Source organism: Numenius arquata, chromosome 7, assembly GCF_964106895.1.
Source record: "Numenius arquata chromosome 7, bNumArq3.hap1.1, whole genome shotgun sequence".
In the NCBI taxonomy this organism is placed as follows: domain Eukaryota; kingdom Metazoa; phylum Chordata; class Aves; order Charadriiformes; family Scolopacidae; genus Numenius; species Numenius arquata.
The window spans coordinates 344362-871980 of NC_133582.1; the positions used below are offsets into that span (position 1 = coordinate 344362).

The 527619-nt window shown below is 45.0% G+C and overlaps 7 protein-coding genes across 11 annotated transcripts; 4 read left to right on the top strand and 3 right to left on the bottom strand.

Annotated features, from left to right (window-relative positions):
* Positions 1-15787: 15787 nt before the first annotated feature.
* Positions 15788-96750, top strand: LOC141466354 (regulating synaptic membrane exocytosis protein 1-like). The gene is made up of 11 exons (XM_074150237.1): positions 15788-15859; positions 18188-18259; positions 24980-25092; positions 39183-39295; positions 44910-45076; positions 60016-60248; positions 90224-90365; positions 92240-92352; positions 94662-94763; positions 95822-95961; positions 96316-96750. Exons 4-11 carry the CDS (start codon positions 39215-39217, stop codon positions 96532-96534), a joined length of 1197 nt encoding a protein of 398 aa, XP_074006338.1. The 5' UTR covers positions 15788-15859; positions 18188-18259; positions 24980-25092; positions 39183-39214; the 3' UTR covers positions 96535-96750.
* Positions 96751-190241: 93491 nt separating this feature from the next.
* On the top strand, positions 190242-435986 carry KCNQ5 (potassium voltage-gated channel subfamily Q member 5). Of its 5 annotated transcripts, XM_074150150.1 has the most exons (15): positions 190242-190597; positions 357726-357816; positions 374286-374412; positions 391718-391893; positions 392309-392434; positions 400088-400198; positions 401987-402082; positions 405351-405445; positions 406917-406943; positions 408675-408731; positions 413771-413991; positions 425519-425627; positions 432891-433022; positions 433523-433649; positions 434052-435986. In XM_074150150.1, the coding sequence occupies exons 1-15, from the start codon at positions 190242-190244 to the stop codon at positions 434991-434993; spliced, it is 2793 nt and encodes a 930-aa protein (XP_074006251.1). In that variant the 3' UTR covers positions 434994-435986. The 5 variants fall into 5 exon arrangements, with proteins under 5 accessions (XP_074006251.1, XP_074006253.1, XP_074006252.1 ...); XM_074150152.1 differs by lacking the exon at positions 408675-408731; XM_074150151.1 differs by lacking the exon at positions 406917-406943.
* A 5554-nt stretch (positions 435987-441540) lies between these two features.
* On the top strand, positions 441541-455807 carry DDX43 (DEAD-box helicase 43). The gene is made up of 16 exons (XM_074150833.1): positions 441541-441865; positions 442496-442551; positions 442940-443072; positions 444416-444523; positions 445059-445140; positions 446822-446978; positions 447057-447175; positions 447440-447550; positions 448879-449020; positions 450545-450645; positions 451406-451493; positions 452396-452523; positions 453126-453235; positions 453904-454042; positions 454813-454900; positions 455700-455807. Exons 1-16 carry the CDS (start codon positions 441541-441543, stop codon positions 455805-455807), a joined length of 1995 nt encoding a protein of 664 aa, XP_074006934.1.
* Positions 455808-457472: 1665 nt separating this feature from the next.
* Positions 457473-462856, bottom strand: CGAS (cyclic GMP-AMP synthase). The gene is made up of 5 exons (XM_074150287.1): positions 462374-462856; positions 461137-461359; positions 460120-460365; positions 459376-459478; positions 457473-458220 (listed from the first exon to the last, which is right to left on the bottom strand). Exons 1-5 carry the CDS (start codon positions 462854-462856, stop codon positions 457878-457880), a joined length of 1398 nt encoding a protein of 465 aa, XP_074006388.1. The 3' UTR covers positions 457473-457877.
* A 1751-nt stretch (positions 462857-464607) lies between these two features.
* MTO1 (mitochondrial tRNA translation optimization 1) lies at positions 464608-473191 on the top strand. The gene is made up of 12 exons (XM_074150286.1): positions 464608-464815; positions 464969-465168; positions 466148-466265; positions 466860-467149; positions 468342-468454; positions 468585-468775; positions 469035-469165; positions 469881-470085; positions 470168-470339; positions 471416-471534; positions 472016-472173; positions 472403-473191. The coding sequence occupies exons 1-12, from the start codon at positions 464608-464610 to the stop codon at positions 472574-472576; spliced, it is 2079 nt and encodes a 692-aa protein (XP_074006387.1). The 3' UTR covers positions 472577-473191.
* A 4607-nt stretch (positions 473192-477798) lies between these two features.
* Positions 477799-482660, bottom strand: EEF1A1 (eukaryotic translation elongation factor 1 alpha 1). The gene is made up of 8 exons (XM_074150288.1): positions 482631-482660; positions 481623-481814; positions 480548-480727; positions 480052-480348; positions 479651-479801; positions 479211-479467; positions 478511-478745; positions 477799-478227 (listed from the first exon to the last, which is right to left on the bottom strand). The coding sequence occupies exons 2-8, from the start codon at positions 481764-481766 to the stop codon at positions 478103-478105; spliced, it is 1389 nt and encodes a 462-aa protein (XP_074006389.1). The 5' UTR covers positions 481767-481814; positions 482631-482660; the 3' UTR covers positions 477799-478102.
* A 19190-nt stretch (positions 482661-501850) lies between these two features.
* SLC17A5 (solute carrier family 17 member 5) lies at positions 501851-522195 on the bottom strand. Its single transcript, XM_074150608.1, has 11 exons — positions 522135-522195; positions 518097-518293; positions 516672-516905; positions 516076-516163; positions 513356-513442; positions 511986-512104; positions 510942-511100; positions 508849-508981; positions 507508-507655; positions 505035-505125; positions 501851-503541 (listed from the first exon to the last, which is right to left on the bottom strand). The coding sequence occupies exons 1-11, from the start codon at positions 522193-522195 to the stop codon at positions 503404-503406; spliced, it is 1455 nt and encodes a 484-aa protein (XP_074006709.1). The 3' UTR covers positions 501851-503403.
* Between the last annotated feature and the right edge of the window lie 5424 nt (positions 522196-527619).

Consider the following 527619-nt stretch of genomic DNA (forward strand, 5'->3'; position numbering starts at 1 on the left):
CTCCAATCTTAGATGCGTGAGGCGTACGCATCTCTCCCTGGCACACGTGCAGTGGCCACACTCCTCAGAGAACACCTGGTCTCCCCTCTTAGGCTTTTCAGGTGTCTAGGAATATATTCTAATAAAATGGAAAAAAATGAGAATTTCTGTTTTGTTCATAGCTGAAAAAAGTTTGAAAAGGTATTTCAGTTTGGTATTTGGGAAACATAATGATGACAGTCACGTAGATTATCAATTTTTGTGGATTGTTTGTTTACTTGTAAAAAAACCATGTAGCTAAAATACCATGGCAAACATTTACCATTCATATAAGACTGATTATCCAAGTAATATCTTTGGATATTTTATTTTTTTTAAGTAAGTTGCTATTTTTTATGAGTAAGGATGACAAAACCTTTTCAAATGATCGAGTAAATTCAATGCACAATGTATATTTCATAATGATGTGGAAATGCGTGAGGAATTAACCATAAAAATCTCTGGAACCCTTTGTCCAGTTTTGAAGCAACACAGAAATTGAATAATGGAGGGCTTTTGTATTTAAACTAGTTCAGTTTTAGAAACGATCTCACCTATTTTGCTTTTTTAATGTGATAATATCCATACAGGAGTTAATGAGTTATTTTGACCATTTTTAAACACAACTTTATAGACAAGAAGTATGTAGAGAATTGTCTAAGTTGGATTGTTGTACTGAATTTCATTTCAGAGGTGAATTGAAATGCTTTTTAAATGTAGCAGTCAGATTTATAGTTGAGCTAATTCAAGTGATTTCCACTTGTTGCAAATATTTCATGTTATTAATTTTTGTAAGTAGCGATATATTCAAAGATTCCTGAGGATATTTATTGAATAGATTTCTCATTCAGCAGATCTGAAGAGACATTAAAAAGTGGCTTTTGTCAGTAGAAATAAATATAGACAGTTAGCTGTGTAGGGAAATTTTCTTCCAGTGAAGGCTGAAGCCGTGCTCTAAATGATGAGATGGGTTGTGCCTGGGGAGCAGGGCTGGCCTTGGGGCTGCCTTGGAGAGGAGCCCCCCGCGGCGGGCGGCTGGGTTTGCTCAGGGCAGGGAGGCACGGACTTCGCTTCTTCTCAGTGTTCAGAAAACGCTTCTCAGAAGTTTAACGATCAGACCTGAAGGATGTCCGTGGCTTATTTGCAGGATTTAAAGATGGGTCCATGTACTTACTCTCCTTGAATAATAATCTCGTCTGCAGCGGTCTCCTTTTTCCCGTTTTCCTTTGCCCCCGGATTTCCTCAGCTGTGGAGACTGTTTAACTCGGGCAGGTTTCAGTCTCTCAGTGATCAGACCAGCATCAGAGGGAAGATCAAAACCAGCTTTTGTTGAGGAAGATTCTCTACGACATCCAAGGATTTAAAGAAAATCTTTATTCAGTATTAAGTGTTAGTATCAATAGTAGTATAAGTATTATGGGTTGTTCCTTTACTTAAACCTTAATCTAAAAAGTACATTCCTGTAGATGCCTAACATGAACTTGGTTTGAAAGGTAATTACCTAATAGTCACATGGCAAAAATTACAGTTGCTGATTACTTTTGATCATTTTCTTAATGATCTGTTATTGGTCCCAAATTAATATTGAATATTCTGCATAGATCTTTATAAAAATATCTATTATAGTCTCTTTCTAAAGCATCTGGTGTGGTAAATTTCCAGTGGAGCTGCTTTGTCCACTTTACCTTTTTTATATGTATATAAATACATATTTACACACATGTATGTGTGTGTACATATATATAAACCTGTTAGGAAAAGCTTTTTATTAGGGTATCTAGCTAAGCAGTATACTTTTGTCTGAATTTAGGGTCATCAACCAATTTTCAAGGGCATGGCCCTTTTTATTTTTTTTAGTGTTTCTTTTATTCCTAAATAAAACCTGTTAATGTGGGCACTAAAATACTCCCATTAGAAAACACTTGTTTTAGAATAATAATCTTTATTTTAAATGTCTCCAAACCAGACTTAATTTTTTATAGAACTATAAGTATCTTCTTGTGTTATTGGTAGTCTGCTATGATGGATTCTTTTGCTTTGTATTTTTACTTGAAGATTTCATGGTGGATTTGCTATATTATATCCCTTTTCTGGATGACTTTCATATTATTGTTTGCTGTGGGTCAATTACAGTAGGACTCTTTGGCTTCGCAAAGGTAGAGTAAATATTAACAAAGTACCCTATGATTTAATGTGGACTTTGCACTGATTTCGCAACTCTTGAGAAAATGGTAACTTTTTTTCCTAAAATGCATGTTTATTTGTAATTTGGAAACCTGCATATAAATTCTGTCAGTCCTCTGAGCTTATGAATGGAAATTTTGCTTAAAAAAACTACAATAATTCGGTTCAACTTTGACACATTTTGTTGCATCAAAATCAGGCTCGTGGTTCCAGATCTAAAGTCAAGTCTCACACGTAACTCACAGGCCATTATTCCAGTTGCTCAGTTCAGAACTTTAGATCAATATTACCTATACTGCATCAATTAAACAGGATGTTTTATAATGGCATGAAGAGTAAAACACATTGAACAACTACTGCTTTATCTATTTTGTAATCTTTTCTCTCTTTGTCGCCATAGTACTTCATGTGATCTCCTGCTTCGTTTAAAATAGCATGTTTCCATGAAGTTTAGCTTTAATTTCAGTTTTACAATAATTAGGAGGTCTGGAGCTTGGTCTTTCCGATTGTGCTGAAGTACATAAAACTGCAAGATTAATTCAAGGGATACTTCATATCATGGTCATATTTACCATAGGCATAAATGTGTATTAATTTTACCATCTTGCTGGCTGTAGCATGGGTTTGATTACAGCGAATGATAAATAGAATAGGCAGCTGACTTTCTCAATTGGAAACAATAAGAAACAAAAAGTCCAATGGTTGATTAGCAGGTTTTTTTTTCTTTAGGATTGCATTAAAAAATACTGTCAAGAGCTATGAGCCAGAATTTATTTTTGGCCGAACATAATATTTTCAGTGAACATATATTTCTGTTTTTCCCAAAAGGGTGACTGGTTACTCTTCCCATAAACCAATCTTCAGGAAATTGGTAGCAAATCTTCCCTGCACTTTCATGTATGTTTGTGGCTGAGATAAAAAACCAACCAAACAACAATCATCCTTTTTTTTTTTTTTTCCTAAAGTATTTTTTCATTAATTGGTTAACGAGAAAAGAGGTTATTAGAGAAATGTAGCTGGTTTATGGTTTCTTTTTGTTGTGAAGAGCTCTGAAACAGTACTTCTGAATTTTAAAAGGAGAAATCCCACAAAATGAGGTGTCACGCTAAAAGGAATTTCTTGAAAATGTAGTTATCGCAGGTATTTTTTGGCTCATGTCCTTCGAGAAGTGCAGTCTGGGTTTGAACACTGTCAGACGGTTGATCTGGGTGGAAGCTTCTTGTTTCTTTATATGTTTTCATTTGCGTATCATCGGCATAAACCATGTCATCTAATGCTTCATGACGATCCCTGTTTCACTCACGGCCCATCCTGTCTGTGCAGTGAGCTTCTCATGCTGCCCAGAGCAAAGCGGGGAAGGAGTGCAGAGTGCCTACACACCAGCAGGTAATTAAGGGGGTCGCTAATCACCACACGTCTGGGTGCTTGTCCGTGCTTCCCGTGCCCCACTTTCCTCCCTAGCGGTGTTTAGTCCCAGTAAGTAACAAACTGCCCGGTACGTTGTGATCCAGGTGTCAGTTGTCCTTTTTTGTTCATTTTAATTCAGAGTGAGATGTGTATTTCTGTTTGTGAACTTCAGTAGCAAGGAACAAAGCAGTTGAAGCAATTCTGATTTTGCACTTGTATTTAGTGGTAGATTTTCTGTCTAGTCACAGCAGTCCTGGTCTCCCAATGCATGACAGTGGTGTTACAATTTCAAACATTCCTTTTTAGTTGTTTTTATGTTTTCTTTTATTTGCATCTTTACGTTTAGATTACAGCCACGCACAAGCCAACAATCTTTACTCTGTGACACCTAATCTCATGCTGATTTTGGGCACTTGTGAAGGAAAGAACAGTGGTTAATGAGGGACCACTGGGAACCCCAGATTTGAGGGGGTCTCGTATTACTTGGTTTTGTGACCAAAAATTGTGCTATAAACTAGATCCAGGCATAAACTTTGTAGTTTGGGCACATCTTCAGTCTTCGTTAATCTCTTGTTCCAAAGGTTGGAGCTCCCTGTCTCAATGTTGTGAAACTAAATGGGACTGAAATATCTTTATCTATCAAATCCAATTCTGCTTCCCCTCCCCTTTTTTCCCCCCCATGTCTGTTAACCTTGTTAAAAATACATGTCAGATTGTGTAGGAAATCTTCCATTTAGAGCCAGTAAATATGTAGGCTGAAGGAGTTAACCATTTAACCACTTCAACCAACTCATTAACCATTTTTCTGTTCAGGATCTAGGTGTTGCCAAGAGTTTTACGTCAGTGCTTTATGTTTAAAACCGTCTTTTAAAACCATGTAGTCTAATGCACTTATTCTTTTACTTGATGTAGGATTTTTCCCCACCAGAGTAGTGGGTTTTTTAATATGCCTTGGGTGGCTCTAATTCTCTTAATCAAATTTGCAACAGCATCAAAGATGCTGTGATAGGGTTCTAAGGCACAGTAGCATAAAGGTAAAATAATAAATGCAATAATTTTCAAAAAAAAAATCTGTGCATCGGTGAAGCCGTTAAATTAAAACTTAACTTTTTAAAAATTTAACTGTTAATTGGGCATTCAGCAGTCACTGTCAGCCTTTACATTTCTCCCTTGTTTATCAGGTAGAGCTGAATAATAAAGCAAAACATTTCCTGCTCTAAAATCTCATGTACTGGAAGTGGTGACATCGGACAGTTGTCACGGAACATCTCAGAGTGCTGCTGTGCTCTGCTGGGGTTTTTAATTAGCTTATTATCAATAGCATTTAGTTACTGTTAGAGTTTGAAGCTGATACACCACTGCCAAAAGACTTCCACATCCGAAAGCGCCAGGTGCTAATACAGCCATAATGAAGTCTGTGACAGTATATATCCCTGTTTCAGCAAGCTTGTCAGGTTGAGCTGCTGGAGAGGTTGAAGTCTCTGTAGGGCTCAGTAAGGCATTGCTAAGAGAAATAAAGAGCAAGATTAATATCAGCCTAATCCTTTACAACAGCTTGTATATTTTAATTAAAAATCTCTATAAATGGAATTTAGATTACTTTCATCATAAGAAAACAATCTGAACTGTACTAGTATAGTCAGGAGTTCATGGATTGTACTAACAAAAGTGTAAATGCAAGAATTTGTCCCCCAGAGAGCTGTCAGTGCTTGAGAGAAGCATAGACTGGGAAGTCTACTCATACAGCTATTAAATGTAGTAGAATATTATGCATTTATTTTACGTTCTGGTCAGTCTTGGCTTACCTTTACCTGTCTTTTTATTTCTGGCATGTTTTTGTGTTGTTCTGTTTTCTTTTGTTCCATCACACTCAAGAAGTTCTGTTAGGCACTATAAAACATTACCACCCAAGATGCCTTTACTAGAAAATGGTATTCATTGGAACCTGTACAGGTAAGAAGTGTTCAGAGTCCCCTTTAAGTAGTTAGTACCTTTTTAAAAAAATAAATAGTCTTGCCTTGTTAAATAGTATTGAAAAAAAATAACAATCCTAAAATAACTTCATATAACTTTAAATTAACCCCTATATTACAGAAGAACCCAAACGAAGCCCCTTTGTATTAGGTAGAGTTGTCTTCACTGTTAAAATTATATGTTGCATGTTTTTCTTTGTTACATTCTTTTGTTTATGTATAAGACTTTTGTTACGTGCCAAATTTATTTTCGTTTTGTTTAAACAATTTTAATTTACAAAGCTCAACTCTTCCTGCATGTGCTAAGACCAAATCCGTGGTTAGACAGGATATTTCACTCCTTCGTGATTGCCTTAATTCACGAATACTGAAATTTGGAGATGATCTGCTTGTTAGGTAAGCAACTGAGGATTAACCTCCCCTCCTGTTTGGTACCTAATATGGATTTGCAGAATAAATGAGCTTCACTGTAAAGTGATTTCACAGAATATAAAGTGTATCTCATCCTTTTATGTTGGCTTAAGATTTACTGCTGTTAATAAGGATTAAAATTTATTGTTTGGTATTTCTCATTCCACTTTCTTACAAGTGGGTGTTCTGTCTCATTCAGTTTTAAACATTTCAACGATCTTAGCAAAAAGTTTCTAGCAGCCTTTTGTTTGCTTTTATTTTGTAAACAAACCCTGGCACTGTCATCCAGTCAGCTCTTTTATGTTTTCCTTAATTAAGTCATTGTGATTCTACATTTTCTGTAAAGAGAGCATTATTTTATGAGTTAATATCTAACATTGTATTCCTTTCTTTGTTTTCTTTTTCTTTCTCTTCTCCCATTGGATGCAATGCACTGGCACTAGTGAACTGCAGCCCTCCCTTGACAGGGCTAGGAGTGCTAGTACCAACTGCTTGAGACCAGATACTAGTTTGCATTCACCAGAACGAGAAAGGTATAAAACAAAAACTTATGAATTTCTTGTCATCTGTGCTGGTGATCTTTATCAGTTTTGTTTTTCTTCATACGAGCACTCTACATTCTTGTACGTTCATGTCTGCTTTGGTATCTGTGCACAGTTTTGCTCCCGTGTTCATGTATGTCATATGAATTGTGTGTTGGAGCTCATAACCACTGCTGGCTTCTTCCCTTGTTTCAGTCTGAGCGATGCCATTGCTTACAGAAGTCCTCAGTATGCTGATAACGGCGCTGCAGTGTTAAGTGTTTGGACAAATCCTCATCATCATTTGCTAAGAAGTATTACTTGTGTTTCTTGCCTGTTCTGTGGACTGCTAATGAGGCAGTGACGTAATTTATAAATTGTGACAAAACTCTCATATTTCAAACCAGAACTGTCGTTTGTCTAGTGATGTATTTTCTACAAAACAGCCAAACTTCATTGCATTCTTGATCTACTCTGCTGCATCTGCTTTTGCAATTACAAGGCACATCACTGCATTAAGTTTTTTTCACTCTGTGACATTATATTAAGGCTCACGTAAGGCTTGAGAAGACATGTTTGCAATTTATATGAAATATTGTTGTGTCACATACACTTTGGAGGCATTTTATGAAGGCTTTCTGAATTTCTAATGTTACAATGGCTTGGTTCAAAATTGTAGGTGAACCAAATACGAGTGGTGTATTCGACAGATGGGATTGTTCCACGAGGGAATTGTTCATCACCACCTGTGGTTTTGGCTAAGAACGGTTCCATTTTAGAGTGAGACTTCAGCTTCACCAAAGGCAATAGTTGGCTCCCATTGAGTGGGAATGTGGTGGAATTACAATTTCATCCGTGCAACACATATTTAACTGTTAGTTCACAATGCAAAGTTGCTTTGTCAGTCACCCCACAGCGTGGTGCTTTAACAGTAGCATCATTTTCATTAGTGTGGGACAGGACCTGTGAGAAAGGCAGTAAGAACATACTTTTCTCTTTGAGACAAGGTTTCTCCAAAGTTTTTTGTGAAATTTCCCTTTCTCTCGTCCCCACTTCCTGCTGCTCCTTGATTAGACCTTCGCTCTTCTCATGTTGTGCCCCTTGTTGCAGAGTGAATAATGCTCTGCTGAGATATCTCAAGTGGATCCACGCTAGTTCATTCCTGTTTAAGTTTGAGCTCAAGATATCATAGATAATGTATACATGGTTGTTAAAAGCCAAAAAAATAGTATGACAGAAATAAGGCCACTCAGAATGAAATCCAGGATATCACTAGATTTTTTTAAAAAATACTGTAGCATCATATTAATAACAAAGTGTGTAGATATAAATAGCTGAATTCATCTACACGCAGCTACTTAATGTAATGATGTGTGGACATGAGCAGTCTGTTTTGTACTTTATTCAAGATGCCACCCATCAGGTTGAATATTCAATGAAACAGTAACTGGCAAGTGTAAACTATCTAGTATCTAGTTAAATTATTATTCTGAAGTCTCCACCTGCCCCTGATGTTATCTGTTCTATTATGTCTCTATAATTCCTGTCCAGCAGTCCCAGTCCAACGTCCCTGCTCAGAACCTGCAGCATTTCTCGTGAGCCCCCGTAAGGAGAAGAGTTCCCTCCATGAACGGCCTCGGCTGCCACCGAGCATCCCTGGGCCTGGTCCAGAAAAACTGTCCCTCACTGGAAACTTTCACTTCCTTGCTCTCAGAAGTCCTAAATAAGTGCTTTTGATTTGGGATCCTTCATGAGGGTGCAGAAAAGCTCTTTTTTAGGAAATTCATATTCAATTCTTCCATTATGCTTTTGTTGAAAACAGTAAGATCTGTGTGGCTCTGCAGAGGATTTAAGACATGCTTTTTTTTTCTTTTCTTCTGACATAGATGATGTTTTTCCAATACAGCCCTGATTTTGGAGGAAGGTGGTATATTTAATGTATAAAACCCACCAAATTAATATTTTTGGTTTTGGGGAAGCTGATTTTAGCAGATTTAATTCTCCACTGTTAAGGGTATCTGCTTACACTTTAACATGAGGTTAGTGACCAGTTGCGTGTAATGACAGAGGAGTCTTTAGCTTGAAGAGCACAGAACTGAGTTCTAGGTATGTAGAAAGCACTTAGTTTCTGTGCTGGACGAGAATAAGGGACTTAAAATACAGCAAGAGAGGTTCATCTTAAACAGTAGGAAAGCTTTTTTGAAAGCAGGTATAATGAAACACTTCAATGGATGATATGGAAAAGGTTGTCTTGACTTCGTTGCTGGAGACTGTCTAAGAAAAGATGAGGGAGATGTCTGTCAGGGTGGAGTTGGTGCTGCTCAGAGCCAAGGAAACACCGGGGATTTTGTCAAGTGCAATGTGGATGGCACCACTGTGCTGTCACTGTATTTGAGGGACTTACGGTGAAGGTATTGTTAGTTGGTTTCATGGTGCTTCCTCTCCCCCCACCAAATGGAACTGCAGATTTTACTTAAAAATTTAGACTTGTAGTTCTCAAAATATGAAGACAGACTTCTGAGTGTGGCATTGTATATTTTCTTCAACAAAATTATGATTATACCCACCTATGGAAAATTATTTCTAATTATTCCCCCAAGCCTTTTATCTCAGAGGTTATAAATCAGGTTGTGTTTGAGATCAAGAGTTAAAATGGTCCACTTGAGCTTTTTTTTGTAACAAAATGGTATTGGCTGTGTGTAACTGATGGACAGTGGAGCCCTATTTTTTCTGTGTCAATGATTTGTTGGGAATGGTTTTGATCCTTAAACTCTATACAAGATCATTTGTCCTGTTTGGAATGGTCGGAGTAGTTTTTAAGACGCTACTTTGCCAGTAAGAGTCATTTTGTTGATCCACATACACCAGCAGAAAAGTACTTTCAGTGGTATCTATGAATTTGGGATATGCAAGTCTTGTTATTTGCACTAAAACGAAAGCTAAACAACAACAAAAGACATTCCTTTTCTTCTGTGCTGAGCTTCATCATTCCAGCCAGGGAAGTCTGTGGAACTTCCCGGCAGAGTGGCCTTGCCCTGGCACAGCCCTGCCAAAGTCTCTGCCAAAGTGTTTTGCTAAATGGGATGCTTTCGTATGGAACTGAATCCTTCATGTATTTCTCTTTGGCACGGTATACACTAGGTACTCAAAAATATCCAGCCCCTACTAATACATCTATGCAGTTGCACCATGCCTGCCTTTTTTTTTTCCTCTTTTTTTTTTCTTTACCCCCTTCTATTTATTCCACGCTGTTGTCTTGTTTTTTCAAAACAATTGTGCTGAAGTTCCTGTGATGATCTGCAAGGCACATGTTAGTTTATAATATAGTCATAAATATTCTTTAATGACATTGAAAATGTTTTTGCTGCTACTCCTTCCTTTAGTATGATATTTTATTGTCCTTTTCACTGTGTCTCAAAATTTCTGCTTTTTTTCCCTGTAAATTGGGAACCATGTCTTTAGAACAGAGAAATTTGTTTGTGACCCCAGCCTCCAGTCAGGAAAGCACATGGGCACGAGGTTTAGGTGCAGTATCTGGGCTGATTTAGCAGTGGTTTCTCATCATCATACCATCTTCCCCAGATTGATTTAAGATCGCAGCCAGTGGTACTTCTTCATAATATATAGTGTGGCTTTTAATTACTTTTTAAGTTTCTTATGTTGCCAGCAGTCGTTGTGTTCGTTAGCACTTAGCGCAGGAGCAGGGCTGTGGAGCGGGCCTGGCTGGTGTGCTCTGAGCAGGGCTGTGGGAGTGGGCACGGCCTCATTTCATGTCAATTTTTCTAAGGTTTTTGGTAATTCTGAAGTACTAGGTTTTTATGTTGCATGCCTTTAACAGTCACGTTGAGTATCACCATTTACATTTAAAATATTGTATAAAGTTTGCATTAGGTATACAACATATTATGTTTCCAGTTCTTTTCAAGTGTGTGAAGGAACAGGTTACTGCATGTTTGTCTGCGTTACACTGTGGCTCGTGGTCACTCAGCCTCCAATGGAAGAGAGCATGTTCTCAAAGCTCACACTGCATGGCCTGGTCAATCCTACCCAACGCTGTTTGATACTTAGTGGATATCAGCATATTAAGGGCTTTGACTGAGTGCATTGGTGCATTAACATTTTCTTTAACTTTTGCTTTGGAGAGAAAAAGAAAGTAACTACTAACACCCTACTTCCTCCTGAAACTTCTGAAAGATCTACCTACCTGTTCAAGTGATGCTAATCTCCTTGAAACCTTTGTTATTTGCATGTTCCATAAATCAACCCCTTTTCCTTATTACATGGGCTGGAAGGATGCCTCAGAAAGTGAAATATTAAATAGTTGTGCAGAGTTTATGTAAACATTTTGCTGTTTGTAAATTAATTGGTGTATTTTGATTTTGTGAATTGTTATACATACACTTGTATGATGACAACCACATAAATCCCAACAAAACACTCAACACCAGTCTATATTATAACATATATCATTCTCAATTAAATGAGCATTTTCAAGGAAAAAAATCACATAAAGCATCAGTTTTCATCCACAATTCAGGTCCTTTTTGTTAAATTTATACAATCTAATCTGCTGGCATGTACTGCAGGGATGCAGAGAAACGTGCAGAAGAGGAAGCTGGCTGCACACACTTCCAGTATGTATTTTTTAATGAAAAGCAATTACCCCAGTACTTATACACAAATGTGTGTAGCTTAGTTGTAGCTAATTAATTTACCTTTACTCTCTCATTGAGTTCCAGAAAAGGGTCACTTTATGCCTTAGAATTTTTGTTATAACTCATAGCCCTGCATTTTTACTGAGAATGCATTTTTCAGTGCAAAGAACTAGGAGAGATGGGCTTGACAAAACACCAGCCATCAGTCGACAGAAAATTACCCTCATATGGTCTTTGAAAAGCTCTTCTAGTTTGGGCTTACAACTTTTTATGTGAAAGACAGGGGTTTAGGTAGTCTAGCATTTAAGAAGATTTGAAAACTTAGTGGTATACTGTGTAAAAGATTTATATCAGTCTGAATTCTGCATCTTTGGCCATCCATTCGTTTTGTCTCAGTCTAATGTTTCTGCAGTAAGCAGCCGTAAGAACCGTATAACTGGGGATTAGAGAATTACTAGAAAAAAATCATTAATTGACACACTTCCATTACTTTTTGGGGTATGTTTCCAGTCCCAAATCCCATATATTTAATTTTATCACAAACTAAATATCCTGTTTCTTTCCTGTTTTATTGAACGGGCAAACAGGGGTAGATGGTCCCCCTCCCTAGAGAGGAGACGACCTACTAGTCCCAGGATTCATATCCAGCACGCATCTCCGGAGGACGACAGGTACTGGTCAGCTCCTCCGGTTGGGAAGTGCCTCCCTGCACCTTGTGCTCTCCGAGGAGCGTACCCACATTTGAAATGTGCATATGTGGAGACAGAGATTTACAACCTCTAGAAGCCCAAAATAAAACAGCAGCTTAGATATCTTCTCTGCATCTTGTTGAACTGTTATAAAGCACCTCAGAATTAATGTCTTGTCAAGTTTTCTGTGTGCCTGGACGGTCACGAGCCATGAAATGAGATGTCTGACAAACAGAGCATCATCTGTGTTCATGTTCTTTACTCTGTTTTCACCTGCTTCCCAAATGCTGGTGGTGTTTTCACTGTGGTGCTTTATAATGCGATAAATGTTTCTTGTAGAGACTATTATTGTCTAGGTGTTTATTTTTATTTTTATTGTTTTTATTTTCCTTTATTTAACAAACTGTTCCTAAGGGGGGGAAAACCCACAAACTGGTATGTTGGAAGTATTGGTAACACTTGCTAGTTGATGTATGTGAAAACTGGCCGTTTGTAAATTCTGTCCAAATCAGGATGGTCTCCATGGAGTAGCTTTTCCTAACAAGGTAGGTTTTGGTTAAAAACACCAGTGCCTTAAATAATTTTTTGTGCTGAATACCACCTATGATTAATGGAAGCACTTTTGTTACTTTCTTGTCCTGAACTTTCTACTCAAATCGGTTTTGCTATTCCATTGCTTTGGGAGTAGTAATTTTTTTTTTTTTTTTGATTCTTTTTTCTAGATAGATCTGGGGATTTTTTTAAGCAGACATTGTCATTTCTATTGAGACAAATTCAAAATTTTCCCTCCAGATTTTGTGTTACATTAAATGACAGGATACAGATGGTTCGTGTAAATAATCCATACATGTGTAAACTCTGCTTTGCTCTGGTGATACCCCACCTGGAGTTGTGTGTCCGGCTCTGGGGTCCTCAGCACAAGAGGGACATGGACCTGTTGGAGTGGGGCCAGAGGAGGCCACAGAGATGCTGGGAGGGCTGGAGCCCCTCTGCTGTGAGGACAGGCTGAGAGAGTTGGTGGGTTCATCCTGGAGAAGGCTCCAGGGAGACCTTATTGCAGCCTTTCAGTCCTTAATGGGGCTACAGGAAAGCTGTGGACAGACTTTTTAGCAGGGCCTGTTGTGACAGGACAAGGGATAATGGTTTTAAACTGAAAGAGGGTAGATTTAGACTAGGTCTAAGGAAGAAAGATTTTACAATAAGGGTGATGAGACGCTGGCCCAGGTTTCCCAGAGAGGTGATGAGACGCTGGCCCAGGTTTCCCAGAGAGGTGGTGGATGCCCCCATCCCTGGAAACATTCCGGGTCAGGCTGGATGGGGCTCTGAGCAACCTGCTTGAGTTGAAGATGTCCTTGCTCATGGCAGGGGGTTGGACTAGATGGCCTTTAAAGGTCCCTTCCAACCCAAACCATTCCATGATTCTAGGACTGGTTGCAGCCTCCCAGTTCAAGGATCTTTCTCCCAGATTCAGAGAAGTCAGAGGACACTGGGCTCTTTGCATCACGTGCCCCATACAAAGTAATAGCCCACCTTGTCTGGAGAGAGAGTATCAGTGAGGGAATCAAAGGGCCTTTACCTTTGTTTTCTGCTCTTTAAGTTTACATTTATTCTGACTGTTTCCTGTGGCTTTGGCAGTTGGCCAACATCACTCAGTTCCATAATTCCTTTTTTTAAGCTGTGCTTGTCTCAGTTTGACAGGCGATGCCGTGGGTGTCGGGGCAGGAGTGTGTGATGGCTCAGCAGGGGTAACTAACGGCTTATTGCTGCTCTCGTGTTGCATTTTCACAGACTAATTGGCTTTGACAGATGTCATCTTACTCTTCATTTGAGTACATTCCAGATTTATCTTACAAATTGGCCCAATTTGCATATAGAGTGCAATCAAGAAGTTCGTTTTCTGAATACATTTCTTAAACATATGACATGCATTATTTCTAATTTTGATCATTTAAATTCAGTTTTTGCAACATTGTATTTATTGATAATGATTCATAAGATAAGTTTTAGTAAAGGTCTTGGCAAGATTGTTGTTATTCTGGAGTTCATTCACTTGCCATATCAAAAGGAGTGACTCCTTAATGTACCTTGCCAAAATGAAGACATGGACTATATGTTATCTCAGGGCTTAGAATTAACAAGTGTTTGGTTAGTATCACATATTTCTTTTGGATGTTTTAAAGAACAATGTTTTAGTTTGGAATTGATAGCTTCACTACTGGGAGGTTTTTTGGGTTTTATATTAGAAATTAGAATTAGAAAGTGTGTAAGGTGAAAAAAATTGGGGAATTGTAAATGATGATAAAAACAAAGACACTGAAAGTTGAGCATTTAATGGTAGGTGGGAATTTTATTAAGACTGTTCTTTTTGAGAAGTCCACATATAATTTCAACGTATAACCAAGACTATGCCAGCTGTGGAGCCCATCCTAGCTGTAGAGCCAATGCCAGCGGTGGAGCCGGAGCTGTGCTGGTGCGGCCAGTGTGGTCTGTGTGAGCCAGGCTGGTCTCTCCCGTCTTTCCAGTGACTCTGTGTGACTTGACGAGGGAGGCAGTTTTCCAGGACCTGAACTGAAGTCCTAGGAGTGAGTGTGAGGAGCTACAAAGCCCTCAGAGTAGTTGTCACCTCCCAGCTCACATACCGTGTAGGTCCAGCCTTTAAGAAATCTTCAGGAAAAATCAGGAAGGATTGAACGTGACATTAATGACCAGACTCACTGCAAACCGCTGACATCTCTTGTACAAACCAGTAGGAAATAATTTTAAATGTTAGACACTGAATTCTATAAAAATGTTACTTTATCACTTTAGGAGTAGTAATTTTTAATTTTGGTAGGAATTTTATCATATTTCTGCGTGTAGGTCTTGTTTCCACTCAACAGTGATAAATATTTTGAGGCACGTGAGTCTTCGGAACAAGAACTGTGAATGGTTTGTCTGTACATAACGTCACAGATAGTGCTTGTCTCTGCACGTAACGAGGCGTATTGCTCAGTCATTTGGTGTCACAGGTGGTAGATTTATGACCTTAAAGAGGAATTTGAGCATTTCCTCACCCTAATGGAGCTATAGATGCAAATTTATTACATACCCTAGATTATTAGTCAGCTGTAATTTTTCTGAGTTTTCTCATTAAAAGCCAAATTTGATATTTGAAGAAAAACTTATATCGTTACACCTTACCAAGAAAAAATATTTTTTACTGTATCTTCCATAAAAACTAGTAGTAAACCAACAAGCTAGTAATATTTATGCCAAATTGAAAGCTGTGAACAAATTCTGAAGTTCGTAAACAGCTTCAGTGGAAATGAAAAGAATATAGAAATTAAGAAATATTCTGAACTTTATTTGAATTTTTTAAAAAATGCTGAGTCAGTTATTCTACCTTGCTATTGAATTGCTGTTAATTATTACTATTGCAGACTGGCTGGCAACAGAACATGAAGTTTTCATCAAAATATAAGAAATTATTAAATTTACTCACATTTTCAGGAGAATTTCAAAATATAATGACAAACTATGGATTTTTCAAAGTCCAAAGGGAAGATTTTCTGTAAAGGCTTTATATTAATGTAAGGAACAATAGTGTAGATGAATTCTCAGGAAGGATAACGGCAGCGACGAAGCCGCAGTGCTGCCATTCAGTGTGTTGAGTGTAAAGGTTTATAAAAATATGGTTGTGGCTTTCATTCTTTATTGCATCTGAGATTGTTGATATTATGTCTAAAAATGTTAACATTTCCTTAAAGTATATGGGTTAAATCAACGGAAGGGGAAATGAGAAACGTAGTCTCTCTCAGCAGAGGGTGCCTGAATGCTTTTGGTTTATGTATTTGCTCATGTCTCCACCTTCGCTGCATGTGACCATCTCTCTGTTTCTGCTCATTCTGCCCAAATTCACATCCATGTTCCCAAATTTCATGAAGAACAAGGACGCTGGAGTCTTGCATTCCAAAACAGGACAGTGTAGACCACCTAAGTGCTAAACCTGGAGCAGCACAGAGGTATCCTTATTTACTCCAATCGTAGTTGCCAGTAAATGAGGTGTTGGTTATAGTATGTCCTTTGCTTGCTCTGCATAAAACTTGCACATAGATACTTTTTTCTCTTTTTATGTATAAGTATGTATATGCATGTATTGTTCATAGATAATATTTAATCCTCTATAAAGTACGTTTAAGAGGTAAATTTGAGTATGAGATGAACATTCTTATCCCCAGTGCACTCCCCAGACATTGTACTGGGCAGGAAAGGACCCCCTCCTAACCAGGTACCTGTGGGTGCCCACCCTGTGCTCAGGACGAGCTGGGCTGCGAGTGCCGGAGCTATGGATGCTCTGGAGCCATAGGGAATCCTGTGCAGCAGCATCGTAGCAAGAGAAAGGAAACAGAAAGGGAATTATGTTTTCAAACCTATTTCTACCATGTGCTGCTCCGGGGACAGCACAGAGAGCAGAGGAGTGGGTGTTCTCAGCTCTAGTGCTGTGGATCACTTTGTCACTGGTCCCGGGAAGCCACGTCCTACGCTCAGCATCTCCACCCTACAAAGAGTAGTCATGGTGGGCTCTTCTTCTGCCTGGCACATGGTGTCACAGCCTCAGCCAGATATGAGGAGCGAGAGGGAAATAAGCCCCGTAACCCACCAAAGAGAGGATGAAGAGGGCGACACCCTGTGAGGCAATGCTGCTGCAGTCCCCGACCTACGTAACTGGAAATGCTTCTCTGACCTCAGCTTTTAAGTGAAGCTGCAGCATTTAATGTGTATTTCCCTGTGTATCCATCTTGAATTTGTCCTGGTATAGAAAAGAATGAAAAAGTAATGAGAATATACAAAAAATAAATCTGGAGAAAATAGTTGGAGGACAAAGGGGATTTTAATTTTTAATCTGATATATCATTTTTTGGTAAGAAAATATATTCTTTTACAACCTGGAAAGCATCGGGCAATGACCCCTGCTCGTGCAAAAAACATCTTGTATTTTGCTGCAGTATTTCCTCTGTTGTGGAGTACACTGCGCCACAATATAACGCTCATCAGACACTGCAGTGGGTACAAATAATGAAAATCCACTGTCATTCTATTCTTTGGGTATAATTTGGTGTTACAGCTGTTTAGGCATCTTCCAGTTTAAACACTGGATTACACTTTATAACCACAAAAGTTTAAAAGGAAAATATCTTTTAAAAAATGTTATTTTTATCTATTTGTCTTGCCCACAGTAATTCTTTTATAGCTTAATATATGACATTGATTGACATTGATTATATCGTTGCAAGTTCCTACAAGTCTCTTGCACCGGTGTGAGATGCCAGTTAGGGGTTGTCGTTTCTGGCCCATCAATGAATAAACATTGCTCCCTGGTTTTGACCACTCCTGAAATACTGTATACACTTTTTATTCTAAAAAATTAATATATATTGATGATTTTCAGAGGTTTAATATTCTAAACCCTAATTTGTAAATGCTCATATTACTATGGATAATAAAGAAAATTTTGGAACACCCAAGACTTGCAGAGATTTTCATAGTATATTTATAGTCCTGGGCCATAATGGTGAAACATGCTTTACCTTCATTCTTACATTTATTGACTCATGTCCCTGTTCTTCGATCTTATTGACTATCAAAGTAAATGCTTAGACTGACAGAGGTAATTAATGCCTCACTATCCAAATGTCAGATGAATTCTATAAAAGATTTATGTGGGAAAGTAGTGAGGGAATGAAATAAACTTCTAACTTATTTATATTGAGTAGAAAAGGTAAAACTGCTTTAAATTGTTTCTAAAAAACTTTAACAAGTTTTAAAAATAGGATTTTTGAAATGCCAAGTTTTTATTAGTATAGTGACAGCATTATTTAAATCTGATATGATGCAGTATTTGTTTTACTTTTGAAATTTAGGTTTGAAAGTAATTTTTAACATTTTTTACATTTGAATGGTAGTTCCTGGTCCTTTCTGCAACATTTTTTCCTGCTGTCTGCTCTGCGTTTTTTCCTCCTGCTGTTCAGAGAGACAACCAAAAGGCCCACGAGGAGTCATTGTTTCTGATCAAATACAGGCTGTGCAGGGGAACCAGCCGCAGGTTCAGGCAGGATTAATGTTCTCTCCCATTTTGGTACCTCATAACTCTCACACCCTCAGCCTCAGCCCCCCCTCATCGGTGCAGTGTCCTGAACCTCGCGTTCCCCGGCACTCGTGGCCATAGGTGTCACCTCCTCATCCCTCAGCCATTGCTGCTATTGCCTTTATAATACATTAATGAATAATCTTCATATTTCTGTATTCTTTTTCTTCTTCGTTTATTTCTTTTGTGACATGTCATTTCACAGGCAGTCCAGAAAGGTGGAAAGATATAGCAGCCAAAAGCAAGCTAGGAAAGGCCCCGGCTCTGAAACAGAAAGGTAGGTTTGCTGATCCGTGAGCGAGCGTCTCCTACAGTCCGTCTGATCCCTGGTTTGGGATATACCACTAATACGGCTTTTAAAGTAGAACATCTGTGACGATACCAAAAGCTATGTTGTCGTAATTTACCGTATTATTTACTCTGTATTTATGTTATTAGCACTGCTTGCTGCGTTGCTTACATACGGAATTGTTCTGGCATTCCCCGTCATTGCAGATAAACTCGGTGGGAAGGACTTGCAGTCCATCCACTTTATGAACCAAAACATGAGGCATTGCCACTGTCTTGATCTCTGCAAGATGAAATTTGGGAATGTGTAGCATATTTCATTAGTGTGGGACTAAACCTTCTCTGGGCTTTACCACTGGTCTTTTTTCAAAAAATCTCATCTATTTTACAAAAACTTTGAGGATGATAAAAACCTGTGTTAACAGATTAATAATTCAAGGTGACTGATCAAATTAATTTCACTTTATAATATAAAAACATTAAGTTACACTTTTAAATACGTATAGGAAATTGTATAATCTAACATTACATAAAGTTAATATAAACACTGGGACTTTAACCTTTGTATTCCTTGAATTTTCCTATACTCGTATTTTCATTGTAACTTGTAGTTTTGATGCTGCGGTAGCACAGGGTTATGTATTCAAATTCTTAAGTAAAAGTGAAAAAATAAAAATATATACTAATTCATAAGTACATCGAGCTAAGTTTTAAACCCTGTGCGCTGGCTGAAGTAAGAGCAGTGAGGAGGGGCGAGACCCTGCCTTTGTCAGACGCGGGTTTGTGTTATTTGATGAGCAGAGGAGGAATGTACCTCTGTTTACATCGCGAGGGCTGAGAAACTTCCATGAACAACACAGACACATTTTTATTTTCAATGCAAATGCACATTATGTGGCAAAACTCGAGAGCTTTTATTTTATTTTCCTGCCTCAAGTCCCAGATTATTATTCCTCATCCAAAAGCAGCAGTTGCATTTTTCTTGGTTTTGATGATTCTGTTGTCACAACAGCCCCGTGGCTTTTTCAGTTTAGACCAGAGAAATTACCTAAATGATGGCTGAAATCCTCGCTGTGGTTAAACCAGGGGCAGTTTTGCCATTGAGATCACTACAGCCATTTTTTCCCATTTTTTCCCGACCCCTGAAGAGTAAGGGGAGCCTCTGGGACTGAGGCCCAAAGGGCTGATGGCTCTTGGTAACTGCTCGGACCGTGCAGCTGGAGAGATGGCAGGAGAGTGAGGGGGGAGATAGGGTGGGAAAGAGATACGGAGTAAGTGGGAAGGGAAGAAATGGGAACATAAACCTAACTGGAAAGTATGGTGACAGAAAGGATAGTGAAGGAAAAGAACATATAAGAGATTCTAGTGGCGAAAGGGCAGAGCCGAGAGTGAGCGACGCGGGGATCCTGCAGCACTGGCACCTGGCCCAGCCCGTGTGTCTGCAGATGCGTTTGCATTTCAGACCTGGTATTGCAGTGCCAACTGGGGGCATCCTTCTTCTACAGAGGTTAAGATCACTGCATAGATCAAAAACATATACCTCAATAAATCTTGTTTACTCTAATTAGTGTTTTACACTAATCTCAATATATACAAGGTGTAAATCGTAATCTTGAAATACTTAAAATTTCAGGTGTTGCAGGTGATGTAGGAGGAGGTTTGCAGGGACTGTGATTAGAGGGTGTTATGCTGAATATGCCAGTAGCAAATGGGCTCCATCTCTAAAGAGTAAGCATGGAGTTATATTTATGAAGAGGCGTTTTTGAGGCTTGGGCAATGTGTTTCTCTTCTTGAAATGACCAGCCCACGTCTGAAATGCTGAGATTTTTTTTTCCCTGGACATTTCAAAGCTTCTCATAGTTATAATGTATGACTGAGGATTTATTCATGTATATCAGAAAATGTGAGTCTGGAAGCCACTTGAAATATTGCTACAGTGCCTATATACAGAATTTTTATGGGATTTAATGGGTTGAAAGTGCATACTCTATAGTCATTGCTGTGCTGAGATAAATTTGGCATCCAAACATTCCCAGGTAATAATTGGGAACTCACTACCTAGTGCTAGTGTTTGGGGACAGGGGGAGAGTGTTGTTGGTTTGGGGGGTTTTGTTTGTTTCTTTTTGGTTTTTCTGAAGCAATGTAAATTCGCTTTTCTCAAGTGATTAGGAAAACTAAGTAAAAAACATAAATCTGTTAGGGTTTTTTTCCCCCCAAGTTAAGCAAAGTTACCAAAAGTATGAGTCCCCATAGTTACATTTTTACTGTCCAAAGATAAAAGCCAGCTCTGATTACTAATGATATTAAAAGCGATGAACCTATACAAGAGCATAGGGAAACGTGAATTCTGCTGCTTCTTTTTATATCTCCGTGGCACATGGTGTAGGTTTCTGTTTCCATAAAATGATTCACTGCTATTAGATGTGAGACACAAATGTCTAAATAAGTCTGAGTGCTGTGGTTTAGTATTTCATCATAGATATAATGTTTAACTACTGCCAGAAAGTTTTGATAATAGGACAGGCAATTAATTTTCTTGTCAAATGGCAAATATAACTCAAGACTATGTCTTCCTCAAATATCCATTTCTGTCTTAGATTTGGTCTTTATTTTGCAATTTGCAGATCTTGTCTACTATTAGCTAAGCAGATTACTGGAATTAGATATCAGCATGCCATCAGCTTCTCTATAAAGCTTTTCATCACGCCCTGTAAGATTAAGTTCTCTATGTATTGTGATAGCATAGGAAATGTACATAAAAGGGAAAAAGCAAGCCTTTTCAGGATAGTTTACAGAGCGTAAGAGTTCTCTTAATTTAATGAGATAAGCCTTCAAGATGGGATTCAGGAAAATCTTCCGAAGGAGTAAAAATGATTACATGAAAATCAAACGTTTTCTGTGCTTGTGTGAATGAGAAAAACTGTGGTGGAAATTGGTTCATCCCAATCCTAAAATTTCAGCCCTAGCTGGTCACCCCAGAGATGCCCGTTCTGAGGTTCCCTGGCCTGTATGTTGTGACAGGAACAGTCTCCTGCTGGACGCTGGATGGCAGTGCTCTCTTACTCTTTCTCTGCGTGGCTCCCTCAGGGGCAGCCTGTGCAATTCAGCATGTGCCTCTGAAGAGAGAGGAGTTTGGGTTTTCTTGTGTGCAGGCAGAGCTGGAGCCCGTAGGGTGCCCGTCGACCCTTGCCAATGGAAGTAACAGGTTTTCTGCCTTTAGCGTTACCTTCCTCTGAGAGGGAGCAGGAGATGGTGCACACGTACCAGCTTATTGCAGGCTCATTGCTCTCCAGGTATCGTTTCTCTCCCAAATCCCTCTCCTCTCCATACTTCTTATCTCACCTCTGTCTCCTTTCCTCTGTCATACAGGTGCTTTTGTCTCCCGGGCTTGTTCCTTTCTGGCTCGTTCTCCTGATCAGCTGTTTGCAGATTTCTTCCTTTCAGCAGCTGATCTTTCTCCTCTCCCAGCAAGTCCTTAACTCCATTCCAGCTTTTCTCCTTTTATATCTCTTTTTGTTTGCATTCCACGTAGCAGATTTGTCTCAATGGCATACCCTAGCTAATGCAAGTCTTAAGCCTAATTTGTCTTCATTTTAGTTGAGCAGATCCTCTGTCTTTGGAAGGGGACAGATCTGTAAAATGGGTATCACTGAAAAAGTAGGTCACCTTCCAAGTGAATGAGGTGAAGTCTCTGTTCTGTAATGGCAGGACAGACTCGTGCTTCAGTGGAACCTTGTGCTTCACGGGGCTCTCAGATAAATTCCAGGATATTTAGCCTCTAAAATGAGAAAAATCAGAATGGAGAACATGATGACTTCGTTAGATTGAGGCATTCATTCATAGTAAAAGCAAGCAAGCGATTTCTGGCACAGAGTGGGATCCACATTTACCTTATGGATGTTACGATGTTTAAACATCTGATAAGAAGGATGCTTAAAAGCTGGTTGAATTCAATAGTTGGCATGGACTACTTTTACCATCTCACCAGCATGGAGAAACAGGCATTTTCAGAACTCAGCTTATCATGGTTATTGTAAGCATCTTTTAGAATCGGGGAATCAGTCTCTGCAGGAACGTCTCTGTTATCAGCAGGGCCATTCCGTGTGAGGGTTTAGGAGAGAGAACGTAGTGGGGGGAACAGCATCCTGCTTTTGCTGCGGCGTGACTGGGTGTCCACAGGAACTGTTACTGCTGGGATGGGTTTGAAACCAAACCTGTTTTTTATCCTTGCTAGGCATCTGCATGTTGTCTCATATATATTATTATTTTTAGGATGACTTTTCAGTGTGTGATGGTCATATGAACTAGACAGGCCCTTGGGTACTTTGACTGTATCTTGTGAGAAGGTTGTGCTGGGCGTGTGAAGGTGTGAAGGGAGACTTCCGCAGTCTGCAGAAGTTTAACACCCCCACCCCCCACCCCCACCCCCCCCCCCCCAAAAAAAAAAAACCCCAATGAAATGATGTCTCAGGAAATGGACGTTTCCGAAATGGCAGCAGATGCAGTAGTACCATTGACAGAATGCGGCACTGATGGGAAACCAAGGAAGAGGCAAAAAGCAGTTAGAGTACTTTGTCACTCTGCAAATGTAAAATATTTCAGGTTATCATATACTTGCAGTGTACGCAATTATTAAACTACTAATAATTATGCTTTATTATGCTAGCATGATTAATCAATTTACTGCATATTTTAATTCTATTTTCATTAGAGTTCCTTCAGAACTGTATTTCTGGTTTAGGGCTTACAGCAGAAAGATACTTAAATAGATTTGTTATTTCAAACTCCTAAGGAAAACAAGGGAGATAATATTGCCCTTTTTTAGGACAATAATTGAAATACAGTTAGTATTTTTAAAAAAGATAAAAAGTATGTTTTAGAAACAGAAGTACTTTGTGGTGAAGCTGGGTATTCACAGCCTCCTCCGTGCTGGTGCTGTTGTCACACGTGTTGTTCGTGGGGTTTAGAATGCAGCTGGAGTTTTTGGCCACATTTAGGACTCTGTACCTGCAGCGGTGAGTGTTCTGCAGCTCGTCATTCCAAAATGGATTTTTCATTGCCCATTAATAGCTTTGACCTGAAATGGCAGCCCTGGTGCTGCCGCCGGGCTCTGCACTTTCTTTGGTGGTGGGGGGCACGGGAAGGTGTGCCTGGAGCTGAGGTCTCTCTTTGCCCCTGGTGTGTTAGGGGGCTGCCACCGTGTCTCTCTAGAAGGGGATGTCGCTCCCCACGAAGGGCTGAGCCCCAGTCACTGGGGGGGAGCACCGGGCTCGCTCTGCTGTCAGACCCTGTGCATCACCCCGCTCCCGGGGGCTCGGTGCTGCCCTCCCCGCTTCCCACAAGGTTGTTGCTGGGTGTCCAGCATGGCTCCCGTGTCCTGCCCCCCGGTCTCTCCCTGCTGCGTTACCTCCCCGAGCATACCTGGCCCCTTCCCTCCTTCCGGCACTCTGGATAATCCTCTCTCCGTGCTGTTTGCACTTCTCCCATGTCCTTATGCCACCTATCTTCACCATCCAGAGGGTACTTCTGGCTCTTGAGCTTAGATAGCGTAAGAATAAGAAATTGGCCATGTTTATTCCTTCCATTGTTGTGCTTTGTTCTGTATCCATACCACAACTATCAATATTTTTCTTAAACACTGTGCAGGAAAACACATGCTTTTCGCACAGCTAGCTCTGACCTTGCAGGCTAAGAGGAAGTCAGTTGATCTCTGTAGTGTGACAGACAGCAGTATTTCAATTTGCATACATATGTTACTTAAGATCGCAAATTATCTACTTGCAGCCTTAGTGTAGCGGATGACCAGTGCTCATCCCCTCCAGTGAGCGTGACACTGCTGTAACTGGCGAGGGCATTTAACAGTTAGCTCTCCCACTCAGTGATCTGCTGCTTCTCATCTTTGTTTTATCTTCTTAAACTTTTTCCCTCGTTATTAGAGGTGGCCCTACTTATTTTAAGTGCAAACTTACTGGCGTTCCAAAGGTGCTGGATGCGTTACACTCAGATGCTGTATCTGTGAATAAGGAATCGAGTAGCCGAGGTGCTCTGAAATCGTGCCAGCTAGAATTCAGCCAGAGCGGCTCCGGGTATTTTCTTAGGTACGAATATCAAAAATCTCACACATTCTTTGTGTGCGCACACCCGCATCCCCCCCCAGTACCAAGCGGAAAGGTCTTTTTCCTTCTTTGTGTTCAGGGAAGAACAACGTGTTATCCCATGGGAATAGATCCTTGCTGTCCCAGTTCTCTGTGGCCTTGGGTAATTATTGCATCAGCACAAAGGGAATACAAAAGTTAATAAAATATAGAGGTGGCATTTTATATTGCTCTTGTACCAGTGCAGGAGGAAGTACATAATTGTGAGACATAACCATAAATGGTTCTTAGAAAACTGCTTTTTGTTCAGTGTTTTTTGACTAGTTCTTTAGTTAAAAAAAACCCCAGCAACCAACAACCAAAAAATCCACCAACAAAAAAAACCCAACAAAAGAAAATATTTCTCTACAGTTCAAGGTAGTCAGAGACGTTAAACGTGAGGCCTCACAAGTTAACTGGGTATCTAGACCTGAGTATGTGCATGGGCCGTACATCAAATGCAAACTTTTTCAAATCCACCTTCAGTATATGCACCTTAATATGTGTTTAAAATTCAGAATATAAAAATTGTCTTCGTTTGGGTTACTTTACTTTTATCTTAATTTCGTTTGCAGAATACATCAGCAAGGAAGTCCCACGCAGTCTCCTCTTGCAGACACGTCCTTCAGCAGTCGCAGGGGAAGGCAGCTGCCGCAAGTTCCAGTAAGAAGTGGCAGTATAGAGCAAGGTATCAAAAATGAGCTTATGATAGCTCGAACTCTTTGATTTCTTACCTTTCTTTACTTAAAGTCTACTTTTGTAACTGTGTGTTCAATGCTATAATTCTACCAATGAAGCAAAAGAAGTGAATGAAAGCATGTTTGTAGTGTGGGAAATCCAGTAGAGTTTGACAAGTGGATTATTACTTGTGGTTTAATTGCCTTAATTATCTAGTACCCTTTTATTTTTGTCTTCTTTAAAATTTCTGTTCGAGTCGAGGTAGTTTCCATCACATACCTGGTTTGTATTCAGCTAAAGAAATTGGGGGCAAAGACTTTGACAACATTTTGACAGTCTTACTCATTTCTCATTTTGTGATTTATATTAATTGTTGTGCATTATTAACATAGATTAATAATAAATATCACAAAACTGTTTTTCTTCTGGAGTTCATCGTTCAGTCAGTAAACAATGAAAATAATCACCATGGGGAATGTGAAAGCATGGGTCACCAGCTCTTTCTTAAGAATAAACTGATCAGGCAAATAATGCTGCTCTTTTCTGAATAAGACAACGTAGACTAATGGCTGTGGAAGATGGGTTTTACATACTAATATCAAATAAGCATGAATATTGCTCTTTCCTTTTCTAGCAACATACTTCACACAGAGTATGAGCTATTATGGTAAAATGAAATGGCACAATGGATAATATTTGCACATCCAGGGTTTCTTCTGTGTTTTAAAAGCTTGTTTTCTCATTGACTACAAACAACAGCTGAGATTGCCGGGTACCACAAGGTTTTCTTCTTCATGGAAATTAAAGAAATGATTCTCATGATGAAATACTGTAGTGCTTTATAGACCTGTTGGCAAACTGCTTTCTTGCACGGATCATGGTGCTGACCATGACCTTCTCACCACGGTACATACCCCAGGGGTTATTTGTACGATGGCTTACATTAAAGTGCAATCAGCTTATGTTAATTGTATGGCTTTGGGCTGTGATGGTATACTACACCTTCGATTAAGACATATCAAAATGTATTGTTGTTTTATACACGTGTTTATTCTGAATGATTAATATACTAGTACAAGTGGGTTTTATTAATTTTAAACTTCACATTTGAGTCCTTTCATTTTGTTTTGTAGTGAATCTAGAACTGTCTGGATTATAAACTAGTTACATTTAAAGCTTCTATTTCTGCATATTAGTAAGTTGGGGCCTTTTTAGGGAAATGTAATAAGTAATGAATTTCAAATTTCTTTCATGTTTCTTCTGCAATTTCAGAATTTGGTGCAATATACAACGATGAATCAGCTTTTAATTTAATTTTAACTTGGCTTTCCTTTGGATATTCATCTATTATATTTCTGATGTTCTTGATAACTCCTCTGTTGAGAATAAAATACTAGTTTATGTTTTGTTAAATACATTGGAAATGAATGTAGACCTTGCCATGAAAACGAGTAGAGATGGGATGTATACAGCAGAGGAAAGAAAAAAATGGAAATTGAGGCTAAAGCTGCTGTAGGTTCCGAAAGTTGTTGGTTCCATGAACACCTGGAAAGTGATGCTGTTTCACTGAGCTCTCCTTTGTGCTTGCGGGTGATGTGCTCGGGGCTGATGTCTGACATCTGTGAGTAGGATGCGGTGTATTGGTTGCTTTGCTGCTATAGATCACTCCGCTGGTGTCGATGTGGTGTGTCACCGCACGAGGCATCAAAGGCTGAAGAGATTTCCTTCTCTACGTAGTACTTTGGTTTTGTCTAAGTGACTGGCTTCTCCTTTTGAAGGGGAGGTTTCCTGGTTTTACCGATGTTTAATACTTTGTTCAAGCTGAGAATGTATTTGCAGAGAAGTACTAAATTGAATAGATTTTATAAAATATTTTCTAGCAGTTTTGTCAGTATCTTCTGAAATAAATATGATAGTATGTATAAACTTTATACTACTGTAAGAAATTAAATTCAGTGAGGCTATAGGACCATAGTATTTGCTCGATTTACAGTATCAAATTTTAATATCAGTTTCACCTCTTTAATCCCTATCAAATGAGTACCTGGGTCAAGTGGAGTGACAAGAAACGTTGTGACCCTAATGCAGGATTGAATCCAAAGCATATTGAGGTCTGTAAAAGATTTCCATTAACTGTTTTTGGAACTTAATCGTGTCCTTAATGATTTAAATTCGCAGTCACCATGGATATAGATGATGTCAAAATCTAGTGCGACATACAAATGTTATAGGGAGCATTTCAAAATGCATTTTCTTCATTTATAAATAAAGCTACCTTTTGGTGGTCAGTATTGACATCCTGTGTTTCAGGGATATCCTGTGTGATGTACCACAAGGTATCGTTTTTATAGGAAAGTACTTCACACTCTGTACAAATTCTGTTATGCCAGGAGGGTTGAATACATGTCTAAATATGTACATCTGGGAATATATGTCTGTTTTACAGATCACAGTGATTGCTGTAAAAAGATTGAATGTCTGTGTATCAAGGGTGGGGGTTTTATTTGCTCTTTGCATATTCAGGAGGCATAGAAGAATCCAGTAAAGTAATTTTACTGCTCTTTAAAGCTCTCATTATGGAACAAATGAGAGTTGATGAAGGAACAAGAGACTGGTAGTAGTTTTCATCTGGAGAAACAGAGTGGTATTGTAACTCTCAGTCTTTAATCTTTAGCTCTCAATTTTAAGTGATCATATCCATGCTCAAAAGGCTTCTTCTAGGACTGATATTGCATCTCGAACATTCCATTTTGTCATTGTCGAGTTTAGAACTAAAAAAAATGATTATTTTTTTGTCTCTACCAGATGACATTGTCTTAGTTACTGCTCTGGTCGGCAGAATCATAAAAAGACAACTTGTGAGAATATAAAGTAGGTTTAGAAGGTCCTTAGTAGTAGACATACTTTATTAAAAAAAAAATATCTCATAGAAGTAATTCTTACAGAAAAGACCAAAGTAGTGGTCCCTATTCCGTTACAGAAATGGGATTGGTTCTACTGTCAGAAGGAGAGAAAAAAATCTGAAATGTAGAGGAAAAAGTCCGATTTAAGGACTAAAACCTCAAACCAGCACAATTATGCACGCTACCAAAAAAAACCAACCTTCTTGGTGCTTGCGTTCCCAAGGGGAGAGCAGCTTTGCCTGGGCTTGGAAGGTGGGAGGGAGGTAGATATTTTCACTTGGAACAGTTCTAAGTACATAAATTTTTAGCAGCTCCAGTACATGCAGACTTTTTAAAGTGGTTACAGTTAAGATCGTAGGCGTCTGTAATTTTTAGGCAATGTGATTTTTATTTTAATCCCAGTGATATTCAAGGAGGATGTGGCTGTTTCTTTCCTTTGCAACCCACCAGCAGCATTTCCTAGAGTGCAAGACACACTGGGATGTTATTACAACTAAAGGTCTTGAGATGCTTGAATATCGGAATTCAGTGCGGTATCAGTGTGTCTGTGTGTGTTTTCAAAGAGTCACGGCTGAGTAGTCATTACCCTAACTTATGATACAAGCATTTTTTATTTCTTTGTTTCAACTGATAATTTTGTAAAAGAACCTAATAATCTGAGGATGTTTCGGCTCAGTGACTAAAGTAGTGAAATTCTAAGCCATGGCAAGGACAGTGGTGTGCTCTCAGTATGTCATCCTCTGCAGAGCTGTAAGAGATTTGCATCAGATTGTTTTTATTTGCGTCACGTTTGAGTGGAACTGTGCAAATCGTTAGGAAGAACGGGGATTCCGTGTGGACTTTGTTTTTCAGCTGTTTCTGCAACAACTTTGTCATGTAGTCGCATGGTTTTTAAATGATACTTTTGTATAAAGCATATTTCTGTGATCTTTACTCAGCCCGTCCCCTGCCGCTGCAGCTGTTGAACAGCACAGGAGCTCTTGCTGGAGCAGAATCTGTGGCTGGGTCTCCACACTGCTGTGTAATGGTTAATTGTTGTATTGATCAAGGAAATTAATACAGCCTGAAGATCTGTAGCATTTTTATACACTCCTTTTTAGTTGTGGTAAATAATATTAGGGATCATATTATGAAATCTAGCAAGTGCATTAGAAAAAAACATTTTATGTACTATTGAAATTCATGAACCAGCAAGACAAATGTGCAATGATTGCCTGTAGTATAGAAATGATCTTTAAGAGCTAATTCATGCAAAATGAATCTTTCTCCCTCTATCTGCTTCTGTTTGGCTCTTCACAGTGTGATTTCTTTTTCATAGCTTCTACAGTGTGGTTTCATGTTTGAGAAGTCCCTTAATGAGAGTCAGGTTTGTGATAACCAGCAGTCTGTTCACGTGTAACTGGAGGAGTGCGGTTGTATACGTGTTTCCAGTGGCTACTGTTAAGGGTGACAGGCCTTGGGCAGTGACCTTTGGAAAAGCAAAAGTGCCACCAGCACTAAATATCGCTGTGTCTCAGCTCACGTTAGAAAAATCTGCAGCTTTTTACATTGCTTGTGTGCGGGGTGAAGTAAGTGTGTGTGTGTGTGTGTGTGTGTGTGTGTGTGCTGCTGCTTCATCCAGACTCTACTGATGCTCAAAGAGGGTTACATGTATGAAGTCCATGTGTCTAACACATCTACAATGGTGATACGTGTGTTCAGTGGTGATATGTACTGTACTGATGGCAGTCACTTCAGAGAGGAATGATGTGCTTTGATGTCCAGTGTTTCCTTTCAACAAATAAGAACCAGAAGTTCCTACAGAAGATCAACCTCTGTTGTCCAATAATGCATCTGAGTTGCAAATATCTTTTTATATTAAGCTGACTTAAGATCCTAAAAGAAGTGAATCACTAGTGAAAACTGTTGTGCGTGTATGTACTTGATCATTGAAATGTCATTGCAGTGAGTGAATGGCTTGAATAATGGTAAAAGAGCAAACCCTTTCAGTTAAAACCTTTTTTCAGATCCATCAGTACAAAAATTGAGTAGCAGAAGAAAAAGAATAAGTAATTTCGATTTTAAATTTTAGTCTTTTAGCGTTGTTTGTTTTGTCTTCATATTTCTGGTTTTATTTTGAAATTATTAGGTGGCACTGCATATTTTGAGGCAGCTTGTGGAATCTTTACTTACACTGGAGAGTATTTTGTTCAGCATTGCTCACTCTCGCAAATGAGTTCAAGCCTCATAATCTTTTTTTCTTCCTTAAAGATCGATTTTCAATAGTCCAGTGGCTATTGAATATTATAGATTTCTATTAACAGAAAATAAATTTGTAACGTGCATTATTACAGAACAGGTTTCAGAATCTGAAACAGGGCTATGTGGTTGTGATACTTAAAACAATATAAAGATTTTTATGTCATTCATAAATTTGGATGTGACAATACTGCTCAAGTAGAAAATTTAAAGAGTCCACAATCTGGTTCTCTGTAACTTCATTGTTCCTGTTAATTTTAAAGAGAAAGTCATAGGCTTTATTATTTGTCATAGTTTGTCATTTTAATTTTCTACATTACTTTTGCATATGCTGGAATACTGCCTACTGTACATACCATTGTCACATATAACACATTTCTTTATCTAACTTTAAATTTGCTGATTTCTTTTTCTGTTTCCATCATTCCGTGCATTTAATTCATTGAAGAGCAAGAGAATTTTAACTCTTCCACAAAAGGTAAATATTTATGTAATTTTTTACAAATGTTTGGCAACTGTTAATACTGGTTTTTCCCTCAATATATTCCGTGTCAGTGTATGGTATTAGTTAACAGTGTTTAACAGGTGAGAATGTCTATATGCTATCTGATGCCCCTCTTTAGGGACTGAAAATGGTTTCTCTTGTGATTTCTAATTTTCCTATTGAATTGTAATACACTGGATTTAACAGGGGTCACGGTATTCTACATGGCCCAGAAGCTGCTTGATCGAGTTGATGTTCACACAAAGACTAAGATTTTACCTAAACTCTTGAGCTCTGCACAACATCCGCTTCCAGCGATGCAGCCGGGGCTGTGGGCATCCATGAAGGATGGTTCCTAGTCTGGGCCTAGGAACAGTCGAAGGTGATGGTGGCCAGAAACCATCCTTCATATGCAGAGACTCTGGAGAATGAGCTATGGTTCATGTGCATCACAAGCCCTGACACAGAAGGTTACCCGTGTTGTGGGGCGAGTTTCCAGGGGCAGACACGGGGCGCTCCCCCCTGTGAATGCTCCCTGTCTGTGCTGTGGATCAGTGGCCTCAAGCAGCAGGTCCCCAAGGCGTCCCACAGAGGAGAAGGGTTGTCTGTCATGGCCTTAGAGAGGAAACGCTGCAGAGAAGTCCTTTTTTTTTTTTTGCCTTTTTGCTGAAAGTAGGACTTATCTCAAAATCAGACTGAAACTCGGAGGGGAAAAAGTGAACGAAAAATTCCTTTTAATGTTAACAGCAAAATACTATACTGGGTTACTGGATATTATGTGGCAAGAGACATAGGTATGAAGGAGAGCATGTACTACACACGTGAACAATACTGACCAGATAAATTTACAACAAAACCATCAAGCATCTGCTCCACTTAATCATGGGAAGGGTTGTGGTAGGGTCTTCAGCAGACTGCAAAAATGCTGACTCGGATTGCTGCCCAAACCAGTGGTGGTTTTTTTTTTTTCAATTTTAAGAAGTATATGTTTGTTTTCTTACTGTTTCTTTTAAATAGATGGTTCTGTTTGGGTCATCCTTGAAACTCTTTGAGGAAGAACCGAGTGTTGCATCAGCCAGTTCAGATGTTTATATTGGCTTATCTTCCCTCTGGGGCGAGTTATCAAACTCACAATGGCAGCCTTGCCTCTGTGTGACCGGGAGATCCAGGCTCGTTTCCCAGCTTGGCACTCTGAGTGCCTTGGCCATGCCTCAGTTCTGGTTTGGGAGGAGCTCCAGGAGGACGAGGGAGCTCCAGGAGGTCAGCAGCTCCCCCGGAAAGGAAGCCCATGCACACAGTCACAGCATGTTCCAGTCAGGTACAAAGTTCAGGGTTCAGAGCCCGTCTCCCTCACTATCTGCATGTGGCCAATAAGTGCTTTTTGAAGTCGTATATGCAGAAAAGTAGTAACAAGTTCTTTATCTTAGCAAGAACTTGATGGTTACTACTCTTATATTTCAAAACATTCATCTGCTCATGATTTCAAAATTTTGTGTGTTTTTTAAATTTCATGGTAGAGTTTGCCGCGCTGGGACATTCTCCAGCCACATCTCACCGTGGCCTTACTGTCCTGCCTTCCTCTTGGACATTACTTCTGCCTAGTTTCTTCTTCAGCTTCCACTTCTCACTTCCTCAGACCAGATACTGTTTTTTTCCCCAATTCCCATCTAAGCAGCACAGAGAGATGGTGCTCCTGGCTTTTGCTGTGTAGAAGGCTAAGTGTAGGTGCCTCTGGACTGCTCTGTAGCTGTTTGCTGTTCAAGTGTTCCTCTCAGTATGAAGTCTGAGAGTGAAGAAGAGGTCACATCTCTGTGGTCTTCTGGGATAAGTGCAGTTCCCAGTTCCTCTGCCACGACCTGCAGTTTGTGCCCCAGAAACACTGTCACTATAAAAGAGTTTTTATGAGATGAATTTTCACTTCAGCTTACTTTTCGGTACCATCTTTGTGTAAGCAAATCTTTCTGTTGTTTTAGACTTCAAGACTTTTTCCCTTAAAGTTTGCATCGTACCTGCTGGTGAGGGTCACAGCTGTCTGAGATCTCCATGCCAATTTCTTCTCATCACGTAGCTTACTCCAGCATTTAATAGTGTAGGTGAGACTTGGAGGATTTCCAGATTGTACCGTTTGCTACACCTCCTTTCTGTCTTGACCATCTTGAACAGAAACATAAAATGCCTCAAGCAAATTCTATGTTTGCTGTAGACTTCACCTTTACAGGAAATGGTATGGCCAATGCTGACACCCGTAGGTTTTCCATAGTCTAGGAAAACCAATATGGTTATGTTTTAATCACAGGCCAGGTAATATCACCAGTCATTCTGGCATTAAGCACGTACTTGGGTTAGAGCAAGAATGTCCTTTTAGAAAGGTATTTTCACTTAATGACTGAAAAGGATGGAAAATTGTTCCTGTGCTTAACCACTGGACTTTTCAAATTAAGCCACATATCTCCTTTCTTTTTAATAATTTCCTAAATCTGCTGCTGCAAGACCATGTCCTGGACTTCATATAATTCTTATGACTTCTTTCTGAATCTTTTTAGCCACAGTATGCTTGGAATCATAGTCTTCCTAAAATATCAGAATCCATTGACCTTAGATAAATTGAGTATCTTCGAGTTTCCATGTTTATTTTTTATGTCCTAAACTCCCTTTATATGGCATTTAAGAATTTGTTGTTCTTTTTTGTAAGCATAAAGGTGTGTTTTCATATACCTTGCCAAAATTTCCCTTCTCCTTTCTTGCTTTATTATTTGCTAGATAGCAACAACTCTCCACTTCAGATAGAGCAATATTTTGCTGGAGATACGTGTTGCATGTGCAGCAGGTGAATTTTGGGTGTAAGGTGGTTTTCCTTGGAATTTGGTGATGGTCACACTGCCAGATAGGAGGTAATTTCAGGGCTAAAACAATTCTAATCCCTTTTTTTCAAATGTATGAGTGAGTTATTTTTAGATATTATTTATTGACAAGATTCACAGCTTTGCAAATGTACAGAATGTAGAGTCTCTGATGATCATTATAATGTGAAAGAGGTGAATACCTAAACAGTTAAGCTTGGGAATTGAAAACGAGAGCTAGAAAGGCAGCTTTAGCATTTTTGCTGTTCCTTGCTAGTTCAGTATTGCTGCCTGTGGTACAGCCCTTATTTAAATCAGCCCACACATGTTTCATTCATTATGCTATCAGCTTAATAGATAGATGTTTGCAGCATCATGCCATTTAAGAAATTTTCCAAATATACAGAGTTTAGTCTGCCTTTCAAACCTTAAATCAGGGACTTAAAACCTTAAAATTCCTTCCATTTCTTTTGCAGTGGTCATTACTGTTAGTGCAGCTTTTGTAGCTCTCGCTGATTTTCATCGGATTGGTCTATTGTTGATATCAGTGCAGGCTGAATTTATTTTAAAGTCACATTTACATTCTGGGGATAACAGAAATATGCCATATGATACGTTCTGTCTATCTGATAAAGTATTAAAAAAAAATAAAAAGAGAAAACTTTATCTGCCCTACTATGTTTGCTATGTTAGTATAGTATGTTGCTTATGGTTCTGTTACTCTGTAAATAATTGAAGAGGTAGCTTGTATTCTGAACAATCAGGATTCCAGCCAGGTCTAACTTCTCTATCAGTTAAAGAGCAGATGGGGGTTGAAATATGCCCATTCTAGCTTTCTGAAGACAGAAATAAAGATGAGGGCTCTCAAGTAGTTAATGCCATCAAATGTAACTCTATAAACCATCCCATATTGAAAGAAGTGTTTGCTTTGTGTAAGCAAATCTTTCTGTTGTTTTAGACTTCAAGACTTTTTCCCTTAAAGTTTACATCGTAAAGGATGTGTGATACCTGCTGGTGAGGGTCACAGCTGTCTGAGGTCTCCATGCCAATTTCTTCTCATCATGTAGCTTACTCCAGCATTTATCAGGACAGGTGAGACTGGGAGGATTTTCTCTGAGGGAGTTTGCCTGCTGAAAATGAGATCTGTAGCTATTTTCTTTAGTTTATTCCCTACCTCCTTTAAGTAGCATATTATGGACTTGCATATTTTAGACAATCGAAGGACAGCATGTATTTTATAGGCTGTCAATAAAATGAAAAACATGAACTACCTTTAATGTTAACCAAAACTTCTTTTATCACAAGAAATACAAGCAAGTTTTTGAATTACTTTATGAGTAAAAAACCCAACTCTGCCATTATGTGCATATGTTAAATTGTTCTTTTACTAATACCATGATCATCTCTGCAGAGACTAGAAATCCAGGTGTTTAGTTGTACTTCCAGCATGTGGCACACTTAGAATCCTGTAAGGTCTGTCATGAATTACAGCACAGGGTGCACAGTCTTCACAAGGATGTTTCTTGAATGCCATGTGAGGAGGAGACCCAGGAGGAGCTGATGGACCTGCTAGCCTGTGGGATGGGAGATGGTCTTAGTCTTTGTGGACCACGTCTTCTTCCTTTGAATCCCCTTTCCAGTGGAAGGTAGATGGGACTTAGCAGTGAGTTGAAAAATAAACTGAGTAATAGCTAAGGGAACTTTTGTTTGTTTGATGGAAGACCATTCAGAACTACATTGGGCAGTTAACTTTTGGTAGCTTGGTGTGGTGGGTTCACCCAAGGCAGCAGTGAAGCAACCACCAGCTGCTCACTCACTCCACCCTCCACAGTGGAATGGGAGAGAGAACTGAAAGAGTAATAGTGAGTAAAAACTCATGGGACGAAATAAAGACAGTTTAATAAGTAAAGGGAAAAAATGAAGAGAAAGAAGAGAATCACAAACCCCATCAGCAAGAGATGCAAAGGCAATCCCTCACCACCTCCCACGAGCAGACGAATGGCCAGCCAGTCCCTTGGACAGACTACCCCCAGTTTTACTGCTGAGGGAGTTGCCGTGGGATATGGAAGGTCCCTTTGGTCAGCTGAAGTCAGCTGTCCCAGCTGTGCCCCCTCCAGCTGGTGGGGCAGGACGCATGAGAACAGAGAAGGACTTGGTGGTGTGCAAGTGCTGCTCAGCGATAGCTGAACCATCGGTGTGTTATCAACACACCTGAAACTCGGCACTGTACAGTCTGCTGTGGAGAAAACCTCCCTCCCAGTACAGCTGGGATCACAGGAGTCAGACTGGTCTATAAATACATTAATGGAATTGAAGTATAACATTTGATTCCATTCGTGCGTCTGTCTGTTCTCTCCTGCATGGCTTGGTTGTTTGTGTACATCATTGCTGTACACCCTCCACGTGCTTTAGCAGCAGCAAAAGCTTTCCTCTAAACCTGCACCCCTTCTCTGAGCTGTCTGCCCAGCGAGTTCTCTTCTTGCAGTTACTTCTTGTACTGATTGATCTCGCATCTGAATAAGCAGCTCTTGAAGAGATGAGTTACAGCTCTCTGAGGTGTGACTTCTGACACCAAGCAACATCTTGGCACAACTGATATTGGTGGTAGTTGTACCACTAATTCAAGACATTTACAGTAAATCTCCATATTTTGAATTGTAGGGCCACTCAAGAGCTCAAAAGCTCCAGAAAGAGCACTCTGTAAATTCTGATGTCCTGAAAGAAAGTAGATCCATATTTTTCTAAGAGGCAGGTTAAGTTCTTGAAGTATTGTTTATGTCCAATTTTCATTACCTGTGGTAACCAGCTGTGTCCCAAGAAAGCAACGTGATCGTATGGTGCTGTTACCCGTGGTCGTTACGGCTTCTGCTAATGTGCTTTTGCTCCTCTGTTAGATTTTTCTCTGCTTCTTGTGATTAACTTGTAAAGAGCTTCTCAGGCTGCTTAGCAGGCAGATGACATTTTCCATCACAGAATGGAGCCAGATGCAAGATGTGCTCAGGTGTGCACAGGAAACAAAGCTGGAAAGAACACAGTTGTATTTTCTAGAGCAGACTTACATTTCACACAGTTGCTTGCTTAGGAATACATTAACAGCTAATTGGTGCTAAATTACGTTTTACTCTGTGCACAAACCCAGATTTCTCCATTAAAGAACATAGATTTACTTCACACTTAGTTATTCTCCTGTTTTTTTATGTAATGATATCCAATAAGGTAAACCAGAACACGTGTGTTGTTAAGGTTGAGGGTTTAAACATAATAAAAATCAAGAATTACAGAGTTAAGGTTGAATGTTTACCCAGCCTTGACTGCAATGATTTTCACATATAGTCACTGAAATAGCATCTCATTACATAATAGAATATCCTTTTTCAGGTATTGTAAGTAATACAGAGTATATCACATAAATTATTTACCATAACATACAGTTGACCGTGTGAAGGACTTAAGGTCACACAATGAAAGGGTTATTTTTTAGAGAACTGTAATCTGTGCACCATACACAGATAGGGCTAAATTTTTAAAGGGGTCTCAATATTCCATCTGATTTTGTATCCTCAGTCTGTTTCATGCACGTATGATAGGATTAAGATATCTGAGTTTTTTGCTTCAGTCAGTAATTTATATATCTTAATCCTTTCATATCTGTCCTTTAAATAAGAGGCCATCTTTAAAAATTTCACCTAAAGTGCTCGATTTTGCCTTCAGATACCTCCATGCAACTTCCATTGAAGTAATTGGAGCTGTGCCTGCATATCTGATGGTGGAACTGGACTCATTGCAATTAAGGTACACATTTACCGACATAATTAGTCATCTGGAATAATTGCTGGGCCCACTGTGCCATTCTGCATGTGCAGAATTTCCCATACTGGACCCTCTGCGTGTGGGAGATTGAAGGTTACGATGATAACTTTATTTCGTTCCTTAAATTTGTACCTGCAGCAGAATTTCAATGTAATTTGCTGTATTTAATTTTATTTAATTTTCCTATTTTTAAATAGGAAATGTGGAAGGAGGACATGAAAACAACACATTTTTCACAGTGGTGTCTTTGTATACTGTTTTTTATACCCAACCAGGTCACAGAGATTCCACCGTTTCCACAGGCACATTACGGATGGTGCGTGTACCATCCTGGTTTGTGCAGTAGGACATGGTTTAAAATATCCAGCTCTGAGCGTACTCCTTTTTTAAAAAATCTCTTTGTGCTTGCAATGCACAGACAGAAAAACAGATGTGTAAAGAATCCCACAGTTAACTAACAGCGTAAACCCCACATATGAGAACCTTGGTAACTCTTAATTCACGATACAGATCTTTAAACAACATGACAGAGTACTTGTTTTCCACTAATTTAAAATTCTCTGTGTTTTGTGATTGAAAATTGATTCCATGCAGCTTTTAAATTGTTCTCTCTCTCCTGTCACTGCTCTGGGGACGGGCTGTTTACAAAAATCTTGACTTGTAAAACTAATCGTCTTGGAGAGGTTCGTATAAGTCCATGGTTGACCCAAAACCCAGAAGATTGAATTTGTGACCACAGAAAAGATTCCAACTAAAAGCAGTTGTTCTGGGATGTTCTAACCTGTTAAAACACGATGACCATAGTGAGCGGTCCTGTCATTTAGAGCAGGTACTGATGAACATCTGGGTCTAGTTTTAGAGCTGTTAAAAAGTGCCAGTTTTCAAGGTGTTGGTTTTATTGGTATTCCTTTGTATTTTCAGTCCTACCAAGTTTAAGAATGGCAGAATATATAGTTCCCTCTGAAAATGATGCACTACCACAAAAGTGAACTTACTTTAAGGAAGCCTTATCCCAGAGGCTTTCACACCACTCTTACCGTCAGCGCGAGGCCATCTTCCCGGGGCATAGCCAGGAGCAGTCGCTGTCACTTGGTCACATTGAAGAAGATGCTCTTTATAGCATCACAGCTTCTTCACGGTTTAATATTAGATTTCTTTTTTTAAATGAGCACTGTCATAGGGAAGTTGAAAACACCAGAAAAAAGAATTTCTTTGAAATAGAAGTGAACAGTGGAGAGAAAAGTAGTGCTTTTAAAGGACTTAATGTAAAAAAAAATTACTAGAAAATTATTGTATTTTTTACTATGACTGTTTGCATGGAGAAATTATTGATCTTAAATAATCTTTAGCTATGGTAAGCACTTATGTTTTAAAGTAGTAGTAGGAGTTAATTACTTTTAAAATAAATTTTGATACCTGTTTAATACATTAATTCTTAGAATGCTACTGTCATATTTTCTACGTTTAAGCAAATACATGGTTAGATGCTCATGGGTTTATGTCCCCTGCATCCAGAACACTTAGCAGGTTTATAATTCAGCCTGTCACCAAATTCTTTCACTCTTTTCATATCTGTTGCACCAGCTTGATTATGTATAGGAATTGGGATGTCTGCCCATTTTCAGGTAAAGGCTCTCGCAGTGGAAGTGTTTGGTTTTCTGACATTAGTGTTCCTTTGTTCTGTGTTTACACCCTGCCTGTTCTACATGTTTGTACATTTCTTTGTTTCGTTGAGATGGAAATAAGTTAATATTGTTGCTAAACCATTTGTTTTTCCAGAAGGTTTTCACTATTTTTAATTGATTTTCATTGTGTGTTTTTGCAGCAAGCTTAGTAGTGGAGGAGCGAACGAGACAGATGAAAATGAAAGTGCACCGTTATAATCAGACATCAGGGTCTGGTTCTAGCCAAGAACATGAGCGTGAGCAATACACCAAGGTAACGTCCGTAGTGTTGAAATGATACTTTGGCTTGAAAATTGAAGGCACAAACCCATTTATTTGAAACATTATATACCCCTCAAGAGCAGTGTGTTATAAAGCCTGGCAGAAATGTCTTCCAGGAATAGCTTTTTAACATCCTTTATACCCCCATCCGATGTGCATTAGACTTAGTCTTTGATGTCACCTGAAATGAATCTGTAAAGAGCAGAGCATTTCAAAACTAAATCAGGGAAGTAAGATCCTTCAGCAGCCGTTAAGCAAAGCCGTGTCACCTCCGGCCTGTGAGGTCCCTGTCCTGCAGGTCCCCGCAGGCTGGAAAAATGGGCCATTGAGGTAGCATTGTATGGTGGCCCTTCTCTTCTGTCCTTCTCTAGGCCCTTGATGTTCTCTGATGTGTAGAGATCTATACAGAGTTATTTCCACTCCCAGGAGCTATTCTCATGTTTGTATAATATTTTTGTATCCTAATAATATCACAGATAAAATATTTCCTTTCTGGAAACACATACTAATTACTTTAATCCTCTTTTCTAATAAAAATCCCCTTTTCGTTATCAGATTTCCTCTGATAATGAAGTGTACATGAAATTACATTAATGAAGTTATAGAGAGACCATGTTTTCTTTATTTTTTTCTTGATAATGCTGAAATTATTTCCCACAGCCTTGTAAGTTTAAAACTGTGCAGGCTTCTGAGCAAACCGTGGGAAACGCCTCGCGGGTCTGTGCAGCCGCTTGCAAATCCCGCTGCAGAGGGCCGGAGCTAAAGGCATTTTCCCTGGTGCTGCCAGACCGAGGGGGCCTTCCCGGGAGTCAGGAGGGGAGGTGTTTAGTCAGAGCCCGTGATTCCCTTTCAGGACACAGCACTGTGTCGGTGTGGGCAAGGTGACGGATGGAGACAAAGGTAGCTCAGCGGCAAGGGAAGCGTACCTGCAGTTGCCTTCTTCCAGAGCCACTGAGATGTAGGTGCTCTCAACGAGTGACCACGGGATGGCAGTATGATATGAATGTAAAACTGCTGTAAAAGATTCAAAGACACGAGTAGCAACTGTGTGCGTTAAAAATAAGTTGGAAGAAAATCACAGCTTTTATTAATTTAGAATTTTGTGCTTCAAGAGCTACATTTCAAACACTTTCTTCACATCAGCAAGAACTAAACATTTGTATTTTTATTTCTATGTTTTGAAAGAGATGAACTTTCCATTTGTGACCAGTGCCATACAGAAAACAATAAACATTGTCATGCTCTCAGCTGTGGACATGAGAACGCTCCTGGCCTTTATTGCCACGGGGCTGACACCGCATTTCTGTCCTTGGCCTCCAGGGTCTCTTCCCTGTGTTTAACGTGTGTTCCTGGGGCACAGGTTTTGTAATTTTTGTAATTTCTCCCTCTCAGTTTCTCAATCTCAGTAAGCAAGCACTAGGTTTTTGAGCATGCACTGTGCTGTTAGTGTTTAAAACTTCTTTAAACATCTAAGTTTTTAACATGCATTAATGCATTCTGAATAGGTGTCTGCTCTGCAACATTTCTACAGGTCTTGCGGCTGTTCCACTCTGGTTGTTTTGAGACCCTCACAGAGCTCACATTCATATTTCCTTCAGTTCCAATGGAAAGACTCCATAATTTATGTGGAACAGCTAAATTCTAAAAAACTAAATGGAAAAAAACCCCCTCAAACCAACAAACCCTCTGTGGATTTGGTGAAAGGGTTTAAGGAAGAGCTTTAAACATGTCTGCCTTCCTTCTCTTATATTGGTAGGGCTGCGGTGGCTGGTGTGCACAATTTGTGCTGTTTCAGTGTCTGAGAGAATCAAAATGCTTTGGTAGCATTATTCTGGATTTGCATAGATATAAATGACAGTATATCTTAATTAGGCTCTTAATTCAAAATGCAGTAAGTTTTTATTCCAGATGCTGCACAGAGAACACACACGCCGTGCTGCAACTGTGCTGGCTTCCCAGAGAACATGCAACAGGTTTTTTTGGAAGGTCTTTTTATTCAGGAGACTTTCTGATCAGAGCACTGTAGTACATACTTAAAAGGACATCACTCTATATTAAGATGTACGACCAGCTCAGTTAGCACTGTATGTGGTTGGGAAGCACTTAGTATAAATGTGTAATCACGACATTAGTTTATTGGCACCCGGTGGGTTTCACTTGGTAGTTGATGCCTATGAGGGAGGGCTGGAAAGGAGACTTGGAGTGATACGGGGCTGATGATGTCAAGTTTTATGTGATGCTGGGCAAGACACTGAGGGCTATCTATAGAAAATGCTCTTGGACATTGGTGTGATGAGTATCGTCTTTTGACCCCCTTCATCCAACCTCAAGTAAAAAATATTTACTATCTATCGTATTGATAGGACAGACACTCCAGCACTGGTTGGGTTTCACAAAGCTCAGTGAGTTCCATCCATTTGGTTCATGGGCTTCAGTGCAGTTTTCACACGGTTTGACGTGCTGGTTTTACTGTTCCCGGTTGGCAGTGGGATGGTGGTCACCCTGGTTGAGATGGACACAATCACGGGGGAGTTAGTTAGAGTCTCGGGTGCTTTCTGGGCTCTGGACCCAGCAGCATGAGCTGCTCCCAGGACACAGCCCCAGAGGCCGGTAGGAGTCAGGCACGGGGCCTGGAGGCACGAAGGCGCTGACTGCCGGGCCAGGAACCCCAGCAGCATTTTGTGTGAGCAGCCATAAAACTCACGGTCCTTTGTGCACAGTTCAGCGTTTTCTGACAAAGTTCCTTGTTGAGGGTAAGGTGCCTCAGAAGATAGCTGTCGTCTCAAGACTGGCACAAGCCCCTGGATGAATCTAGACCTTAATGATTCTGGTCTGGAATTCTCTTTCCTCATTTTAATTTCCTTATTTTAATACCCATTTAATTTTCTTGTTTAATTTCCTCATTTTAAGCACTTAATGAGGCACATATTTTCAGAGGTTAGTCACTTGAGGCTTCTTTTGTGGTTAGAAGAGGGGACAATCCTTCAGTTTTCAAAGCTCTGAACTATTATATTCTCCATGGTTTTGGGAGATAAATCTAGAAACACAAATAGTTATTAATATGGAAGATAATACAATTATAATGAACTATTAAATGGCTTCTAAAGTGTGACTTGTAATCAGTAAAATTGCTAACATTGTTAGTCATTGAGGAACTGTAGACGTGTTGATGAATGACACTCTTGGTTTAGGTCTATGCTCTTTCCATTGACGGTCACACATCTGCAGTTCATCACACCCCTCTTTGCTCCTTCGCTGGCACAGAAGCAGCAGCAACTCCACAGGTGCTAAAGTGAATGGAAGAACTGCATTTCAGCTGTTTATATGTCAAATATATTGAAAAAACTTCTGTCTTTGCAGTGCAGAAGCAGACAGTGCAGATACCGGGGGCATTTGAAGCCAGCTGCTATTAATGTTTGAAAAAACCAGCCTACTCTTTAGTACTTGCTATTGAAGTTGCTGTAAACTTCAGCAATTTTCCTAATGTGATAAATAGAGCACCTCAGAACACAAATGGTACATAAGGTTTAACTCTGTAAGTCATAGAGTTGAAAGAGAATTGATTGTGCTGAAAATTCACTTTATTTTGAAGATTACATAATATTTAAATATAACATGCTAGAGAAATTCATTACAAATACTTGCGGAGTTCTGAAGAGCAGTAGTTTTCTAGGTGAGCAGGACTTTATCATATTACTTTTGAGCCAAGTTGGAAACCTGCAAGGCATTACTTTAGTGCATGTACCAAATACATGGATCTTAGCCCGTGACGTTTTTCTTCTCAGGTGATCTGAATAAACACATCAGCATCATCTCACCTTAGCACTATTGGTCATTTGGGCTCAGATGAGTCACACCGAGTCACCTGGAAAGAGAATCTCCAAAATAATCCTTGCTGTAGTTGAAAATATTTTTAAATATTGGAGAAGCTGTGAGTAACCCTAAAACACAGGCTGAGACACTAAACTTGTATAATTTGTATATATAGTTCTACATTTACAGTCAGTGCTTGGTATCCTCTGTTCCCTCTCCTCCTCTACTCCTGTCAACTTCCTCATCACATGTATGTTTTACCGAGAGGTTCCCCAGTGTTCCATGGAGAGCTCAGATGTAGTTGTGGAAGGTACGGGAGCACAAGAAGATGAACCTGGCATGAGGGCAGGAGGTTGACACGTTCATGGGTACAAGCCCTGGCTAGCGTTTGCCGGGGTTTTGGAGCCAAGTCATGACATTTGCCGCCTGACTCAGGTTGCAGCCCGGGGCCGAGCTGAGGCTGGGGATATGCACAGACCGGCACCGCTTCCTGCACAGTTCATAAATAAACCTGTATGACTTGCAACTTCATAGAGCACAGGTCCAAAAAATGAACTCCCCAGAGTGTCACGTCAAACACTGCCTGGTCTTCCCACGTGTTAATGGTTTTCCCATAATCCCACTGTTTTCCCCTCCCCAGCCAAGGGTACCTTGCTCTGCAATGATAGTGGGGTTTAGTTTTGTCACCCTGACAATGGTTTGAACCTCGTATCTGTGTGACTGAAGATTTAGGTAAGTGTGACATGGCCAGGATTGAAGCTTCCTTTTATATGTGTCTGACTGACGATGTCAGTGACAGGAGCATTGTGTAATAGGCACTGCGGTGTCACGGGTGGTTTTAACTAATTAAAGCTGCTGCTGTCAGCAAAAGGGAAATAACTTCTGCCCTGTCCACATATTCCTCCTGCTGGGTCTCCTGCCAGTTCTCGTGTGTGTGCACAGGTAAAAGCACCTAGATCAAGGACCTGACCTGCCTGAAAACACATACTGTTTGTGCTGAGTTAGCTTTCTGCCCGACTAGTCTGCCAGTATCATGGCGCAAAGCTATCACGCTCACAAACTTGACCATAGGAAGTTCCATCTCAACATGAGGAGGAACTTCTTTCCTGCGAGGGTGGCAGAGCCCTGGAAGAGGCTGCCCAGAGAGGTGATGGAGTCTCCGTCTCTGGAGATATTCAAACCCACCTGGACATGTTCCTGTGGGACCTGCTCTGGGTGGACCTGCTCTGGCAGGGGGGTTGGACTGGATGATCTCCAGAGGTCCCTGCCAACCCCATATCATTCTGGGATTCTGTGTTTACAAAATGTGCTTTTTTCCTTTTCTGATAGAACTTAGGTATTGAAATCAATCCCCTGTGTTAGCTTCAGGTAGCATTATATTTCCTTCAGGCTCATACTCACTTCTCCTGTCCCAAACTAACTTTGTACAGGTATTTTTTAATATTTGAAAAATTGAGAAAAGGGTCTGCTGCCAAATAGATGGGTTGCATGTGCTTGAGAAGATGTCTGTCCACTGCATAAATATTTCATTATTATAGTTCCAGTCTACTAAAGAACCAGCAGCCTATTTCAATTCCAGTGCTGCAATTTATTTCAAGTGTCTTACTTAATCCATAAATACCATGTTTCATTTCTTCACTAGACATAAAAACATTATTTAATATGGGTGTTTCTCTTCTTACAATTTCATTAGATCTAAAAGCCGACAGAGAGAATTGTCATACTCGGGTCATTTGTTGTGCCTGGGTTATGTTTTGATGAGACTCCTCACCCTTTCTTTTCTCGATCTCTAGTATAACATACAAACAGATCAGTACAGAAGTTGTGATAACGTCTCTGCCAAATCCTCCGATAGCGATGTCAGTGACGTGTCAGCCCTTTCCCGAACCAGCAGTGCCTCACGCCTCAGCAGCACAAGTTTTCTGTCCGAGCAATCTGAACGCCCTCGGGGCAGAATCGGGTGAGTTCTCTGTGCACCTTTCCTTGTGTCACCCCCCCCTTGTGTTCAGTGCCAAAACACAGCCAGAAATCATTGACATTAGATGATACAACATAAGAATTTACGAAAAATGTTATGCAGGTATAAACTGTCTTCCATTGCTAGCCTAAAATGACAGTATTTTCATGGCTGTGCATCTAAAACTGACAGGAGACTTCCCATGAGGAGATGACAGATCAATGTATTTGTGGCAAGTGGAACCTGAACACACACTGTCATTTCATTGCTGGCTATGGATCCGTGTAATCTGTATGCCAATAAGGGATTACAGCAGAAATAGTACTAGATTTTTAATCTAAGGAGTTTTCTTTCATAAAAGCTCTGTTTTTCTTTCTTTCTTTCAATCTATGTATTTATTTCCTTCCTACCTGCTTTTATTTTGCTGTTTTCATGCGTATGAAAAATTACTAGATTTGAAACAAATATTTGTACGGTAATTTCAACATCACTGGTTCAAAAGTAGTTTAATTCATTTGCATTATCAATAATCAAATATTCATCCTTGACAATCATCCGTTCTCGGTTTAGTGCTTTTTTAGATACACAGATTGGTTCCTGTCTTTATTTAACTTGATGACAGGACTACCACCAGCAGTAATGGCTGTAGGGTCAGCTTGGTAGTCCGTGATTACATCTAGCAGTGGCTGAACTCTCAAAAATTTGACTTTAAGTGTTATAAGACACAAGAAAAATTAGGAACTATAAAAAAATTATCCCTATGGAGGAAATCAGTCTGATGAAAGTCTGGGTGGCTTCATTTAGTGCTTCAGAACACTTCCAGACAGACTCACCGAGGAGTTCAGCTGCCGCCTGTTTGATCCGTTTGTGCCACGGGAAGGGATCTGAGGGAAACTCAGAAACTGGCCTCTATGTAGGAACCAACTCCACTGCAATTTCTGGTCAAGGAAAGTTCTTGGGGGTATTCAAAGTCATGTTCCAGAGTGGTGAGATTATAACCTGAAAGCTGCAGTAATCCACAGTCCACTGCAGTGGAACTGCAAATGCATTTAAAGTTATTTCAGTTCAGGTGTTTAAGTGCAGTTCATTGTGTCCTAGCTTTTCAGTATTTGTCTCTTAAAGAGAGCTTTAGTCAAACTAAAATACCTGAATTTCTAGACATTGAATTTTCTCAACTAGGCCCTGTCACAGTATCTTTGTCAGGTTGAACAAAATAGGATATTTTTTTTCCCCATAAATATCTCTGTGTTGAACAGATTTTATCCAAAATGTTCCTTGGGTTCAGAATGTCTGATCACACAAATCAGAACCAGGAAAACCAGTAACCTCATGTGAGGCTGGAAAGGGGGAAACCTGGGGTCAGATCCTTGCTCTTGTTCAGCCTCTCCCATCCCAAAGAGCAGCAGAGCACCCTGGGTACTGGATCAGCCAACCTCGTGTTCAAACCCAAGGGTCTGCAGTCAGAGTCCAGCTCCGCATCTCTCTGAACCCCTAAAGTGAGAAGGAAAGCAAATCTTCCCTTTCCTTTAACCAATGGCAAGACTGTGTCTAAACCTTTTAAGGCAGATTAATTCCTACAGTATATTTGCAATTGAATTACCTGTCAGAGCGCTGTGACACAGCATGCTTGCAAAATACCACCAGTCAATCCTCAGTCTGGAGATTTTGTTGATTAACACTTCTAATAGCTTGCAAAAGGGAAGTATGACTGATGCAAATGCTAAATATAAGTATATAAAATAGCTTCTTCATTTCTCATCTGTTTGGCATTTTCAGGTGAATGTTATAACAAATGGCTACACGTGGATAAACTAATCTGCATATGAAATTATTCCAAACATCTTTCTTGTTACCATCCTGGGAAGCCTGGTTGACTGCCATGCTCTCTAGTGGCAGCACAGGCAAATATCAGGAATTTTTGTTCTGTAAACAAAATGTTCTGGGACTTTTGACTTGAATCAGAACTTGTGAATTTGGCTTGTCGCAGCATTTGGAGCAGGTGTGTATTCCACAGCTGAAGTCAGATTATCCGTCCTTCTTCATGGAGGTTTGCTTCCATCACTCATCATTTTCATGCAGTCCTAACACAGCCAGGCAATGTCTGTGCCTGGGGATGCTGCCGGTGTCCCTGGATGTGACTCGGGAACACTCCTCATATCCTAAAGGAAGCAGAAGGAAATTTTTCAGTTTAATGCAAACGATTGATAAGTAGGAATCCATGTTAAATACATGATGATTAATAAGCTTGATTAGACAAAAAAGGATATTTGGTCACTTCATTCAGAATTATGCGCAGTGATGTCACTGCACCATTTCTCCTTAGGGGCTGCTTATGCAAAGGAACTCCTTGGTGATGTCAAACAGGGAACTGTCTCGCTTGGGAAGGGTGGGCTGGAGGAGTCTGGGCTGGAGGATTTAGCAAGATTTGGCTGCCGTAAGGTGTTTCTCTTAAATCTGATTGAACCAAATCTGTTAAATATATGAAAGACTAGATACCTACTTTTAGGGTGAATTTATCTTAGCATATCTGGATTTCAAAGAAATTGCCCCTGCATTAGGAATATCACTGTTATTCCTCATTTTAAATTTGAAAACCACATCTTTATTAAGAATTATATTTAGTATCTTAGTAAATGTGTGTGATATAATTATGCATGTGCCATATTTTAATATAGTTTTACATGCTTTGCATAATTGAATGCTTAAGTTTAATTAAAATATTTTAAATGAGCTTATCAAAGAAAGGATAGTATAATGGGTTCTAACAGTGGACTTAAACCAGTCCTAATTTATTTCCCATATTATACCATGCCCCTGAATGGCTTGTATCACAAGCTCACATATGCTTCTTGAGATTCAGGTATGTTCTCAGGACATTACGGAAGAAAAAGAACTTTTTTTGGTTCACACTGTCAGACTCTATCTGACAAACCTTTTCATCCGCAGTTTCCAGAACAGCACGTACAACTTGCCTGTAGCTGTTACTCTTTCAGTACCCTAGAGCTTTAGTGCAAGTGGACTCGAGCTTTGAAACAGGAGCGATGGAAGAGGGACATGAGGACACGCGATCAAGTGAGGAGGTGGTTGATGGGCTGATAAGCACAGGGTGCACGGTGACCTCACAATCAACAAAACAGGGCAGGAAGGAGCCCTCCCCAAGGGTTTGCATGTGAATAAGGATGTGCTTGAGAGAAGAGCATTTGAGGGAAGCTCTCCTGCCTTTTCTGGGAGATCAGTGGGTGGCTCTCTGAGCGGCCTGCGCTCTGATGCATGGGGAGCAAACAAGAGGAATTAGAGGTGTCTTGTGCAGCCACAGGGCTCTGGTCTCATCAGGGTCACAGAGCCAGGGTGGGACGCTCCCATGGCTGGAGTGCTGCAGTCCATGGAGGGACAGGGCAGCAGGGTGAGGAAGGGGTGATGTCCTTTATTTGAGAGAGCAGAGCATGCATGGAGCTCTGCTAACTTCCACAGAAATCCAGGTTTGTGGATGGTCTGTGTGTGATCCGAGAGGCTCAAGTAGAGCACAAAAACATCAAATTTTTTTTCTTACACACTCTTTCTGGTTTAACTTCACAGGCCCTTCAAATTTTGAGTAAGGGAGGAGTTTTGCAGAGGCAGATCAGACGTCCAGCCCAGAGAGTCATCGAAACAGAAACACCGAATTAAGGGCCAAGTTTGACCTAGTGTTGAGGCAGCTTCCTCTTTATGGAAAGAAAGCAGTTTTTGGTTTGAAGCACTATTACAGAGCTCAAACTGCAGGGATTACCTGGTAAAACGGGATCTCAAAATGTTTCAATAGTCATTCTGTATATTGATGGCGAACGTCACCAAGGGCTAGCCAGCGGAGCACAGCGGTCTGATTCTTCCTTGGAGGAACATTATGCTGTTGGCTCTTGTCATGTTGATGTTTGTACTAGGATGTATATTTGGGGGGAATTTGCAGGGAATTGAGCATTTCAAGAGTATCTTCTTATCAGCAACCTTAGCTGTGTGCGGGGCAGAGAGAATAAACGAGGAGGTCATTAATAGCTTTTTATCTTGCACGACAGTAGGAAGCAGCAGGGATGCCCACCAGCAGTGAGGGGAGGGGAGGACAGTGAGCTACAGGCTACACGCGCGAGAAGAACCGGGTGGTTTCAGTGAAGGGTGAATGAGTGCTCCTCACAACCGCCGAAGGGTTGTGCTTAGTGATTTATGCTCAGGTTCAGTAAAATCCGTAGCCTGTGCTGTGCCACACGTGCTTTGCTGGAAAGAAAAATATTCAAGTCCATGGCAGCATTTTGCTGAATCAGGATGTTGAGCGCTTGTTTGTATGTTTTATTCTGGCTGGCTGGAATTCTGTGTTGCATTGAGCGCTTGCACTGAATTGTCACGTGCTTTTCCATTCCCATTAGCTTCAGGAATTAGACTCCCTCAGCAGTTGTATGAACAAACTAGTTAAGCATGTGGCAATAGAGACCACCTGCTTTGATTTCCCAAATATGTTTTAACAATTATTTATTTGTAATTTTTAAATACAAGCTATTAAAATCAGTATTAGAACTGAGATATTATACTGCTTTGGGTTTTGTTCAGCATGACTGAAACAGTAATGGAATTCCAGTTTGATATAGAAAAAGACTGTTATAAATACCAGAAGACAACTTCTATATTTATGACACTAATTATGTTGCTGATAATTTGCCCATGTATGACGGTTTCTTTGTAGTCAAGGTTTCTGCTGTAAACAAGACATTTAGGGTCACTAAGTAGAGACTGATTTTCTTATATAATGTAATAAGCAACAGTGGCTTCAGTGATTTATAGTTCTGTGTTTAAATAATGAGTGAGATTAATTAGTTGATAGTGCACTGGAGAACATCTTCCGTCCCATAGCTAGGATGGGAGCATCCATAACGTAGCCAGTGCTGCTGTCAGACTGAAGACTTTCCATGGGTCTTACTATTAAAAATAAACACTAAAAGGCCTTAGTGGATTCACAGCTGTATGTCTGCTATGTTTTCGGAAGATTTCTTTTCATCTTGGAGCAAAATCTGGTTGGCGGTCGGTCATCAGTGGTGTCCCTCAGGGCTCAGTTTTGGGGCCAGTCTTGTTCAATATCTTCATTGATGATCTAGATAAGGGGATTGAGTGCACCCTCAGTAAGTTTGCGGATGACACCAAGCTAGGTGGGAGTGTTGATCTGCTTGAGGGTCGGCAGGCTCTACAGAGGGACCTGGACAGGTTGGACCAATGGGCCAAGGCCAATGGGATGAGGTTTAATAAGGCCAAGTGCCGGGTTCTGCATTTCGGCCACAACAACCCCAAGCAACGCTACAGGCTTGGGGAAGAGTGGCTGGAAAGCTGCCCGGCAGAAAAGGACCTGGGAGTGTTAGTGGACAGCCGGCTTAACATGAGCCAGCAGTGTGCCCAGGCAGCCAAGAAGGCCAACGGCATCCTGGCCTGTATCAGGAATAGCGTGGCCAGCAGGAGCAGGGAAGTCATCGTGCCTCTGTACTCGGCACTGGTGAGGCCTCACCTCGAGGGCTGTGTTCAGTTTTGGGCCCCTCACTACAGGAAAGACATTGAAGTGCTGGAGCGTGTCCAGAGGAGAGCCACCAAGCTGGTGAGGGGTCTGGAGAACAAGTCCTATGAGGAGAGGCTGAGGGAACTGGGCATGTTTAGTTTGGAGAAGAGGAGGCTGAGGGGAGACCTCATTGCCCTCTACAACTACCTGAAAGGAAACTGTAGAGAGGCGGGGGTTGGCCTCTTCTCCCAAGGGAATAACGACAGGACTAGAGGAAATGGTATGAAGCTGCGGCAGGGGAGGTTTAGATTAGATATTAGGAAGAATTACTTTACTGAGAGAGTGGTCAGGCACTGGAACAGCCTGCCCAGGGAGGTGGTGGAGTCACCATCCCTGGAGGTATTTAAGAAACGTGTAGACGTGGCTCTTCAGGGCATGCTCTAGTGCCCAGGATTGTTGGTTTGTGGTGGGGTGTTGTGTGTGGGGTTTAGTTGATGGATGCTGCTTTTTTTTTTTTTTATTTTTATTTTTTTTTGGGGGGGGTGTTGTTGTTTGTTTGGTTTTGTGTTGTGTTTTTTTGTTTGTTTGTGTGTTTTTGTTTTTTTTTTTTTTTAATGTGGTTGGACTCGATGATCTCAAAGGTCCCTTCCAACCACTAAGATTCTGTGATTCTGTGATTCTGTGAATTTTCCATTGCAAAGATTTTATTTAAAAATAGAATGTTTAAATTAACATTTTACTATGTGACTGGTGTTAGTGTTTGTTCAATCCAAAGGGCATCTTGATATTAATGATGCAGAGAATGGCACATGGGGTAGCATTATAAGAAACAGTATTTTTCAAAGCATAGGATGCTTTAAAATCATCAGTGGAACTTATCCACTCTGTAGTTGCTAATCAAACTCCTACTGCAAGAATAAAATGAGGTGAAAGCAAGACCATCAACACTGGGTACTAGATTCAATCATACTATTTGATGTGGGCTTTCCACTTCTGATTTGCTCCTTTGCCCTGTGTGTTGCATCCATATGTGTGTGTGGAGGGTGTGTGAGCGTGTCCCCGGTGTGTGTTTCCATTAGTGCTGTGCTCACAAAAGATATACAAGTATTAAGTAAAACATGGAAGGTAGATAAAAAATAAATTAATCAAACTCAGTTCAACTTTAATATTTATGGCAGTGAAAAGACCACGCACACAAGATGTTTGGAACAGCTCCGTTACTGGAGTGTCACAGCCCGGCAGCCCACGCTGCACCCCCTCCCTCCTCCTCCGTATCTCCATCACCTCCCCCTGCCCAGAGTGCCCAACCGACAGACCAAGGGGAATGGATAAGTACCGATCACACAGCAGCCTTTCTTCAGCAAGGCACTCACTTAATGTATCTCTTACCAGTGATCAGACATCACAAAACCTGTAAAACCTTGGCATCTTCAACTCCTTCCCAAGGGATCAGTCCTGGTAAAATTCCCCATCGTGAGCCGGTAGGGAATGTGTGATAGAAGCTTTAAGGATTGAATAACAAACACAGGAAACGTGGCTAAAAGCTCAGATTTTTCATATCTGAGTTAAAAAATGAAGTTCACTAATTTTTGTCTTTTCTCTGAATTGGAAGTACATAAGCCAAAAAATAATTTGACTTGCAGAGGAGAGCGTGATAAATAGCACTTGAAACTCTTTGACAAGTCTGTACTCAAGATAGTGATACTTTTTTAAAAGCGTTAGTAAATTTTTTATGAGTATTTAGAACATGCTCTGGAAAACATTAGCATAATAGTAACATTTTAAATCTGGGTTTAAAAACCCACACTAGTTTATCCTTTCATTTACAGGCTGGGAGTCTGACTATTTTGTGTACTTAATAAACCGATACCTTTATTCAGCTTCACCTGGAGGGGTAACTGATACTTGTCAATACAGAGAGGTCTTTTAAATTATTACACTGCTCTTCAATTTTTTACACACTCCAAAAGTTCAAGCTGGTGGAAACTTTTTCAGTCTTCCCTGTTACTGTGCTGAGTAGTAGTGATATGACTGCTACTTTGCTTAAAATACAACAATTTAAAATTGATTAATACGGATGTAAGACCAAACAGTCCAAGCCAAATTGTCTTCAAAGATAATACAATTCTAAAATAGTGCAAAATGCAACTTGTGGCTAATGCAAATTCCCTGGCAGGGTCAGAAAAGCCTAGGGCTTCCCAGACGTGGACAGTTGGGTTCTAGCTGCCATCATATCTGAGAAATTAAGGAGCATTTTTTTAAAACTTCAGGATGGTAGTAGTGCTCATTCTCGCAAAGGAGGAGTATTTATGCAGCAAAAAGCCTGGTCAAGACTTTCAGGCAAAGCTGTAGGGATAAAACCTCTCCAGGAACCTTTTCAGCATTGGGCAGCTTTAAGACTTGGTGTTTGCACCTGCGTTCCCAGCTGTCTGAGAGGCAGGGAGTATGACTGGAGAATTCTTCCTGATCTAAATGATCTTCTGTGGGCAATGGAGAAAGTATCACATGGAGAGCTGGTCAGAGTTTTTTGGGAAAGCTGTAAGTGTACAGCTGAGGGCAGGTTACCCAAAGCATAACACAGTGTGAAAAATAGACAGTGGTAAGAAAAGGAAGGGATCTTCCCACCAGCTCTGGCACTGGAGCACCATCACATTGCCTGTTCTGGACGTGTCCCTTCTTCTGGATATTCCCTGCCATGTACCTGAAAGTACGTGTTTGTATTTTGCAGTTTGATTCTCTTTTTGGAGTGCCTGGTTTAATCGCATAGTGCACACACAGCTATTGGTATCTAAAAGCTTTATCCCAGCAAATTGTCTCACACCAGGAACTTGCTGTTCCTGGACCGGAGCTCTGCCTTTCCGAGATCGTGAGGTTTCTTCAGAGATGAAAAGAATTTAGTCCCCAAGTTTTCTTATTCTCTTTCTACCTCAGTATCACCATGAACCAGTCTCTTTCCTTCCAGGGATTATTGTCTCTCCAATGAAATGCCTTTGTCTTGGGTCGTGCCTGGTGGCAGCAGGGAATATACAGCCTCCCCGCATCTCCGAGAGTCCAGCTGACTTTCCCAGATCCAGAGTAGCCAAGAGAAGCAATTCCTGGAAAATACTGACTTTCTGCTTCTAGCCTTGAGGCAAAATTGGAATATTCAGGAAAGATAAATCTGTTTAGCCATAGGAGCTGTGACTGAGTGCAATGCTGCTTTGCGATGGAGTCTTCTGGTATTTTAACTGTTGACGTCTTTGAAGTCTCCTAACAGGAGAGTTATGACTTAAAGTTATGGTTTTACCAAATTTACAGGTACTCAAAGGAACAGAAAAGAGTTTGTGCTAAATAGAAGGATTTCCTCATTGGCATCTTTCTGTCAGGCACCAGCCGTATGTACGTCTCAAAGCAAACTGAACTCATTTGTTTATTATGTGACAGTACAATATGGATTTTTTTAGTTTTTAATTCCTTCAGAAGGACCAGACAATCTGCTATGGTATTTCCGCTGGAACTTAATAAGTAAAAGAAGAAATTCAACCTTGGGCAGAAACTAGGCATGGAAAATTCCTCCCTAAATTTTTAGTGTTTGACAAATTTGAAGAACAGATGTAAGTAAGAGGCAAAGCAGTAAGGTTATAGCTGATCGGCATTTTGCATCTCAAGTCACCGCAGTGTAAGCAACCGCCACAATACCTGAAATACATTGGCAGCCCTACTTTGTTTTTGATTATCCAAATCACTGCAGCTCAAACCCAAACACCAAACTGTTTCATTCACTAGTGCACTTCCCAGTTTCATTAGAGAGAAACATTTTGAACATGTGTGGCAATTAATTAATATTGCTTCTTAGGTGATCTCTCTTGGGGCACGGGCAAGGACACTGGTGTACCCTTAGTCACAACTCTTGGTCTTTTGGGGGGAAATAGAGGGAAAAAGCTCCAAATTATCATCACGTAAGCAAGATATATGAAAAAAGTTAAGACAAATGCTAAAAAAATGTAACATATCCTTTTTACTCAAAACCAGTATATTACAGATGGAAACTTCTGGTTCTGAGGTCATTCATGTACAAAATCAAGGTGAAGCCAGAGTAATTAATGTTGTAATTATTCATTATCTAAAGATCCTGATTTTTTCAAATCCATCATTATAAAGTGCTTTATGTGTCTGCCAGAGCGGGAGGGAGATGGAGTCTTTAATCCCTTCAGAACATCTGTACATGAAAAATGTACTATGGAGCATTACTTGTGCATTTTTAATTATCTAATTATGCTTCCTCTTTCAAAGAAACTGTCATATTACCAGCAGCCTTTCTTAATGATTTGAAAAAGACTGAAAAAATAATTTTAATTGGCGTTCATTTAATTATTGCAGTTGATTAAGATAAAATATAACTCATAAACTTGTAGTATAAGAACATTACAGTAACAATTTTAACAGGCAGTACGAGTTATTTTTAGAATAAGGAAATGTAGGAAAATAGCTTTAGCCGTGGCTCAGACCTCAGAGTAGCTCTCGCTTGCCTTATCTTCATTTCAGTTTATCTTTTTTATGTGTTTTCTTCGTTAGTTCTGTCCTTTCACTGCTCCCTTTCGCCTTCCAGATGCTCCTCCCCCATTCCCTGTGCTGTGGCTGTTGCCTGTTGCTGTCACTGATTTCTGTACAGCAGCAGTGAGCAATATATTTCACACCAATGATGTAGCCTTTTCATACGACGAGCAGTGAGATCGCAGGTACTCCAGTACCTCAAGCTTTGGGGGAAAAAAAGCAATGCAATGTGTTGTAACAGGGAGAATAATATCTTATTGCTGAATGTTATACAAAGAAAGGAAAAGTGGTGCATTCAGCTTTCTTGCTACTGCAGGAAGTTTCCTCCATTCAGCAGCGAGCATAAAAAACTCCGCATTTTTGTATTTGTCATACACAACACCCTCCCAACAGCTATTCTCTTGACACAGATTTAACATTTATGTGCTTCCTGTGTTTGGTACGCTTGAATTTCATATATACATGGTGGTTTGCGGCCAAGTTTGGGTCATTTGAGCTGTTGCCCTTTAGCCTGTCCACATCAGCATTGCTAGCGATACTTACCCCCGAGCAGCACCCCTGCAGTAATTAACTGCTTTATGTTGGTTTATTTCATGAGTCGTGTGATGAGTTGGCTTCAGACTGACCGTGCTGTGGGTACGCACAGGCAGACACGGGGGTCCCGCATACGGAGACAGTCGCTCTGCTTATTTCAGAGAATATAAATTACCTTCGTGAAATGTTCTTGGAAAATAGTTCAAATCTGCTTATCTTTTGTAATGTTCAGACTTACTTTTTGAATTATTGTTCTTTCATTTCATGGAGAAATGCTAAATTATACAAGTTTGAAAAATAGAGAACTGTCAGAGCTGTGAAACTTGCACAATTCTCTGGTCAGTGTGTTACTGAGAAAGGTGTTTTCACAAAAGAGATTCTGGTGCTGTAGTCCCACATGGAAATTTCCTGATCTTCCAAAGCAGGACATTAACCAGTCTCCTCTCAGAGGAGACTTCTGTAATGAAATCTTCCCAACCCTTACCTCGGTGAGAGTTTATACTTTGAGCACAATGGGCTGGGCTCTCATTCCAGAGGCAGTATCCCTGTCATGAGGAGCACTCTTTGGCAATAGAGGAATATTGTCAGGAACGGATATAATAATTTTCAAGAGTTACTGAATTTCAACTACCATAATACACCAATAGGACTCTAATATGGTGACTTTACAAGAGAAGCAAGATTTTCTTTCTGATTCTAACTATTTCATGGATTTAATATATGATGAATATGCATGTTAGATCAATATGGAGTTCCAATTGGTACAGACTGTACAAAATTGAATGAACTGACTTCTTTATGGTCTAAAAAAGTCTCTTGACTAACTACAGAGAATTTTAATATAGGATATGTGTTTGTCCTTTGGTTTGTAAAGCACCATGTTTGAATTAATTTATGAAATACCATAAATGGTACGGTAATTAATCTAGCAGCAAATGTTATATATCATATATAAATACAGCTATATATTCTAAGACTGACAGAGCAATTTGTGGATAGGTAATTTAGAACTTGGATTTATTAATTATATATTATATAATGCCAATAACAAGACTTAGTTTATTTTTAGAAATGTAATGCTCCTCATTATAAAGGAGTGCTCATCTTCTCTTTGATACACAACTATTACATGTTTAGGAGGATATTAGTATTCATGAGCTACCTCATTGCAAAAGGGTGCCACGGTGGCTATGAATGAGTACGTGATTCTGCATTCAGAGAGGAGAAAGGAGCTTACGAGCTCAAGCTGGTGAAGGCCAGGGATTCTGTCAAAAGATTCAAGTTACTGCAACTGTGTGGAAAGAACTTCTATTAAAATATCTCCTATACAGGAAGGGGATACAGGGGATTCTTTATTTTCTCATGGCTTGCATTATTGGAAAAATGGATGAAGTAAAAATAAGTGATCAAGAAAATAAACACCTAAAGTATTTTTAAATAAATCATCAGTAAGTCTTAGAGAATTAAGGAAATAACTGTAATTTTAGCAATGGCTCATTACTTAAGATTTTTTCCCTAAAAGGATGTACTTCCAGATATTAGATGAGTTTATGGGCAAAGTTTGTTCTACCTTCCTGTGTCTTACAATCTTTCTTTTTCAGGTGATATGTACTATTGGCAGGTATTGTATGTAGTTAATGAGAAATATTCAGTGGATATCTATGTACTGATAATCCAAATAATTTGCCCAGTATAATTTTATGCATCTTGAATATATATATGTATGAGATCTCTGTATGTAGAAAGATATACAATTATTTAATTCATGTAATTGGCTTAGTTTGAGTTCTATATAGTATGCTATAGGGTGGATATATTGCTTGAAATATGGCGGGGTCTCCGGGGCGGCGGTGGCCGTGGTGCTGAAGGACAGCTCCGGCGGCGGAGGTTGGGCGGGCAGTGGCGGTGGGCTGAAGGACAGCTCCGGGGCGGTGGTGGCCGTGGTGCTGAAGGACAGCTCCGGCGGCGAAGGGGGGGCCAGTGGCGGTGTGCTGAAGGACAGCTCCGGGGCGGCGGTGGTCGTGGTGCTGAAGGACAGCTCCGGGCCGCCCGGGCGGGGCCGGGGTCTCGGGCGGCGCTGGTTTACTTCAGCTAGAAAACAACTGAAAAAAATAATAGATCAAGTGACTCTTTTTCTGTGCACAGAGGCACAGATTGCCTGTAACCATTCTTAGTGTGTTACTTGAATGTGCTACTTGAAACCAAAGGTTTCAAGGTGCTAGGTTAGATGACTTTATTGCATTCTATGGGCAACAATAAAGATATCATTAGTTAGTGATCATTGCAACTTTAAAAAGTGGCAGCATATGTAGCCTGTGAAGTAAACACCTGTACTATGTTAGGGGCATGATTTATATTGAAGCCAAGAAATTAGTATTTATCTCCCTCAAGACAACCAGTCTCTATTTTGAAAATGGGAAATATTTTACAGCATTTTTTCTCAATTTGATATTATTTTAAAGTGAACAGAACTTACACAAAAGCTCTTCCTTGACACTTGCATATTTATGGAAGATGGTTGTGGTTTTTTTTTTTTTAAATGACCAAAAAGGGCAGTTAAAATTTTTCCTAGAATGACTCAATATAATATGTGTGTGTATGTGTATGTGCTCTCATACACGTAAGGGAGTGTGTACTGGGGGAGAGCGCCAATAAAATACAATGGAATTTAACATAGAAATATCAAAATACATATATACTTCCATTTCTGCCATGCAAACCCAAAAGGCAGTCACTAAAGTCACAGTGAGATAGGAGGAAACAACAGAGAACCTGTTTTAAGCTCATTGTGCCTCAGGTGGTCCACTAAAATGGCTCTTGAGTGCTCCAGTACATCATGGAACTTTGTTCTGTGTGAAGGTGGGAGCTGTTGTTTTATCTGAATTTAAGAGAAGCAGATTGGAAGTGCTGAACATAGTTAAATGCCTGCGTGGATATTGATAATGACCTTTAGATTGTGTTTTCTATTCAAGGAATTTTCCAGCTTCTCCTTAAAAAAATATTCTCTGTTTTTATCTGCTCTTACATATGGTCACACATTAGTAAATCTTGGTAACTGTCAGTAAAACGTAATTTAGGTATATACATAATTTTATACTTTCCTGTATCTGTAACCTTTAGCAGGGCCCAGATCCATAGAAGTTGCAGGGTGTCAGCTCTTCTCCCATAGACCCCTTCATTGCTCCCTGTCAAGATTTCCTCTCTGTCTGAAACGTGCCATGAGATAAAGAAGCCTACACCTCTGACCTTTCTCTTTCTCATTTTAGGGAGGGGTGGGGGCAGGGGACAGTCCATCACATCTGCTGGGAAGGGAACCTGCTGGGAAGGACAGCAGGACTGTCCCTCAACAAATTCAACATTTGACTTCAAAATACAGAATTGCTGGAAAAACAATCCCTAAAATTAGGATGTTTCCAGTAGGACTATTAATCAGCAATAAAATATCAAGGAATACTCTACATATTAGTTTGATTTAGCAACTATGTCTGAAGTGAGTCAGGCTGCAGCTTAAATTTCTTAGCACTCTGCAGAGTGATGGCTAAATTCGTATTGCCATTAGAGCCAGGGCATTGCTTGGTCGTAGCAGCATCGGGATTGTGCATTAGTTCTGTGTGTATTTGAGAATGTTCTCTAGAGCGTGTTTCTGAATACTTTATCCAGCCTCTATGTGCAGGAGCAGAAGAAGGATTCATATAGAAACATTCAAATGCAATACGATAGCTAAAGAAAATCAAAGAGAACTGACAGACCCATTCATCTTTCTGTCAATCAATGAAAGTTCTAGTGCATTGTTAGGTTTTTTTGCCCCAAAATTGTTTTGCCTTCATACTGTGATTATTGTATTTACCTTTAAGGAAGTAAGAGAGTGAAGCCATGTAAAATTCTGCATATTATATTATCTCTTTCTGGGAAGTAGGAAAATATAGCGGATGATACCTTCATATCTATTAGGTCTTACGGCTTTGGTGAACGCTGCCAATAAAATACGTGTATTAACCTACGTATATCCTCTTGGCCCATATTCATTTTCTTTGGTGGTAAAATTGCTGTTTTGTTGCTTTCTGTATTGTGGGGATATAGACAGGAAGGCTCCATATGACTTTAAAATGTCGCATGTCTCTTTCTGTTGCTCTGAAAAATACGGGAAAGTGGTCATTTTGTTTATTTCCCTGGAAGAAGTGAAGAACAAATTATAATACTGGAAATATATACTCTGAAGAGCACCAAATTAACCTTTTATTTGTGAACCAAATAAATGAAAATGTATCAAGGCTTCAAATTAATTTACTAATTTAAAAGAAAAAAGCAGCTTTTGGAAATGCTGTCACACAGACTAATTAACATGTTTGTTTTTACTTTGTAACTGTAGTACATTTACTCCTAAAATGCAAGGCAGACGGATGGGGACTTCAGGGAGAATCACAAAGAGCACAAGCGTGAGCGGGGAGATGTACAAGCTGGAGCACAATGACGGGAGTCAGTCAGACACGGCGGTGGGCATGGTTGGAACAGGTGGGAAGAAGAGGCGCTCCAGCCTGAGTGCCAAGGTGGTTGCCATTGTGTCCCGCAGGAGCAGGAGCACATCTCAGCTCAGCCAGACAGGTGAGTGAGACACATGCCCTTCCCAAACAGGACTCACCACACGTGGTTTACCATTATTTCATCTGTGGCATCTGTGTTACATGTATTTGGATATAGACCCTTCAGGAGAGAAGATTTTCTGGCTGTGAATAAATATCTGAGATGCTAATTTTCTTTCATCTTTAGATGTCTGCAAGGAACAATATACAAATGCCTTTTAGAATCTGTTCTGTAACCACTTTCTGTCCTGATCCATGAGAAACGTTTCTATCTCTTAGAGGCCTTGTTTATAGGTAGACATGGAAATGCAGAGAGACATATGTGGGTATCAGCAGTGGATAATGGTTTGGTTAAGAGCAGCTTTATGTATAGGGAATTTCTTTTAGCAGAAGAGTGGAGAATGAATCGGGTAGTTGGAATCTGAGCAAATGAATACAGTTACGTAACCGGGATAAAAGATCGTACCTGAAGTGACAAAAATATGTTTTTTAAAACTACCTTTGATTTCTTAGTCAAGAGTAAATCCAATATTTTTTCTTTAAAAACAACACGGGCAAATTGGGGTCAGCAAATTCAGATGAATTACCTGACAGCATGATGCTTCATTAGGAACATCAGACTTCCAGCTCTTTATTGCTACTTTAGAAATCTTAAAAGCTTCACATCTGTGTAGCCTGGGGAACAAAAGCTTATTCAGAAAGATACAAAAGAAAAAAGAAATGTTTAAAGTCCCCATCCTCCTCCTATTGAAGCCCAGTGAAGACTTTTGCTCTTATCTTCAGTGGGAGCAGGACCTGACCCTAAGGGTTCTTTCTTACTAAAAGAAGGAAAAGAAAGAGGAAAAGCTTCAGCCTAGCACAGAATTCATGCATTTTGCAGCACTCCTCTCACACAGTCAGGGTAATCTGAACTAAGGTAAGTAACAATATTGTTTATTTCTATCATCAAATATCTCACCCTTTTTCCTTGGTTTCCAGATGAGCAGTAGAAGTGATTCTTTTGAAAAGTGAAGCTTGGTCAGCCTTAACAAAAATACTGTAACACTTTTCTACGCTACTTATCTATGAATTTTAAGCCAGAAAGGGTATAATCATGCAGTTGGGCCAAATGATAGATGTACTAGACATATTTGAAGCCTAGAGTTGTAAATAATATTGTGTTGCTCAAAAATGCACTGACCTGAATGTTAGACTAGAGCAGAGACAGTTGTGTACAGTGAGACGCTATTTTACATGCATCGGAATCAATCACACGCTCTTAAGTAATAAAAAGTGGTATTGTATTAGAGAAAGGATTTTAGGTTGATGTTTATCTACTTACTAAGGAGCAAAATATTTTAACTATTTCACAGATTTTTTGTGGTTTGATCTGGCCTTCCTTTCTAGCTCCTAAATCTCCTTGAAATAGGAGTATCTGTGCCAGAGCACATCTTGGCTCCGTCCCACTCAGCAGTGGTCCAGCTCCCAGCAGGAACCAGGGCTGCAGAGGCAGAGGAAGGCACAGGGGCCTTCCACACTTGGGATGCTTTGCCTTGCATCAACCCTTGCTCCTACCTCTCCGTGGAGTTAGTAATTAACTGAAAAGCTAAACTGTGACTTCCAAACACTTTTTAGCATTATCTATTTAAAGCTCAGGTGCTCCCATTCCTCACAGAAAGGTACCAGAGCTCTCCAGATTTTGCTTGGTGTAAATTTCAAAACAATAAGAATTTTGCAAGGAATGGAGCACCTAAATTTATAATGAAACTCAAACAGCAAATCAAATATGAAAAGTAAAACTATGTATTATTCATGATTGTAAAACAGAGTTGAGAATATTTAATTTGCCTTACAGGCAAACAGCACTATCTGGCTTTAGCAGAGCAAATAAGATGTGGTGTGTTTTATCAGTCACTGTTTTTTTAGTTATGTTATCAGAAATCAGTGAGTTGAATTAATGAATTGTTTAGAACAATATACACATGAGACTTGATATGTTTTCCAAAGAAAATCCATTGTTGGAGACTAAATACTCCTGCCCTAACTCAGGGACACACTTTCCTTCCTCCCTGTAGTGTACAAGAGGGGAGGAGAAATCTAAAAAGGTCTAACTCACTTTAATGTGTTGTGCCTAAGTAACTTAATAATGTCTCCACTATTCAGAATTTAAAAAAAAAAATCATAGAACCATAGAATTGGTTTAACAATATAATATAAACTACGTCCTTAAAATTGATTATGTGAAAATTAGTTAGAACAGCCAAATTCTGAAGTTTTAAAACTGGTGTGGAAGTGTATGGGCCTCCACAAAAGTGGTGCAATGTATGAACTTCTGCTACAGATCTGCAGTGACTGAAGGTGTGCTGTGGACACAGAGCATGGATTTTAAAGGAAGTATAAAAAACCCAGAAATGTATGTGTAGCCTCCATAGTTTTTCCTGAATTGGTCAGCTTAATTTTTTTTTCCTATGACTTGCATGATTGTAAGTCAGGTACGTGTGACACACATAGGTATTTGTTTCTGAAAACTCAAAACAGAAAATTAGAAATAAAACAAAAGGTCAGATATTTTTTGAAAATTTGAGATTCTGTATTTTTGTGCAGCGTAGTTCTGAAATTCTAGTTCACTACTGGCTTCACAACCAGTAAAATTAACTTCCAACTTGCTTTTTTTTCAATCTTGGTGAATAAGGGCTGGAGTCGACTTATTGTAGGTGATTCTTGCTTTCAGCAGACTGCACGGGTTTAATCGTGTGTAGAAATAGAAGAGGTGTGTGTGAAACTGCTACTGGGCACTGTTAATTCCAAGAGTAGATTTTATTTTCAGTTGAGAAAGGGGGGTGTGTGTGTGTGAGCCGGTGACACGTGTGTGTGTCTGTGCACGCACACATGGACCTTTGGCGCCTTTGGGGCAGAGCCACTCGTGGGTTAGGTTTAGCAGGATCCGTAATCGCGTTATTTTGTGCACCCTTGGGCAGTGCTGTTGGAAAACATTTATTCTGAATATGTGCCTTACAAGATTGTCAGCGAAAGAATCGGGTTTTTATTTTTATGCAAATCTGCAAGGAAAAGTATATATTTCTGTTGCACTTTCCTTTTGATTACATTTCAGGTTTCATAATACCTTTAATAGCTGTTTGTTGAAATAATGAAATCCTTCCTTACTATGGTTTGTTTGTGCCCACAAATTGGATAGATTTCATAGTTCATCCAAAAGAGCTTGTAATGTGCTGGCAGTATTCCTAATGAAAATCCAGCTCTGCTTATGCTATCACAGTTAAAAGAAGAAAAGAAAAAGAAAAGAAAAAAAAAAGAAAGAAAACCTACAGAAAGTCCACAGAAGAATGAAAAGTAGCTCCAGGCACATTCTGTACAATCCAACTTTTCTAGCTTCCTTTGCCATCCTTATTTTTGTAAATAAATACATATGTATATACAAAATGAATATATAACTGCAGATTTTCAAAATAATTACAGCAACTAATATTTAAATCATAAAAAAATGATAGGAAAATGGATTATGATAGGAAATCATCATCTATTGTCTTGATTTGGGATAGAGCACTCTGTTCCCCTGCAGATATTCTGACATTATAGTTTCCCGACCAGGGAGTGATGTTACTGTGTCTTGATTTGGGGTTCTGCATTTGTTTCAAAAGGGATAAAAACTGCTGCCGTAGGAGGAAAGAGTTTTATTACAGAATTTATACCGTGAATAGAGACATAATAATGTGTTTCAAAGTGGATGGAGGTGATGGCAGGGGTGTCACCAGTGAGATGAGTTCTGGAGAAAAGGCAAAGCTCAGCCTCAATAAACAGAAGTATTCCCATCCTGGATCCCTCTCGGTTCCCATGGGACGTGCAGAGACAGGCCTTAAGAGGGGAAAGCATTCCTCCCTTTTGCTCTCTAACACCTGCTCAGCAGAGAGAGGTGTGGAAAGTAGGAGGACACTTTTCTTGCTCTTTCTAAGGCCTAAGAGTGCTTTGCAACCATTCTGACACCGTATCGTCACCACCTTGTTGTCAGAGATTTGCCAGTGTCTCATCTCCATGACATTCAGCCTGATGCCAGTACCTGCTGGGTCAGCCAGACAGGTTTTGCTCTGTAAGCCACAGGGACAGGATGGTTGGCTAGGGTTTTGTTTGCTTTGTTGAAGGTCTTAGAGGATTTTCATTCGTTAGCTGTGTCTAATGAAGGCCAACTTTTCTGTCAAAAGCACTGAGAGTAAGAATTTAAAAGGAATTACAAAGTTTGGGAGTGTTATTTAATTAAGATATCCAAAACATGGTAACCAGTACAGATAGAAAGACTGAAAACCCCAGCTTTGAGATAAATATGACCGAAACTACCAGAGATGTGACTGGTGAGCCTTTAGAGACACGGGCTCTATTTTTTTCGAATATGAGTTCTTTGAGACCACTTCCATTTTCCAAGGTGCTCAACACCATTAACATCAGTGTTCTGACATCTCTTGAGAGGCACTAGTGATCTCATATAAAACAGAGGTGAGATTTTGCCTGGGATACTGCATATTGTTCCCGCTGCTGGCTTAAAAACAGATTAGAGCAGAGGAGACGCAGAGGAGGAGAGCTACGGTGCCTGGAGACACGGGGAGCTCGTCCAGTGGCATGGCACCCAGTGACTGTTCACAAGCACCACTCTGCTGCGGTAAAAACAACACTTCCCGGGAAACGTAGAAATTAAGCATAGTGAGGCAATCTCCCAGGCTCAGGGCTACATCATTTCAGAGCAGATACTACTGGAAAAAAGATCTGGTTTTCATTTTTGCAGTCTTTGTTTGGAAATACCAGCAAGGATAATTTTCTGTCCGTCCTTGTAGTAATTTTATGGTACAAGAGATTTCATACAGGTCTAAACAGTATGGACAGATAAAGGAGGTAATAAATCAGAAATAAAATACGCTGGAGGGTGGAGCTTTGTTTGTTATCTTTCTTGAGAAAGCCATCACTTCTTTTTGTAAGCTCGAGGAAATAATTTTGTTACTTTTTCACAAGGGTCGTGACAACCTTTTCTTGCAGTGGTCAGGCGCCTTTTGGATTTTTTCCACTTTTCCTTTTGATTAATTGAGTCTCAGTTATAAATAATGGCAAGGATTCATTTTGGAGTATGTTTCTTTTACCTCATAACCTCTGCGTTTTTGGGTGTTTGTTTTTTTTTTTTTTTATTACTGTAGTTAAAGAATTTGTGCTTATTTAAAAAATTACATTTATTTGATAAGAAAGCTGATTGCTAGATGAAAGTTCAAAAGACTTGTTTTACCTAGATTTCAATAAATCATCAATTATTATTAGACTGGATGGAAAGCATTGAGATCAGTAAGAGACACTGGATGCCAGGAAGAAACTGGTTAGGAAGGAAGCATCAGCTGGTTTTATTAGAACAAGAGCCAGAGCATGCTTAGTGGTTGAGTTCCTACGAGAAAAACCCACAGGCAAATCTCATTAATATTTTAATGAGATGTAGTGTGTGTGTGGCTGGAATGCGCTGATGGTACTGATCCGGAAAGTGTATGGATTCCAGGTGACCTGGAGGACTGATGAACTTGAGGGCCAGGATAATAGTACTAGGATAAGATGTGATAATGCAGATTGCCAGATCCTTCCTTTCAGCGTGACCAATGGAGATTTCCAGGTGCAATCTGGGAGCTGTCGTCTAAAAAAACAGCAGGAGGAGGAAGACGTGGATATAATGAAAATGACAGGATGAATGTAAGCTGTGTATAGGATCCGGCCAGGGGTACGGCGAATGCTCTCCTGGGTGCCTCAGGTGAGGTGTTTCCTTGGAGAGCTCAGAAAACGTTAACGTCATGGAGTGATGCCCAGCCGACAGCTCATCTGCAATCCTGGCCACTCGCCGCTCACCAGAATGAGTGCTGGATGTCTGTGGGAGTCGTGGCCTTGAAGGATGATTTATTGCCTGCTTTGTTCAGCCTATAACAGTGACGGCTGAACAGGGCTATGAGTGTTCTGTGAGAATGCAATGAGAGTAAACACCAAAAAGGCAGAACTTTTTGAAGCTAAAGGGCAACACCACTGGAAACTGCGGTATGAGAACAAACGGGTATAAATTAGTTATGAATAAATTTTGTATTTGTCTCGAAATTACAATAAGGTTTCTAACAGAACACAGAGAGGTATCTTAAATCTCTCAAAGCAGTTAGTGTGCTAGGGATGAAACAGCCCTTTTTTTGTTTCTTATCTACCATAATATCCCATTGCTGTTTTCACAGAGTTTCATTTCTGATGCTGTTCTTTTCTATCGCCATCTCATGTTCATCCAGATGAAATGCTACAAGATCTCAAATTTTCTAATGGTAGATTCAGAAAATTACCTTGGAAGTCAGAATTACCGTGAGTCTTACAGCTGTACCGTTACCCATCTATTTAGTTTCATCTGTAAATCACCTGTTGTTCATTGTGTTGTAGAGGAGCTTTTCCAAGTATTTGCTTGCGTTGGGTGTTTCTCTCTGCCAGAGCACTTGGCACTTATACATGAGCATCCTTACCTACAGACACCTCGTCGTATTACCCTAACTCTGCACGCTTTGCAGATGTTTTCCTTAACATCCCATTGTGCTTACTTAAAAAGTACCTTTCTGCTGCCCAGCGGAGCGTGGTGTCCGTCCTGCACTCGCTCTTGTTCAGCATTCACCCCGTGAGCCTCTCCTCTCCTCTCCTCTCCTCTCCTCTCCTCTCCTCTCCTCTCCTCTCCTCTCCTCTCCTCTCCTCTCCTCTCCTCTCCTCTCCTCTCCTCTCCTCTCCTCTCCGGGTGTGATTTTCCCAGCGCTGGCCGTTGAGCTTTGCCTGGTTGGGGAGAGCTGTGGGGGGAGCAGCTCCAGCGCACAGGGAGAGGGGAGGGAGGGAGACTGACATGAAGATGGTTTTCTCTTTTCAGCCAATGTAAAAAAAGCGCGTAGTACAGCAGCAGGGGTGGTAATTGTGCCTTGGGGACCGTGCCAGGGCTCCAAACCTGACACCCCGCAGCAAAGAGCACCCCCCAAGCCCAGCAAAAGCCTCACCCCGACCCCGAGGCACCCAAATGTCTCTGTGGCAGGAGGGGGAAGGAACACAGGGATGAAGGACAATATTAAAAACAAAGAAAAAAAACTGATTATTTTTGTAAGAGGAACTCTTTGTTCTAGTAATGATACTTAATTCCTTGAAACTATTGAGTGAATGTAAGCATGGTCTCTTTTATTTACTGTTGCCGTCTCACTGAGGAATTCACTGCCCTTAATAGAAACATAACTCAGTTCCAGCTACTCAGCTTCCAAAAGATTTCCTAATAAGGGCTAGTATTTTCAAACAACGTCCTGCCGCTTGGTTGAGTTAGTGTTATGAGTGGCTCTTTTCCTTTTTCCTGAAATATAAATTCTGACTTTGTCTCCTGTTATGTAGTTGGTTGACTCGTACTCAAAAGTATTCATTTACTTTTCTGTCTATTTGCACTTTCTCCCTAGATTTTTTTAACAGCCATTACTGCAGCAATAACTGTACTTTAAGCTATTTCCAATATATAAGTAGCGTGGGTTTTAGGAGAATTTATTGCTTTCCAAAAGTATAATCTTGATTTTAGCTAAGCTGTGACATCCATGTCTTGTAGCTCTGTAATTTCAATCTATGTCAAATGCATTTAATAAGTGTAGCTTCACTGTTAGGTTTCTACTGTATTTTTAATGAAATGTTTTATAGAAATACCTACTGATAATTCTGACTGTATTTAACTGAGCTTTGTGTAAAGAGGATTTTTATTTGCTTTCTCACATGATTCACACTGCGTTCACAAGTTTTACTTTGTGCAAGTATAAACACTGAGTTGAAATAATATCAAAATTATGACAGAAGGAAATAGAACAATGCCAAAGTACTGTCAAGAGGGGAAAAGAGTCTATCTAAGAGAATGTCAGCCTTAAACTTGAATCTTACTACTCCTCATACGCTTCTTGCCTGAACAGGTCCACGGTTTGTGACTTTCTGGAGCTTGTGGGGTTTTGCAGAAAGGTTTAGAGCGATGCCCCACAGTCATCCAGAGCAAAAACTCTCACTCCATGGTGCAGGACTGAGTTCCCGTCTCTCCTGTCTCACAGAAGAATAAACCCTGCTTTGTTTCGGGTCAGATGGTCTTGCCTTGTTTTGATAGATCTGAAGTTATTATTTTTTTTCTTTCCAAAGCAGATCCTTTCTTAACTAACACAAACTTTGGTTTGCTTTGACTGGGACAGCCTGGTCGGCATGAACCAGCTCATTCAATGTTTAATATTGACTGGGGAGCGCAGGCTCCAGTCTCAAACTGGGCAGAAGAGCTGGATCTGCGGTTTTCCCTTCACAGAGTTGTTCCAAGGGCCCAGGTGAGGTTTGGGCAGAACTGACTTGTCATATACAAACCTCTACTCAAACGGGTGCTCAAGACTCTTCATGTCACCATTTTTCATTGAACTTTGCAGGGTCTCACATTAAGGCCCTTTCCCTGATACTTGGAGTAAATGTAACACCAAGTTCCAGAGAGTGGGTCAAAATATTTCCTAGAAAGAGAAATTTTGAAATCTGGCCAGTACGTTATAGTATTTCTTACAAACCATTCATGGTATTATTTTTTTCATGGAACTGAGGAATTTGAAATCCTTTAAAAAATTATTTTAAAATGTTATTCCCCACAAATACACAACCAAAATTCTATTTGCACTCTTTTCTGTTACAGATCACCTGTAATATTTTGCTGGCTCACTTGTAGCTTCCATGTAGCTACGGTAAAGGACAGAATGGGTCTTGGCATCTCAATATGGGCAGAGATCCATCTTTGGTTCCAGCAGGGTGTTTCAGACACGAGTATCATATCTCTAAATCCATTAGGGGCAAGAAAATATCTAATTCTGGATCTTTTAGAAAATAAAACTGACTTTATAAAATCTTAAAGTTGTTTTTATAAAGCATTTATAAAACTGTGTGGTAATTGTACATTTGATGATAAGGTGTTGGTGGGCTGAGTTTAAAAAAATCCATTTAGCTGAATACAAAGAAGCATTAGATTCAGAGATGCTATTTTAATCTTATTTAGCACTTCTACATGTGAATGTGAAGATGAGCTTTGAGGGATTTTTCAGTAACTTTTTTTGGCTAGGAAAGAACTGATAGCAACAGAATCCGAATGAAAAGCCTAACCTAGCCTAAGAAAAAATGGAGGATCAGCAGGTGTTTTTAAGGGATTTTCAAGGAAAATAATGATGATGATGACAGTGATAACAATAATAAAGCTTGCTGCTTTTATTGCAGCTGATGATGTTAATTTATTTATAAAAAATCTGCATACTTATGTATAATATAACTCATAGAGTCTGCAATACAGATAATGGCCTTTAGATACTCTGAATTGCATATCATAAGTAATAAAATATGCTAAAAGCTATGAAAATTATGTTCATAAAATTATGAAAAAATGTTCATAAGATTTTTTCAAAAATAATTTTCACGGTTTTTGGCAAGTCATTAAGTTGGATGAAAAATTCTGTCAAATCTAACATCTTACGATGTCCATCTTGAGAGGACACGATTCAGCTTGAGTATTTCCTTAAATATGAATAAATACGAATGGCATTTTACAACAAAATGTCGACAGCATCATACAGAGCAGGTATCGGTTCACAAAACATTTCAGTGTTGCTGAATCTCCTTTTTTTCATTTTCTTTTGCTGACAAAAATGCTCAGTGGAAAGTTTCCCCCCGCTTTGGTGCTCTGTGTCCCCTGCAGTGGCTCCGCGTGGGGCCAGGGACAAGCCGGGAGAGACTCGGCAGGTCTCCTCCCCGGGCACACTCCAGAACACAGCTTCCTGCCCCAAAACTGGTTACAGGTGACGAGGGGAGGTTGGGTCCAGCTGGCCAAGACCCTGGTAGCACCAGCAGGAGAGGAGAGATGACAAATGAGGACATCACAGGCTGTGTGCCCCCCTGCGGCAGTCCGGCAGCAGATCTGCCAGCCAGGGCCGTCGGCCAGTCCAACGTCGACTTTGTTTCCAAGAGGAGAAGGAGCAGGAGTCTAATGTAAACTGTGCCACAGGGGAATTTGGTCTCTGGTTGTATAACAGTTTATTGCCCAGAGTCTTCTCCCTACTTTAGATGGCATTTAAATTAAATTAACATAAGTAATAAGCACTTTGGCAAGTCTTAAAATAGAAGAAAGATAGAAGAGATGAAAACACGCACATCATGTTACGTGCTGGTCCAGACTTGCTTCCTGCCAGCCGGTCCGACAAACAAAGAGAAGGGAAGAAAGGGGTGGAGGCACCCTGTGAATCTGTGCTTTTCGGAACAAAACTTGGCTCTTTGGTGGCATCTGCTCGTGCTTCGTGAGGAAATACTGCTCCTGAGCGGTGGGATTTGTCCCATGGAAACACTCTTTCTATGCGTATCGATGACTTTCATCATAATTTCTTTTGTGTGATTTCTTTTTAAGGAAATCCATCAGAGACTAGTGAGAATTTAACAGAGGTTTATATTGGACTGTGCTGCTGCTTTTTTTTTTTTTTTTTTACACTATCTTTTTCTTCTCCTTTGTACATGTACTGCTATTTCGAGAGTTTTAACTTTCAGTGTTTTTTAGCCTCTCCGTTTGACCAGCCAGGTTATTGCAGCTGCTAAATTTTCTTCAAATTGCCAAGAAAAGACAAGTGAAAAAATAAATGGCCCAGGAAGTTAGAGATGTTGGGATCTCTAGGTCACTGGCATGGTGTCAAAGTACAAATGTTTTTCTCAGCTGTGGCATATGTTTACAGTTTCATCAGTTTTGAATGTTTTGCCAGGTTTTCTTTAGTTTGGTAAGTGTGTGGTTTTTAGAATATGATGATCATATAACTTCCAAGAGAGATCAGTAATGCAAAATATTAACTTTGTTTAAATCTGCATTGATTTTTATTGTTAGGTGCTATCTATATCAGGTACTTTGTGAAATGTGCTCTAAGTAAGGCATGAAAATACTGTGCAATACTGAGCTACCGTTTCCTGTTGTACAGCCCTCAGTGGAGTTACTCAGCCCTCAGTGACCATACATGTTGTCTCTATATGGCCTCGCGCTTCTTTTGGAAGGTTCATCCCTGAACTTGCTTGAATTTACTAAAATTTGACAATCTATTTAGATTTTCTGTCTGAAGTCTACAAATATTTAACTGCAGTGTCATAGCCTTAAGACATTCAAAGAACCGAAAGGGTAAACTGAGTTGTTTTTCTTTATGATCTGTGTTTATCCTCATAAGTTACCTGAGAATTGCTTCGAAATTACTCAATATTTATAAAAGTCCTTGATGCTCACAGACGCTCATCTATAGTTTATTTCATTTACCCATATAGTCATTTTTCATATTGAAAAAATTCAGTTTCTGGTGCCTGATAGCTTCAAAAGCATTGCTTTACAGGAAATCTTAGAAATGAGGTGCTTTTTCTTCTGGGGAGCTCTAAATGTCTGCCAGTCCCAGCAGAAATTCCCTGTGTGATGGAATTTTGACCAGTCGGAATTGCCCACCCATTTCCGCTGGATTCTGACCGATGCAAGCAGCCGAGGCAGAGGGGGGGTCTGTGTCCAAGGGGTCTGTGTCCGAGGCAGAGGGGGGGTCTGTGTCCGAGGCAGAGGGGGGGTCTGTGTCCAAGAGGTCTGTGTCTGAGGCAGAGGGGGGGGTCTGTGTCCGAGGCACAGGGGGGGGTTCTGTGTCTGAGGCAGAGGGGGGGTCTGTGTCCGAGGCAGAGGGGGGGTCTGTGTCCAAGGGGTCTGTGTTCGAGGCAGAGGGGGGGGTTCTGTGTCCGAGGCAGAGGGGGGGGTTCTGTGTCTGAGGCAGAGGGGGGGTCTGTGTCCGAGGCAGGGTGAGGGGCTGCCCTTCGCTCTCGGTGCAGAGCAGGGACCTTGCCCTCCTTGGAGCTCTCCTGCCGCCTCCCCGGTTCCCTCAGGGCTGGTGGCTCCCGAGCACAGCCCGAGGGGGCTGGTGCTGGGCCGGGAGGAAACACCTCTCTCTCCGCTTTATGTCTGTGATGGGTGAAGTGCAGGAGTTTTGTGGTAAGATCAGACAGGGTGGGTGCCCCACACAGACACCCGGCTTCTGGTTTTGAAGCTCGGGCTAACCGGGTAACTTACTTTGATTTTAGATGTTGATTGTAAAATATCGGTATGAAACAGCATTGAATGTTGGGTTTTTTAATGGTGGCTGTTGCATCTTTGGAATAAAAAATCAGTGTCTTGGGAATCCATTTCTTTGTAATGATTTCTCTGAACTTGTCAGATTGACAAGTTATCTTAACGCAGGTACCTGCAAATGGATTTCCTGTTTATAAAGCAGGTTAAAATATCTGAAAACCCCTTCCAGGGAGGAATCTCAGGGCTGCTGTTTTGATTAGTTTTGCTTTCACATGGCTGTTGATGGCTTTATTTATAGCTCTGCCATTTGATTAGATTTGATGTTGTGAAGTGTTCTGTCTCGGAGCGTGGCCAGACTGAAACACTGAATTAGGTATAAATGTGACCTAGGATTTATGTATGAAAGTAAATAAGTTTTACCCATCACTCTCCCTTTGAAAATTATCCCACTAACCATCTTTTCGCCTGCCCAAGCAGCTCCTTTCTAGAGTTCATGGTCAGGGCAGGCTGGGGGGGGGTGTCTCTGACAAGACTCATCTGCTTTCTTCGGTCCGGACTCCAGAGTGACTGAAGTGTTAACGGGGGAGATGTTCAAAGGGCACTGAGAACTAACTCCAGCGAAAATACGCAGCAGGGCTGGCTTGGGTTTTCATACTAAATGTACGCTGTTGAAGTTTAGTATTTATTGATTGGAAAGGACTAATTTACCAGGAAAACATTTTAGGGGGGTGGGTTGTCGTTAGCTTAGAGGCATACCATGATAAGGACCAGGTCCTTGCGGAGGCAGAGGTACCCCACAGCGCTGGCGTCACACAGGGATCAGCGGTTTTGTGCTCCTTGCCTGGGTACAGCCCTGTAGCCCGTACTCTGCTCCAAGGGGACAGACCTGTTCGTGGCCAACTTGGGGACAATGGCAAGAAATTTGATAAGGTCCCAAAGTCCCCCTTTTAGACAAGGCTTGGGCTCTCCCTGTGGGCCTCACAGTAGTCTCTGCTTCGAGGTGTGCCCATGGCCAAAGTCCCAGGTCCATTAGATTGTCTGGTGTTTATTTTGGAGCATGTGTTTTTAAACACCTGACCGTGTTCCCCAAATGTTCAGAAGAGTAAGTTTCCCCAGTGACCACCCCCAGACTGTAACAGGCTACTGCAATACCCCTTAAAGCTTACCGACGTGGGCAGGGGGATGCTCTGGAGAGGCAAAAAGTCCCTCTCCAGCCCTGGTCACTGTGGCTCAGAAACAAATCTTCCCGTGCAAATGTTGGTGACTGAGTATTTGACATCGTGGGTTGTTTCACTTACACAGCACCGTTCTGATGCATGTGGCAGCTGCTTTCCCTGCCTTCGTTGCTCTGGTGCAAAAAAAAAAAACCCCAAAAAAGTGGCCAGAATAAATGTGTATTAGTAAGTATGTGTTAAATATCCCTTAGGCAGCACCAAGGAGTCATTTGCTCTCATCTGAGGTGGCCATAGCTCCATTCCTGCTCTCTGGGCCACACCAGCGGCTCTCTTGAGTGCCAGCCGATGGGGTTTGTGTGAGGACATCCAGTGCTGCCCTGGGTTTGGTGCTGGTGTAGTGAGCTGTCAATACGCAATCTTAGTTTTACTCGAGGGAGGGCACATAATTTTTATATGTTAATGCTTTTATCCATACTATGCTTTTTTACTACTGTATTAATGTTACTTTTCACATATAATTGCAAATGGTTTGTTGCTGAAAAAGAAAATATATTTGGACAACATGAATTTCAGTCGAGTTAAAAGTGAGGAAGAGAAACAGTGAGGCAAATCAAATCATCAGTGCATCCAGGATTGGTCCCAAAAGGAATGATGTCAGTTTGGGGTGACAGAGAGGACATCTCCTGGATTTCTTCTCATCTTCTGCTCTTGTTCTGATGGGGTACTTATCACTGCAATATCGGCAGTACTTAGGGGAGAAGCCACAGAGAAGTGGGATCATCACTCTTCCTAAAAGAACTGAGAATGAAATGAAGTTGCAGAACTGAGAAGTGAACCTGGGTGCTTTGCATGGCTGTGTGCCTCCTTCACTTAGAGAACTTCCTTCTTCCCACAGACACGCTGCTCAGCACGTTACATGCACAGGTCGTTTCTCTTTATACATAAAAAGCTCTCTGTTGGTGGGATGTGCTTATTTTTAAGAAATCAATTGCTCTTGAGAGCTTGGTGCTGAAAAATCCCATTGACTTCAAGGCTTAAGAATTTGGTACCCGATAAGACTGTTCTGTAGAATAAATGGGTGACCTTTTGCAGATTGTTTTTGTTCTGTTTGTTGTCCAGAGTTTTCTGCCCTGTTCAGACTTGCAGGAGGAGTTTAGCAATCATTTTGCAGTCCCAACTGGAGCAGAAACTGCTGTGGATACTACGTAAACATGTACTGTTGAACTTCCCTTTGTAGTGCAATTTATTTTATATGCTCTTAATTTATGTTCTGACTTTTATAGTTCATCTCAGACCTCTTTAATAGTAGCAATGGTTCTTTGTTCTTTGTGTTGTTGCCAGTCGCAGGCCTTAAGACTTTTTACAAAGGAACAGTAAGTGCCATTGTCCCATTTTATAGACGAGCAAACTCCTGGACTGGAAGTGACCTACTGGAAATCTCACAATCTGCAGAAGTGCCAAGAATTCCTAAAAACTTATGACTGTAATTCCCAGATCAAAAAATATTTGTGGCTGTTACAAGCATCCAGGAGCACATTAGGAGATACACTAATCTCATGGAAATGGGGCTGGGACAGAAACAGCCTGGAAATGCCCCCAGAGCGTGTGAGCGCGTGTGTGTGTGAGCACGTGTGTGTGTATGTGAGCACGTGTGTGTAATCCTTAGGTAGGGGTATTTTTTTAAGCAATGATTCCATGGGACCTTAAATGTCCATACGTTAAAGTGTGTTTAAATATCATTTACATATTAAACATGTTTAATAATGCTTACGATACAAACCGGGACAGCATTAGCTTTCTCGAATGGGAATCTCTGGCTGAAAGCAGTGCAATGTTTGACCCCCACAGCATGTTGTAGCAGGACTCCCCTCTGCTGCTCGGATATGGTGTGGGTTGTGCACACAACCATCCTCCACCTCATTTAGCATCTTCATTTCTGGTGTCCTCGTGAGAATGTTTCTATTTGGGGGATTTCAGCTAAATACTCTACCAGGAAGGACTTCCTTTAAAGGTTAATACAATAGATTATTCTCTGTGGTGTAAAATTAGCTAAATGAGCCAGTAGTGGTACCTGATTACTTGACATATTTTAGTGATTTTATTATGAAGATATGTTGACCACAAGCTGAGTCAGGGCTTCACTGTAAGAAGATCTGTAAAATGTTTTAATCTGGTGAACTCAGTTGAACTGTGAAGAAATGCGTAAGATTTGAACAGCTCAATAACTAAATTGAAATAATGACAGAGAGATCCATCCATCGCCGGATAGCCTTGAGAATGCATGCGTTTATACTCCCATCCTGTTGGCCATCCTTTCAGCTCATGTTTTGTACTTCAGAACACAGCACGGTGACGTTTCTTACCTTACGGGACAGCTCGGTGCGGAACTTTCTGTAAAAAGATCTTTTTATTCGTATTGCTAGTTTTTCTGTCAAAATAATAGCTTATCACTGTTGTAAGTTGTCTTTACAAAATACCTGAAAACACTGTGGTTACCTGCCTTGCCAAATGGGCAGATGGCACGGTGAGAGATCACTTCAGTGTGCACCAGGTGTTCTCCTTTCCCTTTGTAATTCCGAAGAAAAGCAGACCAGAGTTTCACCCTGATTTCGGGTCGGTGCTTTATTTATTACTGTGTCGTTAGGATTAATAGAGCAGAACACATTATAAACTCGTGGATTGTGAGTTATATTAAAAAAATTGTATTAATTTATATAAATCATATCCTAGTAGCTAGGTAATTGTAATTATTTCAGATTTTCAGGCACCATTGTGCTGGTACAGGTATTTTTTGGGAAAGCTGATTTTGGTTTCTAAGGTGCATTATTTTCCTCACTGTTGAAATACCATATTGTCACATTACAAACATACTGGAAGTTTTATTTAAATATGATACATTGAGGATGTAGATGAGGGAAAAGCCCAGTCCTATCTGTGTTTCACAGGGAATAGTCCCATGGAGATCTGCACATGATGAACTTGGACTTTGGGGAAAATTCTGCATGCTTTTGTGAAGTATGTAAGACATAACTGTGAATGAGTCTGTAAGACATAAAAAAACACTTCTTCCAGATATAGAGGGAAAGGAAATACTCAATAGGACCACGCACTTTGAATTTGGTTTAAATTACCCATGCTTTTATGTTTAGTTTGATAATAGTCAATGAGCCTCCGTAGCCCGAATTTCCTCTGGAGGTGACAGAAAGATGTCTAGAAAAGTCAAAGGCTTTTGAAAAAGCTTTGTTCAGTGTGCATCTTCTTCTTTCCCAACTTGGCATCCATATAACGCAGGCTTTAGAGAGAAAACACTGCGGGACAATGGTGTCCAATCAAGGGTTAGAAAGATTACTTTTACTTAAAAATTCCCATGAAAGAAGACATAAATTATTCTAGGAATTTTTCTGCCTGTATATTGGAAGTTCTTGACTTGAGAGAAATGCCTTCAATTTTCCTCTAGAGTATGTTCTTTTTGTTAAAAATTAAATACATGTATTTTATGCTGAGAAAAAAAATGAGATATTGTGAATATATATTCTTTTGGAAACTGTAAGCAATCAGGCACATTGTATGAAACAATTATAAAGTAAAATCATTTTTAGATTTGAGTCATCTTTCAGTGACATTGGCTCCTTTTGCCACTGAAGTGCCCATCAAAACTCATTTCAAAAGAAGCTGGAGATTGTCTTCATTAATATCTCCAGTGCTGCATCACTAATGGACAGGGGGAATCCTGTGACTGCAGTCTCCTTTTTAAAAGTACCCTCTTTCTGGTACCTGACGGGCTAGTTTTGATATTTTTCCTAGTCTAGAGATGGTATATTTAATAACATATGCTCGTTATTATTTAAAGGCTCTGAAATAGTTATTATATTAACTATGTATGTTACTTAAGCTTATTAAAGGTTACTTCTATATCATTTCTTATTCTGGCAGTAGATTTATCATTTAACTTATCGAGGAATTTACTGAACTTTTGTGATATTTGCATGCTCTTGATGTCATCTTTCGTTACGATTTTATTAGAAGTTACCTGCCAAATAGACAGTTTTATTAAGTCCATCCAATCTTTACTTATTCAGGAGGGTAGTAATATTGTTTTTATATAAATGAGCCAGGGTTTATGCACATTTTATTGTTTCTCGTTTCATCTCCAATATTCTGTCATGTTAGATTCTGTTGCACGCATGGAGTTTCAAAATCTGATGTATTATAGGGGCTATAATAACAAAGCTGCATGTTTCCTTAAAGAGTATTTCATAATGACAGAGCAAGGTCGTGTTTTCATCTTAAGTTTTACCTTATGGGGTTTTGATTCATACTGTGTATGGCAATCTTTTTTTCTCTGCGTATATCGTGTTTAATCCTTTCTTTTACAAAGTCTCACCTGCGTAGAATCTACCTGTCTGAACTGTGAGTGCTGTGTGACTGTCCCTTGCTGTGTCTGCAGCAGCCTGTGCTCGGTCACGGCCACCCTCCCAGCGTGAGCACCCCAGCCAGCACTCTCACTAATGATCACAGTAATCCCCAGCAGCAAACACAGCTTCATCTGCCAGTTCCAAGGAGAAATAGTATCTGAAATAATTTGTGTAATATACAGATGATAAGAGATTAGTGCATCTGTTCCCAAGAGCCTGACCTTCAGACCATTAGCTCTGCAAGATTCGAGCACCATGGTGTAATCCTGCTATGAAAGGCAAGTTTGTTTTACTTTTATGATCTTCATCCATGAGCTAATACATATTGAAATCCCTGGAAGGATGTAATGCTGCTTGGCTCGGGTTATTCTGTGCTCAGATAGAGACCGAAATTACTGTAAAAGGCAAGTTTCTGTTTAACCAACAGTAAGCCTAGGAACATAAGAATAAGGTTTATTTATTGTATTTTAATTTTGTGCCATGTACTCTGGGGAGCCATCTTTCTGTATGCTATCCGCAAGTAAATTAGGATTTTGAAATCTGTGGTTCAGACTGGCTGATTGATTATTGTAGGGTTTTGTGTTTGTTTTTATGGTACGGATTTGAAAGTTTCCCCTCACACCGGGCTGTTTGATTTTCTGCTGCCATTCCTCATTTTCTTGGGTGCTGATGTTCATATGCAATTTTCGTTTTCCAGTTTATTTTAAAATGATTGTCATTGCTTCATCTGTGATGGGTTTGTCAGTGCCCTATATATCAAAACAGCAAGAAAATTTAATGCTAAATCTTAGCCTCTGCTTTTGGGTAACACAGAAGGAGGAGAATGGCCGATTAAGCAGTTTGGAAGCCTTGGAATTAGATCTGTATTCTCCTGAAATATCTGTTATTAGCACACATGGAGCAACATTTGCAGGTATTGTATTATTTCAAGAAAAGTGCACTCAGTCATTGAACTTACAAATATGCCTGCACCGTTGCATTAAAAATTGTAGCTTGAGTAACGTTGTGTTCTAGTTGGCATCGCAGTTTGGAAGTGTTCTCACCAGAAATAACTAGAAGTTTGGGGGGGAGCTGGTTTTTTCCATAGAGGTAAACAGTATTAGCACCGTTCCATTTTCTTTTTCCATCTCATCCTGACTTGTGTTTGAAAGGGCTTTAAAATTTGGTAAACCATGGTTTGCCATCTGCTTAAATGTATTGGCTGTAATTCAGATGCTCTCAGATATTCATTTATAATATATGGCTAATTCTCCCTTGTCCTTATATTTTTCATAGTTTTTTTATCATGTTTGTAACAGACTAATTATATGAAAATCTATTCAAGTGAACAGTTGCAATAAAGAGAATTTGCTTTGCAATGAAAAGTTAGCGTCGCGTACCAAAGGAAGCTCAGAGCAGCCCGTCCTGCATCCCTGCCCTTCCTGCCGGGCGCCTGCTCTCCCTTGGCTCGTCTCCTTTGCGTCTGAGGAAAGCAAAGCCAGGTTTGGAACCCAGAAAGGAGAGCAGAGAGAATGAGAACTGGGCAGCCACACAGACCCGTGAAAATATCATGGATTCATTTTTGGTGGCAAAAGGCAGGATGTTACAGAAACTCCCGCTATCCCACGCCTCTCCCTGCCCTGCCCCGTCACGAAGCAAGGCTGATGCTGTGGCCAGTCTCTGTGCGGGGTCTGTCTGCGGCGCAGCTGAACCCTCACGTCTTCTGGCTGGAGTTTCCTCAGTGTGTATTCGATAGCGGACACGAACCAGCAATATTGGGTGCAAACCTTGGGATTTTGTAGCGGCGTTATGTGCCAGAGCATTCCTTTGGGCGCTTCGGCTGAACGATCTGTCTCTAAACCAAGCCTTCGTGTACAGTTGTCCACTGTCAGTGATATAAACCCACAGGGACCGATTACATCTGACATTCCCGTGGTGTTTATCTCACGCAGACCCGCTGTCCCCGTCCGCAGGTGTTTTACTCACCCGGGGCTGTGACCGGCGTGGCCGGGTGTGAGCACCACGCCACACAGCGCTGTTTGAAACGGAAGCATTCAGCGACTGTCCCACTCACTACGTACCTCTCCGAACTCCTGCTATGGACAAAAAGCTGATTAAAAAGATAAGTTTTGCACCAGGCCCGTCATTAAGCGGATTTGAACTGACCGAAGAAGGAGCCTCTCCCGAGTCTCCAGCCTCTGCCCCGGGCTGGCCCCAGATGTGGGGGGCGGGTCCTCAGGCCATCGCAGCACATCTGGCTTGGGACTTCAGGTAGTCACGTTTAAAACCACATCCAAAAGCAGCGCAAAATAAATTCAAGAGCAAAGTGGCCCTTGGCATAAGTGCTTTGGCTGAAGAAGAGCGCGGCTGCGTTTACTGAAGCTGGAACGTCGGTGGGATCCCTGATGGCGGTGCGAGGTGCAGCCCCGCAGACAAGGCTGCGGAAGCAACACCCAAACTTGTGCTTAGGAATGGAGAAAGTTTAAATGAGAGTTGTTTTAGGGTGCGGTGCTTTGGTGGCTGCCCAGGAAAACTCGTTCTGTGGCGAGTCCGAGGGCAATATCCCAGGAGCAGAGGAGTCGACTCCGCTCGTCCTGCAGGGGTGGAGGGACAGGGCAAGGTTTTGGTCACCCTTTCCGTCACAGACCCAGGAGAGCAGGTCGGACAGTTGTAACCCTGGGAAGGGGGTTTGATCACACAAATAAGAAATATAAGGAATAATTTTTCTCGGGACTAGGAGAAGGAGCATAAAGAAGGAAAGGCCGTGACCGAAGTGGGGGCTTTCTGGAAGCTGATGGCATGAAAGCCTGGTTTTGTTATTTCAACTTTAAGCCTCTGTTGAGTCTCCCGGAGGAAGAGCCTGAGTTGGTGGGACCTTTGGACACTGGACACAAGCGCAGCTCTCTGTGTAACACGCTCAGCGTGGAGCCCTTGCCCCGTGCTGAAGGCAGCTCTCGGGAGGGTGGCGTGCCTTGGCAGGTAGCAGCATCAGCATCTCGGTGCCACCGTGGCATCGTACTTGTCTCCGGGAGATACCTCTTCCAGTTCAATTGCATTTGCCTTTTCCATTTTTTTAAACATATATCACGAGAGACTTGAATACCCTAAAACTACATATTTTTCCAAAAGGCGGTAACCACCCCCTCTGTGGGGCTCAGAACGTCGTCTCTAAACGCGCCGCGGAGCAGGGCACAGGTGACGGCAGCTCTGGCACTGTGTGGGAAATCTGTGCCCGCGCAAGGAGAACAGAGGGACATTCTGCAGAGGTGTGACAGGAGATACACAGCATCCCTCCTGCTGAGCACGTTGAATTTGTGAGTCACCTATATGGTATTTGCAATCATAAATCCTCTTATATGTTTATTAGCTGAAATGCACAATATCATTTGTGGCATTTTTCTCATTAATCATTTTATGATACTTTAAATAATCAGAACTTTGCCATAACTTGAAGATCCACTGGAGAGAAATTTATTGCATGTGTGTTTTCTAATTTTTCCCACTATAATTATTTTTGAAATAGTTTTCTTCTTTTTGTTTGACGAATATTGAGTCATTTCCTTTCTCCTTCCTATCTTTAATCAGCCCGATATCCGAATTCACTGAGTACATTAGGTTGGGTACCTCTTTCTTTGTAAAAGAGAGGGAGAGAAAGCACATCAATCCCTACAATGCTTGAATACTAAGTTAATAAAGGTGTTAAATTAATTAATTCTTAGCCAATTGCAAGACAAAAGCGTATTACATTTTTGGAATAGAGTGTCAGAAAAACTGAGCAATTTGACGTGGAAACAACCACAGGGCAAAGGCTGTTTCCTCAAAACGCAGTTTAAAGCTGAAAGGAGTAATGCAGTGATGAAGTTCTGGTCTCAAAATGCACGCGGGCACTTAGGAGGCAGCGAAACTTTAACTCTGGGGCGCTCAAGTCCCTCTGAGACAGTAACATCATTAAAACTTTTCTGCAATTTAGTATTTAATGCCGATTTGATGCTTTCTCAGCTTTGCAGTCTTTCTGGTGCTTTTGTACCCAAATCCATGCGGAATGAGTCAAAATCCCCAGGACAGAGAACAGCGTTTCTGGGTTTATCTGACCTTCCTCGTCCAGTCCTGAACATCAGCGTGACAAAAAAAAGCACCGGCCGAGCTCGCCAGGAGCCGTTCGCGCCGGTCCCTGCCCGCACACCCCCGGGGCGCGCCGCCGCCGGCTCCCTGGCCCCTCGGCAGCGCTTCCTGCGCCGCCGCCCGCAGCCCGGGGCTCTCTCCGCGGCAAAGGCCCCCAGCGCACCGGGGCTGTAACGGGAGCGAAGCGGCTTGATCGCTCCCGGCCGAGCCGCCCTGCCGGGCGCCGGCGGGGACGGGGGCAGCGGCAGGACCCGGGGGCGGCGGGAGAGATCCGGGCGAAGGTGAGGCGGGGGTAGGTGCTGGCTCCGGCTGCGGACCCTCTCACGGCCCGCGGCGAATTGTGCTTGCGGCAGAGGTAAGCCTGTGCTTTGCGTGGCTGCCTCGGGGGGGGGGGGGGGGTTTACAGCCTTGGCTGCTCCGGGCTGTGGCTGCGGCCCCGCGGGCACCCGGGAGATGCCCGCGGTCCGGGGGATGCTCCCGGGGTCCCAGCCGGGAGATGCTCCCGGGGTCCGGGGGATGTTCCCGGGGTCCCACCCGGGGGATGCTCCCGGGGTCCCAGCCGGGGGGTCAGGGCAGCGCTGAAGGGACGTGTCAGACCCCTGGGGAGCTGCTGCTGGCCGTAAAATAACACTCCACGGGCTTGAAAGTCGCAGTCTGAACAAACCCAGCTACAGAAAAGGTATGGAATATTGAAATCAATTAACAGGGTGCTAATTGTTGTGAGGGAAAGGAGAGGACTCTTTCTGAGGCTGTAACGTGATCCTGATCAGCCTGCTCTGCCGTTAAATTAGGGCTGAGTTATTTATTGCTCAGAAACTTTTCAGCTGTACAAAAAGGTGGGTAACATCTTTTTCCTAGGAGATGCTTTGGCACCAGTGGTTTTGATAGGGCTTCAATTTACAGTTTTTATGGAAATTATTAAAATAATTAGACTGAGTTGCCATTGTGTACATCACGTAGTTCTCAGGAATTTTTTCAGAGACACGTAGCAATCGTAAGTACTATATTAGTGGTCTTATAAATTGTCTTATTGGTGATATCATCTTGTACAACATTTTGTTTTAGTAATCATACTGTCAACTTATGTTTTTAATAATAAATACTGAAGTATTTCTAATTGTGAAGACTCTTATTTAAAAAACAGTCTCAAATTGACTAAAATTGCAATGGCTGCCTATAACCAGAAAAGACTTCATGCAGTTACTTAAACATGTTTAAATTCTTAAAGAGATAAAATGTGGGGTTAGTTTATCTGGAGAATCTCTTCTACTTTCTTCTGCATTGCGATTCTGTTTTCCTCTCCTGTACTAACTGGCAGCTGTGTCCCAGCACCCTCAACGTTGTCTCTGTACCATGTGCCAGTTCCCTTCTAAGGGCTGGCTGGTAATAAACAAGGTTTTAATATAAAGCTCTGTTTCGCTGTAAAAATGTTACTTTTGAAGTGCAAACAGCTCTTCTCAGCTTCTTATTTCATTCCATCTCGCTTTTTCCTCTAGTCAAACAAAGCCCAGTGTATATGAGAAAATGAGTGCTTGAAATTTTATAAACTGTTTATATAGTAAATAATTTGTTGGAAACATGATGTTGTTGTGTTACTCATTGAATTCCGCTGCGATAGGCTTTAGGAGCGGAAGAACGAGGGGTGTGTACGTGTTACAGCTTCATGGGCATATTCGGGCTTTCTACAGCTCTTTGCAGACATGTGAACCAGGTAATTAAGATGCTGTTATTTCTGTATGTTTATAAAGAGCGTTTAGTGCAATCCCAGCAATAAAATCCCGTTTCCATATATCATCACTGATTGCTCAGTCTGGCTGACAGGCAGTGCCTTGTTTCACTTCGTTGCAAGTATGTGGGCAAAAAAAGTAATGTAAAAGTCTGTGGGCAAAAAACACTAGTTGTTTCAGAAGCCGTAACTGAACTTCTTCTGACCATATACCTTTGCTTTCCCTGAAGGTACGTGTGTCCTGGTTAGACACAGGTTTTCTTCCCTGATGTGGGGAAATTTCATGTGTCGGGATAATCACACAAAACCACATGCTTAGTTTTACGGTTTGATTTTATTTTTTTCCAGTAAATATGCCTAAGACCGTCCTTTCTTAAGGCGATAAGATTTGTAAAAGCAGCTGCTCAAAGTTCTGAAGTGGTTGTCAGGTGGCGAGCGATGGCCAGATTTTCAAGGTCTTGTCTCCTTTTGTCTGAGCGCGGACGCTGAGCCGTTCTGGCCGCTTGCTCTCGAAGGCTGCTGGGCCCCGCGGGAGCCAGAGCACCGGGAGGCGCGAAGGCGCTTTCCTGGGACATCTCGGTGCAAACTGTCGGGGGTCGGAGTTTGCGAGTTTACTTTTCAGTGAATAGGAGTCAAAAGCTGAGATTCTGCCGTGCGCTGGTGCAAATGCCATCACAGCATTAATACAAGTGTCAACCGCGGTTCAGGGGAGTCTCCTTTCCATAGCATTCGTGCTTTTGCTTCCGATGTCTCTAAAGAAGTAAGAAAAATACACTGTGTATATTAATGGACTAATTGCATTGTTTTGTATTATCTGAAAATATTTATTGTGAATGATATAGGTTTGCCAGCTGAATGCGTAAGTCTGTAAATATAGTTACGAGATACAGGTTTTTCCAGACTCCTGCAAAAAAATACATCTTGAAAAATTATCCCAGCTGAAAAGGCGAATATTCTTTCTAGAAGTTTTTTTTTTATTTATACCGGTATAAATGTTGTTTGTGGATTTGTTTTAATAACTAGAAATGGGGAAAAAGGTACACAATGTTTGATGTTTTATTTTGGATTTTAAAGCTCAGGATCTAACACCACAGAATATAAACAGCCTTCTCCTTTATTTGCATGTGTTACGTGATAGTTGGAGGAAACATTTAAAAGACCATTACTGCAATATTTCAGATGTCTTTTTATAAACAGCATTATATATTTAGGAGAGTATAGCAGAATACACAGAATGGAAATACAGTGGAGAATTGCAGGATATAAAGTCTAGGAAATATTTGTATTTAAATGTCGTGTTTTGTTCTGTTTATCTTCTGTCTATAGTCACGATGCACTTCCAGTCTTTGGGATCAATCTACTGCTGAGTTTGTCTGAGAGATGTATACATGGGAAAAAACAAATGCTGTTTGAGTTATTTCTTCGTGTTCTTCTCTGGTTTAGGACTATGAGCCAAGGGGCACTGTGTCAGCTCATGTGTAAATACATTTTGTTGTTGTTTAAAAGCGCCACGTGCAGTGCGCGTGGGACGCTGCAGAACGTGCAACCCAGCAGGTCTCCAAGCAGCCGGGTCTGAGACCGTGAGATCAGTGGCCCCTCAGAAAGGACCAGTGGGAAATGTGCCCCTCGGCTGTTCCGTTTGGAGTTCATGAACTGGGGTGACCCCCACTGTCCCACCCTGGTGTCTCGCACAGGTGGTGTGTGGCCACAGTCCTGCCTGGCTTCCCTCAGAGCCTGGAGCTGTGGTCCTTCCAGGCTTCCTTTGGGTACGTGGCCGTGCTTGATACCATGAACAACTTGCCCTTGAGTCATGGGATGACACTGAGTATTAGTGCCCTTGTTATTACCCGGTTCGTTGGTGGATGTAGCAGTGGCCTGTGCTTTGTTCTCTGGAGCGTTCTGCTTTCCGTACCACCTACCCAGGTGCTGCACGTCTGTAAATTTGCTTCTCTTTTGGTGCTAACCAGCGAGTTGTCCTCGGGTATCATTCTGGGCAATGCTGGCTCAGGGCACCGCTCCCTCTAGGCAGTACACAGAAGACCATGTCAGGATTGTCTTCTTCTGCCCCTTAGAGGTCTCCAGCACTGTCCTAGTGACTAACCCACCAAGCTTATGTTCTTGCATATTCTTGTGTGTCTCCTGGCCTTGTCCCATGGCGTGTAACACACACCTTGGCACCACAGGATAAAAGCTTTACTCCAGCAGGCCGGGGCAGTGCCCTCACGTTATTTCACATTTGTGATACTGAAACGAGCAAAATGCAGTAATTTCCTGCAGGCAACACATGGAACCCAGAGGAGAAGCCAAGGCCAGTGGAGATGCCACCTGCAGTCATGCCTTTGCTGAGGGCAGTCATGGATACAGGCCATCGTGGGCCATTTGTCCCAGCATTGTCCTCTCCCAGTTGGATGCCTCGAGTAACATAAAGCGAGCCTGGAGGCGCCTCTAGCAGGCACCTTAACTCTGTAGCCACTGACCCTTTCTCGCTCCTGCAGTTCTGCTGCCAATAGAGCTTTGCTCCCGGCTGCTGTACGGGGGGGTGATTGGGGAGTACAGAAATCAGGGACACATCAATTGCACTGATGTCTTCTGCAAACGTAAGTGCACGCACTGCCAAGAGCTTTTTGCTCTTCGTCATCACTTAGACCAGGGTCTCCATTAATTTACGTTTGCCTGAGAAGACCAAAAGCAGGGACCGGTTTCTTGTCTGACCAAAAAGGCACCGCTGTGAGCTGTATGTGTCGGAGGCAGACTGCCACAGCGCCGTGCCCCCGCTCCCAGGGCTGCTGCTCCCAGGCTGCGGGAGAACTGCGGAACGCTCACGAGCCGCATACCTGCTGTCTCTGCAGGTGCTGCTTTAGGGTCCTTTTGCACCAGTTGTTAACTCTGCAAACACCTTCATCACAGTTGCTCTGCAGTAGTTTTTTCTCCAGCTTGTACCTGTTAAACTATGTGTTTAGAAGCAATTTATGCGCATCAGTCTGCATTTCTGCAGGCAGAAAGCCTTGCACAGTTGACACCGCAGACAGACGCGTACAGACCATTTTGGAGTAAATTTTGCCCCTAAATGGCATTCAGAATAGAGACGGTTTATCTTCAGTCTGCACAATGAATATAGTGTAATTTACACAGTGCAGGCGAATAACTGTAACGTGTTATAAAATGTAGTTGTGCAGATCAAACTAATAACAATCAGGAGCAAGCATTCTCCAACAGACATCCAGACAGGAGTAGAAAATCTTCTCAATATATGATAGCATAGATATTGAACTTAAATGTTTTATGAAGTTGTGCTGTTTGTATAGAGACAGCGTTCCAAAGATGTATGCAGAACTGCTGGATTAAGAGTAATACGAGATGAAAACGGAAGCTTAAAAATTAAAATCCCAAACATGATGAAGAGCAGGAGAGACCCTGGTGGTTCTTCGGCTCCTGTATTTCGTTGTGCCGCCGAGGCAGGGCTGGATGCTGTACCACAGGGTGAGTTCCCATCACCCGGGTGCCTCTGGAAATGACAGCAGTTCCCAGCTCAGCTGTGTCCTCACACCTCCTTGCCTTCGGAATGGGGCTTGCTGAGAACTCCACAGGCGCACGGCAACAGGATAAACTGTTCCCATTACCTTTTGTGCTGTAAGTGGATGAAAGAAAATATGATATGCACAACTGACCAGGGTTCAAACTTCCAAAACCCATGCAATGTGTGTTTCGGTTCTTACTTGTGGGCAAAAGCAATTCCCTTTATGCCATAAAACTCTTCATGTATTTTACCATTCTGGTTTGGGTTACTTTTACATTATATTTTGATTGTACTGCAGAATATTGAGGCTGAGGTTATAAAATGAAATAAGCAGAAGGACTCTGGTTTTCCCGGGCAACACTGAGGATATTACTAGCACTTACAAGAGGAGGCAAAAGAATTTTTTTTAATCTTCAACCAGAAAAAAAAATGTTGCTGAGAAAAAAAAAAAAGAAGTGGAATCCATCACAGCAAGAGAGAGAGCAGTGACTTCTGGAAAGGACAGTCTGGTACTTGCAGCAGAGTGAGACAAGGGCGTGGAGCTGCTTATGGCCACACGCGGGATTCCTCCTTCATGGTCTGTGCATCTAAAACCTGCGGAGCAAGGAAGTGTGTTCAAGCAGCAACGTGGTTGTTACCCATGATAATGTAAAATTGCTCTTTCAAAAAAACCCACTTGCTATTTTCAATCTCTGCTATGGCTCAAAGCTAAAATGTTCATGTCTAATTTTGTCAACGGATATTTTTTACAGTGATTATTTCTATGAATATGATCTTCATTGTGCTTTCCCGACAGCCTGGCTCTAACCCATCCATCGTCCACCCTATGGTCCAGGTGGTCCAGAGCAATATCTCCTTCCCAGTTTGTGATGATCTTGTAGCTGCATTTAGTGTCTCATCGCTCCCGTTTCCTGGGCCATGGATACTCTCAGACAGCCCTGTTCAGCTGCCCACTCTCCCGTATCACCTCCTTCCAGTCGCTCTGCCTGATCTGGATGGCTCCAGAAGAGAAGGCAGGGGGCAACATCATCATCTCACCGGCTTTGGGGGAACAGATGGAAACAGAGGCACTTTCAGACAGGTCCCAGCAAGAGAGAGGCATGAAATAACCTGGGTGGAAAATGTGTAGCTACTGAAAATGTGAGAGTCCTGCTTTGCACAGGGGTCTGCAGGAGGGCTGTGCTGCCCAGGCTGCCTTTCGAGTCACTGTCACTGAGCTGAGGCTCAGCTTGCCTTCCAGTGTTGATATGCAGGACACACCATCTCTTTTTAAAGGTAAAGCTCGGGCCCAAAATGCGGCATCTGTTTTCTACATACAGAGCCTATGACTTTCCAGTGAACCCCTTCCACAGCCACCTGCAGGGTCTGATGGCACCTGCTCCACCCGGTGTGTCTCCTCCGGCCTTCTCTGCCTCACGTGGAGCAGCTTGGATCGGGGCGGTGTCAGCTCAGGGACCAGGATTTGGATGAGCTGCCGTGGCCCAACACACAATTTCCTTTTCACTTTGGCCATGTTTGCTGTCTCTCTGCCAACTCCAGAGGTTACAGTGGTGACCCTGGAGGAAGGGGAGCTGCTCTCTCCCGTGGGATTTCTCCCTCCCTCCAGCAGCTCCAGACACAGAGAGCCAGGACCAGCCGTTCCCCACAACACCTTTAATTGCCCCGAGCCATAGCCAGGATGTACGGGGGCTACCAAAGCTGTAGCTTTCACGTGAAGAGAGATGGGGATCTGTCAGCTTCAGACATCAGTGATGTCCATGGGAAACAGGAAAGTGCAAATTTTTTCGGAGCTATTCAGGTACCACAGCAGTGGAGGTGGAGGAAACATGCACTTTTTGAGATGCTCCCCTGAAAAGGAAGCAGAGACGTTGCAGACAGCGAATGAAGGGGCGCTGAAATGAAGGGGCAAATGCAGGAGAACTGGTTTTGCCTGCACTTATGTGAAACTTTGTCAAATCCGCTGCTTCCTGAGAGAAAGTGATGTTACCCACTGAGTGACAGGCTGAACTAATTGAAAACCAACAGGACACCGAGTTTGAAGTCAACATACTATTATATCGCAGAGACTTTGGTGGAAGTATTTCAATTAAAGGCCTTTGAGTAAGAGAACCGTCTTTTAGAAGCATAATATCTGCCATGTGACAGCAGAATTCGTTGTAGATCGGCCGTTGTGCCTTCTGCTTGGAGCCACCCCTGTGAAGGGTGGGAGCTCTCCTTGCCCAAGGGTAACACGCAACCTTCCAGGTGGAACTCAAATTGCATTTTAAAGAACGTGTGATGGAAGCTTGTCCAAATGGATCAAGTCTTTAAACAATTTCACCGGCTTTACATTGCTCTGGAGTGTTCAGTCGCAAGCTTAGACTCTGTCCGTCATTTTCCACTTGGATTCTCCAAAGAGTTCATTCTACTTAGGAAGTGCTGAGATCACAATTTTTGTAAAGCTCATTGTTTACTTTGGAGAATTTCTGTGGGGAAAGTAAGATTTTGCTGGTTTAAAACACATTATTATGTTTTTGATACTAAGTGTTTTAGCACTGAACATTTTTCTGTTGAATGCATGAAGTGGTTTTTTCTTTCTTTTTTTTTTTCTTTTCCTGTGAGAGTTGTAACTCCTGTGTAGTCACCCAGCCTGGCTGACAGGGTGGCGGAGACACCTTCTCGAGAGTGTGCTCAGCAAACACTGTCACCGTCAGCCCGTCTGCATTTCAACTGCATAAAGGTTATTAATAGGACACCTAATTTCTAACAGTTTGCCCTAACAAGGATCTTCTGGTTGCAGCCCTTTTGCAGAGAAGCCACTGCAAGAAGAGAGATTCCTTCTTCCATCGGAATAGTCCTTTTGTGTTATTGAATAGTAACGCTCAAGGGGGATCACTGTTGGTGGGGGAGTCTCAAGGAAAGGCTTTGCTCTAGGCTGACGTTCTGACTGTGGGTTCTTGCTCTGCTTTCAGAGGCTGGCAGCAAGAAGCTCAAGAGCACGATACAGAGGAGCACAGAGACGGGGATGGCAGCAGAGATGAGAAGTCGAATGGTCCGACAGCCAAGTCGGGAATCCACTGACGGCAGCATAAATAGTTACAGCTCCGAGGGCAAGTAAGTGCATTAAAAATATCAGTAACGTAGGAGAAGTTTCTTGTCTTTGTAAGAAAACTTGGGATGTGAACAGAGGTCCTGGATCTGGCTGAATGGGATGGCTCCAGATATGGATTCTTCCTTTTGAAACGTCTGCAAAACTGAACTGTTTTAGGCACATAACACAAATTTCTTGAAAACTGAAATTGATCGAGGACTCCTTTAGGGCTTCATGTTTTCCCTGTCACCCAGCGAGGCATTTTGTTCATCAAAAGACAACTGAATTCAGAGCGCGTTATTCGAAACAAAACACAGGCGTACTTTTTCTTTGAGTTGTGTTTGGATTAACTCGGAGTTGAACTTCAGATGTCGTGTGTCAATCCCTGCGATACGAAGCTGTGCTCAGTAATACTGTATACAAAGAGAGTTTAGTTTGGAGTCGGTCCAGGCCTCTTGTTGAGAATTGTAAACCCGGCGTGGAGCTGCCCCCCCCCCCGGCTGAAATCAGGCAGAAAACGATGGGGATCGGGGCAGCTGTTTTCATTCACCGCCGAGTGACGCGGTGTGTGGGAACAGAGAGCGGGCAGATCCGACACAACAGCGTGTGTGGATGCTCCGGCCTCCCCACAGTCTCGGTGGGACTCTACCACGTCTGCCGAGGCACAGCGGGCACTAGGGAATTCCTGGAAGATGCCTCCCCGCAAAAGGGGAAACCAGGTGTAGGCAAACCCACCCTGTAGACCTCAGGAAAAAAGAGACTGGAGCACAGAAGCCTGATCTGTGGAAATCAAAGCTTTTCACACTAGGTGTTTCTCTTAGGAAGTGTTGTTATTATTTTCTCCAGTCTAACAGGGAATGCCCTTTGAGGGAGAAGCAGATACAGGGTGGTGGGTGACCTCCTGGGTAAGGTGCTATCTAGACTTGGTTCAAAGTCTGTTCTTCTGTTCCTCATAATTGTGATGAGGAAGTCAAAGCTGAGTCTCCCCACCATGGATCATTCTTTGTTTCTTTTGTGATTGTTTGGGGGCAGGATATCTATTAAAAAGAAAGTGGAGACTCTGGAATACAAGAAAGCAGCTTGGAAAAGCACATACCATAGAATCATAGAATAGATTGGTTTGGAAGGGACCTTTAAAGGCCATTTAGTTCAACCCCCTGCCATGGGCAGGGACATCTTCAACTCGAGCAGGTTGCTCAGAGCCCCGTCCAACCCAACCTGGGATGTTTCCATATACTCTGTGCCGATGTATTACAGTTGTGTTTGTGTCCTGAAGGAGGGGTGGGTACCGACTGTAGATCCAGATGTGGCTACCAGAATATTTTGGCTAGGGAGTGGCATTAGCTTTAGCTCTAATCAACACTAGTACTACCTGCCAGTTTACTGCTTCATTAAACAGCTGCAGCAATCAGATTAATTTACTGTATACATCTGTTTTCCCTGTTTGTTGTAGCTGATGCGGGTGGGGTTTGGATGTATGTATAAATGTATGTAGATGTAGATGTGTATAAATGTATTTATGTAGATATAAAACAGTATCACAAGGTAAATCAAGCTTTCAAGGATGAAGAATGATCGGCTATTAAATTTCATGAGGCTTTTAATGTTTTCTCGTGCAAGGTCACTCATAGTTTATTCACCTGACAGCTCTTCGCAGCTCCTGGAGGACTCCTCAGCAAGAACTGGTTTGTTCTATGGGCTGCTTTGGGTCCATGTGCAGAATTTCACCACTCTTCTTTGGGCTCTGTGGGAGACAGCTCGTTCCTGGCACTGCAGAACATGTGGTTGCACGTCCTGAGCTGCTTGCCTTGTATCAGTGGTACTTTTGAGGTAAATACTGTAGGATGATAGAAATTAGTCGTGTTCTTATGTTTAACCAGCATTTATTTTGCTTCAGCTTAATATTTCCCGGAGTGCGGCTGGGCGCTGACAGTCAGTTCAGTGATTTCCTCGATGGACTTGGACCCGCACAGTTAGTCGGCCGGCAAACGCTAGCAACGCCTGCCATGGGTAAGAATAATGTGTTCTCCTCTGTTAAATGAACAATAAGCCAATTAACTTACACACACTGCCAGGCTACAGCACCAAAAAGACTTGTACAAAGTGGCTTCCTTCGCTGTAAGCAGGAAGGTCCTGCACGCGGTGGCTGGCGTTCCTTGCAGGCTGCCGTCCCAAAGGGGGTGAGAAACGGTGTTTGCCCTGGGCGTGAGGTGTCTGCTAACCTCATCCGCAATGCCAAGATAGGGGTCCGGCTTCGCTTCCCACTCTAAATTATTGTGGCTTCTCCAGCTGTAGCTCACTGCAAAGTTTCAGCTGTTCAGAGTTCGTATTTCCTTGCCGCAGATTATCTTGGACGCGACAGTTTCTGGCCAAACTCTGCACTTGTCCAAGCTTAGTTCATCTGACCCAGAAGGAGAAACCTCTGCCCACATTTGCCGTACTCAATGATCAGCCGGTGTTTGTCGTGGGAGAGACATCCCTTTCCTGCAGCAGGAGCCTGGGGCTCTCTGTGGTCCCCGCGTTCCCCGCCGGCCTGCGTTCCCTGGGCAGCGGGGCACAAGGTGTGCAGCAGCGCAGGGCTCTGCAGGCGCCCGGGGAAAGGTCTGGGGGGGGTTCTGCTTGTACACAAGCCGTTCCTAGACATGCTTTAGGACGCTAAGTGAGGAGTCCTTGATCTGCTAGTCTTTAACCACGCTTTTTCTGCTGGAAATTATAAATGCCCAATGCTTCAGTAGAGCGGTGTTGGGAGAATCAGCTTCAAGAAGGGCTTCTGAGCCGCTTCGGGAAAAAGAGAGAGAAACAGAAAGAGACATTGCAGAAGAGAGTGTTCCTCTGCCAGCTCATGAGCAGAAGGAGACAGAAACTTTCTTGAGAAGGCTTTGAGTACTCCTAAGGCAAGGGCTGCTCTGTAAATCCAAATCACTGCTAATAATGCACCAAACTTGATAAATTCATATTTTTAATTCTTATTGTGAAAGATAAGGTATTTGTGAGATGACTTGCCCGGTAAAAATCTAAGTGGCTCTGTCTGTATGAAGATAAGGGTCTAGATTTCTTCTGGCTCCTTATTTTAATCTTTTTTCTGACTAAATATTTTTCTGCAGATTACTTGAGTAATCTTGTTTTCACTTCTTAGAACTGCTTTATTTACTGAAGGCTCAAGCTCTGGCCTGCAAAGACAGCTCTCAGTCATGCTTTTTAACAATTTTCAGAAGGCCTTCCATGCGGTATCCTTTCACTAGCGATGATTTGAAAATCTTTGTATTACCGCTCCCCCTTCTGGCCCCCTGTTGCATGTTTTATTTTGGCTATGTGATACGGAGACGTGCTTTTAAAAAGGCGTGTTGGAATTTTCCTGCGAGCTATTTTTAGTGCAACACAGAGGTCTGTTTATTCAAGGAAAGTTTGATTGATAAAAAAAAAAAAAATCTTCCCTGCTGCTCTGTCATGCCTCAAGTACAAACACTGCTTTCATAGTGGTTGGACAAGCATGTGAAAATCTCCTGCCCAGTTAATTTCAAAATGCTGCCTTTCTAAATCCCGGCCCCAAATTCCGCAGTTCAGGACTGTCTATGTGTATGGTGTTCGTTTATTTGCACAGGAGTCACGTAGCTGCCTGTATCATACTGTGCATTTTATATTCCAAGTGGCCAGTCAGATTTCTGCTGATTCCGTGATGTATGAAGCCACAAAGATCTAATTCCTGGAGCCCCAGCCCGTGGTTGGCCTCCCTTGTGTTTCACGGATCTAGACGAGAGCAGGGCTCGGTCCGGGGTGGAGCAGGTCCCTTTCTCTGCAGGAAATGTCCTTTGTCAGAGCTCAGGCAGGGAAACAATTTGACTGTTCAGTAGCAAAAGCAGCTTCTTTTTTAAACACGTTGCCATCGTTTTTTTCACACCAAGAATGAGTGTGGAATATTGACAAAAACAGGAAAATTGTCACCCCTGTACTTGTTGGAGACTTTTGCAGAAAAAAAAAAAAGACCTCTTTTGAGCTGCTGGAGGACAGAGCACTGTTCTCTGCCGCTGTGCTGCCGCTGTGGCCTCCTCTGGTATCAACCCTACACCAAGAGAGGGCACCACGCTCCCCAAGTACAATATATCTTTTATATATAGCTATATGTATATTTTATATATAGTATATATATGTTCAGTCCTGTTTGAAGGATGTTGAAATGAAAGGGCTCAGGAGGAGCGGTGACAAGCACACCGATGAAGCAGACTGGGAGCAAACCAGTCTTTCTGTTTCTCACTCTCGTGCCCTCTCTCCCGGGCCGTGCTGCTTCTCTAAAACGTGGGCTGCTTTCTTCTGCCTCTCAGGTGACATCCAGATCGGAATGGTGGATAAGAAGGGCCAGTTAGAAGTAGAAGTCATTAGAGCCCGGGGCCTCACGCAAAAGCCTGGCTCCAAATCTACCCCAGGTAAGGAAAAAAATAGACAATGTATGAACAGAGAACAAGAATGTGATATATGCTGATGGACTGGGGATTGGAAACTTCTTGAGCTCCTCGTTAGCTGCCACTTCATTTGCATTTGTTTGCTTTGCTTCTCGACAAGGCGTGTGTGTGGGTACATCCTTGCTACCGATGTCCACTCCTCACCACCTTGCATCTGCCAGTCGCTCGCCACCAACAGCTGTTCTGGAAGGAACATCTGCAGAAGTATTTCTACTATATCTCAGAAGTGTTTCCTATATCTCAGAGGGGCTTTGTCGAGGCAGGTGAAGTCCTTTGTGGTTGTTCCACCTGGAAACAAGAGGTGAAGAACAGATGGGACTGCTTTGAACAAACAGCCCAACAGCCCCACGTGCCAGGATCTCCTGTACACAGCACTGCTTCCAGCAGGCAGCAGGTTATGCTAGTGCCAGTGCCAATAATTTGTGTAATGAATGAGATCTAAAATTGTATCACTTCGTAAGGACATTTTTTAAAGTTCTAGTTATTTACATAAATCTTTATTAGGACATTCATAATCGCTCCCACAACCAACTGGAGCAGTTGTTTTAGATAACATTTTGCCAAAATGGTACTTTGCAACCTCTTTTGGAGCTTAAGATGAAAGAGCAATTAATGGCTGTGTTATCGCAGTCACTTGGTTTTAACTATTCCTTTCAGTGAAACATCAAAGTCTTTTGTTTTGAAATATGTCTGACCCCAAACATCCATGGAGACTCCAGAGTAGCTGTCAGTGACAGTTAATTCCTGGCAAAGGAAAATGTTTTTAAAATGACAGACATGAAACGCAATTGTTGCTAGTAACATCTTAGATCATTGCATTCAAAGTTCATAAAATTCAAATTGGTTTCTTATGGGCTATGTCATTTATTTCATGTATATAGTTGTCTCCAGATTATAGAGTGAAGATAACGTCTCATGTTCTTTCCACTCAGCCTCCTTTTAAGGCGTTTGTCCTCCAGCTCAGATGTGCAATGTAAAAGCTTTTAAGTCCCAACATAAAATTCCTGATGTTCTGTTTGCAGCTCCGTATGTCAAAGTGTATTTGTTGGAAAATGGAGCGTGTATAGCTAAGAAGAAGACAAGAATTGCGAGGAAGACCCTTGATCCTTTGTACCAACAGACACTGGTTTTTGATGAGAGTCCGCAGGGTAAAGTCCTTCAGGTCAGTTCCTTCTGAATCCCATTTTAGGCTGTCATTTGGAGAAGCGCTTGCATGTTTAGTTAAGTGTAAGCTATCTGCGTACGCCCATTCCAGCTCACTAAGCATTTAATTTTATAAACACCAGCAACTCCATCCCTGTGGCTCTGCGGTTTCAGACCTGCAGAATGCCTGGCTGTATTAACCATTTCTCTTTTGCGGGCTCTCGCTCCTCTCCTGCCGTTAGGTTTTCCCACAAGAGGGAGCAATCCTTCACCCTTCAGAAGAACGTTTTCCTTATGCTACACAAGGGAACGCAGTGGGAGCCAACACCTAAGTGTGGGGACGACGCTGAACCTGTGTCTTGTGTTCTTGCAGGTAATAGTCTGGGGAGACTATGGCCGAATGGATCACAAATGCTTCATGGGAGTTGCCCAGATCCTTCTGGAGGAGCTGGATCTCTCCAGCGTGGTAATAGGCTGGTACAAGTTGTTCCCACCTTCATCACTAGTGGACCCCACCCTGACCCCCCTGACGCGCAGGGCTTCCCAGTCCTCTCTGGAGAGCTCAACCGGGCCCCCCTGCCTCAGGTCGTAGCTGCTGTCGGAGGAGAACGTCACCCAGGAACAGCCGGAACCAGATACACGATCAAAAAACGCTGCTGGAGAGAGACAATCACTTCTCTTTTCGCTTGTAGTAGTTACCCCAAAATATGTCTGAGTTGTTTGGTGAGAGATGGCTTAAATTGACAGAGCAAAGGTCTATCACATACGGCCCGTCTATTCGCAGCTATCACCCATGCTTAGAATGATTAAAAAAAAAAAAAAAAAGAGAGAGACACACCTTTAGATTCGACCCAAGTCCAAGATGAGCCAGACTGGAAGCTCTCGCTCTGTTCACAGTGTTGTGTTCTCACACGTGGCCAGAGCCCTCACGCAGTGGTACCTCCCTGGGGTTCCAGCAGTTTTTCTGTACTTGTCACTTCCACTCGGTTTTTCCCATGTGATTCTGCTAGTTTTGTAGAAGTCCTCGCAGCGCTAACAGAGACCCCTCCTTTCTTTTTCTAATCCAACCAAACAAGGGCTGAAGCATATCTCTGTCAGCATCGCTAAAGTGTTCCGCAGCCACAGGGTGACCCAGCCAGTCCAAACCCTTCCTCCCTTCTGGCTCCCCCAAGTCTCTCCCGGGACCCCAGAACAAGCGACCAATCTAAGTTACATTCTTAAAGAGAAATAATCATCACAGTGCCACTTTTTCTTTGTAAAAAGCAGATATGTTTGCATTATATATAATAACTTTTATGTTTATGATGTTTTGCATGGAAGAATTTTGAAGAATTCTGCAACTACTGCTGGGGACTGGTATAAAGCAACTTTAGTCTTAATTTTGACATTGAATATGTTACTGGTAATGCAGTTTTCCTCCTAGAAACGGGGAGGAAATATTTACGTTTCTGTGTATAAATGTATATTTGACTTCCCAAAACGTTGACCAGGAATGGATTGAGCATATGACACTTTGAGCTGTGCCCGGGCCCCGCTGGCGCGTGTCGCTGCCGACGCACCCCTGCCCCGGACGGAGCACGGATGGAGACGGTCAGTGTTTCACCGGAAACTCCAGGTGAAATATTCTGCACTTACTAATGTTTTTATCAAATTTTAGTTTACATTTCTTTGAGATTGATGCAAGCACAAGGCTTGATTTTTTAACGCAAGATATCTTACTTTTTGGAGAAAAAACTAAAAAAAAGTCAAATTTCAATTTGCTTTTTATTCATTTGAGTTCTTCTTGGCCTTGAAATCCCTTGTGATATTCTGTAAATGTGCGAACAACTGCAGATTCCTGCAGGTGCATTGAGGTGTTTCCCCTCCTTTTCCAGGCCATTCAATTTTGTGATCACACAACTAGAGCAGCATGACTCGGAACTGTTCAAAGCTGCATGCACGTTTTGTAAAAAGAGATGAAAAAGGTTATTTACTACTGTATGTTAGTTCCACATAGGCCAGCTTGTATGTTGCATGTACTTGTACAGTTTGCTCGTAATTACTCTACTGAAGTAACCAAGAAATCTAAGCCATCCATTTTTCTTATAGACATTTTGCGGGTTTTAGCCAGGCCCGGTCTGTGGCTCTGGTGCTAAATGTCTGTAGATGGACTTTATTTTTTACCCTATGGAAAACGTGACGTAGTACGGACCAAATTCCTTCCGACGACTCTTTTGGTGTAGATCCCCGCTGTGGGGCTGTATCAGGCGTAGCAGCTGTGTGCGCACTAGGTTTACCCCATAGACAAACTGCCTGCACCCAGCCCTGCTCCTGCTCACGGGGGGTCCCTCTGCCCGCGCCCCCCGGCGCGGAGCGGCCACTGCCCGACCTGCCGGGCAGGAGGAGCCCCGGCGCTGGTGCACCACCACTAGATCCTCCTCTGTCGTAGTGGCCAAAACCAACTAGTTCCAATTGGGTAGTACCTTTCTATTTCGACCACTTGTCTTAACACTCCCCTGTGCTTTTAACTGAACTCCCGACCCATGTTCTGTAAACATGTTTAATAAAATTTCCTTTTCATGTCCAGTGTGGTAGTTGTGCTCTCTGTATGTTCCGAGGTTCATCTGTGACTCTGCTCGCCGCAGGACCGTGTGACGTGTTACGGAACAGTACGGTGATCAGTGATCTCTATGGTTCTTTTGATGGCTGTAAGTGTATGTTGAAATCTGGGGCTAAAAACCCGAGGCCTGGTGAAAGTCGTGTTTGGTTGCCTTCCTTCTCGCCCAGAACGGAGCCAAATTGTGCTCTCGCTCACCGACGCAGGCAAATTGAAGCCCAACCCCAAATTTATCCAAAGCACAATGTGGTGAGATCACATCAGCTCGGGGGGCTGGGCGGGCTCGCAGGGGGCCAGCGGGCGGTGGGTGTCAGAGCCCGGCACCACGAGGGGGGAACAACTCCCCAGCCGGTGCACTCTGCAACCCCAGAAATGTGCCCTTGGGCTGTAACGCCCTTTCGGACGATGCTTTATAGACGTTCACCTGAGAGCAGAATTTGGCACTAAATTCTACTAGAGAAGCAAATATTCTGTACTTTGTTTGATTTTTAGTTTTCCATGTCCCACAGATAACCTGATCACAGTTTAACAGTAACATAAAGATGATATTGCCTCACTTTGAACACTTTTGTTTATTACTTTATTTATCTGAATACATGGTTAAACTACTGAAAAAATGAATAATTAAACATGGTAAATCTCTGAACAAAAGGCATGTTATATTTCTGCTTCTGTGTGGCGGGAGTGATCTGATCAAATACAGAAGTCATCACACTTGCAAAAAGCCCTCAGTCTCGTAAATCTCATGGCTTCAAGCATCATGTCCAATATTAGGAGACCTTCTCCTTTCTGATCCTGAGTAATAAATAAAGTCCAGCGTTTCTGATCTACCCCTAGAGCACAGAAAATGTGGCAGCAAAAGAACAGGCTGAGCTGTATCGTTTGTGGTGTTCCTGATGAGCGGGGATCACATACGCAAGGATTTCAGGAAGGAAGCAGTAGCCCCTGCTAGGACAGATAGGTCGTCTCCTTTCCCAGGGACTGGTTCCTGTCTTTAAAACCCTTTGCTGAGTGTTGGGATCATAACACACAGACCCAGGAGAAAACCTGGGGTATAACTGCTTGGCTCCTGTGTTTTTGACTGAAAGCCCCCAAAAGAAGAAGAGCGGACACCTCCTCAAAGCCTCGCAGCCAGCAGTGGATGATCTCCCTGAAGGGCTGAGGGACTTGGCCCCGCGACTCCAGCGTTGGGAACAGAGCGTCTGGTGGCAGCAGGGCTCGTCAAGAAGACGTGATGCACTGTTGGGACTTAACCAGGAGAGGAAAAGTAAGTTGATGGCACAAATAATCTTCGAGTTGCTCTTTTCCCAGTCTCGAAAGGCACATAAAGGCTGTAACTGCTGGGAATAGGGAGTATCAAGGAGCTTCTCACAGGCAGCTCCAGAGCAGCTCATTGACCTCTTTTGCTTTTTACCTGGTAGGAAAAAGGCCCCAAGATCCGGGAGACAGCTGAAGTACGGTGTCTGCTCTCCTGCAACGTGTAGGAAATGCAGATTCCCCCCTCACCCCTCCCGTGGTCATTGCTCCCGCACACTGGGAAGCCCAGTTTGGTGCAGTGTGGTGCCGGGGCGCAGCTCTCAGTGTCTCTGCTCCGGCGCTGCCGGCAGCTCACTTGATTCCCAAGCCTGTTGGCGGAAAAGACCAGCATTCCTTAACCATTCACGTTAAAACACAAAAATACCCCAGCCCTCAGGCCTTTTTTGTGAAAACACAGAGGGAACAAACCCATCCATTTTCTTTTGTTGGAGAGCTTGAGACAGAATGAAATTACAGAGGCACCAGAAGTCACTGCTGCGCTACCTACACAATCCTTCAGCTCCGGGATACAGGCGGAATGCTTTGGTGGGTGTCTGTTTTGCCACTCACATAGTTCCTACAACAGATCCCAAGACGTGAAGGAGAAGGCGGCACGTGGCCATGGCAGTGAGCCGCTCTCCAGGGCTCAACCTTCTCCCTTTGTTCAGCAGGTGGGTGTCTCCCCCAGCACAACCTCGGCCTCGTTCTCCCACCGCTCGTCTGACCCATCCCAGCCCAGAGCTGGAGCTGTTGTCTCCAGAGAGAACCTGCTGGATTCGGTAACATTTACATTTCTGCAGCGAGGGAGCGACTGGGGGAAAGCAGGGGAGGGCTCTGGAACACCTCACCTCTCTGGGGCTGGTTTGAGAACTCTTCCCCCCCGGCACTTGTGTACCTCATACACGCCGTGCATTTTTTACGCCTCGGGATTCGCTTCGTCTGTGCTGAAGAAGTGGGAATTTCACCAGCGATTTCAACGAGAGTGAACTCAAGGTACTTTTGTGACAACAAGTGGCTCATGCAGACAGCGCGGGGGGGCTCCTCGGCTGCCAACGGCCCCCAGACACGGCAGGAGGCGGTTGGCAATCCCCGCCGGGCGAAGCACGGACCCCGAGTCTCCCTGCGGGGCGGCGCTGATCCCCCGGCCGCGGCGGGGTGACGGGCCGGCGGGGGCACGGCCAGCCCAGGCGCGGGTCCCTGACAAGGATGTTGCCCGGCCCGTAGACGAGCCTCATTTTTCATTTTTGTAACTCATACGCCCTAACAAATAACAGCAAAGGCTGGGATTGCCCGGAAAGCCACCCGGGCTGGGGCACGGGGGTGTCCCCGGCCCGGCCGGAGGGTGCCGGGGGCAGCCCGGAGGAAGAGCCGCTGCCGCGGGCCATGGCCGGGCGGCCACCCCTGCCAGCACCGGCCGGTATTTACAGAACCCCCCAGGGCCCGGGCGTTGGTGCAAAGCACCGCACCGCCCGCAGGCCCGCGGCGGAGCCGGGTAAAAGCCCTTCAAGGCCGCTACTCGGCTGAGGGAGCCGCCGCCGCCCGGGCCGACCGTGCTTCACGGGGCCGCCGGCTCCGCACGGGGCCGCCCGTTCTGCCGCCGGTTCTGCCGCTGCCGCCGGCGGAGGGCGCCTGCTCCCCGCGGGCAGCCCCGCACGGGCGGCGGGCGGAGGCGGCCCCTCGCCCCTCAGCGCTTCCCGCCGCCCTGCTCCTCCCGGCCCCGGGGCCGAGCGCCTTCCCGCCGCCGGGCCCGGCCTCCCGTGCAGCGCGGAGCAGCGGCCGCTCCCCGAGGCGCCGCCGGGTGAGACCGGCGGAGCGGCCGCGGCGCTTTCCCCGGCGGGGGCGGTCGCGGCGGGCGGCGCTTGTCCGCTCGGTTTCACAGAAAAGCTCCCCAAACAGGCGGAACGCGGACGTTTTGAAGGAGAATTGATAAAGCATAAAGAGAAATAACGCTTATGTTTAACAGCCCGCCCTTTCCCCTGCCTCAGCAGCGGTTCCGAGCCCTCTAAGGCGGCGCGGGGCCGCTCCGGAGCGCCGGGGCCGCACGTTCGTCCCGTTGGGGCGCTCCTGGCGGTGGCGGCTCTGGCAGCGGTGCCGGGTACCGGCCGGGCGACAGCCTCATTTTGTGTCCCGGGAGCGCTTTAGCCCTTGGACCGAGCTGTGCCCTCTCTGCGCTGCTGTGGCTGTCTTATGGAGCTGGCAGTCAGATGGGTCAGGAGAATTCCTTGCAGCCAGCGAAGGCTGGTGCTGGGGGATCACCAAACTTTGATGATAACCTGTTTGGGGAGGAAAAAAAGAAGGAATTGCTGCTGGTGGGCGGAGGGGGTTGGTGTCGCAGGTGCCGCACACCCAGCGCTGTCTGGCAGAGGTCAGTCGGTGGGGGCAGGACGAGAAAGGTGCTGCTCAGCCACAGCGGATGAAAGAGCAGGCTGGGTTTGGGGGAGCAGGGTCTAATTTGATACCTGAGCCATAAAAAAACAAAAAACCTTTCAACACCACGAAGGAACCGAAGCAGGGAACTGCACGGGACTGTTTTGCGTGGCCCCATATCGCTCCTGCGGCGTTTAAATTGCCAAGCGAGCGGACTAGTGTTCGTGCCTGCAGCTCAGCAGCATCCCCTGACAGCAGATCTGGGGTCTGTGTGCGGGCTGGCCCGGCACGGGGAGCCTCACAGCCGGCTAGGGGCTGGGGGTGAGCGGGGCCGAGCCCCGCGGCCGCCACTGGAACTCCCTGCCCGGCTCTCGGGGGGCTGGCAGCACTCGGCCACGGTTTGGGAGAGCAGACGGGGAGCACAGCCACAGCAGCTCCGGGGGTCAGGGGACAACAGGCTCAGCTGCCTCCTGCGAGTGATGGCCGCACTTCAGCAACGGGGTTCTGCCCGGTGGCAACCAGGGAGGTGCTCACTTGGTGTGAAGGGCTTCAGAAGATCGCTAGCATGAAAGTCTGCAGCTGTACAAACTACCATTTCTCACGTTAGCTGGCGTGGCAGGGCAGCGGCACGTGGTGGCAGCCCAAAACCTCCCACGTTCAGCCCTGCCTTGGCATCCCCTGAGGCTCCCCTCTCCCCGCCAGGCACAGGGGCTCAGCAGAAGCTGTCCCTGCCATCTTCCCCAGGTTCCCGGGGGAGAGGCTGTTCCAGGGGACGTGACTAGCGTAGCCTTATCACAGAATCACGGAATCACATGGGATTGGAAGGGACCTCTGGAGATCATCTAGTCCAACCCCCCCGCCCCCCCCGTTATGTCCTTACGCGTGGCAGTGCTCGGGTGCCAGAACGCTTCTCAGGCTGGTGGTTGGCGTGGCTCGCAGCAGCCTTTAGCCTGCTGTAACACGCTCTGCAGCGGGGAGAGCTGCCGGCAGCCCTGCCTCCCTTTGAGCTCTGCTCCAGCCCGAGGCGGGCCGGCTGCCCGCCACGAACCAGCCCCACGGCGGGCAGCGAGAGGGCCATGGCCTCCTGGCGAGGGGCTGGCGAGGGGCTGCCCTCACCGGCCGTGCCAGCAGGTCTAAGCAGGGCTCGCGCCCAGAAGCTGACAGGGGACCAAGCCCTTCAGATGCGCATTCCTGAGCCCGCTCCTGCCCTGTGGGGCGTTCCATGGCTGCCGCTCCCAGCCTTCCCCTCACCTTAATTACCTTTTCCTAGGGCCCGGCTCTGTGTGTGTGTGCTAGTGCCAGCAAGGGCTGCCAGGGCAGCTTTGCAGCCCAGTCTCTTCCAATATGATCCTGGCTTCAGGCTGCAGCTTTTTTCCAGTGCCTAAGTGCAACGCGTGTGGATATTAGGCGAGGGCAAGAATTCGCTTGTTCCTTGCGCACAGAGCAGGGCGATGCCTGGCCGGAGCTGCCATAACCCCACCGCACCCCCGAACCAGCTGTGCCCCCCGAGCAAACCCAGAGTCCCCCTGCCCCTTCCCTCCCTGCGGCTCCTGCCCAGGGCTCCTCTAGGCACCGTCCCACGGCGGGGACCGCAGAGCTTCCCTCTCTCTGGAGATGCACGGAGGAACCTCTGGTGCTCAAGGTGCGGCCATGCACAGAGCACTGGGAATGGGGGCCAGGGGGGGCCCACAGCAGTGATCACAGCTCTGCAGCCCCGCAGTGAAAGCGGGAGTACTGAACGGGACAGGAGAAGCTGAAGGAACACCTCCTCAGAAGCCCACTAATAGGCTGGAGGTAATGAAGGTCCCTTCCAGCTCTAACCCTGCTGTGATTCTGTCCTTGCCCTTGTAAGGCCCCACTTGGCTACAGTAAGAGGGGCTGGGAGAGCAGAGACTCAAATTGTTAGCTCCCGGCATGATTCAGAACCGTCTGTCCACACCATGGGCATGACTCAGAGCCTAGAAAGGTGTTTGGGATCTATGAAGATAACCTGAAGAGGTCCAACCCTTGAGAAATGGTTTGAGACCTTAGATTGGTCTTGTCTCTGGATCTGTGCTAATTTTTGGCGGATGCAGAGTTTTCTGGATGAAAGTTAAGCAGAGAGGCTGGACGTACCCTGCCATGGGCTTTCCTGTTGTCGATTGGTTTGGGTTTGATTTTTTTCAAGGCTTCTGTGGTGTTTTTTTGTATCTTTGCATGTTTCAAAAGGGTTGAAAAGAAGTGGAAACGCTGAGGGGTGTTGTGGCTCGTCCTGCCGCGCGGAGGGCTCCTGTGCCAAAGCGCTGGTTACCAAGGAAACTGCTGCGGGAGTGCGTTTGGATGGCTGTCTTGTCAACTGCAGCCCAGAGAGTGGCTTTTCGGGAGGTGGGGGAGAGTGTAAAGCGCACTGAAAATGCGAGTGCCTGAAAGGTGGTCTCTGGGGAAGGTGGTCCTGGCATTTTGCGGGCACCCTGAGGACGGCACGGAGGGGTGGCCGACGGGACGCGTGGCCGTGCCTTGGCACCTCCGCCCCAGCGTTTGTAATCTGAGGGGGCATCCAACTAAATGTCAAACCACGACCATCTGCAAAGAGTAGCGCTAAGGTCGCCCCTAAGCATTTTGCTTTTGTTTCTTACAACAGATTTATGACGATCCAAGAAATTGCGGCCTTTCTAGAGATTTCAATGGCAGCACGGCCATTTGAAAAAGAAAAGAGACCGATGAAACAGGTTTAATGATTGAGGTACATCATGGGGCTTATGCAATGAAGGAAAATGTGATTGCAGGGCTTTTCCTGGAAATCATCAATAATGGGCCTTTTTTAATACAGCAGCAAAAATGTGAGAAAGCAAATAAATGCTTCAGTCTGGGGGAGTTAAGCTGCTGTCTGTCAGTTCTGCCACGACGGCTAAATCTGCAAGTGGTTATTTATCCCCAGGGAGTCAACACTTGGAGTGGTCCATGGCTGGAAAAACTGAGCACAGTGGTGGGGTTTGCTGGGATAGAACAGACCCCCCCCAGCTCCTCCTGGTCCCTCTCCAACCCGAAACACCTGCAGGATTAGCATTTGGGCTTGCGCTGAGCATCAATTTCCTTGTATTTCACCTACAAAATGCACTTCAAATGGCAAAGGCAAACTCTGAGTAGTTTATTCATGTTATGACAGGTGTCACCAGTTGGCACAGCTACACGTAATCTTCAAAGGTTTGGGTGTTTTTTCCCCCCTGCACGCAGGTGAGCAAGTTTCCAGCCTTGAAAAGGCGGGTTGTGCTTGTTTTGGGTCAGGCGAGAGCTCCAGGTGAGAAGGTTGAGGAAAAGCTCCTATTCCTCTGGCAAAGCTCTGAGGTAGGACCTGCTTCTCCAGCCACTTGTGAGGCCGGCTTGTCCCTGCTCCCTGCCACTCACGTCCCCTCTGCAGGTGCTTCTTTCCTCCCAGGGAGCTGAAATAAATGCCGGAGTCGCTCCAGTCCTTGCCTCTGGCCTCACCATGGGGCTGCACAGGCTTCCTGCGGGGAGAAGACACACGTCTTGCTTTTCCCCCCAGCTGGGGGCTGCCCAGGCTCTATCTTCAGGACACAACTGGTCTCTGATTGCTGAGGGTGGGATGAGGGTCCCTCCCACCAGCCGTTTGACCAGCTCCTGTCGGGCTGGTTCCTCTACAGGACTAAGACAAACCACCCCGAGGACATACCCGGGCTCTGCCCCCACACGGGTCCAGCCGCCATGCCGGAGCAGACACCAGCGTCAGAAAGAAGCTGTGACATCTCGGGCCTCCTATCCCTTGGTTACAAGAATGCAGGCACCCTGGGTCACTCTTCCTTCAACGAGGTCTTTAACGACGTTGGCGTTGGAGATCAGCCCAGACCTGTAACGCTGCGGGGCCCGGAGGGGGCTGCAGTGCAGCCCGTGGCATCCAAACCTTCTCCCTGGCCGCTGGTCCTTGGAGAGGGGCCGGGGGGACACCCAGGGGGGACACCCTTCCTTCCGCGCCCCTGAGTGCCACCGGCAGAGGCGCTCGCAGGCCTGAGCGGGCTCCTCTCTTTCAGCCCCCCCCCGTAACCTGCACACTGAATAACGTGCAGGGGATTTGTGGTCTACATGTTTATTAAGTGACTCAGTGTTTCCAGCGGAGATTTGGTGCTCATGTTTTACTCACATCGCGAAACCCACTCGCTCCTTTATTATCCCCAGCAGCGGTAGGCGATAATAAATTATACAACTGCAGATGACGGTAACTATATCAACAAACAAATTGCATCAATTTTCAGCCTGAGTTTAAAGCTCCTTTTTCTGGTTCTGCAAACTCTGAGAAAGGAATTTGGGAACGCTGCTGCTGCTGCTGAACGTTCTCACCGGGCTGCAGTCCAAGCCCTCCCCAACGCCTCTCTGCCCACCGCGCCACTGCCGCTACAGACGGGACTGGGCTCTTACGTGCGTCAGCGCAGGGAGAAATGTGCCTTACGCAGTCCTGACGGATCCCGCTCGTGGCTGGAAGTGGAGCGGTGCCTCGGTGGAGGAATTCAGAGCTGATTCCCCTCCACCGCATCTGCAGAAACACATTCGGACCCTCCCAGAAACAACGGCTTGTAGCAAACCCTCCATCAGTCGACAGCGCAGCTGCATCCTGCCCATGGAAACGCTCTCTGAGTTACTCTGGACCCTGCTTTAAGCTTAATAAGCTTCTCAGTTAGTAATTTGTACAGCTGTAGAAAGATGTGACCTTGTGCCACAGCAGCCATTTTCACACACCTGTGGCCAGGAACGGACTTTTTGGGGATGCAGAAGTAGCAGTTTTTGGAAAGTCACAGTGTCCTTTCCAGGAGGAACAGCAGAGAAACTCACTTCTGTGCAATAAAGGTCCTCAGTCACAAGAAAGAACACTTGGGCAAACGTAAAGTGTGGCTCACCGACCCTGCCACATGCTGTGTTCTTGTTTTAATTGAAAATTTTGCTTTTTTAGCTGTTTGTGCTCAGTGGCTACGTGCAAAACTGGGCCTGGGGCTGTGTCTGTTACCCGAGTGGCCCTCCCCACCCCGGCGCTGGATGGGGCAGAGGTGAGGGAATAAATACAGCAGAAGTTCCCAGGGAGAGGAGACGGTCCCGCAGGCTCCGGTGCTCAGATCTACTTGAAAGGACACTGTAGAGAGGTTGGTGCTGGTCTCTTGGCACAGGGAACTAATGACAGAACGAGAGGGAACGGCTTCAAGCTCCAACAGGGTAGGTTTAGACTGAACATTAGGAAAGAATGTTTCACAGAACGAGTGGTCGGGCATTGGAACAGGCTGCCCAGGGAGGGGGTTGAGTCACCATCCCTGGATGTGTTTAAGAGACGTTTAGATGTGGTGTTGGGGGATATGATATAGGGGAGAACTTTGTAGAGTAGGGTAGATGGTTGAACTCGATGATCCCAAGGGTCTCTTCCAACCTGGACGATTCTATGATTCTATGATTTTCCTCTGAATTTCCCTGCAGAGTGATCCAGCTCTGTGCGGGCCTGGGAGAGCCCGGGGTGATGCAGAGCTGGCCGCGTTGCTGTGTGACTGAGCCTCCTGGACCTCCCCAGGTCCATAACCTGAGCTGCTGACGGCCATCCTGACACGCCGGCCCGGCTTCCCTCGGCTTGTGGTGTGTAAATGCGGTCAGGGCTGTCGGAGCCTTTCCCTTCTGCTCCTGTGGCGGTTCCTTCTTCCTGCGAAGCAGCCCTCTGCCAGGGGAGCTGGGAGGTTTCAGCCCAGAAAACTCTTGGAAAAGGGCCCTCAGAGAGACTGAACTCACCCCACTCCCCTGTAGTCGCTACTGGGACCTGGCAGAAGCAGCACATGCTTGCAGTTAGGGTTGGCTCCTGAGGTGTTCTTGGAGCTCGACACCATTAACTTTGACACCCAGAGCTTCGAGCATTCCCTCCTGCAGCATGAGGATGAGTGAGACCAAGTACAGACCTCGGTCGGTTCTTGTTACTCGATGTCTCTTTCCCACCGCCTGTAGGCTCCTCAGCAGCTCTGCACAACAGCACCCAGTCGCTGTGCAGCCAGCGGTTGGTCAGGACACAGGGGTTGTTGCTGCTGCGTTTTGTGAGGATTTAGCTGTGTTAACAAATTGCCAATTAAACTGGAGGGTTACAATGAAGAAAAAAGTCAGGTGGTGGCATTAAGGTAGCTCCAGAGTGCAGGAACCTCTTCTCCAGACAAACACAGTGTGCCTGGAGATCCAGCCCACTCGGAATGGCTCCCACTCCAGCATCTGTCCACTGCTTGGCCACTTTTACATTTGAATAGTTAATTAATCACTCTAGCAGGCTGCACTGTTCTATCTGCTTTGCTGTGAGTCGAGCATCAGCCTTCCCTTCTGGAGGACACAGGGCTACCCTTTACCCAGGCAAAGCAACTCTATTTTGATGGAAGGGGCATTGGATTTTGCTCCTTTCCTGTTCCCGATGGGGTGCGGTGGGGTTTCCTTCTCCTCCCAAACACATGTCCTTGTGCCAACACATCTCCGTCCTCAAAATGACAAGATTTACGTTGTCTACAGCGAGTGACTTTCAAAGCAACCTGCTCTTCGCAGAGGTAATGAAAATATTTTATTGGACTCTCACAAGACCAATATGCCCCAGGGCACTGCAAGGGCCGTACCCTCCGCCGCCGCCGAGCCCCCGCCGCCCCCGAGCTGCAGTGCCCGGTCATCGCCCCTTACCCCAGCTCCCTGCTCCCGTGCTCCCCACATGGTAGGATTCCATGATCTAGAAGGTCCCTTCCAACCCCGGCAATTCTGTGATTCTATGCTTCTCTGTTACTGCCCATCTGCCTCCAGCAGGAACAGCCTCTCAGAGGAGATGGCTTTGTGCTTAATTTAAATTATTTTGGATGGGGTGGGAGGGAATCTACAGCCAGGCCCGGACTAATACTGCTTTTTTTTCCTTCTCTTCGGTTCCCCTCTGGTGAGAAACTCCAGACGTTAACATTTGAGTAAATTACCCCACAGTGTATGAATAAACATAAGGATGATCAACAGCAATAACGTAAGGTGCTCGCCTTAATTTCGCACTGACGTCTCCGCTAGGAGCACAACGGCCCCACAAGTGGCACCGCTACAACCACAGAGGTAATTTTCAAGGAGCTTTCCTATGCCCCCCGGGGTTTCAGCCATATCCCGCCTCCTTTGTGCGTGTCCTTAACAGCGGATCCTCTTTCTTGACAAATTCCCTGTTTGCTGTGTCCCTTCGTCACAGCTTCTAGAAGCAAGGGAAGACGTGGAAAGTTACTATTCCTTATTACAATAATGATATGTAAATGTATGCTACATCCTCAGCCTCTTCTGTAAACAGAGCCGGGCGTGTTATCTTTGCATCCCAGGGCTGCTGTTATTAAAACATCCCAGAGAAACGCACACGTAGGCTCCTTTGCTGCTGGGTGGAGAAAGCGCCGTGCTGCTCCTCCCAGAGAGGGGTGACATCCCCGCTAGGCCATGGGGAAGCGCTTTGGGCAACCTCACCCTAAATTTTCCTGGAGTTCGGCCTTGCTTTGCAAAGTATTTAATCTCTTGCTTCTTTGTCAGGTTTACACTGGAAATGTGGAGCGTAAGCAGTTCAGGTATGGGGCTGGGAAAATAGCCATTCTTTGTAGTAAAATTTATTGTATTTAACTACATTTAGTTAAATAACAGCTGTTTGTTAATCAACTAATTATATTTATCAATCTCTGTCTGAAGTATCAGGCAATTAGGGCCAGAATGATTTCTGGCTTCTTATTTAGTCCCTCTCTGGCTGGGCAAGCAGCGAGCAGGCAGGTTGGTGAAGGCTCAGGCCAGCTGATCTCTCTTGCAATTCACCCTTGCCTGCAAAAACGCATATCCCTCTTAAAATAAAAGGGTTAAAAACTGTAATAAACTGAGAAATCAAGAGAGTGAAAATGTATTGTACCACCAGCGAGGACTGAACTATGACCCTGCCACAATATAGGCTTTAATCTTAAAGTAGGGAGTTGACAAGGGGCGGATTGGCTCTGCCGCTGTACGGCTCTTACTGAGAAAATCTCTGTTCCCTTCTTGACAAGTACGAGTGTCTGGTGCTGGCACCGTGAGTATGTGCCTTTTTTCAAGCCAACGCTGTTTGAAAAATTTCTTTAAAAAAATTACTTAAAGAGGAGTTAACCCCTTGTTAACTTGACTTGGTAGATTTTCGGTTCAAACTGTTTTTCCTCTACCACATTGTTTTCTCTGAGTGATTTTTCCCTCCAGCAGCTCACATCTCAGTGACACATTCTCTGACTTCTGTGCCGTATTTTGCATATGTCCCTGCCTAATGTGTACTTCGGCCTGGAAGCAAATCATATTTGTTTTCTCCTATATCCATCCATCCTCTGGAAAATGTGGTTTTAGAGCCAGGGTTTTGCAGACTTAGGTGCTCTATTTCATTGTAATGTGGCTGTGCTGGTGCCAAGACACGTCAATTGCCCGAAAATATTGGTGTCTGAAGGGTTTGATTTTCTCTCTTTGCCTTAATTAAATACTGTGCAGATGGAGTTAAGGATTTATTTATAATAATTATTGAATTTTTTTCTTCTGCTTTCTCACTATTTTTTTCTCATTGGGGAGTTTTATGCCTATTTTAGCTTCCTATTTTTGTTAGCTGCTTGTGGGCCACAAACAATATTATGCAGTTGTGGGTCATCCCCGCAGGAATGTTAGAAAAAAATTTCTGCAAAGGCAACTACAGATTCCTATCCATCTAACATCTTTTTTGAAGTCTGTGGTAACAGATTTCAAACTAGCCTGGAATTAAAAAAATAATTAAGAATATTTTTGTGGATTTTTTTTTTCTTTAAATGGATAACTTTGAACTTCAAAGAGGATCATTTCATCAAGTATTTTGATGAGGAATTCCTTGTACTCTTAGTGGCAGGACTGTGCACGTCCCAGGATGTGCCGAGAGATGGGCTGTGCCGCGGGAGTGGGGCTTCTTAGGTTCCTACTGGAAGACCCAGTAGCTTTGGTAATAAATGACAGTAATCTCCTGAAACTACCCAGGCGAAGGACTTTCTGTGACTCTGATGCTGCCACCGAATGGAAAGGGAATGTTTATTTAATGACCAAGCTGGCTTGTCCTCAAATGTGCCATTTTGTCTTCATAAATTTTGGGAAGAATCCGGAGAATGTTGCCAAGGGCAACCACAGCACCTTGAGGAATTGGAAATGAAATCCAGGAAGAAAATAGAACAAAGACTCCTTAAAGGAGCTTACCCTGCTGCATTCAGTAAGTGAGCACGTTACAACTACCCTGATTATCCCTCGGCAGGTAACGGCCTGGGGGCCTTAAATGTCAGGTAAAGTTGACTTTCCCTGCTCTCTCCTCCCCCTTGGGGCCATACCCATGGCGTTGGGTAAGGACAGGTGAGTGGAGGCTCCTGGCATCATGGTTCACTAACGTACTCTACAGACATCATCGCTTGAGTCAAGTGTAGCCAAAAGCCCCTGATAAAAAAGGCAGAGATCTGTGATTTCATCTGCAGTCCTGTCAAAACGTCACTGGGGACCTGAAAGCGTTCCCAAACCTGGAGGAACACTCACGCGCAGGTTGAGGTGGGAGAGGTGGGTGAAGGGTCACCCGGACGAGAGTTCAAGCAGCTGCTGGTCCGCTCAGCTGCCCCCGTGGCCTTCCGAGGCAGCGAGAGCAGCGCAGGAGAGAAGCACGGCGCGCGGTGCTGGCAACGGTTTTAACGAATGAGGTCACTGGGGGTGAGAAATGAGAGATGGCTTCTGCCCAGTGTTGTGGCAGGACCCTCCTGACTCTCTGTCTAGAAGAGCAATGACTGTTTCTCTATGAAGAAATCGATTTATAACTCAGTTTCAAGCTCCGCTCCATTTGGGGTGGTTTGGCTCCATGGTTTGCTGTTCAGGCTCATCCCTATTAAAAAAAAAAAATCCGGAATTATTTTCCCATACTTGGACAGCTCTACGGGCTGGGCTTCCAGAGTGGCTCCCCAGAGCAAATTCCCTGAATTCATACAGCTCCCGTGACCTTTCCAGTTCGCAGCAGTGACTGAGGTTCCCAGCACTTGTGCAAGATTTCTGGTTAGATATACATACGGACGTGTATACGTGGCTGCTGTACGCAGAGCTATACGTGTGACACACACGCATGGACACACAGTTTGTATGTATGTATGTATGTATAAAAAGACTGCTTAGAATTCCAGCTCTCGTGTTCCCGAGCTCTGTGTCTATACAAGTTATGGAAATTCTGGCAAAAATCAGGAAGTGACAAGCATATTTTATATCCACTCAGCTCCCCTGTTGAGGGATGATTTTAAGAGCCTCTGGCTTTTTAAACACTGACTGTAAAGCGAGTGAGTAAATGGTTTGCTGGATTAGGATTTTAGTCAGGTTGTAAATTTTTAGAGCTTGGGTCTGTGTGTGCCTGGTTTTGTGCACAGGCAATGGATTGTGGTCCCTAGGAGCTGTCTCAGAAGGAATAATTAGACCTGCTCCAAGAACTGAGAAAATGCACTGAAAATTGCTGTGCTATTTAGTTTCCAGTTTAATTCGGTGAAATTTTCCAGACAGCTCCTCAAATAATAAAAGCAATAACGAATACTTTTTTTAAAAAAACCCAATATTTCTCCTTTGCTGGGCTTCTTTGACAAATACTCGAAATAAATCCTCTGGTGTCTCGGGGGCAAAGAAAGCTGCAGGGTCTCATACGGTTTCAATTGTTAATGTTTTTTTTTTAACATGGGTTGCTGGCTGGCAAGCAGTGTTTCCAGACAAAAACCTGTCCAATCCAGCCAATATAATCTTCCTCAAAATTGTGGGTAATGTTTGATAAAACTCTCTTTTCCCTCGGGTGGGTGTGAGTAGCTCTAAGGAGTCTTCAGCAGGTGCCCTGTGCTCCGTCTCCGCTGAGGGAGAGCTTCACCAGGTGCCTCCACCAGCCATCTCCAGCCATTGGAAAAGCCCTGGGGTATCCCAGACAGCGGTGCGAGGCCGGTAGACGAGTCCCTCGCCTTCCTGGAGGAGCAGCCAGGGCCACCAGCTCCGAGAACAAGGGCATCTCAGTTGTGGGACTGCTGCCTGGATCTCAGTGACAGTAACAGGAGCTGAGACCCCGGGACACACAGAGGAGTCTTCAGAAGGTATCCAAGTGGCCCCACAGCCCTTTCTGCGCCAGCCTGAAGTTTTCCAGGGATGTTTATGCAGCCCCTTCATTCTTCTAGTGTTTATCCACCGCTGCCCTGCGCTCTCTCCTCTGTGTGTACGTACTTTGGCTTCGTGTTTTGCCCAGACGTTTTTAGACTCACCCAGCGTCTCCTCTGCTGGCTCACACACTCCATCCAGAAACTCTCCTTGCTGCCAACCGCCTTCCCACCAGAAACTCTCCACACGGCTCCCGGGCAAGGAGCATCCATCCTCCCACCCCACTTCTCATCCTCGGGGAGAGCAGGAGCTGGGAAGGAGCAGGAGCTGGAGCTGGAGACACCACCTCCTTCCTCTGGCAGCCGTCCCTCGCTGGGCCAAGGGCACCAGAACTGCAGCCACCATCTTTCTGGCAACACTCTCATGGGTTTGTTTTCAGCTGTGTTTCTGTGGAAGACCATAGATACAGTTTCTTGTAAAATATAATATATATTGTGCTTAGAGAGACTGTTACAATGAAAGGATTCTTGGCCTTTCTTTCCCAGGGAATTGAAAAATGATTAATCTGGTGTTAGTGGCCAGGAGTACCAGGTCAAGCTGGGCTAAAAATGATTTAAGTGAGTAAAATGTACTAATAAGGTCTATCATTTTCCATGTGCATGTCTATATATTTCTTCGAATGCCTGTTGCATTGCCATCGAGGCAGCAGTCGGTAGGTTTGTGCTTTGCAGTAGGAGCCCCTGGAGAGATCGATGCCAGCAGTAACCCAAAGAGGGAAGGGAGGCAGCAGCAACTGTGGAGAGAAAGAGGGGAAGAGGGAGGGAGGGAGGGAGGGAGGGAGGAAGGAGGGAAGGAAGGAAGGAAGGAAGGAAGGAATGCATACTGTTTATAGAATGACAGTGTCCTCTGTGCTTTCAGATGGCGGTGAAGGTGTCACAGCATTATAAATCTGTCTATGGGCTGAACAGCACCTTCCAGGCAGCAGCGCTGAGAGCAGTGGCAGAGTCTAGAAGGACCCCTGTCCCTGGACAGCCTTCCCTGACCCCTGCCAAATCCTCCTCCAGAACAGTGACCTTTCACCGCCACATAAACGTTATTAACGTTTCATCTGTAATGCCTTGGTTTGCTCCTCCTTGAGGAGCTAATGTCTTCACCTGTCTCTTCCCACAAACCCAGATTCTCTTTCGTACCTTTTAATAGATTCCTGCCACATACGTGTTACTGAGCCCTGGATGTTATGTTCAGATATTTTCTTCTAAAAATAAGGTGATATTGGTTCCACCCTCTTTGATCTTCAGCCAGGCCGAAGTCATCTCAGATTCCAATTTAAAATTATCCTTCTGGTGTTAAAGGTTCCCGAGGGACTCGTCAGCTCTACAACAGCTATGTGACTTGCAAACCAGGGTGATTCTCAACAGTGGTAACTTCAATTTATCCTTACCAAGGGTGCTGACTTCAGCATTTAAAAAAAAAAAAAAAAAGGAAGAAAGTTAAAAAGAAGGCAAGAATAAACTGTGGGCCCAAGGAATGACAATTACAGCAATCATGATGAATTCACCAGGCTCATTGCATTAATTATCATACTGAAACATCTAATTTCTTTTGATAGTCACAGTACCGTAGCAACCTCTGAGCAGGAAACGAAACCAAGATTGTTTAAAATAGCAGCCTAATGTCATTAACACCATTGAGCTGAGCTTGGAGTGTATTTCCACGGTAGTCACTCCAGGTTTGGGGCAGGTCAATAAACTCACATTAACGTGACCGGGGCTGCCGGGGGTCCCCAAGCAGCGCTCGTAAGGGTCGCTCTGGTGCTGCCAGAATGAACCAACGCCGCCCCTGCAGCAGCACGGAGCCAAACAGAGCCCAAAGGCTCCGGGCTTTCCCTATGGGAATTTGACTTCAAAAAGTGGTTTGTAAGATGCTCAAGGCTTTGGCTAGAGAGAGGTTCTGTTAGCCGTATCCTGGCACTACTACTGCAACAATTTTTCTTTTCCTGATGGTTTTGCTGTAGTGTTCCTGCTGCCCGTGCTGCTGGGGTCCCTCCTCTCCGCTGGGGCTGCTCTGCTGCGTGTCTGTACTGGCGGCACGGGGCAGCTCTCACTCCCAGATTAGCAGCAACCTGTGGTCTGACTGCAGTTAGCTGGGGGATGATGTTTCTTGACTGCCTGGCGTCCAAACGGACTGAAAATCAAAACCCTGTTTTTCTTGGTTCTCTTCCAAATCGTGCACCAAGGTACAGTTTGCCTCGTTAAAGATTAAAACAGATGTTAGTAAAAGGAGATAAGTCTGAATCAAATTTGAGATCCAAATAGTCCCGAGTTTGTGGTTTGGTCTCTTCCTAAATGTTAGGAGGAAGGATTGGACACTTCGGATCCATGGGGTGAAGGTCAGAGGGGCTGCGGAATAATTACAGATAATCTAATATATAGTTGTAGCAGCGTCTAGGTGCCCACTCACTCTGTGGAATATAGGGATAGTAATGAGGGAAACTGCTGGGGGTTTGTTTCTTGGGAACATTATCCTGCTTTGCTGTGACCTTCTCAGTTAACTTAATTTTGAATTGAAAACAGCTTTGTATGAAAACAGCTTCTTTGTTTCCACACTAGAGAATACACTGCCTTTTCACTTACTATCATTTTGATCATGAAACAGTTGTTTTTATCAGCCTCACTTTTCTGTTGCTTGGAGCTAGCAGAAATCAGAAATCTTTTTTTTTTTCAGGCTACCACTTTCTCATGCTTCCACTCCTTCAGCAGTGACACTTTGTACAGGTGAGGGTTATGTATTAAAGAAAACCTCTTTGATCATTTTTCTAACGACAGTTTTTCACACCCCTGCCATAGATGTATATGCTGTTAGTTGCAGAGGTCAGACATGTAGTTTGTAGATATATAAGTCAATGCAGATGCCTCATTTGGCCTAATATTTATTCTTCGGCATAGCCTTTCCCACGGGCTGTGAATCCTGACGGTGCAGCCCCAGGGGAGCTCAGTGCTGAGGCTGCTGGTGGGGCCGGGAGCTGCTGCAGGTCTGGGAGCCTGATGGGCTTCCTGCATCGGACACAAACACCTTTGGCCCTGGGGAGTAAACCCTCTGAGAAACAGCCTGGGAGTATTCGTTTCACTCCTGTTCACCAACTTGTGTTTTCCTTCACGCTGGTCTCCTCACGCACCCCAGGTCGTGCCCGCCACCCCCAGGGCCCTCCGAAGCTGGGCCCTGCTCCCCGCCGTGCCCGCACTCCCCAGGGCAGGGGCTGGTGCCACCGGCACCCCGGGAGATGGCAGCGAGCTGTGGGCCTGGCTTCACGCTCCAGCTCAGCCGGAGACGCTGATCCGGTGGGAGAGTGGGAGGCACGTCAAGCTGAGGATGCAGCTGATCAGAAAACGTTTGACATTTTGTTTTGGTCCAAATGTTCTCTTATTAAGAACATGCTTCCCTCTTGACTAGTATTTGAGATTTTTCCTCTTTAATATTAATCACTTGGCAAAGAATTTGCACAATTTATCTTCTTAACCATGGGTTTGAAAACCCAGCTAGAGCCAGTTTTGCCTTCATCCCGTATCGCAGAGGGCTGCGATGAGGAGGTTTCAGGTGTTGCCTGGAGGTGTGCGCTGCTGAGCGCTTCCCTGCTGCACTTAAAAAGGAGGTGTTTATAAAGCCCAGGAAAAAGGACTGAATGTCCCTCCTCCAGATTCTGTGAAAAAATAATGAGATGATATGGTATCTCTCGGGGTCACAGCCAGGGCCGTCCGGCTGCCTCCAGGCCATCTGACATGGGAGATGTCCTCCAGTGGTGGCTGATACATCAGTGGTCCCTCGCCTCCCTCTGGGTGCTGCCACCTCCACCCCGTGTCAGCCAGAGCCTGCAAAGGACGGCCGGGATGAAATGGGTTTTCTAGCCCTGCAAATAAGGGTGGTGTGGTTGTCTTCTGTCTCAAAAAATCCAATTTGCACTGTCCTAAATCCTCTCATTATCTACCCAGATGCCCACCCCAGCCTGAACTCTCAGCTTCTCTGAGGCAGGAGGACAAGGAATTTCACTTCTGAGTCATAGCATTTTGTTAGAAATATATTAATGTTAAGAGTTGCTATTCTGACAGTCATATTAAAAAACTCTATAATGCTTGAGCTCTCTACTTGGCTTCTGCTTCTGTGCAGAAGCTGCCCTTTCCCAGAGAATCCGGAGCAAAGCCTGAGGCCGGGGGAGGTTGGGAAGGTGGGTGCAGCGGATCTGCAAACCAGCGAGACACTCGAGGAGCTTATTAGTGTTCTGGTTGAAAGGAAGAATTCTTTGGTTTCAAAGTTAAAAAAAAAAAAGGATATTAAAGAAACTGCATAGCAGTAAATCCGGATAATTAATCACTACATTCGCCTTAACGCTCAATAGCTCCTTGTGCCCACAGAAGTCACGGGGGATATGTAACACCTCCAGAGGCACAGAGGTCCTTCCAAAGCGGCATTTCATGGGTGGCACCTGTATGTTTGATTGCTGCAATTTCAAGGCAGTGGGGAGCAGGGGGTTGGGTGCCACCCAGCCCCTGCACTGCGGATGGGCACCCATGGGGGTGCCACCACCCCGCAGAGCATTGTGGCTGGGCTGTCGTCACGGTGTGATAGTGCAGCTTTTATGGCAAAGGCCAGGGCCACGTCCTCCTCTCCTGGGGCACTCCCTGTGCTTTCCCTAGAAGAAGCAGGTCCCAGGACCCACCTGGCTCCCCTCTGGTCTCCTGAGCCCGGGGGTGTCTGTGGCCTCCTTCCCTCCCTGGCTCCTGCTTCTGTGCCACAGAGAAACTCACTCTTTCTTCCCGCAGCAACAGCCCTGGGGGAAAAGGCAGACCAAAGGGGCGACGTCTGCCCTGACCCCAGCCACCACCCCAGGCTGCCGCTGGCCAGACTGACAGCTACGTCATACACAATGAGTAACCGAAAATGATTTTAACAGAAATCGTTCATTTTCTGTAAGACTTTCAGGACTTTCCACAAGACCCTGCCTTCCCCTCTGTGCTCCTCTGCACCTCGGGCTGTGCCGGTCCGGCCTCTCCCGCGCTGTTCCCCCTGCCCCGCGCGGTGCCACCCGGGGCCATAGCACCCAGAAACACAACAGCAACGGGGATCCCAACGTCTCTTGTGGAAAACACCCCACTGTCACCAGGTCTGAAATCATAAGCATTTTCAAAATGATGAGCATTAGGAGACTAGTAAGTAATCCCCTTGGAACTTAAACGGTATTTCTCTTTTTCAATTCAGCTGCTGTTTTCCTCATTGCAAACAGAATGCCATTTAAGTTATGCTATTTAATTTTAAGAATACAACATCCATTAGAAAGTACATTTAAAGTATGTTTTGCCAGAAACATCTCTAATATTACAGTCAATAATCTTGTTACATCCTCCTATGATTTATAGTGGGTCTTTTCTTGTCTTTAAACATTTGCCAGTAAAAGATGGTAGTGTCAGGCTGAGAACTCCTTACAGATTTGTGCACCTGGATAAAGAGGACCCTTTTCATATTTTCCGGTTTGACTTCTCTATGCATTACTTTTTTCTGGAGTTGTTCACAACTTGGCTGAAGTTTCCTGAAGAACCTGAAAGTAGCACTGCAAAGAATAGTGCCCGGAATGGAAAATAGGAGAACAAGAAGATCCCCTGAACTCCGGAGGAGAAAAGACCGTAGGAAGAGTGGATTATAGGTGTTGGTTCTTGGATCCTCTTTCTAATTCTGGTTTGACTCACTGCGTAGCTTTAGTCGAGGTGAATAATGCTCTCACTCCCTGATTTGGGATCTGCAAAGATAAAGGTCTTTTCCTGCTTTGCAAAGACACCCGGGAACAGACTAAGGCAGAAGGACAAGGCCGAATTAGTAACGGTATGATGTGTAGCAGCTAATGCTTTACCAGTGGGGAAAACACCGTACCCCGTTGCATGTCATTGGGACTGGGGCTCTCTTGTAGGTGTTTTTCCTTTTAAATCTGGAAAGTCACTGGAAACTGCAGAGGACAGCACAGGAACAGGGTATTACAAATGCGATGAAGATCTTACCTCTTCATTCGGCATGAACAAGGAGGAAAGGTATCACAGAAGAACAAACAGTGAAGGGAATCTTCTTTTTGCTAATTGAAATATTCCATGTATTCCGCATTTCCTGCTGTGTAAATACAGAAACAGAGAGATTCGTTAAATAAAAATTCATTGCAACTGCAAAAACCTACTCCACTTTAAGACCAGTGCTATACGGGAGGATACGATCCGCACATTCTGACAATTTACTTCAGTTTTTTAGCTGCACCATACACAACTGTCTAAGTCATTAGTTGTCTGTAAAAGATATACTTTCCTGATAACATAACTCCGCAGAAGCTAAAAGCCTTTGCTGGGATTACACTAGAGTTCAGCAGCTTTTTCGCTGAGACACAGCTTAAAAAACCCGGTCTTGGAGGACACCCCTCCTTGGCTTTGCAGACACGGAGGGAGGACGGGACGGCTTCTCCTGCTTCTCCATTCCCCAGCACAGTCTTTCCCCCTCTGCCTCATGAAATTGGAGAAATAATGTTATCCTACTCCTGGCTTGCGCTAATCATGGAAGCTGCCTTTACTGGGTGGGCAGGGGGTGGCGGTTCAGCAGCACTGGAGCTGTGCTGGTGCTGTGTCGGGTTCCCCCCAAGGCCTGTGGATGTCACACTGGGGCTGCTGAATTGCCCCCGGGAGGAGCAGGGTGGCTTCGGCGTGGAAGCTCCAGCAAGACGCTTGAACAGTGTGTTTAGGTGACAGCTAAGGTACTCAGTGAGCTCCTGGATTTTGTTAAACTCTCCGCTTTTGGCTGCCTCCTGTACTCGAGGGCTTGTCCCGCACCCCCCCTGGATGCTGAGGTTTGGTCATTACACGGTGCTACACAGGAGTTTCTGGGTGAAGGACCCCGGAGAGACCCTGGCCTTCGCCGGCACTGCCTGCTGGGGAGGGACCACACGCTCCCCGGGGACCGGAGAGCGGGGACGGCAGTGGCACCAATGAGCAACCCCCTAATTAACGGGAGCTGGGCTGCAATCTGCCGAGGAGCTGGGGGGTGGCTGCTGAGCAGCGGTAACTGGCACCAGTGCTGCCAGATCATAAAACGCTGCATTACGTGTTTGGTTGTCCTGGTGCTGGAGGAGGGGGGAAAGGGAAAAATACCATATGGTGGTTTTAATCTTTTTAGAGTTCTTTAATGTTCCTCTAGCACAAAAATGTACTGTTTTGCTTTTTTTTCTTTAGGAGTACTTTCCTTTGCAAAATTTCTTTGTGACAGATTATTTCCCTGTTCCCTGTCAGCCTGTACGCACACCAGGCAGTATCACACCAGATACTGGTTTCTTTTGCTAAGTGTTGTTGTTTACCAAGTTTCAGACCTCAGAAAAAAAAAAGTCAAGGAAATGACATTTACATGACACCTAGGAAACTTACAGAAGGAGCTCAATCTTCCTTTAAAAAACACTTAAGAAAGAAATTGGAGAATTGAAGTACTGCCTTGAGGAGAAGTGTTCAAAACCTGCCTGGTGAAAGACCATGAGGAGAAGCTGTTTGGCCACTAAAAATTGTGGCTGAGGGAGATTCAACACTGGGATTTTGCAGTGTGGGTGCATGAGGGGCACCTGGGCAGGGAACAGGGGCAGGTACCGGGGGGGCTCGGGTACACATGCGCCGTCTAAAGAACCTCCACATACTAAACAAAGAAAAAAATAATAATCACAATTTAATTTTTTTAATTGAGGTTTTGTTGACCATTAAGAACAAATATGGTGGCAGCTGATAGTCATCATCAGATCTTGCTCACAGTTAGTTTATTACACTAGGGAGTGTGGTGGGGGGAGCACCCCAGGAAGCTGCACAACTGGGAATTATTATGTATCCTTTTTATCTGGATTTAAGAAAGAGTGTCTCTTTATTTCTCAAGTTAATGCACATGAAAGAGAAAAGACAAGACCAAGCTCTTGCAGATATTAAAGTGGGGGAAAAAAAGCACTGAGCAGCCATGGATTTTGCAAGCGGTGCAGCCTGGAAAAGCAATAACCCACCATCATGGGCATCCATCACTGCAGCAGAGGCTTCCTTCTTAGCAGGGGCAAGCGTATCGCTAAACTGCAGCGAGCAGAGTATTGCTGCTGAGCAGGAACCACGTAAAGAAAGGAAACACACAGGAAAGATGAAAATAAGTGGTTCAAATGCCAACATTTCGGTTTTCAGGAGGAAACCCCTGAGCAGCAGGGTGCTCCTCAGCTCTCCGGCTCCAAGAGGGGTCCTGCCATCTCCTCGCAGACGCCCTTTATGGAGCAGCGCCCTGCAAGAGCTGCATGGCCCCCCACAGCAAATGGGTCAGGACCCCCCCAGTTATGCTGGAGGGCTGGGGGGGTCCAAGGACCTCCTGAGCACCCTCCCTCAGCTGCCCGGGAAGGAAGGGGTGCTGGTCCTGTGAGCACCCCTCTCTGCACCCTACGTTCTGCCAGACCACTGGTTAGGAAAATCTCTGTCAAAACTCCTTTGAAGTTAAATTTTGAGTTGTCTTTTCACAAAACAGCATTTGCTTTTGGTGGAAAATTTATTTTATTTTCTTCTCTCTAAAGACCGAACAGCAAAAGCCAAAACGCTTTAGCCAGATGTGTGGAAAAAGCTGTATTTGGCAGTGTTGCCCATGGCTAGTGGGAGCCACTGCTGGGCAGTCTTGTGCCTCTGCTCTCCTCACTGAGCCTCCAGGTGACGGTGTCTCCTGACGTGTAGATGGTTCAGAGTTTTCTTTAGAAAGGTAAAATGTCTGCTTAGGAGAAACAAAGCCCCTTTCCAAGCAGCTCTAGTGGAAACCTTTTTTTACCTTTGCTGGGAGGAGGAGGACAGTGAAAGAATCACCTTCTCCCCATCAGCTCATAGTGATGCTCCTGCTCGGATGCCCTGAAGCTCACTCTCTCCCATCATCTCCTACACTATAGGCCTTCAAAGGCAGCACCAAGGTTCTGATTTTTCACATGCTGAGATGAAGACGATTCATTTCCTATTCCCTAGCAACTGCCTATACAAACAACTACCAGACAAGCAGTAAAACTGGGTTTGAGAACTGTAACTGACATTGGAAATAAATTGTTTTGGTACCTGAAGTGGTGGAAGAGAAGCAAGAGGAGAGTTAAATCCAAATGGAGATCATTGTTTGTTCCTTCCATGATGTGCACTTATGCAGCAGGGTAGAGTGCTGACTCCAGCCATCTTTTCCCAGCAGCACTCAACAATTTTTCCAGTCCCAGCTTCTCCACACTGCCATTTCCAAAGCTTTTCCTGTAAAATTAAACAAGCTTAGGTATTTCATGAAGGCACAAATACTGCAGATTTTGACTGATTTTAATTTGCTGACAGTTGCTGCCATTGTGTGCTTGCTCCCACTTTCCCTCTTTGCTGCCCAGCTCTCCCAGCTCACCTCTCGCCCAGGGTGCCGGGGCACCACAGATGCTGACCTCGCAAGCCCTTCCACTGGCCTGGCTTGGAGCTCTCTGGGGAAATTGCCTTTTCTCCTCCTGACACCACCTGAAGGGCTACCCCGCCTGCAGGTGTGTGGAGATCAGCACCGTGGGTTTGTAGGGTTCTGTAATACACGACAACACGGAGGCTTTATCCTCTAAGTATCTTTGCTTTATTACAGATTACTACAAACACCACAAAAATCACCACTAGCAAGTATACCTATGATTAATAAAGATAATATATACATATCAAACTATTATAAATTACTATCAGCAATTAATAGTATGGCGGCAATCAATAGCACAGCAATTATCAATAGTTTAGCAATAATCAGCTACAGCAACCATCAGCATTATAGCAACAACCAAGCAGGGATATACGGTTACTTACAGGTTACTACAAGGTTATTATTAGTGAAGCAACTTATGAACACTCTAACAGCACGTATACTTACAATAGATTATTTATATGAATATACAATACCAGCATTAAGCCAATGAGACTGATGTCATAAAGGGCCAAACCATCTCAAAAGTGGGAGGGCGAACCAAACCGACCCCAGAAGTGGGGCAAAAGGGCCACCAAGAATGTACCGGAGAGAGTCTCACTTCAGAGCTGCTCTGCCCCGTGGGGACCGGAGTCAGCTGGATCCCAGTGAGGGGCCAAGACCCCACAGAAGGTTTGTGTGCAGAATTCAACCTGGCTAGGGAATGGAGACTATGTTCAGCACAGGAAGTTCTCAGACAGAAAGCAGCTCCGGTTTGGATTAAAAAAAAAGTAATTTTTATATCACAGAGACATAAGAGGGCACAGGACACACCACTTTGAGCCGCCAATGGATGCTGTCAATTTCTATTTTTTTACCTGAGGCAGCCAATAGATTATAATGTTTTCTGTTCTTTCAGACCAATTTTTATTTTCCCAGACTGTTTTCCTCTCCTTGCAGTTAGAACAGCCAATGGCAGCTCCCAATTCATACTTTCTCAGGATGTTTTCCCATTTTTTCCAGACTATTTTTCACCTTTTCAGACCAGAAGTTGCTGTTGCAGTTCCTTGTTTTTTGCGGTTGTAGATGGTATCTCTGGGTGTCTCTGGTTTCTGGGTACCCAGCTGTACTTCAAAGATGCCAGCTGCGTGCTTCTCCAGGATGCTTCTGGTTCCCAGGCCTGATTCCCAGGCATGCAGTTCTCCGGCTGGCAGGCATTTCCTCTGTTGGTATTTTTCCAGCAGATATTTTCTTCTCTTAAGTACTTTTCCCCTTCTAACCAGGCTGCCTTTATGGCAGCTCCCATCACCTCACCCTCCAGTGTCACTGCTCAGTGGCCACCACATTGAGTCTGCGGGTGCTGGGCTTGTCTGCAGGAGGGAAAACAGTTATTTTGGCAGTTAGCTTGTCTATGGGGGCGAAGGGGTGTCATTTGTCAATTTGGGGGGTTTTAAGCCAAAAAAGCAAGCAGGAGCTAGCTTGAACCAGAGGGAGGTGCTGTGAGGGTTTCTAGGAGAGTCTGATAAATGCCATCTGTGCATGGGCTGCAAAAATAGGTGAGCTGAGATTTGTTGTTTGGCTTTGGTTTTTTTCCTCCATCAGAATGTAGGTTCTGAATTTTTTTTGCTTTATATTTTTGCCAAAATTATGCATAGGAAGAAAAATTACAGAAGACGTTTTTGCCTACATTTTCCAGTTATCACTTTTCAAAAAGAAGGTGGGTTTTTTCCTCTAATCTGACTCTTAGTGAAAAAAAACCCAACAAAACCAAACCTAAAAAACAAACCCCCAGACAAATCCCTCTTTACCTTCACAGGCATGTGTTTAGGGTCTTGATTTGGACTGATGAAGCTTACTGATTTGCAGTGTCTTTAGGCAGGTGTGTGTGCATATATATATATATATAAAAATTCAATATTATGGATATTAAATAATAGCAATATCACCTGAATTTTAGACAAAGGATATAAAGTGACTGCAGGTGGAGTACAGTCTGGCTGTCTGAAGGAATTGGCTGAATAGACTGTGGACCCAAATGTCACATTTCTGTTACCCATCAGGCATTGTACACCTTTGTGGGGACAGAGTTCTCAAATTCCAATCTGTAAAAAAATAAGCTGCGTAAGTCACATCCCATTTCAGTGTTAGGGGTAGTATTAGTGTAAATGTATCCGATTTGTCAGCATATGAGGGTAAGAACATTGTCACAAAATAAGTACCTCAAAGCAGCTATGGCATAAAGAACAACTACATTAGGAGACATGCTATATAAACCATCAGGATTTTAGCAGAGCATTTGCCTTTTTCCGTGATGGTATGTCACAGTAGGGACATGGGCCACCAAGGAAATTAAATTCTAAATATGCTTAGAGAGTGATGTTGATGACAAAGATGATGCTGAGCTGATGCAATCTCAGAGGTAAGCACAGGAAAAGATGCCTTCTGGTCACAGTATAAAAGAATCCACCCAGCTGAGGATCCCAGGCCAAGCTTAAATGGAAGAAAATAGTTATCACAGCATAGATATAAGTTATAAAGTGCATTATGTGCAAAACATTTATGTAAAAAGCATTTCCAAACAGCCAGGGATGAACACAGGGCAGCAGAAGTGAGCATGGCTCCCTAAGCGATGCAGGCATTAGTAAGATCCTGCCGTAGCTCTGAAATACAAGCATGTTTCGGGGAATGAGATATGGAATAGCTCTATTATTTTCTGGCTCATTTAATATTGTGTATTTTCCCGTTGGTGAACATGAAGCATGAGCAGCAGAAGCTGGTGGCCAGTTTAACTGTGAGACGGTGAGCCCTGGGGCCTTCTGTCCCTCTGATGCTCACCATCCCACCCTGGTGGTGGCCAAAGAGCTGCCCCCGCTTACGGTGCTCCTCCCCAGCATAGCCTCCCCAGGGGGCTACAGGGAAGTGCTGGTGGCCCCGTACCAGAAGGAGTGGCAGGATGTCACAGGGGTGGCTCTGCACCTCTAGACAGCATGCAGGCAAGGGGACCGTGCTCTTTCCTCTGCCTGCATCCTGTGTCGTGGTGAGCCCATGCTGTCACATCAGTAACCCAACAGGGTGTCTTAGAGCCGGGCCCCCACAGCACCCCCCGCAGCAGCCCCAGTACCCCCTGCCGAACCCTTGGTACCTCCGCACTTGATGCCAGAGGAGGAATCAACATTTATGGGTCAGTCGATGGGGCAGAACCAGGGTGCAGCAGGACAGAAGATGAAGCAGATGAACAATCTGAAAAAGAAAAGGGAAAAGACAGAGATTATTATTGATTTGTTCTCTGTCAGTAAAGCTACTTTGAGGCTGCTGTTGTGCATACCCTTAAAAAAACCCCACATACAGTATATTCCAATATTTACATGCAGTGACTTTCCCTAAAATTTGAGTAGAAAACAGAGTAACAAATATGTCAGGGAACTGTGATTTATTTTTTTTTCTCCACAGCTACTCTGTCCAAGTCCTAAGGAGGGAGATAAAACATTGAAAATAAATGTCAGCGTTAACCCAGGACCTGTAAGTGTATTTTCATGCTTTACTGCAGCAGGTGGTTTTTAATCATCAGATAAACTATGTGTGTGAGCCCCCATGCAGCAAAGTCAGCTTGTGGGCTGGTGGGTGTTAAGCTAGAAGATTCGGGGGGAAAAAAAAAAAAGTAAAAGAAACAATCGACAGTTTGGGAGCAGGAGAAATTTAGCAAATAGTTTCAGAGAAGCTTCAAAAGGTGCCCTTATGGGTGATACCTGTGGGGCCAGGACGTGCTGGTGACCCCGGAGATAAGTTCACCCTTATCCTTCCTGATTAGAGACAGGTACCTGAAGTGGATCTTTGTCCTCCCAGCAGGGTCATCCCAGTGACCCCTGTGCTAGGAGCCTCTCTTCTGCCCAAACAGTCCCATTTTAGAGGAAACGGGAAACACTTGTGTCCGTGGTTGGCCAGAGAGCTCATCAGCAGGTCATGGCCCCAGGAAGCCCAGCTGCAGTCCCTGCTCTGGCCAAGACAGAATCACAGAATCACATGGAGTTGGAAGGGACCTCTGGAGATCATCTAGTCCAACCCCCCTGCCAAAGCAGGTCCACCTAGAGCAGGTTGCACAGGAATGTGTCCAGGCAGGTTTTGAATGTCTTCAGAGATGGAGACTCCATCACCCCCCTGGGCAGCCTCTTCCAGGGCTCTGCCACCCTCAAAGTAAAGAAGTTCCTCCTCATGTTTATGTGGAACTTCTTGTATTCAAGTTTGTGCCCATTCCCTCTTGTCCTGTCCCTGGGCACCACTGAAAAAAGACGAGCTCCATCCTCCTGACACCCATCCTTTAAGTATTAATAGGCGTTGATCAGATCCCCCTTCAGTCTTCTCTTCTCCAGACTAAAAAGAACCAAGTCCCTCAGCCTTTCCTCATCAGAGAGATGCTCCAGGCCCCTCATCATCTTTGTAGCCCTCTGCTGTCCCCTCTCCAGCAGTTCCCTGTCCTTCTTGAGCTGGGGAGCCCAGAACTGGACACAGCGCTCCAGATGGGGCCTCACCAGGGCAGAGTAGAGGGGAAGGATGACCTGCCTCTACCTGCTGGTCACACTCTTCCTGATGCCCCCCAGGATAAACAGTGGGAGTTTTACACAAACTGGGAGCACGTTGACCAGCTGATATAGAAATGAGCTTCCTTTACACTGTCCCACATGCAGTCTGCTCTGCAGGAAGCAACAGGAGGGTTTTGGAACAGGTTTCCCGAGTCCGGATGGAAGTCTCAAAGGAAAGGAAGAGTAGTGAAGCCCTGGAGCCAGCCACACGTGGCACTGGTGAAGACAGGGCTGCGGCAGGGCTGGGGGTGACAGAGCCCCCGTGTGCACCTCCCACTCGCCGCCCTCTGAAAAGGGGCCCCCTCACCTTGGCAGATGTGTCACTGACGGGCTTTGCCGACCTGAATATACCAGGGGATAAAAGCGGGCACTGTCTTGTGCTTATGCAGCTGTCTCTCTAAGTGCATTGGATGGGCTCTTCCTGATACTGGGAGCTTCACCCACTCTTTTGCATGTCCCCAGCTTTGTAAGGTAGATGTCACATTATCTTGCAGTGGATAAAATAAATTATTACATTTTAATTTGCTAAATTTAATAAAAAAATGTGTTTCAGCTGCATGTTTTAGTTTTGAAATCTCTTTTAACAACTGGGTAATAAGCAGTGCTGTATCTTTTATTTTTTTTAATCGTTCACTCCTGATTCAAGTCATTCAGATTTATAGTCAGCATACTGGCTGCTGATGCTGCTATTATCTTGCTTTACTGTCTCTTTGTAACAGGAATCCAACTTTTAAACTCAATTTGCCTTCTCGGTTTTCACCATAAGCAGTGATGTTCCACGGTGGGGTTTTAGTGATGTCGCAGAAGACTGAATCATAGAGAAAGGGATTGAGAAGGCTCTCATCATCCCTACATTGAGGAAGGATCAACTGCATTTCTGTTGTGACTCACGGGTATTTACCAAAAAATATTTGGTTTTGAAGGTGTCCAGTTATGAGTCTCCCAGGGCTTGTCTGGCAATAAAGCCAATGCTTCACTATATTTTAGGGTTTCTCATTAGAGTTTTCTTCTTATGTCCAGTCTGAATTCCCTTGTCACAATTAAGCCCACCCATTTTGCCTTCGCTGCTCTGATACAGAGAAAATCCTTTTTCCCCTTCCTCTGAAACATTTCTTTTTCAACACGCTTGGGTACTGTCTCTCTGCCTCAGACTCTTTCTCTGTACACTGCACATCTTCTCTTCCTTCAGCCTTTCTCAGAGACCATGGTTTCTGGTCCTCTGATCATTCCTGCAGCTCCTCTCCGCAGTCTCTCCGCGTGCTGGCTCCCTTGAAGCAGAGTGCTCCGAGCTTTCCTTGTAACGGAGCTGCGCTGGCACAGTGCTGCTCTAAATCATGGTAGGGAGACAGCGGTACCAGAAGGAAACCCAGTAATATCTTCCTAAACAAAGCAAATAAGGGATAAAAGCATATGTTTTGTTATAGAAGCCAAACAAGCAAGCAACCAAAGAAATTGTTAAGTATTCCAAATGAATTTAATATTTTAAAAAAGAAAAAAAAAAGAAAAATTCCATATACAACACAAATGCAGTCAATAAAATACAGCTAATATTTCTAGACTATGAGGCAGTTTGTATAAACTTGGCTGAAAGAAATCTGCAGTAAAGAGTTTTAATGATATGAGGGAAATAAAGTGTGTAAGCAATTTAAGGAAAAAAGAAATCCCCTAAGTGGAGGAATGAAGCCTATTCTGCCTTGGCGGGGGGGTAGTGTACTTCAGTGAGAGAGAAATTGCATTTCTGTTGGTAACTCTTAATGAAATTGAACTATTTATAGCAAGACAGTTGCTATAACAGTTCAGTTGCCAACATTTTAAGGAAAGACCCTCGGTCATAACAAATGACAACACAAGTAGCATCTGAAATAAAGAATTTACTTTGCAGCAGAGAAGAGCCAGGAATGTGTTAATTCCCACAGCATATGCCTGCTGTCCTTCATACAGACCCAGAATAGGGATATGCTTATATGGATTTTACTTTTTGTTTTGAGATACTTTTAGATTAGCAGCTGCTTGCTTTCAGCAAGATGAAGTGTGCGTGGCCAGGGCCGGGATGGTTCCTCCAGCCTGGACAGGACATGACACCACTGGTGCTGGGACCCCTGGGGAGGGTCTGGCGGCCCAGGGGCAGTGGGGGTCCCAGGTGGGTGCTGGGCTCTCTGCTGCTCGCCCGGCTCTGCTCTGGGGAGCCTCGGGCAACATCTCTTGCCTGTTTCTCCTCATATAAAATGAGAAAAACACATTTTGAGCCTTGGGTTCTGTGGATGACAAACACTTTCTCCAACAGGGGGTTTCTAGTTCTAAGACTATTTCTTGGCGGATCCCCCAGGCACACCGCTGGGGTACGAGTGACTTTCCAACACAGGGGCTGCATATGTGTTGGTCCTGATCCTGCACTAAAAGTGTGACTTAACTAATCCATCCCACACCCTGCTCCCCAAACACCAAAGTGTCCCACCAAGTAACAGTAAAGTCCTGAAAAGTTGCAGTTCAGCCTGTGGCCCTGCAGGGGTTCATCTCCTTCACCACCGTTCAGGTTACTGAGGCTCGGGAGGGTTTCTTGTGTTTGTTCCCCTCTTTGACTCATCCTTCCCTTTGAATCATCCTACGAGCCTCTTCTGGGCTCTGATACCTCAAGACTAATTCAGGCAATTAATGCTGTTTTACTGCTGATGCAAACCAGGTATTATCCATGAAGAAAGCAAGAGAAGTGCTAAAATGAAAAATGCTGAAGCCTAAAACTGATACAAAATGAATGAGAAAAGGCAGGACTGGACACGGCTGTGGTTACTCCCCCGTTTGTGTGTTACTCCCCCGCATGTTGCTCATGCAGCGTGTAACGTCCCTCGCTGCCAGGGGCAGGCAGCCCCTCACGTAACCCACGGTCTGGCCATCGCCTCTGCAACCCGTGTCCTATGGTGTTATGTCAAAAGTAGGTGAAGCGAAAGGGTGTTACAGCAGTCTAACACCAAAATATTATTTCTGTGGAATCTAGCGCAGTAGAGTAGACATTTCAAGAAGCCACAAAAGAGGAGGGAATTTGTTTTCAAGGTGTTAATCAAATATATGAAACTCTGATTTTGCCATCCTGAACCTCAGGGTAAAAGAGATTCAGGTTTGAATGTTTCTTCCAAAAATCTGTTGCCAGGAGAATGGGATCAAATCCAGGGCTTCACTGGGGAAATAAATGGCAGAATTCCTGCTGGCTTTGCTAGCACCGGAGTCTGGCTCCTGCTTAGGGTGCAGCACGGGGGGCTGGTTCGCTTCCCTGGAAGATGGAGATGCCTTTCCTTGCCCCACTCAGAGGAAGCATGTTGGAGCTTGTGTTGGGGTGAATTACAAGTTCTGAGTGGTTTTTGAGATGCTCGGAGTGCATTTGTTCATGCTTCAGTGAGAAGCTGGGTTAGTTTGGGAGTTTTGCCAGTGATAGCTGGTCTGTCACCATTAATGTCTCAGACTCAACGGCTCTTCATCCTCTCGAGAGCCCTAGAGCAGCCAGGGGCCCCAGGAGACAGCAGCAGGCAGGTAGCACTCTGTAATGCCCACACCCGAAACACAGAGCCCTGCCTCAGTTTTAAATAAACGTGAGCCACTTCAGAGGATCTTGTACATTAAAATGGTGTTGGAGGGAACCTCTCTGGGGGCTGACAGGTTCCCTTCAGAGGGGACGATGCAGCCACTCTGCTGGGAAGCCTTTGGCTCCTGCTGGATTTTTGTTGACTTCTGTGTTTTTGTATGAGGGAGAGACTGCTTCTGAGTCTGATGAGGGTGTTGGTAAATGCTCGTGACTGCCACAGAGAACACAACCGCTTAAAATGCAGGTTGCTCAGTGTGTGGCAGAGCTGGCGATGGTGGGGGCCTGGACCGTGGCGCAGCCTGTCCTTCCCTCGTGGTTTCCGTAACAAGCCACAGGGTGAACGCCCTCACTCAGACGGAGGGAACAGCCTTTGAAGTGTCCCCGACTGATCTCTGCAGGACAGCTGGGGGGGCTCCCAGAGCTCCGTCCCAGAGACACCCTTTGGGGTCGGGCTGTTCTCACCTTAAAAAGGAGGGTACCCCCATTCCCATACAGCTAAAGATCCCTGTTAAAAATATTGATAAATTTCATGCTGCAGTTGTTATATCTGGAGAAACTGAACTCAGTATTTTACCCAGAGATCCTCGAAGTATCCCTAGATCATAAAGCAAACAGTTGGTATTGTTTTTTCCGCCTATATTGCTTTGCTATTTCAGGTGTGCTGGCATACTCTGCTTTAATTTGACTTCTCCCCTTATGACTCACCTATGATGAAGACATTGTATTTGCAGGGAGAGAAGCAGCTCCAGAGTGAACAAGGCCTTGCCAAGTGAGGGAGGAGGAAAACAACACCTCAGCACTTCTTGTCTCTCACTCACCTGCCCTCCTACAACGCAAGCAATTCAATGAATATCGATTTGTATCACTGCTATTAAAACTTTCCAGTTTAAGGGGCTGAGATCTTTCTCCTAGTGAGACTTCTCTTTTATGGGGAGCTTGATGTCAAGGTTTAATTCTGTTTCTGCTTCAGACTCAACGTCATAGCCAAAGCCACTGAAAGTTGCCAGACAACTCCAGATTCAGCCACTGGCTGAAGATCTTCATTGGTCCCTAATAATTTTTCTCCCCACAGAATACCATTGTGATCACTAAAAATTTTGCTGAATAAATAGAGAAATAAAAGATACAGCTGCTTAGCATACACTAAGTCTAGGCTGTATAATGAAGGGCATAATACAAGCCAAGGTAAGAGGTAGGAAAAACTGATGGTTAAAACCCAGGAAGCAATGGAGCTCCAAGTCAGAAGTTACACTGATGTGGAAATTTAAGCAGGATTAGCGTCGGGCTTAATCATTACTAATACAATACTTAGTCTTCATTTTCCATTCCCGTCCAGACTAGCATTTGGTGAAATACTCTTGAGAAATAAACACCGTTATCCTTATTTTGTAGTGAGATTAAGCTTTTAAGCTGATTCTACAAAAGCTGTTGCAATGACTGAGACTAGAAACTGTAGGCTGCCACATCTACCTCTTCCATTGCATTGCTGTCATTTTGCAGATGTCCTTGGAAATCCACAGTCCTTCCTGTCAGTAGCCTCTCGTGTAGGAGGTGGACAATTGCTGAGGCAGGAGCAGACCTGGACACGTACTGCAAGCCTGTGAGGGCTCTGTCCTCTGCTCCTTGGCCAGCTCCAGCCCGACGGGCAGGTCCCGCTGCAGCTCGCTGCCGGCTCCACCACACACGTCGCCAGATGAACCAAACACCTCAGGTCTGCGGTTCGTACGTTCACCAAACAGACGGACTGTGCACTGCTCTGTATGTCACTCACGAGTGGCACAGCGTGAAAGAGTCACTGCCAAGGTCCCAAAACAACACAAGTCCGTGGCCAGCGGAGCTGTGTGGCTGTGTGCTGCGCTATTACAGACAGAAAATCATACTTGCTGTTTAGACATCTTGGCAAGCGAGAACATTTCTCAGGCCAGGATCTGTCTTTGTGTAGCACCTAAAATCACTTGCTTTTGAAAAATGATCAGAAACCTCTGAGTAAACATTTTGTCTATCGTTAATGTCAATGCAGCAATGTAAATGATCAATATCTATCTGTATTAGTTTGCCCAGACACTGAAGTGTCTGCTCTGACTACCTGTTTTGTCGCTCTGGGGTCTTCTCTTTCTGCCTCCTTCATCCCATCTATGCCCTCTGAGCACCCTCTGTGTAAAACTGCAGCGGGAGGGACAGCCTGGAGTAGCTCTTTGCTGGCGTCACACAGCTCCGGCCAGTTTTCCTCCCCAGAGTGAGAACTTTGCTGTGGTTACTGCACTGGTTTTGTTTTCTTTTGGGGGATATTTTGAGATACTGTTTTTCTCTCTTTCCTGCATGGGAAAAGTCATTGGAATCCAAACTGGAGCTATCTGTAGTATGTATGGGAGGAGAAGAAAAGGTGAAGGAAACAAGGAGCATAAATCCAGCTCCTTGCTTTTGACTTGGAGGTGAGTGGAGAGGCTTCATGCGACCTGGATGCAGTGTCTCTCCTTCCTCAGTGCTCACTAGCCCTCAGCAAGCTCACAGTGCAGCAGCTATAACTCACTCCAGCAGCTTCTCTCCTTGGCAGATGCGGATCTCTGATTATGAGACGGCTGGCGATATCTGGCAGTTGCCGATGGCGGTGGTTCCAGGGGCAGCGTGCTAGATTTGGCATGCCCGCAGCATTGGCAGAGTCGCAACCGACCCAGTTGCATTCCCACAGATATTCTGAACACACATTTCTGTGTTTTTCTACTGGGGTGTGGCATGCTATCCTACCTCCAGTGTTTCTAGCACAGTTCTTCATTTTTCTTTATGTCATGTTACATCCAGAGATCAGCCCAGTCCTGTAAGGTGCTGCTCAGCACACCCACCCCGCTACGTACATCCCCAGGGGGAGGACAAAAGTCCAGTTGTTTTCCGAGTGAGTCCCGAGTTCAATACCAGTTGATGTAGCAGCTCTCAAGGCCTGTGGCGCTACGACCTTAAGCGGGTAAGGCCTAGTTTTCATAGAATCATAGAATGGTTGTGTTGGAAGGTACCTTAAAGATCATTGAGTTCCAACCACTTGCCCTGGGCAGAGACACCTCCCACCAAACCAGGTCTGGTCTTGAATGGTTTATGGCGGTGAGCTGGAATGTCAACCTGTCTGGTAGCAAAATTAAAGTAGGAGTAGGTTGGTTTAGCAAAATCTCTCTCTTCCCCTTCAGTGTAGCTGCAGTGGCTTGAGGCTGTGGGCAATAGTCTTGGGTCATTTTGGCCCAGGAAATAGCTTTGCTTTGCATTTGTGAGCTCTGTCTGAACAATAAAACTGTCCTCTAAAGGACTGGGATGATGACACCTCTGGAGTAAGGGAGGTGGGGAGGGATTTTATAAACATGCACACTTACTTTCCCTCTTGCCTTGTACCTACAGTCCCTGCCCAGCTGTGTCTGGGACATAGATACCTGACCAGCCAGGGACGAAGCTGGGTCACGTTGAGACCCATCACGTCAAGATCCCATGGCGGGATGCCACATTCAGCAAGCTTGGAGTTCAGTGCACGGAGGGAAGTCCACACCTTGTTTAGGCCATCTGGAGCACAGGGCCTTCGCTGTGATCATTTAGACAAGAGATTTTGCTGAGGCAAAGGGAATTTATGTCACTTGGTCCTAGAACCGCCACGTGTTCTGTTCCCAAAGCATTGGATGGTGACTGTACGTACGCGCGTGTTACCGACATGCTTGGCAGCCCTCAGTATGGACAAAGAGCTGCAGAGCGTGGTACTTTCCGGGCTTTGTACTTCCTAGGTTGAAAAGGGCCTGGGCTGCTCTCCATGGCTGGGAAAGACACAAAATACGGCCAGTCCACCTGGAGTTTGTATTTGCTGAGTTTTGGAGTATGTTTTATTCATTTGTGTATAAATGGCAGAATGCCCATGTTCCACTGAAAAGCTTTGGAAATCACTTATAATGTTGTCCCTCCAGAAGTCGATAAAGGTAGATCCAATTTAGGGAAATATTGTGTCAGCTTCCCATAGTGGATAAGCAACTGCATTTTTTGTTTGTTTTCTTCAGTCACTAAGTTCTCAAGATGATCTGAGTGAAGAGAGTTTGATCCTATTCAGCTCTTCAGTAGTTGTTGAAACTCCTTGCAATCCGTAGATGACAGTGCAGCAGTGGGTGTGTGGGAGGAATGAGAAGAGTAGCTGGCGAAGGAAACCCTCTGCCCTTGCTTTACTCTGAAGTCTGGATATGCTGATCGTGTGTAGCCACCACACAGCACAAACCCCACAATCCAGGCATTTTTCATAGCATTTCCACTGCAGTTTCAGCTGTGCAGGTGAGGGAGGGCCACAGTGTGCTGTGCAGGACAGCACTGCCAGCATTAGCTGTGCCTCAGCTGCAGACGGGCCCTTCACATCTCTACGGCAGGGCGATGCTGCAGGGGCTGTGGCGGTGCTGGTGCTCAGGAGCCATGGGCTGCACCTCGGCTTTACTCTTTGCTGCCTTTCCCAGACCCCTGCCTGGCCACCCAGCACAGGACTGCATGTCCATTGCCACACACGGGCAACTGAGCCCTGCACACACCATCCTTTCCTGGTTCTCCTTGTTGGTGCCATACCTTATGTTTGCTGACTCCATCCAGATTCATCTTGTTCCCAGCACCAGAATGGCTCTGTGGAAAAAATAAGTAAAGACATAATTAGCAAGACTTAATATCAGGCTTTTAGAGACAGTTTTAGACAACAGTTGCAAATAAGATAAATATAAAAATGTATTTTTTATTTGCACTTAACAACAACATTCCTTTTTAGCTATTTTCTATACCTGTCACCTATACTCTTCTGGTATGTCCTAGCTGCAAAAACTGGGGCTTCAGGCATTTTCTAAGGCTTCCAGATGGCTCCCTAAGTTTTATATGACTCTACCTACCCCCTCTGACATTTCTTTCTAGTTAAGATTTGAGTACAAATGGAAATTTTCCAGATGGCTTTAGCTGGAGCCAAGTGCCTTCAGTACTCCAGAGCTGCCTAGACAGCCCACTAACTAATTGTCCCTTCTCAGTCTGTTCATGTTAAATTCCTCAGACTTCTTTTGGGGTTACAAAACTGTTCTTCTGTGGTATACAATATCAGTAAGTTATACTTTGTTCAGTGACATCCATGTCCCTGGTTTCTTTAAAAGACTACATATGATCTTTAAGGCCCCTTCCAACCCAAACCATTCTAGGATTCTATGATATAACCCGTTTAAGAACAGCATGAATAGCAGACCCAGCGAGAGATTTGCTTTGCCCAAACATGTCTGGCAGTTTCCTCCTCCTCTCAGAAACCTCGTGATTCTAGTGTGGCACGGTATACCTTGTAATTTTATAAGAATTATAGGTAGTACTCATGTAAACCAAGGTATATTTCCAAGATTTCCAAGTCTGCCTTCTCTAAGTGAATAATGATGTAATCTGAATATGATTGATTATTGGAAAAGCAAATCTGGGGATAGGGATTTGAGTGATTTACATTGAGGGCTGCCTCAGATTTTTAGAGGTTAATTCTCTTTACATTTGGTGTTAGTTGCAGCAGTGTTTCTTATCTCTTTTCATGTGCTTTTTCATGGAATTCTTCAGTATGAACCTAATGAAATGAGCACAATGGTCTGCAAAATTCTAAACCTAACATCTTCCTAGCAAAAAAGAAACTAATTCCCAAGCAAGGGAAGCAACAAAATGCTTCAAATCCTTTGTTCTGCACTGCTACCTGAGGAGAGCAGAGTGGCTTGCCTCATTAGACTTCAAAGCATGACACAGAATACAGGAGATAAAAATATCAGCAAGACAAGCTTTGCTAATGGCACGTTTTTCATGTTTAAAAAACAGTTTTGTACTCTACAAGACATTTAATCCAAAGGGAGTATCAAGGCTCATGCAACTAGAAATTAGCATTCAATTTGTCTGTTAGAAGAAAAAAACCCTTGTCTAGTCAGGGCTCTGAAAGTTGCTGTCCCACAGAACGGCACAGAAAGAAGAGCAAACTCTTTTGAGGCTGAGACCTGAACGTGCATAAAGCAGAAACCTCTGCGGAAATGTCAGAAGACAGGAATCAGTGTCTCTCACAGCCTGTCAGGTGAAGTTGACATGTGCCTTTTTCACCCTACAAAAAAAGGCTGGCATAATCACATCAATGGTATTTGAATGCATGCTACTAGAGTTAAAAACATTAATCAGCTGCTTTTATTAAAGATACCATTAGCATTTTGTTAATTAGATGTATTATTACATGGAGCTGATTATACCACTTAATACTCCTGGAGAGAAATATTGAGATGGGCATCAGAAGCTACACACTGGCTGGCAAAAGAGAACACTGGTTCATACTGGCTTCTAGAGTAATCTGTGAATCCCAACTCTTCCTGTTTCCAGCAACCAGATTTCTATACCAGTGTGCCTCTGTCCCTACAAGAGCTGGCTTTCTGAGTCAGTAACAAGTCAATGCCTCCAGCTGTCACTCCATTGCCGTCTCGTGCAGCTCACGTGGCAGATCTCAGGGTGGTGGATTGCAAATTTCCAGCCCCGGTGATGACCTTCCTGAGTATTGACACAATTCCACTTGAGAGAGCTTCTGTTTTCAATTTGCTGTTTCCTCAGTTCAGGTCATCCTACTGATCTTCACAGGAAGATGCAATCACTACCAAAAAGCAATGTTAAAAATGGTAGTAAGCTGGCAAAGTCCACTACCTAGAAGTTAAGGAATGTTGAGAAGTTAAGAAACACAGTGGCACTGAATTACAGCTCACACCACAATCCAAACGTATCCGGCAGAAGTGGAACTGAAAAGCCATTTCACATGAATCCCAGCACGACAAGATCTAAATTCCCAAGGAAATTTTGCTAAAGGCTTGTGAAGCTGTTCTGCACCCTAATTCTCCTACTGACCTCTGGACTTGGGCTGGTATCCCTTTTCCCAAACCTGGTGTCACAACCAGGTCATTGTACCAGGGACTTTTATTGTAAAGTGGAATAAAGATTACTAAATAAATAAAGGGAATCTATTACTTGAAGAGAGAGCGTCTCCAGCACTGCTCTGTGGAGCTTTATGTAAAAGCCTTGCGAGTGAACTACAAGTCAGACCTGAACTCTGCCTCTGGCAATGAGAGCAGAGGGAAAAACAACTCTTGACCTGATTTTCTCTCCCTCTCCAGTTACCTACAGCCGGGCAGAAGCCAGGTAGACTGAGTGTGTGCAGGCTGGGCGGGAAGGGAGTACTCCTCGGGAGCCAAATGTTCTCAAAGCTTGACAACAGACTTTGCCAGAAATTTTGCTTTTCTTATACAGGAACCAGGTGTGGCTTATGATACAGTGATAAAATCTTTGATTAGACAAAATGTGACGAAAGTTGTGCGTACAGTAGAATAAAGCTGAATAATCTCTGCCTCTGGAACAACCTAGTTTGCTGCCTAGGAGATCGGGAAAAGAGGAAAGGCTGTTATAGAAGGCAGTAGATGTTTTTCTTATCTATATATCCTTTAGATGGCCTCATCACAGTAGTGTCTGGGTATATTGTTCTTCTTCCTGAAGACTCTCGGGAGGTAAGGAAGTGATATTTTGCCCATTTTCAAGGAGAACTAAGGCCCAGGGGATAAACAAGGTCTGTGGCATTGTAGGGGGCTGACCCCAGCTGCTCAGTTTCTGTTAATCTCTCTATGGACCTTCCCTCAGCTCTGTTTTTGCTTCTGGTATGTTCAGCTCCATGCATAGTTTTAAGGGTCTGCAGGGAGGTTGCCTTCTTTTATGTGTATAACTACATTTATCTAAAATAGAAGATTCTTTGGTAAAAACAATCAAAAGGGAGGAAACAGAAGAATGAAGTATATACAATCTTATTTTGACTTCTCTGGGCACATGTTTATGAAAGTCCAATTGCAAATTCTTTCTTCTTCTCCAGACGCAGCATTATTCAAGCAGTGAATAGATGGTGATTGTTGTACTGGAATGTGCTGTGTTTCTATTCACTCCTAACTCTAAATTTTATAACCCATCTTCCAATTTCTCCACTGAGCCCAAGCTATTAAATCCTTTGTGGACCTTGCAGTGCTTTCATCACTGGAGTGCTCCACCACCACTGAGAAGGATCAACTCCCAGGCTCCTAGGAGTGCCCACTAGGTTTCCGTGCCTGATCACGAGTAACTTATGGCTAATTTCTCATAGACCTCATCTCCTCTCTCTCATGTCTTTGGGGTCTCAAGCAAGCAACCAGAAAATGAGGAACATGATCAGTGGCTGGGAGTGAAAGTTTTAGCCTATATTATACAAAGGGCACCTGAACCCTTCGGAAGGATGTGGTCTTTGAACAAGGGCAGAGTGTTGCTCTTCAGATCCCAAACCACAGTTATGAAACCCCCTAATTCGGTTGCCATCCAACCTTTCAGTGACACAATGTCACAGGGGGTTTATCACACTCGAGGCTGAGGGTCACTGTGGGTTGTGCTTCTATCTACGCCTCACCTATGGCAAAGAGCAGTTAGTTACCCAGTGTATTCCCGAGCTGGCCTGGCATCTAGAATTGGGATTGTGGCAGCAAGCTCATTTCTCTCAGTAATTGGTATTTGGCAGACTCTCCTTTTCAGCAGCATGCGTGATATGTTACTTCAAAGCCAAATAAACTATCCGAGAAATTGGAGGCCAGAATTCCTTGTCAGCCCAAGTGGTAGCAATTTTGAGTGAAGTCTTAGCATTTTTCGGACGTACTGTACACAGGGTAGTGGCTGTGGTGTTCCTGGGATGGTGGGAATGTCTCAGATGTTATGGGTTAGCCTCAAGGGTTTCCAACCTCTTGTGCCATCTGAGCAGTCGCCTCCCTTGTGGGTTGCTGTTTCCTGCTTCCTGGGGTACACGAGCTAACAAGGTCTGATGACAGCAAGTCTTCAAATATCTATGCATTCCCCCACTCCCCCAAAATCGTGGCTGTGACATTGACAAAAAGCAGGGGCACGAAGGTAATTCTGCCTGAAACCCTGCCTGTGTCTGGAGAAAAACCTTTGAGCTCTATCTTGGCCAGTTCTAATTTAATTAGAGGGAGGATGCTGCTCCTGTTGTCTTTGGATGCCTTTTATAGGTGAGGTTGGGGTGAAGGAAGGTTAAAGTGTAAATAATGTAACAGTATTTCATCTTGACTTGGGATCTTAATAAAATATTATTAGATGACCACCCTTCTGTGATAAGAATCTGTTCAAACAGTACTATTTGTTGAAATAATTTTTGTCTATTTTCACTGGGTGTGCTTTCTGAAGTAAGAATTTCAGAAAGCTTTAATACGATGCACATAAACAGCAAAGGGTTGAGCTGTTGTCTTTGGTATAATCCCAGATTTCATTTGTTTCTACATTAGCATCAAAAAAAATGGAAAACCAAGTTCCGACCAGGAAAGCATCCACTTATAATTCTATTCATAAATATTCAAAACATCTCTTTATATTACATATTTAAAGTGTCTGAAGTGTAGTCACTGGAAGGGTTTCAGCACCATTTTTGTAAGTCTCACTTCATGGTAGAATTCTGTATCCAGTGGCAACTTGAACTGAGATTAAACTACCCCACCCAGAGCTGTTCCATCTCACATCCAGTGCTGCCGGGACTGACCCCGTGCCTGCCCCAGCACGGGACTTCCATTGACAAGATCAAAGTCTGCAGGGCAGCAAATGCTGGATTTCCCCATCCTGGCCCAGCTCTGGTTTTTGTTTTTAGCTACAAATCAAAGTTGAGAGGGAGAGTGTGTTAGGATGGCGAGTGCTTGATGGCATGCTTCTCCCTAAGCTAAATTAATATTGAACAACATGAAACTCATTGAGTGAGTCAGCCAATGAGTCAGCAGAGCAGTTAGTGGCGAAAGTGCAAACTTAACGGCTGATAGACATGGTTTAGAATCTAAAATCCACAATCTTTTTTCTTTATGAAACTTTAGAGATCTCAGGAAAACAAGTTAACGTGATTGCCCAGCTAGCGAGAAACCTTCTCCTTTATCACATAAACACTCCCCTGTGTGAGCTGAACCATAAAAGTATATCCACAGAGAGCTCATCTGCTGCTGGAAAAAGTTTACACATGCTTCATTTCATTACATTTTTTTCTATGAGATAAGAATATCTAGGCTTGAGTGAAATGATGACTCTGACACCAGCTAACGCAATTCATACTGCTTGGCTTCTATTCAATATGAAATCCCAACAGGAACATAAAACAGAGAGAGGATGGATGTGTAGTCAATGAATTATTTAATTTTTTTTTCGAAAGCAAAGAGTAAAACACGCTGAAAAATATGATCAGCTGTCTTTAAAGTGTGCCATTAGCAGTGCTCAGATAGGTAGTGCCAAATGCATCTTATTAAAGTCTAATTTTATAAATTGACAATACCAGGTTATAGCACTTAAATAACGAAACCCATGAAAATTTAAGATCAGTATTTTTTAAGGGTTTTTTAAACAGAGATACTTATCCTAAACTGTGATTTATGGTATCTTATGCTGTTCAGACTTTCTGTGTTTAAAACTGCAACTTCACAAATGATGGAAAAAGTTTTCAACCAAAAACAAGATTCAGAAGTTCTGCCAGTGTTGGGCCAAAATATTCTGTAATTAATCACTGTCTAAAAGCAAAACCTCAAACCCAAAAATGTTTCAGCTGGGGAATGCATGTGTGCAGGCAGGTGTCGGGAAGAGGAGAGGAAAGATCTCTGTTTCTGGTTTTTCTTTTTCTGATAAAACATTGTTTTAATACTAAAAATTTGACAAATGTTTTATGAAATTTATCACAGAAATATACTCCTCAGTGAGGAGAAATGTCACTGAACAGTCTAAAGAACTGAAGAGGGGGCAGAGATTGCCCCAGCACACCCAGCTCTGAGCACCATGGGGAGACAGGACAGTTGTCAGAGGTCCCGACTGATCTCAGCTGCTCTGTGTTTTATGAAGCACTCATGGCCCTAGGTAGCAGTTCTTCCTGCACGACGTCCAGGACCATCTAATGGTTCCTCCATTCAGCAGAGTGGTGGGCACATTTGAAGGACTTGTTGTTTCACTATGCACTGTGTAAACTAGAGTGTCCCAAGAAACACATAGAGTTAAATATCAGACCTTCAATCCCCGCTAAAGCTAAAGTTCCCATTATTTTAACAGAAAATTATTTTACTTTTTGTACCGGTGGAGCTCTCAGGGTATCGTTATCAGCACCTACTCATGACAGACAATGTTCAAATACAGAGTCGAAAGAGACTACCCACCTCTATAAAAGTGCAGCTCAAGCATAAGCCAGAGAACGATGGATGAGAAATCCATGGAAAAAAACAAGAAGATATTAGTAAACAGCATCAGGAACCTAACCATTATCAAATCTTTGTAGGCATTTGGGGAAGATTTCCTAAGCATGGGGGGAGGAGATCAGCATGAAAGCAAGCACAGCAGTTCTTGTCTGAAAATGTAAAAAGTGGGTGTTGGTGGCCAGATGGCCTGATAATTTAACTTTGCAGATGTGAATGATTGGATGAGCATATGAGAAGAAGATCAGTGCAAGAGTAAGACAAATACCAAGGGCAAAGAAGCAAATAATGTTGGATATTAAATTAATATGAAATATGGGTTTATGCCAAAGGAAGGGAAATATATAGGTGAAGAGGAAAATGCTGGTCGTAGCTGACCAGAAATGGGAGTTTGAGGCAGCTGTAGAAAGAAGAAGGAGAGAAGAGATGCAGAAAAATGTTTTCTTCTTAACCTTAAAAACTGAGGTGGTAGTCGTGCTCCTGAAAACATCCCTCTGGCAGCAGAAGAGCTCTGTCCCAGTTTGCCAGAGGTGAGACTGTGTCAAGACGTTGCTGTGGGCTGTGCAGAGCTCCCATGTTGGGAAAGGGAGTGATGGCTGAGCGAGGGGCACGTCACGCCTGGCCCTGCAGCCACATGTTGTGTGGCTTTGGGTCTTTGTCTCTTCAAGGCAAGATAAGGCAAATATTTTACTAACTAAATGTCATAGTAATTAACTTATTTTCCCACTTATATTGTTAAGCTTTGACTAGAAAATATCCCAAACCCATTGTCACTTAGCCAGTAGGTAGGCAAGAGATCAGGCATATGAGAAGGACACTTCAGATGAATGTAAGACAGCTTGAGGAAAAGCACTTGTTTTGTTCATTTTAATAGCTGGGCTGTTTAAAAAAAAGCCAAGGAAATGCACTATCCATCTATGTAAAATATGCTCTGTGTACAAGAATGCTGTTGACTGTTTTTGTATTAATATTATGGTGCTGCCTGACACAATAGAGTCCCTGAGACATTAGTGCCGGTGGTAGGATGAGTGGGGTCACTGTATGAGCTGGTCTGCATGGCTACCATTTTGTGAGCTTACCACAGGACGTTGTCAGCTGTATCCTGTGCTGCTCTGTTTGTTGCTGTGGTCGTGGTGTAGCTGAAGTGCCTGGATTTGCTGGAGGGCACACAAGGAATGGGGCAGTTGGGAGAGAAACAGCTCCTCCCTGTGCCCTGGACCAGAGCTTTGATGCTGGATCCATGTCCTGAAACCCAGTTTCAGAGGTGTCTGAAATGTTAATCATAATCCTTGCTTTTCTTCCCGTCTCCTCATTTCATTAATGTTTTCCAGTCAGAGCTCTGGCACTTGCTGGCCCCTGTGCATGGTGGTGAGGGTGCAGACCAAGCTTTACTTGCTTTTGGAGCAATGAGATGTCGCCACCGTCCTTTTTTTGGCAGGACGTTGTCTCCTCCAGCGCTCGCCCGGCAGATGGAAGTGCTGCGGGTTTATGTCTTCCCAGAGCCTGTGACGAACTTCAATAAAAGCCTTGATGCTGTTGTGCAGGGCTGTTATGGCAACTGCAGGGGAGCGGCACTGGGGAAGGCCGCAGCGGAGGCCTGCGGTCGCCATGGAAACGCAGCCCCTAACCTCCTCAGGGAAGCCTGTCCATGGCATCCTCTCTCCTCCATCTCCAAGCAGCGGGACAGAAGCAGGTGTGTGAGGTGACTGTGCCTATGGGACGCATCCATGGGTGCTCCCCAGCCGGAGGATGTGGGGTTCAGCCCCCTGCGCCCTGCGGGGCCCTCATGGAGGAGCCCCTGCTGCTGTAATGTCGGGCCCGCAGGGCCATGTCCTGGGCCGTCCTGGGTGAGGACACGGGGAGATGGTGGTATGTCTGTTCCCCACACCTACTAGGGCATCCCCAATATCTGCCAAATCCTGTTTCCACCCAGCAGAGCCCCAAGAACCATCGTTTTTGGCCTTCCTTCCGTCCTCCCCGTAGCGTGTCTCCCCACTGCAGCACTGCTCCGGAACTCGGCTCGTCCATGAAAAATACCTTCTGCTGGAACATGACGCTATCGGTCTCCAGAGGAGCTCATGGCTTTTATTAAAAAAAAAGATTTCTAGAACATTTCTATGCAACTTTAAAAAAACCAACAACAATAACAAACCCCCAAACTAACAAGAACTAATTAAAAGAAGTTAGAAATTGCTAGCTACAGCACAACACTGGAGAAGATGGAGAAGGCCAGTCCACTGAAACCAGAGTCAGCACCATGCTCTCCAGGCCTGGGGAGTCTAATGGGATTTTTTTTCACCCTTAACAGTTAGAGAATAATACGAGCAAAGAAGGGAAATGCACAATTTTCTCTTAGTTTGGACTTAATGAAAACATCTCCCATTATTGTTTTAGCTGCTTCATGTTTTGTTATACTTTAAAAGTCCTTCAAAATTGTCTCCCTGTCCATTCAGGCATTAATGTGCTTTTCTGAACAATCTTGCACATTTTTACAACATCCATAAAAGATGTCAGCTTAAACACTCTTTATTCTAAAGTTTTTCCAGTTAACAAATTCTGAAATTTAAGCTGAGTATTTTAGATTCTTAAAAGGGTGTGGATTGCAATAGATGACTTCTTTATTGTGCATTTATTCTCCATGATCATTCTTTTGATGCTTCTAGCACCTTCTGTGCTAGCAAACACACACCTATGAGTAGCACCTTTGACTCATGCAGAGGCATTTGTGCAGGAATGAGTTTGAAGTTCCAGATAGTATTTTTCTGTGGTGGCATTTGGCTTGATTATCTTCCTCAATTACAAGATAGTTTTAAGACCATCCCAAGAATTTGGTGGCCTTTTACAATACTGCCACAGACTTGGTAGACAAGGGCAGAGCAACTGACGTCATTTACCTGGACTTATGCAAAGCATTTGACACTGTCCCGCACGACATCCTGGTCTCAAAATTGGAAACTCATGGATTCGATGGATGGACCATTCGGTGGATAGGGAACTGGCTAGATGGCCGCATCCAAAGGGTTACAATCAATGGCTCAATGTCCAGGTGGCGGCCAGTAACGAGTGGTGTTCCGCAGGGGTCGGTACTGGGACCAGTACTGTTTAACATCTTTGTCGGTGACATGGACAGTGGGATAGAGTGCACCCTCAGCAAGTTTGCTGATGACACCAAGCTCGGTGGCGCAGTTGACACGCTGGAGGGAAGGGATGCCATCCAGAGGGACCTAGACAGGCTGGAGAGGTGGGCTCGTGCAAATTGCATGAAGTTCAACCAAGCCAAGTGCAGGGTCCTGCACCTGGGACGTGGCAACCCCAGGCACAAATACAAGTTGGGTGGAGAATGGCTGGAGAGCAGCCCCGAGGAGAAGGACTTGGGAGTGCTTATGGATGAGAAGCTCAACATGAGCAGGCAGTGTGCACTGGCAGCCCAGAGAGCCAACCGTGTCCTGGGCTGCATCAGGAGAAGTGTGGCCAGCAGGTCTCGCGAGGTGATTCTGCCCCTCTACTCTGCGCTCGTGAGACCCCTCCTGGAGTACTGTGTCCAGCTTTGGAGTCCTCAACACAGAAAGGACATGGACCTGTTGGAACGGGTCCAGCGGAGGGCCACGAGGATGATCAGAGGGATGGAGCACCTCTCCTATGAAGACAGACTGAGAGAGCTGGGGTTGTTCAGCCTGGAGAAGAGAAGGCTCCGGGGAGACCTTATAACAGCCTATCAATACCTGAAGGGAGCCTACAGAAGAGCTGAAGAGGGACTCTTTGTCAGGAAGAGTGGTGACAGGACAAGGGGCAATGGTTTTAAATTGGAAGAGAAGAGATTTAGATTAGATATAAGGAAGAAATTCTTTACAGTGAGGGTGGTGAGGCACTGGAACAGGTTGCCCAGGGAAGTTGTGGATGCCCCATCCCTGGAAGTGTTCAAGGCCAGGCTGGATGGGGCTTTAAGCAACCTGCTCTAGTGAGAGGTGTCCCTGCCCATGGCAGGGGGGTTGGAACTAGATGATCTTTAAGGTCCTTTCCAACTCTAGCCATTCTATGATTCTATGATTCTATGATTCTATGAATGACAGATTTCATGAGGGGACCAAAATCTCCCATGAACTTTATTCACCTCCAGGTGCTAGGCAGCTGTCTCCAGACTCAGTTTTGCTCCCCTCCACGCCCCCACCAAGTAATCCTCTATTTTAAGTTGCATGTGGTGTATATTCTTTTGTTTTTAAGCCACATCCCATTTTCTCCCATGCTGTAGAGAGGGAAACAGAGAAAGGTAATTATGAGTTCTACCACCGAGTGAACTCGGGAAGGAATCCCATCACTGCACTGGAGTACAGCAGAGGAGAGAGCAGGGTGGGCCAGCACATGAAGAAGCAAAGCGTATAACAGAAGATCAAGTCTCAGGAGGGTCATAAGGGTGTCTTCTGCCTTGTATACAGTGCCCTGGATCCCACAGTAAGGAGACACTGATGGCAGAGGAGTTCTGGATTACGGATGGGTGAACCCAGCACCCAGACCTGGTGTTTGCCTGCTGGCTGGCAGTCAAATGCATGTACCTTCAAGCCACTCACTGTCCATGTTGCCCCTTGCCCCTCTAGAAATTCTGTGACTTGCAAAGTAGGTAGAAAATGCTTGAGGGAATATGAGAATAAATATAGGAGTACTGGGAGAAGGAGAGTGTATGTGAGAGGAACTGGGGGTATGGGAGGCTGAAGCCGGGGCAAAGGACAGAGGGTCAAGGAGTGCAGTGGGGATGTGCAGAGAATGCAGAACTCGTGTTCCAGTCAGCTTCCAAACTACTGAGTACTCAGTGTATATGTTAGAATATAAGGTTACTTTTGTATATTTAATGGCTATAAAAAACAGTTGGAGCTTCCAAAAATATACTGCTTTTTGGAAGATTGAGTAATGAGTCCAAAGGTTTTTGCAATAATAAGTAACTTTCCAGTAGGTTCAGCTGGCTTAGATTTGTTAGATTTTTAACATCATTTCTTCAATGCTGTGTTAGAGGTCCCTGCTTTTGGGAGCTCATTACTGAAGGGACAGATGTTGAGCTAAGATGCAATCAGAGAGTTAGAGAAAACCAATTATACGAATTTATTTTTTTGTTTTGTTGTTTGTCAAGTATGTAAAATCGAGGTTCTTCGGTTGTAAGCTACTTGGAACAGTAAGTGTCAACGATAAGAAGCTGTAAACTTGTTAAACTCCTGCTTCTCTCACAGATTAAAGTTCCTTCACCATTTAAAAATGAGGGTCCATGTTACAGTGCGTATTCTTACAACCAGTTAAAGACCAGAGCACTTAGGACCTTTGCTGTCAGCAAACAGCACAAGAAAGTTAAATGAGGCTGTTGGGTTTTCACCAGTTTTAAAGGTCACCATTGTACCGTATATTCTTTCGATGAATCATGAAATTCATGTAACTGTCTCTTCCTTGCTCTGTGTTTTCCAAAGTATTGCTGAACCTGAGCCACATCCCTCAATTCCCTAAACCAATATAATTGTGTTTTGGCTGTATATTCTTCTCTATAGCAGATTGATTTTGTACAGCTCTGTTCAACAAAATTTATCTTACCCATTTCAATACAGTCTGGTCTGGAAGACCTGTTTAACAGTAACAAACAGGAAGACACACAAGGTAACCATCTACTGCCAAGTTGGAAATTTCAAAAGGAAATATGCCTATACTGAATTCTGCTCTCTTACAGCTAATTACTGGTATTTAGCTACTTAAAGGGAAAAAGGCATTGGAATTTTATGGGATTTGTAATGTCAGTGGCTCAGCATATCTGAAAGTCATATCATGTGTTTACTACTTAAATATATTTAAAAATAATCAGCCTGAGGACTCCATGGGTAAAAATGTTGGCCAACATACAGATAATCACGTAAGGATGGAAAGAATGCATTCTAAGGAATCTTTAATCTGTGCAAAAAACAATGGTGCCAAAAAGATCTCTATGTAATCCAAATTCATTTTGTTCTTGAAAACCTGTCTGGAAGGAGGGAATATGAGACACAGTTCACACTCATATCTCAGGCTCAAATAACCAGTTCTGATAGAAAGATTTTATGTTAATTTTCTTCCAAGGTCTTGGACATACAGCAGTTTTCAACTGATGATGCGCTTATGATCAAGCAAGGAGGTAAAGAACATGCATGGATATGTCGGGTTTGGGAATTCAAGTCATCTATATTTGGATTCTTGGGGGCTTCGAGTGTACATTTCCCATGTGTGTGCCTGGGACAGAGGCAATGAGCCATGTTTCCAGTTCTCAAACGAACTCATTCTGTGAGAAGAAAACAACTGAGAGCTCTATTAAGTATGTGGGTGCTGACAGCCCCAAAAGGGTTTTGGAGGTTTGTCCCGTGCCAGAGGAATGGTCTAAACCTTTTAAAGGTCTGTAAAGCCTGTAAAGGTACAGACTTCTGAGGTTTGGTGATAAAAAGCTTGGTGCTTCAGTCAGCCGTGATCACTAAGATATGTTCATCTAAGATATGTTCATCTACTTGCTTCTCTTTCAGGTTTTCTCCATGCATCAGAAAAGTTGGCAGAGAGAAAGAACTTATTGAAGAATAAATATGAAAGAGACTTTATACTCCTCTTTCCCTCTCTCCACTGTAAGTGCACTTTATGACCTTATGTTTCAGACCTTTAACACTGAAAGATTTCAAATACAGCACAGTCACATCACCCAGAATGTTAACCAAGTGTCCTTCATCCTATTTTTTTTCTAATCATAATGTTAAAATTTAGTATTTTGCTCTCCCAGGCTTTTGGGTGAGTAAGTTGAAGCGTTCAGGTAAAGTGCAGGATTTTCCGTATCTTTTATTTTTTTTCAAAGACATGATTTCCTTAAGAGCAGTTATTAGTTTTTCTGCCCGATGCCAGGGCAAATATGGGTATGCGAGATAATGACAGTGTAGTAGGTGCTTTCAGTGGTGTGAGCTGCTCCGTCTCTCTCTCCTGGAAGTGTTGAATAAACCTTTTTCAGTCAGGGCATCTCAGCAAGCCCTGTGAAAATCATGCCCAAACTTATATTTGGGTACCTATGCACAAGTTTAAGCGCTTAACTTTAATTTTTTATTCTGGCTTTCACTGGTATTACTCAAAGACCTGTCTGTTTCTCCTGGAGTGAATCTTTGACATGCACAGCTATCTGCACTCCTTGTTACAGTCGTACAGTAACAAACAGAACAAAGCCTTACATTGTAGCCCGAAGGGGAGGAATCTGATCTTTTCTTATGAAAGAAACTTACAAAAAGGAAACCTGCAAGAAGATTTTCCAAAACTGAATACATGAAGAAAAGAAATCAGAAATCAAAAGACAGGTAATGAGAAGAGAGGACAAGAAGCTAACCAGCTCACACTAGTTGTTCCTTTTTGGAGGAGTGAATTTGGAGGAGCAAGAGTGGATCACTGTTGCAAAACTCCCTTTTGAACTATTGAACACAAAATACAGTAAAGTAGGTATGGAAGAATTTACAAATGACAAATCTTGGAAGTCAGATTTAGTATGTCAAAAAAATGTTAGTCCAAACAAGATATTTGTGGTTCCTCATCAGGTAATTTTGCCAGTGGGAATGGAAAATCTTTTATCTTAAAAATGCTGACTTAGAAATTTCTGCAGCTCCAAACCACCCAACTTAATGAAAATTACAGGCCTTTCTTGAAAGACAAATGTTTTATTTATAATTAAGAAAGAAAAAAATGTTGAGGTACTCTTGCTTACAACCGCAATTAGTCTTGTTCTCTAGTTAATGTCTGCAATGAAGTCAGAATATGTCCATTCTGTCACATCTTCATTTCTAAGGGAAAAGACACTTGATCAGTACCAGACATCCAGTTTAACAATTACCAACTTTATTTAACTACGTGTGAAGCTTACTGTGTACTGTATGTAAAAATACCTAGGTAATGAGTGCAGCATAATTTGATAAAGTACTGGTTATCAAATAAGCAGTGAAAAGGTATAATCCCAAATGTGAAAAATATTTGAAAATTCCGGGGCAAAAAGATTTCTGTGAACAGTTTAATATAAAAATATCCTCAAGATAAATTCTGAATGAAATGTGCAGATCAAATTTGGGATGCAGAAATCGTTTCCTTTCTTTTTGCAATGACACGATATGATATAAAGAATATCTTCCTTTTCTTCCAGCTAATCTATTGCTGCGCACTCGTTCAGTGAGATAAACCAGCACATGCCCAATTTTGAACACTTGAGAAGTTTCTGTTTCAGAGGGACTATTCTCCCGAGAAGGTTCAGCAGGAGCCCAGTGCTTTACTGAGCTGGTCCTTTTGGGCTTGCTGCCCTGCCTATTGGGGCCACTGGCCATCTAAACCCATGCCCTTTACCTTTTCTTTTTCTCCTAGGAGCCTGAAACAAGATTTAGGTAGCCTTTAGGCCCACACATTCAAACTTATAGTAGAAAAAAATCCTTGTGCAGGAGCAACTTTGCCTGGGGAGTAGCTAACCTGCTAACCGGTTACAGACCCACCAGCACTGCCTGTGTTACACCTGCAGGCAGGCGAGTGCTCCTATTTTTCTCGGGGTCCTGCCGAGGTCCCCCGGAGCCATCCTGTGCTCTTGAGGGCCACGTTTCACACCCGGTTGCCAAGATCAGGGAAGCAGAGAGCAAAAGAGCAGGCACAACCAAGCATTCTGATCATTGGGTACCGCTGGAGAATTGTTCAATTATTTAGACCTAAAGTTGTCTGGAATAATTGAGGTGGGGTTTTGTTGGAGAGGGTATGACAGGGGTATGTTTTATAATGATAAATCCTCATGGCCAAAACTAACCCCTTCAAGGGAAAGATTATTTCTTTTTTCAAACACTGCTCCTTCACCCTCTGCACCCCTCTGCCAAAAATAATTCTGGAAACAGTACCCTAAATGACTGCACATGCGGTACAAGCCGCTTCAGATCTCAGCTGGTGTCGGACCAGGAGGCTGGGACACCTGCAAAGCAGATCCATAGCCTGGGTGTTTTGTACAGGTTAACACCTGCAGGTGGGTGCTGGTGGCACGGCGCACTGGTTTGCTCTCCATCAGCACGCTGGATGACTGCAGAGGAGAGGGCGAGGGTTGCTGGGACCTGCCAGAGGAACAGGGCCAGCTCCTGCCCACAGCCCGTGGCCCAGAGGTGGCTGTGGAGAAGGCAGGAGAGGAGCTGGAGGGGCACCATGGCAAGGACATCCTGCACTGTGGGGCAGCAGGGGCAGCGGGCAGCCAGAGGGCAGCAGGGCTGGGAGGGAAGGATCTCGGGGGGCTGGGAGGGACAGGCACAGCGTGATCCCAAGCAGAAAGCCTCAGAGTTGGCCCAAACCGCTCCAGAAAGCCAGGGCACAATGGGCGGAAGAGAGATTTGTTTATAAACCCTTTTACTTCTGTTCCATCTCACCCAGTCACTTTGAGTGCTTCTCTATGAAGTATTTATATCCTAATAAGACCTGTCTTACTGAGTTTAGAAGCCTTTTGATCTTTCTGGGAAGTTACTATAGTGAAAAGTAAATTCATTTGAAAGTGCTGGCTGGGTCCCATCACATTCCACTATCCCAAATTTTCAAATAATTTAATTTGGATGTTAACATTCCAACTTTGAATTTTGAACGTATTTCTGTAGGAAATACTTATATTATTTTGGCACTAGTTTCAATGTTTCTTTTTATAGCATTCAAAAGAAAATTATTTCTTATTTTTTTTAAGACATTGGAAATGATGTACAGGCTCTGATTGCTCTCAGTTTTCTGTGGTCCTTGGTGTTTTGAAAATGCCAAGAGCTCTTAGGACTACAGAAGAGAGAAGCTGCTGAAGGTTGGAGGTGACTGTGGTTAGACTGCTGATGGAAGATGTCAACCAGGACATCCCACTGATAATGCCTGACACCAGTTCTAAGGAGAGAAAGAAGTGTCTCCGCTGTCTTTGAGGTAACTTTGGGCAACTAAGGAACCTGAAAGTTAGCCTTCGCTACTTATTTAAGAAAGACTGACATATTTCTGCTAAGCAACTTGCTTTCTTGACAGTCTCCAAGACAGAAATTACACATCTCTGTAGACTTGGTTACAGCAAACCCAGCACCTCGGTGGCATTTACTCTTGGCTACAGTCATTATTACAGCATCACTATAGACCCTGCCAGAGCTGGTGCTGGATGGGGGGCCCATCAGCTGGGTGCTGTACAGAAAGAAAACAAAGAAGTGGTCCCTGGTACCAGGCACGTCAATACCTTGAGAAAACACCATAAAGCCCTGGCAGATCCAGAGTGAGAAGGAAGCTCTGGCAGAGCACACCCTGCTGTGCCTGTAGCTGATGCGGCTGCAGCTGCCTCCTTACCCAGATGTGGGAGGGCAGAAGGGTGAGGATACCATTTTCTGGGACTGAAAAAAGACCAAGAATAATCATTTACTGAGCTTCAAACCGAGATGAACACTTAATGAGAAACCTCGTGCAGGCCCTAAAATGAACATTGGTGTTACTTACCTTCAACAGAGCAAGGGGCTATCAAAGATAAAGCAAGAATTAATGAATTGTTTGGGGCTGAACCAGCCTTGCTGCTTCTGCAACAGCACCTTAGCTTAAAAAAATAGCAGTTAAGAGAGAGAGAAACACCTTCGCTGAGTAGAGCAGCTTTTTCTTTGCTTTTTGAAGGAATACCGCCTTCACACCAGAGGCTCCCCGAGGAGAGGCAGCTTGCTAGAGACCTGTTGTGTCTCTCTGTTTCCTACTTCTGCCGGGTTCTCTTTTTAACTTGGTTCAGTGTTTCCTGTCCAACCTGGGAAAGGCTCCTGCCGTTGATTAATCTTTCCCTCTGTAAACCGGCAGGCTGTTGCCTATTGCAATCCATTGTCAGGAGCTGCATCATATCAGGTCCTCTCATCTCAGAGAATTCAGAGTCCTAAAAAGAAAGCTTTGCTCTTCTCTCTAAGTTACCATGAAGAAACATTTTTCCCACTGGGATTTTCTTAGATCCTTTAGTATTTGTTCCTTTGTGAGCATAATGAGGGTTTTTTTAAGGCCACAGATAAAAGCACCTGTTGACTTTGGAGAAAAGACGCACAAGTTGTGCCAGAATTACTAAGAACCAAATTTATAAAAGTATTTAGCTGTTTAAATGGAGTTGTGATTCTTAGGTGGGATCTGCTTTTTCTGGTGAAAAGTCATCTTTTGCAAACTGCAAATCTTCTTCTCGCACTCCGGCATTGCTCTTTGCACAGCCAAGTACAATAGCCTAACGAGTTCTACAGAATCCTTTCTCATGCTAGCAGGAACAGAGTAAAAATATTTGCAGAGAAGAGGTGAAATACGATAATGATGACTGGCCTAAGCGGATGGGGCTGGACTCACTTCTGGTTTCATGGAAGACAATCAAATGTAGAATTACACCAGGATAATTCAGGTGCACACAGCTCCCAAAAATTTCCTTTAATGGAATGTTATTACAGAAGAGTAGATTTACAGCAGATGCCGGTTAGAGCTAAGGAGAAGATAATATAATTTAGCAGAGAAACGTTAAGTGCACAGATTGGTGGCACGTAACAACTGCACATTAAAATGTTTTCTCAATTTTGTCATATATTAAAGCCATCTGTAATTACAACAGTTCCCTGCCCAGGGGACTTCTGGTAAGAGTCTGTCAGAGCTGCTGAGAAGTGTGAGAAGCCTAAAGCAAATTGAGCCAGGGCCTGAAACAGCTCTTAGGGACCCTCCTCTCCCTAACTCTTATTTGGAGAGTGAGTGGCAGGCAAGGAATGGCTGGAAGAAGTCTGGGTATCTCAAGGGCTGAATCCAGCCAGAAGGAGTATTCATGAATGGCAGCTTTAGACAAGGGCTTGCATATCATTTCTTCAAAGACCAATGCAAGGAAAAGAACATCTCAGGTGAGGAGAGGAGATTCTTTTAAGTGGGGAGGTGACAACTGCCTAATCCTGTAAACAGAAAATTCTCAATAGATGTTCTGTGCAAGGATCTAGTAAAGACTCTGGTTCACTCTCTCCTTCCTGCAAGTGCAGTTTGTGTCAACAGGTACCTGCATTTCGCTTTTCCCTTAAAGGGCTATGGAGGAGAGTTCAGAAAAAGGCCATTTTATCTGCCTGCCTGGGAGGAGTTGGAAGCATAAATGATAGTGTCCAACTGATCATGGCTTTTAAGAAAAGGAGTGCTGCCTTTCTATAGTGTAGGAATGTAGTGTAAATCACTGAACACACAGAAACGTTAGTAGCAGGTGGCTTGAGTTCTAGGGATTGTTTGGCTTTTATGGACTCAAATCCATCCACACCACCTTCCAAAATTCATAGACTGACATTCGGGTACAGCACTTCACCTAAATAGCAGCTCAGGCAGAAATAAGGCTATGTGAGTCCTACCCAGAAAGTAGAAAGTCACTTAAGAAAAAGAGATTTTGGATTCTAAGACATTAAGAAATTCCCAAAAATGTTATGCCAAGAGTAGTGGCATCCAACTTCAATGCCACTGAGCTTTGTGTCAGAAATGCCTTTGACCTACCTGTTTTGTAACAAGAATGCTGCAGTCTTGCTGCTGAAAAATCAAACTTTCACCAATGTATGCAGAATCCAGTAAAAATGGATGTCTTCCATGTCTTCTTACTATCTGAATTTTCAGTAGTCTATATTTTGAGATTATTATAATCCCCATGGGGAAAATTATGAAAACTGTCAGCCTGGGATATTTTTGAATGAGACAAACATCTTTCTTTGTCTTTAGATTGGAGCATTTAACAGACAGTGGGCTTGTGGGATAGGAGTTCTTGAGCATTAGAGTGATTGCAACTGACAGGTTAAAAATTACAGATGAGAAGATCTTAGACCCTTTATTTGCCACTGAGACTCAGTGCTAGCTGGCTGGCTAACACTGAAACCCTGAGATTTCTTTGAAGATTCCTGCTTTGCCCCTGACGACATGTGTGCCACCCATAAATAGATGTTTTCCTTTCGGGCACCTTTGTTGCCAGAGCCATAAGCTGCAAGCGACCCCCGAGGACAGCATTTCTTTTTTAGAGAGGTGCTGTATTTCAGCGGGATTGCCTCTGCGGGGCGGCTGGGACAGTGACTTCTGGCCGTGCTCTAAAACACACTTGAGGCTGAAGCCCTCACCAGAGTACACAGGTTTTGAAGCTGGACTCTGAAGGAGGGAAGTATCAGTTATTAAATTATTTATTAATATTAAAATTAAAATATTAGTACCAAAAATGCTAACAAAGATGTTACTGAGACATAGCCTTTTATCCCATGGATGCCATCTGTAATGGCAGTCTTGGCATCCTCAGAGAGAGCAGAGTGCAGAATACAGGGGGTTTCCCCTCAGATCCACACAACTGGTATTCTAGTTGAGGAGTGTCAAGAAAAAGAAAAAGGAAATGTTATGGGCAAAGAAAGAAAATACACAGAAAAGATCCTTTGTCTTGTCTTTTCCTCTGTCTTTTCAGTCTTTTCGCTTTTACTTCTGTCATTAGGTTACAGAGGGAAGGACGAAATCACTTAGTTGTAAACATACAGAAGTGGGTAATATTTTAATTTCTGTGGTAGGCAAGATGTGCAGATGATAAAGAAAAACCCACGTGCAGGGTGTGCTAAGCTCATCATACTGGGAGTGTGGGACTGGGATTGAGGGGGGTAAGGGTACAGGGACAGTCCTTTGGCATCTCCAGAGTTGGGGTCCCCAAAGCAGGACAAGAGGGCCAACAACTCACATCTGATGTAAGAAGAGGCCAATGCAGCTTCCACCGCAGAAGTAAAAGGGCGGACGGATGCGTTCTGCTACACTGCCAGAGAGGTAGGCTCTTGCTGGTCGGCAGGGCACGGAAAATTCAAGACAGGAAAGGCACTGGGGCTGCACGTTCAAGAATGAAAATTTTAAGAAAGAAAAGCAACATTTGTAAAGTCAAGCGGAAAGCATCTAGTTACAAGAATAGTTGAGAGACAGACAAATAACAGGATATGGCTGGTAGAATAAACAGGCGAGGAGTCCACAGGCGTTTCCATGAGTCACCGCTGGGCTACACACCGTAACCAGACAGCACAGAGAAGTGATTCAGGGGGATGCAAGGGAAGGGGATGCAGAAGGAATAAAATGGAGGATAAAAGCATGTAAGACTGAGGAGACAGGGAAATGGATGAGGTGGAATGATGTCATGGAGAGATACCTTTACTGGCCAGACATGTGGAAAATTGAGGTGCACAGATTATAGTTCTATTTCTAACCCGCTTCCAGCAACTGCTTGTTTACAGCACCGGGGGTTAAGGTGACAGCTGTACCTTAATATGACAGGAAACCTTATTTCACAGTAAGTCTGACTGGTCTGGCACGGGATCGTGTCCAGTAGCAATGAAGGTCTGAAGAGGCTGTTTAAATGTAGTACGCATTTGAAATGAACCAAAGTGGAAAAGGAAGAATATATCTTTCTTTGTCAGATTTATGGTACTGAAAAAGAAAGATCATTTTTTTCCAAGAATCATTGCTAGATGCTGGTGGAAGTGAACAAATTCAGGCGGGTGACTTGGAAATCAAAGCGTATTCTAAAATGAAGGATTTGTTTTTATCCTCACCAGGAGCAAAAGCTGGAAAGAACCTGAGCCTACTGTTACCATGCGAGTGTCTGAAACGAAATAAACAGTTTTCTGACCGAATGGCTATCCCCATGGCAATAGGAGAGGATCTTGCACATTAAAGACTGAAAGCAATGAATAGGCGAGGAAGAAGCACAGTAGATCCCGACACAGCCCGCAGTACAGCCTGTGTCCTTAGAGCCCAGCTGTGAAGGATACACACAGGAGGAACAGTCCCCGTGTGTCCAGGGTTTATCAGTAATATGAGATAGCACTACAGCGCAAGTCACGCAAGGACAAAAAGAACCCTTGTTAATTTTATAAGCACTGGGATTATTGTGTCTGGAGCATTAAAGGTGCGTTATTTAATGGATGTCTAAAACTTTTATTAACTCCTCTTCAGCTGCATTTATTTTCTATTCCATGGCTCAAACACAACCCTGGATAATTACCAGGATAAACTTTAAAGCCAACAGAAGCTGTGCCTATTTATTCCAGGGTTGGAAGGAGCTCTCTAGCTCCAGCTCTAAACTGAATAACCCTTGTAAACCTGCAGCAGAACTCTGTATGAATTACTGATTTTTTTTTTTTTTTAGTTCTGCTGTAAAACAGGAAATGAGAAATAAAAATGTTGTTGGCACCAACCAAATTCTAAGTTCTTATTTCAGCAAGAACAAAAAAAAAGATGTTCTGACACTGAATGTTCCTATTTGGCACAAACAAAACCATTAAGGTATTTGAAAGAAAAGCCAAAGAAATAAAGCGTCTGCTTCATAAAATATGATGTGGCAATTTCATGCCTTTTCTCCATAGGTCCAGGGGTCAGATTTCTCACCCAAGCTACGACCGGCTGAATTCTCTCCTCTCCTATGTACCCCACGTCCTCGCAGAGCACCCCACCTCCAGCCTGGTAGGACAGCTCTAGCTTGAGCTTTCTCTCTAATCCCTCTTGATATCCCAACACTCCATTAGAAAAAGGATATATATATATTCTTTATATCACAGAGTGTGAGTGAGGACAACTTGTCTGCTTGGTTTACCCCAGGAAGGTAATAGGGTGAGTTTTAGTTCCCCCAAGTAGAAAATGGAACTTAATTTACATCTCTAGTATCCTGCATATTTTTGAAAAATCCTCAAAAGCTCTAGTTCTTGACCCTTGGTGTGACTGGGAAACATTATTCCTTTTTCTTTTATTCTGGTTTTGTGTGTCTGATTCTTAAATCAAACAAACCATCCCGCTTAAAACCTTTCAATACACCTGGAGTGAATTTGTTATTTCAATTCAGGAGGATTGAATTCCTAGTTTTACCAATTATTGTTCACTAGAAAAAATCTACCCAACTGGTTTTAAAAGGGAGTAAAGTCTCCCCAGATGATCTTTACAAATCTCTGCAAGCTCATGTTCAGTGGGAAACACCCTGGTCTTGACCCCTCCTTCACGCCCCAAAGTCTCTTGCACAATAAAAAAAAGGAGAGGGAAGATGATGGATTTTCATCTCCCATAAGCAAAAGTATCCTCTGGAGTAATTTATTTTCCCTGATCCTTTTATCCCTTTCTCTGTTAGTGAAGCTAGAGTATGCTGCCCTGCCATGGGTTCAGGGGGGGTTGTGATAAGATGTATCATGTTTTAAGATCACTAGATCATCCTGAATTTACATACATTTATAAAAACAAAAAGCTGAAGCAATAATTGCCATGGTCCTAATTTCCTCCACAGTTAGCTGCACATTCAGATTTAAAGGCAGATGCTGGAAATAGAATAATCAATTTTGGTAGCTGTGTATGGCATCTTTGCAAACCTTAGTGGAAAGAGCCATTCCCCGACAATCCCTGGTTGCAGGGATCAGTATGAACCTTTATTTCAAACTGCCACACAGGGTCTGAAACAAGAACTTAGGAATCAGAGTGATCAATTTATTTCAGCTGTCCGTTGGCGTGTGAAGGTTTTGCACTTTAGCTGTTTAGCTGTTTAGCTAAAGGAGAGGCTCTTTAGCTGTTTAGCTACAGGAGAAGGCACAAAGAGCTGCCTTTGCAGGCATCCAGGTGGGTCCCGAGAGTGTGCAGTCCCCAGGAAATCTGCTCTGCTCCTGGGCTATCCTCATGGTGTGAACCTTTCTCTTTGCATGTAATCTCAACATTTCTTATGGCAATGGAGGTTCATACTCTCTCATCCTGCCTGACTGTCTTCTTGATGACTTTGGCATAGGTCCTAGAAGGCTGCTTGTAGGAGCTCCTCAAGGTTTTCCTTAATTAACTTTAGGAAATGTAATTAAAGTTTCCTCCTCAACTTTATTTTAGTTTTCTCATGTATATGCATATGGCGTGTGCTATGGTGGAGTCTCTAATTACCTGAACAAATGCTACTTTTTTCTCAAGGTTTCGTCCTCATTTACTGAAGAGGATGGATGGCATCTTACTTAAAGGGTAGTAACTTATTAAATTTTTATTGTGCATTGTTCGGCATGTGGTCTTATTCCTTGTTTACAACACACTTAAAATTAACCCCCTAAGGAGGTTTTTCTCATTATCATTAATTCCCTCACAGGTTTCTAATAGTATTGACTGTGAGACTTGTGTGGGAATTGGAATTTGCATTGCATGAAATTACATAGAATAGTCTTGCATTTTTAATTTCGGATTTAGAAAACAAAGAAAAATGCTCCCGCAAAACATTTTTAAATTAGAAATTGACCCTTTTATATGGAATAGCTCAGACTGAACAAAGCTGTAATTGTTAAGTTACATGATTTGTTTTCACAATTTCAGAATTTCAAACACCAGGTGGCCTGAAGGTGCATCATGCTTATTTTGCAAATAGGAATTGAAGCATAGAATAAGAAAGTTCTAGGGCAACCATGTATTTTGTATGTTTAAACTGAAACACCTGAGAATGTGGTTAAACAGAGAGCTGAGAGAATTTTATGGAGTCCTGAGCCCTTGTGCTCTGGCAAATAAAGGGATGGACACTTGTGAACCTTGAGGAGATGATGATGCTCTCGAAAGGCAATGGCAGGGACCTGAGTCTCCTCTGTCAGTCTGTGAGGGTCTACTCAGGGATGAGCATCTTGAGTTAATTACATTTCCAGTTGTTTTGGAGGACAAAGTGCAGCTCATACATCTGCTGGGAAGGAGAACTGCCAAAGATTGAAGCTCTGCTTACAAGTCCAGTGCAAAACTAAAAATAAGTGAAGGTTTTCTGATTTGGCTGGTCTGCTCCCAGAGACAGCAGGTTTTGGCAGACAGCACGCAGAGGGGCCAGCAGCTCTGCCCAGAACAGCATCTGTACCGTTTGCAGTGGTGGTGACGTGGCAGGGCATGGTCCCCAGCTCCCCAGGACCAGCCACAGAATTCCAGACCACTTGAGGCTGGATGGTACCTCTGGAGATCTCTGATTCTGTGATTCTTGGACTTTTTTCTCTCTGAATCTGACATTTCAATAACCTCTCCACAGACAACAAAATGGTTGGAGCTTGCTTTCACTGCAGCTCTTTTTTTCTGTTTCCCCTTAAAAAATTCTCAGAAACCTTTTGCTTGTGATCTTTTGGGTCTTCATGGATTTTATGAAGTTTTCTCCATCTATTCTAAAGTGTAGGTCCTGGACACTTACCACTACTCAGGACCTGTGTGGAGTTGCGCTCAGGCCAAAGTGAGGTGTATATAGACTGCACAGTCCCACCTGTGTTCTCAGAACAGATGGTGAGAAAAGGCTATCATAAGGTCAAGTTTCCCTTGCTATGTCTTTGCTACCCCAACATCCTGCAACCTGGCAGTGGGAAGTGTTTTTGCCTGTGTCTGTAATGGTTCTCAATGGTCTTTTCACCCATGCATTTGTCGAAGCAAATTTGAGCCAATTTATCTGTCCGGATTTCCTAACACCCTGCAGCCACCATACCACACACTTGTGTGTTTGACTACCGCTGTTTGCTTTAAAGGTGCCGCTTTCTTTGTTCCTGTGTTGTGACGAGTGAATAATCACTCCCTCTTCATGTTCTCTATGGTGCTAATGAGTTCATACACTCTTAAAATATTCACCTAAAGAATCTTTTTGTGTGCTAAAGAACGCTAATCTACCTACTGATGCAGCAGTTGTTTCATACTCCTACTCGTCCTTGCCACCTTCCTCTGGCATTCTATTAGACGCATCCATGGGCTGGGAGGACAGGACTATACGTAAGGCTCCAGATGTGGACAGACAGCAGCATCATACTTTTTCTTTTCTCTTTTCTTTTCTCTGATTCTTTCCCTTTTCTAATAATTTGCCATGTTTTGTTTTAAGTACTGAGCAGACATCTTCCTGGAACTATCCACAATGCTTCCACGATCTGGTTCCTGAGACGTAACAGCTTTAGAGCCTTTCAGTGAGTACGCCTAGTTAGAGTTGGTTTTCTCCATGCGTTTTACGTTCATCCCCGTTAAAACTCACCTGTGATTTACAGTTTTGCTGGAGCCATGGCAGTCCCACAGCAATGCCCCGTTTTGTTGGGCAGTGGTACCTTCACTCTTCCTGCCTCTGCCGAGCTTTGGCTGAGCCATCCCCTCCTGCTGTACCTGTGGGCTGCCCGCAGCCGCCTCCTCCACAGCAGGTAACTTGTGGCCCTTCTTTTAGTGGTAAATTGAGGTACTTTATCTGTTCCTTTATCATATTTACCCATCCTGGGTAACCACCTCATCAAAAGACAGTTTGTTCTTGCTACCCCAATGCTATTGCAATGTCATTTGAAGGAATTTCATTCCAAGACATACGAAATTTTCTATTGTTTTTTTTCGCATGTTTCCAGAAATTTCCCTGCCTGTTATTAGTGTACAGCAGTGAAGGTATCTTGCTTAGTTTTTTGCAGCAAGAAAAAAAAAAAAAGTCCTGTACTTCCTTAGTGATATTCTTACTTTAACTGAATAGTATTAAATGCAGAGGCATGTCGATCTCAGTATCTTTTTAGGTAGATACTATATTTTTGTCACTAACTTATTCCAACTACTTAGGCAAGAAGTCATTCGAGCTAGTTAATTATATTTTTAAATTCAAATTTCACTGCAAACTCATAGCTACTAAAAAACCATGCTGTAGTCAGGCCAAGAATACTATATTCCACAAAAATAAATGTATATGATTATTTGTTTAAGCATGGTTACTGTCTAGGATTGTAATCTCAGGGAAAGCAGAACAGCTATTAAAAAAGCACCTCATCATAAACAAATATATATAATGTAAAAAAATCTCTACCTGTATCTCCTTGATGGACCAAGTTTTCCTATGCCACAAGCAGTGGCTCTTTGAGATGACTTACTATATATATCTCCTTTGTACTTTGGTGAGCCAAACAGCCTTAATGAAAGCAATGGTTCTTTTTAGCTCAACATTAAAGTCTTGTCCTACTCTTAGGTTTTTGATTCTGTAAATCATCCTTATTCCTATCCGTTAAAGAATTTTTTTTCTATAATAGCTTGGCAATCATTATCTTGGTGCTTTCAAATAAAATCTCAACAGTGCTGAAAGCCTCCCCTTACAATGGCCTCCAGGAATACACTGTACTGGTTCTCCAGGGCTGGTTTTGTAGGATCTTGTTCCTAACAATAGTGCCAAGAATAATAGTCTTCATTTTCACCTGAAACCAGACCATGTTTTCAATCAGATTCACAGTACATAACATACCTCTTGACTTAGCTCCACTGCACTGTCAAAATGCTCTGAGTGCGTCTGCAACTACTAATTCTTTCCCCACTTGGTGTTCAATTTGCAAATCATACATCTGTAGCTGAAAAAACAGGCTCTATTCTTAGCGGCAGCAGCAGGGTTTGCCAGGCCCCTTTTGGCACTGTCAACAAGTGGTTTATGGTCAGTGTCAGCTAATAGTGGCCTCCCATAAATAAAAACATGAAACATTTTTCACCCGTGGACTGAGACCAAAGCCACATTCTTTATTTGAGTTTATTGAAAGCTTGGGTTTTGTTCGTTCCTATGATGATTATTCTATTGGGGTTTTTAGGTTCTGACCACACCATTGTAAAGGATTGTGCAATGCTTTTCTTAAAGCCATCGCTGAACAAACTTGTTTTGCATTTATCATCATAGCAACTCAGGACTGAAATCTCATTGACCACTTTAATCTCTTCCTTTATCTCTAAAGGCCAGAATGAGTGTTTTGTCTTTATTGGGATTCCGATTTGCTACAACCTCCTGATTCATTAAGCACAGAAAAAAAATCACTTGTATTTACCATTTCTCTAAATATTCCTCTCCTTTCTAGGTAATAGAAAAAGTTCCATTTTTGTGTGACTACTTTGCTTCTTGGACTTGACGTCTAAATGAAAGGTTCTTTTTCTGCACCAAATTGCACATGCCTGGACATCTGTTGCTTCCCCTGGTTGCTGTACGGTTCCGAGGCAAAGAGCCGCTTCTTGCCCCAGACTGAGAGGGTTTGTGAGATTGTTGGGATTTTTCAAGTGTGATACATAGAACATAGGTGTGAACTTCTTTTTCCTCCGACTATAACCTTGGAAGGTGTTTGACAGAGCTGGTTCCCCTGTCACCTCCAGCGAATGCCTCTGCTGGATGAAACGGAGGGTTTGGGCACGTTTATACCGTGCTCTTCTCCCTCAGCACTTAGTACAAGGAATGTGTTTTTCATACTCTGTGAAATGCAAACACCTCACATGGGAAAAACCTGGAAAAAGTAAGTGAAGATATTCTTACCATACCCTTCCTTGTGCTTTTTCACACACGCACGTACACAGACTTGTGACCAGAGAGGCAATTAGAAAACCTGCTGCAAAGGGATGGTGCTGGGGCAGTGGCCTGGCGAGCTGCAGAGCTGCAGGGGAGACCAGCCCGTGGCGAGGAGAGCTGGGCAGCCAAGGAGCCGCAGCCTGTGGCCAGTGAGCAGGCTCAGGGGAAGCAGGACAGACCGTTCCCAGGGAAGGGCAGTGATGCCCAGCAGCATCCTGTGGGCAAGAGGCTCCCGCACCGGGCCAGCCAGAGCCCGAGGGTGCCGTGCCTGGGGGTGGGCATCAGGCTGGGCTGCCACCCATCCGGGCTTTCCCTGGCTCGAGGGTCCTTGCCCCAGGGCACGTGAGGGGACACCAACGCTGAGCTCTGTGATGCTCCCCCGACTATAAGCAGTGGATTATGGCAGTCTGTTTTCTTCTGTCCATTAGGTTGCTGCTGGTTTTTTCCCTCGGAGCAAACTTGTTTGCTTTTGGCAGCGCTTTGGCTCCTGCTCCCCTGACTGTGTCGTGAGTGATGTGTCCCATTAGCTCTCGGGCTGACGGTCCTTTTGTCATCGGCTGCGTCATTGCCCTGTGAGGCTTGTCTAAGCCAGCAATTTGGGGCCATTCGCTGTTCTTCCTGTGCACACACGCTACAGAAGTGTGTGTCCACCGTTTCGTATCTTTCTCCATATGCTTGGCATCGGCAGTGCTGTTTGGCAAAGGACACAGAACTTCTTGTGCTGTTTCCTTGTGGAATTTCATTTTGAGATCCCCTATACTTTTCTGTCCTGGGTCACTCCTTCTGCGTGTCTTGCTGGGCTTAGGTGTCCACTCCTACTGCATGTCATTCGGGACAGGTAGGCTCCTTTCCTTCAGAAAATCTAATGGCTTTGTCCAAAGGTTCATTTTGGGAACTCCCCAATGGTCTTGAGGTGTTTTGTCTTGCATCTAAATCCAAATTTATCATTTAATGCCTTCCAAACCGCAGCCTTCAACTGTCAGCCTTTGTTCAATCTTTTTCATTTCTTTTTATGTCTTATGTTTAAATCTGTTTCTCCTGAGTTTCACCTTCATGTGGAGACATGGACAAGACAGCAGAGGACGAAATCAAGGTGAAATCATGCAAAACCAATAGCTACGCTATTGTTTGTGTAAGACAACGTGTGGAATGAGCTGTGCAGTACTGCACTGCACTGACTGTAAAACATTTTAGCTTTCCTGATTTTTTCAGTTACTATTGCTCAGACTTTCCTAAAATTATCACTTTCAGCAAGTTCAAAACATGAGTAATTTCAGCCCCCAGACTCTGACATCTATGAAGAAGCACATGTATAAAGAAAGGGCTGATTTTTAGTAGAAATTGGTTTAGTCTCTTAGCTGTTTAAGCATTGACAGGAATCTGCTGCCTCTTTGTACTGTCCCTTAAAAATGATATTTCAAATTACCGCAAAGGCCGGGAGGTGAGAGGTTCCTGAGGGCAGGTGTTGGCTGGCTCAGTGCCTGCGGTGGGGCTGGCCCAGCTGACACCACTTGCCAATCTGGCACTTTGCATTCACACAAAACCACTGTTCCATGCAGAATCTGTTTTTTTTCCTCTAAGGATGGAGTCCAGGACCTGCAATCACGAATTGGTTTACAAATGAGTCTAATATTTAGAGCCTCAAACCCGCCGTTCAGCTGCTGTCACATCCTAGATGAGAGACTGCAGGTTCCTGGAAGCCCTGGGCCCCAAAATGCTGAACGGCTCATGCCGTGTTCTCAAACCCACGCCACCAGATCTCTGCGCGGGGGGCACTGCGGGTGGGCGAGTTTCCTGGGCAGTGCTTGACTCATTGGGCTCCACAAAAACACGCAGCAGGAAAGAGGATGCAGAGCCCTTAGTTGTCCTCCCCTCCCCCTCACTTGTTCAGCACTTTGTGATTGCCCTGATATTGAACACCTGCGAGAAACATCTGACTCGCGTCTGGGGGCTTGAGAGAATGAGGATGAAATCCCTGTTCCTGATGAATCCCACCAGAAAAAGAGACACGAGGCTGCCAGGTGTGATGAACATTAAGTGTACAGAAGTAAAACTACAGCGGTGTTCAGGCTGTCCCCCGGGTAGGGACATATACTGATCACTCGTCTATAAGATAATTTTCAGTGTCCCACTGAAAGTAGGAACTTACCTGTGATGCCTGGGTACCTGGATTCAGACATACGTCTGCAGTCTCTCTTAGTAACTATGAAAGGTCTCTTCTTTCTTTTTTTTTTTTTTCTTCCTTTTTGACCATCACTGGAGCTGTGTACAGAAATGGAGATTTACCTCCAGTGATGGGGAGCCAAAAATTAACCGCAGCATGATTTTAAACAAGTGAGATACCTTGTATGGATCTATGATATTTTTAAACTACCCTTTTCATGTATAATTTTGAGTCCTGTAGCTTACCAAGAATTCCTTTTCCCAGAACTTAAATCCATTTTTCTTTGTTTACACTTGAAAATATTCTACATTCCCCAAGTACAGAAAACTACTCTGACTATAAAGCCTTGCAGTTGCAGCTTTTTCTTTTCTGTCACTTCTAGCAGTTAGAGAGTCTTATTTATGACTTTAATATAAATTTCCTCCCTAGTGTATTTGTCATCGTGGTCTTGTCAAAACTTTTGTTTTAAGTAGTAAAAGTTCTTTAGCCCCAAAGGCATTATTCTGTATCAGAATTTTGTCTTTTCTCACCCCTAAAAATGAAACTTAAGGTTTTCTTGATACTATGTATTAATTCTCTCCATCTTTGCAATTCTTTTCGTAACTGAGATCCCTCTTAGATTTTATGCATGTGTTTTATTTTAAACTTGTGATGAACTCAGAGACCGCGGTTTGTCTGGGAGACTGGTGGGACGGACAAGAAGGGATTTGTGCCCCTCATTTCTCAGACTTTGGGTTGGAGACAGAGAATGGTACCTAAATATAAGCAACTAATGCAATTTGAGATAGCAAATGGCTCAGATGTCCTAGGGCATTTCGAGTCCATGGCCCTTGAAATGGCACTAAATGTTCGTGTCCAGGTGACTGATTCCCACCTGAGGAGGTGGGTTAAGACACCTGAGGGTGGGCAGCTAAATACGGGTGTCAGCAGGGCTCAACTCAAACGGGCAGTTGCAGGCACACGACCCGCACCGCATCTCACTCCACCCTTATTTTTAACTTTCATAAGGAGTACGCAACGCAGCTCGTGTGACAAGAAACCACTCCTCAGCCAGAGGTGAGCCAAAAGCACTGCACAATTGCCCTCTTTTCAAACAAAACGGATTTTCACAGGCAGGCACGTGCTGGGTGGCAGGTGGGCTGTAAAATCAGCAGAGACGTACAAAAGCTTTGCACCTGCAGCCCATCATGCAAGGTCCCACGGCAGAGCATGGCTCCACGTCCTTCTTAAAAGTCCCTTCCAACCACTAAGATTCTGTGATTCTGTGATTCTTGGTCTCGGCCACCGTGAGTCCCCGCACTGCTCCAGCTGTTCAGCAGTGGCTCCGTCCCCGGGGAGCAGAACGGGGGGAGCACTGGCACCACTGGCAGTGGCCTCACAGCAGAGGTTAAAAGGTGCTAAAGATGCTGCTGCAGGTGCTCAACAGACTGTGCTGGGGTGGGGTGGATGCAGCCATGCCCTTGGCATGATTATGGGGTTCACGTGGGGCTGCCAACAGCTGAGCAAGGAATGTGCCAGATGCAGGAGGTGGAATCATAGAATCACAGAATGGTTTGGGTTGGAAGGGACCTTAAAGCCCCCCAAGCCCCACTCCTGCCCTGGGCAGGGACACCTCCCACCTTGCTCAAAGCCCCATCCAACCTGGCCTTGAACCCCTCCAGGGATGGGGCAGCCACAGCTTCTCTGGGCAACCTGGGCCAGGCTCTCACCACCCTCACAGCAAAGAATTTCTTCCCCACATCTCATCTCAATCTCCCCTCTGTCAGTGTCAAACCCTTCCCCCTCATCCTATGGCTCCCCTCCCTCATCAAGAGACCCTCCCCATCTCTTCTGGAGCCCCTTTAGGGACTGGAAGGGGCTCTAAGGTGTCCCCAGAGCCTTCTCTTCTCCAGGCTGAACCCCCCCAACTCTTTCAGCCGGTTTTCATAGGAGAGGGGCTAAATATTGTGGGGAGTGCACAGACCCACCACAGGCACATTTTGCTCTTCAGGATGCCGAGGGAGAGCAGGGTGAGGGCTAACCAACATGTAGAGATGGACCCAAGGGCATGAGTTTTATCTGCAACATGTGCCCCTGTGAGAGCACATCCTCAAGCCGCCCTTGGAGTGCACAGGTGGACCATGAAGCATCCATTCTTCTTTCATAAAACTGAAACCTCTCTGAATTCTGAGTGAAAAAACTCAGACTCCCTGCACAAATGTTCTTTCAATTTAGTTTTGTGACCAAAACCACTCTCCTGCTATTACTTTTTAGGTAACAGATCACGCTAGGTAGTGCAGTGAGGCTGTAAGACTGAGATACCTAGACCTGCCAAGATACTTATGCTTACTCCTCAAAACATATCAAAGGTTAAAATTTCAAATACCACTTTTCACTGAAACTTTAATTTTGGCACAATGTAAGATAATTGGTAGAGGAAGGGAGGGCTCAGTGAAGCTCCCACAAATCTTTAATGTAAGGTATCACTTCTATACCTAAATAATTTTTACAGTTTTGGCATCATATCTGGACTTTTTTGTTACGTATTCTCTCTTAAAATGAGCAATAGTTAGGTCAGAACCATATTCACTACTTGGAGGCCCTAAAATATGTCCACGTTTTAGGTGTTACAAGCCAAAGCTTTTATCTGGCTAGAGACAGCTCAGATATGTGTTTTAAGGATATCAGTATGACTAAGACAATGAAGATAATGTCTCAACAAATATTTTCATTCCCAAAAAGCTGAAAGATTTCTCCTATTTCCATAGCAAATGCCTTAAGGAAAGTGAACAGGCTAAATAATTTCTAACAGCTTCATTTTTTTTTCAGGGGAGTCTTGAAAACTTCTTTTTAAAATCACCCACATCTATTCAATATGCAACATGCTACATGAATGTCAAGTTATCACCACATTAGCAATGGAAAGATGTTTTTCAGTAGAAATTTATGCAGCAGAACAAGCTCTGAAAAGTGTCTGCCTTGTCTTTTCTGCATTGTGGATTTATTTTCTGGGAAGGCGTGAATGGCCTCCTGGCACCGAATCCCAGCTCACAATTATCTGCCAAGAGTCAGACCTTGGTGGTTTTTTCCCTTAAAGCACCACGAGTGAGACTCACTTCACAGAGGGAAGGGAGGGAGTCGTAGGAGAGAGGTGAGACCTGTTGGTGCTGGGCACGTAAAATGAAGGTGCTGCTGAAGAGCTGACACCACTGGCCTTGGCGAAGCCAAAGTCCCTTCCCTGTGGCCCATGACACGTGGCCACCAGCATCCCCTGCCAGGCCTGAACCGGTGTTGGAGAAGTCAGGAGGTTCTGATGATGCAACCTGAAGCGCAAGAACAATGATTTATCTCGCATCCTTATGAAAAATCGCATTGATACATGACTGTGTTGTGATCTTTATTCTTTTTTTTTTTTTTTTTCTGAGGTGATAATATCTGGAGGTAGATGGAAGAAGCCCAGGATGATGTGGGCATAGAGTAAGGCAGGAGAGAGTTACAAAGACAAAACGGAAATATTAACATTCTACTGAAGAACTTCCAAAGGAGGTTTCTCCCCAGAATCATAAGAACAAAATCAGACAGCTTTTGGACTCTTTTTTAATAAACAGTTTGCACGATTACTGGTGGGACAAACCAGGTCCTTAAATCACTGTTGTTTGGTGAAATTTATTTCCATTGTGAGACCAGCTGTACGTCAGCTCCTGTCTGTACTCCCCGGGGTACCAAACGTTGTTTTTCAGAGTAATTTTCAGAACTACTGAAGGCGGTGTGCCTGTGTGTTCGGGTATGAGGGGAAACGACAAAGCGCAGTATTAGATAGAAATTCTGATTGATTGTTGTACCTGTGGATCTGGATGCAACACAAGCGCTATGTGATGAGCAATAACCCGACATTTACTTTCTGAAGAGGCTGCAGAAATAAATATCATGACCCTATTCCTCATCCTAGGAGGGATATTACCTACTTACAGGTTTTTTAGTGGCAGCAAAACTTCTAAACACTGAGATTTCCCCTTCTAACTGTTAGGGTGAAACTCCCAGCCAGTTCACCTGCAATTCCACTCGATGGAAAGAACTATAGTGTCACCTCGGTCAGGAAAAACGCTCCAAACACTCTAAATTTAATATTAAGTGACAGACTTTCTCCTGGGAGAAGAAACATGTACATCGGGTTCTATCAATTTAATTTGTGGCGAGTTTCTTAGTGGAAAACAAGCAAGTAACGTGGTGAACCAGCTTTGGCTTTAGGTGTGGTTTTTTTTACCATCAGCAGAATATTTTGGTGAAAACACTTGAGTACAAATCTTTGAGGACTATGATCTCCTCTTTATGGCTTCCAAAAGATCTGTCATATCATTCTCCCTCTTTTTTCAACAGCACTCAATTACATTTTAAAAGGTTTCTATTAACCTCTCTTTTTGAGTTAGACTCAAACCATTCCCATCAAAAAATTGTTTTAAAAAGCTTTGAAATCTGGTAACTTGTGCTCAAGCAGAGAAGAGGGGAAGCCTCTGTTACCCCTACAGAGAATTGCTGTCAGTCGTATAGGGGTAACCGCCAGAGGACACTGTAAAGACAGTAAAGCAGGCATTTTGGGTTTATTTTGAAACCGTTTAGATCATGTTATTGCCTTCTATAGAAAAGCTGTAAAAATACATTTTGTATAAGCAAAAAACCATTAAATATTCCCAGCACTAGCTTATTTCCAAAAGCCTTCGAAGTGCTGGGCAGGTGAAGCCAAAAAGGGGGAAAAAGTCACCTGTATCCGCCGTACCCAGTAAACGCCGCAAGGTCAGGTTCCTCCCTCCGCCGCAGCTCATCCTGCTCCGCAGCCGCCGGGGCCCTGGGTCCCGCCACGCTCCCACGGCTCCCGATGGGGGCGCCTTGGCAGGAGGTGGCATTTTTGCACCATGAGTGCTGGAGGGAACCTCTGGCAACCACCAGACACCATTTCTTTAGAGAAGGGACACATCCCACCCGTAATAAATAAATAAATAAATAAAACGTGTCAAGCTATCCCTTACAGCCATTCGCAGTTTTCTGCTTCTAGTAAAATTTTAGTTGACCTTGGTAAGAAGTCACCAGGATATGATTCGGGTAATCACACACTTTAAATATTTTAGCGTGAAGCATCTTCTTATATCTTAGCACCAGAATATTGTACTCTTTTGTCAAGCTGGATGAAATCCCACCTCTCGAAATAGATGGATATTTTGGAGAATGGATGAGAGAAGAGAGAATGGAGAATTGGAATTCATTCTCCATCTAACGGAAATAGATGGAGAATGAAGAATTCCTATATTGAGGATCTCTTTATTGTAAAAATATTGAAACAGTCCATGAGGTAAGGGCTTACTCATCGTTAATGAAGACTACCCCAGTCTAGTCATCAATTACTGAAGCTCTACCTTCTTGATGTGAAAAATACAAAATTGTTACAGCACAAACAAGCTCCAGCAAGTAGACGCTCACAGTCCAGGTAGCCAGGATCTGACACGAGCAAGTCCAGACGGTTGCACTGCCCCTGTCCCCACGACAGCAGGGAGCACGTCCACATTCAGCCCCTCCCGGGTCACCCGCCTGGGCTCCTCAGCACCAGATGCCTTCTTTCCAGGGGTGGAAACAGGAGAAAAGGAGAAGAAGGGAGGAAGAGGAGGAGGAGGAGGGGCTTCTGTAAAAGCCTCTTCTTTCTTCTGTGTTTGGGAATCCGAGGTAGCTACGGCTTCCAGCAGCCCCCCCGGGCGGCACAGGCGGGGAGCCCTGCCGCAGCCTCTGGTGCTGCTCTGGGGTGGGCGCCAGCAGGTGTCGGTGTGTTTGGGGAAAGACAGGGATATTTCGGAAGTAGAAGCTGTATCTCAGTGGATAAACACGTCTTTCGCTAATATTTAAATATCTTCAGAGTTCAGTAGTTGTTTAGTGTGGAAAAGCTGTGGAGAACTGGTGCCAGATTTGGCATCAGCAGGGATTTGGGTGGGAATCGCTGAGAGAGAGTTACACTCCTTTCAAAAATAAACCGGGCACCAGACCAAACAGAGCTTACCATCGCTGCTGCAGAAAAACCATCAGTGGAAGTATGAGAAAATATTGGAAATGAACATTTTATATGCAGGAAGGCTAACGGGCGAGCCTAAGAACCAAATTACAGTGCTGCCCTCATCTTAACTCATTATGCCACATCTTAGATTTTCACGTAAGAAATTAGCTAGAGTTTTTATGTTTTGGCCTAACTCGGAGCTGATCTCAGGGCATTTTTAATGGGCTACTCTTTTATTGGTAATTTAGTCTTGTTTATATCTCACACCTGGGTGAGAGTGAACATTTTTTTGATTCAATAGTCATGAAAGATCACTCATGACATAGAAAAACCAATGCTGATATCTCTTCTGTGCCCTCTAAAACCTGCTCACTTAGTACCCATTAAAGCAGGAAAAACATTGGAATTGGCAAAAAAGGTTTAAATGTCTTCCTGCTTTTTCTTAACCTTTCAGTAGATGACTAGTTTGGTTTGTTTCCAGAAATATCTGGTTTAGGGTTGAACCCCTTGTTTGTTTGTGTAACTGTATGGGCTGGACTAGGCTTCAGTTTGGAGAACACATTTGCTGTCTGAAGAAATGATATTAATATCCACCTCTCCTTCCTATTAACAGGAGTTTCCAGAAGTTGGCTTTTGAGCACCGGTGTATTTTTTTCATTTTGTTTCTCATTGATAAGAAAATTAATATATGGAAAAAAGTCTACATAATAAGCCTAATCATTAAGGTATGTTTTGATGCAGTGAGAGCCCTGTAATTACAGCAGCTCAATGTGCTGTTTAACGTCAGCTCCATCAGGGAGGTGTCAGGTGTTCAATGAGATGCTTCATGGAACGGGAAAACAGACTTTTTTTCTGTTGTTTATTTTCACAGTTGGGCAAGTGGGTCCTATAGCTGTTCTTCATGTCCTTCATATTTCCAAATCAAATTTAAAAATCGGGTATGATAGCAGACCTAATAGGGCAAAGCAGATTACCTACTGAATATAGCACGATGCCAAGTTTGCCAATTAGTTGAGTTTCCAAATCACTGCAGGAGAAGGTGGCTACTGCCAGGGAGCTGCTTTTTAACTCTAACTGGGAAACAGTTTTCATGAAGGATAATTGCTCGCAGGAACAAATGGACTGAAGTCCTTCAATCATTAAAACCCCCGTCCCTCATAGGCAGGAAACTCTCACAGTTACATCAAACTCACTGCAATAGCTACATGTGTTACTACAAATAGATTGCAAAATTTCAGTAAAATCAATTGAAAAAAAAAAAAGCAAAGCATAGTGAAGTATCTAATCTCAGCAGTAGAAAACTTTTCTTATGAAAAAATGTCTTTAAAAATTCAGACTTGCATCTGTTTGCTGCCTACCAGAGCTGAAGAACGTCAAGAGGCTTCATCTTTTCTGTGTGAAAATCAGTGACTGATGGATAACATAAATGACTGTTTGAGAGCTAAATTCTGCAGCAGATGCTGTAATGCGCTCCGGGCGGATAACTGAGTGCTGCTCTATCTTATTATTACCTACGAGCCTCGATTTTTTTTTTTATTTTAACAAAAACAAACCTTCTATTATTTTGATTATGGTTGATAATCAAACCACCAGCAGAACATGTTTTCATTAAAATAGTGTAGCTCTCTCTAAGCGCTTTGTGAAACCTTGTCTTTTTCACTGAAATTTAATTTATGTGAGGAAAAACCAGGATGAAAGGCTCTGGCAGTGTCAAAATAGCTCATTTTGACATCTTTAAATGAAAGTCTTATACTTTCCTTTTTGAAATGGCTTTTTACTTTGATTTTTGTGTTTCACACAGACATATGTGAGATGTGTAAAAAATCTAAATTGGAAAGAATTGATCCATCTGAAACTAGACATTTTTCATTTTGCAGAACACTTTAATATTGAAGTTTTCTTGAACTGGGATAAAACTGTCTCTAGAAAACTCAAAGTTCTGGAAGCGTTTGCATTCTCCACATAGCTCTAGCTTTGCTTTAAGCTATGGAACAGACACGTTACCGGAGCTACCAGTGAAATAAGTCTCTACCCTGATGTCTGCCCTGGAAGTGTGAACAAACAGGAAAGCTCTAAGAGAAGCAGCGATCCGAGCACTTTTGGGGTGTTAATTGGAAATTCGGAGACGAGCATTTCTCCCTGGTGGTTCCATTTTGCAAATTTTTGAAGAGTAGAGCTGAGACAGAGGAATCCCTTTGAGCATTTTCTTCAAACAACCCGCACCCACCCTTGTACGATGGAGATGTTCTTCTGTCCGCCGGGAAGAGAATGCCTCGGGCAGCTCTGCCCACAGGAAGCCCCTGGTGTGGGGAAGGGGAAGCTGCCGACGTGCTGAGCGTGTGGGCACCCGCGGCAGGGTCCCCAGCAGCGACCCGTGGCTGTGCGAGGCCCCTGTGCCCCTCTGCCTCCAGAGAATAAGCAGAGACTCGGGACTTGCTGAAAATCCCCAAAGGCTGAAGGTGGGACAGGCCCAGGCTTGCTCGTGCTGGTCTGTCGCGCGAATCTTCCCGGCTCTGTCCCCAGAAGGGTTTATCCTCAGGCTGAGCGTCGGCTGACCAGTGAGGAAACCAGAGTGATTTAAAATGCGTTACGTAAAGCCAAATAGATACATAACAAAATAAGATATTCCCTATGTTTTTCTTGGTTTCTCTTCATTATGAAGTATATGGCCAATTTCTTTCCTGTCACTATTTTTCCCAATAACCCAGCTAAGTAAACACGGTTCTGACAGTATTTATAATATAATAACACATGCACATAAGCTTTTGCATCAATAATTTAAAAGCAATTTTTATAAAACACAATAAAAAACTACAGAGTAAGTGAAATGTCTACCTTTCTTCTTTTTGTTTTCTTTTTTTTTTTTTGTGAGTAGAATTCATCCCGTTTGGCTGCTGCAGTTAAACGCCACTTCAGAAGAAGTTTATAGTAACGTAGCGAAGACTATCAGGAGAACCAATTAAAAACGTTAATATGACTCGATATTTATAGTATTCCTGCGATATTATAACAATCGCACTCAGGTATCGGAAAGATTTCCCACATGATGCTGTGAACGGAGCTAAATTCTGATTTTTGTTAATCTTTCTCTAAGGTCAAGCCTTACTGGAGCGAGTGCGGGGAGAGGCTACAAGCCCTGCCGATACACAGCTCCTTCCACGCTCAGCTCTGATTGTTAACACCGTGCAGCTCTACCGCAGCAACACTAACCACCGTGCGGGAATATACGGGCTACACTGAGAGCTCCGTCTCCAGAGGGGAAAAGCTGGAGAAATATCCCATTGGATTGACAGGTTTGTGCTCAGAAAACTCTAAATTCACCCGTCTCTCACAACTGTATCTACCGACTCGGTAAAGAACACCAGTTCACTCGGAAAATAAACATGAAAGAAGGCATTTTAAGCCGTAGGTACTACATACTTTATGTTGGACTACACAAGAACTGCGGTTTGAAGTTTGGGACAAAAGCAATGGCTCACTGATATCTCCATAATAATAATAATAATAACTCGTACCCCCGTGCCTGCCAGTGAGCTGTGGCCAGGAACGAGCCCCCGGGCCCGTACTCTCCGCTGCCCGCGCAGCCGGAGGTGCTGCACAGCCCGTGGCTCCTGCAGACCTGTCGAAGGTTAACGTTCCCTGGCCGGTCATAGGAGTCGGGATTTAAGATATAGCTTAAGGCAGCCAGAGCAGAAGGGAGTCCCTGAGCACCCATAAACTACCCTGACCAGCGGCTCACCCAAGCCCGGGAGCCCAGCCCTGAGCCACAGGCACGTCCTACCCCGTCCCTTGACAGACAGGGCACACGGGGGTTTCGTCCTGCCCCCCCAGAACAAATTGCTTTGGAGAGGGGAAGGGGATGTCCACATCCAGCGGAGGAGAGAGGAACAGCCCTCAGGAGAGCACACGCTCAGGAGATTGTACTTCAGACCGCGATATTTGGCAATAAAACAGCAGCATGACTTGGTTTCAACGTGGGTTTAATCCACTCCTCGTCATCTTGCTATTTCCACTCCTATGCTTCAATTCAGGGTTGGTTTTTTTTTTTTTAAAAGTGGTGCTCGAGCGCTTCATAATTAAAAATTTTAAGGCATTTTAAAATCATCCGCAGGGTAACTGAGTCAGGTTGTGAGTGGTGGTATATAATAACAGATGTTTGTTAGTTCTGTAGAGCAATGTAACAACAGGCTGCAAAATGTTCCATTAGAAATGCATACTTGTTATAAGAACATTTAATTCATTTACCCTGTGGTAATACATTTTTTGCTCTTAGTCATGCATTAAAATAGATGTATTTTACACAATGACAAATGTACAAAACGTCTCCCTGAGTAAGCAACATCCTCTTGTGTCAGAGCCACCGACTGTGGGCAGAGTCCCCTCCGTCTGCAGTGGGTGACGGGGAGAGAAGCAAACTCTGCTGGGTTTGAATATGAAGAAAGAATAAATGTATTGAACCATGGGCTTTTAAGCCATCTTAAGGATGCGAGCAGCAACCTTCCAAAGACTGAAGGGGATATCATCATAGGACCAGATGAAGTAACAAACTCTTACTCCAGTTTCACTGTTGGGAAACTGAGGCTCAGCCGTGCCCGGGAATTCCCCGTCTCTCGGGGGCTCTGCTGCCGCTGCTGCTGGGAGAGCACCGAGCTCCGGGCAGAACAACGGGCTCGCTCTGGCATCCTCCACAGCGACACATCTGAGAGAAATCAGCAGCAGTTAAATTAGAAAACAATCTTCCTTCTGATGCTTTCTCCCTTTTTCTAAACCAAGAATTAATTCTTCTTCTTACTTCATTCCATAAAAGTACTTTAATCCCGATACGACTCTGGCCAAGTTCTGACTTGCTTTTATGTCCTGATATCAGCTTAGACAAGGGGAGGTGCATTTTGGGGGTCTTTCCTGCACTGCACTATGCTGCCTGCAGAAGTCCCAGCTGAGCAATTAATTAGAGAACTTAAATATAAGAGTTTTCAAAATAGCTGAAACAAGAATCCCAGACTCCATTCCTCTGTGTGCTCAGTAATTAACTCAGACAGATGCTTTTCTGATAAAAAACTACAGAAGGTTTATAGTCCCTGTGGAAAAATTATTTAATATAGATATAAACCTTTCCCTTGTTTATTAAAATTTTGTAAAACCTACATCTTAAGTTGTTCTTAAAAATGATGGAGAGAAACCTTTTCTCAGGCAGATGCCTCTTGTTGGCCCTGCCATAAACCTGAGGGTAAACCCCGCAGCCAAGCCCCTGCCCGGCGCTGGGGGGGACGGTGTCTGAAGTGAGGAGCAAAGGGCAGCTTCACCCACCCGGAGCTGGCTGGAACAAAACGGGCAGCAAACGGAACGCACTGAACGTTCCCACCGGCACCGTGGCGGCTGCTGGACCCTTTAGCGAAACACTCACTGAAAACCGGGGAACCGGGTAGGACACGTTAGTGCCCTCTGAACAAACGAGCAAAGGCAAGGGTAGGGAGTGGAAGCTTTTGGGGGGCTTCTTTCTTCTGCAAAAGGACAATTTAGGGACCAATGTTTGGAATGAAGTTCTCTATTTAACTTTAAAAAACAGTTGCTATTCAGTACCATAATATCCCTGGGAAAGGGAGCAGTAGAACTTTTCAGGGTGTAAAGCAAGATGAGAACAAACGTAAAGGTGTTAGAGTGCAGTAGAGCCACCACTTGCAGCAGGAACAGACGTCATAAGGGAATATTTCCTCTACGTCAAAAAAGAATATTAGGTGTGTTATTAAGCATTTTATTTGGTCAGAGCTCTGTGACAGCCCACTGAAATAACTGCACTAGGTGCCACAGACGCCACGATCCTCGGGGACACAAAGTGTTCCAGACCCATGGAATTGGTGGATCTTTGCGGTGTCGCTCCCAAGGCAGATGCCGGCTCCTGGTGACTGGGGCGAGCGGTACCGGTGCCCGCAGTCACACGGGCCACTGACAGTCAAAACCTAGGAGCAGCGCATTTCCTATATGGACTGGTGTAAGTTCATAAGGTAAAACTACATTCAAAATGATAAATAGATGAGGATAGTCTTCTTTATATTATTTTGTCAGGAGAAAGAGGACTGCATGTAAATATTAACTTCATAATTTAAAATAGTTTGTTTACCTGCCGTTACACATGTTTCAAGAAATCTGTAAGCTGCAGATTTCATTTTAAGCAACTGCAAGCATCTGGTCGAGTGCTAATCGTTTGACAATTGATGAGCTTAGCATGGAAAATGTGTAGGATTTTGTGTTTCCGCAGCCTAATGCCAGCCAGGCTTCCACCCCTCTGCTGCTTTGTACCAGCCTCTCCCATCACTGCCTGCGTTTAATGAAAAAAACGTTGCAGTGATCAGTCTGAGAAGACTTAGAGCCGGGGATAGAACCTGGCTGCAGAAAAGCAAAAGCCTCCAACGGGGAGCAATTAGAACGATACGGAAAGTTTGGGAGTGATTGAACGCTACAGGAGGCAAAGGGAGCAGCGCAGCCATGGGAACCCCCCCGGAACGCCAGAACCTCGGGGGATGCTCAGAACCACCCGCCCTGCTCCTCCTTCCTCCCTCCGCCTCCTGCTGACTCCTCCTCAGTCTCCCTATGGATCAGCAATCATCACTGGTGCCCGGAGAAGAGGAACTGTCAGCCAAGGTGCCTCTCGGGCTCCAGGGCCAGGCTGCTGGAGCTCCTCTCAGCAAAGACAAGCGTGTTCCTCCCCCCACAGAAAATGAGTTATTTCCGAGTTGCCCAAAGCCCCAAATCACAAAACCTATCATTTCTGTTAAAAAATTTGACTCCCGCTTGAAATCGTTGACTGGCCAGAACGTGACTGCACCAAGTTGCCAGAGTTTTAAACAGTGGATACGCAGCTTCTGGAAATAACTAGAAAAGCCGTCAGACGATACACGCAAATGAGCCAAATATATAAAAACACGTATTTTCATAATTTTTAAACAGGTACTAAATAAATAGAACCTACAAAATACACTACTCTCCATTACTCTTGCCTTATTCTCTCTTAACTGCAGAACCACATGTGCTATACAAAACCCTAAAATAACCAAAAATAATGAGTGGTGTTCATTACTGGTGTCATTCCACCAAAGTTAGCACAGACACAATGGGGAACAGGGGCTGGATCAGCATCTCAACTACCCTTACTTAGATGAGTACTAATTAAACAAACTCCATCCAACAATTGTTCCTGCAAACCCTAATCCTCTTAATATGTAATCACTTGTGGCAGTCATTAAAAAAAGGGAGATATTTAACTTAAGGCTATTTTAAAACACTTAAGATATAATAAAAAATGATATTATAGAAACATATAAAATACCTCAAAAAGAAAGAGAAAACAAACACATCCACCCCTTACCGTAGCTGGTGCTGTAAACTCAACACGTTCACGAGTAATATTTTGAAAATTCAAATAAGGAGGGATTGCTTGTCTGAAATTCAATTGTTTCAACATACTTTTCCATCGATACTTCTTTACATGTCTGCTGCCTTCAGGGAATAGCTCAAGGCCAGCAACGCTTTAACTCACGGTGTCAGCAGCCCCAGCGGTGTTTAATCATAACGGCACCCAATCCACATCGACCAAATTTAACAAAAAGATGTGGGGTTTTTTTTACCACGATGTTTTTACCATTGTTTACGCACAAGTCCAATCACAGCCGTGGTGGTGAAGGAATGGGGATGCATCCCTGCCTGGATAGATTGGGGAGCAACACCTCTCATTTACTTTTGGGGGGAGTTGTGGAGTTTTTTGGGGGGGTGCTAATTATTTTTTCCTCGATTGCATCAATTTTTCTCTGAGAAATTCCTTTGAGGAATTACTTAGCGTTTATTAAAAGAGCCACACCGCGTGCGGGGAGGTTGGTGGGGGGAGGGAGAAGGCCATCGCCCTGCCGCCCCCCTGCCATCCCTCTCCCCGCGCCGCGGCCGCTCCGCCGAGCCCCGAAGGGGCGGCCGCCTCCCCGCGGACGGGAGCTTGCGGGGGGCTCCGCGCACCCCGCCCCGCCGCAGGTCGCCACTGCCACCTGCTGAGGGCACCGAGATACTGACGGTCCTGGCCCCCGGTGGCCCCCCGGTCCCCCGGCGGCCGCCCCGAGGGCGGCCGCCGGGGGACCGGGGGGCCACCGGGGACCGGGCGGCACGGAGGATGGGGAGGATGCGGAGGATGCGGATTGTGTGGTCAAGCCCCGCACCTCGATGTTGGTGTCCAGCGGCAGCAGCACAGCGCTGAGGACGGCACCAAATGGAGATAAATTTAGGGGTGGCCGGTTTTCCTCCCGTTCTCCCGCAGCCGGTCGGTCTCTCGGCCTCCGAAAGCAGCCGGTCAGCAGGTTCTTCAGGGAGGAGGAATGATGTTTACAAGGTGTGTTTTGCTGCAAATCCTTCCCTTCCACAAAGCGAATTGTTTGATTTGGGAGGTGTGCTTTGGGAAGAGAACGTACGGGCTCAGCGGGCAGCAAAGAATTATGCAAGAGGAGGTAAGGTTACAGGGTGGAAATTGTTACTCCTACCTAATGCGGTGCATGAAACCAAAATGCCTTTATGAGGGCTCCTCAGCCAGAGGCAATGTATGCAGGAGATTGTCATACACGATATTACAGAAAGAAAACCCGTTTGTTTTGTGACGGGGAATAGGATCCTAATCACTATTACCCGGGGGGGTAAAGCAACGTTACTCTTCTGAAATTATCACTGGCGCTGCAAACCCTCCCCTCTTTGGAGAGCGAAGTCAGTGTCTCTTCATCAGCTGAGCAGAAGTAAACAATAAAATGTTTGTCACTGTCTGGGGCTCATTTGTCTCAGCAGGAAACGGCCTCTACTGCGGCGCTACTCGAGTGTACAGATTCGCTCTGGTAAGGGAGAGGTGCCATCCTTATCCGCATGGATTTAAATATGGAAAGAGACCGTGAATGGAAAGAACAACCTCAATCAGATATTTTAAGTTACAACCGAACGGTGTGTTTATGGTCCCAGACAGCGCGCTCTGCAAAATGTTCCAAAACACTCATCTCTAAGCTTTCCACTATTTCTCACTTCTGCTCCTGTGAAACAGTTTGAGAAAAAAATAAAATAAAAAAAAAAAAGGGTTTGCTATTGAGATCTAACATAAGGATGGTGGAATAATGGCGATAACCGCTTCCAGCTGAGTTACGGAGGTAGTTTGATGCCTTTATTTATCATGCATCATTATCATCTAGATCATCATTTCTTTTTAAAATATGTAGGAGTCTTGCTTCCAATACATGGTCTTCACACTACAAAAATCATTTCAGAACCATAGCCTTATAGCGCACCTTTTAGACGCTAATGGCTTAAATGTCTAGTTTCTCTCTTTATTGCAGCGAGAGGAGAGCTGCTTCTATAAACCACTCCAGATAATATGTCATATCTCCCGCCAGCAGCCACCGCACACACGATATAGGAAACTCTCCTGCTACTGGTTACTCATTAAAGTTAAGTGATAGGGATCCACATGGCAAGGTTAAATTTCAACACTTTAAACCCTGCTGAAAGTTGCTAATAATAATGTTTAATTTTCGTTCCAAGCATTTGTGGTATCATCAGCTCAAGCTGGTTGCTTTCCTCCTCTCGTTAGTTGGAACCAATGAACTTCCTTGCGGAATGACAATCTTCAGGCAGAGTAACAAAACCGGGGCAGAATTTAACCCCTGCTTAAATTAAGCAACCTAAATGGTTTTAATGTGAATGTCCTATTAACCAGAGACAAAGCCTGACCAAGATTTTCAAAAAGGACTAGAGATTTCAACATCCCAGTAGGGAAACACTGACAGAAACATGATTTTCGAACCAGGAGCACTCAACACTTTCTGAAAATGCTCCGTTATGTAGGGAACTAAAATAACTACTCCCTTTTAAAAAATAAAAGTTTTAAAATGCTGCCTTTTTATTTGGGGGAAATAAGGTTTGCGACTAACCGTCCATAATCTCTTGACACTGAAAAGTTGCTGCAAAAAAATCCAGCCAAGTTCAATCCATCTGACAGGGAAGGAAAGAGGTGGGAAAGGGGAGGATGTTCACTACGGGGAGAGGGCTGGAGGGAGGCAGGGGAGGTCAATGGGCTGCAGGTGGTGGGACCCGCAGTGGAGATGGGGCAGGGGCCTGGTCCTGTGCTGTTCCTTGGGTTATGCTCACACAGGACTGTGCTAGGGTGTCTCTCTCTGCTCATCATCCCATCTGGCTTCAGAGGAGCCATCGGAGAAGCTATCACATCAAGGGCAGAAGCTGCTGCTGTCCTTTCAGCCCTCTGCCCCCCACACATGAGGTTTGTGATTTTGCGGTGGGGGCAGGATATCAGCAGTGACAGATGCTGACGTGTCCTCAAAGTATTGACCAGGTCAAACTTATCAATGGGGTTTTATTTCACAGAGTAGGTCATAAAGTATTCATTGCCCTGGGTCATCTAGACTCATGGAATAATTTAGGTTGGAAGGAACTTCTAGAGGTCACCTGCTCTAACCTGCCCAAGGCATGGCTCTCGTCAGGGTTACCTCAGGTTGCTTGAGGCCTGCTAAGCTTTGAAAAACTCCACGGACAGAGATTTCACAACCTATATGGGCACCTGTGCCAGTGTCCAACCACCCTCATGGTAAAACTGTGTGGGTTTTGCCCTATATCTACAGTTGTACATCTTGCTTCTCATGTAAATGCCACCCTGTAAATCTGGCATTTAATTGTCTTGTCCCCAACCCTACAAGGATATTAAAAATCACTCTTGGCTCGTACGTTTCCTTGCAGACATGATATATGTGGAGATATAAAACAAGCTTTAGATACCTCACAGCTTCTTTTTTATTCTTCTTTTGAAATTAAATGACTACCTCCAGCCTTTCTCTAGGAGCACAGCCATGTGGGGAAAAAGCCCTGCTCTCCACTATTGTCTTATTCCTCATGTTTATGACTCCTGCTTACCTGCTGTTGTAAGCTTGCTCTCACCGTTGTTGCTGTCTCACAGCCTCACCAGATCGCCTCTATTCCTCTTAACCTTGGCTTTCTTGGTTTTCATCTTTCTCCTGCTGGAGATTTTTGAAGTACGTACTTTAGGACGAGATTTAAGAACACGGGGAAGTCAAGTGCCTGGACATGCCTGTAGAAGCCCAAGGAGCTCCTTTCTGATGTGCTACAGGTCCAACAGCTCTGACTGAGTCTCGTTCCTCACCCAACAGGAGCTGTTGAGGGCCTTACTGACCTGGAACACTTCCTTTATGACAGGAATAAATCTACTGAAGCCAAGAGGGAAGCAGTAGCAGGAAGGAGGAGCCCCGAGCATACAGCTCCTACAAAAGGTTTCCAATGACTACTCGCCCTCTGATACACCAATGGAGACGCGCGCGGCCAGAGCTCGTGTCTGTTCCGGCTTCTGTGGTGCCTCTGGCTTAGGAGTAAGACCTCGTTAAGTCCCCCGGGTAACTCAGAGGGCACGTCTTACTCAAATTCTTTGAGGATCACAGATGCTGCCAAGTTATTTGAACAGGCACATTGAAAAGGCCAAATATTTTTCTATTTTTTTTATGAAAAATGGCAGTAAATTATTTTTTATTTTAAAATGTACCTGCAGAATACATGAGGCTGGTTATCAGCCATCTAATTTAGAAAGACTGTTGCTCCAGGTACAATGAATTACAGCCAGGTAGTTTCGAGTCCTGTGTTTATGCTACGAGTAAAGTCTAAGACACGAGAGCGTTGGTAAGCAAGATGAATAGCTCATGATCTTTTGTGAATATTAAATCACTCCTAGATCTCAACAGAGACTTTAGATCCCAGGAAACTTTGTTCTTTCGCCCCTACAATTTCAAGTCCTATTCCAAGAGCAGGAGCCAGACTCCCGTGTCAGGACTAGGCCATCTCAACAATCCATGAAGGATATAGGCACCTCCAGATGGGGGTTGCAGAAGCCAGGGCACCAAGGAAGGACCCTTTTAAACTGGCCAGAGACATGCAGAGGGGGTCTCCTCCTGCGTCCCTCTCGTGGGATCGGTGATGCTGCCAACCTGTCCCAGTGGTCAGAGCACCCCCCTGGCCCCAGCACGGCTCTGCTGCCCAGGAGCAACATCCAGAGCACCCTGGGATCAGAGCATCTGAAGCAGCTGGCTCTCTCCGTGCCACTCTGCATAGATTTTTCTTAAATTTACTTGGGCCAGAGAGAGCAAAAGTGAGCACGTCTGCTGTGTCTACGAGTCAGTCTGTGGAAACAAACAGCATAGATGCAGATTATGTTCCAGGTGACTCAAGTGAAGGTTCATGGCCTTCTAGGCATTTTCAGAAGAAAAAATCTTTGGTGATTCTGAAATATTCATGTTGAAAATTCCAATGCTTTAAAGATTAGGCCACAGTTGAATAGGAATTTTCAAAATTGGAGCTACTGTAGTACGAGTGGAAGAGACACCGGAGAAGGGGAAGGAGATGGCCAGAAGTTCATGTCTGACAAATACTGAAAGTCACTATGGCCTAAAGCAAAATCTCATCATGAGATACATCAACATATCAGCCACCAGCTTCTTTCAGGTACATCTCTAGGTGATAAAATGCATAAACTGGGACTATGTATTGCTATGTCTTAAAGGAATTTTGTTAACTCTAGGGATCAAGCTGAGCTTTCACAGAGTATTTCCTCCACACCCAAAGAAAACAGAAACAAATCCAAATCAAAAAAATTCTTACTTATCTCCTGCACTGGAAACCTGAAAACCAGAACGACCTCTTGCTGAATTCCCAAATGGCCCTGTTCTGACCTTGCTGGGTTTCCTCAGGCCTGCTGTGGGTTGGTGCCCACAAGGCACCCTGCTCAAAGGACCTGCCGACGTGCAAGCCAGATAAACACACAGTTTTGAAGACAATATCCCAAGGATCTCTTCTCTTATTTAGAAGCTGTGTTTGGCTCCAAACGACTGCATTAAACATTAACATTTTTGACTGGCATATTTTCTCCAAAACTTCTAGGTATTCTGGGGAATATGATTTTGAAAATCTAAATATTTTGCGGAATGGAACCTTTCTAACTGAAAAAAAAAATTCATATGCTATTCTACTTATATTGTATTCCCAGTTCCTGCATGGTAAACTGCTCTGCAGTTCTCAGCACAGACTCAAGTCTTTTTTTTTTTTTTTTCAATGGCCAGCTGCTCTGGTTTCACCCGGTCAGAGAGCTCCGAGGGGGGGACGGGGCAGGCTTGCACCCGCGGCAGCCTCAGCACCACTCAAGACGTGTGGTCTTGTTTTGTCACCAGGCTGTTTGCTCAGAGGTCTGGATCGTTCAAACAGAGAGGGAGGAGGCTTAAGAAGGAAGGAAGAAAAGCATACAAAATAGCAAAAAAAAATCAAAAACCCAAACCAAAACAAAAGAAAAAACCAACCCAGAAGATGAAAGAGAAAGTAAAAGAGATGAAGGTAAGGGCCTTTTAGGAGGGAGGGTGCTGGGGCCCAGCAGTGACTCTACAGAGAGACGTGCCTTATTAACCGACAGCGATGTTTAGATATTTAGTTAAGCAGGAATGAATGGAATCAGTTAATTCTCTTATCGGGGGCGAATATCCGATGAGTGAGAGGACACACTAGATGTCAGGGAGCAAAAAGAGCGTTTCGCTAGGACAGCTGGGGAGCGCCCAAGCAAGGCCAGGAGTCTCTGCTGTTGGGCTGGAGCCCGAGGAGAGGTCCCTCCGGCCGGGCAGGGGCCAACGGCTCCCGGCAGGGAGGGGGCCACTAGAAACGGTTTGGGAACTGGCCCTGGGGTTTGCAGATGTAATAACCAGGTAGAAGCATTTCTTCTCCGGCCAAGGAGGCACGAGTGCTGCGAGTGATCCACCCACGTCTCGCACTCCCATTAAAATTTGGCCTGTGCTGGTAATAACTCAGAGCGATTATCAGTGCTGGCCACGGTCTGCTTGGAATGAGAGCTGGGTCCCAGGGCAGCTCTTCGTGCAGACAGGTCTTCCTCAGGGTTAGTAACCTCACAGCAGTCTAACCGCCAGGTCAGCACATAAACCGGGACATCAAAACTAAATTACTTCTGGAGGTACTCCCTCGAGTCCAAGGTTAAGGGATCCGGTGAGGGATGCACCAGGAAGGCCAGGCAGTCCTTCCCTCTGCGTGTGAACGCCTCGTGCTACTGACAGTCGGCTTCTTTCGTTCATGTGAAAAAAGCTTGCAGGAAAGTATTGCAACATCTTGGACTATTAATGCAAAATATATAATATTCCAACATTTTGGATTAATCAGAGCCTGCCGCAGCTGCTGGCATGTTACATGCACTGACCAGAGAGCTCGTAATATACATCCTAACACGCCGGGCACCTCATCCGACATTCTGCTAATCATTTATTATGTAATAGTGGTGCTCAATTTGGGGTTTGCTGGAGATGCATGCCACGTATGACAGGCCGTGCAAGAGGTCCTCATGGCAAATGAACTGTTCCTAACACCTAAGTGCTCTGAAAACATGTTCCTGCCTCCTGGATGCTCGGCACCAAGAATAGCAATTGTGCATCCTCTCCTCCATATAATTAGGCAGGAAGCTAAAAATCTTACGAAGAGATGCAAAACTCGAGCGCACACGACACCTCCCTGTATTGTGTAACACAAAAAAGGTTATTAACAAGCAACTGGGATGAACTCAAAACATGACACCACGGTAAAGTGACCTTTGCAAAGCGTTGCTACGAAGCCTTTCCAGCCGGCTCCCCGCCTGCCTTTCTGCTTGGAACAGCCACTGTACGAACGTGATTTGCACCGTCCCCCCGGCAGCCTTTGGGTGCCTTACGCTGCTCCATGAATTTCTGCCAACAATCGATCCCTTTCTCCACGAAGGGATTGCTCCCACCCCCTGCCACAGATCTGGAATTGAGGCACAAAGAGATTTTGCAAATTCATGTAAATACGAAACGCTGCGTGGAGGCACATGAGTGGTTTCCAGCAGCTCGACGAGCATCTCTCTGTGACCTGGGGCAACCACACGCCCAGGTGCTTGAGACCTGGCCTGGGCAGGTTCCAGCTCCCGCCTGGCCCTGCAGCGTGGAGACAGCGAGCCCGACATCCCCAACTCCCACCAGCGCCCTCCAACGCCACTGGTCTTCTTTGCTTCCCCCCCTTTTTTGCCCTCTCACAAGGTTCCTGTTCTCTTAGTAGCCACCCCGTGTCGCGATTACCCCAGCGCACTTCAGAATTCCTGTTACTCATCTGCAAATTTAGCCCTTGTGAAGGCTGGCTCTAATTTCTAGTGTGGCTAACCCCAAAATTGCACTAGTAAGTGTCTTAGAAAAGGAGTTTACATGCTGTTGCAAACCCGTATTTTATTGTTTATAAGGGAATACCACTGTTGTTTAAATAATTTCCTCTCTTTTATTAAAACGGAACCCAGAAACATTGATTTAAGACAACATATCACATGTAACACTTTGGAAAGAAAACCCTGAAAATCCCAAATATCGCAACATTTTGTTCCTGATCAGAAAGGATTATATGTACCAGCTGATCCTTCCACAAGTCAGGATGCATAACATTTGATGTGTGCATTTGAAATAACGCGACAGGATCTTAAAACCTGTGCTTTACAGCTTTGGAAGAGTATGTTGTTGGCATTTGCCATAAAGCATGGCAACAGCCGCTCCCCAGCGGCACTGCCGCGCACCCTGCCCTTCTCCTGCAGGTGGGATGGACTGTACCTGCAGCCTCGGAAGCCAAGGTTCCTTGGGATGTTCTCGCCTTGGAGATTTCGTCAAGTAGATCCTCTTACTGACACCTGAACCCGGGGCGACCTTGGACCACGCGGACACGCTAGAATTTCACACGACTCATCTCTGTAGGTATTATGCAGTCCGAAGCAAAAATATCAGGGGAATTTGTTGTCGTATAAATGTAGACCCGTATTTTGCAATAAATCCTTAGAGGAGGACTAGCCTTTTCACCTGGCACAGCTCCTCTGCCTGGTGCAGGGCGAGCAGCTGCCTGGGTGCTAACGATCTGCTCGGCATTCAGCTGGCCTATCATGCCCTGGTTATCTGACATGTTAACAAGCAGGAATTAGAATAATGACCATCAATCTCTTCTCACAATACATAATTTTTAAAGCATTATTTAATAAAAGATAATGGGAAAATACTTTTGTTCACACCCCATAAAAATAAAATACTTAATTCATCACTGAGCGTATTACTTTTGTTTGCTCCCCGCTGTCCTGGTACCTGTGGCTACGTTTCAGCATCGGCCCGTTCTATTTGTGCTCACAGGCTGCTTTCCTTACTATTATTTAAATTAATAGATGATTTTAAGCGCCACTAGAGGGCACAGAATTATAACAATATTTCTTAGCGCATCACACAAAGTACAGGAGGAACGGGAGTTGAGTAATTTCCACAGGCTGTTGCCCCGATGCCCGGTTGGAAGCCCCAGCCCCGGAGGAGCGGTGCCTGCGGGGGGAGCGCCTGCGGGACGGGGCCTGACCGAGCCCCGCACCCCCCGCTCCCCGAGCGACGGCACGGTTCGGCCTCCCGCGCCTCGAGCACCGACCCCCAAATATTTCACCGGAGTCACCGCGGCCGGCGGAGGATGAATCTAAGCCCCCGGAGGCGCGGCTGACGCGAAAGGCCCGCGGCACCTACTGGGCTGTAAAGGAGCTCAGGGCGAGGAAAATGAGAGTAAACACTTGCCTATGGAACCAGGGAAATGCAAACGAGCAGTAAGTGAAGGATTAGCTAACTCAATTTACAATTCAAAGAAAGAGGAGTAGGTATGTGCCACTGGAAAGCTTAAATATTAATGGGGTTGCTGCGGATACTTCTACCAACTACTTAACATCCGTTTCGGCACGTGCGCGTTCCTGCCGCCCCTCACCGCGGCTGCGGGCGGCCACGGCGGCTCGGGGGGCGAGAACGCTCCTGCTGGAAGGTGCCCGCAGCCGGGGAGGAAGCGCAGCCAAGGAAGGAAGGAGATGAAGCTCTTTGTTTGCAGACACTGATTGCGGAGACAGCGTAGCAGTAAATTAGTGCTGCTGATGTTTCCACGTCGCCTTAAGTAGGGGCACAAGTTAATGGCCTCGGTCAGAATATGACATCCACCGCACCGCTTCTCTTCTGGAAGTCGGAGGCGGTGCGTTAATCAAAGGCTCGAGAGCTTGGCCTCTAACTAGCCACAGGAAAAAAAAAAAAACACCAAAATTGAATTGAATTTCTGAATGCCTCTATTGATTTTCGCATAACATTAGTGTCCACGTTATTAGTTTTCGTTAACCCTTCACGAGTTAGCGCCACGATTTCACACTGCGGTGCTGAGGCTGCAGAACCCCTCACACGCAGCTATTTTTCATTAACTCGGAGCTGAAGTGCCGGGGGGGGGAACGGGGGGGGGGGGCTCACCCTCTCCCCGCGTCCCCCGGGGGGCGGCGGCTGCCCGCAGCCCCGGGGAAGGGGGCGGCCGGGGGGCTCCCACCGAGCACCGGCGACAAACGGCGGCCAAAGCGGGCGCGGCTGCGGGCGGGGAGGCGCGGAGCGGCCGCGCCTGCGGCGTGGTGGGGTGGATTTATTTTTTTTTTTTTTTTTTTTTTTTCCCCGCAAGCTCACCTTGATGCGGCGGGGAGTTAAAGGCCCGCTCTCGGCAGGGGGAGCTTTGTTTTCTCGGCGCAGCCCGCGCACCGAGCGGCGGCACCGCTGCGCTCCGGCCGCACCGCGCCGGAGCTGCCGGGGATTTGGGGTGGGGGGGAAAAGCCGGCGGGGAGGGCACCCCCCCCCCCCCCACCGGGGCCGGGATCCGCTCTCTCCCCGCCGCGGGGGGCCGGGACTCGGCGGAGGGGCCGGAGCGGCGTGCGGGGCTGCGCCGCCCCCCCGGGGGGACCGCCGGCGGCCGGGCTGCGCTGCCCCGCCCGGGCCGGCCGCGCTCCCCGCCCGCAGCGGGGTCCCGCCGGCGGCCGAGCCTCCCCCGCCCCGCCGCCGGGACTTACGGCAGTTTTGTTACTTTCTCGGACTTAAATGGACATTTCCCGGCAGCGCGCCTAGCCCGCGGGCGCCGCGTCCCGCCAGCCGCCCGCCCCGCCGCTGCCTCCGCCGCTTCAGCCCCGGGACGCGGAGGCGCCCGGCAGCGCGGCCCCCGCCGCCCCCTCTTTCTCACCGACTTTCTCCGCCGCCGGGAGCCGGAGCAACAGCTTGTCCGGCCCGGCCGGGCCACGTCCCGCGGGAGGCGGCGAGAGGCATCGCCGAGCCCCGGCCCGCAGCCCTCGCCCCCCGCCCCCCCGCGGCCTCTCCGCCGGAGCTGCCCTCCCGCCGCCCCGTCCCGGGCCGCGGAGCCACGCCGGGCGGCGCGGCGGGGGCCGGCGGCGGGGCGCCGCCGCCCGGGAGGAGAGAGCGCCCGGGGGGGCGCCCGCTCCCTCGCCGGGGCCCCCCGCGAAGCTGCCGCAGCCCGGCTCCCGCCCCCCCATCCCCCCCCGCGCCGCGCCGGGCGCCCAAAGTGGCCCGAGCCCCCGCGCCCCGCGGGCGCCGCCCGGAGACCCTCGGCCCCCGCTGCCCGCTGCGGGCCGCCGCCGCCGCGGGGTGCCTGGCCGCCGCCCGCGCCCTGCTCCGCCGCGGCCCCGGCGCCCGCCCCGGCGCCCGGGGTGATGCCATGCCCCGCAACCACGGCGGCGGGGAGGAGGGCGGCTCCGCGGGGCTCTGGGTGAAGAGCGGCGCGGCGGCGGGCATGAAGGATGTGGAGTCGGGCCGGGGCAGGGCGCTGGCGAGCGCGGCGGCCCGCGGCGACGGCCTGCTGCTGCTGGGCACCGGCGGCGCGGCCGCCCCCGCCGGGCTGCGGGAGGGCCGCCGCGGGAAGCACGGCGCCCGCATGAGCCTGCTGGGGAAGCCGCTGTCGTACAGCAGCGGGCCCAGCTGCCGCCGGAACGCCAAGTACCGCCGCCTGCAGAACTACCTGTACAACGTGCTGGAGCGGCCCCGCGGCTGGGCCTTCGTCTACCACGCCTTCGTGTGAGTACCGACCCGCGCCTCCCGTCCCCCGGGCCGCCGCCCGCACCTGCCCCCGGCCACGGCCGCGCCGGACCGCGCACCTTCCTTCCCCCCCCTCCCCGCTCCGCGGCCGGTCCCCCAGGAGGAGGACGAGTCCCCGTCCCCCCCCCCCCCCCCGCGAGTCGCGCCCAAAAAGTGCCCGGGGAGGCATCACGGGGGCGGGGGAGAAACGCCGCCACCTGCGGCGGGGCGCTCCGCGGGGCGGCGGATAATCCGCGCGGCCCCGGGTGGGAGGCGATGGGGGGAGGCCGGGTTCACCCGGCAGACGGAGCCGGCGGGGAGCAGGCGCTCGCTCGGCCGCCGGGTCGCGCGGGGGTTTGCGCGGCGCTCCCGCCCCGCCGAGGTCGGAGGGGGCGAGGGGTGCCGGCCGCTCCCGGGGTCCCCTCCCCGTGGCGTCGGGGCGCGGCGGAAGCGCCGGCGGCCCCCCCCGGCCCGGGTTTCGCTGCGCGGTTTGAAAAGTTAGCGCCGCGGGGCCGCCTTTTCTGCCTCCCGCCTGTTTGTTTCCGCCCCGTCGGGGGTGCGGGTGGCGGCGGGGGCCGCAGCCGCCTTCCCGGGCGCGTGCCGGCCGCGGGGGGCTGCCACCCCGGTGCGCCCTCCCGCCGCCGGCCGCGCCGGGACCGGCCTTCCGCGGGGAAGGGCGCAGCGGGCGGCCCCCGCGCTGACACCGCGCTCCCCCGGGCTCTGCCGTCCCTGCGCCTTTTCCTCCGCGGTGGCTCCTCCTGTCGCCCCCGTCCCGAAGCGGCCGGCGGCTAACGCTTGCCTCCCGTCGCATCGCCCCGGGGAGAGCGGTGCCGTCACCGGCGCGGCGACACTTGGGGACCTGACATCTGTCGCTCCGTAAAGTATCCCCAGGGTCGGCGGCGTTCCTTAGTTCCCCAGCAAACCCCGGGTTTTTTACGATTTTTGGTAATACTCGGAGGAAGGGCCCGGCTCGAAAGGCTTCTGGTGGCGGAGCGAGAGAGGCGAGTTGTGGAGATGGATCAGGGTCCTCGATGAAAACGTTGGGATAAATTACGGAGGAAGGATGATAGGCGTTACTGTATCAGGGGTATGACACACGGTGTTTCTGTGTCTGACTACAGAAAATATATCTTTAAGAAAATGGAAGATTTAATTGAGGTGCTGTAGGTACCTATATTTCTGTGATAGCTGGTGGATACAGCGGCTTCGGTTAAAAAAGCATCTGTTCCTTAAAGGCTGTTTGATAGCGTAGGGTGCTCCTCTCCGAGCAGCCGGGGAATGCCCAAATCCTACTTTAATAAAAAGTTTTTATAAGTGAAAAAACCACTTTGCCAAAACGACGGCAGTCTGATGAATAAGCTACTTTGTGGGTAGATGTATTTAGCAGGTCGGGATTGCTGGAGATAACGAGCAGCAGAAACATACCTCATGTGAGATTTTATTCGGTAGAAGGATTTTTGCCCGCTTAGAAGATCTTCCCATTCTCTCTGCTTTACTGTGAAAGTCAACTCTTACAGACTGAACTTTCTTGTTGGAGGGCATTGATTTGGTACGTTTTGCTGTTCGGGTTTTACAGGTGTTATCCTGCGGTGTGGATGGATGTTAATTACCCTCCTGAGAATCACCGCGGCGTTCAGTAGGAATTGTCTCGCTGCAGCGCCCGAGGCTGCCATGCAAAATCCCTACATTGTAGTTTTGGACCTTTCTCTTTGAGATCGTGATGAAAATCATTAGAACGAGGAAAGTTCAAGTTGGAAATAAAGTTGACGAGTTTAAACCTCCAAAAAAAAAAAAAGAGAAGTAAATTTCCAAACAGAGTGAAGTCATGACACAGCAGCACTGTAAACAAGGAAGATTGCCAGCTGCGCTGAGATAATTGCCTGCATAGAAAGAGTGCCAGTTTTAATTTTTAATTGCAAATGGCAATTTTGGCAGCTGTAAATGCCAACGTTATATCTTTTATCTGAGCAGATCTGTGTGAAAGAGCTTGAAACATTATTGTAATATAAAGGCACCTAGTAATAATATTGCCTTTAAGGATCTGCCACTGCTACAGTGTTTAAGGTTCATCTGAAGTTCCATTGGATTTCAATTCGAGAGCCACCCTCGTTGCCACTCTATAAATTATTCTAATGTATTTGTGGAATTCTGATTTAATGGCTGCCAGATATTCAGATAATATTTTTGGTGTTTCAGGCTCAATTTTTTTTTTTCCAGCCACCACCTGATCAAATACAGTTGCATCTTGGAAAACATACTTTCTTACAGAATTAAAAAAAAAAAAAAAAAAAAGCAAACGCCAAAACTATTTGTAAAAAAGTCCTGAAGCAGCCAAGTAGCTTGGAGTTGCAGAGCCATTACCGGGTGCGGGGCTGAGGTGCCTGCTCCTGCCTCTGCAAAGCTGGTCCCGGCTGCGGGAGAGCCCGCCAGAGCCCCGTGCTCTCTCGGGGAGGGGAAGGGGCCGTCTGGTGTGAGACCTTCCCTGGAGATCCCTGGTCTCCTGAAGTGAAGCTCCCTCTGAGAGACAGGTTGAAATAACCCAAGGGTGGTTTCTGAGCTGCAATTGTAAGCCTTGGATCTAGAAGTTTATTTAGATTTGCCTGTTTGTTTTTGAAATAAGAAGTGGGGAATTAAGGGCTGGTTACAAATAAGGACCCATCCCTGCAGTCGTGTTTTCCTTTCTCATTTCCATGGGGAAAGACACTGTTGAGCTGAGAATTGTGCCCGGTTTGCTCTTCTTTTTTTTCTTTTTGCCCTTTCAAATAAGACAGGAAAATGGGGGGGGGGGGGGGCACCTGAGTGTTGTGACCCACATTCAGGAGTCAATTGGCTGGTTTATTTGTAAATATAAAGTTGCAAAATGCTGGAAAAGTACAGCTGTTCTGCAAACTTCTGCTACTAGAGGGAGGACCTACTCTTGAGCGAAGGCCTTTGACTTCAGAATAGCTGTGCTGGGGAGTAAAGCCATCAATTACATGTTTCTTGGCTCCTTTTTTTGTACCTCAGTAGTTCCTCACATGGGAGCCATCATTAAAAAACTAAGATCTTTACAGCAAGTTTTTGAAAAACTGCTTTTCAGATACCACAGTCTTCTGTTCTTAATCACTCAGAACACCAAAAATACGAACACTTACAAAATCAGAAAAGAACATTCATACCATTTGTGAGTAATGAGTCAGTAACTCAAACTCCTGCTAGTAAAATATTTATGCCCCACCACATCACCTACACACGGAGCATGTGCGCGTTTAACGTGTGCGCACCTACATTAAAACGCTGTGATATCATAACATTTCAAAAGCCTTGTCTTGGGATGTCATAGGATTTCTTTCTGTTGTTGCTCCTGTTGCTTATTTAGATTATTTTGGGTTGTTTGACTCAGTAAAAATGTATAGACGTCGCTTTAGAATGATCAAAGGGGAATTCCAGATTTGTTGCAAATTTAACTCTGGGTTTCATCTTCAGTTGTCATAAGGGTTTTGTATTATTCTTATTCTTAATTGACATTCTGAAAAAGAGATGGCTTGAGAAGTTCAGAAAAAAAAATACTGCTCTTTGATACTGTTTGCACTGCTAGGGTATAATTAGTTGCATAAGTTTCCTAATTTAACATGTTGGATTCATTTCAGGAATAATGAAGTTTCTCTTTCTTACTGACTTCTCTGTAATATATTCCATGCAAAATCCTCTAGTGTTTGTTGTAGGGATGTCCTCCTCTTTGCAAGGCCACCACCTTTGGCTCTGGGAGGTCCTGGGTCACCGGTGGCAGGGCTGGACGCGGGCACGGGGCGGTGTGGCTTTGGGTGACCTGGGCTGACGGGGTTCCTCGGGCATCCTCTGTCGGCCACTGCTGGAGGGACAATGCGGTGCTGGATGAATCTGTTCTGCTTGTCCTTTGCGTTATTGATGGGAAAACTAGTTCTGAAAGCAACCCTAATGATGCCATCAGAGATGTAACCAGCTATTTTAGTTCTCTGGATCTGCCGGAAAGGACAGAGCTTACTAATGATCAGATGGCGATTGAACAGCAGCGTCTTTGCACGTGAGCGAGCACGATGTGCTGCATCAGGCTGTGCCACGGGTGTCATTAGGGACGTTCTGATTAAAAAAACAGCAACAGTAATGTGCGGCAGCCTAAATACTTGCTTTTCTTGTCTCCTAATATCAGAAAGTAGAAGACATGATTTTATCACTTTATTTTATCCATCTCAAGGCATCTAATGGACTAGTTCCAGGTGCTCTGTGGGTAGATCTGTGGCTTTCATCTTTTTGAGCACCATTTCAGAGTCAGGGTCTGGTGGTGTTAGGAGAACAATATATTTTTATATGCTTTAAAAATAAATAACAGCATGATATTAACAAATAACAAATAATAGGGTTGACAACATAAATGACATGGCAAAGCAAATCTTACTAGATACGAAGGAGGTAAAAATTTAAAACTCTTTTACTGTAACACCTGAACTTCAGTAGGCATTTTCTTTCAGGGTGTGACAGTGAGTGGCAGTGGATATTTAGATGCACTTCAGTGTAAATCTGCAGCAGTTCCCTGTGTCTGAGGCAGGCCGTGGTTCTGTGTGTGTGCACGTTTCTCACTTAAATGTTGTTTTGGAAGGGGCCTTTGGAAGTCACCCAGCCCAACTGGAAGCCCAGTCACATCAGCTGGGCTTTGTCTAGGGAGGTCTTAAACGTCACTGGATGGAGGTGCCACCTCCTGGCTGGGACGCCTGTGGGTCTGCAACATCCACCTCTTGGAAAGAAAGAGGGGCTTTGGCACGGGGGGGAAGGGACGGGAGAGCCAACCTGAACCTCCCAGGTGGCAGTTTATGGTCATTACCCCTTTATCTGGCATAGCAAGAAGAATTTTGCTGCTTTGTCCTTGTGATTTCCCTTCCAGTAGCTGTGGGCTGCTACGAGGTCACCTTAGATCAGCCTCTGGCCCAACTGAACACGCTCAGCTCCTTCAGTTCTCTCTGTAGGACACAAGCTTGGCTTTGTCGCTCTCCTACATCTCTTCCAGCTTCTGCACAATGTTTCACTGGGGGCAGGGGCAACTGGGTGCCATAGTGTGAGGCCACGTTGAGTAGTGGAGAAAAATAACTCTTTGTCCTGCCGGCCCCACTCCTCTTGTGCAGCTGTATGGCTTGGCTCATTTCTGATGAGGGCCTGCTGCTGGCTTGTACCCACCCTGCCGTGTCCACGGGAACCCCAAGGCCATTTTGGTGGGACTGTCGCCCAAACAGCGGGTTCCCAGCCCCTATGGGTGCATGGCATCGTTCCGCACCAGATGCAGATCTCTGCTTTTCTCCTAATTGGACTTCATAGGGTTTTGTGTTCACATCCTGCATTTTGTTGTGCTATCTCAGTCACTCTACACTGATCAGAGAGGTGGAGACCACCTTTAAAACGACTTGCACTTCCCCTGTGATGGGCAGAGAAGATGAAATGGTCAACCGCGCTTCATTCCTCCTCTGTCCTGGTGTTGTTCATGGGCAGTGGTCCTCTCCTGGAACCCTGCTGCGGGCGGTAAATGATGTCTAGCTTCTCTTTTTAAGTTGTTTTTGTTGGAGAGCTATTGCCCACCTCAGGGGTTTCAGCAGACAAATATCAGGAGTGTTTATGGTGTGATGTACCTCCCTCATGATGTACTTACCTCAGCAAAACCCCGTTTCACAGTTCAGTTTTAAGGCTTGGTCTACTAAATCTTCTCGTTTGTACCGGTGCTTTCTTTCTGACTTAAGAGTGGTGATCCGGGGGAAACAACTAATTTGCCATAAAAATCAAACCTGATCCTCAGTCGTCTAGAGAGAGGAGAACAAAAGGCTTTCTTTGAGTCACCAAGACCTGGACTGGGGAGAGTTCACACGTGGGCTTTCTTCTGTTTCTCATGAGGTTTATTTCTCAGATGGGATGAGGGCTTGTCTCTAGGAAGGGGGGACAGTAGGTGTGCATGTGAATAGGTTAGTGTTTGGGTTTCAAATTTTTAGATAAATCTACAACCTTTGTGAGCAGGGTCTTCTCTGTCTTCTCTCCATCTTGAAGCAAGAAGTGAGTTAAGAGCTTTTTTGATAATTGTCTTTTTGCTGTAATTTTTTCCCCTCATACAAAAATGATGCAGTTAGGACTCTCACCCCCAAATATAATGCTATCTCGGATGTGTTCTTCTTGGTGTGCCAGTCTTGGGCGTGACATTTCTTGTCTTCCTTATCGAATGTCTTGTATGATGAGAGGACTCTTGGTGAACTTCCTGAGGCCTTACTGGGTGAAAGAAGTTGCCTGAAATTATAGATTTATTCGAGGGGTCAGATGATCTATGAATGCATAACGTGGACTAAATATGTGCTGTCTCGGAGGACTAGTTGTTTTAGAGGATGCAAGAAATATTTTAGAAAGATTTTAATTATCTGTAGACAGTATTTGTCTGACGGATTTTCAGAGCAGGCTCTAGACAACAGCTTAATGAGCTGGGCGCTTTTTTCCCAATACTTTTTAAGTTTCTACAGAGTTCAGCTTTTTTAAAGCAAAAATAAAAATCATTATATCCACACAGACTTGATGTTCTTTCCATGCTGCAAATCTGACTGTACTTTTAATAGCTCTCCACTCTGTTTCACTGTTGTTCTTTGTAGCTGAATTAAGTTTCCTGAATGGGATGAAAGCACAGTTGAAGTAATATTTTTGTAATAATTGCAAATAATGTTTAGCATCAACCAAATGGAATTCCAATGCTCATGCAGTCATTAACAGTGATTTCCCTATTCGTGAGAATAAACATCATTAATATGTTTACGAGTACTCATTAAAATGCAGTGAAATTTTTCGTGATATTTTCAGTGGAAAGGAAAGAGCACATGGTTTGTAACTTTATTCATGTTTTTTATTGAGAAAATTTATAGAAGGAAAAGCTTTTATTCCTAGACAATGTAAACTCCTGCCATTGCTAATAAAACTCACTCCTGCAAGGTAGTTGTTTCTTAATAATTCAAAGGTAAAACTTAATTGCCAAGGGTTTAATATTTTTATAAGGTTCATATTTCCATCACCATAAACGCCTGATGGAAATTAATGAAATTTGCCACTGATTTTAATTGAAGGAAAAGTGAGTCTTCTGCACACAGGTAAAAAGATGGAGTAGAAAGCATAAATAATACTATCTAATGAAAAATCTTTAACGTGCACGTAATAGACATCATTTGCTACATTATTCCTAATGCGGTAGATGTTTATTCTTACAATAAATGTTGCTCTTTCCCTCTGCAAATCATTAACACAACAAAGCATGCGTTCTTGGCTTTTTTAATTAATGCTGGTGTGTTGAGATTCGCTTCTAAATATACGTTATATAAACTCTACTGAGTTTGGGGAAACTTGGGGTTGTTTTCTTTTCTCCTCTCTTGTTTTTCTCCGAGTTGGGCTGACAGGTTTCCTGCAAGAGAGCAGCTGTAGGTTACCCAAGGGATTGCCAGCGCAGGTCAGCTGAGGCAGAAGATTCATCAGCCGTACAGTTTATCAATTGCAAAATGATTTTAAGCAGTTGCTGCGCTCATGTGCAAAGTAAACTTCCTTTAAAGATATTAATTAAAAGTTCAAAGGCTGTCTTACAGGTCAGCTGCGCTTGATCAAGAAATATTTTCAATTTTCTGTTGAGCGTTACATTTATCTTGCGAGCGCTGCCGGGGTGTAGTTGCGTTACAGGAAGCTCAGCAAAACCTCCATCCCTTTGGGCGCTGAAGGGGGGTCTCTGGCGGGGCCTCCGAGGTGACAGACTCCCCCAGTGCCGCTTAATAGCGGCCCTCTGCTCCAGGCGTTCCGAGGTGGGCACGCTCCCCCGGCTGGACACAGCTCAGTTTCTCTGTTTGGCCTTCACCCAAGAAAACCTTCAAACATAAACGTGTGTGTTTTCCTTGACAGAGATGGACGTAAATACGTGTGTAAGCATTTTCTTGAAGAGCAAATGATTTTCAAAGGCAGGGAGTACCTGCATCTTCCTTTCATTATTCCGTTGTGTGTTCAATGGGTCATTCACTTTTTTTCTCCCCACTTGTGTAGAATGAAGTTTAACAAATGAATCATGCTCTTAAGCTGATTAGAAGTAATGAAGAAAGGAAGTTCTGTACCTGCCCACTTCTGGATTCAAGCGATAGATTCCTGTTTGTCTTGGCTTCCGTCTTGCTTTGAGGCTCCCTAGTTTGACAAGCAAACATCATTCCTTTCAGGATTTCTGCAGAGTTTTAATTATTTTATCATAGTTACACCTGATATCATATGGTGGCAACAGACTGGTGCCAGGTGTGAGGAAACAGAGAGCAAAAACTTTCTGCTTTGAGAGGGAAAAAATGCTACTGAGGACATTGAGATGCCTCCCTGCCCCACTGGTGTCATGGACTGGAGCATTTGCACACACCCTTTTGAGGTCATTCAGTCAGAAATAGCATCTAACTTCTCCTGGGGCATTAAATTTAATTGCTTTCTACGGCCTAAGCTCATCCATAACCGTGGTATCTGAGAATTACCCATTAGAGGCAAACGCACAAATCTTCCTCCTCCAGGCTCTGGTGGCAGCAGCGCACTTAGAAGTTACTGCTGGGGCCTTTCTAAAGAAGCGTAAGGATGCTGGCGTACTTGAGAGGGCCTTTTGTGGGAAAATTAAGATGAAATATTGTTTTGCATGCGTTTCTGTAAGTAGTGGGGGTGGAGGGCCACTGATGCTCGGCAGCGAGTTTGGAAACGCAGCTCGGTCTCCCCAGGAGACACGGCCGTATCGGCAGCCGCATCTTTTCGATGTTGTTGGAGGGATGGCAGCGATGGCTTAACTGGAAGCGGGCACGGTGGGGCTGGTGGCGATGGTCTCCTGCCCTCAGGTGGCCCAGCACCTCCTCAGAGGCTTTGCTGTGCTGCCAGAGAATCACAGTGTGAGCTCAGCAGCTTGGAAAGCTCTCCTACATCCAGGAAGGTTAACGCTGTCTGAGGTTAGAAGTGGTCTCTCAAATCCTTAGGAGGAAAGAAATCTCTGTTTCTGCTCTCGTCTCTGTGCAGTTGATGCTCTCCTGTAGAGTCAGATTTTCACGTGCATCAGATGATCCATTGCCACGGGAAGGAGCGTGGTCCTGCTCTCTGCCGTGCTCTGAGCGAGGGTGCGTGTGGTGGTGGGAGATGTAAAGCAGCGTGAGAAGGAGCTGCTGGAGGTGTCTGTGCAGCAGGGAGGAGAGAAGAGCCCGCGCTGGCAGCTGGAGAGTTTGTCTTAAACCTGTCCCTCAGACCCTTCTGAAGTGCAGTTGGGGGTCAGAACTTGGAAACACAGAATCATTTAGGTTGGAAAAGACCTTTAAGATCATTGAGTCCAACCATCAACCCAACACTGACAAGCCCACCACTGACCCACGTCCCTCAGCACCACGTCTGCCCGGCTTTTAAATCCCTCCAGGGATGGGGACTCTACCCCTGCCCTGGGCAGCCTCTGCCAGGGCTTGACAACCCTTTGGGTGAAGAAATTTTTCCTAATATCCATCCTAAACCTCCCCTGGTGCAACTTGAGGCCGTTTCCTCTTGTCTTATCGCTTGTTATTTGGGAAAAGAGATTGACACCCCCCCTCCCGGCTACACCCTCCTTTCCACTTCCTTTTCTTGTGCCTTTGGCCCCACCTACTTGTTTTTACTGGAAATGTTAATTAAATGTTGTTTTTTTCAAGGTGATTCTAGTACGCTTCCTGTGCAACTCTACTTAGTTGCAATAAGTATGGATGCTCTCAGGTGATTTATTCAATTTCTAGTCATCTAATCTGTGGACGTTTCCCTCTTTGCGTCTGTAGACTGAAGAGGAAGCAGGATTTAGAGTAAAAGCCGAACAGCTTTGCTAATGTCTGTGGGTGTTGTGAATTTTTATATAATTAAACAGTTTGTTCAAACAGACTTATTTCTTTCCCCATTAAGCTTAGAAACAATAGATTTGGAGGTACCGTCTGGGAAGACGTTGGCCTTCCTCAGAGGTGGCAGTGGCTGCTGGCCAAACGCGTGGTCTGGCTTCCGTGCACAACCTGTGTGCCGGGGCGTTGGGGTGGGGAGGTTACCTCTTGTGGGCAGCGATGAGGCAGGTGCTGATCCTGAATTATAAACGCTCCTTGGGAGGAATTTTGATTTTCATTCGCAAAATGCTTGTACACGTACTTTTTAGTGGTGTTACCAATAGCTTTAGGCACTTACATAGTAATTAGTAGAAATCATCAAACTGAGCGGTGGTAAAAGCTCTGTCCCTCAATCGGGGATGATGGTGAAACCCCATCCCAATTAAGACGTGTTTATAAAGCTTCTGAAGCTACACTTGAGTCGTTCTTCCGTGGAGAGAGGAAGGCCTATACTGAAATCTTACATACTGGGATATATATTTATATTTAAATACTGAGATTCTGCTGTTCAGAGATATGTGGGAAAGTGATGGTGAGAGCATTTGTGGAACCGCAGGGGCAGAAGTTACTGGGTGGGAACACAGTCACTGAGGTGAAGAAGAATTCATGAATGTCTGCTTGACTGAGACTGAATGTTACTTTCAGCTTAGAAATGTGCTTGTCTTCTATTAATAATATGTTTTTAATTAACATTTTTCCTCTTTCATTATCTGCTCTCTGTAGAGAGAAAGCTGAGGTACCAGTGTGAATCAACTTCGTGGATTTATATATAAATAAAACATGGTATTGATCTTTACATTTTCCTTCTGCTGAGGTCTTGACCCTGTGTGCAAACCCGAGGGAGTAATCCGTAACGTTTTTACCGCAACAGGAGAGTTTTATTCGCTGCCCGATGGTGTTTCTGATGGCTTTTCCGTTGGTGAGTGTTGGAGTGAGTCTCCTTGCTGAGGCTGAGCCCCGGCCGGTTCATTCCCTCTCTCTGCAGGAGCCCGGGCCACCTTTCAGCTGCTCCCGAGAGCGGTTTGGTGGGAAGGGCTGTGCTGGGCCAGCCCCGTCCCTGACCTCCAGCACGGACCTGGGGAGGTGCACCTGAAACTCCGGTACTTCTGAACCCCCTCTAGTGCCGTGGGAAATACAGTCCCCGGGGACCTTTTCTGCGGGAAGGAATTCAGCCAGTCTTATTCCTGTCCGGGAGTTTCTCCTTGAAACCATAGCTGAGTTAATGATATCCATAAAATATAACAGACATCTAAAAATGTGATAATATTAGCTTAAATGTTGTTATTGCTGCTGTTGATGAATGGGAAGGCTGGAGCTGAAGTAGCTGTACCAAACTGGCGTGCGGTATCACACCAGTAAGTGTCAGAAGAGAAGTATTTACTCGGAAAAATCCTTTGTGTGATTTTGCTCTCCAGTATTTTTTCATCTGCCCGTATCTGTAAGTTGCCTCACCGCAGTGAAAGGTCATAGCATTCTTTTTGGCTTGTCTTTATCACCAGCTTTAGGAGTTAATCATAAATAATATAATGGATAGTGACTGCAAACTCCAATATATTAAGACGGCGCAGATAGTGACATTTCAGATATGATCTTGATCTGGAAGAGAAAATAAACTATCAGGGTGCTCAATATTTAAGAAATATGATATTATGAAATTTTGATTGTGTTTTTCAGGTTTATTAATCCCTTGCAAAATTGTATTCTTTTCTGTCTTGAATGTGAAAGAAGTGAATCTCTGTGAAACAGGACTAAAATCAAAGTGACCCTGGGTGGGAGCATGAGCAGTTGTAGTGACGTCGAAGTCATTTAGAGAAGAGTCAGCCGAGAGATCTGGAACACCTTTTGATTTGGGGATAAGTGTATTAGTGGGGTCCACTCGTTCCCCAATACCTGCATTTAGCATCCTGCAATGGATCCATGGATTCTCCCTCCCAAAGGGGGGTGCCCTGCCCCTCCAGAGGGGGTGCCAGTGAGGGAGCAAATCACTGCACCCCCAGCTCATGCTGGGCTCTGGCAGCGGGACAGGACCGGTGTCGCACAGTCTGGTCTGGGAATCGCTGGTCGTGTGTCCTAAAAAATCATTAACACTTGTAGTTTGATTAAAAACAACAATTGATGTAGAGTACTGGCAAATTGTGAGAATGCCTTGGGAAAATGATGGCGCACACAGCCCCGCAGGATGTTGTTCACTGATCCCCACGCTTCTTTCCTGTAAAAATGCGGGAAGCGCAAGGGATGGTTAAACAGCACCCAGTATCTGCATCAGTTTTGTTCCTGGGTGTTCCGTTGCCTCTCCAGCTCTCCATTCAGCATCCTAGATGTTCTGCAAACAGTGGGAGATAGTCACAGAAGAAATCTGCCTTTGCTTTTGCGGTGAGGTGGAAAGGCAACACGGTGGCATTTGTCGGCGTCACACACAAAAGCCTGTCAATCTTCCCCTCCCCTTTCCTGAATTCCCACGGGCAATAGTGTCACCGTGTCACTCTCCTTCATTCAGGACGGTAACCCAGGCGTCGTGGTTGAGGTGGACCTTTATAATTCCTGATATCGCTCCTGTCTACCTGGTACCTCAGAGGTATGAGCTGTCTGTCGCTGTGGCTCAGGCTCTTCATGTCTCGGTTCTTGCAGGCTCTTTGTGCCTGGCCTCGCAGAACGCGGGGGGCGCTCCTCCCTGCCCCCCCCGCCCGGCCAGAAAGGTGCTTCTCTCAACTTTCAATAGCTGCAAAAAGCAGCCGGGTAGTTCAATTTTTTTTAATTATGATGGGAACTGAGTAGCGAGAACAGAAAGTCAGCTCGGCATGATTCATTAAGTGGAAAAAAAGAATGAATGAAGCTGTTCCTTTTGCAGGGTCTGAGCCCCGCAGCAGCTTCATTCAGCAGTAAAATTCCCAATTTACCGCAGCCAAACCCGGTTCCAGCAAACCTGCAGCTCGAACTGGGCTGTTCGTGTGTTCCAGCCACTTCTGGAAAGTGACGCTCGCTTTGGCAGATCCTGAGCTGGGAGTTGCACTCTGTAGGGATGTGGTGGATGCCGCGTGTCGCCTGGTTAACGAGAGGGTTCTGTCTGCGTCGCTGGGCTTTGTGCGCCGATACCGGGTTAGAGCAACGGGTGGCTGGGGGGAGAAGGAGCCGAGGCAGCGCAGCCCCCCAGCGCGAGGCGGGGGTACCGGGATGCGCAGGGATTAACGGTGTTAAAGTCTTATGACTTTTTCCTGAGGCTGGGAGCTAAAAAACCAGCAGATCTTCAGAGTGGCTGATAGAGACCGGTCAGAACGTGGGGACAATCGTCAATGGGGTGCCCTGGGAGAGCGGGCTGGTGTCAGTCTCACGGGTGCTCTGAAGCGGGCTGTTGGCAAAATCCCGGGGCTTGACAGGCTTTGAGGAAGGTAGACGTGAATTAGAGAAGTTTGTTCATTTCAAGGTATGTTTTTATGTAGTTCCTTCCCTCATAACGGGCTTCTGCCTCTGCATACTTTCACAGTCTGTGGTATGGAATGAAGATGGACTGAATCCTCTTGAGCTAATTGAATTAATTGCAACTGATCATACTGCTGTGATGCCATCACTATGTCTTTTGGGACATTTCTACCAAACTCTTTAAGCCTTGCATAAATTTTGCACAAACTCTTCAAAAACAGGAGTAAAAAAGAATATTTTTGCTTGTGACCCAGGACGGGACAGCGATTCAGATCTGCGCAATTAAAAGTCTTAAATAGTTTTTCTGTCTTACCAGCTAATCTCTAGGTGACAAGCGTTTAAAATTGCTGTATGTTGTGTCCAGGTAGGCAAGGCCACTGCGTCCGCTGTTCCGGTTCTGCACCGGATCATTCACTACATTGTGTTCATTAAAACAGACCCTAGAGTTTGTTGCACACACACGCACGGAGTGAATTCTTCTGGTTGTCTTTGGTGTTTGCCCTTTTAGTGCCCGAAGAGGGCGCTGGGCAGGGTGGGGATGCGTGGCCGTCCTGTGAGCCATAGCGAGCCCGCGGGAACCCACGCTGCCCTGAAGCCTCACCTTCTTCCTGTGGACACCTTTGGCTTCCCCAACGGCAAAGCAAAAAAGACTCTCAGCTCTTCATCCTGAGGGGAAAAAAAACCCCAAAACACTGGAAAAATGAGGTTATTCTCTTTTTTTTTTTTTTTTTTTTAAAGTGGAGTGTCATGGCAAGCTTTTGAGTCTGACGTGAAGTGTTTTCCAATGGAAAAATGAAGAAAATCTTTTTTTGTCTTAGCAGATTTCAGGTGTTTTCTAAAAAAGCCGCTCAAAATAAAGACATTTGATTTCCCTTTGAGTGGCTTTTTAGCTACTCTGCCAATCAATTTTTTCTTCTTTTGGTTTCCTGGGGGTGTAATGATCTTTTCCTACCTCTGTGCTCTCTGGTTATCTCAAGTCCTCCCTCAGAGAATGGTGCAGCTGGAACCTAAGGGTTTGCTAATGGTCCCCTTTGTACGAGAGCCCCGTGGACATTGAGAGGTGAAAAGAGCACAGCTTTTATCACCGAGCTTTATTTCCTTGGAAATTTCAGCCCGTCCTGGCATCCGGCTCACGCTGTTCGGAGCTTTCAGAAGACTCCCCGATGCGTTGTAGCACGGAGATGTTCACAGGTACCTATGGAAAAGCGCTGACATACATGGCTGTCCCCAGTAGTAAAAGCAGAGAACGTGGTTTATGATTTGTTGAGTCAAATGATAGTACTTAGGGATAGAGAAGGCTTCAGCAGGTACAAATGGCAGGCCAAATCCTCAAGCTGTTACTAGCCATTAATTCCAGGCTCAGTCCAGAAGCTCTTACTCGGGCGAAACACTGGTGCAGTAATAGGGTGCTTTATCTTCCTCTTGCTGAATTTTCTAAGAGTGCTGTGTAATTTGAAAAAAAAATTTCTGCTTCAGTTTTCTGTCAGCCCCGTGTCGTCGCTGCCTTGTGCAGCCACGAGTGACCACCGAGGCGTGCTCCGTGGTGACCCTCCTGCAGCTGGGGAGGGTCACGCTGTGCTGCAGACCCTGGGTTTGGATCCTTGCTTTAACCATTTGCAGTGAATAACAGGGATTGTAAGTGGCAAAAGTACTTCTTCCTTGAAAAGTAGCCATTAAAATACTGTTGCAAAAGTAACCATAGAGTTTGGAAAATGATACGGTAAAAAATAACGTGTTTTGCTACATACAGTTTCTTTCATTTCTGAAAATGATTGTTCTCCTGCAGGCATGGAAATCTGGATATGTTCCTAATCTAAAATCAATAGGAAATACTTCAGTTGTTCAAATAACTCTTGAACATATTTTAGTTTGATAGCTGATTGTATATTATGTTTGCAGCCTTTGTGCAAAGCAGCGTTTAATAGCAGGTTTTGCTTCACAATGAATATAGATGGAGACTGTTCTTTATATTATCAATCTAAAAAACTGCACGTATTGATATGATGCAGCTGATGGTAAATTGCCACATTGCTTGGAATTTAATGCTTGACACACGGCTATCAGCTAAAAGAACACCTTGCCCCTCAAACTCGGGACTTACCACTTCCCATTTAGGAAATGACCTTACAAGTTACTCAAATGACTGGATTAGCAGCGTTAGAATGGTTCTGTGGACCAGCAGCTATTCATGGAAAGTTCTTAATATTGGCGTGTGTCACTTGCTGTTTTCTCCTTTAATGGTTTCTCCTTCTCTGGGAGTTGGACTAGATGATCATTGTAGGTCCCTTCCGACAGAAATCATTCCATTCCATTTGCTGTTGTCATCGTTGTCTCTGTAGGTAGTGGTTATCAATGACTATAATTGCTTTATAGTTCTCATCCCCGTTCTCTTCCTGTTATGACTATTTTTTAACTTTCCTAAAATATAAGCAGAAAATACGTGAGCATTAGTCTACTGGTTTTTGTGCTTCGTCTGGCAACTTTGTGCAAGTTGCTAATTATTAATGACCACCCTTGGGGCGTGAATATCCTAACGTTCTCATGATGAAATACATTTTCTTTTGAAATCTCTGGGACCAGATTTGGTCCAGTTGATTTACATAATTTTCTTGCGTAGTGCTGTGAAAGAGTAAATTAAACCAGCTCAGCTGCAGCCTCCATCAGGGAGGTGTTTCAGAGTGAAGAGCGCTGGAGGAGCGTGGGCTTTTTGGGGTCGTCTGGTCCATTCCCCACCGGTCCCGGACCACTTGCAAAGTACAGCTCCCGAGCTTCCCTTTAGAGCTGCAGGTTCATGACAGCCTCAGCATGAGTTACTGGTTAAGTCTGGGTTTGTACCGGTTCTCTGTCAGAGACGTTAAAGGAATCAAATCTGGCTGGAAGAGTCTGTCTACAGAGAGGGATGGTTATCAAGCGAAAAAACTTGCATTTATAAAGCTTTGCAAAGGTGGCAGATCACAGCTGGCCATCCAAGATATCACCGCTGCAGTGCACTGATCCCCCCGTGGTGTTTAATCCTGTCTGCGAGGGTTTAGAACGGCTGCTGCTCTGACTCCAAGCGCGGAGCCCCGCTCGTGGTGATCGTCTCGGCCGCACCGGGGACATCTACAACGCTGAGACTGTTTCCTGTTGTGATCGTCTTCCCGGCAGTGTGGTGTGTGCCGATACGTTACAACTTGCAGCTTGCGGTCTCTTATTGCTTAATTTAACCAGAGTTTGCATTTCTTATGGTTTGATTGGTTGGCAAGGCAGGCAGAAATTCTGAGTCAGATGCACCTATTTCTGGACGCCCCGTATAACGAGGTGCAGCCCTGAAGCAACACGTTCTGTGCAACTTTCCAGGCACACGAAATGCAGAAAAGCAAGGGATGGTTTAAAAATGGTTTGGGAAAAAATAAAGCCATTTAACTTAGACTTATGATTGCACTTGTTCCAATGAGCCTCTTGGTAATGATGAGATTCTGCTTTTTTGTTGTTGTTGTTGTTGTTGTTTTGGTTTTTTTTTTCTTTTAATAATAACTTTGACGCATATGAAATGTGCCAGATGGACATTCTTGGAAGTGTAGGTGTCCTCTGCAACCTCAGAGTGATGACATAGAGTCAGCGCTGTCATTAAATTCCACAAATTTCTGTTTTCTGTATCCTCGTCCTGGGGCGTTGCTGCTGAAGGGGAGTTTCTGTAGCCGGGTGTGCTGGGCAGGGAGAGGTGCGTTAATGAGTCCTGCTGCCCTTGGGTGCCTGGAGCCCACGGAGGACAGGACTGGGACCAGCAGCGTGTGTTCGGGGGGGACACAGGAATTACTCACTGCGGGTAATTTTTGGCTGCTGACAGTTGAGTTTGGGTCTGTCCCTGGGAGAAGGAAGCAGCTTGACTGTAATTGTCTTACAGGACAAAGGAAAATTATCTGAGAAATATTTCTTTCTATTTGAAGACTGAGATTCTATTGAACAGAAAAGTGTTAACTGCATCAAACATGATGATGTGCTTAATTGCTTGTGTGCAAATAATGGAGTAAAATCCTTATGGGTGAGACACACCTGCGAGCAATTAAGTACAGCAGTGTATGATATTGGTTTCTTTGAAATGCAGGAAATGTATCAATACTCATGGCACAAAATTGCACACCTCCGTGTGCTGAAAATATTGCCCTCTAAGAGAAGTGGGTAGAATTTAAAGCCATAGGGAAAAAATTCCATTTGTTACACACTTCTATAAAGAAACCCAGAATCTACTTTTAGTGTTTCATTAGATTTCTCTTTTGAGGTTTGTGAGGGCTTTATCTGCTCCGTTGCAGAAGCTCTGCCCTCGGTTGAAGGCTGGCGTGGGTTTCCCTGGGGGGCACCAATGAATGTTTCCTGAGGGGTGGTGGGGTGGGAACCTGGCTGCTGCTGGGTGGCCTGGAGCTGCTGATCTGCTCCTGGTGATGGGAATATCCAGTTCAGCTCACCGTGTGCTTATCTTTATGTTTAGTTAGGCTTTTTCCCTATGAGTGTCTTCATTTGTTTATTTTTTTCAATGTATGTTCTTTTGAGTCTTTGTTTATTTCCCCTACGAAACATCCTTTGCACGTGAATTTCTGTATCTGTGAAGCCTTACCTCAAGATTAAAAATACTGCATTTAAAATATACATATTGCAAAATTGTACTAAATAGCTAAGACTAGATTATACAGTTTCTTTTATTTAAAATACATTTTATAAACCAGTTAAGTAGATAATAATGGTAAATGCCTTCCTTAAAATTCCAGTAAATAACATCTTTAATTACCAAGAGAGGAAAAATGAAGTGACGTTGGAGACGCAAAGAGTGGAAATATAAAGCCAAAACTGAAATTTTTGGGAATTGGTGTGGTATTTTTGGTTTGTTTTTAAAAAGGGAGGAAGTAATTTTTATAAAGATATCATTCTAAAACCCATACACAGTAATTTTTTAAAATAACTTTGTTGTGAATGAACGTCTATCCTTTGCTGTGTCACTTCTGAAACTTTGGCATTTCTTCCGTGTTTTAACCTTTCCCTTCCTTTCTGTGATGGGTTTTTTTAAAGGCCTCTTAATCAGAGCGAGCAGCTCAGGTACCAAATGCAGCACTTGTGGACTTTATATGAATGTAAGAGATGTTTGGACTGATAAATAATGAGTATAGTAGTATTTTGGGGTTTGGTAGTACGGTGCAGTATTTTTAACCCGTTTATTTTTATCTGTGCCTGAAATAGTTTTAAGATAAAAAGGCCTTTTTGTTAGGCGCCCAATCCGGGGATGACTCAAAGCAAAGTTGCTGTTACAAGTTAGAAATATTCTTCAGGTCGTTTGAAATTTCACAACTTCTTGTTGGGAGGATGCAAATGAGGCGAGCCTGAAAGTGAAGACAAGTCGATGTTACGCGCTGGTGTCGCTGCTTTTAAATTTGGCTTAAGGCATAAAATAACAGCTTGAGCAGCCCGTGCAGCAACCACCAACTTCTATGATTCATTCAAAGTAGTCACATTTTTAAGCATGAAGGAGCTTTTTGAGGCCATGCTCTTGATGTTAAAAAAAACCAAAAAACGTTCATAGGAAAATACGCCCTTAAATGCGTGTATTTTTTTCTGCCAGGTGCTGCTGTAACTGTAGTGAGGGCTTCTTGGACCAGGAAAAGAACCCAAGAGCTGTGGGGGTTTTTAATGTTATGTTATGAAATACCAGTCCAGCGTCGTTCAGTACTGGGTTCTGGGAGAGTAATCTGTTTGTTTGGCAACTTCTGCTATTCCAAACCGTACTCTTCTCAGTTATTAGCTGTTTCTGGAGGAGAACCAGAAGGAAGCGTCCCAGGAAATTAAATTCGGAATTGAAAAATATTGGGGTTTACTATAATTTCTGTGGGAATTTTTATGTCCAGTTCAGATCTTGAATATTTTGCAGTTTGAATAAACATCTAAACGTTTGATAGAAATGAAAATACTCAGTATGCTGGAAACAGATCGACCCAGACCATTTCCATAGTTCCTGTGTTTGCTCTGTGGGGAACGTGGGCAATGGAGTTGCTTGGAGCTCCTTGATGACCCGCTACCCGAGGCTTCAGGCTGGAAGAACAAAAAGGCAGCAGATACCCTGTGGCATGACTCTTCCTTGCTCCTCCTGGTGTATCCCACCGATCCCCGCTCTCTCCGTGTGCGGGGGAGCTGGGGGGCAACGACAGAGAACAACTACAGGTGGCACATTTTTTTCAAGTAGAGGTTAGAAGCCGATGCTAGATACCACCGTTTGTGGGCTGGGGCTGCCACGGGGACTGCACCCGTTCATTTTTGTAACGTGTGAGACATGGAGAACGTATTGAAATGGAGCTGTTGAGGCCCCTGAAGTTCCTGGAAGTGTGGGACGAACATGGAGCAACCTCTCCAGATGTGAGGGTTGTGGGGAGCCCCCTCGTTGGCAAACAGGGGTTTCTGCCCCAGCTGCTGCAACTGAAAAGCAGTTACTGCCTCACATTTTGCAGAGGTGTTTCCCTGTTTATCGCCCGATCCCGAGACAACATTGGTTACTCTCTTCTCCAAGTCCACTTCATTGCGTATAAAGTTAGCGGTTACAAAATGGAAAAGACATTGGGGGAGTGGACAATTAATGTGATTTTAATTAACAGGTAGCCCCATAAGCAGCAGAATTAATCTAATGTGGTGTGATGTTTCTGGATTTATTTCCTGTGTTGGTGCCTTGATGTGATCAGAGCTCGGTCGGACGCTTTTTCTTCGGCGGTGGCACGTTGCAGGTTTCTCTGCGGGGCACGTCCCGTGTGCGGCGAGAGCTGCCTTGCACCCCGAACCCTTCCTTCGGCACAGGCTTGCCACGTCGTTTCTTTCCTCTGCCGGGTCATTCATTTTCATTAAATAGGTAAGAGGGTAACATTTTTCATAGAATCATAGAACTGTCTGGGTTGGAAGGGACCTTTAAGATCATCGAGTCCAACCATCAGCCTAACTCTGATAAAAACCATCACTAACCCATGTCTCTAAGCACCGTGTCAACCCATCAGGTGGGTGAGGTTTTGTGAGTTTGGGTTGAGGGGAGGCTGGAGCTGACGGGCATCGCAGAGGTCTTTTTTCTCTAAGTGTCCATCTCTGGTCCCACTGCTGGCCCAGCTCTCAGTGAAGAGACCAAACTGACTGTGTTCCCATAAAAATACAGTAATGTTTTGAGGCTACGCGGCGTTCTTTTGAGAGTACGCTTAGTTTGTCCAGGGAGAGCTGACTCCAATGAGTGGTGATAGTAACACTGGTGTTCTTCTGCCATAAGCATGCATTGTGCTTTGCGAGGAAGAGACGAGTCCTCTGTCTCAAAGGTTAACCTGAATAAAATGCAAATCACAGCATATTCAAATCGGCTTGTCACCTAGGTTTCACCTGAGGTCTCCCCGCCGTGAAGGAGAGCAGCATTCCTGTTGAATGAGAGTTTTCCTGGAGAGAGAAACGTTAGGTGTCCCCCCGCCTGCTGCCTGATCCCTGTGGACAGAAAAGGTGATGAATATGACGATGAGAAATCATACCCTTTTTCTTTTACCAGCCCAGAGAGAAGTTTACATTAAGCACTGATAGTGCGCTCTGCAGAGTTGCCAGCCCTGAGGAGCGTTACCCAAGGAGGACTCTCCATGAGCCGGGTGCCCGCTGATTACCCAAAGAAAACTCTCAATTAACCGGGTGCCAAGAGGGCAGAGCACTGGGTGCCGCCTGGACCGGTCCAGAGGTGTGGGGTGGGTGGAGGAGCCGTCGGGAGAGGGGCTTCACACCTTCCAACACCTTCCAGAAACGCTCTGGCTCCTCAGGGAGCCGGTGCAACGCTGCCGTGGGAAGTGCGTTACGTTAGATTGGGCAAATACTTCAGACTGTGTGGAAAAGGGAAAAAACCACTACATATACTCAGTATTTTGTGCAGTAAAAGTAAAAGAACACTTGCATGTTTTTCCTCTGTACCCCTTTGTCTTCCACAGCAAAAGCATAAGCATCCGACTTTTTTGTTACTGAATAGTATCTTCTTTTTATTAATTTGGAAAATGAGGCTTTATTAGACTTGAATGGAGACTTTCCCTTAGGTAACTGTTCTGTGGAATCACAGCTTGGCTGTTCGTGTTTGAACTCTGCTGAATAAATTGGGTCTGGAGTAAATTCTTTTGGTTTTAAATCAGCCTGTTTTAATATCAAGTGGTTTAGAGTGACTTTGCTGATCTGCGCTGCGCAGAAAATGCAATATCCTGCTTCAGCAGGGTAACGTGTAGTCATATCTCCCCATTAAATATTCATCAAGGCTGTACACGTCGTTGTTGATTATTATAGTGTCATTCACAGTGTTGGTGGCAAAGAAAATGTCATGTTGGTGGTAAAGAAGGTTCCAACCAAAGTGGCTTTGTTTTTCATTCCATGGCCTTCAGGAGAATGATGATTTTAAGTTCTCCTATTTTCTCCTGCTGATTTGTAACCGTAACTTGAGAAATACTTTTTCTCTTGTGGTTTTTGTTGTTTTTTCCCTCCAGCTTTAGCTCCAGCAGGTTCAAAACTAACCCCTCGGTTTGGGTGTACAAAACTAGTGACAGCTTTACAAAAATACATATAAAAGCAATGGATGGGATTAAAATTACTAGGCTGAAATAAGAGGCACACATCAATAATCCAGAATGACCAGATGCCCCAGAAGCAGCGTGGTTCACGGTGGGTACAGTCCGGTGGTGAGCAGGAAGGGAAGGCTGCGTGGCTGTGAGCAAAGGCAGTGGGGATGTGTGTGAACTAACTCAGTTCTAGACTTGGCGGGTGATGTAAAACGTCAGATTTGGTTGGAATAATCCACGTACCTGAAGTTGAAAAAGCAGCAGTATTTTTTCTCTAGGCAGAGGGGTTGAGAACTGAAGTTACAGGAAAGCTGAAATGCGGTTTTCCTCAAGAAGAGGTCACTGGAAGGCTTGGATGGGAAGGAGACTCTTGGAAAGGGGAGGCTTGTGCTGGTTTTGGTTGGTTTCTGTGGGTTTTTTCTCCCCCCGCTGAAGAAGGAACCTCACTGCGTATCTGAGAGGAAGAAGAAAAACAAGCAGCGAAGAACAGATGCCTGGCATTCCTTTTTATTCTGCGTATACTTTCCTTGTCATTTTTATAAGAGAATATTGGCATTTTAACAAGCCAGTTAGTAGCATTTTAGGGATTCTAAAGAAAATAAATTAACGACAGAGCATCCGTTGTTTGATCAAGAATTATTTGCTAGATACTTGTTATTTGGAAGGACAAGAACAGTTTCTGAAAAACTTAAGTAAAGGCCATATCTTTTATCAGCAGTAAATGTGCAAGAAGTTAAAGTCTGTGTCCCTTTTAGGTTTCTAAGATTTGTAGAGTTGTAAACATTCTAGCAAAATTGCAGAATGCCAACAGAATCCTATTAAAAATATTATTATAAAGTTCTTTATAAAAACTTTTTTCCTATTTATGTTTTTATTGGCTCTCTGTAGGATATGGGTTCATGACCCAGTCATAATCAGTTCCACTCTGAAATTAGAAATGGGAATGAAGCCACTTTTCCACAAGTTAGAGAGTAAACGCTGGTTTTGTGCCAGCAAAAGTGCAACTAATAATGGTTCTAAAGACCTGAAGTACAAGAGGTGATGTATAAAAATGGTTATCTTGATGAAATGTGATAAGAAAAGTCATTAAAAATATATTGTGAATGAATGCAATTCACTTCTGTCTACATCTGTAAAGTAAAAAATTAGCTTTGTGCCCATTTATTTTAAAATACTTTAAATACTTGAAACATGTGCCAATTGGTTTATATTGTCAGTTTACATTTTATATGCATCTACCTCTAGAAATTTCCGGGGATTATTTAATGTTTGTGGACTTCTAAAGCAATTTAAGCTGAAAACAAATACAAAGAATTGTGGAGCAGACGTTAATTATTTCTTAGAATTCATGGTGGTTTTTTTTTCTTGGAATAAAAAACTAGAATTTAAGGGAACTTGGAAAACTAGATGGAGAAGAGAGTTCATATCTTAACATGCCAAAATGTGATCTTATGGGTGTGGCTGATTTTGTTCGAGTAAGTTGTAATTGCACGCTCAGGTTTGTTGTGTGGACAATGAGGACAGAAACACTCCATTCTGGTTGTGCTGTAGAGAGGGAAGTGATGAGAAATGTGAAATGTGATTTTATATTAGTTGCAATGGATGTGGAAAATTAATTAGCATTTGAATTTCTGTGCATTACTGAGCTGGTAGGTGTGCTGCTGCAGGACCTTTCTAGAGAGTTTTTGTAAGCTTCTTGGGCCAATGTGCAGATTATTGAGGAAGGGATTTAGTCGTGCCTGGAATGTTGCTCTCTGTTGGTTCCTTTGGAGCCTCCATGGCAGGAAGATGCTTTTGAAGGAGCCAGGGGCCAGAGATGATAGTTTGTACTGAAAAAGATGAAGGAAGTCGTTCCTGTCTCCAGAGATCTATCTGAGATTCATGGTTGTCTCAGCTGGCCAGTGTTGAGGGACCCAAACCCAAACTCCAGGGATGGGGCTAAAAATGAACTTCCTTAAGATGAAACTCTTGCTATTTTCACACATTTGCAGAAGAGTAATTGCTGTGGGAGTCTGGGGAAGGATTCATGTCCAGATTTTCATCTATGACCATTAATGCCATAGCTAGGAGAAACCATTTGCTCTCAGGCATCTCAGGGTGAACCGGTCATTAGTAGATGGTGTGATTTGAACTAAATTTTTGAGATAAATTATATATGCTTAAATAGAATCATAGAATGGTTAGAGTTGGAAGGGACCTTAAAGATCATCGAGTTCCAACCCCCCTGCCATGGGGGCAATATATTGCAAATACTTGCAATTCTTATGTTTTTAATATCTGAAAAGTGCATACTGGAACCAAAACCAGTGTCTAGAGAGTCTATGGCATGTTCATCAGTGGGGATTACGGAGATTATGATTTAAAAATTGTAAATAGAAGAAAATGGACAGACTGTTGCATATTGCTTGGATATAGTTAATGTATCTTCAGCAAACGCAAAAAGATCCCTTCAAAGAAAGTCATGGTGCTGGTTAAAAACGCATATCTCTCTCTATATATTAACAAAAAGTAGCGTTAGGTTACGCCGGAGGAAAAATTGTGCTTCATGACATGCTGTATTTTGCAATAGTCAAGATAGGCTCACCTCGGACATATGATAGACTTTCAGTTGTATTTCTTTTGGCTGTTCTGGCCTTTTGGCAGACTTGTTCAAAGAATTTATTTCAGAATAGTCAACAGAACCCCAGGAGCTGAGGTGGACTGTGAGTCTTTACTGGGTAAGGGCGGAAACCATTTACAGGAGGTTTGAACTGAGATTGCAGATCTGACTCGAAGCTCCAAGCGTGCCAAAGGTGGAAAACCAAAGGGAAAGAAGGTCAGTTTGATTAAAAATGTGACACTTGTTGCAATTATAGCAGTTGACTGTGAAGTCCCTGGGCTGTGGGGAGTACGCCTGGGCTCAGCTTGGTCTTCCAGACCTTGAAGCTCTTGGCTCCAGCCTTTGGGTCTGTTGGCTTGCCTACCCTGTGAACCTTGTCAGCGAGTTGTCAAGGTAGCACCCAATGGTTTGGCTTTCAGTGTATTGCCAAGGTAAAGTGAGATGTGAACTACTACACGCTGCCACTGTGTGAATATTCAGAGTGTATTCTAGGTGTGCCAGGACAGCTAAACTCGGGTTTGGGTCTCCTCTCTGAGACAAGGTATTTATCCCCCTTTTGTCCCAGCAGACATAGAAGTCTGAACTGGAAAAATGAGTCAAATGTAAAATAAAACTAGAAATTCCCAGCATTTGCAGTGTAGTTCTGAGGAACATCCAGCAAATTGGCACATTCCCATCGTCGAAGTTGTATAGAGATCACCAGATTTCACATTATGGAAAATCACGTCGTTCTGCAAAAAGGCTGTACGTAATAAAAGACAACAAATGACAGTGCACACACATGCCATGTCCTGGGAAGAAGTAGCAGAGCTGAGTTGTATAAATGTTAATCGTGTCATTTACCGCATGCCAAGAGGTTTTTGGATTCTGGGGTGATTAAGACTATGAAAGAACACATTCAAATTACAGTAGAATTTATAAACTGACATTAATGAAAAATTAGTGTTACCTGTCAGATAAATACTTGCCATGATGAATTGATGAATACAGATTGTAAGGTTGGAAAAATACCTTGCTTTAGAAACCAGCTTTCAATCATAAAAAGTGGTGGGGTTAATACAATGTTCCTAAAGATAGCTATTTTTAATTGCAAACTTTGTTGCCCTTGTTTCCTATACCATCAATGTCATGGTGAAAAAATACATCTTTCCTCATCTTTATACTCTTTTCAGCTCAATTACCTTTACAAAAAGAAATCATCAGAGCTAAATTACTAAGATATTTATTCTTTCAGTAGGTGGAAGATTAGGTTAAGCAAACAAAAAGTGTTAATTCAGATTTTGATGAGGATTCTTGAAACTGTTGGTGTAGAGTATCTATGTGTTCCCTGTATTTTTAAGAAACGATTGTAGAGTTTGAGCAAGCTCCTTGTTCCCTTGAAAACTGGGATTGTATTTTATAGCTTTTTTTTTTTTTTTTAAAGAAAGTTAGATACTTGTTAAATCACTTTTAGTTAATCTCGATACCTTTCCACCAGCAGTCAATTCCATCCGCACCACCAGCAGCATTTCCTGGAGGAAGATGAGCTTTCTGCCCTCCACTTAGCTCTGGGTAACAGAACAAACGAATTTAAGTAGGTGCAAATCAACAGCAAGGAGTTTCTGGATCTATAGATAATCTTCCAGATGTGTTAGGGGGGAGTGGTGGGTGCATATTTGAAGTTTGTGCTGCTGCGTGCAGGGTTTTGCTTCTTCATTGATACCGTGAGTTTTTACCCTGTATGGGCTCAGGTTTAAAAGTCAGATGTTCACTAAAACCCCTTTGTCTTCTGTTTCCTCCTGGATTTGAGCTCTACCATTAAATCATCTGCTTCTGTAGTTTAACAAGTTGCATTGGAAAGATTTTTGCCGTTAAGGACTGGATTGAGAGCCGTATTGTGAAAAGGCAACGTATTAATCTGTGGTACAGAAGCACCACGGCTATCTGGTAACTGATCACCTGATCATTTTAAATATCAGTAGATTAAGGTTTGAGTGTCCCTGGAGCTGGGTGCTTTCAAGTTGAGAGGAGTAGTACTAATACTGATAGCGTGTGAGGTGATCTCTGCTCGAAAGCTGTATGTACTATAGAACCTACAAGCGGGAATTAGTAAAATGCGAAGACTGTTGCCTGCGGGTGCTGCTGGGGGGGTTTAACACCAGCCGTCAGCAGCCAGGGCTGTGGAACCGCCGCCTGTCCCCGTGTTCTGCTCTGTCACCTCGCCCGGCCCCTTCGTTTGGCGCCTTTCCTGTCCCTGTGGCGTGGAAACAAAATCAGGATAAATCTCCGGTCTAGGAATCCAGACAGTCTCGTTTTCTTTTGTTGTTGGTGTTTATCTCGTCACTGAAGCTGTACTCTGCATTTGTGGGGGGGGCACGTGCGTCAGCTGCTTTTGCTGTAATTTTGGGGTGGATTTGTAGCACTTGTCATGGAGCAGCCTTCCTGAAAGCTTTCTTCAATTGTCTCTAAACCCCCACAAAAGCGTGTTCCCTGTTTTACAAGCTAGCCGTTAGGAAATACTAACTTTTTTTCAATGGTGAGGTTTTCTGAATGGTCAGGAAAAGGATACAAGGAGGTAAATTCCTAGTTCATAGCATCAGCTTGCCATGCTTGAGGGTGTCTTCATATGAGACGGGTGATCTGGTGAGAAGAGAATACAGAATGGATTCTCACCACAGAAGGTCCCAGGGGTGTTCTAGCTCAGCAGATAATTCAAGAATTTGAGGAAAAAAATTTGGAAGGACAGAAACATCTCTGAATTCACAGAAATATGCCTACTAGTTTCGTACCCTAAAGCAAATTTTAATTCAGGTTTCTTCTGTGTTTTATACAATACTAATTTTTTCAGCTAATAGACATTCTGTAATAGTGTTTATACCTCTGCTGTAGTTCTGGTTGTCCTACACCTTGCCTTATGTGTCTGCTAAAACAAAGGGCAGAATGATGTTTTTCTGCTGGGTCATTATGAAGAGAAGGTGTTACAAGTTATGAAACCTTACAGAAATTGTTTGGTAACGTGCACTACAGTTTCTTAAGGAGCAATAAAATACAACATTTGCAAGTATGGAAGCAATACTTAGAGATAACATCTTAAAAGAGCTGTCTTGTGGTTCGCTTTCTCCCGATGGACTGGTTTGGTTTCTGGTTGCTCACACAGATGAAGTTCAGGTGCAACAGTCACATACACACAGACCTCTTCCTTCTGATCAGGATCATTTCTTAGCCCTGATGCACGTCTCCAAATGCATGGTTTTGCCCTGTTTGAACCCCCGCCTGAATGCCGTGGCCGCCTTGGAGCAGACCTGGATTTCCCCGGTGAGCAGTGGTTCCCCAGTCGTTCCCCAGTAATTGAGTCCTGGTGTCGATGCCAGCTCCTTTCCAACTGAGAACTTGCGGTTTGTGTCCCAAACCCGAGGGGTGCCAAGGCCTGGCGCCACGACCGATGGCTCCCTCCGTCCTCCTCCGCAGCTCTCAGGGGTCTTTTCCCTCTCCTGGGGTTAAACCCCTTTCTTGCCCCCGTATCTTGGGGGCCCAGCTTTCATCTGGTGGGCGCTTCCCGAAGGAACCGTTCTCCGTGGCCACCCGCGGGAGAGCTCCTGAAAGAGCTGAGGAAACGGCTGGAGGGTGTTTTGTGAGTCTTTGGGGCTTTTGGTGAATTTGTCCTTCTACGCTTGTTGCAAGCATGCCCAATTAGGACCTTATTAACTCTGCATTCTTCCACTGCTCTCTTCCCTTTTCGATATTTAAAAATAAACCAGAGCCAAATGCGGACATTTAAGCCCTCGGCCAGCTCTGCAGCCGCAGGGTGAGCGCTGCCTTCATCCCCGAGCGAGACTTCCGAGAAGTGGAAAGGACTCGAGGGACTCGAGGGAAAGTTTTGCTGTGCTGCATCTCCCTCAGTGACAGGCGAGGAGAGGTAGGTAGCCAGAAAATATGTACAGACTTCAGGCATTTTGAGGATGAGATTTCAAAAAAAAAAAAAAGAGAGAGAAAAAGCCAAACTTGACACTGGAGACAAGGATGTGTGGCACTTGGCTGGCGTTTTCCTTTGGGATTGATGAGTTGAAGTCTCTGCAACTTGCAGAGAGATTTAACCATCTGTACCCTCGTGTCTCTGTAGATTGCATCTGGAGCCTAAAAGACGTAATGGGACCAGTGAGAATTCAGGATGTTGTTTAACATCTTGATTGGCAAAGGAAACTTTGGGCATCGCATCACAATCACGTGGAGAAGGTTTTATTTCAGCAGCAATCCACGCCTGGTCTGAAAAACAGCACTAAATACTAACAACTGGCACAGAAATATTATTCCAAGTACAGTCTGATTGTCAGAGCTGGGATATGTTTGCTGGTGTAGGGAAAAAACCCAGGAATGAAAGGCTTGTGCCAAGTTGTTTCAATTCGTTATTAATACTTGAGCTCCATGATGGTTTTTTCACTGTGCAGTCTGTATCAAATACTTCGGTAGAAAAGGCTTTTTGCCGCTAATGACTCAAACCTCGTAGTCCCTGGTTTATACAAGAATCTCTACCCAAGTCAGAGAACAGCGTGGGAGTAAGGATGCTCCTGCGAGGTTGGCTTTGCAGAGCTGAGCTTTAATCCATTGCAGTCTGTAGCTTGGAGGAGTTTTTCAGCTTTCCCAAGTTTGCTCACAGATCTGTGGTTTCTTTGTAGTGCACATTCCTCTTGGTCTTCTTTATTGGTGAATATACGTATATTCTGGATTTTTGGCTTGCTGCAGGTTTCTCAGACTTCACAGGAATTATTTTTAGGAAGAAGATCAATATTTGGTGGTTCGGTGAAAGTAAACAGGCAGGGGTTCTAAAAAGTGAAGTTCTATTGAACCGGATAAACACTGTAGTGAAAACCAAGGTAGATCTTTGCCGTCACACACAGAACATCTGCAATTGCAGCGCCACTTGGGAAGCTCTGCGAGAAGGGCTGAAGGGTGAGGAAGGGTGGCTTGAAAGCTCAGGCTTTCCATGTGATGCTGTGGGAAAAACTTGGGAAAAGCTGAGTGGGCTGAGATCTTTTTTGGAGGAAAAGGCTTCTCATACGTATGATGTGGCAAACCTATGCAAAAGATGCTTAATGTCACTTTATATTTTATGCGCTTTCCCTTGGAGTTGCTTATTTTCCTTCTCTCTTTTTAGCAGAGATATATGGAGCGGGAGGAGACATAAATGTTCTCGGGACTGGAGATGCCTGTGAGTTGTGATAATGTGCGAACAGTCCCGAACACTTCCCTGTCTGTTTCTGGAGTCAGAAATGATTAATTCCTCTGTGTGTTGTTGTACATATGGCTCGGTTGAAATGCGGCATAAACTTCAGGGCAATGAATGCTCTTTCTCGTTTCTAACTCCGGGTTGAGCTGGTGTCATTGCCTGATCTCACATTTGCCTGATGTTTCTCATCCATGTCCCAAGGATGTGTTTTCAGTCGTATTTTTTAGACATGGGCCATGCTAACTGAGAGTTTTTTTTTTCTAACCACATGTTTCTTTTCACCTGAATTATTTTGAAAAACATCAATTAAAACATTCCAGCATACTTTAAAAAAAAAGAGAGAAGGAAGCACAGATGCTTTTGTTTACATTTAGCTACCAGAAATAAATGGAAATAAATGAAAACAAGTAACTGAGAAAGGAGCTGTCGGAGTCGCTGTAGAGCAGAGGTTTGCAGTTGCAGATGGGTCCAGCCTTTGGGATCATCCCTGTGAATATTTGCTGGCGTTTGGTGACATTGGAAGCCTTTGAGAAGAAAGTTAGAAGGTCCTGGGTTGATTCTGTGGGTCAGTGACTCCAGGATGTGCCGGCCGGGGCCAAACGGGGCGTCTTGGAGCCGTGTGGGGCACAGGGAGCTGGGGGTGACCCCCTGCCTTGTCCCTGGCCTTTGCCGTGGTGGCTGCGGCGGAGGAGCCCGTGCTTGGCAGGGCTTGGACATTGGGGCTCGTTGGGAGGGGACCCCAGTGGGGTGGACAAGCAAGGACTCTCTTCCCCTGCCCGTTTTCTTGAAGGTCCTCCTGCCTTTTCATAGCCCAGCTTGTCTCCAGGCACCTGCCTCACAGCCGGGACAGAGCTGTGAAACGATGTTGGTGCCTGGAGTTCTCTCACTAAAATGAATTATCAAGGGTAATTTATTTTTTTTTGATCCATCAGGAGATAACCGAAGAAAATGGGGTTAACCTGGCCCTGGACCTTTATATTGTGTTAGCGTAAAGGCAGTGCCAATGGCATTTGCACATGTCTGCCTTGGCTTGGTTTCTTAATTAATTAACAGCGCAGCGGTGTTATGAGGTTGGCTGGATTTCTTTCCCTTTCCTGCACTTCCTCTGGCACGAGAGCTTTTTCCTTCACGTTTCTTAGGGTGAGCTGTTGCATTTCCTTCAAATGTCGAGTCGGTAGCAGGGTCCAGGCTGATGTATTTAACTGGATTTTGAGCCTGTGCCTTTCCTCCCCAGGGTACGTGTGACGCATGGTACTGGCTCTCGTGAAACACATTAATGTCACAAAATCATTTCAATCATTCAGTGATTTAAACAAATAATTTAAAAACAATGAGCATACATTGCGCATACTTAGTTCCTATCTAAATCAGACTGTGCCTTAATTAAGATAAATGGGCTTTTCTCCTTATTTACAGGAATTAGGCTGAGCGAGGTTTTGTTCTCTCCAGCAAAACCTGGATGCTCCCAGGCTCGCGTGGCCGTTTCTGACCCTTCCATGGCTCTTTGCCACCAGGGCAAGACAAGAGCAGTGAGGAGCCTTCTCCTGGCCTGACCCGGCCGGAGGAGAGGCTGGGGATTAACCCCTTCGGCGCTGGCAGAAGGGACCCTGCTGCCTCTCTGGCTGGGCAGGGGCACCTGCGGCACCGTGGGAAAACACCGGTTGGGTGACAGATCCAGAGGCAGAATTAATAATTGCTAAAGAGAAGGCACTAGTTCGTGTCATGGGAGTGGATGGAGTTTTGGAAAAGCCACCTGTTAAATTTTATTGTTATTAGTATTAAGTTTTATCTGAGGTGGTTGTGTGGCTCTGCCTGGTTAGGCAGGTGATGAGACCAAAGCCGTCTGCTGCTGAACGAGGCGATGAACCCATTTTCTTCTGCTGCCCCGCTTGCTAGCGTGCACAAACCAAACATATCAGGTGTGGTGGGGTGCGCTTGTCCTCACCCTCACGTTGCTGAGGGAGAGGGAGCCCTGTTCATTGGCTTTAATACGTCGCTGCCTTCATCCTTTTCCTCATTTTCCCATTGACTCCCGCCAAAAGGAGGGGATGAGGCTGCAGAGTTGGAGCCGTTTGGGTCACTGTGACTGTTTTTGCAGGGTAGCGGGTAGTTAGTGGGTAAGAATTAATTCTAATTACCTCCTTTCCAGCTGCCTGCTGACTTGAGTCTTATTTCCCCTTACCTTTCAGATCAGGCCTTCTTTCTTTTCTTTTCTTTTTCCTTCCCCTGACCTTCAGAAAGGCGCTTCCTAAATGAGTATTTAAACAGGCCCGTTGTGGCTGTGTGAGTGAGCCCTCGCCATGGGGTTCCACTGGTACCCAGAGATTCGCTCGGGGGGGTTCCTCCTCCCCAGGCACCTGAGAGGGCTCTTCTCACTCGTCGTTGCCGATGCCGCAGAAGCTCCGGTGTAACGCCACCGCCTGCCTTTGTGGCCAGTGTCGTACAGCAGTACCTCCCTAAAGCCTTTGAAGCCTGCGAAGACGTGCAGGCTGTAAATTTTATGCGTGCCAAAACTAAGGTCCTGTGTTAAAATTAGCCCAGAATATGCTGCACAAAGGCACCCCCCGGAAACGCCGCGCTTGCCGTCGGCTCATGTGTGCAGCCCGTGCTGGAGCTGCCAGGAGTGAGCGTTCTCGTAGCGCTTGTAAAAATTGGTATTGCTTTGCATCGGTTGCTGGGCTGGAGCTCACAAACACTCATAAATAAGCAGCTCCCCGTGCCGCCGGGAGCTCCTCCAGCGTCTTTCAGCAGCTCCCCTTTACACGTGCAAATCGTGCTCCGTTCTTGTGCGCACACGGGGTACGAGCTGGGTGCCGGTTCCTTTCACCCCACATCCTCAAGCTCTTCGATGTCCTCGGAGGGCGCGTGTTTTCAGAAAAGACACCTATCAGCTTTAAACAACGCAAAGCGGAGTTTCGGTGGGAAATATTGCTGTTTCTCACTTTTTGCCACCAAAGCACACAGCCTAAAAATAAAATTGCTGGCAAGTCCTTGACTGCAACAGCACAAGGAAGTGTCTCCGGAATAAATAAATAAATAACCCGGCCTTTAGCTACAGCACTGGGGGAAAATGAATGTGTAATCCATCTGGGAAGCCACGTATTTGGAGGGTGGTGTGCTGCGGCGGGGTCCTCCAGTTTATCAAGAGAAAACGTTTTGCTGGGTGTTGGTTGGAGCTGCTCTGGAAACCCTTAGGATGCTGCATTTTCCACTGGGCAGAGGCTGTTAAAACTACATTACTTGGAAAACCAGGAGCCACTAAATTAAGGATGTATTAGCACCTAAGCATACGGTAGTGAAGAATTCTAACTTTGTAAACAAATTAATAATTTCAAAACCAAAAATGAAGACAAACTATAAGGTACTTTCTGTAAGAGGATGTCTCGGAGTAACCATGGCAACAGTCTGGGCTTCCTGTTCACTCGCTGTATCTGAGCATGTACGGTTTTTTTCTTAAGTGGAAAAAAAGGGGTGTGAGGGACGACTGTGCAAGCACCAGGAAAAATAACTGTGCTGTTGTTAACTCATGGGTGAGGCTAGAGATATGTCCCTGGAGGTATAGTCCTGTGCTTATCAACCAAGTTATTTTGTTGGGGTTTTTTTCCCCTGTCAGTGTCAGAACTATTTCTTACTCATAGTGTTGTATCCCACTGACAAACTACAAAAGGTCTATTTTCCTGATACCATTGGATGTTATATCAAATATTTTTTAGAATTGGAATTTTTCCTTCAATTCCATGACTGTTATGACCAACAAAATAGACCCAAATTACATACATATAAATGTTGGTGTTTTAAAAAAAAAAAAAAAAAAAAAAAGGATAGGGGTTGGGTTTTGTTCTGTTTATAATTAAAAAGAGAAATTTGAAGTTAAAATAAAAAAGACTGTTTTCTATGACAAATGCTTATACTTTGCATCAAATTTCTTAATGATAAAATAAACTTTGTATAAAAGTAGGCATTGATACATCATTTGTACTACATCCAAAAATAGTGAAACTAATCTGCCTTCTAGGAGAAATATTTTTATTTTTGCTCATAGGGAAGTAGCAAAGCAGCCATAGCACAAGGGCTTGTTGAACCTCAGGCTGGCAGAGGTCTCGGGACACTCTTCCAGCGAGAAGGGGATGTGGGGGCCCGCAGGGACCCACAGAAGTTCCCGGCTGGTGGCGCAGCCCGGTGAGCTGCAACACGGGACCCACACCAGGCTAGAGCCTTCTCCCTGACAGCGTGGGGCCAGAAAGCAGGAGAATCAATAAATTCAGCCTCATAAAACGATTGTTTTGTGGCCCTAGAGCGTGAGAAGCCTTTCGCCATTTTGGCATACTGTGCGTAATAAATCTCCCGCTCTGGCTGGCAAATTATCAAAAACAATGTCCTACAAGTTGAAAAATTCACCAGATTATTCCTTTACTATGATGTGAAGTTTTTCCATTACTAATGAATTAAGTATTAAAATGAAAACAACTCCGAGTTCACTGTTCAATCTGGAGTACATGTTTCTCTGCGAGCAAGCAGCAAGAATACATTCTTTTTTAACTACTTCTTTCTCTTTTCCCCCTTCTTTGCCCAAATGAGGGGAGGAAAGGGGGGTTGGGAAACGAATGCAGTACAGCCAGTGCAGTAACGAAGACTGTGTTTTGATGATAATCTTTTATTTTACTTATTTTAAGGAACTACTGTCACCTAGACAAAGGAAACTTGTAGTTAGAGGCCATGCTGGAGATGCATACGTAGATGGTCACATACCAAAAGTGGTGAGTTTTACACTTCTGACTTCAGGCTTCAAGTTTTGCTTTTTAGAGCAGTGTCTCTGCTCAGAGCGGTACAACTGCAAAGAGAATTTGTTCCCATGTTTTAAGCAAGAGCTTAAAGATAAAATTATTTCTGGTTAAATGTTGTGTGTTGTTGTGGGTTTTTTTTTTTTAAATTCTCTGGAGTAATTACAATTTCTACATACTTTTTACGTATTGGTTTGCTTCAACGTGTTTTTCAGGTTTTGTATACAATACTTCCGTTGTGTATCTGTATATTTATTAAACACACAACCTGTGATGCTTCGTAAAGCTCAAAGCAGAGTAAGTTTTTTTTTGTAGGCCCCCTCCCCACAGCATTCTCAATCTTGTCGACTTGTGACTTGGTGGTTGCCCAGGGATCAGAGCATCCCCCTGAGGCCATTTGCAAATAAGCCCCCAATTTGATGAGTTGTGGCATCGAAGAGGTTGGTTGGGTGTAGATTCAGAAGGCCACCAGGGTGGAGGGCTGAGGTCTCTGGTCCCTCACGCTTCGGTCCTCCTATTGTCCCGGGGTGAACTCTAAGCTACGAGTTCACAAACCGTTTTGGGGGAGCTTCTCCACTTCTCCTGTGCCCTTTTACATTTCTCTATAAAAGGTTATCCTCCGTGGAAACTGCTGTGTCCTGTTCCTGGGTGGATGTGTTTATCAGTAATTTTTGGAGTATTTTGTGCCGCATGTTGCAGCTCAGGCGATGCTGTTGCCCCCGCTGGCTGCCAGGGCATTCGCTCTGCCTTGGGGGAGGCTCAATCGTCACGTCCCCCCGTGTCCTCCCCGGGGGTCTAGTGACAGAGCTGCTGCGCAGGTGAGACACTATTGCTGTTTCACTCTCATTTTACAAATCTAGTCTTTTGTTGTCCCGGGTATTTTTATTTTCCACGTGTCCAGAAGCAGAAACTGTCGGGGTGTTTTTGTTGTTCAGCTTGGAAATAGCTTAAAATGTCGCCTCTCTCTCTTTGAGCCAAGAGCCAAAAAGATTTTTTTTCCAGTTGACGCCCCAAGAGACGGTCATTGACTGAAATCAGAGAGTGGAACTGGAGCTGTGCATGGAATATGCCTCCCCACCTCCAGCTTATCATTTCCAATTGTAATGTATCTGCCAGAATACTACTTCTGCACCCTTTATTCTGGGCCACTTTCATTGTCACCACCCTGGGTTTGTGGCCCGGCTGCTTAAGACACGTAATTTCAGTGACGTGCGCTGACCCTGAACAAAATACAATACACACACCTTTTTAGTGTGTGCAAGGACACAAGCGCTTCGGCTGCACCGCTTCTGGAAGGTATCCTGAAAAATGGGGATTAGTAAATGGATCAAATCCTCGCGAGAGGTCCGATTTTGTCCAAACAAATGGACGTTAATGGTCATTAATGTCACCCTAACGTCGTGCTAGCTGTAATTAGGTCCTGCTGCGCTGTGTGATGTGTGCCTGTAGTGACAGCAGGTACGATGGCACGTCTCCTCCTGCCGTGTCCCAGCCGCGGGGACAGCTCTGTTTGCTTGAAATCGGTCTCGGGGAGCGTGAGGTCTGGGATAAAGGCGGCAGAGCCACGCAACCCGCTGAGGTTTGGGGTGAGTCTGACGTCGCCGTTACAGAGTTCCCAGATGTTCACGAGCCGTTTTGCTCCAAGTCCGGGGATCTTTTGCCCTTTCTGCAGGTGCCGGGGGAGGGGTCATTGCTGCCGGCGTTGGGCTGCCCCGGAGTTATTTGCCATTTGATAGGACCATTCCGTGCGGCCCTTCTGCCTCCAACAGGCGCTAAAAAATCAGCATAACCCCCAAATCCTTACTCCTTAGCGTAATGTGTTGTGAGAGGGTCTGTCCTGGATCCGTGTGGTATTCCTGGTTAAGTCTTATTAGGCACATTATCTAAATGTAATTGTTGTAGTTATACCAGAACAGACTTTTCACTGAATTTTTCACTGAATTTTTAGAGTTGGAAGGGACCATAAAGATCATCTAGTCCAACTCCCCTGCCGAAGCAGGACTTATTCCAGAGTTACAGGACTTCTCAAGAGCTGGCAGGCAGTGTGGTTCCCCTTCGTGGATCGTTACCGCTCTGATAAGGACTATATGTCCCTTTAGGTTACATTTTTGGGGAGGGTGATAATTACTGCCGTATCTGTCAGCAGCGTTGCAGGGCTTTGATAAAGGGCTATTCTGCTCGCAATCAAATGACTAACAAGTTATTTTTGGCTTTGTTTATGGAAAAAAGACATTTTGTGAGATTATAGTTGGAGTCCGTGGAGTAGAAAAGGCGAGTGGTTTCTTGGCGTTGTGACTTGGAGAGAGGCAGCAGCCGGGGGACCCCTGGGATCCCCCCCAGCGCGGGGAGATGCTGCTCTGCTCTGAAGGTGCCAGCGGAGGAACGCAGATCCTCAATGGGCACGGTTAGAAATTAACCCCTTTTATACACTGTTCTACGTTAGCATGGGGCATCAGGTGGGAAACGGGGTGCTTCAGCCATCACTGTTGCTTCACAGCCCTGTAGGATTGCTCTGCCTCTATTCATTTCCAAGCGAATTGACATAACACGTCATGTCAGGAATGAGGACTCCCCATTCTGGACAGGAAATATACTGGGATGTTATTAACAGTTGTGATAATTAAAAAAAAAGATGCTAGTCTGTAGGTTAAGTGAAAGGAATATGGTTTGCCCAGATGCTGTCTCAGGAGCAGATGGTCAGGCTCATCCAGGCTGATGGGGCTTGTCCTCAGTGTCTAACAGCCTCCAAACACAACACCGATACCTTATCGGAAATGCCCACTAACAGCAGGATAATCTGCGTCGAGACGGTCTTCAGTTTGCAGTAAACTTAAATTTATAATGAAATTAGAACACTTCAGCATCTAAACAAAATTCAGTGCAAAAAAAAGTGGCTTGTTTTTTTATGGAGAGCAGAGGTTGGAGTATTCCCTAGTTAGCAGATATTTCTCCATACGTAGTGCCGTTCCCTTATGCACAGACTGACTGGCTGTCACGCTGACTTTCATAAACTTCTTTTTGATACCACGTTGGTTCCGTGAGGGATCTCTTTTTTCTGCGGTCGATGGTGAATGTGTATTTGGCTTTGACTGGGCTACAAGGCTGTCAGAAACCAGGGAGCTCTTCTCCCAGGAGACAGGAGGAGATGCTGAGATGCCAGGTGTGGCAAACTCGGGATGACCAGGTGCCGCGCGGTTCCGGAGCGAGGACAGAAGCTGCTTGGGTGCCGTGACCCCATTTGCCCACTTTTGGTTTAGGGCGTTTTTAAAAATGAGGTCATTCGTGACACCAGAGACTGCAGAGGAACTCTTGTGTGGCTTCTGCCTTGCTGAGGAGGAAGAGCGGCACCGATGGGGACAGTGCGGGGAAGCCGCGGGATTCACACCACGCACACGTCTTGCTCCGGAATAACGAGTGCGTGTTGTGGTGTGTAACTACTGGGTTTGCCTACGTCGGTCAAGTAAGTTGTTTTTCCTCTAAAGTTTTTCCTCCTGTTTAAAATTGTGACATATCAGTCAATATTTAATGAAATATACTATTTATTTCAAGAATGTTTAAGTGCTGTGAATTTTAGAGCTTGCATGTTTGACATAACCACCAAATGGGAAAATTCCTGGCTTCACCTCTCCATAGTCATCTCTAGTCTGTTCCGTGCATAAAGAAATAGTGTTTTCAGTGTTCAGTTAATACCCAAAGAGATTAATTTGGAATTGAAATGCAGTTTAGTTCTTTCCAATCTTATATCTTAAAAATAAGTACCTTTTAAATTCCTTAAAGACGTGATCATCAGGAGTTTCAGCTCATTTAGCTGAAAATATGACTTCCTTTTGATTTGTAGATCATTTTCCTAAACTGTGTTTTAATAATCTTGGAGGGGGAGGAGGCTGTGTTTGTGTGTGTGAACCCAGGAGCCTGGTAAACGTGTGTAACTATTTTTAGAGTAGCGTTTCTGCATTTTATGATTCTAGTTTCCATCTGAATGCAGTTTGGCACAAATCACTGAAAAAAAAAAATACGGTTCCACTGTTTCATAAATTAAAATTCAAACATCAGCAGATGAATACATTTTCTGGTGCAAAACTGTGTAATTATGTTTTCATTTATATATAGTTTCTGTGTGTGTGAAAATGTATATAATCTGTGTAGCATCCTGGTTAGCAACGAGCAGCACCAAGAAGTTGTGTTTAATTGGAAACCCAACAAGTTTTAGGAGGTAACAATCAAGAAAATAGATCTTTCATTAGGAAACAAAATGAAAGAGCAAATATTCAAGAAAATATTTCAATAAATTTAAATGAAGGTTTCTTATTAATTCAAAATCATGCTCTTTTCAATGGTTAAACTCAGTTCTTTAAATTGCTGTTCTTTAAATGTTTTACTACCTTTAACACTTTCATCATAACATGTAAGGAAAACATTCAGATTAAAAATAGGAGCATTAGATGGGGTATTGAAACTCTGCTGTAATTGGTGTTCCTGAAAAGTAATTGTTTCAAAAGTATCACAAGAGAAATCCATTTTGCTTTTGGGTGAGCTCAGCTCTTGCCAGCTTTTTTCATTGACTCTGAGCATTAGACTCCTTTGATTGATAAAAGGTAAATCCCAACAAGATGACAAAAGTGCTTTCTTCAGCTCCTGAGCGATTCAGCTGAGGCGTCCGGGGAGAGAGAACAGATTATTTCCCCCTTTTCACACAGGTTGGTGTGTGCCCATTGGTCTGAGCTAGTGTCACCAGAAGGGGAGACCACATTGGGTCAAATCCAGGCTGTTTTCTGACAAACGTGTGCTTTCTGAGAAGGTCAGTTTGAGGAGTCACACCGACAGATGCGTTCTTAAGTTTAGAGGAACAACAAGAAGGAAGTTGTTCAGTAGCCTAAAACAAACTTTCGGAAAAGCAGGTCAAAGTGGCAAATGTTTGCGTAAAAAGAAGCGTCTGCCCAATGGAAACTGCATGTGCCTTGATAAAATCCGAACGAGCAGCCTGCACTTCCAGCCCGGAGTTCACACGGGCAAAAGCTTGCCTTACGCTTACCTCTTCGTGTTAATTAGTCCAGAACTTTTATATGTAAATGTGTCTTCTGGGTGTCTGTGGCGCTGTCTCTGCGGTCGTTCATAACGAGTCTATTTCCCTTCCCGGGCACCAGCTCTCTGGAGTGGTTCCCATCGCCCGGGCGGCAGTGATTCTGCCCCGGTGCCCGGGTGAGATGTGGGGATGTCGGCCATGGGCTTTTGGGGTGTTCTGACACCTGTAGCAGAGCCTCTGTCCTGGCTGCCCTGGGATTTTCCTAAGGATTCTGAGATAGAGTTTGATAGAGTTATATAACACTATAAGCGTTAGTTTGTCAGGACTTCCTAATCAAAATTACAGAAATATATTTATCACGTTCATTTGTCTATCACGCGTACGTGTGTTTGTCTGTCACATAGGTGTGATTGTCAAATGCAACAAGATAAAGGAGCATTGGAAGGTTAATCAGAAGCACAAATGTGCTTCTAATTAGGAAAAAAACTTGGAAGGCTATTATTTAGAAGCAGATTCTTCTCAATTGAGAATAGAAAATTTTAATATTAAGTAAAAAACCCACTGGTTATTCTTTTCATGAAATCGCCTTATGGAATCATGGAGTGTTTTATCTACCCTAATTTCCAACCTCCCAGTGCAAACCAGTAAAGGACTCTTGGAGAAAGAGTGAAGGAGCCATGGTCCCGAGTAACCCCCTCGATTTCTGGTGAGGAGGGGGTCAGGGCTTTCTGAACTGGGAGGTGAATTCTTTGTGTTGTGCTGTTGTACCCAAAGCAGATTCCACTGCATAGGGTCACTCTGTGTCCCTCATTTTTGAGCTATGAGAAATAGTAAATGTTTTCTTTTCACATCATGGTTGTGTAAACATCCCCACTTTAGTCTGGTTTTATCACCACCCTGAAGACCTGCTGTCTGTTACCATACAAACTCCACTGTATCATCTTTCCTTGATCTTTTTCCACACAAAAAGAAGAAATGTGAATCCCCATATCTGAATTTTTAAAAGTGGGCGTTGATTAGGTTTCACCAGGGAAAAGTGCACTTGGCTGCCAGAGCGAGTATTTATTGCTGGTCACAAGTGGGTAGAAATATAGCTTAAATATAGCTTACTAATTTTATCCTAATGCACTTGAGAGGGAGGAAATCCAAGAACTGAAAATAAAAGCATCACATGTCCTCCATTATTTGCTTATGGAAGCAATAATACCCAGTAGATGGTATTGCAAGCACGAACTGATCCTTTTTCCGTTGAAATCGGTGTCAGTTGATTAACTTCAGCAGGAGCAGGTTATGCCCAAATGGTCAATGTCGCGTGTGCACTCTTCCAACAATCGTGAAACAAATAACGGCGTGTCCTGATTCTATTTTTATAAATGCAAATTAAAATAAAAAATAGCAGTTGATATTTTTGCTGAACAATGTTGACCTATGCATGCTTGGTCAGTAATTGCCGTGCTGTTCACTGGATGAAGCGATTTCCTTCAGAGAAAGCAATTTTTAAATTATATTTTTCCATATACTGTTGATAAGTATAAATAAGGAGCTCCTGTCTTTCAACACAACCGCTCCCCGCAAAACCAGAGCTGAGACAGAAGGATGGGCCTGGCAGCATAACTGCAGTCATTAGCCATGATTAAGTGTAGCTGGAGTATCCAAAAGAAAGAATGAACGTAACTGGTGTTTCTGGAGTTGCCTTCTTTTGAAATTCCCACGTCCCGTATGTAAAGAGTTAGGAATCACAGAATGGTTTGGGTTGGAAGGAACCTTAAAGATCATCCAGTCCCACCCCTTCCCTGGGCAGGGACACCTCCCACCAGACCAGGTTGCTCCAAGCCCCCTCCAACCTGGCCTTGAACCCCTCCAGGGATGGGGCAGCCACAGCTTCTCTGGGCAACCTGGGCCAGTGTGTCTTTCTGTGATCCTCCTAAGCCAGTTAAAAGAATATCCAAGAGATATTTCAAGAGAATTTCAGAAGAGATAGCAGGCTTTCAGTTTCTTGAGGTGAACCCATGCTTTCTCTGGCTTTGGAGTGGGCATTACGTGCCCTGGCAGGGCTGTGGATGCCTTGGTGGGAGACAGTTGCCCTACGCTCCCTTAATAGCCGGTGGAGAGGAGCAGGCATTGGGCTGTGGGTCCTCTGCCCTGCTGGGGAACTCTAGTTTCTAGTCAGGTGAGCCACGTTCTAAAAGTACCAGCTTTTCTGTGCTGATTTTAAGGGCCAGACAAGGCGTCTTCCGTCAGCCGTGTCTCAAGCTGTGTGCTGCTGTCACCTGGGATTGTTTCTGCCACTGCCATCGACTCCTTCTGCCGTGGCGGCATTTTCAGGGCCACCAGCTGCATCGTGGATGGCAAAACTTCATGGTGTCAATCCCACTGTCATCAGAGGAAGGTTGTTTTTTTCCCCTGATCCTGGGAGGTTTTGCTTCAGATAATCCAAACCAAGCAAAGGTCTGGTTCCCAGCCTTGGCAGAAGATAGTCAAAGTCTGTTGTGCTTTCATTTCTTTGTGGAGACCCACATGTGGCTGCAGAAAGCACCGCCGCTCTGCAAGTCTGTGGGCTGAGTCTCAGATACCTGTGTCTGTTGTTTTACCATTTTCGGTTGCTGTGGGACCCATCTTTAATTCAGTGTTTATATTGCTCAGTCACAGGACCGCTTTGTGTGAGCTCGGCAAGTCCAGCACACAGAGATCTCACTGGAGAAGAAGGGTGGGATGCGCCGGGGGTGTACGTACCTGATGTACCTGTACCCCGGCGTCTCAAACACACTGGATGTGAAACCTGTGTCACTGTTTCCAGCTTTTGCAATTAGACTGTGACGTTCCTTTTTAGTTAAATTGGGTCAGTATGTGTCTTCTCCATCCTTGAGGCTTCTTCCACGTGGATGTGCTTCTTCAAATGCAACGCCGTTGTGTCCGTTTTCTAAGTGAGCACCAGCATGTCACTTTTTAGGGGGTCTTCCCCCCATCACGTGACGTCATAATTTTTTTTTAAAACACCTAATCTCTCTTTGACATTTGAACTCTGCAAATGAAAGCAGGCCCTTTATTGGGCGTTTTTCAGGCTTAAGAGCTGCCTCCTTGCATTTGCTTTGCAGTTGACCCTTTAGTCCTATTTTGAGTTACCAGATGAAAATAAGGTTTCCCTTCAAAGGCTGGTTGCCGGGGTAACTGGCACTGACGCCAAAAGATGAATACTCTACCTACTTAGGATAATGCCTACTTTGTGAGCTAAATAAAGAGCTAAATTGCAGAGAAGAAAGTCGGATAAATGTGAAACATCGGGGGAGAAAAAACAAGATTATTGGGGAGGCAGAACTCGGGAAGGATTAAAGCCTTTGGCGGCAGTGGGGTCTGTGTGTTCGCTGCTCGGCGGCCGGGGGCTCTGCTCCCCGCATCCCTCCGCTCCACACAACAGTGTCCGCTCTTTTCCCTCCGCCCGGATCATACATAGAGCTGTGGAAGGGAGAGGCAGGGAGGCGGAATATTGCCCACGAAGTAATTACTTCGAGTTTTACAGAGGAACGATGGTTACAGATATTGCAAGAAGTTTAATATTTTGTGGTTGAGGTTGTGAGGCTCAGCTGCTGTGGAGTTACGGTTGGAATTCAGAATTTCTCAGAAAAACCTCTCTGTATCTAGTATTGTATAATGGAAGGAATTGGTTATTTTGATACTTGATTCAAATGTGGAAGCAGCCTTAGTTCCTGTCCCCCAGAAAAGCTGCTCATGCTTTTGGGGTCTGTGGCAGAATGAAGCTTTCAAAATAGTTCAGTGATAATACTGAACAATGTCATCAGAACTTGATGTCTACTGATAGTGTCATATTTGAGCAAAAGAAGATGAAAGCACATCACCCATCTAATTTAATATCAAAAGATGTAAGCTCTTGGTTTCTTATAGTTAGTTAACACACTGAATAATTTCTCAGTAACCAAGAGTCACACCATATGCAGTTGCATACACTGATGTGATTTTCAGAAACTGTGTTTCATTTGATTTTGCTCTGAGAAACACAGGAAAAGTTGGGGTGTGGACCTCTGCGAGTGACTCAGTGGGCTCAGCAGTCAAGACTGTTCCTTATAGATCTGTTGGCTGCTGTGACTGTTTGGAGTTTTCGGACAGATCCAGCAGCACGTTCATCAGATTTGTCCCGAAGATACAAACCCGTTCTCCTCCTCCTCCCAGCCAATGCACGGCCGGTTTTACCAAAGAACACAGATGCAGTTGTTTGACCAACCGGAGACCACAAACGTAAGATGGCTCAGACTACGTTTATGCTGGAGTTTACATTTTCGTTGGCGATCTCTTCGTGGCTCCCTGCAAAGGCTGTGAACGCCCGTCACGGCTGCGAGAAGGATTTCTGCACGTTGGCACTAGATAGCAAACAAGCTGCTGCTTTCACCTCCCCTGAGCTTTTGAACTATAAACCCTTCCCACTCAGGAGGCAATAAAGAAGGGTGACACCATGCACCGCAGAAGCATCACCTGAAGATGACTGTGTCTGGCACTTCAGTGAAATGCCACGGGCTGAGTCCCCCCGCCTAAAGTCAGAAAAGGGAGCAGGAAGAAGTCTTTTCATTTCAAACGTGCCTTTAGTGTTTTTTATAGGCCCTGTAATGTTCTGCTTTGTTTTGGGCACTTACTCGGGTCGTGGCATAAGGGTCCAGCCTTCAGCACGTCCACTGCCTTGGTGGTGTCACAGAACGCATGATCTGGGGAACCTGAGCCCAGGTAAGCACTCTTTTTAGTGACTGTGTCATTCCTGAAATTCATTGGCTCTATTAGCTTTGCCTAACTAAAAACATGCTAAGAATTAACTTAAGGATATGGAGCACTCTCAACTCTGCTGTGCGCCGGTGGATTTCCATGGTTCCCCTGAAGCCACCAGCAGTGCTTCTTATGGGTGACAGAGTGGCCAAATGACCGTGTAGTTTTTCTCTGTGAATTCACTTGCAGTTTGTGCTCATCAGAACAGAGCGAAAATTCTCCACCTACAAACCCATCTGATGGATTGGAAACGTCTGCCTTTAAACAAAGCCAAACACCCTGTTCTTTGCCACGTACCACACAGAGCAGCAGGAGCTTCCTGGCTTGTTTCCTGGGCAAACCATCCTCGGAAGCGGAGCCCCCGCTGTGGAAGTTCTGCCAGAGGAGACCAGGCGAAGGCTGGGATTGACTGGTTCTCCTTTCGAACTGCTACATCATTTTTCACAGCAGGCTTTCCATGGAAGGTCCAGGAATGAGAGTTAAACGTAGGTACTTATGCTTAAAAAATACACTAACCACACGTAAGTAAGAATCGATAATGCACTCAGGACGTTACAGCTTATTCATCCAAGTAATCATACTATTTGGGCTGCTGAAACAAAATTTAGAAGATGAGTGGTAATGGCAGAAAGTCAGTTTTCTGGACTTTTCATGGATGGAGGTGAAATTACAGCAATCATCCAGAGTCCCTTGCCAGCTTCTGCAGTGCGGACAAAGCTTTAGTCCCGGCAGTTTAAACCCTCCTTCATCTATACATGTGCACACTGAAAAGTTGACTAGTTAGTATCTTAATTAAAAACAACTGTAAATATAGAATGCTTTCAATATAAAAGGGTCTCCTCCAGTTTCACATGTCAAAATGTTCAGTGTTTTTCTGGTGTTTTAATTTTGATCTTATCTTTGTAAAATAATGATCTAAGGAAAATTCCTCTAGCTGTAAAGTTATACCAAATGTCTGTGGATCTCATAGAGGAACCTTGATTTCTTACAGTTGTCAGCAGGTTTATAATGAACTGAAACAGTAGATAATTACTGAAGTTGAATATGCCGTCGATGTCTAGTGAAAACAAATGCCAAATGGCCTGTTATCTTCTTCATATTATCAATGCAATGTGCCTATGCAGACTTCCTTGTTCACTGTATATTTAAAAAAACCCCACATAGTTATTTGTAATTCTAATTTTTCATTCTTTTAACTTCTTTTTTTTTTAACTTCATGAACACTGTCTTTCATCTTCACAATACAGTTCCATAAACTCCGCTTAACAGCTTTTTGGAAAGGAACGACTCCTAAAATAGTAAATACAAAAAAACCTATATGCTCAAAACATGTATTGTGGGACTGTCTATTTTTCACACACGTTTGCTATGGAGATCATAAGGTCCTAAAATAACAATTAAGATTATCTAGTCCTCTTGGACACTTAGCGATGGCCATGCATGATGAGTACCCACATGAAGGCATCTCCTGGTTGGACTCACTGACATTGCACAAGGGTGTTCCAAAATCCAGCTATTTTTATGGTTAGAAACAGACATCTAACTTGAAGCTTGAATTTCTTCGTTGCTAGTTTATCTGCACTTGCTTTTGCGCCAACCGTGCTCCTTTGTCTCTCGTCTCTCCTCCCTCACGGCCCCCAGTGCCATATGGATCATTCTCCCTTTGGCTTGTGTTTGCTGTGCCAGAACAGCCGTTCTCTCTCACCCTCCTCTTGTAAGAGGTTCTCAGCTTTTTTGGAAAAAGATTGACTAGATTTCTCCATTGTGTTCTGGATGAGCCTCTCACCTGCCCCTCTTGCAGTTTTCTTCCCTGGCTCTATGGGGGATGCTGCTCAGGCTGTTCATGTCTCCATCTCTAAGGACGTACACAAGGCTGTGCTGGTCAGGCCAAAGCTACGGTCCCTGTGGTTGCACAGGAGGGAGAGATGATGTCCATGATGTCCTTCTGCGCTCCAGTGACCTACAGCTGTGCCTCGGTGGGGAGCTGCACTGACAAATACGCTTGATTGTACTTCAAAGCTCCTTGTAGTTGGGCATTCAAATCTCTCACAGCGTTAGGTTCTTCAGCTTGATGGTTTTTGTGGCCAGCACTTACATCTCTAAAAGTGCAAGACCTGGTATTTCCTTCAACGCATGTCTCTTGTACATTATTAGTTAGTAGTTTGGGAGTTGAATAACAGTTGAGTTTAGATTTATTAGAGTATAAAAGTGCATGCTTCTGATTAGTTAAATATTCACGTGAGAGTGTTGACCTCAGGGATTCACTGCAGTGAATGTTAGTGGCTCCCCGGAGCCTTGTCTTCTCCAGGCTGAGCCCCCCCAACTCTCTCAGCCTGTCCTCACAGCAGAGGGGCTCCAGCCCCCCCAGCATCTCCATGGGCTCCTCTGGCCCCGCTCCAACAGCTCCATGTCCTTCTGATGTTGGTGGCCCCAGAGTTCGAGGCAGCACTGGGGGGTGTCTCCCCAGAGCGGAGCAGAGGGGCAGAATCCCCCCCCTCGCCCTGCTGGCCACGGGGCTGGGGATGCAGCCCAGGATGCGGTTGGCTTTCTGGGCAGTGAGCACACATTACCGGCTCAATTCCAGCTGAAATTTCACATTTCCCTTATAGAAAATTGCATTTTGCAAAAATCAGAAATGCTAAACATAGCATTAAGAAGCCTTATTTAGATGAAAAAGTGCTGGTACCCTCGTTATAATTCTATTATCGTAATTCTGTGTGTACTAATGGTCCTACTTGAGAATCAGTAACCTTTCCCAGTTTGTCCTGTACATACAGCAGAGCAGAGATACGATATGAAGGGTATATGATCTCTTTGTGACTTGGTTTTAATATAACATGGTGGCAAGAGCCTTTTAGATGCTCAGAAAGAATACTGACCTTTTCTTTTTCTTTTTCTTTTTTTTTTTTTTCTTCAATTATCTGTTAATTTCTGGAAGACAATTGGGAACACGAGTCTGTTAGACTTTCTGTGTGGCAGCTGCGATTCAGCGTGCCAGAACTGGAACCCTGAAAGTATTTCCTTGATTCTGTATTCTTTGGCAGGAGCATAATGAATAATAAAATACAATCTCTTTAGAAAAACACGTGCTATCTTTCCACCCTAATTTTTGTATGATTGTAACAAGATTACTTGGTGCTTTTTATTGTCATATCCAGTTGGTAACTGCTGAAATCTACTGCTAGGGAAGAGACAGGTATGTGTGTGGCCTGTTGTAACGCTGCAGCTTGCCATCTTCTGTCATTCCCACCACCCATAATTAGCTAATCGGTACTGTAATGTTTTCTTAATTTCTTTAATGTGTGAATTAAATTTTATTAAATTTTTGATAAATCATTTTGCTTTAGAATGAGAAAATTTGTCAGTCCCATTTCCATAAATATTTGTAAATATATATTTCTTTATAGAGTGAAGTATAATATGTACACACATAGAAGCAGTATATCTTTTCCCTGAGTAATTTATTTCTGTCTGACACATAAGCTGAAAACAATTCTCTGCTTGTCCACGTGACCCCAAAATAAAGAGTCTAATAAGTCTGCATAGTGTTGGGGGAAAAAAATACTTGTAACATGTCAGAAGAACTGTAAAACCATTATTCCCTTTATGTGATGCTCCTTTTCCTGTATCCTTTTTGCTGTAGACGTTTTGAGTTATTGTTGTAGTGATGAAAGGAAACTTTTGTAGCTTCTCCAGGTGCTTTATTGCTGTGTCCGTGGATCATTGTGTTTGTTATCAGAAGGCTTGGACATTGGAGCCAATAATTTAAAAACACGCATCTGTTTAATCACCCAAAAAATTTTAGTTGATTCAATTTAGTCTTTAAAGTTGGTGATGCCCTTTCTGAATTTGCAGTTGTCTTCCAATGAAAGGCAGCCTTTCCACTGCAGAAGGTTCCGGTTTGAATAATTGAAGTGATGATGATAACCAGCTTTATCAGGTGCCAGGGTGGTCTGTGGGAGAAGGGAGGTGGTAGCACCGTCCTTGCTCGTCACAGAGAGACTCCACGGTGCGATCGTGAGAAGACTGGTGGATGAAATGGCACAGCAGCTGGGCTACTTGAATAGTTTTAGACATAATTCAATGCCCCAAAGCTTCTTGTTGACTTCTGTGTGCCTGAAACTTGGAGGTCCTCCATTTCTTTATACATCCAAGCAATTAAAATTACTTTTAGTGTTGACTTTAACAACTTATATGATAGGGATCTTTCAGCATTTAAATTCTGGCAGGAAATGTGCTTTTTCTTCGAAGCCTTGTTCCAAGTGTTTTAATTCCTGCTTCCCTCTTCAGGGTCTTTTCCGGTTGTGCTCATCTCTTAAAGGCTGGTCTCCAGGACCAGAGGTTGGGCCCATCCTGTGGGTGTTGATGGCTTCTGGGAGTGCACGTAATGGGCATTTTGTGTTCTGAAAGCAGTATTGAAAACGTGCTTGGGGAAGAAACTTCTCTTTTCCTAGCCGCGTAGCCCCGTACTTGTGCTGACTTCTGGGCCCGGAGTGACAGCAGGACATGTGTAATGTTATCTCTTGGTTTAATAAAACTGAACGGAGAATTACCATGGTAACTTTTGCATCATACGAATCCGTTGCCAATCTGCGAGGGCATCGCTGCATCTTTCTGGACTCTTTGCGTTACAAATATTTTGTAAGAAACCTGGGTCATTTGTTGTTGTTATTGTTTTAGGATTTGCTATCTGAAGAAGTTCCAGTCTGTGGCTGGAAACAGGGCTATGAGCAAGGCTGGAGTACGGTGCTGCTCCAAAGCAAATTTAATTCCCTCTGCCAAATAGTCTCTCCCTCCCCAGTAGCTCTGGACGTAATGCCATTAAGATGTTTGCGTAATCCTCATATTTCAGTGATTGAGCTCGTGCTAGAGTACTGTGCGATTCTCTCTGTATTGTCTTTGTTCCCAACTAAGACCTTGGTAGCATTACGAGAGTGTCTGGGAGAAGGAGCAGCACTGCATCGCTCACAGCTGCTTTGTCCTGCCATCAGGTCCCCACAAATTAATTCAGTTTTACCCTCTTGGATGCTCTGGGAAACAGAGGCGTCTACAAATGCTGTAGGAAATAGTAACGATGAACTAGTGGGTGGCTCAGTCAATTAGCAAAATCTTTTGAGTGCAGAGCATTAATTTGCAGTGGTAGATGCGATGTGTGGGTGTGTGTAGGGCCGTGCAGAGGAACCCCAGGTAGCTCTGACCGCGCTGGCTCAGGGGGACAAGCAGCACAACCGCGTTACCCCGGCCTTTCTCGGGATGGCACAGTGATGCTCTTCTTACCACCCAGTCATCCCACTGCAAACTTTAAACCAAAACTTCCCCAAACAGCAGCAGATCAGCTGAGTGCCTCAGAAACTGCAGTGAAACAGATACAGGGGCGGGGGGGAATATTACCTCCCCCGTTGGCTATTTTGAAAATACAATAGCAATCATTTTGTATTGTTAATGACCGAAGATATTCTGAACATGTGGTAAATACAGTGCTCATGGTTAAAAACATCTTTCTTGATGGATACCTGCTATGAAACGACTGGTGCAGTTGTTTGCACTTGGAGAGCTTTACTGATGCTCTAGAACCATTTCCAGACTCGTACCTGTGACATTTTGAAACTATTACCTGTCACAACAAATTTGAAAATTCCAGAGTTGAAGGAAATGTGGTATCAAAGTATCTGCTTTGTGTTCTTCTACCGCCCCTTTCCTATTCCCTCTCCCGCGCCTGCACGGCTCTGGGTTAATAAGGTGCTGTACGTGCAGCAGGTCGCAGTGGGGGTGTGCGCTCTGTGCCCCCGTGGTGGCGGGGGGCACGACGAGGAGCTGGGGGTGGCACCACGCACCCCTTGGGCGTCGCGGCGCTTCTGCCTCCGCGAAACCTTTATTATTTAGGAAACCAGCCCAGAGCGCTGGGTGTTTGTCACACGCCTGTGGCGCCTGCCCCACGGGACCAGCAGCCCCCGTGCCGGTGGAACCGTGTCCGTGGGAGGGGTGTCGTTCCCACGGCCATGTCCGGGGGCTCTAGCGAGGGTGAAACGGCTTTGCAGAGCCCAGCGCTCTCGCAGGTCTGTGCCTTTGATCTTTCCCACAGCCTCCTAAATGCGCAGCGCTGCGAACGCAGGCGTTAATACCGCTGTTAGCAGTGGGGCTGTGGGAGCCGACAGGGCGCTGCTGCCACGGGGGATGCTAAACCCAGCACGTGAAATCAGTGCTGCGCCGTGGCGCGCGCTTCTGGAGCGTGCCCGGATGCTGTTTAGTGGTGATTGTCTTACACGGGGTAGAAAACTGAGACCAAACAGTATATACAAAAATAACTGCTCACAAACAAATAAGTTCTGACGTTTGCTGCCCCTGGGCATCTTTCCTTTCTGAAAATTACAGGAGGTGGAACGGCTGCTGCACATCTCCTCTCCAGATTTCAGCACGTTCTCAAGGGCTGTAGGTGCTCTTTGGGCGCCTGGAACCCTTCCTGCTGTTTTCCAAACTGCGGGTGAAGTGGGCTGTGGGTGGAGGGTGTCTCTGGGGCCGGGTACCCGCGAGCTGCTTTGCGAGGTGCAGCAGAAGAGGAAGCCAGTCTCTGCCGAGCTCTTTGTAGGAGAAGAGGAGGTTTTAAACATTTCTGTTACTGGATAAAGATATTACTGGAAAAACTAATCTTAAAGACTGTGCTTCATGCGACTGGAGGCATCCTTTCAGATCCTGGCTGTGTGTGTGTTGCAGGGGTAGTCCTGCTCATTAGTTTGTACCCAGTGCTTGTTGCGTGGCCATCCAGAGTCCATGTCTATTTACCAGTTATTACTTCTTAAGGCAAACAATTAATTTATCTTGCAGTAACGATACCAAAGAGAAGATACTTGTGCATAAACAATCAGACCCTTTCTAGGCAATACACGCCGTGAATGGTGCTATGGAATTCCGTTGTGAGGAGGAGCCGGACTTCCCACTGTTTTAAATGGTCACTTTTATCAGAATTTCTCTTCCCAGAACTGACCGCTTTTTGTTTTAATGCACAGCGTGTTAAGTAAACTTAAATTACAAACTATGAGGAAAGACTGTTCCTTAGGGTAACATTCTTCCGACATGAACTCAGTGCTAGAATATGTATTTTAATGACAGAGAAATTACAGCCTGTCAAATAGTCATTTAGCAAGGCTAGAGTATTCTGAGTTTCTGCTGCCATTATTGCTGCTTTAATAAAAATGCATGTAACTAAAAAGGAACTTTTTAAAAATATAATTTGGTAAAAAGAAAAAAGTGTTTCAAAATCTAAACATATGAACTGTAGAAACTGAAAACAGGGTAATGTGAAATACAGTTTGGGATAGCAAAGCAATTTAAAACGGGTGTAAAAATAACATCTATAAAATACATAAGGGGAGATTCTGCAGTCTATCCCTACCCTGGGAAATAAAGCCAAAGCTGAATTTCGTGTTATGGTAGTGTTTTCGTGGCCGGGTGAGACAGATTTATATGAGACTCTAGTGCTGAACTTAGTAAAGCGCTTGTGCAGGCGAAGGAGAGCGAGGGGAGCCCGTGGCCGGCTCTGAAAAATGCAACCGTGGCCTTCAGAGGGAGCAGCAACGACTTCTCCTCCCTCAGAAGGTTGTTTGCCGTCACAGAGAGCTCGGAGGGAAGGAGCCGTGGAGTTTCCAGACATGATAAGTAATAGTTTGCATTTTTCCAGAGTTATTCTATAGAATCTTGACAGCTGCCTGCACCTACTCCCTTCCCGGCACGTCGTTGTTAACGTACGTCTGGGGCCATCACACCATTCAGAGCCAACCTCTGAGCGTGTAAGACTCAAATTTGTAGAGAAAACACTCAGGCTACGTGACACTCATTTTCTATCGCCTGCCTTTCTACAGAAACTGGCTTCTTACAGGTTTAAGCAGGCGTTTCCCTGAAGGTGACCCGCGTGGGCGGATGCTGTCCCGCAGCCCCACGCTGGGGACACCGGCTGGGCACCCCTCGCCGCGCCAGGGCCGGGAGCCAGGAGCAGAGCGAGAGCTGCCTGGGAAAGGGCTGGAGGCCACGGTGCGTTACACCTGACACGCTGTGATGGAAAAAGCCTTTTTTTTTCTCTTTTTTGTGTGTATATTCTCCCATCACAGCGAAAAGTCCCTGGAGTCTAACATTTTCACGCCAGTGTAATTTCAGTGTTCAGGAAAATTGGGGATTATTTCTGAAGTCAGTTAAGTTTTGGTAGAAGTTCTCTCGGTAAATGTTCCATGCATTCGAAATAAAGATGTGTTTTTCTGCTCAGAGAAACACTTGCCTTTAACTTCTGGACATGATGAGGGGCCTGGAGCATCTCTCTGATGAGGAGAGGCTGAGGGACTTGGGTCTGTTTAGTCTGGAGAAGAGCAGACTGAGGGGGGGTCTGATCAACACCTATAAATACTTCAAGGGTGGGTGTCAGGAGGATGGGGCCAGTCTTTTCTCAGTGGTGCCCAGTGACAGGACAAGAGGGAATGGGCACAAACTTGAACATAAGAATTTCCACCTAAACATGAGGAGGAACTGCTATACTTTGAGGGTGGCAGAGCCCTGGAAGAGGCTGCCCAGAGAGGTGGTGGAGCCTCCTTCCCTGGAGACATTCAAACCCGCCTCGACACGTTCCTGTGGGACCTGGTCTGGGTGGACCTGCTCCGGCAGGGGGTTGGACTGGATGATCTCCAGAGGTCCCTTCCAACCCCATGTGATTCTGTGACAAACTTTTAAAACAAAGGGAGGAGCTCCTAAGCGCACGTGAGTGGTGCATGCAGAGGCCTGTGCAGGAGTTTGTCTTTGTGTGGAGGAGCCAGAAAGTATGCTTAGATACCAGCGGGACCCTTAACTAGGCCTTGCAAGGTCATCATAACACTTTGGGGCATGTTAATGAGATGGTAATGGGAAATATGAAAAATTTGAGATAATGAAAAGGGATGGGGAGAATACCTGTCTTTTGGAGAGAACTTCTGCAGATATTCAGAGGAGGCTGAACTCATATTCTCTTTTTCGTTTCTTTTGGTCTCTACAGAATTATGTTAAATGCTGTATAATAATAAAGGAGTTAGCAATAGAAGAATTATATTTCTTAAGAAGCTGATAACCATGGCTTTTAGATCATTTGGGGGATTTTGATTCATCTCAGAAGGGATAGATGGAGCTCTTGCTGTTTTTCTACAGCTTTTGTTCTTTATCTTATTGAGTAATTGAAATTCAAATTTCACACGTTTGATTCTTCGATATATATTTTCATTAAAAGCTTGCCAGTAATGTGAGCTATATATGTTTTTGAGATATTCATTAAATGAGATTTGTAACAGTTTACATGATATTCTGACAGTTTACCAAACCTATCATTCAAAAGCAGATGGCCTGCGTTGGTAGGATTTTTCTGTTATAATGAATATATTTTCAACATATGTACTTCATTTATAACATATTTGCTAGCAAGGTTTTATTCTTAAAAATCAGTTAATCAACCCGTGATATCCTCCTACAGTTGATGCTGGAATGCTCAGATGTCCTCAGTCTGCGGTTCATTTCAGTAACGGATGTGATTATATAATAAATTAAAATTTTGTCATATATCAGTCCTAAAACACTGAAAATACGTTTGTGACTTCTTCATACCTAGCCGTTCATGAACGTATTTTGCTATTAGACATCCAGGTGTCCTTGGCTTTGACGTTTCGCCGTTTGGGGCTGCTGTTTGACCATGGCTGTGTTGGCCATCTCATCTGAAGGTGAAACCATCCCACCAGGCACTTGGCCATCCCACCATCCTGGCGCAGTCTGGCCAGGAGAGGAGGGAGGGGAGGAAGGTCACAGAGAGATGACACAGACCCCAAGGAGTGGCTTGTGCCCAAGATCAGCAGTGGCTTAAAGAGTGGCCACCGTGGGTGCCCACCCATGAAGTCACCGCACTTGGGAGCTTGCTTGGTGGGGTACCTGTATCCCAGTTGTCACAGCCGTAAAAGCAGTGAAACAAAGTGCTGGATTGCCCGGGCCTCAGCTTGTGAAGATGCTGACAGCTCTGATTTTAAGTGGATTTCAGCCTTTGGTATACAAACCCAACTACTTCAATTGCTAGCTATTAGAACAGAGTATAGTTGAATTCTATACAAAATAGTAATAAAAATACAAAATTCTAAGTAATGTATTGATAAGACATTTTCATCCATTCATGTGGTAAAAGTTGTTCTTGGAGAATTTTTTTTTTATTTAAGTGATCTAAAATTACACAGCTAAAGTTATGGGGTTTGTTCAATGTTTAATTTGTTAATAAAATGTTGACAGTTTCTTGTCAGTTACAATCTATTCGCTATAGGCTACCGGTAGTGATTGTACTACAGACTCTATGCATTAGTTGTCCAAGTTGATTTTCATTTTTAAAAGGAATAACTATTTAAATAATTTAAAATACAAGAAGGCATTACGTACGTTTTTCATTATACTGAGGGTGATTGTTTGAAGGAGAAAGGTTTGAGGTTTGGGTTTTTTAATTTAAGAAATCTTTTCTCGTAATGCTATGTGGGAAGTGGCTTGGCTTTGAGGCTTTGTCTAGAGTAGCATTAGACCTGTGCTGCCCTGGGTGTGAGTAATATCTGTAATAATTGTGATGTTGGTAAATATGGCTTAAGATTAAATCCTCTATGCTCCTAGAAATACTACATTTCCTTATTAAGAAGTTTGTAAGAGAGTGTTTTCAGTGAACACACTTTCTACGTTTATGCAGAAATTCATAACATTGATGATTTCCAGATTTAAGTGAGATTTAAATAATCATAATATCTGAACTAGACTCACAAAAAAATATGAAACAGAAGGAAATAGAAGTGAACTTATAAAGTAATTCAGAAGCATGGAGGTGTGTGTGAGGGTGTCCTCACATCATCTGTGCTTTTTGTGACTTGTTCGTGTATCGCTGTGTGGAAGCAGGGAAAGGGGATGTTATGAGGAAGTTTATTATAGAGTCATAGAGTCATGGAATGGTTTGGGTTGGAAGGGACCTTTAAAGGCCATCTAGTCCAACCCCCTGCCATGGGCAGGGACATCTTCAACTAGACCAGATTGCTCGGAGCCCTGACCAACCTGACCTGGAATGTTTCCAGGGATGGGGCATCTCCCACCTCTCTGGGCCACCTGGGCCAGTGTCTCACCACCCTCGTTGTAAGTAATTTCTTCCTTAGATCTGGTCAACGAGGTCCTGGCTTTCTCCTGTGGACTGCGGTTACTGTGCTGCTCAGAGCCCCCCATCGATGTGCCTCGGTTCCCGCTCCCCTTTCTTTGCTGATGGCACCTGCCCTGCTGAGGTCTTCTGCTGGGATTCTTGGAAGACAGCTTTATCTCCTATTTTATATATACATATATATATATATATGTAATTATTCTGTTAGGGCTGTAATGCCCCGTGACCTCAGAGAGCAGCAGTAGGACTTTGGGGAGAAGGTGAGATGAGATAAGGAGCCCTGACAGGATGAGCTCTGTGGCTGTGCAGCGTCCAGACGTGGCCCGTGCTCCTGGCTCTCCAAAGCCATGGCAGAACAGCAGCAGGAGCTCTCGCCACCCATACCGAGCCCTGCCCTTTTACTGAGTGAAAAGGGAAATAGATAACTATGCTTAATTCTTTAACCTCATGGATGCCTCACATAAATGACTTTGTACTTGTAGTAATGTATCTTACTGAAGATACGGGCTGTCCTTATCGCTTCTACAATATTCAAAACGTCTTAAGAGGGATGCTAATGACACTGGTCTGCCTCTTGGGGGGGTGTACCCGGTACAGAAGGCTGTATCTTCTTGAGGCGACAGTTAATTTCTGCTTTTCGAGTGATTTATTGTCCCTTGAATAATTAATCTCTGTGCTTAAAGGCAGGTATCATTCTTTTTGGTCTACTCTCTTCCTAGCCTTGACTGAGTTGAAATCACAGAATCATGGGATTGTTGGAGTTGGAAGGGACCTTCTAGAGATCATCTAGTCCAACTCCCCTGCCAAAGCAGGATTGCCTAGAGCACATTGCTCAGGACTGCATCCAGGCAGGTCTTGAAAATCTCCAGAGAAATCATCAGTTGCTGCAAAAAGCAATGAACATGTTGCTTGCGTTGTGTGGTAAGATATTTTACAGTGTTTTCACAAATTTGGGTATTTTGAATGGCAGTTCTATAATTCCAAATACTTTCCAGTTAATAAACAAAATAAATAAATGGGCAATAAAGGAGTAAACAGACCATGAATCTGAATCACTTCTTGTTTTTCAAGCTGAGTTTTTCAAGGAAATTAGTTTATGAAGTAGATTTTGAAGTCTGGACTCCATCAGTCTGAAGGAGAAAGAGCTGTAATTACATTCTCTCTCAATTTATGCCTTGTATCTGCACTCCTTTTTTAGAATTTTTGTTTTTAATTCTTTTATATTGAACTTAATTTTACATGACAAGCAGCAGAAGAATCATGCAGACAAGTAACAGCAGAAATGTAATTGTTCTGCAAAGCCCCCCCGGTTTGCTGTGAGGAGATGTGGACGCTGAAGTCCCTCACGAAGGTCGCAGCTCTTGGGGACGCACCAGCTTGAGGCTCTTGGGCAGGGTCCTGCAAACAGGAGCTTCTCAGTAACCCACAACACAGGTGGACTAAATTCTTCTTGTTTTACCCATTTTCATGGATTTGATTTTGCAGCTCAGGCTGGTCACCGAATGACTGCAATGGGTGCCCTTCGTCCAGTACGGTTTTGTTCCTTTTGCTGTAAATGGGCTGAAGCCTTAGGACCAGGTTTAGTAGGGACATAACATCTTGGCTAGAGGAGAGATCCTCCACAGCTCTGTCAGTACTTTCTCACAGCTTTCTCTTTTGTGCTTTCTTGAACTTTGAAATATTGAACTTTCTTCCGTTACTGATTAAAAAATGTATTATAGTTGCATATTAATCTAGTTATTTTTTTCCCCTGGTTTAGAATCGTGGCTATCTTAAGTCCACTGATAAAATTATTTTTTGTGACTTTAAAAATCTGAACAATCTCAAGAGTGAGATGTTTTCATGGTATACTTACAGCCTCAGTGTTTTCTGTTTGACGTTAAGAAGGGTGAAGCAAATGTTCAGTGAGTGGACTCCATCCTCAGTTACGGTGAAGCCACTTGCCACGCTGTTTATCCTGACGGAGATTGGTTACTGGTAGCACCAGACTCAAAGAGTAGGGACTTAGAAATTCTAATCCTAAAAATAGCTTTTCTGCCATTGAATGTACTGGAACTAGAATTCTTAATTTCGCATTACATCTATATTTTTTCTTTCAGTCTTACTTCACTAATAAAAGTCGCAGGAGTTCTTCTGTTGAATTTTAGTTTCTTTTTTAGGTGAAATGGGCCTTCTCTGAAAGCGTTTCCATGTCTTCTGTGGTACCACAGTCCCTGGCACTCATGTCATGGACTTCTCATCCTCTCTTGATAACTTCCCAGGAACTCTTAACTTTTGGAAATGAGAGATGCGTTTTATATAATACAGTTATATTATGTGTGCTCCTCAGGCCATATCCAGCAGCTCCAGCACTGCAGACACAACCCACAAGGTTGAAACATCTTTTCTTCTTGGTACCTCCTGCCCTTTCCTAAAAGACTTCTCTTTTCGCTCAGGGGGGGCTCGGTGCTCCCGATGGTGTTGATCATTCGTGTGAGCATTGGCTGTCCCTTGGAAGGAGGGACAGATTCACTGCATCTCTTTCCCCTCAGAAAAATCTCAAGAAAAATTTGCATCTGGTCTGCCCGCGAGGATGGAGGGCTCCGTTAATATCAGCGCATGCTATTTCTGACTCTGTTGAAGAAAATGAACAAAATGTGAGTTTAATTGTGGTGAACCTGTCAGTTCCGTAAGAGAAATGCTGTTCTTTGTGTAGAGGAGAAGCAGTGATAAATCACAGTAAATAGTAAGTGCAGACAGAACGCCACTTGAAGCAAGTGCAACCACAGATATTACCATCTTTTTATTGGCAACCCGTAAGATACTTTGCCAAAATGACAATGTCTTCTGTTATTACTAATGAAAAGATAATATCCATGATCTGCACTTTATATTTAGTATGAGATAATTTGCAAATAAAAGATTTGATATTCAATAAAACAGAAAGGAATATTCATTTTTCCCTGCACAAATGGTTTTCTTGAAAACAAATTGCAAATCGAAGACTCTAAGTTGCTAATATGTCATCCAAGAAATATTTGACTTGAAGGAGGATGAATAGCTTTAATTATGTGTAAATAGATTCATTAAGAGGGATGCAAAGGTCCAGCAATTATTCATTCTCTGAGATTAGATTAAGAATATTGTATTTAGAGTCTTGTATCGTAATAGGCCACTTTAATTTCTGTTTATACCTATTATTCTATTTCAAATGCACATTAATCTTCTTCTCAATGAAGTGGATCCATTCATCTAACAAGAGAAAGTGTTATATGTTCCCAGCTATTCATGCAATTATTTGAAAACAGTGGTGATTTTAATTTTAGGTTGGCAATAAATGCATTTTACTTTGTACTTGGTATTGTTGCCTTAAGTATCTCTAGACACTGTTGAGCATGAGACATTCTCTGCTCTACAGGAGGATTATTAATGGCATTTACATACACCTCGTCAGTGTCATCTGTTCAAATATAATCATTACTTTATTTCTAATGTTTACTTTCCCTGTGAAGTTATTTGGCTGAGTTTTAGTTTAGCTTCTGATAAAGAGCCCATTTGCACATACTTACAAGACACTTCTTGTGTGTGATGCAAATGTATATTTTCATACACAGGTGCACATTTACATATGCATACAAGTAGCACCTACAGGTAAGCGTTCAGAAACAAGCTAGAAAGCATCCACTTTTGAGTATTTTAAGTTTATATATACATATATGTATATTATATATTGATAAGTGATAGTAGTGGTGTAAAGACTTTCTTGTAAGTACTGTCACTTTTAATTACACAAGTGCAAATATGATCAGAACCAAGCCTATTGCATCCAGGCTTGTTAATCCGGGACAGCATTGCAGTCTCACTGGCGAGTTACTTTCAATTATAGTTCTTAACATATTCCCACACAGTTGCCTTGTATGTTTTGTGTTTCTCAGGGGGCTTGAATATCATGGTTACCAAAAGACAGAAAACACAACACAGTAACTGAGAAATGAAAAGTATTTGGTGCCCCCATCCGGCCTCACTTCAGGGGAAACCGTTGTAAGAACACTCACTTTATTTTTGAGTATTAGTCAACATTTTGTGTCTGAATTTCTTCAAAGACCTGGTTGCACTGTCAGGTATCACAAGGAAAAAGACAAATGCAGCCTTCTGTTCTGTATTGCTGGTTTGGTTGCATCTCTCTTTCACACCATGCCAACTTGAAGTCCAAGCGTAGGATCCCCATGCAGCTCCTCTCTATGAATGCCGAGTTCCACCTCTGCATACCCATAATTTAATTGTAGTGTGTGCGAGGGCGATCAGAGAGCTGCTGGGAACAAGCAATGGGATGGAAGGAGGTACCCAGAAAAAACAAACAGTCTTTCTCGCATTCTAATTCTTAGAAGTATAATTCTAGAATTTGATTAATTTATCTTTTTTGTCAAATCTGACCACCAGCCTTCTACTTTTCCCATTGACCTTTCCGGGACACTTGAGACAACACAAGAAGTCTCCTTGCAATTGTTACCTGCCTTGGATTATCTGTCATCTGTTTTTCTGATGATTTCTGTCTCTTCCTCCCTAGTTCCCTTTTGTGTGAAGGTGCCCAAAGTGCCCGGTTTTTCAAGTCTGTCTTTTTTCTGCTGATGCCACATCAGTGGATGATCTTGAAACGTAATTTTCTGTGCTTCTGTGGCAGATGATGTGTCAAATCCCCACTGTTTGGCAGAGTGAATTCAAGGAAGAGCAGATCTCCAGGCACCCCTGTCTCTCCCGCAGGTGGATCTACAAGAATATTTCAAAAAAATACATAACCTAAAGGGTAAGAAGATTAGAAATAAAGTAGAACAAGTAGAACTTGCATTTTACAAACCAAGTAGTTTATTGCACTAGCTTTTCTTCATGTCTGTGGACCTTACTGTGGGGAAGTTGTTATTTTCTCACACTTGCTTATTTATTCAGAGTAATTTGTATGTTTTGCCACTGACTTTTAACTCGTTGGATCTATTCAAAACACTGTGGGGAAGCATTGGTACCGATCTGTGCTGCATCAGGGTGGCTGATGGGATGGGAGAGGCGCGATGTCACTCATCCAAAGGGACCGTGGCCAGAAGAAAGCCCTTCTGCCTCTCGCGTGTCACTCACATACCCAGGACCTGCTCCCGGTGTCTCTCCCTCCCTCACTGTCACCCAGGATTTCAGTGTCTGTAGGGAACATCAAAGGAAACAAATTTGACTGAAGTCAATACTAAAAACCTTACAGCTTCTTTCTAGTGTGTTCTGTTGGCTTCTTGTTCTCTGCATGTTCCGCCACCTCTAGGGACCCGAGCTAGTGCCAAATTACTATTTTGGCTTTAAAATGACTTCCAATTATGTGGGCTGGAATACCTCCCTAAAAGTCTCCAAACAGCATATGTAATCACTGCTTTATATTTCAATGTGATTTGAAATAGCTTGGATATTAAAATGGAGTTCATAAGGGGAACTGTGACTGCCCTCGGTCACAACACCAGAGGTTGGAGGTTGTTTCTGTGGATCTGGAAAGTTCTGCTGAAGGAATTCTTCTGCCATCATTCCCACATACACCTTGTGAGCTGAAGCAATAGAAATACCTGATACTGCACTTTAATTTTCTGGTTGTGCTTTGCATGTCCCATATTCTGACAGCAATTCGTCAAGTCATGTGTTTATCCCTGCCCTCTCTGCCCCCCGCCTCGCCCACCCCCCCAAAAAAAAATTGCTATTTTTCCTGGTTTGTGAGGGTCTCAAATTTTTAATAGTATTTCCTCCTCTTTTTGATGCAGTGTGCTTTCTCTCTTGTTGTAGACCCATGTTTTTTAAATTCTATTCTGGACTTTCTCAAACTTACTGAAGTTATTTCTGCGAACTGTTGGCTGGTATTAGGCATAAACAGACATTTCCTCTGTTTTGATTGTGCTTTATAAAGCAAACTAACGAAATTAGTGATGTGGCAGGAGAGTTAAAAAATGCTTACTACTTACATATTCATTTAAATCCTTGGATGAAATTTGACATTTTTAGTAAAACTATTCACTGCAAGTGTTGCCTGGGAGAGAAAGATCTGATATTATTTATTATAACTTTTAGTATTTTTGGTTGATTCTTTTTTTCAAGTGTATGTAGTTCTTGTTCACTCATACAATTTCAATAACAAACCCCACTGAACATTTGCCATCCTAAACCTGAAACGTTGCATTCTGCATGGTGAAAAAATTCTCACTCTGTTGTCTGGGGATCAGCCTGTTTGGCGGATGCTATTTTTCTGAGGGTAGGAACGCTATTGAATAGGAGGGTGATGTAGGCTCCCTTGTGGAAGAGCTGGTTGAAGAGCTGTGGCCAATGGCTCGGCCAAGGTCGGGAGAGAAGGACCAGCCTTCGGCTGCACCAGGGCTGAACCAACGCTGGCTGGGGCTCTGGGGAAGCAGAGGGGGACAGAGAAAATACAGGACTTGCCCTCACTTCTTCCCAGGGCTGGGGGCTGGTGACCATTTCCCTGCAAATCCTTGGGTTACGTGTTCTTGTGAGTAGCAGAGGAGACCAGGCAGGACGGCTGTAGATGCCCCTCTGAGGGGCTGAGGGGGGGCTCTGCTCTTCATCTGCTGGTTGTGGAGAAGCAAGTAGTGGAATGAGCCTGCAGCAGAGAATTTTTAAAAAATTGGGAAGGGAAGAGGAATTCTGCAGAGATTGGTATCTTTAAATGCAGATCCAGGGAAGGAAGGGGGCAAGGGCAGAGCCTTGAGTGGGGTCTGAAAAAGGTGTGTGGTGAAATCTCAGGTTGGTGCTTTGCTTAATTTGCACATGTGCAAAGTAGAGGTTGCATTGGACATGCTTCTGCATCCAGGCAGAGCACTATTGAATTTTGGCCTGCCACCTAAGTTATTCTCAGTCTATAATGTCCCAGGGAGGTAATCTACGTGTTATTTAATTGACTTGCCTATTTAAGGATGCCTTGAGGTGCATGAGATGGTCATTTGTCTTGTAAATTTTTACCAGCAGGTAAAAGGTAACCGTAATGGTTCTGAGTCATTAAAAACTGAATTTTGATGTTGCTTCCTTGCTGAACATATTCCAGAAAATGTGGTGTTTGTACAGCTTTTTGAAAAATAGGAAAAAAAAGTTATGTTTCTTTTTTGTTCTGAGTCGTCAGTTGGTTGTTTCCTGTCTGTGGCTTTTGAGGCCCAACTAAACCAGTTACAGTTGGTGAGAGGATGTAAATGCACTTAATCATACAGAGCCCATGTATTTCTGGGGCACTGCAGCAGGTGCTGAAGAGTGGAAAGTTGAAAATACTAGAAAATTAAGGCTCCAGTATGGCTTGTCTGCTTGGATGAGGGAAGTGTTCATTCATACATCTTCTCCTTTGCTGTGACTTCTTCTTTCTCTGACACAGAAGTCAGCAGTCAATGAGCACAGTCTTTAAGATTTTACAATATTTGCCTTTATTTTGAAATCAGCAAAAATATAAATATAAATTTATACTATTCTTGTGCGCTCCCCTACTTTTTATTTCCTCTCCATTTTCTTTTGTTCTGTCCAACTCTTACAACCTTTTGCAAAGTGGGCAGATAACTGAGGGAAGGTATGGCAGAAAAATCCTTCCATCTTCTCCTGCAGGTTTTAATTTAGAATGGCTAATTCAGCATGTTCCTCATGCCAGTGTTTTAGCTGCCAATGTGCAATTAGCAAGTAATTATGGTAAGGGTTTGCCTTGTTTCAGAGACTGATAATGATAGCTCTCAGAGAAGAGGATGCTGGTGCTGCAATAATAAACTTCTTCCTTTCAGAATTTGCCCAATTTAGAATCATAGAATCATAGAGTGGTTTGGGTTGGAAGGGACCTTAAAGATCACCTAGTTCCAGCCCCCTGCCATGGGCAGGGACACCTCCCACTAGACCAGGTTATTTAAAACTAGACCATTTATTTTAAAATAAATGCAGTTGAACTGAAAAGGTGAGTGAAAGGTACCTGTGAAGGAAGTGAGACGTGGAAGTGACTACGTCATTGGAGTAAATTGGTACCATCCTTACTGCTTTAGAAGATCTACGCTTGGGTCTATGTGGAGGAAAACCATCTTTCACATACAGAGAAACAGTGGAACAACTTAGATGTCAGATGAAAAAGAATAGCACTGTGTTATTTTTGAATGCTCCACTTCTTGTGATCCAGGCCCTCAGGAAACTTCCCCTAAAGAGAAAATCAAAGGAACCATCAGCATTATCTCTGTGTGCCACGTGTGTTTTCTTCTAGGTGGGTATTTAAAATCTTCTGTGACTTATGACCATTTTGGGAGAGGAGGGTGCAAGGTCCCTGGTAAAATATTTTCTATGTTTAGAAACTCCAAAGCAAACACATTCAGTGTAGCTCATTAATGAGCTATCAAGCTCATCAGCTGGGAAATGTTCTATATTATGAGAGCTGGCATATAGCACACAATAACACTTTAACATCAGCGTAGTTGCTCTTTTTTGCTTTTGGAACTCGTTATCTCTGTGTACCAGCATGAAAGATAGAGATCAGGCGGAGGCCAGTTCTAATTCTGCACATCTGCAATCACTTCTTTTCCTCGCTGGACATACAATTACCTAACGTCATCCCTGACATCTCACACGTTGTTAAAAATCAGCTCTGCCACGAGAAAACTATAAAAAAGCGCAGAGAAATAGAATAATAGTCTAAGCCCTAAGTTACCAATCATATCCATCGCTGCTGGAGTGATTACATCTGCAGGTAACATGAAGATTTTAACTGTAAAACTACAGGTTTTAAAACTCAAGTGGTTTTGCCTCATTTAGATGCAGATCTAAAAGAACGATGAGTACTGCTAGCTGAAATAATTTTATATCTCCAAGATACTGATGTACTTTGCTACAGAAAAGTCAAATGCAGTTGTTATTCTCAATTTTTTTTCAAGAAACAGAAGCATTACGTTTTTCAGTTGGTTTCTGATTTCCAAATTTTCCTATTATTCATGCCACTTACCACTGCTGCTTATTTTCACTGTGTTCTGCCTCCTGGTTTCTCCAAAATAGCCAATATTGTAACTGAAATGTTGTTAGTGTTTAAACTTGCTTGCTCCAGCTTTGAAGTGGATGAAGCAAAAACTGTTCTAGCAGCTTGAACTTTATTATTTGAACCACTCTGTCATCACATTGTAGGTAGATTATTGGGTCTACTTGTCGTCCTTCATCTTTTCTATATTATGTACATTTTTTTAATTAGGATTGCTTTTTCTTAGTCTTTATAACTAGCTCCTGCCCATAATGTCATTAAAAATTACTACCTAGACATAAACGTGTTTTGCTGAAGTTATGTATCTGTTAGATATATCTGTTCTGTTCATCTTTGGATAAAGTTGTAAAATAACAAGGGTGGACCTTCCATGTTCGAGTACATCTTGTACCCAGACTTCCACCACAGCCCAGCATAATTCTTGCAGAAGACCAACGTTTCTCCAAGGGAAGGAGACAGAACATCCCAGGTCACTTCAACCTGCTAAATTTTCTCCAATAACTTGCTTTCTGGTGTGTGGAGAAGCACTTGAAGATAAGAAATGAAACACTGTAACAGAAGAAGTCATCAAAGGCCCAGACAATAATGGCACCTGTAAACTTGCCCGTTTGATGGCTAATTACTGATGAGATAAAGGCTAACAATAATGTCCAAATAAATAGACTCCCAAACAGGAGTAGTAGAAATGTAGTCAACTACAAAGGGCATCCAAATCTGGAAAGATAAATCTCCTTGGATACAGAAACGAAGTGAAGCTCAAGCTCCCGAGGTCAAACAGAATCATTAATTTTTGAATTACACTATAAAATGTCATAGCCCTTTCAGCTCTCTCTTTTCAGTTCACGTTGTGCTTAGTTCACAATATCCCGCATGGTTTTGCCATAGTTACTAATGTACTTTTAGCAATATTCATAAATAACCGCTGCTGCCTCTTCATACTTTGGTTTCAGACTTTGGTCTCGTAAAACATTAGCATGTTTTATTAGAACAAATAATGTTTAGAGATACATATTCTACTACAAAATTGTACGAACTTTTTGAGGTATTTACTTTTTATTCTAATCACATAGTCCTTTTCCCCCCGACTTTTAGATAATAGATGATTTCTATGAACTGTTCATTTACAGACATTGAGAAGTTTTATAACGTCTGGGTGTGAGAATGCTCTTCATCTGACACTGAGTTCTATTATGTATTAAAATATTCCTTCAGTACTGAAGTAAACCAAATGAATATTTGTGTTTATTGCTTACAGCTTGTGCTGCTGGATTTAAGAGAGAGAGGGAGAGTTAGAAAACTGCATTAGGAATGAGTGAGCATTCACTGAAATAGAATAGTACATTCATAAGGGAAATGAGAAAAACCGATAGGTGAGACTTGTCCAGTAATCTCTGTTTCTTTATAGAGGAATGGTCGATAAATCTGAAGTTTTCCACGTAAAAGCCTTCATTTGTATTATAAAGAAACCAAACAGAAAATTTACCTGTTTCACGCTTTTGTATGGATCTCGGACAATGCAAGGATTGCCTTCACCTCCCCAGGGATATTTAGGTATCGCTGGAGGAGAGGAAAATAGGACTTGGGGTGTTATTTTCTGTTCTTAGACTCACAGAATGGTTTGGGTTGGAAGGGACCTTAAAGCCCCCCCAGTGCCACCCCCTGCCCTGGGCAGGGACACCTCCCACCAGACCAGGTTGCTCAAAGCCCCATCCAACCTATTCTTTTTGATTCTATTCTTCTAATCTATTGCTATATAAGATAGCATAGTCCACCCCAGTAGCATTTGCTATCCTGTAATGTTTACTTCTACTTCTCTGTCTTTTCTATATGGAGAGTCTCAAAGCTGACAGATCCGTTCTAGCAGATTGTATTTCGTGCTGTGTTAGGAAACACCTGGTAGGAAGTGATGTTTAGATACCGTGCTGCTCCCCAGGGTTGGCTGAGAAATACCCAAAAGGTCATGTTTTAAAATGTCTCCATTCTCTGCGTAATCAAATCCGACAATCGTACTCCCAGGAAACGTTCTTTCAAATGAATGAAAAGATAAGATGGGTAAATGAAATGTTTGCCCATTCTGGATAAATTCGTTTTAAGGTGACGTTTTTGTTAGGTAGGGACATGTGAAAGAACTCCTTATAGTAATTTATGGATCCTGAGAAAAATTTAGCTCTCTCTTTAGTCTGTAGTAATTGCCTTGTTGAATGATAATTTAGCAAGCATTTAGTAGTTTAACAAGAATGTAGTTATCACTGTTATTTGATGGGTCATATAACAGTGCTATTTGTGCTAAATTTGTTGTACTTTTCTTCCCATATTCTGATTTTCTCAGATTAAATAAGAGGTGGGTTAACGTTTTGTCTCTTGATGAGCACTTCCAGCTTTTTCTTTCTTTTTTTTTTTTTCCTTTACATCTATTGATGGGAATGTTGTAGCTCATTTTTCACCGCTGAGATGGGTCACCATATTAGCTTTGAACATTTGAGGTTCCAGAAGGATTTTAATTTTTATATACAGAAAGGAAAATGATCAGACCAGTTGAAATCTCAGAAGTATAGTCACGGTTTGACAAGCAAGGATGGCAGAGAGGAGGAAATACAGCATCTACATGAATAGTGGTCATGCTTCTGGTGCTCAAACAAATTAAATATGCAAAGTATAGCTTAAAGACTGGAGCTTATCCTTGAGTGTTCTGTCAAAAATTGCTCTTTATGCCATTGATGAAACCAGATCTTACTGTAAATAGGATGTTAATTTTGATTACTGCCATGTGTAACTCGCCTTCTAGCATGAATTCATAGATTGATGTGTGTGCTTAGTGCTATCAGCTTTTAAGTACAGTTTTGCTGTACCTAAAGCTGCTTATCTCTTTTATTAGGTGTTATAACACCAGGAATTATTCCATGTTAAAGCATTACCTTGTCTATTTATCTCATTACTTACACATAAAAGAATGGAACCATGAACATCCTGAAGAGACCAGAAACAGATTTGAAAGCGCATGCTTTAAAAAACTCCTGTACCACTGCATTAAAATCTTTGAAACTTTTGAACTCATTTGAGGAAAGATGCAAAATGCTGAGAAAGGCGAGGAAAAGAGGGACCAAGGCCTTTAGCAGGGTCTGTGAAGAGTCTGGGTCCAGTTTTGTTTGGTGTGGATTACAGAATGTCAGTGGGGACTGCTGGTTGAGCACTACAGGGCAGCGTGTTGAACTGTTCAGAAGTGCATTTTTGGAATATTATTTTCAAGTCAATACATATTCTATCTGCAGTAAATGAGAGAATGATTACTGCGCTCTTGTTGTCTGGGCTTAGAATGAATGATGCCATTTCAGTTCCAGAGAATGTGTGAGGAGGAAAAATCTTAAAAGGCAGAACGATTTCTTTTCATCTTGCTGGAAATTGTGCCATTAGGATTATAAAACAGTATGTAAAATGTTCTAGTTCTATTGTAGTGCAGGTTTTGGTACATATTCATTATTCTTTGTATAAGCATGTACAAGGAGGTGGAACTAAAGCAGACTGTCTTGCGTTCTGGCTGCTGTGTTTCACCAGCTGCAGGCTCATTTAGGCGGTACTTACCCTGGTAATGATTATTTTAATGAAATCGCAGTCTAAATTGGTGGTATCAGGGAGCAATCCAGGAACAGCCAAATGATTTAGTAGCAAATTAGCAGAGGGAGAGGGAAGCATTGCGAAGTTCGCTTGCATGGTTCTTCAAATTCCTATGTTCTGCACAAATAACCAGGCTGAAGTGGAAACAGGACATAATCCTCCTCTCCTCTCCTCCCCGGTACCCTATTCCGCAGAAGCACACTGAGCCCTAAAACGTCTGAAATCTGGGGAAAAATGGAACTGGAGGCTGCCAGCATCAAACTAGCTCAAAAATCAGCTAGACAGATTCGGGCGACCTTTTCAAACGTTGCAAGGGAGCAAAAGGTAGGAAACACGGTCCCGCTTCCAGCTGAGCTGTTCCCACCCACGCAGTGCCTTTAGAACCTCTCTTCCAAAAGTAATTATGCTGAGAGCTATAGCGAGTTCAGTCAGCAGCCACATTTCCTATCAGAAAGTTTGCTTTTGGGGGTTTTCTATGTCAAGTAAGAAGAAGAGAGTAAAAATTGTCCACACACACGCGTGTAACAGTAAATAATCAGCCAGACGGTTCTGGGGTGTGTTACAGAGCAATGTACTCGGCCAGATCCCTCCTAATTTTAAGTACATAACTAAGGAGGCTAATTTGGGATTGCTGGCCATCTGCCAGGATTGTGTCCATAATTTACCAAGACAAATCGGCAATTCCGGCAGACAATTCAGACCTTAGCAGGACGGGATTTCTTTGGGATGTTTCTCTTTGTCTCTACCCACTGGAGCAGAGGATGCAGGGCAGCCATGCCCCCCTCGCCTGGGCACCCTGGTACCCAAAATTAGTTTTAGATGAATCTGGGCTGGGATATGTTATCCTATGGACAAAGCCAAACTAGCTTTATTTAGTGCACCGCTTGCCACAGTGTTCGTTGTTTGTGGTAACACAGTTTTGTCTTGGTATGTCTTTATCTGAGGGAATTGTTAAATCTTTGCCTTTTGCGAAAAATACTCCGAAGAAGCTGCAGTGAACTAGAGAGGAACACTAATTCTGATCAAGTCTGGATCTTGGTTTTCCAGTGGCACATGTGTTGGCCAACAGACTGAGATGACTGCTCTCTGCTGAACTTAAACCAAAAAGGGACAGAAGAAGTGGTAGAAGACTGTTTACCCAGAAGGGTGTTTAGTCATGTTTGTGTTGCTTGTTCAACCAGAGATAGCTGTGAGTAGGATTATACTCTGCAACATTTACTCTAAACAACATTTCTATTAATGTAAAACCAAATGCTACTCTGCTTTAATTTCTTGCCAGGGGCAGAAATCTTCCGTGTTGAGTTACGGCATAAATGGGCCGATCAGAACCATCAGGCCAAAGCAGAACCTGAGAGCGAGTAAAAATTACCACTGTGTTAAATATGCATTGATTTTTGCCTTCTATTTCCTGCTGCACGAGTGAACTTAATTATGCATCTCTTGTGTTCTTAGAAAAGTAAGAGGAAATTTTAGTAACACAAATTCAATCACTGTATTGTTCTAGTAGTTGATCAAAGGTAACAGGAAGCAGGTTCTTCACTTCGTTCTCCATCTGAGGCTGATAATGATTTCAGCAGGATGGGAACGCTGCTTTTTTGGTGATGAGTAGTTTGGCGCTTATGTAGCAGGAGCATTTAGTTATAGGCAGGGCTGGGGAGTGTGCGTTTCTACTGGCCAGTGGAATAGGCGTGCGTTTCTACTGGCTATACAAGCGGTGGAAGAATTGTGATCAGCTTTTGCATCCATCCTGTCTGTCTGCTGCACTGCTTCACGTGCCTTCTGTGTTTCTTTCTGCAACAGCTTATCTGTATGGAGTAAAGGAACTGCTCCGATATCCTCACGTTACTTCTGACCTCTAGAGCTCCACACGTCTTCTATATTTAGGACTGTGCGGTGCTCGGTGCCCAAAACATGAGTATGTGACTGCTATGGCACTGGGGTCAAAAAAAAAATAAATGTGGTATTAGGGCTAGATATCATAAGGATACTCTTAAACAATTTACAGATGATATATTGGAGCCTGGATAAACTTGGGGTGCATTTTCTTCCTGGGTTAATGTGATAACTGTCAGCTGAGGTCAGGGAGGAGGCAAGAACAGTTTCTGGTATTTCTTTACTTGAATTTCTTTTATAATTTTTCTTTTAAAAGTTCTGTGGAGGACAATAGGAAACCTGGGCTCGAGTGTATCTGTGTGGAGTCTTTAAATATAAATACAGATAAAGGCTTAGCTCTCGGGGGTTAGGAAGCAGTTCCAGTACTTTTTGCAAATGCAGGCTCAGCTGTTCAATCAATAAATTACAGAACTGTTGGAACTTTATCAGCGCGATACAAACACCGCAATGTGCCAGATGTTTTCATTTCTAACGGAGTGGTGTTTGAATGCTTGGCTGTTTATGGAAACAAAAAATCTGCCAACTATAAATTCTTGTGGTTGTGAATGATGCCTTTCTTATCTTTGATGATTGATGAGTACATTGATAGTTTGAAATAATGGGCTTCAAAATCTTGAGTACTGAACTTCAGATAAGGTGCAGACACAGTTTGGGGTTGCGTAAAAGCCTTGCTTTGGAAAGGAAACCACCACCTTCTCCCTTACTACAAAGAGCTCTAAATGTGATATTCCAGTTGTTAAAATAGTTTTACAAATCAGTGCTGATTATTTTAGGGTGGTCACTTCCCTCTGCAGAAGGACTGAGAGATGATCGGATCATCTGAAGGGATTTATAATGGTGCTTAGGTAAGATGCCAGTTCAGATGGTAGAGGTAACACCACAGCTGGAATGATGTTACCTTCCGGGTACCAGCGTTGCCGTGTCTAAGCAAGGTTCTGCACACCTCAGACCATTTCAGTCACCAAAAGAAAGCACACATTGCAATTTTCTTTCCCCCGGAGCTGGAAGTGAGTGTGTGTTCTTTTCACTGTTTCAAAGACACTGAAGCTGAACAGTGGGTCACGAACATCTTCCGTAATTCAGGCTATCGACATATGGCTTAGTAATGTTACGAGCCATATAATTATGAGTCTACTCATGATAGAAATAGAACCTTCTTTTGGCCATATACTCAGTGATATCTTATTGCAGCCTTCCTGATAAAAGAACTTTCAGGTCATCTCCAGTTTTCATTCTTCCTTCTTCAGCTTCCAGTCATACGATCTCATTATGCCTTTCTCTTCTGAAGAACTGACTGGTATCGGAGGTTATTCTTCTTGTTACGCATCTCTCAACCTGCCTTTTGATGAGCTGCTTAGTGTGAACTTCCACTAAAGATGGGTGATGTAGCCTGTGCTTTCCAGACCTTGAGTTACTAGTGAGATTTTAACCTTCTCTGAGATAAAAAGAATAAAAAATATCAAGTTGCACTCAGCCTTCCAGCAGAAAACATAAAGAAGAGAAGAACTGTCATTGTTATTTTCTTTTTTAACCCAAATAATGTGTCACCTGCACACCCCACCTCAGAAATAAGGTGCATATCCATTTACGATGACATACCCATGTGCATCACTGATGAAAGAAGTGAACAGCACCGGGACAACAGCCTGTTCCTGCACGATTGGGCTGATTAGACTCTGATTTGTTACTAAGCCTGACATTTAATTAATTAATATGATTGTGGTTGTTGCGTCACAATTTTTGTAATAGGCTGTTGTGAGTTTCTGGAGTAGCATATAGACTAATATATCTAATCCTGGTGCATCAGGAGAGCTCCTTCTGTCACCCGAGCACATACGTGTATCAGGGTAACATGTAGTATGGTGTGGGTGTGATTTCAGTGAAGTGATTCCAATTAACATTTCCCTATTTCCGCAACATATTTATTGAAGTCTCTCTATCAGTTGCCCACACAGGTTCGGGGGGAGGTGGGTATGTGAGCTCAAGAGCCCTCCCAGCCTGTAATTACCTATGTCACCTTCTCTGTTCTCTCTGGCTCATCTCCAGTCCCCTGGAACTTGCTCAGTTTTTCAGGATTTATTAAAAATAAATATCAACAGCCTAGAGAGATCTTTTTTCAGGCCACAAATTTGTTTGGACATTTCAGTTGCTTATTTCAAGCATCTGCGAGGGAGGGCTCTCTGCTAGGAGAGTATTGAAAATGTAAGTTTTTGAGACTGGTTTGGTTACCCATTTGAGATCCCTGACCTGTTTTAAGCCCAGTTTGGATATATATAAGGACAAAGGCAAGAGCTGCTCTGCAGGGAGGGGGAGTTCACTCTGTCGGTGCCGCTCCAGAGCGTCTGCCAGGCATCCACGTGCATCACACCCTGCCTTGGACGCTCTACCCAATAACAACATAGATAATATAAATGATTATTATAATAAATAATGGTATGAATAATATATAAATCATTAATACACCTGTCTATGCTGCTGGAGTAGCGAGAAAATACAGCGCTTAGAAAGTCTGAGAATTGTCAGGAGGAGAGATGGGGCGAAAAAGGAAGCAGATCATTTTTTTTGTTAATGAAATACCAGTCTGTTTCTTAGGTCTTAAAATAACGTCTAACTTGAGAAGGAGCAGAAAAGCAATAGAATTTATTCCAAATGAGAGGGAACTGGATTTCCAGTCCCCAGCACTTCAGAGATGTGCATCCCCTGCAGAGCGGCTTCTTTGTCTCTAAGCCCTTCCAGACCCCGGGTGCTGCACAGCAAACCGCTTTATCCCAATTCACCCAAACCCAGACACAGCTGAGCCGCAGCAGCGTGCTGGGGCAGCGGGCTGGCTGTGTGCTGGGGCCCTGGAAAGACACGTTACGGATGCTGTGCCATGGTCAAGCCTGGCTCCCGGCACCCTGGGCATGGGAGCAGAGATGTGTCTCTCTTTGGAAAACAGTCTACTTTACCCTGGATTTCAAAAGAAATAACCCACGAGAACAATGACTGAAAAACATATTTACTTTTTGATTTTTAAACACTTCCCTTCCTCAGAGATGTAGAATTTTGTGTAATTGCAATTACTGACAGTTCTTAGTTCAGTAAAACTGAGTGAAAAGTAACCTGAATTACTAGAAAAATCCTTGCATTTTTCATTTAACTTTTTTCCAGTTGAATTTATCCCAAAACTCGAATTTTTGTTTTGGAATAAACACACAGAAGGCAAATTTTGAAATATAAGGAATTTTGAAGAAACTATTTTCCTGAGGAAAAAAAAAAAACAACCCAATCAACAACCCACATTTATTTTAAATACACTTTGGATTGAAGAGGTCATTTGGCTGTAGCCACTATATGACATCTGTGTCCGTGTTTAATTTAGTTTCTCTGGCATTTATAAAGCACTTGACATAGTTGTTCAGCATCTAACTTTGGACTTGGAAAACACCAGGTCTACTTGAAATACTGAATTAAAGTCTATTTAAGAATGGGATTTTGTGATACATTTTGATAGAAAAAAAAGAATGTTCCAGTATTCAGCCCCCTTTGCCAATAAACTTTTTGGTTGCTAAAATTACTGAAATGCTTGTATCATGCGATCTTCACTGAGTCTCCTGTAGGATGATGGTTGTTCTGTTGGAAAGGAGGGAGAAAGGTAGTAAACGTCTCTAAATATAGTCCTGACTTCTCTGTGTGGCATTTTCAAGACCTTTATTAAATGCCCTTCTGCGCTGAAGTCTTGAGAGTCCGCAGCTCATCACGCTCATCCTCATGTGCTCGTAATCCTTCAGCCACTTCTGTGGGCACAGAAAGAGGGTTATTAGTGTTTAATTATGTATAACATCAGTTTTAGAAGCCAGGCTGAAGTTATATTGGAAAGTGAACCAGAAAAAGAACTTTTGCACATTATGTGAGTGGAGGTACCTTATAAATCTATAAAGCAGATGGCTACTCTGCAATCAAATGAGTCAAATATAGACCTCAACAGCTGGTGATTAGACATGAAGAGCCAGTAGGAACTAATTCTTCTGGCTCTCACAGACAGTTTTTGTTTAATATTAAAAGCCTCTTTTTAAGGCTGAACAAGTTTCTCTTCAATTCACTATCCTTGTCAAACTATAAATAAAGATCCTATATGTGAAATAAAATGAGGCACCTTTGAGGATATTTAAATCCTCCAAAAATAGTCCAAGATTCTGGACCACAGCTAAATTCTTATTTGTAGTCCTTGAAGACTGGAGTTGCGTAAATTATTTTTAACTTCCTTTGTTGTGCTGATTGTACCGCCTTGGAAACAATCTATGAATTTAACTTCTTTTGTTGTGCTGATTGTACCACCTTGGAAACAATCTATGAATTTGTGTTAAATCCTCAAATAGGTTTGGCTGAAATATCTTTCAAGAGAGCAGATACCTCTGAAAAGATTAATCATGCCATTTCAGTGGTTTCTAAACAAATGTTTCAGCTTTTCATTTTGAAACAATGTGTTTTGAAACCAAACAAAAATTTAAAGGCTTTTAAAAAGTGATTAAGTTACCCAAGAATAAAATGAATCATTTTATTGACTGAAAGTAGCATAAAAAACTGTGGTGTTTTCCCATTTCATTTCATCAACAGGGTGGAAAAAAACCCCAACTATCAGACTTTCCATTCAGAGTCAATCAGTGCTGCTTTTTCCACTAGTCTTGCTTTGGTTTGGCTGCCTCTGTAAGTCCATTATTTACATAGTTTTACTCCTGGGTTGTCGAGTCCAATCACCAGCTCCTGCAGGTAACCACGGCATACGGTCATCGGGAGCTTTCTTGTTTATGAACTCCATCTTCAAAACGGGTCAGGTTTTCCTCACTTCCTACTCCCGCTAAGTGTTGCTCAACTTTGATTAGAAATCTCATTTTCAGCCTTCATTTTCAGAAGTAGTTTATGATCATACAGTTTGTACCACATGTGATAACATCGATTATTGGTTAAATTAGCCACAATTATCCCGCTCATGTTTAGGAAAAAAGCTGTATCCTCTTTCAGCTCTTGCTCTCGTGGGCCCAACAAGCCAAGCTCTTTCAGTTCCTTCTTGGGTGGAACCCACTTCCATGACCTGCTCATTCAGTGGGGGCTCCTTTGCTCTTGCTTCAGATTGATTTCTCTCTGTTGAACAGTGGCCAAAACTGTCCACGCTGCACAGGATGTAGTGTCCAGACAGTGCTGCTAATATTGCCCTGTCTATACTGGAAATACTTCATCTATTAAAGCCGAAGGTCATATTTAACATTTTTTCCACAGCAGCAACCTGACACTGATGGTTTTTAGCCATTCTTGACCCACCCATATGCCTCTTTTTTATCCTCTGCTATTTCAGTTGAATAGCCTCAGCTTAAAGCCAAAATTATTAATAGGTTGCAGTCTTTCAGGCCTTATATCTCACTTCTGCTCAGTGGTGGGATATTTCTGAATTGGCATTGACATCTTTCCTCTCTTTGGGAAATTGCTACATTCAAAAATGTAAAAGAAACCTCTGGGTTTAGTCTGCTTTCATCTCTCTCGTTCCAGTCGGCTTTCATGTATTGCCCTTCTTTATTTTCTTTTTATACATTCCGGATACTTGCAAAGTAATGAAATCTGTTACCCCAGCTCGGACTCCCCTTCCTCCCTTTCCAGAGAGACGTGAACTCCACCGCTCCCTCGAGGTGACCGGCATTATGAAGGGTCTGTGCGCAGCCCTGTGTGCGTTCCAGGTGCCACTTCTCTCCGTGCTTCGCAGAGTTACCAAAAGCTCCGCCACGACGAGGGTGTCAAGCTTTGCAGTTGCTTCCATGTCAGATGCAGTACTTTCTGAATATATTTCTCATTTCCTATTAGTCACGCTGTCTTTCACCTTCTGTTCTTCAGCAAAAATTTATTTGGAAAACAAGTCAAATATTAATTTAGGTTTTTGCTCATTTTAAATTGCTCAGCGTTGAGGTCTTTATCTCATCCCTTGTAAATTCTCTTTCTCGTCCCAGTTTTGTCCGAGCCCGTGTTCAGACCCAGTGGTTCTGTGGTGGTACCGTGAGGTCCCTCACATTACGGAGGAGACAAACTCCATCAATTTTTCACCTTTAGCTTAAAGAGATTTGATCTCAGCAGCCCGGCCGCTCCGCCGGGGAGGCAGGTTTTTGGCCCCATCTCTTTGCTGGCAGCGTTTGCTGTGGGAATTCATCCACTCCTCAGCCAAAGACCTGGGTCCAGAACTCAGAATTAGAAGATCTCTCTCGTTCACACCACATAGGTGAATAAAGCTAAGTCGCATTTAATCTTTTAATGTAAATATCACTGTTTAAAATTTAAGACACTTCTCTTTTCTTCACCATTCCTTCTGCTACATGCAGGCTTTTAAAAAAGTGCTGAATAAATTTTGCATACTGGTTATTTTGGGAGTAAAATGAGTAAAATTAAAGACACTAGACAGATGCAATATTCCTCAGTAGCTGAAGTCATAAATTTTGTGCCAGGCTTCCAAAAATAGTGCCTCAGAGAAGTGTCCCTAGTAAGTACCGTGTCCCCGTGAGTGTTGAAGCGTGAGCACACAACCTCTTCTACGGGGGAGGCTCGACGGTCCCTGTGTCTGTGTGTTTACATCTCTTAGGTGTTAATATTTCTATGTATTCTGTGGACATAGCAAAATCACTCTGGGTTCAGTAGTTGGTTTTCGTGGCAGTTTGATGGGTGTGTAACAGAAAATGGGTAACAATAGGTATTTTGTGATGAGGGAGGTGAGGCACCAGCTGCGTTCCCCCTTCTGTTTAAAATCAGTTTAATTGTGGTGGCCTCTGACAGCCCGGCGTAGGGAGGGCAGGGAACACCCCTCCAGCGTGGAGTATCCCCATCCCACAGAAGAGAATGCATTCCCTTGGTTTTCCTGAGGGGAGCTTTGATTCTGAGACCAGGGGAGAGGGAATGGGTCATTCCTTTCCTGTCCTCTCCGGAGTTACAGAGAGGTGGTTGGAGGTTTCTGTGAGGAGCAAGGGAATGAGATTTCCCCTTTCTCACTGCATACTACCAGTGCCCCCTCCCTTCCCCTGCCTGCAGGGGTAAGGTGTGAGGGTTTTGCTTTGCTGAGCGTGTTTCTCTTGGGAGGGCTCTTCCCCTCAGCAGGCAGAGGTCTTCTGCTGGCCTTCACATGGGGGATGAGGAAGACCCATGGAAAGCCTTTCTGATCTTTGCCTGCCCAGTGCTCCGTGCCACTGTCCTGCTGCCAGACCTCCCCCTTGGTCCTCCTCTGGAGCACCACATCTCCTCACCTGAGACCTGCAGGTGCCATTGGTGGCCTCTTCTCATTTGGGACACCCTTTCTCCTCTTGCTTTTGCTGTCACCCTACTGGTAGACCCAAAGCATGGTCCAAGGTGTCACAGGCTGTGTCTACGTTAATATTTTAGTTCAGATCCTTTGAAGTGAATGTCCTGGCTTTCTCCACTGGCTGTTCTTCGGTTTGCACCATGAATGGTGTTGCAGCACCTTCAATGGTTTTCTCTGGACTGAAGAAAGACTGAAAGAAACTGGAAAGATGCGTATCCCAGGTCCTCCACAGCAGCAGCTTTGCTGTTGTCCTGCGTTGTTTGCCCACTGTGCATCTCAGCACCACTGGGGTTTGGCTGCTGTGTCTGGTCCGGGAGCTGAGGAGGTGGTGTCCATGTGTGGCAGAGGGAAACAGCCCCTTTCTCCACCCTCCTCAAATGAATAATGGCACAAAACAGAGGTCCTCATTGCACATTACAGACAGCTAGTATTTATTTCCATTCTTTTTAATATCATTTATTGCTTCAGAAAGGAGGTTTGTTGATTTCCTGAAAGTGTAATAAACTACCCGTGGATTAAGTTAGTTGCAGATAGGAATTTAGTCCAAAGCATCTCTGAAGGCCGGTTTAAAATGAAAGGGAAGGACTAAGTAGCGTGCAATAATGTCTGGCTCTGAAGACAGATACAATATTGACACTAATTAAATTTTAATTTCTTAGGAAGGTAAAAAAAGTTTAGGATACAAATACTAAATTAATCATAAATATGTGCTCTATATGAAAATCTGAGCTGGGGGAACCACCTCCATGTTTTCAAGTACTGAGCTATTTTTGGGGATTGTATTGGTTGGATATATTAAACTACTATTCTTGCATTGCTGGTTTCCTAATTGGTAGCTGCTTTACACACACTGACACTGTGGTAGTTACCTTGGTTTGTTGCTGAACGGTTGTTGAGCAGTTGCGTACATTTTATCTGGATTTGTAATTTGGTGGGTCCAAAAATTGGAGTGGGGGTCCCATCCCCCGTTGTAGAGAACTTGAATAATTCCAGGAATAGTTTCATGGGAGCCAGTGAGACTGGTCAGAGGAGTGTCCATTTCTTGACACTATTGGTTCATCATCTGGCTGAAAACTAGAAGAAATATCCTCAAAGTCAGCAAACCATTAATGATAAGTATCAATTTCTATTACATCTTAGCATACAACATTAATGGTGCATTTTTCACGGAATCACGGAATTGTCAGAGTTGGAAGGGACCTCTAGAGATCGTCTAGTCCAACTCCCCTGACTGCAGGGCCAATTTGGCCATCGATACTGGTGTGAACGTGCAGACGCTTCGCTGTAGGGCTGTAAGGGACTGTGGGAGCATAAATGAACATTCTGCTGCTTTTGCCACCACACTTCCCCCTGAGAGAACTGCTCGCTTTCGGGATCTGTGAACGCAGCCAGATTCCCTAAAATGTGTACCCTTTTGTGGCAGTAGAAAATAAGCTTAATACTTAAGCACACTGAGGATGTGTCGGCCTCGAAGGGATGAGGCATTATAAACACTATCACCACAGACAGTTGAAAGAAACAGTGTGGGAGTCACAATTATGGGTTCAAGAACCTATTTTTCTTTTTTCTCCCACACACGCTCATCTCTTGTCATATTCTCTTTCAATAGTTTGCAAATTTCAAGTGTTCCTCAGGATGTCCTTCTGCTAAGGAGATTAATACAGATATTAACAGCATCCCAGAATCTGCTGTTTGCCTTCGTCCCAGGCTGCTCCACACGGCAGGGCTGCGGTGACGGTTACGGGCTGGAGGGGAGCAGCCCAAGGGAAGGGCCTTTAGGATGTTAAGAGTGTTCAGTATTTCTCCTCCAGACTTAAACTATGTGCGTTTCGAGGACTTCAAATAAGGGCTTTTCAGGATTTTTTACACGAGCTAAGTAATGTTATTTTTCCTAGGCTATGTGGTTTCAGTTCACATGGCTGAAGTCTTCTCTAGTTCAAATTAAAACAGAAATACCTTATTGTGGCCTTGTCAAAACTAAACCAAGACACCTTCTTATGGAAAATGTTTGACATTGGTAATTGCAAGCAATAATAATTGTTGCAATCAGTAATTAAAAGACAATTTTCCTGCATTCCAGTGCGTCAAGCACCTAACTTCTCTTTAGAGCAGTAAATTTAAAATTAAGAGTCAATACCGGGTTACGTTTTCTCCTGCCTTAGCCCCACACGAGCCATTAGCATTCGGCAGCAGGTGATTTGGCCCCGTGAGTTGCGGTTTGCTTGGAGAACGTTTGCCAATTAAGCAAAATGAGTTTTCAACCGTGCACTGATAATGCGGCAAGCATTTTGGGTGAGGTCATCAGCTCTTCTAGGAAGTAACTGGTACGTGAAGAACAGGGTCTGACGGACGTGGACTTGGCGGGATCATGTGCAAAGGATTAAGTCAAAAATTGGAAGTTGGGTGATGACGCAGAAGTAAACCCCGTGGGCTTTATGTGAATGGTTCCCAGCCTGGGCTGCAGTCGGCCACGTCTCTGCAGACCACGGGAGCCTCCAGCCCACGTCTGGGGGAGGAGGAGCCGGGATTGCTCAGTCGTGTGGTCTCCTGGCCCTTTGTGTCAGTAAAGCTGGAGGAGCCGAGCACGGGGTCCTGAAGAGGCATCACGGACAGGAGCGTTTGTTATCCTTTGGAAACCACCCAAAACCAGTGACCACGGTCAGCGTGACTCTACTGCCAGTTAAATGTTTTATCCTCATCTTATAAATACCGAGACAGCACCTCTAAGAGGAGATCCCTCCACTTTCTCCCGTTTGTGTCTCCCCTTATCTATCTCTCTTTATTTTTTGCTGGTGTAAGGAACTGGAAGCGAGACAGCTCAGCAGCTTGTAGAGGTGGAACAATGAAGAAGAGCAGCTGCTAATTTAATTGAAATGGGAATGTGGCCAGAGATTCAAGGAAATAATTCCCGCAGTTGTTCTGAGAGGCCCTAGGCTGTCCTCGTCCCACCAGAGAGAGCCCTGCGCGGGGCAGCTGAGACCCCACTGAACCGGAGCTGGTGTAGCCAGCCAGCGTGTCGCTTGAGCCACCAGCATCATTTTTAAAAGAAGAAAGGAAACTGGAGGATATATCTAGCTTAGTAATTATTCCTTTTTTGGGGGTCTTTTCTGAGTGCTTTGACATTTATTGGAATATATAGTAATCAGAACTTAATTTAAAAAGAGTTGCAAGGTCACTGTACCGTTTTAAAGGTCTTAGGATAATTTTATACAGCTTCAGAAGAAGGCACAAGAGACAAAAATATGACACTTTACTTACAGTTCTTTACTTACAGTTTACTTACACGCCCAGCCCCGAGTTCTTTCGCAGGGATTTATTTTCTTCCTGTGCGTGTGGCTGCCATCCGCCTTAATCACACTCCATCAGTGGAGGAGACGACTGGTTTGTATTAACTATTGTTCTCCTGGCTGCGGTATTTTATAATAGATTTTTAAGATCTGCACTGACTCATACAACGCATATCTAATCAAAAGTAAATTAAGCCGCATACACTGACTTGATATTAATGGCAGGATAGCATTTACGACAGCAAAATAGTGACGCCCTTTATTACATAAGATTAAAAGAAAAAAAAAAGCCAATGTTTTCTTTGTTTTCTTAGTATTTATTATTGTGTGTCCTTAGACTGGACTTCCAATTTTTAATCTCTGTTTTTATTCAAGGTGGTTTAATATATAGCACGGACACAGCTTTTAACCTGAGTCCTTAAAAGAAAACAACTCATATGTGCAACAGCCACTAAAGAAAGCAAATCATTATTAGATACCAGTATCTGCTTTATATTAATAATCTCAATCATTATCTGAAGGAAATAGCAATGTATCATTTTAACTAAATCTCCACGGGAAGTTGTCTTATTTGTTCCATCAGTGGGTAGCAGTTTGTGTTATTTATCTTCAGTTGGGCTGCACTAGTGGAAGGAGTGGAATCGCTTCCATGAATTTATCAGCAGGAGACTAAAAGAAATGACAAGGCTGTCACTCTCGTGCTTGTGTTGTGCTAGAGAAACTTTAGAAAAAACACTAAGCGCAGTGGTTTTAAAACCCCTGCTGCATCGTAGCAGGGTTTTCCTAGAACAAGGAGTAATTCCCGAGGTGGAAATCCACGACTGTCTGTCAGGGGTATCTCAGCATTGCTCTGGCAAACTCTTCCTCACGATCATAAAAAAGGAAACAAATACCAAAATAGTGTTGAAGATATTTTACCGACTGACCGCTTTCTTTTCTGCATGAGGGAAATCCCAAGGGCTTTTCTGCCGAATTATCTCCGCACCCTCTGATTGCCCCAGGGGTCGGTTAATGCCGTCAGACCCAAACGTCTTCTTCAGGAGCTCTCCATCCGCCAGACTCCCGAGGGGTTTCCACACACTGCAGCAGGATTGGAGCAGAAGGAGCATTGGAGCGGGCAGGGATGGCCTGCATTTCCCTGTGATTTGGTCCTCAGATGCGGCTGCAATGAAGTCACAGTTCTGCACTAATCAATAATAGCAACACAAAAATGTTTTCCATATGCTTTAATGTTACACTCCATCTACCATTGAACAGGAGCTACTTAGACCAATGTAGTAGAAAAGACTTAATTTATATTGCCATTTTAAAATATTATCTGGATATTACTCTACTAGAATGTCGGGAACATTATATCTCTGAGAGTTGAGAGATTTTAATGTAAATTCGGCTAAAATATGTCTCATCTTTAAAGAAACAGCAGTGCCGCCTTCACATTATCAAAATCCAATTTAAAGGAAAAAAACTCTTGAGCCTCTCTGTTTTTTATATTCAGTGTTGTGACGGGCTTCAGGATAAGCAACAGCACTTTCTCCTTGCTTGCTAAAAGCTTATTTAAGGAGGTTATTCTGGATGCCACACACCTGGAGATGAAAAGCTTTTTCATTCCATATTAAGGGAGACATTAAATGGCTATTGTTTGTCTCCTGTGTTCATGTAAGTGGTGCTCGATGATTATTTATTATTACATTTACACATATATGCAAGCATATTTATTGCACCTTTTTAGGCCTTATTAACTCTGTTTAAGCAACTCAAATATCAGAGAGTAATTTGGGAAAAAAAAAGAATATTCATGCTGATATAATTCAGAATTGATAATGAAGAAGCATTTGCACCTCCACCAAGGAATTTAAATGATAGATAAAATGATTTTTTACATGCCTGTGGAATATTCTAGACTAACACTTAGAGCAGGTAAAATGAAGCATTTCTTTGAGAAAAGTGTGGATGATACAGTCCGGGATGACTGGACTGTACAGTCATTTTTTAAATGAGCAGTTTTAGAAACAAGAGAGTTTTAGAAATATAATAATCCCTAACGGTGAAGGAAACATTACTGAGGCTCAGGTAGTCAACACGGAGTAGTTGGATCTGTACCCTACCCCTTTTGCTGTATTCCCACTTCCAGAATTCTGCCCTGAAGTCACAAATTCACCTTCTGCCAGTGAACCAGGAATGGAAACGTCGCTGCCTGGGAGCGAATACATTTTATTTGGATGCAGTTTTATTTCTCTAGGACATTTTTTAAGCTAACTGGTATTTTTGCAGACGGAGGGAGGGAGGAGGAGAGGAAGACTAGAGTTTCTCCAACCAGGGGTGTTGGGGCCCTGCACAAAGCAGCCATTCACACCCGCGCTGCCCGGGGCACTGCTAGCCCACAGGCACAGCATTCCCGGGGCAAAGTGCTGCCAAAGTCCCACTTACAGAGCAATTTATAAGTAAGTACCTTGTTTTTCAAGAAGCAGAGGAGCTGTATGTTCCTGGCCTAGCCCCGGGCAGGAGAACATATTTCCTCTCACAATATGAAGTCAAGGGCAGGTTATTTTCATTTAGAATTTTTTAATTTTTTTTTTTTTTTACATAAGAAAATATGCTAAGGGATGAGTGCTCCACGTGAAAAGATCACACTGCATCAAATATAAGGTATCCTTCACGGGGACGACATCTGAGGGACGGAGAGGAGCGTTGCACTACAAGGCATTCTCCCGTTCTACGTGTTGTACGGGTTGTCACCCAGCCGTGCGCTTGAAGCGGGGGGTGAAGAGTTAATTGTTCCTTCTCTTTATCTCTTTTGGATTTACAGTGTGTGGAGCCCAGAATTTCATTTTGCGTGGTCAGAACATGGAGTTAGAGCATTTGAGAACATAATTTCAATTACAAAATCAGTACAAAGACAGGGTTTATTGAAAATACTACGACGTGTAGAGTAGCAAATTCTGTTGGTGCTGTTCACGTCTTACCAAAGGTTAGTCTTATTTCTGATTTTATGTCTTTTGAGTTTTAGTTGTGGTATTCTTATCTTGACTTCAAGGGTTGAGTTTTCTTTAGGTGAATATTGAAGCAGTTGCAGTGACAGTGTGCCTGACAGCTCCGCCTGGGGTACAGAACAGGTGCCCAGTGTGTGTTCAGAGGTGGAAGCCCATTGACTGGGTGGGTGTGAGGTTATCGTTCCACATTAATGGATCGTTTTGATTTGAGCTTATATATGCCCTTATTTTATTAAATATATTTTAGCATGTCCTGTATAGCTTTATATGCTATATAGCCCGTGCTGTATACTGAGATACTTAGGACAAAGTAACTCGTAGGATGCGCTGGTTTGAGTGCTCTGCTGTTCACATCATCCTTCGCTGCAGAAGTGAATACATTCGGTTCCTGTGGTACAACGCCGTTGCAATGTATGGGTCTGTAGTATGGTAATAGAAGAGAAAGTTGGTATAAGTTTTTAATGTTTGGGGTTTTTTTTTTTGATTCACTGTTTGATTGCCGTAAGTTATTCTTGATTTGTCCTGGAACAACGACGAAAGAATCTGTGTCATGCACCTGTGACAAGTTCTGGAAGCTGGAATGCTTTTTCAGGTGGTACCAGCACTAAAGGGCTTTACTCTGCAAACCCTGGGAGGGTATTGGGAGTCGCTGGAGTTTTGTACCTTGTGATCCATAGGATAATTTGATAGGGGATCGTGATAGGGCCGTGAGATAAATAGCGTGTGAGTTGGACACTGGTATTCCCACAGGTAGTTTCCTCATCGTGCCAGTGCAGTTTTACTTGTGGGTGAATTTCCTGTCACTGTCCTAGTCCTCAGACCATCATCTTCCCGCCTCCTCTTTCGCTCATAACTAAATTCTCTCCTGTTGTCTTCTCCAGCTTCCTCTTTATCTCCCATCGCTGTTGTCCTGTGTCATTTTATTATCGTTATCCTTCCTGTGTGCTTCGTTAACTCTCCCTCTCCTCAGCACGGTCTCTTGCACGTTCCCAGGTTAGCCCCGGCTCCACCGCTGCTCTCTCTGCTCTTTGTCTCCCACCTGTTGATTTAGACACCTCAGAGATGATTTTTTTTTAGGATGGGTTTTGTTTTGTAAAAAGTAAAAGAAATGTAAAAAAAAAGCCCTTTGTTACTATTTAAAGCATGTTGTGGTAGGTACCGGTGGGGAGCCCCGTGGTGTTGGCAGCTCTTGCCGCTGGGTGCAGCCCGGCAGGAGGTGATGCGGTGCCACCCCGGCACCGTCTGGAAAGCTCCGGCCTGACCCCTTCCCATGGTCAGATCTGCTTCCCACCCACCTTCCCTGCCTGCGGGGACGCCGTGGTGCCCAGAGCCGAGCTGGTGCCCGGAGCTCCCGTGGGGACGCAGCCGGAGCCCTCTCTCCTCCGAGGTGGGCTCACCCCCTGGACACAGCGAAGGGAAGGGGTTCGAGCTGTCGGACCGGCAACCTGCAGAACCCTTTTAAGTTCACCGAGGGGACAGGTGGTGCTGGGAGCCGGGCAGGAACGCCATGCCGCCCTCCTCAGAGCTGACGGGCAACGTTCCTCATAGCTCCGGGGCCAGGGGTGGGCTGGGGACAGGAGCTGCGGTGCCACATTCTCCTCTCCCACTCCACACTTGCTGCCTCTGCTCCGTTTGGTTGCGCTCCCTGGGAATCACTTTCTCTCTGTCGCCACCCAATACTGCGGATTTCAAAAGGGCAAAACCAGGCACCGGTTTTGTGGTGTAACTCCCTTTGCAGAAGGGTCCACGAGGGAGCCAGGCTGGTTGAGTTCTCAACGTTGTGTAATTGCCATTGAAAGTTCCTGTAGTTGCCAGAGCTATTAACTCTTAATGAATTTTACACTCTCCAAGTTCCTGTGAGTCACTGATGTGCTTTTACAGAACACGGAAACAGGTGACTTTGTTGGTTCAATGCATCCTTTTGCTTTCTCAGTAAGGTTCATCTTCATTACCCTAAGAGGCTTACAAATAGACTATTACTTTTCATTAAACAACATATCCTTGGGAGGAACTGATTTAAATGTGCTTAACCATACACTGGAATCGTCGGTGAGGATCTATGAGAAATAAATAAGCTCATCATTGTTACTTTAGCATATCACAGTTTATTTGCTTACTCATTATCTCCTTGAAATGGAAAACGCTTATGAGCAAGACAAACAATCTCAGAGGGACATCTGATACTCGTATAAATAGCTATGCTCCTTGCCTTTTTACCAACTCATATCTCTGATGATGTGAATTTACTAACCCCTGTAGCTGGAAATTAATCATGAGGGTATATTGAGTGCCACCAAGCTGGGATCAACATCGCAGGGACTGAACTTGCCCTCTTCCACTGTCTGAGAGGTAATTCCTCATTATTCGTCTCACAAGAAAGGGCGTCTTGTTTTACAACTTAGAAGAAAAGTGATTGCTTAGTAATGCCAAAGTATTCCATAAAGTGGTGTGATTAATGCTTTTCTCGCTAGATCTGCTGATGGAAGTAAAGTCTCATTCAATTTCCCTGTGGAGACACAGTGAACCAATACCTTTGGCAATAATGTTTAAGCAGGAAACTTTCTGCTTATCTCAGCTGTATCGTACAGTCATTTCAGAATGCACATTAAATACTTGGAAAGAGCTTATAATGTGGGTGGATTTTCCCTAAGTCACGGAGGCTTCTTTCACTGACCAGCTGTGGTGGAGCTCTTCCCCTTTCTTCCCTTTGAGGTCATTTAGGCTTCTTCAGCTTCATCGTTGTTTGGTACAACTAATGCCAGATAATATGACACTTCCTGAGGTGAGTGCAAGTAGTTCTGTGTTCCTTGGGCCTTTTACTGGTTTTGCCCAGCCACCTGCCGCAGACGGTCGTTTTACCGACTGCGAATATCAGCTCAGATAGCTGACAGGACCCACAGCCTTTAATTAAATTGCAGTTGCAAGTTAGCCTCTCGATTCCTACAGCTGGCTGGTTTTTTTCCTGTGAGAAATTGTAAAGAAACATCGAACAGCTCTTCTCTTTCGCATGTCTTTGTTTTAAACATGTACCACGGGACACAGCAGTACGGCAGAGGACTCTTTCATATTTGGGAATTAGCTGTGGGATGCAGTGTAAGCACCTTGCCGTTGAATAAGCCCTGCAGCGGGTGTTGCTGGCTCTTGGGGCCGTCAGTGGGCTGAGGGCGGTCGCTGGGAGAGACCAGCAGCGGCACAGCCCTGTACCCCCCCTCGGCGTTCTGGGCTCGGGGCTCTGCCCGCTGCCTTCTCCTCTTCCCCTTCCTGCTTTTGAACTCTCCAGACTCTTCACTAAACTTATAAAATAAACTGAAAAGACCAGTTCTCTTTCTCCACTTTTTATTTGCTTCGCTGGGAGTCAAAAATGTAGGTGAACTATCACATGTGGCATTCTGAAAAAAAAAAGCTTAACTTTTCCAAAGTAAGAAGTCCCTTCCAATCTGCTCTATGCTGAGAAGAAATCAAGCAGACACTCACCGGGTGAAAACACAGTATACGTCGGGCAAACTTTTGGAAATAGTAGAATCAGTCAGCTTTTGGATAGACTTTCACCATAATTTGCAAAAATGTGGTTATTTCCCAGCAAAGCTCCGGGCAGCGTGAAGCAGAAGGCAGCGCTGCGGCATGGAGAGATACCCTTTATATCTGCACCTCCTCCAAACCTGCCCTTCCCTCTGCCACAGGGTCCGTCACTCAGGCTTCTCAGGCTGAGTCCTATGTATTATAAGCATCTGGAAAATTTCATACACCCACTGAAAGTTCCAATGAACACAAAATACCACCCAGAAGATGCCAGTAAGCGGTATTTTTAGTGGCTCGTGTCCCAGTTGCTGTTTGCTGTGACAGCTAATGAGCTTCCAGCTGCCAGGAGAAGCCATGCATCCCGCGGCCAGAGCCGGGAACGCTCTGCCCCTCCTCTGATGCCGGTGGTGGATCATAGAATCATAGAATCATAGAATGGTTAGAGTTGGAAGGGACCTTAAAGATCATAGAGTTCCACCCCCCCTGCCGTGGGCAGGGACACCTCCACTAGAGCAGGTTGCTCAAAGCCCCGTCCAGCCTGGCCTTGAACACTTCCAGGGATGGGGCATCCACAGCTTCCCCGGGCAACCTGTTCCAGTGCTTCACCACCCTCACGGTAAAGAATTTCCTCCTAATGTCTAGTCTGAATCTCCCCTCTTCCAATTTAAAACCGTTACCCCTTGTCCTGTCGCTACATTTCCCAACAGAGAGTCCCTCTCCGGCTCTCCCGTAGGCTCCCTTCAGATATTGGAAGGCTGCTATGAGGTCTCCCCAGAGCCTTCTCTTCTCCAGGCTGAACAACCCCAGCTCTCTCAGTCTCTCTTCACAGGGGAGGTGCTCCATCCCTCTGATCATCTTCGTGGCCCTCCGCTGGGCCCCTTCCAACAGGTCCATGTCCTTCCTGTGTCGAGGACTCCAAAGCTGGACACAGTATTCCAGGTGGGGTCTGACGAGCGCAGAGTAGAGGGTTAGAATCACCTCCCGTGACCTGCTGGCCACGCTTCTCTTGATGCAGCCCAGGATGGGGTTGGCTTTCTGGGCTGCCAGCGCACGTTGCTGGCTCATGTTGAGCTTCTCGTCCACCAGCACCCCCAAGTCCTTCTCCTCAGGGCTGCTCTCTAGCAATTCTCTGCCCAACCTGTATTTGTGCCTGGGATTGCCACGTTCCAGGTGCAGGACCCTGCACTTGGCCTGGTTGAACTTCATGCGATTTGCACGAGCCCATCTCTCAAGCCTGTCCAGGTCCCTCTGGATGGCATCCCTTCCCTCCAGCGTGTCGACCACGCCACCGAGCTTGGTGTTGTCAGCAAACTTGCTGAGGGTGCACTCTATCCCATCGTCCATGTCTCCAACAAAGATGTTGAACAGCACTGGTCCCAGTACCGACCCTGAGGAACTCCACTCGTCACTGGCCGCTAATTGGACATTGAACCATTGACCACAACCCTTTGAGTGCGGCCATTCAGCCAGTTCCTTATCCACCGAGTGGTCCATCCATCAAACCCATGACTTTCCAATTTTGAGACCAAGATGTTGTGCGGGATGCTCGGGGCTGGTCTGATGCTTGGTAACAAACCACCACGGCATATTCTACACCGGTTAAAGGGGTTACACTGCAGAACTCCCCTTCGTACATTTATTTCCATAAGAATCTGGCGTGAGAGTGTATCGTTTGTTTGCTCTGTAACCTGGGCTGCCAGAGGTGATGGTACTGCACAGAGCTGGACTGAGCCAACGTTTGTTACTAGGAGTTAATAGTATTTTCTTACATTTTCTTGGCTTTGGACAAGGAGCACTTAAAATGTAAGGAAATCCATTCTGTGCATTTTCAGCTGAAGCTGGAGCTGTTTGTCATTACGCAATGGAAAAATTCTAAAAATGTCATCAGCTGAGTGAAAGAAAATCATCCTTATGTTGGGGTTTCTTGTTCTTTCTCCCTTACTTTGCACCATTACATTACACAGAGCGTAACATGTTCCATTCCCAGGAGAAAGGCAGTTTGATACTGAATGTGTGCCCAGCTGGGTGCTTACCCTTCATTAGTCATCCTGACAAGGCACGAGAGGAAGAAATAGAAAAAGAAGGAAATCCAAAGTAGTTGTTCTTTTTTGTCTTCAAAAATGCCAATTTGAAAATCCAGTTGAAGTGACAGGAGGAAAGCTCCTGAGCGTACTGCTATCCTGATGGCGTATCTTCATGGAAATTACTGAGTGTCACGCTGAGGTGTGTGGCGAGTAGCCCTTTTTCTTTATGAATGGGTTGTTTATTCTTCTGCTTCCTGAAGAACAGGCGCTGGGTGTGCAATTACGGAGAGCACTGGGTGCACCTTCTTTCACTAGTCCAGAGTGAACGTTGCTTGACAGTCATTAGCCAAGTGTAAAAATCCGTGTGAAACCAGAGAAGTCCATTTCCTAAGTGGAGAGGGGCTGCCCAGTGTCTGATGGGGGCTTTTGGACACGCCGTTTATTTTCTCTCAGATGGCAGAGAAACAAGATGTATTTCATGACAAGCATTCTCTAGTGCAAGAAATATGTAAGTTTACACTAAACAGCCTCTATCCTCTTCAAGTCCAGTGTTCAGATTATCAGTGAGAACCATGTAAATAGGGCTGTTTGCTCTCAATTAGTAGTCAGGAAATGGGAGCAGAGCGGCCGGGGGATTCCCTGCTACGAATCCATCTCTGCCTGCTTTCCGGTCTGAGCCGGGTTCCTCTAACCCTGGCTGCAAAACCTTACTTACTCATATTCAGAAACTTTTCTTTTTGTGTGTATGTGTCATTTCTGCTCTCCTTGTCTTTCCTTTGCAATCTTTGGACATCTGATCTCTGTTTTCTGTTGATTTCAAAGGTCACAGACCCACCCGCGCTGCGTCTGGATCCGATTTGGCTGGGAACAGTTCTCTTAAAGCCAGTTTTCCTGTCTGCTCACAAGCAGCAGGGGAGCCTCAGGTGGTCCTGAGCACCTATGTCAGGCTTCAGCTACAGAAGTGAAATAAATCCACCAGGGAAGAGGCCAAACATTGTTTCTGGATCATCCGTATAATTAAATGTGGTAGCCAAGAAGGTGGCCAAGGTGGCTCAGGTGGCCAAGAAGACCAATAGCATCCTGGCTTGTGTCAGGAATAATGTGGCCAGCAGGAGTAGGGCAGTGATGGTGCCTCTGTCCTGGGCACTGGTGAGGCCTCACCTCGAGTGCTGTGTCCAGTTCTGGGCCCCTCACTACAGGAAGGACATGGAGCTGCTGGAGGGTGTCCAGAGGAGAGCCACCAAGCTGGTGAGGGGTCTGGAGAACAAGTCATATGAGGAGAGGCTGAGGGAACTGGGCATGTTTAGTTTGGAGAAGAGGAGGCTGAGGGGAGACCTCATTGCCCTCTACAACTCCCTGAAAGGAGGGTGTAGAGAGGTGGGTGTTGGCCTCTTCTCCCAAGGAATAATGACAGGACCAGAGGAAATGGTCTGAAGTTGGGGCAGGGGAGGTTTAGATTAGATATCAGGAAGAATGACTTTAGTGAGAGGGTGGTCAGGCACTGGAACAGCCTGCCCAGGGAGGTGGTGGAGTCGCCATCCCTGGAGGTATTTAAGAAACGTGTAGACATGGCACTTCAGGGCATGCTCTAGTGCCTGAGATTATTGGGTTGCATGTTTTGTTTTCTGTGTGTTGTGATTTTTTTGTGTGTGTGTATGGTTGGACTCAGTGATTTCAAAGGTCCCTTCCGGCCATGAAGATTCTGTGATTCTGTGAAATGTTTGAATGTTTTTACGGTTCATGGGGTGTTTCTGCCAAGGCCAACTGCATCTCTTCAACACAAATCCCATTGAGTGCAGGCTTTGGCTGCAGATGTGGGTTCGTCAGGGGTAGGAAGTGGAGGAGGAGATTGGGATCCCACTGTGGGTCCTTCTGGTTGAGCAACAGGAGAGTGGGAGACAGCGGGGACATACAGCTGAGGGCCAGTTTTGGTTCCAGGCATCTGTAGGTTTGGATTTTTGCACCCACAAGGGTGGTCCTCCAGGATGGCTTCTCGCAGGCAGAGCCCTGCTTTTGGATGTGACACCCCATTACTGTCTGACCATGGCTCGTCGTACAACTGGGACGTGACCACCTCGTGAGACGTGCTGGAGGAGAAATGGAAAACGGCAACTTCAGTCCCTTGGCTCTCGCTGGTAAATGTCTCACTAATACCTAGAATTGTCTTGATCATCTCCTTGCTCAGAGTTTTGAATACGTAGCTAAAACTGAGCTTTTGCCTTCTTTTCTGCCTGAAAAGACTTCAGTTTGTTGCTGAGTGTTTTACCAAGCTGTCCCTTGGTCGCTGCTGTGGAACAGCAGCGTGTGATGGCTCCAGTTCTTCCCCACTTTGTCCAAGACTGTGGGCCATCGGTGCCAATCAACTCTGTGGTTTTTTCTTTATTTCCTAGGATCACTAGTGTTTCTTTAGGCTTTCGTTCTTCTTTGTTATTCTGTTGCCTTTTACAGTGTTTCCTACTCTTACCACCTGTGATATTCAGCAGTTTGGCTCTTTTTTCCGTATCATTTATGATGCTCTAAGGCGAGGTCTCAATTCTCACTGCAAATTACCGGTGAAATGTGCCAAACCAGCGAGGCTCTTGCTGTAGATGCTGATAACATTTCAGCAGTGTTTTCAAAGAATTTTTTTCTATATGTTCATTATCACTGCCAATATCTTCTGGTTTAGTGGAAGGAATAATAATTACTATGAAGAGTTAACTCCTGCATAAACTGGCATACCTTAGGATTTTTAGTAAACCCTGGAAATTACTTTTCTGTCTGCAGCAGCCTATTCTGTTGGCCCTCTGTCAGGATCTTGAGTTTTTCACAGTTCTTCAGCTGCCAAATATTGGCAATGAAGTGATTAATTTTCTGAGAAATCCACTCTTGGCCTCTGTAATGAAGATAAATTCACTGGATTTCCATATCTCTAAACAGTAACTTCTAAATGAAGGATACAGATTCTAGTGAATTCTGCTTGGATCCAATTTTAATGATTAATTTAATAATTCAGTAGCATTTCTATTTAGCAAAAACAAATCTAAAGTTTATAAAGAGAGCCAGAGATCAAAAGAAAAAGTGAAACGATGTTATTATTGTTCCTACCATCAAAATTGCTTTCCTTTGAATAAATGCAGTCGTGTCAAGCAGCAGATACAGCAAACATTGGCTGTGTCTTGTCGGATACAGTTAACTCTTCTTTTTAAAGGGTAAAATTGATAATTTTGGTAACTACTGGCAAATGTGAGTGTTTTGTGGAAGGAACTTAGGCACTGTCAATTGTCTCGTCAATCGTTTTCATTTCCAACAGCCGTTGTCGAACGGCTGTTCTCGTTGTGCGGCTCCGAACGTCCCCAGTGGGCTTTGCTTCTCAGCGTAATGGGAACAGAACCAGGACCCTGACAGAGGCTTCCACAGAAACCCCGCTCATCTTTCTCCTTTCCCAGAAAATGAGTTTTCAATTGAAAAAAAAAAGATTTTCCTTTTTTTTTTTTAAGGATATCCAACCAAAGCAGCCGAACACCCCTATGCCAGTAAGTGTGACACTAAATGCCAGCCTACCGACCAACACTTTACACAAGCTGAACCCAAACATCAGGGCTACTCCGAGCTCATTTTCACAACCAGACCCTGCGAAGAGAATACCACCTTTGTTTTCATGTTAGATTTATTTATGATTTCCCACCTAAATAAGGGCTTTAAAATGCAGAGAATGCAGTTAAATGTAGCAGGGTCTCAGAATTTTAGTGCTTTTCTCTCTTCCGCAGCAGCTGGCTGCCCTCTCTTCATATTCCTGGGCAAATGTGAGCTAAAACTCTTGCACATAAAGATTTCTAGGTTTTATAAGGTGGGTTTTCTTAGCCTGCACAACCAAGGTTTAGCATCTGCCTCCGCTTCTATGAAGTGAGCCAGAAATTTGTCTTCGGTGTTAGCAGTAGCCTTAAATGTTGTCAGGAAGAGGATTAACAGTTTGTGTGCTGCAAAGGGGGTGCCTTAGAGGCATCGTCCTTTGAAAACAAGGAGCAGCGGTGGCTGTGTTTACTTTGTTCAGGGAGAAAATTGATTTGCCTGAATTAGCTTTCAAAGTAACTTTATGAAGTGTAAGGAGAAACAAAAAATGTCAGGATATTAGAAATCTGCAGGAAAATAAAAGTCCGCTCATAAAGAATATAATAGGAACAGTGGAGAGAAAATGTAAGAAGATAAAAGCCTTTTTTTTTTTTTTATATTCAGTGGAAAGGCAGCGGCGTGTGTTTGCAGAGAAGGCTCCGGTGTCTCCTGTCTGAGGCTCTCCTGGTGGGGTTGTATTTTATGTGCCTTCAGTAGGAGCTGAAAACTGCTCTCTGTCATTAGCAACTTGTAAAACAAGGAGCAGATGTTTTGGCTGCGTGTGGGGCGCGAGAAACGGCTGGGGCTCTCCCACCTTGTGCCCTCCAGCCAAAACAGCTGGTTCTGCCACGCACTGACCGACCTGGGTACAGCCAAGGTGGGTTCTGCAGTAAACGCATCGCAACAGTCATTTAAAGATAAAAAGAGGCAAATGTGTATTCCTTTAGATTCAGCGCAGTTTGGAGAAACCGTTTGGAGCAGCAACGGGATTTGCACTGGAAAATAGTGAGGTGAGGTTGGTCACTTGGCTGTGGGGCCTGGGGGCTAATTTTTCTTCTAATAAAAGAAAACAGGAAAAATCGAAATAAAAACGTAAAATCAAATTCTCACACTATGGATGATGTATAAGAGTGATTCTATCTAGAGGCAAGGATTTATATATGCAATAAATGTTTCCAATACTTCTTACACAAATTTTCCTCTTGGGATGTAAACCAGTTGGAAAGGTATCTTTTATGGGATTCTACTATGAACAAAAAATATTTTTCATTATAAACCATTGAACTTAAAATGTATCACTATAATATCAGTGGCAAGGTTATTCTGGTGCGCCTTCTCTAAATTCTGGTTTTATTTCTGATTTCATTTCATCGTTTGGACATCAAAATTGAATTAAGTGAAAAATGTCTTATTTTTAAAAAGTTGGCATATTCAGGGGAATATGTGGATTTCCTTTCAGTTTTCAGTTATTGCTTTTGGGGTTTTTTCTTTTTACTCTGATGATACTGATTAGTTGGACTGGCTGCTTTGTGGGGCTTTTTCTGCTTGCTTAACATGATTTACAATTAGAGCAGTTGCAGAAGACGTCAGAAACACAACCAGAACAAAATTAAGAATGTAGTGATGAACAGGGATTTTTTTTATTCTCATTCAGTGTCTGGTGAGCTCTGATTTTTCCAGGTTTCTGTGTTTCCCCTTTGCCAGCAGGCTGTCTGCAATGGTGTAACGTACAGCAGGAATGATGCATGGAGTGCCTGAAAGCGGTGTGCAGTTTGGGCACTGCATCGCTGAATGTCAAATTAGCTGCAATATTGACAGGGGGAGGGTCTCCACATCATTGAAATAAGCAGAAGGAGAAACAGGCAGGAAGGCTGGTGGTTTTGGTTTTCCTGCTGGTCCTTCTCCAGCTGGCCCTGTGGGACCCCAGTTCCTCCGAAGCAACACCCCTTGGGACAACACCGGGCTCCTTACCACCTCGTTGCTCTTCTCTTGGGGAAGTTGCTCACCAGGGAAAGGCACAAAGAGAATAACCTGAAGAAAAAGCATCTTTTGGATGCCTGCTCTGGGGATAAAGAGCTTAGGGGGTAGGTTGTCATCCCACCGAGGGATCTGTATGTATCATGAAGTTGAGTTGGTGATACCAACGGTGGGTTGGTCTATTTGCAATGAAAAAGATTTTTTCCCATAAAAAGTATTGGTAACAGAGACCACGGCACAGTGTTTGCCGTGAATGCAGGAAAGAAAGGGATGTACATAGGCAGCGTGACCAGAGTTTTTTCCCGTGCTTTGGCAGTACCAGTGGATGAATCGTGACCAGGTCTGTGCTCAGTAAGCACGGTCTTCTTTGGGCATCGGTCTGTGAGCGCAGACAGGTGAAATGCCCGCTCTTCCAAAAGCAGCCACTGTAGCCCCTGCCTGATTTAGAGCAGGTTCGACTGGATTCTGAGAAAGCAGGGCAGCCACAATTCCCGCTGAAGTGCTGTCGGGCCGAGGGCTGGTTATTGCAGCAACAAATCAAGGCAGGCTGTTTGGAGCCGGTAGAAGACATCTCGGTAGGGCTGTAGCGTCCCACGTAAGTGGTGACAGGAGAGGTAGTGCCACTGCAGGAAAGAATATTTGAGGTGAGTTACTGTCTCACCACACTCCTGGGAAGTGGCCTTATCTGTTATATGTTTTGAATCTCTCTGCCAAGGTGCTGGTGTTACCTGGGTCATGGAATAAAGTATTCAGAGACCTGCCATTTTTTTCCTTTTCTTAGAACAGCGCTGTGTCATTCCAGCCCCTGCACTGCACTTCTGTTGCACAGAGCCCATAAGCACTCTTTCTTTAAAATAAAAAATTGCTAATACTAATACTGAACCCCCCTCTCCCTCCTGTGATGCCAGCCCCGTCACAGGGACGGCCGTGGTCCCGGAGCTGCTCTCACGTGGCTCGTACGGCTTCACGAGTCACCGTGCTGGGAAAAGGCAGAGAAGTGGAGTGGCTACAGGTGCCACTGGTCCCTACTGCTTCCTGACTCTCAGGCTGACATAAGGAGAGGCAACGCCGGCCAGAACAGCCCAAAGGCAGTTTCCTGCTGCTGCTGGTAGGGTGGGATGCTTTGGAAGGTGCCTTCTCTTCTACTGCTGAACTGCCACATCTGGGAGGCTTTGGCCAACCACTGGGAGGGAGAGTCTTTTCCAAGGGGCTGATGGGATTGTTTAAATTCCAGTGGGCACAGACCTATTTAATAAATTGATAATTTGATAAAATATTAAACTTAATAGATTTCATTTAATTGGGTATTTGGTACATGGGAGTAGATTTTGTCCTTCACCATAGAGGACCCGTAACACCACTGCTACGTAAGTTCAGATTTAGGAAGATTAGGAAGAAAGGGCAAGGTCTGCATGTAAACTGCCCAAAACGTCCCATGTTTTCGTGGATCTGAGTTAAAGAGGTGGGTAGGCCCCAGCGGGTAGCAGGGCTGAGGAGGACCCCGGGACACCTGCCCTGCGCTGGCAGGATTTGTGCCGTGGAGAGTGGGAGAAATGGCCAAAGATACAAATGGCCTTAAGACATAAACCGTCCTTCCACCTCCCCACTGCTGTGTTCTCCAGGTGCTGAAGGGCAGCCTGAAGGAGAGTCCCAGGAAGAAAAGATTAATTTGAGAAATGCTTAGAGCAAAAATAATGAAACAACAGTTCCCTTCAGGTGACATTTCCTTGCTGCTTATTGAAATACAGTTGAACACATAGAATCATAGAATGGTTAGAGCACATACTTCAAGACTTAAGCTCCTCTGTGCCCGGTGGGTGAAAATCCAGTGTAATTTAACAGTTGATCTTTGCCAAGCAGTTAAATGCAAATGAAAAACTCTCTAAACTAAATAGAAACTTAATGGGAGTTGAGATGTAAGTATATAAACTTTGTCTCATCAGAATAAGAATTTAATTTAACTTACAAGGAATATGCAAATGGTTTCTCTGTGTTATCATTCATATTCCTGCTAATGGGAAGCTAATTAAAAGAAATGGAGCAGGCTGAGAGTGAAAAAACCCACCAAAGATAAATTTGACATAAAATACAGGTTTTACATATCAGGTTTACAGACTATAAGAATACTTCCATTTAAAAAGTAAATAGTGTAGCATTAACAGTGCTCAAAATTCAACTGATTACAAACTGATGACAAATAAAGGGAATTAACTATTTAGTTAATTTAGCTAGTTTCAATTATTGAGGACAGAATTAAAAACTAAACTAATAACCTAAGCAAAACGTGTAAGATAAATGAGATTCTTAGAGTTGTTTAACTTTTCCTAATTAAACATGAATAAAAGCATATTTTATCTTATAATTGTGTTAATTAAGCCAGGCCTGTCTGTGTTAGATTTACTCCATAAGGCTGTATTATTTTCTAACAAGTGTTTGTAAATGAAAACCAAAGCATAATGCAAGACATCTCTTGGTTTTAAAAATAACAATTAACTTTTTAGCTAAGTCTTCATCCTTCATATTTTTTCAATAAACTAGTCAGAAGTCATTCAAATCAGCAGTTTCATGTCTCTTTGGCCTGTCACATGCAGCTTCTGACTCAAAGTCTGAGCCAAAAAAAGACATTTCCATCTGCAGAACCACTAATTGTTAATTAAAACTCTTTTTTCTCATTTCGTAGGGTTGAACTAAGAAGCATTATAATTTGGCTGGTATTTCAGTAATTAATAGCAGCGTTATTACATTAGAAGTACAAGATTTTTGGCTTGCCTGAGTCAATGGCTCGTTTGAGAGAGTGTGAGTGAGTTGGCTAGAAGAGTGAATTCCTAAAGAGTCCGTAGTCACGCAGGGCATGGGTTGAAGACTGGCTAAACAGTTGGCCTCAAAGTTAGTCTCAACTGGCCAGTGATCGTCAAGGGAATGTAAGGTACTGGGGTAGAATTCCCCGTGGCTCTTTTCTGTGGACCGTGTAATAGTCTTATCAGTAAATACATACTACGGGTGAAAATCAAATTTGAAATAAAGAAAAATTATGTGAATAATTGTTTCCTCCTATTGCTAGAGGTTACAACATGAAGGTCGTAACGATTTTATGGCATGGATCTGTAACGGTTATTTTAATATCTCAAAATCTGTTAATTTGGTGAATCCATGGATACTGTAATATGCTAGCTCATGCTACGGTTACAGACATCTCCTTCAGCCACTTTCATTCCCTTCTCCAAAGGATATCCACGCTCCTCGTAGCCACCTTTTTCTTTCTGTCCTAAAGCAAGGAGATACACGTATGGAATGAACTGCAAGCAAGAAGTGCTCTGGGAATCCTGTCGCAGTATGATTTTACCTGTGTTTGATAGACAGGCAGGAAAATCAAAGGAACTTGTTTTCTGCATGTGTTGATTACTCCGAGTACTGTAATTAAGTGTGCCGTCTTGATCCATATTTTCCATTTCACTGTATTACTTTTTACGATAGATGTCGTGCTGAACAACCGAATAGGAGGGACTTCATTGAGTTAGTCTTATTTTTTCCAGAAATGTTTTACTAATAAGTAAATATAATGGTAAGCATTTTCCCTTTGCATCTCTCCTGTCTTCAGGCCAGCTCTACTATTTCAAAGGTTTCCAGTGAGCAATGAAATGGGAAACAGAAGGTTGTTGCTCACTCACACCAGTTTTTAAGGAAAAATTCTTTCATGATTCCTTTGTAATTAGGTCTACTTGAAGTTTATGAATCATAGTATTTGACTGCTATTTTTCTGTTTGATTTTGTAACAGAATATCCTCTTTCCGTTCAGCAGTTAGTGGCATTTTTGGAACCAGACAGCTCTGTTTTGAGGAGACTCTGAGACACCGAGACTGGAGAGAGGGAGAAAGTTTTCTTTTTCAAGTGTATGTGAGAGATCTTAAAGGGTATTATCAAGTTATTCTGGGCTTTCAAAACTCCCTTTTTTTTTGATTTGCCCCCAGCTTTCACTATATATCTTGAAACTGTGAAGCTCGTCTGAGTGAGCCAGAGCGTGGGACCCTGTGGAGGAACCTCTCTGATCTCCAGCGGTGTCAGAAAGGGAGAAGGGGAGGTTGCCTCCGCGGGGCTGAAGTTTGCTTCTGGAAATCCCCCGCTGTGCGTCTCTGCTCACATCTACATGTTTCAATCAGATAACTCTGCGCTGAAACAGATGGTTTACCATTGACTCAACTGATGTATCCAATTATGTGTGCGCTAATGAGAAGTCTTCACGTTTCTGTCATTTGCTGTTGATTACGCACTTTAAAAGGTGGTCTCTCCTGGGCCACCATTTACAGGGGAATGAAACTGGGCAGGTGAAGCAGTAGGACTGTGTGTGGTAAACAGATGAAAGGCATTTCAAACAGATATATACAAAACGCAGCCAAAGGCTTAGGAGGAAAATGACGAAGTAGAGAGAGAGCGGAGAGGAAAGGGAGCCGGTTCTGGTGAAACAGAACGTGTGAAGGGGAGTGATGAAGTGAAGACATTCAAAAACCAGAGGAAAAGCTGTTGGCACCTTGTGTGAGAGGCAGCGTATCCAAAATGCAAGTTAGTGTTGATCTTTGCAGCGAAACCACATCAAACTCTGGGAAAAATACATGACTGCTGTTGCTGATTGCCCTCCCAGCGCTGTTCCAGCCTGGAGCTTTGCAGTAGAGGCTCCAGCGTGGAGCGTGTCTTGGAGAAGATCTGAAGATCTTCTTACATGCAGATCTGAAATGGGGCCTTTGACTGTGTGGTTCGCTAGTGGGGTTTTTTTGTCATTTGATGAAAAAATAGTTCAGCCTGTCTGTGGCTCGGTGATGGTGTAGACTGTTCTCATGTTGTGAAGGACCCAAGTATTCTGAATTCTGAATCACGAGCTGTGGTCTCTGACCACTTGCCTGAAATCACTCCAGTACCAGAGGACAGGAAAGGGAGTTAGAGGCAGTTATTTTTCAAAGGACTCCAGGGAATATCCATGATGTCACAGACGAGTCAACCTGTTGTCTGCAATTAGTCCAAACAAATTAGAAGAAACTATAATAAGGAGGAAAATCAGTGCAGATGTGTATAATGTGATATATTTTGCATGATTTTGCAAAGAATTGAGCTCTGTAACCCCCGGGTGCACTCTGAGGGTTTCCATCATCAGATGAAGGAGAACTGGTGGATGTGATCTCCTTGGGTCGCAGCAAAGGCTTTTGACAGGATCCTTCACCAGAGACTGCTAAAGAGAGTTCCCCTGGGGTAAAAGGGGAGTTCCCCACAGAAGCTAAAACTGGTTCAAAGGTAGGAAACCAAGGGCAGGGATGCATTGTCAGTGTTTGCTCTGTGGGTGGATCACCAGCGCGGTCCCACACGGGGGTGTGCTGATAGGATACTAATGAGTGATTCGTAGAGGGGTGAATACAGAATGCCGTGTTATTTAGAATAAGGGCTGTTGTGAAGAACACTTTACACAACAGAAAACTTTATGCAGCTGGACGCACGTGTGAGTGCCTTGGATGCTGTGTACGGTTCTGGTCCCTGAGTCCCCAGAAGGATGGTCTGAAACCGGAGAGGATTCAGAGGGGGTCAAGAAGTATTATAAAAGCTTTGTGAACAGCTTCTGTATTAAGCAATATTCAAGTGTACTGGGACTTTTTAAACTGGACAAGGTGTGAGGGTGGGATGTGGCATAGCAAAAATGGATGTGAGACTCGGTCCCTTTGACTAAAAGTCGTAGGGGACATGGAATAAAAGCAGGGAGATGGAATAAAAGCAGGGAGTAGGAAGCGGACCTGAGCAGAGGCAGCAGCTCGTCACTGGCGGACCCTGTTGTGGACGCTGACAGGTCAGATGGATTGGGAAAGTAACTGGGCTCATCCATGGGGTTAAAAGCGCAGGCTGTCAGCTGCGAAGACTCTGTGTCTGGCTAAGCCCAGGACACTGCTCTGAGGAAATAACATGCATTTCCTTATTCTTAGATAATTGCTTTGGCTTCTTCCACGGCGCGGTGACAGATGCCGTGCTTGGACCCTTGCTGTGTCTCAGCACGGTCATTGTCATCTTCTTGCATCACTTCAGTGCTGTTTGGTGTCTGCTCTGTGGCTTGTTTAACCTCGGAGCACAGGAGGCGTCATTAATTGTGTGTTAGCTGTGTATCGACTAGGAGTATGAATATGGTCCTATTCAGTGTCTGGAAAAACAGTGTATGACATACAAAGTATTATAAAGTGATTTAGAAACCTAATTAGGCACAGACCTTTCCTTCTTTTGATATCCAGGAGACCTTGATGTATTATGCAGGATTTATTGGCAATAATTCGTTTATATATGGTGTTCTATGAGCAAACTGGTAGACCTTTTATCCCATTACAGCACCACATTCTAAAATCTACATTTTAGAAAATACCCATGCAGGAACAAGCTTTTTGATTTGCCAGCATGTACATGTAAGGAGCGTGTTTGGTATGTGGGAAATAGGTATATTAAGTACCTGTAGATATTTTAATTACAAAAAATAAATTATTCTTTAGCTATATGTACCACAGAATTGTAAGCAGTACCATTAACAGAATTAAGGTGAATTTGATATGTTCATTTTAGAAAATCAATATATAAATACAAAAGGTTATCATGATGCCGTTGAGTTGCTTGCTCACAGATTGCAACTGGGTATCAAGAGAATGAAGATTTTTATTACCCCACTGACATTTTTATCTTCTGAAATTATAAGAACGTAATAATCAAATGATTTAATGATATCCATAATAAGGCTTTAGGAGATTATTTAAGTATAATTCAGTTTTTCCTCTCAGACTGGATCTTCTGATAGGATTAGCCTTTTCATTGCCATAGAAAACAGAATATTATCATATACTAAGTTTAGGCACTGCCCATTGTTAATGGATTCAAACCGGTGAAAGTGAATGCGTCTGTCGGAGTTTTTCAAAGGTCACTAGCTAATGACTCAGGAGAAACCCTGTGCAGAAAATACCTAAAAACCTGAATCATATGGAATTAAGGCCCCATTAAAAACTTTCCGTGGAAAGAGTGACTAAATTCACCTTGAAGTGATACGAACAGGCATTTCATGAAGTACTACAAAATGAATGTGAATTTACGAGATTTTGGGTTTGGTTTTGTGGGAGCTTTTTGGTCCTACTAACCCAGCTCTGCCCCACTTCTTTTTTTAAATATTCCTTAGTAGAGCGCTTCTGAACATTGCTGATTTGAGATCATAAGGCAGCCTGGATCAGTGTTACCTCTGTCTGTAGGTCTGGAGAAGATCCTCGCTTTCATGAGGTGTTTAGGTGCTTTTTGTTGCTTGGAGAATAGTGAAGGTCTTCATTTAAGTGAGAGAGAAGGTGAAACTATTATATATAAATTAATAAGTAAAGAATAATGGAGAACACGTACATGGCAGGGGCAGGAGGGTGGCAGGGGATGCCAGAGGGTGGCAGGAGGATGCCAGGGGGATGCCAGAGGGTGGCAGGGGGATGCCAGGGGGGTGCCAGAGGGTGGCAGGGGGATGGCAGGGGGATGCCAGAGGGTGGCAGGGGGATGCCAGGGGGGTGCCAGAGGGTGGCAGGGGGATGGCAGGGGGGTGCCAGAGGGTGGCAGGGGCAACAGAGTGTGCGGGACGGAGCGTGGCCCTCTGAGAAATGCACCGGAGGGATGGTGGGAGGCTGCATTGGCACCGAGTAGGCGGGTGGCATGACAGGGATCAGGGCTGCTGTCTGCTTCTTAGAAATTCACATCCCAGTAGGAGCCGAAGTTGTTTTGCCTGCCTTATTTTACCTTTTTTTGCCTTTTTTTTTCACCTCGTGTCCATGGTGTAAGTCATCCCAGACCCCTCCACCCACACTTTCTACACGACCCGCTGCTTGTCCCGCAGCGCTTGGCGTGACTCCTGCGCTTCGCTTCATGTGTGGCCTCTGGCGAAGGCGGTGAGAGGTCTGTAGAGATAAAACCTGTCACAGATTGTCTTACAGGAAAGCCAGTTATCTAGTTACATACGGACGGAGGTTTTCTGCTACATCTTTGACTCACGGAATTTTCCTACTTTAGATAAGCTCTGTTCTGATAGTAATCAAATATTCCTCTCGCAGGCAATGGTGGCAGGTCGCGGAGTGGCTACCAAAAATGTCCTGTATCAATGAGCACACCTTTATGTTAGCATAGACTAGGCAGCACACGGGAGAAGCTCCTGAGCATTATAAACAGAAAGGATTAAACTTGGGAGGACTCTGCTCCAGTGTGCAGAAATCACAAGGAATTACACACAAACTATTGGCAGAATTTAATAATGAAGCAATAATGTTTTGTTGCAATTACTGTGAACAGACAGTGATACCTTTTCCATGGAGATGTTTTCAGCACACCCTCTAGAAATCCACACAGCTCAGTGATGTTCTGTGGGCTTTTTCTGGTGTTGATTTCAAAGTAGATTCCTCACAGGTTTCAGTAGAAAATTTTTTTTCCCAAGGGAAAAAACAACATTAAAGAGATCTGAAATGAGAGGCATTTTTTTTTTTACTACAAATCTACGGTAGAGAAAAGTACAGCGTGTGAGAGGATAAAGGGCAGCATTTTCAAAATTATCTAAGCATCACTGCAGCCTTAGTTCAATTTTCAAAGCAATGTAAGCACTTCGGAGCCTAAAGGCTCCGACAGGTTTGGATAATATCCCTATTGTGGTCTAAAATTGATGAAGAACTCCAGGTGGCTAATTCACACCAAGTCCAAGTGCTTTGATGCTCTCATAACCCTGCTAGATACCTCTGAATCAATACGGACCTAAAGTCTCCTGAAAATTGGACACTCGATTTCACCAAAATGCAGTGGGATGCGAGTGCTAATGTCACCTCTTAAAATAGCTCTACCATCCTGAGCCACACAGGGCCTGGTGTTTGAAAGCACGAAGTCGCTGACAGATGCAGAAATGAGTCAAGAGGAATTTTCCTAAAACTCTGAGGACCTCCTGAGGTTTTCAGAGAGGGCACAGAAGAGGAAAAAGGAAGACGGGTTCAGCAGGTGCCTATGAGAGTAATGCGTAGCTCTCTATGACTCTCTGATGTGCACTGAAAGCCATTGGGGATAACCGTCTCCTTCTGTCTCCAACACACTTGTAACTGCCACCAGCTGCTTATAGACATTTATACATTATATATCATCAGCATACAGCTTGTTTGTGAAATAGTTCATGTCGGTGCAGGATAAGACCCTGGGATATTACAGCTTGTGTAAATAACGCTAATCAACAGGGAAATCCTTTCTTTTTTAATCAGAATAAATGTGCACTTAGGTTTTAGCCCAGTGAATTCCTTGCTGTGGCAATAAAAACCCCCCTTAGAAACCCCTCTGTGCTGGGTGCTCTGGGAAGGCTGGGCTCCCCGACAGTCGGTGGGACCAGCAGGAGGGAACTGGGCAGCGATGGGGCTGCTCCTCTTCTCTCTGTAACGACGCAGAACAATTTCCTTCTTTTCCCAGAGCACCCCAATTCATACAGACCTTGGCGCTTCTGCCCGGAGCGGAACGGTGTTGTTGGCTGAAAACATCATATTTCGCTGGGTTTGTAAAGTTAAAAAGCTCGTGCCAGCAGCGGGGAACCTGCGCCTTGGTTGTTTCAGCCAAAGGAAGGTTTTCTTTGGTTTTCTCCCATTAGGTTAGGCTTATTCTGTTTTGTGTGATAGTTGAATTGCTGAATATTTGGATGCTGACATTTGAATGAGTACCTTTGAAAGAGTGTAAAATTAACTTCTGGAAAATAGATATTAAAATTCTGCATTTTGGATATGTAAATTTTGACATTTATGATGATTTTTCACTATGGATGATTTTAATAAGTTTTCACTTTTAAGATGTTTTTTTCAGATATTTCTGAGCAGTAAATCAGTAAGACAGACATAGGATGTAGGCACAAACCTCTGCTCCCAAATAATGAGGTGTGGAATAGAAGTGTTTTTATTTTTCACAGCAAAAAGAAATGCATCATGTTATAAAAATACCAGCTTCAGTAGGGTAATAGCAAAAAAAAAAAAAGAAGAAGAAAACAGAGGTAAATGAGTCATTGGCATTACAAATGAGATAACGGAGATTCTGCAAACTTAGAAATTTGAGGAATTTGAGGATACCAAAGAAAGGATGCAACTCTTAAAAGTAAGCAAGGAAATAGTAAATAAATACTGCTACTAAAATCAAAAGAAGGTATTAATCACCATTTGAGATGCCTTCATTAACATAATGAGTGCTTTTCTTTTCTCTCAAGAACACATGGACCTTGGCACCGGAGTGAGGTGGGGAGTCATTGGTTTTTAAAATAATAGTTGCTTAAAAATTATTTGCGCAGTTTTCATACCCTTGTGTGTAAAACCATGTTATTCTCCAGAGGACTGAACTCCACGTTTATCTGGATGTTGCATTAAATGATTCCTTCCCCTTGGCCCATCGGTTTCCCGATGTGACACATTTAGCTGTTACACAAATGGCAAACACCGAATGTAAGTTTTTTATATTTTTTTATGGAAGACAGAAATGAGTAATTCTGTATTTTGTGCCTCAGGCTTATCTTCTGCTCGGTGTAGTAATCCATTTTACATTTTTGCATTAGTAATTGTTCTTATCCGAACGTAAGCTGTGTTGGAGTGACAAGCCATACAAATGTAGCTGATATCTACTATTATTACCTTGAAATGCTGCACAATGGATGTTCCGATTCCATAGTATTCCATTGTCGTAGATTTGGGTAAGAAAAACACCAGTAGAAATGATAAGCAAAACGATCTGAATTCTGGGTAGCAAGCTGCCCTCTGCAGTGCTTTCATGAAGAGGAAGAAAAATGCGAGAAGGTGATCTTGGTGCCAAACCCCGTACTAATTGTGTGTCTGGGAGCGCTCCCGGGCAGAAACCCTGTGCTGGCAAATGGGTATAACCCTCCCTGCCCAGCGCCCTTCCCGGCAGCGAGCCAGCGCTGTTTGCCATCGGAGCGGTCCAGAGGCCATTCCCAGCAGGAAGATTTCCCGCAGGCAGGGCCATGCGGGGGATGAGAGGGCTTTGCTGGGGAGGATGCGGGCTCTCGGTGCCGGCAGCTTCCCGGGGCTTCCTTAATTTACTCGTAGAGATACGAGCCAGATGTGCCGCTCTCAGGGTGATGGCACCAAGGAGCCTTAATGAAGTTGTGGGCTCATTTTGTGCCAGCTGATTGGGAGCAATAATTGACAGGCCAGTGTATGAAGGCTCAGTTAATGCAAATTTCCTACTTTACTCCCTGTGATTCAGTTATATCCATGAAAAGGGAATTAACGTACCTCATCAGCATGCTGTAAAATAGTTCTATTAATGTTTGTGACATGGCCACGGTAAGCAGCCCAGAAAAGAGAGAGTTGCTAATACTGCTGAGCTAGAATGAGGGCTGTGCCCTCCTGTGACACAGACCTGAGCCGCGGGGGCAGAACAAGACAAAATACCGAATTTTGCTGTATGACCGATGTCTCTGCCGTGGGCTGAAAACTGGGGATCCCATCAGAAACCGCAGAGTACGTGATTGCACGAGTGTGCAGTTAATGCCAGTAACCTGCTGCACAGACACCAGGGGTCCAGACGAAGGTTGCCCGAGGAGTCTTGGAGCTGGCGTGTGCTGGGGGGGCTGCGGAACCTGGACTCGGTGCGTGCACACGCCTGAGTTTGGAAAGAAAGACGGTTTCCGCTTTTAACGAACCCAGGTCTTTCCACGGCGGGTGAGAGTTTCTGTGATAATCCCCTAGCAGCCAGCGGTAATTAAGGAAAGTGGGAGCTGTGTCGAAGCTGGTTACTGCTCTGGTGCCTTCGTCAGGCGGGCGCGGGGGGGCCCTGGCTCTCCGGAGCCGGCAGCTCGGTGCAGCGCCCGTCCGAACGAGCCGTGCAAATCCCTTCCCGCTTCATTTAGGGATGGCAGATTGCGTGAGACCCCATCAGCGGGTCGAGCGCTCTGTCCCAGTGCCACGGGTGTTCTGTTCCTCGGAAGAGGTCCAGAGGGAAGGAGCAGCCTCGTCCCCAGACAGGTCTGGCAGTTTTGGTACCAGCTGCGGATACATTCCCTTTGCATCCAGGGAGATTTTGAGAAACGCTCTTAGACAGAAGGAGAAATCTTGAGGTGAAAGGTGGGTTTAGGAAAGGAATGCATTTTGGACCATAGTGGATATTACACAGTTATCTTGGTGGACAAAGAAAGCAGAAAAATTGTAGCTATTAGCTTACAGTAATGAGATAATTAGTTGGAACTGTTGTTCGTGGAATTCTAAATATAGCTTTACTACAGCTATCTTAATAAAAACCAAGCTTCGGCTTAGTTGATATCACAGTGACATAAAATAGATCTTTCTTGCGTCAGTGCTATTGTCGCAAATATTTTGCTCTGCTATGTCTCGTGTCATCACAAAGATGATGTATTAGGTGGCAAAATCCACCATCTCTTTCAGATGGATTTGGTTCTGCTGAACCCCACATCTCCAGGTAATTAAACTAGAAATATCGATATCCTGTTTAATGTATAATTCAGCAAATGTTACAAACATGTAACTTCTATCAGAATGTAGATGGAGTCATGCTTTCATACGTCTATCTTTCAGCCTTCCTATTTTGACCAGGTACCTTTACACCTCACAAAATAAAAGAGGACTCTTTAGGTCATATTTAAAATAGATTCTAAGAACATTAACTTTTAGCTCTCATAAGAAAAGGATATTTCCTCTGTGAAGCAGTGACATAGTAAGGTGACTTCACCTCTCTACAACTTGGAAAAGATTTATCCTATGTGTGATGTAGATGTCCTAGACTTCATTGCATTAATGGAATCATGGAATCATAGAATGGTTTGGGTTGGAAGGGACCTCAAAGACCATCTTGTTCCACTCCCCTGCCCTGGGCAGGGACACCTCCCACCAGAGCAGGTTGCTCCAAGCCCCCTCCAACCTGGCCTTGAACCCCTCCAGGGATGGGGCAGCCACAGCTTCTCTGGGCAACCTGGGCCAGGGTCTCACCACCCTCACAGCAAAGAACTTCTTCCCCACATCTCAGCTCCATCTCCCCTCGTTCAGTTTGGGTTTAGGTGCTTTATGGTTACATATACGTGGGGATCATTATCTTCTTTGTGCACCACAAATGCTTCGTACCGTAGGGAAAGGACATTACGTGGGGCTGTCTGTCTCAATGCAATGTTTAGTAATTTCAGGGGTGGTGGCTCAGCACCTACCAGCGAGTATGGCAGCAGGAGCGCTCCCGGGGGCTGTAGCTGTGTTCCCACCCTCGGATGCTCCAGCCGATGGCAGTGGGGGCAGCGCTTTGAGAAGCCAAGGCTGAGTGCAGCGCGAGGACCAAATAGTACTCACGGGTTGAGGGACAGGATGGGGGACTGTCACCGGAGCAGGCTGTCTGCAGGGGAGTACGCTCCCCTCATTAGGGACTGATCTGGAACACACTGAGAGCAATAGAAAAACTGATAAGCTCATAAATCCCCTAATGGCGAGTGTAAAAGGTAAAAGATAGTAGTCTCTAGGCAACGACGGCGAGGTATTCCTAGGAAGCATCTCTCTCACTCCATGGCTTGTCCTTTCTGCTGTCGGGGTTGGCAAAAAGGGTGCTTTGTCCCTGTGGACCCACAGGATACCGGGGGGCTAGTGACGGTCCCCAGAGCAGTCAGGGTGGGCCTCACCGTCTTTTAGTGCGTATTAAACTCTTACATTATAGCCTAACGTTTTAGTGTTGCGCAGCGCATGGTCGGCAGCAGTGCCAGCTTCAGAACTGGTATCAAGGCGAGGTGGAAAGCGGGAATGTCAGTGCTTGGGTTTGTGCGGCTCCGGAGAGCCCGAGGGCAGTGCCGGGGAAGAGCTGAGGGGGCAGAGGTCTCCGAGCTCATCTCTCTCCCCACTCACAGAGCCCTTCCGGTTAATCAGCTCACGATCTAATTCCTCTGTTCTGTGCTGCACGTGTGGGTTTCACTGCCCTGTCGGCCGGAGCCTGCTCCAGCTGCCGCTCCAGCTCCATCCCTGCGGACGGGGATGGGGAACGTGGTGCTTCCTCTGGGTTCCAGCTGCACTTCACTGAATTTTCCAGCTGCAGCAAACCCATCAAATCACGCCCTAAGAAGTACTGCTGGATCAGGAATGCATCTGCATTGAGTTTATTCTTTGAGGTTTCCTCAGCCACAGTGTTTAATGTTACATATTTAGTAGGCCCTTCTAGTAAGTTTCTAATAAAGTTTGGAGAGTAAAAAATACTAGATACACACTGAAAACCCCAAAAGGAACACGATGCTTTGGTTTTACCTTCGTTTAATGCCACCTGCCTGTGAGATAAAGAAGTGATTTTAAATTCTGAGCAAATATTCAAGGCACCTTATTTTAGAATCCAGACATTTTAGTGGTCCATACCCATTGATGAACTCCTTCGTATTTTTATGCTGAATCTTAATTTCTCTTCTTCAAAATCTAGCTGGAGAGCCTTTGACGAGCTGCCCTTTAGTAGTTTCTTACATATAAGTTTATGCTGTCCTGGAAGTGAATTTTCTTCTGCCTTTTAAATCTCAGCCTAGAACACGAAGTGTGTATTTGCAGCAGTGGTTCATTAACTACCTTGTAATGTTTCATTGACTGACAGCTTAAAAAGTGAAACTTTATAATAGACTGCTTTATTTAATATTATTGGAACACTCTAGGGAGAGCTGATGCTCTGCAAAGAAGATGATCAGGATTATTGTTTATTACAATTGCTGTTAGGATTTTCATTAGGGGGTTAATCAGATTAATGCTGATTATGACTGCAGCAAACCCAGCTTTGCAGTTGATGTACACAGCTCCTGTACGGTGAGTAGAGATTTTGTGAAAAACAGAACAGGCAAAACTGTTTTAGCCAATTTATTTCAGAAGATGAGATGAAAGAAAAAAAAAAACAAACCAAGATCCAGACCCTGGAGAATAATTGGAATATTGAATTTGGTTCTGGGCATCTCATCATAGGCATTAGTTATCTTTCTGATAATTACAGGGATTTCTTGTGAGAGAGCAGCTCGGGCGTTGATTCAGCGCAGGGCTGTATCCTCATTAAACCCTCACATCTCTGCTCTGGCCGCACGCAAATGTGCAACCGGGACATCAGTGAAAAATTATGCAAACAAACATTTCTGGTGTGTTTAAATTCCAGTGCGAGTGTTTAGCTGACCTCTGTTCCAATTTGACTCTCTCCCATTTTTATTCTGGTGTCACTTTTTACACCAAAAAAATTCACTTGATTGTAAACTAATGCTTTCCAGTTGTAGGTTTCACGTAACTAATGATATTTTTCTTCAAAAATTTAAATGTATCAACTTGTCATTAATTTCTAAAAAACAGAAATATTCCTAGCATAATTCCTCTTGCGTAAGTTTCATTTTGGTGCTTTATCTAAAATGCAGACAAGGTACAGGCTGTCGCTTGCAAAAATGTTATCAAGATAAACTTGCCATTTAAGGTAGGTCCAAGTGAAGTTAATGTTTACCATAGTAAGTAAATATTAAGTAAATGCTTAGTATAGTAATACTAATGTAATATATATGTGTATATATACATAAGTATATATGTATAATGTAATACTTATGTAATAAGTAATATAGTACTAGAACAGTAATATAGTAATATTTACTATATTAAGCAAATATTAAGTGAGGCAATCATATAAATTTAATTCTGTTGAGCTGTCTGTGGTTGGTGTTTTCCACTGTACTTTCAGCAGTAGCAGTATGAAAATACGGATTTTGGGGAAAAAAAGTCCTTTACAGGAAGACACAAGATTTACAAAGTTGATGGTCTCTGTTACTAGTGTAGTACCCATTGTGTATTCAGCTGTTATAAAAATAAGCACGCACCCGGTCCGGCCAAGCCCAGTGACGTTGTCACACACAGCCCTTTTCCCACTGGAGCTCACCCAGTATTGACTCACTCTGAGCAACCTGGGCTGGTTGAAGATGTCCCTGCCCAGGGCAGGGGCTTGGACTAGATGGGCTTCAAAGGTCCCTTCCCACCCAAACCATTCCATGATTCCATGATAAATCTTAAAACACTAATATTAGTATTTAAATAATCGGCTACAAAGTTACTCTTAATGATGCCCTAAAAATACATTGTCTCCACTGTTCTTGTAACCCCTCTAATATTATTGAGTGCTAAATCCGCTGTTGGGGTAAATATCCATAGCTAAAGTCAACTCAAAGGCTGGGCTGATGGTTTTTTTTGGTTAAAGCATCATCTCCTTTGCAGCATTACAAATCTGTTCAGACTAAGGGGAAAAGACACGCTTTAGAAATGTTTTAGCTCTGTGAAGCCTCTGACGGCTCCTTATTAAACTCTTAAAGGCAGGTCATGAAGCCCCCGCTCCAGCTCCACTGAAGTTGGTGACGGGCATTTCTCCTGGCTTCGGTGGCAGCCCCTGCCACAGCTGCCGCTGGCCAAGCAGCTAGGAGTCAGGCAGGAGAGCAGCCAGCACACACGTATGTATAATTTCTTAGCAGAAATTATAGTTTGGGCAGCTCTGAGAAGAGACCAAATTGACCTTATTGTTTCTGGAGAAAGGCGCCTCCCCCCGTCCTGCGCTGCGGAGGAAGTGGGAACTGTCAGGTCTCTGCTTCGAGCACTTAGGCATCTGAATTTGCCCTAAAAGTGTGAAACTAAAAATAATAATAATAATAATCCCCTTACAGATCCAGTAATTTGAACTCTATTTTTATCTTCAAAAATAAATAAGCGCCCATTCCATTTCTGAGCAGTCTCGTGGGAGGTAACAATACCAGCTCGAATTGGGCAAGAACACTGAATAACTAAAAATTGCTCACACAATGAAGGACAGGCCCGATACTAAGTATAGTTACCTAAGTGTAGTTGCTGCTTGTTCTTTGTATTGTTACAAGGGTGATTAACCTCTTTATTCTGTAAGGAGACCCTTTGCCGGGCCACTGTGCTGGTGCTCACACTGGCACATGCTGGTTCGGGTGGGGGCTGATGCACTGTGTGAGGAGAACCAGAAAAGGGGCTGCATTTTGCCTCTCCCAGTCAGACCACTGTGCCCATACAATTTATTGTTTTGTTACTGAGGTAAAAGTAAAAAGAAAAAAAAATCATCTGTAACGCTCTAGAAGCTTCAGAAAATTTTAGAGTAATTTTCCTGGAAGGGCAGTAAAGGAAAATGTGCAAACTTAAAATTACCCTACTCTTGTTTCCGTTCACTCCCAGTGGCTTTCTGGAGCCAAGGTCCCGCTGCCACCGCTCAGTGGGCTGCTTAAACCCCTGTGTTCCCTAAGGTATATCCGTGGTGTCACCGGGCTTTTGGAGCACATGGACCCAAGGAGAACAAGTATCTCCAAAAACGCCATTCTGGGACATTCCTGCCACTGTCTCTGTGCTCCCCACCACCCCTTTTCCACGTGCAAACCACGGCGCGTTGCCTCTTGTGTTCCACCGCCGGGCATGGGACAAAGGCATGGAAAGAGCAAGAAGGACCTTCTCAGCCCAGCTTTGAGGCCAAAACCAGTGTATCAGGGCACTACGGTCTTTCAGATGTTACATATATATTTAGTGGTCATAGCAAGATGCTCAATATCAATCCAGGGAATTAAAAATCGTCTCCTAAAAAAGAGTCAAACAATTAAGTCTGCCCAGTCTAGGAAACCAGGGTCTGTTCACAGACACTGCCCTGCCAGATCAGAAGGCTCGGTCTGAGTAAAGCAGTATTTGCAATGAGGTTCCTCAGTGGGTTCCAAAGTTTACGCAGTTTTTAAACAAATATGAGCATGATATTCAGCAGTTGAATTATGGCAGCTCCTATATAAAACATAAATTTGTTTCAAATTTGATTTTAACTGAACATTTTTGTTTCTCTTTTACTTTCCTGTGGAAGAAACAGAGAAATAATATATTGCAGAGGTCTCAAAAGGGAGGGAGGGTAGGTGGGTCAGCATTCCCAAAATGTAAGAGCACTTTCAAGGTGGGCAAACTCCTTGCTTATATGTAGTGTGGAGTGAGTGGCCCACCTCCCTCCCCGACCCAGAACCCCTTTAGGCTTTTTGTGTTACACTGACTCACATAGAATCATAGAATGGTTTGGGTTGGAAGGGACCTTCAAGATCATCCAGTCCCATGCAGACACCAGGGACACCTCCCACCAGACCAGGTTGCTCCAAGCCCCATCCAGCCTGGCCTTGAACCCCTCCAAGGATGGGGCAGCCACAGCTTCTCTGGGCAACCTGGGCCAGGCTCTCACCACCCTCACAGCAAAGAAGTTCTTCCCCACATCTCATCTCAATCTCCCCTCTGTTGGTATCAAACCCTTCCCCCTCATCCTGTGGCTCCCCTCTCTCATCAAGAGACCCTCCCCAGTTTTCCTGGAGCCCTTTTAGGGATTGGAAGGGGCTGTAACGTCTCCCTGGACCCTTCTCTTCTCCAGGCTGAACAACCCCAACTCACATCCAGTATTTTAAGCATAAAAACCCCAGAATTAGATCTAACTCCCGCACTGGTCAGGGTCGGCTCTCAGCAGTGGGGTGGGAACCCCCTGTGTTGGAACCTCCCTCTTGTGACCATCCCGTGGGAGCGGAGCCGAGTCCTGCTCCTGCGCCCATGTCACACTCGGGACTTGTACCCCTCAGAGCGGGGACAGATCACTTGAAGGTCTCCATTGGGTCAAGACAGGAGACCGTTAGCAATTCACTTGGACCAGACAGCAACAATTCTGGATGCAAATGAAGTATTTGAAAGTAGGAAACTGCACGGATTACAAACAAATTAATTAGATGAAGTCATGAGGGTTTTTTCTTTGAATCTAAAGTCTGATATTCCAACTGTATTCCCCTCAGCTGTCGAAATCCTACAGCAAAATTGCTTGAAGTCTTAATAATGAGGTAACATAGAAATGTTAATGCTTGGCTGAATTTGAAACATTGAAAGCAAAGAGTTCTTTTTGCTCTTTGAAGCACATATTACTGCAGACCACTGAAGTATTAGTATTATTAGGATGAGTACTTAAATCATGAGCATAAAATAGAAAACTGAATGGAATGTAAAATTCCCATGGGTACCATTATGGAGAATAAAGTATGCTGTAGATTATCTGCTAAAATGCATCTTTTAAACCATAATTCCAGAGAATGTAGTACACAAATTAGCCGTATATCTTAAGATAATGGATCTTAATGTGTTTACATTTTAAATAAACCACATTTCTGTATCAAGATTGTTATGAATTTAACCTTGGTGTTACTGCTTGGCCATCAAGAGTTTGGAACAGAACATTTCTGAAAGGCTTTATTCAGACAGAGCAAGAATTGGAAAACTGTGGCATTTGTCCTCAAGAAGCAGAAGCTGCTGTGCAGTGGCTGGCTGTGTGCGACAGACTGTGCATACCGGGTAGGGTCTACACCGGGAGAAATTGGTTTGAGGCTGTTTTTTACTGATTTAATTATCAAGAATATTTATTACCACAACTCCTAATATTCTGTTTTCCTCACATAAACACCCCTGGGGAGCAAGGACACAGTGGGTTTTACCTGCAAAGGCTGTAGAAGCACTTCATTAGCAGTTAACCTCGATTAGCCAACTTCTCTGGGAGAGGAGAAAAATCCTTTAAAGGGATTTCCCATGTGTCCCTTCCCTCAGATGTGCCCAATGCTGAATTTTTTGAGAACTCTTCCTGTTTTAGATTATCCCCTTCCAGATAGCCTGCAATCCCCGACCCGGGGCCAACTGGTGGCTTACCCGTGGAGTGCGACGATCAGGCAGCTCTCAACAGGGGTCTACATTTTATTTGAAAGTGGAAGTTTAGCCCTAGTCAGGTAATGAATTAATTTGAGGTACAGTTTTTTCCGATGTCCGTACTGGCAGCAGTTTTCCTGGAACCCTTAAAGCCTGTATGACAACCACTGTAATCTGCAAGGTGCTCTGGATTTTCTCACTGGACAGAAATTGGTACCCAAGAGTAAATGTTATATCCACTTCTGCTTTTTTTTTTCCTTCTTATATTTATTTTGGTAGTGTCCGTCTCTTAGCAGCCACAGTTGCAACCTGTAATCATGCCTTATTTCAAGAGCGATGGCCTTGGTTTCTCTGGTTGCAGCAGATTTCCTTGGTGAGCAGACGTGTGCTTATGGCTGTATTAATTGGATGCAGTTAGGAATTTTTCCTTCAGATGCTTTTGCCCTCTTCCAAAGGAGGGGAAAAGCTTCTGTACTGGGAAAGCATTTTTAATTTCACTTAATTCTATTTGGTTTCTTATTTTTGTTGTTTTGTCTAAGGTAAGGCAAGGCTTTAATAAGTGTGAGTTGATCAAAATAGTCCATCAGCTGATGCTGAAAATACCCTTTATGGCTCTGACATTTAAAACAAACTAATTATTTGATAACTGACATATCATCCATTCAAAACAGTAGTTGGCTTGAAGAGAAAAGACTTGAAATCATGAAAATTCTTTACCGTGAGGGTGGCGAAGCACTGGAACAGGCTGCCCGGGGAAGCTGTGGATGCCCCATCCCTGGAAGTGTTCAAGGCCAGGCTGGATGGGTCTTTGAGCAACCCGCTCTAGTGGAGGTGTCCCTGGAACACGATGACCTTTAAGGTCCCTTCCAACTCTAACCATTCTATGATTCTATGAAATACCATTCATTTCTGACAATTCTCAGTGGAAGGATATTATTTGTCAGTTTACTTTTTAGACTATTGTGTGTAATGTCATATTCTACCACTGCAATGTATATTACCGGTCAGCAGCAGTACGTAACATTCCTTGTTAATATCCAACCTTTTTGCCCAGTTACAGTGTAATTTATTCAGCCCCGGCATGTAAAGGTTGGCAAAGCAGCCTGTGTACAGCTGCTGCTGCTTTCTCCATATTACAATCTGTGCGAGTACTTCTGGGGTTTTTTCCCCCTATTGTCATACATTGGTTATCACAACTCTGAAATAATAGCGCTGTGAAGTGCCTGGGAAATTCAGGGTGTAGCTTTGAGCTTCACGTAGAAAGTGTAGCTCTGCAGATAGGGAATGGCAGTGAGGAAAGCGCCAGCGGAGGAGCCCGAAAAGCGCTGCTCTGTCCTGGGCAGGATCCCCCAGGTTGGCGTCTGCTTTGTGGGAAAAGGGGAGTTAGCAAAAGGAGATAATGCTGCTGGTAGGGGCTTTAAACAGCATTCACCGGTGCCAGCAACATCTGGGATGCTTTTCTATGTGTTAGGTGGAGCACTTTTCTTGTGAAAGGCATTTGGAGAACAGTCGTCTGTTCATTCATTATTTTTTTTATAAAATTGGTTGAAAGCCATAGTTTTAAAAAGATGCAGTAAATCTTTTCTTCCTTAAAAATCAGAGATGCCCTAAAAGTAAATTCCTGCTGAAAATTGAATATATACACTGGTTTTGGTGGGGTTTTGTGTTTGTTTGTTTTTCAACATGGGTACGTATATGTCTATTTGAAAATATGAAGATAGTGTCTGGAAGTCCCTTGGAAGTAGCTCTTCCCACTTTTCATGTCAATGAGAAGCCAGGGGACAGGATGACATTTCTTGTGCTCACACCCTTCAGAAGAAATTCATCCGTGAAGAAACTTCCGTGCAGGAAAAGCTGTGTCTTGAATCTGAAGCCAGGATCAGACCCCAGCCTGCTCCTTTAGAAAAAGAACCTTTAAAAGATAAATACCTCTCTGCTTTCTTGATTGATGTCAGCAAAACTGATGCTGGTGGTCTGGCAGGAGGGTGAAATGTAGAATCAGGTGTGTGACAGCAGACAGGGACGCAGGTGACATAATTCCCTGCTGAACTGCGGAGCCCAAATCAATTTGTGCAAGAACAGGGAGCATGTGCGACTGCAGGAGCAGCCGCGGCGCGGGATAACAATCTGTCATCCCTGGCTGCACCATCCCGCAGAAAAGAGAGGTTACACAGAGATCTTTTCTCTTCTGGGGAAAAAAAAAATAAAAATATGATCAGTAGAAGCTTATTTTGTAGCTTAACCCATCAAAAAGTCCGTCTGCAGCCTGGAGTCTGATTTTCTGGGAGCTGCCAACTTGTTGTACGGATACAGCACATTTGCAGGCAGGCTCCTGCCATCCAGATGTATTTGATTTCCAGCCGTATCTCTTCAGAAGGTGAAAGATGCAGAATGAATACCAGGTTTTTTTCTTACATTGTAGCTACTGGTTATAACTTAAAAAATAATAAAAAAAAAAATTAAAAAAAAGAAAGAAAAGCAAATGTGCACTGCAATATTGTTGACAGATAAACTGAAATGAAAATTCATAGAATTGTGATTAAATATGTATCCAGCTTTAGATAAACTAACAGAATTCCTATTAAGCCATTATCCATATTTTCTTATTCAAGAGAAAATAATATTCTAATGGATTTATTTATTACCAGGATAATACACACTTCCACACACTCACTGTGTGATACCGTTGCATGAGTACATTTCCTCCTAAGAAGTTTACGTTATTAGAAACCCGGGCATTTTAAAGTAGATCTTGAAGTAGCTTTGTATGTTTAATATGTTGGTTTCTGCTTGGGAGACACGGCTTCTTGGGCAGAGTTTGTCTCCTGGGCTGTGATGGCTGGGTGCTGGAAGGTTAAGGTTTCCGTGATGTTTCTCTTCATGCAACAGCCCCTCAAAGCTGCAGGGGAGATTGCGGGGAGAGGTGGTAACTGCTCAAGGTGTTGTGTGCAGGTCGTGTTAATTCAACTGGAGACGGGAGAGCACACCAAAGGGAGCAGTTGGCTCAGAGCACAAGTGTTGATGGAAGTGGCGGCTTCTTTCTCCCCAAGAGCCGTTCTAAATTAAAGCAGAAGGTAATTGTGGCCCGAGTCACCTCAACTGATGAGACCTTCCCTAGAAAGGAAAGGGTGTGGGGAAGGTTTGAGTTAAGAAGCCCATCACAGTTATTCTGGCGGTCGGGAGAGAGAGAAACTGAGCCAGACGACTTTGCATTTGTCATTGAAATTTCTCTCAAGAAATACGTAGAGTTTTGGGAACTTTCTGTGGAAGAGCTCCTTCTGACTCGTCTCCTGAGCCTGTCCCCCCTGCCCCTGATGAGGGTCACAGGTGACAACCTAGGGGGAAAGCTGGCTCTTCTGCTGTTGTTGCACTTGTTGCTTGGAAGGAAAAGGTTCTCCTGGTTCAGGCGGTTCCCGAGGGACTGAGATCAAAGGAGGTGACCTGTGCTTCTTACTGTGCCCCTGGTCAACGCGCTGAGGGAGTGCTTGCTTGGAGGGTGTCATCAAAGGAGTCGATTCAGGACATCTTCTGAAGGTAAATAAGGCAAACATGAAGGTGTTTAGATGGAGCCTCATCTCCAAACGCACTTTGTGAGAGGAGAGGGAGAGCGTGGGCCTGGTGACGCTGGGGAGCGGAGTTGGAGGTGGTGGCAGCAGGCCCGTTCAGCAGATGTGCTGCAAAACAGAAATAAATACAAATCTTGGTCCTGAGAGGATGGGAATTTCACGGCCAGTGAACCAGAAGGGAGTACATTGTTCCCAGAATGAATGTGCTCTCAGGATTTAGCCCGTTTGAAAGTTAAGTGAGGGAGGACTAGGTTCGAAGCCGCTTATCTTCTCATTATTTCTGTAACCGGCAAATAAACCTGCACGGTCGGATGCTTGGGAAGCTGAAAAAGCTTGGCAGGAGGAATACAGCAGGGGAAAAAAGCCATACAACAGAGACCGTAGGTTCTGGGAAAGGATAGAAACCTGTGAAAGGTCGTTCTGTAAACTGGCAAGAATCCTGTAATCTTTCACAAATATTTTGGGACTGTGATGGTACCTCACCAGCCACGTGTCACTAGGCCAAAGACTCACAAATCACAGGCCCAGTTTCAGTCAAAATTTATACTTTTCTAACCCTAGCCTATTCTCTTTTGGTTTTCTTTTTTTTTTTTTTTCCTTTTTGTTAAGCACAAGCACAAATACATACACTCGTGCTGCTGCTACGTGACATCACCCACCTCTGCTGAGGTGGCCGTACTGCTTCTGACCCCAAAGACCAGTCTCAGCTTTGGTTTCTTTCTTTGCTTCAAAGTCTGGAGGCGTTAACAGCTGCCCCTGCTGCAGCCAAAGTCAGAGGAAAGCGAAAACCACCTATCAGAAGTGTTTCTTTGTGCAAGTCCTTGGTTTGAGGTGTTGCAGGGCACTACAAAACAAGTGCTGGTTTTCAGCATCTGGAGAAGCTATCCACAGAGAAAATTTCAGTGTCACGTAAGGCTCTAAAGTTTTATTCAACTTTTATAAGTCAAAAGTAGCACTACTGGCAACAGTCATGCCTGATAAGTCTTTAAAATCTAAAAGTCTTAATTTAATCTTTGCTACTTGTTTTGTCAACCAGCGTAAAACCCCCAAAACCTAAAAATTAGTGTAGCCACTTACTACTTAATTTCACCCCTTCCCCACAGTAGCTCTTAGAACCCCTCTTTCTCATATAGGTATTAAATATAAGCACCTTTTATAAGGAAATCTACTCTTTGTGTAGCAGTGGCTCCTGCCTGTTCCCAGGGAGATCGCAGGAAGTCTCCTGATGACCACGTGTGTCCTGACCACAGGCATTCCAGCAGCCCAATCACCATCTAACGAGAGGCAGGAAAACACTGCTAATTGATTTAATGAAGGATGTTGATTTACTTCAGATGAGAATCTGCTTCTATAAATCTAGAGCCACTTGAAAAAGCAAAAATATCAGATCATGTGTTAGCTGTTTGATCTGAGATATTCTTGTTAAGCCCTTTTCTCTCGTTTGACATCCTGGCTGCAGGGAGTTACTTCTGTGTTCCGTGAACTCCTTTGTCTTATGAAGGTAGATGGGAGCGGGCAGTTGTCTCTGTGATTTGTGTGATTTGATATTAGTGAGTTAATTTTATCCTCCATAGATGGGTCATGCAGTATCTCAGTGCAAATCCCTTATTTTAAAAGTCCCGGCTGCTCCAGTCCTAACTCCAGAATGTTCTTGGGGGATGGGGATACGTGGTGGTTACAGAGCTGTCGCAACCATGGCCTTCTCATGCCGAAGCATCCGCGGAATGTGGGAACCTCTGACCCGGGGAGGCCAAGTTCTGGTCTTAGCTGAGATCTCAGGAAACATTTATAAATTCGTTCCATGCATCTGTTAGATTAAGGGGCAACGGGCACAAGCTGGAACATAGGAGGTTCCACTCAAATATGAGAAGAAACTTCTTCACGGTGAGGGTGCCAGAGCCCTGGAACAGGCTGCCCAGGGAGGGTGTGGAGTCCCCTTCTTTGGAGATTTTCAAGACCCGCCTGGATGCAGTCCTGAGTAACATGCTCTGACCTGCTCTGGGCAACCCTGCTTCAGCAGGGGAGTTGGACTAGATGATCTCTATGGTCCCTTCCAACTCTAAAAAAAATCAGTGAAATTACAGCTTCCAGTATTCTCTGAGAATGTTTTCCACTGTCATGTCTTACTGTGAACAAGTTCTTATGCTGCTTGTGGAGATGTCTCTGGGGCTGGGGTGCCATTTGGTGCTACAGGGGAACTTGGGCTGTAGTTAGAATCATGGAATGGTTTGGGTTGGAAGGGACCTTAAAGACCATCCAGTGCCACCCCCTGCCCTGGGCAGGGACATCTCCCACCAGACCAGGTTGCTCCAAGCCCCCTCCAACCTGGCCTTGAACCCCTCCAGGGATGGGGCAGCCACAGCTTCTTTGTGCAGATCCTGGCTCAGGTGGGAGTTATACCATGGGTGAGGGTTTCCAGTACACTGTTTGCCTGCATGGGAAAAGTATTTACGTTATTGAAGAGAATTACGTCTTCTGAGGGGTTGTTTCAAAGTCAATAACATGGCAGTGGAGGATGCTCACAGCAAAGGCTTTCATTTCTGCCCCTTCATAATGCTGTCAGGAGACAAGGGGTGTGAAACCCTTCACTCTTTCCAGCAGAGGGTCCCAGGAAGCCCCTACCCACACTCCTCTCACCAGTGGCTCCTCTGGCACTGGGTAGCTTGGGTCCTCCTGCTGCTCCAGCTGGGAGCAACCCACCTGGCAGGTGAGATGAGTTGAGATAACGAGAATGAGCCCTTCTCCCTCCCCTTCCTGCCAGCACCACCTGCAACAAGGTGGTTCCTTACCTTCTGTGGTAAAGTTCTGTATATCCTTTCCACCTGGACCCCCTCAGAGGAGTGATTTAAGCTGCGGCAAGAGAGGACACAGAGCGTATAGGTGACAGGAGAAGGGTGTGTGATCTGTTGGCTGTGTCAGGACTCATGATGATCTTAAGCTTTCTCCTGCGTTGGTGTGTGCTGCAAGTGATGACTATTTTTGCTGGACAACTGCTACAAAAAATGAGGTCTATCAAGGTAAATTATAACTATAATATTTTTGTTTATCCCTGGGACTTTAGCTTTACAAATGTACATTTATGTATGTTTGGCTTTCTAATCTTAGATGTATTCTGGTAATATTTTAACTTTTCCTTGGAACGGATGTCATCTGTCTGCTTTGTGAATGTTATTTAAGATTTTCATTACATAATCATTTGCTGAAATGCTAATGCTGCAGGGATAAATGCTGCTCTAATTTGGGGTAGATGTTAATAGAATACAGTCTGCTGAGGATAAAGGTGTTGTCGGAGTGCGATTCACAGTGTGCTCATAGTTCGGGGTTCTAGCCTTATGTTTTCACTTAGTATTGGATTTATTTGCTGATTGGGAGTTTCGCCTAAAAAGAAGGAAGAATATGTTTTTTTCTGTTCCTTTTTTTTTTTTATTTTTTTTCTGTGTGGTTAGAGCTATTGCTTTACAGTCTCCAAGCAAGAGCAGGTAAACAGTGGTTGGTTATGAGGTAGTTGATTAATTGTGGTGTTGTCTCAGGTGAGCTTTATGACGATTGGGATGATGTTCTTAAAAAAAAACTTATACAAAATCCTTTTTCCCAGTTGTTTATTCCTTCTGTGTAAAATCAGCATATGGATTTCATAGTCACCAGAGTATTAACAGTTTACATAGCAAAATAACTACATGTCTGTTGGGATTCATAATTTTAGTTCATTGAGCAATTTGCCAGCAAAAAGATGGTGTTCACCCTGAAGATCAGCACAACGTTCTGTTCCTTATTAGCCATTTTATCAAAACTACCCTTGATGTAGATCTAACTGATGGCCAATTTTGAAATGTTAACGCTACCCCAAAAGGCTGTGTACAGACCAGGGTCACGTTCTGCCCTGGACCCGTCTCTGAACCTCCCACCAACAGCAGTGGGAGTTCTGCACATGGGACATGGGATAGAGGCTGGCCCTTGATCTTTAAGCCATTAATACTTTAAAATGAAAAAAAACCCAAAAACCCATAACCAGGCAGCATTCCAAATCCTGAGTTTCTTCCTGCAAGCTTGGCTTAGGCTCACCCTTTGCTGTGGATCACCATGGTTTGATTTGAGGGAGAACTTCACAAAACCGTCACTCACCGATGCAGTGCTGGGCGTTCAGCCTGTCTGCCTCTGGGATGGCATTAAGTGAGAATAATCTTAGCCAATTTACTTGTCTGAGTGACTGGAGATCTGTTCTCATCTCTGCTTAGGAAATTAGTCACTGAATTTAAGACTCGCACAAAGTCTGTGTGCCACTAAGTGTCTGTCACCCTTTAGTACTGACTGTCGAGACTGCCAAGTAATGGGTCTTCTGAAGTGCTAACCCTACTTCTCCTTTTAAGCATTTTGGGGTTCTTTATTTACAAATACTGTTCAAAGCAACAATTATTGCTTCTGCCACAAATTTCCATTATGTTTACTGCAGTTTCTGGATCAGATCTTGTGTGACTTTTCATAGCAGAAATTTAAGATTTTTTTAGGATGTTTAGCACCTTAGGAGATTGGTGGCTATATTTTTCTTGGTGTCTTTTTTTTTTTTTTTTAATGAGAGATTGTTGAAGTACAGTTAGTTTTATTGATCTTTGTGGATCCTGAGGAATTGTTCCTCTCCCAAACTTCCTGCTCGGCACACAGTGATGGTACCAGTTCAGAAAGTCACAACCACTAGAGATGAAGCACAACTAGGTAACTGAGGTAAAGAGGTAACAGACACAAACTTGAACGTGAGAAGTTCTGTCTAAACGTGAGGAGGAACTTCTTTCCTGTGAGGGTGGCAGAGCCCTGGAAGAGGCTGCCCAGAGAGGTGGTGGAGTCTCCTTCTCTGGAGACATTCCAAACCCGCCTGGACATGTTCCTGTGGGACCTGCTCCGGGTGGACCTGCTCTGGCAGGGGGTTGGATTGGGTGATCTAAAGAGGTCCCTTCCAACTCCTATAATTCTGTGATTCTGTGGTTTTTCACTTTGCGAGCTTAAGCCAGAACACAGTATTGCAATGCTTTCTAAAATAAGTGTTTTTTAAAAACATTTCGTTGGGGATTAATAGACTTTTATGTGAGGTACAGGACTATATTTTACAGCCACAAAGAGATAAAAGTGTGAATTTATGCCTGTAGGGCATTATGTGTGTGGAACTGAAGAGCTGACAGGAGGGTTAACAGTCCAATCTGCAGAACACCTCCTGTATTTGTGCTTCTGATAAGCTGGAGAGGAGTTAACTCCAGCTGTTTATATGGTGTACCTCTGTTCCTGAATGGATGAAACCCCAACTCCACTTGGAGATTTGCTATTGACTTGGGTCAACTCTTCATCCTGGGGTTTCTGTCTGGCCAGAAAAGCAGCTGCTGTCGTTAAATTGAGTGGTACCTGCCTTTTGTGAGTGAAGTCCCTTTGCACAAGGTCTGGCAGTGCTTTGATTTTTCTGCATGTAAACCTGTTTCCCAAAGCTGGAAATGGCAACTGGTGAGGACAGGCTGGGAGAGCTGGGGTTGTTCAGCCTGGAGAAGAGAAGGCTCCGGGGAGACCTTGTTGTGGCCTTTCAGTACCTAAAGGGGGCTACAGGAGAGATGGGAACAAACTGTTCAGCAGGGCCTGTTGTGATAGGACAAGGGGTAATGGTTTTAAACTCGGAGAGGGTAGATTTAGACTAGATCTAAGGAAGAAATTTTTTACAACGAGGGTGGTGAACCACTGGCCCAGGTCGCCCAGAGATGTGCTTGGGTTGAAGACATCCCTGCTCGTGGCAGGGGGTTGGACTAGATGGCCTTTAAAGGTCCCTTCCAGTTCAAACCCATTCCATGATTCTATAAACTTTACCTGCATATTGTTTTAAAAAAAAAAAAAAAGGCAGGGGAAGAGTTCCAGTTGAGCTCACATTTAGAAAAAAAAATAAAAAATGTTGAAATACCCTCTGCCCTCCAAAAAGGGGTTAGTCTAGACAAACGCTAAACCATGTGATCGTACAGGAGCAGGGATAAACATACAATTTTAAAAGGGGACTGGAGAGCTGACGTTGTAGCAGAGAGGTCGGGGAGCTGGACCACGGCTGGTCACACAGATCATCTGGCTGCTCTGTCTTTCATTGCCGTCTGCCGAGCCCAGAGTGCGTCAGGCTTTATTAGCAACGCTCAAAGGCCAGTTCAGCTGAAGAGTCCTGAACAAAAAATCACTGCATATATTCCAGAAACGTGAACTCCAACAGTGCAAATGTATAGGTATACTTGAATGAGAAGAAGGAAACCCAAGAGCTTGGAAACTTTTAAATATCTTGAGACGCATAAAAACATTTTTGGGTTATAAAATTGATTATGCTCTCTCTGGAAGCAAAGAAGTAAAAATTACAGTATCTAGTAAAAAAAGATAACATATCCTTATGTTACATCAGTTTATATTGTATGTATGAGGATCTCCCGTGAAGATTTTTGTAATTTTGTTTTCTGTAATATAAATTATGTCGTACTCCCTGCTGGTTTTGAGATGGGGGGAAAATCAAACATCAACAAATAAATAATTCCTTCCATCTCCCAGTCTCCCCAGCAGATAATAACAGTAATGGCAGGAATAGTCTTCATTAACAGATACTCATGCTGAATTGCATCCTGAGGCTACTCCCTGATTTCAGACATGCAGCTTTCCCCGAAGCCTCAGTGGGGTCTCTGTAGTTCACGTGTTTTTTCAAGTGAGAAGGGACAGACGGGAACAAATGTATTAATAAGGGCTGTGTCTGACTGTTAAATCTGCCGGTTGTCAGAAATCTCTTTTGCAATGACTAATCAACGGCAAAGGACAGAAGTGCTGTGCCATTTTTATGGTTCCTGGGCTTCTGATACTGAATTGTAACATGGTAGGAAAATTACGTGGTTATAGTAGATGTAGGCTTCAGAACTATCACTAAAATCAAAGCTCGGGTAGGTTCAGGAGAGCAACTGAAAGTGCATACAGATACATTTTAAACTAGCATTTTACAACTCTTTTAGTATTCATCTCAGCACAGCTGCGCATCTTGTGTCTTTCTTTGTTCTATTTCTTTCTGATGAGTTTTTTTTCTATTCAGTAGTGCTTCTGACGTACAAAATCAAATTTCTCTTTCCTTACCCAATATGCAATCCATTTTTATTTAGTAGTGTGCCAAAAGAAAGAGAACCTTATGCTCAGTCTTAGGCTTCCTAATTGCTGATGAGGGGAGGAAATGGCTTGATGTGGATTTCCAGACTGAAAAATGACTGTAAATAGCCCTGTGGAATTCTGTGCGGATTATCACTTGCTGACTTCCATATCACATTTTTTTCCTTTTACAAGAAAGATGTTTACTATGAACTGCCAACACTATGTGCATGACCTACAAACCTAAAGTCAAGCTGGATTCTATCACCAAAAGCCATCACTTCTCGTTATCTTTGAACTGTTACTAATAAAGTTAGTTCATGATTTAAGAGCGGGCAGCGTTTGTAATCTAGAACTTAGATAAATAAATTCTCTTGATGATGTGTGTGCATCCTGATAGAGTCCAGTTCCCTTTCCCATGCACAGATACTGAAAAAACATTGGTGAGGCCAACAGATGCATGTGAATACACAGAGGGAATAATCCAACTGATAGAGAATTTTTGAAGAGAGATCTGTCTCACGAGGATGCTTGTGATGAAGGTGCAGTCTTTCATTTATAGTCGCTTCTTTGGACTGGTGTTTCCAGATGGGGCTCGTTGTCTCCCGTTGCGGGTGGATGTTGCTGGCTTTTTCCTCTTCTTGTATCTGCTTCTCCGCATTAAGCCTGTGTTCCTATGGGGTAGCAAAACTGTAGAGCTCTGGAGAGGTATCCTATGTGGAGGCTGTGAGCCATGGGCTTGGAGTTCCCTTGGTCTGGGAACTGGATAAGTGTAAGGGATTAGCTACAGAACGTGGTTGTGTTGCATGAAGTGTGTACAGTGCGTCTCAAAGGAAAATCACAGTCAATGTGAGGAAACATCAAGGAAAGTTGAAAAAGATAATGGCAAATGAAAGTAAAATGCATCGGGAGTGTGGTGCAACAGTTCATTAGAATTAACTGTCCAATTACATCTTCCACATTGATCTAAGAAACAGCATTTTATGCCCAGAATAGAGATAGGTAATGAAACCAGGCAATGAAGTATTTCTGAAAAGGTGTTAACAGGGAGACTGCCCATCAGAACCCCGAAGCCTGCCCCCATAGACTGTAAGGGTATGAATCATACTCCAGCCCATGAGTTACACGTTACCAGTGCTCTATGTTGCAGATAAATACTGAGCTAAACATTTTTTTCATAGAAATGTCTGACCATTAAAAATAGAATGGTTTCATGCTCGTAGTTCACAAGCCTATTTGTTACTGTTGTGCTAATCACCTTTTTCCAGGTTGGAATAACAGGAAAAATGATCCAGAAGCACCCTTGACACCAGTCAGAGAGAAATACTCATGCTGTGTTCAGAGCTAACCTGGTCTGAAATGAGAAGTTACTGTTCAGGCTCCCCAGGGATCATTACTGCTACCAAAGAGACTTCCTTCTACCTCCTGGGTATAAAATCTTCTACATTTAGGGTGTAAACTTCAACTCAAGATATGCTAGAAAATTGGAGAAAGGGAAGTAGCATCCAAAGGAGACTCTGCGTGTTTCCAGGGCAGGCACCGGGAGGTGTGATGTTAGCGCAGTGAAATATACTCGCAGTAGCTTTAATTCATTTATTTCACGTTCCAATGGCAGCACAGATTTGCTGAAGAGTTTTCAGGATAGGCTTTCCCAAGCCCTCCCAGAATGCTGGGAACCTGGGCTTTTGAGTGTCAGCTGGAATTTGGCAGGAGATGTTTGCTGTGGCGGTAGCCGAGACGAGCTGCGTTCACAGACACTGTGTGTCTCAGGGAGGAGAGGGAAAGAGCAGCTGTCTGGAGCTGACTAAATACAATTAAGATTTATGAACTGAGTAATTTGGGAAGGTCTCACTTTGTATATATATTATGACTAGCAATGCTGAACTCCTACCCAAGGGCTTCGGAGTGTGTACGACTTCGTTCTCTCTCTGTGTGCCGTCATTCTGTCCTGATGGATGGAGGTGTGCGATCAGAAAAATTTGATGTGTCCAAGGCTATGTGTCTGTACCACAGCACTGGAGAGCATCTGACAATGAAATCACAGCTTCAGGCTTCACACAGGGGCAGGTACACCTTTGTTAGATGTGTTACTCGCAAGGTCCATCTGATTTATGTCATTTATACCTGATTCTCACCAGATGTCGGATCAGAGCTGTGCCAAAGCTGCTGTCAGGCCTCCAGATGTTGATCTCTCCATGATTTTTCCCTTCTCTGTCATCTCCTGTGTCTTCTAAGTGTATTTTTTTTTTAATGAACACAAGAGGTGGCTGTCAAGTGGCTGGGACTAGCACAAGCCCAGGAAGGGCTTAGCTGGCCAAAGCCACCCAAGATGTAGGGCATCGCAGCGGTGAGGCACCTCAGGACAGAAAGAGCAGCAGAAGCACCGGAGATGTGAGGGGTTGGTTTCTGTACCGTAATGGAGAGTAATTCTCTTATTTCAGCTTCATGCAGCAGCCACTAATCCATGATTTTAGTTTTCTGTGACAAAAGGACATTCCAGTCTAAGCCAAGTGACTTGTCTTGAAGTGGTTGTTTCTACTGAGCGGCTGTTTCAAGCAGAAGACAAATTTTAAAAATAATTTTAAAGCACAACAAGAAAAGCAAGAAAAGTCTTGTGGGATTTTTATCTTGGTGTAAATATTTCTTGGGCTAAGAATGAAGTATGTTTGGTTTTGGGGGGAGACACAAATCCCTCAGCAGAGACAATAGGCAGAAGAGGATGTTTTGTCCTTGAATCATTTGTGCTTTTCTATAACGAGCTATATTTAAAAGCATTTAATGAGGAATAAAAAAGCTGTTTATGGATTCACTTGATACCAAGTGTCATTGATGAATGGTCAGCTGCTGCCCAAAGCCCTGGGTTTCATTATTGAGTTATTTAAATATGTATATGTGAGTACTAGAAAGAATTGAGATTTGTCATGTTTATTGAGAGGGAAAAAATGTCTCAGATTTGGAACACATCTGTTTTTCAGTTCTGGCTTCCACTTCAAAATCAAGGCCATATTGTATTTACAAAGGACGTTTGATCAGAAACTGCAATGCAGGTCCTACCTTATGAGGCAAAATTTACCTTTATTTCCTGGGGGACTGGGCAAATAGACCTACCCTGGCTTTAGTAAAGTGATCATTGAAAAGAAAACTCTACATCCAGGTGATCATTGAGGGATGAGCTTCATGTTTTACTTGTGGCTTTGGGCACATCTCCCAGGGCTTGTGTGTCAGCCAGTCCCCATCAGGAGAGTGCTGTTGGCCCTGGGTTTTAGTGACCGTACGTCTAAAATGGAATAAAACTTTTCTAGTGTGTAAGCCTGATGTGACCTTGTAATTGAGGCGTGTTCTTAATGTAGAAGGAGAAGTGTAGAAATGTGTGTGCAAAGTCTGTGGCTTTCCTCTGCGGGGAGGAAGCTGACGTAGCCCTACAGCCGGACAAACTCCTTCACAGTGGCCATGCCGAACACCGGTACGAAGCAATAGTCCTGTTGAAGACATTGAGCTTGAGCTCTGTGTTGCTTAGTGGTCATTTCATCTATAAGAAAAAAAATCTGTATTTTTACAACTCTATACTCCAGTCAACTACTTCCCAATCCCCCCATTTTTCCACTGTGCTTTTTTCGACTGTTGTTTCTTGTCAAACTAGACGAGCTTTCTTGGATATATTCATATTTACCACTGAATTCTTCTATAATACAAATGATAAATGCTAATAAAGCATACATTTTTCTTCTATACCCTGTTTATTTTATTATTCTTTTATTTATGATAAGACATTCTTTGATTATTATTTTTTTCCTCCAGTTCTAAAGATATTTTTAGTCCGTGGTTATTCTAAATTTATTTTCTTCATTAGCATTCCATGGAGGAATGGACAGTTGCACTTTTGGAACTGTTTGCTAGTACTGCTCATAGGAGATGAAGGGCATCAGCCTCAGAAACATCTCATGTGTGAGTAGGTCCATTGGGAGCTCCCCAGCGGGTCTGTGCCATTCTCCAGGTGACAGTGGCACAGCTGAAGGTTGCCAGTGATTTCTGTGGGTGCTGTAATATGCAGAAATAGAAGATTTACCCTCTGGAAACTGAGTTGAGCCAACAGGACGGGTGGGACTGCTGTTCCCCTCGAGCTCCACTAACACAAGTCTCTATTAGACCCTTATGTGTTTTTCCAGACCAGATAGATAGGTCCAGATAGATGGACAGGTGAGTTTCCTGGACTTCCTAGTAGGTGACTTCTCAAAAATTGTTTTAGTCATGAAGGATGTCACTGCAGAGAGTCTTCTATTATTGTTGCTAATAGAGACAGCTGCACATCCCCCATGGTAGCTGGAAGAAAAGCGTAATCTCAGGTGTATTAAAGATTTCTTCCACGTTTCCTTTCCTCGTTCTGCTGTGATCTGTCAGGATTACAGTGAGGTGAGAATAGGGCGATACCTTCGGACTTAGATAATGAATTCTTAATGGCAAGAGCAGATGGAACAAGGATTTTTCTGTGGGGAAAAAGAAATAGCATAGTGCAAAAATACAATATGAATCAATTTACCTTTGCACAGTGTTAATACCACAGAAGAGCACAAAACAAATTATTGACAAAAGTGGTGTACTTTGTGTAATAAAAAACCCACCAAAGCTAATTTAGCCTGACTGTAAGAAATAGCCTGAACCCGCGATGACTGTTACCTGTGCTTCTAAAATACTCCTATCTCCCAGCCTTCCTTGACAGGTTTTGTATCGATGGCTATTACTACTTTCTTTGAAATCTTTGAAGTGTAGTAAGATTATTCTTTTTTTATTTTATAACAATTTTTAGTTGTCAAGCATCTTTTATCAGTGGAGTGCAGAGGTAAAAGGTACTTTGTTTCTCTGGCAAGATCCAACGTAGGTAGGAATTTTCATTCCCTTTCATCAGATTCATGTTCCAAGGTCAAAATTGAGGAGAATGGTGAAGACCCACATTTTATTAGAAGAAGAGCCGAGTATGTTCGTTAAAATGAGCATTTAACTAAAGGCCTATTCCATTGGCTTGCTGGGCTTTTTCTCTCACCTGCTCTGTAGACGGAGGTGTTTCATAGATTCCAGAGGGGGTAATAGCAATGGATAGAGCACTCGTTAAGTGAAGCCAGTGTGATGCAAGAATTTTAAAGCAAGAAGCTGTGTGTGCTGTGGAAGAGCCACAAGGTACCTCTGGCTGTAAATATTTCAGTTTCTTGTTGTGAAAACCCCTTCAGTGCTGGTTTGTTCTGTAAGTACCCGCTGGTCTGTCCGTGCCCCCCAACATACAGACCCTGGTGGGACAGCTCTGGGTCACTGGTGCGGGCACCTGGGGTCTTTCTGGGCAAGTGCACGGAAATGGGCAATGTCAAGTCTTGGCTTTTGTATTATCATGGAATTTATTTAGAAAATTATTTATTTAGAAGATCAATTTATTTAGAAATTGATGGCTTCACTCTGCTGCCCCAAGAGTGGAGATAAGCCCTGCCAAAGCTCAAATGTACCGACGCTGGAAGAAACCCCAGTTTATATGGATTGCTCCATCTGTTAGTTCGTTTCACAGAGTTATAAAGTATGGAAAGTTGATAAGAGAAGTTAAAAGATACAAGAAAGCTATTCTGATGAAGTGAAACTGTTTCAGGAATTTTGTTTATTGTACTTAAAACATGGCTTCTTATTAGTCTCTTCAAAAGTTGTTTAGGCCTGTTACGCAGAAGAAATGTATTACCAATGTTGCCAAAAAATCCAGATGTCTTTAATAAATATTTGTTAGGTATTTGGAGGGGAAAACATATCTATTGCATAAAATTTGTCAAAGGATCAAAAATTTTAAACAATATCTATTAGAGGTAAATATTACTCCATTAACAGGCCCTGCTGGCTTGCTCCATGCCCTTACAGGGGAGACTTGGATTTTTACCATTTTGTTGGTAATTCCTCATCATTTCGTAGAATTCAGGATAAATTGAAAGGAGTCTGATGTGCCGTTGCTTGAAAAATGCAAGTAGGAAGAACCAAATGCGAGTAGAAACTAGTTCTCTCCATTCCAGTCCTGGGCAAGACAGCGGGTGTCTGTGGGTGCTGTATGGGGAAGAGATGGGAAGAACAGGGCTCGAGAACGTTCTGTCTGATAAAACCCTGAGGGAAGTTATCTGCGGAGACTCGTGGTTGAATGGAGGTGTCTCTAGTGGTGGCACAACATCGGAGGTAGCGTTCATACTTTCCAGTCATCTGGAAGAAAACTAACAAAAAAAAAAAACCCACCCTGCATGTCGGATTTGTAGGTAACACATACTGGTGTGGTAACTAGTGAGTAAAATATGCAGGACTTCGTGTTCAAAACCGTGTAGATCTTTATGAAACCAAATGCAAACTTAGATGAGGAATTTGAGCTGTAGCTGCAGAAATTTGTATCCTGGAAGGCAGTGCCCTGAAAAGGCTATGGAGTTTGTTGTTGAAAAGTGATACAATATAAGGCAAAATCACTAAACATTTCTACATGTGCACGTGTAATGCATGTTTTGTATGCTAATTCATGTCACACTCATATATACCCATACCCACATATACATATGTGTATAGTATAGATGGCATCTATACATATAAATATGCATAAGTGCATGGGTTACATATTACCATGTATCATATGCCTGCATGTGGACGCATACATTGTCATAAATATTTATATAGTATTGAATGTTTAAGCAGAGCAACAGTGAAGAGAGGGGAAGAGATTCCATCCATAGAAGGTCAGTGGGGAACGTACCTTGGGAGGCAACTTGGTAAGAGTATTGCTCTTCATGGGGAAAATAACAATTACTGAAGAGCTCTTTAGTTAAATAAGCACTCTTATAGCACTGTATGTTTTAACACATACATAAATATATTCCACAGAATCTGTATCCTTCTGCACAGACCAGACCAAACTTGAGGTATAAGCACGTACAGAATTTAATTAGATTGTAGGCATTTTAAAGAGAGCTCCCTCTACTGCATTAGCAAAGGAATAAAGACTTGATATGCAAAAACACCCAAAAAACCTACAGCACAAGTATTACTGAGGGTTTTTTTTTTTAACAAGGGAACAGCATTCCAGCACTAATCTTCTGCTGAACAGGATAATGGTAAAATTGCTTGCCCGCTGATATGCTTTTAAAAAACTCAATGTGATTTATTACTGAGCAGGACAGAATGTGAAATGTCTTTAATAAGCTTAGTTAATAACCTTCCTTATTCTTTGTTTAATCATGTTAGTAGTCATTTGAGCATTTAATTACATTTCCAAAGGTCTTAATGGGAGTAGCAATGTTAGCTTATTACATTTAAATGAACCTGAGAAATACAGGCCATTACCTTCCTTGTGCAGCCTCATACTTCTGACAGGACATCAGCTTTAACAATTATACATCTGCTAATTAATGCTATTTTCACTAGGATTGAGCATATAGATGAGAAACTTAACAAATCTACCCTTTAACTATGAAGAGATTTTTCAGAGGTTCCTAAATGTATAAATGTGAAAGGAAACGAACCTAAACCCAAAGACAGAGACTAATACTGTGTCTTTTTATTCTCCTGCAGTAATGTTCCTTTATCTGGCTCCAGGCTGCCAGGGGACAGATTTATCCCTGACGTAGCCTCCTCAAATTCAGGAAGCAGCGGAGTTACACCAGCGATGAGCTTGGCCCTACACTTTCTAAACTTGTACAAACCCCCAAAGCCCCTTGATCTCCAAAAGGTATTTTATTCATTGAACCAACTTCTTCCCTGAGAGATACTAGGTAATTTTGAAAGTATTTTGGGTTTTAGTTTTCTAGACTGGCATGGGGAGCCTCTAAGGCTTCAGAAGCTGTCTGGTGACCACCGAGCAAAAAGACATGTTCATGCAGTGTGCAAGAGTGACGGAAACCTGTGATTGCACCCTGTCACGCATTCCACATTAAAATCAGTTCCCCTCAGCAATCAAATAAGTCTTTTAATTAAATAGCTAATGATTAGAGATCTCTGTAGAAATTTCAGTAGAGTATGAACTTAATTTAAGTCCAAAATTTCATTCAGATTTTAAACTGACTTTTAGAATATGCAATTTCTGAGATTCAGTAACGTATGGGAGGAGCAATCTCCTTTCATCTGATTCTGCTCTGGAATCCAGTGCTGCTGCTTTCTGGTCAAAAGCAGTGTCAAAATTAGCCAGAAATATTCTCACACTCTAGAAAGCTGCAGAGTTTGGCTAAGGTGAGTACCTTGGAATATTTATCCAAGTAGAATTTTCTGCATCCTGTAGGTGCTGGCATTGCCGTAACCACGCTGGGCCACTTGCACCCTCTGCTCTCTGCCACATCGGGGGCTGGCTGGACTTCCCTGCAACTCACAGACCTTAATATTGTTATTAGTGGAGAAAAGCGGTTGGAAAGCTTCATGTCGTGCGCTTGGCTCCTCTGAATTCATCAGCTGAGCCTTTGGTCCAACGTGCCTGAGAAGCAAATGCACATCACACCCTCTGACTGTTAAAAACGGCTCTTTCATTAAATTCTTCTGTCAGGGTGGTCAGTGCATGGAGCAGTGTGGGCAGCACACTGTGGGAAAGCTAGTTCTAGCCACAAGGTACCATAATCGGAGGAATATTACGTAGCATAATATATATTATAAGAAGGGATTGATTTAATTTGTTTTTATAAAATATAATTTAAATCAAGAAGAGGTCAGAAAGCTGGTTACATACAGGACACAAATGGAATATTCTAACGCTCATTATAGACTGCTTCCAGCCAGACGTAGCCTTTTCATTGCTGTGCCTCGTGCTCTGTGTGTGTGTTTGATCGTGGTTCAGGCATCATTCAGAATACGGGGGAGGAGATCTTGCCCCGTGTTGCTGTCCTGTAATGAATTGCCTCTTCAGCTTCCCTGCCGCGCTCCCTTGACGAAGTTTGCGATGAGTTATTTCTGTGAGACTGAACACGATATTGCTTGAGAGCCCTGGGGGCAGCTGTTGAGGTGAAATTGGTGACGGCAGTGCCCACGGAGGGAAGGAGGGAAGATGCTTTCTAAAACCAAAATGTAGTTGTCACTGGGACAAGCTTTTCGGGGGGGGGGGGAGCAGACGATACGTGTCACTAGACGGTTCAACATTTCGTCTCCCATCCCGCAGGCTCAGCAGCACAGAGCTGCCTCACGACGTTTTATGCAGTGTCTCTGTACAATATTATTGAGAAAACAGAGCAGTGCAAGGTTTTGGATATGGGAGGAATCGCGGTGTTTCACTACTTCCGAGTTTTTCTCAGCTGGTCTGGGAGTTTGTCCCCCAAGGAAATGAAAAAGGAATTTTGTTGTGAAAGTGCAGGGAAAAAAAAAAGAAAAATGTGAAATGTATATGAAATCTTGCTTGAAAGCAAATTTATAATATAATTTGTAATATAATTTATAAAGTGTCATGAAAATTAGGTTTTGACTGATTTGGGAAGACCAGGGAAATGACAAGGTAAGCGAATCAAGTATTTGGTGTTGGTCATTTTCAGCTGCCTCTTTTGAGGGGGGGGAAAAAAAATTTCTTACTGTTTGCATCACTGTGGAAATATAAGGACTTTTTAGCTAATGGAAAACAAAACAATTTAAAGGGAATAGTGAACTGAAAAATACCAGTCCCTCCAGACCAGTAAACATTCCAGTATCTCTTCAAGGAACTTGTTAATGAATTTGTGCCAAGTAATACTTCTAGTAGCTTTATATATAAATAGCAGGAGAGGAGCAGCTTTAATACTTTCAACTCTTCCATCATTCTTAAAATTGACAAGTAGAAAGTTGCGTTTTAGTAATAAATTATTGTGAAATAAACTGCCTCCCGTCGGGGAGCAGCAAGGGCTGACAAGGACGTGTCTGTCCTGTGGGGTGCATCCCCCTGGGGCTGCACCGGGTGGGTGGTGATCCCCCTGGCCATCTCCAGGGGATGGTCTGGTGCCAGGGTCTGCCCAGGGAAGCCAAGGAAGGCAGAGGCAGGGTTGGAGACAAGCTGTATGCGGTGGGGAAGGCCACCCAGAAGACCTGCAGGGATGGAGCTGGAGGCTGGTCCTGCTGCAGCATCACTGGGGCAGGGACTGGTGGCCTCGGGGTGGTGGAATGGGGTCTTGGGCTGTGGACAGAATGGGGGGAGCCCCAGAGGGGTTGGGCAGGGGTAGTCAGGTTGCTCTCAGGGCCGTAACATCTCTTTTAAGGAAACATTTTGTTAATTGCCCCTGCTCGTGATGGTTACACACCGCGTGAGCAGTGAGTTTTAGAGAGAATAAGGGCAGGGGGTGCCCCACTGTGAATGTGTCTGTGTTTGTAAACGAGAAGAGGGGAAGAGCTCTGGGGAGCCTGCCAGCTGTGATTGCTGGGGAGTAAGGAAGGGAAAGGGGCAAACACGTGGCAGTTGGGGCTTGGGGACTCATGCCCAGGCTGTGGCTCCTGCCATGGCGAGTGCCAGGGGGGCCAGGAGAGCTAGGGGGGAAGACGACACCACAGGATGCAAAATAAACAGCAAAACAAAGGTGCTCAGGAAAGCAGCTGCTGCTGGAGCAGGGAAGCCAGGCTTGCCAAATGGTGCCTTGGCAGCAGTGGCACCAGCTGGGCATCAGCCGGGCAGAGCATCCTCTGCCTCCTCCGTCCCCTCTTTCCCCGGCTCTGCCCTCTCCGTTCCCCCCACTCTGGGGCTGTGCCACCCCACTAATAGTGGGATATTAGTTTTTACTTTCTCTTCTGTCCCCGGTTCTGCTTCTGGCTTTCTGCATCCCGCAGAACTGAGTGAAAATGTTTGCAATAAAAATCAGCAAAAAGTCTGAGCTCCTACTGGTGTTTCACAGGGATGGCCAGAGCCGATGCTCTGCACACGTGGGAGGGAGAAATATAAATTCTCTATCAAGGGCTGTAACTTTACCTGAAATGCCAAGTTCTATAACCGGCATGGTTTGGTTGTACTAAAAAGCTAAATGATAGACTAAGCTGCTGCAGGAAACTGTATCTACTTAGAGAAAAATGTTTGAATTTTTCACAGAAGTGTGGAGCAGAGGCATTGTCTGAGGCCGTGATGAGCACTAGAATGCAGTAACATTTAATAACTAGCAAATTGTTTGAAACTCTTTATAAAAATAAAATAAATTTCAAACCCAGAAAAACTTGTTTTTTAAAAGCTTAAATCTAGGAATTGTTTTTCATTTGCTATTGTGTGAAGCAGGAGGATAATATACCTGCACTGTTTTAGAAGTTCTTGTGAATAGCCACAACTATATCAAAGAATCTTAAATATGGTTGTCTGGTGTTGGGAAGGTTGGTTGGTTTTTTTTTTTTAATGACGTTTGCCATGGACTCATCTGAATGGAGATGAGCCTTCCCCTGGCAGAAGAAGAGTTCTGCTCCAAGAACAGCCTGCTCCCTAAGTGAAACCCTACCAGCAATAAAGATGTTTGTGTTCCTGGAAGTGTTTATGCTGAGGATTTTGCTGGCATTGCTTTGTCACAGGAGGGTGTTAAGTAAAGGTGTTAAGTGAAAGTGAATTAGTTTAAGTGCACCAAAGCCCTGTTTAGGTGCTCCTTTTGGGAGTTAAAATAGTGAGGAATTAAGGCAGCTTTGTTTGTGAATGAGGGACTGCGCCTTAGGGATTAATGCATTTTTACTGATGCATTTTTATTTCGCATGTTGAGTTAATTGGGTTTAACTTTCCTAACCATACTGGTGGTGGCAGGTCTCCAGGGACAGAGACAGGAGGCATTGCAGAGACCTCTTCAGCTGCATTGTCTAAGTGATGACAAGATGGGAGATGGGATAATTGATTGCAGATTTTTATTTTTGGTAGATCCGAAGAGGCGTCTTCTCTATGGTTTTTGTGTACACAAGCATGTTGAGGAACGTTAAGTCAATTTACATGAAAGAATGAATTCAGAACGCATTAAATCACTTAGCCTGAAAAGCCCCCACTAAGGTCTGTAATTTTGAGGAACGGGGCATGGTGTGATGAGCTCTCCTCGCTCCGTGTAGCCTGGCTTTCCTGCTTGTATTGTCTATGTACGCGCTAAATGTCTGACCGAAATCAATAAACATTTTGTTGTTGGCCTCCCTAATAAGACTAAAAGTCCAGAAATGCAACTAGATCTATTTATGTGAATGAATGTGGATTTTTTTTTTTCTATTTAATCTTTAAAACTTTGGGCTGCTGATGGGTTTGGAGCATAGCCATTTTTCAGGCAAATGTTTTCTTTCTTTCTGAACAGTACTTCTTGTTTGAGAAACCCTCAGCAATACCACTTCTTCACCTTGATATTTTGATGTCGCTGCGCTGGAAGAGGGGGTTCATTGCCTCCAATAATCACGGTTAATGGGCAGCAAATTTGGACTCTTGTGGTTTAAGATCTTGTATAGGCCCATTTGCTGGCTGGTGTCGCTCTTGCTTACCCTGGGCATCTGGCTGGGGTACATAAACTTCAAGGTCTGGTCTCCTGGCTCCATGTGTAGACAAAAATGATGAAAATAAGCTTTTTCAGAGAGCAGTTCAGAGAATCTCTCTCTCTCTCTCTCGGCTATGCAAGAATCCAGGGGTGATCACCTGCATGAATAGCCCCTTCCCACTTCACAGATTACTCTTCTTTCAAAAAGTAAAGCAGAAAATCAGTCTTAAAAGCTGGTTATCAGTTTGCTGACTGGGTCTGTTAATGACTGTGTGCCTCACAACAGTGTGGTACCTGATGGAGGTAACGGTTGTGGTATTTGCTCAGGCACTGTGTGATCTGTGCTTAGCATCCGCTCGCAGCATGGAGGGAGGCTCATACAAAGAGCTCAAAAGTAATTTTCTTTTAATTATAGAGCAACTTTCAGTTGTTCACTTAAAATACGTGGTCCTCAAGGCGGAGGAAAGCCTGGGGTGCTACGGGACGGGCTGCAGTGGAGCACAGGCTGCTGGTTGAGCTCCTGTGGGAAGCAGGAGCACGGCGTGGGATCAGGGGCTTGATTACCCATTTGGTGTGTAACATGTAAGTGAGCCTCCGAGGATGGGGCCTCGTAGGGCACGGGGCCGCTGGTTGAAAAGAGTCACAATATTTCTGTGTTGAACCTGTTTGAAGGAGCTGGGACTGTTTAGTTTGAGGAAGAGGAGGCTGAGGGGAGACCTCATCACTCTCTACAACTACTTGAAAGGACACTGTAGAGAGGTCGGTGCTGGTCTCTTGGCACAGGTAATGAATGACAGAACGAGAGGGAACGGCTTCAAGCTGCGACAGGGTAGGTTGAGACTGGACGTTAGGAAGCAATTCCTCACAGAAAGAGTGGTCAGACACTGGAACAGGCTCCCCAGGGACAGGGTTGAGTCACCATCCCTGGATGTGTTTAAGAGTCGTTTAGATGTGGTGTTGGGGGATATGGTGCAGGGGAGAACTTTGTAGAGTAGGGTTGATGATTGGACTCGATGATCCCAAGGGTCTTTTCCAACCTGAATGATTCTGTGATTCTAACCTGCTTTAGCAGTTTCAGAACCTCCCCACCAGCAACGGGACTTGCTGCAAAATCATTAGTTCTGTACATGGTCTGCAATTCACCGTAAACAGATTTATACCCATCATACACCGATGGGATCACTCGTGTGGTGGTGCACGTGCAGAATTTGCAAGGGGTTGTTTTTTAGTAAAGAAATTCAGGAGCATAAGTAGTTTTGCAAGAATTTTCAAGCATTGGGGAGGGTATTTCATATTGCAGTAGTTTTGGTGCTGGTGCTGCAGACCCATGGGCACTGACGGCAGCAGCCGGACACTCGGTTACTGAAATTCCAGCTCTAAAACTGCCAGTTTGAGCAAAGAACACCCATCAGCAGATGACTGCTTTCTGTTAAAGTTTGATAATTTGTCTTCAAAAACTACTAGTGCTACTGAGGTCATTACAACAGTTTTATCCAGAAAGAAATTAGCTGCCAGACGGGGAGTTGACCCATTTTCTGCCTATTCACATCACATCTCTTCAGGAACTCTCAAGGTCTGCAAAAACCATTCTGTGATTCATTTTTGCAATCTGTTAATCGTGGGAACGGTGGGTTCTTCAGCTTCCTTGGTGGTGGAGAGGTGTGCTGAGTGTCGGTAACGCGTGTCAAGATCCTCCAGCGGGGAGGAGAATGCCTTGGAGCCGTGCCTGATGTTATTGTCCAAGGGTTTGCTGGAGCCTCCCTGAAGGAACATGGTCCCTTCCTCAGACACTCTCTGTTGTTCTGCTTGTGGTTTCTACCGCACCCAACAGATGGTGCTTAATTTGTACGTGTTCCTCATAAGCAGCGTACCCAGAAACTAACCCTCTCTGAAGTGATCCTGACAGAAAATGTTAAAATATCACTCTGTTCTGCATCCTTGCTTTCCAGCGCTGCTTTCATTCCTTCTCCTTTACTTTTATTATCTGCTTCTAAAAATACTGTTTGCACTTTGGTGGCTGGTAGCTTAGACTTTCGCCTTTTCCTTTTCAAGAGTTAGAGGACACATGTTCTTCTTCTGTAGTTAAGAGTGAATAGAAAGTCTGTTAAAGCCCACCCCTATACAAAATTTACTACAATGCTATTTTTGGATATCTAGTCTTAAAAGTTTTTGGCTGAAGCTATTTAAAGAATTGTAACTGTTCTCAGCATTTGATTTGGGCTTTTACAGTGGTTATAAAGCTGATGGAAAACTGGCACTAGTTCTTCCTTTTCATACCGTTATTCCACCACAGCGTTACCATTCTCTGAATCCCATCATCACTTTGGACACGGATAGGAGCTTTTTGCTTGGTAACAGAAATAAATTGACTAATCAAAAACTGAAGGCCAAGCTGTATACACAGAGTAGAAAGCCAGCAAAGCTACCTTGATGTTACACTGAAGGCAGAATTTAGGTTGTTCCTGTCTTGCAATCAGAAGATGCTGTTGCTATGATAAAAGCCTTACTTACTTCGTACATGAAGATTAAGGAAATTAAGGTCTCGTATTCTTCCAAAACTGCTTGAAGCACACGGTGAGATTTATTGATACGCAGGTAGTTTAACCTAACATAGGCAGATATGTTCTCCCTGCCATTTAAGAGGGAATCCAAGCAATTGGACCTTTTGAGATTTAAAAAACATTTTCTGGGAACGTGAAGTGCTTGTGGATACGAGGTTGGGCTGCTCTAGAGTAATCCAGGTGTCAGAAAGGTGGGTAAAGGGCTTCCTTATCACTACTGAATATATGCAAGACAGTGAGGATGACTTTAAAAATACAGTTATAGCTGGTGTAGAGATAAATGAACTCAATCTTTCATGTCACTGAAGTTTATTTCACAAATTTGAAATAAATAATCCATCCCTTCAATCTGAATTGAGAGCGTGGTGCTGTGCTCTGAAAAGCACATCAGCTCTTCCTTCCCTTTCTCTGTCTTTAGTCTTGGGTCTTGGAACCCTGCTGGAGGTGGGATATCTGTGGCACAACAAAACAGAAACAAACTGCTCTTTTGCTCAGCTTTAGGGAAAATTAAAAGCTGGACAAGCAGGAGAGTTTAGGTAAAGTTATAAGAGAATACAAATGGAAAGGTTACAAAAAGTTGCTGGATAATATATAACAGTAAATCACTGTTATATACAAAGAAGGAATATATAAAAACTTGATGTTTGAGTATGTATAACTGGTACATACAATGGTTATTGTAGGAAAACTAGCAGGGCCATTTAGGGCACAGCAAACATAACCCTGAAGAAGGATTTGATCCAGAGCAAGGTTGGGCAAAGTAGTAAGAAAATAGTTAAAGTAGTATTGCTACATGAGCAAGGAAAAAATAGACTACCAAAATCAGAGCAGGAAAGAGGGGTCCACAAAACCCTTTTCTTGGCCAGAACCATGGAAAATGGAAGCAGAAAGAATGTATTTTGCTTAAGTTCAGTTTGTGATCTTATGCCAGGTTTGCTTTGCTTTCAGTGATGGAGCTGAGAGGAGGTGACAGTTGTGGCTTATGTGGTGAGATGTACCAGGCAGCACAATTTTCAGGCTGAAAAATGGCCCGAACCCAGGGCCGGTATCGCAGGAAACACGGTGAGTGTGGAGCAGCACTGGTGGATGCATTAACCGCTATCAGCACTGCACCCGTTTCCCCTTTCCTCACACAAAAGAAAATCTGAATACTAAACTTCGAGAAAAGCAATCCCAGTGAAAACAAAGCTCAATCAGGCTAAAACTATTAGCAATAAGTAGTATTCATAGCAATAATGAGTAGCATCAGTAGCAATAATAATGGCAAAAACAACTTCTAGATGCGTCTGCACATATTCATTGTGTTTTCATTTTTTGAAAGAAATGGCAAAAAAGGGCAAACCTGCATTTACCGACCTGCCATCTGGATACCTTGTCACTAATATATCATCAAAAAAAAAGCTCACAAAGAGAAGGAGACTTTTTAGGAGGAAATGTTGCACAGACCATGTGAGGAGTTTTATGAGCGGAGGCTAATTGCCCCTTCCTTTCTTTATTCTGCGGCACTGAAATCTGACCCTACACCTGCCTCTTCTTCCCAAAGCCTAGTTAATGTCCCATGATATCCCTTTGGGGTTCAGTGACGGCAGCGCCGGAGTGTCCCCCGTGACCTTTGCGTGTCCCTGAGGAGGGAGGGGATGTGGGGACAGGTGGAGGTGGTGCGTCCCCCAGGACCGCGTGCGCTCGTGGTTTCTGTGCCTGGGGAAGACGGCATCAATTCTTGGTTTGCAGGAGCTCTGAGTTAATTTAATGTAGGTATTTTCTCTGGGGCCCATTCCCAGCACTTACTCTGTTGCTGTCGTGCATTGCTCGCACCCTTAGCTTCATAAGCTCATCTCTTCAGGATGATTTATTTTCTGTGGAGTTACCTGGTTACTGGTTATTTGCCTTACCCAAGTAACTGTTGAACCCACGGTCCAATTTTATTCCTGTTGGTAAAGCTCCTTCTCGCATCTCCCGCCAACGGTCTGGGTCTGCATCCCTTGCTGTAGGGGAAGGAGGGAAAAACCTGGGGTGTTACGGCAGTGGGAACTCGGGCTGGGTGTTTGAGGACGGTTGTTGGTACAGTCTCTCTCTGTGTACACCCTCGGGCACGTCACCTAACTTTCCTGCGGTTTTGTTTCCTCTCCTTTAAGGGCTTGTGTCCGATATCCTCCAGGAGTGCCCTGTGAAGTCAACAGTTCTGTAGATGTTCACGTACGCAGTCATTTGCAGGCTGGAAACGCTCATAAATGGCGTGTGCGTGTTGAGTACTGACTGAAGCCATTAAAAACCAGCAGAAATGCTGCGTGTCCAGCACAGCCCTTCCCTGCCGTGTGTATTTCTACTTGTGTAGATTCTGGCACGAGGGTTTCCGTGTAGCTGCAGTGCACGAGCAAACCAGAATCTGTTGGGTGCGTCAGTCTTTGCTCAAATCAAACAAAATGGAAAGCAACAGACTCCCGTTTTTTACAAGAAATGTTAAGCTCTGTATATTTTCTCTGAAGATTTTTGAGCTGCACAAGCATGGAGATTATATTACTTCTGGCATTTTTGTTGGTGGCTTCTGTGTTTAAAATTATTGCTTAAGCATAAGTATAGTTTAAGCATCTTCCCTTGATTTGGGCAGTATAGAGCTGCCGCGCCCATTCTTGAGTCCAGTAAACAATAGATTTATAGGATAAATTATAGAAAATAAATACACTACAGCAAGCTGAAGTTTATAGAGCCTTTTGAATAATGTTAGTAAGATTGTGTTAGTAGAAGGCTAATGCAGCTGCCAGCACTGTAATTACAGATTGCTCGGAGGTCAGGAAAAACAATTAAAACCTCCAAAACGGTGGCTTGGGGCTGAAGAGTTGGTATGAACCACTTAGCCCTGCTAATATCGGTTCAGAGAATTAGATCCCAGAAGACTGCTTATTTTCTTAAGGGCTTTTTTGTTTTTTCTTAAGGGCTCCTCTTCAGGACATGTGTGGTGTTCATTGTGGTAAAAAAAAAAAAAATCTGCTTTGTTCTCCTGCATCAGCATTTTTTACTCTCACGACGCAATGGCTAGAATAATTTCTGTTTCAACAGAACTTAGAATCTCTAAAATATTGAGAATGGAGATATATTTTGTCTGTCTCCACTCCATGTTGGATTTTGGCCATTTTCATGTGTGGTGAGTATCAACAGTTGGGCTTGGTTCTGCACCAGCCACATCCTGGAAACATTGAGACCTCCTTCAGAAATCTCTGTGCTTTCAAGACAGGGAGAAAGTGCTGATCATTGATTTAATTTCAGTTTTTATTTGGGAGGGCATTAAAGGTAATCCAGCCTTGAGTCTCCCTGACACACCACATTCAGCTAAAATACTTTCGGTGGAGCTCAACACCTTGTGGAAAACTTCAAAACGTTCTTCTTGGAACCAGTGTGGGCTCCTCAGTCTCTTGTCAGTTCCTCTCCCCTTGCTTCTTTGGGTTTCTTTATTCCATCAATAAGTTCTCTAGGAAACAAAACTTCATTCTTAGTGCTCATTTGAAATTATTTTACCATTTTCAGATCATAGTTTCTACCAATTAAGATATTTAAGACAAACGTACTTAATTTAAAAGGAGAAAGTAATAAATAAATTTGGTGTCTTCAGGACCTGCTTTACCTATGTCATCAATTATGAAGAATTTGGGGGAAAAAGAAAGAAGATAGATTAAGCAACCAACATCTACAACAACCAGAACATAAAGCTGGCTTGAAAAAATTGACTTATTATATTGAGAAAATTATCAGCCTATGAAAGTCCAAGCCATGCTAAAGAACGACATGTGTTTTCAACATGTATAAAGCCATCAGTCAGTATGTGTGTAGCAATAGTTCATCTTTCATTTCTAGGGAACATCTTTAAGAAGTTTTGAAATATATATGTACGAAGCTTAGAAATCTGATTGATGCTTGTATTGACTGACTAATTTTAAATTATCTCGCTGAAATATGCTTAATGATCACCTGGTAGATATAACACGGTTACTATCACAACACTGTGATGAGCTTGTTGGGACATTTTCCGAATGCATCTGTTTTGTGCTGTGAGCTTCCACCGGCTGTACTGGGAACATGCTCGGTGTCTGAAAAAGCAAACCTTCTTGCTTTTATAACATCTCAGAAATCTCTGGCCAGAATCCCGCTGCGTTTGACGCGTACTTTTGCTGTGACAAATGAGTTTATGAAAGTTTCTAGGAAATCTGTTCTTATGCACCTCTTGCTTTTGCAAAATCATTTTGGTTATGTTTGCACTTAGAGATGCATGAGCTTGTCTCTTGCTCATTCCCTTGCCGCTGCCTTAATGTTTCTTATGCAGCGTGGGATTTTAAGAACTTGATTTGTCTAATTTTGAATGTTGGGGTTTTTTTGAAGAATTTAAGTTGAACTCAGTATTTGCATTCAGTTTAGAAAAGAGCAGGCAAAAGAGAGCAGGAAAGGAAAAGAAGCAAAGTTCTGATGAAGGTACTAATGAGGGAACACATCACAGAGCGGAATGGACATCATGCCGTGATGCACTGCATGAAATATGGAATCCTCATACAGCTGTCTGGGGTTTCTTAGCCTGCACATGGTCTCAGAAGCTGCACATACAGCTTGCCTGCAGCAAGTTGGATACTTCTGGCTGAGGACACAGGAGAATCCACATCCACCCAGTGTATCCGAGGCATCAAGTCTGGTGTAGCTGAGTGACACACCACAGCACCTGTGTGTGACCTGAGGGGCTACTTCCATCCAGAAATCCCAGAAATGACTGAAAAAAGAGGTTCAGGTGTCTGAGTTCTCATAGCTACCAGTTATCTAGATGTAGTAAACATGTTTATAAAGAATTTGCATACACCCAATGGCACTAAAATGTTAGTTTGGATTTTTTAAGATTCAGAAGAACTTTACACCTGGATGTGTCTTTGATTCTAGAAAGGCTTTAAGAAGAACACAGCAGTTCCCTTACTATTGTACCCAGTGGGAGGGCTGCAAGGTGGAGACCTCCCTCCTCTTCCTCCTCCTCTTCCAGGTGGGTGTTTGCCCTCCTGGCCTCAAAAATAGTGTGACACTCACATTTTTTTAGTTTGAATCTGTTTATTTTTGGCCTTGGTGCTTCAGAGGAAGTACCTGTTAAATTGTCTGCAAAATGGAGCAGTCCAGAAAATTTGATCTCATAATATTTACATGAAGTATCATTGTAATAATAACACTCACTGGTGTTAAAAGAGAAATGGAAGCCTTTTAGTCAGGTAGAGCAGGAAAAGTTTTATGACAGATGAAGGAAAAATTCTGTAATAATAATCAAGCAGCCTGGAAACTTCTCTGTCATTAACCAAGTGTGATATATCAGGGACAGTAATTTTTAAGTTCTGCGTTTTAACAAGGCTTTGTTTTCTATATTTACATACTTGTGAAAATAAACAAGGAATAAACAGAAAATGGTGACGTCTCAGAGCGGATTCGATGTCAATGATATAACGCAGTCATGAAAACATCCAGGCCACGTAAAAGCCAGTGGTGCCAGGCTGCTGTTAAAATTAGACCTCGTGGATCTTGCTTCACGCACAAGTGCCTTGACCTCATGTGTGCTTCTCATTATAATGCAAATGTTAATGTTTGGAAATTACTTTGGAGATAATGACATTAAAGGAGGAGTCAAAACCTCAGGTTTAGGATGAAAAGCCTCAGAAAAAACTTTGGTTTATTTCTAAATTTATTTAGGAAGTCCCATGCATCAGCACGGGAATGCTCCTTTCTTTCTAAAAAGTTTGTTTTCAAACAGTCTTATATTTCTTTAACAAAATCCTGGATTTGTGTTGGTGTTTTGATCAAAGGAAAATGTTTTATGTTGCTGTTGCGTGGTCATTTGAGTGGGGTATGGAGTGAGTGATCCCACATCTTTTCGTGCACATGCATTGAGTCATCTTGACGTGGTTTATTTCAGCTGTAGTGAAATTGATCTTTCCTTGGGCATGTTCGAAGATGGACCTGACCCTTATGGAGCATCTCCTACAGCTACAATCTTTATAACCTACAAACTCTAAATGTTTCCAGCAGTGAGAAGCATTTCCTAACGTCTTTCCAAAGGCAGAAATAAAGTGTGTGTGTATCTGTTAGGGAGATGATGAGAGGAATAGGGCTCTCCAGAACGTGTTTGTTCACCTCTGTGGAGCTGTGTCCTGTGCCTGGCCCCGTGGGTCTCTTGGACCGACCTTCCTAGTTTTAAAGGAAATTCTCTGGCTGCTCACACAGAGGCCTGTCATCATCAGCACACGAATGCTGGTCACCAAGTACAACTTTGTATTAAAAGTTAGGACAGGGAAGAACTCTTCCTGTTTTAGAGAGTTTCTTGGAGGGTTTAACCCAAGAAGACATGAAGAGCTTGTTTCAAACAGATGCTCAGTTTAGATCAGCCAGTTGGTAATCCAGCCACTTGAAAGATGAAGCCATTCTTCTCTTGCTGCTGTTTTAGATTATAAACCACAGTATATAGCTAGTGATGGTGTAACAGCTGAAATAAAAGCTGGGAAAGGTGGCCGTGTTTAGTTGAACGTCCCTGCAGGCAGCGGGCAGGTGGAGTCAGAGCTCACGCCGTTCCTAACACAGGTTTCCAAGGTTTGCTGCTGCAGCCGCGAGAGTTAAACAACTTCGTCGTAGACTATTATTTTGCATTATGCCTGAGCACTTGGCTTCTGGGACTGAAGTTCTCCTTTCTTGAAATCTGTTCAAAAGCCAATATATAAAGATTTTTTTGTGTCATGTTTCTTTGGCATTGGCAGGGTTTTTCTGCAAGGAAGGGGGAGGGAGACGTTTCTGTGATAGTTGTAAGAGATGTTTTTAATTGTGTTAGGAAAGTTGGATTGCAATCCCTTTGGCTTTGATTGGGTTGTTATGGAAAGGAAATACAGTCTTCAAGGATTCTTTTCTTTAATTCTCAGGGCCTAATTCTGATTTTTTTCTCTACAGGTAAAATCAACCTTGGTAGATTTAATTCTATTGCTGAATTCAAATAAGTGATATAATATTGGACCTAGGGGTGGCTTTGCCATAGGGAATTAGGTTTTGTGGTATTTTTCTCTGTCTTCTGAAAAGTCTGATTTGACTTTTAACAGCGTCCTTACCTTTATCACCTTAATTAGAACTTTTATCACATTATATCTTCATTTTGCGGTAAAAACGTCTATAATCCCTCAGAAGCAACTTTAGGCATGCACTTCTCTCTCTCTGTGTTGCACATGCTTCAGTCGGTACACATCTCAGAGGGATAGTTTAAATGTTGACATTAACAGAAGGATGGGCTTCAGCTCAAATTTAAGATACTTTATCAACACGCGTGTAACTGTCTGAAGACACACCGGGCTTGTCATTCAGCTGCCTAAAATATGGGTTTCTGATGACATTTGAAATGTCCTGGAGCATCTGAAACATCTATGTGGCACTGCTAGGTCTGACTCGTGTCTCCAGGAGACTTTTAGCCTGGTAGCGCAGCAGCTGGAGGCTGAAGGTACTTTAAGGTACCTCACATGACATGACACTAGCAATAGAATGACACCCAGGTGGGTAAGCTCACCCAGCAGACCTTGTCATACCTACTCAATTAAACTTAAGATCAATTTAGTTCACCCCAAAGTCTGCTTCAAGGGTGGGAGTTATCTAAATATAACCATCTAGTGCCATCTGAGAAACCCTAGGGTATCCAGTCCCTCAGCATGGGGTCCCTCAGCACAGGAATGAGCTCTGATCTCTTGTGTGCCAAACAAACTGGGGCGCTTTTATAGAAACTGAGGTGCCACTAGTGTTTTTTTTTACTGTGCATTTATTGCCATCTAACCATGATATCTGGATCATGCCTGTATCTTCTGATCTTGGTTGTGTAATTCAAGATCTTGATGGTTTATTTTTACATTATGGATCAGACATGTCTCTCACTGATGTACACAGAAGAGCCCTAAATTGAAATCTGAATAAATAAAAGATATACCTTGGGGCAGAATTTTTCTTATTGAGTTGTTATTGCTGGATCACATTTTATACATAGGCACCAGAAGACCATCTCCCTGCCCAATTTTAGGTGGGGTCTTTTGCAGGGGTGGAGGAGGAAATGCAGTGACTGTTTTGAATGCTAAACAAGAAATAAATACTTTGTCACCGCAATTCCTATCTGCGGCGCTGGTTATTCGCTCTACTGCCTGGAAAAGCCAGAAATTCACTGGGAATTGTTCCTTGGTGTTAGTAACTGCGGGGCATTACATTTGTTCCTTGTCTCTTTAAGTGCTTTTTCAGAGGCAAGCAGAGGCCGTGTGTTAGAGTAGCTGAACTCCCATCTTATCACATTCTTTAGGTCTTCTAGACATATTTTTTCAGACACTTTCTCACACACCACTCCTGAACCTTTGTTTTAAGCAACTCATGCTGTCACCTGGAGGGGTGGAAGGGAACATTTTTTGACCGGTGACTCTTCTGTTGACCTGCACCTAAAACAACGAGTAAGGACAACAAAATGTGTTGTAATAAAGCATACCATCGTTTCAAGAAGACTCAGCATGAAGGGTAGCTTGGGTGCTTGGCTCCACGTGCGCAGTAAAACTGCGTCTGACATCTGTTTAATACAACTACATGGAGCTTAAAAGTGAAGGGCAAGCCTGAGTTTATTAATCTTGTCAGTTGTTATTACCTTTTTATCTGGATCCTGTTAACTTAGGATTTGTATGTAACTCATGGAAAAGATCCACTTTTGTTTTCCTTGTTCAGATATGAGAAGTCTGTTGGCATGAGTCTTCAAAGGCATTAAGTCAGTAGCATCATGGAAATTTGGCTGTGTTTTGAGCACTTGAGGAGCTATAAAAATTAGACTAGGCTATTGTTCCACAATCTATCTCATCTTTCTTTCTGGTTTTTTTTTCTTTTTTCTTTATATATCTTTCAAGTCATTTAAAGTTACTTTGCTTTTATTCCAACGTTCAGTAAAAGCTGTTACATAGTCTGTGGGAATTTGTAGTTTCGACATTATATCCCCACTAGATGTGTCAGCTCTTTGGATTGGGTTTCTACGTACTGGTGAGACCTTTGCATGTGGAAGAGTATCGTTCTGTAACAGACAACTTCCCTTAGCTTTATTTTCTTAGAACAAAATGAAAGAACGAAATATGCTTATGCAAAAGAGAACAGAATAGTAGAAGACATTGATTCGACCCTCTGTTTGTTTTATTGCCCTGATTCTTTTGCACTTGACTGTGTGTCTCTTGTTGGAGGATCTCTTTGCTGTGGACCCTTGGCAAATGTTCTGCTGTCGTCTAATCTTTATATTTCCTCTCTTGGCCCTCCTGAGGGGGGAACAGTTACACTCATGTCCTAAAGCAAAGCTGTGATCTGCACCCATCCATGCTCCCAGAAAGCTCTTCACTGCAGAACCTCACTACATTCATGCTGAATATCTTTACAGTCTTCCCTTTTGTGAGTCCTTAGCTCTCCTCTTGCTATTATTTTGGGGACCAAAGTCATGCCTTCATCTCTTACTGTCAAAAATATTCATAGCCTGTGGAATGTCTACAATAATTTTATTACCACTTGCAATACTTGAAGATAATCACTGTTGTCTTGGGTTTTGTTGCTGTTACACAATATTATGTAAGAAGAAACTTAGTAATGATTTACTGAATTACTTCTCATGTCTTTTTAAATGAGCCTCTCATTTTGTGCCAATAATTGCTACAATTCATTATCACCAGCGCTATCCTACCTAATATGCTACCTTTAGCTTCTTTCAGTTTATTTTCAGGGCTTTCTTAACAAGACAATGGCCTGAAGGCTTTCTGGGGTTTGATTTGTCAAGGTTTTTAAAGTGAAAAATCCAGTTTGTTTTTTTTTTTTTTTTTCACAGCCCACAGAGGGTCTCCATAAACCTGGTGCTATTCCCTGCCTCCCCCTCCAGGCCAGCAGCACTGAGGGGCTCCTCGTGGGCAGCTCTGCTCAGGGCTGGCCAGTTCAGCTGATAGTCCCTCGCCCACACTATTAATGACTTGGAGGCCTGCAAGATAGAAAAGGAACTGGAAAAATCATGGATTTGATGTTCTTAAATATTTTGGGATTGTGGCTGACTGTTAGTGCTGTATCCAGGCCCGTGGTTCTCTATCCAAGACCATGCCACCTCCATGTGGAACACTCTCCAGACGTGCTCAGAGATCCACAGCTTGCCTCCAAGAGATTCCTGTCTAAAGTCTGGTTCCATGTCTTTGATTTAATGCTGTAAAATGCATTTTTTAGTGATGGGAAGATAATTTTAAGCGTACGGCTTATTACAATCATTCTTCTTTGGAGTTGTGATCTCTTCCTTTTAGCCACTGTCAGTAACACATCACTACTTACATCACACATTATTTACTGAGTGATATAAGTGAACATGCCTATTTAACTGTAGTCAGACTATATCATCTTTCACAATACCACATTTTAAATCATCTCAGTGTTTTTCAGGGCAAAAAGGATTAAATTATTATTGCTTTACTCAGATTTTTTTAAGGAAGACTGTAGAAGGTGCAAAATCTGAGAAACTTCTGAAAAATCTCACTGAGTACATATTTCTATCTTTTGCAGCTTAACACCCTTGGAAATGTTCTTTTAGGGTCCCTGCGTTTTTGCAGCCCTCACCACAGAAAGCTGGTTCTCGGTTTCAGGGTTGGTTCTGGACCGGTTCCATGCACGCATTCCTCTGACTTCCAGGTTTGTCTGCAGCATTGGCCCTCGTAGAAAAACACTTGTTATTTCAAACAGCAGAGGTCTCTCAGAAGAGGCTGGAAGCTGTAGTGAGAAAGTAGCTTTCCTTCATGATAAAAAGCTGATTCTTGGTGTGCTGTATTTACTGCTGCCTGCGGTGTCATTGACAGCGGCGCGGCAGGGATGCTCACGGAAAGAGGGAGGCATCTGGAAGTGCTGGCTGAAACACTGGCCTCAGCATCTTCCCGAGACGTTTACTTACTGAGTGTCAAGGTGTGTGATGTATAATCCTTTATTTCTTTTGGAGTCATTTCTATTCATAGACTTGCAGGGACCAACAGCAGTGAGAAATGGCTCCTCTGTATTTGGGCATTCCACCGGTGTCCATAACCTCATTGGTACTCAGTGTCAGCCCTGGGCGTCACTTCTCATGATGCACAACATTTCCCAAGTTCCATTTTGTTGAAAACTTCATGCTTTTTTTTGTAGCATTTATAAAAGGCATTCTGGTATTTTTTCAAAAACTTAAATTTCCTTAGGTCTACAAAGCATTTCTTTGTAGGACCAGATGAAATGGTCTGAAGTTGGGGCAGGGGAGGTTTAGATCAGATATTAGGAAGAATGACTTTAGTGAGAGGGTGGTCAGGCACTGGAACAGCCTGCCCAGGGAGGTGGTGGAGTCACCATCCCTGGAGGTGTTTAAGGAACGTGTAGACGTGGCACTTCAGGGCATGCTCTAGTGCCTGAGATTGTTGGGTTGGGCTTTTCTTTTTGTGTGTGTGGTTGGACTCCATCTCAAAGGTCCCTTCCAACCATGAAGATTCTGTGATTCTGTGAGGTGTGCTGATGCAGATAAACGTGATACTCTTCTGTAACAGGTTCTTGTGAGAAATTTGGGTATTGCATTACAAATTGTATTCTGAAGCCTGAAAAATCTCTGGTGAAGTCAGTGGGACCTTTCATGGACACTGGTGAGCTGGTTTGTGCCCAGCAGCCGGCCTGGGTAACGGCAGTGGGGTAACTGTGCCAGGCGAGAGGAGGAGCTCCTCAGCCTCTCTGGAGAGCCGGGTGAGTAATAGGACAGTGACGGGACGGGAAGCCTGGGCTGACCTCCCAAACACCCAATTTGTTACCCCCAAAAAAAAGGGGGGCTGATTTCCTCTCAGGAAATCTTCACCCTGTTAGAGTCCAATGGCAAAACTCTTATTTGTTCCCACGGGGGTGGGACGTCACCTTACAAGTGTGGAGCTCATGTTTGTGCATCGCTCTGCCAGCGGAACGCATCCAGGAAAACCTCCCAGGAGCACTCCCTGTGCCGCGGGGGCAGTCAGGAGGGCTCTGCCCCCGTAAAGCCTCTGTCCTTACCAAACCAATGGGACTGGAGAAAACCCCAGACGTTTCTGTAGCCTTGTGCTTGATAAGGAGATGAACTGAGGAGGATAAATTTGTGTGAGCCTAAAAGGCTGGCCATTTCCTGTGACACAATTAAGATGAGAGGGATGAAAGAAAAATAGTGTGTTTCTGTCTGACAAACTGCAATCCTATCGATTTAGGGTGTTTTCAGTTGAATGTTCAAGAAGCTGGTCTGAGCTATGCTGCATGTCACCGTTACTGAGAACAGGGCGATTCCGTCAGCCAAAAGTGAACACATCCAGTTGCTGATGAGTTGCAATTCCAGGATTGATGGCTTGTTTATCCAAATGTTAAAAATTCTCTGGTTTTCAGTTTTCCTTTTGCGGTAGCTGTTGCCTCTGCTGTCTCACTGTGGTTCCCGCAGCGTGGTGACTGTATAAATGAGGGAGGGAGCCTTTGGCGATGCTGATGTGAAATATGCAAACAACTCCAGCTAAACATAGCTTTACCATGGTTTTGTTATATAAATGTCAACTTGAAATTAAATGTTATGGAAACATTTCTTTTATCTTTATGGACTCTACCAGCTGCAGGGTTACAGTTTTCTCCAGTACAGTTTACATTTATGATGTTGTTTAAATCTGTCACATACATCCAACACAGAGGATGGTTTAAAAGCGAGCTGTTTGCGTTGGTGCAGTAATTGCCCACGGAGCGGCGTGGGGCTCGTACGGGAGAGGGGGCTGTGCTGGCTCTGGGGGGACCGGGAGTCGCCGACGCTGGTTTGATTTTTCCAGAGACTAAGGAGATGAGGATTTCTTACACGTCTGTGTTTCAGGACTCGTGCTGCGTCAAATCGTGGGCAAATTTGGCAGCGTATTAGCCAATTGGGCAATTTTTCCCCCCCCTTGAATATTTTGCAATGCCATTGCACAGACTGCATTTTACCTCTTATTTTTCTCCAAACATCTGATTTGAGACTTACCCAGTAACTGGGACAATAAGAAAAATGGCAATTTAAAAATAGAGTTGCATTGTCCCCACTAGCTCCTCTTATCAGGCAGGCTGCAAATATATTTTAAAATGGTAGTGTCCCTTTAGGAAATAAAAAGATGTTATTGTGCCTGTGGTGCAAAGTATGAGACTATTGGGCACTACAGATACAGTTAAAGCGTTGGAGCAGCTCAGCCTCATAGGGTAAGCTGTCTCCAGTCAACAAATCTAGTCGGGAAGCTGCAGAAGGAGGCAGATGGAGATTATTCCAGACACATCACCCCATGAGTCATGAAAAGCAGACACCGGCATTCGTTAATGCTGCCTGCCACGGGCTGGGGTCAGTGGTCATCGCGTCAGAGCCTGGAAATTGGAGCTCGCTCCTGTCTGCGTCTTCCCAGGCTCCCGAGAAAAGATTTATGCTGTACCCACATATAATGAGGACTTACAAAGTGAGGATGAGCAGATGAACAGGAAGGGTGATGAAGTGCCTCTGAGTGCCACACAGAGGTGGCATTGGGGCAGTTGTTAAATAGTAGGTTTAGGCAAACAAATTAAAAGATACATCTTCATAGAACTCAAACTGTAAATCCTTCATGGTTTGTGTGTGCTGAACATACACCTGGACTGCAGAACTGGGATGAGGCAACCTGACAGTGGCAGGGTCTGTCTGGGTCCCCAGCCTGAGGTCTGGGAAGCCCCTGAGCCCATCCCGCCAGAGAGGAACCGGCCGCCACCGCCGCAGGGAAGGTGACAGCTCCAAGGGCTGGTCCTCTGTGGTCATCCAAAGAATGCCAAAGCACTTCCCTGCAAAGTTTGTTCCATGACAAAGCAGGCTTGCATGGACTTTCATTACTAAATTTACTTTTTTTTTTTTAGAAATTCTGAAAAATTAAGAAAAAGACATTAGATACGTTAAAATAAACCCTGAGGTGCCTCATTTAGTTGTTGGCTGATGCGCATTCAACCAGCCGAAGGTTTTCTGAGGCAATAGGCAACCGGTTGTAATAAGAGAGCAAAACTGAAAGTACGGGAACAAATCAAAATTGTCGTTTTACCTTCAGTCTTTGTAAGTGTTTTCTGTCTAAAGACATTCTCATTTTATTTTTTCCTGCTATGGCAAAATTGAATTTTTCAGAAGGAGCTTTAATAATACTGTCATGTCCTCAGCAGGATGATTAGAAGTGAAACTCAGGCATGAGTGCTTCAGTTGACAGCAACCGCGTGGGAGGGTTGGGAGTTTTTTCTTTTTGTCCGTCAAGCAAAATCAAGCAAATACTTTGATTTCCCCTCTCCCCCCTCCTCTGATGCACAGAGCTGTGACAGCAGCTTGGGACAGGCCACTAGATGCACGCAAGGCAGATGTCTAAAATGGTACCGAGAAAGTTTTCTTAGATGCCAGCATTTTGGATCTTGTTACTTTTTGGAGATCAAATGGGTCAACTGGGATGCAGTTGAAAAAGTCTTCCTGCAGATCAAATAGTCAGAGACTCAGAAGGTATTTTGGCTTTTCTTCCCAGCTGGGCCATGGGCTGCCCCTTGCAATTGTGTGGTTCTTCCTCTCTGGTGCCTGTGGGACAGGGTGAGCTCTTCCCAGGTCCCCAGGGCGTGGAGAAGTTGTCTCCTGCAGCATGATGGTCTCCAGTACCGTTCAGAAGCCCAGATAAGTGACCTCATGGTCACTCCCAGTCATAAGGTCTAAGAAATATGTGAATGTTCATCTTTTTAAAGTAATTCTACTTACCTACATACTTACAAAAGCATTTCAGCCAGTGCTGGACACGTGTGCGTTACAGCCCCCTGGCTGAGGTGGCCTTTTCATCTGTCAAACGGATCCTGGAGGAATCTCATCACAAATCCCCCTTCCTCATCCCGCGCCAAAAAAACTCATGAGGTAGTCGGGGGCAGCGTGTGACCTGCTGGCCCGTGGCCACAAGGCAGAAGGAACAGGTTGTGGGAAGACATCACGTAGCCTGCTAAAGATGTGATAAATACGTGTCCAAATGAAAGTGCTGTGCTCCCGGAGATCTGAATCCGTGCCTGGGCATCTAATTGCTGCCTTGAGCCTCAAAAGTGCTCCCCAGGCAAATTAGGACTCCTGAGTATGTCTTTCCCTCAAAACAGCTGCTCAGAGCTTCTGTAGCTGAAAATACCAGCTAAGAGCTGGAAAATCCTTCAGTGCTGGGCAAGAGATAATAATTTATATAATCAAGATACCATTAACGTGCATCTTGGTTTTTTACTTCAGCGGCCCAGGTTTGGTGGGACTTTTTGCTTTTTCAGTAATATAAAATAAAACCCTCTGACAAATGAAAAGGAGCACAAACAAATAAGTCAAGTTATATACAAAGTAAACTATGTCTATCATTATAGTAGAAACAGTATTTTAGCTTTGTTCTTGCCTGGGTTGCAGGGAAAAATAACAAGCAAAATGAAAGGAAAGGGAATGCCAAGAATAGCAATGCGGGTAATGAGGATGCTGCAGAGAACGGAGATCTTTCAGGTTGAGGGGCCTTGATACACGGCCTTGGTGCTTCAACGTGGGGTTTACAGGTCTTCAACCTAGAGGTACGAACTGAGGTTGTTGGGGTAAGGAGGTGGTAGCTACAGGAGATGGGGGGGATGAGGATGCAGACCCTCCCCTCATCCCAGCCCACTTCTTCTTAATCTGGCAGTGATACAGTCTGGTGATCTGAAAACAAAATTAAAAACCAAAACAAAAAAAGGAACTGTGGTGATAATACTTTGAGGAGTAAAGTGATGTGATGCTCAGTGTTTCTTATGCAAGAATTGCAACTTGATATTAGGAAAACAACTGTAATGGTGTGGGCCGTTGTGTGTTGTCCCAGGCTACCCAGAGAGGCCATGGAGCCTTCTTCCCCATGGATATTCTTGCTTTCAGCAGAGAGTTGGACGAGATAACGTCTGGAGGGCCCTTCCAGCCAACGTGAGACTGATTTTTATGAATTCCCTTTGTAAAAGAAGCCAGTATAGCTTTAGTTTTGTTACAGATGAATATGATGGTTTTAACAGCTGGGTCCTTAGTTATTTATTTGCCTGTGGTTGTCTGAGCTGGGTGATGCTCTGGGCGTACCCCAAAACTATTTATTTCATACATTTTATAGGAAGGTTTGACTAAATGTTCTTGTTAACTTGAAAAGGGTTTCTGTTACTTTGATATATTGGTTGACTGGGTTACTTTTTCATCCGTGTGCTCTCATATGGATGGATGGGTACTGTTACATGATTTCTCAGTTAAATCAAGATGCCTAGTCCTGCTCAGCATTTTTTCTTTAAATCTACATAAATAAATGTTCATAACAGGTCACAAAATACATGAAAAGGAAAAGGTTCAGCTAGCAGGACTTGTTTTTTACAGATAAACGTATACACCAGTTTTGGCTCACCCTGAATCCACTCTTTCTCTTGTCAAGTCTCCGGAGGGATTAGGAGAGATGCAGACGTGCAGCTCTGCTGGGAGAAGACAAACACGGCTCTCACCGCAAGAGGGGCACCAGCGGGGGTCTCTCAGTTCAGGATGGGTCCTGGCTCCCTTTGGGTCCCATCCGTGGCTTAAGCCGCTCCTGGCCTAGGAAGGACCAGTTCTCAACTCTCAAAAGCTTCTTTTATACACCTGAGTTAACATTTTGAAGACAGTTAGGCATTTTAAATTCTCAGAGACTCAAAATTTGGAAAACCCCTTCAGTGCCCAGCCTGTACAATTTTTAATGTGAAACTTTATGAATTGTAGGAGGCCAAAGTATTGTGTATCTCTGCTCCATGTTGTTAATACAGGGAAACACTACTGTGTCTCGTGGTCATAGAATCATAGAATGGTTTGGGTTGGAAGGGACCTTAAAGCCCATCCAGTGCCACCCCCTGCCCTGGGCAGGGACACCTCCCACCAGACCAGGTTGCTCCAAGCCCCGTCCAGCCTGGTCTTGAGCACTTGAGTAAGTGCTCACAAGATCAGCATCTGTGAAAGGAAACTGATCTGCTACAGTGAAATTTGCACCAAGTTATCTCTGTGCCTGGGCTTTGTCTTAAAAATACAAACTTGTTTCACACTACTTTCTGAGCAGAGCGCTTTTGGCAAAGAGCGCAAGTCTCTGTAAGATGAAATGCTGGAAAGTAAAAGCACCTTCATGCGTTGTTTCAAACAGACAAGCAGCAGCTTTAATGTGTTTAGGAAGCTCAAAGGGCAAGTTTTTCCCCATATGGAAAATAAGTGATGGCTTTGTGTATTTTATATTCTGCTTAAGCATAATAGTTGTTCCAGAACTCTTGCAACTCAGCATTTAATAAAATAACTCGTTATCAAAACAGAAATATTATTGTTGCCCGTGGGCAAGCAGAAGCCGGAGGTGTCGGCAGCAGCCAGCTTCCCGGCAAACAGCCCGGGAGAGGCAGGTCCTGCCCTGGGCGCACGGAGGAGATGCTGCGGCCGTGGGCACACGGAGGAGATGCTGCCCTCCCACGCCGCTGCGTGTGGCCACGGCTGCTGTCAGGACTTCAGAATATCTCATTTGATGCACAGAAGAAATTAGGTAGCCCTCTTTCCAGTTGCAATGATTGGGAGATAAACGACTCTGAAAAAGAGAGGAAAATGAGTCACGTTGTTGGGCTTTGACGGTGGAGACTCAGCCGGAATAAAGCCCCGTTTTGAGCAGTGGGTGCTCCATCTGGATTAGGCACAGCGAGGGCCGTGCTCCTCTCGGAGCAGCGTGTGCCATAAAACCACAAGCTGTTTGTTGTGCCCCCCTCAGCAAGGCCTAGTGCCTGACAAAGTGCATGTCTGCTCTTTGTTTCTAAACCTTAAAAAACTTAAAGCATATAAGGAAACCGGTGAGCTCCCCACTCCCCCTCAGATCTGAGACCCTGCTGCTTTCGGTGTCGTATGGAGGAGCGTAGAACCCCAGGGAGAGAGGAGACAACTGTTGCTGTAGATACATTAAGCGCAGGATCCTCATCGTCATTTGAACACTTCAAGATGGGATTCTCCTCCTTTTGCAGCCCAATGTGCTGCTGCCATCAAGCCCTGCTCTGCTTGTCCTGCTGCCTGCCAAGGAGAAAGGGCACTTCGGATCCCAGGAAGCACGGAACCTAGATGAAGGGAGACAAGACTAATGGTGTGGTGCAAAACTGAGCACTCGAGCTGAAGCGCAGTGATTGATTTTTTGTTTAATACTAACGATACATTATGTTGGAAAGATATTCTGTGTTCCATTTATGTCCTTGTTTACTACTGGGAGAAAACTCTAGGAAGATGGGATTTTCTTGGCTCTGGTAATATGAGTAAGCTCATAATTCCCAACACAAGCCATACTTCCACTGAGGTCAACCATAAGGTTTCACTAAAGCCCAAAATCCAGCTATTAGTTAATAGGAGTAAATTAAATTAGAGAAATGAGACCTAGATCTTGGTACTTTGAAGAAAATGTAAAAAAAATGTTTACTCTTGATGCCATTATGACATTACTCTGCCAAGTTTAATGAGTCTGGGCACTTGTGGCTGCTGAGATTTCTGCGGTAGCTGTGAGGGGTGTTGGGGCTATAAGGAAGCCTGGACTTTTAAAAACTGGTGTTATACATACTGTTTTTTGAAGGGCTGTGCAGACCTCTCCAACAGGATGGAATATTTTGGGTGAGAATGCATAGCTGATTTGGGCATGTTTAGTTTGCAGAAGAGGAGGCTGAGGGGAGATCTCATTGCCCTCTACAACTACCTGAAAGGAAACTGTAGAGAGGCAGGGGTTGGCCTCTTCTCCCAAGGGAATAACGACAGGACCAGAGGAAATGGTATGAAGCTGTGGCAGGGGAGGTTTAGATTAGATATCAGGAAGAATTACTTTACTGAAAGAGTGGTCAAGCACTGGAACAGCCTGCCCAGGGAGGTGGTGGAGTCACCATCCCTGGAGGTATTTAAGAAACGTGTAGACATGGCTCTTCAGGGCATGCTCTAGTGCCCGAGATTGTTGGGTTGTGGTGGGGTGTTGTGTGTGAGGTTGTGGGTGTGGGGTTTAGTTGGTGGGTGCTTTTTTTTTTTTTGGTGTGGGTTTTTTTTGTTATTGTTGGGGGTTTTTTTTTTGTTTGCTTGTTTGTTTTTGTGTGTTGTGGTTTTCGTTTTTTTGTTTTGTTTTTTTTTTTATGTGGTTGGACTCGATCTCAAAGGTCCCTTCCAACCACTAAGATTCTGTGATTCTGTGTGATTCTGTGATATATGAGCTATTTCATAGAATGGTTGGGGCTGGAAGGAACCTTAAGGCCCCCCCCAGTGCCACCCCCTGCCCTGGGCAGGGACACCTCCCACCAGACCAGGTTGCTCCAAGCCCCCTCCAACCTGGCCTTGAACCCCTCCAGGGATGGGGCAGCCACAGCTTCTCTGGGCAACCTGGGCCAGGCTCTCACCACCCTCACAGCAAAGAAGTTCTCCCCCACATCTCATCTCAATCTCCCCTCTTTCAGTGTCAAACCCTTCCCTCTCCTCCTATGGCTCCCCTCCCTGATCAAGAGTCCCTCCCTGTCTCTCCTGGAGCCCCTTTAGGGACTGGAAGGGGCTGTAATGTCTCCCTGGAGCCTTCCCTTCTCCAGGCTGAACCCCCCAACTCTCTCAGCCTGTCCTCACAGCAGAGGGGCTCCAGACTGAGGCAAAAAAGTGTGAGTACCTCAGCCTTCTCCATATCCCAGGTGATCGGGTCTCCTGTTTCCTTCGGGAGAGGGCCCACATTTTCCCTGGTCTTCCTTTTATCACTGCAGAAGCTTTTCTTATTGGCCTTGACATCCCTGGCCAGATTTAATTCCATCAGGGCTTTAGCTTTCCTAACCTGATCCCTGGCTGCTTGGACAATCTCTCTTTATTCCTCTGAATTTCGTTTGCCTGGTTTTGATTGCATCTCCTGTTACAGCCTCTTCCTTGCTCTGTCAATATAAGCCAAATACAATCACTTAGCAGACACTGCTGAAAATATGACTCCTTAAAAATATGACAGAAAAAGTCAATTTAGGTTAACACCACTTTTCTTGACACTGCAAACTCAAATTCTTTCATACTTGATGAACTCTTCTAATTTGAGAATGAATAAACATCCTGTAGGAGAATTAAAAAATAAAATATTGTTTAAACATAATGAATTCACTGGAGCCTGACAAAGCTCACCTTCCTAACCCAGCTGCTGTGAAAGCAAGTTCGGTTCTTAAAAAAAAAAATTCAGATGTGTATTTCAGTTCAAATATGTATACTTCTGAAAAATGTAATAATTAAGCCAAAGAAAGCATTTATAAAAAGATAGCACTGATGCTGCAAATTTTTTTTTAAACTCAAAAATTGTTGTTAATGTTTCCTATCTGATTTATTTTCACACTTTAAGGCGATGAGGTCTTTATACCTCTGCACTGCCAGGGCTGTTGTGGTGTGTCAGGGCAGGAGGCAGCACGGTACCAAGCCCTTAACGTGTTCCACTCTCCCACGGGAGGAAAAGGTTGAAGGGCAAGGCATTTTTAAGAAGGCCTACGGGAGAAATTTATGAGCTTTTTCTATGGGAGAGCACTCATTCTCCACGCAGCTTTTGTCAAACATTTTTAACAAATTGTAATAACCTTTGTCATCTCTCATTCTTTTGCATAAACAAGTCACATGGAAACTATAAATGATGGAAAATTTAATCCACATGGCTTGTGCTATCAAAACTGTTAAACCGTATTCTTTTCCACTGTGTCAGCAGTGTGTTATCTGTTTTATAGAAATGTTGAAAAGATGACTTTTTAAGGGAGATACCCCAGGACCTGTGTGAATGCCCTCCTCGCACCTGCACTCACTGATATTTTCACTTTCAGTTCCTCCTGAAGGGAGGAAAATGCTCCGGTATTTGTCTTTCTGTGTCCTGTCAGAGAGGATATTGGATGTGTATGTGCAATGGTGACTCCCAGCCCCAGAGATGCTGTTCTTCTCTGTTCCCACCAGCTCCATGGCACACTGAAGCTGTGAAGTCTCCTTTACACAATCACAGAATGATATGGGGTTGGAAGGGACCTCTGGAGATCATCCAGTCCAACCCCCTGCCAGAGCAGGGTCACCCACAGCAGGTTGCATAGGAATGTGTCCAGGTGGGGTTTGGAATGTCTCCAGAGAAGGAGACTCCACCACCTCTCTGGGCAGCCTCTTCCAGGGCTCTGACACCTTCACAGGAAAGAAGTTCCTCCTCGTGTGTAGATGGAACTTCCCATGTTCCAGTTTGTGCCCGTTCCCTCGTCCTGTCACTGAGCACCACTGAAAAAAGACTGGCCCCATCCTCCTGACACCCACCCTTTAAGTATTTATAGTCATTGATCAGACACCCCACCCCCCCAGTCTTCTCCAGGCTAAAAAGCCCCAAGTCCCTCAGCCTTTCCTCATCAGAGAGGTGCTCCAGGCCCCTCATCATCTTTGTAGCCCCCTTTCTCTCACCCCAGGAGGGATGAGGCTGCTGATGGCATCTGGCTGAGGCAGGGACCTTGCGTAGGGCAACCCACTGATCAAATATTTGTCTCTGTGCTTTTTGTGAGAACTGTTCACCAAAACTAAGAGTTCCAATGAACATACAACAGTGCCCTGAGTCACTGTCTTTCCTTCCTTTCTTTATAGGCTTTTTACTGGGTGTTGTATCCACTTGTCTAAAGCTGTGATGTGTCTACTGGTGCTACACATCCAGCATAATCTTCAGCACATTTATTTATCTAGTGCCTCACACGGATTTCATACATTCAAGAATTAAAAAAAATAATCTAAAGGTGGTACTCAACTCCGTGAGACTCCGATGGCTGTTACTGGCAAGGAATCACTTACGGAGGGAATTTAATAGATTCTTTGTAGGCTCAGACTTTGTGAATGCCAGCACCTTTCTGCTTGCGAGCAACTGCATTCGTTCTGACTTTGTACCAGAGGGAAGAGCAAGAGCTGCTTTTTGGTCGTGGTTAAGGTTAACAAAAGCTTTCAAACATTTTCTGCCTTCCATGCAAAATGCAGGACAATGGCACTGCCAATGGTTTGCGGACATTTTGGGTCCTAATCCTGGATGTCCTTGCATTTATGGGGATTAAATCAGACCTCAAATACTCCTGGAACGTAACTCTGGTGGTCTAATAGCTTAATTATGTCACTTTAACAGGAGTACGTTTTTATTTACGGAAGAGGTCATAAAACTGTTTGCAGATGTTTAACTTTTGATTATTTTAATTCTAGCAGTAAATAATGTAGCAAAATAGCTTTTAAAGACCTTCCCTGAGTGTATTTTTTATGCTTATAATATTCCCCGTGTAACGTTTTAACAATTGCTTTAAAGCTGAACATCCTCTTCCATACGAGCAGCCCTTAAATCACAAACTCTAGTAAAATTCCGTTGAAAATTAAATAAATGGAGAATTGGTAGTGCCTAATTAACCAGTAAGAAAAGTTTATGGGAGGTGGGTTGAATAAATATCAAAGCTTCCGAGTTATATTATCTTTCATAAATTGGCTGTTCTCCAATTAGTGTGTGCTTTTAGGAGCAGGGGAGCGAGATGAAAGGCTCTGCATCAGAACTGATTGCACTGAAACAGAGTGGAAGCTGCTGCTTTTGATAAAACCCAAGGCTCCGGCAGCGCTGGAATAACCTTACGGGAAGCTGCTGCCTGCGGCATGTGTTTTACTGTCTGGGACCCAAGGCAGGAGGAAAGACCATCTGGGTCTTTTTTTGTCCTGAACAAATAGGTGGTGCAGGTTGAACCCCCGGAGGCTGAATGGATCCTTGCCCAACCTCCCGGTGGGTGGAAGGTGCTGCCGTCCCCCCCGCACCTCCCCTTATTGCCGGGGGAAAAGAGGGGTGCTGTCATTGCCTGGCTTAGGGAAACAGATTCAGTTAAAAAAGGTGAAAAGTGAATCCTGACAACTGCTGTCCTTGGAAGGAAAGTGTGTCAGTGGTAAATAAACCACAGAAAATGTTCCAGAACGCTTAATCTTTTTACTTTTGTTGCTGGTGGTGTATTTTACAGCACCTAAAGGTGTGCTTTTAGTTTTGCAAGGCCCATGGGACTGGGATCCTCCCTCCCCCAAGGTGCTTACAGGCTGCTTTTAGACATAATATTGCTGAATGCCAATAAAAAAGTGTTCAGTGTTGGAGGGAGGAACGAGGGATAGAGGGGCGAGATCTGAATGTGTGGGTGGATAAATGCAAGCATTTTTCTTTTGTTTTTTTAATCATAATAATGAGTAAGAAAGCTCCATTCCATGTAGAGTTTCTGGAAAAACTGAGAGCAAAAGGTGATAGAGGTTTGGAAAAATGTCTTTGCAAGACTACTCATATGTCTGTTTGTGAGGACTGTCTCTGCTTTGCCTGGGTAATCTGCAGAACGATGTCTACCAGGTGCTAAGCTAAACTGCACCTGCCTTTCCTGAATATTTACCTTTATTCTGATTTAATGCACTGCTTAACTGTCCTGGCCCCCTCTCCTAACTCGCTCTTCCCGTCTACCGTGAGTTAACTCTGCCCAGAGGGATCTTCTAAATCCCGGTCCTGATGGGCTGTGGCAAAGCAAGGGGTGGGTTTGTGACTGCGGGACTGGGCTGGGACTTAAAAGATCCGGGTTTATTCCACATATAAAGATTTTCTGTGGAGCCGTAGGCAAGTCCCTCACCTTTCCTGTGCCCTGCTCTCCAGCTGTGGTACAGGAACAACACGCTTTCTTCCTTTCCTGCTGCGGCTGTTTTCTGTGATTGTGCTCTAAGAGATCTGTTCCAAGTGAAAACTTGTGTGTTTGGACAAGACCTGGTACAACTGGGCCTCCCATTTAGTTGTTACTGGAATACGACTAAACAAGAGCAATTTTTAAATACTTAAGCACAAAGGAAGCAGGAAAATATCATTTTAACTGATTCAGGACTGAAGAAATTGAGTAAAAGGAAATGATCCTTTTACTGTAAATTCTTAGTCACTTCTTGATTTTGTTTTGCCTTCCATGCGAGCCTTACCGAGGAGAAATCACTTCTCTGCCTGTGGCAGTAGGGTGTAATTACAGGGGGGTTGTACCGGAGAACTGTAGCAGCTGAAAGAGCCTGTAATGTTCTGGGAGATTTTCCTTTTTAATAAAAGCAGGGGGAAGAGGAGCAAAATTGCTCACAAGGTGGATTTTTGTCACTTGAATTAGTTTCTTGCGAAACCTTTAAGCATATACATGCTGATCTTTAACTTTCTTTAGTCTGGAAGAGAGACTTGCCAACAGTACGTGCCAGAGACAGCCTTTTCCCTCCTGGGTGCTCTTGCATTTACAGTTCTGGGTAGAGCTTATATGCAAGCTCCTACCAGATTTGATTTGGGAGTAGAACTTCACCCCGACAGTGAAGTGATACGCTACAAAATGTGCTTTCAGTGTCTCGTTGCATTGCACATCAGATTTGCTAATAGAAGTTCTGAAGAAATGGACTTAGATGTTTGTCTGAAGTACTGGATGTATTTCAGCACTACTTTATTACAGCGCTATGGAAAGCCCATATGTTATATGGGAAAGAGCTATTTTAGCTCCTGAAGCTGAAGTGGGGGTAGATGCAATAATATATTGAGGTTTGTATCCAGTAGTTGGAATCATAGAAGAATGTAGGTTGGCAGAGGCCTCTTCAGATCATCGAGTCCCACCTCCTGCTCAGAGTGGAGCTCACCCCAAAGTCAGAGCAGGGCCTTTTGCAGCCAAGTTCTGACAACTTCACGCTGTCATTGGGCAACTTGTTCCGGTGCTGAGCCACCTGCACTGTGGCTTTTTTTTCTTCTTGTGGCTCATCCTAATTTTCTGTCCTGCAAATTGTGTTCTCTGTGGCTTCTTTATAATGGGAGTTAGACGGCTGGGGATAGCAGTCAGGGGTCTCGGCCTCCCTTTGTCCAGGCTGGAGAAGCCCAGCTCTGCTCAGCCCCTGAGCACCTCGGTGGCCCTCCACTGGGCTCACTTCAGTCTGTCCATCTCTCTCTTGTGCTGGGAAGTCCCAAACTGGGCACAGGGTTCCAGATGTGGTCTTTCAGATGCCAAACAATCACAGAATCACAGAATCACCTAGGTTGGAAGGGACCCTTTGAGATCTAGTCCAACCAATAAAAAAAAAAACCACAAACCACACACACACACACCACACCACACACAACCCACACACACACCACCACACCACCCAACACTAATCCATATCCCCGAGCACCATGTCAACTCCTCTCTTGAATACCTCCAGGGATGGTGCCTCAACCACCTCCCTGGGCAGCCCATTCCAATGCCTGATAACCCTTTCAGTAAAGAAATATTTCCTAATATCTAACCTGAACTTCCCCTGGTGTAACTTGAGGCCATTACCCCTTGTCCTGTCATCTCTAACTTGGGAGAAGAGACCGACCCCCGCCTCTCTACAGCCTCCTTTCAGGTAGTTGTAGAGAGTGATAAGGTCTCCCCTCAGTCTCCTCTTCCCCAGACTGAACAACCCCAGCTCCCTCAGCCTCTCCTCGTAAGACTTGTGCTCCAGACCCCTCACAAATGGGAACAATGGGAACTAATCACTGCCCTCAACCTGCTGGCTGTGTTCTTGCTAGTACAGCTCAGCCTGTGGTTGGGCTTCATTGCCACAAGAGCTGAGGGACGTTCAACTTGGCCACCAGAAACTCCCCACATCCCCTCTTCCGGTACTTTTCTTAAAAGCTGCTTTCTGTGTCTTCAGAATTATTGTGTTGGTTAATGGAAACACCATATTGCAGAGCATATGCACCCCCTACATAGATCATTAATTTCTGTGCTTTTTCCCTTTGTCCCTGGAAGGGATCTGAGTCCCTTTTGTACCAGGAAGGAGCCATTTGTACTTTCTTGCAGACATATATCTGCATTATTTACAGTGCCTCTTCATGCTGGGTTAGAGCATCTGCTAACAGGAGTCCCAGCAAGTCAGAGGAAAGCCAAAGGCCTGCCTTTTGTTGGTTGACTCATTGCCCAGCATGACTGGCAAGTGTTTTAAGAAGGAAATTAGGAAAACGCTGATAGAATCAATTATTACTACTTGCAAAATCCGATGCAAGAATTTAAAGTATAGAGCATGCACCGCCTTGCACTGACTCATTGAGCCTGCAGCCCGGCTGCTCACTAGTGTTCATGGCGGTGTGGGTGAAATTCACTTCTCCTCTGCTCCCATTCGCAGGTGGTTTCCCCAGCATAGTGGTGTCATTGTTGGTGAAGCAGTACAATGGGAAAGAATATTCCCTATCACCCATAGTACAGGGGTTAGGGCAGCACCAGCTCTGCAGGCTCCTGTCTGCAGCCCCCACGCGTGCTGTATGAAGGATCGGGCACGGGATAAGGAAGAACATCTGCAGTGATGCCGGGTCTCTGCCTCTTGCAGAGATTGAGCAGCGCGTGGTGCTTTGCTTTACCTGCACGTGTTCATCAGGCCATGAAACATGGAAACTCGTGCAAGCTCAAAGTCACAGGCGTGTTTTCTCAATTGTAACTGCAGGAGTTGTGTAAGACTTTCTTAATTCACTCTTTTGTTTTAACTTCCCCAATGGATTGTGTGATATTAATGGACCCCGCTCATGTGGGGCAGTGATGCCGTCACTCAGCTCCTGGTACGTGAAGTCCGTTGCTCAGAAGGGAGTTGTTTCAGAAGGACAGTTGGCTGCAATATGTTCCTTAGCTCTTCGATAAGCTTGTACCACAGGTATCTGTGGACAGTTGTGGGAGAAGTGACTTTTCAGACCGGGGAGAGGGCTCTCCCGTTGGTGAGCTTTCTCTAAAGCCACTAAATGTCCCTGGACTGTGTAAAGGTACAGGATTGCGATACCAAAAGCGGTGTCTGTGTATACTGCATCATTTCACCAAGAATGTCTTGTTTCTTGGGTTTGTTTCCATTAGTTCTACTAGTGCTGCTAAGAAGTGTGGGGATTTAGCAACAGGCTATTCTAACGTCTCTAACGAGCTAAGTTAAGTAGTGGTTGAATTCCCTTCTGCTAATGAAGGCTGTTCATTGACTGTCTTCTGTTAATGTTGGTGAAGTAGGATCAATAGAGATACTGGGTCAGGGTTCTGAAAAGTATTAACAATTATTAATGTTCTTTCTTTTTCAGTTTTCTCCTTGTGTTTGGTTGCTTGATTTTGTCCGTGTTTTCTACTATTCCTGAACACACAAAACTTGCCTCTGGTTGTCTCTTCATTCTGGTAAGTGAAACCTCTAAATACAAGGCAGTTTTACAGGCTGGGTTTTACACACACTCAAATCCTCTCCCTCACCATGGGGAAAGTAGTGTAATTCCTGAATGCTTTAAGAGAACAGACTTTTCATCAGAATGATGAAAATACAATAAAACACAGGATTCCATCATCTCTTTCTTTAAAAACAGGTCAGATTGTATGAAAGTGTTAACAAAATACTGTATTGCATCTGCATCCCTTTCTTTGCTTGAGGATTGCTGTGGTTTGTGACCGATAGATTTTCTCCTGAAGTTTGGCAGTGATGGAGCATGAGAGCCCTTTGATACTGCTGCTGCCATTTATAAAGGCAGTGTGTAGTAAGAGGCACTCATACTTAAAATAGGAAATAATTTTGGTATCTTAGATACCAATTTGTGCTAGCTGTTGGTGGATGCTGACAGTTCAGTGGCAGTTGCTGCAGTAGGATGTGGTAGTTTCATTATTTCTTCATAATACAGGCTTTTGTGTGGTGCTTGTCTCTCCTTTTTCCCTTCTGAGGTAGATAGCAATGGCTTCAATCCCTAAAAGCGCTTAACATTTTTCATGCGTTGGAGGGATGCCACTTTATTCATCTGCTCCTCGATGGGCCATTTAGTTGTGGGAACGATGGCCTGAGGCCGGGTGGTGGCCGTCACTAAGATGTCACTCTGCCCGGGGTTACCATGGTTATGGCAGTGCCATGGACACACAGACGGGGGCTCGTTAGGCACTGCCTGGGGTGAGGCCACTGTTGACAAACGCCAACGTTTTAATTGTCATCACTGTCTATATCCGAAAGCCCTGGCCTTCACAGCAGCTCCCTAATTAATTACAGCGTGAGCGGGCTGATGAGCATAATTGTGTCTCCACAATGTGCTGCTGCATCCACAGCCCTGACCCAGAGCCCCAGCGCCTCCAGGTGCAGGTCTGTGCTCTTCTGCCCCGACTGGTGCTCTCTCAGCAGGGCTAACTGGGGAGAGATGTCCAAAATGTGGTGTTTTGCTTCCTAAGCCCTGTTAGTGATTTTTTTTTTTTTTTTTCTCCGTTCTGGAGACAAGATGGGGTGGTGTTGAACTAGCTAAAAGTGATCAGATCCGGTCCTACACTCCTGCCCAGTCCCGTTCCATATCTGAACAACACTTTGCAAACGGGAGTTTGTTTGGATGGTCTGCACCATGTGATTGCAATTACTGCACTAATTGCTAGGATTGCCTGCTATAGAAAACAGGAAAATCTGATTAGTCTGAAAAACGCCCCATTTCTAGTAGCAGGTGCTTTTGTGACACGTAATCTGTTTCCCTGTGGACTTGCGCAAATTGGTTGTAGAAACACCATTTGTTCTGCCATAAAATAGGCATTTCCCCTGGGCCGTGTGTCTGTGGGCTGTGCTGCCTCCTTTACCACCTCTGATCCCTTAACGCCCCGTGTTTCCCAGCTCGGGTGGAGGTGGGTGAGCCCCCCTTTTCCTTCCCCCTCCCGCAATACCCCGCTCCTGGGGAGGTGTCCGTCTGCAGCACTTTCTGCCTCCAAAGATGGACTTTGTCCATCCCAGCAGCTCTGAGGACATCCCATGGCATCCTCCGGAGGCAGGGATGGCCCCGAGGAGGAGGAGGGTGGGTGGTTGATCCCTGAAGCATCAACACCAGCCTGGCCCAGCCTCTCTGTGCCACAGCCCCCTGTGCTCAGCAAAGCCTTGGCAGGAGCGAACCCAGCGATGACGAGTTTTACAGCTCCTGCTGTGGGTCTCTAACAGAGAAAAATATAAACACGGGGAAGTATGGAGTTCCAGAGGCAGGGTGAAGCCGGCTGGTTTTTTCCAGTCCGCTGATGCAGGAGTTGCTGCCTCTCTGCAGACTGAACCCTGAGCTGATATCAGCATTACTTTGCAACTGCAAAGCAGGAGAAGAACACATTTCTGCATTAGCTCCGGAGCAGCTGCTTTGGCTGTGCCAGCAAATAACTGCAGTCACTGGAGTGTTCCCAACCTTTTCCTTGCAGTGATTCAGAGCCTTCTTACCGATGTGTCACTGAGTAGAGACAGTTGTATTAACCCTCAGAGATCTGGTTTAATACTGTTTTTCTCCGTGCTGGAGAGGGAAGATCTGTGTTTATTTTCTAATGAAGTACCATACAAATACGGCGATCCCCAGAGCTGCCTGCTGGCTTTCCGTGAACTGTTTGCTTTGCAGATCTACTCCAGATGGTCCTCCCCTACAGCCGTGCTAATTGCCTAAAAAGCTAATGTAGTGTTCCTTCAGCTTAATACCTGCGCTGGCACCTGTGGCGTGTGACATAGTGCAGCTATTCGCAGTTCGGCGGAGGGGGGGGATGAGGGGAGCAAACCTTTCCCTCTCCCTTAGATGGGCCAGAGGAGGGGGGAAGGTGGTTATTCTGCCATCAGTCGTTTATCTCCCTTGGCCTGGCCTTATGAGGGAGTGGAAAACATCTCCCCTGGTCACAGAAAACATCTCTCCTGATCATGGCATCCTAAACGCTCCCTCCGAAACCCACAGCTCGGGGTAAATCTCTGTTTGGGATTAGCCCAGGGCTCTGAGCATCAGCAGAGGGTGATGGGCTGATCTGGGCTGCGGGGACCCCTGCCCTGCTGCCCCCCTGCCCCACGCTGACCTGCCCCATGTCAGCCTGGCCCCCTGCCCTAGGCCAGCCTGCCTCGCACCCCACCGCCCCCTGCCCCACGCCAGCCTGGCCCCTGCTCCACACTGACCTTCCCTGCTGTCTCCCTGCGGCATCTTCCGCTCAGCGGGGGGACTGTCAAGGGAAACACACTTAAAATTTTGACTTTTATGCTTCAAATGGAAGTCCTGCAGATAAGTTAAGTGCAGGTCACGTACAGCAGCGTTGAATTGTTACATCAGTAATTAATTTGGTTAGATTTTTGCCCAGAAATAATAAGCCCAACCAGGGGGAGAACATCGGACAAAACTCCGTATACCTCCAGTTATAATTCTGCTGTAGCCTCTTCTGTGCACACAGCTTCTGGCGCTGCAGCGACATGGCCCAGACAGCAGAATAAAATCTACTTCAACATCAAAAACAGCCACAAGCAGCTTAAGAATCCGACTAACACAGCAAGAAAATAACCTTTGGTGTATTGCTGATCTCCTACAAGTACGTTTGCTGGCACTTTATCAAATAATAAACATGAGGGAAGTAAAACTTAGGCTGGGAAGGCAAAATCAAATCTTTTGGGGAAGATAGCCAAGAAGGAATATATCTGGAACTGGAGGTTATTCACTCTCATGACCAAACTCTCTGTATTTTAAGATCATTTTCAACTGAAGCTGTGTGAATAGCTGGTTCGCTTCTGTTTGTTTGCTGTCAATTCAAGAAAATAAATAAAATATTTTGAGTTGACCCACAGAGATTTGGCAAATCAAAAAGTCCCAGAAAAGCCTTGGATCACATTAAATGTTTCATTTGACCTGGCATAAAATATTATTTGTGTATTTGAGCATTTAGATATTTTGGCTTAAAAGTAAAATTGAGGCTGTAGGAAAGAAATGTCATTTTTATTTGAAGAGACAAAGCATTCAATATTTTTTTTCATAATTTTCATTTTCGGTCAAGATGCATGAGTTTTGGAATCTCTCCGAGTTTCTGGAGGACTGTTTTTTTGGCAAATCTGTTCTGTTTTTTTTTTTTTTTTTTTTTAATCTGAAAAAGGTCAGGGCAGAAGCTGTACCCAGTTCTGTAGGATAAGGGGCTCTGAAAATATACTCTAGGAACGCGTTCTGCAGGCAGAAATAACTCCAGAGACGTGAAAGCGGGAGGTGGGCAGTGAATGGGGCTGCTTCTGCGTGTCCTGCAGCCACTTCCACAGGTCCAAGAGGGAGAGTCCGCTCAGTGCTTCTGGCAACTAACATCTTCCTGAGGTTTTCCTCTTCTAACATTTTCCCGTAAAAGAAACATAGAAAGAGAATGAACATTGATGAAAAAACAGAGTGCCCCACAGCAGACAAGCAGATATTACTAATTGGAATTACAGTGGGTGTATACGAGCCAGCAGTGTGTCCAGGTGGCCAAAGAGGCCACCAACATCCTGGCCTATGTCAGGAACAGTGTGGCCAGCAGGACTGGGGCAGTGACCGTCCCTCTGGACTGGGCACTGGTGAGGCCCCACCTCGAGGGCTGGGTCCAGTTTTGGGCCCCTCACGACAGGAGGGACATTGAGGTGCTGGAGCATGGCCAGAGAAGGGCAACGGAGCTGGTGAGGGGTCTGGAGCACAAGTCTTGTGAGGAGCGGCTGAGGGAGCTGGGGGTGTTCAGCCTGGAGAAAAGGAGGCTGAGGGGAGACCTTCTCACTTTCTACAGCTCCCTGAAAGGAGGGTGTAGCCAGGGGGGGTTCAATCTCTGCTCCCAAGTCACAGGCAATGGGACAAGAGGAAATAGCCTCAAGTGGCAGCAGGGGGGGTTTAGGATGGATATTGGGGAAAATTTCTTCACCCAAAGGGTTGTCAGACATTGGAAGAGGCTGCCCAGGGCAGTGGTGGAGTCGCCACCCCTGGAGGGATTTAAAAGCCGGGCAGACGTGGTGCTGAGGGATGTGGTTTGGTGATGGTTCTAGCAGTGTTGGGTTGATGGTTGGACTCGATGGCCTGAAAGGTCCCTTCCAACCCAGATGATTCTGTGGTTCTATTGGTCTCTGCTCTGTGAGACTGAATCTATCCACAGAGATGCAATCATACAAACCCTCTACAAAATTTTAAAGCTGGGCAGAGTGGATTTTAAAAAAGGAAGAGGGTTAGTGCTTAATTCCAAACGTAGCGTTGTTCAGATTGGATTTATTGTCCCAGAACTTGAATCCTCTTGCGATGCTTGGATAAAAGCACCAGGCCTGAGCAGAGGGGTGGGTGGCTCCGTAGGACCAGCTAAAAATGCATAAAAGGAAAAACAGACCGATCTTGGGAGATTTCTGTCCTCTCTCTGTTTCTAACACAGAAGGTAGGGTATAGACCACGTTAATTGCGGTTTTGTTGAGTATTGTCCAGAGAGAAACAGATGAACTGATCCCTGAGTTAAAAAAAACAGTGATTTTCAAGTTTACTAGAGCTTGTCAAAACTCAGATTCCATGTTTCTAGGAAATACTAGTTTTCAACATTTTCTTTCATCCCAGATCAAAGCTGGGCTTTGAAATTTCAAAATTTCTACACAGAAATCTGAAAAATCACATCTGTTAGAGATAAAAAGCTGATGTTATCCAAAGACAGAATAAGAGAGGGAAATGTAATGTTGATAAGGTCAGAGTCTTCATGTGTTCAGTCTTGTTTGGATTTATATGCACTAATATTATAATTAGGTGATAACATGAGCATAAAACAATTCCACCATGTTATAATAAACTACCTGAAAGCTTTGAAAAAAAATATTCTTACCTTATCAAAATAAATAATTTTCTGTCTTTGCTGATTAAATTGCTATTCTCCTATTACATGCGCCGATTTCATCAAATCAGAGCTGACTGTTGTATAAAAATCAGATCTTGTTACAGCAGCTCGAGCATCTTTGTGTGCAAACAGAGCAGACCTCCCTTGGGAAACATAAGTTCTGGTTGCGCTTTTCTGAAACTAAAAATTATTAGGAGGAAGTCTGACAGAAGGCAAAAATGTAACTGAAAAGGTGAAGTTACTTAAAACCATAACAGTGGATGTCCCCAAAGCTGTCATTCTTCTGTCAGAAGGCAGCGGTGGCACTGCCCAAGCAACCCAACCCACCCACCCAACCAACCAGCCAGCCAGCCAACCTCTAAACCAAATAAGCACATGGGGGCAGATGAAAATAGTGATGAAACTAAGAAAGGAACATGGCACCACATATACAGCTGTAAAGGTATCTGCGAAAAATCTGCTGTCAACAGGGCTGAGGATGATAAAATACACTTTGGACACATCAGAGAGTAAAGATGTCTCGATACTGGCATAGGCCTATTATTGATGTGTTTCTGAGCTTGATTACGTTGTCAGTAGCATTTTGTCCTTTCTTTTCTTTTTGTTCTGTATTAAGCAGAAATAACCTTTGTAAAGAGGAGAACAAAAATCACACATGGAGTGGAATAATTTTTCTCTTGTAATTAAAAAATGCAATATATTATAGTTCTGCTGGGAAAGCTTAAATAGGTTTGATGACTAAAGATGACTAAAGCAGCATTATTATACATGATCTGCAATCAGGGCAAAGAAAAATTTCATGACTGAATCACTTGAAGAAGGCAGGATAACCATGAATGGTTACTCAAGTGCTTCAGCGCTCAATAGCAGATGCAGTAGAAGGCCAGAGAGGGTTTTGGAGGCGCTGCCAGGGCTCCCAGGCAGCAGAACCACCCACCAGCTACACCCCGACAAGAGATCTCCATTTACCAGGCAACACTAAGATCATTGGGGTTACCCCAAGTCAGCGGCTGCTGGATGAAATGCCATCCATGAAATGATTTTCCATTCCCTCTGAAAGAACAGGGCAAGGAACAGAGAAATGGGTGGCACCGTGTGATGGGGAGGGATGGAAACAGCAAACCTACCGGCAGTGTTCCATCTCACATAGCTCATGGCCTGCTATAATTTTAACATTAAATTGACTAACCCGGAGTAAGAAAGTCAGCATTGATTTTTAAATAGGTACATTTCACTCCTTTATATTCTTGTCACCTGTTCCTATACAAGAGCTGTCACTGAGCTTATCTTGTCCATGACATTATATGGCCGTATGCAGAGAGCCAGAAGAGCAGAAGCTAATACTGTGAACAATTGTAGAATGGTTAGAGTTGGAAGGGACCTCAAAGATCATCCAGTTCCAACTCCCTGCCCTGGGCAGGGACACCTCCCACCAGACCAGGTTGCGCAAAGTCACGTCCATTATCTTTTTCCCTTTGTGTCCTAGCACAGGGAGGACTGGCATTCACAGGTGGAGAACATATTCTTATGAGGGAAAGGACTGTCTATGTTACTCGGAAAAGAGCCCTTTGGCCAGCCCTTTGAGGGGCCGCTTTCTCTGGGAGAACACGGAATCTCTACAGGATTCTGAGATGAAGAGTGGAACACAGGGAGGATTAGATGTTAGCAATGGGGTGTCAGGATGCAGATTAATAGGGATGTAATTCTTTGAGGAGGGAAAAGCACGTTTCCTTTTAGACTAATCAACACATGGTGCCAAAGGACGAAACCAGCTGTTCTTGACCTCCTTTAAGGACAAATGAGCAATGCTCCTTGCACAACAACTGCTCTTCCACGATGTGTCTTCCTTCTTGTTTTATCCATTTGGGTGATAACAAGCATGGGAAACCACCTCCAAGTCATGTGTCACTTTTTCCATAGCTGTAGCTTTGCAATAGTTTATGCTAAACTCCACAGTAGTGAATTTTATTGGCTTGATGCCAGGGTTTGATAAGGATCCGAACTGGTTATATGGGGAGCAAGAGCTACCTCCTTAACACAGGCCACAAAGGGCTGAGATTGCAGCAGGAAAAATGGATAGATATCAGCCCCTCTATCAGAAATTCAGCCCTGACCCTCATTAGGGAAATATTGATTTGCCAAATGGAAATGTTGAATATGTCTCCAGAGGAAAGCCAAAGTACACGGTTATAAATAATACGTGAGGAAAACGTCTACAAAACACTAAATTATAAAAGGAAAAGAATGCTGAAAAAGACAGAACGTGGGTGATACGAAAGCTGTTTGGAAACCCAGGGAACGCCCACCATCTGAGGAACACACAGAGACTATGATCCGCTCAGTCACTTTGTGCAGACGGGACGAAGCACAGACATGGCTTGCTCAAGAAAAAATGGGAACTTCCCTCAAGTGGGAGAAGAAATCTGTTCACGAGGTTCAGTATAAAAACTGCGAAGACAAGCAAATAGGTATCAAAATACAGGCAAATATAAGAAATACCTGTAAGGATGTGGAGTGGACATACCGGTAACACACCGATCCAAAGAGAGCTTAAAGTGTGGGTGATACTAAATTCGAAGATGAATTAGCAAAATAAGCACTGGTCGTTTTAAACTTCTAGGCTTCCCTGGAGTGCCGAAGGAAAAGGGTGTATGTCGTGGACAGGATAACAACCTTGGTAACCAATCTGAACCAGACAGGAATTGGCTGATTGCACCACATGAAGATACGATCACGGGAAATGAATGTCTCGCAAAGATATATGTGTGGTTTTGAGAGGATGTGGAAGGGGTTTGTTCTTTTCTTTTTTTCCAAGAGACCAAAATTCCATCAGCCTTGAAAAAAGATAATAGGAAAAGCAGCAAAACAATCAGCAAATGGTATAATTTATAAAACAAAAGATTTGGTATAATGGCTCTCAAAGTCAAGTTATTGGACTGAAAAGAGGGGACCAAGTCAACGTTTTCACTCAACTTAAGGAGGAAATGAAGAAAAATATTGTAACCAAAGACTTATTCAAATAACAGAAATATTTGGTGAGAATAAGTTCATAGAATCATAGAATTGTTTAGGTTGGAAAAAACATTTAAGATCATAGAGTCCAACCATTAGCCCACCACTGCCAAGTGACCGCTAACCCATGTCCCTCAGCACCACGTCTGCCCGACTTTTAAATCCCTCTAGGGATGGCGACTCCACCACTGCCCTGGGCAGCCTCTTCCAATGTCTGACAACCCTTTGGGTGAAGAAATTTTCCCCAATATCCATCCTAAACCTTCCCCTGGCACAACTTGAGGCCATTTCGTCTTGTCCCATCGCCTGTGACTTGGGAGAAGAGACCGACCCCCCCTGGCTACACCCTCCTTTCAGGGAGTTGTAGAGAGTGAGGTCTCCCCTCAGCCTCCTTTTCTCCAGGCTGAACACCCCCAGCTCCCTCAGCCGCTCCTCACAAGACTTGTGCTCCAGACCCCTCACCAGCTCCGTTGCCCTTCTCTGGCCATGCTCCAGCACCTCAATGTCCCTCCTGTTGTGAGGGGCCCAAAACTGGACCCAGCCCTCGAGGTGGGGCCTCACCAGTGCCCAGTCCAGGAGGACGGTCACTGCCCTACTCCTGCTGGTCACACTGTTCCTGACACAGGCCAGGATGCTGTTGGCCTCCTTGGCCACCTGGGCATGCTGCTGGCTCGTATTCAGCCCCTGTCGATCAATACCCACAGGTCCTTTTCCCCTGAGCAGCTCCATCGCATTGCAGCTCCATCACTACCCACATGGAAGAGCAGCACTGGGTGATAGTCCAAGGGCCAAGGCTAGGAGGTTTCCTAGTGATGCAGGTTAATATCTTCAACAAACTGATTGCATCAGCTGGACTGTGGTAGTCTGGGGAAAGTGCCTTCCAAGTCCGGTTTGCCAAAATTTACCAATTGTCAGAAAACACTTTCTTAAAATTGCTTTCTGAACATGTTTGGTACTGGAAACATCGGTCTATATCATCCCGGGTGCCTGTAGGTCTCCCAGTGGTCAAAACACGTATTGATGTCCTCCTCAGGAAGCTCTGTTAACGAGCTTTGCGAACTGGGAAACCGCAAGGAGAAATCACTTTTAAAAGATGACAGCAAACGTTGTTGGCAGAGTCTCCTGGGTTTAACGGCACCAAACATGCTCAGACCAAAGGCTAAAAGAAGAACTATCCGGTCCCGCTCTGCTATACGGCATGTCAGGTGTTCTCAGTCAGTTCTCATACATGTGCTCAGCCATAACAATTAGCCTGAACCCCTTGCATCGATACAAAATTAAGATAATTAACCAGAGCGTAACAGGGTTCAGCACCTGTGCTGGCTCTGGCAGCCGTTCCGCATTGCTTTGGCACACAGCAAAAGGTACCAAATTCATCACAAGCATCTCAAAAGGAAGATTTGGGGGCTGTGTTGCTGCAGAGACACGTGCTTGGGTGTCTGCCTGTGACGTGACGTCAGAAACGTGACGGCAGCAGAGAGAAATGCGTGAAGAAATGAGAAAGGGAAGACGAAGGCCTGGGTACAGCTGTGTGGAGCTTCATGGTTTCCAATACACCCAGAATTTTCAACCAAAATGAGACCATTTACTGCTGATATCTCACTACAGGGAAAGGAAATGTGAACAGGCACAGAGCAGGATACAAAAACATTTGGAAAGTAGAAGGTTATTCTCCAGCGTGAGTTTTGTAGCTACTGTCTTCTTCCAGGAATCCTCTCAGGAGTGTAGTTGTACCTGAGGTAGAACCAAGTGACTGTCAACGGGAGGGAACGGGAAGAGCCACATTTAAGGGCTGTGCTCCGCCTGGGGAAGAGCAGGACGGACACGATGGGTGGTGAAGTCAGCTTCTCCCATTGCCATTTTCCCAGTTGGAAAGAGGGTTTTTAGTGATCACCAGGGTCTTCCCAGAAGAACCACATCCACCAAAAGCCAAAAGGAGTTTTGGGATGTGTTTGCCCCCGGGTGCACTAACAGTGTAATCACAGGAACTGTGATGGCCAGTGGCATGGTTGCCCACCACACCTGGGTGCCAGTCACTCCCAGGTCTCTGTCCTTCCTCCATGGGTGCTGGGGAAGGTTGGTGCAGTTTCAGTGCTAGGAATTGGGTCTGATAGGGTAAATCTAGAAGAGATGAAGAACATAATTAAATGGCAGGTCCCTAATTCTGGTGCGTGCTCTTACTGTCCGACTCAAAACTGGGTTTACTTCACATAAAAAGTCTAGGCTTTTTTCTGGTGTGATTGAATAGAGAAACATGACTGAGAGGTGCCATTTCAAGCAATACAGACAAAAGGCTTAAAGGGAGTTGGAAAGCAGAAGTCCTATATAACGTGGCTAATTAAAACTAAGCATATCACTGGGATTTTAATATTATATGAATAGACTTGTAGCTGTGTATTAGATTAAGAGGCACAGAACGGATTTCTCAATAATCCTCTGTTAACGTGGAATCAACGTGGGAAATCTTCATCATAATTTGGAAAAGCAAGTGCAGTAAAAGTATCACATTCATTATAAAACTGATAAATGACAAAAAGGTGCATAAATTTCGTTTCATGCTTATTGTGTATTGCACTGGGAGCTGAACTGAAGGCTCTGGCTGTGATTTATACCCACTAATAGGGTCTGTTCTGGGTTATGTTTTCAGATTTATGGCCTCCTCTCCCACTGCTAAACTACAGTTGGAAAGAATTAAAACATTAGTTCCTTTAGTGTATATCTGCACACATAGATATACTTCTGAGCTGTGTAGATCAAAGACCTACCCTTCTAATGCCGAATCAGGAATAATGCAAATGTGCATTCAAATTATGCTATTGTTTTGAAGAATAAAGCATGCACATATTCCTGTCTGCTGGTTTTAATCTGGCAGCTGGCAATGGGAGTGTCCCTGCTCCTCCACCAGCTTCTGCATCACAGCTATTTAAAGCTCAAACCTTCTTCAGGTTTCTCCGGGACAGACTGGTGTTGCGCTTCCCTCACATCCCCGCAGCGTCTGCTTAAAGTGCAGAGCCCAGCGCTGGTGCTCAGCACTTTGAATCAGTAGAGATTTGGGGGTTTTTCTGCTTGAGAGAGGGATGCAGAAGTTGAGGTGTTATGTTCTTGCTTTAATTGAATGAGAAAACAATGTGATCCTCTTTGTCGATGAATAATACAGCATTGCTATTTGAATAGTATCAACTCATCATCATGTGACACCATAAAGAGATTTTAGCAGCTGGTGACATTCTGAAACCAGTCAGCCGTAAATTAAAGCATGAGAACATGTTTATTCTCCCTCTTTTCCAACTGATTTGGAAACACTGGACTTCCCTGTTCGGGAGTTTTTAGGGAAGAGGGGACGCTTCCCAAGCTCTGTTAGATGACATTGTTCCTCCTAGTCCTGCTGCTGTGCCGGGGCAGTGATTTACACCAGATGAGCATCTGCAGCGCAGCTACGCTGGAGAGACGTTCCCTTCAGTAGGGACACACTGGTGGCCTTATTAAAGCTTATTTCAGGGGATTAATTTGATTTCTTTTAGTCCATTTCCTGGGCGTCTGACGATGCCACTTGTAGCCCCAGTTCTCCCATGAGCTGAGGGCAGGCGGCTCCTTACGTCAGTCTGCAGCCCTGGTGTCCTGCTTCGTTAGCCTTTAGAATGCTTAACACCACAATTTCCATACAAGAAATATAATTAAAATAACAGCAGGGCCATTGTCTTATGGGCAGATTCCTCATATCTGACTCTCAGCTTGTTCACGCATTGCAAAGTGACCGGGAGCGTCCTGGAAGAGCAGCACAGAGTGCTCAGCTCTGGTCCTTTTCTCATCTCGAAAACTATTCTAATTCCCAGAAATTATGGGCTACAGCCATGGCACCTGATTTCAGCAGCAGCAAATTATGTTAAGTTTTAATAAGCAGTTATGTTAATGAACAATAAAGCTATGAGAAAAAACGTTTTTTGCTGTTATAATGTTTTGCTTCAGGAAATCCTTATCATTAAAAACTACCTGAGAAGCATGTTAGTGGAGACAATTTCAACAAATCATCACTTGTACCCTAATTAGATAGGGAGAAAAAAGGGGAAAAAAAGTGCTTATCATAGTTGGATTGTACAAAGTATGCTTTGATTTAGTTAATTATCAGCCCTGTTCATTGGAGTCCTCCAGGACCATCTGTTAATAAACACCTTGCTCGGGACGACCTCTTATTTCCCTTTCGTGCCATTTGTGTGACTCCCGTTTGTCCGGTAGCAGAGCCACTGAGGGATATGCAGGTGTAAAAAACCTTCAGGATAGCACTGGTACCTGGTCTCCTTGTGCCATAAAACCCGGAATATTTTAAGCCCCTGTGTTCCAGGGAATGGCACAGGCCGGGGCGTCCCGGGGCAGGGAAGGGTTGGGTGTTCAGTAAATGCAAACGTGCCCATCAGTTCAAATGCAGCACTGCTGACTTCTGAAGGAGGACAGATTTATCAACAGTGCAGAATTCTCCCATTTTGATGTAAATGTTGTTATTAAAGTCTATAAGTAATCAAAAATCAGTGAGGTTCCATCATATCATACATAGATACTTGGGATGCATCATTTCTGCAGCAGGCCTATACACATCATATTCCGTCACGTGCCTTTCCAGTTATGTCCTGATTTGCTGCTTCAATTGCTGGGGAACTAAAACCAAGTTATTTAAAAGCCTAGATATTTATGCTTAATTTTGTAATAAGCCATTCCAAATTAATTATTTTTTTAAAAAATCCTGATCTTGTTTGGGATGTATCCTTCCAATTTTTGTCCATGGAAAACTGAGCACCTCGTAACTGTGCAGCTGTCACAGGAAAAAATAATGTCATTCCCTGGCCTGCATTAACCTTGACAGAGATTTGACTTTACGCCGTGACTGAGAGCACTGATTACTAAAACATTATTTTTTCCACGGCGGGGTGGGATTCTTTGTTTCTCTCTGGTGTCAACCTGGACCAATCCAAAATACAGCAAAACTCTCATAAATACTACTATAAAGAGTTTCTGTTTCGATGCATTCACAGTTTCTAGGAAAATCTTTTTCCTTTAGACTTTATTCATGATGATGTGTATTCCCTTCAAAATCAGCTGTTCTTTGAGTGGACCAGGAGCGACCAGGATATAAGGATCGATTTTAAACATCACTATTTCAGAAAGTGCAAAAACAAGCATGAAACCCCCATCTCCACTTTTTTCAATGTCTTTTCTGTTATTGGAGCTCATACTGTATTCTAAAACCTCCAGAAATTTGGTATGTCTGGAAAAAAATCATATACAGTGTTTTTAAAATCAGCAGTTCTTTTAGCATTCCAGTGCACAGAGACATTTGCTGTATCTGAGCTCACGTACTGTAACTGCAGCGACGCGTGTTAAAATTTATTGTAGTACTACAAACTTCTGTTAATTTTGAGAGACTATCACTATGCATAAATTCCTAATGTTGCTAGAAACGGTAACTACTTTTCTCAAGTAACGAACAAAGAAATGTCACATTCTTTCTCCAAGAAAAAACTTTACACTCTTACCCCGTCCTCTAAAAAAAAAAAAAAAACCAGAAAAAAAAATTGAGCAAACATCCTTTTGCTCTTTTTCTCACTCAGAATAGCTATATCTCCATGGAGCACGTGTATGTGCATGTGTGTGTGTGAGAGAGAGAGAAATAGGATTTCTGCCTCTGAGAGGAGTGCACCGTGTAGGAGAAGAGACCCTCGAACACAAGAGGCTTTTATCCCCCAGTGACTCGTTCGGGGCTGGGCGAGGGCAGCAAGGAGTGACTGCTGCTGGGCTGCAGGACACCGAACTGCTCAGCGCTAACAGGAACCAGAAGATTAAACTACCAAAAAAATTACCTCTTTTCAACTCCTGCCAGCACTCTGGTGATAACGGGTTTAACTGAACTGAAGCTGTAGGCTGCTCCTTCCAGAGTCATTAAGTACTGTCTGCTCTTGCCCCTTCTCCGTCGGAGGCTCTGCGGGGGTCTGGGCTGGGACAGAGGACACTCCTGCACGTGTGGGTCAGACCCTGTGACAGTTCCCTTGTACTCACGGAGCAGGGGGTGTTTCTCCTGCATCTGTACCCAAGGCGTGTTTTCCAGGGAAATGAGAAACTTCAGTCAAATGAAATGCGATTAGAAGGAAAGGATTTTAAGAAGGAAGAGATTTTATTGGAAGCAAAGCATGTTTCGTGCTTTGCTGGGCCCCTCTCCTTCAGCATCTCTTACCCCTGTCCCAAAGAAGAGACTTTTTCAGGAGAATCCGATGTCAAATGGTCTGGATGCCTGCCACCAACCCCCATAAATTCAGAGACATCATCTAATGATGTGTAAACCAGATCTGACAATGCACGATTTAACTACCACTATAAAAGTGGCAGTGAAATACCTAAAATACATATTCTTCCTTTTTTTCCAGTTGGCTTTTTGTGCATTTTATTCTTGGCCTGCCCTGAATTTCCTACGAGGCAGTGTACCACATGGCAGCCAACTATTAAGAATTATTGTTACTACATGGACAACTTTTTCAATTTTGCACATAATCCTTTCTAAAGTTGTGCAATAACTCTGTCCATGGAATTAAGTTGAAGTGCCTTGTAGTAGAACGAGTAAAAAGAGAAACTTAAACAATCACTCATTTTTCCACATGCTCTTTTCTAACAAAAAATGTGACGTTTTCTTTAGCTGAGTTTTAGCAGAGGGATCCCGTTCTGCTGTTGTGATTTAGGAATTCAGTATGGGATTTTCCAATTGTTCTATGACAACAGAAGCAAATTAAATTCGCAATTTTTCAAGGTACTGCCAGTAATCCTAAACTGACATGACACAATATTAACAATGCCACGTTCAGGTAAATTAATGCCTGAGTTGACATATGTGATATTTACAGCCTTATTGGCTTGCAAAGTCGTAGGGTCTCACGGTCTGAAAACATGCAGTTTTTATTGGCAAAAGTCAGCATTGGATCAAACTTACCATTGCAAATATTCCTCTATTTGATTCATTCGCAGTGTGTTCTTACCAGTACCATACTGGTCCTCATCCTGTAGGAATAACAGATTAATTGGCTGACAAGGAACAGCTTTCTCCTGGATGTGGAAATACATTCGGTTGCCAAAGAAAATACAACTTTCACCCTCTTCTTGATGAGCAGCTTAAGAAGGTCCTTCAAGTGCTTTTCTCCTTCTTTTGGTTAACACACAGATTTTTACTTTATCATTTCAAACCCCAGAACTTTATGATGGCATTTCAGGAGAGTATCTAAGTTGGGTTTACAGTTCCGTAGCAGCGTGTACGTACTAATCACTGCATATTGTAGGGATTCTGATTTCCTGAAGCAGCGGAGCTGGACTGTGCTCCACGCTCCATTGCTGACGCTCTGCTGACCTCACTCTTGTGTTGAAAATTTTCTTCCAATAAAAATTGCATAATTTTTTATGCAAGGTCGATGCTATTGAAATGGACGGGCTGTGAGGTTCCAGTGTGAAAGGAAAGCCGGCCAGCCAAACAAGGCAAGGCTTTTAAATGCTTTCATTCCCAAGTTGTCCAGGGACAGTTATGCCTCGCGTGAACGTTCATTTACTGTTGTACAAACAATTCCATACCCCTTGTATGTAATTATACTTGCATGTATCTTAACCTGCTTCTGGGAGCAAACCCATTTCCTAAGTGTGGATATTTAACAAATATTCTTCACTAGGTGTCTAAGGTACCTGTGCTCTCACCCTCAATATCCGAAGTCATTGAGTATTTTGCTTTGGTATTTTTTGAGTATGATCCAGTCCTTCAGTGTTTCATAGTTAGGAGCCAGTCTTAGCAGATATTTAATGTTATTATTCAGGTGAGATTTGGACTCTTCCCCAGGAAGCTCTGGGGATGGTGGTTTGTGGGTCGATGTGCAACCATCCTGGGGAACAGGGTCCCCACTTTGGCTTGGGGTCTTCAGGTGCTCAAGGTGAAGCGGTTGACACACGCAGTGGTCACGAGTTTCCTGATGCTTCAGTGCTGGTTGTCTGTAACAGGCGTTTTTATTATTTTCTGTCCCTAGGAATTTGTCATGATTGTTGTCTTTGGTTTGGAATTTATCATTCGTATCTGGTCTGCTGGATGCTGTTGTCGGTACCGAGGATGGCAAGGACGGCTGCGCTTTGCGAGGAAACCGTTCTGTGTAATAGGTGAGTGTCCCAGCTCTGCTTTATTTTAAGATTAAAAGAAACCAAATCTCCCCCTTCTGTTTTGCTTCTGAATGAACACCAATGGAATCAGACTCTGTTTACGGTAACCAGGTGTAAATCCAGAATAGCTGTGTGTCTCCTGCCTCCTGCCCAGGGCTGAGGGACCTGGGCTGCTTGGGGCTGGGGAAGGGATGGCTTCGGGGGGGGGCTCTGGGAACTCAGTTTCAGCCCATTACTTTTCATGTGTTTGTTTAATTATTTACTTACTCATCCATTCAGTTGTTCTTCCTGCTTATTGTTACAATGGAACAACAATATTTTAGCAGGCTTAGTCTGTTTACTATTAATTAGATTTGCTCTGTATCTCCAGCAGATCTGTTCTCTGATTATTTTTGTGATCAAACACACATCACATATGGGAATGGCCTAAGAGCTAGAAATAATAAATTTGAGGATTGCCTTAAGGGTCACATTCAGCCAGACCTTATGTTTTTCCATTAATAACCTAATAACCAGAAAATATTTATTCAGGACCAAAGCTCTGGGCTGACGTTAGTCACTGCCCTGACAAATTAGTTCATCGAGCAGCTCTGGGTGCTACCGGGTTAGTAACGATATCTGTCAAATTAGTTGACAGTTCGATACCCTTGTTTATTTCTGTGAAAATGGGAATAATAGTGCCGTATTAAGCCTTGACTTGTATTGTGTTCTGTGTGAGGAGTTACCTGCCCCCGCCTTGTTTTCTCTGCTTGTGTATGAGCTTGTGTAAAGGGCTTCCAACAGACCATCCCAGGTACTTAGTATGTACTTAAAGATGTACTTACTCCTGCAAATCCTGCATTTCCCTGGGGTATGGGTCCTGGCTGTTAGCACGATAGGGCAGTGTCGCTGTGTTATATTGTGCAGACATGTAGAAATCAAAGCAGAGCATCTCCTACCTGCTGCGTGCCATTCCCCTGGGAAAATCTGTGTCTGCCTCTGACTTAGGGGGAGCCAAGCTCCCTGAAGGTCCCTGCTATGAGAGGGGCCATCTGCTAGCTGGGATCCCCTCCCTGTGAAGCCTGGCAGGGAGCATATACCATTTCTCCAGGGCAACCAGGCTTCCTGGGGGTCATTCCATGTATTTCAGCGCGTCCATCAGCAGTTTCCCCACAGCTGCTTCTGTTTTACCTCTGGTCAAGCCACAGCAGGATGGAAATGCCACAGGTTTGAATTCTGTCGAGGCTGCAGAATGAACAAGTTCCCAACAGGAAGCTTAAGTTCATTATCTGTAATCAGGCCCTTGAACTCCATGGCTGGCAAAGCTCGTTTCAGAACATTAAGTGATAGCGGTGGCCGTTGCATATTGCTGGATCTATTTTTCATTAATTAGAGTAGTAATGAACCATCATATGGCACTTTTGTCAGACCTTTATAAACAAATCCATATCTAGTGTGTTACAAGATCCGCTGAACTTTTAATTTGGATTAATTCAATATATTTATGTAATGATACGTTGTGTGTCTGTCACCTTGGTATTTAGACACATTATATAGTTTAAATAAAGACAGACAGTAAATCTGCTGCTCCTGATAAACAATATAAATAGACCCTTTCCAGTATAATTTGAACTCTAAGTAACCCAGCGATGGTCTGTAATTATAGTATGTGCTTGACCAAGGAGACACATCGCACATCACATCTCATTAAAAATCCTGGCAAAACTCAAGTTGCAGGAGGAGCAGATCCCGTGCTGGAGGGTCTCCTGCCAGCCTGCCCCGAACCCAGCACAGGAACACGCTGCCCACTTCAGAGTACTCCAGAAAGTACTCTGATAGCAGTAGGAGCAGGAAGATTGGAAATAGAAAGTTCATCAGATAATTTCAGTGGCCATAATTATGGCTAAATAGGTCCCAAGTTGTGTAGGTTTTTAAAACCAATATTTAGTGGCATATCTTTGTGTTTGACAGTCCTGGCAGTGCAGCTTTTCTAAAAGCATAGGAAAAAAATAGCGTCTTCTCAATATCCTCTATTGGCCTTGCTCTTGTGCAGTTCCTCGTGCCCAGCCCTGCCCTCCCTGCTGGGAGCCGTGCCGTTTGCTGTCAGTCCGGGCTTTGCCTAGAAGTTGTGTGTCTGTTCTTCAGAAGAAAACTGCTCGTTTGGTGCAATGCAGTTCATGCTGAAATGTCTCTCCTGTATGTGCTAAAAAGTTTGGCAGCTGGTATTTTTGATCGTACGCTGGTGTGGCTACCGCATTATTTTGGGTAGAGGAGTGCTTGCTGACCACGAACGGGGCAGCCTGAGTGAGGTGTCTGACAACTTCAGGCACAAACACAGGTTGGAGAGCAGCCCTGAGGAGAAGGACTTGGGAGTGTTGGTGGACGAGAAGCTCCACGAGCCGGCAACGTGCGCTGATAGCCCAGAAAGCCAACCGCATCCTGGGCTGCATCCCCAGCAGCGTGGCCAGCAGGGTGAGGGGGGGGGGATTCTGTCCCTCTGCCCCACTCTGGGGAGACCCCACCTGGAATACTGTGTCCAGCTCTGGAGTCCTCAACATCAGAAGGACATGGACCTGTTGGAGCAGGGCCAGAGGAGGCCACAGAGATGTTGCGAGAGCTGGAGCCCCTCTGCTGTGAGGACAGGCTGAGAGAGTTGGGGGGGTTCAGCCTGGAGAAGAGAAGGTTCCGGGGAGACCTTAGAGCCCCTTCCAATCCCTAAAGAAGCTCCAGGAAAGCTGGGGAGGGACTCTTGATGAGGGAGGGGAGCCATAGGACGAGGGGGAAGGGTATGACACTGAAAGAGGGGAGATTGAGATGAGATGTGGGGAAGAAATTCTTTGCTGTGAGGGTGGTGAGAGCCTGGCCCAGGTTGCCCCAAGAAGCTGTGGCTGCCCCATCCCTGGAGGGGTTCAAGGCCAGGTTGGAGGGGGCTTGGAGCAACCTGGTCTGGTGGGAGGTGTCCCTGCCCAGGGCAGGGGGTGGCACTGGATGGTCTTTAAGTTCCCTTCCAACCCAAACCATTCTATGATTCTTTTCCATGGGGCAGCTGTGGGTTCCAGCCTGGCCATTCTGTGATTCTGTGATTCACATCTCATCTGCATGAGACTTGGAGTTTGTGGTTTGGATCTGGGGGCTGAGCTTGTTTTGCATCCTGTGTATCTGCTGAGTTGCCTGGTGGTGAAGGAGGTCAGCCAGGCCAGTGCAAGATTTCTAAAGAAATTATTTTCCATTGAAAAGTAGGGATTAATTGAAATCAAAGCAATTCATGGAAACAGACCAATTCCCTTTTCCCGAAGAAAGGTGTTTTATACTCAGTCTGGATCTTTTTATCACAAAAATTAGAAGCACTCTCTCTCCCAAAAAATGCAGAAAAGCCAATAATACAGTTTCTGGATAAAGTATGGTTAAATTCTTGCCCTGGTAGATTTGGAGCAGGAAACCACAATCTCTCAGTGCCATTGAAACTATCCAAACATCAATAAATAATTCTTAATTTGTCCAGAGAGAGAAGCTGATTTGCCCTGTCACCTGGTGTTCATTGTAGTTACCTGCTACGTGAGAAACTTTGATTTTGTTCATCCACAGAATAATCAGTCGTTCGTAAACAGACAATTCCCCCAGTACAAATTAAAAGAGATCCACAGCAGAATGGATGAAATAGGTTAGAGCACTGGGATGTGAAGACAGGTTTGTGACAGCCTGATAAAAGCCAGAGACCTTTTAATAAAAACGAATTTATTTGTGAAATTAGAATTACTTTCTTAAAGGCTATTGATGCTATTTTCCCAAGCATGAGGTAGTTATGTCCATTCCAAATAAGACTGGTGTAACTCAGTACCTGCACTAAAATGTTTAGTGTTCCTAATTCAGTTCGCTTTTGTTAGGAAAGTCTCCTAAAGTCAAATGTCACAGTTAAATTATTTCGAAATAATGAGGTGCTCTCCCCATACCCACTCAGAATCCATAAATGATTTATGGAGTCTTTCAAATGATTGGTGATCTCTCATATTTTAACCTCAGAGCATATATTGTATATATATGATATTTATTATTATTAAACTCTGTATTATAAAATACTATATGTTGTGAAATATTATATATTATAAATGTATATTATAGAATTTCCAGTGCTGCTTATGACCCCAAGGTTTGAGTGACTTGGAAATCTACAGTGAGGAGGTAAATAACTGACAGGCCAAGCAGCAGTCAACATTTTCTGGTGTTAGACTTGGTGTGTTCAGTTTTGCTCACATTTTTTAGGGACTGGCTTTAACTTTGTTGCTACTGGAGATGCTCGGGCTTTCTCCCGTGGTGTCCCAGCCTCGCCCCGGGCAGCCCAAACGAAGATATGTGAAGAGGTCTAAGTGGAGTTATTGGCTTGGCACGTACTGGCAGGAATCCTTCTTGAATGGTTTGAAAACCCTATGCAAAGATAGAATAGAATAGAATAGAATAGAATAGAATAGAATAGAATAGAATAGAATAGAATAGAACAGAACAGAACTAACCTATTTCAGTTGGAAGGGACCTAGAGCAATCATCTAGTCCATCTTCCTGAGTGCTTCAGGGCTGACCAAGTCAAAGCATGTTATTAAGGGCGTTGTAGATGGGGTGGATCACCCCAGGTATTGTATTGTGGGCAACTACCTCATTCACATTTTCCTGTAATAATTACACTTTTTCTCGTCCTTGTGCACAGGTCACTTCATTCCTTTTACGTTCGCCCTGCAGCACATGACAGCAGGCAATGTGCTGCTGTCTTATATTCTTATCTTTGCTGCATGTCTTTCCACCTCTTTGGTGCTTGTAGTTTATAATTATTACTCTTGTGCCTGTTTAATTTTGTGACTTTATTGCTGTCTCTGCTGAAGACTAGTTTATTTCTGTTCAGGCCCTTCTGTGTGTGGAGAGAGGTCTCCAGGAAAAGGCTCGTAGATGCAGTCGGTTAAAAACAGTGGTTTCAGTTTGCTTGGCTGTATCATCATTTAGAAAAATAGGCATTTTCAGTTGCTTTTGAGAAAGTGTTGTTTTCTTCAAATGCAGTTTTCTGGTATGTGCTCAGCGTTAACTCGCTAAGTGGCAATGCTGGCAGTTTAAAACACGAGCCTTGCCCGCTGTTACCTTCAGTGCAGTTGAATTGATTACCAGGTGTCTTCAGCCAGCCTTGCAACGAGCTTATTAGTGATCACAGAGCTTGAAGAAATTCAGTTTCCGCAGATGTTTCCATTCTTTTTACACCCCTTCAGAGGACTGTGTGTTGCCACCAGCACGGCTAAAATGACTGATGGGCAGAGTGGTCCTGTGGGAATTGCAGGAAATCTCTATTTTTCATGTTCTTGCCTCAAATGGTTACACTCCAACTGCTACTTTAGAAAAAGACTTGTGTACAAGAAGAGAAAGTGCAGTTTTTAATTCCTCCTTTTTACAGCTGCTGTGTTAAACACAGCAATTAGGATTTGACAATTGTGTAACAGAGTTATAGTATTTATATCTCAAGTTTAATACGGCTAAGTAGAAATATTTGCATATTTCTAGAAGGCAAATTGGGCATGTTCTGCACATTTTAATTTCCTCCCTTCCCGCCCCTAGCACTTAGCCCCAGGCTCCCATAACCTGTAGTCTCCTCTTAAAGAGAAATGAATTTTTTTACCTTTAAGCTTGTGCTGATAACTCTCAAAAGTGAGGATGTGACCTTTCCGCTGATGGATGATATTGCTGTCGATAACAGCTCCCAGGAAGGTGTCCACCAGATCTGTTTAACGTCAACCTATGTGAGCTCCAAAATGGTGTAAATGCTTCTTTGGAGAGGTTGTCACACAGGGTGTCATGGTCTACTCTATCTGAGATCTCATTTTGGGGTTGCCTTCCCTTGGGTTTGTGAGAGGGCCACCAGATGATGGTTTTTTCCCTCTCAGACAAGTGCTAAACAGAGTTTCTATGTCTTTCTTCACATCTCCCACACCAGGAAGTCCCAAGGGTGGTTGCAAGGTGTTCTCCAAATTCGTTGTTTTCAGTCAACACTGAGGGGCTCACGTTCCTGCCTTCAAAACTTGTGTTAGATAACTCCAATAGCAGATACCTCCTGTTCCCCCCAACCCCATGAATTTAAGAGATTATTAATACTGTCTCTCCCCTCCCCACCTGCAAACAGGCCTTTCCTCCCCCTCAGAGACACGCTCTTCTCTCCCCTGCTCTTCTCAGCATCTTAACGTCTCAGTTTTTGCCTCACACCTCACTTTCACCCTCACCACTGGGATTTTTCCATTCCCGTGGTTTTTGGCCTTTGCTCTGTGCACAACCTGGGGATGCCTTAGATGGACACCTCCAGACACCCTGCCCGCTGGAGATTTTAGGCTGTGATTGAAAAGGCCATGAAAGAGCAGGCTCCTGCCTCCAGATTCCTACCTGTGTGGTTACAAGGACCCAGCACAGCTAAAAAGTGAAATTACTGAACAAGACTGGTTCTGTTTTCCCTCGGACCAGGACACACTGGGACAGCACTGCTTCCCCTGGGGCTGCATCACGTAGGAGCCCCATTTGGTGTCTTTCTACGTGCTGACTAGTGCCAGATGCCTCTTAAAAAGGTGTTAATATCTGATACCTGTAGCCCAAGTAGCCAATCACACTGTATTTTTGTTCGGACATTGGCTAATCAGTGACTGACTCATACAGGAATTTGGATCCCCTGAAAAATCTAATTCCAGCAATCCAGGGGAGAAACATCCAGTCTTGCCTTTCGTTTGCCCTGGTTGTTCCTTTATATCCTGTGGCGATGTATTCTACAAGTTAATTGCATGTTGTATTTCTTTTTATCAGATTTAAATTGCCTTTTGATCTCACTTTTACAAGGAAGGGTAAATAGGAGGCATCCAGCAGACCTTCTTGCCTGCCGCTAGTTTGCATACCTCTATCTGCCATCTCATGCTTGTCTCCTCACTAACCGCCCCCAGACAATTCAGCCCTTTCTCCGAACACAAGTCTTGCCATGCCTTTAGTTATTCTGTTTTTTTCTTGCTGATGATATTGTGGTTTTCTTACAGTCCCACCTAATGAGCCTCTTTATTCATCAGAAGCGTGTCAGTCCTGCTGCCTTCCCCTCCAGAAATCTTCAGGATGTTTTCTCTCCACAACAAGAGGCTTTTTTCACTAAGGTCTGCTACCATCAGACACAGTAAAGCGACCAGCAAACCCTGTTTTCCTGGGGCTTGTAAGTTACTGGGCAGAAGAAAATGCAGATTTAGGGGGAGGATCTGCCTGTGTTACTGATGGTTTGGACACAAATTGGGTTGGTGAACACCAGGTCAAAGACATGGGTTAAAATGTGTTTCTGTCAGCCTGTCTTAAAGCCAAGTAAAGCTCCTACTGAATAAATAGGGCTTTATTCCTTCTAGCAGGTACATATTAATAAAGATCAATTATTGGAAGAGGCTAATAAAGCATAAATCCATGAAGGGCTTGCAATTGAACTTAATCTTAGCTTGCAGGAAGCCCTTGGATTTTTAAGATTTATTGAGCCAGCTGTTAATAACATAAAGATGTTTGCTGAGGACTTTTTCAGTCCATAGAAAGAGTGTGTGCTCAACAGGGCCATGAACTGTAATTGCTAACGGTAACAAAGACAGGTGAAATGTTCCCATTAACGTTGTTATTCTTATCAGGACTGAATCAAAAATGGTAACCATAACTACAATTGAAAATTTAGTACTTGTTGAGCTATTGTGATTCCCAGCCCACAGAGAAGTATTTTGGATATCTACGACAAAAGGTAAAATGACATTATTTTTATATATTTGTCATCACGGCCTGAAAGTGTGCCACTTTTACACAGGAACAATGTACTTTTAGTACCTTGGCGTAGCAATAACATTGGTTGACCCATATTTGGCCATTAAATTAGGATGTCATTATAAACCTTCATTAAAAAATGACAAAACAAAAATCCCATCTTCTTCATTCTGGAATTTCATAAGGAATATTTAGTTTTCACATCTCAAAAATGTCCAAGATCTACTTTTTGAAAATATTCCTTGTTTTTCCATTTCAAAAATTGTTTGACCTACCGAATCTAAATTTGGTGTATTTGATTAGCTTTACTAACAAGTGTCTTTGACTTGTTTCCAATTTGGTTTCATTTTATTTGGAGGCAACAAACGATTGCATTGTACGGTAAAGAGCTTTACTCCAGCTGTAGTGAAGGCAAACTAAGGTGCCTGTGAAGAAAGGGATTTACTGCTGCTGCTTGGGGTATTATAGACTGATAGAATCACAGAATGGTCCAGGTGGGAGGGGACCTTAAAGACCATCCAGTGCCACCCCCTGCCCTGGGCAGGGACACCTCCCACCAGACCAGGTTGCTCCAAGCCCCCTCCAACCTGGCCTTGAACCCCTCCAGGGATGGGGCAGCCACAGCTTCTCGGGGCAACCTGGGCCAGGCTCTCACCACCCTCACAGCAAAGAAGTTCTTCCCGAGATCTCAGCTCAATCTCCCCTCTGTCAGTGTCAAACCCTTCCCCCTCGTCCTATGGCTCCCCTCCCTCATCAAGAGTCCCTCCCCAGCTTTCCTGGAGCCCCTTTAGGGACTGGAAGGGGCTCTAAGGTCTCCCCGGAGCCTTCTCTTCTCCAGGCTGAACCCCCCCATCTCTCTCAGCCTGTCCTCACAGCAGAGGTGCTCCAGCCCTCCCAGCATCTCCGTGGCCTCCTCTGGACCTGCTCCAGCAGGTCCATGTCCTTCTGATGTTGGTGGCCCCAGAGCTGGACACAGTTCTCTGGGGGGGGTCTCTCATTCGCACAGGGGTGCTCTGCAGTACTAACCTCATCCCCAGCACCTACTGGGGGACTCCCACCAAATCTGGAGTTTCAGCATCAGGACTCGGTGCTGTAGCTCATCCTCAGTCCTTCAGTTGCCCCCCTAAAGCCCGCTTGCAGTTTAATGGGGAGTGCATTTTCCACGGCACTGAACATACATGAAACATAACCTGTTTTGTATTGTATTGTGTGGTGGTTTAACGCCACCTGGCAACTAAGCACTACACAGTGGTGGTTTTATAATATAAATACATGTGTCTTTATAGCATATGTTATTTCATTATTACATATTATATTGGGTTTCTATATCATGTAAATAATACTGTGTATTATTTTACATGCAGGTTTTAAATTTGTATTTATTTTATCTTAAATCATTTTAATTCCTACCACTTTCTCTTTGTCAGAAAAGTTGGCTTTATATGTTGGTGAGCTGCTTTTCTAAACAGACCCACTTTGGCTATGTAAAATTAACATGTACCCTAGAAAGAGGGTGTCTGAGTTTCCAAGAGGTCACTTTCATTTCACATTAAAATATTTTGCTTACTCGGATGATTCCACTAACATTGCAAATTAAAGTCTATAGATGAAGAGAAGGATTCAAGATCATTCATCTCTTTTGACTCTTCACTGAGTATTGCTTAGCTGATGAGTAAGAAAAATTCAAGTTTCTATGCACAGATGAGTTTTAGTGGCCTCCTTAGGACTGAAGTCAGTGACTGATGTTGCCATTTTCCATTGTTAGAAGAAAGAAAGAACCAATAATGTAGAAGTAGTAACCTCTGGATTTTTTTTTTAATTCCACTTCAGTGCCTAGACAGTATTACACGTTTTTGTATAACTTCCCTCTCTTCTGTGTGCCACTGCCATACATCCCTATCTTCCTGTTTTTCAACAGCAATAAAAGTCAATTTTCACACTCATCTGTGCTTATCTCTGCAAATTATCTTGATACGCGAAACTACTTCACTTTCCTGCTTCTAAAAATACCAAGTTGTTTTGTGTCTTGAAAAAAAGGTTACCAAAGGAAGTGAAATCACCGGCTTGTTTTGCCTGCAATGACCATTGGGATGGTTTCCCTCCAGAGAGTGTTAGATACTTGACAACGTGAAGACCTTTTGGCTGGAGTGACAACAACATCTGCAGAAATCAAAGAGCCTCATCCATCCCAAGAATTTCCTGACGACATCCTGCCAGTTACTTTGACTGGGAGGTGACGATTAATCATAACCTGCCTGGCATCCCAGCGCAGAGACCCGAGCCCTGAGCAGAGAGAAAAGCAGAGCCGGAGGCGGGTTTTGCCAGGACTCCGGATCCTGAGCCCCGTTATTGTTAGGATACGCCAAATGCGGATTGTTTCCTGTGGCTTCGGGTTTTTGTTGTTGACGTTGTTGTTTAGGCTTGTTGTTATCGTTGGGGCCTTATGGCTGTAAATCTGCTCAGCTTGCCGTGGGAGGTGCAGATCTCGGCTTCCTGCCTCTCCCAGATCGCGCTGGAGATATTCAGGTGCTGTCATTCAACGGATGACATTAAACTGCCTTTTTATGGGCGGAGAATAATGCTCGAGCGTATCCTATTCCAGAGGGTGAATTCGGGTGACCGCGGAAGACCAGAGGTCTCCAGAGTAGTCTCTAAAAACCCAGTTTGTGGATTCTGGCAGTCTTGCACATACTGAATTGAATTGTACTTTATCAGTAACTAGTTCTGCTTCTTCCAACGGGACCATTTACAAAATATGGTAACATCCGTCGTCTTTCTGAGTATGGTGATACTGATCTTCTCTCTATTCAGAGATATAATTACAGGTTTAATCCTTTAAAAAAAACTAAGTTAATATTCTGGACATTTTAAAGATAGAAATATTTCAAATTCTTGGTTTCTGGGGTAAATACTTATGCAAGGTCACTGGAAGTTCAGCCCGTATTAGACCAAATTCTGCTGCCACAACTATGTGAAATAACTGACTGATTTCATAGCAAGGGGACTGTTCACAGAGCAAAGGAACTGCCACCTGGTAAAAACATTACAATCTGCCTCTTTTCAAATTAGCTGTTGCAGCGTGCTCTAATCATGAGGTTTATTATTTGCCCTCTTGAACTGGCGGAGGGAAGTGGTTAATCCCGTGTTTGAAGCTGAAAGCACTTTCGCAGCCAGTTGCGATGAAAGGACCTTTTCCATTCTATGACCTTTCTCAACAAGTGCTCAAGGAATAATGACATAATTATTTCCCTCTCTGAATACCCCTCTATTAGGGTATTCAGAAGCCTTAAACTCTATGAATGTCTTTTTCTTTTCGTTTTTTTTCTTAGCTAACCCACTGGAGCATAAAATACACCAATGCCCGATCTGTTACTAGGGCTGTGCAAAGGGGCTGCTGTTCCTATAGAGGAGTTTGGATCAACAAACCTTTTATTTTAGGAATCTGAAAAAGAGCAACCTTGTTTTCAGGTGCTGATGTATGGCTGAAGTCAGGCGTTGGTCATCAGGCTATACCTTAAACTGCTTTAAACTGTCCATTTATATCAGTTTAGGGTAGAGCCCATGGAATATATTTGTGTTACCGTGTTTCTGTAGTGTGACGTGCTCCAGGTCCTGTGTTGTGGTAACTTTGTGCCGTGGTGTCTGATTAAAATTCAAAGTACATTCCCACATTGATGGTACCCTCCGGCCCCGGCCAGCTAACTGCAGAGGTGATTGGAGACAAATTGCAGGGAGTTCTGAAAATAGCAATGAACACCATGAAGCTACTGGGAGGACTGGTATATAAAGAGATATTAGAAAAACTAGAACGCTGGTCATTCCCTTCCCGTTCCGGTTTGTCATCCCGCAGAACCGGAGCCCTGGTTTCTTCAGGAGCAGCTCTGAAATTCAGGATAATGGGCTGTCCTGAGAACTCTTCATAGGAAATGACCACTACAAGCCATGTCTTTTCTCTGGGCCGCAGACAATTACTCTAGCCCAAAATTAGCCCTTAGAAGGACAGCCCCGAGGTAGCCCAGATTGGGTCATACTGTGGCCAGTTAATTTCCTTTGGGAGTTACTGCAGCTGCAGGCCGGATACACCACAGTCTTGGGATTTTCTGCTTATTCCTGCAGTTTTGGGGGCAGATGTGTCCCGCTCTTGTCCTAGCTCGTTGCCTCTCCGTGCTGTTCTGTAGCCAGAGCAGATGCAGCAATGGAAACCATTGCAGTTTCCTCTCTATTCTTAACAAGGATGTGTGAACTGGGAGCGTTTTCTGTGAATTTATAGCAAATGCTGTTTGGATGATATAGCGATGCTCCTAAAATGATTACATACTGTTTGTTTTCTATTCAGATATAATCAGAGAAAAAATATCACAAAATTCATTTAACCTGTATTGGCTCAAAGTGTCATTTTTATTTAGAAGGAAAGGACGTTCCAACACAACAGCATTAAATGCAGGCAGCAGGAAGAGCTCTCGCTAACACCATCTTGTACACTCAGACTTCGAAGGATATGAAAAAGAGAAAGATAATGCAGGTTCTTGTGTTAGTTTGAGCACGTATGTGAGCTTTGAGCAGGGGACAGATTGCCATTAATTACATTTCCTAATGTCACCCTGACCTTCTTTCTATAATCTTAGAGGTTATCCTGATGGCTTATCAAGGCTTTGGGATGTTTTGCAATATCCACGTAAAGCTTGTGTGTTCATCCTTTTACCTGTACAGCTGGGCCCGTTGGCATGATGGCTTCGAATACTGTAAAATCTCACAACAAAGTTCATGGCAGGAAATTTTCATTGAAAAAGTCATTAGCAGTAACACAGTCCGTTACGATGATTTGTGGTGCCTCCTTTTCTACCTTTTTATGAGTCTTTTAAGTCACAGAGTGGCCATAGGCAGTGCTTATAGCTCAGAAATGCCACCCACATCTCACCAATAGCCCAAGTGACCGAGGTTTCTGACAGAGCTTGTGCAGGGTGAGGGAGCCCTGCCCTGGTGAGGTGGGGAACTCAGGCCCCCACATCCCCCCGGGAGCTATTCCAGGTTCAGGTTGTCTCATTACCAGGCTTCAACTACTCGTCTTTAAGTAAATGTCACTATTTTAGTGAGACTGGACAATACACGAGTGTAATCTATTACACACGTGAGTTCTGGGTTCATCTGTCTTTATTTTTCGGGGCAGCCCCCCGGTTGTTAACACGGTGGCTGTCGGCTAAAAAAGCCTTTGCTGAGTTACTGCTAACAATATTTTCGTGTAATCTCAAGGGTTTTTTGAGGGGTACAAGGTGAAGTGTGTGAAGCAGAAGAATTCATTGTTTGAAATCTAATTTGAAAGGAAGCGTTCAAAAGTGAGCGTTGCAAAAGCTGCTGAGATGATGGGAAATCTCAGGCTGGAGTTAATGAGGGAGGATGCTATCTGCGAGGGGGACAATAAGAGGGATGTTTCTAGAGAGTGAATAAAATCATTATCATTGCTGAAGAGACACAACGTTTTGGGAGATCATACACAAGATATTAGCTTGGAAAAAAAAAAATCAAAGAAGTAAATGTACATCAGAAACTTCTGTCTTCTAATAAGTCATTGCAGAGAAGTTGGGGATTATACTGCCCATTACTCACTCTCACATCCCAAACTTCCCTGGTGCTTTACAGCCAGGCACAGTGAAACTCGAGTCCCCATTAAACTAATTGAAGGATTGCTATTTACTTCTTCCTGATTTCCCAGTTTTGCAGCTAAAAGGTAAAGAGGAAAATATTGATAGAAGTTTGCTGAAGCCTTCTTATAATACAGAAGTGCCATGGGGGTTTTAGCTAAATTCAAGTGCAATATGAAAGGAAGTCTAGAAGAATATTTTGCTCTCTTACTTAAAACAGGACAAACGGCACCTGAGGTGTGTTTGATAAAAACGTGGCAAGGAGAGAATCACAGAGAACTTAACTTCCAATATTTCCAGTATAGGTGGGTTTAGACAAGAACACCAAGTTTAACGCATTCAGAATTGACTTTCAGTGTTGCAGACTTTTCTTTGGGCTCTGATTTCATTCCAAGAAGGGTTTATTTTGATTTATCCTACACCTGTTCCTGGCAAGTGAAGGCAGGCTGAAGTGGGGTGCCTGCGAGGGGGGCACAGCCGGGGGGGCTGCCCTGGGCTATGGACTCTTCCCTTCCCTCTTCCCAGCCTCAGGAGCTGCTGTGGGTGGGTTTGGCGGGGTTGTTGTGAAGAGATAAAGAAGATGAGAGAGCGAGGTGTGAAAAAGCCACCGCAGCCTGGGAAGGTTCTCCTCCCTCCTCCAGCTGCTTTTTAAACATGTGCCAGCGTGTGTTCTGCTCACCCACTCCTCACCCTCTCCTCCTTCTGCCTCTCTCCATCCCTGCCCTCCCTCTAGACGGGAATACACACGTGGATAACTTCCTTGGACCAGTACTTTAAAAAAGGGGAAAGAGAGCCACGCTGCTGCTGGCTTCCTCATCCCTGGTGGTCAGAGGGGACCGGAGCCCATGGTGGGACGAAGGGTTCCCAGCAGCACGGGGCGGATGCTGAGCAGCGCTGGCAAAGCTGAATTCATTTGAATTTTTTGCAGTGGGAGGCCTGCAGTAAACTCCATGTTATAAAGCAAGCTGCCAGAGCTGCTGGGAGGGGAAGGAATGAAGGCAGAGGCACAACACTGACTTTTGTAAAGAACTGCCCAATTGGGAGTGGTTGAGGGTAACCAAAACCCTCAGGAAGCACTTTAATAGTTTCTGGACCACATGCGTAATTCATATCATTTGGGCGACCTTAACTCTTTTTTTAAGTTCTAAGCATGATCCGCAGGAGTGCATGCTGCTTTTCTAACGATACCCGATTTGCTGGCAGCCCGTCACGGCTAATTAGAGACGGCTGTTGGGCTGCTGCTCCCCTCAGAGCAGGCAGGAACAAGCCCGGCTGACCTTGTTCATGGCGGGGACCGGGGACACTCTTCCTTCAGCACACTCGGTGTTGCTCAAGGCTTTCTGGCACGCTCTGCGTGAGCCTCAGGTCCGGATAAACACACCTAAATATAGACGTTTGCTCCTAGGTGAGTCCATGTGTGCTCCGTGTCCACGCTTGCGGGACAGTTGGTCGGGATCACGTAGACGTGTCCCCCGTTACCTGATATTCCCTGCTCTCCAGTGACTCCTCCTCAAGGGCACAGTCTTCCCAGGTCCCAGAGCACAGCGGCCGGACCGAGGGCATGTCTCACATACCTTAAGGCATCTCAAATGGCACTGGATGAATAAATGGGGGCAGCTGAACCCAGCCTTTCCTGTGCCAGGGCCCGGGTGGGAGCCGTCCCCAGGATTAGCTGCACCTTTCTCGGCTGCCGTGGCTTCCTTGTGCCTGCTTCGCGTGAGGACACCTAAATTTAAACCTCTTCACGTGGAGCTGAATCCCCCCCGATCTGTTTTTCTGATCTCCAGTAGAATTTGTGATGCCTTTAACCTTTCCTGGCCAGTTTACCCTCTTTCTGAGTTCTCACCCATCTGGTTCCCGCGCTCTCGAGACTTGCACAGTGTGGAGGCACCCTGGGACACCTTACCTATTCCTGGCTCTTCCTGGTCTCTGAACCTGTTGGATTTACATCTAGAAGCAAACCCAACTTTTTTTGGTAGCCAACTTTAGAGTAGTCACCTGTGATCCACCGACATAGTAGCCAAAGGCATTTTACAGGTCAGAAGGCGGGCCTGGCCTCACACAGTGTGTCCAACGGTGGCACCAGCCAACAGTGAGCGGTTACGGGAGCAGGGTGAGCACACAGCCATCTATCTCCATGAAAGTCTCCTGGCAGCCTCCAACAACCTGCTGCGTGGAGACCTCCTGAGCCACAGGTGGGCCTTTGGTATTAATTAGCCCGGGATTAAATTTCCCCCCATGAGACCATCCTACTGGCTTTGAACCCATGTCAGCTTTTAGTGTATGGTGATGAGGATTTCCACAATTTAACAGGACACTCCTTAAACCAGAGGTTGTCTGTGGCCTTTGAGTTGTAGTAAGAGGGCAAAGCCATCCATAGGTGAGTCCAGAGAAACCCAGGCTGTCTGCAGGCACCTCAGCCTGCTTTGGTGGCTGAGCAGAACAAGCCAAGGCTGTTTCCTGCTGTGCTGGAGCAGGGTGAGCAGAGTCTCCTGCTTGTAGGTACAGCCAGTCTCCCGCCACTCACCTACGGGGACCTTCTCACTTACTGAGTCATTCGTGACTTGCAGGAGCTACCCTTGGGGCAAGATGAGTGTTCATACCCAACACAAAAGAAGCAAAACTTGTGTTGATAAGAACTTGCTTTCAGTTCTTCTTCTTATTATTATTATTAAGAAGTTCCACCTAAACATCAGGAGGAACTTCTTTACTTTGAGGGAGGCAGAGCCCTGGAAGAGGCTGCCCAGAGAGGTGGTGGAGCCTCCGTCTCTGGAGACATTCAAACCCCACCTGGACACGTTCCTGTGGGACCTGCTCTGGGTGGACCTGCTCTGGCAGGGGGATTGGACTGGATGATCTCCAGAGGTCCCTTCCAACCCCATATCATTCTGTGATGATGATGATCATCATCATCATCATGACTATTACTATTATTATTATCATCATCATCATCACTATTATATGTATGTTATTATATATCCTATACTGGCAAAGATAGGGTTAGATTACCTCTGCATAGAAACATGCAAACACCACAGAATCCTAGCTTTAAACCAGGTATTTCTTACAAAGGCTCTTTAAGCTTTTAAAGAAGGTCAGGAAATTAATGATGAGGCGATGAAGTCACACAGGGCTTGTTCTGTCCTTTTCCACTCCCTGCGCACCGGTGTGTCTGTCCCAGTCATCGTAAAAGGGCTTTATGCCATCTCACAGCGCCCGTGTGCCGTCGCTCTGCCTCTTCTCCTCACCCTCTAAACGCTGTTGTGGCTCAAAGGGCACTTGGCCGATGAGTTCACGCAGAACAAATTCGCTCTCGCCGTTTGAAGCTGTGACCTGAAGAAATAAATCCTAACGCTTGCTGGGCTTCAGCAGACTTCCCAGGCTGCCAGCTAAAGGAATGCTGCTGAGCTGTCCCCCGAAACTCCTGACTCCCCCGCGCCCTGTTTGTGCTCACAGACAATTAGTGTATCTGCTTGTACGTCCGGTTCCGTTGGACTCCCACCACTCCAGCTGCTCTAATTTTTCCTTACCTTTGTTTTATTTTTTTTGCCTTTTCGTAGAAGAGTTGCTATGGGAAAAGATAAAAAAGCAGAAAGTTCTGGTCCCTCTACTAATGCGTATGGTTTGCTCCATCAGGCTTCAAAGCTCCTGCATGAGGTTCCTTCAGTGCTGCTCCTCCTATCCATACGTTTTCAGAATTCCTACCCTCGGTTTTCACCCTGGAGCTTCCCAAGGCATTTTTTGACACCTCCATCCCCACCTCATACAGGATTCTCAGTGCCTTGAATTCCCACCCGCTGCAGGAGGAGCCTCTCCCTTGTCCCCTCATTCAGCTCATGTACATGTTTGTGTTATTTATTGGTACCTGGACATTAATGTTTTCTGTAATATATTTCTTTCAGACATCATTGTACTCATCGCTTCAATAGCAGTTGTTTCTGCAAAAACTCAGGGTAACATTTTTGCAACATCAGCACTGAGAAGTCTTCGTTTCCTACAGATCCTTCGTATGGTGCGCATGGACCGAAGAGGAGGCACTTGGAAATTGTTAGGTTCAGTAGTTTATGCACACAGTAAGGTACGTAATCCTGGATCCTGGCTTCCATTCCTTCACTTGATGTGATTAAACAACACAAACGTTTATCAGTTTTGAGCAGAATACCTGAAATTTTCTGAAGCAACGTCAGTTCTAATGGGCATTGGCACAGACACATCAGGCCGTGCTAAAGGCTCACAGTTTTTAGAATACGTTGGAAATGTTGTACTTGATACGCTGTTGTAATTGGATATATATTGGTGAAGTTGCTGGAGCATCAAGCTATAGGAGTCAATTTGGTCCAGTTTTAGAGAAAATCTGGATCTGTAGGGAAGCATTTGACTTTCAACTGCTCAAATGCCCAAAAAGTATATAGATGTTTTCATTATGTCTTCCTTGAAATGCCATTCTGTTCAGTCTTTCAAATGGATATTGATCTCTGATTTCTTTTATCTAGGAATTAATCACAGCCTGGTACATAGGATTTTTAGTACTCATCTTTTCATCTTTCCTGGTTTATCTGGTGGAAAAGGATGCAAATAACCAGTTCTCCACGTATGCAGACGCTCTGTGGTGGGGCACGGTAAGTACGGAGAAACAGTGTGCGCTGTTTAACCAGTGTGACAGAGTGCTTTGAGTTTCACCTGCGGTGGGTTTTAACGTGGTGTCTCTTCAGTGAACTGTTTTCGCTGCCAGAAAACGTGTCTGAGACTCTCCCTCCTCCGAGAACTCCTTTGCACACCCACAGCCTGTTCCACCCCGTCCTGCAGAGCAGCTGGTTCTCCGTTTCTGCTGCAAACCAGAGCCAGGAACCTTCGAGAGGAGAGAGCATTTTAGTTTTTAACCCAGATCCTTTCAGTTTGTAATACGGTCCCACGAAGAACTGCTGTGATCCAAATCAGAGGGCCGGCAGCTGCAGGGCAGGGTGGCCAACAAACGTCAGGAAAGAAAAAGGGAAAAAATTCTTAATCAGCTTTGAGGTGAAGAGCATCACCAGCACCCGTAGAATGACATCGTTTCTGCTTCCTTTGCACCTTGGGCACGAAAACCCAAGAATATATATTCCCATTCTGGTTCAGCAGCACTCTCTAATTATTTTTACAGGTGTAAAAGCCCTGAGCTTTAGTTGAGCTCGCGCTTAACTAAAAAAAATCAATTGCTTTTTTACTCTGTTGGAATCTGTGGGATGTAAGTACACGCCTGACTACATTTCTGAAAGGAGGAGGGTTATATGAATGCTTACGTGCTTAAATAAATAGGCTTTAAATGAACAGTGAAAAACTAGGTTTGAAATTTTGATATTTTTCAGTGGTGTAACGTGTAGGGTTTGTGCTACCAATGCACTGCAGTGAGCCGACTCCTGCGCTGCGAGAGTCACTCGGGCGTCAGGGAAACCTGCCCCAGCAAAGCCTGTGGCAGGGCTGTTCCCAGGCAGCACAGAACAGCTTTTCTTCTCCTTCTCAGGCAGTAGAGCAAACACCCTGAGCTCTGACGGCAGCTGGGCAGTGAGATGGTGCCTGTGAGCTCATTAATGCTGACACAACCTGGAGCACTCGTTAGTCTTCCTGGAATGAGTGTGAGACCCGAAGCAGGCTCTGTCCTCCTCAGAGGGGTGCAGAAACGGAGCTTTCTCACCTCAGACCTTCTGACAGGGCTCCGCCTGGGCTCGGTGGGATCCGCAGGCTCAGAGCCTGTGAAAAAACCTTTCCCAAAATGCTTTGAACCCTTGAAAAATATTTTCAGTCAGTTGGGGTTATATTTTGAGCAAAGGTCAAGGTGGGATCCTGTCAGTAGGACTAGTTTGTGTATTTGAAATTTGTTCATCAAGGGTTAATAATTTGTTACATATCTTCCCTAGAGGCTTTATTTCTGTGTTTTCAGTGCACAAAACTGGGAGCTTGGAAGGGCCAGACCCGGTAGCTCTTACTTGTGCATTTACAGATACAAATACACAGAAATATTTTTCCTGAAACTTGTTGCTTTAGAGCATCAGTGCCGATCTCTCACAAAATACACACTTTTATCCTGTAATCCAAACACAAGGAAAATTCATGTTGAGTAAAGCCAAGAGAGAAAGTTTTGCCCTCAGTCACACCACTGTCATTTCTTTTTTTTTCCACTTTTCTTCAAAAGCTGAGGCCTGGGTTTGGCTTAAAGCTGTGAAACCTGCCTGTCGGGGATGTGGTCCCACAAGAGCCCCTGAGGCCACGGAGTTGGGATGCGGCAGCGCATGGGTCTGGGGATGTGAGTTTTCAGATGTTGGATTCTCCAGGAAAGACCCTCCGTGTCCCTGCAAAGCCGAGTGTGACAGAGTGGAGCAGAGTTTGGAAAGTCCCAGCAAACTCAGACCCAGCTCTGACATCCCACCGAGGCCGGTGTCAGCTCCAGCTCCTTCTCCCCCAGCAGCTCAGGCAGCAGGAACAAGATCTTTCATTGTAGACTTTGCTTCTACGCTACCTGCTTATTGGGATTTTTTTTAAGGAAAAACCCTGCTAAGAAATAATCATTGTATAAAGTGGTGCTTAAAATATTTTGTACACTCTGAAGTGAAAATGCGTGACTCATAGGTCAGATAAGTAGTGCAACTGAGAAAATAGGAATCTTTGCTTGACATCAGCAGGAAAAACAACAAATTATAATCAAAAACCTGAAAACAATCCATATTGTATATTTCTGTATCTTTTCTTCTTTCCCCAGTGTGTGACATGAATACATTTAAATTTTTAATGTGCTTAAGTGCACAAAGTTGCTGAAAATCAATGTTCCCCCTTACCTGTTATCTTTGCCATCTTAATAATAGTATTTTTTGTATAATATGTAAAACAGTATGTGGGAAATGCATAACGTGCTTCTTAGTCATGGTTGTTTTTACTGCCAGAGTAACCCACATGCAGATTTTGAAAAGGTCAGATTGTGTGGCATTCCAGGGGAAATCAATGCCTAATCTCATGGATTTGATTATTTGCAGAAGTTGTTCTGACTTGAACCACAGAGTGTCTACCAAATTCCAGCATCAGTTCTGCGGTGGCAGGGGTACAAAGAAAAGATTGCGGTGGAGTCAGGCACAAATAGTCATCTTAAATTTCAAGCTTTTAGAGACACTTGTGTGTGTGTCCCTGCTTTTACAGGGCCAGACCCAGCACGCAGCAGTTCACCCGCTCATTAATTCAGATTATTTGAGGGCAGTACTACGGTCATTTCACTGACTCCATTTTTGAAGCCCATAGTTTTACGCTGAGGCGAAAGGCGGGATATGGCATCCTGATTTACGTATGAATACTCACCCTATTTTGGTCGCACATTGCGCTGCTCAGCCTGGGGTTAAGCATCACCCCGATGTTGCTGCTGTGCACGTTCCCGTGGTCGGGTGCCCCCGGTGCTGCCTCACGCAGCAGCACAGCGTGCGCTCTGCGAGGAGCTCGGGGTTTGCTTTGGTAGAGAAGGTAAATTCATTCAGCAGAATAAAATAACTAAACTATGTGGGAGCAAAAGGTCAATTCAAAAACTAAGTATTTTGAAATCAAAGCACGCATGGTTTCCCGAGAACGGCTGGTGTTAACTAGAACTCTGTGTGCTTATAGCGGCATTTAGTTCGTACGTTAATTAGTTTTACCCGCAAATGTAATGCAATTAAGATTCCTGTCTCCCTTACACGTTTGACAGAGCTTCTCGTAATAAATCACTGTTTTTCTAGTAGTATCCAGTAGTTACAGTTGGATACAGAAAGGCTCTGGCACTCCACGGTGACCTGAAGGTGAACAAAACATCCTAGAATGAATAATACCCTCACAATGACTATCTCAAATGAGTTAATATTGATGATGTTTTTCCCAGTTAATGTAATGATAGCATGAGCAAACTACGTTCTTTTTCAGTTAATTGATGTCAGGTAAAGATTCAAAGGTAAGTACTGCTAACAGAGCATAAAGTGACATCAGAAAGAAATATTAGGGTAGAGGGGGGCCTCCTGGGTCCCATCTCATCTAATTGAGAGCACCTAGGTTATATAATCACATTCATTATCACATTACCTCACTTATTATTAGCATGTTTATTAGCTCCAGCAATGAGCTAGAACAGAAGTTCTCTCGTGGTTGTGAGCTCTGAGTCTGGCCAGGTGGCCTTGGCTGGTCCATCCAGACGGCTTGTTTAGAGAAGTGACTGAAATGGCGTGTTTTGCATCTGGTACAAACGACAGGACCCATCCAGCCCATTTGGCCACGTAGGAGTGAGATTCAGTTATTAAACATAGACATGCAGTGCTGTGGAGGACCTGTTGGAGAGTCTGCTGCCTCTCCTGCAGGTGGGCCCTGTTCAGGTGCCCTGGGGCATCTCCAGTGGCTCTAGACACAAGCCTAAGTCCTACATTTTCGGAGAGAATGAGTTACCTGCTGGAGGAATCGACATCCATTGTGCATGTTGGGGTGACCATGTCATGCTGAACACCCAAGCATTTTATTTTCCAAGTTGGGTGAAATGAATCCTATCCAAGGAAATGTTAAAGGGTTAGGTTTATTGTCCTGGTTCAGGCTGTGGTGACCAGACCCAGGGCTGCCCAGCAGGTATCCCCAGAAAGACGTGATTCGCACACCTCATTATTCCTTTTACTCCATCTTGATCCTCTTTTAGACCACTTTGTTTCCTCTGACCAAGTCTCCTCTAAAATAAACAACCTGTCCCTAATTACCTGCAAGGGTTTGCTACAGATGTTGTAGTTCTGTCACCTCCTCACTCTTGGCTTTGTACGGCACTGCTGGTGCTGGCACCTTGCTGCTGTTGGCCTTGCAAGACTGTGATCCCCGAAAGGTCCCAAATAATTTCCTCCAGTCACCTTCGAACCACCAGTGGGACCCAGCCTTCCCTCACGGTGCTTGCTGTGACTTCAGTCTGCCTCTTACGTTATTATCCGTGACCTCTGGAAATTTCTCATGCTGTCACCGTCTCACCTCCGGTAGTTTTCCACACCCTGCTCAGTTAATTTAACCTCAGGACTGAGCCAGTCGGAGCCTGGCCAGCAGTTCCGTCATTCGCTTGCAGCGCTCACGAAGACATGGAGGATTATTCCCGAGCTTGGCCCTGGAAGTTGTCTGGGAAATATTTTCTTAGTTGTGTGATGAGAGGAATATAAAAGGGAGATCAAGCCCATTTGTTCAGTGTTGAGTAAGGTGATACGGCGCGGTGCTGACACCTATACGCTCCTGTAAAGACCATCCCGAGATAAAGCAGCTCAAAGTGAGCGAGAAGCCACTGATAGTCTTAATCATAGACTGATACCATCAAGGCTCCAGGACCTAAAAGAATAGGGGGAAAAGCTTTAATACTGTCCTGATATTTTCTTTGGAGAAATTCCAGAGATACAGTCTGGCTCCTGGCTTTGGATCGCTCCCAGATGTCAGATCCCAAAGGTTTGAGTTTATCTGTGACTTCTTCGGGAGACAGGTCGGTGGCAATATCATTAATATGCAGATGACACTTAGTTCTGTTTCCTTCTTGTCAGCCCAGGCAGGAGATATCTCTGTACTTTCCAGCGTCTGGCAGAGATAGGGAGCTGGAAAGAAGCCAAGGAACTGGGCTCGTTCCAGAGCTTCAAGCTGCTTCGCAATGACTGGCCTGGAAACGAATTTTGAGGAACTTTTGTTCAGGGATTCATTTGTTCAAGTGCTTTGTTGCTCTCTGGGTCTTAATAGCCTCGAACTGTTCTGCGCTTGCCCTCTGATGGGAAGAGCTGGGAATGCCATCTTCAGCCAACCAAGGAACACGAACCAAGCCCCTCTGCCAGCCCGAGAGCGTGGATCCATCAGCTTGTCCCTGGCAGAGGAACGGGAGCTGCATTCCCATCTCCCTGCCTCCTCACCGCTCAATCTCAGCCACCCGCTGCCTCCTGCAGGCTCTGGGGCACGTTGGGCGCCTCTGTGAGCTAACTCAACTCGCCCAAAACAGCAGAAAGGAACCAGGCGGAGATGTGGCCGACTCTCTCCACCCTCCCGGGTGGCACACTCTCCGAAGAATCCAGCAAAAGCTGGGAAGAGGGGTCAGGGCAGGGGAGTGAAGAGGAGCAAGGAGGGGGGGTGAGACCCGATAAGCACGCAGGGTGGTGTGGCTGCCACCAGGCTCCCGTTACAAAACCTGAGAGTTGATAAACCACTTGAAATTTCAGCTGCGGCCTTAATTCAGCTGGCTCTCTTTTAGTCACTGTGGCTTTCTCAGGGTAAATTACACCCGCAGTTTGTTCCCAACAATGGGAGCAATTAGAAGCACTGTTTACTATCTACAGAGCCCTAAATAGTTGAAATCTAATTACTTCCAAAAGACTTTCCTTCTTTTGTCCTGTGGTGACCCCAGCGTTAAATAGAATTGCTTTGGCCGTCTTGCCTAGGAATGAACTTTGAGGAAGCTGGAAAGCGAAATATTGTCTCTAGAAGGCATTTTCCTGAAGAATTCATTCCAGCCAGAATATTTGCTAAGCCTGAACTTGCCCACATTTGGTACACGATGTAAAATAATTCTCCATGCACATGTTCTCTGCTAATAGCAGGCCCCAGAGTCCTTGGCGTTCAGCCTGCTGTTGTCTATCTTTGTCATTTAACATGGTGTGCCGTTGCCTGAGCACGTGGCCCACCACCTCCCTGCTGGCCTTCAGGAACCCCAGCTCTGCCCACACCTCCCACTGCCCCCCCCCAGGCCGTCCCCGGGTCCAGCCTACCCAAGAGGGAAGTGCGGAGTCGTGACTTTCTCTTGCCAGTCCAGTCCCCACATTTGGCACTGTCACACTGCCCAGGCCAGGAGTGGCCTGGTGGACATTGCCCTGGGTCGGGGAAGACCCTCAGCCACACACAAACATGAAGTCATAATCTTTTTCCCTTGGAGATATGGTCAGTAAACTGTAACCACGCACCTACGTGGCCTGCGGTCAATGAGTCGCATGTGGAGAGTCCTCCCATGTGGACCAGACTGTGCCATCATCTGCACCGTTGCTACACATGGAGCACAAGTCTTGTGAGGAGCAGCTGAGGGAGCTGGGGGTGTTCAGCCTGGAGAAAAGGAGGCTGAGGGGAGACCTTCTCGCTCTCTACAACTCCCTGAAAGGAGGGTGTAGCCAGGGGGGGTCGGTCTCTTCTCCCAAGGAACAGGCCGTGGGACGAGAGGAAACAGCCCCAAGTTGTGCCAGGGGAGGTTTAGTATGAATATTAGGAAAAATTTCTTCCCCGAAAGGGTTATCAAACATTGGAAGAGGCTGCCCAGGGCAGTGGTGGAGTCGCCATCCCTGGAGGGATTTAAAAGCTGGACAGACATAGTGCTTAGAGATCTGGTTTAGTGATGGTTTTAGCAGTGTTGGGTTGATGGTTGGACTCGATGATCTTAAATGTCCCTTCCAACCTGGGCAATTCTGTGATTCTATTCTATGATTCTACACAGCAGAGGTAGGATCGAAATACCCGTATGCAGAGGCTCTGACGACCCTTGCCACATGAGGGGGTTACAGGTGCCCTCCTCTTTGACCTCTCCCCACGTAGGCCGGGGCTCACACTGTCCAACAGCCAGAGACTGCTGCCTCGCGGTCTTTGGAGCTTCATGTTGGAAGTGATGTAGGTATAGCTGAGCCCATCGTAAGGAAAAGGAAAGGGCCAGGAACTTCTTAAAGTCCCTTCCAGCATTTGGTCAGTGGTTTTTGTGTTTCAGAAGATGGTCTGCTTCAAATTGTACTGATGGGCTTGTAGGAAATGCAGCTCCTTCTTCTTGTTCCTTTGGCTTCGTCTCATCTGTGAACGTCAACTTCCTTTTAGTCCTACTATATGATCTCTGTGTAATTTATATTTGTGTAGTTGTGCAAATGCATACAATTATATTTCCCTGCAGAAAATGGATGAAACGCCTTTACATCCATGGAAAAGAACACTATTTTCTGCTTGACTTGTAATTTCTCATCATTTGCCTCAACTCTGAGATGCCCAACCTTCTGTTTTATTATTTTAAAAATTCATTTATTGCTTATTTAGGTATTTTTCTGACACTTATTATTTATTTCAGTTTTATTCAGTGATAAACAGTATTAAGTTTTCATAGAAAAATGTATTAATGTTTATTTATGTTTGGTTTTCTTTTAGAAACAACTATATATATTTCATGTGTCTTGGAAACGCTCTAGTGGAAATGCAGTTTCATGCCATGTAAATAATCTGCAACTGATCTCCTGGTGACTGCTGGTAAACCGCAATATGCATTAATTTCGTTTTAGATCACGTTGACAACCATTGGCTACGGTGACAAAACTCCCCTCACTTGGCTTGGAAGGCTGCTGTCGGCAGGATTTGCTCTCCTTGGCATTTCTTTCTTTGCGCTGCCTGCTGTGAGTATGCCTAGAGAGGCTGTGAGAAGGTAACGGGGACTTCAGTAGCTCCTACCCCTCTTACGATGCAAGGAGCTGAAGGAGGCTCCCTGCATGAAGAACTGCTGAGGGGTTTTGCTCTCTGAGAACATCGGGGAACCCCTGTCCAAAACCCAACCCAACCGTCCGGTGTTGCTGTCACTCCTCGAGTCTGGGGGACTTTCTTTGGCAAGGACAAAACTGGGAAATAACCCTAAATCAGGCAGCATACTATTGTGTAAGCTGAAATTCCTTTTTTTGTTATGAATTGTGGCTCATACATTGCTGCTTTTCCAAAAAAAACCCAACCCAGCTGGTATGTTTTTCTGAATTAGATTCTATTGAAAAAAAAAGTGAGCTATTTCTAATAGGTTGTCTTGTATGCCCATGTTCAAGTCCCAAGAGAGCAGTAGAAGGCATCAAATCAACCACAAGTTAATGTCATTGAATGTAAAAATGCAACTATCATTTTCTGTGAATGATTGTAACTAAACGTGACAGTTTATTTATGTTGCTTTTATCAATGTTCAAGGGATTTTAATGGAAATGGGAACCATCTAATGAGTAAAGTAGAGTGTAGCTTCAGAAATAACTTTTCATTTTTGTGAGTGAATTTCCTGTCTTCTTTAAATTAGTATTGAATAAGCATGAAATCAGAAGTGACATTTGTATTTCATTGTATTGCATCCGGTGCAACATATACAGAAAATCAATATTTTAATAGTTGGATTCATTATCTGTAGATCACTATAAAATATGAATGTTATAATAACACATTTGCTTTCAGCCATATGGACAAACCGAGATTAACAGCCAGCATTCCCAACAGCACTGGATCAACACACAAATCCGGTGTACTGCATTTATTTCTTATTCTGAGTACAGAGAGTATTTCAGTATCTCTGGCATGTCATAGTGCGTTATAATTAATACATTACCTGTTTGTGAATCTTTGATATTTAATGGCAGTTACTGTAATTAATTCTCTATGTTACCCAGTCACCACTACCAGGGGAGTCAGCGTTAGCAGGGCTACCATCAACATGAAAAAGACGAATAATCTTACAAGTATCTTACATGCCAGGACTTTTATTCCTCATGTCATATCGATGTACAGACACTCATTTTCCTCACAAACACTTTTGTGTTGAGTCCGTCTGTAAAACAAGGTTTATGTGTAAATCTTGTGCATTTCTAATATTATTTTACCCTGACTAAGAATCAAGTGGAAATATTCTTCCTTATAACGCGGACACGTCCAGCAGAAATACTACCCTCCTGGCAAGCCACAGAGGGAAACATCCTCACTCTTTGGGTCTGTTCAGCAGGAGTCAGGTTTCTCTTACTTATTCAAACATAAAAAAGCCAAAAGGGGAGACGTTTCATCGTCGGCTTTTTGTCAGAGCCTGTAGAATAAACGTTGGGGACTGTTTAGATGGGAAAGAGCGAAAAGAAATGGTCTCAATCCATAAAGCAAGGCATTTTCTCACTTTTCCTAAAGCAAAATTTGTGATAAGCACCAAAGATACGGACTTTGAAGCCCATATGTATCTGGCATATTTGGCAGCTGCTCATTTCATCACTCCTGAATGTCCCTGAGCAGTGAGGGGCGGTCACTGTGGTCCAGCCCTAGACTGCCATATACCGTCATAAATGGCTTAGCTGAGGAAATCCTACGGCGTAACATCTTCACAAACCCTGTGTAGCCGGTTGTGTACATCTGTTGAAGAAAACTGCCTGCACAATGATAGATGGCGTGCTGTTTTGCAGGGCATCCTTGGCTCAGGATTTGCATTGAAAGTGCAGGAGCAGCATCGTCAGAAACACTTTGAGAAAAGAAGGAATCCAGCGGCCAGTCTAATCCAGGTAACTATGAAATCGGTGAAAAGATAACAAGAGGTGGTTTAAAGTACGTATTGGAGCGAGTTTTATCGTTTCAATTTGGAAATTTTTGTGGGGATGATGTTTAACGGATGGGTTAGTTTCATGAAATAAGTTTATTTAGTGATTCCCGTGTGTTGCCATAATTGTGCCTGTCGCATTTCGATGTGTGGGTTTTGAGCCCTTCTATCCACGCTGAAGCAGCCAAGCGGAGGATGTCAGTTGTACACCTGCAGTTAGCAAATGACTTGGAAAAATAGAATTGATCCCGAGACAACCCAACTGACAGCACAGCCCTTTTCCTGATATTAAGCTACTTTTCATCTACTACGGGGTTTAGAGTGCTCCAGGGAATGATTGGAAATGCACAGCGTCCTGCCCAGAGAATTGCTTTCACTGTTAGTCAAGTCAGAAGCTGGAAATGCAGGGGCTGGCAATTCCGCATTGTCTGAAATTGTCTGAAGGGGCTTCAGCTCCAATATTGACATGATGGTGCAGATCAATGATTTAGAAGGAATTTTTTTAAGCAGAAGTGGCATGATAATTGTTAAACAGCTGTTTCGCATGGGGTTTTTCCTTAACTTACAGTCCTAGTCAAAAATGAGATAAACCTCTAAAGAATTATTTTGCACCTCGCTTTATTCTACTCGATGGACTGAAAAAAAGGGGGGGGGAATAATCTTCATTTATTTTCTTGGGATCCCAAGTGTTTTATGTGTGCCACATACTGGTTTTTTAATTCTGAAATAATAAATCCAAATAAAGAAGCTGAACACAAAATACTTCATGGTAAGTCCAGGATAGATGAAGCATTCTTGAAGTTAATAAATGTTTTCCATTATTACTGTTCAATGATTATTAGATACTAAGTATTTGAGATTAAATATTTATTAGAATAATTAATAAATATAAACCCAGTCCTTTTGTATCTATCACACTGTAGAATGAATGTCTGTTTCTAACACATATATTCTAATCTGCTTCTTCGAAGTTTGGTTGCCAGAGGAAATACTGTAGAGTAGATTTAGGGTCTGGATGGAGCTCTTTTTATTGTGTGACAGTTCACCCAAGAGATGAGTAACCTTCAAGAGATTGAGCACCCTCAAGAGATTGAGAGCAGCTAACGGGCTGGTTTCAGAAAGTGACCCTCAACGGGCAAAATCATTGTGAAAGGAAGACATTGGTGGTAGGATCCCATGACGAAGGCTGCTCGGCGTTTACACGTTTATTTTCATATTCAGCATTTTCAGTGGTCTGGAGATAATTATAAAATTGCTGATGGAGGTATTTGCCGATAGCACGAGGCCTGGCAGAGTAGGAAAGATGAGGGCAGGCCAAGGGTGATGAATGAACCCAAGGGTGATCTGGGTGACTTTACAGGATGGAATGATCCCTACCAAATGTCTTAACTCACCACATACAGAACTTGAAATAGAAATGATTAATTCAGACTATTACAAGAGGCCTCTATCCCAGTATTAGTGACTCTGGAAAGGATTTGACGAAGGATGAGAAAGACAGAGGAGAAAGAGTGGGAAAGAAGGGTCAAGAGCTCCATGCACGTTCCCAGTGTTCCTCCAGCTGGTTCATCACAGTCCTTAGATACAGAACCAGAGAGGTAACAGAAGGAGGCTGATATTATCTCTGTGTATGGTGACACTGGTACTAACATGCCACATATCAGCTCAGCATCTACAGTTCATAAGTAAGACTGGAAGGCTGGAAAAAGGAAAGAAAACATTGGAAAAGATGAGTCCAGGACTGGAGAAAATTCCGTGTTCATAAAGGCAGACTGTGTCTAAACTGCAGATCATTATCTACTGTTGAAGTGCCTGGGCTTGTTTAAATTGTCTGTTGAGGATATTGATAACAAGCTACCGTGGAAATCAGTGTGCTCTAGTTCATCAGGATAATGTCTGTTTTCTAATCAGTTACTCTGCAGAATTAGTCTGTGCTAACTCCTCTGTTGCCATAGATATACTGTCTGCTAGAGCCTTTCCCTGACTTAGAGCGCTAAGGCATCGCTGTAGAAGAATGAAATGTTTCATATGGGCATACTTTTCTCAATTTCTTTAGATTATCAGAAATTATTCAGTGTGAGTATTATTTGAGCATAAAAGTCCAGAGAGGGAGTACTGGAACCTACAGGACTATTTCATGTAGCAGAGAGAAATGTAACAAATACCACTGGCTATAAGAAAAAAACAGAATTTCAAGTGAAAAATAACGCACAGATTTTTGACAATGAGAGTGATCAACCAGTGGAACAATTTACAAAGTAAGTGACAGGTTCTCCAGCTGTAAATGAAGACTAGATGTATTTCTGGGAGATATGCAGTAGGAAAACACAGGTTATTAGACTCCGTACAGGAATAGCTGGGTGACATTTAATGGTTGACAATGCACAGGAAGCGCAGATTCAAGTACAGATTAATACAGTTATGTTGACAGCAGGGAGGCTGTTCCAGGCTGTAGAACTGAGGCTCTCTCTTACCATCTACGTGCAGTTATAAATCCAAAGGGTGAACACATTTTCAATGCTGTGCTTTGGTCACTTACCTTTGAAAGGATTTATTTCATGTTTTTAAACATTTAGCAGTGCTTCAAACCACAGAGAATATGTCACTTTTCTTCCAAATGCTTTTTGTCTGGTTTTCATTATCATTTACAAAATGCGTTATGACCCTTTCGTTACCTCAGACTGTGAGTTTGTGCGGGCGTCCCCTATGGACTTGTCACAAATAAATCACTGCAATGCTTTTTTGAGCACCTTTGTCTGCTAAACATCTTCTGGTGCTTCCACAAAGCCAGTAACTCTTACTTTACCCCATAAAGCGTGGGTCACAAAAGTTTTGGTAGGTTTTTAGCAGTATTTCCTTAATCGACCGAAGAGAGCACATCCCGATGTGAGCAAAGTCCCCTCTCCCCGTAATCAGTGCGGTAGCAAGTGTCACTTCGTGTTCTTGGATCCTTTGTGCTTTTCTATTGTCTCCCCACACCAGGCCTCGTGGCGCTTTTACTCTACCGACGCCGGCCGAGCAAACCTGGCAGCCACCTGGTGATATTATGACAGTTCCCTTCCTCCCCTCAGGCATGTATCAGCGCTACCAGCCAGAAAGGAAAGCCGTGACTTGTATTGGTTACTAATCTGCTTTTCAATTTCTTTTTTTTTTTTTTTTGTTTCATCCCCTGCTCCCTTTTGCCTTGGTTTTTTTTTTTTTTTTTCCTTTTTCACCCTCTCTCCTGCACGCAGTGTGTATGGCGTAGTTATGCGGCTGATGAGAAATCGGTTTCCGTTGCTACCTGGAAGCCCCATTTGAAGGCCTTGCATACCTGCAGCCCCACAAAGTAGGTACCACGTCGGCAGCTGCTGCTGTTCTCCACGTCTCTTCAAGTCTATAGAGAATTACTGTTTGTGTGTTTCGTCTTGTTTTGTCTTCCTAAGTCCTCTCGTTAAGCATTTTGACTAACGAACCACGTCACTGTTACTAGGAGCCAAGGGCAGTGGGACAAATAAAATCGTTGCCATTTACCTGAGACCAGGCGTTAGGAACACTTTCCCCAAAACCCACCCGTGTATCAGGGTTAACGTTTCACCCAGTTCCAAATTATCTCTAGGGAGGAAAAGTTCGATGTAGAGCTCGTTCCTTGATGGAATGGCATTTCCGTGCCTGTGCCTCTCTATGGGGCTGTGGCTGCAGGGCTGCCTTGCTGAGGGAGCAGAGCCCTGAGGCATTCTGCACGGGGGCTTCGCTCCTTTTTGGCACAACTTCTCCTTTATTCGGTATTTCCTTGGGGCAGATGCTATCCTCAGCGATACCCGCGGTCAGCGGAAGACGATTAAAAGGCCCCGATGTCACAGTTTGCAGACAGGAAATATTTGATGATAATATGGTTTGGGTGAGAATTCGCAGAGCACTGGCAGCCCAAGGCTCTCCAGTAATTCAGTGGAAGATTCACCAGAAGGCGGTGGGATGGCTGGTTCAATACAGGGCACAGCGCAGGAAGCAAAAGGTGCTCGATGAAGATGGAAAAGCAGGGTGCTCAGAGCCTCACGGGGAAGCCCCGACGAGCACCCTCACTGTTGTTATTGCAGACGGTGCAAGAGGATGGGTGGCTTCTCTCCAGGCCGGGTGACGAACACCCACACGACAGTGAAAAAGTAACCACCTGCCAAAAAGCTCGGCCAAAAAGAGGTCTGGCTGGTTACCCAAAGCTGATCTGAGTTTCAAAGAGTCGACAAGAACAGAGCCATGAGTAATCCATTACCATAACGGTAATTCCCAAATGCTCCAGACTAAAAGGAACTTTTAGATTAAAAGTTACACGGAATATTGATTTTTGACGTATACAACCAGGTGGAAGGCAACAGTGGTATAAACGGACGGATGGATATAAAATTACATAAATAATGAAGCTGTGTCCCACCTAAAATACTCTAAAATATGACTGTCCTTCAGAAGTGAATCTGCTTGTTACGTTAAATAAGCGTATTGCTGTGCTATCCTAAAATTAAACCTTTTATTTACCTGAGATCACTGTATCTAATAAGAGCCTACAGCTTTCTGTGGAATGTGTGTGTTTCGCCTGTGCTTTGCAGCGGGACGCACTGAGCATGTTGTGCATGTGTCAAAACAGCTGAAAAGGTTCTTTTTCAGAAGCCTTGTAGTTACCAGTCTCGCTTGAATGTTTTGGGGTGTGTTGTACACTAATTAACATAGCCGTTTACGTTTATCATGTGTCTAACATTAGCCGAGTGATGTGACTATTCCTACCTGCGTAACCAGTGTGTTTTTCCCTCCCACTCCCTGACCTGAAGAAAAGACCAAGGGGAAGCTTCCAGCAGGTTTGTAGTTTCTTTTATTTCTTTTATCTGTGAAATCGCTGCTTCTTAATGGCTTTTCGATGTCTCAGGTTCTGTGCAGTAGGTTCAATGACCTATAGCTGTTAACCGATAATAATCACAAATTGCTTTTTTTTTTTAAACTCCAATCGATAGACTAATGCTGCTGAAATGTGCATCTTTGTCCCGGTTTTTGCATGGGAAAATCTAGGGAATTTTTTACTTTTCCAGCCACGTGTTATAACTCTGAGGGGGGGCTGGGTTTGAGCAGCGAGTGGAGCCCCCTCCCCAGACCCAGCTCCTGGGCGAGGACGCGGCCCCCGGCTTCTGCCCTAAAATCAGGGCTCATTTTCAGTGAATGGAAGATGTTTGTCCCTTCAGAAGCTCTCAAATTAGTGTAGGTATAAAAAGGACCTCGTTAACTCCTGAGATGCCGGTCTAGGGTACAAGCCCCACCGACCGCTCAGTGCCTGTAGGAGGGGTGTGTTTGTCGGTCACTCCTACGCTGACACGCTGCTGTGTGCTTTTACCGCTTAAAATGCCCGTGTTGTACGTGGTCCTTTGTGGTAAAAACGTAAACGCTAACTGCTGGGATGTACCTGGAGAGATCCGTCCTCCACCACTTCACTTCTTCCTCGCGGCGGTGCCGGGTGACCTGCATGGGGTGCTGTGTGGGGTGACCTGCTGCCTGTCCCACCCCCGCGCTGAGGGGGTGTTTGCACAAGCGGTGTGTGCTGCGTCGCTCCCCGAACGCGCTCTTTGCTCTCTGCTCCCTTCCGGTAACGGTGGAGACAAACTTTTATTGCTTTAGGTGAAAGTTAATTGCTTTTTTTTTTTTTTTTCCCCACCACGGTGACTTTTATATTTACAGAACTGAATTCTTGCATCTTGTCGGGTGTAGACCCACAGTCCGCCAGGAGGTAACTAGCGGTTGCTGTGCAGTGGGGTGGAGAGCTGAGCTCCTGAGGTTGTCCCTTCATTCTGACTTTAAGAAAAATATGTATTTCTCAACATATTATGCACTTTTCTCAAAAATACATTTCTCAAACATATTATGCACATTTCTCAAATATTTTTGAGAAAAATACGTATTTCTCAACATATTATACACAAGTATTCTAATTATTTGTCAAAAGCAGACAACCTCTCTGGTGTATCCACGCTGAAAATGAGATATTTCTATAAATCATTTCTAGAGTTCTGCAAGTTATTTTAAAAGCCGGTATGTTAAATTCCCTGTATCTACAAATGCACACGCTGAACGCAAATAGTATTTATTTCTGTTCAATTCTACAACGTGGCTGAAATTCTTCCCGTGCAAGAACCTCGGTGGGGAGTGGTGAATCTCACAACGTGCTGCGGGGATGAGCCGCCCCGGGCTGTGTGTAGGACACGCTGGGTGTCTGCAGAGGATGAACCTCACCCCTCTAGCACTGTAATTAGCGAGCCCGAATACGAACTCCCCGTTCAGACTGCTCTCTCTGCTGCAATAAGGAGGAGTTTTGCCGGTACAGGAGCTTGGGGGAAAAACTCATCCTCTGAGGGACACAAGTAACTCATACTCTGGAATTGTCTCCCCCTCCTGTTTCTAAACGAGGATTTGTCGAGAACTCTCTGCATGCTCCGTATGAACGTGGCTGGGGATGCCGCCTCTCGCTCGAGGGGGGAAGCCTAACCCCTTCCCCAGCAGTAGAACGCTTAGTAACACGCTCCTCTGTCTCCCCTCACTCCTAGTAAGCTTTGTAGTAATAAACAGAAGCTCTTCAGGATGTACACCCCTCGGAAACATAGGTACTCAGCATCCTGCCTATTCACGTGACGTGTGGGAATGCCGGCTAACATCAGGTGCATGACTCATTTACTTCCCCTCCTCGGTGCTTTAAAGCTCCTCGCCCCTCCAAAGGAGGTTTCTTGATTGATTTAAGTGCTTGTACTTCCCTTGTTGCCTGTTGCCTGCGATGACATTAATACGATGGTGATAATGCCGGTTTTTGGCACTGGCTCGGTTTGCCGAAGCCCCGTTCCCCTTCTCTGCCTGAGACCTGAACTTTCGGAATGCGTTACCCTGCGGGGAGCTAAAACCGGGGTTGGGTATTTGGGTAAAGGCATTTCCCCAAGTCCAAGAGGATTTTTATAACCACGGCAGTTGAGTTCTCCATCTCATGATGGGTGGGGAACGCTAAGCTCTAACAGGCCAGGCAGTGCCAATGGCCAAAATGGGCAGTTGCTGCTGCGAAGAATCCCCTTGGACACAGCCCGAGGAAGCTGTGCCTGCGTCCTGCTCTGGGGAGTAGAGGGATGCATGTGAGATCAACCATCTGCCTCAGATGGATTCTGTGGAAATTGTGTCTCTTACCAAAAATGGTAATTCCTAGATGGGTGGATCTTATGGGAAGAAACCCTTGATTTATAACTCAAGCTTATTGCCATTTTTTTTCTTACTTTTAACAAATAACTTAAAAGACATAGAAGTACAAACTGATGATAGAAAACTGAGATAAAAAATAGTTTCTCTCCATCTGGAAGCTGTTTTGAAAAAGGAAAAAATACACAAACCCCCTGAAGTTACTGTATTTTTTTTTCTGTTTGGCAATTGAACTTTAAGACATTATGTCCCTGAAATTCTCGATATTACTCATTGAAGGTATGAGATATAACACTAAGTTTCTTGGGTTCGTGGTCCCAGTGTGGGACTGGTGGAGAAGTCTTGAAGGTCTGAACCCCAGGCCTCACTCTGCTCTCCGTTGCGTTTGCATTTGTTCAACTTAATCTTAGTGAAGTCGTCTATAGGCTTGGTAAGAGTCAACACCTGCATTTATTGGAAGCAAACTGCTGAAAACTGGCACATACCTTTGCTTGCTGCTGTCTGCCACGGGTGAGAATTTTTGGTAGTTTCAGCTTCTGTCTGGACTGGAGACCCAAAGTATTCTCCCTCACCCCCAGACCCTCCAGGCGCTTCTGGTTCATTTCAATTTCTTCCTGTTCCCGCTTCCACCAGCCAGCTCAGTGTGAAAAGCTGAAAAATAAAGGGATAATTGTGGCGAGCGGCGAGCAGCGGTGCTGCAGGGCTGGGGCTGAAGCAGGGCAGAAGATCAAACTGGCCCGTAGGCAGGGAGACAGGGGAGAGGGACTGAGAGGCAAAGAGATGCCCAGTCAACCAAGAAGTGTAGTGAGATGGTCCATGGGAGACAGAGCGAGCTGTGAGGGGGAGGGGAGAAAAGCAGAGGTTTGTCAGCATTTATCATTTTGAGCAGAATCTTATCAAATCTAGTCACTTGGTCCAGCAGAGAAGTACTGGTGTCCCCTGCAGTGAAGCTACAGTGACCTCTAGTGTCCCTGAACATCTATTTCTTCAGAAATCAAAGGTGGAAAAGGCAGAATTCAAAGAAGATACAAGAACTAGAAAGTCCTTGCTGGTTCCCTGTCCCAGGGACGTGAAGGGCTCGTGCAGGTACTGACAGGAGGAACGAGTGGTAAGACCCTACAACCGACCTTCCAGAAGGCAAACAAATGGAGAAAGGTCACTTGCTTCTGTCCCCCAGGTGCCGGCTGAGGTTGATCTCCACTAAAAGGTGCTGCAAAGCTCTAGGGTTATGGACAGGAACACATTCCACAGCTCGTGGCCTGCAGGAATGGAGGAGCAGTAGGTGCCAAGAGACTGCTGTGGCCAGGGAAGATTGTAGTAGGAGGCAAATACGTGTATAAACCACCTGGGATAACCCATCCGTCCGGGAGGCACGAGAAACGGTGGACAGACACATGTCTGAAGGAATGCAAGGGTGCCAAGGCACAGCTGGGGCTCTCTCAGACCCTCGTCATTTACCTCTGATTCAGGAACTTGGGTAATTTCATCTTCCTGATTCTTTCTTGTGGTTCTTGCCTTTTGGACCAGCATTCAGCTTAAAGCTTGGGGGTACCTGCAGGGATGTGTGCCTTTCCAGTGGCCATTGGCAGGCTTACCTTAATTCAAGGGGTTTCCTTTGGATATCATGTAAAAAGAGAGGAGAAAAGGGGAGAGAGAAACGTGTAAGAGGCTCGGTCCTGCAAGAGGTGAAGGATTTTTAGCACGGCGCTGGGCAGTGCTAATCCAGCCGGCGTTAAGTTCGGGTAAAGGGCCCGAAAGGCTGCAGTGGCCACTGATTCATGAGCAGAGTGCCCAGAGATGCTTGGAAGGACGTGAGATTATCTCTTCTCTGACATCATCTGCCGCTGCTGCAGAATCCAGAGCCAGGTGCCATATAGTCTGTAAGGAAAGGGACTTTCCCCATGGGAAGAAGCCTGCTCAGGGTGCCCCCAAAATGCCCCGATTCTCTTCCTTTCACCAGTGTCTCATTGCTTTGACTTGGGGAACTAGAGATACTCAAGTTAAGGAGCCGTTGTGTACCATTGAGCTTTTAGAAATGGAATAACCATGTGTACAAATCATCTAAAGGCAGCCATTGCTTTCATTAGTACAAATTAATTGACAGAACGACATGTGTGCTTTTTCCCCCTTTTTTTGTTTTCATTTTTATTTCGGAATTTATGGGATTATAAGAAAATGTACTCCATACTGATTGTTTTTATGGCTATTCTACCAATTTTCCTTTAATTTAAATTAGTGCAACAGGAACTGTCCAAAAGCTTTTTTACTCAAAGATTTGTCAAAAAAAAAATAATATTCATGCTTCAATACAAATACAATTTGAGCCATAAGAGGAGTCAAAACAAGCCCAGGGGACAGGTGCCTAGGAATAATATCTATAACAAGAAGTCCATTTTGACTCTGTTGCTCATGCTGTATAGTATGGCAATGCAATAATGTGGGTAATAAATATTTTACAGCTTACATTTTCATGAAGTTGTACAATGCAAAAGATTCCTGAGCTGAAATGTAGTTCAGTCCTGAAATGCGATTTGTGTTGGAAATTAAATTTTAGAGCTCCCTTTTCTTTCCAGTAGTAGGTTCCGTGGGGGTTTTGCCTTGCCCGTGCGGCAGCGCCCTGGGCTGCAGGTCCGGGTACTGGTTTGCGATGGAGATAGATAACATTTCCAGCACCGCCAAGTGTTTATTTCAACAAGTGCTTACTTTGGGCAGGGGAAGGAGGGGATTACATTCAGAAATTACAGCAAAGGTATTATTTCAGGTGATTCAACATGCCATATAGAAGTACACTTATTTAATAATCTTTCTATGGACACGCTCGTTGTGTAGCATTCTTGAAAATGATCTCAGTACAAGCTTCCCAGCATGTTCTTTGCCTGCCACAAACTGCATCCTTCCTGCTCTCCATGCTGTTTGCATTCCGAACGGAACGCTGGGCTGTGCTGTGCATGGACCAAGATACCTGACTATCTCAACATTTCACAGCCACAGAGGTTTATAACTACTTTGCATTTCGTATAACTACCTATTAACGGTGTATTTTCAGAGTGGAGTAGGTTAAATGTCTAAGAACCACATAGTCCGTGTTAGCATTGGTTAATTAGCTGCAGGATTTGTTTCTGTTGAGAACGTCTTACGGGCACGCTGACGTTAAAGGCCGAGAGTTTGAGAGTACTAGAAAGTGTCTTAACTTCAAATACAGCATAATTTGCAGGGAGACAGTCCCTGCTGCGGGGGTTTCAAAGCACCCCCAAGCCTGTGCCCGGGCAGTAGGACTGACGACGCGGTGACACCGCACCAGGAGCAGCTCCTCCCCTGCGAGAACAGGAGCACTGATTGATGACTGTTCCCTTGGACGGGCCGTTGGACTTAATCTCATAGATAAATCAAGGTTTCCAGGCCTTGGTGCCAGGCTTCCTTTCTGTTTCCCCTTTGGGCCTTCCGCTACGGGAAGGGACAAGCAAAAATGCCAAATAATGAAAAAGCAGAGGCAGATGGTCACGGTGACCACAGGGTGTTCATCGGGTGTGTCTGAACACGAGCAAAGGTAATTGTAAGCATTGGGAAGTAGAAAATCTACATATCCCACATTGAGCTGGCTGGAGGGGAGGGCTACGAGAGCAGGAGGGGAAAAAAAACCAGCTTAAAATTGGCCAACTGTAAGACCACGGGGCCACCGCTGCTCCGGCGGTGACAGTCCTGGGGCTGGCTGGGCTCCTGGGCCCGTCCCAAGGCTCCTGCCCAGCAGCGGCTGTGGGAGCCAGCCCCGGGTTTGCCTCCAGCGCGGGTGTCGGGGAGCGCACCCCGTGGGGGGGCAGTGCCGTTAGCCCATCACCACGCCGGCCCTGGGGTGGTTTGGTAGCTTGGGTTTCGTCCTGTCCAAGTAAGTGCTGTAACGAGGGAATCTGGGCGTGGGTGATCACTAACGATGCATACGAGATGATGTTGGACGTGCCACGTTTTGAAAAAGCATGAGTATACTAACAGTATTTTTGCCTGCTTAAAAAAACCCAACCACCCAGAACAGCCCTACATGGCATGCAGTAATAAGAGAATACATTTTGCTCTTGTTCGCCTGAAGAGATCACCAGAAATGCACCGAGCTGGGCTGACTGAGATGAAAATAAACCTATCTAAAAGCCAGGGAATAAAAAAAGAAAATCTTAGAGATTAATCTGTAACAATTGGGTGAAATTTGTTTCTCTTTGTTAATTTTGGTTTCCTTTACAAGGTTATCGTGTACTGTAAAACAGACCGCCATTGATGATGCCTCTTTCAAAAAACAAGTACATCAAATTGGTTTCATTCCCAAATGAAATATATTCAATGGAAATAAAAGTGTGTAAGAAACAGATTCATACTATTGAGAATTTTTAGAAATTATTTCCTGATATCATACAATAGAAAAAAAAAAAAAAAAAGAGTGGAGGAACCATGAAATAAAATGCATTTCTCTTCTTCACAGTCAGAAGCTGAGTTTCAAGGAGCGGGTGCGGATGGCCAGCCCCCGAGGGCAGAGCATAAAGAACAGGCAGTCTTCGGTGGGAGACCGCCGGTCCCCAGGTGCCGACATGGCCACCGAGGGCAGCCCCACCAAAGTCCAGAAGAGCTGGAGCTTCAACGACCGAACCCGCTTCAGGCCCTCGCTGCGGCTGAAGAGCTCCCAGCCCAAACCCGTGGTTGACGGTAGGGTTTCTTATGCCTTGTTTGCCATCGCGCGCTGCTCCCAGCCCGCTCGCGCGTTCCCACACCTCCACTGTGAGTGCCACCTGTTTCTGGAAAGCAGAAAGGATTGTTATTTGGGGGAAGAGGCACCAGGAAGCTATGTCCTGCTTCACAGAGCATGTCAACGATCCATGCTGGATCAATGGCCAAGGCCAATGGTGTGAGGGACACCAAGGCCAAGTGCCGGGTCCTGCCCTTGGGTCACACCAACCCCATGGATGCTTCAGGCTTGGGGAAGAGTGGCTGGAGCTGCCCGGGGGAAAAGGACCTGGGGATGTTGGTCAACAGGGGCTGAATACGAGCCAGCAGCGTGCTCAGGTGGCAAAGAAGGCCAACAGCATCCTGGCCTGTGTCAGGAACAGTGTGGCCAGCAGGACCGGGGCAGTGACCGTCCCTCTGGACTGGGCACTGGTGAGGCCTGGTGGGGGCTGGGTCCAGTTTTGGGCTGGGCCCAGTTTTGGGCCCCTCACGACAGGAGGGACATTGAGGTGCTGGAGCATGGCCAGAGAAGGGCAACGGAGCTGGTGAGGGGTCTGGAGCACAAGTCTTGTGAGGAGCGGCTGAGGGAGCTGGGGGTGTTCAGCCTGGAGAAAAGGAGGCTGAGGGGAGACCTTCTCGCTCTCTGCAACTCCCTGAAAGGAGGGTGTAGCCAGGGGGGGTCGGTCTCTTCTCCCAAGGAACAGGCAATGGGAGAAGAAGAAATGGCCTCAAGTTGTGCCAGGGGAGGTTTAGGATGGATAGTGGGGAAAATTTCTTCACCCAAAGGGTTGTCAGACATTGGAAGAGGCTGCCCAGGGCAGTGGTGGAGTCACCACCCCTGGAGGGATTTAAAAGCCGGGCAGACGTGGTGCTGAGGGATGTGGTTTGGTGATGGTTTTAGCAGTGTTGGGTTGATGGTTGGACTCGATGGCCTGAAAGGTCCCTTCCAACCCAGATGATTCTGTGGTTCTATTGGTCTCTGCTCTGTGAGACTGAATCTATCCACAGAGATGCAATCATACCATGTTGGGTTGATGGTTGGACTTGATGATCTTAAAGGTCCCTTTGAATCTAGATGATTCTTTCTTTCTATGATTTATTTTTTTTAATAAGAAATCTTGTTTCAGCGGTGCACAGGGAGTAACTGGTGGAAAAGGGGGTGACTGGAAAATCCCAGGTGGGCTAAGTGCATCCCAGGGGTTTGGCCGCAGCAGCTCTGCCCTCACAGCTCCTGGGTATCCAGCTGCTGCCCAAACCCGCACACAAAACCAGTGTCATTGTTTTTGTGTATTGCTTTCTAAAGGGTATTTTAGATGTAAGGAGGGCTCCTGATGCAAGGAGAAGTGGATCTCTGTGAAAAGGGCTTGCTGACCCCACAGCCAGCAGGAACGTAGACCTTCCCACATGCTGCATCCCCACGGGAAGGGTCTCAGCCCCTCTCTGCTCTCTGTTCACCAGCTAAGGTCCTCTCAGGTGTTAAACTGGGTACTGTCCAGGCAAAGATCTTCATCTACAAGAGCTTTCCAAAGTGGAGACAGTGTCTCCCCTGACCAGGGAGCACCAAAGCTGGTGAGAGCCAGGAGCCGAGAGCGAGGGAGGAATCCAGCCCCTGAGGAGATGGGTCCTGCACTGAAAGGTGCTCTCACAGCTCTGGGGGTGCAGCTGCCCCAGCAGACCTGGATTAGGGTTTCTCCATTCACATTTTTCCCAACTTATGGATGTCTTGCTCTTTCCTGTGGGACCCCCAGACCCAAAATAAGGGAGACAAACTGACTGGCTACAACAGGAGCCCGTGACCCTGGCTGTATGGGAAAGGCACAACATAAATCACTTGATCCGAGGAAAGAGGTACAACTTTACACTCTTTCTACAATGGCAATCAGGCATGTTACAGCCAACAATTGTGGTAAAACTCATTAAGCAGAAGTGCAATTTTGGCGTCTGCTTCCTTTTTAGCGCACATGTTATCACAGACACGTAGGTCGCAAAATACCCATTGAGCTGAGATGCCCCATCCCTCAGCTGAGGACGAACGACGCAGTTCCTCTCTCCAGGAAAAGCCTGGGTAAACAAACATTTCCTGGAGGGCAAACAAGGCAAACCGAGGGTGTTTGCTAAGCTCATCCTTCCAGGCTCACCCTCCCCTGCGGAGACCTCTCAGATGCCCAAATCCCGGATCTGGCCGTGTTGGGGCGAGCTGCCGGGCTGTGCCAGCCACCGGGCTGCTCCCCAGGTTGCCCACAGCCCTGGCCCGTGTCCCATGGCACAGGGGCTGTGGGACGATGGCCTGGGTCCCACGCTGAGCTGGGACAGGGACGCTTGCACCCCAGTGGGAAGTGAGAAATGCCCTGGGGACCAGAGCGGGGTTCAAGCTGCTTTGTCTAAATTTAGGCTTCCTACGTAATCGCTTGCATCTCCCCAAAACCACGCCAGAAGTGATTTCACGGGTTAAAGTCCCGTAACTTGTGCCCTGCCTGGAGGGGAGCTCAGAAGAGAGTGATTTGCGGAGCCCACCCCCGGGGTATGGGGGGCTCACTGCTGCTCCAGCCCGCAGCCTGCACCTCTCCTGAGCATCATTTCGGTTTCCATCAGCCCGTTTGTCACAGAATGGTTTCCTCACTTTCTTCCCATGCGTGTTGTGGTTCATAGCAATGATCCGCACCAGAAGAGCGCGTTCCCTCCTATTGTCTCCCTTCCAGGGAAGGGGTGGCAGAAACGGCACCTTGGGCATTTCTGTAGACAAAAGATAATAACAACAGCAGCAGCGTGTTCCTAGCTGAGCCTAAACCCTTAAGGATCTTCCCACCCCTCGGGGCGAGTGCAGCCTGTTTCCTTGTTGGCAGTTTCCAGCTACTGGTCCACCCTCAGGAGCTGGGGCCAACAGATATGACCAATTTCTCATCCGTGGCAGGAGGAACGGCTTCCATTGTCCCCAGCGTTTAGGCAAATGCCAAGTTTCCACTCTGGGACCTCGTCCAGCTGCTTCTAGGACTGGTATCATCAGGGAGACCTCGGTGTGCTCATTGCTGAACGGCAGCTCCTTGCTGCCTTCCCCAGCCCGTTGTGTGAAGAGTCAGGCACTACCAACCTCGGTTTCTTTCTCTTTTTTTTTTTTTTGATATGTTACCAATTTCCTGGTTGGATGTGCTTTCTGCATTTGATGACTCAATGAGAAGGATCTGGAGATGATGTATTCCATTAAGAACATCTTGCATTTTTCAGTGGATGAATATGGAACATTTGCAGAATTTTATTAATACCTCTCAGTTGTCAGGTCCTCTGGTTTCCTTCTCGAGGTATTCTCTGGCCAAAGCATTAATTATTTGGGTGTGCTGATCTTCCAGCCAAACCAGAAGCCAGCCCTTTCTAGATGAAAGCCTGGGCACAAAGCAACACCCCTGAAAATCTGGTCCTTCTGGTGATTCTTACATCTCTGTGGCATGTTCGGGGGGAGAAGAGAGGACACTTGCCACAGACCTTTCAGAGAGAGACAACATCAAAACTCTAAATCAGCAACATAATGAAAAAATAATAACCTCTCATTATGAAATGCCCCTTCCGAAAGAAAAGACACTCATATTAGCTTCATTTTTCCTTCGCCCTATGGGGCTTGGGGTTGTACGTGTTCTTCCATTAGCCCAGGCAGAGGAGGAATTGCCTCATGGTGCAGGTGAGATGCACTGAACTCCATGTAAAAATAAAGCAAAGAAGCAAATATCTAAGTAGAGGGTTCAGAAAGGAGAGGAAATTATCGGCTTAGAAGGCTGATTGGAGGCAGGTCATCAACGCCGTGACTCTGCAGGGCTGACTGAGCTCTGATAAAGGATGCGGTTGGAATCTGGGCCAAAACCATCAGAAAGAGACTGCTGGAAAAAACTAAACATTAGCCTGTGAAGGGAGGTTTCTGATCCAGCCAGGAGCTTACGGAGGCAGCTGAGGGGCTAACACGGCTGAAAATGTAGTAGCCCTCCTCTTAAGCTGCCCCGTAACAAAAGCTTCTACCACCCCCCTCCGGGCACTAAGCCCAGAGGCGGGGGGGGGCGGTTTGGCAGTGAGGAAAACCCCTAAACTGCCCACAGGTATCTGTGGGTTCTGGCCCAGCAGCCTGAGGACCGTGCCACCAAAACTGCTGCACAAACGGCTTTATTTGTGGGCAGCCACAGTCCTCTGAGGCTGCCTATAACCATTCGTTGCTGTTGCCGACGCGGGGCTGGCAGCGGCAGCAATTATTTCAGCCGCTCGTGTGCATCTGCCACGGGAACCCCAGCCTGAGAGAGCTCTGGGGGCAGAGGGTCCCTCGAGAGCATTCAACAGCTAAATCAGACACCAAGGCGTTTGTCATCCCATTTTAAACACACCTCTAGGCCCCGGTGAGAAGGGGCTCACAGTTGCCAGGACTCCTGATGAAGAGGGGACCCTGCGCAAATTAACGCAGGTGAGGGGATACTGCCTTTCCAGTCCCTCTTTGGGCTTAAATGGGAATTATCGGGAGTGAGCAGATCGAAGGGAAATCTTTGCCAATCAGGCAGTCCCTGCACCAAAACCGGGGGAACCGCAGCCAAACTGCCCCTGGCACGTGAGAATTCCCCCGGCAGTGGCCAGACCAGAAAGAGGGGAGATTGAGCTGAGATGTGGGGGAGAACTTCTTTGCTGTGAGGGTGGTGAGAGCCTGGCCCAGGTTGCCCAGAGAAGCTGTGGCTGCCCCATCCCTGGAGGGGTTCAAGGCCAGGTTGGAGGGGGCTTGGAGCAACCTGGTCTGGTGGGAGGTGTCCCTGCCCAGGGCAGGGGGCTTGGAACTGGATGGGCTTTAATGTCCCTTCCACCCCAACCATTCTGTGATTCTATGATTCTATGAAACCTGTGCCAGAGCCTGTGCAGGCAATTAATCAGTCTGGGTGATCTCAGGCTGTTGCTGAATGTGCCCGTGTCTCCTTGTATTTAATGTAGATCCAGCCACGGAGACCCACCTCACAAAATCCTTTCCTCTTTTCCGAGGAAGAGAACCTTTTCCGCTTAAATTGTGCTCCAGTGGTGCACAGCCGCAGCTGAAGCACGTTACGTTGTCCCTGCAGCTCTCAGGGAGGGACAAAAAAATGCCCCATTCTACTTGTTTTCTACCATCCCTGGTGCTCCTGAGCCTCTGCCTGAGTTATTGTGCCTTTACGGTAACCCAGAGACACTGTGTGGCTTTGTGAATGAAACATCAAAAGCGTCCCGCACCGGAGATATTGCAAACATATTTCATTTGATTAATTAAAAAGAAGTCTCCAAGGAAATGCTTGATCTCTTGCTCCATCCCTGAACATTACACGCTCACATGACCTCTGGCCTTTCATTCCCTCCAGGGCACTCGCACACAATCCTCCGGGGAGGGGGGATTATAACAACCCCGGGAAGAATGGGGCTGTGCCTTTCAGCCCCCGTGCCCTCCGTCGCTGCCCTCTGATTTATGCCTTACAAAAATGACAGGTTTTCCTTTCAGCAGCACAAACAGCTTGGCCTTGCAGAGGGTTCCCTTGCCCTGGCGAAGGTCCTGAGTTTGGTCCCTTTTACATCTCGGTTGGTTTAAATTTGCTGATTCAAAACGAAGCCGCATGGTGTGAAAAGAAATCTGCCCAGTTTGTGTAAACCCCGTATGATGGGACTAAATGGCGTTTTATCAGCAACGCATCAATTTGCACGAGGCGGGAGATTTATTGTCTTCTGATTGTTTAACTCGATGGTAGAGCCCTCGTTTATTACCGTTGTCAGTGTAATTAATTAGGAAGATCTTATAAAAATAACCTGGCATTCTGATCTAAGCTCCGAGGCGTTTTTTTTTTTCATTTTGTGTAAATAAATAAAGGCTGTTGGTTTTGGGGCGTTATTTTAGTTTATTCCACCCGAGGTCCTGGCCATACGAGCCCATAATTTAGCGTCCCCAAGCATTTTCCTTTCTCACTCTTCTCACGCAGCCGTCCAATTGTTGGCCAATGTGCCCCAGTTTGTAATAAGATCAGCCCTTTTAACTGCACAATTATTGGGCGCATATTGAATTGTTTTTAGAAAGTCTCCTGGTCCTCTGTGTCATCACTCAAAATGAAAAGGACTCCTTTTTAATTAAGTAGTGGGAGCTGTTCCATGAAATAGTGCCAGGGCAGAAAATTTTTGAGAAGTTAAATAATAACTAAAGATAATTGAGAGTTGTTAGAAGGGAATGCTAGAATTTTAGATATTTGGAACTCGTCTGCATTATATGATAACTGATATAAATTAGGTTTCTGACCTTAAAAAATGGCACTTACAAAGAAAGGAGACTAGAGATAATTACACCCAGAATATGTAAAACACTTTCCAACAACCCTGTCCTCCATTTTGGCCAAATCTGAGCCTTTTTAGAAATGCTTTCATGTATGAAATGTTCTTAGGGATATTCCTTATGATGTGCCTCACACTGCGCTGCAGCTGCCGAATTCCAGCTCTGGTGTCTTCTTCTCTTCCCCACCTGGAAAGTTCTGCCTTTTTCAGGGGAACATAGAGGGAGGAAGGAGGGGGCTACGGGAGGGCCCCCTGCTGCCCTCCCCATGGGTGCCACTGCAGGGGGGACCCTCGGGGTGTGTGGCAGGGAAAGGGGGTTCTACAAGTGCTCCCCCTTCCAGGAGGCACCAGTTCCCTCCCCTTCCCTTCCCGAGAAACTGCTTTCCAGCCTGGAAATGGCAACCACTTCGTAAAAGCTGCCTGTAATCCGTGTTTCCGAATCTTGGCATCCTTACGCCCTCTCTCTTCATTTTGCCGCTTGGATGCTGTTGTGCACTGCCAGGGATTTTGGTGTCATTTTCATTTTCTAGACAAATATTAAGCATCTAAGGTGAAGACCACATCAGGAAAGTTTCTTTCTCCTGCCTCCTTCCTTCTTTCATGATTAGAAGAAACCTTTTCTTTTTTTTTTTCAGTTTTTTCTTTCAGGGATCGAGGGAATAAATATGTGATTTGCTCCCTGGGGCCTCCCTTTCCTGGCCTTCGCTCTGGAAATGGTGTAAACGTGCTGCTGCCTGTCCCTCTCTGGGGGAGCCGCATCATTAAGCACGCGATTAAGTTCCATCCCAATTAGCGCTGTCTTTTTTCAGTTGTTTTTTTTCCTCTGGAGCTCAGCAAGCCGTGGCGGTAACACCAGTTACGTGAAGTCTTCACTGAAAGGGAGTCGGCTGCTCCGTGGTTTGGAGCAAAGGAAAGTTTGAAAGAAAATCACTCCTAGGGGTAGCGAAGGGAATTTGTGTTCACGGTTCAACCAACGGGAAAATAACGAGGGCTTGTGAAGGGGCGAGAAGTTTCTTGAAACAAATATAACCAAAGGCACCTGGCTGAGACACGTTTTATTTTGATAAGGAGAAACTGCATTAGTTGTATGAACGTAAAACGTACAGGGGCTTGTACTTGCAAAAATTTTGAGGGAAAACCAGCCCTGAGATTCTGTGTAACATTCCGTGCAGTATGGCATTTGTGGAAACACTTTAAATACGTGCAGGATACCTCCATTTTTTAGAGGACATGGGCTAAATCCCTGAGTCTCCACAGCAAACGCTCAGGGTGGAGGAAGGTTCTTCAAAGGCTGTGGAAAACTGAGTGAAATGCCCCTTCCTGGTGGGCACCTGCAACGGCACAACGGGGGCTCTGCGGTGCTCTCAAAAGGGGCTGAAAGCCCAGAATAAGGAGAGTATGAAGCTGCCAGCGTCGCTGCTTGAGCGGGAGGGGTCCCCGGAGCTCAGCAGCGTTGATCAGGGAGGCAATTAGCAGTCTGACGCTGCGGCAGATGAGCAGAGCCAGCCATCCGTCCCCACCTCCCGCGGGGCTGCGCATCCTGCCGTGGCACCCTCTCTCCTCCCAGGGCTTTGGATTTAGGAATTAGAGGTGCGGGATTCTCCGCTCCTTTTCTTTCCGACCCTTCAGGCAGAAAATGAGCTTGGAGAGGAGCGTGCCTCCTCGGGGGGCTCTGTGCCGGTGCCCCGGGCAGCCGGAGGCAGCGCTCATGAATTTCTTGGGCTTCAGTTCCCAAGCGGAACTCTGGATTTTCAGTGATAGTTACAGACTATGGCTCCATGGAACTCAGCACCTGTGAAAATTAGGCCACCATCCATTTCTCACCTGGAGTCGTGCATTACAATGAAAATCAATCAAATGGTTTTTTCCAAATCAGTGGGTTTTTTTGACGCGGTTGGCACAACACTCTGCTGCCGCATGAATAACTGAGCCGCGCACACACCATCGACTTCAGGCACCGCTTCAGGTTTCGCTGGGTCCAAAAGGTGGGTGCAGGTGCATCCTCAGCAGGATGATTTAGATCGCCCTAACGGCCCCCTACTGAAGGCTTCCAAAAAACAAGTCAAAGGTTGGTCTCTGTTGGGATCGCCAAACCCATCACTGCTCCAGGAGCTCTTCCATGGGACTGTCCATGGCATCGGCACCTGCCCTTCACGCTGGGTTCTCGTGACTGGCACGTGGCAGTTCCCGGAAAGAAATCAAAGGGCACAACACCTTTTTGGTTCCGTTCAACAGGCGCATAATTACTTGAAAGTTACTGAGATGGAAAGCGTGGAGCTGTGAGGGTGACCAGAACATTGTCACAGCTTTCCTGAGGCCACAGCACGTTACTAAACACCAGAAAACACTTCTAAGAAAGGACACGTGCTATTTACAGAAATAATACATCAAACCTTGCACGTCACTTTTGCACGGAGCCATATGAAACACAGCGACAAACTCGTACATTTTTTGTTGGTGAGATAGAACGTTTCAGACCAGTGTAATTTTTAGTCCGTTTCATTTGGGGTGATCATAAATGAGTGGAGTTTGCGTGAAGAATGCATAAATACTGCGACAAACAGGGAAATAGCGAGACGGTTCTAACGCCTCGTGCGTGGCTCTCCTCTGTTTCTGTGGTAATTCCTGATCTGCTGTGTGATTAAATACAAGACTGCTCTTTAGGAAGAAAGAGGAAGAAATTAAAAAGTGGCAAAGACAAGACTTTAGCCCAAAGTAAGTGATGGTAAGATAATGGCAGGGGCCTCATCGGTTGTGAAGTAAACACTTTCCAGATGGATGTTTAGGATCAAAACACGTCCTGGATTGGGAAGGCGCTGGTATTAGGAAAGGGGGATCGTTTCTGGACTGTCAGACCGGCTGACATCTCCTCCCAGGGAGACTGGCAGGGGTATGTACAAAGCTGTATTGAGAGACGCTTTGGCCGTGGTTGAGACCAGATGCATGAGCTGCCCAAGCAACAGACGGGAAGGGCCTGGTGGTGGAGGCTCCTGGGGAGAAAGAAGGACCAGCGCTAACCCTGGGAACGCCAGGCAGAGCGGCCAGGTTCAGGCCAGGCTCATGTGGGGAGACCTTCTCGCTCTCTACAGCTCCCTGAAAGGAGGGTGTAGAGAGGGGGGTCGGTCTCTTCTCCCAAGGAACAGGCGATGGGACAAGAGGAAACAGCCTCAAGTTGCGCCAGGGGAGGTTTAGGATGGATATTGGGGAAAATTCCTTTGCAGAAAGGGTTGTCAAACATTGGAATAGGCTGCCCAGGGAAATGGTGGAGTCATCATAGAATCACAAAATGGTTTGGGTTGGAAGGGACATTAAAGCCCATCCAGTGCCACCCCCTGCCCTGGGCAGGGACACCTCCCACCAGAGCAGGTTGCTCCAAGCCCTCTCCAACCTGGCCTTGAACCCCTCCAGGGATGGGGCAGCCACAGCTTCTCTGGGCAACCTGGGCCAGGGTCTCACCACCCTCACAGCAAAGAATTTCTTCCCCACATCTCATCTCCATCTCCCCTCGTTCAGTGTCACACCCTTCCCCCTCCTCCTATGGCTCCCCTCCCTCATCAAGAGTCCCTCCCCATCTTTCCTGGAGCCCCTTTAGGGACTGGAAGGGGCTCCAAGGTCTCCCTGGAGCCTTCTCTTCTCCAGGCTGAACCCCCCCCAACTCTCTCAGCCTGTCCTCACAGCAGAGGGGCTCCAGCCCTCCCAGCATCTCCGTGGCCTCCTCTGGCCCCACTCCAACAGGTTGAGGTTTATGTATCTCCATCCCTGGAGGGATTTCAAAGCCGGGCAGACGTGGTGCTGAGGGACATGGGTCAGTGGTGGGGTTTGTCAGTGTCAGACCCGAGGGTCTACCTGCCCCAGTCCATGGTGGGGAGGGCTCTCTGTGGGCACGGGCAGCAGTGGGGAGCGGGGCTGGTGGGAGCCTGGGAGGTGGCAGGGACTGTCACAGCCGGAGCTGCTGGAGCAGCCAAACGGGCCCCACCACGGCCCCGACCCCGAGGGTGAACTCAGTGGGGACAGAAGGGACACGAATACATCTCACCTCGTAACTATGGCGTGCACAACATCGGCTTCCACTGGAAAAACTCATCAGAATGTGAACTTTGATTTCAGGGGGGAGATGTTTAAGTTGGAACGGGTTTTTTTCCAAAATTGTTACTATTCATTTCCCAAACTTTTTCCCAAGTCTGCTCACTCTTCTAACCAGAGAGGAACGTTTCCCATGTGAATCAAGCAAGGTTTATAGCTTTTCACAAGTTTTATTGACATGTGGTACCAAGGGCCTGCCCTAATGAAGGAAATTCATGTCAGTGGGAATATTGGAAAGAAAAAAAGAAGGCGATTTACTAGGAGCGGTATCTCTTTGTAAAGCTGGCTTAAATTTATAAGAATTTTCTGGCGTCTGTCTAAAGATTTTGCTGATTTTTGTATCCCCGTGTGAGCAACATGGAATACTCTAGTTGCACCCCGCTGTTTTCAAAACGGAACTGCAAAGATACAGTGTTAAGGTAGGACCCTGCACTTGGCAGAGGACCTGGGAACCGTACCAGTGAGAGAAAGATTCGGAAACATGTTCATTTTAAACTTTCAAGTTGGAGTCTCCCATTTCACGGGGGTTACATGGCTGTAGCTCTTGTGACTTTGGCAGAATTATTCCTAATTTATACTGGCATAACTGAGTTGATTCAAGCCCTAGAGAGACACTGGAAATAAAAACGTCTGCTTTCTTTATTCCAGCTGTAATAAAGCGTTGGATCATTCCACAGCCTCCTCGGTAAATGAAATGGATCTTCTCCTTTGTCTTCAACGTCAGGTTCATCCGTAACTGTAAATAAATAACAATTCAATATAACTTCAGCATCTTTTGATCCTGCCATCCCATCTGTTAGCTCACCACTTCCCCTTAAGACAGAGAATGTGATGAAAAATGGTGAGACATCAGGAGTAGCCATGCTGGTCCTAAAGTGTTCATTTGTTTGAAAAATACCAGGGCTTTCTTCCTTTCCGACTCCCCCTGTGTGCGCTGGAGACCGCCCCGGCCGCTCGCGGCACGGGCACAGAGACAGACGAGCGCATCGTGGAGTTCTCAAACCGACGAAGCTCCATCCTAGTTGATTTGTAGCCCTTGTTTTTCCAGAACCCCTCTGCAGGCGGTTGGAAAACACTGAGGAAGGGATTTTTAGCTGCTGCTCGTTTAGTCCCCTCTTGTGTTTTGCAGCTGATACCAGCCTGGGAACGGACGATGTTTACGATGACAAAGGGTGCCAGTGTGATGTGTCGGTGGAAGATCTCACCCCTGCTCTGAAAACCGTCATCAGAGCAATCAGGTGAGTGCAAAACACTGAATGAATCGGTATTTGAGATGTCTTTAATTAAGATACTAATTAACTGCATGTCAATTAACAAAATGGTAGCTAGTTAAACTTACTACGTGGGTAATTTGTTACACAGCTAATGCTAATATAGTTTATTTATGCTTCCTTTTCATCAGTATTTTATTTAAAAGTCAAAATATTTTATCTGTTCTGTTATCAACTTTTCAATGTCAAAAAATGTACATGATTGGACTCAGAAAAGAGAGTAACGGATGCTGCTTTCCACTGTATTTCCTGTCATCCAAAATACTGTCATCCAGTTTGATGTAGTTTTACTGAATGTATATCACCTTGCCTGGAAAAGTTATTTCCTTTAAAAGTTTAGGGGTTTTTTTGCATTTTCACATTCCTGAAACTGTCTGTGACATGGCTTTCATTGCCACCTTCTTCTGGTAACAGCAGAATAATTACATCCATTCATGGTGCAAAGCCTCACCTGCCGCCATCCCTTGAACTAAATGCAGCCCCAATAATTTAAAACTAATAGTCTCCTCCTTTTCCAAGAAAGCAGCAAAACTGCATTGAAACTTATAAAACTACCTGTAACGAAAGCTTAAACTGAGCAGTCACCCTCCCGGGGCTGCCAAGGCTCTTCATCTCCTGGGATATGTGGAAGTGCGACTCCTGGCCGGCCAAATTCCCAGCCCAGGAGGTAGATGGAGAGGGAAGGAGGGGGTGGGCGTCCCCTCTGCTGGCAGGAATCCGAGGGGACAGCGGGGGGTCACCCCATCAGCCCCGCGTCACCGTCACCTCCACCCACTGGAGATTTCTACCAGACCCGATGGGAAGGGGCTGTTTTCCTGCAGGGAGACCCTCGCCTTGGTTCTCTCGGCACTTGGGGAAGGGACGACTCAGGCTCTTGATCAACTACTACCGTGCAGCGATAACCCGCGGGATACTGCCGCTTCCCTCCCCTCTTCCACTGATGCCAGTGAGGGCCCAGGGCGAGTCAGGCTGTTTCTGACGCTTCCCCAGCAGCACGGACAGACTGACAGCTCACTTGCAGACGACTGTTCCAACTGTTTTTCCAACCTGCCTGGAAATGACCGCAGAGGCCATGTCAGATGCCAGGTCTGTGTCCGGAGCCACTGCAACCGGCCACTCAAATGTCACCACCGAGAGCTGGCTCCTGCCAGCAACGCCTCAGCTGGTGACAGAAATCCTTCTGCACAGTGGACACCCACCGCTGAGGAAGAGCTAGTCCTTCCAGTGGAAAATGCTCAAATTAGGAACAATCAGCATAATTCCTTGGCTGCGGTGCCAAAGATCCTTGTCTGTGGTGCTGCATTTTAAACAGATGGGTTGATTCTCGTCTCCAAGCACACCCTGCCGCTGTGCTGCCGGGTGACACCAATGGTCATCTCACTCTCAGTACTGTCCGAATTCCTTAAGATCCACTTGACATTTTAATACTGAATTCCTGGGGCTTGTTTGCAAAGGCACTGCTGGATTGTTCAGTGCATCACCTGCATCTTTGCCTGGTTCTCTTGGTAATTATCAGCTGAAAGGGAAAGTAACCAGGTGTGAAGGACCTGCCTGGCAAACTTTCTCCTCGGTGCCATCCAGAGAGATGTTCTAATAAGAAGAGCAAAGCTGCAACAGTTGGATTGTTTCGGATGTGCACTGTTGAACTGATAAGAGTCAACTCTTTAGATCACCTCTAAGTGCTTCTTTGCGCGCTTGGGCTTACAGACACAACTCCTTTCAGCCTGGGGCTGACAACAAGAATTCTGCATCTCCACTCGCTATCAGTGAAAGATCTTGCTTCAGAAACACACCCTTGTTTGAGATCTGCGCAGCAGGAATGTGCCATGATCTTCAGGGCTCTCTTAAACGCTGGACCTTAATCTCTCCAAATCAAGAGGCCGATAATTCAGTTCCTGAGGTAGCTGATACCCCTCTTTCTTCTTATTCCGAGTATCTGTTACCTGACCGGACTGGGATCTATGCAAACATCTGAAGCAGGATCTGAGACGCTTTATAGTAACTGTAGAATTTCGAGATGATAACATCTGCCGATATGGAAACTGTGTGCCTCATTTTGAAGTTTGTTCTGAGCAGCGGCTTTGAATTGCAAAGGCTCCGGGGGTGGGGGGGTGGGGACTGCTTTTCCTTTCACACTGGTCTGGAGTAGCTGACGAAGACAGAAGGTATTTCCGTAGCTTCACAGGACACTGTGCAGAAGACCCCAAATGTGAGCACGTACAGTTGAATCCATTCTGGCTACATCACCTGGAAAAACTGCAAGAAGGGAGAGTAGTTATTTTTTCCTGCTTAGAGCTGGGTAGAAATTGGTTTAGAATGATACAAATGGTCCTTTTGTTTGGGGGGAAAAATGAAATTAGCGAAATTAATTCCTGCCTATGGGGTTACAGAGGTAGGGCCTCTCTCAGTTTTGGAATCAGAAAGAACTGGGGTAGTTTTTTACTGTGGAAGGAGCCTAGAATGTGCTGGTTACTCTCAGGCTGGACAGCCCCGACGTAGCTAAAGGTGAGAAGTGGGTTAGTTATCATCTTTTGTTTCAGCAATTTCAAAGTGTACAGCTTCAACCATACACTTGAACTCCCCCAACTCTCTCAGCCTGTCCTCACAGCAGAGGGGCTCCAGCCCTCCCAGCATCTCCGTGGCCTCCTCTGGCCCCGCTCCAACAGGTCCATGTCCTTCTGATGTTGGTGGCCCCAGAGCTGCAGTGGAGCAGAGGGGCAGAATCCCCCCAGGCCCTGCTGGCCACGGGGCTGGGGATGCAGCCCAGGAGAAAGGTTGGGAGAGGTGGGAGCAGGCGGGCAGGGGGGTGAAATGTGCTCCACAGCGAGCCTTGGCCAGGCCAGTGCCATCCTGCTCCTCCAGCCGGGATGGGAGCAGAGCACAAAGCCGTTCTCACTAGCCATGCAGCCAGCCTCTGTGCCAGCAGGCTTTTACAGCCCTGCTCAACTGGCCCTAGTCTCGTGGTCAACTAAAAGCCATCAATATCCTGCAGAGTTCCTGGAGACCAACAACAAAGTGTTGCATCTATCTCAGAGAGATCTGATAGTTCACAATGATGGATGGATACGAAAAAGAGTAAAAAGAAGATGGGGAGAGCTTTTTTCCATATATTGCGATATCTCTGATCATTTTTCATAGCAAGAGGCACTAGATTCTGTAATACTCGCCACAGTGGAAATGATGGAATTATATTACTATTTATGGAATACAAAATTAGATTTGAGAAGCATAAATAAATGCACAGTAGGAAATAACTGGGGTGGCAGGAAGATGGACTTGCTGACCTAAGAGGTCCTTCCTCTCTTTAACTCTGGTGATTCCATAGATATGGTTTCATTTGTTGTTAATAAGAAATAATAATAATAAATGCAGCTAAACACAATACAACTTGAGAATTGATAAGCTGTATAGTTGAATGGTCATACATATTTAATAGCCAAAAAAGGAAAATATAACTTACCAGTCATGTTCAGTCTTTGAAACGTTTCTGCTGCACCTACAAGATGTGGGTTTCGCAGCCATTAGGAATGTGTTCGATGGCGGCGTTTCAGAATCTTCTGTTCCTTTTAAATCCCCACACATTGATGTTTGCTGCCCAGATGGCGCACAGAGTCTAGGCAAGCTGTGTCCTTCACTACAGCGACGCTGGGCTTGGGGGAAAACCATGTCTCTGGCTCCTGGGGAATGGGTCAGTCCAGGTCAGGACCCGAGGGAGGAGGCGATTTTGACCCACTCGCCCCACATGTGGTGGAAGTGTCTCTCAACCCCGTCTGTTGGCCTCTGCTGGATCCCGATCCCTTCTGCACGTTGCAGTTCCCCAGGAGGAAGGGTTATTTGGCAAGAAGGGTAGAGAGGTGGAGGAACCAGCACAACTACATCTTCCTGAGATAGTGACAAAACTGACAAGATTCAGGTTCAGAAAACGTTCAGAAAACTGCAGGTTCCGCTGTGATTCCGGATCAGCGCCGGTCCCCCATCGCCAGGAGTTAAATGAAGCAGATGCTGCTTCTGGCTGCTTGGGGTCCACGAGACACAAGCTGGTGCTGGGCCTGTAACTTCTACACGTTGTCAGGGCACGTCACCATCAGTGGGGCCTGTGGCTTAGACATTAACTATAGACAAAGCACTTTGATCTGTTGCTTCTAATTCGACACAAAAGATCTTTTTTTTCTGCTCTCCTCTGGGCGCATCACTGAAATAGGGTACTTTTTATGGCTGATTCTCGCTGGAAAACTGTCCTGCTTGTGACTGGGGGAGGTCCACAGCCATGTAGTGTCCATCACCTTAGATTTCAGTTATAAAATACCACCTCGCTACATGGCATACTGCCATTTACAAATACCAGTAATGGTTTATATATTCATGGGGACGACAGGCTTTGTTCTTTTGGGTTAATTCTCACTTTCAGTTATCGCCCGTGGCCACTCCGGCTGGTTTCTGACGAGTCTCGTTTGCCCCCTCGTGGTACAAGCACAAAAGACAGACCGAGTAGTCATTGCTTTGCCCGATTCCTCCTGGTTTGTGCTATGGGCCAGCGCTTCCAACACTTGGGCTGTGAAGAACTTTGGGCTCCTTTCCCCCTTTTTTAGGGGCAGGTTATCCACCTGCGCCCGCAGAACTGAGCCTGTCGGTTTTATGGCACAGGAACACCCCAGAACAGGCATGTTTATTCCAGAAGCACGAGTGAAGGAAGCCCAAAGGCTTGTTTGTTCATTAGTTTTTAATATACTCTATACAGTTGCAATAATCTTCCAGGATGGGTGTTCAAGCTTGTGAAGTTCAATGACATAGTTATCTCAAGATACAGAAACAGAATTGAATTTTTAAAATCGACAGCAAATAACTATTTACTGAGCATCAACTGAATTTAAGAAGTGCAAAGCAGCTGCTAGGCTCCATCACTGAAAAAATGCAGGTTTTCTGTTTCTTAATTAACTTTCAGGATTTTGAAATGACAGTCTTTTATCACCCTTCTTCTTTTTGGGGTTTTTTTTTTGGTTTGCTTTTTTTTTGGTTTTTTTTTTGTTGTATTGGTTTGGTTTTGCACAGTTTTTGTAAAATTCCGTCTATGTGAAGCAAAAAGAAGTAAGCACTCTGGGCCTGTTCCAAACCCTGCATCCCCTGAGGTGATGGCTAACCCAGAAATAGCCCAGTTACACCCCATGGATACACCGGGATGCTCTGGGGCCTGTGTTTGGCTTCTGAACATTATGGAAAAAAATGCCTTGATAACCCAAAAGCCCGCTATAGAGCCGTAAAGCAGAGTGCACGCTGATTAAGACGCCTTTGTGGCTGTTAATAAAAATTAGCCTTCTGTCTCTTCCCTTGTAAAATCACCCAGTTGTGGCGAATTCCGTTGTCTTCAATTATGTTGTTAATCCTCTGGCTCAGCTCTTCTAACAGGGTTTTGTATTTTTACTTTATCAAGAGCATGAAGTAAAAAATTGTGACTACCAAAAGAGAGCGAATAATAACAAAACCAAAAAAATGATACTTTCTTGTATGTCAGCTACATCCTTTACTCTTTGTAACCTGAATAAAGAACTGGATTCCAGGAGATGGCTGCGCTGCCAGACTGTTAGGAACAGAGCATCTTGGCATCGTCTGACAGCTAAAAGGACAAACAAATCTGCATCCCAGCTCCAGAGGCCTTCAGATTACGAACGATGCGGAAAGGCATTGGTCTGTGGAACTGGCTGAGAGTGGAGAGGAGGAGAGTGCATCGTCTGTCGGGAGCCGAGCCCTGAACTGTCACCGGGATGGACTGCTCGTAACGGGCCTCTTCCATTTCTGATGTCTATAATCAGCGTCATTATTCAAGCGCTACACCAGTGACAGGCCATCTCATTGTAACAGGGAGTTACCAGAACGGGCAATACCAGCAACTAAGCACTGTGGGGAAAGGCTGATATTACTTGGAAGAACACATATATAATACAGAAAACAGCAGAGGATCACTATACGTTATTAATCTGACTCTACATCCATCATGTCTGTCCTAACTATCAATAGTATGGTTTTCCTAAATTCCACTAAACCACTACTAATCTGTTTTATCACAGAGTGAGAGCCATGTCTTGGGTTTTATTATCATTTGTTGTCTAATAGCTGCTAAATACATACCATAATAAACAGGGAGGGAATATATTAGCATGAAATACTGGGATTTGGAATAGGATACCAATTTACTGCCTCTGCTTGCTCAATTGCAATAGATAGCAGAAAATCTCAGCAGTTTGGCCCTAATGAGGATCCGTAAGCTCTAACACAGAGCAGAAGGGCCAACGCGCCTGGTCCCTCGGCTCCTCTCCCAGCTCCCACAGGGTTCTCCTGCGTAAACCACGGGGAGCTGCAGGGAAACCAGCTCCCTGTCATGGGCTTTCCAAATTCCTCATTCCTGTTATTTAAAACCTGCAATTTAATAGCCAGCCTTTCATCCTAAGAAGAGCTACTTGGTGGACATCACATATCGACATGAGCATCACAGGAACTTGCACAAGTCTCACATAAAAAACATATGTCTTTCATCAATTTTGGATATTTGTGTTATCTGATGCTTACTATTTGCAGTAAAAATCACCAGTGTTAATTAAACAATAATTCCCATAGATTTCAATATGGAACAAACATCAAAACTTCTCTCTAGCCTGCAAAGTTTGATCTTAAGTCCGCAAAATAAATTAAAAACAAATACTTAGGCCTGAATGTTAATTAAGACTAAAAATTGATGAAAAACGAATTGGGTGCATAAGTTTAAATTTTTTTATAAAATGGAAAACAACTTCAAATGAGCACCAGAAAAGTAATACCGTTATTTCTGTTTGTGTAATCAGTGTGCTAGGCAAACCTGTCCTCTAACAAGGACAGGCGCAGCTTAAGCACAATGTGTCTCCGTAGAGTCCGTGGGACCGAGCCAGGTTTGAGCGAAGCGTGTACTTCAGTGCCTTTCAAACCAGGCACCCAGCGTAAACAAGGCAAACAGGTGTATACTGATAAACTAAACACGCTCTGTGCTCCTTAAATGGTGTTACCAGTCTCTCTGACCTAACAATTCAGAGACACAATGCATTTGTACTTACAAACAGTGTTGCAAAGGGAACGTTCCCTTGCAGCAGCTGTAGTGCCAATACCCTCCATTTAAAAGGTAGCTGTCACGTTTTGTCAAGGGAATGTGCGGTATTGTGTCACAGCTGCTGAAGATTCATCTGCAAAATGCTTTTCCCCCCACAGAATTATGAAATTTCATGTTGCAAAGAGGAAGTTTAAGGAAACGCTTCGTCCATATGATGTTAAAGATGTCATTGAGCAGTACTCGGCGGGCCACCTGGACATGTTGTGCAGGATTAAGAGTCTTCAGTCTCGGTAAGGAAGGAATAATTTCTGCTCTGCATAAGCATTTTATGTTATGTCATTCACTGCATCATGAATCTTGGTAATGTTTAACATCCTGCTGTTATATTTGGGTGCAAATTGCCATCCATGCTTCAGCCCAGCCTCTCTGTGAAGACAGCTGAGCCAGAAATGGCATTGTGGATAAAAACAAACACAAACCCATGTATCTAGATTGTCCCCCAGAAAATGGAAGTCTGAACAGAAGAAAAGGTAATCCGTGATCTGAACGGGCCATTCATAAACAAGGTATTTAGTCATGAGGTTGCCAAAATCATGAGGTCAGCACGGAGAACTGCCTTTCTCGCATCCCACACTTCCTCTTCTCACGTAGAACAAACCGGGAACCACTGGTAACGTTGTATTTATGTAGTCTTTATGTTCTAGGGTCTAGATCTAATGTACAAATTAGCAAGCGCTTCCAAATCGCCACCGTTTTCAGGAATCACAGCAGCTTTTGATTTCTCTTACAGGGTTGACCAAATTCTTGGGAAAGGACAAATCACAGCGGATAAGAGAAGCAGAGACAAGAATCCCGCAGAGCATGAGACGGCCGACGACCTCAGCATGCTGGGGCGTGTGGTCAAGGTGGAGAAACAGGTAGAGTGTTAGCTGTGTCGCTTTGTCTTGCTCTGTTCCTTGTGCCTTTTGGGTATTTTATTGCCAGTTTCAAAGGCTGGACAGGTAAAAATATTTTTTTTTTCTAATATCTGCCTCATTTACATGTTGAAATAAAATTGGTATGAATCGTGTTACCTTAACTGGCTTCCACGTACAGAAAAGGAAGGAAGGAAAAATCACAGATTACTAATTTTTTTTCCATTTTATCATCTGCTTATGAAATATCTACTTGGCTTTTGACATGGTTTTTCAAGGACCAATAGCATATACCAAGCTCCTCCCATTTCTCTCTTCATCAGTCACATTTTCCCTTCGCTTGGATTCCCAATATTTTAAATCAGTATTTGGCATTAACGCTAACCTTTTCCCCTCCTCCTGCAGGTACAATCCATTGAGTCCAAACTGGACTGTCTATTAGATATCTACCAACAAGTGTTGCGAAAAGGATCTGCCTCTGCGCTCACCTTGGCTTCGTTTCAAATGCCGGCCTTCGAGTGCGAGCAGACCTCTGACTACCAGAGCCCTTCCGACAGCAGAGATGTGTCTGGTTCTGCACAAATCAGTGGATGTGTTTCCAGATCAGCCAGTGCCAACCTGCCTCGTGGCCTACAGCTTATCCTGACACCAAATGAATTTAGCACTCAGGCTTACTATGCTCTCAGTCCAGCTATGCATAGTCAGGCCACGCAAGTGCCAAACGATGGACCTGCAGCGGTTAGTAACTCATCAAACCAAATAAACCAGGCGACTAAGCCAGCAACTCCAACGACATTGCAAATACCACCTTTCTCATCGATGAAGCACGTCAACAGGCCGGAGCCCGTCCATATTATTCCTGTAACCACGCAGGAAAACATTTCCGATGTCACCGCTTGCCTTGTCGCATCCAAGGATAACGGACAAGTGGCACAGCCCAGCGCGACCAAGGATCTCACGTGGAGGAAAAGCCTGGATGTAGAAGGGGAACCTTTGCTCTCCGTTAAACCTGTGGTGCAGATGGATTTAGGAAAATCTTTGTCTGTACAGAACCTCATCCAGTCAACGGAAGAACTGAATGTACAGGTGGCTGGCAGCGACTCCAGTGGTTCCAGAGGTAGCCAAGACATGTACTCCAAGTGGAGGGAGTCAAAATTATTTATAACTGATGAAGAGTTGGAGGCAGAGGCAGGAGCAGAGACTCCTGAAGCCATCTCGCGCCCGTTGGTGGAAACAGCTCTCTCTGCTGACTCTCTGAGGACTGGAATATCAAGATCATCTCAAAGCCTTTGCAAGCCAGGGGACGGTACAGAAGCACTCAATCTGCTCCACGTCAAACTGAAATAACAGCTTGTGGGCTTTTCTTCGTTGGCTGGGTCATTCCTCTAGTCATACATATCACAGCATGAACTGTTTTGAGAGCCTTTTTAATAAGATAAAATCACAAAAAATCAGGATGAATCTGAGAAGCAGTTGAATGAGCCCATATCTCCCAGTTGCATGAAAATGCATGTTTCAGTGAAGGCTGACATTCAAATTTACACCCACAGTACGGCGGCCTTTCATGTAGTCCGGCGGGGTTCAGCGGCGCGGTGCCCACAGAGCTCACGCTGCAGGATGTACCGAAAAGCGAAAATTCCAGCATTTAGACCTAGTGCCGTTTCTACAGAGCAGAAGTCAAAATCGTAAGGTTTAAAGCACTTTGCTTCTGAACTAATTAAATATAGATATATATAATGTCCTGATTTAGATCATAGTTTATGTTTACAACAACAAAAAAAAATTATCTACAGCTGCTAGCAAGGTACCAAGGAAACCAGTAACGGGGGGTGAGAAATGGCTGCCAGTTGCAAGATACATACATTGGCTCATCAGCAATCAGTTATTTTTAACTCTGAAAACCAGATCATTAATATCCATCCGATTTTTGGTGATTGAGTGGTGCGGCAGAAGTACCTGACACACCACTATCACGATGCTCTTTATAACGAGAACATTATTTTGCTGCGAAATATTTGTGTTTGAAGGGTTGGGGCTGGCCTCAGCAATGGGTAACCCGGGTGACTGCACTGAAAATCCAGGGAAACTCTCCTTCTCCCAGCCCCGCGGAGGAGCTGTCCTGGGAATGTGGGACATTCCGGCAGCAGCAGGAGAGGGAAGGAAGCGGGCGCTGCCTTTATTGTAGAAGCGGTATTTCCTTCTGCGGAAACTTTGGCAATTTTCCTCACAGTCCCAGCCGGGACAGCGCTTCCTAAGGCTGGGAAAGGAGGGGAAGTGAGGAGCTGAAATACAGAGTAAAACTAAAGGGGATAGAACAGCGATGACAGAAAGGCAACACAGTCAATGAAGAAAAAAAAGAATATGGATTAAGATGGGCAGGAAGGGAAATGATCCCAGAAAATAGAGGAAAGAAGGTAAAGAGGCGAAAAGATTTATTTTTTTTACATCCAGCCTCTCAGTCACAGATACCGAGTGCTATTTCCAAAAAAACCAGCCATGTAGGCTGTAGGCAGTCAGAAATGGAAACAGAAGTAGGGAAGCCCACCTTAACTGAAAAAAACCTAAAGACAAAAGGGTTTTTGTTTTTCGCTTTTTGTTTTTTAAATAAAAGAGGAGGAGGAGAGAGGGGAAGAGGTCCCACACTTTAGCTCAGCACTGTGTCCCAACGGCAGTCATTTCTTGTGAGCTTCCACAGAAAGGACCTCCAGGCTCCTTCCTCCGAACACCCCAGTTTTCCCATCCAAAGCCGAGCATTCCTGCCTGATAAATCCTCTTTTTTTCCTGTCCTGACCCACACTTCCCCTCTGCTGAGGCGCGGGACCAGTGTCAGTGCCTGTTTGCACATCCCCAGCAAGGCTTGGCCATGGGAGGACCCTTGCAGAGCCTCAATGGGCTTTAGCTCTTCCCAGCTGGAGGTGGTCTCTGTTGGTGTCCTCCCCCTGGATTCACACCCCACCTGCCCCACAGAGAGCACGGCTGGGGCCCCACTTCCCTCTAGCAGCAGGAATACTGGGTGTACAGGAGGGGCGGTGCCAGCTCGCTCAGGGCAGTGTCTCCTCAAGGCCCAGACCTGCTGGGAACTTGGTATGTTCACCAGAAACATCACTCCAGTCGTACACCACCGCTCCATGCCATAGGTTGTGTTGTGAAGGACTCTGTTGTTATTTCTGCTTCCATATTTCCTTTACAGAAGTATTCCTGGGTGTCACACGAGAATCTTACTATGTGAAAGTACATGCAAGCTGCAGAGTGTGTGTACTGTGTCGTTACGTGGGGTCCACGGGTGGTACACGATGTTCCATGGATGGTACAGAGTGTTCCATGGATGGTACGCAGTGTTCCAGAGATGGTACAAGGTGTTCCACAGATGGTATAGCATGTTCCACAGATGGTACACAATGTTCCACGGATGGTACAGGGTGTTCCATGGATGGTACACGGTGTTCCACAGGTGGTACAGGGTGTTCCATGGCCTACAAAAAAACAAACATCAGCTGGCCAATCCCCAAAGATACCTTGAGGCACAATTTCCCCACCACTGATTTGCCATACAGTTTACCACATCCAGCCTTTCCTGGTTTCGTTTCTGTGCAGTCTGACTGTATTACAGCCTGATTACAACAGCAATTCTGTGAGGAATAATAAGGGTTTTTTCCACATCTCAGTTCACTTAACTATTAACTTACCTAAATGTCTGAGGTTCACCCAGACAGATCTTACTGGGTGGGTAAGATTTTACTCACCCAGTATCCAAAATTTTCAAAACTTACAAGTTTGGGGTTTTTTTTAGGCTTTTCTTTCTGTTTCCTAATGGTTTATGGTGCCTTTCTTGCCTTTCATATGAAGCCTCCCGATGGCCTAACCTGGGGCTCAGTTAAGGAGCAAGAGATGGGGCACGTGGCAACTGTGTGTTGGGAACGCAGGTCCCTTCCCTTCCTTGAGGAGATCAGAACCCCAGGGGGTCATGAACCGGGACCCCACTCTCCGGTGGGAGCAGGGAGCCTTGGCCCTGCCGGTACCGACCCCCCGCAGAAACGGGGCCCCGGGGTTTGCTGAAAATTTATCTCACGGAAACTTGGTATTTTTGCCTTAAATGACATGCTTGAGTCCTTCTAATTTTAAGTTAATTTATTTAATACAATTTTGTGCACAAAAGAATGAGTTCTATAAATTATGTATGAAAATGTTAATGTCTTTACAAAGTACTAATAAATCCAGAAGTTCCTATCTTTTCAAATTATGGTTTAAAATCCTAATTTTTTTTTTCTTTTTTGCTCACCATTATTATTTTTGTAGCTGCAAGTCTTATCATATAGGAATTTTTTAACATACTATTGCTAGAAAATAGAAAGAGTAGTGAATATATGAAATTCTGGAGAGGAAGAATTGTTTGTTTGGATTTTTATAAGCTTTGCTCATATTTCCTCATGAGGAGTTTCCTGTTTCTACGCTCTCTCTTTAAAAGACAGTGTCATGACCGACTGTCATTCATCGGTTTCACAAAAGGACCTTTTCCAGAGCTGCTGATTGCCGTCCAGCTTGCGACAGCTCATGAGAATGAGTAGGGACAAAGGACACTTTTTTTTTTTTCTGATCTACAACCCACTTGGGGATTGTTGAAGAGAGAATTTGAACTTAAGTAAGAGCTTCAGGAATTAAGCCTTATCCAAATAACTGTTTTCTGATCAGCGTGTTTCTTGTACCTGATTGAAGAGAGAACTGAAAAGAATAGTTTTGATGATTATTATTTGTTTAAAAATTTGTATTTGCTCCTGGCTTATATGATCTCTACTTTTTATTTAAATATGAATATAGTGTTTTAGCCTAGGGTTGAAGATTGCAAAGATCATACACTTTTATTCACAGTGCCCACGGTTGTTCCGTATGTTTTTGAGATAATCCTCCTTCGAGTGACTGCTCTCATTATAGCGTGGTGAGGAGTAATTCACCTGCTCTTCCGTGGTAAGTCCAATCATACTGAACTGCTGATGCATAGCAGAACATCTGATGTACAGTAGTATTTCTGGATTGGGACCTGCAATCCTCACTCAAGCAAAAATTCTATGGAATTCAAGAATTTTTCTTGAATCGGGAGCTTGGATTCAAATCCTTATTTTGTTGGGCATCTGTTTAAAGTGAAAATGGTAATATTCCAGTTATTTCCTGAGGAAACTAATACTTAGCTGAATTTACCCATGTCACATTGACTATATAAAAAATAACGCACAAAATATTGATGTAAAAAGGGAAGAAGAGAAGGGACATTTTTCTTAAAAGCACAGAGAAAAGGAGAATAATCAGAAAAAGAGGAGTAAGCAGGAAAAGAAAATATAACAGCGAGGAACGAAAAAAAGGGTTTAAAGACCCGAGGCTAAATTCATCCTTGGATGGCTTCACTGACTTCACTGGCTTCACTGCCCAACGGGGTGAAGTTCAGCCTCCACTGGGATAATCAGGCTCAGTTCTGCTGACCCAAAAGGAACTGAACCCACCTACACCAGGAATGAACTTGCCTCTCTGGGCCAACTTTTATCCTGACTCATATGTCATGCAATCCTTTTGGATTCATTAGGTTTGAATGAAATACAGGTCAGAAAAGAATTTGCCCCAGATATTTCTGCTTCACGTTTTTTTTTTCCAAGTGTGTTAATCGACTTAATTCAAATGGATTACAACATCACACAAAGTGCTGTCACTGTCTAAAAAGGTTAATTGGTTTTTGAAATAAGAATTGTCCCCTGCAGCGTCAGTGGAAGCATGTGATATTTTCCTGTGCATTCATCTGGATGCAAATGTGACCATTAATTCAGCGGTGGTCACGCACTGGACAATTCCAGACATACCCAATATCCTCTGCTATTGGAAACATTTTTTTACTTCTTTGCAAGATAAAAAAGCCAGTTTGATAACAGGCTTAGAAAGCACGAAGGCTGCTCCCACTGACACTGCAACGACATCAGCCAGTACATTACGATGTTAATTGTAACTTCTTGACAAAGTTGAATCCATATTGTTGTTAATAAAAACGATTTGAAAAGTACTGCACTTACTGAGTTGTTGTTTTTTCCCCTACATAAACAATTGTATGGTGTAAGCAATTATTAGGCAAAAAAAAAAGAGAAAAATTTAAACTTGCTCATTGTTTTCCTTTTGAAGTTTTGTAAATTTTTTTATTATATGGACCAGAACACCGCAAAGGAAGTTTACTGGGATAGGACGTGCACCAACTAGTCTGATGTGTTCAGTTTCTGGCAACTGTTCACAGCAGAGTTTACTTAAACTTCAGATGTTTCAGCACCTCTATGAAAATTAGTTTGGCAGGTATTATTACCTTCCCTGTTAGATAAATGGGAATAGATTTGGCATCGGCAGTCAGGGGCCTGTGTGAGAAGCAGGACTTCGAAGGGAGGGCTCCTCTGCTGCCTCAGTTTAACTTGAGGCCGAGGTGAAGCCCTTTCCTCTGTGATGGATGCTCTGGAATGTAACTGCACCAGACCAACAGCCCGCTCTGCTCACTTGGCTCTCCCTGCAGTCCTGCCCAGCAGGAGTGTCAGGATTTCAGTGTAAAGCAGCAAATACAGAGAGCCTGTTCTTGTGGTGAGGTCTCTGCCTCCTTGGAGGCTTCAAAATCAGAGCAGAGTATTTCCACGTGTAGGTGACCCCCTACCTCTCTGATGACCGCAGCCTTAGATACTGAAATGTAAAGGTGCAGTCTCCAGGATGGCACATTTTCCATGTCAGCCATTTGTCCCCACAGGCTGTCCCCACGAATGCTGCCAAGCTCTGTCTATAAAATAAACACAGGAGAGGAAAAAAGGCAAACAGGTATGTGGGCTCCGCTTGTGTTAAAGCAGGATGTCTCGCTCGGTGTGTACATGGAGACGGGGAAGGGTCAGGAGGGCGGCACGGGGCTTCTCCTGCTAAGTCACCCCACAGGCCACAACGGCCAGGCACCGGCGGTGGTGGGCCTCCATAAATACATATATAAATGTTATAAACACATCTATAAATGTTCACCGTTCAGCTCTGTACAACAGGAGTACAGCACCGTGCTTAAAAAGGAAATTTAAACCTTCATTTGGCAGATTTTCAGTACAATTGGGGGTGAAAGGGGGGAGATGCTATTTTTTTTCTGAAATTGTTTTTTTTTCTGGTTTTACTGCAACGGTGACTGAGCGCTGGCAGAGTCTGCCCTGAGAGGTCATGAAGTCTCCACTCAGAAGTGTCCTGGACACTCCTGGGCTCTGGGTGTCCCTGTCTGAGCAGGGGGTGTTGGACAAGAGGACCTCCAGAGGTCCCTTCAACTTCAGCCATTTTGTCCTTCCATTTCCGGTAGTGTATCAGCTTTGGTACATTAAAGCGCACTAAAATCTTCACTAAAGTATCATTAAAGCTTCATTTCAGATTAAACATTACGACTTCCCTAAAAAAATCCTCTGCAATGTATCTGTGTGACATGAGCTTAGGCACCAAGCAAAACCGCTCAGTGCTACCCTCACAACCCAAACGCCCCTGAGGCTGCCTGCCTGCCTGCCCCCCCGCCCCAACTTCGGGGGCTTCCCACACACTCAGGACCGAGTTCTTGCCCCACCCGCCCTAAAACACCGCAGCCTCCTCCTCTGCCGAGCCCACCCCCGGCTATCCCGACGCCAGCGGAGGAGAAGAGAGCAGGGAGCGAGGAGAAGGCAGGACCCAGGCCCTCAAGGCCCCTCAACGCCCCTCAACAGCCCTCAGCCTGGGGCGCGAGCGCGGCCTCGAGCTTGGAGGGGACGGCCTCGTCTCACCAGCCAATCACTGCTTAGAGAGCCGCCCGCCCTGGCCAATCAGCGCGCCCCTACCCTGAGATGCGCCGAGGCCCGCCGCATGGGTGGTGGAGGCGGGCGGGAGAGGCGCCATGTCTGACTGGGAGACTAGCAGCGACGAGGATACCGGCGCGCCGGGCCGGCCGCCATCTGCTGCTGCCGCCGGGCGTCTGTGGCAGCCGCCGCCCACCCCTCCGCAGAGCCGCGCCTCCGAGCGAAGCAGCGCTGAGTGGCGGCGGGAGTCAGCGGCCGGCCTCGGAAGGGAGGAGTGGGAGCCTCGAGGCGCTGAAGGCACCCGCGGCCCGAGGGAGGCGGCGCGGCGGTGGCCGCCCCGAGCCGCCGGCCGCGGCCGGTTTCGGGACGCCGCGGAGCCGCTTTGCTTCCACCTCGATAACGCCCTGGTTGGGGCTCTCATAGGTAATAAGGCCGCGATCCCCGCACCGGGGGTGCTTGGCTCGCTGAGGTGAGTGGGTGGGGGGAGAGGAGGAGGAGAGCACCCGGCCACAGAGCGGTTTGTTCGTGCGGGCCCCTGCCCTTCCCTCTGTGCCCCAAGGAAGGGCAGCGCTGCCTTCTGCAGGAGGGCCCCAGCCCCATGTGATCCTCCTAACATCCCGAGGATGGTAGGATGCTTTTGCTGGGTACTGGCTGAAGAGTGGAGCTCTCCTGCTCGCCGGGGTAGCTGAGCTTTTCCTCTGAAAAGCAGTTGGGTTGATGTCTGCTTCTCATGGCCAGCAGTCTGTGAGTGGGCTGAGGCCCTTTTCTGGTCACCTGGAGGAAGGATGGCACTCTCTTGAGCTGGTTTTGCAGCTCCATCTCTTCAGCTGAGGTGCCTCCCACACGCACGCACCCCCCTTGTGTTTGGTTAATGACTAAAAAAGTTACCTGTGTTTTCCAACAGGTGTCACAAGTTGTTTTATTTATGGATGCATGCACTCATATGAAGGTCTTAGGATTTGGTCACAACCAAAATACTTACAGTGTGGTATCTGTAGTTTTTGACAGTTTGGCCTCAATCTCTCTAATACCAGCTGTGTGTCTTTATAACAGGTCGGGGTGGAGCTAAAATAAGAGAACTTGAGGATTCTTCGGGTTCCAGAATAAAGGTACTACGTGCTGTGTGTCATCCAGGCCTGGATGCTGTTGGGAGCGTACTTGGTTTTGCTTCCACGTAAACCAGAGTTACTGCAGCAAGTTGAAGGGTGTTGCAGCAGCTGTAATAATTCTGCTCTTTCACAAGAATTGGTAAAAAGGAAGGGGAATTTAGGGAACTTGACTGGTATGTGAAAATAGGAAAAGCTTACTGGTATTTTTTTTTCTTTAAGTATGCATTTAATTCCCTTTCTAAAAGAAAGAGAATTAAAGGGCTGCTTCCTGGAAAGAGAAGTTAAAATTCAGAAAAAAAAAATCAAAGATTGTTTTCAGTATATATGCTTATATAATGTTTGCCTTTGCAGTATTAAAAAAAAACCCAGTACCATTTAATGAACATAGGTTATAAAGGGAACCTGTGAAGCTGAAGTAAAGATCTTCGGCAGCATTGCTGTGCAAAACAAAGCCAAGATGTTGATAGACGATGCTATTACAAGATCTGGACAAAACTACATTAAAGGTGGGACTGAGAAAGGTAAGAAATGTGGGTTTTGGAATGAAAAATAAAAGTACTCTGGATTGTCTTTCCACATATTTGGTAGTTTGGTGGTGTGTTTTTATATTGTTAGTATTTTACTGAGGTGAATTAACTTTCACCTTGTTCTTGGACAGTGGCAAAGCTTCATTAAAACAGGAATATCTAGAATATCCTCCTTTCTTACCTGTGAAACGGTGAACGGTTTCTCCCCTTCAAGCTGCCAGACTTCTGTGAAAATCTGTTTCTGTGTGTTTTCAACAACTTTAATGAATTCAGGATGTTATTCTACTTGGTTTCTTGCATTATCGGCCTGATTCCCCCAAAATACAAGTTTTAATGTGGTATCTGTGCAGTATTACAGTTCACTAAGCTTTTATAAATGTAGTCTGTAAAGCAGACCTGTACTGATTCTGGCATGGGCGATGCTGATTTCTTACTACTTTCATGGGAAGTTAGCATTTGAGATGTGATGTTGCACATCATACACACTTTACTTGGCTTTATCGCGTTGATGTTTTCTGTTACATGGATATACAGGTAATAATGTATCTTGAGATGCCGCTTATGTTTTTGGTATTTGTCTTGTATGTGCTTCCAATGGCTTTTTGCACGGGCAAACAACGTCCATAGTTGTTGATCTGAGGCACTGACAAGGAAGAAGCAGTTCCAGAGTTGTGTCCAAGCATTAGAATAAGGAATGAAGTAGTTGTTTTGATTTTTAGAAGTGCCCCAGAAGGTGGCAGAGTATGTTTCAAGAGGCTGGAAATAGTTAACATTTCCTTAGTGTGTGGGACTGTGTTTTCACTGTGTTTCCTGCTGTTCCACTAGTACAGAATTGTGTTGCTATTTACATCTTCGGTATAAAACTTTTCTTTCTTAAGAAGTGTTAACCACATAAAAAGGGGGGTGTAGAACATAACTACATTGAGACTTTATTGTGGTGACGTTGGATGCTTTAGAAGTAAACCTTGCTCTGGTAGCTGTTAAAAATAAAGGGTTCTGTCTGCAGAACATCTACTGGGTTCACAAGTTTTTGAAAAGTCTGTTGCACAACAAGCCTTATTTATAGCTGGAGGGGCAGCATTTCAGAACCTGTCATTACTTTAAGTAGCTAAAGATGTTGAAATGCTTCTTTTTTTATCAGAACTGGATTTTACAGGTTTTACCAACATTTCAGGCTATGACCTAGGAAAGAATTTTCTACTTAAAAGCTTCATGTCTATTCCATAGAAGCCTTACAGTAGAAAAAGAAAATAAGATGTTTGTTTTAAGGTGGGAGGTTCTTTCCCACCCTCCAACAGGTTCCATCAGACAGCAGCATTTTGGTACTAACTCCGCAGGAAAAACCTTGGACAGTATCAAGCCTGAAAATAACCCAACGAAGTCAGTGATTAACTGGGCCTCTCTTCGAGAAAACAAAGCTAAATATGAAGCTATGAAATGGGCAGGTTAGTTTTAAAATTTTAATTGTGTGGTACTTGTCTTCATGTGGTAAATCTGGTGAATGCTTAAATGTTTTTAATTTTTGCTTTGAGATGCCTGAATCTTTCAGTGTCCAAATTAGATGTGTTTGCAGTGAGGTGACCATGTTGGCATTTCCCAGCAGGGTCATGGAGGACACCGTAGTTGCTGTGTGAAGACTTAAACTTACTGCGCAAGTGGAGTTTTGATTTCACCCTTTGAAAATGCTGTTGGTTTGTATGTGGCCACAGCAAAAATCTGAGAATTGTTAAACATTACACTCTATATGTTAGTAGAAATTACTTTACAACTTGAAATGTGGGGAAGTGGTTCTTTTGCAGATACTTAAGTGTTTGTCTCAGCCTTCATCCTTTCCATGAGCAACAGTCGTCTGCTGCTGCTTCTGAATAGTCTACAAGGCACTGTCTGGGTTTGGGGATTTTCATCTTGAGCTTTAGCAGACTTACCTGGAATCTGTAGCATCTCTTACTGACTCAAGTTTGCTTTATCTGATTGTTTAAGACTTGCCTCCAATTGAGAAAAACTTCTATAAAGAATCATCAAGGACTGCATCTATGTCACAAGAAGAAGTGGAGCTGTGGCGGTAAGATCAGTTACAGGGGATCCTCTGCTTGGCAAAAATAACAGCTAAGGTATAAAGCTCAGAAGGTGGGAGATGAAATACTGAGACAGAAGCATTCATATTAGGGTCTTGTAATAACTTAGATCTTCTTAGGAATGCTTTCTTAAGAATTAAACAATAATTAGCAGATGAGGTATTAGTTGCTTGCAAAATTAACTTTAGGGATTAACTGCTTCTCAAAAAGTGTTTGATCTGGTTGACTTTCAGAAGAGAAAAAAGTCAAGACAGTTCATTGGCTTTGGGCTGTTTCTTTGCATTTCCCGAGACAGAATGTTCATGCTTTCTAGATGCTTCCAAATGTTGTTGTTCACATGTTGAACACCTCTTGGCTGCCCCTTTTTTTTTCCATACATTTTAGTCAAATGCCACCTTCAAAACAAATTCAGCTTCTATTACTGTTGCCTTCCTGTCTGTCTGTCTGTCTTACCTTCACGAGTACATCCTGGTGAGTACATGCCTCAGTTAACTGTCTCCGTTCATTTTAATCCAGCAGTCTACATCGTTCCTTTGCAAGAAAAGCAGATCATCTGTTTCAAGTGATTCTGTTCAGGCCCTGGTAGTAGTTTCAACCCTTTTCAGTAGTTTTAAGGAAGTTTGTGAACATTCTTGAGGTGTCACCTTTTACTACTTTTTTTTTTACATGGTGTCTGTTTTCTCTCTTGTGTGCCTTCCGGAGAAACCCTGGCACTGTAAGCGAACCAGGGAATTGGCACACTTTTCCTTGAAGTATGTGTTATTGGTAGAGCTAGTCAAGAGCAACAGGTTCAGAACATGGATTGAGGAATAGCACTTTATGTGTAACAAAGGCAGGTTTTTCCTTTTTCATCTACTCTGTTTGCTTTAAGGAAAAAAGACAGTAATTGAAAAAAAAAAAAAATTCTTGTAAACGTGAAGAGAGAGTGAATTACCCGTTCTTTTCCTAGCCCACACCCCTCTTGAACTAAAACTCAGTGGAATCTTCAGAAGAATATAGGACTGGAATGAAGATAAACTACTTCTGCATATTAATACCTCTTAATTTGGGGGATCCTTAGAACCTCAGTTTTCAATGCAGCTTTTTGTGTGTGTTGTTGTGTTTTGGGGTGAGTTTGTTTGTTTGTTTTCGGAGGTTTGTTGTTTTGTGGTTGGTTGAGGTTTTTTTGAGTTTGTCTTACTGACCACGTTGTTTTTTCTAAACTGTTTCGTTTGTATTCTCTAGGGCATACGGGCAGCTGCTCGAAAATATGTCGGGAAAACTTTTGTCAGAGTATATGATTCTGACAAGTCCGATCCATTCCTATGAGTTCTAGGGTGTCTTTAGGTTTCAAAACTTGTCACAGTTATTTAATTTGTAATAGAGTATAATTGAAGGCTGATGTGACAAGACTGCAGTTCGTGTTAACTGCATCTATAACTTCAAATGAGTCATTCTTAAGAAAGAATGGTAATTGATGTCTCCAGGAGAATTGTTTCTGTAGTGAAGTTTTCTTAAAAGTTAGAAGAATATTTGTAAGTTTCATTCAAGAGCCTGAACTTGAACTGTTGTTCCAGGAATTTAAAAACAAATGAACAGGAAAAAAACAGAAAAGCAATCTTTTGTGTTGGCTCTGCTTTTTCAGACAATGAGACTTTAAAGCAATTGCACTTCTTTAATTCTATACAGGAAAGAAAATAATAATATAATTTGTGATGACTTAAAAGAAGGTGAAAAGCGCCGCATTCCCAATCCTGTTTGTAAATTTGAAGATGTATTTGAGCATTATCCTGATATTATGGCTAATATAAGAAAAGTTGGTTTTCACAAGCCTACACCAATTCAGGTATTTCTTCAATTTTGATGACTCTTTAACTGAAGCTGAAGAGGAAAGTGCGTTTCAGTGTTTGTTGTTTTATGTTAGTCCCAGGCATGGCCGATCATACTCCAAGGAATTGATCTTATTGGTATAGCACAGACCGGTACTGGGAAGACGTTGGCGTACTTAATGCCTGGATTCATTCACTTGACTTCACAGCCAATGTAAGGACTGCTCATGTCTGCCCTTGTTTAGCTGTGGGTGCTTCCCCCCACCCTCCATGTAAAGGTTTTCTAGTGAAGAAGATAATAAATCATAAATTGCAAAAAAAAAAATTATAAACCTGGTGGAATAGGTACCAAACTTGTCAGCATGAATTCCGTTAGTAGCAGTGTACTGAGAAAGTCTAGAGCAGTATAAAACTATTCAGTGTCAGATGTGCTGGACTTTGCCTTGTATACCCATGTTCTAAAGGTGCTTTATTGCAGATCCAAAGATCAGCGTGGGGGGCCGGGGATGTTAGTCCTTGCTCCCACTCGAGAACTGGCGCTGCAAGTAGAGGCAGAGTGTTCGAAGTACACGTACAAAGGAATTAAAAGGTAATCTTACTTCTCGCTTCTTAAGTAATTTTTTTTTTCCTACCACTTATGGCTGAATTCGTTTACTGAGAGGGGAGGGGAAGGTAGTAAATGCAGAGTTAGTATTTTCCCAGTTTTTAGAATACATGCTTTGACTACTCTCATGGTGAAAATCTACTTCTTATCTAGTTGAAGTTTGCTGTACTGTTGCTTTGTCTGTTGTCCTTCTGTGTGGAGAGCTGAAAAGAGTCCGGCTGTGTCTCCTTGGCACCTTGCTGTTACATAGCTGCAGACAGCAATAACGTCTCCCCGAGCCTTCTCCTCTTCAGGCTCAACAAGCCTGGTTACTAGCTTCTCACATCATGCACTCCATCACCTTGACCATCTTGGTAGCTGCCTGCTGGTCTCACTCCAGTATAGATATGTCTGTCTTGTAATAGAGAGGCAGTAAAAAAACTGGATATTGTGCTCGAGCTGTGGTCTGACATGAAGTGAATCAAGGGGAGCGGTGAGTTCTCCCCGTCCGCTGGCTGCCTTCTCCATAGTACGCAGCTGGCTTGCTTTGTGTGGGGTTACTCTGCTGAATAATGTTCCGTTTCTTGCCCACCCAAGTCTTTTTCTGCAAAGCCACCTTCTAGCAGGAGGTAATTCCATCCCCGTGGTTGCTTTTGTTAAACTCCATGGGATTCCTGTCAGCCCATTCCTCTAGCCATTGATGGTTCTTCTGGGTACCAGCAGAATAGCCCTCTCGTGTATCGACTGCTCCCCGCAGACCTGCCGAGAGTGTGGCTCTTCATTTATGCTATTAAACAGACATTACTGTACTTGAAACTTACTTTTAGGGCTCACTGGTAACTTTGTTAAGAGTTGGCCTGTAGTCTTCAAATACTGAACTGTATGTTCTGCTTCATTCCCCAAAACACTGAGGGGTTTCACAGAGCGCATGAAGTTTGTTTGTATGCTTCGTACCTTAGTGCATTGATGGGCTTAACAGCAAAACACTTGACTTCAATGGTTTTGTTTAGAAAATCATGCATCCTTTCATGTGTTCATCTAGTTTTGATGTGGATGTTTTTGGAACAACCCAAAACATATTCATAGCTTAATAGCTGGGTGCCTGGTTCCTTTCACTGTGATTTCAGCAGAAATTTCAGCTCTTGGTGAATTGTTGAGGGAGCACCATTCCGTATTCGGTCCATCATTTACTGTGATAGTCAAGTCACACTTACTGTGTTCCTTCCCCTTGATGATATTTTTTCTTATGAAGCAATGTTGTGGCATTTATTTGAAAAAGATTGATTTCAGTTGAACCTTAATACACTGCTTGTGTAAAACATTTTATTTTTCAGTATTTGCATATATGGTGGTGGGGACCGAAGAGGACAGATAGACGTGGTTACCAAAGGTGTGGACGTTGTTATTGCTACTCCTGGCAGACTGCACGATCTTCAGATGAACAATTTTGTGAATTTGAAGAGCATCACATACTTGGCAAGTAGCTGATAGGGAATGAGTGATGCACCGGCTGGGATATGGTTGACAGTTAGGGTGAACTTAATCTTTAATGAAGTTTTCTTTAAACATTTTAAGTCTTAATTACAATATATCTTCACATTGAGATCAAATACTGGAGGCATGGTTCATACTTAGAATAATTGCATTGCAATTGTGGAATAAAAATAAGAAAATAACAAAATAGGCTTTTAGCACAGTAAGCATTTTGAAGATGCTAAATTATTATCTCATATTAGTAACGTTTGCTGTTTTAAAGTTCATTTTGGCAAGTTCAGTTATTAATGGATGAAATGCCTTTCCCAAGTTGTCTTTCCTTTAAAAGAAATGGTTCCCAGTAACTCAGGTTCTTACTAGAACTTGTGCGGTGGCCACTGGTCCCACACGGTCAGGTACGTAAATGTTTGGGTGACTGACTTTCTTTTGATCTCGGTGGGAAAATAGCCACGTAAAGATTGTTACGGATCCTTATGTCTTTGTTTCATTCTTGCCTTTTGCTGTGCTGGGCATTTAAAACCATTGCTGTTTTGTAAAGTACTTTCATATATTCAAATTATTCCTGTCCTTTGTCTCTCAGCTGATGATTTGCTATTATTCCAGAGATTTACATAGATAATGTACTACAAACCTTTAATAGAATAAAACATCTGAAAAGAATAGAATGGCAAAATTAGGACAGTAGAGAGGGATTATTATCAAAGTCTTATATTTCCACATAAGTGACTAGAAAATGTCAATACTTAAACGCATAATCCATATAACTTTGATTTATATAAACTCTCTTCGAAAATTCAAGGAGGAAAATGAGCCTTGAGTGGCAGCCTTCTTCCTTTGTGTGAGCCTGAAAAGGTTCACAGGTGTGCTTGTGTGTTAGCAGAAAGATCGGTTCTAGAGAGCTGTGCTCAGCCCCTCAGCTCGCTGCTTCTCTTTGGGTTTTTTACCAGCTGGAAGAGGCTTGAGCTGCGGGAGCTCTGCAGTGTCCTGGTGTGAGCCAGGGTGTGCGGTCGAGCTGCTTCCCTACCTCTGGTGGGGAACTAAATGGGTAACTGATACTTTGGTCTGGTGTCAGATCTCTAATGAGATAGAAATGAGATTTCCTCTTTAAATTACCAAAATTTTTTATTGAAGGTGTTGTGGGGGAATGGGGGGTGTGTGTGTCCTCGGGGTTTGGTTGGATTTGATTTTGTTGGTTTTTTTTAACTCTGTGCTTAGTTTTAGGCCCCAACCAAATTATTGTTAAAACAAACGAGCTGTTGTTTCTTCTTCATTAAGTGCTCTTAAAGGTGCTGTGGATTTTCTTGCTCTGCCTGCAAACGTGTTACTAAATGAAAAAGCTTCAAGGAAGTTGAAGGGGTGAAATAAAAGTTGAACAGGTTTTTGCAATACATCATGGAGTGGGTTCTGCAATTAAAATTGTCACCATTGAAGTGGTCTGCTGTGTAAGGTCTTGCTGAAAGCCTTATCTCGGGAAGTAGCCACAGCAGATAACCTTGTTCTGCGCAGGTTTTGGATGAGGCTGACAGAATGTTGGATATGGGGTTTGAACCTCAGATAATGAAGATCCTGATAGACGTGCGGCCCGACAGGCAAACTGTCATGACGAGGTGTGTGAACACACTGCTTGGCGCTCAGTAACCAGAACTGGGAGGGCATTGAACAAGTGAACTTCAAAACAAGTGTGTTAGTCCTAGTAAGACTTGTACTAGCTTAGATGGGAATGGAGTCAGTATTTTTTCTAATTCTGTCTAGTCAGTCCTAAGGAGTCAATTTTATTTTCATTTTTTACCCCTTTTCTGATATTTTACATCAGCTATAGAAACAGCTGAGTTCTTCCCAAAAAGGAAGGTGTCCTGGGAGTGCTAGAATTTGCCATATCAATGTGAAATGCCAACTTCCACTTCTCTGTTTGGGACCAAACACGTATCCTCATCTTCTGATCAGTATCTGTGCTGGTCTGCACCTGGCTTAATTCTTAAATTACGCAGTTTTGGAGAGCTTAACAATGGACTAACCCAACAATAATTTTAGATAATGTATTTTGCATTAGAGCTATTGTTTTAGGAATAAGAACAGACTAAGAGTTTGTTTATTAGGTATCATTGAACTCTCTTCTGGTTTCAATAGAAAAGCTCCATAACCATCGCCTGTACTTTTAACCTGGAAAGATATTTTTAAAGCTTCAGTGCTGTTTACTAATAACATCTGAAGATTATTCCTAGATGTTGTACAAGCTCACCACTGGTATTGCTTACGAGTGTTTTACTGGTGTATAAGAAAGAAAAGAAAGAGAAATGTGATGAAATTAATGAATTGGAGAAGATTTTGCTCTCTATTCTCATGTGTGTGTTTTCGCCTCCTGTTCAGTGCTACTTGGCCTGACGGTGTCCGTCGCCTGGCCAAATCCTATCTGAAAAATCCTATGATCGTGTATGTCGGCACTCTTGACTTAGCAGTAAGTTGTTCTTTTTTTAATATATTTTTCGTTTCTTTGGGAGAAGAACCTACAGTTAAACCAGGAAATCTTTTGCTTGTAAATGCGTATAACCTGAAAATGAATCCAAACTTTCAAAAAACAGCTCAATGTTATTCTTTTAAAGCTTCATTAAAAGTTTAGAAAGAACTTAAAAAAAAAAAAAAGTAGAAAAAAAACTTTATTCTTATGTTTTTGTAACAAGATCTTGTCCTGGATCTTCAGTAGAAAACCTCACAAGGGACAAATACCAATGGAATTGAAGTGTGAATCTTGTACTTGGCAGTGCCAGGTGTTCCTGCCTGAGCTTCTGTTCAGCGAGTTCTTGGTCCTCACTTTTTTTTTTTATACTATTTACGTAGGGTGCCTTAGACATTCTATGGGAACCTTCAAATATCATGGAGTAAAGTTCTTTTGGTTTATTACCAAAAATGTTGTTGGAAGAATTGAAGCGACCTGATAATTTCAAATAGGTTACAGAATCTTCTTTAACAGCTTGTCCTTTTAGGTAAAACTGACATTGTTCCAGCTTGCTCTGGATTAACATAAAATATACTCAAATTAAAGTACTTCAATCTGATTTTCACTAATATTAGGAATATTTGTTTCACCCCATTAGTCTGCTAATCTGTGCCCTTTAAATCTCTGCACATATATGATTGTGCAAATAGCTTAAAGATAAATTTTACTATTCTCCTAAAGCAACTAGGAAACAACAAATTAGTCTGCATTGTTTGAACTTCAAACTGATATATATTTTGGTTTTAAAATAGTTTCTCATGGCATCATATTACTAGTTTTATTATATCATAATATTGGAATTAACAGAAAAAAATACTATTCTAATGTGTTTCTACTTCACATCCCTTTTTGCTGTTAAACAGGCAGTAAATACGGTAGAACAGAGAGTTATTGTTCTTGCCGAGGAAGAGAAGAGAGCTTTCATGCAATCCTTCATCGACTCCATGAAGCCAAAAGATAAGGTCATCATTTTTGTGGGAAAAAAACTGACGTATGTAATCACTTCCCAGTACTACATCTGTTTGGCTTTTCTGACAGAAATAGTGCAGAGTTTCTCAGTTCACATGATAGTTACCGAGTGTAACAGCTCTGGTCAGCAATGTGCTAGTAGTAGTAGTCTTTTTTTTAAAAAAATATCTATTTATTCCTCCAAACTGACTGGTGGTTTGTATCCTTTTTTTAATACCATTAGTGGTGGTGGTAAATATCAGTTTCATACAGCTGAAGTAGACGTTGAGAGTCTTGGGGATCTGTTAATGTGAAGTAGTGTTTACTGTCACGTGCAGATTGCTGGGGGTTTGTCATTGTACCGTACCTGAGCTATTTGAGTGAACAACACAAAAATGACCTGTTATTTTTCTTATATAGAAACCAAAGCAAACATTTATGTGGGGAATAGTCTTGGTTTCAGCCTGGTTTATTATAAGTATCAGCTGAGCTAGGTAGGGTTTTGTCCTTAGGCACAGCTTTTGTTATCACTTAATACTGGATCTAAATCTAGATGCTGCACTGTTTTCCTTTGGGTTTTGTGTGTTTTGTGTTTGTTTTTTTTTTTCTTTTCTTTTTAAGAACCATTGTTTTATTTCATCCTAGAGCTGATGACTTAGCAAGCGACTTTGGGCTTCTGGGAATTCCAGTGCAGTCCCTTCATGGTAACAGGGAACAGTGTGATCGAGAACAGGCTCTAGATGACTTCAAGACTGGTATGTTTGTACCCAAGTACTGGTTTGTTTAGCTCAGGTTTTTAAAGCTTGACAAATGGGCAAAGTTTTGCACATGAAAGTGCTGCGTCTCTTCAGTGCCATAGAAATAAAAATATTAAAGAGCTCTGACTGATATTTTTTTAATTTGGTGAACAAGAAAAACCCCAGCAAACAGAGAGGTTGCTCTTCAATAAAATTTGGAATGTCTAAGAGTTAAATAATTTAAAGTAAGTCTTACTTTATTTTTGAAACCTCTGTGGAAAAGTCGATGTCCTGTTAGTCTACAGAACAGTAAATCTAAGTGTCAAATGGTGGTGCTTTCAGTGAAAAAGCTCTGCTCCCGATGATGCCAGCGGGGTACCCTCACGATAAGGATGGCAGCTGAGAATAGTGTTGGTCTCTTCACAGACTCTTTCTAGCAGTGAGGCGTGTTTCTTGGTTCTGCTCCCTGCTGTTCTACTTGTGAGACACAAATAATGGTCAAATGACATTTTGAGCACGCGCTTACCACCTTGTGTTTGAAGCTAACTCAGTCTGACATGCAACAAGTGTATTTTTCCTTTCTGTGTTAAGAATAAGTTCATTATACGCTACAAAACCAATAGACTAGAGTATGTTTCCTCTTTATTCCATAAATTCCCACTCTCTTTTTGTTGTACTTACTTTAGGCAAAGTCAGAATACTGGTAGCTACTGACTTGGCCTCCCGTGGCCTTGATGTGCATGATATTACTCATGTTTTTAACTTCGACTTCCCTCGCAACATTGAAGAATACGTGCACAGAGTAGGTCGTACTGGAAGAGCCGGGTAAGTGTTTACAAGAAACTAGTGGTGTCTTGTCAATGTGTTCTGCACTGCACTGGGTGTTCCTCGTGTCAAATGTAAGAGCTACAGGTGATGTGGAGCGGGGGAGTGAAGACTCCAGAGTCTGTCAAAGTATATTGTAGGTAACAACACACTGCTTTATGTTTTGAAATTAGTTCACTGTTAAATTTAAGGCAAACCAGTTTTACGCTCTTCTGTTATTTCACTGAAGTGGGTAGGAATGAGGGATGTTTGGAAGGTGATTTAAATGTGGGGTAGAATTACAGTTCAAAACAACTTCTGTGTTGATATACTGAAATTTTACTTCCTTGTTTGTCTCTTCGGGAGCTGCTGAGTCACTGAGTTTCCTACAGCCCACTGGGGTTAAAAAACATATAAATTCTGAGTTTTCAGGTGTAGTTTGGTGTTAGGACTTTGGGGTGCTGCTTTCCCAGGCTGGCAGGAGCGTGACTTTTCTTGTGTGTGTGTTTATTTTAATCATGGTGTGAATGTATGTCTCTTCATATTTCAATACGTTGTCTCCATGCCAGGTTTGTTGTCTAAAAGTCTCAATTAGTTGTGCTTTTGCTCCATTTTATGTGAATTGCCATATTCTGACCTTGGTGAGAAGTTTCTTTCTGTCATGTGCGTAGTACCTATTGAAGCCAGTTGTATCTGCCAGCTCAGTAGCCGTGCCTGTAGTGCAGTTTGTTACGGTGTAGGGCAGTAGGAAAAGCCTTTGAAGATCAGCAGTTGTTTCATTCCTTGTTTAGACGCACTGGGAAGGCGGTGACGCTTGTCACTAGGAGTGACTGGAGGGTTGCATCTGAGCTGATTGACATTCTGGAGAGAGCAAACCAAGTAAGAACACGTCGTACTGGGGAAGGTTGGCACTGGTTGGGGGCTACCACCAGAAACAGTTGGTGAAGGTCTCAGCCTGCTCAGACCTTTCTCGGTGTTTGTGGTGTAGCGGGAAAAAAAATGGGTGCTGATGTCTCCCTTGTCCCGGATATCCTTAGCTGTGCTCTACCTATGGGCAAGTCCCAGAGAAGAACCAGGAGCTTTAATCAAAGCCTTCCATGTCCACAGAAAAAGTAACTAATGCATGCACATGGAGAGGGCTGGAGGGGAACAGTAGGATCTGGTTTATCTCCTAGTATTTTATTCCACTTGTATTTCACTTCTGGACAATGTTCTTGTTTAACAGTGTAAATATTAGTATTTATATCAGAAGCAGCTCAACTATCTATCAGTTTATTATATCTGACACTTGACGCCTGCATGTCCCTCTCCAAGCTATCTTTCTCACAGACATTTCTAAAGAGTGTGGGACATAGGACTGGAATTTGATTTGTTTCTTTATTTTAAAGAAATGGTTTTTTTCTTGGTACCATATCTAAGGAGACAGAGACAATTACGTTGCTGTTTCTTGCTGTAACAACAAACAGTATTTTGCCCGACTTGCCTAGTTCCCTAAAGTTGAAAAATTTTAAATTTTCTTTCTTTTTTAATTTGAGGGGACAAACTAAATTGCTTTTACCTGGGACCCGTGGTTGTTGTTTTGGATGCGTACTCAAACTTTAAACCCTGAGTTAGAACTTGGCCTTGTTTTGCCCAAGTTAGAACTGACCTTGTTTTTGTGCTGCTTCTTGTCAATCAGGTAGTTCCTGATGAGCTGATTGCAATGGCAGAAAGATACAAACAATTTCAAATCAGAAAAGAAATGGAAAAGGATATACGAAGGCCTCAGAGAAAGCCCTCAAAATAACTGCTGAAGTTACTGAGACACCGTAAGTGGTTACAGTTAGAGTTAGCAGCAATGGGCTTGAATACAGAAGTTTCCTTTCTCAGTTGCTTGTTTTCTGTACCTGTCTCATTTAAATAAAATGCATTTTTAGAAGTGGCTTAGAAAAGAAAACTGGATTAACTTCCTTTATATATATATACACTTTCTATAAAAATAAATCTAGTCTTGCACTTGGATGCTGTTTGCACTGAAGAAAAATTTTGTGTGTGTGTGATGTGTGTAACTTCTGAAGTCATTACTGGCTAAGAACAAATACTGTGGGTTTCTCTGGTAGGTTTTTGTTATTATTAAATGCAGTATTACTATATAAGAAGGTAAAAGATACTTTTTCCTTTTCCTTTCAGAGAACTGGATTAGAGGACGGAAGCAATGTTTGTCAGCGTGGTTCCAAATGCCGTAGTTTGGCGTTGCCATGCCACAGCTGCCAGCAGCACGCGGGGGATTACCAGGGATAACCTCGATACTCGAAACCTGCTCTCTGTTTGCAGTAACTGGTGTTTGCTGAAGCAAGTATTTTTTGTTTGTTTGTTTTAAAACTTAACACTGAAAGTCATTTCTGTTAAGACTGGTGTCTGAGGGGTTTTTTTTGCGAGAAGCCTGCGTTTCCTCCTGGCGGAGGAGAGCGTCACGAGAGGTGTGCGGTTGTGGCTGACTGGGGAAAACCAGCTCCTCATGCTCCCATGGATGTGATTTTCTAGCTTAAGGAAGAAAAGCAGAATTTACTACAGCAACATTAATAAAGTCATGAAGAAAAAATACACCAGAAGGTAAGCTTTTATTTCTTTCAGATAGAGTTGATTGAGATTTCACATCTGGCTGTCAGGTGCCAGTGGGGTGTCCTGGCACTCCTGGGAGGGCCAGTGGGAAGGAGATGTTCCTTCAGTTCACACTTGCTCTGAACTTGGGTTTACTCATGCGTCAGGAGCAAATGAAAAACTAATAAACTCCAGTTTTATAAATTCCAGTGAGAATATTTTATTAAAATTATTGTCTAAAAGTTCTTCTGGCCTTCCCCCTTCTGTATTTGCTCATAATTTAGGTGAAATCTGGGCATTATTTAAGCCAGTAGGTTATTTTGCCTTCAAAAAGCAGGCTAAAAATACAGACATCCCACAGCTTCTTTAAGAAAAAGCAAAAGATATATTTATTTCCAGCACAGCAGTTCCCAAATGCTGTGTAATTTATCCCCTGCACAATTTTCATAATAGGAAATATTACAGTTATTCTTTTTTCCTAACACACGTACTCTTCAGCAGCTGAAGAGAGGAATGTCACATTCCTTCTCCAGTTTGGGTTTATGATATGGAGCCTCTTCCTCCTTGAAATGGGCTGAAGATCTATTTCTTTCTACAAGACTCATCACACAAGTGTTCACAGGCACAACCCCTCTTACTCTGTAGCAGCACATCAGATAACCATTGCTTCCTGTCCACCGTCCTGGGAAAAGACTCATTTCCAAAGCCATTCTGAAGACTCAGGAATAAGTTAATTCAGGAATTTCACATTGTTTTGATGCCACGTTCTCTCTGCAAACTCTGCAAAAGGTCTTCATCCACCCAGCTCAGCTGGAGAAGTTGTTGTTCTTTATGTCCAAGTAACTCCAGTGACTTTTTTTTTTTTTCTTTTGAAAGGAAGAGTGTATTTTGGATATTCTGCCGTGGATCTTCATTTTAAATAAAATGACCATTTTTCACTTTACCCAGCCATTGATGCCTTTATGTTTGGAATTGTAGAAATGACATGTGGGAAATTAACTATTGCAAATTCTTCTACACATTTTTAGTGTACCTTGAAGATATTTTGCAGGTGCCATCTACATTTGGATAGGGAAGAGAAATATTACTTAAAATGTCCTGTTTCTCGTAAGGGTTGTGGCTGAGCAGTGTGACTGAAGGATGTCGTTCTCTGTGGTGTTGATTTTTGTTTGGTTTTCTTGTGCTATCAGGCTACTGAGGGGTAACCCGAGGCACAGAACTTCCAGTTTTAGATATGCAAATCTACACGATCAGATGGGTATTGTAAACAATGTTTTCAATTCCTCTCCTGAAATATTGGGAATTTGTTGTTCAGTTGATAGTTTAATTGTCTTGAAAGGAAGTCATTGCTCGCTTTGTCCTCCGGGCTGAGCAGGTTGTACTGCGGGATGAAGAAGTGGGGGAGCTGAGACTGCTGCAGGCAGTCCAGGAAGTATCCCAGGTACTTGTGAAAGCAGTGCTCCAGGTTCCCCCAGTGCCAGTCTGTGTCATTTGGCCACATGACACACGAGTGGAAATAAGCAGTTTTGACATGATACGAACAGAATTTGTCCAGCTCTTTTGGGTATTTCATTTTAAGTTGCTCTAGAAGATACTTCAGGAGCTTAAGGCAACCTTTCCTGTTCAATAAAAAAGAACCTATTAGGTACCTTCTACATAGTTTTAAATACGTATTTTAGGTATTTAAGTACATGTTATTCATGAACGCAATAGAAACGTAACATTTTCAATGTTATGAAGAAAATCTGAAAATAAGTGCAGCAATAGGCCAGGTAATCCTTGAACTACCATGTTTGAAGTCAGAGTCTAGCAGTGAAGGAATTTTATTCTAAACAACAGTTGTGGATGCAGCATGTTCCCTGGCAGCCCTACGGGAAGAGAGATCTACTGGAATATATAGTTATACAGTTAAATATATATATGGAGACTTGCTCACACGTCCCCGGCTGTGGATCCTACTGGTGTAACAGAGACTCAAATCACTGCTTAAGGTTAAAGCTTCTCTTTTGGCCTGGATGAGCACTGAAGGAAGTGCCACCACCTTCCTGTGACACGCCACCAGGGCAAGAGAGATCTAGTTGAATACACTCCATGTCTGATAATACTCATAAAGCAAAGACACAGAATTATGCACTAGTTCCCGTGTGACTTTCTGGATTCAGTACGAGATGTAATTAAGCAAACTAAGAAGTTGGCTTGCCCTTAAGGAGGTTCTGTACCTCATGGGGCTTTTGTTCTTTCTTTTTGAAGAAATGTGGAAAACAGTTTTTATTGGAGTGAAAAATTTATTCATCCTGATCCCATTCAGCAGTTCTTTTCTCACCATCATTTTAGAAGTTGTCTTGGTGTGAAGTGTGACTCTGCTCCCAAAGCTCAGGAAGCAGTCGTCAGACTTTTGAGCTGGTCCTTCTAAACAGGACTGAGTTTGTGAAAGATTATTTTAACAAGTGACACCTTTTGCTTTGCAAGGCAAGTCTGGAGTGTGAACCTGCAGTGTCATTTGTTCCCAGCTCTCGCTGAGTCAGTGCGAGTCAGACATTCAGCGAGTACCTGTGACGTTGTACTGCTGTAACACAGCGATTCCTAAAGGCCTTACTGCTCCCTGCAAGGAGTAATTAGATCAAATTCTTGGATGTTAAAGCGAAACAGTGCCAGACAGCGCCAGCCTGGCTGCCGCAGGCGTCACCTAGGATATTCACAGGAAATACCAGCTGTGAGAACCCAACAGAAAAACAGGAATTCTTGAAGCTCGCTTGCTGCAACCTAACACCAACCTGCAGCACTTGGGCCTGTCGGACTCGCAGCAGGTCTTGGAGCTGCCGTGGTTGTTGAGCATGGCCTTCTCGATGTGGGAGAAGGAGAGGCGCCACGTGTTCCCTACAGCAGGGACAAGATGGGGAAATGGTTACGCAGCAGTAAGTGCCCGTGTCTGCAACTAGAAAAAAAAATTACATTTTATAACTTTTTCGCTGAAATCATCAGCTCTCATAATGCAATCACACATTGAGATGTTTCTACAAGCCAGTGTGGGCTTGTGTGACTGCTCTGGAGAAAGGGAAAGAAAGATGTTGTAGGCACCCCAGAGTTCAGTGAGAAACGATGTCTATTGCTGGAGAAGTACAGTTAGGTCCTACAGAAGTGTGTAACTGGAGTACACAGTCCCGCCTACAGCCACTGGCCCTGCCTTTGGAGAAATCCCCTTTTACTTGTTTTTGTCACAAAGCGAGGGAGCAGGTGAGCACTGCACCAGCAGAGGAGAGGCCCCTCTCCCTGCCTCTAACTCCGATGGAAATGGTGAGTGCACAGCCCGGCACAGCAGCCTGGAGCTCAGGACAGGACAAGCAGCGCCACAAATCTCACATTGTAAAGAGGGGTATCAGTTGTTTTGGACCTGGATCTATCCAGGGTAAAGGTCTGCACCCGGAATAAGCTCTGCACACCCTTTTCACAGCGCTTGTTAGTGACCAAGCTGTAGAGAAGATCTTTCATAACTGAGGCGTTGTCTGTATTTGAGATACCTCTTAGAACCTTTTCTTTCTTGTTTTGCTTGGCTACTAGATAAAGCGATTTATTCCTGAGCTCTCCCCTGACTTTCCTCCCCAGCCACTGCTCGACCCGGAGGCCGTCCTGTGTGCTGGGCGGCCAGCTCTGCTGCACTTCCAGCGTCAGGATGATGTCCACCGAGATGTCTGCGGGAGGGTTTCGGATCTGGAGCGTTATTGCAGGGCTCCCAGCCTTCTTCCTTTTCACAGTCACTTCTGCATCTAGTAACAAAGAAGAAATTGATTGGTTTTTAATATATATATATATGTAGCAGAAGAAACTGGGGTTTGTTTTTTTTTGGAAGAATGTTAAGGTTTTTGCTATATGGAATTTATAATCAATCAAAAGAAATACCTGGTTTCAGTCACTGGCTTTCTATCCTACAGGATAAATAAAGAAATAAAACATAAGACGGCCAGAGGAGGAGTTTTACAAAATAGGGAGCACTCTCCTTGAGCTGCGGCGTTTGCTTGAGTTACTATGTCTACGGAACCAGAAATACAGAAATGTTTTCCAGTGCATTGCGTCGCTGCTGAACACACCGAGAGATAAGAGATTTGGCAGCAATGGTTCTGAAGGCTTTGGGGAGAAGAGAGCACCCTCGAAGGGGAGATGGTTTCTATAGAGATTGAGATAAAATATTGGGTGACGTATAAAAGCTCTTCCTTTTGCTGTTGATGCAGAAGCTGGCTCTTTGTACCTGGCAGATCGATTCAAAAATGTATAGGTCAGGTATGAACAGAACCCTTAGCGTTCACTCTTCTCCCAGGGCCAGGGCTGCCGAGTGCAGCCATGGGTTAATTGCAGGGTACAAGCAGCTGCGTGTGTTTGGGGTGACTCAGCACCAGAGCAAACAGGAGACACCGGAGACGGAAAGGTTACAGTGAGAGCCACCAGGAGACAAGCTGACCTGGGGGGGAGGAAATCACGTTTTACTAACAACGGGGCAACACATACGCACAACCTAATTGGATTTTTAGCTCAGTAGTTACCTTTAATGTTTTTTACTTCTTGTTTAATAATTTCTCTTAGTGCTTGAAGCATTTTAAAGGCTGATAATTTTCCATCTTCATCTAAAAACTTCAACAAATACTTTTCTTTGGGGTTTCGTTTGAATGATAGATAATAATAGGCTCCGGTGTCATCGCATTCATCCAGCTGAAGCCTTGCAACAGGCATTAGGAGCATGATGTCAAACTCGTTGGGTTCCGATACCTGTGAGGCAGGAGAATTTTATTATTTATTCTCTACAGGCTGTCATACCGGTTGTGGTTTTATCTATAGCTGCCTCGCTGTACTTCTGGAGTGAAATACGGGCTCATTTCTGTGGGTTTGCATTACAAGATTGCTGTGCATTGGGGTGGAGAAGAGCAATTCACTGATAGCAGTTCACTTCCCAATAAGCTTGCCAACTCATTAATTTTTAAGAGAGTTTTAAGATTCCCGAGCTGTTCCCAGTAACGCGTAACTGATCTTAGTCATCCTTTTAGAACCACAGAATGGTCTGGGTTGGAAGGGACCTTTCAGATCATCAAGTCCAACCATCAGCCTAACGCTGACAAACCCACCACTGACCCATCACAGAATCTTCATGGTTGGAAAGGACCTCGGAGATCACCGAGTCCAGCCGTACACACACAAAAGACCCCCACAATCTCGGGCACTAGGGCATGCCCTTAAGTGCCACATCTACACGCTTCTTAAATCCCTCCAGGGATGCTGCCTCAACCACCTCCCTGGGCAGCCCATTCCAAGGCTTAATAACCCTTTCTGTGGAAAAATTTTCCCCGATACCCATCCTAAACCTCCCCTGGCGCAACCTGAGGCCGTTTCCTCGTCCCATCGCCTGTTCCGTGGGAGCAGAGACCGACCCCCCCTGGCTACACCCTCCTTTCAGGGAGCTGTAGAGAGCGAGAAGGTCTCCCCTCAGCCGCCTTTTCTCCAGGTTTTCACACGCAGGAATCGGCTGCGGGGGAAAAAAATGCACCGCTCTGCCTGAAGCTGCTTTAACGAAAAATAAAGTTTCCCCGGGTTTGACTTTGTTTCAAACTGAGCTGGAACCAGAAAGACAAAGGTATTGCTAAGGTAGTAATCCTTGAAGTCTTTCCTGGTGGGGACGGCGCAGCTCTCGGCCGATGGGGAGCCGCGGGAACGCGGCGAGCGCCGGGCGGGGGTCTCCACCTGCCGCCCCTTCCACCGCCCCGGCCCTGCCGCCCCCCCGGCACCCACCTTGACGTGCTCGTAGTAGCTGCCGGCTCCCAGCCGCTCGATGGAGCTGAAGCTGCCGCCCCTGCCGCGGACGGCCTGGATCAGCTGCGACACCACCGTGTTCACCAGCCCCGACGCCTCCGACACGTCCTGCCGGGGCAGGCTCAGCCGCGACAGCACCTCCCGCAGCCGCAGGGCGCCGCCGGAGACCCCGGCCGCCCCGTCGGGCACCGCCGCCCTCCTCCGCGCCGCGGGGGCTCTGCCGGCCGCAGCCCCGCTCCGAGGAGCCGGGGGGGGCTCTCCGCCGGACGGGGCCGCCGGACGGCTCCGGGCGGCCGAGGCTCGTCGCGCCGGGCGGCCGCGCCCGGCGCCGGATCCCTCGTCCCCCGGCGGTTCCCGGGCGCGGCCCTGCGAGGAGCTGCGGGCTGCGCCCCTCGCCGCCCCCCGGCTCCGCCGGGCCGCCCCCCGCCCGCCCCGCTCCCCTCTGCCGCCGGCGCCGTCCATGGCCTCCGCTGCCTCTCCGCGCCCGCGGCGGGGGGGGGTTCCCGCCTCTCGCCTCAGCAGAGTTCCTCTTCCAGGCAGCGGCGCCTCCCCCTCCCCCGGGGAAACGAAACCCCCCCCGGGCGAGGGGCCGGGCCGCCCGCGCGCGGGAAAGCTCTCACGGCGGAGAACGGGGCCGGGGCGCGGCCGCCTCCCTCCTTCCTTCCTTCCCTCCTTCCCTCCTTCCTTCCCTCCTTCCCTCCCTCCTTCCTTCTCTCCTTCCCTCCTTCCTTCCTTCTCTCCTTCCCTCCCTCCTTCCTTCTCTCCTTCCCTCCCTCCTTCCTTCCCTCCTTCCTTCCCTCCTTCTCTCCCTCCAACCCGCTGCCGGCATCTTCCCGCCGCCGAGCCGGGCCCTCCTCCCCGCGGGGCCGGGGTGTTACCGAAGGCAGCGGGCCTCTGCTTGAGTCCATTACTGAGCTTCTCACTGTGCCCTGGTGGACACCAGGATGACCATGAGCCAGCAATGTGCCCTGGTGGTCAAGAAGGCCAGTGGCATCCTGGGGGGCATCAGGAAGAGTGTGGCCAGCAGGTGGAGGGAAGTCATCCTGCCCCTCTGCTCTGCCCTGGGGAGGCCACAGCTGGAGCACTGGGTCCAGTTCTGGGCTCCCCAGTTCAAGAAGGACAGGGAACTGCTGGAGAGGGGACAGCAGAGGGCTACAAAGATGATGAGGGGCCTGGAGCATCTCCCTTACAAGGAAAGGCTGAGGGACTTGGGTCTGTTTAGTCTGGAGAAGAGAAGACTGAGGGGGGATCTGATCAACGCCTATTAATACTCAAAGGGTGGGTGTCAGGAGGATGGGGCCAGTCTTTTTTCAGTGGTGCCCAGGGACAGGACAAGAGGGAACGGGCACAAACTGGAACAGAGGAAGTTCCATCTAACCATGAGGAGGAACTTCTTTCCTGTGAGGGTGGCAGAGCCCTGGAAGAGGCTGCCCAGAGAGGTGGTGGAGTCTCCTTCTCTGGAGACATTCCAACCCCCCTGGACACGTTCCTGTGGGACCTGCTCTGGGTGACCCTGCTGTGGCAGGGGGTTGGACTGGATGATCTCCAGAGGTCCCTTCCAACCCCAAATCCTTCTATGATTCTGTGAGAAAGTAGCGGGTCACCGAGCTGATGGTGGTACGGGTGGGATAACAAGAAGTCATGTCACCTCAAGGCTCTCTCGTGTGTCAAAGCATGCACCCCTGTGCCAACGGGGACAGAGCTGGCGCTACTTCAAGGAACATCCTCACCAGGCTGGCAATCTTACAGTAAGCTTTTACTGTCCCGGGGTGACTCCATACCGTAAAGGATAACGTGGGGAAGGGGATCCCCACCCAAACGGCCTCCGGGGGGCTCTCGCCTGCGCGGGAGTGTTTTGATGATGCTGCAAAATATAATACGGGTGTGCAGAAGGGGCGCTGGGTCACAGCAATGAGCACCTTGGCCCGGGGGGGGTGATGGATTAGGCGGGCGGATGATGGGAATCTTCTGTGTGTAAATAAGGAGTGAACGTCCCGGTAAGGGCTGCTACACTCGTGGATTGCCGCCTGGCACCCGACGTCGAATAAAGCAACGTCTCCCCCCTGACCTGCTTCTGGGCTCCAGAGCCGCTGTTTCGGGCAAAGAGGGGACACGGGGCCCGGCGGCCGCCCCTCCGCGGCGGGCGGCTCCTCCCCGGGGCGGGCCGGGGCCCGGCGGCCTGCCCGCCTCCGCTGCGCCCTCAGGCCGCCGCCATGTTGCTGCGCAGCGGCTGCCGCCGCCTGGCGCGGTCCCCGGCGCGGCCCGGGCACCGGCGGGCGGGCAGCGAGGCCGGGGAGGGGTCGGCCCCGCGGTACGAGGTGGTAGTGATCGGTGGGGGCCATGCGGGGACGGAGGCGGCGGCGGCGGCCGCCCGCGGCGGGGCCCGCACGCTGCTGCTCACCCACAAGATCGGCACCATCGGTACGGCCCGGGGGGCAGGCCGGGACGGGGCCGCCACGGCGGGGACGGGGCGGGGGAGGCGGAGGGTGCCGCGGGGAGCCCGGCCCGTTCCCCCGGTCCGTGGCGGGGGGGGGGCGTGGGCGGTGAGGGGTGTCCGTGTGTCCCCCTCCCCAGGGGAGATGTCCTGCAACCCCTCCTTCGGCGGCATCGGGAAGGGGCACCTGATGAGGGAGGTGGACGCGCTGGACGGGCTGTGCGGGCGGCTCTGCGACCGCGCCGGCATCCACTACAAGGTGCTCAACCGCGCCAAGGGCCCGGCCGTCTGGGGGCTCCGCGCACAGATCGACCGCCAGCGGTACCGGGAGAGCATGCAGGTGAGCGGGGACGGAGGGCCCGGGGGTGATGGGGGCTCCACCAGCCGCCCCCGCGTCTCACAGAACCATAGAATGGTTAGAGTTGGAAGGGACCTTAAGGCCCCCCCCAGTGCCACCCCCTGCCCTGGGCAGGGACACCTCCCACCAGACCAGGTTGCTCCAAGCCCTGTCCAACCTGGCCTTGAACCCCTCCAGGGATGGGGCAGCCACAGCTTCTCTGGGCAGCCTGGGCCAGGCTCTCACCACCCTCACAGCAAAGAATTTCTTCCCCACATCTCATCTCAGCTCCATCTCCCCTCTTTCAGTGTCAAACCCTTCCCCCTCGTCCTGTCGCTACGCTGTCTCCAGGGGTCTGGGTTTCTTTGTGCGTGTTTGTGGGCTGGAGCAAATGGAATGACTTACCCGAACCTGAAATATTAGTATAAACTGCAGGGGATGCTGTTGTTTTGGTTTTTTAATACTTTCCAAGATACCTTGATACGATTCTATGATCCAAACCCTTCTGTTTGTTACTTTGTAAGTTGTTAGAGCTCAGCATAGTTTAAAAAATTTCTCTGGCGTTTTAGATAAAGGTCAGGCTTTGTGACCAAATAGGGCTTTTTTGAGCTTAAACTCTCTCTGTGAATCATGGAATGGTTTGGGTTGGAAGGGGTCATTAAAGTCCGTCTAGTCCAATCCCCCTTGCCACAAGCAAGGACATCTTCAACTAGATGAGGTTGCTCAGAGCCTCGTCCAGCCTGGCCTGGAATGTCTCCAGGGATGGGGCATCTCCCACCTCTCTGGGCAACCTGTTTAAGTTAAAAGTTCTGCTTCGTAGATGGGACTAGTGCAGGGACTGAGTGTCGGAGCATCTGCTGAGGGACCTGGTAGCAATGGAGCGGGGAAGAGGGTGATGGATGTCTTGGAAATCAGCGGGTTTGTGGACTGCCCGCGTGTCTCGTAACTTCCTAGATTTTTGCAGTAACTCCTTTTGTGACAGAGAGAGATCCTTAACACGCCGCTGCTGACGGTCCGTGAGGCATCTGTGGAGGATCTGCTCTTGACAGAGCCGGAACCAGAGCGTCCCGGGAAGTGCCAGGTCACGGGAGTCATCCTGGGTAGGTGCTAGTAACTCCCTAAGCACCTCCAGCTACTCTGCACCAGAGCAGCCCTCGGGGTAAATGGTTCTGGTTTGTCAGGACGAGAGTGGAATTAGCTGATGGAGGTGATGTAGGCTGAGTGTGAACTAAACTGGGATAATATGTGTAATACAACAGGAACCTTACCTGGATTGGTAGGGTATTGGGTATCAAAGTTTAATTTTCTTTAATTTTCAAGGGATACTGAACCCCATGCTGCGTTTGGAGGTTTTATTTGGTAAATGGCCTATGTTGCCAACAGCGTTATGGGGCGGGGGTCCCATTACTGACAGACTCCTGCGTTATTACCCCTTGCTGTTCCAGCAAACAAGCTTTACGAAATAAAGGCCTGGATGGGAATTTTTCCCAGGAGTGGGTTTTCTGTCTTAAGGGTAACAAGAGTAAGAAAAACATGGGAATAACGACATGCAATAACTTATTTCAGTTACTACTATTAATGCTTTTATTATTGAAATGCTGATTTCATTATATAATAAAAGATGGATAAGCCCTCAGTGAACACTGTTAGTCCAGTTTTAGACAGGTATCTCTGTATTTTACTTGTATTTCCAGGAGATGGGAGCATGGTACATGCTGGGAGTGTTGTCCTGACCACCGGCACCTTCCTGAGGGGTATGATCCTCATTGGACTGGAGACGCATCCGGCAGGGCGGCTCGGGGACCAGCCGGCCGTGGGGCTGGCTCAGACGCTGGAGAAACTGGGCTTTGCCGTGGGCAGGCTGAAGACGGGGACGCCCCCCCGGCTGGCCAAAGACACCATCGACTTCAGCCGTCTGGAGGAGCGGGCAGCTGACAACCCCCCGGTGCCCTTCAGCTTCCTCAGTGAGGCTGTCTGGATCAAGGTGGGACGGAATGTCGTGCTCCGAGTCGGCCGGGGAGTTGGTGCTGGAAAAGGGAGCCGTGCCGTGCCTGTTCTTGCAGTGGTTTAGGCTGGGCTGGCAACTAAACCAGGGACAGATGCTCTCTTTGAACCTCTCTCCCTTACCTTTCTGAGGACTCTCAACACAAAGGGAGAAACTGCTTGTTTTCTTTGGAAAGCAAGTGCCTTTTTCCTCTCGCTTCTCAACTTGAGAACCAAACTGTCTTTACAATCAGAATTGCACGCAATAGGATGTTGTCAGTAGTGCTTTTCATGCGCTGGTTACCTGGGTGGTCTGTAAAATCCTTCCAGTATTAGACCTGTATTGTGGAAATTTACGCTGCCTGTTACCCCGGCTGTACGATAAGATTAAAATGTTGAAATTGGAGATCATTATTAGTGTTAGGGAAGAGAAAGGATGGAGTGATCCGCAGAGCTCAGGAGTGGTGTGTTAACAGTAACTGAAAAGCAGAAGAAACTCAATTTTCCAAAGAAAATGTTGGAAAATAGATGGCATTCTTACAAATGTAGTTAAACAGCAGGAGTTAATTTGCCCCAGAGCGTACAGGAATTGCAGTAACCAATCATAGTTGGAGTGGGGGCGAATGCGGTATCACTTGAAGTCCTTGGGTCATGTAGGAAAGACTTCAGGAAGTTGAGGTGCAACATTATTAGTATTTTGAATGGGACTCTATTGACTCTCTTTCAGAAAAAATCAGTGAAATACTTTGAATGGTGGTTTTTTTCCAAACCTTGAGTTTCCATGTTAATCACAGGGTTTTGAGAGATTTATTTTTTCTCTTCCCCGAATTCTGTAACTGGCCGTTCCCTGTGGGGTCAGCACTTACTCCTCTTACTTCAGAGCTCCCAATTGCTGGGATTAATTTGAATGCGGTGATGCGATGCGTTGCTGTAATAGGAGTATCCGTCCTGTAATTAGGAACACGGTGTCTAGAATAGAACTTGAATTCTGGGCTCCTGGGTTCTGTTCTTGGCCGCCTTTTGGGCACGTTGCTCAGGCTGTGGGGTCGCTGGTGTTCTGCCTGTGCGGTGGACGTGACAATGCTGCCCATCCTCTGGGAGAGCTGGGAAAGCCCCTGGAGATGGTCAGAGCTGGTCGGGAAGAGTAGGTGTTGTGACTGGGTTAACTGGGAGCGGATTTTGCTGTCTTTTAGCCAGAAGATCAGCTGTCGTGTTACCTGACTCGCACCTCCCTGAGAGCCCAGCAAATTATCCGTGAGAACCTCCACCTCAACGACCACATCAGGGAGACGACAAGGGGCCCGCGGTGAGTGTGTGGCATTGTGCAGGGCTCTCAGTGGCACGAGCTGACAGTCAGTCTGGAGCTGTGGGTCTCGCTTTGCTTCTGGACTGTTTTCCCCACATCTGGAGGCGCTCACGGCTGTTTGCGGTTGCAGGTACTGTCCCTCTCTGGAGTCGAAGGTCCTGCGCTTCCCAAACCGGCACCATCAGGTGTGGCTGGAGCCCGAGGGCCTGGAGTCCAATGTCATTTACCCCCAGGGCATGTCCATGACACTGCCACCGGAGCTGCAGGAGCAGGTGATCAGATCCATCCCAGGCTTGGAAAAGGCTAAGATGTTACAGCCAGGTGAGGGGGGTGAATAGATGTAAAGCTGTTTGTCAGATTGGTTACCAGTGAGTGAAAAACAGATTTTGTTTAGAGCATAGCAAAACAAAAGAAATACAAAACAACATTAGTTCTTGGATGTGGGGATTTTTTTCTTGCTTCTTTTTAAATCATAAATAAAAGTTGATAACCTAAGTCATCCTGCCCCACTGATTGCCGTCCTGATAAATAGGAACCTTCAAAATCTCTCCTGTAAGACCTGTCTTTCTGTTTGCCGTAGGCTACGGGGTGCAGTACGATTTTTTAGATCCCCGCCAGCTGACTGCTGCTCTGGAGTCTCGGCTGGTTCAGCGCCTCTTCTTTGCGGGCCAGGTCAACGGCACCACGGGCTACGAGGAGGCTGCAGCTCAGGTGGGTGACTCTGGTGTGGACTCAACGCTGGGAGAGGGGTCTGGCCTCGGCGTTTGTCTTTGCCAGGCCCGTCTTGTGCCAATGAGATGGTCTTCTGTTGCTAACCCCAACTCCAGACTTCCCCTACATTTTTTACTTCTAGTATCTGCAGTGGTTGTTACGGAGGTTGTTACAGAGGAGGCCACGGAGATGCTGTGAGGGCTGGAGCCCCTCTGCTGTGAGGACAGGCTGAGAGAGTTGGGGGGTTCAGCCTGGAGAAGAGAAGGCTCCAGGGAGACCTTAGAGCCCCTTCCAGTCCCTAAAGGGGCTCCAGGAAAGCTGGGGAGGGACTCTTTGTCAGGGAGGGGAGCCACAGGAGGAGGGGGAAGGGTTTGACACTGAAAGAGGGGAGATTGAGCTGAGATCTGGGGAAGAACTTCTTTGCTGTGAGGGTGGTGAGAGCCTGGCCCAGGTTGCCCAGAGAAGCTGTGGCTGCCCCATCCCTGGAGGGGTTCAAGGCCAGGTTGGACGGGGCTTTGAGCAACCTGGTCTGGTGGGAGGTGTCCCTGCCCAGGGCAGGGGTGGGCTTTAAGGTCCTTTCCACCCAAACCGTTTTGTGATTCTATGATTTTCCAGGGCGCAGTTTGACACATAAGTCTTTGGAGGCAGCTGTGCCAGTATTTTAGCCATGGAGAGACCGGTTAATGTTTTTTTGGTGTGTTTTCTGCCTGCCCAGGGCGTGATGGCTGGGATCAATGCGTGCCTGCGGGTTCATGGCAAGCCCCCTTTCATCGTCAGTCGCACCGAGGGCTACGTCGGTGTCCTGATTGATGACCTGACCACCCTGGGCACCAGCGAGCCCTACCGCATGTTCACCAGCCGCGTGGAGTTCCGCATGTCCCTGCGGCCTGACAACGCCGACGCCAGGCTGACCCACAGGGGTACGTCCTCACGGCGGCGTTTGGGGGTGGGTGGCTCTCCGGGGCTGCAGCCCTTTGTCTGACACGGCCTCTATCCCTGCAGGCTTCGAGGAAGCAGGCTGTGTGTCACAGCAGCGGTACGATCGAGCAGTGAAGATGAGAGCTGCCTTAGAGGATGGGATTGCGACGCTGAAATCCATTCAGTTGAGCATATCCAAATGGTCCCAGTTGTTACCAGAAGTTTCCATCAGCAGCAGTCGCAGGTCACCGGCCAGGTACAGGTCACAGCTGAGGCTTTCTGCTCTGGGCTACACCCGCTTCAGCACATCTGGCTGGTGGTCTTGCAGTGTTTCTCCATCCTTCCTGGAGTTGTCAGGTTTCCAAGATTCCAGCTTTGTCACCCTCAGGGGACAGACAGCTGATCTTTACCTGTAGAATTAGTGCAATGTTGGTGTGTTCAGTGTGCCACATTTCCTGGAGCTGACATGGGCTCCCAAAGAGGGTGCTCCCCTGGCCCGGCCCGTTCCTGCTCTCCTTGTCCAGAGTGTCACCAGATGGTGATGATTCTGCAGCGGGATCCTGGTCTGAGAGCTCGATAAAGCAGTGATTGATTTCAGGCTCACCGCTGCTGGAGTGCTGTGTCCAGTTCTGGGCTCCCCAGCTCAAGAAGGACAGGGAACTGCTGGAGAGGGGACAGCAGAGGGCTACAAAGATGATGAGGGGCCTGGAGCATCTCCCTTACAAGGAGAGGCTGAGGGACTTGGGTCTTTTTAGTCTGGAGAAGAGAAGACTGAGGGGGGATCTGATCAACACCTATAAATACTGAAAGGGTGGGTGTCAGGAGGATGGGGCCAGTCTTTTTTCAGTGGTGCCCAGTGACAGGACAAGAGGGAACGGGCACAAACTTGAACAGAGGAAGTTCCACCTAAACATGAGGAGGAACTTCTTGACTTTGAGGGTGGCAGAGCCCTGGAAGAGGCTGCCCAGAGAAGCGGTGGAGTCTCCGTCTCTGGAGACATTCAGACCCCCCCCTGGACATGTTCCTGTGCAACCTGCTGTGGCAGGGGGTTGGACTGGATGATCTCCAGAGGTCACTTCCCACCTCTGCCATTCTATGATTCTGTGAATAGTTCCCATGATGCCCGTAGCCCGTCCTCTCTGGCTGGCTGTTTGTTTTTCATAGAGCCCCTCCTCAAGAGCTGAACTGCTTTTTTCCTTGTTGGGTGGTGAGCTTGGCTCTGCAGTTGTGGCTTATTCTGGGATCTCTACACATTTGACTGGGAGCAGCAGTAAATCTGCCCTAGGCCTGCACCTCCTTCCTGCCTTAAAACCTTTCTCCCGTTCTCCACAGCGCCTTTGACATCCTCCAGTACCCGGAGGCCACTGTGGAGGTTCTAGCGAGAGCTGTCCCCGAGCCCCTGGGAAAGCTGGCTCAGTGGAGGGAACTGGCAGAGAGGCTGAAAATAGAAGGTAGAGCCCAACAGTTACCATCCCTTGGTGGGGTCTGCAGAGGTTGTGTTCAGTGAGGGGGGAGCTAATCCCTTCCTCACGCTGTGTCTCACGTTGGTGCTTAGTGAAATGAAACACGTGTGCAGCTTTTGCCGTGAGCCACGGCCCGATACGAGCCCCTGGGTTTCACATCGTGGGGTGAGATCATGGTCGCTGCTGGGCTTTTCCTCCTTTCTGCTCTGTCAGATAGACCATCCTTTCCTGGCATGAGAGGAAAAGCTGACCCGTAGATCTTAATTCCTGTAACAAATGGAAGAGCATGGCTTCTTCCAAGGCAGTGATGTGAATTGGGCCCTTCAGGCTGTGGGGCTGGAAACTTCCTTGGGAGGTTTTGACCCTCTTGGTAGAACTGCTTGTTCTGCTTCCGAGAATTCCTGCAAGTGCCGTGTTTCACCTGAACACCTCTGTCTGCTCTTCTCCTGTCCCTGGTGGTCCCTCGCAGCTGCCTACGAGTGGTGTGTGGTCAACCAGCAGCAGGAGATGGAGGAAGTGCGCCGGGATGAGGCTCTCCAGCTGCCCGAGGACCTGGATTACTTCGCCATCGACGCCTCGCTCTCTGCAGAGGTGCGAGAGAAGCTGGACTCCAACCGTCCCCAGACGGTAAGATCAGAGTCACAGGGTGATGTGGGGTTGGAAGGGACCTCTGGAGGTCATCTAGTCCAAGATACTGGGCCACAACAGGGTTGAGCAGTGATGAAGACTCTTCTGTGTCCTCCCAAGGGACACGGGGTGGGTGGGGAAAGGAACACCCAGAGGTTTTGGTCTCATTTCCCACTGGCTCCATGGGTAGGTTTGTTCCTGGTTAACTTGTCCCTGTTCCCCCACGCAGATCGGCGCTGTCAGCCGCATCCCCGGAATCACACCAGCTGCCGTCGTTAACCTGCTGAGGTTTGTGAAGAGCAGTCACCAGAAGACAGGAAAGCTCAAAGCCTTACCCCACGCTGACAGGTATTTACCAGGAAAGAAAAACTCCGAGAAGGCAAGGTCCCAGAGACAGATTTGAGGGGAGTTCCCTGCAGAGGGGGCAGGGAGTGCCCTTGTTAAAGCACCTCTGGAGGGGAGCGTGCCCTTCTCCCAGAGAGCCTGGCCCCATCGCCCCTGCTCGGGAGCTGCTCCTCGGGGAAAACCGGCGCTGGCTGCACCCACGGTAGCTCTGGTCGTGTCCCGTGGCACAGAACCAGCCCACGTGCACATCTTGAGTGTGTGCTCAGGAGCCCAGATCCGGCCTGTGACTCTGCCCATCCAGGTGAAGGGATGGGGGAATTGCTGTTAAAATTCCGTGTGTTTGGACGGTGTCAGAGAGGCCAAACCTGCTCTAAAGCAGCTTGGGAGGGACAATGGTTTGCTCCTCTGGAATGAGGAAGAAGTGTCCCCGTGCTGAACCCCCGGCAGCGCAGGAGGGTTCGGGCTGGAGAGAGTGTTCCTTCCACTTTAATACTTGTGACTACGCACAGTCTGAGGTTTCAGTGTGGTGTCAGCCCACAGGAGAGACTTGGTTGTGACAACGTGCCACACCAGTATTTAACTGACATAGTAGACGCATTGAATGTAAACTGTATCCTGGGCTTTTTTTTTTTTTTCTCCTTTAAAATAAATAAAGCTTATCGTGAAGCTGAAGAGCTCGGTTGTCACTTTTCAGTGGAGCCTTGGCAAGTCACTGAGTCCCAGTTCACACGGATGGAGGTGAGGGGGGGTGAGATCTGCTGGCGAAGGCAGGGACTTGCTGAGGAAGGTGGGGGCCACGGCAGAGCCTGCCCTGGGAGCCCCAGCTCCGGGCCGTGTGGTGACCGACGTGCTGCGGGCCAGGGGCCGAGTGCCCAGGGGAGCCCCCTGCCACAGCTTCTCTGGGCAACCTGGGCCAGGCTCTCACCACAGCAAAGAATTTCTTCCCCACATCTCATCTCCATCTCCCCTCTTTCAGTGTCAAACCCTTCCCCCTCATCCTATGGCTCCCCTCCCTGATCCAGAGTCCCTCCTCGTCTCTCCTGGAGCCCCTTGAGGGACTGGAAGGGGCTCTAAGGTCTCCCCGGAGCCTTCTCTTCTCCAGGCTGAACCCCCCCAACTCTCTCAGCCTGTCCTCACAGCAGAGGGGCTCCAGCCCTCCCAGCATCTCCGTGGCCTCCTCTGGCCCCACTCCAACAGCTCCGTGTCCTTGGTCCTTTGTTTGTATGTTTGTTCTTTTTTTAAAGGGAGAAGGTAACAAAACCTGTGCGAATCCAGAGCTGTGGAGCAGGGGCACAGCTCCTCGGCAGCCGCCCCTCGTGCACCCCACTGTCCCCCCACCCCCAGGCTGGAGACCACCCGCAGGGGAATCGCACCCCAGTTTGTCTCCACGTTTCCTCAGCGCTTCGCCCCACGGCTTTTGAGGAGAATCCCCGTTTAACTGTCACCTTGTCAGTGCGGAGAACCCGGCGGCTCCGGGCGATGCTGTGTAAATATTTGAAAGAAAGGATTGCAGACCTAGGGCCAGGCAGCCAGAGACTGGAACCTCGGGGGAAAAAAAAAAACACAACCAAAAAAGCAGACAATGAGGTGATTGATTGATTTGTGATGCAGAAATAATCTGACAGGACTGAAGAGGAGTCAGAAAAGGCTAAAAAAAAAAAAAAAAAACCAAACAACAAACCCATGGATTCTCTGTTGGGAACAATCTGGTTTTGCCATCGGCCAGGTTTTCCTTCATCTCTTTGCCCGCCCAGGGGCACCATGGAGGATTTGGGAACAATCATCAACTCAAAGGTGTTGATACTGGCAGGAATTTGTGATTTGTGCTGAAAAGGGAGAGAGAGAGAAAGAAACTCTTCGGGAAAAGGGCTTCGGATGGAGCAGGAGCCGAGAGGCACAAACCACGGAGGGCCTGGGGACAAGAGGAGACTGGCTGATCAGGGAAGGAAGATCCAAGAGCAAACGGATGAACCGAGGCTTGGGAGAAGTCAGGCTGAGTTGGACCTGGCAAAGGGTGTCAGACAGCTCGTAAGAAGCTCTGCAGCCACCTGCATGAAGGTGGGCAAAGGGGAAGGGCCGACCCTGGTCTGAAGGAATCTCTTGAGCAAAACTCCTCCTGGGCCACCCAAAGCGTGGCCAAAGCCAGTGACATCAGTCTGTGCCCAGAGCTGGCCAGCAGCGGCTCCTCGGCGTGTGTCTCCACAGAGCCCTGGCTCCATCGAGCGGAGAATCACAGAAGCGTCCAGGCTGGAAGGGACCTTTCAGATCATGGATTCCAACCATCAGCCCACCACTGACCCACGTCCCTCAGCACCACATCTGCCCGGCTTCTAAATCCCTCCAGGGATGGGGACTCCACCACTGCCCTGGGCAGCCTCGTCCAAGGCTTCACAACCCTTTGGGTGAAGAAATTTTTCCCAATATCCATCCTAAACCTCCCCTGGCGCAACTTGAGGCCGTTTCCTCTTGTCCACAAAGCCTGTCCAGGTCCCCCGCTTTGGGGACAGGCGAAAACGAGCTGTGTCCGGAGTCTCCTTCAGCAAGCCCGGAACTGGGCAGCTCCTGATGGTGATGGTGGGAGCCCCTCGTCCCGCCCGCATCCTCTCCTGCCCCCTCCAGGCACTGCATGAGCATTTAAGGAACATAAGTTAGAAGCAGGTGAGTTGTACTTGTGGTCCAGACCCAATTTATGCTGCTCTCAACCAGGTATTGAGTCCCCGGGCACCGCCGCGGAGCAGGAGAGCCCCGGAGAGGGCAGAGGTTCCGTTGTTCCTGCCTGGCTTTGCTTGGACACAATCTAGGATTTGAAGTGTGTGTTCAGAGAGCCCCTCGGTGCCCCGGCAGTGCCTTTCACCAGCCAGACGCAACCCGGTGGGAATTAGTTTTTCACCTAGAGTTTCAGTGAAATTAACTATTGTTAATTACCTGCTCCTTGGCCAGAGCCACCAGGATCCCTCTGCCCCATCCCTCCCCGCCCCGGGACTTCGCTCCATCCCCAGATATTTGGGGGATACTTTTTGGACTATTCCTGTGCCCTGAAAGCCCTCCAGACCCCAAAGGCACCTTGAACTAGGAAGGAAACCGCGGCTCAGCCTTCCAGCTCCCCGCTGCCACCGCCAGCAATGGAACTAAGTGAATTCTATAAATTCACAAGTCTGGCCCGTTTTCTGCCTCCACCCCCCCCCCCCCCCCCCACTCACCCGGCTCCGTGCGGCACCGGCAGCGTCGCAGGACAGCGCGGGAGAGGGAAGGACAGAGCTGACAGCCGTTCAGAGGAATAAAAGCGGGCAGAGGACATGCACAGGAATGTCAACATTTATTAGAAACGTCACCAAAGCAGTTTTACTCCCAAGTTCGGGTTACAAAAATCTTAACATTTTTTTCCCCAGGGAGTCAAAGCTCAGTCAAGGACCGGAGACGGCATCGCGTCGGCGCACGGGACCCGGAACTGCTCTACGGGAGTGAAAAAACCTCAAAAATAAATTCAGAAAGTGTAAAACTGAGTTTTTAACTCCTGGGAAACGAGGGCTGGTGGTGCTGGGGGACACTCGGGTCTCTTGGCTGTGCCCCCAACACCCCCACCCCCCCAGCTCAGGTGCCATTTGGCAGTTTTTGCCCCCCCCGCCCCCCCCCCCCGCAGCCCCGAGTCACTTCTAATTATTACAAGGTAATTAATTACAGACGGCAATGGAGCGGGTGCCCCCCCCCCAGAGGCCGCCCCCGGCAGCGAACACCCCCTGGGAAGGGGGAGGAGACCTGGGGGAGGCAGCTCCTGGCAAAGCCCCGCTGGTTTCAGCCCAAGGAGAATCTCGCGCTCGGCCAAACCGGTTTGAGCAAAGTCTCTTGGAAAAAAACCCACAAAGTCCGTGGTTTAACTGGGAGGCAGCGATGGGGCAGGAAATTCAGCTTTATGGTGGCCACAGCAGCGCTGCCCCCGCTCTGAAGCCGGGGATACCCACACACCTCACCATGGTGAGAGCCCTTTCCTGAATTCCAGAGCTTTCTGCAGAGAGGGAAGTGCCGCAGCCCCCGCTCCCGCCGGACCTGAGGTTTCACTGCACTCCACGAAGACACAGAAAGCGAGGGGAAAAGGAGGAAAGACCCCCCCCAAAGCAGAGCATGAGACTGAGCCCACCCAGCGCAGGAGCGGAGCGAGCTCCCCCAGGGCCAGGAGGGGAGCGGGGAACGGAGCCCCTGACGGCACAGCGGCCTCTCGGACACCAAACTCCCCGTGAGCCAGGGGGTGCCGTGGGGAAGCCGAGACAGAGGTTGTATTTTAACGTTACACAAGTCAGAGCCCGTCAGCCATTAACTGCCCCTCTCCCCCCCCACAGAGCCAGGCTCCTCCCGGTGCCCCCCGCTTACCCCAGATGGCGGCTTTGATAGAGCAAATCGTTTGACTGGGATTGAGTAAGGAAGAGCCAGCTCTTGGACCGGTCGCCCAGTTCCACTCCGAGGGACTGACCCAAACCCCCCCTCAGAAGGCAGCAGCTGGAGCCAGGAGCGCGGATCATGGGGCTCTGGGATGCAAACAGCACCTCTCCCCAGCAGTTCCCAGCGGCACCCCCAGGCACGAGCCCACCCCGGGCGGGACAGGGACTAACACCCTCCCGCTGGTGCTCAGCAGGAAAACCTGTCCCCTTCCCTCCCGGCTTTGCTCTGGAAAGGAAAACTGATCGAGATGCTGTAACGGGGGGTGGTTCAGCGCCCAACGAGCGCCAGAGCACCCTCAAAACAAAATACGGCTTTGGAATTGAGCTAGTCAGTGTCTTACTGCGGAGCAGGAGGAATTTAGACAGAAGGGTTTATTCACAGGGATCTACGCGACAGTTACCCGTTCCCCAGAAAAAACATTAGAAGGATCTGTTCCTGGGAGCAAGGGGAAGAACCCGAGCCCGAGGGGAGCCCAGCACCGCAGTCTTCGCTGAAGCTTTTCCAAGGTTCAGTCTGATTTGTCCACGCTATTTTTCTTCCCGGTGTCGAGCTTTCCAGGTTTGCTCAGCGCACCACGGGACACCCCAACAGCGGGCGTCACCCAGCACCCCCGCTATCCACGCAGGTGTAAAGAAAGCACCGCCCAAGTTGGGTTTTTAAGGCTCAGATCAGTTAACGCTAAACCTAGAGCCGGGTTTCGCTCCTCTCTTCGGAAACGAGAGATCTGAGTATTCGCTTTGCAACTTCAGGACACGCTCAGTAACACCGAGCCCTTCTGATCCCGCCAGGGCTGCAAAGAGGTGGGTTTTTTTCCTATAAACTCCACATGAAGCCAAAGAACACAGAGACAGAGCGTTGAACTTTCCTTTTAATGGTCTCAAATTCTGTGACAGATTTTTTTTTTTTTTTTGGTCAAGTTTCCATTTTAAAAAAATTTTTATCGATTTTTTTTTTTTAAAGACTAATAACTTAAACTGCCACGAAACAAATGGTCCACAAACATTCCTTTCCTCCTGAAGCTTTTGCGATGCATCGTAATCATTAACCAGTCTTTGACTATGGAACTGAAATGGCCAATTGCGACACACAGCTCTGAGACCGTCCTTCCTCCCCCGACCCAGCCCCGGCCGCCAGCTGACCCACACAAGTTTCATTTGGCTTTCTGGGCCTTCTGGGCCGACTTCGTGACCTTCCCGGCGCCTCCAGCCTTCTTGTCCACCGCCTTGATGACACCCACGGCCACCGTCTGCCTCATGTCACGCACAGCGAAGCGCCCTGCCGAGAAAAACACAGGGTTTAGGGTTTTGGGGTTTTTTTCCCCCCTCCCGGAGGGCTGTCCCCCCCCAGCATTACCCCCAGGGCAGAGACTCCGGGCGAGTGGGCAACCACCACTCCAGGAGAGCAAACTCAGTGGGACGAAGACGTAAAATCACCCCAAGTACCCCTGAAGCGCTGGTCACGCTTGGGAGCTCCTATACAAGTCGCAGCTTTTTAAGAACTGGAGACGGAGGAGGGTTTTCTCCAGAGACGAGGACCAAGGGGTTTTTAGCAGCCTTACCCAGAGGAGGGTAGTCGGAGAAGCTCTCCACACACATGGGTTTGCCCGGGATCATGTCAACGATGGCGGCGTCTCCAGACTTGAGGAATTTGGGGCCATCCTCCAGCTTCTTGCCAGAACGACGGTCGATCTTCTCTTTGAGCTCAGCGAACTTGCAGGCGATGTGAGCGGTGTGGCAATCCAGCACGGGGGCGTAGCCAGCGCTGATCTGGCCAGGGTGGTTCAGGATAATCACCTGAAAACCAACAAAGCGCCAAGTTAACACCGGGGTAACCCCAAACACTCGTGTGCCTCATCACAAAGCCAGGGCTTTCGCCTGATTTGCTCCAGCAAATAACACAGCTCTGTGTCACCTCATAGCCCAGCCCGCGAGTAAGAAAGGACAAAACCCTGGTATTTCAATGGGAGACCTTCAAGCCCCTTCAGGTCCCTAAAGGGGCTCCGGGAAAGCCGGGGAGGGACTCTGGATCAGCGATGGGATGAGGGGGAAGGGTTTGACACTGACAGAGGGGAGACTGAGATGAGATGTGGGGAAGAACTTCTTTGCTGTGAGGGTGGTGAGAGCCTGGCCCAGGTTGCCCCGAGAAGCTGTGGCTGCCCCATCCCTGGAGGGGTTCAAGGCCAGGGGTGGCACTGGGGGGGGGGCGTTAAGGTCCCTTCCCACCCAAACCAGTCTGTGATTCTGTGATTCTGTGATTACCTGCGCCGTGAAGCCAGCAGCTTCCATGGGAGGATCGTTCTTGCTGTCCCCGGCAACATTGCCACGACGAACATCTTTCACAGACACGTTCTTCACGTTGAAGCCAACGTTGTCACCAGGCAGAGCCTCGGCCAGGGCCTCGTGGTGCATCTCCACAGACTTCACTTCAGTTGTAACGTTGACAGGGGCAAACGTCACCACCATGCCTGGCTTCAGAACCCCAGTCTCCACCCGGCCAACTGGGACAGTACCAATGCCTGCAGGAGAGAAGCAACATCAGTAATCCAGGCTCAATGGGTACATGCCCCTGGAGAAGACAACACTTTAGGAAAGTATTCTGAACATTTTCCACCTGAAAAGCAGTTCTTGGGCAAACAACTGCCTTTCTGCCCCGTACGTTAGCTGTTGCCCAAGGGAGAAGCGTTACAGAGAACACCCACCGCCAATTTTGTAGACATCCTGAAGAGGCAGCCGCAGAGGTTTGTCCGTGGGACGAGTGGGTGGCAGGATACAGTCCAGAGCTTCAAGGAGGGTGGTTCCACTGGCATTGCCGTCCTTTCGGGTCACCTTCCACCCCTTGAACCAGGGCATCTGCAACAAGAACAAGCCCAGGCATCAGTCGTCTGACAACATGAACAGCACAACGTTAGAAGAAAGACCAAGCGGCACATCTCTGTATCCTATTGCAGAGTAAGAGTACACAAAGTGCTGGGATTTAATCCTTGAGCTCCGCGCTCCCAAACACAGCTACACTGAAAAACAGGTAGGCTTCACTATTGCCTAATTTATCTCAGCAACCCTCCCAGTTTAATTTCTTAACATAAACGAATGTCAAACCTACGTTAGAGCTGGGCTCCAACATGTTGTCTCCGTTCCAACCAGAAATTGGCACGAAAGCTACAGTGTCTGGGTTGTAGCCAATTTTCTTGATGTAAGTGCTGACTTCTTTGACAATCTCCTCGTATCTCTTCTGGCTGTAGGGCGGCTCGGTGGAATCCATCTTGTTGACGCCGACGATCAGCTGTTTCACACCCAGGGTGTAGGCCAGAAGGGCGTGCTCACGGGTCTGCCCGTTCTTGGAGATACCGGCCTCAAACTCCCCGACACCAGCAGCGACGATCAGGACAGCGCAGTCAGCCTGGGAAAAGGGAAAAACAAACCCCGTTATTATATTATTTATATAACATATACAGTATATATTATATATGCAATAACCGCAGTTATTATACTATTAAATATATTATATACACTTGCATATGTGTCAAGGTATCGGGGAAACCCACCCAGTCAAGGAAAAACCTGCCCGAGCTGCCGACCCCCCCGTGCTATTTCCCTACCTGCGAAGTTCCAGTGATCATGTTCTTGATGAAGTCTCTGTGTCCGGGAGCGTCGATGATGGTGACGTAGTATTTGCTGGTTTCGAACTTCCACAGGGAAATATCAATGGTAATACCACGCTCACGCTCAGCCTTCAGCTTGTCCAAGACCCAGGCGTATTTGAAGGAGCCCTTGCCCATCTACAGATTTAAAAAAATAAATTGTTTTTTTCTCCCTTTTTCAAAGAATCTATATATATTTGCATTTACTTCAGAAAGATCCCACATTGGCTAAAGAGCAACATCTAAGAATAGCCAAGTGGTTTAATGCTGAGAAATGCCGCTGCTTGTAAAACAAGCAACAAGATCCCCTTGGCACTACCGGTGAGAGATGCCAAGTGCTGGCTGTCACTGAGCCTGCTGACAGCCCTGCCCTCTCGCAGCTTGTTAACTGCACCAACACAGCTTTCCCGTGGAGCTCCTGAGCCTAAGCCCTGCTATCAAGTGTCCTCTACAAGTGCAATCCCTGCGATAACCAACACTGTAACTGCCAGTCAGCCCAGTGTCCGCTACGTTTCATCCCGAGGTGTGCTTTATAGATTTATGGTGTAATTACACAGGAAAAAAAGTAGAATCAGTAAGACTTTCTATGGGTTCAAACACCAAAATCCATTCCTTTCATGTTTAGAAGTAAAACTTATCAGAGCAACTTCATAAATTTTATCCTCAACTACATTTTGTTTGCAGACCACAGCTGGGAACTCCACCTAATTGCGATTCGGGGCACAATTACACAGGCGTAGCTTTAGACTCCCTTTCCTTTCCATGGTTCCGCACTCCACATTCCGATCTTTGCCAATTAACGCGACGGCGGAGCCAACGCTCTGGCTCTTGTTCAGCCCCGGGGACAAGCGGAGCCCAACCGCCGCCCTGTGGCCACCCAGCACCCTGCGCTCCTTCAGCCACTGGGACAGTTGCCACCAAACCGCCTCCCTGTGGCCACCCGACACTTTGCAACTCGAGTTTTGCAACTCAAAACCTCCCTTTATTCCCGTCCCGCCCCCGACGCCTCGCCGGGCGCCCCAGGAGCACGCACCTCGGCGGCTTCCTTCTCGAACTTCTCGATGGTCCTCTTGTCGATGCCCCCGCACTTGTAGATGAGGTGCCCGGTGGTGGTGGACTTGCCAGAATCGACGTGGCCGATGACGACGATGTTGATGTGGGTCTTCTCCTTTCCCATCTCGGACGGTAGCTTGGGTTCTTTCTTCCGGCAGAAAAGAATCGACACCTGGAAGCGGGTCCCCCCAAAAAAAACAAGATTAAGTAAAACACCGGCGAGGCCTCCAGCGCGGAGGCGGCCGAGCAGAGCCGCGCCATGGCGGCCCCTCAGGCGGGGCGGCCCGGCTAGGCCCGGCCGGGATGGCGGCGCGGCCCGGCCCCGCCCCGCCGGAGGAGGGGCCGCGTCGGGCGGTCGCCGGACGGGGGGGGGGGGGGACACGGGACGGGGACACAAGCCCCCTCCGAGCGCCCCCGGCGTCACCCCCTCCGGGCTCCGCGCACCCCCGGCGGCCGGGGAGCGGGGCGGCGGCGCGGCGGGCGGCGCGGAGGGCGGGGCCGGCCCCGCTCCTTTGTGTGACTCACCCCGCCCGGCCCGCACCGTCCTCCATTTTGTGGCGCTGGCGGCGGGCAGGAAAAGCCGAGCGGCCATTTTTTTTTTTTTTTTTTTTTTAACACTCGTGTCCCGTCCCCACCCCACCCCCCACCACACCGCGGCCCGCGGGCCTCGACGGGCCCCGCCGCCGCCCGGCACGCTCCGCGCGTCCCGCCGGCACGGCCCCTCCGCCACCCGCGCTGCGGGGGGAAGGGGAAGCGGCCGCGCGCCTCCCGCACGGTCACGCCGCTCCCCGCGTCCCGGAGAGAAGGATGGCGGGAGGGAAACGACGCGTCGCCACCTCCCCGGCGTGCGCTCCCCCCTCTGCCCCTTCTCCCCCCAGCGCTCCGCCGCGGCGGCCGCGCCCGGCCGTCCCCAGGCCCTCAGGGAGCGCAGGCCCCCGGCCCGATCCCCGCCCCCGGTCCCGGCCTGCCCCGCGCGGACGCGCCTCACCTGCGAGGCGGCGGCTGCGAGCCCGGAGCGAAAAAGACCGACGGCGTGAACGGAGCCCCTTATATAGGCTGGGCGGGGGCGGGGCCTAAGGTACACGTCACCACTCCCGGCGGCCCCGCGGCCACGCCCCACCGGCCCCGCCCTGGCGGCCGCGCGGGCAAAGGGCGCCCCCCGCCCGTTTCCGGCCCCCCCCCCCCCCCGCCCCAACGCGGCCCGCCCGGGGAGCGGGACCGGGACCGGGACCGGCCCCTCCGGCCGGGGAGAGGCGGCTCCGGCGGCCCCGGAGGCGATGGGGACGAGAAAGCGTCAGGCGTTGCGTCATGGCCCGGTCCAGGGGGGGATGCAGCGGCTTCAAGAAAGTCCCTGGGGAGTAGCCCCAGGGCAAGTTAATCGTGTGCCTTATTAGGGAGGCACAAGAACTCAATCAGTGAGATTAGTAATTGGAAAAGTCGCTTAAGATGACGGTATGCGAGGCCCCCTCCTTCCCTCCCCCCCCAGCAGCTCACCCGGGGGCAAGGCCCAGAAACGGGGGTAGGGGGGAGCAGGAATTTCAGGAAAAAAAAGAAAGAGCATGGTATGGCTCAAAAAAAAGAAAACCAAAAGAAAAAAAAACAAGTCTTTTTCTGTCTTTCTTGTACCATCAGAGCACAAAAGTTGCCCTTTTCTGGGCTCAGAAAACTCGGGCACGAAGTGAGAGGAGGCGGGGACACCCCAAGCGAAGGAGCGGGTACCAAAGAGCATCCCTGGAGCGCTGGGGATACGCGAGTCCCGCCTCGGGAACCCAAACTGCGAGTGTCCCCGTCCCCCCCCGGTGCCGTATTTCCACACGGGACAAGTGTCAGCCCCAGCAGGAAATGATTTCTGAGATCCCGGCCCGGCTCCCGACCTCGGGAATAAAAGCCTTGCTGGTTCCAGTGGGATCTTCTCCGGGTTACCTGCTCCTCACCCACGGGAGAGAAATCCATTGGACACACAACACGTCCCGGACCCATTCCCCCGGGATTAAGCTGAGATTTATACAAACATTTCTGTTTGTTCTTTTAAAACGGTGGGCAAAGGAAAGGAAGGCACAGGCTCCGTGTTCTTCTTCGGGAACGCCACACTCCGGTCTTAGTGGCTTCCACAGACCCGAGGGCAGTCCCGTGCGTTTGTGGGGATGCACCTCACGATCCCAGTCGCAAAGCACGGAGCGAGTTGCTCGTTCAGAAACAAACAAAAAGGAACGATGAAATAAAAAAACCCCACTTCGTGCATCCACACTCGCGCTTGACTCCAAATTTCTGGAGCTGAGACACAGCCGGCATCAAACTTACTACAGGAAAGATCCGCAAACTCAGTATTTCGTGGATCGACAGGGAATCGAGGTGTTCCCACAGCGTCTGCTACTTTTCCACACGCCAAATTAAAAAAAAAAAAAAAAGAAAAGATGCATTTGGGGGAAAAAAAGGGTGGTTTGAGACTTGTTAGAGCAGCAGCTGATTGAGAACACAGCTTTTCCACAAAACCCCAGCTCCAGAGTAAAACCTGCAGAAACGTTCAGACACTATTAAACAAACTTACCGATTTTTAGGACAGGAACAAAGTCAGCTTCTCCTCAAAACCCCGTGGGGGCAGTTACGAGTGGAGGCCCTGCCTGTGAAGAGCAATGAGGGGAAGGGGGGGTCACTTTCTGGGACCGGAGACGCAGGATGGGAAGGCGATGCGGTGGCGCAGGCTGGGAGTCAGGAAAAGTGAGAAAAAGGAGGTGAGAAGGCGAAGGAGCGCCCGTGGGGTCTCCTCCAAAGCACAGGCCGTCTGTAAACCCGGCTAAAGGGCTTTATTTTTGAGTTGGGTTCTGAAAGGTGGGTTTCGGGAGGGGGTGTTTCTGATGGAGGGAGCTGTGGAAGCGCCCCTTCTCGCAAAAAAGGTAGTTTAACCCTTTCCGAACGGAGGCAAGGACTGGTGCCTGGGGAGGGAGCGGGGACAGGGGAGGTGTTACTGGTTTCTGACACAGCCCACACCAAACCCCACAGTTCTTTTCTTAAGGGACTTTTTTTTTTTTTTTTTAGCAGAGTATTTCATAACTAAAGGCCTTTAGGAGTATACATTTCTGAAGACGGCAGCTTCCGTGCTATGTACATAGCTGAAAGCGATGGAACCTGAATCTGTTGGCCAAACTCTTAACCACGGCCCTAGCTCAAGTCCACAGCAGCTGTGGTTTTTTCTCCTCCCCTCCATTTCTTTAATTGAGTTTTCAAAAGAATTTTATTATTTCCTCTTTAATCTGTCCAATACACACTTTTATTCCCCCAACAACTAGTTTATCTCTCATTGTCTGTTCTATTAGCGGAACATTCCTATTAGCAGTCTCCCAAATATTTATACAGCTGGGGAGCTCCAGATACAGGAACAGCCCCACGGAACCCAGGGAGATGCATCCTGAAGAGCCCTCTCGGGCTGGATCCTGCGTGCAAAGAGCCTGCTGCAAATCCCAGATAGTCTTCATTTGGCAAAAGGAATCTCTTTGCTGTGAAACACTGAGGAAGGAATGGAGATAAGAGATTTCAAAAATCCCAGGTCTTTTGGGCTTTGGAAGAGAGCTTATTAAATCCAGCCTGGCTTCAGGAATAGGACTTTGTGGGGACAAATCACTGCCTGGGGGGCACCAAGAAGAGTGTGGCCAGCAGGCTGAGGGAGGTCATCCTCCCCCTCTGCTCTGCCCTGGGGAGGCACCACCTGGAGCACTGGGTCCAGTTCTGGGCTCCCCAGTTCAAGAAGGACAGGGAACTGTTGGAGAGGGAACAGCAGAGGGCTACAAAGATGATGAGGGGCCTGGAGCATCTCCCTTATGAGGAGAGGCTGAGGGACTTGGGTCTTTTTAGTCTGAAGAGCAGACTGAGGGGGGATCTGATCAACACCTATAAATACTTAAAGGGTGGGTGTCAGGAGGATGGGGCCAGTCTTTTCTCAGTGGTGCCCAGTGACAGGACAAGAGGGAACGGGCACAAACTTGAACAGAGGAAGTTCCATCTCAACATGAGGAGGAACTTCTTTCCTGTGAGGGTGGCAGAGCCCTGGAAGAGGCTACCCAGAGAAGCGGTGGAGTCTCCGTCTCTGGAGACATTCCAAACCCCCCTGGACACATTCCTGTGGGACCTGCTCTGGGTGGACCTGCTGTGGCAGGGGGTTGGACTGGATGATCTCCAGAGGTCCCTTCCAACCCCAAATCCTTCTGTAGTTCTGTGATTCTGTGACCCCAGGTAAGCAGATCCTGAGCTGCAATAACCCGTGGCCACCTCTGCCTGCGGCGTGAGGACACGCGGGAGGGTTCTCCACAGCATTTGTGCTGCAGGAGCCCATAGAATGGCCAGCATTTTAAAAAGAATCTCAGACCACGTTATAGTACAATGAAAGTCAGGCTGTCACTGTACCTAACCCAAGTGCTCTAACTTGTAAAAATGAGCGTTAACTGGATTTTGAGGTCACAGCAGCTACTGCAGCATTACCTTCACTTCAGCGTGTGGCTCCAGCAGGTACCAAACGTGCTGCAAGCTCCGAACAGTCACAGGCAGAGAAATCACGCCGGAAAATAGATGTGCTCCCTGAGCACAGGGGTGGCACCTTTGTCGGTCAGAACCCCACGGAAAGGGAAGGTGACAGCACTTACTGGGCTGTTTTAGCTGCCGTGGGCAAGGTCACTGAGGAGCGTGAGCAAACAGAGCCTGCAATGCAGGACTTCAAACAGGGATCTGGTAAATAGCGTTTATCGAGCTCACTCTATACGGAAAAGGCACTAAGATTTCTTGAGGGTACTTTCAGAAAGTGGGATGGAAAAGTTGTCCAAAAGTATAGCATTATTTTGTAATACCATTAACCTCACACTTACTGTGAACCACTTTCTAATCCATACGTTACAATCACCATCGTCTCTAAATTAGTCCAAACGTGCAACGTAAATTATAGCACGAGCTCTGCTTCCATCTGCAGGTGTTCTTTAATGCATTGATTCACAATAGAAATAAAAACCATCTACACTCCTTAGGAAACCCTTTTCCCTACACAATCCTAACACATACTACCAGATTTTACAATCATGTTTGATAAAGAAAAGAACAATTAATAGAATAATGGTGTTATTCATGTAAGAAGAGATCACACAGAAAACCTCCTTCAAAAAATAAATGGTTTAACCTAGCTGAACTACTTGAAAAAAGCTACTTTTGAAAGCTACTTAGCTTTGTAGTAGTAGCAGATTTTTTTTAATGTAAATGAAATTACTTGGTAAAAGGAAGAGAGAACAGTAAATACACTTTAGGTTACTATCTCAGGAGACAGCACGAAACACCCCCTCACATCCTGGGAAGCCTTTGGGGCTTGGACTGGACAAAGCCCTCAAGCACCTCGTCTGGTCTCACAGCTGACCTTGCTTAGAGATTCAGAAATTAAAGTCTTACAGGAGGAGGTATGAGAGTGGCCTTAAAAACTATGGAGGGTATCACTGGGAGGAATAAGCAGCTGCAATTTTTGAGGCTTCCAAGTAACTTAACATGGGCCTCTTAGAAGGGCATTGTTGCCCCTAAAACAGGGTTTCTGTGGGAATGACTCCTGTTGTTCCAGGTACAGCCTTTACCCCGGGTGGGGGACGAATGCTCAGAGGACAGTCTGCTTCACAAAAAAAGAAAATAAATCCTTTGGACCATCTTTTCAAACCACATGCAGGCAGCTAGAGGACTTCCAAGAACTCACTCCTCCTTTAGTTTAACCAAAAAGCGACCCTCTGCTTGTAGTCACTTGACAAAGCTTCCTTCCTCCAAAGCTCCTCTGCTTCATTAGCACCAGGCTAATTTGCACCAGCCCATGACCTGGCTCCAGGCAAAAAGCCAAGTTACTCGACAGCGATGCATAATGAAGATGAAGGGCTGACGAAGCACCCACTGCTATTATGGAGAAACAATATAATTTGTTAAACTGTCCTGTGGTTGTGTGTCGGTGTTTCCCCACAGCAAACAGGCTGCAGCGTTTGCTCCTCTTCCCCAAACGGAACCAACTTTTGGACACACTAAATGAAGGATAAGCCCTTCTAGGAGTTCATGTCAAAGAACACCCTACATGGGAGGATTAAAAAAAAAAATTAAAAAAATAATGTATCCTGCATAAAATGGCAGTTGGTGAACAGAAATCCAGTGGGTGAGGTCAGCTTCGCTCTTGTTCTCAATTTATCACCAACTTCCAAAATTCCGTTTTAAAGCTCTGGTCTCGTGCTAAAAATCATTTTGCCAAAAGCAACGTATTCGTCCTTCCGTGCTGATAAGCCTGGGATGAAACCTTTAGGTGGGACCTCAGCTCCTTACCCACTGACCCTGCATTTGAGAGTTCTCTGCCAAGCCCTCGCAGCCACCAAGCTCTGCTCCCACAGCTTTGCCAGGTATGTCCACCCATAAGGTTAATGGTGGTGCCTCTCGCCAGGCTGGGTTTGTATCCGGCTTCTGCACTTACCGAGCTGGAAGTTCGCCAACAGAAATCCTGCAATTCCTCATCCTCATCTCACAGACCTGGTGCATTCCCCCCTTTCTGCCTCTCCTACCGACCCAAGCAAAGGCAAGTCTTCAAGGAGAGAGACAAAGATTTAGGTAGATTCCTAGAAGGGGTTTATACGAACGAAGGAAACCCGAGATGTAACTCATGGCTGCAAGAGAGAGAAATGCAATAGAGGTGATCTTGGTGCAGACTGCAGAAGTGTGTGACAAATTGAAGAGAGTGGATGGACAGGCTGAAGGCAGAAGAAGGGCAGCACCTGAGACTCAGGTGAGTAGGGATGGTGCGGAGACATCCATCTGCTCAGCTGAAGTGCCGTCTGTCCTTCCCTCTCCCATCTACATCCCTCTGCCGTTCCCTCTCCTCCCACCTCCATCCATCCATCCATCCTTCCCTCTCCCACCTCCATCCATCCATCCATCCTTCCCTCTCCCACCTACATCCATCCATCCTTCCCTCTCCCACCTACATCCATCCATCCTTCCCTCTCCCACCTACATCCATCATTCACCTTCCCATCTCCATCCACCTGCCGTTCCCTCTCCCACCTCGACTTTGTGGTGGTTCCCAGGTCCTGGCATCCCTGGGGCCATGGGCTGGGTTTCCACCACGCTTACCTGTACATCGTCCCTGCCACGTCCCAGCAGCGCTGCCAGTCGAGCGGTTCAGAGGCCTTGCTCAGGTTCAGTGTGTACAGCACACGCTTGACATTTACTCGGTGAATTTAGATTTGAGACTATTAAAGTTTGGAAAGGTTTAAAGTTTATGGGAATAAGTCTAGATCTGGAAAATTGCTTATACCTGACCCGTTCAATCTATACTGAGTGTATGGAAAGGAGGTTTGGCTTGGTCTCCAGAATTCTGCATGACAGAAGATCCTATAAGGGAAGAATCACGAGTCTGGACACGGAGACATAAGAAGATTCAAGACTGCTGGTAGTTAAATGAAGGTAGAAATAGAAGCCGATTATTTGTAACTGGCAATGAGCAGCGGGACCAGCTTGCTGAAAGCAGTAAGAAAACAGATGAAGAAGTACTCAATATTTAATTATGTTAGTGTAAAAAAACCAACACAAACAAACCACAAAACCCAAACCCAACCAACAAACACAATAAAGGAGAAAGAACTCGTTTGGGGGCGAAGGGGAACAGAAGGGGACATTTACTTAAAATGCCGCCTCTGTTTTTAGTTATCCGACTCTAACACAGTCCCTCTGGATTATTTGGCCGGATGAAGTGATCTCGGAGCCACTGCTGACAATCTTTGAAAGCTGTGGAATGGAGAAGGTTCCAGAACACTGGAAAAATAGAAAAAACATCCCTAAATTGAAAGAGAGGAGGGAAAGAGAAAGCAGACGCATGAGCTGGGCAGTTATGGAACAGTCGGTCTAATTTCAATTCCTGGAAAAATATATTGGAACAAATGACCTATTTTTAGGAGATATTAGGTTGATAAGTAACAGCCCCAGACTTGTTAGGAGCAGATTGCATCAAACTGATCTCTCCTACTGTGACAGGTTTAACAGGCTCAGGGATGGGGAGATGAGGATATAATTTAACCTGAGGGAGTATCTGACGCTCCTCACGGGCGACCTGCACAAGGAACAAACTTTGGACAAAGTGGTGGATGTGCAGGAGAAGATGACCCATGCTCAAAGAAATTGGTAATATCACCACGAAAGGCGGTCTAAAATCAGTTTCTGTGGGCACGGACATTATTCCACCGTAGAGATATGCAGTTATAAATACACACAAATGTAATTTGGAATTGCAGGTTTGGGGGAAAGGGGAGGGGTAGGACTTCAGAGGTCAAGAACAGCACTCAGAACAACGTGGGCAGGTTAGGAAAATGGTCTAAAAGAATGAGAAAACAAATCAAGGTTAATATTTGTGCTCTTTAAGGAGCAGCTCAGCACCCAGACACGGGAGGAGTAGCCACTGGCCAGCAGCCCTGCAGGAAGGGCCCTGGGGTCGGAGTGATCACAAACCCAACATGAGTCAACACTGCCCTGCTCTTGTGAAAAAAGCAAACATCCCGGGGTGTATGAACAGAGGAGCTGTAAGATACATCAAACAAACCTTCCGCCCTGCTTCGCGCTCGTTAAAGCCTCTGCCGGGATGCTCTGTCCCTCTCAGGAGCCATCTCCAAGGTGACATCTGGAGACAAAACCCCTGGAACAGAGTTTTTGGGCAGCTGGTGGAACCCACACCGTTACCCAGCTCCTTACAGGCACCTAAACACCTACCAGGAACGGGTCAGTATAACTAGCATTTCCTTATGGATGGATTAGATATCCAAAACTCTCTTCAAGCCTTAATTCCCCCAGGTTTACGTTATTTAGAAGATCTGTGCGATCATGAATGCATTTCTTATGCCCTGACTCCAGCCTGTGTTGTTTAGCTCGGTAAGAAAATCTCCCCAGGACTTTAACGTGTTTGTATCAGCTGAAGGTGACTATTTTTAGCCGCAGTAGTCACATCTGAATGGAATTTCACAAATATTTCAACCACTAATCACATATCTTGCTGTATAAATTCCATCTTCCCCACTAGATAGTCAAGGACATTTTACTGAAGAGCAAAAAGCCGGCCTAGTATAGCTAACAGAGCGGTGTGGAAGGAAACGGAACAGTCAGTCCTGAACTCTGCCCGAGGAAGAGTCAGGCTAACAAGGGAAGATGGGGGAAGAAGTTTAGTACCAGGACCTCCTCCTGCCAGTGCCTCGGGCAGGGTGTGTTGGAGCTGTGAGAACAGCCTGGATTCCTGGCACGATGCTATAAAGCGCCCGTTCAGCGCTGGTTTCTTATCAAAAGCCGGCGCTGGAAAACATGTTTGGTTTCTGCGGCAGTTTCTGAATAACAACCGGCAGAATGTGAAATGAAAACCCAGCGCACGTGACTTTCCCACAGGCAGGGGTGCCGGGCCGGCAACCACGGGCTCGGGAGCGGTACGGGGGAGGTCAGCCCAAACACCCCGCTCCTCACCGTCCCGGCCCCGACACAAACCTGGGAAAAACAACAGCTGTGGCTCACAGCACGGCGAACCCCCAGGGCAATGGCATTTTGGAGGTTAAAAGTTTGTGCCGCGCGTGGTGTAAGGCAGACTTCGGCCCCGTTACACTGGGGAGGGGTGTTGAGTCAGCTCTTTGCACCCAGGCCAAATCTCAGACGTGCCATCCCGTCCGGCCCGAGGGGACGGAGGGGATCACGCACAAGGGGAATAGGGACTGTAAAAGTCTGATGCTGGAGCTCCGAGATGTGGCTATCTCACAGAATAAAAGTAAAAGACGTGAAAAAAACCCAGCAGCCTGGGTTAGAAAAAGATTGCAGACTGACTCGTGTGTGAGTGTCCTCTGCTGCCTGGAACGGGAACTTTCCTGCTCTCACAGAGCCCGGGAGCAGCAACCGAAGGGCTGGGGGAAGCAGGAAGACCTGGAATGTCCATCTTAGTTACCGGGCAATCTCCGTGTCACCGTCTGTGCAATTCCTGAGACGCAAAGTACAAAGCACATCCCGAGTTTTTGATTCTGTGTGCTGTTTTCAGTCCAGCACAGAGTGTATTAAAGCAGAAAACCTAATTCCGTGTGCACACTACGTGCAGGTACAAGCGCGGTGACAGGAAGCAGTGACCTCCCATTCTCCCCCCACACCTGAATGGGGTTCCCCCCCCCCATTCCAAGGCAGGGGTGCATGTGTCTGTGTGGTTGAAATGGCAGCTGTAAAGAAATACTGCTTTTTAGAGAGTAAATCTCAGCTCCTCCTCTAAACGTAGCCCCGTGGAGTCATTACAGACCCCGTGCAGAGTCGCTATTTGTGGGCAATGGTTTGTACTCCCTTTGCAGGGACCGCGGTCCCATGTGCTCCCCCCAAAGCCGGGGGGTGAGTCACGGCACCAGGCAGCGCTCACACCCCCCTCTGAGCCACGGAAACAGAAACTCTTGCTCACTTGCTTTTGCTTTTCCTTTTCCTTCTGGGGTATTCTCCGGAAACAGCATCCGCTGGCAACTGTTCGGAGTAAGGACATTCCTATGGATCGGTAACTGATGGGGGTGAGACAAACTATAACACAGAAAACGTGAAAAGAAAAAGAAAGCCTATTCCCAAATAAGTTTCTAATTCATTCTCTTCAGCTTCCACCTGAGTTCAGCAAGTTGAAAGGTGTTACTCCATGTCCAAGCTGAACCCGTGCTGCTGTGAATACCTGCCAGAAGAACTGCTTTTCTCCTCCATCTATCCAGATGTCCTGCACCGGGTCTAGAGATTGTATGGTTGAACGGGAGTGAGAGCAGGGAAGGTGTCATCCACAGCAAAGCTGCTGGCTTTTTTGCCTATTTATTTATTTTTTTATTTTATTTTCTATTCAATCACCTGGTTGACCAAATGAACTCCCCTGGCCACACGATCCCCAGCCTCGACCCACAGGAAGCGAGAGATATATATCAATGCTCAGTTACATCAGATCAGCTACAAAGAGAAATCGCGCTCTGATGGAGTCTCTCGATGGAGCTCCGTGGCCGTTCGAGCCGCCGGGGCTGATCCAGGCTGTGGCACACACTGCACACAGAACCCATTTCACGCTTAAACCTCGTGAGAATACACTTACCTCTTTCACAAAGATCCCGAGCATTTTTCCATGGCAAGTCTACTTCTCCACTGGTGATTCTTAAGTACTCGTTACTAAGCAGAGAAGGCAGTGGTAATACATACAAAATAAGAATTATAATTTACAACTTCACAAGTTTACAACAATATGACACTGCTTTTCCCTGTGTGTGCGTGAACAGGTAAGCTCAGACCATCTTAGTGTGACCCTAATCCTGTGGCAGCCTCTGTAGTCTCTAAATTCTGAGTTCTGAGCCAGGAATTGCATGTTGGGTTTGTTCCTGTGGTTGTTTGGTTTTTCTCTTTTCCTTTTCTTACCATATGCATGTCCTGCTGAGGGGGCTGGCACCTAAAGGTACCACCTCAAAGCCACAAGCAACAGCAGACAATACCCAGATACACCCATTGATTAATGGCAATAGGCAACGGTTACATCTGATAAGGTATTGTACACTTTCTACTCAATTAATTCAATGCTTTGAATAAGCAACAATTGCAGAAGAGCCCAAACTAATCCAGAGTTTAAGTGTCATTGGATTTTGCTTAGAGGTTTGTTGTTTTTTTTTTTTTTACACAAGCAGGTTTTTGGCATTTCCGATTGGTGAAGTTAATATACATACCCTTTGAGCAGTGTTGACAATAACGCTCTATCATCTGTATTCTTAGTAGCTTTTTAAAAACATATCAACCAAATATGCTTTCTGTTTCAATTTCCCAAACCACTCCACGCTCCCATATTTTCTCTCCTCCAGACCCAGTGCGTTTTAATCTGCAGTGATTGCCTGAAACACAGCCAAAGCACGTGTGGGGCGGGGAGAGAGGGGGGAAATCGCCGCAAAAGAGACAGAACAGCAGCTTTTACAGGACCCACTACCTCAGGGCTTCTGTACAGTGCAGCAGGAAACCAAAACTATGATGACAATCTGTGCCACGGCTTTTTAAATGCAGAAAGTACAGATTAATTCAGAGGGAGAGAGAAACCACGAAACTCTGTGAAAAGCCCAAACCTGCGTTTCGCTGTGCGGGTTATCAGATACCCAGCAAAACACACCGAGCACCACCCTCATCTTACCTTAGCGGAAGCACAGGACGGTGTGAGGTGGCTCCATCCAGCTGTTCTCCACAGAACACAAACCGCTGCCGCTCCCGGCCAGGCAGCAGCCCAACTGGTTTCCAGGGGTCATTGAGGTAAACCATGGTAATTAAGCATTATTTATGATCCTGCTGTTCTTAGGACGTGCTCGGCGAGTCTCGGCCCCGGAGTATCCACAACGGTTGAAAAAAATGATCTGTCATCGCTGCACTTGCACGTGTCAGAGGTCTTGGAACAGATTTGAAATTCCCAAGGGATGAATTGTGGAGCAGGTCTCACATCACCGCAGCTGGAGACACAAGCAAAACGTTTATCAGTATAATCATATTTTTTCTGCTTGATTTGAGGCATATATCTATAGTTTCTACCGCAGTGCTACATTTGTGGAGAACGTAACAGAAACTGCAGAGTTAAAAACCAAAGCAAACAGGGTTAGCACACCCCCCCCCCAAATACCCGTCCTGAGCCCTTGTCCATGGGAGAGGAGAAGGCAGGAGCAGGGAACGCAGCTCTGCCCACCAGGAACTCCCTGCCGGCACTGGAGGTGAGGAGAAGTGCAGATGCCAATGTTAAACCAGCCCCAGGGGCAGTGATTTGAAGGTTTTCACCTCCAGAGCTCGGTGGAACGAAGCGGCAGAAGGCTCGGTCACCAGAAATAAGGAAAAATTAACTAGAAGGAACTAATCGCTTGGCTGTAGAAGTCATAGACTTCACTGAACGGAACCCGACAGACAATGCCCCCACGTCGGGAATCACCACCAGCAGGACACGGCTGACAAACCTCAGTCTTTTCATTCCCTTCTGCTTCTCAAGCAGGACAGCTTAATCCTGCCCCTCCTCATATTTTATACTCTGATTGTTGACTTTTGTTGTAAAAGTGAAATAGCTGCAGCGTGTGGATGTTACCTGAAACACCTCGTTATTAGGAGGAGCCAAATGATGGACTCACATAAAATGGAAAAAATAAGAGTTTGGGTCCTATTTTCTTTTTCCACAAATGCTAAAACGACTTACACTGTACTGGAAATTAGTTATATGGTTGCCAATTCGTCACTTGACTGAAAACTAGACTTGCATCATACTGATACCTTCCACAAATCTGTCATTTTTAATTCAGCTGATGTGTAAAACACGAAGCTGGTGTTATGCAGACATCACCAACCAATACTTTTCTGCTGATTTAAGGTCATTTTTCTCCCCAAGGAGCCGAGTAGGTCTCTTCAGGCTCTGACAGCAGCAGAACTGCCACCGGGCTCTCTCTTTTTGGGGACGCCACTAAGGGCTAGGGTTCAGGCTGGAGCCATCTCCACCGAAAGCAAAGACCCCAGGACACAATTACAGCCAGGGGCAGCGACTGCAAACCTACCCCCCAGGGGGGCAGAGGGGCCTCCAAGGACAGTTTGGGGCACAAACAGCCTGTTTGGGAGGGTTTGGGACATTTCTCTATGAGTAGTTCTCAGCTCAAAGGCAGGAGTAGTAAAGGCAATACCTAAAAAGTGAAAGGAAAAAAAAAAAAAAAAAGTGAAAAGTGGCAGTAACTATTGTCTGAGCTGAGTGACTGGGGGCTCTTGGGGTTTCTGAGGGGGGGGCCGGCTGGCAGGAGAGGGGGTGCCGGCTGTTGTCAGGAGGGGAGGGTGACGGCTGGTGGGAGAGGGGGGTGCTGGCTGTGGGACTGGGGGCACTAGCTGGCAGGAGAGGGGGAGCCAGCTGTCAGAGGAGGGGGTGTCCTGGCTGGCAGGAGAGGGGGTCCTGGCTGGCTGTTGGGAGAGGTGGTGCCGGCTATGGAGGAAATGGGGTGCCGGCTGTTGTTGGGAGAGGGGGGTGCGCGGTGTCAAGCTGTGGGGACAGGCGGGTGCTGGTCTCGAGGGGTTGCCGGCTGTGGGAGAGGGGGTGCTGGGTGTCGGGAGAGGGGGTGCTGGGTGCTGTCAGGAAAATGGGGGGGGAAGGGGCTGTCAGGAAAGAGGGGTGCAGGGAGGGGGGGTGCTGTCAGGAGAAGGGGGGGCAGCTGCTGTTGGGAGAGGGGTGTGCCGGGAGAGGGGGTGCCAGCTGTTGGGAGAGGGGGTGCCGGCTGTGGCCAGCCCTGGCTCTCCCTGGCCACAGAAGCACCAGCTCAGCACTGGCCCTGGCTGCTCCAAATCCTCGCTTTTGCGTTCCCCCCCAAGGGCAGAGATGGCTCTCTCCACAGCAGCCTCCTTGCCCGACCGGTGAGACAAAGAAACACCCAACTCCATGGTTATTCCTCATGACTCAGCTGAAAAGACGGGAGTCCAACAGCTCCCTCCTGGGAACGGCAGGAGCCGTACTCACCACCCAGCCCCGAGCCCCGCTGGGCTTTCGCATCACCTTTTGTGACTCAGGAGAACTAAAACAGGCACAGAGGAAGGGGAAACCTGTAGATCTATTTTTTCCGCCCGTAGGAAGACATCTGCCTTTGCAGCAGTGTGCTCCTGCAGCCTGCACGTTCTCTGAACAGTGAAACTTTCATCCGGGCTTCAAAGCCACACTCTCACTACCGAGCTTCCACGGAGCAGCAGCAGACGGATGGATTTAGTTTGGAATTTTGTTTTGGTCTGCTGCTTTTCCCCCCCCCCCCCCCCCCCAACATTGGCTCCGCAGTTGGAAGTGAAGCCAGCTGCTTTATCATTCAATCCCAGCCATTCCGACTGGTCGCTCGCATTTTGCCCACTTGTTAAACGCAGTCGGTATTTCAGGGGTCAGAAGCCACCTTTGAAGTCAGCACCCCGTTAGGAGGGGAGCTGGGGGGCAGGAATCACAGCTTCTGCGCCTTGTGATTTCAGCGTGTTCTGGGACGGATTGGAGACGGCTGCTGGGGATTGACTTCCACAGCTTTTTTCAGGAAGAGGGGACAGTCTGAATCCCAAGAATGCAGCAGTGTGTGCAAAGTTATAGATATCTATTACATCTAAGCTCCAGTGAGCACATTTTGCACGCACTTTGACTGGGGTAGTCAGAGCCTCAGCTGCTGCCCAGCTACAGAGACAGTTCTGCCCACGTAAAATTATTTTTTACATTAAAGGCGCTGGCTGCACACAGACCTTTGATACACAGCTGCCGGGTACCCCTGTGTCTTCCTAAATCTTTCCCAGCTCCACAACCATCACACAGCCCTTGTTCTCAGCTCCTCAGGATGAGAGAGGACTGGCAAAGTGGGCTGGTCACACAAAAACCTGCTCGTTTTCTCTTAAAACAGGGAGTGAATGCTGATTATTTAAAGTGCTTCCGCCCCGTCTGTGCCTGAAGGAGGAAGGAGGCTGATGTCCACCCTCACTGCAGGAATTGGAGTCCACTTCTCCCACGGGGGGGGGGGGGGAGAGCTCAGGCTGTACCAGAGAAACGCGGGCTCTGTTCCCGGCGACAGGCACTTTACCAGTTCCGAGGGACCAGGCAGCTTGGCCACGTGCCGTCCCCTTTGCAGAGCTGGCCTCAGGTCACGCTGCAGCACAAGACTTCAGCAGATGCTCAGCTCTCCCTGGCTTCTTGAAATACCGCTGGCATCAACACGACTCTGCAGAGAGATGTTAAATTAACACCACTACCCCCGTGTGAATATTCTTCCGCAGTCTGAGCCCTCTCTATTGCTGTGTATATCTCCTATCTGCCAGTTTTCTCTACTTTCAAAACCAGGCAGAGATGCTTAGCAATTCTATCAGCTGCGTATTAACAATTCAAATATCTTGATTTCTCATTCTCCTCACACAAGGGCTTTCAAGCTTAAGCAGAAGCTATTTTCATAGTGGAAAATATTAACATAAGTAACTGCTTTGGAAGTAGATTCTGAAATATGCACATCTCTAAATCTGAAAGAAAAAAGACAAAGACTGCACTAATAAAAAAAAAAAAAAATGAAATTAAGCTTTTTGATAACCATTCCAAATGAATTTATAGTTCAACTTACAGCTGAACCAGTCATCCAGTTGGGGATACTTCCAGAAACCCTTCGACTTCAGCTTGAGACCTTCAATCAGGGCTTTGTTTTCCACCCTACCTGCACAGGGCAACACGTTATTACTTTCTTCCCACTGGAGAGCAAAAATCACCCTCCCCTTGACGTTATTACGTCCTGTCCTAGCTGACCAGAACCGCACAGGACCCACTGGCCATAAGAGCATCATAAATCAGTCAAGTCGAACCCAAATTTCACTTAGTGACACTTGGTACATTCATACAGTTTAATTTTAAGATCATTCAGAAGACAGTCATTTTTCAGTGTTATTAAAGGAAATGAGCTCCTTTCTTTTCTTCTCTTGCCCCTGCCCCTTCATTCAAAGGGTGGTTGAAATGGTTTTGCTTAACTAATGTCATTAGAGCTACTCACCGCTCAGTGGGACCCGCAGAAACAGGTCTCGAACTGAGCTGTAAAATATACTCCAATGCAGTTCCCGTTAAAGAGGCCACAGCACTGAATATCTTTGCATTGTCACACTGGAACAAAAATTACCTGTGATTTTTATAATATTGTGTTTTCCCTCAATCACTTACAAATCATCCGTTGTTGCAGGACTCTTGCTCAATATCCTGTTTATGAATCCAGGGAGAAAACTTTTTTCTCCCCTTGAGCATCTACTGTTTAAACTTGTAGATGCAGAAGGCACTTGTCATTTCTTGCTCTCCATGAAGCCCAGATGGTCAGGGAAGGAGGAGTAGGAGAAAGATGATTGTCGTTTTCTTTTTTTTCCCTTTTCCCTGTTCACCCCCCAGTCCCCCAGCCAAAACCAAATAAACCTTCTGGCTCACGAGATGAGTCAGAAATAGAAGATTAGTCACTTACTGCTAGAATGCTTCAGCAGCAGAGGTAGTCACAGAAACATCAACAAAAGCATCTTTTCCATCAGAAAACATGACAATATTTAAGTCTGGCTGAGCTAAACTTATTAAGCATCTACATTGAAATTTAATTTAGGAAAAGACCAGAAAAAAGAATATGTTCATTTCCTGTGCTGGAGCAGCCATACGGAAACCTCTGTAGGCTACAAAAAAAGATTTGAAGAAATTCCTTTCGTGACATTTCCTTCCAAGAACAGTTTACGGAGGGCTATTACCACTCTTCCCTCAGCCCTACTCCACAGCAAATCACTGCCCTTTAAAGGGAGGGGAAGGCAAACAGAGGTTTGGCTTAATAAGCCACACTTTCTCTGCGCCGCTGTGCCCTGGGCAACTCCCAGGCCCCCCTCTGGCAGCGTGTTGAAATCCTGTACGGGTTGTGTGGCAACAAAAGCAAAGTCACCATCGTTCTAAAGTTGCACTGCTTTCACTTGAAAATGCACATCAGCACCTAAAACTTCTTCTTAATGACTCCATTCCATGAGTTTTCATGTTTTGTATCTGCTCTGGGCCTGAACTCTGCCAACGTGTACCCTGCCGGGAAGCAAAAATCAATTGAGCATTTTGGGAGTTTACATGAATAAGAAAATAACACGTTGTCTGCTTTGAGATAAATCAGAACCAATTTTCTTTTCAGTAACTTTACTTTTCAGGTAGGTTTCTTTTACCTGACTGCACTCTCTGAAATTAGGGGCATATTTTTCAGACAGTGTCTACTTCCAGTGGTAAGGTCTGATGTTTACAGTTATACCAAGGGACGGTGTGTAGAGAAGCTCCTGCTTACACTGAAACCAGCCCAAACCATGACAGGCAACTCTTTCAGTGTGCTGCTTCACTGACAGGGCCAAACAGTTAAAGTCTCACATGGAAATAACTTTTCTCAAAGTAATACAATTTTCACTGGATTGAGTTATGACTCTTTTGAGAAGTACATCAGTCCGATGTGTATTGGAGCTTCTCAGAAATTGCCAAGTGTTACGTTAAGTCGGATCAATGCTTTCACACACAAAAACCTGATTTCTATGTCAAGGATTTGAATCACATAGATGTATTTCTGTTTAAAACATGAGCAACCCCATTACGGCAGCTTTATGAAGGAGAAGAAGCAGAGAGGTTGCAATGGTGATTTAATTGAGAGGGTGACCGGTTTCTCGCTCAAGGTAGCAGTTTTTATCCCCTGGAACCTCTGTGTGTTGCCCCTACCCATTTGCAACTGGGATTTAAATAACTGCTGCTGTCTTCTTGCACCTCTTTTTCTGTTCTTATAAAACAGAATGTTTCTTACAAAATTTCTGGATGAATCTTACAAAATGCTAGTAGTGAACACCAGAGAGTACAAAAGGAGAAACTGGCAAAAAAGTCACTGAGAAGACAGGCCAGGAAAAGAGATACATCACAGGAACAATTCAACTGGTGGGAAATGAACTAAGATGACCCTTTCCCATAGCAACTACAGGTGTTTCTGGTTACAGAGGGACACCTAGATGGGGAAGCACATGCAGGGGTGCCTACACGGTATGAAGGGTTATTTAAGCCGTCACTAGTTTAGTATTAAAAAAGCCTACATAAATTAATTGCTATTTTTGGGCATCAAATACTTCAGCACTTTTCAGACCTTGGGTGAGTACCCCGTCACCTGCTGTAGGATATTGGAGTTTTTCCATCCCAGTTACTGATGTTGGTAGGACTTTGCTCTAAATGTTCCAAAAAACAATTTAAGCAGAACTGTGTCAGAAGGTGAGGTTGAGGAGAAGGCACTGAACAATACCTGGCCACGCGCTCCCGAAGCAGCGGTTCAACTGCTCTGAAATGGGTGAAATCTGGTTTTGGACCAACTTCCCTCGTCCCGGGTGGGCATCCTCTTTAGAGGGCTCCTGGTGGAACGGAGAGCACGGCTGCTTACTCTGGCGTACCTGGTAAGAAAACGCAGCAAAAAACATAACAGTCACAAATGTTTTCAGGAAAATGGTCTCCCCAAAACACCTGCCCCATTTTTCCCAAAGCCCTGTCCCAGAGGTGAACTGATACGAGAGGTGATCAAACCCCTCGTTACTCCTGGAAATACAGACCACGAGAAATGTTTTGAGCAGATGAACCGACTGACAGAGCTGTGCAGACAGGAACAGGGTGACGCGATAGGAACAGCGGTGCGAGCAGCAGAAAATATTCTTGTGGCTTTTTCCTACACATTTTCCTTTTCGTGAGCATGATGCAACAGGTAAAACCTAAGGTTTTTTTGGTTTCCTTGTTTATTTGTTAAGAGCCTCTCTGAATCAAGAGCAAGAACCCAGTTTTGATACTTTTAAAAACAAAGTTGGAAATAGTTATGTATTAATAAGTTAGTTATACCCTGTTGTCTAGAAATAACATAAGGATTTACAGCAGTATTTTCAGTCCCACTTTCCAAGCTCACTTGAAAGTTACCAAGTATTACAAACTGGGTACGAATGGGGCATTAGATGAGGAGAAAACAAAATCTAGCAACTTAGTCAAAAATGTCTAGATTTCTTGGCTGCTGCTACGCTTAAAACTGATTCTGTTTTAACTGAATCCAGGTCAGGGTCATTTCAGTGACAGCGAGAGTGTCTACACTGGGAGGTGTCCCTGCCCAGGGCAGGGGGTTGGAACTCAATGATCTTTAAGGTCCCTTCCCAAACCATTCTATGATTCTGTGATTCCATACATTCACTTCTACTGCAGGTGCTCCCTTAAGTATCTATTTTTTTTTATTTTGATATTCAACTGAACTGTTTTCAAGGAAAAAGACTAAAAGCCTGGGAAGCTGAAATTTCCAACTTCAGAGCAGGCAAAACAGCAGCCCCGTCCATGTTGTCCTGCTCACAGTCTCTAGAAAAACAAAAGCAGAAATTAATTTCATCTATATACAGAAACTTTTAAACTTTTTTTAGCTTTTTTTTCCCCTTTTTTTTTTTAATCAATGCTACTGAAATAATACAAATTTCTGTAAAACAAAGTGAAATTATTCTTTTTAATACAGTGCCAGGTGGAAGATAATACTCACCTGTAAAGACAGACAAGAAACTTCTGAAGCAGGAAATTTTCCAGGAACATATTATCCATCCCTTAGTCCAGCCCCCGGTCTCGCTCAGCATACTGAATGGTGTTCTAACCTCAGGGAGACAGTCATTTTCAACAACAGATGCACATGTAAATATTCATCCCATTTATTGCGGAAACACTGAAGGTACAATACAGCTTTAACGGACTCCCACTGACAATTACTCATTTAATCTGAACTTCACAGGGTTTATTGTGGAAATGCTGCAGAGACAAACACAGATTTAAACACGGTTCCACCATCAGAGAAGGTGACGCTTTGAGGAAGGTCAAAACAAAACGGCTCTTCAAGCTACGAAGCAACGGCAGATGCCATTTCCCAGAAATGAAGGAGGGCTCCACTGGAGCAGCGTTAGAACCGGGCTTCTCTTTTTCTCTTTGAGATGGGTGGTAAACGGAAATCCCAGAGCCCGGTGATTTTTCTTTTTCACCCAATTGCTCCAATCCAGGAATCTTTGGCACAGGAGTTTTCCTTTGCTTTACGACTACAGGCTCATTCAGCCATCTGTCCTTCAAGGCTGCTGTTTCATAGACTTCATTCATGCTACTGGGTGGCATGGTGACATGTTGTGCAAAGGATGCTCTCGAGTGGCAAATTCTGCATTGACAGGAGACTAACACCAGCAGTTTATTGCACTAGTTCTTTCTTACTCTACTTTTATCTGACCAACAAACAAGGCTTCTAGATACGGGAACTGATTTTTCTCATTATTCCCTACGCTGGCCTTATTTTCTGGCATTTACACTGACAAGCTGACAAATATATCTACACGCGAGAGGGAAGAATTTCACTGCATCGATTGAAAGAGACAAAAAAAAAAAAAAAGAACTGCCAAACTGAAAGTTTTTTTAAGGTAAGTGTGCAGACATTCTGTTCCTAGCTCGCTCTCGCACACTGCCTAGGTTTAAACCACAGAGCTGCATTGCTTCTTTCTTTCGTACAGATGAATAGAAATAAGGCCTATTTGAGAACCTGCCCCACAGAGAACACATGGCTTATTCTGTCAGTCCCAACCGTAGCTTTTACTTCCTCATCGCTCAGTTGTGAAGCTGCACTCGTGAAACGGGGAGTGTTTATACACTGAAAACTTGTGCGTAAAATAGAATAAAATCACGTGTGCATTTCTCACTGACAAAATAAAAGCATTATAAAAGATTGTAGAAAACTTGAGCTCTTCTAGACTTTTAAACAGCAAAAAGCCTATTAATCTCATCATGGAAATCAAATCACTTTTTTTGGGTACGATTCTTTGCCTGCCACTCCTCCTTACGTGCTCCATAACCACTTTGCTTTTTCCTCTCATTTCAGTATCAACAAACATCTGCCTACACATTAATTCAGAAAAATATTAATTAAAACCTGGAAGGAACTGGAGCCTAGCACACCGATTTAAAATGTTGTCTCTGATCATAGATTTGATATCAAGTCCTAGCATGAAACTATTCTATTTAATCCAAATAGTTTCTTGTTAGGAAATAGCACACATATGCTGTCAAATGATTTCCAGTACAAAAGATACACAGATAAAACAGTTTAACTGAAGAGCTCCGAAGACTCCTAGGCATCGGTAGGGAAGGCACTTTTCCGGTCACATAATTGTAGCACATTGGGATTCGGCACAGCTTTGGTATTTCAACACGTCCTTCAGCTTCTGTGCAAGTGATACCCACTGACTGCCCAGTCCTGCACTTCTCCACTGGCAAAGAACGCAAAGAAAATCGCTCCAAATAGATTAATAGAAGCAGCAATATAGAAAACAGTCTGCCATTCTCCCACAGTGTTCTGTCAAAAGGGGGAAAGAAAAAAAAATAAATAGATGCAGTTAATTTGCAGCTCCACACTCAAGAACAAGTAATTTTCAAACTGAGGTTACGTGCCTTGCCTATTTAAATGTAAATGCTATTCAGCATGATTTCATAGCTACATAAAAGCATTATAAACACAAAAAGAGCAAATCATTCAGTTTAATAATAGATCTGACACAGACAGCCCTACCAGAACTGCATTAGAATATCTGGACCAGTTTATCATCTGAGATGCACAACTTTCCTATCAAAATTCACATTCTCTAAGAAAATCCAAGGGGAAACACCACCCTTCTCTTGGGCTGGGCAAGCCAAGGGCTGACGTGCTCTGCACCGTGCGGGAAGCTGTTCTTAATCACTGCTGGGAGGATATTCCAGGATCATAAGATTTTTAGCCCACACAGCGTAGCCATCTTTACTCAGATTTCAAGAAGAATCCTTTAAACTCCGGTATTTAAGAAAAACCCTAAGACATGCGTAGCAAAGAACTGTGGGGGTTTTTTGGTTTTAGGGCTTTTTTTCTTTTTTGCCTTTTTTTTTTTTTTTTCAGTTCCAGACAACTACTGTAACAAACCTGCAAATGATCTTACTACTAAACTGGAATAATACCAGAACAATGCATTGGTATGGGGGGAAAAATCCAACCCAACGAACCAACCCGAGTCTCCTACTCATTAAGATGTCTGGAAAAACCAATTTGTTTGGATTCATGTATTAATTTTTCGTATTATTTTTAAGGAAATCATTGGAGTGATCAGAACTCAAAAAATTTAACTGTATCAATAAACTTACTCCTCTCATCTCCCTTTCTTAAAAGGTTTTAGAATAATTCATTTGGTTAATTCATTAAAAAAAAAAATAAATAAATAAAATACATCACACAACTCGTGGATCCCTCTTTCTACTCCAAACCATCCTCTGACTAAACCGTGTTGGAAGTCACATCTAACACGGTTTAAGTTACGTGTCTTGTGGAACTAAGCGTAGAATGTCCCAATCCCGTCATACACATCCAAAAGGATGCACTAGAACCCCACACGTCTGAATCTAGCTGCTCACGTATCTGACAAATGCTGACCTTACAACTCCACACCTCACGCGAGAGACTGACTTTGGAAAAACAAGTAAGAGCTTGTCTTAATTTGCTAAAATAATCCCACAACTGTCTCATTGAGTTGGCATTTTAACAGAGTTTTACTGTGATAAAAATAAACTCATTTTACTCCTAGAGAATATAAGGGGTGAGTCACTGAAATTTTAAAGTCCTACACAGGTCTTCTATTTTACCTTTACTTTCCTGATCAAAATCAGAAGAATAAAGGCTAGGAATGAAGTCATTCACAGGACTGGAACAGTACGACTTACATCTATAACCCAGATTTCATTTAATGACTGCAGACTTGAAAATACAGAATTTCCGTTCAATGGAGATAAAAATATAACAACTGAAAAAATAGTAAGCAGACTTACATTATGAGTGAGGTTCTTGGCAATAACTGGCCCCACCATTCCTGGGATAGTGGCAAAAGAATTGGTGATCCCTAAGAGAATTCCAGCATACCTGCAAGAGAAATCATTAACGCTGCTAATTAACTTATCCTGCTTATCAGCCATAGAGACAATTCTGCCCAACCTGATCACATAGGCCTCACCTTGATCGCACGGACAGATTAAACCACAAATATTCCAGTGGGAATGGCCTGATTTTATTCTAGTAACAACTTGCTGCCTGCTTGGTACGCACGTCTCTGTTTTCCAGAGGCAAGTTAGGGAATTTTGCTTCAATTACTCGTGGCCTCGCTCAGGATCCATAATCCAAACCCACATCCCCTTTGCTAAGCCACAACCCAACTATCTAGAACGGATCCAGGGAAGGTTTAGATTGAGTATCAGGAGAAATTTTTACACTGAAAGGGTTATCAAGCATCGGAATGGGCTGCGCAGGGCAGTGGTGGAGTCACCATCCCTGGAGGGATTTAAAAGACAGGTAGACACAGTGCTTAGAGACATGGTTTAGTGATGGTTTTGTCAGTGTTGGGCTGATGGTTGGACTTGATGATCTGGAAGATCCCTTCCAACCTGGGCAATTCTGTGATTCTAAGTTAGAAAAGAAACATTGCGTGCCTGGAACTGGAAGGACAGGGAGGAGTATGAGAGAGTGCTGTTTGCCAACAGCAAGAGCTGGCTGAGGTACCGCTGCTGAACAAGTGTCTGCCGAGAAGGCACATCCCCAGATGGGGAGCCGCACATCCCCATCACCTACACCACAGAGTCCATGTTCCAACGACCCCAGCTCAGGGCACCGCACCAGTCCTTCCCTTCGGCTTTCCGTGGGTCAGGGGTAATGGGAAACGGGTCTGACTTCTCCAGTTCTGCTGATGGCCATTCCTGCAGCTCCCTGTTCCATGAACACGTTGCTCTATCACACACACGTGCATACGCACCGGCAGCCATAAGAACTCAATGGGAAAGGCTGGTAACTTGCTTAATATCTGAGCCTCAGCATCTCACTCTAGGCAATTGGCCATCTCTCTCACAGGAGTGTTGCAACACTGAAAGATCACGTTTGAAACCGCACCACAAGCGCGGACTTGTGAGAGAGACTGAGGAGAACTAAGAGCTGGACCTTCTACAGCAGAGCTCCACCTTCCAACCACCAGAGCGTGGATCCCTGGGGTCCAGATTTTCAGGGGGATTTGCTGGCTGAAGAATCATACAAAATTCTAATAGCTGCAGTTCACCACAGGAGAAAGCAGTTATCTCCCCCAGTGATCTCCCCCTGATCCCCAGGCTGTTTCGCAGAGTGAAATTATGTCCTCACCGATTTTAACATAACAGAATTTCGTCTCTAGAGACAGATGCACAGCTTTGATGTGTTATGTACCAAACCCGGAGAATTCAGCCACACAGCACTGTTACAAAAGGCTGGGATACATTTATCCAATCCAATGATGTGAGAGGAACATGTGGTTGTTCCTGAGAAAGAGAATCAATCATCTAGTCCAGTAGCTGATTTTTTTCTTGAAAGTCAACGCTAGGTATCAGTTTAAAGCACGGCATTGTATTTTAGACTGAGCTCCAATGCCTTAATTAAAACAATCTTTATTTTTTGTAAACGTAGCACGTAGTCATCTTATCTCAGAAAGTATTTAAGAATTAATAGGCCTTTATGAAGTGGAATGCGCAAGTGTAAAAGTTTCCCTTAGGCAGATAAGCACATGTAGCAAAACTCCATTTAAAGCCTTTAAGTAGAAGCAAATGCATTTTGTCTTCAACACGTTTAAGCACTACCGTACTGCTAACACACCCTCTCCAGACTACACATAGTTTAATAGTTTCCCTGGCCACCCAAGATCTCTGGCCACCAGTTGCTGGCTAAATGCCTCCAGTTATGCCCAGTGTTTCTGGCACAGGTCACATCCCTGATAAGGCTGGCTGTTGGATGCAGATAATTCTGTGCACCCCTCAGCGCGGCGGAGGCTCCCACGTGGAACGGGAAGCAAAAGGTGCCATGTCTGTAGAGCGAGGCTGAGAGTAAAGCTGTTGGTCCCATTCTGATGGCGTAGCAGGGATAACCAGATACACATTGACTTCCAGAGCATTAAGCAGTAAAATCAAGAGTAAAAAAACCCCAAACAGATATGTGAAGTGTTTAGTGTATACCAGGGCCACAGAAATATTATGAGGGCTCACGGGAACAGCAATACCAGGAATTGTAATCATGGTAACATACTGCTGTAGATTTAAAGAGCGAGAATAGAACACATTTTCCCCACAAGAACAATCTTGTCTCCCTCCCGTCCCCAAACACCTCCCATTCAATGCACTGATGGCATCATAAATACGTTAGAAACATACCTCAATCTCCCGGCCCCCCCAGCAACATAAAAAAAGGCGCCATTAACGCATCACGTGCGCTGACAACAGCTCCAGCAATACTCACGAGGGTGCGATGTCCAGGTGGTTGATGCTGTAGCCAGAGGTACAAAATCCTCCCAGCGTTGTCGATATGGTCACGAAGGCAACAGCCAGGGCGTAGTTGCAGCCTATGAATCCTGCAGCCACCAAGAACACGGCGGGTCCAATCATTCCTTTAAGACAGAAATCTTAGAATCAATGGACTTTTAACAGGAGAGGTGTTAACAGGCTCTTTGTATCCATTTATTTGCACAGCTTTCCCCACCACCTAGTGCACAGAAACCAGTACTGCACTACACGCACCAACTGGGCCGGCCAGGAACAGACCACAGGCTCCAAACCTGCCACTGCTACAGGGAAGAGGAGCCAGATCAGATAAATCCCACCAGCTGCAAAGACCAAACTTCAGCTGGGCAAAAAGCCTAACAGAAATCAGCAGACACTGAAAGGGATCTCATAAATTAACTGTATTTATTGTTATAAAAATAATAGAAGGCACACTGACACCAGCAGGCAAACAGTGCACTGCAAAGACATTATCCCCATTTAGTATTTGCAGGAAACCGGATCACCAAAATGGTGTAAACTTTTTAATATTTTTTTGTATTTTAAGCTTATTCTAAGAGCTGCTTTAGAGAAAGCAACTGAATCAGCAGAATTGAGAAGGCAGCCAGGATGGGCATACACCAAGCAGACTGCAACTTGTGGGGATCCCTGCCTAATGTCTTCTTTTTTTTTCCCCCTTCTCGCACCCTCTTTTAACCAGCAATCAACTTCTCCTTCCTAAATACAGCCTTTTACCTGTATTCATTAAAAACCTGATCTCGTTGACCTCTTGGTGATTTCAGATCATCACTCTTTCCAATTTGTGAAGATCATTTTGGATGCTATTTGGCCCTCCCTCCTGGTAGCAACTGTAAGTTTTGCAAGTGTATTCTTCATTCTTGTTCAGTTACTTAAGTCTTAAATAAACAAAACACTGAATACCACGGGGCAGGGAATGGGCTGACACAGACCGATGTCTCAGTCTGAGAAAGCCATTCATAAGGTATCATCCTATCAATTATCACCACTTTAATGGTGATCCTACCCGAGCACTTTGCCTGTAAGAATGATGTCCTTTGACCTAAACAAAGCTTTTTGCTACCTCTTATCATTCTCTTATCCAAGAGGCCTACTTTTTTTTTTTTTAATGGAAAAAGACAGGATTTACTCTTGACAAATTGATGTACAAATAAAGCTGCTCCTCTCCAGCCACGCACAGCCCTGCCTGACCTCACCACAGAATGTCCCACTACTCTCCCAAACCCTGCATTTTCCCCAGACTGACATTATGACCAGTTCCAGAGACGACACTTGCACCTACCTATGAGGGTAAAACATTTGCGAACACAAACAGTGGAGAAGTTCTGTTTTTCCCGCAAATAATCAGCAATTTGCCCTGACAGAATTATACATAACCAGCAGCCAAAATAAGGTAGGGCGGACAAAAAACCATTCTGTCAAGGAGATAAAAGACAAAAGACAGTTAAAACACTGAAATGACAATTCAGTCTGCTGAAAAATCACTTGTACTGAAGCATTAACAGAGACTGAAGCAGAGGGGTCAAAGCCATCCATTCACATAGCTCTGGTTGGTACTACCATAGGAGAGAAACCTGGGGACAGAAAAAGCAAAGCATTTTAAAGATACCAATGTGTAAACTCTCCGCTGCGTGACTTAATCCATCACTACCAGTGCAGCCAGACAAAAATTCAGAGGTTTAAATCAGCAGCTGAGCTCAGGAAAAAGAAAACTGTACATGAAGGCATCTTGTGGACGTTACCCTGATGATGCAAATTTCCAGGAACACCGATCCCAAGTAGGACAGGCTATCGAGTGAGTCACTGCAGTAAGTGAAAGCTGTAAATATTATTAAGAATTTGGAAAGCTATATGGAATCTCAGCGGTTTGTACCACTCCAACTCTTCAACATTACATTACCCACTGCCTGCCTGCTGAAATCCCTGATGCTGGCTGTCACCAGAGACAGGACACAGAACTGGGACTGTCATCGGATCCAGGCTGGATATCCTGTGATCCCGAAGCAAAGCTGCTATTCAGGCCCTGACACTACTTACACTGACATCACCTGTTAACTCCCATGACTTTAAACAAGAGCTGTTTAGAGATTTCTGCCCGATTCTGCATGCTTTTCTGATATGGGGAAACAAAAGGTACTACTGAGCTGCGTAAGTTCACAGCCTTTCCATACAATTATGGATAACCACTGATAACAGAGCTATAATTTGACCTAATCTGAGATTAAAAAGAGGTATTTGGATAGCTATTGGATAGAAATATTCCAATGTTTCTACACTATTATATAATGTATATTTGTCAAAGAAGCAGCGAAAATTTCCCTAGGAAAATTAATTTGAAACATGACCAGAAACACATCCCCCCCTTAAAATCCCCTCTACCAGCACTCAGACACGCTGCCTGTTGGGTTTCAACGCTCAGCTTTCGAAAGCAGTAAGTAGAATTTTGAGAAATAGAAGATAGTCTCAATAATAAAAAAACCCCCAACTTTTGAAGCACTATTCAAAGACACAGCATTATTTTTAACCAATCCTTTTATTACAGGATGGAAAGTAGTGGACTATACAGTAGCAACTGTATAATGTTTTGAACAGTAATGCAATTTCCATCTAAACGTGTGGGAACAAAGTTAGACCAACGCTATTATGCAAGGGTTTTTTGGTTGGTTTGTTTTTTGGGTTTTTTTGCCTTTTTTTAAACAACTGTCAGTACTCTAAGTCACTCCAAAAAAAAAAACATAACATAAGCCACTTTCTTGTTGCTTCTTAAATAAGAATGTTCCACCCCCCTATCCCTGTAATTTTTCCCTAATAAATAATTTAATTTTTAAAAATTTCCTTGAAAAAAGACTAAAGCTTCACCCGCTCCTTTCCTCCCCACTCCTCCTTAAATTACTTCCAAAAGGGCCACTTGTCTAATGATTTCCTTAGTTTTATTTTCCTTTTTTAACTGGAAATATTGTCCTTTATGAGTGAGCAAAAGAGGAGCAGATAGCATTTCAGAAGCCATAAAACAAGCTCTAAAATCTGAAGCAACCATACAAACCATATAACAGAGAAAAATGTTATCATAGCTGTGGTTATAAATCAGAGCAGTTAAAAATGGGTAATGTGCATCTTCAACCAGAAAAGGAGCTCAAAAGCTAGCATTAAGCTAAATGTCAAATTCGTCCTGAAAAAAAGAAGTGGTAATTACAAGGCAGGCAACATTTTTGATGCATCTGCTCAATTGTGGGGAGTTTTTTTACCTTTTCCCAGCTATACATTTGTATTCCAAGGTTCTTCAGTAGCTTCCTCTAGTCTAACCAGCAGGGAAGATGTCTGCTATTTCATTTCTTTCATTCAGAGGAAAGTGACTATTTTTTTTATCTCTCTCACCTCCTGTGCATCAAACCGCAGGATCTCCTTCATGTAGGTGGGTAGGAGGGTAAGAAGGGTGTAGAAAGTCCAGTTATAGGAGAAGTGAGCCACAACGATAGCCCAGAGCGGCAGGGACTCCAGCATAGGCCTCCAGGGAACAGATTTCTGTGTAGAAAGCTAGCGAGCAGGAAAGAGAGAGAGAGAGAGAGAGCAGGAGAGAAAGAGTGACCAGGACGTTGACACAAACATTTACTAAACACAGTGTTGTGATTCTACCCAAATCTATGCTGATCGTTCATTCCCAAAAGCATAAAATGAGCCTCAATGGATAGATGCAAGTCCTCGGCAGTGAACGACCGACTGTGCTCGGTTCTCACGGAAGGTATATTAATGTATGTCACTGCTCTGTCATTTACAGTTGCAAAGTAAACCCAGTACTTTTATGTTTTGTAATCAGAATTTGAAAAAGTAGCCCTTCCCTTGCTGAGATTTGTTGCCTCCTGCTTTTACTATGAATGATTAAATATTTCCAGTCACCGCTCACATGTTTATTTAGCTGAATCTTTCCTACTCGATCCAAAACATGAACTTTGGTTCCTCAGCCTCACAGGCTGCAAATTCCTGGCTCTGGGCACAGGAACCAACCCTTGGGCACACTTGAGGAATGGCTCATTACCATTGTCAAAATGTTTTCTCCACAAACAGTAATCTCTTTCTCACTAGAAAACACATTGAAAAAATGTCGTACAATGTTGTATTGCAAAGTTTAAAGACAATATGCAGGTCTGCATCTCGTTTATAACAAGTGACAGACTTGAGCTATTTATTTTAAAGGCACGGCAACAGCATCTGTGACAAAAGGCATTCTTACAAATGCTGTGTTTGATTGCCAACTGTTTCTCATTTATACAACTGCACTGTATTTTTAATTTCTTGTTTAAGAAATTCTGCCTCTATCTCACATTAAGGATGTTTTTCTACACATCAACTGAGCGTGATGCTAGTGGCAATATTTGTGATTTATGTCCTTACTTAAGTAAATACTATACCAAAGTGCTGTACCTGATCTTTGAGAGAAGAGAGTATATATTCTCTCTCAGCGTGTGAAATGCTCCTGTGAGTTTCTGGTGTATCACTAACCAACCACATCCAGAAGAAGAACCATAATACGCCAAGAGCACCTATTGTTGGGAAAAGATGGGTGAAGAGATAGCAATAAAAACGCAAGTCATTATATGGAGTGAATAACACTCTCAGATGATTTAGTCAGAAAAATAACGTTCTTTGAAATTATATTAGAGTATTTGGAAAAAACTTCTATCTACTTACAGACAGTTGTTTCCCAAAGTGGCACAACAATGTACATTTAGAGTAATAAAGAGAACTAAGCAGGAAAGTGGTTTTTTGTCTTTTTTTTTTTTTTCCTCTTTGTTTTTCTTCCTCTTGGAAGTGCCTCATGCAGCAAGAAAGTTGCGTACCCACACATATTGTATTTTTATCAGTCACATGGAACAGCCACAAGGGATATGGCTCACCCAGAGGAAATAAAAATTCACTCTAAGTTTAATCACGAGAATATACTCTGTGCACACACACAGAACATCACTCCCTACAGGTTAACTGATGCACTGATCCTCCTTGGCTTTTTTAAGCCAAACCCCATTTGAAAAAGCTAACTTTTCAGTAGTCAGTCCAAATCAACTGTACTTTTATGTATCTATAACACCGTAACTTATTGCATTTTTTCCAATTCTTTGTATTGAAGGCTTTTTATTTATACAGAAATTGGAGGTGGTTTTGCTGAGGAAAGTGTAACCCTTGTCTTTTATTCTGATTCTCCCTTCCCCTTGCGGAATATAAAGTGGCTCAGATGTGAATAGACCTATAAGAAGCATCAGTTAGATCTAAGACATGCTATTAGAAAATATTTTCTGTGTTTGAGGTTCTTCTAGAATGTAACTCCCAGTAAACACGCTGTGCCTTACGTTTAGGGTGTTCCTTCAGGGTTCCTGGGACTGCTGGAGAGGCTTTCCACACAGTTCCCATCTCAAGCAGCAGTAACTTTTCACATGCTCTTTCATTCAGAGTGGAAGTTTGTTCCTGGGATTAAAGCTATTAACTCAATTTCACACTTCAAACAAGAAATTCCAGCCTGCTGCTTCCAGGTGGTGGGAGAGTTAAGAGCATTTGACTGGTACCAGCCTTTCTCCCACTCAGAGACAGCTTTGCTGGCTGGAAGCAGGGCTTACACAGCCACGGGCAGGAATCCGCTCAGCTTTCCGTATCTCCAGCTGCTCAGGAGGAATAAAATAGCAACCCTACATGGCAAACGTATTTTTAAAACTTAAAATAAGTTTTATAATATACCATGCTTTTCAAAAAGAATATGGATTTTACTTTTAATAATTAAAAAAAAACAACCCTACACTTACCAAATATGTAGAACACGTAAACCCAGTTCATGTAGTAGCAGATCAAACCAGAGAGTGGCAGGGAGACAACAGTTCCCAGCTGTGCACCTACCAGAAGAAAGCAAAACAAAGTGGAAAAACAACAGTTAGATCTCCTATAGACCCCTTAAACTAAAAGGCATTTCACAGTCATTTTATTTTGTGTAATAAATCATGCAGAAGAGATTTGTCACCGCCACTAGAGGGCTGTCACTTCACCTTAAAGAAACCCAGGCACAAGTAAAACTGAGCCGCAAAGCCCCAAAACTGCCAGCAAAAAGCACTAAAAGGCAGGCGGTCTTGGCACATTCATCTCCAATAAAGCGAAGGCTCTAGTACATCCAGAACAACGCAAATTGGTCAACTGGCATGGCTGCAAAACAGCAGGGAGCTGACCTGGGGGGGAGACAATATTCTGAGTGGATAAAATCAGTTTGCATTTCTCAGCTCCTGTTGCCTCCACAGAAAGAGAGATGCCAGTGACAAGGGCTAGGAGGCTCCCATGTCACCAGCAGGTTCAAGTCTCATGGTCCCCGAGTTCAACAGGGTGTAGGGTCAGGCGAGGAAGAAGGGAAAGACGAGCAGATTCCAATTCAGATAGAAGCCAAAAGCAAGAAAGAACTATTCTTGAGTTTATACAAAGATGTATACATCTACAAACATGATCAGGGGCCTAGAACATCTCTCTGCTGAGGAAAGGCTGAGGGACTTGGGTCTTTTTAGTCTGGAGAAGACTGAGGGAGGATCTGATCAACGCCTATAAATACTTACAGGGTGGGTGTCAGGAGGATGGGGCCAGTCTTTTTTCAGTGGTGCCCAATGACAGGACAAGAGGGAACGGGCACAAACTGGAACATAAGAAGTTCCACCTAAACGTGAAGAGGAACTTCTTGACTTTGAGGGTGGCAGAGCCCTGCCCAGAGAGGTGGTGGAGTCTCCGTCTCCAGAGACATTCCAAACCTGTTCCTGTGGGACCTGGTCTGGGTGGACCTGCTCCAGCAGGGGGTTGGACTGGATGATCTCCAGAGGTCCCTTCCAGCTCCATATCATTCTGTGATCACAGATCACATGTGATTCTGTGATGCAATGTATGTTTTGCAAAGGATGGCAGGCTCCTCCCTCCTGCCCCAAATCTAAACCAGAAACCCAACCCGTGTAATTTACAGTTAGGATCTCTACTGGTGATAAACAGCAGACCTTGTCTCTCAACGTCAGTTATATGATCACTTCTCCAAACCTAATCTCAACTGAGAAAACACGATATTACATGGATACGCTGGCTACCTATTGTCTGTCTTCATGGAAACAATTTTTATTTGAGGCAGAAATCTTAAACCATGGACAACAAACCCACATACTTCATGCAAAATATAAATCAAAATAACAACTACGAATAACCTCAATCATATGCTCTCTTAGAAAATCAACAGGATCACGATTAAATGAACCACAGACCACATGACTGCCAGCCGTGAAACTGTGGGGAGAAGGAAACACTCTGCTAAGGTCAGACGAGATGCTTTCTCCATACACAACTGCTGACAGCTGGCCACCAGCACACCAGCATAGAGCGTCACAAGATACAAAAGGACAGTTTAAAAGCTCCCATTTGTTAAATGCAGTAGATATCAGACCCAGCTCCTCTCTGCTCTACGTGTGTACTGGCTCTCACACGGAGACTTCTTTTAAAGCAGATTTAATTCACTAACATGGCAGGAAAGAGATACACCAAAAGAAAGAGAAAAAGCTTCCTGTTGCATTAGGTGGTTTCAAGTGGCTCATGGAAGGGTCTGATGAGCACCTCAGATGGCACAAAGGAAGAAATGAGACACTTGGCTAGGAGGGAAGTGAGAAAATGTGAAGAGGAAAGGATTAAGACTTTGTTTCTGCTGGCAGAAGAGAGCCCTAGACTGGCTTAGCTGCTTGAGAAGCTGTAGCTGCAGTTTCCCCATCTTCTTGATGAAGCCCAGGTTGAACAAGAAAGATGTAACAGAATTAATACTAACAAGAGTGAGTAAAACAACATTACTTCATTAAGTGAATGCAAAATTTGTCATCCTCAAATAATGTCATTTTTGACTAGTGAATTTAGAAAGCTACATTTTTCACTTGCCCCACAAATACTGGACCAGAGCAATAAACCCCTGAGCCAGGAGAAGGCTCAGCAGAGACGGGGAAGAGCGATGTGTCGGTGAAGCTCGGGGAACAATGCAGGGTGTGACAGCACACAGCTGCGGCACCGAAAGCTGGCTTTATCTCAGCACACAGGGGAGCAGGGGTGGCCTTTGATTCAGATGAACAGTCGAGTGGCTCAGCCGATGGTACCAACAGTTGAGTGGGTCAGACAGTGGAAGAAATCACTCTAGGCAGTGATTCTGCCCCAGCTTTTTGTTCCTAATACTAAATGTCCTTTATTTACAGTAACTTCTACTAATCACCTTCACAGTGACTCTTTGCACCACTTTATACCAAAGTTAGTCTGAAGTTTACACTTAGCTGCAGATCAATACCTTTTCTCAGGGTGATAAGAGCCATGAATAAATGAAGATAATGAACGCAAAGCAAGATTTAATTCAACATTACGCTTTCCAGATTAAATGCTGATTAAAATTTATAATATAAATCCCTTTGATTTAAGTCAATCCTCCCCGTTACTGCAGCAAAAAATGTCTAATCCCGTTACCAGCGTGGGAATTTCTCACCTGCATACGAAATACTCAGGAGCTTGCTGCGTTCCAGCGGGGGCGCCCAAGAAGACCACATCGAGTGCATCGCTGGGAAGGTAACACCCTAGAAAACAGCATTTCACTCTCTTGAAATGGGACAACTTTAGAACTGCCTTCAACTTTGCAGGTTTCAAAGCACATTTCATTAAGCAGCGGGAGTAAAATCTGTTAGTTTCTTGTTTAGCAAGAAGCCACTTTAAAAAAAAAAAAAAAGGTGCAAGGGATGAGTAAGCAGAATTCATTTCTGCTGCTTTTCATTCTGTATATACCAGAAAAACTTCAAGAAGATAAACCATACTGTTCTGAGCTCTTGGTTTCTGTCAAGTGAGAAGGGATAATTCTAATTTTGTCTCAAGTGTCCTTACAAATAAAACCTTTTTCTTATTCAAAAAAACTTAGCCTAAAATACAGGGCAAACTTTTTAATCATTCCAAAATATTAAAACTAAGCTACTCAAAATGAAACAATACGTATACTGCTCCAGCAGACCAACACCCACAGGGTCTAATCACTCCCGTTTATTAATAAATGATGCGGATACATTTCTGAGTTCCACAGAGCGAAAGGATTACCTCTCCCAGTCCTTCCAAGGCTCTGACAGCTATGAGGTAGCCAACCCCCAGGTTTGCAGCTAAGGGCGTCAGCAAGGTGAAAACTGAGGTTCCAAAGATGCCAAACCCCAGTAACAGCTTCCCTCCAATCCTGCTGGCAAGATATCCTCCTGGAATCTGAGTAATGATATAGCCATAGAAAAATGAACCGAGGATCCATCCCTGAGTATCAGCATCCCAAGAATACTTTTCCCCCTAAAAAGAGGAAAAAAAAATGAAAATGCAGTAAGTTCAAAATACCCAGTTTGTGTGAGTGCAAATCCCACTTCCGTGTCACCAGCATGGACACTGTCATGCTCTAGAAAATGGCTTTTCCTGCAGAAAATGTATGGACAGAAAAGCAAACAAGGAGATGTGGGTGCTTAAATCGAATACAAGGAGAGTGAGCAGCCGAGGGCAGGACTCTCAAGGGCAGGTGGGAGAACAGGAGAAACACAGCAGAGGGAAGATGAATTTAGCAGACAAAGTAATAAAAGCAAAGCTGATGGAGACAAGGAGCCTGAATCTATAAAGGAAGTCAGCAAGAAGACATGAACTGCTGCCCAATAAAGTGATTTTTGAAGTTTAGGATCACTTCCAAAAGCCCATTTTACGAGCATCTAAATGAGCAGTATACATTTAATGGAAGCGATGAGACAGAATCTTCTTCCCATAAAGTCTGCAGTTATAAATTGCTCATGATAAATAATAAATGACCTCTAAACAAGCAAACAAAATGAAAGCAGGAAGACGGCAAGAGAGCTTGGTAATAAACTTCAATTAGCAGGTGAGATGTATGTAAGGCCAAACTCACAAAGTGGGGTTTTTTGGTGGGTTTTTTTTTTGTTTTTCTTTTTTTTTTTTTTTTTTTTTTTTAAAGTATTTTCTCATATCCAACAGTTAAGAAATGTGGTTTTAGTGATTACTGGAAGGGAAGTGAGAGATAACGGATATAAAGAAAAGAATCATGATCTGGGAAAGAGATCAAAGAAGTGAGGAGAAAAATATTACATGTTATTTTGTAATGAAATGTCATGTCATTGAGACTGCAGGAAGAACAGGCAAATACGGACAGTGATGGGAGCTCTGACGCAGATGTAACAGGAGCAGTTGATCACTGGCACATAAAGCAGCGAGTCATAGCACATCTACAAGATTAGCCAATTTGTAAGGAAAAGCACAGAAAGGATGTACGTAAAAAAACCTGACTGCAAGCACAGCACTTTTAAATTAGCTGGTCATTTAAGGCTATTATTTTCCAGAACAGCTTTAAAGGAACCACTGCAAAGGGCATCTGGTAAAGAGCAGCCTGTTCTCTCACCACCTAAGCATGAGTCATCAATCCCAGATTCTTATTGAAAACATTTTTACAGGCCACATGACAGGACAGTATGTTTGAGAGCTCACCGTTGTGTTGCGAGGAACATTTATGGTGGAGGAATGCTCTGGACACACGTTGGAAGTCGTATTCTTGGCTAAGCTTATGTTGGGCTCTACCATGTCCACCAGAGCAACGCTCAGGTTCACACGCAACGCGTACAGCAGGAAGAACCCGAAAAAGGCCAGCAGTGCCAGGTTGTAGCGAGCTGAGCAGCACGCGGGGACTGGAATGAGAGCAAACCAACACTTACTGCTTTAACAGAACCTAACAAGAATAACTGATAAGCGGTTTTTACTGATAATCCAGACATTTACACGTGAGAAAAAATAGGCGAGAAAACAAGCTCATTGTTCTAGTCTTAAGGAGAGCATTCACTGGGGGGACAGGCTGAGGGTGGAAAAAAAAATAAAAGCTCCCCCTTCTCTACTGATGTGCAAAAGAAATGCAATTCTGGTTTAGACAACTCCCTGCGCGAGTGCAGGGGCTGCAGTGGAAGTGTGCTGTGGAGAAATGGAATTAGAAATGTGGTTTTCAGAAGTCCTCTCCAAAATACCATAATACTTATTCAAGTAGAACTTGACAGCAGAAACCTCACAATACTAGCAGGAAGCCTGTCATATACGTGAAAACAGTTGAAGAAAAACAGAGAGTCTTAAAGTAACGTTAAAGAACATTCACTGGGATTCCAGGCTGTTTTCTGGCACAAGTTTCCCTTCTGTAAGTTCATAAGTCCTTATGAAGGACTATCCCTTTGCTAACAGCGGCCAAAGAGAACACTAGCAGAAAGGGGAAGAGCAGCAGCTTCCCTGCTGCCCCCTGCGCCCCTCTCCCGCGCTCACCACACAACAGCGGAGCTGACGAAGGAAAACGAGTCTTAGAGTCAACATAAAATCTGTGCTGTGCATTAAGGTGACTCTCTCAGCTGGTAAAACCCGGATATCAGACTTTGCACTGCAACGCGGCTGTTGATTCCCTTCCACTGTAAATACACGGCAGCTTTTGGCAGAGATCATTCATCAATACCAGGAGATTCACATCCCACTTGAGCCGTAACTTGCCCAGCACATCACCCAGCAATAAATTTTCTATCTATACAAAATACAGCTTACAGCTCTGCAGATACTCTTTATGAGCTGGGGATGCCTGAACCTACCAAGCAGAATTGTTGAGAAAGCACTGAAGAAACTGCCGAGTTTACAAATAGTTAGGGGGTGGAGTTTCCCCCCTCGTGAGGAAACTATGGAGCTAACGGAAAATTTTATAACCTGGATGTCTGAAACTCTGGGAGGGCTGGGGATCAGCACCTGCAGATATTACATCAGTCTGCAGTGTTCTCATTTTTCTCTGACTATTCAGAATTCAAATTATGGATAGAACAAGGATATCTATGGAATGGGGCTGACCGGAGCCTGATCTGCTATTGCGGTGCCTCCTGGCTGGATTCCCTGATCTGCAACAAGAAGCAAAAAGGGTGTTCTGAGACAAGCTTTCTAAAGACCCGCCACCACCCCAGAAACAATGAATGAGCCTGTGTGACTCGGTCTTTTTCAGTGGGGGCGCCAACTGCAAGGCTATTTCTCATTAAAGTAGCAAAACCTTCCCACTTTAGAAGTCTCTGACCCTGACCAACTCTATGTGACCTTCTTATGGCTGCACAGGTCATGGAAATGATGCAGAGAGGCTGTATTTGCTGGGGGCTCAGTAAGCGAGGCTGCTGTACAAATCTGCAAAGCGCCTGCCAGGCCTGCGGTCACTGCCAGTCTGGCCCCAGCAGCATTTGAAAAAAGGCACATCTGATATTTAAATGCCATGAAGGAGAACAGCCAAGATTTTATTGCTTACTTTAAAAAAACAATAAGCACCAAAAGCAGGAAGTGCTTACCGTACAAAAACTAGTCATGCAGCTTCATTGGCCTTTAGTGTTGTTTAAAAAGCAATTTGCCTTAAGTAGAAAATGTATAGTCATATAATTTATAACAATGAATATAATTACAGGTAAAGCTTTCCACTGCCCATATTTCCTGGGGTTAAACAATAACAACAGAAGGCTGAATATCACCCTGCTGAAGTAACCCTTCCCTGGAAATGCAGAGTAACTGTAACATCCAGTACTCTTCCTCTGGAAGGCTCTTACTGGTACAGACAGTGCCTGGAGAGCAAGCTCCACAAAGCAGATGCGCAAGAACTTAAGGTCACTAATGTCACCATAAATAGTTTATCATAAAAATCTAACAAATATGTAGATCTGCAAGTCTGACACAAACGGCTGCTGAGGTATTGCTTCTCGATCTTTCCACTGAGTGCATCTGCAATACCTGAGAATATTAGATTAGGTTAAGAGAATGGAAAATTTGAGAAGATTCCAGATGTGTTTCAGTGACCCACCTCTCCAGGAGATTGCCAGACTCAGAGACACAGAATTCATCCCCACACGGTTTAAGGCAGCTAACCACGATGTTCACAGTCTTACCTTGACTGGCAGTCTTGGGTCCTACATCTACAGTTAATTCGGATTTCAGGGGCATGTTTTATAATACTGTAGCTATAAGTGAAGAAGACTCTTAAACTGCAGTTAAAAAAACAGCTCCGTGCTGCAAGTTACACAGCAATTAAAGGAAGTTGCTCTTCTGGTGTATTTTTCCTTGTGGGCGAGGTGACCCACCTCAACTGGGGCGTGATGTGTTGTGCAAACTTAAGAAAGTATTGCTTTAATAACCAACTTGAACTCAACTTTCCCTCTTTCCGGCACTTTTAAGTCATTTTGTTAGCAGCCCCTTTGACTGCAGCTAATAGGTTTCCCAAGTAGGTTGGAGAATTTTTGCATGGCGTACTGAAAAACCTCAGCATCTTACTTTATAGTTTGTCTGTTCTGGGAAACCAAACAGCACAGATATCGCCCTGAACACACTATCTCTGTCACAGAATGGTCTGGGTTGGAAGGGACCTTTAACGTCGAGTCCAACCACCAACCTAACACTGCCCAAGCCCACCACTGACCCATGTCCCTCACCACCACGTCTGCCCGGCTTTTAAATACCTCCAGGGGTGGCGACTCCACCACTGCCCTGGGCAGCCTCTTCCAATGTCTGACAACCCTTTGGGTGAAGAAATTTTCCCCAATATCCATCCTAAACCTCCCCTGGCACAACTTGGGGCTGTTTCCTCTTGTCCCATGGCCTGTTCCTTGGGAGAAGAGACCGACCCCCCCTGGCTACACCCTCCTTTCAGGGAGTTGGAGAGAGCGAGAAGGTCTCCCCTCAGCCTCCTTTTCTCCAGGCTGAACACCCCCAGCTCCCTCAGCCGCTCCTCACAAGACTTGTGCTCCAGACCCCTCACCAGCTCTGCTGCCCTTCTCTGGTCACACTCCAGCACCTCAAGGTCTTTCCTGTTGTGAGGGGCCCAAAACTGGACATGGCCCTCGAGGTGGGGCCTCACCAGTGCCCAGTCCAGGGGGACGGGAGCCTGTTCGTTAAGACCCCCCTCTCCTATAATTATCTTCGTAACACCTTCCACCTTCCTTCCTCTCCACACCGCCATAACAAGCCCTTAGTCTTACTGAAATTCTGCCTTAAAAAATGAAATTCTGCCACAAGCTGGGCGGACCCCAGCAATCGCTAATTGCCGGGAGGGCATTTAGGGGGGAATCTCCCGCTTGTCCCCACGGCGGGGACCCCACGCCAAGGGCGGGCATTTACACACGAGTTCCACAGCCCCCGCCATCAGCGCCGAGGACAAACCAACCCCCCCGGTCCCTGTCAGGGCGCAGGGCCGTGCTTAACCCAACACCCTCCGGATCCGCCGCCTCCTCAGCACCCAAGGGCTGCGGCAGGCGAGGGACCGGCCCCCCAGACCCTCCCGGGGCCGCTCCGCTCTCGGCCCGGGCCCCGCCGCGGCTCCATGGCAACGCGACGCCGCGGCACACGGGGCGCGGCGGGGAGGCGCCGCAGCCCGGCCCGCCTCCCCCTTCCCGGCGCTGCCGGGCTCCGCGGCCCAGGGCCGGCGGGTCCGAGCCCGGCTGGGCACGGCTGCCCCCGATGCCGCTTCCCCCCCCGCCTCTCTCTCACCCGTGCCGGGCTGGGACTCCTTCAGCAGCGGGGTGCGGTCCTCCCCCTCCTCGGTCTCCATCTCGCTGCCTGCCGGACCGCGCAGCGCGCCCAGAGCCAGGCCGCCGGCAGCCACCGCGGACAGGACGGGAGCGCGGCTCGCCCCGCCGCGCCGCAGCCCGCCCGCCCCGCTCTGCCCCGCCGGCGCCGGGCAGCGGCGGCTCCCGGCTGGTCATGTGACGGGCGGGCGCGGGAGGGCGGAAGCGGCCTCAGCCGCCGCCTGGCGCCGCTCCCCCCCCCCCCGCCCTCGGCGGCCATCTTTGGTGAGGGCAGCGGGGCGGGGCCGGGCGGGCTGACAGACGGACACACGGACTGACGGCACACTGACTGACTGAGGGACACACTGACAGCGGGGAGACTGACAGACAGACACACTGACAGATGGACACACTGACTGACTGAGGGACACACTGACAGCAGGCAGACTGACAGACACACTGACTGACTGAGGGACACACTGACAGGGGACGCACTGACCGAGGACACACTGGCAAACGGGCACACCGACGGATGGCCAGACTGTGGGAGTTGCTGTGTGGCCTGTCCTGGCTGCTTTGGGAAAAGTTCCTCCTACTTAGGACAAATCTCCTCAGGCGAATCACGCCTTCCCTCCCCCGGGCCTCCTGCTGCTTCTGTGGCAACCGGGATGAAATCATACAATCATCTGGGATGGAGGGGACCTTTCAGATCATCAAGTCCAACCACCAACCTAACACTGCCCAAGCCCACCACTGACCCATGTCCCTCAGCACCATGTCTGCCCGGCTTTTAAATCCCTCCAGGGGTGGCGACTCCACCACTGCCCTGGGCAGCCTCTTCCAATGTCTGACAACCCTTTGGGTGAAGAAATTTTCCCCAATATCCATCCTAAACCCCCCCTGGCACAACTTGGGGCTGTTTCCTCTTGTCCCACGGCCTGTTCCTTGGGAGAAGAGACCGACCCCCCCTGGCTACACCCTCCTTTCAGGGAGCTGTAGAGAGCGAGAAGAGGTGCTCCAGCCCCTCGATGTCTTTTTTCTGGTGAGGGGCCCAAAACTGGACACAGCCCTCGACATGGGGCCTCACCAGTGCCCAGTACAGGGGGACGATCACTTCCCGAGTCCTACTCACCACGCTGTTCCTGACACAGGCCAGGATGCTGGTGGCCTTCTTGGCCACCTGGGCACGCTGCTGGCTTATATTCCGCTGCTGTTGACCAACACCCCCAGGTTCTTTTCCCCCGGGCAGCTCCAGCCACCCTTCCCCCAGCCTGGAGCGTCCATGGGGTTGTTGTGACCCAAGGGCAGGACCCGGCACTTGGCCCTGCTGACCGTTGTACCTCCAGCCTCTCCAGGTCTCTCTGCAGAGCCTTCCTGCCCTCCAGCAGATCAACGCTCCCACCCAACTTGGTGTCCTCTGTGAACTGACCGAGGGTGCACTTGACCCCCTTGTCCAGGTGGTCTGTAAGGATATTAAAGAGAACTGGCCCCAGCACAGCGCCTTGGGGACCACCACTCCTGACTGGCCACCAACTGGATGTGACTCCATTTGCCATAATGAACAAGTCACCGCGACGAGGTGTCACCTGTGATTGTGTTTCAAGCTTGGCTCTGGTAAAACTGCTTCAGGTTGGAGCTCCAGGGCAGAGGAGCGGTACGCATTGAGGGCTCCTCAGCATGGTGGCAGGTGACCACAGTACAACAGCCACCCATGGTGAACCGTGGCAGCCATGCCCGAACTGGGGCAGACACGCGGTGCAGGTGCTGGGTTTCTCTGTAACCACTGAAACGCCCAGTCACTTGAGCAGCATGACAACAATGAATTGCAGTATCTGCAGCACAGGACCTTTTTCATCTATGTGCAGTGCCCAATTCCTGGAGAGAGACCTTGACATGCACCAATATACATGAACAAGCACCACAGCATATGTAACAGAGCTTTTCCTCTCAGAATCGATGGTTTTCAGTGTCAGTCAAAACTAACAACAGGGTAGAGGTCTTTAAATTGTACAGGCTCTTACAGAGGAGCCTCCCTCTGCTCGCCTGAGCCCTGGCCAGGGCTGAGTGCTGAGTCACTTGGATGATGCCTTGGCTTTGCTGGATGCCCGTGCCATCATCCCGATGTGTAAATAACTGCCTGGAAAATTGTGCATACAGGAAAATGGAGGAATGTAAAAGATACCTGGCAGCATATTCGGCTGCATCTTTTCACAAAAGGGAGACATACTGAGTTTGTGAGTACCGGTAGAATGACTGGGGCTGTGTGCTGGTCATATAGCATGACATCTATGGAACATGTGAAGCAAACCAGGACTTCTGGTCTGGTCCTGAAATTTAGCCTAAGAGTGTCCTCTGAGAGTCAAACTTACCTGGAGGTCACTCTTACAGCCAAAATTACGTAAGTTTGCGATGTTTTATGAGAAGTGGGGATTTGGTTTGTGGTACTTGAGGACTGTAGCTCTGCATTCCTGTATGTACCACCAGAGAGAGACCCCCATGCGCCAGCATCCAGCCCAGGAGGAAGGCGGCCTGGGGGTGCATGGGCCAGGACTGATGTGCTGCACGGGGTGGGGAGTATCATCCCTTCCATCCATGGGCTGAACCCCATGCTCTCACTAGACACCCCTCATCACAACATGGGAGCACAGGGGACTTCATGGCCTGCAGCCATCCACAAAACTTCTCCTAGGCTTCCTCTTTTTTTACCTCTAATTTCTTCTCACTAAGGTAAATTGTATCTTAAATCTACCTACACTCTCGGTGTGAGTTAATGCCAACAAACCTTGCAATAGCAAAGAATGTGGGTTTCTCTGCCCTGCTGCCTCCTTCTCTGATCTTGCAGACCCTGACTGGTGAGGGAATCTTCCTCCCTTAGCGACACGCTGCACCAAAAGCAGCTTGATCGCAAGGCTACAGCCCCTGAGTCAAGAGGCAATACCCATAAATGCAGATTTCGGATTGTGTGAGGAGCACTGACCTTTGTACAACAGATAAGAACATCATTCCTTACTCGCTGGAGGCTGGCTTTGTAAATAGCTGTATGCAAACAGGCGGTTTTTTATAGAGGTGTATGTAAACGAGGCAATGCTTGTTGTTGCCTGTGCTGTGTTCCGCCAGGCTGTGGGTCATACTTGTGATCCAGCCCTGATGGAAAGTATTTAAAGCATTTTCTGTCTTAATTTCTTTTTATTTCTGAAAAGGACTGTTGTTTGTATTCAACCTGTTACTTTCAGCGCTGTGCTCTGCGCTAGGCTGAGGAGGTGGGGGGCAGCTCAGCACCCCGCTGCCCTTGTCATCCAGAGAACAGCAAAGGTTTGCACTCCCTTCCCTAGATCCCACCCTGATGTTACACATAATCGAGAAAAAAAGAGGCGCTGCAGCACATCTCATGTAGAGCAGCAGATGGCTCTCTCTCCTCTGAAGTGCCTGAAGTCTCTGAGAAAAGAACCCTCGCAGAGTGCCTGGTCTAAGAGAAACTCCAGCTTGTTCCCTCCAGTGCCAGGGCTCCTTGGGGCGAGCTCTCATTCGGCCACACAGATGGGATACCACTGTGATGATGCTGGAAGATGTCTGTGTTTTATTTCATGTTTTAATCTGTTTAACACTACTAATGCTAAGAAACAGCCCTCAACTCTAAAAATGTTGAGGGTTGCCAGGGGAGGTTTAGGATGGATATTAGGAAAAATTTCTTCACCCAAAGGGTTGTCAAGCCTTGGACGAGGCTGCCCAGGACAGTGGTGGAGTCCCCATCCCTGGAATTTAAAAGCCAGGCAGAGGTGTTGCTGGGGGACATGGGTCAGTGATGGTTTTGTCAGTGTTGGGTTGATGGTTGGACTCGATGATATGAAAGGTCCCTTCCAACCTGGGCAATTCCATGATTCTATGAAGAAGGCAGCATGGAAAAATACATCAGTGGTGCTAACCTAAGTCACAGAATTCCCTCACGGAGCAAGGTGATGTCTCTTCTGTTAGGTTATCAAATTTTATATAGGATATAATTTAAAAGTTGTTTGTTTCTGGTTTCCCACCTGATTTATCAGTCTTTTTTATTATTATTATTACCAGATACCAATACTTATTTATGCCCTTTTCAAGAATATGACTTTTGAAGTCTTGTTTTTCAAGATAAACAGAAGAAAGGAGCAGAGAAATACAGCTCCTACTCACAATATAAGAATCATCTGGTTATTCTTAAATAACTGGCAATAACATAAGCAGAGTTCAGTGAGTGAAGATTGAAATATCCACTTTTAAATTTGTCTAAGTCTCCTTATATGCAGTACATTATACAGCATTTTTATGTTGTTAGAGCCTAACAAAGATATTCATGTTTTAGACTGATAATTTACCAAATGGAGGAATATAAAGTTAAGGTATCAGATCACTGGGACAAGAAAATTAGATGTGCGTATGCATCCAAGTAAAAAATTTCTCCAGTTTCCCACAAGATCACAAGTTACAGTCAGAAAGGACAGCAACTAGGCTGCCTGGAGCTGTGCAGTCCTTCTGCTGCAGGGCTGACTACAGAATCATCACTAAATCATGCATAAGGTGATGCTGACCGAATCAGAAAGGGTTGGTGTGACTCTGGCAGTACAATGTGTTTTCTTTTGTCTGGAAATTCTCTGTCTGCTGCAAACGCCTCGGGGCTCCCTGTCGCCACGGCTATCGGTGCCCGTGGGTTTGTGTTGGGAGGGGAGAGGTTCATCATGCCCACTCTTCTCAGCATTTCTTATCAGAGGCACTCCACGCAGTTCAGCTTCTGGTGTTGGCCTCGGCAGCAGGAAGACTGGGACTTTCCCCAGCTGGCAGCACGGCTTTCATGTGGAAGAATGGCAGCACTGAATCTTCGAAGTGTTGATATGTGCTAACTTGCATTGTGCAGAATAGGTGAGAGATCCTGAAAAATCACAGAATCATGGAATGGTTTGGGTTGGAAGGGACCTTAAAGCCCATCCAGTGCCACCCCCTGCCCTGGGCAGGGACATCTCCCACCAGACCAGGTTGCTCCAAGCCCTGTCCACCCTGGCCTTGAACCCCTCCAGGGATGGGGCAGCCACAGCTTCTCTGGGCAACCTGGGCCAGGCTCTCACCACCCTCACAGCAAAGAATTTCTTCCCCAGATCTCATCTCAATCTCCCCTCTTTCAGTTTAAAGCCCTTACCCCTTGTCCTATCACTACAGGCCCTGATAAAGAGTCCTTCCCAAATACATTTCTCTTGTCAATAACTAAATAATTTTTGCAGAGATCTCAGGAAGCTGGATGGAACCTGTCACGCAGGACAGGATAATGTGCCTTTTTATGCTCAAGGAAGACAATATTCCAGTTAAGGTAAGAACCTGTGAATTAGGTACTTAATAACTGGTAGTCTCTTGCGTAACAGTGAATGCAGGAAACCTGAAAATGTACGTGACAGTGTGAGACCCCTCAGACTGCCTGGGGAAATACAGGGTGACTGTACCAGTTT

What these genes read in the sequence shown, in the direction of transcription:
- LOC141466354 (XM_074150237.1), top strand. Translation starts at nt 39,215, where the DNA reads ATGAAAATGAAAGTGCACCGTTATAATCAGACATCAGGGTCTGGTTCT. An exon ending in GCTAGCAACGCCTGCCATGG is followed by an intron (nt 92,353 to 94,661) that starts GTAAGAATAATG and finishes TCTGCCTCTCAG; the next exon opens with GTGACATCCAGATCGGAATG. An exon ending in TGGCTCCAAATCTACCCCAG is followed by an intron (nt 94,764 to 95,821) that starts GTAAGGAAAAAA and finishes TTCTGTTTGCAG; the next exon opens with CTCCGTATGTCAAAGTGTAT.
- KCNQ5 (XM_074150150.1), top strand. Translation starts at nt 190,242, where the DNA reads ATGCCCCGCAACCACGGCGGCGGGGAGGAGGGCGGCTCCGCGGGGCTC. An exon ending in TTCGTCTACCACGCCTTCGT is followed by an intron (nt 190,598 to 357,725) that starts GTGAGTACCGAC and finishes TTTCTTTTTCAG; the next exon opens with TTTTCTCCTTGTGTTTGGTT. An exon ending in TACACCCCTCGGAAACATAG is followed by an intron (nt 408,732 to 413,770) that starts GTACTCAGCATC and finishes TCTTCTTCACAG; the next exon opens with TCAGAAGCTGAGTTTCAAGG.
- DDX43 (XM_074150833.1), top strand. Translation starts at nt 441,541, where the DNA reads ATGTCTGACTGGGAGACTAGCAGCGACGAGGATACCGGCGCGCCGGGC. An exon ending in TGAAGAGCATCACATACTTG is followed by an intron (nt 449,021 to 450,544) that starts GCAAGTAGCTGA and finishes TGTTCTGCGCAG; the next exon opens with GTTTTGGATGAGGCTGACAG. An exon ending in TTTGTGGGAAAAAAACTGAC is followed by an intron (nt 452,524 to 453,125) that starts GTATGTAATCAC and finishes ATTTCATCCTAG; the next exon opens with AGCTGATGACTTAGCAAGCG.
- CGAS (XM_074150287.1), bottom strand. Translation starts at nt 462,856, where the DNA reads ATGGACGGCGCCGGCGGCAGAGGGGAGCGGGGCGGGCGGGGGGCGGCC. An exon ending in GCTACTACGAGCACGTCAAG is followed by an intron (nt 461,360 to 462,373) that starts GTGGGTGCCGGG and finishes CCTGCCTCACAG; the next exon opens with GTATCGGAACCCAACGAGTT. An exon ending in AGAAGTAAAAAACATTAAAG is followed by an intron (nt 460,366 to 461,136) that starts GTAACTACTGAG and finishes CTTTGTTACTAG; the next exon opens with ATGCAGAAGTGACTGTGAAA.
- MTO1 (XM_074150286.1), top strand. Translation starts at nt 464,608, where the DNA reads ATGTTGCTGCGCAGCGGCTGCCGCCGCCTGGCGCGGTCCCCGGCGCGG. An exon ending in GAGACGACAAGGGGCCCGCG is followed by an intron (nt 468,455 to 468,584) that starts GTGAGTGTGTGG and finishes TTGCGGTTGCAG; the next exon opens with GTACTGTCCCTCTCTGGAGT. An exon ending in CGCCAGGCTGACCCACAGGG is followed by an intron (nt 470,086 to 470,167) that starts GTACGTCCTCAC and finishes CTATCCCTGCAG; the next exon opens with GCTTCGAGGAAGCAGGCTGT.
- EEF1A1 (XM_074150288.1), bottom strand. Translation starts at nt 481,766, where the DNA reads ATGGGAAAGGAGAAGACCCACATCAACATCGTCGTCATCGGCCACGTC. An exon ending in TGATCACTGGAACTTCGCAG is followed by an intron (nt 480,349 to 480,547) that starts GTAGGGAAATAG and finishes CCCTTTTCCCAG; the next exon opens with GCTGACTGCGCTGTCCTGAT. An exon ending in CTCCGACTACCCTCCTCTGG is followed by an intron (nt 478,228 to 478,510) that starts GTAAGGCTGCTA and finishes TTTTCTCGGCAG; the next exon opens with GGCGCTTCGCTGTGCGTGAC.
- SLC17A5 (XM_074150608.1), bottom strand. Translation starts at nt 522,195, where the DNA reads ATGGAGACCGAGGAGGGGGAGGACCGCACCCCGCTGCTGAAGGAGTCC. An exon ending in CAAATGTTTTACCCTCATAG is followed by an intron (nt 507,656 to 508,848) that starts GTAGGTGCAAGT and finishes TCTGTCTTAAAG; the next exon opens with GAATGATTGGACCCGCCGTG. An exon ending in CACCTGGACATCGCACCCTC is followed by an intron (nt 505,126 to 507,507) that starts GTGAGTATTGCT and finishes TTTCTCTTGCAG; the next exon opens with GTATGCTGGAATTCTCTTAG.